Genomic DNA, 522,547 nt, shown 5'->3' with positions numbered 1-522,547 from the left:
AGGCAGATCAGGGTTTGAAATTGCAAGTCCACTTCTAGTTAGCTGTGGAGCCCTGAACAAATTACCCAACCTTTAGGAGCCTCAGTTTCCTCATGTAACATGGGGATAGTAATAGCACTTACTTTCTGCCGTGGTGATTGTCAGTAATGTAGGGATAGGTACTTATAAATTGCTTAGCACAGTATTTGACATATAAGTACTCAATGACTCTTGGCTTTTGTTGCATCCAGCCTTTTACTGGGCTGTCTGCCGTATGCAGAGCACAGCTGTACATCATCAGTATTGGGCTGAATGTTGAGCTGAAATGTTGCCAGCTGGGCCACTAAATGCTTTCTTCTTTTTTTTTTTTTTTTTGAGATAGTTTCGCTCTTGTTGCCCAGGCTGGAGTGCAATGGTGTGATCTCGGCTCACCGCAACCGCCGCCTCCCGGGTTCAAGCGATTCTCCTGTGTCAGCCTCCCGAGTAGCTGGGATTACAGGCATGTACCACCATGCCCTGCTAATTTTGTATTTTTTAGTAGAGATGGGATTTCTCCATGTTGGTGTGGCTGGTCTTGAATTCCTGACCTCACATGATCTGCCCGCCTCGGCCTCCCAGAGTGCTGGGATTACAGGCATGAGCCATCGCGCCTGGCCAACTAAATGCCTTCTTTTCCATAACCCAGCCTTTCTGCTTGAATCCCCATGGAAGTCCTGGCCTCAGCCAATAACTTGGGCAAAGGTGTGAAGGCAGAACGTTGCAAGCGAGGCAAGTGGTGTGATCAAGGCAGGTTTGTGTGTTCACATATGTGTATGTATGGAGGTGGGAGGTTTAGGAGGAGGGTTGGTGTCAGGACTACTTGAGAGGATACTAAGGACGTAATCAGATGTTTGGGGGGCTAGGAATATAGGAATTTAAGGGGATTGCTCTGATTATGTGAAATTGATTGATAAAAACCTTTGTGTGGTGGGTAACAATATGGGCAGAGGGGACAGGGCCCGGTAGCTCACACCTTGGGAGGCCAAGGCAGGAAGATCACCTGAGCTCAGGAGTTCGAGACCAGCCTGGACAACATAGCGAGGCCCAATCTCTACAAAAAATTTAAAAAATTAGCTGGGCATGGTGGTGCGTGCCTGCAGTCCCAGCTGTTTGGGAGGCTGAGGTGGGAGGATTGCTTGAGCCTGGAGGGTCCAGGCTGCAGTGAGCTAAGATGGGCCACTGTACTCCAGCCTGGGTGACCATTGGTCTTTATGTCCAGTCCACCATGGTCTCTCACCTGGATTTTTCTCTTTTTTTTTTTTTTTTGAGATGGAGTCTCACTCTTGTCACCCAGGCCAGAGTGCAGTAGCATGAGCTCACTGCTAGCTCTGCCTCCCAGGTTCACACCATTTTCCTGCCTCAGCCTCCCAGGAAGCCAGGAGTATAGGCGCCCGCCACCACGCCTGGGTAATTTTTTAATATTTTTAGTAGAGATGGGGTTTCACCGTGTTAGCCAGGAGGGTCTCGATCTCCTGACCTCATGATCCGCCCACCTCGGCCTCCCAAAATGCTGGGATTACAGGTGTGAGCCACTGCGCCCGGCCACATGTCTATTTTTGAATCAATTGTTGGTAAAGGGAATAGAATTATTGAAGAACCAGAATTTAGCCCTGTAAGTTATTGTCATTCTTGGTTTGTGTTTATGCTCATAGTTCACAACAAAAGGCCAATGGACCTCACACTTCCCTTTCCTCTTAATAGTCTGGCTTATAAGACACTCAGTAGCTATCTCCTAGGGGAAGGCCTAGCTGCATTCTCTGTTCACTTCATTCACACTTCCTTTTACCACTGACCTCCCTTGGGAGGGACTGTTCTTTCCTCTCCTACCTGACCTCCCCAGCTTAACAGATTTTCCATTATATGCTTTGTGGCCCTCAGCTGTTTTACTTTCAGGATGCCCTCTATATCCTTAGCTTCTCTTAACTTTTATTTTGCATATCCTTCCAGCACTGATTGCTTCTGACCTCATCTCATGCCTGCAAGACATCAAAAGTTTCTCCAAAGACATCCCTTTCTCTCTGCCCTCATCCTACATCAAGGTCTTAGCTCCTTGAAGACTGCATTCATGTGTCTTTTGCCTTCATCCCTCACCCCTCCTTCCTCTAGTCCGTTTGCCAAAATACTTTTGCTAAAACCTGTATGTCTAGTTTCTGCTGATACTCTTAGCAACACTCCCTTATTTCCTTCTGCCTCCATTTTGCCAATCACCAGCTAATGGCTTTGCTCTTTGCATGGTACCTGTTTCTGTCCTACTAGCTTCTAGCCTGAAAAGGAAGCCTTTACTAGCAGCTTCAAACCAGTCCTCCTTACCTTGCACCTATTAACGTTGGTTCAACATGAAGGGGAAGTAAGGTAAGTGGAAGAGGATACACAGGAAAGGTGGAACTGGATTCAGGCATCGGTGTTCTGCCATTGACACTTGGGACTGCTTTCCAGCTTCCACCTGTGGAAACCAGAAAGCATTTGCCAAAAATTCTAAACATAGGGTCTATTTCTGAAGCTGAGGAATTACATGGAGTGAATAGCATGGGGGGAAGGGGATTACTAATGAGGTTGAAAGGAAAGTACCAGGAAGAGACTGACTTCATGCATAATCCACAAAGCCAGGTTTTGTTGAAAGGCGACCTGCATTCTTATATTCCTGCAGGTACAGGGCAGGGTGGGCAGTTCCAGGCTTATAGTCATTATTCCCTAACACTCAAGACTCAGGCTGCTCAAGACTGTACTACCCTTGTAGTCAAAAATCCAACCACCTTGACCTTCACCTCATTATCTGACCCTTTAGCATGGAGTCCTAAAATGGTCCTAAATGGACAAATATCTAGAACTCCGGTAAATTAACTTGAGTAGCATGGGAAAGAAGTAGAACCGCATAGCAGGACTGAAAAACTTCCAGTTAGGAAAGGGGACTCACAGCCGTATTGTATTCTGTAGAATCTTTATCCGTCAGTGCTGTGTATGTACTGATAGTTAAGGTGAATAATAAAACAATTGTGAGGAACGTGATACAGAACACAAGGAGTCAATTAATGCATGAGTCTTAAGGGAAGTTCTTAGACTTCAGTGGGTTGAATCAGAACTCTGAGCTTAGAGAAACAGGATGCCCCAGTAAACATGATTTGTTTGAGAAACTACCATATGTAATAGATGATTCCTTAATAAATTGTTTTCACTAGGTCAGTTTAATCTTGGAAATTACACTATAGATACCCTGGTATTAGCCACAAGGCTACGCTGTCTATAGGGTCAGTCCAGTGTAAACTGACCCGTTGGGGTCTTTAAAGCTCAAGGAAAAAGGCCATAGCTGATTTCTCCTAAATCAAGAGAGTCCAATTAACTTTTTTTTTTTTTTAGATGGAGTCTCACTGTGTCACCAAGCTGGGTTGCAGTGGCGTGATCTCAGCTCACTGCAACCTCTGCCTCCCAGGTTCAGGCAATTCTTCTCTCAGGCTTCTGGGTAGCTGGGACTACAGGTGCGCACCACCATGCCCAGCTAATTTTGCATTTTCAGTCGAGACGGGGTTTCACCATGTTGGCCAGGATGGTCTCGATCTCTTGACCTCATGATCCGCCCACCTCTGTCTCCCCAAAGTGCTGGGATTACAGGTGTGAGCCACAGTGCCCAACTTCTATGGGTTTTAAAGAAAAATTTAAACTTTTTCAGATCACTTCCCTAAAGGAACATACTGAGCATAGCTTGGCTGGTTAGAAATTAGGAAGGCTAGCCTGGGCTACATGGTAAGACCCTGCCTCTACAAAAAATAAGAAAAAAGTTATAGTGGTGTGTGCCTGTAGTTCCATCTACTTGGGAGGCTGAGGTGAGAGAATCGCTTTAGCCCAGGAGGTTGAAGCTGCAGTGAGCCACGATTGCACCACTGTACTCCAGCCTGAGTGACACACAGTGAGGCCCTGTCTCCAAACAAAATTAGGAAGGGTTTCAGAGAGGAAATAAACACAACAGTGCCAGTTACTTCATTCACACACTTAGCATATGCAATTTTAATCAACCAAAAGAAAATCCCAAATGTACAAGTGAAAAAAATCCAAACTGTTGACACAGGCCTAACTAATATCAGCTACTTTTATGTACAGCTGTATAAGTTCAAAAAAGCTATCCTATATGTATATACAAAAGTTGTTTATACACAGGTCTGTACATAAGGGTCTATACATTTATTTCCTCAGAACCCTTAGGTGCCACCTCTTGGTGAGGACACCAACACTTCATTCACATATCTTACAAAAAAGAAAGACAATTTTCAGGATTGACAACATTGTGCATCCTGTATTCAGACAATGTACACTCCACTCGACTGGTTAAGATCCTTCCATCATAATGCGGACCACACCAGGTGCATGGGTTCCACCAAACAGCTTCACACAGAGTGCTCCGAAGTAAAAGCCCATAAACCAACCCGAGATGAAGAAGCAGGGTCCTGCCCAGGGTGCCACCACAGGTCCGGGCTTAGTTGAGTCTGCCTGCCCTGCTCACTGTCGGTATTCCAATTCATCTACACTGATAACTTTGGCAGGCATCGAAGGCAGGGGTTGCTGTAGCACATCTGAGCCAAACCATTTGGCAAGGCCCACAGGGGAGCTGCTCCTCTGGCTGGGGCGATGCTCCAGCTGGGAGTGCATGTGGGGCAGGCCCGACCGGCTAGGCATGTTCTGAGGAGTTGTCTGAACGCTGACAGCTGCTGCCTGGGAACCAGAGCCTGGAGGATGCAGAACTGTGGAGATAAGAAGGGTTATCATTCACAGCATGAGAAGGAAAGAAGTTTGTTAGACCCTGCTTCATTAAACCCTATCCAAAGAAGAATCTTTACTAGAGGATTTTTTCTAGGGCTTCTTTAGATAAAACTCCTTTGTAAAATACCAACAATGCCAGAAAACAGTACCATGGAAAGCTGAGCTATTCAGAAGCTACCAGTATTGAAAACCTACCCTGGATGACATGACTGCTACTTATCATGGCAAGTAACCACATCACAGAAGCAGCAACATTAACTGGTGAGGGGGCATATACCCTGGGCAGGCCGGATGCTGAACCTCTGTTGGATTATCAGCCCTCTCTAACAGGCAAAGGACAAAGCCAGAGCAGAGCACACTTGACTTTTCCCACTGACTGCAGGAACAGTAATCCCAAATTGCATAGAGGTCAATTTACTTCATCTTATTCTCTGGTTACACTCTTGTCCCAAACTTAGAACAAGTTAAAGAATGAATGTTAATTCATGTCCACTGAAAACTAGTCCTAAAAGCTTTAAGACTCCGTAAGTCTGTCCCAAATTCACCTGTCAAATTCCTGAACCTACCTGAGCGCTGTAGCTGCTGTTGCACCATTGCCAGATGCAGAGGTGTTCCAGGACGAGGGTTTAAGAGAGGGTGACTAGCAGCAGGTAAAGGGTAAAAGGGCTGACCCAGGATAGGGCCAGATATTCCCTGTAAATGAGTCAAGTCCATCCCAGGAGGAAGCACACCTGTTGAGCAGAAAAAGCAAGCAGCTGAGTAGTCTTAATGCTACCTGGAAGTTTTCCAACTTCACTGTACAGTTTTGCTGATCTGGAATTTTGTTAAGAATGAAGGCCTAGGTGCAATGGCTCACACCTGTAATCCCAGCACTTTGGGAGGCCAAAGCAGGCAGATCACGAGGTCAGGAGTTCAAGACCAGTGTGGCCAACATGGTGAAACCCCGTCTCTACTAAAAATACAAAAATTAGCCAGGTATAGGGGCAAGCGCCTGTAATTCCAGCTATTCCGAAGGCTGAGGCAGGGACTTTGAACTTGGCAGGTGGAGGTTGCAGTGAGCAGAGATTGCACCACTGCACTCCAGCCTGGGTGACAGACCAAGACTCTGACTCAAAAAAAAAAAATTCCTCTGGCTCATGCCTGTAATCCTGACACTTTGGGAGGCCGAGGTGGACAGATTGCCTGAGCTTAGGATTCTGAGTTTGAGACCGGACTGGACAACACGGTGAAACCCTGTCTCTACTAAAATACAAAATAAATTATACGGGCTTGGCGGCGTGCACCTATAGTCCCAGCTACTTGGAAGGCTGAGACAGGAGAATTGCTTGAACCCGGGAGGCGGAGGTTGCGGTGAGCTGAGATCGCACCACTGCACTCCAGCCGGGGAGACAAGAGTGAGACTTCCGTCTCTACAAAAAAAAAAGAAAATCCTCAAGCTAGGTTCCTAATGTTTTAAAGGACTAGGAGATTGGATTGGACCCACTGCCTGCTTGTTAGATGGGAGACTCTAGTAACATCTTTCTAAGTGTTCATCAATGCCAATAATTGTCCTCTAGGCCCACAAAATGACACCCAAGTCAGGCTGGAAACTCACCAGTTTGGAGCAAACTTGGAAGATGCTGTGGATGTACTCCCTGGGCCAGCATCCTCTGTACCAACCCTGGGTGAAGCTGGTGAGCAGGCCTAACCATAGGAACATGGGGGACAAGGGGAACTTGGTGGACAGGGCGGAGAAAAGGTGTTGTAGGAACTGGGGATGCCAAGGTGGGTGTTTTTCTCCCAGTTGCTTTAGGTCGATAATCTTCTTTGGTGTAACGGCTGGTCTGGGACAGTGGGGTGGAACACGAAGACCTCTGTAACGCTGACAGTTTTGGATTTGTAGTGGGAGAAGAGTCTCGATCGGCACTGGGTACAGAGCTGGAGGACAGGAGGTTCTCTGTGAGGATCCAAACAAAAAATATTTTGGTAAACTTCTCCCAAACACTTGTAGTCTCCCACTGGTCTAATAAATCTCATTTCTTAAGGTCACAATTCTTATCTGATACCCTTAACAAGTTTAGAGAACTACACAGTAGGAACCATCATTTGCTTAATAAACAGGACCAGAAGATGAATTGTTGGGCACCCTTCTCTGCACAAACGGCTATGGCCTAGATTATGCAAATCCATCACAATGGAAAATCTAAATGGCAATTAGAGTCTGGCCAAAGAACCAAACTGTCTTAATAGTACCAACAAGATTTCCTCCCCACCACCCACCCCAAGCCTTCTCAAACATAGGCAAAAATCTTTCAGATCTATATTGTAACACCTGTGTAAACCCTAATTTAGAATCCGCACATTACCATGTCCTTCACAATCCCTACTGTGCAACTCCTAAAAGCCTCTCACATATTTCCTATGTTGGACACTTAAGTCTCCACAGGCTGGATATAATCTTTCAGAAGTAAAACTAGCTGAATTATACTAATTTGCCAAATAAGTATACTAATTATTCAACTTTGAAGCCCAACTAAGGATTCTAAACTAACACTCATTCTACCCGTCTAGTAGTAGCACTCTTAGATTGGTCAGAATTTCAAGCAACTGTGAGCTGGCACAATTCTTCTCACTGTCACACAGAACCTTCTCACTGACACAGAACGATAGTCCAGAGAGGCTAGTGGTCTTGCCCAGGGCTTTGTATAGAATATCAGGCTGGACAGCACAGCACTCAGGCCCATGTTCTCTCCATTATATACTTTCTTGAGCAGTGCCCTTAACAGCTCTGCAGTACCTTCACTGGCCTTCTGAGTATCCTCTTTACTGTCACCAAGAGCTGCTTTTCCAGATATTGGCTCCTCCTTGCTTTTCTCTTTGCTCTCGTACATCTTACGAATCACTGAGGTAGGGGTAAAGGAAGGAGAAAGCTGCAGAGAAAAACAATTGGCATTAGCACATTCTCTAAGTGCCTTTCTGTAATACTAAGCCAGGATTAACTGGCCAAGCTACTCAACAAAGAGTCCCCACATTGGTAGCAAAGGCCAACTCTAGTATTCTGTTCTGTAGCTGCTGGAGGAAAAACAGAATGGGGCAAACAGGCAGTGTCCCAAGTACATTATCCCTTGCTTACAACTCTGTGATAATGGGGACATGCCTATGCAGCCTCTGCATTACCCATTTCCCAGCCTGGGATTAGGCTGGCAAGAAAGAACATGGCCAGAAATATAACTTGGAGCAACAGACCTTCCTTCTGCGAAAAGACATTTCAAAGACAATGTCAGAACCAAAGTTACTCCAAACTCCTAATATTTCCCTTCTTCACTTGGCTACTAGACTATCTCAATAGTCTCCTCAGCCATCAGGATTAACCAGAATTACTCCATACTCCTAATACTTCCCTTCTTAACTTGGCTACCAGAAAAGTCAAATTTATCTCAATAGTCTCCTCAGCCATCAGGATTAATCATTTGGAGTCATTTCTTATCTCTTCACTAGTTCTACTTTGGTGATTTTATTTTGCATTTGCCTTTTCTCACCAAACAACCCCATATCTTTGATGGCAGGAGACAGGGCATGACTTACAAACAGAAAAGTTCCTTCCAAACCCTGCTGCCTTCAAGGTCACTGGTACAAAGACCCATGTGGGGTTCTGAAGCACACAGCAAAGTTTTTTTTTCCTTCTCTATCAGCTTTGATTGGATGATAAAGATCTATGGGGAATGAAACTTTTTTTTTTTTTTTTTTTGAGACGGGGACTCACTAGGGAGGGCAGTGGCACGATCTTGGCTCACTGCAACCCCTGCCTCCTGGACTCAAGTGATCCTCCCACCTCGGCCTCCTGAATATAGCTGGGACCACAGATGTGCACTACCATGCCTGACTAATTTTTTGTATTAGGGGTAGAGGACACGGTCTCACTAGGTTGCCCAGTCTGGTCTTGAACTCCTAAACTCAATCTACCTGTCTTGGCCTCTGAAAGTCCTGGGATTACGGGTGTGAGCCACCACGCCCAGCTGGAATGAAACATTTTTTAATGATATAAATGATATAAAGTTATAAAACTAGACTTGTCACTGCATATAAGCAAACCCTTCTGTTCCAGCCTTAGTTTGTATCACTGAGACCTGAAATGGTGAATCCGAATTTGTGAACTCCTCTGCAAGTTTCAATAGACTTGCCACTGTCTGACCCAGTCACCTCTGTCCACTTCACCTCCTCTCTCTCACTGTTGTCCTCCTGTCTCCCCACACCTGGTTCATTTCTTTGAACATACTATATCACCTCATGTGCCCTGGCCCATGATCATCTCTGCTGGAACATATTTTCCCCAATATAGGGGCTTCATTTAAATCCTAAGACTTAGACTGTCCTAAAGGGGAAAAACCTAATAGACAGGTATGAAAGACTACTAGGTCAGTTATTCCTGTGGAAGGAACTCAAGGACATTTAGGGCACCCAGTGGTACAACACACGCACAACCAAACAGGGAGAAGCCTTTAAGTCCTTCACAGTCACTAAAGGTCACTGACCATGCTTGTGATGGAGGCAGCAGGGGCAGGGGAAGAGGAATTCCCTCGATGCACTGGTGCTGGTGACTTGGTCACTCGCTGTTGCCTGTGAACAAACCAGTTATCAGCATGAACCCCAATCTCCTTAACTTCAAGTCTTAAAACCATATAATACTCAAGACCAGCCTAGGAATTTTAACATCCCCTTTCCCTTATCCAATTCAATTTCCCAAGCATTTAGGCCTAACATATGCAAAAGTACATGCTAAGTTCTGAGGGAAGGCAAAAGCAAAATGAAACACGATCTCAGTCTTGTAAGAGCTCTCAGTGTAGTGGGGAAAACAATCACCTAGAGCAAACCAAGGCATGTAGATAGTAGGCACCAACAAAGTACAATGGGAAAATGGAGGGGTGAGAAGGACTAACAGGCACTGCAGGGATGCTTCCTGGGGAAGAAGCTGCATTCCACTGGGTGTGATCAACAAGAAGCTGAAGATAGAGAACAACAGTTCAGGTAGATGGAACAGGTACAGGAACTTGGGAGGGCCTTGGAATTGTAGGGTTATCCAGAGCTGGTGTATAGTTTACTGCAGACTACACCAGTGAGGTGCGCTAGGATGGGCCTTCATTCTAGGGCTGGCTGTGCTTCATTGGGCAGGGAGCAGCAATAATTAGTGCAGTGCCTGGCATAGAACTGATGCTCTGTGTGACACTCATTCAAATCAAATACAGAATCAACAGTTTCAGCTATTTTAGGACCACTCTTGGTCTACACAAGATTGATCTCAGGTCTCAAAGGTCAAGACCCAAGTGTAGTCACTGACCTGAAGTTCTCTGATAGATGGAAAATCTAAATTCATGGCTTCTTTCTAGTTAGTACCCCCATTGCCGCCATGCTGTGACTGTGTATATGACAACACGGGCAGATAGATCAGTACTATTCTGAGTGACTAAAAAATGAACCCCAAACTGGGGGTTCCACATGACCTGTCATTCCTTCTGGTAAACATATTTGAGCACCTGCTATAGACACTGTTCCAGGTTCCTGGAATATAGCAGTGAATAAAAGAAAAAGAATCTCTGGCCTCATGGAGGTTATATTCTTGGGGCTGCAGGATGGAGTGGGGTTACTACAGGCAGGGAGATAAAAAATAAATAGTATGCTAGAGAGTGATGAATACAATTAAAAAAAGCAAGGTAAGGGGAAAGGCATGTTTGTTGGAGGGACACAGCTGTACACAGGGAAGACCTAAGAGGCTGACGCTGATCCAAAACATGAAGGCTAGACTGACATTGACTCAAATATGCTTGCTAGTTTTGAGTAAGCCATGTTGTAAAAACCTGTTTTCTGTATCTGTAAAATGCAGTTACGTACCTCCCCTCATCTACCTCACAGGGTTGATGTAAAGATCATATAAAATTCTGGGCCAGGTGTGGTGGCTCATGCCTGTAATCCCAGCACTTTGGGGATCAAAGCAGGTGAATCACTTGAGGCCAGGAATTCAAGTCTGGCCAACATAGCGAATCCCCATCTCTACTAAAAATACAAAAAACTAGCCGGGCATGGTGGCACACTCCTGTAATCCTAGTTACTCAGGAGGCTGAGGCATGAGAACTGCTTGAACCCAGGAGGAGGAGGTTGCAGTGAGCCAAGACTGCATCACTGCACTCCATCCTGGGCAATAGAGCAAGAGACTGTCTCCAAAAAAAAAAAAAAAAAAAAAGAAAAAGAAAAAAAAAAAGTTAAAAGTACTCTGAAAGTCGCAAATCACATCAATGAATACCAGGTAACAGCATTATGCTATAGAGAGAAAGCATGTGAGAGGGGTTCAGCAGACCAGTCTGGAGCTCTCTGTTTTGGTTGAAGGGTGCTATAAATAGGATGTGCTTGTGTAAGGGTATCTCCTGATCTCAGTGTCTTCTGAAAGGGTTAACAGGTGAAGCAAAACACTGAGGCACTGTGGTAGTAACTTTAAGAATCACATCAAAACATTAAGTACCAAGTATTTTAAGGGTGGACTAAACTATAGTGTTCAGGGATGTGTATTTTGGTGATAAATTACTTATTTTTAATTAAGGTAGTGATTACTTTTAAAGGCTGGACAGTGGAGAGTTCTGAGGAGGAAAACAGGTATTACTGGTACAGGGCACATGGAGGCCCTCTGAGTAGTTAACAAGGAAGTTTGCCTTATAATAAGCTACAGATTTGTTTTGTATAGTTTTGTCTGTTTTATTTTACACTAAAATAACATTGCCACCCCTTTCCGTTTTCTCCCCAACTTATAATTTCATTTTACCATTTGTTGCAACTATTGAAAAAGAGGAGGAGAGTGAACTCCGCAATCTACTTGTTAACAAGTCTCATCAACAAACCCATCAGCTCTGGCCAAGAAACTGTCGATGCAGCAAACCTGCATCAAGGGAGTTTGGTAAGAACATTGGATCTGTGGGAAAAGGAATAAGGAGCTATGCTAGTTGCATTTGTAAAAATGAATTGTTTAACTGGTAGAAACATCCTAAGATTTTAAAATATATTTACTCATAACAATCTTGTGAGGTAAATTAGGCAAGCAGCATCCCTTCCATATAGCTAATTAGCAAACTCAAAGAAAAAAAGTCATTTATAAATCAAGAACGGAAATAAAACCATATCGAATGAAAACCCTATGCCTTGCAGAATTTAATTGTATTTTCTCTATTTAATCTATTTGTTCTATTGATTTGGATTGGGATGGAATTTCTACCACATATTGAACAACATACCACAGTATGTGCAACAGAATTATACTGCAGATAAGTAATTTGTTTCAGGAAAACTTATCTGTAAATCTCCACATGAGCAGGATTAGTAATTTACCTGTTTCTGAATCCATCTCTGGTTCTGTCCACCTGTGGTTTGCCAAAACCAGGCTGGTAGAAGTTTGCTGCCTGTACAGCAAGGTCATGTGGCAAGGCCAGCCCTTCTAAAGCTGCCTGTTGCAACTCCAGCTGGCTCATCTGCTGAAAAGGAGAGGAGAGGGTCAGGAGAAGAGTGAGGACACCATACTTTCTACAAAGGTCTCTCTTCACTCTTAGAAAGGTAAGTTAAACAGAAGCTGAGAAAAGTTAGATACTGCAAACCTCACTAAATTGTGCTGCCATCGCAGTGATCAAGATTAACAATTTTATTACTTGAATTATTCAGCAAATTGTCTAACCTTCACTGAGCTTGAAATATAGATCAAAACCATTTATTGGTTTTTAGAGACAGGGTCTCACTCTGCCACCCAGGCTGGAGTACAGTAGCTCACTGCAGTCTCAAAACTCTTGGGCTCAAGTGATTCTCCTGCCTCAGCCTCCTTGTAGCTGGGACTACAGATGCATGCCACTATACCTGGCTCATTTTCACTTTTGGGCTCAAGTGATCCTCCTGCCTCTGCCTCCCAAAGTGCTGGGATTACAGGCATGAGCCGCCATGCCTGGCCTCAAAACCATTTTTAAGAATCACAACAATTCAGCTCTCCACTCCCCATGCACCAATAGGGTGAAGGGCAAGCAAGAGATTGAGTTGAGAAAGAGCTCAGCCTGACCTGGGCCGTGATGGGGCTCATGGGTTTGCGCATGCCTTGGAATGGATCTCCGAGTAGCTGCTGTGGTCCTGGTGTGAAACCTGTCAGGAAAGTTACAGTCTCAGTGAGTACCAAGATGGTAGGTGTGCATCAGGGAGGCATTTTCATTAATGCATGCCATTTCTTGCTGAACGCCATCTCTTGGAAAGCACTGATTTCTTGGGCCGACAGATGTCCCTCTCCCTCTGTGCCCTGACAGTGGGCTATGTGGACCTCAACCAGAGCACTGTCTAAATTGCTTCTCAACTAAGCCATCAGCTTTGCTCCTTTTAAAGCCAAGACCTCTCTCTGGGAGAGAAGAGCTTTTCTAGCCAGCAATTTGTCCTATTATCACTAAGCCATCTGGTATTAAAGCAGACACCATTGCTGTGAGAGTACACATTCTCTTCATTCTATCTGTTTGACTGTGGACAGAAGATTTCAAAAAATGCCTCTGAAGGTTTGTTTGGCAGAAACCAGAGTGGCCAGCAGCCTAAAGTAGCTTACGATGGCAGGAACAACACTAGGACATTCCATGTAAAAACTGTGCTAAGACACTTTCTGGAACTTTTCTTTCAGTCACATTTCTAATTAGCCATAAGACTTAACAGTGGATTATCTATCAAAACTCAATAGCTTCACAGAGAACCACTACACTGACTTCTACTGTATCAAAGAAAAATTTAAGAAGCCAAATTAACTTTTTTTGGATTGAATTCCCAAAATAAGGAATAAGACTAAAGAGTTGGATCAGTTAGATTTCAATTAAAAAAAAAAAATCTATAACATGAACATATTCACCTATAAGAGCAGCTGATAAGAAGATATCTTCCACCTTTGCTCCCGCATCCCCCAAAAGTGTAATATTTTTTTTTTTTTTGAGACAGAGTCTCGCTCTGTCACCCAGGCTGGATTGCAGTGGTGTGATCTTGGCTCACTGCAACCTCCACCTCTCGAATTCAAGCGATTCTCCTGTCTCAGCCTCCTGCGTAGCTGGGATTACAGGCATGCACCACCACGCCTGGCTGTTTTCGTATTTTTAGTAGAGATGGGGTTTCACCATGTTGGCCAGGCTGGTCTCAAACTTCTGACCTCAGGTGATCTGCCCACCACCTCGGCCTCCCAGAGTGCTGGAATTACAGGCATGAGCTACCGTGCCTGGCCATAAATTCATATTTCTTTTTGACAAATAAGTATATTTACCAATTGGTGATGGTATTCTTGGGCGAAGGTAGTCAGCTGAGGCTGCTCGAGTTTGAAACACCTGTGACAAGGGAGGAGAGGGTGCTCTTTGGCCCAGTAAAGATGTTGTAGGCTCCAAGCTCCCCATAAGGCCACTCAGAAGATTGGAAGAAGCAGGTCTCTGAACTGGTTGACCCAGAAGTTCCTAAAGGCAGAAAAGCCAAATCCCTGTGAACTTAGTTCTTCCTTCTACTCAGAGGCTGTGAATTATGGATTAACTTTTGAGAGCCACAAGATGGATCTCCCTCATGCTCAATTGAAGGACTTGGCATGTGTACATGCGACACATTTCTCTGAATGTTCAGCTAGCAACATTTGCTCTGTCTTAGTGCTATAAATAGAGATTCCTTTTTTTTGTTTTTTGTTTTTGTTTGAGAGTCTCACTCTATTGCCCAGGCTGGAGTGCAGTGATGTGATCTTGGCTCACCGCAACCTCTGCCTACCGGGTCCAAGTGATTCTCACGCCTCAGCCTCCCAAGGAGCTGGGATTACAGCCATGTGCCACCACACCAGGCTAATTTTTGTATTTTTAGTAAAGTCAGGGTTTCTCCATGTTGGCCAGGCTGGTCTCAAACTCCTGACCTCAGGTGATCCCCCCACCTCAGTCTCCCAAAATGCTGAGATTACAGGTGTGAGCCACCGTGCCTGGCTAGATACTTTTAAGTTCCACAGAAACTACAAAGCAAACTAGAAGTCAAGGCTTAGTTTGTCAACTTTTTTAGCCACCCTCCATCCCCTGCCCATTAAGATTAACAGCAGCACCAAACTATGTCAGGCAACAATATCACATCTCTGATTGCCAGGCAATACAGATCATTTTCTAAGACCCAAAGCTGGACCAATAAACAAAACTGGTTCAGAAGACTACTGTTCAAGACTCCAAGGCCTCAGTATAAGATTGTGAAGTACCTGCAGGATGTTCTTAGGGACAGGCTGGCCTGGAATCTCAGCAGGGGACATCAAATGGCTTTCAAGGTTTCGCTAAAAAAGTCAAAAGAAAACTGGTTTTAACTCTCTTAACTCACTTAACTTACAGATTGATTGGGGACCACATGAAAGCATAAAGTACTCCTAGGGAGTTAATAGAAGGATGATGCTCAAGTCACAGAAAACTTAACCAACTCGTTCTGCTCTCATCACATAGGTCCCAAAAAAGATCTGGGGATGGAAAGGCTGTTCGCATGTACATGCAAAGTCCCCTCAGAGATCCTCAGTATGCTAACCCTAAGTCCATTTCCCGGTTTCTAACACTGTGACCAAAAGAAGGGGGAAAAATGGTGAAACCAGGGAACACTTAGTTGAGACAACTCTTGCTACCCATTACCTTTAACAAGATTTATTGGAGACACACACACATACATATATACACACACACACACACATATATATAATTCTGAGACATGGTCTTGTTCTGTTGCCCAGTCTGGAGTGCAGTGGTGCGATCATGGCTTGCTGCAGCCTTGACCTCTCAGGCACAAGCAATCCTCTCATCTCAGCCTCCTGAGTAGCTGGGACTACAGGTGTATGCCACCACACCCACCTAATTTTTATATTTTTTGTAGAGGGGGGGTTTTGCCATGTTGCCCAGGCTGGTCTTGAACTCCTGGGTTCAAGCAATCCTCTGGCCTTGGTCTCCCAAAGTGCTGGGATTATAGATGTGACCCACCACACCCAGCCTACACATATGGTTTTAAAATCGTAGTAAACAACATGCAGGTTTGGCTAAAATTGTTATATTTCAGAGTTTCATATTTCAGGAAATTTAAGCTGTATTATTATTATTTTTTTTATTTGAGGCAGAGTCTTGCCCTGTTACCCAGGCTAGAGTGCAATGGCGCGATCTCGGCTCACTGCAACCTCTGCCTCCAGGGTTCAAGCAATTCTCCTGCCTCAGCCTCCTGAGTAGCTGGGACTATAGGCACGTGCCACCATGCCCGGCTAATTTTTTTTCTTTCTTTTTAGTGGAGATGGGGGTCTCACTATGTTGGCCAGGATGGTCTCGATCTCCAGACCTCGTTGTGATCTGCCCGCCTTGGCCTCCCAAAGTACTGGGATTACAGACATGAGCCACTGCGCCCAGCAACTTTATTATTTTTTAAGCGAGCTGTTCCAAAATGGGTATCACATACAGGGCAAAATTCAAATCCTCCACTCTTAAAGCAGTAGTGGTTACCTTTTTTTTTTTTTTTTTGTGAGACAGTCTGGCTCTGTCGCCCAGGCTAGAGTGCGGTGGCCGGATCTCAGCTCACTGCAAGCTCTGCCTCCTGGGTTCACACCATTCTCCTGCCTCAGCCTCCCGAGTAGCTGGGACTACAGGTGCCTGCCACCTCGCCTGGCTAGTTTTTTTGTATTTTTTAGTAGAGACGGGGTTTCACCGTGTTCGCCAGGATGGTCTCGATCTCCTGACCTCGTGATCCGCCCACCTCGGCCTCCCAAAGTGCTGGGATTACAGGCTTGAGCCACCGCACCCGGCTTTTTTTTTTTTTTTTTTTTGAGACAGGTCTATGTTCTTCAGGCTGTGTTCTCAGGCTGGCCTGGAACTCCTGGGTTCAAGCAACCCTCCCACCTTGGCCTCCCAAGTAGCTGGAACTATAGGTGTACACCACCAGGTCTGGCCAGTGGTTACATTTTGTGCATCCAGCCTGGAGTTCCCTCCTGCACTTCAGGACATCCCTATGCCCATTTAGCTCTGCGTGAAGTGCTTTCTCTGGTGTAGTTTCCCTTTCCCTAGATGGAGCTGTCAAAGTCCAAAGCAGTGTCTAGGCATGACAAATAGCCCAAGGATACCCAGGTATTTTATTGTTGATTTTGGAATTGGGACTAAAGGCAGATGATTTTATAAGTAATCTCTTTAAGAGTCATTTACTTCCATCTAATGAAAACAAATAGACAACTTTATACCACATGGCTTATTATACTTAGAGGATAGAATCTATAATTTAAAATATAATTTAGATTGAACCAGCATGTATTACTTTTGGATGAACCAATGTGACAACCGAAATGGACGGAGGCAGATCAGAAATAGTATACAAAACATACACAGCAGTAGTAATTAAAGACGCTGAATTCAAAAAGTAAACCATGACTTAACAACATGCAAATTGAGCAATATTTTGAGATAACACCTGCTATTCTTATTCCATTACTTTCCTTGTTGCGTTCTTTCCTGTTAGCTGAGTTTGTCTTAGCCTTTGCCTAGCCACTTGAATATGTCATCCATCCCTTTGGCAGGTGTTTGAGGCTCATTTGCTCAGCTAAAACCAGATATACTTCAGAGTACTAAAACCCCAACATCAAACCAATTGCCCTTACAACTCAAGAGTAAATTGTGTTAATATCAAATCCTAGAATCATATCTGCAATAAAATGTGGAAAAACATCAGGTAAACTGCTGAATCCCCCTTCCATATTTTTAGTTGCTCACACCAAAAGAAAGAGGCTAATTACAACATATGAACCACACCATTGCAGCCAGCACCCAATTACCAAGACACAAAGGTAACAAGAAAGGAAAATAGATAGTCTACCATCTTTCAGTTTGGTCTTCATTTGAAAGTATTTGTATATAATAATTCTTTGTATAAAAATAATTCTAAAGCAGTTTACAGGGACATTCTCCTGCAACTGGTATGGTGTGGTCAGATACAAAGAAGTCAATCTACCTATCTGAGGTGCCTCCTTTCAAGGGTAGAAGGTCGGTCCTGGCACTAAGGAATAATGGCACCTCTGTCTGAGGATGTTGACATCTCTAGCACTATTGGTCAGATAAGGAATGCTAAAAGTCAGTTGCTTTCTTTTGGTGTAAGGCATAATGATTCAAACAGCTATTGCTATTTGCATCTTAGCTAACTGGTAAGTTCCCAAGCAAGCAGGGAACAGGAAAAAAAAAGGGAAAACTCAATTTCGTAAATTTGCTAGAACTTAGCAACTAGAATAAGTCCATGTTTATGATTTTATTATTCATATCTACCCTGCCTCCCCATTAGTTTGTATCAAGAGATAGTGATATTAACACATACACTATGGGTGAGAACTACCCTCTCAAAATTGTTAGGACAAAGACCAGATTATTATAAACACTTGCATTTACAAGGTGATATGCAGTTGTGTCACCCTGTAACCTAACTTCATGCCTACAAGTTTTGTTTTTAATTTGGAGCCACAGCTTTTTCCATTAGTAAATTAACAGAATGTAATTATCTTGACAAACCCATCTTACTTTTTTTTGAGACAGTCTCACTCTGTTGCCCAGCCTGAAGTGCAGTGGCGCAACCCCGGCTCACTGCAACTTCCATTGTCCGGGTTCAAGCAATTCTCCTGCCTTGGCCTCCCAAGTAGCTGGGATTACAGGTGCCTGCTCCGACGCCTGGCTAATTTTTGTTATTTTCAGTAGAGATGGGGTTTCACCATGTTGGCCAGCTCAAACTCCTGACCTCAGGTGATCTGCCTGCCTCAGCCTCCCAAAGTGCTAGGATTACAGGCGTGAGCCACTGTGCCCAGCCCCATCTTAAATACTTTACAAATGATTTCTATGGCTGTAAGAAAGCAGGTAATCCCTGGTATCTGGCAATAATTAGAAGATGTGAATAAAGATTTTACTATACAAATATGGTAAAGTATATGAACTTAAGTAGCTGAATAACAAAATTTTCTCTGGAGGTCATCCAAAAAGATAGTTTTTTACCTCATTTTAGCAGTGACTTAAAGTTATACAGGCATTACATAAGACTGAATCTTTTAATCTTTATACTGTCACCCACAATACATATAAATTCACCACAAGCCTGCTTTCTCCAGTAACGAATAGTGTATTAATAATTAAGGAACACACAAAAGCATCAAGGACCAAATGACTACTAAAGAATTTCCAACTTACTCAGAATACCTTTTTAAAAATCCATTTATTGTGGTGGGAAAAAGGAGAAAAAGAAAAAAAAAAAAAAAAAAAGAGAAATGGGTGGGTTTGTGCCAGATACTTACGCTGACTTTGGGCTGAGAAGGCAAAGTCCCACTTGCCTTCATTGTGCTCACTAGCTTGTTGAACGCAGTCATGTCTCCGTCTTTCTTGAGTTGTCGATTGTTGGTTACAGCACTCAAGGTCTCTTCTAGGTGTTCTGCCATGAAGGGGGTTGAATTCTTCACTTGCTGGTCCACCTTCAAGCCCTTCAGACCTGCTTCTACCTCCTCCACGGAAAGCACAACCCCTGAATGTGCTGAGAAGTTGAGAATGTCCAGGTTAAATCAAGCAAAGAGATATCTGGTAGGAATTCTCTTTGGCTAGTATGATAGATAAGATGAAAATAATTTATTTCAAAATTGAGATAAGACTGTCAGGGCCGGGCGCCGTGGCTCACGCCTGTAATCCCAGCACTTTGGGAGGCCGAGGCGGGCGGATCACAAGGTCAGGAGATCGAGACCATGGTGAAACCTCGTCTCTTCTAAAAATAGAAAAAATTAGCCGAGCGCAGTGGCGGGCGCCTGTAGTCCCAGTTACTCGGGAGGCTGAGGCAGGAGAATGGCGTGAACCCGGGAGGCGGAGCTTGCAGTGAGCCGAGATTGCGCCACTGCACTCCAGCCTGGGCGACAGAGCAAGACTCCGTCTCGGCCGGGCGCGGTGGCTCAAGCCTGTAATCCCAGCACTTTGGGAGGCCGAGACGGGCAGATCACGAGGTCAGGAGATCGAGACCATCCTGGCTAACACGGTGAAACCCCGTCTCTACTAAAAAATACAAAAAAAAAAAACTAGCCGGGCGAGATGGCGGGCGCCTGTAGTCCCAGCTACTCGGGAGGCTGAGGCAGGAGAATGGCGTAAACCCGGGAGGCGGAGCTTGCAGTGAGCTGAGATCCGGCCACTGCACTCCAGCCTGGGCGACAGAGCAAGACTCCATCTCAAAAAAAAAAAAAAAAAAAAAAAAGGACTGTCAGAAAAGACTGACACCAAAAATAGACAAACTAGTAACACTTAAAATCAAATTGTGGGCCGGGTGCGGTGGCTCAAGCCTGTAATCCCAGCACTTTGGGAGGCCGAGACGGGCGGATCACGAGGTCAGGAGATCGAGACCATCCTGACTAACGCGGTGAAACCTCGTCTCTACCAAAAAAACACAAAAAACTAGCCGGGCGAGGTGGTGGGCGCCTGTAGTCCCAGCTACTCGGGAGGCCGAGGCAGGAGAATGACATAAACCCGGGAGGCGGAGCTTGCAGTGAGCTGAGATCCGGCCACTGCACTCCAGCCTGGGCGACAGAGCGAGACTCCGTCTCAAAAAAAAAAAAAAAAAAAAAAAAAAAAAAATCAAATTGTGTACTAAGAGATGGCATAAACTAAACCTAAAATGTTTAGATGCTAGATACTGGGGGACCACAAATATGAGGTGCTATGCTTTAAAACTTGACAAGATCCTGCTGTGCATCCTGCAGAAGGATATGAGTCTTCTAGGAGACTTGTTACCTGGGACAAGAATCCCAGATAGCCCAACATTGCCAAGATTCCTACCTGCACTGTGGTCAGTATATCACTAAGTTTTTATGTTGAGGATTTATAGCCTAAGCAAGAATATGGAAGACTAGGGCAGATTTGTGAGGAAATGGTAAGTTATGCTCTGGAGGAATAAAACATTCACTGGAGTTTGTTTTCAACATTCACTGGATTATTATAACCAGACCCTAGGTAAGAACTTATAGGAAAAGTTCTCATAGGGCTCATGACCTACTGTGAGATTCTCAAAGAGGTGGTATTCTTTGATGAAATGAGTTTTTAAAACAGAACATTAAACAAAAACCAATATATATTTGACTTTTTAGGAAACAGAGGTATGTTAGACCCAACTGCCTGAAGACTGAACATCTAGACTTTTTCAGATATCTAAAAAATTATAAATACTTACAGCTTTCTTTAAGTTTTTCTTTATTTGCAGAAAGGCTAGAAAGAAGAGGTTTCAAATCCACTTTGGCTTTCTGTAGCATTTCTAAAATATCCACTTTATTTTCAGTATGGTCTTCCAATGGTATAGGAGCAAAGTAATTCCCCGAGTTCTGTCCAGGAGAGAGGATGGCTTGCTCCAGACCTGATATTGCAAATAAACATACTCAAAATTAATCTGTTCCAGTAAAGAAACATGCCTTCAACTGTATTTTTCTTTCTTTTTTTTTTTGAGATGGAGTTTCACTTTAATTCAGGCTGGAGTGCAGTGGTGCAATCTCGGCTCACTGCAACCTCCATCTACCGGTTTCAAGAGATTCTCCTGCCTCAGCCTCCCGAGTAGCTGGGATTACAGATGCCTGCCACCACGTCCAGCTAATTTTTGTATTTTTAGTAGAGACGGGGTTTCACTGTGTTGGCCAGGCTGGTCTCGAATTCCTAACCTGGTGATCCGCCCGCCTTGGCCTCCCAAAGTGCGGGGATTACAGGCATGAGCCACTGCACCCGGCCCCTTCAACAATATTAAAAGGACACAAATTGAAGGCTTTTCAGTTGTCCAGAGACCCTTTGACCCTAATCGACTCCTGACTAATGAAGACGAATGAACCGTATCAGGGAAAAACCCAGGTTTACCTTCAAGGGCAGAATCTGAAGCCATTTTACCTGCAAGTCTCTCTAGCTCTTCATGTGGTGTTGACCCAAGACTGCTGGATCGGCTTCCTGATCTGCTCGGGTTAGAGAACCACCTACTGAACCGACTGGCAGAGACTGACCCTTCTCCCAAAACATCTTCTATCATCTGAAGAAAAAGACAATAAAAACTAATAGTTTCTAGATGAAAAAGGACAAGAAGGTTTAAATCTTATGAAAGGGTCACTTACTTTGAAACTTCCTTTGATGCTGGTGACCTGAAGATAAACATTCTCAGAACCTAGGAATTTGAACACCTTTTTCTTCCTCCTTCCTCGGTAATTTCTGAGTATAACCAACTATCTACTTTCCTTTTTTATTACTATTTTTTTAAGACAGAGTCTTGCTCTGTTGCCCAGGCTGAAGTGCAGGGGTGCAATCTTGGCTCACTACAACCTCTGCCTCCCAAGTTCAAGTGATTCTCATGCCTCAGGCTCTCGAGTAGCTGAGACTACACGCATATGCCACCAGACACCTGGCTATTTTTAATTTTATTTTTAGTAGAGATGGGGTTTCACCACGTTGGCCAGGCTTGTCTCGAACTCCTGACCTCAAATGATCCACCAACCTTTGCCTCCCAAAGTGCTGGGATTATAGGCATGAGCCACCGTGCCCAGCCTACTTTCTAAGAATATAAAGCAAAGCCTCTATGCTACAAAAAGTTCTTCAGTTTTCTATTCTTTGCCTCAGGAGTAAATCCATGTACTACCAAATGTTCTCAGAGAACAGTGTCAATGCCACAGCATTCCACTGACACGCTGATGAGTGACCTTCAACTAAACATCAAGAATGGGGAACTGATGAAAGAAAACCATTGCTTCAAACTTAGTGGTTTCAAGGTTGTAATGAACATTATGAAATTCAATCCTGTGAGTTTCAGAAGCCAAAGGCTAAAAAAAATAGAGCTCATAAAGACCATAATTCCAAGTCAAAGTTTAGAAAAAGTATGACTGTGGAAGATGAAATTACAGCTGATCTCTGTTTGAGATCAATTGAGAGTTTTCAGGTGTTTTCTGTTTCCAAATCCAACCTCCATAGTTTTCATTTAATAAGGACAATTAAATAACACACTATGAACAATAAATTGCTTTGGTAAAGATTACAAAATAGTGCCAATCTTTCTTAAAAACTAAATTTAAGCATTTAAAAAATTTTTCAATTCACATCATACCATAAATTCAGTCAAATATCCAAAACTGATTTTTTGCAGTATTCATATCAATATTTAGAAAAGACAAGATAGAGCAAACATCTATCCAAAAATCAGACATATCCTTGAAAATAAATCATATACTTTCACTTCAATCCCACTGATAAACAGAAAACATGCTTTTTCAAAAACTGATACATGGATGACAGAATTAGTGACTGTTTTACTTGAAATCTGGAACCCACAGTTTCCAAAGTTAAGCAGGGGAAGCTTAGATTTATGCTTTGTTCTTCTCTGGAAGAATGTTTTCATAATCCATACCCAAACTAAGCCACAAAATACTTCTTTTGAAGGGATTTTAATTCAAGACCCTAATTATTGTTTCCAGAATTTCTATTTTCAGAGGAATTATCTAGACAATTTCAATCACATTCCACCTGTAGATGCTCATACCTTAAATAATGCTGACTTTTAAGTGCACTAATTTTGTATTAATTAAAATATAAGCATGATACATCACTGTGAAAAATTGGGGGAGTGTATCCAAAATATAAGTATCTTAGTGATAAACAGGAATTCTAAAAATAACTTTAAAAAGCCAAGTGCGCTGGCTCACGCCTGTAATCCCAGCACTTTGGGAGGCCTAGGTGGGTGGATCACCTGAGGTTAGGAGTTCAAGACCAGCATGGCCAACCTGGTGAAACCCCGTCTCTACTAAAAATACAAAAATTAGCTGGGTGTGGTGGTGGGCAACTGTAATCCCAGCTACTCAGGAGGCTGGGGCAGGAGAATCACTTGAATCTGGGAGGTGGACCCATATCCCTGCCTTCTTGGTCAGGGTATCTTCCTCTGCCACATCATTGTCAGCCATCAGCTGATTGAGAAGAGGAGCCTGGGAACTGCAATTTGTGTTTCAGCTGCCCTTATTAGAGTAGATTTTTAATACCATTTTTAAGGTAACCTGTATGGCTATTAGTCTGGTCCTTCAAGCTAGGTCATTTAGACAAATCACATCCTTGGATTCATAATGTCATTCTGCTAATCAAACAGATTCCATGAAATATTTTTGCTTTTTGACAGTTACTTGGTTGTACTGATCAATGCTTTCCATTTTTATAGTAATTTTTACATTTCGTATTTGTTTCACTAGTTTCTTTTTGTTTGGATTTCTAATGAATTCATTTAAGGTTATACATTTTCTTCTGCACATACTTTTCTGATCTTCCTGCTAATCACTCTAAAACATTCAGTATTTCCAATTTGATTTCATCCAATATAGTTACGCATCTATCATGTGTCATGCACTGTAGTAAGAGTACCATATTTTAAAAAATTTTTTTAATTACTTATTTAAATTTGCAGGTATTCCAAATGTTCAGTTTGTATACATTTTTCTGGCTTTTGTCAATTTCTAAGTGAATATAGTCCGCAAATACATGTGTATGTGCGTGTATATTTCTGATCCTTGTGTTTCTTCAGCTTGTAAGTAAGCTCTATGAGGATGAGAACTTTATTTTGTTTACTACCATAGCCTTAGTTCCTAGAACAGTGTCCAGAGGTTAGAACTACTCAATAATTTGTTTTGAGACAGGGTCTTTTTCTGTCGCCTAGGCTGGAGTACAGTGGTGTGATCATTGCTTGCTGTAGCATCAAACTCCTGGGCTCACCCTCCTGAATTGCTAGGACTGCAGGAGCACGCCGCCACTCCCAGCTTATTTTTATTTATTTATTTTTGTAGCAGGGTCTCACAAGCTGGTCTTAAACTCCTGGCCTCAAGTGATCCTGCCTCAGCCTTTGATAAATATTTCTAAATAAAACGAACAAATGCGTTATTTGCGATTTCCTTTGTAGCCTAATAATTTGGTTAAGTTATATAAAAGATAGTGTATTCTCACTTTTGTTATAAAGTTCTGTTTATATTTATGAACACCCAACATTGTAGAGCTTACTAAGCATACAACACTTTTTTTGTTTTTTGTTTTTTTTTGAGACGGAGTCTCACTCTGTTACCCAGGCTGGAGTGCAGTGGTGTGATCTTGGCTCACTGCAAGCTTCGCCTCCCAGGTTCACACCATTCTCCTGCTTCAGCCATTCTCCTGCTTTGGCCTCCCAAAGTGCTCGGATTATAGGCATGAACCACCGCGCTTGGCCTCCAATACTGTTTTAAGCACTTACATACTTGTCAATTGATATTCATATCCTTTACAGCCTTTCTTATTTTTCCCAATTGACTTGTAATTTTCTGAGTACTTTGTATTAGAGTTCAGTTGGTTATATAACACACAGCATCTGTTTTTACTGACCTCAGTTTTGCTTTTTAGTGGATTACAGAATATATAATTTAACAACACCTCCACAGAAAGCATGGAGACAGAGTTAATGGCTTCGTTCTGACTGCTTAGCATTAACCATGTTTTGGTTCAGGATAATGGCCAGAGGACAAACAGTGCTCAGTTGCTATTCCTACCTTTATGCTTCAGAGGTAGCATATTTGGGGGAGTTAAGAGCAGAAACTCATTACTGGAACTGTAATTAGAAGTCAGTTTCCACCATTTACTGGCTGTGTGACTTTGAGTAAATTATCTAAATTCTATGCCTATTTCCTCATCTGTAAATGGAAACAGTAATCTGATTTATAAGGGATTTGTGAAGATCAGATAACTTACTGTATATAAAGTCTGCAACAATCAGCACTATATGCATGTTACCTGTTATTAAAAGTTTAGGTTTAGGCCAGGAGCAGTGGCTCATGCCTGTAATCTCAGCACTTTGGGAGGCCGAGGCAGGCAGATCACTGGAGGTCAAGAGTTCGAGACCAGTCTGGGCAACATGGTAAAACTCTGTCTCTACTAAAAATACAAAAGCTAGCTGGGTGTGGTGGTGTGTGTCTGTAATCCCAGCTACTCAGGAGGCTGAGGCACAAGAATCGCCTTAACCTAGGAGGCAGAGCTTGTAATGAGCCGAGATCACATCATTGCACTCCAGCCTGGGTGATGGAATGAGACTCTGTCTCAAAAAAAAAAAAAAAAAAAAAAAAAAAAATTCCATCTGTCTTCTAAGAGAATGAAAAAAGAAAAAGTCACTAAAAGAAAAAAAATACTATACCCTCAGAAGTTAAGAATTTGAAAGGGCCACTCAGTTTTAGATCTACTAAATTAAACTTGCATCTGGATATGATCCAAAGGACTGGCTAAGAGACTTACAATTAAAATTGCTGCTGGAACTTTAGGAACAAAACCACACAAATAGTTGCCAACATTGCTTTGGAGCCACATTCCATACGCTTCAGAGCAGTGCTACAGACAAGTGTGGACCATGCTGATCTGTATTGAGATAATAATGAGAATAAATGCTTAGAAACTGGTCGGGCACGGTGGCTCACACCTGTAATCCCAGCACTCTGGTAGACCAAGACGGGTAGATTACTTGAGCTCAGGAGTTCGAGACCAGCCTGGCCAACATGGTGAAACCTCATCTCTACTAAAAATACCAAAATTAGCTGGGTGTGTTGGTGGCGCCTGTAATCCCAGCTACTTGGGATGCTGAGACAGGAGAATCACTTGAACTCAGAAAGCAGAGTGAGCTGAGATTGCACCACCGCACTGCGGTGTGGACGACAGAGACTTTCTCAAAAAAAAAAAAAAAAAAAAAAAGGCCGGGTGTGGTGCTCATGCCTGTAATCCTAGCACTTTGGGAGGCCAGGGCAGGCAGATTGCCTGAACTCAGGAGTTTGAGACCAGCCTGGGCAACACGGTGAAACCCCATCTCTACTGAAAAACAAAAAATTAGCTGGGCATGGTGGCGTGTGCCTGTAGTCCCAGTTACTTGGGAGGCTGAGGCAGATTTGCTTGAACCTGCGAGGCAGAGGTTGCAGTTAGCCAAGATTGCACCACTGTACTCCAGCCTAGGTGACAGAGCAAGACTCCATCTCCAAAAAAAGAAAAGAAACTTTTATACCAATTTGGCATTGTCATGACATTTGTACTTTATACTAAAATATTGTTCTTCAATGGAATGGAAATAAAGAAAAATTTAAGAAGACTGCCTAAGAACACATCTGTGGCCCTGTACCTATCAGTACTACACAGTGCCTGCTCACTTATTCTTGGTGGCAATCTTCTGGGTGTAGGGGAGCAGGCAGTGACAACGGAGACAGACCAATGTTGCCTGCTCTGTTGTGCCCAGCTTTGTCCGCTCATACAATAATCAAATAAGGAGCAGTTATGATTAAAGAGTAGGTACTAATCCATAAATGCTGATGGGGCAGGAGCAAGGGTGGGTAGCAAAAGATTCAGGGAGAGCTTACTACTACTTTTAAAGTCCAGAAAGACTGAACCTCAAGAGTTTAACAGCAATACTGAAAGTATTACAAGTTCCTTTTCATTAAAGGTTTTTGGAACCATCACATCCAAAAAGTATCAACCAGGCAGCCTCCTCCAAGGAATGTAGATCAGTGTGACAACAATTGTCAGTTATAAAAAGCCACCTTCACAGTAAGTCTACAACAAACAACTAAAAGGAGACAATGTAAACATCTAAAGAATTTGTATGCCGGACGTGGTGGCTCACACCTGTAATGCCAGCACTTTGGGAGGCTGAAGCAGGTGGATCACAAGGTCAGTTCAAGACCCGCCTGGCCAACATTGTGAACCCTCGTCTCTACTAAAAATACAAAAATGAGGCTTGGTGGCACGCATCTGCGATCCCAGCTACTCGGGAGGCTGAGGCAGGAGAATCACTTGAACCCGGGAGACGGAGGTAGCAATGAGCCGAGATCGCACCATTGCACTTCAGCCTGGGTGAAAGAGATTCAGTCTCAAAAAAAAAAAAAAAACCAACAGGAATTTTTAGTCTAACAGCACCGGCTTAAAAAAGAGTTAACTGGCACAAAAATCTCTTATTATGGCTGGGCGCGGTGGCGCAAGTCTGTAATCCCAGCACTTTGGGAGGCCGAGACGGGCGGATCATGAGATCAGGAGATCGAGACCATCCTGGCTAACACGGTGAAACCCCGTCTCTACTAAAAATACAAAAAACTAGCCGGGCGAGGTGGCGGGCGCCTGTAGTCCCAGCTATTCGGGAGGCTGAGGCAGGAGAATGGCGTAAACCCGGGAGGCGGAGCTTGCAGTGAGCTGAGATCCGGCCACTGCACTCCAGCCTGGGTGACAGAGGCGAGACTCCATCTCAAAAAAAGAAAAAAAAAAAAAAATCTCTTATTATCCATTAGGCCTCTCAAAACAAAGCCAACAAAAATTTAAATATGTAAGAATAAAAGCCAAAAACCCCAAAAGCATCTAGCAAAACAACACTTTCAAAAAGATATCTTAAATACTCAGGTCAAATTTAACCACACGTTTTTAAGTGTGCTGCTACACTCACCGAAGCCAAGCATGGCACCTTATCAAGGTTAAAGAACTCATTAAAGTCAAATTCTCCTGGGGACTGCTCAGGCAAGATGGCATCCCTTGGCACTTCCTGATCAGCTGCAGGCTCCTGTGCAAGGATGACCTCCACTTCATCTTCTTCGGCCACTCCTCCATTGCACTCTACTATACCTGAAAGCAAAACCAGGATAAAAACCATCTGATAAGTAAACTCCAGTGTCCCTCTGTAGTTTCACCCATCAATATACATGTAGAAGAGCCACAGATGACTTTAAAAGCAGACTTCTTGTGCAGGTACTGCACCTGCAAGAATAAAACAATCTCCTTTCTATGGGAGGCAGAAGAGGAAAAAAGCCTTAATAAAGCCAGAACACCAACAGGATGGGGGGAGGATTATGGTTCCCTTCCTCAGAACTTCGTATTTTCTATAGTGGAGGGTTTTTTGGTTTTTTTTTTTTTTGAGATGGAGTCTTGCTCTGTTGCACAGGCTGGAGAGTAGTGGCACGATCACAGCTCACTGTTGCCTCTACCTCCTGGACTCAGGTGATCCCCCTGCCTTAGCCTCCAGAGTAGCTGGGACCACAGGTGCACACCACCATGTCTGGCTAATTTTTAAATTCTTTGTAGAGACTGAGTCTCGCTAAACTGCACAGCCTGGACTTGAACTCCTGACCTCAAGTGATCCTCCTGCCTTGGCCTCCCAAAGTGCTAGGATTATAGTAGTGAGCCACTGTGTCCAGCACCGTACCCAGTTCTTTTTCTAGTGATAGTTTTTTTTTTTTTTTAAAGGATAGTCTTTGCAAGTCTCTTATTGCTTAAAAATGGAACCAAATTAATTTAGCTCTGCTTTTGCCCATGCACCTGTAGCACCACCACAGTCAGGACTCAGCAACCTAAAGTATTTATGAGAAACCTGGCATAAGGGTAATTTTCACTTGCCTACAGTTGCTTGTTGTAGCTCATCCTTCAAGGCGAAATTCAAATGTGACCTTCTCCGGGAAGCCTGCCCCGCCTACCCAGTTTTGCCCTACCCAGTAAAATTAATTGCCACCTTCTCTATAATCCTTGTGTCATCTCTGAGTACTTATCACACTGTATAACAGTAACTCTCTGTGAAGCTAAAGTCTCTGAGGGTAGGTAACCTGGTCTAACCAGCCTTGTCTTACTCTATAGTGCCAAGTATACTCTATAATGTTCAGTTGATTTTAGGATGGGGAGATAAAGTGAAACTGCCAGATGCTAACATTTAAGGCATCTGACATCTTAGTTTTTAATGTTTTTATTTGTTTTAATTTATTTTAAATACATAGCAAGGGCAACCTAGAGACATTCTGTAGTTATCTAATGGGATGAACCAAGACCCCTGGATTCTACTCCAGGCTCTGCCATGAAATCCATCCCTTCTCTCCGGGTCTCAATCTCTCTCTGTATCTGTAAAATAAGGAGGTGCCACTCAATCTATCTCACTCCTGGCTCCTGCACTTGATACAAGAATGGTTGAAATTCAGATTTCACCTCACTTAAGAAAAACAATTTTTTCTCACCAGAAGCCTGATCTTTATCGTTAAAGAGGTGCTTTATTGGGTGCTGCTTTGATTAAGAATGAGACAAAGACATATCTCAAAGCCAATTTAATAGCAAAGTCTTCCAAATTAACTATCAATTTCTTACATTATCCTAGGGAAGAATGTGTGATAGCACAAAAATAATGGTAATATGCACTACATTTTCAAGACTACAAAAGAAGATGAGTATTGTGATTCTCCATTTCTTTCTCCTTCTAAATAAATGCCATCAGCTTATTTCTGCTTATATTTGTCTTCATCAAAATGTTAGGTGGCATTGACTTTTCCCTTATTTATTAAAATAGCTTTCCCAGGCCAGGCGCAGTGGCTCACGCCTGTAATCCTAGCACTTTGGGAGGCTGAGGCAGGCGGATCATGAGGTCAGGAGATCAAGACCATCCTGGCCAACACGGTGAAACCCCATCTCTACTAAAAATACAAAAAATTAGCTGGGCGTGGTGGCGCACACCTATAATCCCAGCCACTCAGGAGGCTGAGGCAGGAGAATCACTTGAACCCGGGAGGTGGAGGTTGCAGTGAGCAGAGATCAGGCTACTGCACTCCAGCCTGGGCAACAGAGTGAGACTCCATCTCAAAAAAAAAAAAAAAAAAAAAATAGAGGACAGGCGCAGTGGCTCATGCTTATAATCCAGCACTTTGGGAGGCCAAGGCGGGCAGATCACAAGGTCAGGAGATCGAGACCATCCTGGCTAACACGGTGAAACCCCATCTCTACTAAAAATACAAAAAAAGCCGGGCGTGGTGGTGGGCGCCTATAGTCCCAGCTACTTGGGAGGCTAAGGCAGGAGAATGGTGTGAACCCAGGAGGCGGAGCTTGCAGCGAGCAGACATCGTGCCACTGCACTCCAGCCTGGGTGACAGAGCAAGACTCAGTCTCAAAAAAAAAAAAGCTTTCCCCTTTGGTTGCCTAGTATCTGCCAAAAGGCTTTCAACTAACCCTGAAAGCTTGAAGCAGCTAGAATTTACTGAGTGCCTTCTTGAAGGCTGAGTTCTGATAGGTACATGTGTTCTTCAGTGCTAAAAGTAACCCTTAAGTTATGATAGGCATTGTTCTTCACTTTACAAAGAAACAGGCCCAGCTGTCAAAATTGTGTCTAAAATTATCCTTTTCTAAGCAGCAGCCCCAGTACTTTAACCCAGGTTAGTCCCCACCTGGCTTTTCACTGCCTCCTTCCCAAGACCACCAGTCTGGGACTGGCCACCTCAGAGCCAGGTCACTGCCCTAAAAAATGACTGTCTGCAGAACAATGGGCTCCCACTCTGCAGCAGATACTTCACACACATTAGCTCTGGCTCCTTCAATTTACCAAGGGAGATATCTGACCCCATCTTACAGCTGAGGAAACTAAGTTTTTTTTTTTTTGGAGGCAGTCTCAACTCTGTCTCCCAGGCTGGAGTGCAGTGGCACAATCTCACTGCAACCTCTGTCTCCTGGATTCAAGCAATTCTCCTGCCTCAGCCTCTCCAGTAGCTGGGAGTACAGGCAGGCGCCACCACACCCAGCTAATTTTTGTACTTTCAGTAGAGACAGGGTTTCACCATGTTGGCCAGACTGGTCTCAAACTCCTGACCTCAAACGATCCACCCGCCTTGGCCTCCCAAAGTGCTGGGATTATAGGCATGAGCCACCGTGCTTGGCCTGAAACTAAGTCTGAGAGAAGGCAAATCACAAACAACTGACCTGGGAAGGCCTAATACCATGATGAAGAAGGTAAGCTCTGATGGCCCAAAGCATCTTGCTCTACTCTTAACTTCACTACTTATTTCCATGGTGACTACCTTAAGTGTCTTTAAGTTACTTAAGCCCTCTGAGCCTCCATTTGCTCATCTATGAAATGGGCATAAAAAAGTACCTACAAAAAAAAAAGAAAAAAAAAAAGGTACCTACACTGGTCGGGCGCAGTGGCTCACGCCTGTTATCCCAGCACTTTGGGAGGCTGAGGCGGCTGGATCACAAGGTCAGGAGATCGAGACCTCAGTGAAACCTCGTCTCTACTAAAAATACAAAAAATTAGCCAGGTGCGGTGGTGGGCGCCTGTAGTCCCAGCTACTCAGGAGGCTGAGGCAGGAGAATGGCGTGAACCCGTGAGGCGGAGGTTGCAGTGAGCCAAGATGGCACCACTGCACTCCAGCCTGGGGGACAGAGCAAGACTCCGTCTCAAACAAACAAAACAACAACAACAACAAAGTGTACCTACACTACACAAGGTCATTAAGACACAAAGAATTACGTGCACAAAACACACTCAGCACTGTGTTTAGGACATAATTGCCCAATAAATGAGACCTCTCATTATTTCTACCACATTTATTTCTGGGGAACTCTTTCATGTACACAGTGCTCTTACAGGATAACTTGAGACTTTTCTGTTTAGTGTGGCAGGCAGAACAAGTTAGGGAAATAGTACAATCTACACTTAGTGAATTCTCACTTTAGAAGCAGTTTCAGGGGCCAGGCATGGTGGCTCACGCCTATAATCCCAGCACTTTGGGATGCTGAGGTGGGTGGATCACCTGAGGTCAGGAGTTCGAGACCAGCCTGGCCAACACGGTGAAACTCCATGTCTACTAAAAAGTGAAAAAATTACCGGGGCGTCATGGCGGGCATCCATAATCCCAGCTACTCGGGAGGCTGATGCAGGGGAGAATTGCTTGAATCAAGGAGAAAGTTTCAAGATCAGGATGCATCATGAAAAACTTGCTATTTCCTATACATCTGGTGCCCATTCCTAAGTGTACAATTAGCCAGTGATAATCACATCTCTATTTTATTTATTTTTGAGACAGAGTCTTGCTCTGTCACCCAGGCTGGGGTGCAGTGGCGTGATAGCTCACTGCAACCTCCGCCTCCCAGTTTCAAGCAATTCTTGTGCCTCAGTCTCCTGAGTAGCTGGACTACAGGCGCCCGCAACCACACCCTGCTAATTTTTGTATTTTTAGTGGAGACGGGGTTTCACCATGTTGGCCAGGCTAGTCTCAAACTCCTGACCTCAGGTGATCCGCCCGCCTCGGCCTCCAAAAGTGTCGGGATTACAGGTGTGAGCCACCACGCCTGGCCTACATCTCATTTTAAAACAGTGAACTTCCCTCCCAAAGTTTGAACTGACCTTCCTTCACAGAGGCTGTCCGTCGCCTTGTTCTTTTTCTCCCTTTGTGATCTTCTTCTAGTATCTTATCATCGAAGCCAGTCAGTTCGATGGTTTCAGACTGACTTGTGGGTCCAGCAGAGAACCACTCTGGTTCTTCTTCTGTATAAGAATCATTTCTTCTACGCTCACCAAAGACACGCTTACTATCTCCAAACTCTCTCTGGAAAAGCAATAAAGCAAGATTAAAAAATTTCTAGTCAAGGCATTTCTACTTAAGAGTCAAGTTCTTCATTGTAAAGTTCAATAGTGAAAGGAAGATATGATGCTGTGTACCTGAAGCCCATCACCATCCCCAGCTCTTCTTCCCTGACTGGTTTAAGAGCAGGCCGTGTTCATGCCTGTTCTCAAAGTAACCTGGTATAAATGAAGTGAATGCCAAGTCCCCAAGCACATGAACTACCGAAGAATCTAGAAGACAAACCCAGGTGGGGTGTGGTGGCTCACGCCTATAATCCCAGCACTTTGGGAGGCCGAGGCAGGCAGATCACCTAAGTTTGGGAGTTTGAGACCAGCCTGACCAATATGGAGAAACTCCGTCTCTACTACAAATATAAAAAATTAGCCGGGTGTGGTGGTGCATGCCAGTAATCCCAGCTACTCGGGGGGCTGAGGCAGCCGCGAACCGAGATCACACCATTGCACTCCAGCCTGGGTAACAAGAGCGAAACTCTGTCTCAATTGGGAAAAAAAAAAAAGAAGAGACAAACCCTGAAACGTTTGTCCTTGAAGTCCCTCTCTCGGTCTCTGTCTCTCAAGTCTCGCAGGTCCTTATCGCTAAGACGGTGATCCTTCTCAAAGGTCCGGGCAGAGATTATCCTCCCACTGCCAATCCTACGTCCACCAAGCAGACGAAGCCCATCATTATCTTTCTCTAATGGACTTCCTGAGCGCCGGGAGCTAACAGCAGCTGTCACGTGGCAGCCCCCTCCAAAGCTCCGTCTCTGAGGGCTGAGAACAACATCTAAGTCATCTTCTTTCACACGCTCTCGTGGATCTGGAAGGATGTGGGAAAGAGAAAGTTAAACAAACCAACAAGGGTGTTCTCTTCTTTTTTAGATAGTATGTCCACGACTAATGGGAGGAAAGGGATGGTTGGAAGACATCACCACTAAAATTGGGCTATCAACAGATTCAGGGTAACATGTGCATTATGTATTTAAATAAGGCTGAGACATTGGCCTTTCTCTTTGCAGCAATAGAAGTACTTCACAATAAATGATTTTCCATGATTAGTCTCTGCAGTGCCTTTATTTTGACCAAATCCTTATCTAAGAATTATTAGCAAATGTTTTATCAACTAATAAACTACAGTAGGTGTCAGTATTTGAAAAAATAACTGCTTAAAAAGTGCCTCTTCAACAAAATGGTGTTGAACGGTTAGATATCCACAGACAAAGAAATGAACTTAAATCTATATTTGGGGCTGGGCATGGTGGCTCATGCCTATAATCCAGCACTTTGGGAGGTCAAGGCGGGGGATCACGAGGTCAGGAGTTCAAGACCAGCCTGGCCAAGATGGTGAAACCCCATCTCTACTAAAACTACAAAAATTAGCCGGGTATCGTGGCAGGTGCCTATAATCCCGGCTACTTGGGAGGCTGAGGCAGGAGAACTGCTTGAACCCAGAGGCAGAGGTTACAGTGAGCAGAGGTCACCCTGCTGTACTCTAGCCTGGGCGACAGAGTGAGACTCTGTCCCCCAAAGAAAAAAAAAAAATCTATATTTGGTACTATATACAAAAACTAATTCAAAATGGATCACAGATCTAAATGTAAAACCTAAAACTAAAAATTCCTAGAACAAAATATAGGAGGAAATCCTTGTGGCACTGGGTTAGGCAAAGTTTTCTTAGGCATGACACCAACAGCATGATCCATTTAAAAAACACTGATAGACTGGGCTTGATCAAAATTTAAAAATTTCTACTCTTTGAAAGACACTGTTTTAGAGAATGCAAAGACAAGCCACAGATTGGGACAAAATATTTCAAAGCATTTTTCTGATAAAGGACTTAAATTCAGAACACATAAAACCTCTTAATTAAAAAAACCAACCCAGTGGCTCATGCCTGTAATCCCAGCACTTTGGGAGGCCGAGGCGGGTGGATCACCTGAGGTCAGGAGTTCGAGACTAGCCTGAACAACATGGTGAAACCCCATCTCTACTAAAAATACAAAATTAGCCAGGCGTGGTGGCAGGCACCTATAATCCCAGCTACTTGGGAGGCTGAGGCAGGAGAATCACTTAAACCCGGGAGGTGGAGGTTGTAGTGAGCCGAGACTGCGCCACTGCACTGTAGCCGGGTACCAAGAGCCAGACTACATCTCAAAAAACAGAAAAAAAAACCCCAACCCAATTAAAAAATAGACAAATGGTTTGAACAGACCCTTCACCAAAGAGGTTATGTGGAAGGCAAATAAGCATATGAAAAGATATTCAACATAATTAGTCATTAGGGAAATGCAAATTAAACCATGTGATACCACTACACACCTATTAGAATGGCTAAAATTGAAAAGACTGACCATTCCAAGTGCTGACGAGGATGTGGAGCAAGTGGAACTCTCATACACCACTGGTGGAAACATAAAATGGTACCACTACTTTGGAAAACAGTTTGGCAATTTCCCAGAAGGTTAAACATACATCTACTATACAACCCAACCATTTTAATCCTAGTTTTTTACCCAAGAGAAAAGAAAGCATATGTCCAGAGACTTGTACATGAATGTTCATTGCAGCTTTGGTTATAACAGTCAAAAACTGGAAACAACCCAAATGTACATCAACAGATAAACAGACCAACTGCTAAATCCATACAATGGAATACTATTAAGCAATGGAAATAAACTAGACACTCAACAACATGGATGAATCTTAATTATTCTTAGTGAAAAAAGCTACACAAGGAGTACATACTATAGTAACTACATTTATATAAAATTCTAGGAAATGTAAACTAATCTATAGGAACAAAGCAGACATAGAAAGCAGATCAGGCTGGGCACTATGGCTCATGCCTGTAATCCCAACACTTTGGGAGGTCAAGACAAGTGGATCACCTGAGGTTGGGAGTTCGACACCAGCCTGGCCAACAAGGTAAACCTTATCTCTACTAAAAATACAAAAATTGGGGCCAGGCACAGTGACTCATGCCTGTGATCCCAGCACTTTGGGAGGCCAAGGTGGGTGGATCACTTGAGGTCAGGAGTTCAAGACCAGGCTGGCCAACATGGTGAAATCCTGTCTCTACTAAAAATACAAAAATTAGCCGGGCATGGTGGCGCACGCCTATAATCCCAGCTACTTGGGAGGCTGAGGCTCGAGAATCACTTGAACCCGGGAGGCAGAGGTTATAGTGAGCCGAGATTGCTCCACTGCACTCCAGCCTGGGTGACAGAGCAAGACTCCATCCTGGCGGGGGCGGGTGGAGTTAGCTGGGCGTGGTGGAACGTGCATGTGTAATCCCATCTACTCAGGAAGCTGAGGCAAGACAGTTGCTTTAACCTGGGAGGCAGAGGTTGCAGTAAGCAGAGATCATGCCACTGTACTCCAGCCTGGGCGACAGAGGGAGACTCTCTCTCTCAAAAAAAAAAAAAAAAAAAAAAAAGTTTACAGCGCTTGCTTGGGAAGGGGGAAGTGTTGGGGGCGGGTGCGCGGCTAAATGGAGGACACATAGGAATACTAGGGAACGTCTGGGGGTGATAAAAATGCTTATGTTGATTTTGGTAATGGTTTCACAGATGGATACACATGTCAATACATCAAATGGTATACTTTTTATGCAGGCTATCTGTAAATTCTATCTCAATAAATTTATTGATGTAGGAAGAACAAACAAGTCACCACACAAAAAATGTCTTCCTAGAAAAACCAGGAAACTGAAGATTAGTCCAAGTGAGAAAAATCTGCTTTAATTCTGTTATCACGAACAGCTCCTAGAATGTTCTGTTGCATGCTTTACAGAATTTCTGTGCACAGTCTCAGTTTTTTCTAAACACAGGATACAATATGGACAGTTTTCTATGAGTCAGTACATCATGAACATTATTTGCCAATAAACACATCTGCAACATGGTTTTACAGGACAATGCAATGTAATATTCCTATATATGGATATACCGAAGTTTACATGACCCATTTCTACTGTTGGATATTTAGATTCCTTCTTAGTTTTCATCACTGTAATAAAGTCTCTGCATATCTTTAATGATTCTGCTAGAATAAATTATTTGAGAGACATTACTGTGCTGAGTGGACTGACAGACTGTGTAGAAGGGTTTTACAGCTTAAACTAGAGCTGGGCTATCTTTTTCATTTAGTTCCAAGTTTTTATGATAGGTCGTCCTCTCATCTCAAAAAGATTTCTTGCAACAAGTTCCTTGACTGCTTTTATATTACCTGGTCTCCATTTTACCCTTAAACAACATTTCTAGTTTGAAGGGGTAAACTTTAAACTAGAAAAGTTGGAAGATCAGACTTAACTTCAGTCTCAAACCATATCAAAGCCTTGTATGCAGATCACAGTCCATCATGAATTAAGAATTGCCAGAACTAGGCTCAGCGCGGTGTCTCACGCCTGTAATGCCAACACTTTGGGAGGCCGAGGCAGGGGGATCACGAGGTTAGGAGTTCAAGACCAGCCTGGCCATGATGGTGAAACCCCATCTCTACTAAAAATACAAAAAGTAGCCGGGCATGGTGGCAGGCGCCTGTAATCCCAGCTACTTGGGTGGCTGAGGCAGAGAACTGCTTGAACCCAGGAGGCAGAGGTTGCAGCCTGGGTGACAGAGCAAGACTCCATCTCAAAAAAAAAAAAAAAAAAGAATTGCCAGAACTAATTCATACCCGAGGACTGGTCTCACGTATGAGAGAAAGCATAATGAGATTTCCAGCACAGCTTTATGCTACCTACCACATCTAACTCAGTTATCCATGCCAATGAAAGATAATTAGTACTTTTAATTCGGAAGCACACAGCCTAACAGTCTTCTATAAGAAGACAGCTATGTAATAGCTGTGACAAAGTAGACTATGACTTTACCCTGCTGATTAGGAAAAATCCAACTGATAAATCAGTTTCCTGATAATGACATTTCCCCTCAAAGCATAAAATTCTCAGAGCTAAGAATGAAACCAGCAGCCAAAAGCATGTCCCCAAAATCACTAACCCCACTTCTGAGTGACTGTGTGCTCACCTACTATCCTGCGCACCAGGGAAGGCCGGTCTGTATCCAACTCTTTCTTCAGACTTTCCACTGGTGAGCTTCGCCCTGAAGCTGGGTAGAGAGAGGCATGCCACTTCTCAGGGTCCCAGACACCATCACTACAGGTCAGAAAATACAAATGTTAGCACTTGCGCCCATGAACCATATAGGCCGTCTGATTTCTAAACCTCCTCGGCTATTAAGTTATGGAAACCCATTTCTCTTTGAGACAGGGTCTCGCTCTGTCACCCAGGATAGAGTGCAGTGGCATGACACTGCACCCTCTGCCTCCCAGGTTCAAGTGATTCTTCTGCCTCAGCCTCACCAGTAGCTGTACAAGTGCCCACTACCACGTCTTGCTAATTTTTGTATTTTTAGTAGATACGGGGTTTCACCAGTTGGCCAGGCCAGGTCTCTAACTCCTAACCTCAAGTAATCTGCCTGCCTTGGCTTCCCAAAGTGCTGCAATTACATATGTGAGCCACTACGCCCAGCTGGAAACCCATTTCCAATATAAAGCTTCATGACTGCCTACAGAATTGTTACCTCTTTTAATACGAAAACCAAAACATCTATTAATTCAGTAATACTTTGTTGTTGATCACACAACACCAGTAGTCTCTTGAAAACTAATGGTCTGTACACAATTGAAACATTCAGACCGTATACCTTGGAGTGCACATGGATTACAATAACTATGCCTGTACTATACAAAGAAGATGTTCCATAAATATTAACTGTTGTTTACTGAAGATTAACACAAAGGAGAAAAAAAAAAATCCCTTAACTCTCTCACCAGAAGTAGTACCTGGATCATTTGATGTGTATTTTTCCAGAATTTCTATGCACAGTCTTAGTTTTTCCATAAGCAGGGCAGACAGCTCTTACAACCTAAAATGTGTAGTTTAGGTTTTATTTTGTTATTCTCTGTGTAACGAGGGGGTGGTGTGTAGTACAGTGCACAGAGCAGAAACTTTGGAGCCCAAAAATCTGAACCCTAATTCTAGTTTGCCACCACTACTGGGAACATCCTGGACAAGTTACTGAGCTGCATCTTCTGCAAAAAGAACTTCCCAACCACCAGATTAGACCAGGTCATGCTATACACTAGCAACGTACTCCACACTTGTCCTTTGCAGCCTGTGATGTTTGCAATGATAAATTTTTACAAGTATTTGATTGTGTCCTTCCATAGATCAATGCTCCATGAAGCCATGGAATATTTTATAGAACCTGGCACAGTATTTATCACATAGCAGGTACCAATGAACATTTCTTGAATAAGTGAGTTAACTTTTCAGTCTCAAACTCCTCACAATAAAATATATACTACCTACCTTCTAGGGTAGTGGTGAGGATTATCTAGCATTTAAGAGCCCAACAAATTTTAGTTCTCAGAGAGGTGAAACAGAATGAGAAGCTCTCTCCTCTTTCTTATTTTTACCACCAGGCACAGTCTCTGCTTCAGAAATAAAAGTTGTTTGTCTGCCCAGGATAACTTTGTTTTTATTTTTTTCAGACAGGGTCTCAGAGTTCTGTCACCCAGGCTGGAATGCAGTAAGTGGCATGATTATACCTCACTGCAGCCTGAAACTTCTGGGCTCAGGTGATCCTCCCACCTCAGCCTCCTGAGTAGTTATGACTACAGGCACGTGCCACCATGCCCGGATAATTTTTTAAAATACATTTTGTAGGCCAGACGCGGTGGCTCGTGACTGCTAATCCCAACACTTTGGGAGGCCGAGGTGGGTGGATCACCTGAGGTCAGCAGATCGAGACCAGCCTGGCCAAAATGGTGAAATCCCGTCTCTACTAAAAATACAAAAATTAGCTAGGTGTGGTGGTGGGTGCCTGTAATCCCAACTACTCAGGATAATCGCTTGAACCCCGAAGGCGGAGGCTGTGGTGAGCCGAGATTGTGCTACTGCACTCCAGCCTGGGCAACAAGAGCGAAACTCTGTCTCAAAAAAAAAAAAAAAGAAAGAAAGAAAAATCCTAACTAATTGGAATAGCCATTATTCAAGTATCACCTTCATCAGGGAATGTGGTTGAGGCATCAAGGTTTTTTTTTTTTTTCTTTGAGATGGTGTCTTGCTCTGTCGCCCAGGCTGGAGTGCAATGGCATGATCTTGGCTCACTGCAAGCTCTGCCTCCCGGGTTCGCGCCATTCTCCTGCCTCAGCCTCCCGAGTAGCTGGGACTACAGGCACATGCCACCACACCCAGCTCATTTTTGTATTTTTAGTAGAGACGGGGTTTCGTTATGTTGGCCAGGCTGGTCTCAAACCCCTGACCTTGTGATCCGCCTGCCTTGGCTGCCCAAAGTGCTGGGATTATAGGTGTGAGCCATTGCACCCGGCCCATCATTTCTTAAATATCAAGGTAGATGGTTTCTATTAGCCTACATTTTTTTTTTAACATATAAAGCATCATATTAATGTTCAATTTCCTGGTTAAATAGGACTTTTTTTTTTTTTGAGATAGGATCTCTGTTGCTCAGGCTGGAGTGTAGTGATGCAATCATAATTCACCGCATCCTCAAGTTCCTGGGTTCAAGCAAACCTCCTGCTTTGGCCTCCTGAGTAGCTGGGACTATAGGCACTATAGTACTATAGGTGCTATAAATACAAAAACATTAGCTGGGCGTGGTGGCGGGTGCCTGTAATCCCAGCTACTCGGGAGGCTGAGGCAGAAGAATCGCTTGAACCTGGGAGGTGGAGGTTGCAGTGAGCCCAGGTTGCGCCAGTGCACTCCAGCCTGAGCAAAAAGAGTGAGACTGTCTCAAAAAAAAAAAAAAAAAAAAAAAAAAAAGAAAAAGAAAAAAAAGAAATGACTAAGGTGGCCATAAGTAGTACAATATAGGATTATTGTAGGAGATTTTCAGACCATTTTTAGCTATAGTCTTCCCAAACCAAAGCCACCTTCTTCTGAAGGAAACTAAGATGCAATAAAGCTAATGTGAATGGCTGAATAGTTTTTTATGGGAATGCAAAAACAGAACTAAGAGCCCCCTTGAGCAGCATACCTAAGGCAGGTACCCTCAAAGTACAGCGCAAAAAACCACTGGTAGAGAGAGAAGACCCTGGTGAGGACTCCTGGTTGTTCTTTTTATTTTTTTAAGACGGAGTCTCGCACTGTCACCCAGGCTGGAGTGCAGTGGTGCGATCTCAGCTCACTGTAAGCTCCGCCTCCCAGGTTCATGCCATTCTCCTGCCTCAGCCTCCCGAGTAGCTGGGACTACAGGCGCCTGCCACCGCGCCCGGCTAATTTTTTGTATTTTTAGTAGAAACAGGGTTTCACTGTGTTAGCCAGGATGGTCTTGATCTCCTGACCTTGTGCTTTGCCCGCCTCGGCCTCCCAAAGTGCTGGGATTACAGGCGTGAGCCACTGCGCCCGGTTGGGTTCAATTCTTAATTCTGCTTTCTGACTATGTGACTCTGACCAGATCATTTTTTAATTTAAGTTTCATTCCTAGGTCGTTGAAACCCATCTTATTACCTCTTGAAAATCCTCTTTCATAATTCTACCAGAAAACTTCAAAACAATACAATTCTTAATTTACCAAGTTTGGTATAACAAAAAGTTATTGACTAGAAGTAGTTAAGGACTAGAATGACACACATACCTGTCATATTTTTCAGAAAGGCACGAAGGCCTCTGTTTGGAATGGGGGAGTTCTTTTATATCCAAGAGTTCTTCCTAAAAAGAGAAATCAAATAGTCATTTTGCATTACATTTCTTAGGCCACACACTTTAAACTTCTTTCTGTTCTGAATAATTCTAAGTGTCCATCTTAAACACTTCACACAATTCTTATTTATATCTTGCCTTATTTCAGAAAGGACTCGAGTACATCAAGGTTCTTACAAGCTCAAGCAGAATAATCTAGTAACTTAAAAGTGATCAGTTTCTGGCTAAAACATTCTCTCATAATTCCTATTCAATAACATTGTTATAGTCCATAACACTGAATGCTCAGCAAGGCAAGGAAACTTTAGTCTTAGATAAAACCTCTGCCTAATCTTACCAATTTTCAATGCATTAGATGCCAATTTACAAGGGGATAATTTTTTTTTTTTTTTTGAGATGGAGTCTCACTCTGTAGCCCAGGGTGAAGTGCAGTGGCACAATCTTGGCCCACTGCAACCTCCGCCTCCTGGGTTCAAGCAATTCTCTTGCCTCAGCCTCCCAAGTGGCTGGGATTACAGGCACCTTCCACCATGCTCGGCTAATTTTTGTGTTTTTAGTAGCGACAGGGTTTCACCATGTTAGCCAGGCTGGTCTCAAACCCCTGACCTCAGGTGATCTGCCCGCCTTGGCCTCCCCAAGTGCTGGGATTACAAGTGTGAGCAACCAGGCCCGGCAGGCAATAGTTTTTTTTAAATGTAATGTTGCAAGACTAAAAAAACACAAAAAACATCCATATACTGTGTACCTGGATTTACCTATTAACATTTCTCCCTATTTAGCATTTACTTTTTTTTTTTTTTGCAGAATTTTAAAAAATTGATACAGATCTTTGTATATATTTATGGGGTACATGTGATAATGCTGTTACATGTATAAACTGTGTAATGATCTAGTCAGGATATCTGGGGTGTCCATTACCTCAAGTATTTATCCTTCCTAGGTTTTGGAGACATTTAAAGTCCTCTCTTCTAGGTATTTTGAAATATACAATACACTTGTTAACCATAGCCACTCTATTCTGCTATCAAACATTAGAACTTATTCCTTCCTCAACTGCATGTTTGTACCCATATAATCAACCTCTTTGTATTCTGCCATCCCACCCACATACCTTTCCCAGACTCTGGTATCTATCATTCTATTCTCTACCTCCATGAAGTCAAGTTTTTTGGCTTCCACATATGAGAGAGTTTGTTTTTTTTTTACTAACTTGAGAGTAAATTGCCTAAGTCATGATACCTTACTCCTAAATACTTCAGTGCCTATTTCCTAAGAATGACGATATTCTTTTATAGCCTGTTATCCAGCTCCATGAGAGAATTTGGCCCTACAGAAAATGACCTGAGTGACTATTTTCTCCTTCTCTCAAGGATGTACTTAGCCGGTATCCGATGCACAGGAGAGAGGCTAATCCCTCACATATAACAGATGCTTCAGGGCATAAGGACTTACTTCTGCAGACTCAAGTTGAGAAGAACTGCCAGTTTTTTTTTATAACTACAGTTATCGATAATACTTTTTTCTAATCTACCTTCCCAATTCCAGTTTTGTAAACTGACCCAATAATATCCTTTATATTGATCTTCCCCCTCCAACACAGGATCCAGTCTAGAATCAGATATTTGATTGTTGTATCTCCCTTTGGTCTCCCTTAATCTAGAACATTTCTACAACTTTTGTCTCTTATGATATTGACATTTCTAGAGAATATAGTCCCTTTCTGTGAAAGAACATTATTCATTTTGAGTTGGTCTGATGTTTTCTCATGATTAGACTGAGATTAAATATCCATGGGGCAGAATACTAACTGAAGAGGTGTTGTGCCCTTCTCAGACCATCACTTCTGGATGCCCATGATGTTCATCTGTCCTTTATCTGTGGTGCTAATTTTGATCATTTGGTCAAGGTTTTCCCTAGTTTCTCTACTATTTAGTTACTACTTTCCCATTTGCATTTAGCATGCAATCTGTGGGGAGACACTTTAAAATCATCCAAATATCTTGGTCTCCAGTTTTCCCCTAAAGTTAGCATCCATTAATGATTCTTGACCAAACCACTCTTCATTTTGCCACTCTAGCCCTCTCTCCATATTTACCAGCCAGCACTTGGCATCATACTGTAAAGGCAAGTCCTCCTTTCTCCCGTTTATATACCTATGTATTATTGGTATGGAGTCACAGACTCCTAGTTTTTTCTTTTTTTTTTTTTTTTTGAGACAGAGTCTTGCTCTGTCGCCCAGGCTAGAGTGCACTGGCATGATCTTGGCTCACTGCAACCCTCGCCTCTTGCGTTGAAGAAATTCTTCCACCTCAGCCTCCTGAGTAGCTAAGACTACAGACATTCGCCACCATGCCTGGCTAATGTTTTTTGTATTTTTAGTAGAGACGGAGTTTCACCACGTTGGCCAGACTGCTCTGGAACTCCTGACCTCAAATGATCTGCCTGTCTCGGCCTCCCACAGTGTTGGGATTACAGGTGTGAGCCACGGTGCCCGGCCGACTCCTGGTTTTTCTGTTGGTCTATAACTCATTAATATCCTGAATTATGTGGTGCTCAAACTGTCCCAGATTTTGCCAGTGGGTGCCTTTTCAAACTGGCCCATGTGTCTTTTTCAACATGCCATCTTTTTTTTTTTTTTAAAGACTGCCATACGTTCTGGCTTATCTTGTATTCATCCTGTACCAGCCCTAGAATCAGCTATTTCTGAGAAATCCTAGTTTCTTTAAGTGGGGAATTGCATAAAACACCAAGGTCTTGGAACTGGATATCCTCATTTGCTTGAAGGCCCTTTCAGTAGAGCTAGGAAATATACGCACTTACGTATACACACATGCACACTAACACACATATATACCCATATACACAGCAAATTACTGCCTCCTTTTGGCATACTTTGAAATATTTTTTATAATAAAGTTAAAAAAAAAAAGCAATTCCGAAACTTTCAGCACCAGTAAAATGCTGCAACTGCCTTGTAAAAAAGCACATACCACTATGCCATGACTTTGACAACACTCCCATCCCAGGCCTTGCAATAGGAGAATGTGCACTGCTTCTCAGATCACTGATTCCACATCTTGGGGTGAGGATGGAGGGACAGATTTGCTCACTCAGCCCACAAGAATCACTGGGTATAGCATACCATGAATTCTCTCAGTGTTTACAGAAAACTGAAGCATCTAAATGTTTTCTTCAGGACAAGAAAATGCCTTAGGACTAGATGATATTTTAGTTTTAAGACCAGGATATCAATCAGGCATTTGCATTTATTTAGGATTTATTTATGAATTACCTGTCTTATAAGTGGATAGAAATATGAATAAAACTTTGAAGACTGAGATAGAGTTCCAAATATAAGGAAATATCTGGAGGCTGTTCAAAATTCTGAAAAAAATTGTCGAAGAACTGACATACAACCTATAAATCACCAGTAAAGACAGGAGTTAGCTGGGTGCAGTGGCTCACACCTGTACTCCCAGAACTTTGGGAGGCTGAAGTGGGAGGATTGCTTGAGTCCAGGAGTTCAAGATCAGCCTGGGCAATATAAGGAGACCCCATCTCTACAAAACAAATTTTAAAATTCATTGAGTGGGCCGGGCACGGTGGTTCACACCTGTAATCCCAGCACTATAGGAGGTTGAGGCAGGTGGATCACTGGAGGCCAGGAGTTTGAGACCAGCCTGGCCAACATGGTGAAACCCCATCTCTACTAAAAATATAAAACTTAGCCAGGTGTGGTAGTGGGTGCCTGTAATCCCAGCTACTTTTAGGGAGGCTGAGGTTGCAGTGAGCTGAGATCGCACCACTGCACTCCAGCCTGGGTGACAGAGCAAGACTCCATCTCAAAAAAAAAAAAAAAAAATTCATCAAGTGTGGTCCCTGCTACTCAGGAGGCTGAGGTGGGAGGGTCACTTGAGCTCAAGACTATAGTGATCCACCACTGCTCTCCATCCTGGGTGAGAGTGACCCTGTCTCAGAAAAAGAAAAAAACAAAAAAACACTATGGGAGAGTCCAGAGACATCTGCAGAACAAACATGGTGTCAGATCTATAGGGTTAGCAAAACTTTGGGGCTGAGGTGAGGGGTGCAAGGAGGATGGAGCAATAGTAGGTATGAAGGTATCAGATATTACTACAATACAGAAATCCTAAGGACAAAAGAGCTTAAAATGTTTCTAGTAGAAACAGGAAGGACCTTGCAATATAGTAAACACTTATACATAATGCTACAGGAAAAACCACTGCAAAGCAATTTTTTACTCTTAGAAGTAACTAAAGATTATCACATATTCCCTTACTACCCCATGCAGATACTAAACTAAGAACCCTGATGTGCTTGTATTAACTCAAAGACAATCTTTCACACTTAAATGTGTAAATTCTTAATGTACAGAAGTTTCTAAGTGGTGTTTTGTTTGAAACCTTTACCTCCAAAGGTAACAGGGATCCCAATAGGTGTTCTCAATTACTACTGCAGTTGTTTGCTGAACTCTATAATGATTTTACTTATTTATTTAGGAGTCACCTGGGAAAGGTTAACACTTTAACACAACCACAAAACATCCAGAAAAGCCTAATTTTGGTCCTATTGATGGGGAATCAAAAAATACTTTAACAGAAGTAACAGTCTTAAAAAAAGGAAAATAGGAGCCTAAAGAGAGAGAACAACTAAATGTAATATGGTATCCTGGATGGAATCCTGGAACAGAAAAACTGTATTAGCTTAAAAATAAGAAACTGTGGGCCGGGCGCGGTGGCTCAAGCCTGTAATCCCAGCACTTTGGGAGGCCGAGGCGGGCGGATCAGGAGGTCAGGAGATCGAGACCATCCTGGATAACACGGTGAAACCCCGTCTCTACTAAAAATACAAAAAATCAGCCGGGCGTGGTGGCGGGCGCCTGTAGTCCCAGCTACTCGGGAGGCTGAGGCAGGAGAACAGTGGGAACCCGGGAGGCGGAGCTTGCAGTGAGCCGAGATGGAGCCACTGCACTCCAGCCTGGGCGACAGAGTGAGACTCCATCTCAAAAAAAAAAAAAACAAAAAAAACTGTGGGCCGGGCACGGTGACTCACACCTGTAATGACAGCACTTTGGGAGGCCAAGGCGGGTGGACTACTTAAGATCAGGAGTTCAAGACCAGCCTGGCATGTCTGTAATCCCAGCTACTCGGGAGGCTCAGGCAGAATTGCCTGAGCCTGGGAGGTGGAGGTTGCAGTGAGCCGAGATCACACCACTGCACTCCAGCCTGGGCAACAGAGTAAGATTCTGTCTCAAACAAACAAAAAATTAGCCAGGTGCACACCTGTAGTCCCAGCTACTTGGGAGGCTGAGGTACAATAATCGCTTGAACCTGGGAGGCAGAGGTTGCAGTGAACCAAGACTACGCCACTGCACTCCAGCCTGGGAAAAAGAGGGAGACTTTGTCTCAAAACAAAAAACAAAAAACAAAAAAACACAAAAACAAAAAACAGGACGTGGTGGTATGCCTGTTGTCCAGGCTACTTGGTTGAGCCCAGAAGATCCAGGCTGCAATAAGCTGTAATTGTATCACTGCACTCCAGCCTGAGTGATAAGAGACCCTGTCTCAAAAAGAGAGGCTGGGTGTATTACTTGAGGTCAGGAGTTTGAGACCAGCATAGCCAACATAGCGAAACCCTGTCTCTACTAAAAATTAAAAAATTAGCTGGGTATGATGGCACGTGCCTGTAATCTCAGCCTCACTCAGGAGGCTGAAGCAGGAGAAATTGGTTGAATCCAGGAGGCAGAAGTTGCAGTGAGCTGAGATTCTCCAGCCTCGGCAACAGAGCAAGACTCTGTCTCAAAAAAAAAAAAAAAAAAAAAAGAATTTCAAATTGAGAGGTTATTTGAAGTTAACGTTTTGTTCAATATAATCTTTCTTCTTACAGAGTTATTGCTCTAATCACAGAGTGATAAACACCAACTACTCTCAGTTAACAAGAGTTAACAAAATTCTCATTTTCACTTCCGTGTTATTCCAGTTTTCATTGTTGACTTTACATGCTTAGCATACAGAAAGGTGATGCTTAAGTGAACAGAGGTACAAACTTCACAGGCCTGTAAGAGCAGAAGGCAGAGTAGCAAGCTAGTTACACACTGGCATTAACCACACCAGCAACATTATTTGTGCCAGGGCACACTTTTGACCAAATACAATGGCTAAAACATAGCTCACCCATCTATAGAGAATAAAGAGCCATTTTCTTCACTAATAGTCTGAGAAATGGGTTTAGAAACAAGACAACTCTTGGGTTGTAAAAACAGCAGGGAGTCACCGTAAACATCCAGGTAAACAGTATTTACTGTTCTTGAAAAGTAAGACTTCTTAAACCAGTTCCATGGTGTCAAGGAGTGTAAGACCTCCCATTTGAAACCATATGGAAAATGATGCATTTGTGCAATTTCTGCAGTGAATGATCACACCTTCAAAAGATTTCCAATGAACGCCAAAGAGGTTAAAAATTATTGCTTCCAATTGAGCATGTTTCTCAAAATATGGCCCAAAGTCCACCTGGACATTTAGGGAAAAATGAGAGAAAACTTCCTCACTGTTTACAGCACTAAATGTGTTACTTTCCAGCATGATCCTAAGATGCTTAAGGTGGTATCCTGGCACAAGAAGATCCCCTACGTAAGTGGGGAAGAGAGAAACCATGAGCTAAGTCAATACAGTTTGGGCCAGGTGTGCTGGCTGACACCGGCAATCTCAAAACATTGGGAGGCCGAGACCAGCTATCACTTGAGTCAGGAGTTCATGAGCAGCCTGGTCAACATGGTGAAACCCCGTTTCTACTAAAAATAAACAAATTAGCTGGGCCTGGTGGTGGGCACCTGAAATCCCAGCTACTATTCAGGAGGCTGAGGCACAAGAACTGCCTGAACCCAGGAGACAGAAGTTGTGATGAGCTGAGATCACGCCACAGCACTCCAGCCTGGGTGACAGAGCGAGACTCTGTCTCAAAACAAAACAAAACACAGTTTGCTCTCTTTATAACTGTCCACATAATATGTCCTATGTGCCTGGTTCAGTGCTTCACATAGGCAGATGACTCTCGTCCCCGCCCCTTTAGGTCTTCCAGTCTCTCAAGTTTTTTTTTGGAGATGGAGTCTCACTCTGTCACCCAGGCTGGAGTGCAGTGGCATGATCTCAGCTCACTGCAACCTCTGCCTCCCGGGTTCAAGCAACTCTCCTGCCTCAGCCTCCCGAGTAGCTGGGACTACAGGCTCATGTCGCCATGCCCGGCTAATTTGTTCTTGTATTTTGGCAGAGATGTGGTTTCATCATGTTGGCCAGGCTGCCTGAGCTCAGGTAATCTGCTTGCCTTGGCCTCCCAAAGTGTTAGGATTATGGGCGTGAGCCACCATGCCTGGCCAAGAGAAAAGTTCTTAAACTTGCCATCTCATCAAGAGCCCTTAACATTATTCGTGGAAATACCCCTTTGGGATATTTTCAAAGAAAGCATTCAACCGTGGCTAAAGACAGAATACTTGGGAAGTGCCCACTCTAACTAGGAATGCTCCCTTCTTATGAGTATTTCATAAGAAAGGATGTGGTATTACCCTTTTGGAGAGGTTTTTTTTTTTTAATCTATCCTTTTGGAGATTTTTTTTTTTTTTTTTTTGAGACAGGGTCTCACTCTCAGGCTGGAGTGCAGTGGCACGAACATAGTTCACTGCAGCCTCAAACTCCTGGACTCAAGTGATCTTTCTTGCCTCAGCCTCCCAAGCAGCTAAGACTACAGGCGCATGCCACCAGTTAATTTTAAAAAATTTTTGTAGAGATAAGGTCTTGCTGTGTTGCCCAGGCTGGTCTGAACTCTTAGGCTCAAGTGATCATCTTGCCTCAGCCTCCCAAAGTGCTGGGATTACAAGTTTGAGCCACTGTCCCTAGCCTGGAAAGTGTTAACCCATAGGAACTTACTGATCACGAATGAATTCATTAAGATTACCATACGGAGAATACAAGAGTTAATACCTGAGACTTCACTTTTTGCACAGGTTACTAAATCCTGACTAGGCAAGAACAAGCTGCTAACTGCCCAAGAATCACACACCCAAGGAAGCATAAAGATATTTTCTTAGTTGCAGCAGCCTTCCTTAAAGAAAATGGGTCAAGCCTCCCAAAACCTATTGGGGAATTACTAGTATGAACACCCATTTTTGGTGATCAGTATTAAAGTGGAAAGCAAATGAATCTCAACAAAAGCCCAACAGAACAATGGTTAAAATCCTTATCCATTTCTTTCTGCAGAAATCCTATGCAGAAGCAACTATGCATTCTGATGGACATTCTGACATTATGTAGAATTTCATGTAAGTCACATTTATGGAAGGGGGATTAAAAGGGAAATATTCCTGGCCGGGCGTGGTGGCTCACACCTGTAATCCCAGTACTTTCGGAGGGTGAGGCAGGCGGATCACTCGAGGTCAGGAGTTCGAGACCAGCCTAACATGGAGAAATCCCATCTATACTAAAATTACAAAAAATTAGCTGGGTATGGAGGCGTGCGCCTGTAATCCCAGCTACTCGGGAGGCTGAGGCAGGAGAATCACTTGAACTCGGGAGGCGGAGGTTGCAGTGAGCCGAGATTGCACCATTGCACTCCAGTCTGGGCAACAAGAATGAAACTCCCTCTCAAAACAAAACAAAATAAAACTAAAACAAATGGAACAGGCAGAGGCCGGGTGCAATGGCTCACGTCTGTAATCCCAGCACTTTGGGAGACCAAGGTGGGCAGATCACTTGAGGTCAGGAGTTTGAGACCAGCCTGGCCAACATGGCAAAATCCTGTCTCTACTAAAATTTAAAAAAATTAGCTGGGCATGGTGGCACATGCCTGTAATCCCAACTACTCAGGAGGCTGAGGCAGGAGAATCACTTGAACCTGGGAGGTGGAGGTTGCAGTGAGTCAAGATCGTGCTACTGCACTCCATCCTGGGCGACAGAGCAAGACTCTGTCTCAACAACCACCAAAAAGGAACAGGTAGTAAAAAGCAGTCAGAAGCTATTCTCTACGGTTTTGCCAGCCAGCCCGTTCTAAGAACTTCCAGTTAGATAGATTTTCTGGACAGCCGACACACTAAGATTGAATATATTTTTTTTTTTCGAGACAGAGTCTCACTCTGTTGACCATGCTGTAGTGCAATGATGCAATCATAGCTCACTGCAGCCTCAACTTCCCAAGCTCAAGTGATCCTCCCACCTTAGCCTCTTGAGTATCTGGGACCACAGGTGCACACCACCACCCTTGGCTTTTTTTCTTTTTTCTTTAAGAGATGGGGTCTCACTATGTTGCCCAGTCTGGTAGTGAACTCCTGGGCTCAATTCGTCCACCCACCTTGTCCTCCCAATGACTTTTCATACCATAATTTTACCTTCTCCAACATAAATAGGTATCCTTATATTAGCTTAAGAAGTTTATAACTAAATTTGTCACAGAAATGTCACCTGTTAGAGTTACTACTCAGTTTACGAAAGATACATTTAAAGTTATCACACAAGATTTCTATACAGGAAAAACTGACCACGTGATTCCTGTTTCAACCTAGGATTTAAATCAGTTACTCTTTTCTCTGGGGATTGGCTTCAAGTCTTCTGATTATATCCAAGAAGGCTAGGATTACTCAAGTCAGTCACATCAACTGCTTGTCCATTTTCCTGATTGTTTTAAAGGAAAGACAAACATGGCTGTCCTGACTGCTATGATCAACTGGCCTACCAGCCACGAACGAGGGTGGCCTCCTTTACAGATCCCTGGAGACACTAATGACTACAATAATGCCACTTTGTAACTAGTCAAGGTTATGAAGAGTCCACATGGGGCCAGATGCAGTGGGTCACACCTGTGATTCCAGCACTTTAGGAGGCTGAGGCAGGAGGATTGCTGAGGTCAGGAGTTGGAGACCAGCCTGGGCAACGTAATGAGATTCTATCTCTACAAAGAAATGAAAAAATAAGCCATGTGTGGTGACACACACTTGTAGTCCTAGCTACTCAGGAGGCTGAGGTGGAAGGATCACTTGAATGCACAGTTCAAGGCTGCAGTGAGTTAACTGTACCACTGCAATCCAGCCTGGATAACACAGTGAGAGCCTGTCTCCAAAAAAAAAAAAAAAAAAAAAAAAAATTCCACATGAAGTTAAACTAAGATAATTCAACATTCACTTTTACCTTTAACACACATGTTTAACACTGATCAGTATCAAGCTGAATGTTCTGAGTGTCTCTGCTTTTATTCCCTGTCCAACTGGCAGGTGACAGTCATTTAATAAGGAATCAGTGACAAAATACAGGAGCAAAAGAAGAACAGCATAACGTATGTATCCTCTGTAAGATTAGTCTATTTGGCCGAGTGCAGTAGCTTACGCCTGTAATCCCAGCACTTTGGTAGGCAGCAGCAGGTGGATCACTTGAAGTCAGGAGTTTGAGACCAACCTTACCAATATGGTGAAACCCCGTTTCTACTAAAAATACAAAAATTAGCTGGCTATCGTGGCACATGCCTGTAATCCCAGCTACTCAGTAGGCTGAAGCAGGAGAATTGCTTGAACCTGGGAGGCAGAGGTGGTAGTGAGCCAAGATCACAACACTGCACTCCAGCCTGGGTGACAAGAGTGAGACTCAGTCTCAAAAAAAAAAAAAAAAAAAAAAAAAGGGTCTGTTCACTTGAAGAAAAAATCATGGATCTGAGGCTGGGCGTGGTGGCTGAGGCCTGTAATGACAGCACTTTAGGTGGGTGGCTCATGAGGTCAGGAGATCGAGACCATCCTGGCCAACATGGTGAAACCCCATGTGTACTAAAATGCAAAAAAAAATAGCTGGGCGTGGTGGCGCATGCCTGTAGTCCCGGCTACTCAGGAGGCTGAGGTAGGGGAATTGCTTGAACCCGGGAGGCAGAGGTTGCAGTGAGCCGACATCGGGCCACTGCACTCCAGCCTGGCGACAGAGCAAGACTCCATCTCAAAACAAAAAACAGAAAAAAAAACCCACATGGATTTGAATGGCGGAATGGCCTAAAACATTTCTATTTTGTATTTCAAGCAGAAGACGGCATTGCTAACAGAATAGCAGGTACTATATTCCTTAATAACTGGTGAACAAGTGCCTCTGGTGAAGAGAAAGTTGAATTAGCAGCATTGCCAGGTGATTTTTTTTTTTTTTTTGAGACAGGGTCTCTCTTTGTTGCCCAGGCTGTAGTGCAATGACCCGATGATGGCTCACTGCAGCCTCAAACGATTCTCTCACCTCAGTCCCCTGTCCCTCACCTCTGAGTAGCTGAGACTAGAGGCAACATGCCACCATACCCAGCTAATTTTTAAATTTTTTTTGTAGTGACAGGGTCTTGTCATCCTGCCCAGGCTGGTCTTGAACTCTTGGGCTCAAGCAATCCTCCCATCTCAGTCTCCTTAACTGCTGGGATTACAAGTGTGAGCCACTACACTCAGTCAGGAGGCGATCATTTCTTAAGCCAATGGTTCTCAAACTTGAACCAGAGTCAGAATCCCCTGAAGAGCTTGTTAAATGCAGACGGTTAAGCTCTACTCCCCAAGTTTCTCCTTTAATACCATTGGGAAGAGGCCTGAGATTTGTATTTCTAACAAGTTACCAGATGATGCTAATGCTAGTTCAGGGACCACACTTTGAGAACCATTGTCTAAACCACTTTTAAACCACAACTTTCAGGTGAGACCCCACTCTATAACCTGCAAAAGTCCTTCAACATGATCCAATCACTTTAAAAATGCATACTTAGATACTACCAAGATATAGCTTTTGGTCTTAGGAATCTGGCCTAAAAAACAGACCAGCATTTACAACTTAGGGGCTCCAGACCCGCAGGGTAACAGGTGCATATAATAAACCCACTTATAACCATCCCACACTGAGGTTTAGGAGTAGGCCTGAAAGCACCCAATGTGACTCTAACTTGAGTTCCTAAGATATTCTTGGAATCACAATGAACATCATCTGAACCCCAAATAACAACTATGCATCCTCTGAGTTACTTGACACCACCAACACCATTTATCAAGTTCTCTAAGGAAGACTAAAGCCTTGATACTCAAAGTATAGTCAGTGGACCAGCAACATGTGCACCACTTGGGAGTGGGTTAAAAAGCAGAATCTTCAGGTCCACCCCTCCTTACCACTCAGAATTCCTTCCCCAAGGCCTAAACATGATTCCTCAGGCATATTAACATTTGAGAAACAAGCTGAACTAAAGATGTCTTAGCACAAAAGGAAACTCTGGTACATTATCCTGAAAAGCACCTGACCAAAACATCTGTACTACTTCTACTCATGGGGGAGAAACAAAAACGCTTCGAGTTCTGAACAACAAACTACTAACATTATCCCAGAAAGCAACTGAACACTAAACTAAGAAGGATCAAAGGTTAAGGGGCCCTCTCATATGGCCAATGTCTTTTTTTGACCCTGTAAGTAAACATACACAGCTACAAGTTTCCACAGAATACACCACCTATTAAAAAAAAAAAGTCACCGGCCGGCTCACACCTGTAATCCTAGCACTTCGGGAAGCCAAAGTGGGCGGATCACCTGAGGTCGGGAGTTCGAGACCAACCTGACCAACATGGAGAAACTCTATCTCTACTGAAAATACAAAAATTAGCTGGGCGTGGTGGCACATGCCTGTAATCCCAGCTACTCAGCAGGGTGAGGCAAGAGAATAGTTTGAACCTGGGGGACGGAGGTTGCCGTGAGCCAAGATCACGCCATTGCACTCCAGCCTGGGCAACAAGAGCGAAACTCCACCTCAAAATCACCAATGAGAACAGTTTCCCTTTACTGCTTCCAGATCTAGCCCATGAACTTGAAGTGGCAGAAACATCATTAGTCTATTCATTCCAGTAGTTTGATCTCAGTATGTAGAAAAGGAAGAAGGATGGTTTGAATATTATTCCAGTTGTGGAACTAACATATTTATTATAGCGCTAGTAACATATAATCATTTCAAGCTCTCTTTAAAGGGAGAAGACTTCGTTATCCCCAAGTCCCGCATAAAATTACTAGAGTGTTGAAAAACATGAAAGTACCACCCTAACACCGCCTAAACACTATCCTAAAATTGTCATTAACTAAATCCTCTTAAGAGTAGAAAGTAAACCTATTTCCAATTAATTTGGTAGAAAAGACTTAAATCTAAGCTCCACTGTCATTAAGCTAAAAAATGCTTTTAACCAGTTCTTCAAGGCACATTTATCTAAGTATGACAGAATTCTGAGGTTGGACTGTCAAAAATGGACAATACTGAGGTTCTTAATCTTTACTGCAAAGAAACATAAGTCCTACCCTAAGAAAGAGAAATTATCTTCCTAAAAATGACTTAAGCATAAAGATAGAAACATACACAAAGATGAAATATACTTTTTTTTTTTTTTTTGAGACGGAGTCTCGCTCTGTCCCCCAGGCTGGAGGGCGGTGGCGGATCTCAGCTCACTGCAAGCTCTGCCTCCTGGGTTCACGCCATTCTCCTGCCTCAGCCTCCTGAGTAGCTGGGACTACAGGCGCCCACTACTGCGCCCGGCTAATTTTTTGCATTTTTAGTAGATACAGGGTTTCACTGTGGTCTCGATCTCCTGACCTTGTGATCCGCCCGCCTCGGCCTCCCAAAGTGCTAAGATTACAGGCATGAGCCACCGCGCCTGGCCGAAATATACATGTTAACCTCTGATCAGTGTGTGAAAGTGATTCAAAAGCCTCTCTGCCTGGACTCTACCAGTAGACAACCGGTTAGAACTTTAGTTCAAAAAGTACTGGAAAGGCTGGGTGCGGTGGCTCACCCCTATGATCCCAGTACTATGGGAGGCCGAGGCAGGTGGATCACCTGAGGTCAGGAGTTCCAGACCAAACTGACCAATATGGAGAAACCTCGTCTCTACTAAAAATACAAAATTAGCCGGGCGTGGTGGTACATGCCTGTAATCCCAGCTACTCGGGAGGCTGAGGCAGGAGAATCGGTTGAACCTGGGAGGCAGAGGTTGCAGTGAGCCGAGATCGCACCATTGCACTCCAGTCTGAGCAGCAGGAGCGAAATTCCATCTCAATAGTAATAATAATAATAATAATAATAAAGTACTGGAAGGGGCCGGGCTCGGTGGCTCACACCTATAATCACAGCACTTTGGGAGGCCGAGGTGGGTGATCACCTGAGCTCAGGAGTTTGACACCAGCAACACAGTAAAACCATCCCTACTAAAAATAAAAAATAAAAAAAATAGGCCAGGCACAGTGGCTCACATCTGTAATTCCAGCATTTTGGGGGGCTGAGGCAGTTGGATCACCTGAGGTCAGGAGTTCAAGACCAGCCCAGCCAACATGGCAAAAACCCATCTCCACTAAAAATACAAAAATTAGCTGGGCGTGGTGGCGCATGCCTGTAATCCCAGCTACTTGGGAGGCTGAGGCAGCAGAATCACTTGAACCCCAGAGGCGGAGGTTGCAGTAAGCTGAGATAGCACCACTGCACTCCAGCCTGGGTGACAAGAATGAAACTCTGTCTCAAAAATAAATAAATAAAAAAAAATACAAAAACAAAATTAGCTAGGTGTGGCAGCGTGCGCCTGTAGTCCCAGCTACTTGGGAGGCTGAGGCAGGAGAATCACTTGAACCAGGGAGGCAGAGGTTGCAGTGAGCCAAGATCACGCCACTACACTCCAGTCTGGGCGACAGAGCAAGACTACGGCTCAAAAAAAACAAAACAAAACAAAAAGTACTGGAAGGGGGCTGGGCACAGTGGCTTACACCTGTAATCCCAGCACTTTGGGAGGCCAGTGCAGGTGAATCACTTGAGGTCAGGATTTTGAGATGAGCCTGGCCAACATGGCGAGATCCCGTCTCTATTAAAACTACAAAAATTAGCTGGGCATGGTGGCGCATGCCTGTAGTCCCAGCTACTCGGGAGGGTGAGGCAGGAGAATCGCTTGAACCCAGGAGGGGGAGGTTGTGGTGATCCAAGATTGTGCCACTGCACTCCAGCCTGGGCAACAAGAGCAAAAACTCTGTCTGAAAAAATAAAAACAAAAATAAAAAAATAAGTACTGGAAGATTTCCATTTCACTTCATTTGATGGCTTTTCTCCATTAAGAATTCACCTGTCACCATTTCAGGAAACGAATCTAAGTTGTGAAACACTACTCTAAACACTCTCGGGTTTGAAAGAAATATATTTGGGAAGACATATTTGGGAAGACCAAATCTGAATGTGGAAAAAGTTTTCTATCAGCTCACATGCTGTCATGCCAAAACAGACCATCCTAAGACAGCAATCAACCAAGAACGCTTTACACCTGAAAACATTTCTCTTTCAGCAGTTTTCTTCAGTGCTGAAAATGAATATTAATCTGACAGCATTTGATACTTTATCAAGTAGGTAAGAGTAGTGCACCAGTACATAAACAAGGCCTGGCTTTAAAGCATTAACCAGTCAGTATTCCAGGAAGCCAGGGACAATTAGCCATGTTAGAGCCATGACTGAGGCCTGGCACAGTGGCTCACCCCTGTAATCCCAACACTTTGGGAGGCCAAGGTGGGCGGATTGCTTGAGCCCAGGAGTTTGTCTGGGAAACATGGCGAATTCCCATCTCCATAAAAAATACAAAAACTGGCCGAGCGTAGTGGTGTACGCCTGTGGTCCCAGCTACTCAGGAGACTTGAGACGGGAGCATGGCTTGAGCCCGGGAGGTCCAGGCTGCAGTGAGCCATGATCGCACCACTGCACTCCAGCCTGGGCGACAGAATGAGGCCCTGTCGCGTGCAAAATAAATAAATTAATTAATAAAATAAAAAATTTTTTTACAAAGTCCATACTAAGGATATATGGATGTGGGCCCAATTAGGATATAACCGTTCTTGTCGTCAATGTCCCAACTGCTTCAACACTGTTAAGCAAGTTTTATGGGAACGAGCCTGATACATTTTAGGGACCGAGAAATGAATTTACAATTCGAGTCCTGTCAGCCTCTTCAGAAACATTCAGTAGCCAACAAGACATGTACTGAAGCAAGATCTTTAATAAATATGACTTCCTCTCTCTCCCAAAAGCAGTTATCTGGACAAGCAGTTTAAACATCTCCAGTTTTCAGCTAGGGGAAATATGACTGAAGCCTTACTTTTTTGAGTCCATATCCAATTTGTAATAGAAAGTAAAAAAATAGGATTGAAAAATCCAGTTACCCCACCAAGCACACTCAAGAGCATTCCTATGGGGAATTTGCCTCTTAAGGAAACATCAATACAGAGGACACTAATTTTGTGGCGCATCCTAGAGCTTTAATCCTCAGAGTACAGTATGTAAATCAATAACATAGCAATTACATAGCTGTTACAGAACTTACAAAGTATACGGATCTGCAATTTTAAAAAAATCTAAGCCTACATTCCCTTCACCTAAAAACCTCTCAAAGCAAATTCCAGCTTAAACTCTGGGTATCTGCACTTGCAGAAAAATGTTCAAAGTAATGCTCTACTAAATTTAGTTAATATTTAGTCCATGTAGTGAGTCAGAGGGAGATTACCACTTAATAGGAATTAAATGGTTATACAATGTTACTAACTTCCCCACCTAAAAAGAAACACTATTTCATTAGTGGCAAACCCTACTTTTGTATAGCGATGGGGGCACTTGGAGGCAGGTGGCTTCTTCAGGTCAAGGAAAGCATCTCCATTTTCTGTTTCACCCACACTTCTCCTATCCATGGCTCCTTGGTCTACAATGCTCTGCACCTGGAAGATAAATCGGCACAAAATTGTCACCGAGAACAGTAAGTTTTCAGAAATCTTGGCTGTTTCTTCAGAGGCTGAAACGTTTTAACCTCTTAAAACAGCTCGTGTTAAAAATAAGTCCCCATCCCAAAATTATGCTATAAATTAGAACTCGGAGATAGAATCGTTGGTACTCAGTTATCTCTCCTAGTATTCTAAGCATCAACATGGTAAAAAGCAGAAGGTGCCCAACTCAAGGTATATAACCTTTAAGCAGCTTTAATACAAAGAGAAACCAAGATTAGGAGCTGCCACCCAGGGGGATCTTTCAAGACTGGTGGGGAAGTTTCCCGGACTGGGGGCAGGCAGAAGACTGGTTGGGCTGGGAACCCGCGAAGTCTGTTGTAAAGTGCCTGTCACTTGCCAATGGACGGCGCCAGCTGCCCCTTGTTATCCGGGGATCAGGGACTGGGGACGGGGCCCGAGCGCCCCTCGCCCGGCCAGCCGCACCTGTGGCCATGTCAGGGGCGCCGATGGCAAGGAAAGAGCGAGCACCGGCTTCAGCTCCGAAACTTGGCTTCCCCGGACCGCGACCCCAACCCGCAGCCCCTCACGCAGGCCCGGGCCCAGCGGCCTCCTTCGGAGGAAGGGCGGGGACGGTACTCACTGAGGGGCGGCCGGCCGCAGGGAGCAGGGAGGCCGAATCTCCCGGCCCGGGCGCTTCGAGCTGGAGCTGGCGCAGGCCCGTAGCCGTCCTCCCCGGCCCGGCGGCTCGGTCCCCCCCCAGCCAGCCCGCCGGCTACCCGCCGGCCGCCTTGCGGGCCTCGCGCTCCTGCTCACCCTCTGCGGGCGCCCCGGCGCCCGCGCTCACGCACGCGACCCCGGGAGCAATGCGCCCGCGCCCCTTCTACATCCGCGAGCACCGGCGCGCGGTGCCCCGGACCCAGCCGCCACCGCCGCCGGCCCTTACTCGGTGCCTCCGCCGCTCGGCGGCCCTTTGCTTCGGCCGCCGCTCCCCTCCCAGCCGCCCGCGCTGGTCCCAGCACCGCTCCCCGCAGCCTTCGCTCTCGCGCCCCCACCCCGACCCGCTCGGGCTGTCTCTCTTCAGCCGCCGTAACTGCAGCCCGGCCCTCCGCCCCTCCTCTTCGGCCCCCTCCCCCTTAATAACTCCCTCCACGCACCCGGGCCCGGCGCCGCCTTCCCCGCCGCGCGCCCGGATGTGAGGTGGCTGCAGCGGTGCCGGGCGGAAAAGAAGCATCGCCGCACGCCCCCCGGACGCCAGCCCCTGCGCGGGCCGGGCGGTGGGGAGGCGGTGGTGGCGAGGAGGAGGCCGCGGCGGGGACAGCAGAAGCCCGCTCCCGTGCGCGCAGGCGGTCGCCGTGGGCAGCCCCGAGGCCGCCGCCACCGCGTTCCCACGCGCACTGCGGGGCAGAGCGGGCGGCACTTGGGACCGGAGACTCGCGGCACGACACTCTCCCGGGGAGGCGGCGGCGAGATGGGCCTGGGCTGGCGGCTAGCGCGGCGTGTGGCGCGACCACCCGTGTATTTGCACGGTTCGCATCGGCAGAGAACCGTGGGGCTTCGGCAGTGGGGAATTTGAGATAGGAGATTGGGGTCCTCCGAGCCTTCCCGGTGCGGGTTCGAACCTCAGCTGTTGTGCGAGTGGCGTGATCTTGGGCAAAGCTGACTTCGCTAAGTTTCGGTCGTGTTTCTAAAATGGCCTCTCTGTAAATCTATGAGGCTTATGCGACAGTACTGGTTGCTGCATTAATAGACAAACTTGTCACGATTGGCTTTGATAGAGATAAAGGCGACTGACATTCATTGAAATGTTCTTTCCCTCCCGTAACCTGAATCTGTCCTTAGCCTGCACGGAAAGGGGAAGTGCGAGTGGAGTTGGGGAAATGAGACGGCGAATGTAAAGCGCTTACCACGTAGTGCAGAGTCGGCTGACAGGGGGCCACAGAAATGCAAATATGTGAGCAGTGCGGGTAACTGCCGTCCTGGGGAGGAGGTCCTATGTGCAGGAATACCACAAGCACCCATTTCTGCCCTGTGGTACTCGCAGCGTTGGTGTAAAGGGATGCATAGGCGCGAAGGAGAACGCAGTTTTCCTCGTTAAAGGACAGCGACGTCTACATTTCTTCCAAGAAGCCTATTTTGTTGGAACTTCACTTTCTTCACTTGTGAAATTAGAGTGTTAAGCAGTGAGTGACCACTAACTCGGCTCCCTTGTGAATCTTGGCAACAGAAAACCTTTTTCTTTTCGTTTGTATTACTGAATAAAGTGTGTTTCTTACCAACTATTTTTTTGCAGGCAAGAGGCAGAGGGAAACACATGCCAATCAGGCCCGAGTTTGCATTCTCATCTCTGCCACCTCCTACAGGCTATGGAGAGTTAGTCTTTCCATCTATCCTTAGTTTTACCTGTGAAATTGGGAAGATGATATAACCTGCTCATGGGGCAGTTAAGATTAAACAGAATAAGGTGGGTAAAAAGCCTTATATAACCCATAAAGCTGCTGAGCCTTTTTAAGCCTATACAGAGACACGTTGTAGGTGATAATACAGCAGGTGTTTTTATGATTTTAAAAATCAAGCTGTTTTTGGAATCCAAATTCTTCCTAAAGCTGTGGGAAACAGGTCTAATCCCCTTTAGTGTCTTAGAGACTCCCTGGAGTAGTGGAGAAGGCGCTTTCTTTGAAGCTGCTAAATCCTGACCCTGCCAATTAGTGTGAAACCTGAGCCAGGCATTTCACCACCTGGATCTCCCTTTCCTCATTTTTCAGAAAGGGATCGCAGTATACCTACTTTTCAGGCTTGTAGAGGGAATTAAAGATAACATTAAAACCACTGCTCTGGTTATTTTATTTTGGGGGGAAATGGAGTCTTGCTCTGTCGTCCAGACTGGAAAGCAATAGCACAATCACAGCTCACTGCTCCAGCCTCAGCCTCCCAAGTAGCCGGAACTACAGGCTCCTGCCACTACACCCAGCTAATTTTTAACGATTTTTTGCAGAGACAGGATCTTGCTATGTTGCTCAGGCTGGTCTCAAATTCCTGGCCTCAAGCAATCCTCCTGCCTCAGCCTCCAAAAGCACTGGGATTACAGGCATGAGCCACCGGACCTGACCTTTCTTGAAAAAGAAACTACTAGAAATCCAGAAATTATGGGTTTCTGGTTACCTACTATTGTGTAACAAACCACCCCAGAATTCAGTGACTTAAAACGAATTATTTATATTTTGCTCTCAAATCTGCAAAATGGGCTGGTTCCTGCTGGGCCAGCTGGTTTCTGATCCATTCAGCACCAGTGGGGGCAGCCCAAAGGATGGGGCCTAGGGTCCCCTAAAAGCTTACATGTCTGGTGGTTGATGGTGGCTGTCAGCTAGGACCTGGGACCACTAGAGCTGTCCCTGGAACACTTAGACATGGCCTCTCCCTGTGGCCTGAGCTTCCTTGAAACATGATGACTGGATTCTAAGGGCAAGTGTTCAGAGAATGAACAAGAAAACCAGATGATAGTTGCTGTATTGCCTTTCCTAACCTAGCCTTGGAATCAGTTCTGTCACGTGCCACATTCTGTTCCTTAGAGTCAGCATGGCTACCCTATATTCAAGGCAAAGGAACTTAGACTCCACCTCTATATGGGAGGAATGTCAAGGAATGTGTAGGCATGTTTTAAACTACCATAAGCCATACATGAAATCAGTGCCCAGGGCATTGCAGCTGTCATGATTTGATAGCTGGAACTAATATCCTGAGCCCTCTGGTCTATCCTACTTAGGACCTACTTTTTTTCCACTAGGCTCCTTTAATGTCTTGTAGAACCTTGGCCTCAACTCATTTCTTACCTCTCAAAGTCTCACTTCTTACCTAGGAAAAAAGGTGGTAATCTAAGGGAGGCTTCCATAAACTTCTTTCACCTGTGCCTGGCAAAAGCTAGATGCTTGCAAATTCTTGTTTTATTGTAGCTTTTGAATGTTACTCTCCTTGGCAGGATTATTTATTTATTTGTTTGTTTGTTTGTTTGTTTGTTTGAGAAAGAGTCTCGCTGCATCGCCCAGGCTGGAGTGCAATGGCGTGATCTCGGCTCACTGCAACCTCTGCCTCCCGGGTTCAAGAGATTCTCCTGCCTCAGCCTCCTGAGTAACTGGGATTACAGGCGCGTGCCACCACGCCCAGCTAATTTTTGTATTTTAGTAGAGACAGAGTTTCACTATGTTGCTCAGGCTGGTCTCAAACTCCTGACCTCGTGATACACCCACCTCAGCCTCCCAAAGTGCTGGGATTACAGGCATGAGCCACCATGCCCGGCCTGATACTTTGTATTTTTTTTTTTTTTTTTTTTGAGACGGAGTCTCACTGTGTCACCCAGGCTGGAGTGCAGTGGCCCGATCTCGGCTCACTGTAAGCTCCGCCTCCCGGGTTCACGCCATTCTCCTGCCTCAGCCTCCGAGTAGCTGGGACTACAGGCGCCCGCCACCACGCCCGGCTAGTTTTTTGTATTTTTTAGTAGAGATGGGGTTTCACCGTGTTAGCCAGGATGGTCTCGATCTCCTGACCTCGTGATCCACCCGCTTCGGCCTCCCAAAGTGCTGGGATTACAGGCTTGAGCCACCGCGCCCGGCCTTTTTTTTTTTTTTTTTTTTTTTTTTTTTTTTTTAGAGGGAGCCTCGCTCTGTCATCCAGGCTGGAGTGCAGTGGCGCAATCTTGGCTCACAGAAAGCTCTGCCTCCTGGGCTCAGGCCATTCTCCTGCCTTAGCCTCCCGAGTAGCTGGGACTACAGGCGCCCGCCACCACGCCCGGCTAATTTTTTGTATTTTTAGTAGAGCCAGGGTTTCACCGCGTTAGCCAGGATGGTCTCGATTTCCTGACTTCATGAGTTGCCCGCCTCGGTCTCCCAAAGTGCTGTGATTACAGGCGTGAGCCACCGCACCCGGTCTGTAATTTGTAATTTTTTGAGACCGAGTTTTGCTCTGTCCCCCAGGCTAGAGTGCAGTGGCACAATCTCGACTCACTCAACCTCCACCTCCTGAGTTCAAGGAATTCTCATGCCTCAGCCTCCCAAGAAGCTGGGACCACAGGCCTGTGCCACCACACCCAACTAACTTTTGTATTTTTAGTAGAGATGGGGTTTCCCCATGTTGGCCAGGCTGGTCTTAACTCCTGACCTCATGTGATTCCCCCACCTTGGCCTCCCAAAGTGCTGGGATTACAGGTGTGAGCCATCGTGCCAGGCCAATAATTTGTAATTCTAAATGTCCCCTTCTGCAACTAATAACCAATTTTCAAATATCAGCTTGGGAAAGCTCTTTGAGAGGGAAATTATTTTAGTTCTTTACTAAGTGTGTGTAAGATCTTGGTTTAGGTCCAAATTGTTGGCCCAAAGTTTGGCATAAGGGGTCTCAAAGGTTCAGCCAGTCAGGGAAATTAGTCCAAGAACAGCAGAGAAGCAAATGAAAATACTAGAAACTGACCGGGCATGGTGGCTCATGCCTATAATCCCAGCACTTTGGGAGGCTTAGGTGGGAGGATCACTTGAGATCAGGAATTCTATACCAGCCTGGCCAACATGACGAAACCCCGTCTCTACTAAAAATACAAAATTAGCTGGGCGTGGTGGCACATGCCTGTAATCCCAGCTACTTGGGAGGCTGAAACAGGAGAATCACTTGAACCCGGGAGGTGGAGGTTGCAGTGAGCCGAGATCGCGCCACTGCACTCCAGCCTGAGGGACAAAAGTGAAACTCTTGTCTCAAAAAAAAGAAAAAAAAGGAAAAGAAAAGAAGAAAATACTAAAAACCCAGAAATCATGAGAGCACCTGTGAGAGAGCTTAATGCCAGGCCATGACCTTTTAGCAGCCTCATCACACAGCAGGCTGGATTGCACTTCTCTAAATGGGCTTTTTCCTATATTCAGTTTTTCTTGCTCCAAGGGTAACCCTTAGTTTTTCTGTTTGTTTCGAGACAGTCTTGTTCTGTCACCCAGGCTGGAGTGCAGTGGCGGGATCTTGGCTCACTGCAACCGTCCCCGCCAGGTTCAAGTGATTCTTCTGCCCCAACCTCCCGAGTAGCTGGGATTACAGGGTCGTGCCTCCACGCCTGGCTACTTTTTGTATTTTTAGTAGTAGAGGTGGGGTTTCACCACGTCGGCCAGGCTGGTCTCAAACTCCTGACCTCAAGTGATCACCCACCTTGGCCTCTCAAAGTCCTGGGATTACAGGCGTGAGCCACTGCGCCTGGTCAAATTTTTTATATTTTGTAGAGATTGGGGTCTCACTCTGTTGCGCAGGCTGGTCTTGAACTACTGGGCTTAGGCAATTCTCCTGGCTCAGCGTTCCAAAATGCTCAGATTACAGGTGTGAGCCACCGTGCCCAGCCTCTAAGATGTCCTTGTCCTAGCTATTATTATATACTCTTATCTTCTAATCTTTCCTGGCAAGACTAATTATTTTCATTGTAACTCAAAATGGAAATGCCTTTCATCCCTCCTAAATTTGTGAAAGCTGAGGATGGTAAATGCCTATGACAGGAAGAAAGCATTAGGAAATTAGCTCAAATCATCTAGAAAGAATGCTTATTGACTTATCGTAAATATGTAATTTATATAAATCTACATAATTATATAAGTACTTAGGCTAAATTACAGTGAATATGTTAGTTATACTGTTAATTACAATCTTGAAGCTTACTAACTTATTTTAAAACTACTTGGCCACATTAACTTCAGATGAAAGTTGTCCCTAAAACACTGGCATTGATGTCCGAGAAAGTAGAACTCCTTTTAAAATATGTTTGTTTGTTTTTGAGACAGAGTTTTGCTCTTGTTGCCCAGGCTGGAGTGCAATGGCACGATTGCAGCCCACTGCAACCTCTGCCTCCTGAATTCCAGCGATTCTCCTGCCTAAGCCTCCCCAGTAGCTGGGACTACCACGGCCGGCTAATTTTTTTTTGTTTGTTTATTTTTAGTAGAGACGGGGTTTCACCATATTGGCCAAGCTGGTCTCGAACTCCTGACCTCAAGTGATCCGCCTCAGGGCCGGGCGCGGTAGCTCACGCCTGTAATCCCAGCACTTTGGGAGGCTGAAGCGGGCGGATCACTTGAGGTCAGGAGTTCGAGACTCACCTGGCCAACATGGTGAAACCCGTCTCTCTTAAAAAAAAAAAAAAAAAAAAAAAAATTAGCCAGGCGTGGTGGTGTGCGCCTGGGAGGCTGAGGCAGGAGAAACGCTTGAACCCGGGAGGTGAAGGTGGAAGTAAGCCCAGATAATGCCACTGCACTGCAGCCTGGGCGACAGAGGGTGTCTCCTTCTCAAAATAGATAGATAAATAAATAATAAATGTTTTAATTGCAAAAATTAGCATGTAGAAAATAGGGCAAAAATACAAATTATCTGTGATTCTAAGCCCGAGACACCCAACAAGTTAATTTTCCTCATGTTTTTAGCGTAAAATCTTTCAAGTATTTAAGTAACTACTGCTTTTAGTCTCTGCACCAGGAATCTCACGTGCTTTCAAACGTTTTACAAAGCACAGTAAAAAAGTATTTCAAAAGTCCCACTTACCCCTCCCACTCCTATTTTTATTAGGATCGCCCCAAATTAAAAAATTTAACAAAAAGGAGTGCTTATTAATTACATGTTCAAATGAAGGGTTAAAAAAAGATATAAGCCTGGGATTTCTAATTCGGGGGCCATGGGACTTCTCCCCTCCAAGTGCAAGTTGTAGCAATCTGCCGGGTACACGCATGGGCGGGTCATACTCCACGGGTTCCGGTTTCCACTCCCCGTGAACCAAAAGCCAAAGAGGCTCACGCACGAGCCCGGAAGTGAGGGAGGAAGACTTTCGTTCGCAGCCACCTCCCAGCTGGAACCTCATCCTTAGTGCTCGACCCCGGGCGGTGTTAACTCGGGGTTCCGCCTCGGAATGCCTCCCACTTCTCTCGTCTAAGAGGAGCAGTAGCAACCTGAGCTCAGAGCGAAGCTAGCGAGCCAAAGACCCGCAGTGGGGATGCCCAGACGGTGCATTCCCCACGCCCCTCGGAACCGACTCTCATTGCTGCTGCTGCAAAAGCGACCGGTCGTGCGCCACCCGCCCGACTGAGGCTGCGCAAGCCCCGGGGTCTGGGTGGGGTGGTCCTCGTGCGCGCCGCGTCGCCGTGGAGACAAGGGCGGGCCCGGCGCGAGACTGGCGTCTAGAGGCGCGCGAGGCGCTGAGGCTGGCGTGGGCCGCGCGGGAGTTACGAAGCAGGTCCCGGACCGCCCTCTCCCGCCGGGTTTTCTCCCAGCGTCAGGCCCGATGGCTCGGCTTTCCCAGGTACGAGGCCCGATCCTAATGTCCCCACCCTCTTATGGGCTCGGCCTCTCCGGCAGGGAGCTCAGTCGGGTCCCTCCGAGTCCGGTGAAATCTGTGCGAGCCTCCGCTTCTTCCCCTAAAAGTCCAGGTGATGTTGCCTACCTGCGGGTCTGTGGTGCGGGAATGTAGGAAGTGCGACAAGAGGGCGCAGGACGGGGCCCGGAGCCTGCCATCCTCTCCCGCTATCCTCTCCCACCGCGTCTCCTCGGCTTCTTGTCCTGCGCCCCGGGGGCACCGCATCCTCCCAGGCGTCTAGTGCGCTCCTGGCCGGTGCTCGAGTCTACGCAATGCTTCTTAGCATGCGCGGATCCAAATGAGGGGTTTCCTTCTCCCGGCTAAGTGGCCCAGGAGAGCGGAAGGGCTGGTGTATGGGCGACCTTCCCCCACCGAGCCCGCAGGGGATAACGCAGTAAACAAACCTTGAAGCCTTCCCCGCGTGGGAGGTGGGTGCATGTTTTTATTTTATGGGAGGCTGTTCAGGTTTCCTAAGTGCTGTGTAGATGTGTTGTAAATATTTGTTGAATGAATGATGCTAGGGACTTGAGTACAGCCATACCTTGCTTTATTGCATTTAATAGGAATTGTGTTTTTTACAGATTGAAAGTTTGTAGCAAGTAGTCCTGCACGGAACAACTAGTTTTTCAACAGCATGTGCCCACTTCCTATCACTGACACTTTGGTAACTATCGCTATATTTCAAACTTTATTTCAGGTATGCCGTTACAGTGATCTGTGATCAGTGATCTTTGATGTTATTATTTCAATTGTTTTAGGTCGCCATGAACCTCACTGGTATAAAACAGTAAACTTAAGTGTTGTGTCTGACTGCCGCACCTACCTGCCAGTTCCCTGTTTCTCTCCTCCCTCTCGGTCCTCCTTGTAGCCTGAGAGGCAACAATATTGAAATTAGGCCAATTAATAGCCCCACAGTGAACCCTAAGTGTTCAAGTGAAAGGAAGGGTTTCATGTCTCACTTTATATCAAAAGCTCGAAATGACTAAGCTTAGTGAAGGAGGCACATCAAAAGCTGAAATAACGTGAAAGCTAGGCCTCTTGTACCAAACAGCCGAGTTGTGAATACAAAGAAAAAGTTGTTGAAGCAAATTAAAAGTGCTACTCCAGGGAACACACCAGTGATAAGAAAGCTAAACAGCATTATTGCTGATATGGAGAAACTTTTAGTAGTCTGGATAGAAGATCAAACTAGCCACAATGTTTTCTTAAACCAAAACCTAATTTCAAGCAAGACCCTAATTCTCTTCAATTCTGTGAGGACTGGGAGAGATGAGGAAGCTGCAGAAGAAAAGTTGTAAGCTGGCCAGGGGAAGCGGTTCATGCCTGTAATCACAGCACTTTGGGAGGCTGAGGTGGGCAGATCACTTGAGGTCAGGAGTTCAAGACCAGTCTGGCCAACGTGATGAAACCTCCTCTACCAAAAATACAAAAAATTAGCCTGGTGTGATGGTACTCAGGAGGCTGAGACAGAAGAATCGCTTGAACCCAGGATGCAGAGGTTACAGTGAGCCATGATTGAGCCACTGTACTCCAGCCTGGGCAACAAAGTGAGACTCCGTCTCAAAAAAAAAAAAATGTGTAACTGAGAAATTAGCTGGAAGCTCCTAGTGTCTAAGCAGGACTGCAGAGTTCATGGGCTTCACTTTAGGGTAATCTAGGGACAAGTCTGCTTTTTCACTGATGGAGAGTAAAGCACATGTTTCAGAATCTGGAGATCTGTTAGTTTTTAGTGTTTTCTGAGAAGACTTTTCCAGTCTCCTGCCTGAGAGGTACCATCTAGCTACCAGAATGTTGGAAGCAGGACAGCAGAAGGGACCTGAATACCCTGTCTGACAGGATTGGAAATCTGTGTGGCCCGCTTTCCTTTGGTATCCTCAAATCAAAGTTTTTCATTTCCTCAAACCTGTTAGGCCACTTCATTTTCCTTGTAAAACTGTGGAAATCCCTGGTGTCCCATAATCTCTTCTCTCATCTCTTTAACCTTATGGTTTGTTCCTTTGTATTCTTTGCTATCACCTTAGAAGGTCAATCTACATGTTTAACTGGGAGTCAACACCTAATAATTTTAGTTTTTCTTAGACTTTTTTTTTTTTTTTTGAGATGGAGTTTTGTTCTTGTTGCCCAGGCTGGAGTATAGTGGTGTGATCTTGGCTCACTGCAACCTCCACCTCCCAGGTACGAGCGTTCTTGTTTCAGCCTCCCAAGTAGCTTGGATTACAGGCATTTGCCACCATGCCTGTTTTTTTTTTTTTTAAAGTAGAGATGGGGTTTCACCTGTTAGGCTGGTCACAAACTCCTGACCTCCGGTGATCCACCTGCCTCAGCCTCCCAAAGTTCTGGGATGATAGGCGTGCGCCACCGTCCTCGGCCATGTTTTGTATTTGATTATCATTATGTATATTCCAACTTATAAGCAAGTTTATATTCATACATGTCCTTACTGAAAGCAAACCTGTGTCCTAGTTTTTCCAGTATATGTGTATTTTATCTGTGAGGTTACAGACATTGTTTGAGGCCGGAGATACATTGGAGAGAAGATCAGATATAATTCCTGTTTTCATGGAATTTATATTTTAGTGGAGAAGGCAGACATGTACAAATAGGTAGAATACTGGTATGAGTGTATAACAAAAGGGGGTCCTTGACCACGAAGGACATTCCACAGAATCATGATGACAGAAACCCAAGGCAGAGACACATTGATTATAGCAGTATTTCACCAAAAGTCACTATTTGAATACTCCTTCTATTTGATTTATTTGTAGAAATAGTCACTTATGATGACCTCTGTTACTTGGAGTGTGGTATCAGAAAATCTAGGACATTGGTTTGATGTAAGTAAGGATTGTTCGTTTTGTATGGATAAACTGGCTAATTCCTTGTCTGATTGTCATTGAAATATGTGACCTTGATTATAAGGGTAACTTCATTCTTGTAGAATGAAACATCTCGTAAATGCATCACAGTTACTCAACATAGGACGCGTTCACCCTGTTACCTTGCCTCCACCATTACTTAAATCTGACTCTTCTGTCTTACTACTTGTATTAGTTTACTAGGGCTGCTGTAACAAAGTACCACAAACCAGGTGGCTTAAAACTAATAGAAGTTGATTCTTTCACAGTTTTAGAGGCTAGAAGTCTGAAATCAAGGTCTCATCCTCTCCCTGAAGGCCCAGGGGAGGATCTGTTCCATGCCTTTCTCTTAGTTTCTGATGTTGCCAGCAATCTTTGGCAATTCTTGTAGATACATCACTCTAATCAGTGCTTCTGTCATCACATTGCATTCTCCTCTTTATGTGTATCTGTCCCTTGTCTCTTTTAAGAAAGACAGATCATTTTGGATTAAGGGCCCACCCTACTCCCATGTGACCTCATCGTAACTTACGTCTTAATTACTTCTGCAAAGACCCTGTTTTCAAATAAGGTCACATTCACAGGTAGCAGGGGTTAGGATCTCAGCGAATCTTTTTTGGGGAACATAGTTCAACTCACAACACTACTATTCCTCACACTAAAAAAAAAAAAAAAAAAAAAAAAAAAAATTAAAACTATGTCATAATGTATTCAGTTCCTAATGAATATTTTTGATAGAAATGATCACTATTTGAGAAATGGGCTGAGGCGCAGTGGCTCACGCCTATAATCCCAGAACTTTGGGAGGCCGAGGCAGGCAGATCACTTAAGGTCAGGAGTTTTCAGACCAGCCTGGTGAAACCTCATCTCTACTAAAAATACAGAAAGTAGCCTGCTGTGGTGGTGCATGCCTGTAATCCCAGCTACATGGGAGGCCGAAGCAGGAGAATTGATTGAACCTGGGAAGTGGAGGTTGCAGTGAGCCTAGATTGCACCTCTGCATTCTAGCCTGGGCGACAGAGCGAGACTGTCTCAAAAAAAAAAAAAAAAAAAAAAAGGAAGAAATAAAATGAAAACTAGGCAAAGTACAGTGGTGCCTGTCTGGAGTGCCAGCTATGGGAGACCGAGACAGGAGAATTGCTTGAGCCCAGGAATTTGAGATTACAGTCAGCTGTGATCACACCACTGCACTCCAGCCTGAGTGACAAGAGTGAGAGCCTATCTCGACACACAAAAAAAAGCACTTTGGGAGGCTAAGGTGGATAGATCAGTTGAGCTCAGGAGTTTGAGACCGGCCTGGGCAATATAGCAAGGCCCTGTCTCTACAAATAATAAAAAATAAGCTGAGCATGGTGGCACATACCTGTGGTCCCAGCTACTTGGGAGACTGTGGTGGGAGGACTGCTTGAGCATGGGAGGTTGAGGCTGCAGTGAGCCATGATGGTGCCACAGTACTTCAGCCTGGATAATAGCATGAGACCCGGGATGACAGCGTGAGAAAGAAAAAAGGCTAGGCATGGTGGCTCATGCCTACAATCCTAACCCTTTGGGAGGCTGAGGCGGGAGGCTCACCTGAGCCTGAGGAGGTGGAGGCTGCAGTGAGCTGTGATTGCACTGCTGCGCTCCAGCCTGGGCGACAGAGGGAAATCCTGTCTTTTTTTTTTTTTTTTTTCCTGAGACAGTCTTGCTCTGTCGCCCAGGCTGCAGTGCAATGGCACAATCTCGGTTCACTGCAGCCTCTGCCTCACGGGTTCAAGTGATTCTCCTGCCTCAACCTCCTGAGTAGGTGGGTTTGCAGGTGCCCACCACCATGCCTGGCTAATTTTTGTATTTTTAATAGAGATAGGATTTCCCCATGTTGGGCAGGCTGGTCTTGAACTCCTGACTTCAGGTGATCTGCCTGCCTCAGCCTCCCAAAGGGCTGGGATTACAGGCGTGAGCCACTGTGCCTGGCCAGAAATTCTGTCTTTAAAAAAACAAAAGAAAGAAAATGAAAACTCTACACGGTAACACTGATAACCATAAAAATTAATCTGAAGAAAAACAAGAAATCTTGGCCTCTACTGGCGTTTTTGTGAAGGGAAGTTGAAGGTGCTGAAGCGTCTAGACACAAAGAAAGAACCAGGCACAACTTTTGAGCGTGGCTCGCTCTCCTCTCAGTTTCCTTAATTAGAAAATAACATTTTGCAGATGACATTATTCTATATCTAGAAAACCCCATCATCTCAGCCCAAAAGCTTCTTAAGCTGATAACCAGCCTCAGCAAAGCTTCAGGATACAGATCAATGTGCAAAAATTGCAAACATTCCTATACACCAACAACAGGCAAGTAGAGAACCAAATATGAATGAATTCCTATTCACAGTTGCCACAAAAATAATAAAATACCTAGGAATACAGCTAACAAGGGAAGTGAAAGACCTCTTCAAGTAGAGCTACAAACTGCTGCTCAAAGAAATCAGAGGTGACACAAACAAATGGAAAAACATTCCATGCTCATGGATAGGAAAAATCAATATCATGAAAATGGCTATACTGCCCAAAGCAATTTACAGATTCAATGATATTACCATTAATTACCATTGACATTCTTCACAGAATTAGAAAAAAACTACTTTAAAATTCATGTGGAACAAAAAAAAGAGCATGAATAGCCAGGACAATCATAAGCAAAAAGAACAAAGCTGCAGGCATCACGCTATCCAACTTCAAGCTGTGCTACAAGGTTACAGTAACAAAAAGAGAATGGTTAAGAGAATGGTACTGGTGCAAACACAGAAACATAGACTTATGGAACCGAATGGAGAACCCAGAAATAAGACCGAACATCTACAACCATCTAATCTTTCACAGATCTGACCAAAACCAGCAATGGGGAAAGGAGTCTCCGTTTAGTAACAGGTGCTGGGAGAACTGGCTAGCCATATGCAAATATAGAAACTGGACCCCTTCCTTACGCCATATACAAAAACCAACGCAAGATGGATTAAAGACTTAAATTTAAAACCCAAAACTATACAAACTTTAGAAGAAAATCTAGGCAGTACCTTTCAAGACATAGGCGCAGGCGAAGATTTCATGACGAAGATGCCAGAAACAATTGCAACAGAATCAAAAATTGACAAATTTAGTTTAATTTCTAATTAAACTAAAGCACTTCTGCACAGCAAAAGAAACTATCATCAGAGTAAACAGGCAACCTACAGAATGGGAGAAAATTTTTGCACTCTATCCATCTGATAAAGGTCTAATATCTAGCATTTACAACATTATGAGATAAAAACAACCCCATTAAGAAGTGGGCAAAGGACATGAACAGACACTTTTCAAAAGAAGACATACATACGGTGAACAAACATGAAAAAAAGCTCAGTATCACTCATCTTGAGAGAAATGCAAATCAAAGCCACAATGAGGCTGGGTGTGGTGGCTCACCACTGTAATTTTAGCACTTTGGGAGGCTGAGGTGGGTGGGTCACTTGAGGTTAGGAATTTGAGACCAGCCTGGCCAACATGGTGGAATCCTGTCTCCACTGAAAATACAAAAATCAGCCGGATGTGGTGGCAGGTGCCTGTAATCCCAGCTACTTGAGAGGTTGAGGCAGGAGAATCACTTGAGCCCGGGAGGTAGAGGTTGCAGTGAGCCGAGATTGTGCCTCTGAACTCCAGCCTGGGTGACAGAGCAAGACTTTGTCTCAAAAAATTAAAAAAAAAAAAATAATTTAAATATAGTATTTTAAGTCAGAGACCTAGCCCATGTTCATCTAGTGTTGAATTAAGGAAGGCAGGAGACTAGGAGCTGGCGTGTAGCTGTCCAGAAGTGTGGCTCCTGAGAGGCTGCGAATAATTTTCTCTCTCTTTTATTCCCTTTTTTTTTGTAGTTAGAAGGGGAAGATAAAATACTTTGATTCAAGAAGAATCTGCTCACTGAGAAGTGTTTTATCAAGCCACAATTTCCATCAAAAAGTGATTAAGCAGAGAATGGAGAAGAAGGTTGATTCCAGGTAAGTGATGGGACTTCAGAAAAAAATATAACTGGAATTATGGTTCATATAAAACTAAACATTTTGTGTATGAAAAAATTATAAATTATGAGTGAGGTAGTAACTATGGGTAAGTTTTTAAAAAATCATTGATATTTTGAGTTTTTCGTTTGTAAGATAATACACATTTTGTACATTATGTTACAGTCAGAAAACATTCTGAGTGCATGGAAATATCAATCATTAAAATTTGATTCTGAGCAGAAGTGAGTATTACTCTCCTGAGCTTTGAAGTTATATCATTAAGGTTGGCTGGCTCTCGTGTCTTCTGCTTTTGATCATGGTTGCTTTCAGACTTTTACCTTCATTTGGCTGTATCTCTGCACTGAAGCTCTTGGCACCTTATATTGTGGCAGACTCTGTATAACTGTCCCTTTCTGGGTTTTGGTAATTGTTCCCTCCCCTCATCTCTTTGGGCCTAGAAGTAGTACCACCTTAGCTTCTACTGGCTTCAGGTTCCTGTACTGTTCCTTGTGGTTCCTCTACACCCACAAGTTTGTGAATATACCATCTTCAAATTATCCTATTTTTAGTATGTCATCTATTTTCTTGTGACCTTTCATAGGTTTTATCATTAATATTACTGGATTTTGTCACATGGTTTTTGTACATTTATTGAGATAATCATGTGGTTTTTGTTCTTTTTTCTATTAATAGGATGCATTACATAAATTGATTTTTGAATGTTAAACCAGCCTTGCATTCCTGGGATAAATCCCACTTGGTCATAGTGTTTATATGGCATATAGTTGTATTAGTCAGGGTCCTCTAGAGGGACAGAACGAATAGGATATATGTATATGTGAAAGGGAGTTTATTAAGGAGAATTGACGCACACAATCACAAGGTGAAGTGCCGTAATAGGCAGTCTGCAAGTTGAGCACGGAAGCCAGTAGTGGCTCAGTCCGAGTCCCAAAACCTCAAAAGCAGGGAAGCCAACAGTACACCCTTCAATCTGTGGCCAAAGGCTTGTGAGCCCCTGGTAAACCATTGGTGTAAGACCAAAAACCCAACAGCCAAAGAACTTCGAGTCTGATGTTTGAGGGCAGGAAACATCCAGCATGGAAGAAAGATGCAGGCCAGAAGACTTAGCAAGTCAGCTTATCCTACTTTCTGCCTGCTTTTCCTAGTGGTGCTGGCAGCCATTGGATGGTGCCTATCCACATTGTGGGTGGGTCTTTCTCTTTAGTCCACTAACTCAAATGTTAATCTCTTTTGGCAGCACCCAGATACACCCAGAAACAATACTTTGCATCCCTCAATTCAGTCAAGTTGATACTTAATATTAACCATCACAGTGGTTTTTATATGTTGTTGGATTTGGTTTGCTACTATTTTTTGAGGATTTTTATGTCTATAGTCACGAAGTCTATTGGTCTTTTTTTTTCTTTGTGGTAATATCTTTGTCTTTGGTATGATGGTGGTACTGGTCTCAATGAATTTGGAAGTGTTCCTCTTTTCTGGAAGAGTTTGTAGAGCATTATTACGATATTTATTTATTTATTTTTGAGATGGAGTCTCGCTCTTTTGCCCAGGCTGGAGTGCAGTGGTACAGTCACGGCTCACTGCAATCTCTGCCACCCTGGTTCAAGTGATTCTCCATCGTGTTGGCCAGGCTGGTCTCGATCTCCTGACCTCGGGTTATCTGCCAACCTCCGCCTCCCAAAGTGCTGGGATTACAGGTGTTGAGCCATAGTGCTTGGCCTATTATTTCTTTTAAAACATTTGATAGAATTCATCACTGAAACTGTCTGTGTTTTTTTTTTGTTGGAAAAAGTATTTATTTATTTTAGAGACAGGATCTTGCTCTGTGGCATGGGCTGGAGTACAGTGGCTTGATCACAGCTCAGTGCTGTTTCTAACTCCTGGGCTCAAGCAATCTTGCTGCCTCAGGCTCCCAAAATGCTGGGATTATGAGTGTGAGCTACCAAGCCTGGCCTCTTTGTAGGAAAAATTTTAATTACTCATTTGATTTTTTTATTTGTTAGAGATTTATTAGGTTTCTATTTATTCTTTTTGTTTGTTTTTTGAGATGACACTCTTGTCACCCAGGCTGGAGTACAGTGGTATGATCTCGGCTCACTGCAACCTCTGCTTCCCTGGTTCAAGCAATTCTCCTGCCTCAGCCTCCCGAGTAGCTGGGACTACAGGCACGCACCACCACATCCAGCTAATATTTGTATTGTTAGTAGAGATGGGGTTTCACCATATTGGCCAGGCTCATCTTGAACTTGTGACCTCAAATGACCCACCTGCCTCGGCCTCCCAAAGTACTGGGATTACAGGCATGTGCCACTGAGCCCAACTCTGTTTCTTCCTGAGTTAATTTTGGTAATTTCAGGTTTTTTGAAATTTTTCCATTCATTTATGTTGTCCAATTTGTTAGCATAAAGTTAATTGTATACCCTTATAATTATTTTAATTTATAAAGGGTCAGTGGTAATGTCCTCTCTTTCATTCCTAATTTTGCTGATCTGTCTTCTCTCTTTTCTCATTGGTTGATCTAGGTAAAGACTTGTCAATTTTGCTGAAGGACCCTTACTGTTACGCTTTTTTTTTTTTTTCCTTAAACTAATTTGAATTGGGTTCCTGTAGCTTGCAGCTTAGGGTGCGACGAATATACAGAAGTTTCTTACAGAATCCACTGGGTCTTGGGCAAAGTGGGAGTGAGAACTGTTTGAGGACCTATTCAGTAGGTATTATGGACCCTTCTTCCTGAGCAGTGCCATCTTTGTGCTCCAAAATTTCGTCTTGGGAGAATGAATTTGGTTGATCCAGCAAGGGTCAGTTTTTTCCCCCAGGTGTAATCAACTAGGACTAGGAGGAAGGTCATTGAGTTCAAGCATAGCTGCTGAGATCCTGCCCTTGTTGACAGACGGTCTCAGAGAAGGAGTCCTCGTGAGCGGAACCAGCACCCTGACAGTGTTTACTACGTGGTCCACAGAGTACTCTTTAGGCCTGCCTTATTTCATCTTCTCAAGCAAATTAATGATGGCCTTAATATGAAGCTCTGTGGCCTCTAACTCTGGCATGGTTTCTTTTTTTGTTTGTTTGTTTTGAGATGGAGTTTTGCTCTGTTGCTCAGGCTGGAGTGCAGTGGCGTGATCTCGGCTCACTGCAACCTCTGCCTCCTGGTTCAAGCGATTCTCCTGCCTCAGCCTGGTTTCTTCAAATACCCTGCTGCTTTAGGTTGGAGAGGCTAAGAAGGGAATGTATTTCCTTTAAGTTTTTTTTTTGTTTGTTTGTGACAGAGTCTGGCTCTGTCGCCCAGGATGGAGTACAGTGGTGTGATCTTGGCTCACTGAAGCCTCCGCCTCCCGAGTTCAAGTGATTCTCCTGCCTTAACCTCTGGAGTAACGAGGGTTATAGGTACATGCTACCACACCCAGGTAATTTTTTTGTATTAGTAGAGAAGGAGCTTCGCCATGTTGGTCAGGCTGGTCTTGAACTCCTGGCCTCAAGTGATCTGCCTGTCTTAGCCTCCCAAAGTGTTGGGATTCCAGGTATGAGCCACCGTGCCCTTGCCTTAGATGTTAAATAGCAGATTCAGAAAGGTATGGGAAAATGTATCATTTAAGATATCATTTTGAAACAGTGTAACTGTAACCCAGGTAAAGAAATAGGTTATTGGCCAGGTACGGTGGCTCACGCCTGTAATCCCGGCACTGTAATCGCGGCACTTTGGGAGGCTGAGACAGGCAGATTACCTGAGGTCAGGCATTTGAGACCAGTCTGACCTATATGGTAAAACCCCATCTGTACTAAAAATACAAAATTAGCTGGGTGTGGTGGCACATGTCTGTAATCCCAGCTACTCGGGAGGCTGAGGCAGGAGAATTGCTTGAACCCAGGAGGCGGAGGTTGTGGTGAGCCGAGATCACGCCATTGCACTCCAGCCTGGGCAATAAGAGTGAAACTCCATCTCAAAAAAAAAAAAAAAAAATTACATTGTAAGAATATTTCAGTTTATCTATTTTGTTGATGGGCATTTGGACTGTTTGCAGCTTTTAAATTCCTTTTTTATATATTGACAAATTATAGTTGTATGTATTAATAGGATACAAAGTGATGTTATGATTTATTTTTATTTTCATTGATTTTTTGAGATACAGTCTCGCCCTGTCGCCCCGGCTGGAGTTGCAATGGCGCGATCTTGGCTCACTACAACCTCCCCCTCCTGGGTTCAAACAGTTCCCCTGCCTCAGCCTCCCAAGCAGCTAGGATTACAGGTGCCCACCACCATGCCCAGCTAATTTTTGTATTTAATTTTTAATAGAGACAGGGTTTCACTGTGTTGGCTAGGCTGGTCTCGAGCTCCTGACTGGGATTACAGGCATCAGCCACCGTGCCCGGCTGATGTTATGATTTTTTAATACAATGTACAACAATGAAATCTAGCTATTTAACTTATCTGCCACCTCAAATATTTGACTTTTTTTTTTTTTTTCATTTTAGACAGGATCTCGCTTTGTTGCCCAGGCTGGAGTGCAGTGGTGTGATCATGGCTCACTGCAGCCTCAACCTCCTGGGATCAAGCAATCTTCTTACCTCAGACCCCCAAGTAGCTGGGACTTCAGTAATGCACCACCATGTCTGGTGAATTTTTGTATTTTTTGTAGAAATGGGGTTTCACCATGTTGCCTAGGCTGGTCTTGAATTCCTGGGCTCAAGCAATCTGCCCACCTTCCAAAGTGCTCGTACTACAGGTGTGAGATGCTGCACTCAGCCTTGACATTTTTTGTGATGAGAAGATTTGAGATTTTCTCTCTTGGGGATACTGAAATATATACTACTCGGGTGTGGTGACTCATGCCGGCAATCCCAGCACTTTGGTGTTTTGTTTTGTTCTGTTTTGTTTTAGACAGAGTCTTGCTCTTTCGCTCAGGCTGAAGTGCAGTGGCGCGATCTCAGCTCACTGCAACCTCTGCCGCCTGGGTTCAAGCGATTCTCCTGCCTCAGCCTCCTGAGTAGCTGGGATTACAGGCGCACACCACCATGTCTGGCTAATTTTTTTTGAATTTTTAGTAGAGATGGGGTTTCACCATGTTGGTCAGGCTGGTCTCAAACTCCTGACCTCGGGATCCACCATATTTGTCTTTGTCTTTGTGTGTTTGGAGTATTTCAGTTAATATAATGTTTTCCGTTTCCGAAATTCATGTTGTCGAAAATGACAGACAGAATTTCTTTTTCTCTCTTTTTTTTTTTTTTTTTTTTTTTGAGACGGAGTCTCACTCTGTCGCCAGGTTGGAGTGCAGTGGTGCACTCTCAGCTCACTGCAGCCTCTACCTCCCGGATTCAAGCGATTCTCCTGCTTCAGCCTCCCGAGTAGTTGGGACTCCACCACGCCCGACTAATTGTTGTATTTTTAGTAGAGACAGAGTTTCACCATGTTGGCCAGGATGGTCTCAATCTCTTGACCTCATGATTGCCCGCCTCAGCCTCCCAAAGTGCTGGGATTAGAGGTGTGAGCCACTGCACCCAGCTAACCATCTGTATTTCTAGTAAGTTCCCAAGTGATGGTTATGGTGTTGGCTTTGGTATCACACTTTGATAACCACTGTTCTGTGGTATCCACCTCAGAATAGATTGTGGACCAAAGATTATGGGAATCTTCAGTTTTGCTAGATAATGATTTTGTGAATTGTTTGTACCAGTTTATACTCTTGCTGGCAGTGTGTGAACATGTTCATTGACTTACCAACACTATACTAATCTGGTAGGTATGTCTCATTGTACTTTGTGTGTGTGTGTGTGTATTTCTTTTTTCTTTTTTTTGGGAGGGGAGGGGGCGGGGGGACAGGATCTCATTCTGTTACCCAGGCTGGAGTACAGTGGCATGATCATGGCTCACTGCAGCCTCGACCTGTCAGCTCATGCAATCCTCTCTCCTCAGCCTTCCAAGTAGCTGGGACTACAGATACGCATCACTATGCCTGGCTAATTGTGTGTGTGTGTGTGTGTGTGTAGACAGGGTCTAACTTGGTTTCCCAGGCTGGTCTTGAACTCCAGAGCTGAAGTGATCCTCCTGCCTCACCCTCCCAAAGTACTAGGATTATAGGCATGAGCCATGTGCCAGCCTCGTTGTGATTCCTATTTTTATTTCCTGAATTCCTGTTGTGACTTAGTACATTTTTTTTTTTCTTTTTTTTTGAGATGGCGTCTCCCTCTGTTGCTCAGACTGGAGTGCAGTGGTGTGATCTCGGCTCACTGCAACCTCCATCTCCCAGGTTCAAGCAATTCTCCTGCCTCAGCCTCCTGAGTAGCTGGGACTACAGACACGCACCACCATGTCCAGCTAATATTTGTATTATTAGTAGAGACGGGGTTTCACCATGTTGGCCAGGCTGGTCTTGAACTCCTGACCTCATGATCCGCCCACCTCGGCCTCCCAAAGTGCTAGGGCTTAGTACCTTTTTATGTGTTTATTGGGTATCTAGATTTTCTCTTTTTGAAGTACATATTCAAGTCTTACTCCTGTTTTTCTAATGAGTTGTATGTTGAGTATTTGTACTAATTAATATATAGGAGGTTTTCTGTTTTTGAATGTGAATCTTTTGTGTGTTTTATGTGTGATAAGTATCTTCTCCCTCTGCTCACTTCATCATTCGATGAATTAAGATGTTTTAAATTTTAGGCCGGGTGCTGCGGCTTACGCCTGGAATTCCAGCATTTTGAGAGGCCGAGGAGGGTGGATCACTTGAGGTCAGGAGGTAGAGACAAGACTGACCAACATGGCAAAACCCCGTCTCTACTAATAATAACAAAAATTAGCGGGGTGTGGTGGTGTGTGCCCGTAGTCCCAGCTACTCGGGAGGCTGAGGCAGGAGAATTGCTTGAACCTGTGAGGTAGGGTTTAGAGTGAGCCAAGATGGCACCCCTGCACTCCAGCCTGGGCAACAGAGTGAAACTCTCAAAAAAAGAAAGAAAGAAAGAAAAAAAAAAAAAACCAGGCACAGTGGCTCAACCCCTGTAGTCTCAGCACTTTGGGAGGCCAAGGCAGGCAGATCATTTGAGGTCAGGAGTTCAAGACTAGCTTGGCCAACATGGCAAAACCCCATCTCTACTAAAAATTTAAAAATCAGACTGGGCGCGGTGGCTCATGCCTGTAATTCCAGCCCTTTGGGAGGCCAAGGCAGGCAGATCACCTGAGGTCGGTAGTTCGAGACCAGCCTGACCAACATGGAGAAACCCCATCTCTACTAAAAGTACAAAATTAGCCGGACGTGGTGGTGCGTGCCTGTAATCCCAGCTACTTGGGAGGCTGAGGTAGGAGAATTGCTTGAACCCGGGAGGCGGAGGTTGTGGTGAGCTGAGATCACTCCCTTGTACCCCAGCCTGGGCAACAAGAGCGAAACTCTGTCTCAAAAAAATAAAAAAATAAAAAAAATCAGCCAGTTGTGGTGTCACGTATAATCCCAGCTACTTGGGAAGCTGAAACGGGAGAATCACTTGAAGCCGGGAGGCAGACGTTGCAGTTAGCCGAGATGGTGCCACTATACTCCAGCCTGGGTGACAGAGTGAGACTCTGTCTCAAAAAAAAAAGAAAAAAAATTTTAACTTAGTAAAATTTGTGTCTTTTCTTTTATAATTAATATGTGTTCTATGAGGGGTAAGGAATCTATTTCTTCTTCCTTGATGTCATGAAGATATTCTGGTTTTTGTTTTTTGTTTTTTTGAGACAGGGTCTCACACTGTCACACAGGCTGAATTACAGTGGCACGATCAGAGTCACTGTGTGGCCTCAACCTCCCAGGTTTAAGCAGTCCTTCCATCTCAGCCTCCCAAATAGAGGCACTACAGGCGTGTGCCACCACACCCAGCGAATTTTTGTATTTTTTGTAGAGATGGGGTTTCATTGCTCTGCCCAAGCTGGTGTCAAACTCTTGGACTCAAGCAATTCGCCTGCCTCGGCCTCCCAAAGTGCTGGGATTACAGGTGCGGGCCACCATGCCTGGCGTAAAATATTTTGTATCATCTTTAAGAACTCATTATTTTGCTGTTTACATTTTATTATCCAGACCTCCTGAAATTGACTTTTGTTGATCATGTGAGTTAAAGATCCTATTTCATTTTTTTTCACATGGATATGTAATTAACCCAGCACAGTTTATTGAAAAAACAGCTCTATAGTGCCATTTTTATCATTACTCAAGTGTCCATTAAGGCCAAGTCTGTTTCTTGCTTATGTACCTTGTTCCTTTGGTCAATTTGTTTCTGCTACAAAATTGTGATGTCTTGAATATGTAGCCTTGCAATAAGCCTGATATCCGAGTAAGACTGCTTATCTAACACTTTTAAGAATGTCCAGGCTATTCTTGGTCTTTTGTAATTCTGTGAAAGCTTCAGAATCCACTTGCGAAGTCCTCTTCCTCCCCAAAATAAACTCTATTGTTGTTGGGGTTTTTTTTTTTTTTGACAGTCTTGCTCTGTTGCCCAGCAGGAGTGGCACAATCTTGGCTCACTGCAACCTCCACCTCCCAGGTTCGAGCCATTCTCCTGCCTCAGCCCCCGGAGTAGCTGGGATTACAGGCACCCACCACCATGCCTGGCTGTTTTTTGTATTTTTAGTAGATATGGCATTTCACCATGTCGGTCAGGCTGGTCTTGAACGCCTGTTCTCAGTCAGGGTGATCCGCCCGCCTTGGCCTTCCAAAGTACTGGGATTACAGGTGTAAGCCACTGTGCCCAGCCCTCTCTTGGGGGTTTTAATTGAGGTTACTTTGAATCTATAGATTAGAGTGGGAAAAATTGACATCTGTATTGTACTGAGTTCCCCATTTTGCCTATAAAATTATTAGATTTACTCCTATGTTTTATATTTGTGATGCCATTTGAAAATAGTATATAAATATATGTAATTGTTTTTTCTTTATTGCTAGTTTATAGAAATATAGAGTTGACCCTCATTTATTTGGTTTTTCTCTCTTCCTGATCAGTTTCACTAGCTGTCAACTGTATTAGTCTTTTTAAGGAACCAGCTTTTCTCTTTGATCTTCTCTGTCTGTTTTCTCTTTGTGGCTGCTTTTCTTAGAAAATCCTGCTTACAAGGTTGACCCTTGGCTGGTGTCTGGAAACTTAAGATTTCAGAAGGGTTCCCACCGTTCCCTAACTGATGAATAGTTAACTGGACCTACACTGTTGTGTGTTCATGCAGTGTTGTTTATGCTGAATACTAGCACTCCCTCTAGGAGTCTGGAATTTTGGTATGTGTCAGGCAGAGGGTGCCTGTCTGACCAGCCCTCAGTAAAAGCTTGGGTACTGAGTCTCTAATAAGCTTCACTGATATGCAACACTTCTCACGTGCTATCACAGTTCAGTGCCGGAGGAATTAAGAGTGTCCTTTGTGATTCCACTGGGAGAGGATTCTTGGAAGCTTGCACTTGGTTTCTGCCAGACTTTGCCCTGTGCCCCTCTTCCCTTTGCTGATATGTTTTGTATCCTTTTGCACGAAGATCAAAGAAAAAATCATAATGGAAGTTAACAGATATGTTGTAATGCTCATAAAAATACTATGTATCAATATATAAATACAACTACAGTCATGTTTAGAGGAATGTATAATGGGTTTAATGCATTTAATGTATACCATTAAATGCATGTATAAAGAATTAAGACTGAAAACCAGTGAACTATGCATCTATCATTTTTTCCTTTTCTATTCTTTTTTTTTTTTGAGACAGAGTCTTGCTCTGTCACTCAGGCTGGTGTGCAGTGGCGTGATCACAGCTCATTGCAGCCTTGAATTTCTGGGTTCAACAAGTGATCTTCCCATGTCAGTCGCCCATGTAGCTGGGACTACAGGCATGCATCACCACATCTGGCTAATTTTTTTTTTTGAGCCGGAGTCTCCCTGTGTCTCCCAGACTGGAGTGCAGTGGTGCGATCTCTACTCACTGCAAGCTCCGCCTCCCAGGTTCACGCCATTCTCCTGCCTCAGCCTCCCGAGTAGCTGGGACTACAGGTGCCTGCCACCACGCCCGGCTAATTTTTTGTATTTGTAGTAGAGACGAGGTTTCACCTTGTTAGTCAGGATGGTCTCGATCTCCTGACCTCGTGATCCACCTGCCTCGGCCTCCCAAAGTGCTGGGATTACAGGCGTGAGCCACCACACCCGACCTTTTTTTTTTTTCTGAGACACAGTCTTGCTCTCCTGCCCAGGCTGGAGTGCAGTGGAGTGATCTCGGCCCACTGCAACATCTGCCTCCTGGGTTCAAGCAATTCTCCTGCCTCAGCCTCCCGAGTAGCTGGGATAACAGGCATGCGCCACCACGCTCAGCTAATTTTTTGTATTTTTAGTAGAGACAGGGTTTCACCATGTTGGCCAAGCTGGCCTCCAACTCCTGACTACAGGTGATCCACCCACCTTGGCTTTCCAGAGTGCTGGGATTACAGGTGTGAGCCACTGTGAGCAGTCTAATTTTTAAATTTTTTGTAGAGATGGGGTCTCTCTGTGTTGCCCAGCTGCTCTCAACTCCTAGCTTTAAGCAATCCACCCACCTTAGCCTCCCATAATGCTGGGATTATAGGCATGAGTCACTGCCTGCCAAAAAATTTTTTATTTTAAAATTTTAATTAATTAATTTTGAGACTGAGTTATGACACTGGCTATTTTTTGTATTTTTGGTAGAGATGGGGTTTCACCATGTTGCCCAGGGCGGTCTTGAACTCCTGGGCTCAAGTGATCCACCCGCCTCAGCCTCCCAAAGTGCTGGGATTACAGGTGTGAGCCGCCATGCCTGGCCAAAAATTATTTACTGATAAATATAACACAAATACAGAAAACAGCACCAAACAAGTGGGTGCCCTAGTGAATTATTATATGGCAGACACCTTTGTAACCACTACCTGTTTAAAAAAAAAAAACAAAAAAAACCGTAAGACCCTGGCAGTCATTTCTGAACTTCCTTCCAAGCCCACTGACTGCCCCGCAGAGAGTAAACTACTAACTTGACTTGAATGGTAATTACTTTCTCACTTTTCTTCATGGTTTTATTACCCAATTGTGTATCCTTAAAAACTATATAGTTTAGCTTTGCTTGTGGGTTTTTTTAGCAGGATTATAAGCTACTTTTTTTTTTTTTTTTTTTTGAGATGGAGTCTGGCTCTGTCGCCCAGGCTGGAGTGCAGTGGCGTGATCTCAGCTCACTGCAAGCTCCGCCTCCCGGGTTCACGCCATTCTCCTGCCTCAGCCTCCCGAGTAGCTTGGGACTACAGGTGCCCGCCACCATACCCGGCTAATTTTTTTGTATTTTTAGTAAAGATGGGGTTTCACCGTGTTAGCCAGGATGGTCTCGATCTCCTGACCTTGTGATCCGCCCGCCTTGGCCTCCCAAAGTGCTAGGATTACAGGCGTGAGCCACTGCGCCCGGCCTATAAGCTACTTTCATTGTTTTCTTTATAGTTACCAACATTTTTTGGATTTCCTAAAGTGGTTCTATATTGCTTTTTTAAAATTCATTGAGATATTATTCACATATTATACAATTCATTCATTTCAAGTGTGCAATTTGATGGCTTTTATAATATTCATAGAGGGTTTTTTTTTTTCGTTTGGGATATGACCTCTGTTGAACTCACCTACCAGAGTGGAAGTAATATGTGTGCAAAACCAAATGTCTGTTGATATAACTTCTGCATCATAATTAAAATACAGGCAGTATCTAAAAAATAGTCATCTCAATCAAAATCCACTACTTCCATCTGGGCATGGTGGCTTATGTAATCCCAGAACTTTGGGAGGTTGAGGTGGGAGGATTCCTTGAGTCCAGGAGTTCGAGACCAGCCTGGGTAACATAATAAGATCCCATCTCTATATAAAGTAAAAAAAAAAAAAAAAATAGCCAGATGTGGTGGCGCATGCCTATAGTACCAGCTACTCAGGAGTCTGAGGTGGGAGGATCACGTGAGCCTGGGAGACTAAGGCTGTGTAATTTGTGATTGTCTACTGCATTCCAGCCTGGGCAACAGAGCCAGACCCTGTCTTAAAAAAAAAAAAAAAAAAAAAGTAGAGTTCAAGACCAGCCTGGGCAACACAGTGAGACCTTGTCTTTATTAAAAAAATTTTTAAAAAATTAACCAGGTGTCATGGGGCATGACTGTATTCCCCTGGAATCGCCAACAGTAGAGAGCTGTTAGATTAATTAGAGACCTGAGATAATAAGAAATCCAGGCATCCTTTACATAGTCTTCTATTGTTCTTTCTTCCCAGAGACTTGCGAATGTGTGGAATGACACCATCACCAGCAATTGTAGCCTTGATAAGACAGTCCAATTCTTTTTCACTAATAGCAGGTTGCAAATGATGAGGGGTAATAGCTTTACCTTTAAATCTTTTGGTGCCTTTGATGCCACTTCAAGTATCTCTGCAGTAAGGTATCCAAGGATGGCTGCACTGTTCACAGTGGCAGTCACGCCCACACATCCATGACTGGTCGTCCTACATGTCAGATGTCTGTCTATGAATATGACCCACTGGGAGCTGTAAGGAGGCTCTCTGTGAGCGGGAAACAGACCACCTTTGTCCTGGCCTTTCCAGTGTCCTTCTCAGCCTTACCGCCACCCTTGCAAGTTCTGCGGAAGCTCAAACAAGGCAGAGAGAGGGCTAGTCAGACACACGGTGAGATCCTACCACCTACTGCTTCATGGCACGGTGATTCAAACTGTCCAGAGAGTTTATGTTTTGTGTGTGTGGTAAAATATATATAACATAAGACTTACTATTTTATTTTAATTTAATTTTTTTTTTTTTTTTTTTTTTTGAGATAGATTCTCACAGCCCAGGCTGAAGGGCTGTGGTTGTGATCTTGGCTCACTGTAACCTCCGCCTCCTAGGTTCAAGTGCTTCTTGTGCTTCAGCCTCCCGAGTAACTGGGACTGCAGGCATGTGCCACCATGCTCGGCTAAGTTTTTGTATTTTTAGTAGAGGCAGGGTTTCACCATGTTGGCCAGGCTGGTCTTGAACTTCTGGCATCAAGTGATCTACCTGCCTTGGCCTCCCAAAGTGCTAGGATTACAAATGTCAGCCACTGCATCTGACCTTTTTTTTTTTTTTGAGACGAAGTCTCACTCTATCACCCAGGCTGGAGTGCAGTGGCACATTCTCTGCTCACTGCAACCTCCGCCTCAGGAGTTCAAGCGATTCTCCCGCCTCAGTCTCCCAGGTAGCTGGAATTACAGGCACGTGCCACTACGCCCGGCTAATTTTTGTATTTTTGGTAGAGACAGTGTTTCACCATGTTGGCCAGGCTGGTCTCGAACTGCTGATCCACCTGCCTCAGCCTCCCAAAGTGCTGGGATTACATGCATGAGCCACCACACCTGGCCTATTTTAACGATTTTTAAGTGTACAATTTAGTGCCATTAAGTACACTAACAATGTGTAACCATCACCACTATCCATACCCAAAACTTTTCATCATCCCATGTGGAAATTCTGTATTCTTTAAATGGTGTCTCCTCATTCCTCCTACCCTAATCCTTTATAACCTTTATTGTACTTTGTTTCTAAGAATTTGCCTGTTCTAGGTACCTCATGTAAGTGGAGTCATACGATATTTTTCCATTTGCGTTTGGCTTATTTCACTTAGCATAGTGTTTTCAGGGTTTCTGTATCAGAATTTTATTCCTTTATTATTACTATTATTATTATTTTCTTTTGAGTGAGATGGAGTCTCGCTCTGTCACCAGGCTGGAGTGCAGTGGTGTGATGTCAGCTCACTGCAACCTCCGCCTCCCATGTTCAAGCAATTCTCCTGCCTCAGCCTCCTGAGTAGCTGGGACTACAGGCATGTGCCACCATGCCCAGCTAATTTTTGTATTTTTAGTAGAGACAGGGTTTCACCATGTTGGCCAGGATGGTCTTTATCTTTTGACCTTGTGATCCACCCACCTGGGCCTCCCAAAGTGCTGGGATTACAAGTGTGAGCCACTGCGCCTGGCCTTTTTTTTTTTTTTTTTTTTTTTTTGAGATGAGAGTTTTGCTCTTGTTGCCCAGGCTGGAGTGCTGTGGCACGATCTCGGATCACTGCATTCTCTGCCTCCCGGGTTCAAGTGATTCTCCTGCCTCAGCCTCCCAATTAGCTGGGATTACAGGCATAGGCCTCCACACCCGGCTAATTTTTTGTATTTAGTAGAGACAGGGTTTCACCATGTTCGTCTTGAACTCCTGACCTGAGGTGATCCACCCACCTCGGCGAGCCACCGTGCCCGACCAGGACTACTATTTTTGAAGACCAGACTGGCAGGGCTTTTGCTGCCCCTGCAGAGACAACCAGATTCAGATCAACAGCATTTAGTTTTCTAGAACACTGCACAGGCCATGTTTGATCAACCAAGGTGAGTTGACCAGTTACCATAATTAAAGAAGGGAGGAGGTAGGAAGGCAGAGGCAGACCCACCACTCGCTGTGTGTAGAGAAGATAAGTGGAGTCAATTGCTTTTAATTCATGGATTTTTTTTTTTTTTTTTTTTGAGACAGAGTCTCACACTGTTGCCCAGGCTGGAGTGCAGTGGCGAGATTGCAACTCACTGCAACCTCTGCCTCTCGGGTTTAAGCAATTTTCCTGCCTCAGCCCCCTGAGTAGCTGGGATTACAAGCACCCACCACCACGCCCAGCTAATTTTTTGTATTTTTAGTAGAGATGGGGTTTCACTGTGTTGTCCAGGCTGATCTCGAACTCTGACCTCGTGATTCACCTGCTTTAGCCACCCAAAGTGCTGGGATTACAGGCATGAGCCACCGCACCCAGCCTAATTCATGGATTTCTGCTTTATCTTTTCCTTCCTTGAAGTCAATTGTTTGGGAATCAGTTGTTTTGTAGCACTTTCCGCAATTCGTATTTTACCAGTTGCATTCTTATGTGCATTTTTAAAAATTCTTTTTTAAAATTTATGAATTTTTAATATAATGGTACATATTTATCAGGTACGTAGTGATATATCAATACATATAATGTGTAGTGATCAGATCAGGGTAATTAGCATATCCATCACCTCAAACATTTATCATTTCTTTGTTTTGGGAACATTCAGTATCCTCCTAGCTACTTGAAACTATACATGATTGTTAACAATAGTCCTATGGGGGTATAGAATGCTAGAATTTATTTCTCCTATCTAGTTTTTTTTGTGTCTTTTAACAAATCTCTCCCTGTCCCTCTTTTTCCTCTACCCTTCCTAGCCTCTTGTGTCCTCTGTTCTACTTTGGTTTCTGTAAGATCAACTTGTTTTAGCTTTTGCACGAGTAAGAACATGAGGTGTTTAACTTTCTGTTCCTAGCATATTTCACTTAATATCCTCCATTTCCATCCATGTTGCTGCAAATGACAATATTTTACTCTCTTTTATGACTGAATAGTATTTCATTTGTGTGTATATACCACATTTGCTTAATCCATTCATCTCTTGTTGGACACCTAGATTGATCCCATATATTGGCTATTGTGAATAGTGCTGCAGTAACCATGAGGGTGCAGATGTCTATTTGATGCACTGATTTTTCCTTTGGATAAATGCCCTGTAGTGGGTTTGCTGGGTCATGCAGTAGTCCTATTTGTAGTTTTTTGAGGAACCTCCATACTGTTCTCCATAGCGGCTATACTAGTTTACATTCTCACCTACAGTATATAAGTGTTCCCTTTTCAGCCGGCCGTGGTGGCTCACACCTGTAATCCTAGCACTTCGGGATGCCGAAGTGGGCGGATCACGAGGTCAGGAATTCGAGACTAGCCTGGCCAATATGGTGAAACCCTGCCTCTACTAATAATACAAAAATTAGCCGGACTTGGTGGTGCGCACCTGTAGTCCCACCTACTTGGGAGTCTGAGGCAGAAGAATTGCTTGAACCCAGGAGGTTGCAGTGAGCCGAGATGGCGCCATTGCACTCCAGCCTGGGCAACAGTGAGATTCCATCTCAATAAAAATAAAAATAAAATAAAAAAGTGTTCCATTTTCTCTGCTTCCTTGCCAGCATTTTTTTTTTTTTTGTCTTTTTGACAATAGCCACCTACCTAACGAGTAAGATGACACCTCATTGTGATTTTCATTTACATTTTCCTGATAGTGATGTTGAGCATTATATATTTGTTAGCCATTTGTATGTCTTCTTTTGAGAAATGTCTATTCAGAGAATTTGCTCCCCCTACTTTTTTTTTTAAGACAGATCTCACTGTGTCACCCAGGCTGGAGTACAGTGGTGGGATCTCAGCTCACTGAAACCTCTGCCTCCCAGGCTCAAGCCATCCTCTCAGTGCAGCCTCCAGAGTAGCTGGGACTCCAGGCACACACCACCATGCTTGGCTAATTTTGTGTAGAGACAGGATTTCACCATGTTGCCCAGGCTGATGTTAAATTCCTGGACTGAAGCCATCTCCGCCTCAGCTTCCCAAAGTTACCCCTTTTTTAATTGGATTTTTTGTTTGTTTTTTGCTGTTGAGATGTTTGAGTTCTTTGTATATTCTGCGTATTAACCCCGTCAGATAGTTTGCACATATTTTTTGTAATATTTGTAATCCCATTCTTTTTTTTTTTTTTTTGAGATGGAGTCTTACTCTATCACCCAGTCAGGAGTACAGTGGTACAATCTTGGCTCACTGCAACCACCACCTCCCGGGTTCAAGCGATTCTCCTGCCTCAGCCTCCTGAGTAACTGGGATTATAGGTGTATGTCACCATGCCCAGCTAATTTTGTATTTTTAGTAGAGATGGGGTTTCACCATGTTGGTTAGGCTGGTCTTGAACTCCTGATCTCAAGTGATCTGACTGCCTTGGCCTCCCAAACTTCTGGGATTACAGGCATGGGCCACTATGCCCGGCCTGTAATCCCATTCTATAGGTTGTCTTTTTACTTGTAGATTGTTTGCTGAGCAGAAGCTTTTAAGCTTGAGATTATCCTATTTGTTTATTTTTGGTTTTGTTGCCTGTGCTTTTGATGTTTTATTAGTAAAATATTTTCCTAGACTTTTGAAGTATTTCTTCTCGTAGCTTTCTAGTTTTGGGTCTTACATTTAGGTCTTTGATCCATTTTGAGTTGATACTGTATAGGGTGAGAGGTAAGGGGTCTGGTTTCATTTTTCTGTATGTAGATACTCACTTTTCCCAGCACCATTTATTGAAGAGGGTGTCCTTTCCCCAGTGTTCTTGGACCCTTTGTCAGAAATAAATTGGCACTGGGTGTGATGGCTCACACCTGTAATCTCAGCACTTTGGGACTCCAGGACAGGTGGATCACTTGAGCCTAGGAGTTCAAGACCATCCTGCGCAATGTGGCAAAACCCCATCTCTACAAAAAATTAGCCAGGTGGTACTGTGCCCTTGTAGTTGCAGCTCCTCAGGAGGCTGAGGTGGGAAGGAAGATCACCTGAATCTGGGAGGTTGAGGATGCAGTGAGCCGTGATTGCATCACTATACTCCAGTGGGGTAACAGAATGAGACTGTGTCTTAGATAGGTAGGTAGGTAGGTAGGTAGATAGATAAAGTAGCTTAATAACTTGATACTCTGTTCTGTTCCATTGGCCTGTGTGTGTCTTTATGCCAGTACCATGCTGTTTTGGTTACTACAGCTTTGTGGTTTATTTTGAAGTCTGGTGATGTGATGCCTCCAGCTTTGTTCTTTTTGCTCAGGATCGCTTTGGCTAGTTGGAGTCTTCTGTGGTCCTATACAATTTTTAAGATATTTTTCCTATTTATGTGAATAATGTCACTGATATTTTGATAGGGCCTGTGTGCATTTTAGCATGTTCTTCTGTCCTCTGTTCTCTGATTTAGAGACTTAATCAGATTTAAGTTTTATTTTTTGGGAGTAGTACAAGATAGTTTTATAGAAGCAAAGCAGTGAATGGTACCATACTCAAATATAGATACCTGTATTAGATCGTTCTCATGCTGCCATGAAGAAATATCTGAGATAAGCAATTTATAAAGGAAGGAGGTTTAATTGACTCACAGTTCTGCATTTCTGGAGAGGCCTCAAGAAACTTGCAATCATGGTGGAAGGGGAAGCAAACATGTGCTTTCTCACATGGTGTCAGGAAAGAAAGTGCAGAGTGAAGTGGGGGAAAGCCCCACATAAAACCATGAGATCTCTTGGGAACTCACTCACTATCATGAGAACAGCATGGGGGAACTACCCACATAATCTCATCACCTTCCGTGAAGTCCCTCCCACAACACGTGGGTCTTACGGGACCTACAATTGAAGATGCAATTTGGGTGGGGGCACAGCTAAACTGTATCAATACCTATGTTTTGTCGTTCTTATTGTTGTTGAAACAGTGTGTCACTCTGTCGCCCAGGCTGGCATGCAATGGTGAGATCTCAGCTCACTGCAACCTCTGCCACCTGGGTTTAAGCGATTCTCATGCCTCAGCCTCCCGAGTAGCTGGGACTACAGGCGTGCGCCACCACACCTGGCTAATTTTTGTATTTTTAGTAGAGACAGGGTTTCACCATGTTGTCCAAGCTGGTCTCAAATTCCTAACCTCAGGTGATCCACCCACCTTGGCCTCTCAAAGTGCTGTGATTACAGGCGTGAGCCACCGCACCTGGCCATCAATACCTATGTTGGAACTATCGGGGAGTTTTATTTTTTTCTTTCTTTCCTGTCCTGTCCTGTCCTTTCCTGTCCTGTCCTGTCGCCCGGGCTGGAGTGCAATGGCCTGACTCACTGCAACCTCCACCTCCCGGGTTCAAGCGATTCTTCTGCCTCAGCCTCCCAAGTAGCTGGGATTACAGGCACCTGCCACCACACCCGGCTGATTTTTGTATTTTTAGTAGAGATGGCATTTAGCCGTGTTGGCCAGGCTGGTCTGAAACTCCTGACCCCAGATGATCCTCCTGCCTCAGCCTCCCAAAGTGCTGGGATTATAGACGTGAGTCATTGTACCCGGCCAAGACCCTGTCTTTAAAAAAAAAAAATTAGATTGCTTCTACCTTTTGGCTGTTGTGATTAATGCTTCTACCTTACTTATTATAGTTACCCCATGCCCTGCAAATATGTTCACGCTTGACTTTCATTTCTTTAAACATATTCTTTTTTTTTTTTTTTTTGAGACGGAGTCTCGCTCTGTCTCCCAGGCTGGAGTGCAGTGGCACGATCTCCACTCACTGCAAGCTCCGCCTCCTGGGTTCACGCCATTCTCCTGCCTCAGCCTCCCGTGTGGCTGGGACTACAGGCGCCCGCCACCTCACCCGGCTAGTTTTTGTATTTTTAGTAGAGACGGGATTTCACTGTGTTAGTCAGGATGGTCTCGATCTCCTGACCTCGTGATCCGCCCATCTCGGCCTCCCAAAGTGCTGGGATTACAGGCATGAGCCACCGCGCCCAGCCTTTAAACATATTCTTTTTAGCATATACAGCTGTGTGTGTGTAAAGAAAAAGGGGTATGTGGGAACAGTCTGTTCGTTCTTCACAATTTTGCAGTAAACTTCAAATTGTTCTAAAAAAATAAAATCCAGGAGTCTGAGTGTGGTAGCTTACACCTGTAATCCCAGCATTTTGGGAGGCTTAGTTGAGAGGATTGCTTAAGCCTAGGGGTTCAAGACCAGCCTAGGCAACATAGCAAGACCCTATTTCAAGAAAACAAAAAATAACAATTTTTAAAAAGTATATTAAAATGTGTGGGGGGGTGTGTGTGTATGTATATATATATGTGTGTGTGTGTATATATATGTGTGTGTGTGTGTGTGTGTGCGCGCGCTTTAGCCTCAGTGCAGACACTCTGAAGCAAGAGATCAAGAATGAAATCAGGCCAGCAGGCCAGATACAGTGGTGCATGTCTGTAATACCACCACTTTTGGGGGCTGAGGCAGGAGGATTACTTGAGCCCAGGAGTTTGAGACTAGCCTGGGCAATATAGTGAGATCCTGTCTCTAAAAAATTAAAAATTGGCCGAGCACAGTGGCTCAAGCCTGTAATCCCAGCACTTTGGGAGGCCGAGGTGGGTGGATCACCTGAGGTCAGGAGTTCAAGACCAGCCTGGCCAACATGGTGAAATCCCATCTCTACTAAAAATACAAAACTTAGCCGGATGTGGTGGTGGGTGCCTGTAATCCCAGCTACTAGGGAAGCTGAGGCAGGAGAATCGCTTGAACCCGGGAGGTGGAGGTTGAGTGAGCCGAGATCACGCCACTGCACTCCAACCTGGGCGACAGAATAAGACCTTGTCTCAAAAAAAATAATAAAAATAAAAAATTAGCCGACCATGGTGGTGCACGCCTGTAGTCTCAGCTACTCAGGAGGATGTGGTGGGAGGATTCCTTGAGCCCGGGAGTTCAAGACCAGCCTGGGCAACACAGTGAGACCTTGTCTCTTAAAAGAAAAAAAAAATTATCAGGACACACTGGCGAGCACCTGTGGTCCTAGTTGCCTAGTTGCTTGGGAGGCTGAAATGAGAGGATCACTTGAGCCTGGGAGGTCAAGGCTGCAGTGAGCTGTGGTCATGCCACAGCATTCCAGCCTGGGCAGCAGAGTGAGAACCTGTCTCAAACAAAAGAAAACTGTGTTAGGCCTGATGACTCCAGGGGGTACCCCTCAGCTCTGTAGTTCCTGCCTAGAGCTGACCCAGCAGTACCCACCTCCAGTGGTTGGCCAATATTTCTGTCAGATTGGGCTGCTTATTATCTTTGAAGCATAGGTATTGTCAGTCTTGATGAGCTTATCTGTTTAATTTTGCTTGTATGTTAAAAGTATTTGCATCACATGCAGAGATAACTTTATTCTCTCCTTGCCTTCTTCCTCCTCACATTTAAGGTATTTTAGGGATGGTGCACTTAAGAAACCTTATTCTGCAAAGACACTATCCAACAAGAAGTCTTCTGCATCCTTTGGGATCCGGAGGGAGTTACCTAGTACCAGTCACCTAGTGCAGTATCGTGGCACACATACTTGTACCCGACAGGGCCGGTTAAGAGAACTTCGTGTCAGGTGAGCTTTTGAGTGGCCACCAGTCTACGGATACTTTTCTCTTGTTCGCCCTTCTTGTTTAAAATGAGGGAATGATTCTTATTCTCCCATCACAATTAGTTGGAGATCTTGATGCCTGTTCTTTATAGTAGAATGTTCAGATGAAAAGGATATTCAGGAATCTGCAGACATAAAATCTGTCATTGAGTGTTTTCATTTCTCCACTTCTGCCTCACAATATGACGCTATCAAGATTCTTCCAGAAAAAGTCTAAACGTGTAAACGTGGTCCAAGAAAGAAGGAACTACTCTTTTTTGCTACTCTTTTTTTTTTCCCCCTGGATTTTCTGGTGAATTCTAGAAGAGCTGTAACCCTTCTGCTACTCTTGATTAGGTATATTAAAGACATGCATTTCTTAATTCAAAAATTTATCAGGCCTGGTGCGGTGGCTCACACCTATAATCCCAGCACTTTGGGAGGCCGAGGCAGGTGGATCACCTGTGGTCAGGAGTTCGAGACCTCATCTCCACTAAAAATACAGCCGGGCACGGTGGCTCACGCCTGTAATCCCAGCACTTTGGGAGGCCGAGGCGGGTGGATCACGAGGTCAGGAGATCGAGACCATCCTGGCTAACATGGTGAAGCCCCATCTCTACTAAAAATACAAAAAATTAGCTGGGCATGGTGGTGGGCACCTGTAGTCTCAGCTGCTTGAGAGGCTGAGGCAGGAGAATGGTGTGAACCCAGGAGGCAGAGGTTGCAGTGAGCCGAGATCGCGCCACTGCACTCCAGCCTGGGCGACAGTGAGACTCCATCTCAAAAAAAAAAAGACAAGGCCGGGCGTGATGGCTCATGCCTGTAATCCCAGCACTTTGGGAGGCCAAGGCGGGTAGATCCCAAGGTCAGGAGATCGAGACCATCCTGGCTAACATGGTGAAACCCGTCTCTGCTAAAAATACAAAAAATTAGCCAGGCGTGGCGGTGTGCACGTGTAGTCCCAGCTACTCGGGAGGCTGAGGCAGGAGAATGGCTTGTACCTGATAGGCGGAGCTTGCAGTGAGCAGAGATTGCGCCACTGCACTCTAACCTGGGCGACAGAGCAAAACGCTATCTCAAAATAAAAAAAGACAAGCCACCTTTGTGTGTATACCAGGCACTGTGCTAGGTACTGAAGGTACTATAAAGCACCAATTTCTGCTTTCAGGGGCTCACAGTGCAGAGGGAATGACAGACACCCTGTGAGCTGATCACTGTGATATGGTGTCACATTACAGGAGGGGTTTGAGCAGAGTACTGAGAGTACACAGCTACTCACTCTGTTTACATTGGAGAAGGTTCAGGATTAGTGGGCATTTGCCAGGCATTTTAGGTAGGAAGAATAATATGAACAAAAGAATTATGATGTACTTCCTGTACGTCAGTTCTGAAGTTTTTATCTCTTCATTGACAATTTATATTGAAAATATTTTTTAAAAATAATCTGCTTGATTTTAGCTTTATAAATCTGCCCCATCCTATGCCCTGTTTGATGCAAGATTAGCTATGATACCACCTTTTGACTCATACTAACGTCCCTCCCTCTGAGGCCTTAAAGGCTTCCTTTCCTTTCCAGAAAACTGATGATGTAAGCCAAATGGAATTTTAAAATATGTATATCCTTTTTTTCCTTCTTTCAGATGCGTGGCCAGAAAGTTCTTATATTTATGGATTCGAATGACTTTTGGAAGAGTATTTCCCTCTAAAGCCAGGTAGTATTAGCTCAGAACACCATAATTCTGTTGAGTTCATTCTAGGGTTTTCTTTTATTTTAAGCCTGTATATAAACTTCATTATGGCTTGTGCTGTTACATTCCTCCCTTGTTCCTCCCCAGAATCCAGTAGGCAGAAACAGTCCCTAATATAACCATGTACTGTAGTGGTAACTTCATACCTGTTAGTTGACTGCAGCTTTATTAGTGGTGAGCTGTGAATGTTATCTACAAAGTAGCCAGTGAAGGTTAAGTTTTAGTGTTCAATGTCCTGGCCTTTAGCTACTGTGGCCTTCAGCTTCAAAGAAAAAGAAAGAAAGAAAAAAAAATCACAAGCAAGTGACCAAGTGAAAGAATCAGGCAGGGTGCGGTGGCTCATGACTGTAAACCCAGCACTTTGGGAGGCTGAGGCGGGTAAATCACCTGAGGTTAGGAGTTCGAGCCGGGCGCGGTGGCTCAAGCCTGTAATCCCAGCACTTTGGGAGGCCGAGACGGGCGGATCACAAGGTCAGGAGATCGAGACCAGCCTGACTAACACGGTGAAACCCCGTCTCTACTAAAAAAATACAAAAAACTAGCCGGGCGAGGTGGTGGGCGCCTGTAGTCCCAGCTACTCGGGAGGCTGAGGCAGGAGAATGGCGTAGACCCGGGAAGCGGAGCTTGCAGTGAGCTGAGATCCGGCCACTGCACTCCAGCCTGGGTGACAGAGCAAGACTCCGTCTCAAAAAAAAAAAAAAAAAAAGGAATTCGAGACCAGCCTGGCCAACCTGGTGAAACCCTGTCTCTACAAAAATTAGCTGTGCAGCGAGGCACAGGTGGCCCATGCCTGTAATCCCACCATTTTGGGTGGCCGAGGTGGGCGAGTCACCTGAGGTCAGGAGTTCAAGACCAGCCTGACCAACATGGAGAAACCCTGTCTCTACTAAAAATACAAAATTAGCCGGGCATGGTGGCGCATGCCTGTAATCCCAGCTACTCGCGAGGCTGAGGCAGGAGAATTGCTTGGACCCAGGAGTCAGAGGTTGCAATGAGCCAAGATTACGCCATTGTACTCCAGCCTCGGCAACAAGAGCGAAAGTCCCTCTCAAAAAAATAAATGGCCAGGCGCAGTGGCTCACGCCTGTAATCCCAGCACTTTTGGGAGGCTGAGGCGGGCAGATCATGAGGTCAGGAGATCGAGACCATCCTGGCTAACACAGTGAAACCCCGTCTCTACTAAAAATACAAGAAGAAATTAGGTGTGGTGGCGGGCGCCTGTAGTTCCAGCTGCTCGGGAGGCTGAGGCAGGAGAATGGCGTAAACCCAGGAGGCGGAGCCTGCAGTGAGCCGCAATTGCACCACTGTACTCCGGCCTGGGTGACAGAGCAAGACTCTGTCTCAAAAAAAAAAAAAAAAAAGACAATTAGCTGAGCGTGGTGGCGTATGCCTGTAATCTCAGCTAATTGGGAGGCTGAGGCAGGAGAACCACTTGAACCCCGGAGGTAGAGATTGTGGTGAGCCGAGATTGTGCCATTGCACTCTAGCCTGGGCAACAGAGTGAGACTGTCTCAAATAAATAAATAAAAATAAGAATAAAAAAGAACCATACTTAAGTAAACCAGGATAGATAAGATCTCTTTGGGAAAAGTGTTTGCCCAGGAGAAGTAATTGAGCTCTTTCAGGGCACTGGTCAGACTGACAGATTGGCTTGATCAAGTGTAGAACCTGGGGGGAAAAATTGGCTTTAGCAAAGGAAGTGAAATTTTAGCAGCAAATCCCTCTGTCATAGCCTGATTTTGTATAGACCAAGGCTGCCCATTGCTGTGGTTTTGGGTTATAATTGCTTTAGCTGCAGTGCTGAGAGTGGACTGCAACAGAGAGTCACAGGAGTCCCCGTGCAGAAGGCAGGGGAGCTGGAGAGAAGGGACCAGTGCAAGGTATGTTTCAAAAGGAGAATTGGCAGCCTTCGAGAGTGTAAGCACTTAAAAACTGAAATGTCGTGGGTTCCCTCCTGCTCCCCTCTTCCCCTTTTCTTTCCCTTACTGTAATCTTTCCTGTTTCATTTTTTGAGTCTGACTCCTTCATTCAATGTCTCTCAAGCAAACCTGGCCTGTGTGTGTTTTCTGAAATCTTTTCTTTGTATACTTTATGAGGGGCCCTGCTGTTCCATCGTCTCCTTTTTGTATGTTTACAGTGAAGCTCCTGATGTGGCTATGTTACCGGCCAGGTCTAGGTCCATTCTGCCCATGCGTAGTAAATCAATCACTGTGGCACAGGTTTTGCAAAAGAGAAAAAACTTACTTGCAAGGCCACTGAGCAAGGAGGTGGGAGAACCGGTCTCAAACCGGCCTCCCCAGAGATAAGCCTTAGGGATATTTGTGGGCTAGGGAAGTGGGGTGGTTTAAGGTGTGGGGTGCATTGGGGTGGATTGGCAGTGGGGATAATGAAGTAACATTATGTACAAGTGTAGTCAGGGTTCATGGCATGTCATAGAACACATGTACAGAAAATAGAGGCATTAACATGATCTGAGGGTGGAGTTTTTGGCCCTCAAGCATCAAAAGACCCTCTAGGGCTCCTTCCCAGGCCCAGTTGAAGGGTTGGTGGTCTCCATCAGTTTGAACTGGGCAGGAGCTAGCCCAGGTTCCTGAAAAATAACTGAAGTGACCATTGCCATGGTGACCTGTGAATGTTATCTACAAAGTAGCCAATGAAAGTTAAGTTTAAGTGTTCAGGCTGGACATGGTGGCTCCCACCTGTAATCCTAGCACTTTGGGAGGCCAAGGCGGGCGGAATACTTGAGGTCAGGAGTTTGAAACCAACCTGGTCAACGTGGTGAAACTTTGTCTCTACTAAAAATACGAAGAAATCAGCTGGGCATGGTGGCGGGTGCCTGTAATCCCAGCTACTTGGGAGGCTGGAGCAGGAGAATTGCTTGAACCCAGGAGGCGGAAGTTGCATTGAGCCGAGATCACGCCACTGCACTCCAGCCTGAGCAACAGAAAGGGAATCTGTCTCAAAAAAAAAAAAAAAGTTGTGGTGTTCAGTGGTGTGGCCTTTAGCTTCAAAGAAAAGGGAAAAAAAAAAAAAAAGAAGCAAGTGACCAAAAGCAAGCAGGGCAGCAGAGCTGATCATGTTAACCCTTTGTTTTCAGCTGTAGCCCATCCCAGCTGCAAGTGCTAGGCATCGTTCACCTCTGTTTTACCACCTTCTCGTGGATCTTGGGCATGTCCTCCTTCACTGCCTTGGTAGCTCTTTAGTGCATTAAATAAATTTTTTTTGCTCTACTTTTTTTGTTGTTCATTGGGAAAATTGATCTAAATTGCTATTGTCAGAATTCTCTCTTTTTTGTTTAATTCATTGCATATTTATTGACTTCACTGTTAGCTTAGAAGTTATATTCTCTTTTACTCTTCCTTTACTGACTGTCCTGATAAGTGACAAATGTGAATGTGTATTTTCATTCAAATATGAATGTATATTTGTAACTTACCAGAATCTAATGTTAATTGTTTTTTTACCCTCTTCCTAGATAAGACAGGGTCCTTAGAATACTTTAGCTCTGCCCATCTCCCTCTCTTTGTGTATATTTCTAAATCTATAAAACATTATTACTCTCATTTTATTTTTTGAGACGGAGTCTCACTCTGTCACTCAGGCTGCAGTGCAGTGGCGCAATCTCAGCTCACTGCAACCTCTGCCTCCTGGATTCAAGCCTCGGCCTCCTGAATAGTTGGGATTACAGGTGCGAGCCACCACACCCAGCTAATTTTTGCATTTTTGTAGAGACAGGGTTTTATCATGTTGGCCAGGCTGGTCTCAAACTCCTGACCTCAGGTGATCTACCCGCCTCAGCCTCCCAAAGTGCTGGGATTATAGGCGTGAGCCACTGCGCCCAGCCTATTATTTTCATTTTGTATAGCCAATATTTATTTAGATTTATTCACATATTTATCCTATTTACCCTTCCTTTTTCATTTATTTTTCTTTTTTTGCCCCAACATTACAACAAATATTTACCCTTTCTGTTGCCCTTTTTCTTCTCACATCTCCAGGTTTCTATCTGTGATAATTTTCCTTCTCCTATCATTAGAAGGTCCTAGAGTATTTTCTTTCGGGTAGGTCTGCTGGTGAGAAATTATCTCAGATTTTGTCTGTCTAAAAATATTTTATTCCATCTTCACCGTTGAAGGGTATTTTCACTGGGTATGGGAGTCTGGGCTGCTGGTTTTTTCCCAGATATTCCATCACTGTCTTATGGCTTCCATTTTTAAGCTGTCAGTCTAATTTTTGCTCTTTTGAAGATACATTGCTTGTCTTAGTTTTCAGAAGCTTTGAATTTATTTTCTTATAATCTTTTATCTTGTTTTGAGATGGTAAACAAGGTTTTTTTTCTTTTTTGTGGACAAATCTTTCTGGCATACTTATGTTTATATGCATGTCATTCTGCTCCTTATCTTCTTTCCTCATGTAACTTCAAATGCTTTTTTTTTTTTTTTTCTTTCCTAAGACTGCATCTCACCCTGTTGCCCAGGCTGGAGTGCAGTGGCATGAGCTCAGCTCAGTGCAACCTCCGCCTCCTGAGTTCAAGCGATTCTCCTGCCTCAGCCTCCCACATAGCTGGGACTACAGGCACGTGCCACCATACCCAGCTAACTTTTTTATTTTTAGTAGAGACCATGTTGGCCAGGCTGGTCTCAAACTCCTGACCTCAGGTGATCTGCCCAACTCAGCCTCCCAGAGTGCCAGGATTACAGGCATGAGCCACTGCGCCCAGCCTCAAATACTTTTTTATTTTTATTTTTATTCTTTTTTTCAGACAGAATCTTGCTCTGTTGCTCACGCTGGAGTGCAATGGTGTGATCTCGGCTCACTGCAACCTCTACCTCCCGGGTTCAAGCGATTTTCCTGCCTCAGCCTCCCTTGTAGCTGGGATTACAGATGCGCGCTACCACACCCAGCTAATTTTTGTATTTTTAGTCGAGATGGCGTTTCACCATGTTGGTCAGGCTGGTCTCGAAATCCTGACCTTGTGATCCGCCTGCCTCAGCCTCCCAAAGGGTTCAAATTACAGGCGTGAGCCACTGCGCTTGGCCTTTTTTTGTCTGTCTGTTTCTTTTTTTCTTTTTGCTGAGACAGAGTCTCACTCTGTCGCCCAGGCTGGAGTGCGGTGGCGCGATCTCGGCTCACTGCAACCTCTGCCTCCTGGATTCAAGTGATTCTCCTGCCTCAGCCTCCCAAGTAGCTAGGATTACAGATGTGCACCACCATGCCTGGCTAATTTTATTACTTATTTTTGTGTGAAATTAGTTTTCCTGAATTTTAATTTTTAAATTTATATGTCTTTATATATTCTTTAGAGACGAGGTCTTGCTATATTGCCCTGCAGTGGTGTGATCATAGCTCACTGCAGCCTTGAACTCATGGGCTCAAGTAATCCTTCTGTCTCAGCCTCCCAAGTAGCTGAGACTGTAGGCACAAGCCACCACACCTGCCTTATTATCCTGAGCTTTTAGAGTGAGTCAAGGTTCAGTTAATTTTTACTAATTTCATAGAACTGCTTCTGTTGTTTTTGTTTAGGGTTCAGAAATATAGTGGCTTTTTTTATGGGGTATCCTGGTTTGGTTCCCTTACCACACTTGGTCTGCATCTTCTTTTTCCTTGTCTCTTTTGACCCTCCCCTGCTCAAATTTTTTTCTACCCGTGGCTGTTTCTCCTCCATATGAAGCCCTGTCCTAGAAGGGTACCCTGGCAGGTCAGTTTTGAGATTCCCTAGGGGCTGGACTGCTCTAACTGTTTCAGTTCTTATGTGAGCCCTGGTGCTGGAGAGGATAAAACTTATAGTTTCAGCTGCTCATCTCAAATTGGGCATCTCTGCCTTCCAGTGACTACTCATTGGCTATTTTGGGGTTTTCCTATTGTTAGGTTTCTCAGATGCGACTTGGGGATCCAAAGATTGAAAACTGTGTTGCTACCTCCACTATTTTCCTAAAATCTAGTTGTTTTGTTTTTTGTCTTTTTTTTTTTGAGATGGAGTTTTGCTCTTGTTGCCCAGGCTGGAGTGCAGTGGCACAATCTTGGCTCACTGCAACCTCCACTTTCTGGATTCAAGCAATTTTCCTGCCTCAGCCTCCTGGTTAGCTGGGATTAAAGGTGCACGCCATCACACCCTACTAATTTTTTGTATTTTCGGTAGAGAAGGGGTTTTACCATTTTGGCCAGGGTGGTCTTGAACTCCTGACCTCAGGTGATCCACCTGCCATGGCCTCCCAAAATGCTGGGATTACAGGTGTGTGCCACCATGCCCAGCCCTGAAATCCATTTTTTACGCAATTTTATTTATTGATATTTGAACCATATTTGACTGGGAACCTCATTTCAAATAATGCCTTCCAAGTCCTTGGGAAATGCTGATTGTATGTTAGAAGTACACTCACTCTAAGAGAAAGTCTAACAATGGCTGAAACAAATTAAGATTTGCTTTTTCTTTTTTTAAAAAAAAAAAATTGTTAACTTTTTTTTACTTTTAGAGACTATGTTTTCCAGGCTGGTCTTGAACTCCTGTGCTTAAGCGATCCTCCCTTCCTCGGCCTCCCAAAAGTATTAGGATTACAGGCATGGGGGATTTACTTTTTTTTTTTAAACAAGCCGTCTGGAGATTGGCAGTTACTGGTATTGCTTCAACTGTTCAGTCATCTAGTTTCAGGCTTAGGCTTCTAGTACCTTTCTAGTTCAACATCCTTAGCACATTGGCCCTTTGTCCTCATAGGTGATACTTCGTAGTTGCAAGATGACTGTTCTAGCTTTACACAGGAAGGTGGGGGTAAGGGAGGCGTCCATTTGATCTTTTTATCAGGAAAGAAAACTTCCCTGGAAGTTCCCCACCGCATTCTGCTTCTGCCTCATTGGCCAGAGCTTTGTCACCGGCCACCTTTAGCTGCAGAGGAGGTTGGGAAAGAAATCTTTCTGTCCTCTGTAGTGGATACTGATGAGAAAAAGGGCTTGGCCGTGGGTGTTGGGTTAGCCAGTGACTGCTAGCTGACACTGCTACACTGCTTTAAAACATGTGCATTGTGCTGTTTTTCATGTCTTCGCTCTTCAGTGGTGGCTGGGTGTAGAGGAAAGAATACTGGACTAGAATTAAGGAGACCTGAGCTTTGGTTGTAACCCAGGCCCTACCTAATTATTTGATCTGAGGATAGTTATACCTGTAGGCCTCAATTTTGCAAATTACAGAATGATAGAGCGAGAATATTTGTTTTCTAAGCAGCTACCGAAATTAGAATTTTGATACTGTTTCCATTGACTTAGAAACTTGTGAAGGGATAGTTATTTTCCAATATCTACATATCAATATCAAATATCAATCTGTTAAAATCAAGTAGGTTGTTTGTTACTTGGGGGAACACTGGGCATCCTGACCTTTGTTTTTAGTCTTTTTGCATACTGAGTTATTTATTTCTCAATTTTAGGTGTGTTGGACGGGAATAATATGCCACAAACTGCAGAATAATGCCTTTATGTGCTTAATGTTTTAGCGTTGTTTTTTGTTGTTTTTTTTGAGACAGAGTTTCGCTCTTGTTGCCTAGGCTGGAGTGCAATGGTGGGATCTTGGCTCACTGCAACTTTCGCCTCCTGGGTTCAAGCAATTCTCCTGTCTCAGCCTCCCAAATAGTTGGGACTACAGGCATGCGCCACCACGCCTGGCTATTTTTTGTATTTTTAGTAGATACGGGGTTTTACCATGTTGGTCAGGTTAGTCTTGAACTCCTAACCTCAGATGATCCACCTGCCTCAGCCTCCCAAAGTGCTGGGATTACAGCATGAGCCTCTGCACCCATCCTTAACCATTTTTTTTTTTAAGTACAATTTCTCCAGAGTATAATTTTTCTTTAGTCCTTAAGGACACAGCTTCTTAATGGGTTTTGGTGGAAGTCACAGGGCAGCGCCCGCAGGTCAAAATTGAGGTGTGGGTATTCAGTCTTAGTGGGCTTCATGAGATTGATTTCTAACTACTTAGCTGTGAATGGCACAACTCACATATTAAGGCAGCCTCATATATGGCTTGGGTAGCACCTAGACATCAGACCCTCACTTCAGAAATGCCCCCTGACTGCTGCAGCCTCTCCTGTGTTTCACATGATGAATTTCTCCTGTTTTTGTTGAAGTCACTAAATTTGCTACAGTCGATGAATTCCTAAACTTTCTTTAACTTGACCTACCAGGTAGCATTAGAGAGTCCATCATTTCCTTCTTCTAGAATCACTTTCTTCTCCCAGCTTCTAGTTACCATCCTCTTGTGTTTTTTCTCCTACCTGTTTGACTGCCCTTTCTAACTCTCCTTTGTTTTCTTCCTCATCTAAATACCCCAACACCTAGTCTTTGCACTGCTTCTCTAGCTGCCCCACAGCCGAAATCTCATCAAATCTCGTCACATCTCACAGTGATTCTCAGATGTGTATGCCCAGCCAAGACCTCTGCCTTGAAACTCTGGACTTTTACATACGTGACTACTCCACGGGGTGTCACACTATAGTATGTCCAAAACTGAAATCGTCATCTTCCCCCTCTCAGGGGAAACTCCATCCTTCCAAGTGCTCGGGTCAGAAACGGTGAAGTCATCCTTCACACCTCTTGTTCTTTCACACCCCAATTTAAGATGTCAAATGCCAAAATCATGTTGCTTCAGCCTTCAAAATGCATTCAGAATCCAGCCACTTTTGAGACCTCTAGTAGCTACCACCTGGTCCAAGCCATCAGCATCTCTCCCTCAAGTGACTCCAGTGACTCCCCATTGGTCTCCTGGTTCCTGTCTTGCCCCTAGTCAGTATCTTCTCAGTAGGTAGTCTGAGTAAATCAAGTCACATCATTCTGTCAAACTTCCAGTGGCTTCCTGCTGAAAGTAAAAGCCCATAGTCCTTACCGTGGCCTACAAGACCAACCAACTTTTTGTGTCACCTCTAGATTTTTTTTTCATTTCTGCTGTCATATTTTTAATTTCCAAGAGCTTGTTTTTGTTCTCTGCATGTTCCCTTTTTAATTTCTAAAACCTTCTTTTGTTCTCTGCATGTTTCCTTTCTTTTTAATAGTATCCTGGAGGCTCAAAATTTTTTGAGGATAATGTGGTTTGTTTTTAAGATTTTTATCTGCTTACACTGTGTTTCTTCTAAGATCCTTTTTTCTTTGTGTTTTTGGTCACTGTGTCATGTTGGAGCCTTTCCTCAAATGTCAAGAGATTCTTATATTGTCTGTTTATATTTAACAGCAGGGCCCTAAAAAGCTAATTTTAGAAGCCTTTTTTTTTTTTTTTGAGACAGTGTCTCACTCTGTTGCCTAGGCAGTGGCACAGTCTCAGCTCACTGCAACCTCTGCCTCCTGGGTTCAGAAATGTAGTGGCTTTTGTAATGGGGTATCCTGGTTTTGTTCCCTTATCACACTTGGTCTGGATCTTCCTTTTCCTTGTCTCTTTTGACCCTCCCCTGCTCAAATTTTTTTCTACCCATGGCTGTTTGTCCTCCATATGAAGCCCTGTCCTAGAAGGGTACCCTGGCAGGTCAGTTTTGAGATTCCTAGGGAGTGCAGTGGCACAATCTCAGCTCACTGCAACCTCCGCCTGCTGGGTTGAAGTGATTCTCCTGCCTCAGCCTCCTGAGTAGCTGAGATTACAGGTATGCACCACCATGCCTGGCTACTTTTTGAATTTTTAGTAGAGATGGGGTTTCACCACATTGGTCAGGCTGGTCTCAAACTCCTGACTTCAGGTGATCTGCCTTACCTTGGCCTCCCAAAGTGCTGGGATTACAGGTGTGAGCCACCACACCCAGCCAGAAGCTTTTATATGTAAGCATGAGGACTTACAACTTGAAGGCTTCACTGTAGGCTTTGGGGTAGATTTCACCAGGGAATCTAGCTGTTTGTGTCTCTCAAGGCCTTTCCCCTTAGGTTGATCAGTTTTCCCCAGACAAAAGAGACACCCTCCAACTCCTTCTGGCATGGGGTGGGATGGAGATGAAGGTGGTAATTTTTAAAATTTTTAAATTTGTATTTATTTATTTATTTATTTATTTATTTATTTATTTATTTATTTTGAGACTGAGTCTTGCTCTGTCACCCAGGCTGGAGTGCAGTGGCGCAATTGACTCACTGCAACCTCCGCCTCCGAGGTTCAAGCAATTCTCCTGCCTCAGCCTCTTGAGTAGCTGGGATTACAGGTGCCCACCACCATGCCTAGCTAATTTTTGTATTATTAGTAGAGATGGGGTTTCACCCTCTTGGCCAGGCTGCTATCGAACTCCTGACCTTGTGATCCACCCACCTCAACCTCCCAAAGTGCTGGGATTACAGGCGTGAGCCACCACGCCCGGCCTACAGTTTTTTTTTTGGTTTTTTTTGTTTTTTTTTTTCTGTTTTTTTTAAACAGAATCTTACTCTGTCACCCAGGCTGGAGTACAGTGGTATGATCTCGGCTCACTACAACCTCTACCTCTCAGGTTCATGCGAGTCTCCTTCAGCCTCCCAAGTAACTGAGACCATGGGCATGCACCACCATACCCGGCTAATTTTTGTATTTTTAGTAGAGATGGAGGTCTTGCCATGTTGGCCAGGCTGGTCTCAGGCTGCCCTCAAGTGATCCACCCACGTTGGCCTCCCAAAGTGCTGGGATTACGAACATGACACTGCGCCCAGCCGAAGGTGTTAATTATAAGCTTGGCTGCAAGCAGGAAAAGGGATGGTAGGTCTCATTGTTCAGTATGTAGACTTTTGGTCTAGGACGATCTTCCAAGCTTTGCCTAGTATTCTGGAGTCCAGTTCTCCTGTGGCTCGCCTCTCCAGAGATACACCTGAGTCTCTGCTTGAGTGAATAATGGGATCCAGGGGCCTAACCGCTTCTGACACACAGGCTTGCAAACAATCCTGTGTTTTCATCTCAGTTCACAGCTCCTCGTCTCCTGATACTTCTCATTTCAACCCCTTTCTGGGGGACCTGTGCCACCGGGTGGGTGCTGCTTGTCTCCCTTCTTCCCCCACAACAAAACACTTAGTTCTCTCCTTGATCTGGTGATTCATCTGCAACTCTCTTGCCTAAAATTGACTAAAATTTGTTGACAGCTCTTGGCTGTCACCCTTTCTCCTATTCTCTTGGTCTTTATAGGCTTACACCTTTTTTAATACATTTGCTGTTATTTAATGCGGCATGGGGAATGGAAGGAGGTAAATGGATATGTTCATTTTACCATGTACAAATGGTTCCTTTTTATTACAGTTTTTTAGAATTGTAGGCTGGGCGTAGTGGCTCGCACCTGTAATCCCAGCACTTTGGAAGGCCGAGACAGGCAGATCACAAGGTCAAGAGTTCGAGACCAGCCTGGCCAACATGGTGAAACCCCGTTTCTACTAAAAATACAAAAATTAGCTGGGCGTGGTGGCGTGTGCCTGTTATCCCAGTTACTCAGGAGGCTGAGGCAGGAGAATTGCTTGAACTCTAGAGGCAGAGGTTGCAGTGAGCCGAGATGGTGCCACTGTACTCCAGCCTAGGTGACAGAGAAGACTCTGTCTCAAAAAAAAAAAAAAAAAGAAAAAGAATTGTGAATGAATCTGTTCGACAATCTTTCAAATATTATAGAAATATACAGTTTAGGAGCCAGTCTCCTATAATCCCCCCCTCCCCAAGAGAGAACTACTGGCATTAGTTTGATATTCTGGAGTCTTTTCAGGCTTTTAATATGTATGATATAATCATTTTATGTATACATACACACATGCTTGTTTATATGTACACAAGTGTGTATATGTGTGTGTGTATATATTTGATGTATTCCAACATATGGGTGCTGTAAATACATAAAATTAGGCCGGGTGCGGTGGCACATGTTTGTAATCCCAGCACTTTGGGAGGCTGAGGCAGGCAGATCACCTGAGGTCAGGAGTTCAAGCCCACCCTGGCCAACATGGTGAAACCCTGTCTCTACTAAAAATACAAAAATTAGCTGGGCATGGTCGTGTATGCCTGTAATCCCAGCTACATGGGAGGCTTAGGAAGGAGAATCACTTGAACCTGGGAGGTGGAGGTTGCAGTGAACTGATATCGTGCCATTGCACTCTAGACTGGGCGACAAGAGGGAAGCTCTGTCTCAAAAAATATATATATAAATACTATTATTTATTTATTCATTCATTCTTTGAGACAGAGTCTCACTCTGTCAGCCAGGCTGGAGTGCAGTGGCCTGATCTCAGCTTACTCCAACCTCCACCTCCTGGGTTGAAGCAATTCTTGTGCCTCAGCCTCCCAAGTAGCTGGGACTACAGGCATGCACCACCATGCCCAGCTAATTTTTGTATTTTTGGTAGGTTTTGCCATGTTGGCTAGGCTGGTCTCAAACTCCTGACCTCAAGTGATCTGCCCGCCTTGGCCTCCCAAAGAGCTCGATTACAGGTGTGAGCCACTGCGCCTGACCTAATTTTTTAAAAAACATACCATATTATACATACCATGCAGTGATTTTATTTTTTCACCGAATCACTTTCTGAGGCATCTGTCCCTTCAGTACCCTTAGGTCTGCCTCATTCATAGAAAATGAGCGCATGGCATTGATTGAATTGTATTATTAACCTGTCCTCTTTTGATGGGTATTTGTGGTGTTTCACTCTTCTCTTGTTATTATTATAAGCAATAGTGAGGTGAATTCCCTTATATATGTCTTTGTAAGCTAGTTTTTAAAAACCATGAGTGGAATTGAGCGCAGTGGCTCACGCCTGTAATCCCAGCACTTTGGGAGGCTGAGGCCAGTGGACCACCCAAGCTCAGGAGTTCGAGACCAGCCTAGCCATTATGGCAAAACCCCATCTTTACTAAAAGTACAAAAATTAGTTGGGCGTGGTGGCATGCGCCTGTAGTCCCAGCTACTCAGGAGGCTGAGGCAGGAGAATCGTTAGAACCTGGGAGACGGAGCTTGCAGTGAGCTGAGATCGTGCCACTGCACTCCAGCCTGGGCAACAGAGCAAGACTCTGTCTCAAATTAAAGCAAAACTATGAGTGGGTTAGGAGGAGCAACATGTTAGTAACCTGCAGAACCATGAAAAGAAATTCAAAGTGATTGACAGGCCAGTGCGTAGCTCATGCTTGTAATCCCAGCACTTTGGGAGGCCAAGGTGGGCAGATTGTCTGAGCTCAGGAGTGTGAGACCAGCCTGGGCAACATGGCGAAAACCCATCTCTACTGAAATACAAAAAATTATCTCGGTTGGGTGGCATGTGCCTGGAGCTACAGCTACTCGAGAGACTGAGGCACGAGAATAACTTGAACCCATGAGGTGGAGATTACAGTGAGCAGAGATCATGCCACTGCCCTCCAGCTTGGGTGATAGACTGTTTCAAAAAAAATTTAAGAAAATCAACACAATCTGTCACTGCTCTTCTGTGTTCCTTATTACCTTTTTCCTGACTAATTTCTCTTACTCATCTTTTGCTGTTGTTATAACTCCCCTCTTCAGATTTCAGCTAAATTCATATCCTATGTTCCTGTTAAGTACTAGGAATATTGTTAGGCATTTACTTATTTTATAACTTTAATTTCATATGTTTGTAAATAAGACATTCCTACTTTTTAGTAATAAAAATATTTTTCATTCTGGTGAATAAAAAATTAAAAATAGTAATTTTCAATTCACTTTATGGTATTTGAAAAGTCAGATTTTCTGTAATCCCAGCACTTTGGGAGGCCAAGACGGGCGGATCACGAGGTCAGAAGATCGAGACCATCCTGGCTAACCCGGTGAAACCCCGTCTCTACTAAAAAATACAAAAAATTAGCCGGGCGTGGTGGCGGACGCCTGTAGTCCCAGCTACTCCGGAGGCTGAGGCAGGAGAATGGCATAAAACCCGGGAGGCGGAGCTTGCAGTGAGCTGAGATCCGGCCACTGCACTCAGCCTGGGCGACAGAGCGAGGCTCTGCCTCAAAACAAAACAAAAACAAAACAAAAGTCAGATTTTGGGAGACCAAGGGAGGAGGATCACCTGAGCTCAGGAGTTCAAGACTAGCTAGGGTAACATAGTGAAACCCCGCCTCTACAAAAAATAAAAAATTAACCAGGCGTAGTAGTGGAGCATGTCTGTAGTCACAGCTACTTGGGAGGCTGAGGTGAAAGGATCACTTGAGCCTAGGATGTCAAGGCTGCAGTGAGCTGTGACTGCACCACTGCATTCCAGGCAGGGCAACAGAGCGAGACCCTGTCTCCAAAAAAAAGTCAGATTTTTATTTTACTTTAACATCTTTAATGAGTAAAATCAATATTAGAAAATTTTTAACCTCATTTCTAGTTTAAGTAGCTCTGAGATTCTGACCTGAAAAAGCCAAATATGTCTATTTTCCCTCTTTTTAAGTTTTTTTGATTGTTTAAGAGATAGGGTCTCGCTCTGTTGCCCAGACCAGAGTGCAGTGACACATTCACGGCTCACTGCAGCCTTGACCTCTGGGGCTCAAGCTATCCTCCCACCTAAGCCTCTGGAATAGCTGGGACCACAGGTGCATGCCTCCATACCTGGCTAACTAAAAAAATTTGGAGGGGGCTGGACACGGTGACTAAGCCTGTAATCCCAGCACTTTGGGAGGCCAAGATAGGCAGATCACCTGAGGTCAGGGGTTTGATGAGACCAGCCTGACCAGCATGGAGAAACCCTGTCTCTACTAAAAATACAAAATTAGCTGGGTGTGGTGGTGCATGCCTGTAATCCCAGCTACTCAGGAGGCTGAGGCAGGGGAATCGCTTGAAGCCAGGAGGCAGAGGTTGCAGTGAGCAGAGATGACACCATTGCACTCCAACCTGGGCAACAAGAGCAAAACTCCATCTGGAAAAAAAAAAAAAAATTCAGAGCTGGGTACAGTGGCTCATGTGTGTAATCCCAGCACTTTGGGAGGCTCAGGTGAGAGTATCGCTTGAGTCCAAGAGTTTGAGAACAGCTTGGGTAATATAGTGAGACATCGTCACAAATTTTTTTATTTTTATTTTTTGGGTAGAGATGGAGTGTTTTATTTTATTTTATTCTATCTTATTTATTTATTTATTTTTTGAGACAAAGTCTCACTCTGTTGCCCAGGTTGGAGTGCAGGGACTCGATCTCGGCTCACCACAACCTCTGCCTCCCAGGTTCAAGCGATTCTCCTGCGTCAGCCTCCTGAGTAGCTGGGACTACAGGCATGTACCACCATGCCTAGCTAATTTTTGTATTTTTAGTAGAGATAGGGTTTTACTATGCCGGCCAATCTGGTCTCGAACTCCTGACTTTGTGATCCATCCGCTTCAGCCTCCCAAAGTGCTGGGATTGCAGGTGTAAGCCACCGTGTCCGGCCTTTTTTTTTTTTTTTCCCCTTGTATTTGAGACAGGCTCTTACTCTTTTGCCCAGGCTGGAGTGCAGTGGTGCAATCTCAGTTCACTGGAATGTCTGCCTCCTGGGTTCAAGTGATCCTCCCACCTCAGCCTCCCAGGTAGCTGGGACTACAAGAGCATGCCCCCACTATGCCTGGCTATTTTTTTATTTTTTTAGAGACTGGGTTTCACCATGACATCCAGCCTGGTCCTGAACTCCAGCAATCCAACTGTCTCAGCCTCCCAAAGTGCTGGGATTACAGCCATAAACTACCACTTCAGCCCTAGATGGAGTCTTGCTATGTTGCCGAGGTTGGTCTTGAACTCCTGGTCTCAAGCAGTCCTCCCACCTTGACCTCTCAAAGCGTTTGAGTCACCATGCCTGGCCTCTATTTTTAATCTATCTTGGTGTTTACTTTTTGTTCTTTGAGACGGAGTCTTGCTCTGTCACCAGGCTGGAGTGCAGTGGCGCAGTCTCAGCTCACTGCAACCTCTGCCTCCCGGGTTCAAGCAGTTCTCCTGCCTCAGCCTCCTGAGAAGCTGGGACTACAGGCGCGTGCCACCATGCCCAGGTAATTTTTGCATTTTTAGTAGAGATGGGGTTTCACCATGTTGGTCAGGAGGGTCTTGATCTCTTGACCTTGTGATCCACCTGCCTTGGCCTCCCAAAGTACTGGGATTATAGGCGTGAGGCACTGCATCCAGCTGGTGTTTTCATTTTTTGTTTGTTTGTTTGTTTTTAGTAGAGAGAGGGTTTCACCGTGTTAGGATGGTCTTGATTTCCTGACCTCGTGATCTGCCCGCCTCGGCCTCCCAAAGTGCTGGGATTACAGGTGTGAGCCACTGCACCCGGCCATACTTTTTTGTGAGAAGGCAACAATATGAAACTGTGATTTGAGAAGAGATGTTAGCTCCAACATCATCATATATATATATATGATTTTTTTGTATTGCCCTAGATTTTACTATGAGCAGCAATTACTACGGAAGGTCTTCGAAGAATGGAAAGAAGAGTGGTGGGTTTTCCATCGTGAGTGGAAACTCTGTGTTCGAGCTGACTGTCACTACAGGTCAGGTTTCATGTTATACTCCTTCAGTTTTACTGATGCACATTATCAGATGATTATGCGTTGGCATGTTTATGGTCAAAAGAAGCAAACTTTAGATCACTTTTGGTTTTTATTCAAATCATTTTTAGAGTTAGCAAGATCAAAGTTCCAAATTGAACCCAAGCATGCATGCACATGCTGGGCACGTGCACACAGACACACATACACACACACCTCCCACACCTCTAATTCAGGTAACCGGTATGTGTTGGTTATGCTAATAGTTTGAATGGGATTTTCCCACCGATTTTCATTTCTATATAATTTCTAATTCTGAAAGTATTCTGGGTTTTTTTTGTTGTTTGTTTTAAGACAGAGTCTCACTCTGTTGCCCGGGCTGGAGTGCAGTGGCACGATCTTGGCTCACTGCAACCTCCACCTCCTAGGTTCAAGCAGTTCTCCTGCCGCAGTCTCCCGAATAGTTGGGATTACTGGCATGCGCCACCATGCCCAGCTAATTTTTGTAGTTTTAGTAGAGACAGGGTTACATCATATTGACTGGACTGGTCTCGAACTCCTAACTTCAGGTGATTTGCCCGCCTTGGCCTCCCAAAGTGCTGGGATTACAGGTGTGAGCCACTGCACCTGGCCTTTTTTTTTTTTTGAGATGGACTCTCACTCTTGTTGCCCAGGCTGGAGTGCAGTGGTGCACTGCAACCTCAGCCCACTGTGTTCAAGTGATTCTCCTGCCTCAGCCTCCCTAGTAGCTGGGATTACAGGCATGCGCCACCATGCCCAGCTAATTTTGTATTTTTAGTAGAGATGAGGTTTCTCCATGTTGGTCAGTCTGATCTCAATCTCCTGACTTCAGGTGATCCTCCCACCCTGGCCTCCCAAAGTGCTGGGATTACAGGCGTGAAACCACCCTGTTTTAAAAATAATAAGTTGTTCTAATTTACATTGATTGTGGGAGAAAATATATGCCCAACATAGAATATTAAGAAAATAGAGGCCAGGCACAGTGACTCATGCCTGTAATCCCAGCACTTTGGAATGCCGAGGCAGGTGGATCACTTAAGCGCAAGAGTTTGAGAAACAGCCTTAGCAATATGATGTAACCCCATCTCTACCAAAAAGTACAGAATACCAGCAGCGTGTAGGGATGTGCGCTTGTGGTCTCAACTACTTGGGAGGCTGAGGCAGGCGGATTGCTTGAGCCCAGGAGGCAGAGATTTCAGTGAGCCGAGATTGTGCCACTCACTCCAGCCTGGCCAACAGAGCTAGATCCTGTCACACACACACACACACAAAGAAAGAAGAAAAGAAAAAACTCTTAATCCTTGATATTCACATTCCCAGGGATAAGTGAAGGGGAAAGTAACAGTTGAGAATTATTATATCAAATATACATTTTTAGACCTTTTTTAAAAACCTGAATGTCATTTCTTATAGATTGTATATTTAAAATGGTATTAACTCTTATTGTAGTCATTTCTTTGTCTAGGTTCTTTGGAACAAGAGTTCTCATTTATGGATATTTCAGATTAAAATATAGACACACTGAGTTGTTTTAATAAGCAGATAGAATATGAAATCAAGGCCTAGGAATTGCAGTAGTGAATATATGGGGAAGGCCGAGTGTGGTGGCTCACTCCTGTAATCCCAGTACTTTGGGAGGCTGAGGCGGGTGGATCACTTGAGGTTAGGAGTTCGAGACCAGCCTGGCCAACATTGGTGAAACCTCGTCTCTCTTAAAAAAAAAACAAAAAAACAAAAATTCCAGGCTGGGCGACACAGTGAAACCCCATCTCAATGAAAATACAAAAAACATTAGCCGGGTGTGGCGGCATGCTCCTGTAGTCCCAGCTATTTGGGAGGTTGAGACCAGAAAATTCATTGAACTCAGCATGCAGGGACTGCAGTAAGTCGAGATCGTACCACTGGACTCCAGCCTGGGCAACAAAACAAGACTCTGTCTCCAAAAAATAAAAATAAAAAAATAAAAAAATTAGCTGGGCATGGTGGCATGTGCCTGTAGTCCCCAGCCACTCGGGAGGCTGAGGCAGAAGAATTGCTTGAACCCAGGAGTTGGAGGTTGCGGTGAGCTGAGATCATGCCACTGCACTCCAGCCTGGGCGACAGAGTGAGACTCTGTCTCAAAAAAAGAAAAAACTTTTTAAAATGAATGTTAATAATATATTTAAAACTAGGAAAATATGAAGAGACGAAAGTCTTAAAATGTATGGCGTATGTATCAAGAAGAAGGAAAAGGCGTCAATGACCATATTGTAGTGCAAACGAGAAGTGATGTTTTTTACAGTGTGGATAGTTAAGATAATTAAGATGTGACTGTCGGCCAGGCACCGTAGCTCACACCTATAATCCTAGCACTTTAGGAGGCCGGGGCAAGAGATCACTTGAGCCCAGGAGTTTGAGACCAGCCTAGGGAACATGGCAAAAGCCCCCTCTACAAAAAAATACAAAAATTAGCCAGGAGTGGTTGGTGTGTTCCTGTAGTCCCAGCTACTCGGAGGCCAAGGTGGGAGGAGTACCTGAGCCCACGGAGGCCTCAAGGCTACAGTGAGCCATGTTCACCTTACTGCACTCCAGCCTAGGTGACAGAGTGAGACCCTGTGTTTAAAAAAAAAAAAAGGACAAGATTGTCTTTCCAAACATCATGGAATTTTTTTTTTTTTTTTTTTTTTAAATTTGAGACAGAGTCTTGGTGTCACCCAGGCTGGAGTGCAGTAGAGCAGTCTCGGCTCACTGCAACCACCGCCTCCCGGGTTCAAGCGATTCTCCTGCCTCAGCCTCTGAGTAGCTGAGACTACAGGCATATGCCACTACATGTGGCTAATTTTTATATTTTTAGTAAAGACGGGGTTTCACCATGTTGACCAGGCTGGTCTCAAACTCCCAACCTCAGGTAATCTGCCTGCCTCATCCCCTCAGAGTGCTGAGATTACAGGTGTGAGCTACTCTGCCCGGCCCAAACATCATGAATTTGTGGATGATGAAAGTGAACTTATTCTTGGAGCAGTCAAGTCTTTGCTTCCTCAGTGACACGTTAAGGTATGGAGAATGACTCTTCTTCAAAGAGAATAGAGTTCATTGTGATTGTAGGAAATGAAATTTTAGCTTTGGTGCAGATATGGTTTTTTTTTGTTTTTTGTTTTTAAATCAGAAGCGTCAATGTTAATTTCTTCTGAGTATAGAACAGACTTGGTGTGTTGGATTAGGAGTTGTTTTGCTGTGGTTTGTTTTTTTGAGACAGAGTCTTGCTCTGTTGTTCAGGCTGAGTGCAGTGGCGCGATCTTGGCTCACTGCAACCTCTGCCTCCTGGGTTCAAGTGATTCTCCTGCCTCAGCCTCTGGAGTAGCTGGGATTACAGGCGTGTGCCACCACACCCGGCTAATTTTTGTATTTTTAGTAGAGATGGGGTTTCACCATATTGGCCAGGCTGGTCTTGAACTCCTTGCCTCGGCCTCTGAAAGTGCTAGGATTATAAGTGTGAGCCACCGCGCCCGGCCTGTTGTTTTATTTTAAAGAAATGCCGTTTGCTTTTTTTGGGTCCTCAGGTATTACCTGTATAACCTGATGTTCCAGACCTGGAAGACCTACGTGCGTCAGCAGCAGGAGATGAGGAACAAGTACACTAGAGCCGAGGTTCATGGTGAGAAAAAGAAGTCCATGTATGAAGAAGATGCCCACATTTACTGTGCAGAACATCATAGGAAGGACAAGCACATTGTCTCAGAGAGAAAAATAACTCTAGGTCCAAGGAAGATTTGTTTGATTCTCTTTCATATTTTTTTAGAAAGTGTGATCTCTTGAGTGGGCACCTGTACGATTGGATCCCTATGGTTTTCTCCATATGGCATGGTTTGAGCCCTTAAAGCTCATTTAATCAGAATTTGTATGGACTGGCTGTTCCTGGCCTGCGGGTTCAGTGTGCTGGCTGGGACTCTCCTGTGGCGCCTGGGGCTGCCGTCTATCTTGCTGTGTCAAGTTGCCCAGAGACTCTGGAGTAGAACTGCAGTGCTCTTTGTTGATCTGCTTTGCTCAAGTTGTCCCTTAGTGATACTGTGGCCACTTTAGCTCTGGTCAGAGTCTGGTTTCTCTGTGAAACATGTGGAGAGTCTAAGGGAAAAGACATGGGGTTTCAAAATGATAATACAGACTGCATTAGCAGCAACATGTCCTAAAGGTACCTCAAACTCTGCAAGTCACGAGTACAACCTGTCAATTCCCCTCCCACTTACACCTGCGCTTCCTTTGACTTTTCCTGTCTACGAAGACTTACTTAGGAACGGTGTCCGTTCCTCATGCCTCATGTCATCACTGACCTAATCTTTTAAGATGGCCCTCTGAGGCATCACTTGCAGTCATATTTGCATCGCTACTTCCTGAGAGTCATCCTCATCATTTTCCCAGAGTGTTATAAGTACCTCTTCATTAATCTCTCTCAGTTATTTTTTCCTGCTTCTCATTGTACGCATAGCTACAAGAGTGGTAAGACATAGATAAGATCATGTCACTCCTTTACGTAAAGTCAACCCTGCTTGGTATGTCATACAAGGTCTTCATCTCTTCTGTTCTACACCGTCTGCCCTTGACACACTGGATGTGCACTTCCTTATCTTTCTATCTTTGTCCCTGTAGTTCTTCCTTCCGGCCCATTTAAATGTGTAGCTTTCCTTGATCTCCCCCAGGCCAGTGGTCTTTCCCCTGTCTGTATTCCCAAAGTATGAAAAGCTCTTACCCAGGCCTCACAGTTACTGCACCAAATGCACTGTTTCACTGGTAAGTAACTTATGCTGTTTGGTGGTGGTTTTTTTTTTAATTACATACAGTAAGATTCATTCTTTTTGATATTCAGTTCTAAGACTTTGGTACACACTACCACATACAGCTAATTTTTTGGATTTTGGTAGAGATGGGTTTTCGCCATGTTGCCCAGACTGGTTTCAAACTCCTGGACTAAAGCAGTCCACCTGCCTCAGTCTCCCAAAGTTCTGGCAGTACAGGTGTGAGCCACCATGCCTGGCCTTAAGTTTAACTCTCTAAGTAACTGGCAAACTTTTTTATTGTGGCTGTACCATTTTGCATTCCCACCAGTAATTCATGAGAGTTCTACTTGCTCTACATCCTCTTGACCTCTTTGTATTGTCATTAAAATTTTTTCTTCGGCGATACTAGTGGGTGTATACAGGCATTTAATTGTGGGTTTTTAAAAATTACTGTTACATGGGTATACTGCATAATGGTGGAGATTTGAGTATCCACTACCCAAATAGTGAACATTGTACATGATAGGTAATTTTTCAACCCTTGTCCCTCTTCCACCCTCCCTTACCCTCTTTTGGAGTCCCCAGTGTTTATTATCTCCACTGTTATGTCCATGAGTACCAGCTGTTTAGCTCCTGCCTATAAATGAGAACATGTGGTATTTGATTTTCTGTTTCTGAGTTCACTTAGGATAATGGCCTCTAGTTCCATCCATGTTGGTGCCAAGGGCATGACTTCATTCTTTTTTATGGCTGGGTGGTATTCCATGGTATATATTTTTCTTCTCTCTTCTCTTTCTTTCCTTCCTTCCTTCCTTCTCTCTCTCTTTCTTTCTCTCCTTCCTTCCTTCTTTCTTTTCCTTCTTTCTTTCCTTCTTTTCTTTCCTTCTTTCCTTTCTTTTCTTTCTTTTCCTTCCTTCCTTCCTTCCTTCCCTCCCTCCCTCCCTTCCTTCCTTCCTTCCTTCCCTCCCTCCCTCCCTCCCTCCCTCCCTTCCTTCCTCCCTCCCTCCCTTCCTTCCTTCCTTCCTTCTCCCTTTCCCTTTCCTTTTCCCTTTCCCTTTTTCTTTCTCTTTCTCTTTTTCTTTCTCTTTCTCTTTTTCTTTCTCACTCTGTCACCCAGGCTGGAGTGCAGTGGTGTGATCTCAGCTCACTGCTGCCTCCACCTCCTGGGTTCAAGCTTTGTTCCTGCCTCAGCCTATCCCGTACCTGGGACTACAGGCATGTGCCCCCATGCCTGACTAATTTTTTATTTTTAGTAGAGATAAGATTTCACTATATTGGCCAGGCTGATCTCAAACTCCTGACCTCAAGTGATCTGCCTGCCTCGGCCTCCCAAAGTACTGGGATTACAGGCATGAGCCACCACGCCCGGCTGTGGTGTATATTTTCTGTATCCGTTGATGGATGCTGAGGTTGGTTCTGTGACTTTGCTGTTGAGAATAGTGCTGCACGAGTGCAGGTGTCTTTTTAATATAATAATTTCTCTTCCTTTGGGTATATTCCCCCTAGTGGGATTGCTGGGTTGAATGGTAGTTCTGTTTTTAGTTCTTTGAGAAATCTCCATACTGTTTTCCATAGAAGCTCAACTAATTTATATTCCCACCACCAGTGTGTTAAAGTGTTCCCTTTCTCTGTGTCCATGCCAACATCTTTTTTCTTTTTTTTTTTTTAGATGGGGGGTGTCTTGCTGTGTCACCCAGGCTGGAGTGCAGTGGCTTGGTCATAGTTCATTGCAGCCTTGACTTCCTGGGCTCAAGTGATCCTCCCACCTCAGACTCCTGAGTAGCTGGGACCATAGGCATGTGCTACCACGCCTGGCTAACTTTTTATATTCTGTAGAGACAGGGTCTTGTATGTTGCCCAAGCTGGTCTTGGACCTCTGGGCTCCAGTGTTTCTCCTTCCTCAGCCTCCTAAAGTGCTAGGATTACAGGCAGAGCCGCCACACCCAACCTAACTTTTTAATAATAGTCGTTCTGACTGGTGTAAGATGATATCTCATTGTGGTTTTAGTTTGCATTTCTCTGATAATTAGGGATGTTGAGTATCTTTTCCTGTGCTTATTTGCTATTTATATCTGTTTTTTGGTGAAGTATCTGTTCATGATCTTTTGTCCTTTTAAATTGGGTTGTTTGTGTTCTTGTTGAGGTTTGTTTTTTGTTTTTTATTTGTTAGGTTTGGTTTTTTTTTGACAGGGAGTCTTTTTGTTTTGACAGTTTTTTTTTTTTGACGGAGTCTTGCTGTGTTGCCCGGGCTGGAGTGCAGTGGTGCAATCTCGGCTCACTGCAACCTCGACCTCCTGGGTTTAAGCGATTCTTCCACCTTAGCCTCCCGAGTAGCTGGAACTACATGGTGTGCTGCCATGCCCAGCTAATTTTTGTATTTTTTTAGTAGAGACAGAGTTTCACCATGTTGGCCAGGCTGGTCTGGAACTCCTGACCTCAGGGGATCCACCTGCCTTTGGCCTCCCAAAGTGCTGGGACTACAAGTGTGAGCCGCCAAGCCCAGCCTAGTTTTGTAAAGTATGCATTCTGTTACAAGCATTTTGTCAAAGCATGATTTGCTTATGTTTTCTCCCAGTCTTTTTGTTCTCTTAACAGTATCTTTTGCAGAGGAAAAGTTTTTAATTTTGATGAAGTCCAAACTATTGTTTTTTTATGGATTTTTTTTTTTTTTTTTTTGCGAGAGTCCCACTGTTGCCTGGGTTGGAGTTCAGTGGTGTGATGATAACTCGTTGCAGCCTGGAACTCTTGGGCTCCGACCTCAGCCTCCCAAGTAACTGGGACTACAGGCAATGCCCCACCATGCCTGGCTAAGGTTTTTATTTTTTGTAGAGATGGGGGTCTTGCTTTGTTGCTCAGGCTGGTCTCAAACTCCTGGCCTCAAGCGGTTCTCCCACTTCAGCTTCCCAAAGCCCTGGGATTATAGTCGGAGCGACTGTGCCCAGCTGGATTATATTTTTTGATAGCATATCTTAGCTGTCATCTCTAAGAACTTTGCCTTAACCCAAGGTCACAAAGATTTCCTCTTACGTTTTCTTCTAAACTTTCTGTAGTTTTACATATGGATCTTGTATATTCTACAACCCTGCTAAGTTCATTTATTATTTCTTTCTTTCTTTTTTTTTTTTTTGAGACAGAGTCTCACTCTGTCACCCAGGCTGGAGTTTAGTGGCGCGATCTTGGCTCACTGCAAGCTCTGCCTCCCAGGTTCATGCCATTCTCCTGCCTCAGCCTCCTAAGTAGCTGGGACTACAAGTGCCTGCCACCACTCCTTGCTAATTTTTTATATTTTTAGTAGAGACGGGATTTCACCATGTTAGCCAGGTTGGTCTCGATCTCTTGACCTCATTATCTGCCTGCCTTGACTTCCCAAAGTGCTGGGATTAATGGCATGAGCCACTTTGCCTGGCTCATTTATTATTTCTAACAGCTTTTTTGTAAATTCCATGGAGTTTTCTATGTAGACAGTCAAATTGTCTATGAATGGATACAGTTTTATTCCTTCCTCTTCTTTTCTTTTTTCTTTTTCTTTTTTTCTTCTTTTTTTTTTGAGATGGATTCTCACCCTGTCGCCCAGGCTGGAGTGCAGTGGCACAATCTCAGCTTATTGCAAGCTCCGCCTCCCAGGTTCACGCCTTTCTCCTGCCTCAGCCTCCTGAAGCTGGGACTACAGGCGCCCTCCAAGCTATTTTTTTGTATTTTTAGTAGAGACGGGGTTTCACCATGTTAGCCAGGATGGTCTCAATCTGCTTACCTCTCATCCACCCGCCTCGGCCTCCCAAAGTGCTGGGATTACAGGCGTGAGCCACCACTCCCGGCCCTCTTTTCATTTTTTTATTTTACTGGCTAGGGCTTCCGTATGATATTGAATAGCAGTGGTAACAGTGGACACATCCTTGCTTTGTTCTTGATCTTAAGGGAAAAGCATTCAGCTTTTAATCATTAAATAGGATGTTCGTGGTATGTTTTTTTATACCTGTCCTTCATCAGGTTAAGGAAATTCTATTCCTAGTTTTCTGAGCATTTTAATCGTTAATAGATGTTGAATTATTTTTGAACTGTTTTTCCTGTATCTATTGAGATGATTGTGAGATGACTTCTTTTTTAGTCTTTTGTTAAGATTAATTATATAGACTGGTTTTCAACTTTTTTGTTTGTTTGTTTGAGATGGTGTCTTACTGTTTGGCCCAGGTTGATTTTGAACTCCTGCACTCACACTATCCTCCTGCCTCAGCCTCCTGAATAGCTGGAACTGCAGGCACTTGCCACCATGCCCAGCTGCTCTTCAGATTTTGAATCAGCTTCACATTCTTACTTTTTTTTTTTTTTTTTTTTAAAGATAGGGTCTTGTTCTGTTGCCCAGGCTGGGATGCAGTGGTGCAGTCACAGCTCAGAGTAGCCGTGACCTACCTGGTTTAGGCGATCCTCCCACTTCATCCTCCTGAGAAGCTGGGACCACAACCGCATGCTACCAAGGCCAGCTAATTTTCTTTTGTATTTTTTTGTAGAGATGGGGTTTTGCACTGTTGCTCAGGCTGGTCTCAAACTCCTGGGCTCAAGCAGTCCACTTGCCTCGGCCTCCCAAAATGCTGGGATTACAGACATGAGCCATTGTACCCAGCCATGTTCCACAGATTAATACCACTCTTTTTATATATTGCTGGGTTCAATTTGCTAATGTTTTGTTGAGGGGGGTGGGGTTGCTTCTGTATTCATGAGGGATATTGGTCTTTAGTGTTCTTTTATTGTCATATCTTTGTCTGGTTTTGGTTCAGGTAATACTAGCCTCGTAGAATGAGTTGGGAAGTATTTTCTATTTTTTATTTTTTTTTTGAGACGGAGTCTCGCTCTGTCGCCCAGGCTGGAGTGCAGTGGCGTGATCTTGGCTCACTGCAAGCTCTGCCTCCTGGGTTCGTACTGTTCTCCTGCCTCAGCCTCTCGAGTAGCTGGGACTAAAGGCCCCCATTACCACACCCAGCTAATTTTTTGTATTTTTTAGTAGAGACGGAGTTTCACCCTGTTAGCCAGGATGGTCTTGATCTCCTGACCTCGTGATCTGCCCGCCTTGGCCTCCCAAAATGGGAAGTATTTTCTAAAAGAAATTTGTAGAGTTGGTATTATTTCATCCTTCAGTGGTTAGTAAAATTCTCCACTGTAATCCTAGTGGTCTAGGCCTAGAATTTTCTTTGTTGGAGGATTTTAAACTTTGAATTCCAGTTTTTTTTTTTTTTTTTTTTTTTGTATTTTTAGTAGAGATGGGGTTTCACCGTGTTAGCCAGGATGGTCTCGATCTCCTGACCTCGTGATCCACCCACCTCGGCCTCCCAAAGTACTGGGATTGTAGGCTTGAGCCACCGTGCCCGGCCTGAATTCCAGTTTTTAACAGCTCGAAAACTATTTAGGTTATTTATTTATTTATTTATTTAAATTATTTGAGACAGAGTCTTGCTCTGTCGCCCAGGCTGGAGTGCAGTGGTGTGATCTTGGCTCACTGCAAGCTCCGCCTCCCAGGTTCACGCCATTCTCCTGCCTCAGCCTCCAGTAGCTGGAACTACGGGCGTCTACCACCGTGCCCGGCTAATTTTTTGTATTTTTAGTAGAGAAACTGATGTTTCTGTTTTACCATGTTAGCCAGGATAGTCTCGATCTCCCGACCTCATGATCCGCCCACCTCAGCCTCCCAAAGTGCTGGGATTACAGGTGTGAGCCTAGGTTATTTATTCTTGCCGCTTTTTTTTTTTTTTTTTTTTTTTTTTGGAAGATGAGATCTTGCTTTGTTGCCTAGGCTGGAGTGCAGTGGTACAATCATAGTTTACTATAGCCTCCATCTAACTGCTGGGCTCAGGTGATTCTCCTACCTCAACCTTCTGATTAGCTGGAACTACAGGCGTGTGCCGCTACACTTGGATAATTTTTTTATTTTTTTTCATGCCAGGGTCTTGCTTTGTTGCCCAGGCTGGTTTCAAACACCTGACCTCAAGTGATCCTGCCACCTTGGCCTCCCCAAGTGCTGGGATTATAGGCAGGAGCCACTGTGCTCATTCTTGAGTGAGTTTTGGTAGTTTTGGTATCTTTCAGGGAATTGGCTCATTTCAAATATGTTGTCAAATTTATGTGCATAGAGTGTTGCTTTTTTTTTTTTTTTTTTGTCTGAGATGGAGTCTCACTGTTGTTGCCCAGACTGGAGTGCAATGGCACAATCTCGGCTCACTGCAACCTCCGCCTCCCTAGTTCAAGTGATTCTTCTGCCTCAGCCTCCCAAGCAGCTGGGATTACAGGTGCCCGCCACCGTGCCTGGCTAATTTTTATATTTTTAATAGAGACGGGGTTTCACCATGCTGGCCAAGCTGCTCTGGAACTCCTGGCCTCAGGTCATCCACCCACCTCGGCCTCCCAAAGTACTGGGATTATAGGCATGAGCCTCCGTGCCCAGCTGAGTATTTCATAACTGTAATTTTAATGTCTTCAGGATCTGTAGCTGTCACCCCCTTTCATTCCTGATGTTGGTGATTTATGTCTTTGATCTTTTATTCTTGGTTAATCTGGCTAGAGGTTTATCACTTTTATTGATCTTTACAAATAATCAACTTTGCATTCATTAATACTCTGTATTTGTTTTTTCTGTTTTCAAGTTTCTTGATTTCTGCTCTTTTTTTTTTTTTCCAGTTGGAGTCTCGCTTTGTCACCCAGGATGGAGTGCAGAGTAGCGTGATCTCGGCTCATTGCAGCCTCTGCCTCCTGGGTTCAAGCGATTTTCCTGCCTCAGCCTACTGAGTAGCTGGGATTACAGGTGCCTGCCACCACGCCCAGCTAATTTTTTTTCGTATTTTTAGTAGAGACATTTACTGCTATAAAGTTCTCTTAAACACTGACTACATTACACGAATTTTAATAAGTTATATTTCTGTTTTCATTCAGTTAAAAATTGTTTTCTGATTTTCCCTGAGACCACCTCTTTGCCCCACAGATTATTTAGAAGCGTGTTTAGTTTTCTAATATTTGGGAGTTTCCCAATATCTTTCTGTTAAGGATTTCTAGTTTATTCCATTATGGTCGGAGAACAAGTCTTAGTATGATTTCAGTTCCTTTATTTTTGTTAAGGTTTGTTCTGTGGCCCCAAATATGCTCTATCTTGTAACGGTTCTAATATTTACTTGAAGAATGTACATTCTGCTGTCCTTTTTTTTTTTTTTTTTTTTGAGACGGAGTCTTGCTCTGTTGCCCAGGCTAGGCTGGAGTGCAGTGGAGTGATCAAGATCACACTCTGTGATGCAGAGGCTCACTGCAGCCTCCGCATCGCAGGTTCAAAGTATTCTCCTGCCTCAGCCTCCCGAGTAGCTGAAATTACAGGTGCCCGCTGCTACGTCTGGCTAGTTTTTTATATTTTCAGTAGAGACGGGGTTTCACCATGTTGGCCAGGCTGGTCTCGAACTCCTGACCTTGTGATTTGCCTGCCTCAGCCTCCCAAAGGCGTGAGCCACTGTGCCCAACTTCTGCTGTCTTATATTATTTATAGTTACAGTGAATCTAGCTAGATATTATGGAATAGAAGGAAAAAGTCACTTGTATGTTTAAGATAAAAAGAGTTGTCCAGGTGCAGTGGCTCATGCCTATAATCCCAGCACTTTGGGAGGCCGAGGTGGGCGGATTGCTTGAGTGCAGGAGTTCGAGACCAGCCCAGGCAACATGGCAAAACCTCATCTCTACAAAAAAATACAAAAATTAGCCAGGTGTGGTGGTGCATGCCTGTAGTCCCAGCTACTCAAGAGGCAAGAATTATTTCTAACATTTGACAAGTTATTTCAGGCCATTCCCGTAGACCTCAGGGAGTGTCCATTCACTCTTGCACTGTTAAATAAAAAGTTTGCAAGTACTTTTAGGCCTTAAGGAAGCATGGTTCTCAAATTGTCGTGTGCATCAGAATCATGGCAGAGACAGTTAATGAGATTCCTGCATTCCATACTCTGGAAAGAGCAGTTAGTGTTTATTTTAGATATTCTTCATAGATAAATGATCTCATTTACACTTTCCAAACATACTTCTGAGAGAGGCACCATTTTACAGATAAGGAACTTGTATGAGATTACGTATGTAATAAATGAAAGGGCCAGTAAGCCTGGCTTGTCTTACTCAGGATCCCAGACTAAACCACAGCACTACACGGGTCCTCATTCCTGAAGTGTGCTGATTCCTGAGGTCCACGGTGAAACCAAGAAAGATACATGTTAAATCATCCTTCGTATTTTGATTTGTCTTGTCAACAACTGTGAAATATATAGTTATAGTCGTATTGACTACGTCTTGGAGGCTGTCCTAAAAATGATTTATATAATTTTATTTTCTCCTTTGTCTTCTAAAAAGAAGAGAAATTTACTTCATTAGTGGTGACTTTCATAATGAAAACACAGTTTACTACAAAGGGAGACCTGTGGGCCATTGCGTCTTCCATATCTAGTAAATTATCTTTTCTTTACTGAAAAGAGTGAGCTTGGAGTCAAACAGCAAGTTTTATATCATGATTTCTTCTTCTTTAACTTTATATTATGGAAAACTTTAAATATCTACACAATTGAAAAATTTTTGTTTTTTTGAAATGGGGTCTCACTCTGTTGCCCAGGCTGGAGTACAGTGGTGCGATCTTGGCTCACTGCAACTTCTCCCTCCCGGGTTTGAGCAGTTCTCCTGCCTCACCCTCCCTAGTAGCTGGGACTACAGGCGCACGCCACCACACGCGGCTAATTTTTGTACTTCTAGTAGAGATGGTGTTTCACCATGTTGGTCAGGCTGGTCTGGAACTCCTGACCTCAGGTGATCCGCCTGTTTTGGCCTTCCAAAATGCTGGGATTACAGGTGTAAGCCACTGCGCCCGCCTGAAAGATATTTAATAGAGTAATGAACCTCCATGTATCCATTACCCAGCTTTGATTATCCACTCATGCCATTATTGTTAAGATCCATCTCTCCACTTCTTTGCTGCCTGTTTATTCACATCATTTCATCTAAAAATTGCAGAGTAGATCTATAAAAATAAACGCTTTTAAAGCAGAGAGTTTTTGAACAGTTCAGTACATGGATTTTCCTTTAAATGCTTTGTAAATGTCGTTACTTGCACAAAGCCTTCATGTGTTCTTGCACTCGTAATTAATTTTGTAGTGCTTCACAACTTTTCCAGCAGGGGGCACTTGGAGGCTGGAGGGATTTAGGTATTCAAAGGAGAGCCCTTGAGCTTTTATCATAACCCAGAGTAATCCATCTCTTCCCATGCTTTTTGAAAAATCTCTTTGGTGAATCTAGATGCAAAGCAAAAGATGCGACAGGCCTGGAAGTCCTGGTTGATCTACGTGGTTGTTCGTAGGACCAAACTTCAGATGCAGACTATAGCTCTGGAGTTTAGGCAACGGAGTATCTTATGGTGAGTCTGCTCAACTGCCCTACAAAGTATCAACCATCATTTTACCTCATCAGCTTTATGGTGCTGGAAAACAGCATAAAACCCCACCTTAAAACAATGGTTTGTGTTTGGTTTTATTTTTATTTATTTATTTATTTTTCGAGATAGGGTCTTACTCTGTCACCCAGGTTGGAGTGCAGTGGCACAGTCTCAGCTTACTGCAACTTCCACCTCCTAGGCTCAAGCAGTCCTTCCACCTCAGCCCCCTGAGCAGCTGGGACTACAGGCATGCATCACTATGCCCAGCTAATTTTTTTTTTTTTTTTCATTTTTTTGTAGAGGCGAGGTTTTATCATGTTTCCCAGGCTGGTCTTGAATTCATGGGCTCAAGCGATCTGCCCACCTCAGCCTCCCTAAGTGCTGGGATTATAGGCATGAGCCACCATGCCCCATTCTCACCTTGAAACAATGTTTTGAATGTAGTTGATGCCTAATAAAGATTTATTGATAACTTGTTTATCAGTTTCACATAATCATAATTAACACGAATTGAGTGCTTACTATGTTCTAAACTCTGTTAAGTTTGTGTGTGCATGTGATAATTTTGTAATGTAAAGTATCTTATCTAACTCTTACCATAAACTGTAAGTACCATTATTGTACAGATTAAGTTGTACAATAAGGCTCAGAGAGGTCGAGTAACTTGCCTAGCACATACAGGTTGTAACTGGCAAAACTAAGGCTCACCCACCCATACTCTTAACTGCTGTTCTGCATTGCAGCCCATCAGCATTGTAGACATACTGGAAGAACATGAATTAGTCCACTTTTGTAGCCAGATGTGTAACAGTGAGCTGCATTATAACGGACAGATTTCACTCTCTTGTCTGTAGTGATCTACTGGTGTCCTGAATGGTAGTATATTAAGAGCTCACTTCCTGCCTGAAAGAGTTGGGTATTGAACAAAGTATGGATAATAGGAGAGGCTTTCAGCTGCACTTACTTGGGTTTGAATCCCTCTTCCAGCCTGTATTATTGGGTCATTTCATCTCTTCAGCTCTTATTTTCTTCATCATTGAAATTGTTACACCATACTTACAGGTTTGTCATCAGGAATAAATAAAGTAATATCTGTAAAGTGTTTAACAGTGTCCAGAACATCAGTGGGCATAAAGAAGTTATTTATTTAAGTAGAAATAAAATAGGCAGAGTGCAGTAGCTCAGACCTGTAGTCCCAACACTTTAGGAGGCTAAGGTGGGAGGATTGCTTGAGGCCAGGAGTTTGAGACCAGCCTGGGCAACAAAGCCAAGACACTGTCTCTACACACAAAAAAATATTTCTAATAAGTAATTAAAATCGTTACTTAAAATGTGTTCAGCGGCCGGGCGCGGTGGCTCAAGCCTGTAATCCCAGCACTTTGGGAGGCCGAGACGGGCGGATCACGAGGTCAGGAGATCGAGACCATCCTGGCTAACACGGTGAAACCCCGTCTCTACTAAAATACAAAAAAAATTAGCCAGGCGTGGTGGCGGGCGCCTGTAGTCCCAGCTACTCGGGAGGCTGAGGCAGGAGAATGGCGTGAACCTGGGAGGCGGAGCTTGCAGTGAGCTGAGATCCGACCACTGCACTCCAGCCTGGGTGACAGAGCAAGACTCCGTCTCAAAAAAAAAAAAAAAAAAAAGTATTCAAGTATTTAAAAATGCCTAATTAGTATGCAGTTTTACTTGAGTCTGAGTGATTTTTTTTTTTCCCCGAGATTTATTCTCGCACTGTTGCCCAGGCTGGAGTGCAGTGGCGTGATCTTGGCTCACTGCAACCTCTGCTTCCCAGGTTCAGGCTATTCTCCTGCCTCAGCCTCCCGAGTAGCTGGGATCACAGGAGCATGCCACTATCACCCGGCTAATTTTGTTTTTGTTTTTGTTTTTGTTTTTGTTTTTGAGACAGAGTTTCACTCTTGTTGCCCAGGCTGGAGTGCAATGGTGCAATCTCGGCTCACTGCAACCTCGACCTCCCAGGTTCAAGCAATTCTCCTGCCTCAGCCTCCTGAGTAGATGGGATTACAAGCATGCACCACCACACCTGGCTAATTTTGTATTTTTAGTAGAGACAGGGTTTGTCCATGTTGAGGCTGGTCTCGAACTCCTGGTCACAGGTGATCCGCCCGCCTTGGCCTCCCAAAGTGCTGGGATTACAGGCGTGAGCCACCGCACCCTGCCAAATTTTGAATTTTTAATAGAGACAGGTTTTCACTATGTTGGCCAGGCTGCTCTCAAACTCCTGACCTCAGGTGATCCACACACTTCAGCCTCCCAAAGTGCTGGGATTACAGGCATAAGCCACCGTGCCAGGCCATAGCCTATGTTTTTTAACAAGCCAAATTGTGTAGGCCAAACAGAGCATATCTGTGGTGTCTAAAGCAGGATCTGACCGTAGGAACCATAAGTTTCCAACCATTAATTGGCAGATCTGGGACTTTTTCTCGATTATTTTGTTTCCTTTTTTTCCCCAGCAGTGAATCTAGAGATGGTGCTATGAAGGGGAGGGCTAGAGCTGAGGGTCTGAGGCCCCACACTAACTGCTCCTCTCTTTTCTGAGTGGCTTTTTTCTGATGGATTCCATCTTTGATTTGCTCTTTCACAGGGTGTGGTGGAGCATGTGGAGGCAGCAACTAGGACAGGTCCGTGTGAGCCGTGCCCTCCATGCCTCTGCTGTGAAGCACAGGGCCCTGAGCCTCCAGCTGCAGGTGAGTCCAGTAAACGTGGGTTTTGGCATCCTCTGTCCATGTTGTCAAGTCTCTCACCCACAGAGGGAAGTGCTGGGCCTTCCCTGCAGCTCAGGGCCTGAGCCGGCGTGGGGGGCAGAGGTAATCTGGAAGGCTGGGCTCTTCCAGAGGGAGGCTGCTGTTAGGAATAAAGCAGAGGCTTGTCCTAGATGAGCCTAGATCAGTGGCTTCCAGAGTGCTTCTGGTAATTGTGGAGCTGGAGAGGGATTTATGAATTAGTTATAAACATGTTTAAAGAAACAGCAGTATACTCTGATTTCCTCATTACTGTTTTCCTACAGCAAATCAGAAAATAATTGGGGCAAAAAAGAAACTAAGACTGAAGAGAAACCCTGGCTGCTGCTGCTTTGTAGTTTTGATGGTCTTAGAGTGTTCTTTTAGGCAAGCCCCTAGCTTTTTTTGTCAATCGTAAAGGACTAAGGCCTGTACTAAAACTTTCTTATCCTTTGACATATTCTCTGAATTCTTGTCATGTTTTTATGTCTGCTGGGTACTTACAGAGCTGCCAAGTAAGTTATAGGAAATAGAACCGGGAAGAGGAAAAAAAAAATTAGCCCGTTTCCAAATGTAGGAATAGTATCTTCTTATTCTAACAACAAATTGCATAGTCCATGCGACTATGTGCAAATCACATGCAAATAGCATATATAGTCATCCAGATCAGTGATCAGCAAACTGGCTCACAGGCCAACTTTGGACTGCTTTCTGTGTTTGGAAATAAAGTTTTATTGGGATGCTGTTACACCCATTCGTTTACGTATCATCTGTGGCTGCTTTCCGATTACAAGGGCAGTGTAGAGTAGTTGCAAAAGAGACCTTATGGCCTGCAAAAACTAAACTATTTGTTTTCTGACCCTTTAAGAAAAAGTTTGCTGACCTCTGAACTTGTAAGGTCTTCTGAGGCGATAGCAAGGAAATAAGAGACACAGCCAATAATAATAACAGTACCAATAAGCAGCAGCAACTGCAGCCTGAGTGACAGAATGGGACCCTGTCTCAAAAACAAAAAGAAGAAGAAGTAGCTTTTATCGTTGTCTACTTGTGTTAGGTGCCGGACTAAGTGCTTTACATGCATTATCTAATTTTCACAGACCTTTTTAAAAAGTCCCATGTTGTTGTTAAGAAAACCAGAAAGGTTAAATAACTTGAACCAGGGTCATATGTATAGTGAAGCTTAGAGCCAGGTTTTAACCTAAGCAGCCAGAAAGCTGCATCATTATCTTTTTTTTTTTTTTTTTTGAGACAGAGCATCACTTGCTCTCTCACCCAGACTGGAGTGCAGTGGCACGATCTTGGCTCATTGCAACCTCCGCCTCCTGGGTTCAAGCAATTCTCCTGCCTCAGCCTACCAAGTAGCTGGGACTACAGACGCATGCCGCCATGCCCGGCTAATTTTTTGTATTTTAGTAGAGATGGGGTTTCACTGTGTTGCCCAGGCTGGTTGCTAACTCCTGAGCTCAGGCAGTCTGCCTGCCCCAGCCTCCCAAAGTACTGGGATTACAACGGTGAGCCGCCGTGCCTGGCCCAGAATTTTTTAAAGTAACAAAATTTAATGGAGTGGACACTGCCGAAGCTCTACCCTCCCTCCCTCCGTTCTACCTCTCCTCCTTAGAGATAGCCACTCTTGATTCTGGTATGATTGTTCTCCTATATTCTTTTTTCTTGTAAAAATATGTGCACATATCCTTAAAGAATAAATGCGTGGTGCACTCCTGTAGTCCTATCTACTCGGAGGCTGTGGCAGGACGATCACTTCAGGTCAAGTGTTTGAGGCTAGCCTGGGCAATATAATTAGACCCCATCACTTTAAAAGAGGTGGGAGAGGCCACGGTGGCCTACGCCTGAATACTGGGACTTAGGGAGGCCAAAATAAGAGGATCACTTGAGTTTAGGAGTTTAAGACCAGACTAGGCAACATAATGAGACCCCCATCTCTACAAAAAAAAAAAAAAAAAAAAAAATTAGCTAGATGTTGTGGTGCATGCCTGTTGTCCCAGCTACTTGGAGGCTTAGGTTGGAGGATCACTTGAACCTGGGAGGTCAAGGCTGTGGTGAGCCATTGGTCATGCCACTGCACTCCAGCCTGGACAGTAGAGCAAGACCCTGTCTCAAAAATAAATAAGTAAATGAATAAGTAAATAGCATGGCTTTGTGTAGTTGGGACATTTATGAATGGTGCCATACTGTACTTTGCAACTTGTTTTTTTAGTGCAACAGTATATTGAGGTTTAGCCATGTGATTTCTTTCTTCCTTTTTAAAAATAGAGACAGGGTCTTTCTCTGTTGCCCAGGCTGTTCTTTAACTTGCAGCCTCAAGCAATTCTCATACCTTGGCTTCTTAAAGTGCTGGGATTACAGGCCTGAGCCACCCTGCTTGGCCCTATCTATGTGGATAGACAGAGATTTATTAACTGTGTATATTATGCCATTGTATAAACAAGGCACAGTTTATCTGCTTACTGATGGACTGTTGACTACCTCTGCTTTTTATAATTACGAACAATACTACCAAGAGCATTCTTTTTTTTTTTTTGAGACTCCATGCAGTGGTGCGATCTCAGCTCACTGCAACCTCCGCCTCCCAGGTTCAGGCGATTCTCCTGCCTTAGCCTCCCAAGTAGCTGGGACTACAGGTGTGCGCCACCACATCCAGCTAATCTTTGTATTTTTAGTAGAGATGGGGTTTCACCGTGTTAGTCAGAACGGTCTTGATCTCCTGACCTCGTGATCTGCCTGCCTTGGCCTCCCAAAGTGTTGGAATTAACAGGCGTGAGCTACCACACCTGGCTATTAGGATTTGTATTGCAATATATTGACAGCTTATTAGGTTAGAAAACTTGTCATATTGAGTCATTTCATCTATGAATTTGATATATCTCATATTGCTGAGCTTGAGAAGGAGAGTAGGAAGGATGAGGTCATGAGGTAACAGCCAGAACGTTGGGCCTTGCAGGCAGCACCTGAGAAAAAAGGCTTTGACTTTTATTCCTGGGAAGGTGAAGAGCTGCTGACTCTTAGCAGAGGAGTAACGTGATTGTACCTACCTCTTAACAGGATTCTCTGATTCATAGTGTACTGCTTTTGGGGTAAGAAAGGGAAGGATATATATGAATATGTGTGTGTGTGTGTTTGTGGTGTGTGTGTGTGTGTCTGTGTCTGCTTATATTTTCAAGAAGGAATAATGGAAAAATAAATGAAAAACTTACCAAAAAATGGTTACCTATAGGAGGAGGGAAGGAAGAGTATAGGAATAGAGTACTTCTGTGAATTTACTTTGTTACATAGTTTTAACTTCAGAACTATGCAAATATTTTATATAATTACAAAGCAAGAGTAAATAAAAAAGCAATTGATATATTTTCAAAACTGAAATAAACATATCAAGTTTGTGGCAATGACTACACAGAAAATAATTACTTCAAGTAACTTTAAAATACAATATTTTGACTGTTCACCCTGGTGGAATGTGTTAAAAGGACATAATGAACTGCTAAGAAATCTAAAACCACATTCTTACTAAATAAGTGTTATTGTTACTAGGAGGTTTGAAATTGTTGTATTGAAAGTATTATAGTTACATTGTAAGATAAAGCAAATAAATTATGGCAGTGTTGTTAGGAATAAAGATCTTCAATAGAAAAGATTACAAGTATAAAAATTAAAGAAATTAAATCTGCATTTGAAACTGTAAATATCAATATGGACTCAATTATATATGTATATGTATATATATGTGTGTGTATATGTGTATGTGTATATATATGTGTGTGTGTGTATCTATATGTGTATATATAACTATAAATACATTTCTGGCCTGGCACGGTGGCTCCCAGCACTTTGGGAGGCAGAGGCAGGTGGATCACCCGAGGTCAGGAGTTCGAGAACAGCCTGGCCAACATGGTGATACCCCATCTCTAGTAAACATATAAAAAAATTAGCCGGGCGTGGTGGTGGTGGGCACCTATAATCCCAGCTACTCGGGAGGCTGAGGCACGAGAATCACTCAAATCCAGGAGGCAGAGGTTGCAGTGAGCTGAGATTGTGCCAACTATACTCCAGCCTGGGTGACAGAGTGAGACCCTGTCTCAAAAAAAAAAAAAAAAAAAGCATTTCTAACTATTTACTGAAAAGACTTAGAAGTAGTGACCAGTAGTATAGCATTTAGTATCCCCAGTGCCCAAGTTGTGGTCTTAACTATTTCCCACTAATAGGAAGCAGGGCTTTTTAGAGAAATGGCTGATTATAGGTCTGGGGCAGGAAATAGACAAGATACACCTAGGACATAGGGTGCTGAAGACTGAGGAACTTAACAAAAGCTAATGGAATTGTGTCAGAAGGACTCAGGGACCAATTTGGAAGGGTTCCCGGGGCTTAAGATAGAAAAGTTTGAGCATCAAAAAACAATAAGCTAGGCATGGTGGTGCCTGTAGTCCCAGCTACTCAGGAAGCTGAGGCAGGAGGATCACTTGAGCCCAGTAGATTGAAAACATCAAGTACATAAAATTCATGCATTTGAAATAACTTTAAAAGAAAGTGGAACTCGTCGGTCATGATTTTGGGTTGTTAGGGGAGTAACTCAACTCTTTAAAAATTAATGAAGGCAAAAAATGAAGCGTTTATCCCACCTTTCCTGTATAAACTGTTAACTCCAAGAAACCAGAGGGTTAACGAGAGAGAAGGCTTCTTTATAGAATTCCACAGTTAATAAATGCAGAAGGAGTACTAGCATAGAAAATTGCTGTTTTGCCACCTCTAATGAGGACACAGATCTAGGCAGCCATCACTAGGTGAGAGGATGGTGGGAAAATACAGGAGAAATCTGGCTACCTGCCGTCTGAATCCACCAAACAATCTTGGCATTGCTACAACTATGGCAGCCAGACTTGATGTGCCTCATGATACTATGTAAGTGGAAGTACCCAGCCACATTCATGAACTGTTCTTGCCTAAAAGATTGAACATGACTCCAAGCCTAATGCAAATCTCTCAGTTTATAGGAAATACAGGAGTCAGAGTAACAAGTTAAAGACACTTCGAGATTACAGTCAGTCACATCCAAAATGTAGGACATTTTATAGGATAGATGACTTGATTTCTCTAGTAGATTGATGGCATGGAAGAGGAAAAAAAAGCAGGAAAGGAAACTGTCATATAAAACAGAGATTTAAGTGACCTAACAATTAAAGCAAACCAAAAAGGACCACTCTGGCTGTCGTGTTAGGAATACATCAGAGCCAGGCATGGTGGCAGATGTCTGTAATCCCAGCACTTTGGGAAGCCAAGGCAGGTGGACAGCTTGAGCCCCAGCATTTGAGACCAGCCTGGACAACAAGGTAAAACCCTGTCTCTACAAAAAATACAAAAAATTATCCTGGTATGGTGGCATGTGTCTGTAGTCCCAGCTACTCAGGAGGCTAAGTGGGACGATCACCTGAGTCCGGGAAGTTGAGGCTGTAGTGAGCTATGATTGCACCACTGCCCTCTAGCCTGGGCAATGGAATAAGACCCTGTCTCAAAAAAAAAAAATAGCTGGGCATGGTGGTGCATGCCTGTGGTCCCGGCTGCTCAGGAGGCTGAGGCAGGAAGATTGCTTAAGCCCAGGAGGTTGAGGCTGCAGTGAGCAGTATTCTTGCCACTGCACTTCAGTCTGGCAGTCTGGGTGACAGAGTGAGACCTTGTCTCTAAATAGATAAATAACCAGAGATGATCGAGGATAGAAACAGGGAGAACAGGTGAGAAGCTATTACGAAATTCCAGGTGAGATTTTGCACAAAGATGATAAGAAGACGGTAGTTGGATTCTGGATATCTTTTATTTTTTATTTATTTTATTTTTTTTGAGATGGAGTCTTGCTTTGTCGCCCAGGCTGGAGTGCAGTGGCCGGATCTCAGCTCACTGCAAGCTCCGCCTCCCGGGTTTACGCCATTCTCCTGCCTCAGCCTCCCGAGTAGCTGGGACTACAGGCGCCCGCCACCTCGCCCGGCTAGTTTTTTGTATTTTTTTTTGGTAGAGACGGGGTTTCACCGAGTTAGCTAGGATGGTCTCGATCTCCTGACCTCGTGATCCGCCCGTCTCGGCCTCCCAAAGTGCTGGGATTACAGGCTTGAGCCACCGCACCCGGCGGATTCTGGATATCTTTTAAAGATGTAACCGACACCTTTAAAAGATGTGTGGATGAGATACGAAGTTTTAGAGTCCAAGATGACTTCCAAGTTTTGGCCTGGGGAATTGTAACAATGGAGTGCCATTTACTGAAATAGGAAAGACTGCAGGAGAAGCAGGTTTGTGGGAAGAGATTAGGAGGAGCCCAATTCTGGCCTCTGTATCTTCAGCCTGATAGGCCTTTTGAATATCCACAAGAAGATATGTTAAGGAAGCAGTGGGATATTGGGATATATGTGTGGAATATTGAGGATGGGGCCAGGATAGGAGGTACATTTGGGAAATTCAGGAGTTCTCAGTAGGCAGATGGTATGTAAAGTTACTAGAGTGGGCGAGGTGCGGTGGCTCATGCCTGTAAGCCCCAGCACTTTGGGAGGCTGAGGCGGGAGGATTGCTCGAACCCAGGAGTTCAAGACCAGCCTGGACAACATAGACCCCATCTCTTTTTTTAAAAAAACCTACTAGGGTGTGTGAAAAAATAAAGGGAGTGAGTGTAGCTAGAGGAGAGGTTCCAGGGCTGAGCCTGCGAGGTGCACAGAGGTGGGAGTCAGCAACAGAAACAAAGCAGGGACCCGGACACATCCCAAAAGCCAGGTGAAGGAAGGCGGAGGCTTTGTCAGACACTTCTGGCAGATCAAGGGAGGTGAGGACTGAAATCTGACCTTTGGATTGAGCAACGTGGAGATGGCCGATGCACTCAATAAGAGCAGTTTCATTCAGTAAGCCGTGGGAGTGGGCTCAAGAAGGCCTGCCTGGGAGACAGAGAGATTAGAAAATAGCTCTTTTGAGGAGCTTGAAACAGAAAGAACCAAAGTGTTGGCTGGATGGCACAGTGTGGTCTAGAGTCTAGAGAAGGGTGTTGCTTTCCTTGAGAATCACTGGTTTATTCCTTTCAGAAATTTTTGTGATGGCCATCTTCCCCCTACAACTTTTTATTTTTGACAAACACCAAATCATAGAAAAGGTGGATACTGTATGTGTTTCACCCAGTTTAACCCATTGTGGTTTTTTGGTTTGGTTTGGTTTGGTTTGGTTTGATTTTTTTGAGACAGGGTCTCACTCTGTCACCCAGACTGGAGTGCAGTGGTGTGATCACTGCTCACTGCAGCCTCAACCTGCTCTAAAATTATAGACACAAAGTTTATCTTAAAGCTTGTATCTCCTAAAAAGGGCAGTCTCCCACATAACCATAATATCGTTATTGTATTCCAAGAAATTTAATATTGATATGATAATATATAACATGCAGTTCATATTAAAATTGTATATTGTTGCTATTTTCATTTCCATAGTCTAATCAAAGGTCACCCATTGCTTTTAGTTGTTATATCCTGAAGACATTTTTTTAGGATGGGGAAAATAATAACATATCGGTATGCTGATTTCAGAAATCTATAGAGAGTGAAAACGTGATTTATAAGAGGGCAACTGCCAAGGCGGTAAACTTAGGAAGATGCGATGTAGCCAGAGCGGGACAGGGTTGGGAGGGGACTGACTTTGGTGGGAGGATGGACGGTTTATCCAGAGTAGCAGGAGAGAAAGAAGACAGAGCCCGTGGGCAGATGGGTGGTTAAACATGGTGGACCTTGAGGAAATTTTCTTTTGATTGCTTTTGTTTCTTAGTGAAATGGGAACGATGGTATTCAGTTGAGAGGAGGGAGAGGAGAGGTGTGACAGGTTGAAGAAAAGATATGAAATCTTTGTCTAAGTCATCTTCATATTAGGACATGCATTATCACTGATCTAAGGGTGTGCATTTATAGACCCTTAGCTTCTATAGATAGGCATCCCTGGAACTAATCTGCCTGAAAAAGGACCACTTTACAGTAAGCATCCTCTGACTTTGGAAGAAAAGGCAGACCCTCCCCTGTCCCAAATCTGAATGAATTATGTCACCCCTCGGATCGTTTCTGCTCTTTGTCTGCTTGTTTGTGTTTTTGTTTTGAGTTGGTCACTCTTGTCGCCCAGGCCGGAGTACAGTGGTGTGATCTTAGCTCCCCGCAACCTCTGCCTCCCGCGTTCAAGAAATTCTCCTGCCTCAACCTCCTGAGTAGCTGGGATTACAGGCACCCACCATCACGCCTAGCTAAGTTTTTGTATTTTTAGTAGAGATGGGGTTTCGCCATGTTGGGCAGGCTGATCTCAAACTCCTGACCTCAGGTGATCCGCCTCCCTCAGCCTCCCGAAGTGCTGGGATTACAGGCATGAGCCGCTGTGCCTGGCATCTGCTTGCTGATTTTCTTCTTCTTCTTTTTTTTTTTTAATCCAGAAAAAAATTACTTTTGAAAGCAGAATGTCCCTCTTAAAGACCCTTTTACCCCACAATCCCATAGCTTATGATCACGCTAGGGGATTGCCACTTCCTTGTTTCTAATTTCAGCCTTTCCAGTGTGTGTGTCTTTCTCTTTTCTCTTTCCACCTGTTCTTCACCCTGTTTTCCTACCTCTCCTTTGACTATTGCCTCTTCTCTGGTTTTCAGGCTTGGTCACAGTGGCGGGAACAGCTCCTGTATGTCCAGAAGGAGAAACAGAAGGTCGTCTCCGCGGTGAAACACCATCGGCACTGGCAAAAACAGAGATTTCTGAAGGCCTGGCTTGAATACCTGCAAGTTCGCAGAGTGAAGAGACAGCAGAATGGTGAGTAGGAAGCTCCAGGCTCTCAAGACAGAGGATCTGGTCACAATTTCCACTCTCCTGCTGCCGTTGGTACTGTACTAAGAAGTAATATAATGATGGTACTCCAGAAATGTTGGTAAAAGGAGATTAAGGAGGAAAATACATCATCCTTGAGTCAAACTTATTTCCCTTTGGCCTTTTCTTTTATTTATGTATCTATGTCTATCTATCTATAGATAGAGTTTTTTTTGAGACAGAGTTTTGCTCTTGTTGCTCAGGCTGGAGTGCAGTGGTGCGATCTCAGTTCACTGCAACCTCCGCCTCCTGGGTTCAAGTGATTCTTCTGCCTCAGCCTCCCAAGTAGTTGGGATCACAGAGGCTATTTTTTGTATTTCGCCCAGCTAATTTTTGTATTTTTAGTAAAGATGGGGTTTTACCATGTTGGCCAGGCTGGTTTTGAACTCCTGACCTCAGGTGATCCCCCTGCCTTGGCCTCCCAAAGTGCTGGGATTAGAGGCGTGAGCCACTGCACCTGGCCTCTTCTATATATTTTTTATCTAAATAGGGTTTTCATTATGCTATAAATATTGTAATTATTTTGATTAATATGTTGATAACCTATGGCTTTGTATCTTTCTTTTTTCCACACAGTTAATCAACATTTTCCTGCATCTTAAGTATTTGTCATAAATTTTTTTTTTTTTTTTTTGAGATGAAGGCTCGCTCTGTTGCCCAGGCTGGAGTGCAGTGGCATGATCTCCACTCCCCGCAAGCTCCACCTCCCAGGTTCGCGCCATTCTTCTGCCTCAGCCTCCTGAGAAGATGGGACTACAGGCACCTGCATGGTGCCCTGCTGACTTTTTGTATTTTTAAAAGAGACGGGGTTCCACCATGTTATCCAAGAGGATCTCGATCTCCTGACCTTGTGATCCACCCGCCTCGGCCTCCCAAAGTGCTGAGATTACAGGCATGAGCCACCGTGCCCAGCTATGAATGTTATTTTTTTTAACAACTATTCATATTTTATAGGATGGCTTACCTTAATATACTTAGCCATTCTCCTATTAGATATTTGGATAGTTACTGTTTGTCTCCAATTATGCAAATGCATATGATTTTGATACCAAGTTTTTTGGATATTGCTTATATGGTTTTGTTTCCCAGTTAGATTCAGAAGTAATAATACACATTGGTACACTTTTAAAGTTAAGTTTATTGAGTTTATACCCAAGTGAGTCAAGCACTGTGCTAGACACTGGGTTAGGGGTCTCTGGCATTCAGCCAAACCGCGCTGCAGAAATCTCTTAGGCTGCCAACACTGTCTCTTGGGAGAGTTCGAATGTGTTCTTTGGAGGATAGTGACCCCAGACCAGCAGTGCAGTTGCCCAGTCCTGGAATGTGAAGGCATTAAGCTGTTTAGCGTGATAAGCTATAGACTAACGCCTGCCTCCAGTTACAGCATTCAAATTCCAGGTCTGATTCCCATCCCCTTCCCGGGCCCTAGCTCATCAGACCATTATCTGACTAGCATTAAAAGGAGATGAAGCTGGCAGCCAGGATCAGGTTGGCTGAAAGCTCAAAAAAGCCTATGCCAGCATGGCAGCTGAATTTTATGTCATTAACTCAATCTCTAAGTCCTATCCAGGAGTCATTTGTTTAGAAGCAAAAGTAAAACAGTCCTTTTGAAAGCAACAGTTATCATTCCTGTTTATCAGTATCTAACCAGAAGCCTCAGCCCTTTGATGTAACTGATTTTATAGCACCCTCCTCCGTAAAATCATAGACCTTTTCTCTTTCCTTGGAGAGAGGAGATATAACTCAGGGATTTCTAATGACCTTTCAAGGTTTAAAAAAACTTGTATTTTGGCCGGGCGTGGTGGCTCACATCTGTAATCCCAGCACTGTGGGAGGCTGAGGCGGGCAGATCACTTGAGGTCAGGAGTTCGAGACCAGCCTGGCCAACATGGTGAAACCCTGTGTCTACTAAAAATACAGAAAAATCAGCAAGAGGTGGTAGCGCATGCCTGTAATTCCAGCACCTTGGGAGTCAGGCAGGAGAATCGCTTGAACCCAGGAGGCACAGGTTGCAGTGAGCTGAGATTGCGCCACTGCACTCCAGCCTGGGCGACAGAGCGACACTCCAACTCAAAAAAAAAAAAAAAACTTTTAGCATTGCGTGTGTGTGTGTGTGTGTAGCCTTGAACCCCTGCTCTCGCCAGTAGTGGGGTTCAGCTTGTCTTAAAGATGTTTCCAGTTCATCCTCTAACCTTGAGGGAGCAGCAGTTATTTCTCTGTTGCAGAGATGGCTGAGCGATTCCATCATATCACCGTGCTCCAGATACACTTCTGTGACTGGCAGCAGGCCTGGGAGCAGAGGCAGAGCTTGTATGCCTACCATGCCCAGGTGGAGAAACTGGCCAGGAAGATGGCCCTGCGGCGCACCTTTACTCACTGGAAACACTGTATCCTTTCAGATACCCAGGCTGTCCATTGCCTCAGCCAGGACAGCAGGAGCTCAGCAGCACGTGAAACGAAAGTCATGAGATACATGGGAAACAACTGCCAAACGATTTAAAACAGCCTTTTCTCTGTTGGCAGTCTTAAAATGTTTTGTTTAATTGGGATTGTGTATAAAAAGAGTACTTATATATTTATAGTTTAAAAATAATAAAATGGACAACTATGTATCTTATTACGCAACTTTCAAAATAGAACCTTGCTAGCACCCCTCTCTGCTCCTCCCTGATTGCATTCTTTTTCTTTTCCCTCAGGGGTAATCCCACTTTCCTGGTGAACATTTTTTGGTGTTATAATATAAGTGCTTTTCTCTGCCCACTAGGTGGGGGAAATAGCCACCACTGGCTTTTTCTTGATGATACCATCACCGTGACCATAAGCTTCCATTTATTGTGCTTTTCCTATGTAGCAGACACTATACTTCATCCTCATAGCAGTGCTGTGGGGTAGGTGCCACTATTGTCATTCTATAGATAGGAAAACAGATTCAGAGGAGTTGAGTGTATTTTAAAGTCACAAGTCATTGGCAGATTCAGGATTTTCAAAACCTGGGCCTTTAACTCCTGTGTACATATTCTTTTTTTTTTTTTTTGGAGATGGAGTCTTACTCTGTCACCTAGGCTGGGGTGCAGTGGCACAATCTCGGCTCATTGCAATCTCTGCCTCCCGGGTTCAAGCGATTCTCCTGCCTCAGCCTCCCGAGTAGCTGGGATTACAGGCATGTGCCACCATGCCTGGCTAATTTTTGTATTTTTAGTAGAGATAGGGTTTCACCGTGTTGACTGGGCTAGTCTTGAACTCATGACCTCAGGTGATCCACCTGCCTCAGCCTCCCAAAGTGCTGGGATTACAGGCTTGCAGGCATGAGCCACAAGCCTTTTTTTTTTTTGAGACAGAGTCTTGCTCCATCACCTAGGCTGAATTGCAGTGGTGCCATTTCAGCTCACTGCAACCTCCACCTCTCGAGTTCAGGCGATTCTCCTGTCTCAGCCTCCTGAGTAGCTGGGATTACAGATGCCCGCCACCACGCCCGGCTAATTTTTGTGCTTTTAGTAGACATGGGGTTTCTCCATGTTGGCCAGGCTGGTCTCAAACTCCTGACCCAAAGTGATCCACTTGCCTCAGCCTCTTAAAGTAGTGGGATCACAGGCATGAGCCACTGCATCCAGCCCTGTGTACATATGCTTTTTTTTTTTTCTTTTTTTTTTTAAGATGGAGTTTCACTCTTGCTGCCCAGGCTGGAGTGCAATGGCCCAGTCTTGGCTCACCACAACCTCCGCCTCCCGGGTTCAAGCAGTTCTGCCTCAGCCCCATGAGTAGCTGGGATTACAGGCATGCACCACCATGCCTGGCTATTTTTTTTTTTTTTTTGTATTTTTAGTAGAGACAGGGTTTCTAGATGTTGGCCAGGCTGGTCTCAAACTCCTGATGACCTCAGGTGATCCAGCCGCCTCGGCCTCCCAAAGGGCTGGGATTACAGGCGTGAGCCACTGCGCCCGGCCACCCAGCCATATTCTTAATCACTACCCCTACCATACTGTGTGCCCAAGTATAAGAATCTGGACTGCCTAGGATGTTCGTCCACACATTTTATTTGTTCATCAAAGTCTTGCTTTGTGTAAACTCCTGCTTAAATTCTTGGATACGAGGAAGCTCAGACTAATGATAGTTCATTGTCTAGTGGGGAAAATAAACATGAAAATGGGTCTTTAAATATGGCATGATAACTGCTGTCATAAAGGTTTGTATCAAGTCCTGTGAGAGCGACTGTGGAGATTCAGCCAAGGAGGTAATGTTTGTGCAGAATTTAAGTCATAGGAGATGAGAAGTTGGGAAGGTTGATGTCTTAGGGGAAGACTGCAGAAGGTTGGAAAAGGCAAAAATGAATGACATTTACGCAGGTTTAGAGGTGAGGAAAAGCATTCAAGAATCTAGTGAGCTGTAAAGGTATGGATGGTGGGAAGGTAGATGCAGAAACCTCTGGAGGTTTTTTAACTTTTTAAAATTTAGAGACAGGGTCACATGTTGCCCAGGCTGGAGTGCAGTGGCTTTCACAGGCACAGTGGTAGCTTACTGCAGTCTTGAACTCCTGGGCTTAAGCAATCCTCCCTCCTCAGCCTCCCAGGTAGGTGGAACTACAGGCACACACCATCACACCTGGCATCAGAGGTTTTTAAGAAGAGAAGAGGCTGGGGGCAGTGGCTCACACCTGTAATCCGAGTGCTTTACGGGGATCGCTTGAACCCAGGAGTTTGAGGCTACAGTGAACTATGATGGCACCCTTGCCCTCCAGCCTGGGTGACAGAGTGAGACCTAGTCTCTTAAAAAAAAAAAAAAAAGAAAAAGAAATGCAGTCAGATTTGTGCGTGGGAAAGGATAATTCTGGATTAGCGGAGAGGGGCTAGCACCGGTGGGAGACCAGTTACGGGAGGAGGCTCACTTACCCGGCTACGTAAGGGATGAGTCGGATGAACTGCAGGGTGTTGGGGCTGGGGACGGAAGAGCAGGAGGGGATGGAGAGAGCCAAGAGATTTAGGAAGAGAGCAGATGGACTTGGCGACCGATTAGATGAGAGTGGGAGGAGAAAAGGTTTGAAAATAACTCCAAGGTTTTTAGCTCAAACATCTGACTGGATTGTGATGCCACAACAGTGATTACAGAAAAAGGAGCAGATTCTGCTTTAGATATGGTGATTTCTAAATGTTTACTGAAATTGGTAGCAGTTTATCTCAGGTAATTTTTGCCTCTCATCTCATGGGCATTCAAGGGGAGGAGTGCAAGACCAGATGTTTGATCAGTAACTGACGGGGTTTCCCTTTGCCCACTGCTTCCCTGGGTCATCAGGAGTAGACAGAGGTGGACCTCAGCCCACCTGGCACGTGTGTTATCCCCGATAGCCACAGCCCTTCAGGTGGCTTGCTGAGAATGCACTGTTTAGGGGCCAGAACCTTGTTGAGACTGGAGGCCTTCACTTCCTGGCAGATATGCTGCTGTGTGCAGAAGAAGCTGCCCAGTGTGAGATGGCAGAAGAGCACCACAGGCACAGCCAGCTGGTAAGAGCTCTGCATCCTGGCATGGCTCCACTCGGCAGCCTTGCTTGGGTATCCACTCTTGGGGTACCCTGACCCCTATCACCTTCATTAAATGCAGTCAGCTATGGGTGAGTTTTCGTCATGAAACCCTCCTTTCATTGTAGGTGTCCCTATTTTCATTTTGGATTACAGGTGCTAATGGTGTAGGGTCAGAGGGGTTTGGAGCTGTAAAGGAACCTCAGAGATTTAGTCCTGAGCTTTTTTTTTACATGGGAAAAACCCCTTTTGAGTGGCAGAAGCCTCATTTATAAAATAGGTCAAAGTAGCCATGCTGTGGTTGAAGCATGTCAGGGAGTCAGTCCCTGTTCTACCTGCTACTGTTCCCTTCCCTTGCTATACGAGGTGGTCTTCAAATGTTTTCAGGAGCTTGTGGGGCTCCACAAAGCACAGTACAAAAACCCCTAATCCAGTCTGATATCTTCACTTCTGTCTCAGAAAATTGAAGCCTAAGGCTTGGGGAAATATGGGCAAATCAGCTTTGCTTAGTCAATTTGTGAGGCATTATTATTTTTTAGGGATGGGGTCTCACTATGTTGTCCAGGCTGGATTCAAACTTCTGGGCTCAAGCAATCCTCCCACCTCAGCCTCCTGAGTAGCTGGGACTATAGGCATGTGCCACCATGCACAGTGTTGAGGCATTATTATTATTATTAGAGATAGGATCTCCTCTGTCACCCAGGCTGAAGTGCCATGTTACAATCGTAGCTTGCTGCAGCCTTGAACTCCTGGACTCAAGTGATCCTTCCACCTCTGCCTCCCAAGTAGCTGGGACCACAGGCACATGCTACCATGCCCAACTAATTTTTTAGATTTTTTTTTTTTTTTTTTTTGAGACAGAGTCTCGCTCTGTCTCCCAGGCTGGAGTGCAGTGGCGTGATCTCGGCTCACTGCAAGCTCTGCCTCTGGGGTTCACACCATTCTCCTGGGTTCATGCCATTCTCCTGCGTCAGCCTCCCGAGTAGCTGGGACTACAGGTGCCCACCACCACGCCCAGCTAATTTTTTGTATTTTTGGTAGAGATGGGGTTTCACCGTGTTAGCCAAGATGGTCTCGATCTCCTGGCCTCGTGATCCACCCACCTCAGCCTCCCAAAGTGCTGGGATTACAGGTGCCAGGCCTAATTTTTTGGTTTTTTATACAGAGTCTCCCTCTGTTGGCCAGGCTGGTCTTGAACTCCTGTGCTCAAGCAGTCCTCCTGCCTCAGCATCCTAAGTGTTGGGATTACAGGTGTGAGCCACTGCACCTGGCCTTTTAGGCATGACTGATGGAGCTGGATCCAAGTCCATCCTGGCCCAACCCCAGCCCTTCCTTTCACTAAAGATTCCTTCTTCCGTTTTAGCAGCACTGCATTTATAGTTATATAAATGTACGCACTGAGCCCATATGGGAAAAAAACAAAAACACAAAACCACCACAGACAAAAAGTCTGTCTTTTTCTGACAGGCGACAGATGATGTTTACCTTGGTCTGTAGAATTGTCTTGTGGATCATGGCGTTCTCTCCTGGTGTGGGCGTGTGTGTTCTTGTGCAGTATAGATGGACAGCAGGGAGGTTCAGCAAATATTTATTAAGTGCCTGCTGTGCAGACTGGCTTGTGTTAGACTCCCAGGTGAATCTCAAAGCAGAGAAACACACTCAGGGAAATAACAGCCATGAGAAGCTGTGACCACGCTTCTCTCCCCTCATTTGAGGCGCGGTCTGCCCTCACCTGCTCTTGGTTTACAGACTCTACTGATTCCAGTCTTTGTAATCAGTTGTGTCCTTTCTTTGCACAGTATTTTTGCTTTAGAGCCCTAAAAGACAATGTGACCCACACCCATCTCCAGCAAATAAGAAGGAATCTCGCTCATCGGCAGCATGGTGTCACGGTGAGGGTTGTCGTCTGTATCAAGGGACCTCTCCTGATGGCCATTCTCTCTTGCTCTTTTTTCAGTCTTGCCAAATTAAGCAGAACTGTTTTTAAAAAGACTTTTGTGCTTCAAGATTTGTCCAGACTATCAACTCTAAAACCTTAGTTTGCATTTTCTTTCTCTCTCTCTCGCTTCTTTTTTTTTTTTTTTTGACAGAGTCTTTCTCTGTTGCCTGGGCTGGAGTGCAGTGGCGCGGTCTAAGCTCACTGCAACCTCTGCCTCCGAGGTTGAAGCGACTCTCCTGCCTCAGCCTCCCGAGTAGCTGGAATTACAGGCATGCGCCACTACACCTGGCTAATTTTTGTATTTGTAGTAGAGACGAGGTTTCACCACGTTGGCCAGGCTGGTCTCGAACTCCTGACTTCAGATGATCCGCCCGCCTCAGCCTCCCAAAGTGCTGGGATTACAGGCATGAGCCACTGTGCTCGGCCTCTTTAGCTTGCATTTTCTTTGGGAATCCATACCTACTGATAGAAAAACTCTTGTTTTTGCCTTGTTTGATCCCATTTTTAAAATCTGTTTGCTAAGAAAATGGATAGTTGACTCAAAGTTCAGGGACTGTGGATTTTAACCTTGACCTAGGGGATGTAGTGATACAAACACACTTTCTTTCTCTGCTTATCTGAGGCAGGGTGCTGTTCTGTCACCCAGGCTGTAGTGCAGTGGCTAACTGCAGCCTCAACCTCCCAGGCTCAGGTGATCCTCCTGCCTCAGCCTCCCAAGTAGTTGGGACTAGAGCTGTCAGCCACCACACCCAGCTAATTTTTGTATTTTTTGTAGAGACGGGGTCCCACTGTGTTGCCTAGGCTGGTCTCAAACTCCTGGGCTCAAGTGATCTGCCCACCTTAGCCTCTCAAAGTGCTGGGATTACAGGTGTGAGCCACTGTACCCAACCCAAATACACTTTATTTATTTATTTATTTATTTTTGAGACAGGGTCTTGCTCTGTCGCCCAGGCTGGAGTGCAGCTGCAGTGGTGCGATCTCGACTCACTGCACCCTCCGCCTCCCAAGTTCAAGCAGTTCTCGTGTCTCAGCCTCCCAAGTAGCTGGGATCACAGGATCACTTAAACTTTGTCACCTTAACCATTTTTAAGTGTACAGTTCCGTGGCATGTACATCCTCATTGTGCAGTCATCATCGCTGTTCATCTCTAGAACTTTTTCATCTTGCAAAACTGAAACTCTGAACCCATTTCCTCTTTCCTCAGCCCCTGGAAACCACCATTCTACTTTCTGTCTCTATAAACTTGATTATTCTAGAGACCTCATAGGTGTAATCATACAGTATTTGTCCTTTTGCAACTGGCTTATTTCACTTAGCATAATGTATACTTTTTAAAATGACTGCCTTTAAAAAAAAAAAAAAAAGGACAGGCCAGTTATTTTGTATATACAATTTATTTTTTATTGTAATAATTCTTTTTAGAGACAGAGTCTCGCTCTGTCATCCAGGCTAGAGTGCAGTGGTGCGATCATAGGTCATTGTAGCCTCATCCTCCTGGGCTCAAGAGAGTATCCTGCCTCAGCCTCCTGAGGAGCTGGGACTACAGGTGCACACCACCGTGCCTACCCTTGTAGAATGTTATTGTGGGGGTTTTGTTTGTTTTTGTTTTTGTTTCTGTGTTGGTTTTTTTTTGTTTGTTTTTTTTTTTTTTTTGTGGTTGTTTTGAGATGGAGTTTTGCTCTTGTTGCCCAGGCTGGAGTGCAATGGTGTGATCTTGGCTTACCACAACCTCCACCTCCTGGGTTTAAGTGATTCTCCTGCCTCAGCCTCCCAAGTAGCTGGGATTACAGGCATGTGCCACCATGCCCGGCTAATTTTGTATTTTTAGTAGAGACAGGGTTTCTCCATGTTGGTCAGGCTGATCTCAAACTCCTGAGAACTCAGGTGATCCGCCCACCTTGGCCTCCCAAAGTGCAGAGATTACAGCTGTGAGCCACCACACCCGGCCCAATGTTTTATGTTCTTGATTTATCTGATTGTTTCCTTTTGATATCATTTAATTTTCCTTTGGTCTACATGGTTCCTATAATCGTTACATCTAAGGACTTGTTTAGATTGAAATTAAACATTTATGCAAGACTACTTCATAGGTAGGAATATGCAATAAAATCAGTTTTAATTTCCAGAATGGCTTTCTGAAATGTCCTTGTCTTCTGTGAGATTAGGAATAGCTTCTTCATCTAGATTTCCATAGACTGGAAGAACCATCTTTTTGCCTTTTATGTTGGCCCAGAATAGCTCTATAGTTCAGCCATCATTAATTTGTATGCCCAATGTATGTTGGCTGCTCCTAACTGAGGTAATTCCTGCTTTGGGGGAGCTCACAGTCTGTTGGAGTAAGGATTCACTGTTTTACCTTTCATCTCAGTAAATTTCCATTTTCTTCCTACCGTGCTTTAGCTGCTGCACAGGTTCTGGAACCTCTGGCAGTCTCAGATTGAGGAGAAAAAGGAAAGAGAGCAGCTCCCCTTACTGCATGCTGCCTGGGACCACTACAGGTAGGGACTCTGGCTTCATCCCTGGCTCTCAGGGACTTTGTGGCTCTGACTTACTGTTTTCCCGGGGTAATCGCTTGCCCTTCTATGCGCTAGTGTGGCAGATTCAGAAAGGCCTGCTGGGGTGGAGGTCCTGCTGTAAACCATTTGTTCCTGAATCTGGGATTTTGGCTGATCAGATGGGAGATAGAATAAGCATATGTGCGTCAGTTCTTGGCCACCATAGTTGGGAGTATGTGCCTGGTCGCTCACTGCCTTGGTCCTACAGGCATCAATATGTTCCCAAGTTAGAATTCATGCATTACTAGTGTTAAAGAGAAGGGTCAGGGACATTTGTGACTCGGTCTTAAAGTGTGCAGGGAATGTTGTCAATATTTTAGAGCTAGTCGTTCAGTTAAAATAAATAAGAACACTACATTTCTGTGAGGAAAACTCAGAATGTATAGGGTGGAAAGTATAAAGGGAAAAATAAAAGTTGCCTGGTCCCCTCCCTACAAGGAAGAGTAAGATCTTACTCCGCAGCGCAAGGAAGTACGAACTTTCTTGCTGCCAGAAATGTTCAATACGTCCTCCCTTTCTTTGCTCTCCCCTTTCCCTCCCTGCACAGTATAATCAACTTATTTTGCATAGTTTAGGTCCAATTTTGAAGCATTTTTTAATGAGTTAGTGAGAATTCCCATAATTAACTGACTCATTTAGAGTTATCAAGACATATTATTCCAAACCCTGGTTTACAAAACCTAGTGTGAGAGGCAACATGTCACGGACCCCCAGGCTTCGGCCATGAAACCAGGAAGTTCAGGCTATCTAGGGGACTTCATACATATTTCCTAAACTCCAGAGCTACTGTGCTTTTGGTGGTCTCATTAGGTTTTACAAGAAAGTTGTCAACATTTTAGGCAATCCACAGTCCAGAATCAGAGGTTGACAGATTTTACATTAGATACCAGGTTCTTACTGCCCTCTCTCCTAGAGTGAAACTAATAAGTCCATGGGGTGCCTTTAACTCACAGGAAGTAACTATACCCCGATTTACCTGCCTTAAAACAAAGTTTTAAAAACGCGATGTTCTTCCTTTTGTTTCAGGATAGCACTGCTGTGCAAGTGTATCAAATTGTGGCTACAGTATACTCAGAAGAGGCGGTACAAGCAGGTATGGAGTACTTTTTAGCAGATTGCTCTCCTGCCTTACATTCTTGGACCCATTTGCTTTGGAAAGATTCTTGGAAAAGACCTATGCCAAGAAGTCTTGTCGTTCTTCTTTGGAAGACAGGGTGTTGAAAAAGCTCAAAGGCGGCAGGGTGTGGTGGCTCAAGCCTGTAATCGCAGCACTTTGGGAGGCCGAGACGGGTGGATCACGAGGTCAGGAGATCGAGACCAACCTGGCTAACACGGTGAAACCCCGTCTCTACTAAAAAATACAAAAAACTAACCGGGCGAGGTGGCGGGCGCCTGTAGTCCCAGCTACTCGGGGGGCTGAGGCAGGAGAATGGCGCAAACCCGGGAGGCGGAGCTTGCAGTGAGCTGAGATCCGGCCACTGCACTCCAGCCCGGCCGACAGAGCGAGACTCCGTCTCAAAAAAAAAAAAAAAAAAAAGGCTCAAAGGCATTTCTTCCAGTTTCCACCTCTGATAACTCCCATTTCTTATCTGCTATGAAAATGCAAGTTCTCTCTGAAAGTACTGAGCTCTTATCAGCGATTCACACCTTTACTGAAATTCTTTTAGTCTCTGAGTTAGCCAGCCCATCACCCAGTGGGACCTGCAAGAGATACACGGAGAGGTGCAGAGCGTAAGTGCTGCATCCCAGTACTAAACAGTGTGAGAGTCATGTACCCCGGAGGTGGAGGATGTGAGGTCAGGACCACAAATAAGTAAAGGCAGATTGAGAAAGATAGATTCATTCCATTTAAGAAACACTGAGCAACTGCTGTGCCTCAGACACTGCACTAAGCACTGAGGATACAACCGTGATATAAAGTCAACAAAATTCCTGCTCTCCCAGGGCTCATACTTTAGCACCAGGGTGACAAATAAGTGTGACCTTACAAGCTCATTCTGCCAATTGGGAGTACCTTCTGGAATGTTGAACTGAGAAGGATTTCAAGGCCATGTTGACACTCACTGGGAAAGGGTTCAATTGATGGTGTCTGCCCTTGTGAGAAGTGCCCCCTTTTTGGTCATCTCTGGAGTGTAACAGAGGAAGACACAAACCAAACTCCTCCCAGTTATTTTTATGCTGCCCACCCTACCCATACCTCCATCTTCTGCTGGAGTCTGAGAGGCGAATCTTTAAATTCACCTGTTAGCTAGTTCCCTATAGTTTGGGGATAGAATCCAAATTTTTAGCAAGGCCTACAAACTCCTTTGGGAGCCGGTCCCTGTCTGTTTCTCTCCCCTTTCCTGTTACCACTCTGTTCCTTCACAACTGCACTCTGACCGGTTAAGCTTCCAGTGGTTCCCTAAAGGTCCTCTGTGCTCTCCTGCTTATCTTGCTTATCTCTCCTGCTTCTCTTTGTACCTCCAGTTCTCAATTTCACACTCCTTTCCAGCTCAGATGTCACCTCCTCCCCAGGCCAGTCCACCTCCACCCCTACCCCTGAGGCATGGCTTTATCAGAATATTCATCTTGTGGTTGTTCACTGGCTTCTCTTTCCTCACAGGCTGTGAAGTCCTTTAGAGTACAGCCTGTCCCTTTTTCCTCCTTAGCCCGACACAGTGCTTGGCATGGGGTATGTGCTAATATTTGGATGAATGAATGCACAGACCAACAAATGAACCGCCGTTGATTTCTTCAGAGCTTTTTTCCAAGGATGATATCAATTGGTAGAGCTTGGATGCTATAGGGCATGGCCTCTTTTTGCGTCACTCTTGCCTCCCACACTTAGGAAATGCTAGAGTCACTGCATTCTTTGACATGCCTTTGGATTATGTTACTGGCTTTGAAAAGACATTGCCACTTGTTATCTTAAGTTCAAGTAATGCAAGTTCACCAGAATGTAGGAAAGCCTTTCAGAAAAAGACTGAGTGTCAGAGTTGAAAGGTTGTATTTATTCAAGGTGGAAAGCTGAGGGTCTCTTCTATTTCCTTCCTGGAAAACGAGCACTCCCCTTGACACAGGGACCCAACACTGGCAGCCAGTCTGGGGTCAGCATTTTCATCTCTCACGCTGATCTAGCATGGCCTGCTTTCAAAGTTATAGCAGGTCTGAAAAATAGGAAGAGCACTGCTTCGTCATTCCTAAACCTTTAGCTGACAATCTGAATATCACCTCTCAGTGTAGGTATCCCAGGAGCACGTCAGTTCTTTCTATTCTTAGACAAGATAAAAATATTATTTTCTGTGGGTTTCTTCCTTTTTAAAAAGTGACATACAGTCAGCCCTCTGTATCTGTGGGTTCCACATCCATGGATTCAACCAACCATGGAAAAAAATATTCAGAGGAAAAAAAGAATGGTTGTGTCTGTACTCAACATATGCAGACCTTTTTTTCTTGTCAGTAGTCCCTAAACAATATATAAACAATATAGTATAACAACTATTTACATAGCATTTACATCGTGTTAGGTATTATGAGTAATCTTGAGATGTATACAGGAGGATTGCCTAGGTTATATGCAGATGCCACATCAGTTTGTTGTTGTTGTTAGTTTTTTGTTTTGTTTTGTTTTTGAGACAGGTCTCACTTTGTCACCCAGGCTGGAGTACAGTGGCATGATCTTGGCTCACTGCAGCTTCACTCTCCCCAGGTTCAAGCGATTCTCCTGCCTCAGCCTCCCAAGTAGCTGGGACTACAGGTGCAAGCCACCATGCCCAGCTAATTTTTGTATTTTTTTGTAGAGGTGGGGTGTCGCTATGTTACCCAGGCTGGTCTCAAACTCCTGAGCTCTGCCTGCCTCGGTCTCCCAAACTGCTGGGAGTACAGACGTGAGCCACTGCACCTGGCCTGCTATACTAGTTTATGTAAGAGACTTGAGTATCCATGGATTTTGGTATCTGAGAGGGACCCTGGAACCAGTCCCCCACGAATACCAAAGGATGGTGCTCTGCAGAATGGCGAATTGTTTGCTCACTGTTGAAGCTGGGTGGTAGGGTCATAGGTATTCATTATACTGTCGGCTTCTACTTTTGCTTACATTTGAAAATGCCCATTAAAAAAAAAAAGAAAGAAAGAAAAGCAATGTGTAGACATTATAGAAAATTTAGGAAGTATAAAAAGACATAAAGAAGAAAAAATGAAACCATTCATGACATTTAATGGGTGAACCTGGTATTCCTCTATGGGGGTAGGAGTGTATGTACCCATCTATTCACATACATATACATATGCATACTGATCCAGTTATCTATTGCTGTGTAAAAAATCACCCCAAGTTCAGTGGTATAAGACAACAACCATTCTTTTATGCTTTATGGATTCTCAAAGATTGAGACAGAACATTATGGGAATGGTTGGTTTCTGCTCCAAAATCAGCCTCAGCTGAAAAGATTCTAATGGCAAGGGGTTAGAATCATCTAGAAGTTTCTTCATACGTCTCTAGATCCTGGACTTGAATGACTCAAAGACTGGGCTCAACTGGGAATGTTAGCCAAAGAGCCTGTATATGACCTCTTTGTGAGGCTTGGGCTTCCTTGCAGCATGGCGGCCTTGGGGTAGTCAGCCATCAGGGCTTCAAGATGAGTGTTCCAGGAACAAGTCAGAAGCTCTGTGGCTCTTTATATAGCCTCAGAACTAACATAGTGTCACTTTTACCATGCCCTATTGGTCAGAGCAGTCACTATCCCAGCCAGATGCAAGGGGAGGGAATATAGGTCACTTCTCAGTGAAGGAAGATGAAAGAATTTGCAGCCATGTTTTTAAAACCTCTACACGTGTTGGCCGGGTACAGTGGCTCACACCTGTAATCCCAGCACTTTGGGAGACCAAGGCAGGCGGATCGTGAGGTTAAGATATCAGGACCATTCTGGCCAACATGTTGAAACCCCGTCTCTACTAAAAAGTACAAAAAGTAGCTGGGTGTGGTGGCACATGCCTTGTAGTCCCAGGTACTTGGGAGACTGAGGCAGGAGAATCACTTGAACCCGGGAGGCAGAGGTTGCAGTGAGCTGAGATTGTGCCACTGCACTCCAGCCTGGCAACAGAGTGAATCTATCTCAAAAAAAAAAAAAAAAAAAAAAAGAAGAAAACCTCTACACATGCATATATGCTTTTTCCCCCAAAGTTTTGGATCATGGAGGCATATACAGTATATTCTTTTTTTTTTTTTTTTTTTTGAGGCGGAGTCTCGCTCTGTCGCCCAGGCTGGAGTGCAGTGGCCGGATCTCAGCTCACTGCAAGCTCCGCCTCCCGGGTTCACGCCATTCTCCTGCCTCAAGACTCCCGAGTAGCTGGGACTACAGGCGCCCGCCACCTCGCCCGGCTAGATTTTTGTATTTTTTAGTAGAGACGGGGTTTCACCGGGTTAGCCAGGATGGTCTTGATCTCCTGACCTCGTGATCCGCCCGTCTCGGCCTCCCAAAGTGCTGGGATTACAGGCTTGAGCCACCGCGCCCGGCCTACAGTATATTCTTACTTCCATTGTCTGTCTTACCTACTGATGTATCAGTAAAATAGTAGACTTTGATAATTACATAAATATGTATGACAAACACTATAAACAAAATGAAAAGATAAATATTATGGAGTTGGGAAATATTTAGATTTATAACACATGACAAAGGACTAATAAATTGTTTAGGTTTGAAAACCCCATACATATCAGTGAGTTGAATGCTAACAGACAGTGAAACAGGTAATGGGTATGAACACCTAAGTCATGGGGAAGAGAGAGAGAGAGAGTGTGTGTGTGTATGTATTTGTAGAAATGCTTAACCAATGTTTAAGTGAAAATTTTTCCACCTCTTTCATTTTTCTTCTAGCATATTGGCAAAGATAATAATTTTCATCTTTTTCTTATTTTTATTATGTAGGAAGCAATCCTCCCACAAGAGTGTGACCCTGAAAGGTCATATTTAAAAAAAAAAAAAAGTTAATTGCAATGGTCATTCTTTGTTTTGCTTCAGCGGCTACAGGCCAGAGCAGATGGTCATTTCCAGCAGAGAGCCCTGCCTGCTGCCTTCCACACATGGAAGAGACTCTGGCGATGGCGCCAGCAGGACAATGTCCTCAATGCAAGAGCAACACGTTTCCACAGGTATAGTGCTCAGCTCCTGTCTGCAGTGGGGCAGATGTCTCAAATCTAACTCTGCCAATCACGCAGCCCATTTGCTGTGCTTTTTCTGGCTTCCCAGACCCCAGGCCCTAGTACTAGTACTTCCTGGATTTTCAATAATGTGGGCTCATTGATTTCATCTAGCAGGAAAAGACAAGACAGTATTTCCCCTGGGAGATCTTTTGTCCATCTTTATTGCAAGGGCTTTCAAAACAGCCTGTTTCATCATTAGCCACAGAGAGCTCCATTAAAGCAGCCCATTAGCTTTCTGGATCAGAGCATGGTAGGACCTTGCATCACCTTGGCAGACATTCTTGAGTGTCATTTCCCCAAAACACTTCATTCCTGTTCTGCTAGACCTGGCTTTTTGAAGTCTTGAAATTATAGTCATCAACAAAACTACAAAGGTCGGGCCGGGCGCGTTGGCTCACGCCTGTAATCTCAGCACTTCAGAAGGCCAGGGCAGGCCGATCACAAGGTCAGGAGTTCAAGACCAACCTGGCCAACATGGTGAAACCCCATCTCTACTAAAGATACAAAAATTAGCCCGGAGTGGTGGCATATGCCTGTAATCTCAGCTACTTAGGAGGCTGAGGCAGGAGAATTGCTTGAACCCGGGAGGCAGAGGTTGCAGTGAGTCGAGATTGCGCCATTGCACTCTAGCCTGCGTAAGAGGGCAAGACTCCGTCTCAAAAAAAAAAAAAAATTAGAAAGCTCAAGGAGCAGAGCTACATCCTTTTAGTTCCCACAAGGGGCAAACTTGCCCACAGCGGGTTGTTAGTATGTGGTGGGACATAGTGAAGAAATTATTATTTATTTATTTTTGAGATGGAGTCTTGTCCTTTCACCCAGGCTGGTGTGCAATGGCATGATCTTAACTCACGGCAAATTTCACATCCTGGGTTCAACCAATTCTCCTGCCTCAGCCTCCCAAGTAGCTGTGATTACAGGTGTGCGCCACCATGCCCAGCTAATTTTTTGTATCTTTAGTAGAAACGGGATTTCACCATGTTGGCCAGGCTGGTCTCGAACTCCTGACCTTGTGATCCGCCCACCTTGGCCTCCCAAAGTGCTGGGATTACTGGCATGAGCCACCACGCCCGGTCTGTAATGAAGAAATTATTACTAACTGTATGTCTGCCACTGTGTTGGGCATTGTGTGATGGAAGACAGAAAACAAATACATAAACTCATTCTGCCCATGGCATCATTATCTTCATTAATAATTTCCTTTTCACAGCCATCCTGAGAGATCATGTTCAAAATGATAAGTGGTAGCACAGCTAGTAAGTGGCGCAGCCAGGGTTTAAATTCAAATCTCCAGTTCCAAAGTCCAGGTGCTTTCTTCTTGATCAAGAGGAAGAGCTTTTTGATGACTTTGTAGGAAATTTTTGTGAGGAGATAAGATTGACATACAAGAAACAACTGAGAACCAATTCAAGAGAATAGATCCATGTGTCCCCAGTCATGTCAGCCACAAGTTCTTCCAGCGCTCAGAGCTAGTGCCGAGGGAGGCTGAGCATGGAAGTATCTGGGAGAGGCTTCCTGTGAGTGAGAGGGTGAGGATGGTGGTTGGAGTGGGCAAGATGGGGAGGCCCAGACTGAAGGGATTGGGCTGACCCTATAGATAGATATTCAACAGATATTTGAGCAGGTGCATGGAACTAGTAAAGTGACAGTTTGGGAAATTACCTTAAGTTCAGTGTACTTTATCTTAGGACAGAGGGGTGAGATGGAGGGGCATGCATTGGGAGACGTTGCAGTCATCTTAAATCTGGAGAATTTCAGGCCAGGTGCGGTGGCTTGTGCCTGTAATCACAGCGCTTTGGGAGGCTGAGGTGGGTGGATCATTGGAGGTCAGGAGTTTGAGACCAGCCTGGCCAACATGGTGAAACCCTGTCTCTACTAAAAATATAAAAATTAGCAGGGCGTGGTGGCGCGTGCTTGTAATCCCAGCTACTCTGGAGGCTGAGGCTCGAGAATTGCTTTGACCCAGGAGGCAGAGGTTACAGTGAGTTGAGGTGGCGCCACTGCACTCCAGCTTTGGACGACAGAGAGAGACTCCATCTCGAAATAAATAAATAAATAAATAAATAAATAAATAAATAAATAAATAAATTGTCTGTCCATCTATCCATCTGGAGGGTTTTGAATGCTAGTTTGAGATTAGCCAAAACTCTGGGTTCCTTAGCATGAAGTCCAGGGAGATGGTTTTAGGTGGTGGCCACGGAGAATAGAGGGTGATGAAAGGACAACTCTTGTCTCTTCCAGCTTCTGCAGACAGAGCAGCTTTGCCTTTACCTAGGTCCTATATTGTGGGCTGGTATAAGATTCCTTCAAAAAATGGCTGGCTTCAGGCTGGACGCGGTGGCTCACACCTGTAATCCCAGTACTTTGGGAAGCTGAGGCAGGCAGATCACCTGAGGTCAGAAGTTCGAGACCAGTCTGACCAACATCGCAAAACCCCATCTCTACTAAAAATACAAAAATTGGCCCGGTGTGGTGGCGCACATCCCAGCTACTCGGGAGGCTGAGGCAGGAGAATCACTTGAACCTAGGAGATGGAGGTTGCAGTGAGCCAAGATCACACTGCTGCACTCCAGCCTGGGCAACAGAGCAAGATTCCATCTCAAAAAAAAATGGCTTCAGTACTTAAAACACACACACACAGTACCCCTTTGTTTTTTTACTAACAAGTAGCCATGCTTGGTTCTCTTCTTTTTTTGTATTTTGTATGCTGTGAGAACCAAAAATTAAAAGTACCTTCAAAATAGCCAAGAGGAGCCTTTAAGGGCTGTTTGCTAGGGAGCAGTTTTGGGTGGTTTTAGAGCTATCACTCTGGAGGAAAAGGGCGGAGGGTGATGTGGAGACGGGATAGCCAGGAGGCTTGCAGGACGGTGTGGGCCTGATCTAGATTTTTACCTGTTTTGGCTTGGTTGGACCTTTTTGCGAAACTTGGTTTTTCAGATTCCTGTTTTCCTTGTTCATGAGCAGAGTGACTGAGAGTCTGGCTTAGAAGCTGGACAAGCCTGAGTTCCGACCTATGCTCTGTTACTTGCCAGCTCTGTGACCCTGGACAAGTCAGTGTGTCTCTGAGCTTCAGTGTCCTCGAATGTAAAATTGAGATGATGTGGCCATAGTCTCTATCTCATATGGTTGTCATGAAAATGAAATGGGATAATACATGTAAAATACAAGCCAAGGGCCTGGCACAAAAATATGAACTATCCCCCTGGCCCCTGGAGTTGGTTTAATTTGTGACTCTCATGGTAAGTACGTGTTCAGAGGATTGGTTTGGAGTTTAGCAAATTAAAGTTCCAAATAAATATGTATCTTTGATATTCTTAGGGTATTTTTTAATGTTTTAGGAATATAGGCAGATTTTATGATGGAATCTCATGAATTATGGCTAAAAGTAATTTTTTATTTGTAAAATTTATATGTAAATTTTAAAACTATATATTTTAAAGCTATATGAAATTTATAACCCTCCAGTGAAAGGTACTGAGAATGAGACAAAACTGGTTTGTCTTTTATTTTAATTGAGATAAAATGTATATACAGTGAAAGGCACAAATTTTAAATAAAATTTGATGAGTTTTCATAATTTTTTTTTTTATTTTTAGTTTTTGAGACGGAGTCTCACTGTGTCACCCAGGCTGGAGTGCAGTGGTGCGATCTCGGCTCGCTGCAAGCTCCACCTTCTGGGTTCATGCCATTCTCCAGCCTCAGCCTCCCGAGTAGCTGGGACTACAGGCGCCCACCACCACGCCTGGCTAATTTTTTGTATTTTTTTTTTTTTAGTAGAGACAGGGTTTCACCGTGTTAGCCAGGATGGTCTCAATCTCCTGACCTCGTGATCCGCCTGCCTTGGCCTCCGAAAGAGATGGGATTACAGGCGTGAACCACCATGCCTGGCCGAGTTTTCGTAATTTATATACCTATATAATCAACACTCCAGTCAAGATATAGAACATTTCTATTACCCTAGAAGGTTCCTTCACGTCCCTCCAGTCAGTCTCTACCCTGCATAGGTAACCGGTGTTCTGATTTCAGTCATCATCGGTTGGTTTTGCATGTTTTTTTTTTGTTTGTTTTGTTTTGTTTTGTTTTCAGATGGAGTATCGTTCTTGCTGCCCAGGCTGGAGTGCAATGGCGCGATCTTGGCTCGCTGTAACCTCTGCTTCCCAGGTTCAAGCGATTCTTGTGCCTCAGCCTCCTGAGTAGCTGGGACTACAGGCGCCCGCCACCACGCCTGGCTAATTTTTTGTATTTTTAGTAGAGACGGGGTTTCACCATGTTGGCCAGGCAGGTCTTGAACTCCTGACCTCAGGTAATCCACCCTCTTTGACCTCCCAGGGTGCTGGAATTACAGGCATGAGCCACCACGCTCGGCTGAATATATATATATTTTTTTTTGGTGAGCAGAAGTGTTTGATTTCTGTTGGGTTAATAAGTCCAACTGATCTTTTTTTTTTTTTTTTTTTGAGATGGAGTCTCACTCTGTTGCCCAGGCTGGAGTGCAGTGGCGCAATCTCAGCTCACTGCAACCTCCGCCTCCCAGGTTCAAGCACTTCTCCTGCCTCAGCCTCCTGAGTAGCTGGGATTACAAATGCACAGCACCACGCCCAGCTAATTTTTGTAGAGACAGGATTTCACCATGTTCGTCAGGCTGGTCTCGAACTCCTGACCTCATGATCTGCCCACCTCAGCCTCCCAAAGTGCTGGGATTACCGGTGTGACCTACCACGCCTGGCCCAATTTATCCTTTTTTTTATGCTTAGTGATTTTAGGGTCCTCCCTAAGAAATATTTGCTACTGTAAGATCTGAAAAGATATTTTCCTATATTTTATCTGCAAGCTTTAAGTTTTAGCATTTGCATTTAGGTCAATGATTATCTTGAATTTTTTTCTATGTATGGTATGATGTAGGAGTCAAGGTTTATTTTTTTCTGTGTTTATCAGGTTTTTCCAGCACCATTTGTTGAAACGCCTTTTTTTTTTTTTTTTTGAGATGGAGTCTTGCTGTGTTGCCAGGCTGGAGTGCAGTGGCAGTGGTGCGATCTCGCCTCACTGCAACCTCTGCCTCCCAGGTTTAAGCGATTCTTCTGCCTCAGCCTCCCAAGTAGCTGGGACTATAGGCACGCACCACCACGCCCAGCTAATTTTTGTATTTTTAGTAGAGACAGGGTTTCACCGTGTTGACCAGGATGGTCTCGATCTCTTGACCTCGTGATCGACCCACCTCCGCCTCCCAAAGTACTGGAATTACAGGTGTGAGCCACCATGCTTGGCCAAAAAGACTTTATTCTCTCATTGAGTTGTTTGGTTCATTTATATTTAATGTAATCACTGATATGGTTGGGCTGATGTCTACATCTGTTTTTTGTTTCTCTCTTCCTTTTTTTTCCTTTTTTTTCTAAGATAGAGTCTTACTCTGTCGCCAGGCTGGAGTGCAATGGCGCGATCTTGACTCACTGAAACCTCCACCTCCTGGGTTCAAGTGATTCCCCTGCCTCAGCCTCCTGAGTAGCTGGGACTACAGGCATGCACCACCATGCCCAGCTATTTTTTTGTATTTTATTAGAGACAGGGTTTCACCATGTTGGCCAGGATGGGCTCAGTCTCCTGAGCTCATGATCCACCCGCCTCAGCCTCCCAAAGTGCTGGGATTACAGGGATGAGCCACTGCGCCCAGCCTTTTTTCTGCCTTTTTAAGGGTTCATTTAAATTTTTTAGTATTGTATTTCCTGCATCAACTTTTTAGCTCTGTATTATTTGTAGTTTTTAGATTGTTTTAGGAATTACAGTGTGCATCCTTATTACAGCTGTTTGTATGTATGTATCTCTCTGTTTGTCTGTCTATGTATCTATCTGTTTATGTTTTAGAGACAGGAGCTTGTCCTGTCACCCAGGCTGGGGTGCAGTGGCACAGTTTTGGCTCACTGCAGCCTCTTCCTCCTGGGCTAAAGTGATACACCCACCTCAGCCTCCCAAGCAGCTGGGACTACAGATGTGTGCCGCCATACCAAACTAATTTTTTTTTCTAATTTTTGTAGAGAAAGGGTCTCACTATGTCGCCCAGGCTAGTCTCAAACTCCTGGGCTCAAGTGATCCTCCTGCCATGGCCTCTTACTGTTCTGGGATTATAGGTGTGAGCCACCATGCCTGGCCCAGTTCTGTTTAGAATTAATATACCATTTCATGTTTAGTGCAAGAACATAAAACAATAAAATTCTATTTTGTTCCCATCCTTGATGATATTATTATTTTTAGAAATAAACATTGTGGGGTCTCATTATGTTGTCCAGGCTGGTCTTGAACTTCTGGGCTCAAGACATCCCCCTGCCTCAGCCTTTCAAAGTGCTGGGATTACAGGAGTGAGCCACCACCCCCAACCAGTGGTACTTTTTGTCATACATTTTATTTCTAATGATTGATTGTAGAGACGAGGTCTCACTATGTTGCCCAGGCTGGTTTTGAACTCCTGAGTTCAAGCACTCCTCCTGCCTCTGTCTCCTGAAGTGTTAGGGTTACAGGCATGAGCCACCATGCACACAGCCTACAACGTTACAATTTTTGCTTTAAATAACCAGTAGTCTTTTTATAAATCGAGAAGGAAAAAATGCAGCCTTTTACATTTACCCACATATTTTCCCTTTCCAGTGTTCCTTGTGTCTTCCTATACATTTGAATGTTCATCTGTATCATTTCCCTTCAGCCTAAAGATGATCTTTTAGTGTTTTTATACTAAGGTCAACTGGGGTCGAACGATCTCAGCTTCTGTGTCTGGTCTCTCAACTCTGGCTGGGCCAGAGCTCCATCTTACAACCCTGTCCAGCTTCTCCTGTCTCTGTTCTCCTCTTGGCCCTGCATGGTCACTCTCTGCCAGGCCTCCAGGAGTCTGCACGTGTGGCCCTCATCTGAGGACCTGGGACAATCTCAGTGAAATTTTGGGTACTTCGCTATGTTCGGCTGTCTCCTTTCTAGTACCCTGCCCCCAAATTCCAGCCCCTCTGGCAGTCATGAACTCCAGTCTTTGCCTCCTCAGCTCACTGAGGCTGAGGGAGGCTCTGCTTAGCCTCCCTTCCTCTCACTGTTTAGAAGGTGCCCCCAGGCAGAAAGTCTGGGCAGCCTCGGGGCTCACCTTGCCTGTGTCTTGTCTTTTCAGCACCAAAATCTACACTTACTGTCCAGCGCCTGAAGACAGTTGCCACATATGTTTTGCCTAGTTTTGTCATATATGGCCAGAGGGTAGGTCCAAGACCAGTGACTGTGTTCTTCCTGGAAGTGGAATCTTTGCTTTAAGTGATGTGTCTTGTGTGTTAAACGTCAGGGGAGCGAGATCCCGCAGTGCTGAACACGGATCCGATGGCTCCACCAGCATGGCGCTCCTAGTGACTTTTGATCAATTATCCCAGCACTGCTGTTGCAGGATTTGATGTTGTTAATGGTGATCTGGTAGGCCTAGGCAGAGATGACAAAACAGTGGTTCCCAAACCTTTCTACTTTCCTAATTCACCTGGAACACTTGTTTAAAATACAATTTCCTGGGACCCCTGTCCGCCTTGCTCAGTCAGCCTTAGGGGTCTGCCCCTTGTTTTTCAACAGGTCCCCAAAGGATTGGTCAGTGTGCACTGGAAAGGGCTCCACAAACAATCCTTTATCAGTGTTGTTAAGTCAATATAGAATTAATGAAGACCTGAGGTCTCAGGGTCAGACTGTTTTTCGTACGGGGTGAAGGCTTGGCTGATACCAGAAATAACTTGGAAAATGTTGGCCTTTTTAAAAGTTTGTGGTTTTTTGGCTGTCTGCTTTCCTTCCCTTTCTCTTTGTGTTGTTTTCTCCCTCATCTAAGTTTATTCACCTCTTTTTTTCAGAGACAGGGTCTCACTCTGTTGCCCAGGCTGGAGTGGAGTGGCATGATCATAGTTCACCACAGCCTCAAACTCCTGGGCTCAGGCGATCCTCCCACCTCAGCCTCCCAGGTAGTTGGGACTACAGGCACACACTATCACACCCAGCAATTTTTAAATTTTTTTGTAGAGATGGAGTCTTGCTATGTTGCCCAGGCTGGTCTTGGCCTCCAGCGATCCTCCTGCCTTGGCCTCCCAAAGTATTAAGATTACAGACATGGGCCACTGTGCCCAGCCACTTAACTCACCTCTTATACAATAGCATGGTATAAAAGGAAAAATCCAATTATTTGGAACTTCTAGTTCTGTTTGGGTTAATTTTTGGTTTTGTTAAGTGCTTTACATTCTTCCTTGTTTTTTAGGGAGACATTGGAGAAGCAAGTATTTTCTATATGGAGGCAGAAGACGTTTCAGCATCAAGAAAACCGCCTGGCAGAGAGAATGGTTAGTGGCTGCCCCTGAGGAGATGTGTGGATGGGCAGGATCTGATTCAAGCCATTGCACTCATGGCCTTCCCTCCTCAGGAAGTTGCTCGGACCTCACTGGAGGGCTCCTGCCTGTGACTCTTGAGGCAGGGCAGGCTCTGGGGCATCTGTCCTTTCTCAGTGGAGCCTACAGACAGCTTCTGGGCTGTACCGCATTCTGACGTCCATTCCTTTTGCCTTAGTCATTATTTGTGGCCTGTAAATTCTTTCCTGGCTTCTGTGCCTCTCTCCTACTTGACTTATTCTGTTCTCTCCTTCCTGTCCTGCCTCAGGCCATCCTCCACGCAGAGCGACAGCTTCTGCATAGGTCTTGGTTCACGTGGCACCAGCAGGCAGCAGCACGTCACCAGGAGCAGGAGTGGCAAACAGCAGCCTGTGCCCACCACCGCCATGGGCGGCTCAGGAAAGTTTTCTGCCTCTGGAGGGAAAGTGCCCAAGGGCTCAGAGCAGAGTGAGTGGCCAGTTCTGCCTTAAAAGCCTTTCTATCCCAGGCCAGCTTTGATTGTACTAGCAGCACCATCTGCTGCAAGTGCCTGTCCGGAGGATTGCTTTACCCCAGACTCTGGTTGTAAGTTCTGGAAGTTCAACCTAAAAGAGTCTAACTAAAACTAGGTTGGCTGGGCGCAGTGGCTCACACCTGTAATCCCAGCACTTCAGGAGGCTGAGGTGGGCGGATCACCAGAGGTCAGGAGTTCGAGACCTGCCTGACCAACATGGAAAAACCCTGTCTCTACTAAAAATACAGTTAGTCAGGCGTGGTGCTGCATGCCTATAGTCCCAGCTACTCGGGAAACTGAGGTAGGAGAATCACTTGAACCTGGGAGGTGGAGGTTATGATGAGCCAAGATCGCACCATTCTACTCTAGCCTGGGCAACAAGAGCGAAACTCCGTCTCAAAAAAAAAAAAAGGATTGTAACAGCAGGACCTTGGGGTACCTCATGGAACTCACAGCCTCAGGAATTTGGCTGGGCATAGAAGTTCTCAGTGGATCGGGGAGGTCCTGCTCATTGGCCACATCCTGCTTACACTTGGGGCCCATTCGAAGTGACCATAGCCAGGTTGGGAGGCCGAGGCAGGTGGATCACTTGAGCTGATGAATTCAAGACCAGCCTGGCCAACATGGCAAAACCCCATCTCTACTAAAAATACAAAAATTAGCCAGGCATGGTGGCACAAGCCTGGAATCCCAGTTACTCAGGAGAGTGAAGCCTGAAAATTGCGTGAACCCAGCAGACAAAGGTGGCAGTGAACCGAGATGGCACCGCTACACTCCAGCCTGGGCAACAGAGCGAGACTCTAAACAAACAGAAGTGGCCATAGCAGGGAATACACCGATGGGCCCATGCTGTGATAGCTGACCGCTGCAGATAAGGGATAGGGACCAGCAGCTGTGGCCAGTGGGTGAGCTATGGCAGTTTTTAACCACACCACGTAGTTAGAGAGAGGAGGGTGGGCAGCCCATTTGTCCGCTGCAGGGGCTGTCCTGCTTTGGGGCCTTTCAGTATCCACTGTGTGTTCTGAGGATCTCACTCCCTGTCAGACTCTGACCAGGTTTAACCACTTTCTCAGTCGGGGGCTTCACACCTGCACATGGGAGCTTCAGTGGCACTTGAAGCCCTGGGAAGTAGGCCAACATGTGATCATGTTTTCTGAGAGTGCAAGTTCTTTGGCAGCTCTTCAGAGAGGGTCTCTGCTCCCCCCAAAACTTAACCAGTAGGGCCATGGACTGTGAGGAGGAGCCCGTAGAGGGTGCCCTTGCTGGGTGGGGGCTGCGGCACTGAGCGCTGCCATCTCCCCACAGGAGGACGGGCAGGGTGCGGGCAGCAGAATTCCACGTGGCCCAGCTCCTGCGCCGGGCCTGGAGCCAGTGGAGGGAGGTAAGTCTTTGTGGCGAGTGCCACCCGTGTATGACTTTTGGACAGGTGGGCTGTGTGTCAGTGGGACTCAGGCGACGTATGGGCCACGCCGCCTACCTCTGAGCTGAAGGAAGAGAACAGGCAGCACATAAAGTGTTAACTCAGTTTTATGAGATGATTGGCTGAAAATTTTGTGTTCTTTCAGATACTAGGCTGTTCTTGAACTTACTGCGTCTAAAATTCCTGATCTAACCATTTACAGGAGTCCTACTGAGTGTAAAAAACGTTTAAACTCACAATTGAGCATTTACTGCAAATCAAGCACTTGCCTCATCCAGTCATCACAGAACCCCTACGAAGCGCATATTTATAGATGGGGCCAGAGAGGTTAAGTCGTTTACACTCACACAGATGACATATAAAATGGAGGCAAAGCAGGAAACCACCCCCACCTCAGACCCCAGCCCACGGTGGCCACTTTCTCCTCTGTCTGCAGTGCCTGGCGGTGCGGGGGGCGGAGCGGCGGAAGCTGATGCGAGCAGATCTGCACCACCAGCAGAGAGTGCGGCACAGGGCGCTGCAGGCGTGGGTGGTAGGAGCTGCTGCTTCCCTCCTGGTCTCCGTGCTGTGGGGACCGGGGAGGTTTCTGGAGACTTTGTTTCCCTTCTTTGTTCTTCCTTTCCCGCCCAGAACAGAGTAATGGGACACACCTCAAACCAAGCAAGTGCCCCAGACAGCGGGCCTTAGGCCACAGGGTTCTTTGATTCTTGCTTGGCCAAGTGGAACCAGGTGCTGTCGGTGGGTACCAGCCTTGTAGTGAAAGCAGCTCCTGGCCCTGGAGGCCCATGGTTTGACTTAGCAGGTGAGGGCCTGTGAGACACTTTCTCGCTGTCGTCTGGGAGGGTCTGCTGGCCCTGGGACCAGGGGCTGTAGGCCTCTCCCTGCCGTTTTTGAGTGCTCTGGGCATGGCAGCCTTGTGGTAGATGCACCTCCGAGACCTGCCTAAACAGGGAGAAGTGTGGGCCCAAGGGCAGCCTCAGTCTTCCTTGTCCCCTACAGACTTACCAGGGCAGGGTACGGAGCATCCTCCAGGAGGTGGCAGCCAGGGAGAGCCAGCACAACAGGCAGCTGCTGCGGTGAGTCTCCCGGGCGCCTCCCAGGCTCTGACTGGGGAACGAGGAACGCACTCCAAACCCCAGCCCTTTAGGGAGTCCTGCCGAGGGCCAGGTGGGGGATGATCCCAGGTTCCTAGTAGCTAATACCATGGTCTTGGCTTTTCCACTTCACTCATGGGTTCGCCTTCATTTGTCTTAAGCCCCTGCTGTGTGCGGGGCGGGACCTTGGAAAGCAGCTGTCACCTGCATGCCTTAAAGGCCACTTGTTTCCTCCCTGCTTTACACTGCAAGGTGCAGCTTTGCAAGGCACCTTGTCGCCGCCTCCACTCCAGAGGCTGCAGCGGCTCCCTTTCCTGTCAGTTTCCAGGCAGTGCCCTTCCAGCTTGCTCTGCAAGCCTGTCACTGACTCTCCAGAGTCACCTCTGGGCCCTGTCAGACCATCTGCACGGCTCACCCCTGTGGAGGGCGCTTCTGCAGCTTCTACCACCTCTTTCTAAGCCAGACTCGAACCTCACTCCTTCCCAGCAGTCCTCCCACATGCCCCTCTTTCATTTCCTGCCTTTGTATTTGTTCAGCACATGATATTCCTGGTGGCCTGTGGGCAGTGGGTCTCGTGGACTTTCAACGCCTCCATCCTTAGCTGGGCACAGTGGCTCACGCCTGTAATCCCAGCACTTTAGGAGGCCGTTTGAGACCAGGAGTTCCAGACCAGCCTGGGCAACACAGCGAGACCTTGTCTCTACTGAATATAAAAAGATTAGCTAGGCATGGTCATGTATGCCTGTGGTTCAGCAACTTGGGAAGCTTAGGTGGGAGGGTCACTTGAGCCCTGAAGGTCAAGGCCGCAGTGAGCCGTGATCATGCCACTGCACTCCAGTCTGGGCGATGGAGTGAGACCCTGCCTCTAAAAAGTAAATAAAATAAACGCCTCCATCCCTCATACGGGGTCCCATAGAGCGCCCATCCCGCTCTTGAGACAGGGCGGAATAAGCGAGAACTCCCCGAGCTAACTCAGCAGCAGGCTGCGGCACAGGCAGCCTTCCGGGTTCCCCGTCTCCCCACACTGCTCTCAGCAGCAGGCTGCGGCACAGGCAGCCTTCCGGGTTCCCCGTCTCCCCACACTGCTCTCAGCAGCAGGCTGCGGCACAGGCAGCCTTCCGGGTTCCATCTCCCCACACTGCTCTCATCACAGTGTGAGTCACCTGTGTTGCCACTGTCTGGTTATGCCCTGTTATCCCCGTAGCACCTGGAGTTGGGTCTCCAGCAGTGCTGGGTCCCTCGTGCATTCTTGGTGCCCAGCCCAGAGCAGCTGCTCAGTAGCCATTTGTTGGACATAGACGTGCACGTAAACATGGGTTGGTGAAACAGACATTCTTAGGTGTAGAGTCCGTGACTCGGGAGTAGGGGAAGAAGTAGGAATGATTCACAGAAGCCTCCCTTCTCTCTCCATCCTGGTGTCATCTGCCCTCCCCGCACCCATGCACCTGCAGAGGGGCATTGCGTCGCTGGAAGGAGAACACCATGGCCCGAGTGGATGAAGCCAAAAAAACCTTTCAAGCAAGTGCTCATTACAGAAGGACCATATGTTCCAAGGTGAGGTATAAGGAGGCAAGCTGGTCACCCAGGAGAGTTGGGGACTATGTTCTGGTGAGGGCGTGGGATGTAGGGGGTGGTGCCAGAGATTTGAACTGAATAAGGAACCTAGAAATGGGTAACTTTCCTCCAGCACACACACAAACACCCATGTGGGCACATGTTGAGTTTTTTACTGAATTACAAACCAATATGCATTAAAATAGAAACATAACACATCATAAGTGAACTAGTTCTTATCAGAACCAGTATTTTTTTTTTTTTTTTTTTTTTTTTGAGACAGTCTCACTCTGTCACCCAGGCTAGAGTGCAGTGGTGTCATCTCAGCTCACTGCAACCTCCAATCCCCCAGGTTCAAGAGATTTCTCCTGCCTCAATCTCCCGAGTAGCTGGAACTACAGGCGTGTGCCACCATGCCCGCCTAATTTTTGTATTTTTAATAGAGATGGGTTTTCACCATGTTGGCTAGGCTGGTCTTGAACTGCTGACCTCAGGTGATCCACTGCCTCAGCCTCCCAAAGCGCTGGGATTACAGGCACTTTGAATCCAGGAGGTGCAGTGAGCCAAGGTTGCACCACTGCACTCCAGCCTGGACAAGAGCAAGATTGTCTCAAAAAAAAAAAAAAGAAGAAGAAGAAGAAAAACTCCGGAGCTAGCCTGTGCCTCCCTTCCCCTGGAAGAGGAACACAGGAGTCTTTGCTTGGCTCCAGAGCTTGAAGAGGAGGCCTTTTTGGTGGGAATGGAGTTCATGACGCTTGTGGAGCAGGCACCAGGCATCCCCTGGGCACGTGTTTTGTGATTGTGATTTTGTAGGCATCACTCATACAGAAGAATGTATACAATGTATGTGTGTTCCATTTACTAAACAGTAATAGAAGCCAGGCTCCATGGCTCACGCTTGTAATCCCAGCACTTGAGGAGACTGAGTCAGGTGGATCACTTGAGGTCAGGAGTTTGAGACCAACCTGGCCAACATGGAGAAACCCCATCCCTACTAAAAATACAGAAATTAGCCAGGCATGGTGGCGCGTGCCTGTAATCCCAGCTACTCGGAAGGCTGAGGCAAGGCTGAGGCAGGAGAATCGCTAGAACCTGGGAGGCAGAGGTTGCAGTGAACCAAGATCATGTCAGTGCACTCCAGCCCAGGTGACAGAGCGAGACTATGTCTCAAAAGTCATATAAATAAATAGAATGAAGACCCATGTATGTAATGACTTCACTACTTGATGGCAGGGTATGATATGAAAATCCTGGTAGAAGAGTCCCAGCAGCCGAGATGCTGGGCTTCATGTGAGGGGCTGGGGCCCCGTCCTATTGCTCAGCGGTCTGCGTGCATGGCAGTTACTTCCTGGAGCGTGTGTGAGAAGCAAATGGCAACAGCTTGGCCTTGCCTCTCCAGGAGCCACCGTCACAGACCTGGGGTGGCCCCGGAAGCCAGGAGGCGTAGTGACTTGCTGTGCTCCTTGCCTGCCCATAGGTCCTGGTCCAGTGGCGGGAAGCTGTGTCAGTGCAGATATATTACCGACAGCAGGAGGACTCCGCCATCTGGGAGGCCCGGAAGGTGCTGGACAGGGGTAAGTGGGGCCCCCAGAAGCAAGTCGTGTTGAGGAATGTGACGACTGCACTGTTGTGGAGGTCCCTGTGGCCCCCATAAGTCTGTCTCCTCCTCATACATGCCAGTTCCCAGTGGTTGCCATGACAAAGTACCACAGACTGGGAGTCTTCAAACAACACAGAATTACCCTCTCCGTTCTGGAGGCTGGCAGTTAGAGATCAAGGCGTGGCAGGGCCGTGTTCCTCCTCAGGCTCTAGTCCTTCCTTGCCTCTCCCAGCTTGTTTGTTGCTTGTCATGGCTCTCCTGGACGTGCAGACCCATTGCTCCAGTCTTTGCCCCATCTTGACATGCCTCTCCCTTCCTGTGTCTGGGTCCCTTAGAAGGACTCTGGTCATATCAGATGAAGGACCCACCCTACTTGAGTGTGACGCCATCCTTTCCAATTACATCTGCAGCTAGCCTAGTGCCAGATAAAGTCACATTGTGAGGTTCCAGGAAGGGCATGAATACAGCAGGTGTGGAGTGGGTACTGTTCAGTCCAGTATATCTTAGAAATGTATTACCAACTGATTGCCAACCAATTGACGTTAAAATGAAAGGCTGGAGCTTGAGATCTACAGAGAAATAAAAGAAGCTGGAATGGAGGAGTTTGGGGTGGTTGGGGGGTTGTTTTGACAGGAAAGTCCTTGCCGCTTGTCAGGTCAGCCTCCACTGTGTTAGCGTCCTGCTTCCTTGTGTAGCTGGGCCCTTGAATGTTTAGGGGCCAGAGACATTCTCATTCGATCTCAGGAAGTCCCACTGCCTGCTGTATATACATTTTTGGAAAGATTGCAGGGCACAGTGGTACACACCGGTAGTCCTAGCTCCTCGGGAGCCTGAGGTGGGAGGATCACTTGAGCCCAGGAGCTGGAGGCTGCACTGAACTATGATCACACCACTGCACTCCAGCTTGGGTGACAGAATGAGACGCAGTCTCTCTCTTTTTTTGAGACAGTCTCACTCTGTCTCCCAGGCTGGAGTGCAGTGGCACGATCTTGGCTCACTGCAACCTCCACCTCTTGGGGTTCAAGCGATTCTCCTGCCTCAGCCCCCCGAGTAGCTGGGACTACAGGCGCGTGCCACCACACTGGGCTAATTTTTTTGTTTTTGTTTTTTTTTTTTTTTTGAGACGGAGTCTCGCTCTGCCGCCCAGGCTGGAGTGCAGTGGCCGGATCTCAGCTCACTGCAAGCTCCGCCTCCTGGGTTCTCACCATTCTCCTGCCTCAGCCTCCCGAGTAGCTGGGACTACAGGCGCCCGCCACCGCGCCCGGCAAGGTTTTTTTTTGTATTTTTTAGTAGAGACGGGGTTTCACCTTGTTAGCCAGGATGGTCTCGATCTCCTGACCTCGTGATCCGCCCGTCTCGGCCTCCCAAAGTGCTGGGATTACAGGCTTGAGCCACCGTGCCCGGCAATTTTTTTGTATTCTTAGTAGAGATGGGGTTTCATCATGTTAGCTGGGATGGTCTCGATCTCCTGACCTCGTGATCCATCCGTCTCAGACTCCCAAAGTGCTGGGATTACAGACATGAGCCAGCACGCCTAGCCAAGACCCAGTCTCTTTTAAAAAATCTTTGGAAAGAGCCTAGAACAGGAGTCCATGCCCCTGCTTGCAAGATGCACAGACACACGGCAGACCCGTGGGGAGCTGTCTCCTAACACAGCCAGCGCTCCCATAGCAGGAGAATCTGACACGCTGAAGGGGACAGCTCATTTTTAGAATAAATGAAAATACAAACAAAAGTGAAAACAATTAGAAATTGTTTAAATTGGCCCATAAAGAAATTGACCAAGTTGTTGAGTTGGTTTACAAGAGTTTGCTCCAGGACAAAACTGCGTCAGCTTTGGTTTGGTTCTGACTGTAGCATATGTTAATGAGCATGTTTCCACAAGTCCTAGCAACAAAACCCCGGGCTCAGCCATCCCACACGGCTGCATTACTGCACCACAAATGTGCTGCTGGGTCCTGGAACTCAGCTCAGAAACCAGCACCGTGTTTCTAGTTCACTAAGAAAGAAGCTGAGGGCTTTAGCCAGTCCTTGGGCTCTGGAGCTTCTGCGCCTGACCCTTTGGGCACCTGACCGTGCAGCTTCAGGCTCCAGAGGCTTCTGGCCAGTTTGGGTCGGCTGCCTTAAGGGTCAGGTGCCCACTCCTGGCCGTGGTGGGAAGTTAGAGGCTACGGGTTTGAGTTTTGCCCGAAGCCGCTGCTCTCTGAAGGACTTTCCTTAGAAGGAGGCAATGGCAGGTTTGGATTGCCACGTCCATTACAGATGGTGTGAGACATTTGGGAGACTGGGCAGCAAGACAGTGTACACGTAGTAGGTACACAGTAAACACCCGAGGAACAATTGCCTGGCTTATATTAAGGCCTCAGTGTCTCAGGCACACCTTGGCAGGCCAGGGGTGGGGCTGGAGGAGGGACTGGGGGGAGGATGTCACAAGACCCATTATGCAGGGTGCTGAAGCAGCGCAGGCTGGCGGTCATCACCTGGCTCTGCGTGTGGCCTCCAGCAGGGCCCCTTTCTGAGTCTCAGTGTCTTCATCTGTAAAATGGGGATAACAGTGCCTACCTCTTGGGGTTGTTGTGGAGATCAACCGAGATGGCAGGTAGAGAGAGACACACTTAGAACAGAGCCCAGATGTCAGCATGCAGCACTCACATGGGTGCCTCCCACTTGTGACCTGCTGCCTTCTCTGCCTGTGCCGGTGGGCCTGGAGGGCTCCTCATCTTGGCATCTGTGCCCTGCTCTCAACCCTGTTCTGTTGTCTCAAAAAGAAAGTTCTCCCAGGGCCCAAGAAAGATTCACTAAAGGGAGAATCTTGTGACACAAAAACAAAAGGCAGGATGTGGTTTGTGCCTGCAGAACCCCGGGGGGCAGAAGACGTGGCCTGGCGACCAGCGCACTCCTCCCCAGCCGCGGCTCGGGCTGCTCTGACTGGGCCTTGATTTCCACCCTGGCCAAACAGGCTGCCCTCTCCTCCAGCTGCTGCAGCTCGAGTGGGGGCTCCTCCTCCTCCCTCAGACTGAGGCTCTTCCTCCGCGCGCCCAGCAGCATTTTGCACGTGACTCTTACGGGGGCCCCTGGCACCCCTGTGGAGGCTGTGGACAGGCTTGTGGCTCTGGGAGGGCCCTTGGGGAGCACAGTGGTAAACAGATCTGGTTCCAGTCCCTGGGGGGTTCACTGTTGGCAAAGGTGGCCAGAGCTGTCCTTAGAGAGGGGCCATGGTCCACATGTGGTAGTTGCACCGTGTGGGCTGGACACCTGGACTCTATCCCAGCACAGCCATCTCTCCTCTCTGCACCTTCACCATTATGTAGTCACTGGTGGAAATCCCACAAAACAGCAAACTCTGACTTGGATCTAGGCTGTCTGCGGACCTGGTTTCAGCGCTGGCGGGACTGCAGCCGGAGGTCAGCCCAGCAGAGACTGCAGCTGGAGAGGGCGGTCCAGCACCACCGCCGACAGCTGCTGCTGGAGGGGCTGGCCCGGTGGAAGATGCACCATCTGGAATGTGTCAGGAAGAGGGTGAGGCCGACGGTGGCAACTCTCCAAGTTCCACCTGCCTGGCAAGGGGTGTCCAGGCCAGGAGACCATTATCTCAGGAAGGGGTCTCTCCTGACAGCACTCCATGCAGCCGGTGTGAGTGGTGGGTGGTTTGGGGTCCTGTAGGACAAGGCTGCAGGAGCCTTTCTGGGCATTTGGTGGAGCCTAGCGGGTAGCCAGCCCCAGAATCCAGTGTCTCCCAGAGAAGACGGCTCAGCCTAAAAACCCGGTTCATGCTGACCCGCAGCTTATCAGTGCTGGGGGACCTACGGAGTGAGTCCTCTAGGTGTCCCCTGCCTCCCCCCTGCCTCTCCCTGCCTATGCAGGAGACCCCTGGCACCATCCAGGACTCCTAGCAATGGGAGGACATTCAGCTGGGCAGAGACTGGGTTAGATCAGGACCCACCGCAGGCTGTCTAGGCTAGGTCAGGACCCCACTCCGTGCACTTGCTCTTCCCTAGCTCTTGCACAGGCAGAGTACCCAACTGCTGGCACAGAGACTCAGCCGGACCTGCTTCCACCAGTGGAGACAACAGGTGGGAACCCGGGAGATGTCCCCTCCATACTTCCTTCTCTGTCCTCTGGCGTGTGAGGCCTGGGCAATGAGTGACCTTCGGCTTACACCTCTAGTTCAGTATTTTTACTATTGCCCTCCCCAGGGCCATCTCCTTTACCACCTTCCTGTCATTTCTGAGCACATCAGCTTTGTTCCATCTGTAGCCTGCGTAAGACTAGTTACTTCAAGGCCTGGTTTCTCTTTCTACAGTGTTGTATTAAAAAATACATCAGTGGAGGCTGGGCGCGGTGGCTCACGCCTGTAATCCCAGCACTTTGGGAGGCCGAGGCAGGCGGATCACAAGGTCAGGAGATCGAGACCATCCTGGCTAACACGGTGAAACCCTGTGTCTACTAAAAATACAAAAAAATTAGTCAGGCATGGTGGCAGGCGCCTACTCGGGAGGCTGAGGCAGGAGAATGGCGTGAACCTGGGAGGCAGATCTTGCAGTGAGCCAAGATCACACCACTGTACTCCAGCCTGGACGACAGAGCGAGACTCTACCTCAAAAAAAAAAAAAAAAAAAATACATCAGTGGGCCAGGCATGATGTCTTGCGCCTATAATCCCAGGATTTTGGGAGGCTGAGGCAGGAGGATTACTTGAGACTTGAGCCTAGGAGTTCAAGACCAGCCTGGGCAACATAGTGAGACCCCATCTCTACAAAAACAAAACAGAAAAATTAGCTGGGTGTAGTTAGTGCACACCTGTGGTTCAAGCTACTCGGGAGGCTGATGTGGGAGGATCGCTTGAGCCCAGGAGGTCAAGGTTGCAGTGAGCTGTGATCATGCCACTGCACTCCAGCCTAGATAAGAGTGAGATCCCATCTCAAAAAAAAACATAATTTTTTAAAAATTAAAATGAAATATGTTTTAAGGCTTGCTGGGATCTTGCTAAAAAGCCAAGAGGGATCACGCAGAGCAGCACCCACACGTCCCCAGCTCCCTCTTGTCCTGTTGTCCTGTTCTCACCGTTCCCCAGACCCCAGGCCGGTGTCTCCACACATCCCCCTGCAGGAGCCCTTTGCCACCTTCTTTCCTAAAGGTCCTTCCTCAGGCCACAGATTGAGCGTCTATTGAGCACCTCACGGCCAGGCACAGGGCTGGCCCTTCCTAGTGGAGGAAGTCGGAGCCTCAACTAGAGAGGGAGCCCAGAGGGACGATCCGGGCAGGGCCCCTTGATCAGTACGGCCTCCCTGAAGGGGCAGCAGGGAAATGATCTGGTCTTTCTGGCCCTAGCTGGCAGCCAGGAGGCAGGAGCAACAGGCGACAGTGCGGGCCCTCTGGTTCTGGGCCTTTTCGCTGCAGGCAAAGGTAATTGTGTTTCTGCATCCTACCATCCCTGCCTCTCCCTCAGGCCTTATCCCTGCCTTGGTTGGAGGGAGGGCACCTGGTCTGTGGGGGACCCCTAAACAGGGAGATCTGGGCCTCACCTCCCACCCTCCCTGGAGGTGTGGGCCACGTGGCTGGCCTTTGTACTGGAAAGGAGGAGGAAGAAGGCGCGGCTGCAGCGCGCCCTCCAGGCCTACCAGGGGCAGCTCCTCCAGGAGGGTGCCACATGGCTCCTGCGCTTTGCAGCCAGCATGAAGGCCTCCCGGCAGCAGCTGCAGGCCCAGCAGCAGGTCCAGGTAGGCCCAGGGCCCCTTCCTCTGGGGAGCAGGCAGGGTGTGGCATGAGCTGACCAGAGGCTGTGTCGCAGGCGGCTCACAGTCTCCATCGTGCCGTCCACCGCTGTGCCACGCTCTGGAAACAGAAAGTGCTGGGCCGGGGCGGGAAGCCTCAGCCCCTGGCAGCCATCGCACCTAGCAGGAAAGTGACATTTGAGGATCCTCTTCTCAACTGCATTGCCACTGGGGCTGGGGATGCCACCGTGGGGACCAAGAGACCACAGGCTCCTCTGCTTCAGGGAGCTCTGGGCCGCCTGGCTGCTGAGGAGCCCCACGCCCAGGAACTGTGAGTAGCCCGTCCTCACCTCATCCTCCTCGCTTCCACCCTGGGCAAAAGGTTGGATGGCGTAGCAGGGAGGAAAACTGGGCCCTGATGGGGGACAGGACAGGCTGGCCTCGGCCTTGTCATAGCTGAGCTGCTGGGAATCGCCTCTTCTCCGGCCAGACCCCATCCCTCCCCCGGCAGGAGAGAGTGGCGTGGGATTTCCAGACCCTCTCTCCTTTGCCTGCCAAAGTTCAGGAAATAGGTGTCCCTTCCTCGGCAACCCCTTCCTCCCCTCTCGCCCGTCCTGCTGACAGTCTTCCGGAGTCACACACATAGCTGACAAGGGAACAAGCTCAGCCCTGCCTGTGCCTGCTGGCCTCTCCTGCTCCCTCACAGCCAAGACACTGGTTTTTTGTCAGAAGCCCCTCTTTCTTGTGTGGGCTGACACCTATCCCTCTGCCCGCCCCGACTATGGTCTCCTCAAACCCTAACCTGCCCTGCCCCATGCTGATGAAGCTGGTGGCTCCCACAGCAGCCAGCACGACCCGAGAGCCTTGGGCCCCGGGGGAGTTGTCAGGTGGGTCCCGGTCGCTGCTCTGCCCCTCACTGACTGACCTTGATGGGAGCCTGAACATCTCAGAGGCTGCTCCCCTGTGACATGGACCCTGGCGACCTGTACACCTGCATTACCAGGGTTGCTCTGCATGTCAAAAGAGACTATGTGGGTGAAGCAGTTCCCTGGCGTCAGGTACCTTTTGTCAGAACTGCTGAGAGCTCTGTGGCCCAGGCCCACCCCAGCTTACTTGCTGACCTTGGCCTCGCCTTCTCTGACTTTCGGTCTCCCTATAAAATTGGAGGTGTCTGACTAGCGACCCCCATCCCACAGAGATCTCAGACCCCCCTGCAGCCCCTGGTCAGCCCAGGGGAACAGACCCCATGTTTCTTCCTAGCAACACTGCCCACTCAGCGAGGAAGCAGCCGCGACGCCCACACTTCCTGCTGGAGCCTTCGCAGAGCCAGAGGTCCCTGGGGTGTGGCACCATGGGCAGGCAGGGGTAGGTGGTCGGGGGCCCCAAAGGCAGCTGGCGCCTCCATCTGGGGCCTGTGTTTTGGCAGTCCTGGGGTGGGTGGCCCCCTTTCCTTCTTGTTCCTTGGTCCCAGAGGAGGGTCCTGTGGCCTGACCAGGCTCTTGCCTTCCCTGTGCTCAGGCCTCAGAAGCCCAAGGAACATGGCCTAGGTATGGCTCAGCCAGCAGGCCCCTCCCTGACGCGGCCCTTTCTGGCAGAGGCCCCGACAGCACAAGTCCCACACAGCCCCGGGCCTGGGGCCCTGTCAAGCGCCCCTGGCCCAAAGCAGATCCTGACGGCAAGCACAGGCCCGGAGCTGCTGCTGCTGCCTCCTTCCTCCTTCATGCCCTGTGGGGCAGCTGCACCAGCCAGGGTACGTCCTCTACCACCAGGCCTGGGCGCTGGGGCTCTCTCTTTGGTCTGGCTTCTGGTGTTCCTTCTCATACCATACCTGTACTCATCATTTCTGGAAAACCTTGGCACAGGGAGGCCACTCATCCATACTCTCTTGGCGGCCGACGAGGCAGGATATGCTCTGAGGGATTTGCTGAGTGAGGGGGAAGAAGGAATCCAGGCTGATTTGGGCTGCTGGCTTGAATAACTTGGGGAACAGAGTTCTTTGACTGGAAGAAGGAGCTGGGGGTGGGGACTGATTTGGGCTGAAGCGTCAAGAGTGTCTTGAACCAGGTTCTTGATGTCAAACTTGAGAGAAAGCAAACGTTGAGTCTGACCTTCAAGGAAGAGGTCAGGGCCAGAGATTGAGAAGAATCCTCAGCACAGGCCGAAGGTAACCCCAGAGCCGCTGCGGCCTCTAGGAGGAGTACAGGGGAAGGAGAGGGGATGAGCCTCCAAGTGGGGAGCCTGGGCGGGGATGGCCAGGGGGTGTGAGAGCTCAGTAATGGAGTGACAGCTGCTCTCAGGCCACCAAAGCAGCTGGTTCCTGAATGGGGATGAAGGGGCAGGAAGGAGCCAGTTCCTGTGGTGAGTTAGGCCTTGTGGGGCCACTTACCCTGGCTGGAATGGTGTGTGGGGTTGGAAGGGTTTTGACCCGTCGGGTGATGGAAGGGGCAAATCCACTCTCACCAGGAGAGGAGGGCATGGAGGAGGCCGTAGAGCGCTGGACTCTCACTCACTACTTCTCACTGACGTCGAAGCTCAGCAAGGTCATGAGCTCAGAGCAAGGTGGGGGTGGAGTTGGGTAAGGTTAGGAACAGCTGCTCAGGCGGTGGAGGCGCGAGGCGGACTGTGGTGACACGGGGTGCTCCCTGGTTGCTTGTGGGACTTTCTCCTACAGTACCAGGTCCTGTGTGCAGGGGCAGGCTCGACACTGGATGAGCTAGCACGGCCAGTGCCTGGGAAGCCCAGCTCCTGCAGCTGGGGGCCTGGTCTTCCCCCACCCCTGCAGAGCAGGCAGTGACAAGGACTTGGTGTCCCCCTCCCCGGCTTCCTCCTAGCTTCCCTGCTGAGCATCCACCCTTCTTTCCTTTGCAGGCGTCAGCACAGCCGGCTATTCCTAGGGATAAGCCCCAGGTCCCCCCATCCCTGGCCAGTGTCCCTGACCCCCATCTACTCCTTCCTGGGGACTTCTCAGCCACCAGGGCTGGGCCTGGGCCTGGGCTTTCAACTGCAGGTGTGTACCTGGGGCCTGTCAGGGCAGAAAGCACTCAGGCCACTCCCAGACCTGGGACTTGCTATTTACCCTGGTCCCAGAGGGGAAAATGGTCTGAAACAAGCTTACTTCTGTCGCCATAGGCAGCCTGGACCTTGAGGCTGAACTTGAGGGGATCCAGCAGCAACTACTGCACTACCAGACCACCAAGCAGAACCTCTGGTGAGCCCTGCGAAATGCCCTGCGGCCCTGGCTACAGGAGAGGTGTTGCTTGGAAAAGTGGGCGGGCAGTTCCATTTCCCCTGAGCCAGCTGCCAGGGTCCTGTGGGTGGTCTTGGTCTAGCTACGGAGGGGTGTAGGGAGCCCTCAGTGTGTGCTGTCCAGAAAGGCCCCGTCTCCACCATGGCTCTTGACCTGGCTTGGTGCTGCTTAGGAAGGCCCCAGTCAGCCTCACCTATGGACAGAGGCTCTGCTTCCTATGGGGGGGATGATAAAGTTGAGCAAACCTCTAAAATCCCGATGAGGCCATGCTGTCCCCAGTGACTAATTATAACACTGATATTAAAGGTGCAGAGAAGGGCTGGGTGTGGTGGTTCACACCTGTTCCCAGCACTCTGAGAGGCTGAGGCGGGCGGATCACGGGGTCAGGAGTTCAAGACCAGCCTGGGCAATATGGTGAAACCCTGTCTCTACTAAAATACAAAAATTAGCTGGGCATGGTGGTGCACACATGTAATCCCAGCTACTTGGGAGGCTGAGGCAGAAGAATTGCTTCAGCCTGGGAGGCGGAGGTTGCAGTGAGCTGAGATCGCGCCATTGCACTCCAGCCTGGGCGACAGAGTGACACTCCATCTCACACACAAAAAAAAAGTGCAGAGGAGACAGGCCCGAGACCCGCTGCACTCAGTGGTCTGGGGACCATCATCATGCAGCAGCTTCAGAGCTTCGACAGCAACAGACTCTGGCGCCTCATCCTTGCCTCTGCACAGGGGAAGAGAAACAAGAAGTGTGTTTTCGCCCAGGCCCACCTGAGTTGCTGTCTGCTCGGGAGGGCGGAGGAGACTGGGAGAGGAAAAAGAAGTGTTCGGCTCCCAAGCAGGGGCCTGCAGCTCAGGTCAGGGGCCCTACCAGACCGCCTTCCTCTCTCCACACGATACCCACATCAGAATTAGCTGAGGTGCCGCTCTCTGAGCCGGATGGGGCTCTGCCAAGGACCCAGCCTGGCAGGCAGCAGGTATCTCCACCCCTCAGGTCCTGTCAGCGGCAAGCGAGCAGCCTGCGCAGGTGGCTGGAGCTGAGCAGAGAGGAGCCCGGACCTGAGGACCAGGAAGTAGAGCAGCAGGTGCAGAAAGAGCTGCAAGAGGTGAGGCCGGAGGCCATCCCCAGGTGTCCGTAGGGACGCCCCGGGCTGTGCTCCCTCTCAGCCCTGGCTGTCCCTCTCTGGTCCCAGGTGGAACTGCAGATCCAGCAGCTGGCAGAGGAGCTCCAGGCTCAGCGCCAGCCCATTGGCACCTGCCTTGCTCGCATCCAGGCCCTGCGGCAGGCCCTGTGCTAGCGTGTTTGCCCCAGGGACGCAGGTGCTGGGCTGTCGGGGAGGCCTCAGGCCACCTCCAGGAACAGAACACAAAGTTATAAGTTTTATTTTTTTATTTCAAAATGTTTTGCCATTAAATGAATTACTGTTCAGAAGTCTCCCACTTCTCATACAAAAATACTGTGCTACTGATACAGTTGAAAAAGTTCAATGATGGCTCTCCTGCAGGAGAAATTCACAGCGTCCCCAGGGTCAACATGAACTCTGGCCCTGTCCCCGCCATTGGGGGCTCCCCAGGCACTGACCGACTATCCACCAAGGGCCCTCTGCCTCCCAGACAGACCCTGAATCAACAGCAGCAACTTTCCCACATTTCATGTAGGGATATGGGGAGGACAGGAACTCTCCCATCCCCAGCTGGGCCTAGCACCTGCCTGCCCTGTTCATTCTGGTGCCATGAGGCAGGTTCAGTGATTAGTCTTGCCTGCTGCAACGAGGACCTGACCAGCTCCAGAAGGTCACTCATCAGGTCCTACAGAGGTCTGTATCATTAATCAGTGTCCTCAGAAGACACTGGCAGAGTCCAGGGTGATGCATTCAGCCACAAGCACAAAGACTGCTTTTTCTAAAGAGCAGGGTGAGGTGAATTTGGGAACAGAAAGGTTGTCATGAAGGCTGTGTGGCTCTGCTGGGGGAAGAGGCATCCACAGTCTGTGCCAAGGAGGCACCTCACCCTGTGCAGCAGGAGGGTTAAGGCCAAAAAACAAAAGGGGCCAACAGAAAACAGCCCAGGTGATGGGGAGGAGCAGCAAGAAAAAATGACAATCGAGACCAACTGAAGGTTCAGTCGGGAATGCAGGATCTCCCGTCTATACAGTGTTTAAAAAGATCCAAATGTGACAGATCAGTCCAGCCTGCACTTTTTATTTGTAGGGAGAAGGAACAGGATAGGTTGAGGGCATGACGGGGGCTCTCACCCACCTCTTGTCTGTACCTCCAGAACAGGTGGGAGCCGAGTCATTCAAGTCCTATCTGGTCAGACTCTCACCCACCCTGAGGCAGGCCCTCACCTGGATGGCCTCATGGGCCTCCCTCTCTAAAAGACGCTCACTCAGTTTGCAAAAGATCCCTTAGCAGCCATAATCAGGAAAGAGGCTCTAGAGCGAGCCCAGGGCCTCCCCAAAGCGGATTTTCTGTCCTGTTTTCAGCTGGAAATTGAAGTCCTTGGGGGCCTCAAAGATGAGCACGATGGTGGAGCCCAGGTTGAACTCGCCCAGGTGCTCGCCCTTGCGCATAGGGACGCCCTCTCTATTGGTGTGCGTCACGAAGCTGAAGTCGTTGTAGGAGCCCTTGCTGTGCCTCGGGCTGTTTGTGTGCAGGTCCTGTGGTGATAGGCTGGGGGTCAGCGGGGCCACCAAGTGCACAGTGTCACCCCACGTGTTTGGAGTCCCACCCACTCCCTCTGTTGCTTGTCCCCACCACCACCCAACCCAGCTCCAAAAGGGAGGTGGGGATGGCATCTCAGGGCCAGGTGGGCCCAGTCTAGCCAGATCTCACACACAGCATTGACACCTGCTGTGAACTAGGCCCAGGAAAGACGGAACAATCGGACCCAGTGGTTTCCATGCATGGTGCTGGGAGAGTGGCACCTGTGGGAGCCAAGGCCGCTGGTCACAAACTGACACCCAAAAAGGCAGCCACTTGGGACAGGGTGGGCAGCAGGCCTGCGAGTGCTGACCCCCTCACATTCTGTAACCAACATGAGCCACCCCGAGCTCAACGCTCCCTTTCTGTTCCCTCCTCACTCTCACCTTTGACCATGGTTCCTAGCAGAAACCAGGTGCCAGGCAAGGAGGTTAATTCCCTCTATCTCTTCCAGCCAATGGTGCAAGAAGGGAGGGAAGCCTCAGCTGGCTGGCAGGTGGAGCAGCCCATTCTCAGGACAGCTGCTCAGCAGAGCCACACCTGACCAGACACGTGGCCTCCCTAGAATTCAGTCCCAACCCATCCGCCGCACAGCAGACAAGGCAGGTAGATCCAAGAGGTCCAGCCCTTGGGCTTTGGCAGGGCCTACACTTTGCTTACCCGGTCAAAGTAGATGCGAATGGAGCCCACGTTGGTGGCCCCCACAGCCGTCAGTGAGAAGAAGCCATGTTTCCAGTCCCCCGTCAGGACTACCCGCTCGTTATGGCAGAAGAGCTCTTTGATCCAGCGAGCCATGCCAGGGTTCACTGACATCAGGGAGCCTGCAGAGGCAGGGAACGCTGCTACTCCCTGTCCAGAGCCCAGTGTGTCCACTCCAGGGCAGCCAAGACCCAAAGGGACTCATGGCCTGTTGCCCTGATGTCATTTCCAAATGCTGAGCCGAGTGGGCCCCATGGTCCCCTGCCCACAACCAGCCTGCATAAAGCAGTCAGCTCCTGGCCTCGATGGCCCTGACCTGGAGCCTGGTCCCCTGACACCAAGAAGCTGAGAGCCTCTATGTGAAGCCCACAGAGGCAGCTCCCCCCACACGCTGGCCCCAGGCTGACCTGGGAAGTGGCGCCGGTGGGACACAGTCCAGTCCGTGGGGGAGTGGAAGCAGTGGTAGTCCCCGGGGGCCAGGTAGATGACACAGTGATAGAGCTCATTCCCTTCCCGGGTGACCAGCTGGTTCTTGAAGGAGTCACATGAGGCGGCTGTGGGGTAGGAGCAGACATGGGGGCCACCAACACAGTGAGCACCCAGCACGGAGCCCGAGTGCGGTCTGCACATGGATTCTCAGGGAGGCCCCACATGCCAGCCTCAGCTCCTTCCCCAGCATTCCTCTCCCTCCCGTTCCAGCCACACAACAGCAGGGCTGCCTGGCCCCGCCTGTGCAGTGACCCACCTGGTGGGAAGGGTAGGTCCTCTGTGTAGGTGCGTGGGCCCAGGAACGACTCCAAGGAGTAGGTGACCCCCTTTACCTGCTCCACCTCGCAGTTCTTCACCTGCCCAAAGTTGAGGATCTTTCCATCCGATGGGCTGATCTGGAAGGACAGAAGAGGCTTGCTGCCAGGGAGAGCAGGGTCTCCTCCCCTCAGAAGACAGCCCCCACCTCCCCTTGTCATCCTGCCGCTTCCAGATATGCTGGAGGCCAGGGGGCTGTGCTGGGCAAGTGGAGTCCCAGCTGCGGAGGCAGGAAAAAGTCCTGTTTCCCCCAGGAGGAAAGGATCGGGCCTCACCACACTGTGCAGGCCGCAGACGGGCCGGGCCTGCGGCTTCAGCTTGCGCCGGAAGAACTCGCTGAGGTTGCGGTAGTGATGCAGGTCCTCCACAGCAGCCTCCTTCATGTTCACCCCGAAGGTCCAGATGTACAGGCTATAGACGGGCCTGCGCAGCCAGTGTGGCAGCTCCACCTGGTTGAGGCGACCCCAGGCCCGTGACAGCAAGCGTGTCGGCACTGACTTGTACAAAGCCACCTGCAGGCCACAGGGCAAGGGGCTGAGTTGACCACACTGCCCCAGCTCCAGAGAGCCCAAGTACTGTCATGAGCCCACATCTCACTTCAGGAGAGAATCTGCACCCCACGGAGGACACCAGGGCCCAGGTGCCCCACGCTGCTTTTGTGATGTGGCTGTTTCTCACTGGGAACCAGATTGCACCTGCCATTCCTGCCACACAGAGTGCTGGATTTACGTACAACTCCAGTGGTTTTCGCCATGTCATGCAAAAGTCTAATAGCAACTGCCCCAGTCCCAGAACGGGAGATGGCCAACAGTCTTACTTCTTAAAGTGGGGGTCGGAAACGGATCTGACCCTAACCACAGTGTGTGACCCTAGCCACGGTGACCCCAGTATCACAGTATGTGGAGAGGTGGTTGGCATCTTGCCCTTGGTCACTGCCCATATCCCAGACCACCAGAGAAAGGAGGCGGCTCCCAAGTACGTGGAACAAGTCTACAGCCCAAAATGTGTCCCTCTGTCTTAACAGGAAGTGAGGAGGACACCCTGAGCACCAACATCAGGGATTTTCAGATGCAGGTCTGCGATGTCGCTGTCACCTGGGCCTGAGCTGCAGACACAGGGTCCGCAGCCCCCACAGGTCCAGCCAGCACTCTGAGGGCCTGGACGCAGCAGTCTGAGAAGCCCTGAGCCCCACCTCGGCCCCACAGCAGGACTTGTGTTCAACATTCTACTGTGACTGAGTCAGGCCATAAAGCTGTCTGCACCTGGGGTTCCTCCCAGGAGGCAAAGGGAGATCGTCCCTTCAGGCCCGTCTGTTCTCTCTTCCTTCAGGGAAGCCTGGAGCACCTGAAGACAGACGATGGCCTGAGGACAGGCACTGGGTCCCACTAGTTGGTCCCAGAGCCCTCTAGCAGGGCCAGGTACCCAGGAAGTGGCAGCCTGTTAGTGCTGCTGCCACTGTAGAAACTGCCTCTAATTGGTGGCTGCTGCTTCTCTAAACACAACCAAGACACCAACGCCCCAAGGTGTAAAAGTGGTTTCATTCCAACTTTCAACACCTCTGCAAGGTAAGGAATTAGCAGCTCCCAGACAGCTGCTCTTATCCCTCCCAGCTGATTCCCAGTCACACAGAAGGGCTATGTGAGCCCAGGCCCTTCCCAGGCACAGGTGGGAGCCTGGGCTAATGTCCAGGGTACCTCAGTGCCCCTGAGCTCTGATGACACCAACCTGACAAAGGCCCAGGAACAGGGTTTCCTCCTTGGGGTCAACCTGCCTGGGAAGCCAAGGGCAAGAGTGAGCCCTCTAGGGGCCGGGAGGGGCCAAGCCAGTTCCCTTGACCATTCCTGGGGCAGGCCTCTGGGCTCCTTAAAGGTGTCCTCACCCTAAGGAACCCAAACAGGATACATCCTTCCTGAACCACTCCTTTGGCATCCCAGAATTAATTTGGCTTCTGCTCAAAACCACCTCTAAGCTGTTTTCTGCCTGAACACAGAAAAGTCAGAGACAGACACCATTTTCTGAATCCCCAGGCTGGGTTCCTTCCAGAACCGGAGCCCCAAACGGCAGAAATGAGGCAGGCTAGGGGAGCGGGCAGGGCACGGCATGCCCTCGCAGTCACTTCCGCGGCCCAGGTAGTGGCCTCTTCAAAAGCTGCCCTGGCCTTGCCCACCAATGAACCTTCCAACCCTGACCCACTGAAGATGACCCTCTGCTTCTGACAGCTCGCCGCCACCTCAGTCTCTCCTCACCCCAACCTCGGGCCTGCCCGGAGGGCAGGTCCGGGCCACAGGGCCCTGTGCACACTTACCCTGCTTACGGGCCTCCATCCCACCCGGCTGAGCGGTCTGAGGGCGCCGAAGGGCAGGAGGTAGTAGAGGACGGTCAAGGGCCAGGAGCGCAGTTTCAGGGCGGGTCTGGACATGCAGCTCAGCTGCCCCAGCCTCCGCCTCAGGGCCAGCTGGGGGAAGTGCAACCTGCAGGGCACAGGTCCATGCACAGCCAGGTCAGTGGCCAGGCTCTAGGCGGGACCCAGGAGACTGCTACCTGCACCCAGAGCAGGATTCCTCCTGTCTACCCACCCTTGTTGGCAAGCTACCTTGCCATGGGGTGATGGAGCCCAGCAAACACTGGCTGTGCCCCTTTGTCCCAACCCCATTCTGAGTCAGGGGTTTGGCTGCCTCTGGCTAGCAGACTCATTTCCCAGGCTCTCCCACCCGCCAGCCAGCTGGGGAGGACTGGGAATGTGGGGGCAGCCACAAGAGGAGAGTCAGGCCCAGCTGCGGGGCACCTCTCAGCCTCAGCAGCTCCCAGCAAGGGCCTCCAGACCCAAGTACCTGGGCCCAGGGAGGGGAGAGCAGGGTGCAGGGCCTGCCTCACATTCCTCAGCCTCCATGGCCCAGGAGAGTGAGCCCAGGGGCCAGCTCTGCCACACAGGCACTGGCATGGCAGCGCATAGCACTGAGGAGCTACGACCCAGCCAGCTGGGTAACCATTTGCTCAGTCTTCTGCTACCATCCTTTGCAGGATCTGGGATATTCTTTTCATGGTTCCAGGCCCCCTCTTTCCTCATCTGCTAAATTACGGGGCCAAGGCCAGACAAACTCTCAAAGGGAGCATTTACACCCCACCTACCAGCACCACACAGCTACGGTGCCATCCATCTGCATGGTCTTTCTATAACAGGCCAGGTTCTGAAAACCCATCCACAGGTTTGTGAACAAAACCTCCCCACCACAAGCTCTCAAGCACCTGCCTGTTCTGCTGGGGCTGCGCCCGCATATACACACACACACACCCAAGCCCCTCATTTCAGCAAAGGTGGATACACACACACACACACACACACACACACACAAGACCCAAGCCCCCCCCTTTTTGCAAATGTGATCCCGCCTCTCCCCACCCTCCCAGCACAAATGCAGGGCACTCAGCAGGGGCTCAGCTTCACCAGAGCCAGAGCAGAGGCTGGGCGAGCCTTTCCACCACAACCCTGGCCTCCTGAGCAGAAACAAGACCCACCCCACCCTGTCCGTGCCTAGGCCTAGCAAATGCTCCTGAGACCCAGGGTAGCCAGCAGGAGACCACACTGCCGTCCACTCAGAACGTCCCCAGGCCTCAGTTTCCTCATCTGCAAAGTAACTGATTTGGCTAATCTACGGCTGCCATCTGGGACTGTGCTCTCAAGAGAAGCTGAGTCCTCTCTCCCAGTCGCTGAGCAAACCAAGGAACAAAGCGGCATCTCAGCTGATAGAAGCAGCAGAGCAGGAAAGGCAAACCAGCAGCGAACCCCGCTCAGGCTCAAGCTCAGAGGCGGCTGCATCTCCACAGCTCCCGGGTGCCTGCTTTCTCTCCCATCCCAACCCGGTGTATTTTTAAAAGGTCCAGGAAGGTGGCAGGGGCCAAGCGAAGACAAATCACTGCTCCCCTCTGGCTTTGCCACCTGCCCCACTCACTGCAGAAGAGCAGGGACCAATCAGGAAGAGCTGCACCCCTCCCGCGGGCAGGAAGGGGGATGGGGAAGCCTCTCTCCCAGGTGGGGTGCAGAGGCAAGGGTCTGGGCTGGGAAGAGGGGGCCTGGGAGCACCAGGGTAGGGAATATCACAGGCCTGAGGTCTGACGCCTGCTGGCAGCCTCCCCCTGCTGGGCCCTCCTCGTGGTTGGAACCAAAGATACCTGAAGCGGGCTCTCCGACTCAGGGTGCTCAGGCCCCCCAGGCCGGGCCCCTCCAGCCTCGGGGGCTGACCACCAGTCCCCTTGCCGCCACCTCTACTGCGAGGCCGCTGGATGTGAACTCTGACCTTCCGGAGGTCGTGGCGGGGAACCGTGGGGTTAGGGCGCGGTGGGCAGCATCTCACCATTTCGCCGCGCCGAGCTCTGGTCCTCGCCGCGCCTCTGACTGACACATCATGGGCCGGCACAGGGAGGGCGGGGCGAGGCTCACTCGATCACTCCCTTTGTTTTCCTCTTTCCTCCCCTTCCCCTGAGCCAGCGGATCTCCTGTGCTGTCACTGCTCCAGGGCCTCTGCCTCTGCGAGGCCGGTTGGTGGCGCCGCTTCCTGGGCTTGGTTCAGTCTTGGTGGCTCACAGGGTGCAGATTAGAGGGTCAGGGCTATTGCAGACAGACAGGCACTAGTCACACACCTGCTCAGGTCACCTGCTCAGGGCTTGCAGCCCAGTGCAAAAGCCCCTGCACTGAAGCCCACTGTCCCCAGTCCTGGCCACCTGCCCTGTCCCTGCTACCCAGGGCTGAGCCAGCCTGCACTGCTCATCCTCTTCCTCAGCTGGCCTGGGGAGGCAGCAGGGGGCAAGGCCCTCAGGCTGCTGGGTCCAGTAAGCCATGACAGGGAGGGGACCCGCCACGGCTGCCAGGGTTTTCAGGCACCACTCAGCTCCAAACACACAAGGTGGGAACTTGAGCCCCATGCTCCCGGCCCAGGCCCAGGTCCGGGTCCAGCACCGCGTCAGCCGGTCTGCGGTGTGGCCCCTCCCTTGCCAGGACCTGACCCATTTTCAATTCAGGTTACAAAGTGGCATCTGAGGAATGAGATGAGTGGGAAGCCACGAGAGGCGCCCTGGTGAGAACCTGGCATCTTACCTGCTGTGGCTCTCTCCTCACCCCTCCTGGCCTTGACCCCCCACCGCAACACACACATAAAATACCCAGTTCCCTGCTCCAGGCCTTCCTCAGACGCTGTGCATGTGGGGAAAACCAGCCTGGGGCTGGGAACAAGCCAGGACTGCAGCCCAAACCAGTTCCACTCCCCTTTTTCCATCTTTGCTTCAGAAAAGCATTTTGGCCAGCGGGGAGGACAGGCCCAGCCCCTACAAAGCCTCTCCACGTTGGCCTGCACAGATAGCAGAAGGAAGAGCAAACATGCCAAAGCTGCTGCTATCTCAGCCCAGGCAATCAAGGCCCTCCAGGATATGGGCTGACAGGGGGCCCACCCCTCCTGTCCTTCACCCCCAACCACTGCCCAGGAAGGGGGCAGGCACCTGTCACCATCCTTAGATGATGAAATTGGCCCCAAGAGCTGCCGCCTAAAGCAAAGAATAGGCCAGACATGGCCAGCCTGCTATGAGGCCGAACTCAGACATCACTGTGGTCATGCGCGGTCGAACATCTGACGCCCTGGCAAACCCTCCTCAGCCACAGAGGAGAAGATTCCACCCGGACACCTGCCCGCTAGAGTCACCGAAGCCCCGGGTATGGGATTCAGTGGCCTCTTGGAGCCAGGACAATAAGGTGACTAAGGTCTGGACACAAGCATGGATTTCTCCACTGATCCAGGCAGTGGCTAGGGCTGGCCAGGCCCCTCTCCTAAATGAGCGATGGGGACAGTTCACTGCAGGTGGGTCAGGCAGGAGGGCACCTACCCACCAGCAAACAGATACACACCAGCATCCTCCCTCGAGAAGATGCCGGCACCAGGAAATTGGCACAGGCACAAGAGGCCCATCCCATCGCAAGGCCCAGACCCAAAGACACCCCAGCTTCAGCCCCAGGGTCCAGGCCTCCAGGGCTGTGTCACTCCAGTCACTCCGCCAACATACTGAGCACACACCCCACCCTCCCTGGCCCAGCAGGCTCCATGCTGGCCTTCCCCCAGCAGGGAAACAGAGGGGTAACAGCAGTCAGGGGTGAGCCTGGTGCCTGGTTCCAAAGGGGAAGCTCTTTCCCTGGTGGATAGAGTGCAGGCTTGGAGCTGAGCTCAGAGCCAGGATTCACAGCGAGGCAAGCATGGCCTTGAGGGGAGGCAGAGAGGAGGGGCCTTGGGGAATCCCAGCCTCCTGCCAGTTTTCCTCCCTGATCTACCATGTGGGACAGTGACCACCACAGCCCTGAATGTATCAGAAAGATGAACCCAGATGAACCTAGTTTGGCCAAAAACCTTGGGTTCTCAAAGCAGGTTCCCCTGTGAGCCTTGGCATTTCATTCTTCCATGGTGCTGTGAGGGGCCGGGTCTGGCCTCCAGTCTCAGAGGGGGCCCTACTAAGGAATCGAGGCACATGAGGCCAGGGGCCAAGTCAGATGCCCATCAGGGAAAGGTGGGCCCTGGAGAGACTAATAACTATCCTGAGAGGCCAGGCTGCGGCACTGCACCTGCTGGTGAGCCCAGTGAGGGCATGGGGTCCTTGCTCATTCAGATCCTTGACATCACTGTTCTGCCTCTTCTAAAACAGGCACCGAGACCAGGGTGTCAGTGCCTCCAAATTACCACCTGTGGGCCCCAAAAGATCGCCAGGAAGGAAAATGAATCCAGCTTTGCCCCAGGACACAGGCTGAGCACTGCCAGTCCCTCTCAGAGCTGCAGGATAGAGGGAAGGGGCGCTTAGAGGTTGCTGCCTTCTTGCTTCCCAAGGGTAAAGCCAGTTCCTTGGCCAGCAGTGTTTCTGGCCTCCCCATTTCAGAGCCCAGCTTGCCCTCTGCCTATGACAGCCCTGGAACCCCAAGCCAAAGATTTCATCCTTTCTGGCTGTCTTGAGGGTGACATGAGGTGGGAGCCTCAGGCCCTGGATGAGGAACTTGCAAGAAGGGTACCCAGAATGGAGGAAGCGCTGACACCTTCCCTCCCTTCTAAGCCTCAAAGACATTCTGTGGAGATGAGTTTAGGGTTGTAACCAATAGGACTTTAATGTCATTACATGGCCTAAGGGCCAGTCACCTGCAACATGAGAACTCAGAGGGCCTTGTGGCTGGTGACAACCTGGTCACTGCAATTCTGGCTGCCTTCCTCTACCCCTGCCCTGAGAGCAGGGAAAGGCCTTGGCAAGTCACAGGTACTCTCTAAGTCTTGGTTTGTACATCTGGAAAATGGGAAAGGAAATTCCTGCTACCCACTCCCTTGAGGCTCAGAGCACAGCTGCAACCATGGCCCAGAATAACTGCTCAGAAACCCCACTTCCACCCAGGAGCGTGATGCAGCCTCAGACCTGGCTTTCAACACCTCACCTCTCCAAAAACTCAACCTCACACCGGTGGAGGCAGGGGTTTCCACCACAGGAAAGATGAAATAAGAGGGGCTTAGGTGGCAGTTCTAACACAGGAACCCAAACTTGCGGGCAGTGACTGGCCCTGTGAGTAGGAAGCAATGGCTGACAGGACCCTATGGGGGGTGGGGAGCACCTTTGTCAGGACATGCTGTTCTGGGGATCCATGCCAGAGCAGTAGGACAATGTCCCCACCCATCCTTCACCAACCAGGGTAAAGACCACAATACCTGTCCCCCCCCCAGTGGAATGGAACATTCCAACTGAAGTCGATGAATGCACCCAGGCCAGGCAGCAGTTACTACAGGTTGGGTTGGGGCCTGCAAGCATGTTGTGCATGCAGGGGAGGTGCGTGTAGGTACAAGTATGTGTGCACGTATGATACGTGTGTAGGTGCAAGGGTATGTGCATGGAGGGGTGCGTGTATAGGTGTGAAGGTGCGAGGGTGTGTGTGTGGGGGTGTGTGGGGTGTGTAGGTGTGAGGGTGTAGGGGGTGTGTTAGGTGTGAGGGTATGCTATGCGTATAGGTGGTGTGTGCGAGGTTACGTGCATGGAGGGGGTGTGCACGGGTGCAAGGTGTGTGCATGTAGGAGCCATGTGTGTAGGTATGAGGGTGTGTGCATATAGGGGTGTGTGTGTAGGCACGAGGGTGTGGGGTGTGTGCCTGTAGGGGTGTGTGTGAGGGGGTGTGTGCATGTAGGGGGGTGTGTGTAGGTGAGGGGGTGTGTGCCGGTAGGGGTTGTGTGCGTGAGGATATGTGTGTGTAGGTCCAGGGGTGTGTGTAGGGGTATGCGTGTATACACTTACAGTGCTGCTCCTGTTGGATTCTGGTTCAAGCCTTAGCAAGGCGGAGCAGGCAGTGAGGGATACTGCACTGTCGCCTGCAGACCGCAGCCCCCAGTCAGCTCTGCCGGAGGATATGGAGCCTTGCAGCTTGTGTGTTCAGCCACGAACCCTGAGAACTGGCTCCTGCTATCTGATGGGAAGCGCCTGGAGCGCCAGGACCACGCCTCTTGAAGCCTCAGCAGAAACCTCCAGGGCCCCAAATCCTGTGTCCAGTGGGCCTGACTGCGGGGCCGTACACTCCCCCCAGGAGGCGGGGAGCGAGGAGGGGGGCTGACTTTCTCCCCAGCTCTGCTGAGGCCGGGCCACCAGGCAGCAGCATGCGTCCAGTGGGGCGACAACCCTGCCTTCCCTGTGTTCCTGAGCTAGAAGTAGGCAAACTTCCAACTAGGGGACGGGGAAAATGGTACTCCCTGGGCGACACGGACCAGGGAGCAAAGAGAAGGGCCCAGAGGCGCCTTTCAGCCAGTCAGGGGCAGGCAGCCCAGGAGGCCCTGGGAAGAGGGCAGGCAGGACTCGCAGGGGTCTGTCCTAGCCGCCCAAAGACAGGGAACCTCCCATCAGACAACCCTGGGCGCTAAGGGGAACTGGCTCTGGGCAGAGGCAGCAAGCCTGCCACCCGCTCCCTCGCCCTCCGGCGCTGCCCTCTTCCCCAGGCACCCTGCCCCCAGTCCCTCAGGCAGCGCGGAGGAGGAGACGGGAGCTCTCAGAGCCAGAGGCGCCCCAGCCCGGGCCCCGCCAATGCCGGCCGGCACCCCCTCACTTCCCACAGCCGCCTCACTGCCGGCGCCCTCCCCCACCCATACCCCCTCACTTTCCGCAGCCGCCTCACTTCCCGTACGTCCTTCACTTCCCGTACCCGAGCTCGGCAGGAGATGGACGTGGAGGAAGTGAGCTCACGCAGCACGGGCTCAGGCTGTGCCCACGTGGGAACGGAAAAAAGCCCACGACTCGCTCGACCCTGTCCGCAGGGCTCCTCAGGCCGGGCCGCGTCGTCGCAGCTGGGAGAGCCCACCTGCGACCGAAGGCGCTAGAAGGGCATCCCCACCTGGCACTGGCTCTCTGAGCGGGCGGGGCAGGGCGCCTCCGTAAGAAGTCACCTGTGGCTCTCGGCCGGACCAGGGCGCCGGCTCCGCTCACTCACCCGCAGGTGGCTCCAGCTTCCGTCTCCGACTCCCCAGAGGCGCTCCCGGAGCCGCGAAGCCTTGGGGCGAGTGGGCGGGGCTCGGGCTCCAGCCACTCAGACTACCAGGGGCGGGGGCAGGAGACCGACCCCAGCCACCCTTAAAGCCGCCGCTGCCTCTGAGCCCCAGTCCTGCTGGGCCGCCAGCCCAACCCGAGGGCCTCTTTAAGAGGAGGGGCCAAGACCACGGAGAAGAGGAAGAGCAGCAGGCACCAGCTCTGCCTGGTCACTGTCACGGGAGGACCCCACTCAACTAGCAAGGTGGGCCCGGCTGCTCCCAAGGGATGCCTCCTGTCTGTCCTCAGTCTGTTCGCTGGTCTGTGAGCCGCCTGTCTGCAGCCTGTGGCTGGCCTCCCAAAGCAGCTGCCTCCCCTCACCACCCCCACCCAACACTAGGCAGACTCAGAATCCCACCCGCTGCTGACCTCATTGAGGACCGGCTTCTTCACTGGACTGAAGAGAAAGCACCCCTGCTAGCCCTGGAAGCTCCAGAGAAGGCGAAATCCCTGATCCTTCCCACACCCCATCTTGAAGCTACAAGGCTTCACCCCGACCTTCTGCCCTCCAGGCACTGCACATCCCTGACATAGAGAATGCCCCGACTCCAAAACTGATGTAGACCAGTGAACAGGGGCAGCCATAAACAAAGTCCGACCGCCCCAGCCTAGAGCACACAGGCCTCCCTGCTTCACTACTAGGATCCACAGCCCATGGGATGATGCATGCTGTCTTCCCACCCCACTAGATCGGAAGACCCTAGGTCTGCGGGTTGGCAGCCCACCCCATACCCACATGGTGCCAGACACCCAACAAGCACTCAGCCCACATGGGATCGGACCAATCAGCTTAATTCTTTTAGGGGAGGAGAAAGGTCTGAGAGGGATCACCATTCAATCAAAGAAAGAGTGTGGCATTAAGTAGCCTCATTCACATCTGTGGGAGCAACTGAGCACACCCATCCCCTATTCAATGGTGAGATGGCCTTGGAAGTCTCAGTCTCATTCTGAGCCACTGAACAGGATACAATTCCAGCTGCTGCTTACCACTGACATCTTTGTTTCTGAAACAACTAAGGTTTGGGGCCAGGCATGGTGGCTCATGCCTGTAATCCTAGCACTTTGGGAGGCCAAGGGTGGAACGATCACTTAAGCTCAGGAGTTTGAGACCAGCCTGGACAACACAGTGAGACCTCTTTCTTTTTTTAAACCAAAAAGAAAGAAAGAATTAAGGTTTGGAACAGGAGAAGAGGGTCTGTAGGGCTTGTGGAGAAATGGGGTGGTGGGCCACGCCTGGAACAGGACATAAGGGCGTGCAGTCACAGCCCCATACACCTGCCGTCCTTACCTGGATCCAGCCCAAGCAAGTGCTACATGACAAGCCACAACCCTGGGATGCAGCAGGGGGGAGAAGACAGATAGGGTCCTCCTCCATGGATTTCCATGTTCTTCCACACCTACAATGCACCCATGGGAACAGGGAGGCGGGGGTGAGCAAGGCACAGTACATTCCTAAGGGCCTCAGAATGTGGTACAGGGTGCAGATACCATACACACAGCCGCTCCTAATATTCTCCTGTCCAGACATCACTACGGGAGGTCTTCAGATAGTGTCATCATAACACTGATGAGAAAAAAAGAAAAAATCTATTCCAGCCAGGGCTACTGTCTGTTAGGAGTGTGCATGTTCTCCCCATGTCTGCATGGGTGTTCTCTGAGTACCCTAGATTCCTCCACATCCCAAAGCTGTGCACTTAGGCTCACTGGTGTGTCTAAATGGTCCCAGTTTGAGTGAGTGTGGGTGCACCCTGTCATGGGAAGGTGTCCCGTCCAGGACTGGTTTCCGCCCTATGCCCTGAGCTTCCCAGATAGGGGACCACCTGCAACCCTGAACTGGAGTAATTAGGTAAATAATTATCTAACTTTTTATTAATTGTTCATAAATGCATGTATAGCTCACATTTCAATGGTTAATATTAGAAATGTTTGGGGTCTTTAAAAGTTCAGTGATGTTTTTGTGGTCAGAAACATTCACAGGAACTTAACTCTTGCTTCTATCAATTAGCCTATAGTAAAACTGGTTTCATTCTATGTTTTGCTTAAAGATGAAGATCCCAAGAACCTATCATCAAGATTGAGAACTTACTGTAACTGATCCCACCATTCTCAGAGCCCCAAAGAAACTTCAGACCCCTTCTTACCTCAGAACTCCAAAGAAACACATGACATGGGATAAAATGCAATTAAAGCACAGAAAGATGCTGACGCAGAATCCTGGCACCACCAACTTCCAGAACTGGAAAGACCCTGAAGACCATCCTGGCCTCCTCAAAGCCTCTAGTACTTACAGACCAGCCCACACGGGTCCCTGGGGATGGAACAAAACCAGGCCCCAGTTAGACCAGGGAGAAAGGTCTGCAGAGGAAAGTCCAGCTTCTGCACACATTCTACCTCCCATGTGCTGAGAGATCTCTGGGACTCTCACACCCTTCCCTGTGGAATGGCCAGCTCAGCTGCACTGCATCCACCTGCATTGCTTTTTAACCATTCTAAGCCTCTAAGGCAGATGGGTGTTTAAAAACCCATAAACCGCCGGGGGTGGTGGCTCACGCTTGTAATCACAGCACTTTGGCAGGCGGGGCGGGCGGATCACGAGGTTAGGAGATCGAGACCATCCTGGCTAACACGGTGAAACCCCGTCTCTACTAAAAATACAAAAAATTAGCCGGGCGTGGTGGCGGGCGCCTGTAGTCCCAGCTACTCAGGAGGCTGAGGCAGGAGAATGGCGTGAACCCAGAAGATGGAGGCTGCAGTGAGCTGAGATCGTGCCACTGCACTCCAGCCTGGGCGAAAGAGCGAGACTCCGTCTCAAAAAACAAACAAACAAAACAACCCCATAAACCAGCCCACAAGTCGGCCGAGATTAGCACTCCCCCACCTTCCAACCAGACCTCCACCACACGTATTTTCAGTGGGAAAATGCCTCTGGATTTTGAACAATCATTTACAAGTGAATTTCCATTAGGGAAAAAAAAAAAGGTCTGGAAATTTACTTTCCTGCCTTGTATTTATTTCTTTCAGGCCATGGAGTCCTTTATTTCCACGCCTCCCACTCTGTTAGGACTCCCTTGGGTGGGAGTGCCACCTAGTGCCACTGTGAGGCTCTACAGGCTCTCAGGCCACCTGCAGATGGAGGCCTCCCTGCCTCAGTCAACCCACCTGTATTCTCTGCCAGGTCGCAGCTGTGTGAATTTCATGCACTACTTCTAGAGGGATGCCCTGTGCCAGGGAACAGAAGGTAGCTGCGGAACAGGGGTGGCAGGTGTCCTCAGCTAATTCTTATTTCCTGGCTCTTGGCCAATTCTCATTCCCTGGGGGCTGGCAGAGGCCCCTCAAGGAAGATGGCTGGTGTCTTAACGGCTAGTACAAGAAACCACAGGCAGGCATCAGCCTCCTAGACATCTGGGCAGAGAGGCCGGGCAAGCACAAAGTGCCTTCAGGCTATTTCTCTACACACCAGATTCTCCTAGCCCTGCCCAACTCCCCACTCATCTTTAAGATGAGAATCGTTTTTGGCAGTCCCACTAGCCTGTGAGATGTCCCGGATACCCCTGGCCCATTCAGAGCCCCACCAGCAGCTCCCTAAGGGTCCTGCCCAGGCACTGAGGAAGGGCAAACTGAGGTGGAATAAAGGAAAAGCGCTTTAGGCCAGACGTGGTGACTTAATGTCTGCAATCCCAGCACTTTGGGAGGCCCAGTAGTTTTGTAAAAATACAAAAATACAAAAATTAGCCAGGTGTGGTGGTATGTGCCTGTAATCCCAGCTACCCGGGAGGCTGAGGTGGGAGATCACTTGAACCCAGGAGGCAGAGGTTGCAGTGAGCTGAGATCGCACCACTGTATTCCAGCCTGGGTGACAGAGCAAGACTCCATCTCAAAAAACAAAGAAAAAGAAAAAGTGCTTTCAGGCCGGGCATGGTGGCTCACACCTGTAATCCCAGCACTTTGGGAAGCTGAGGTGGGCGGATCACCTGAGGTGAGGAGTTCAAGACCAGCCTGGTCAACATGGTGAAACCATTTCTACTAAAAATACAAAATTAGCTGGGTGTGGTGGCATGCGCCTATAATCGCAGCTACTCGGGAGGCTGAGGCAGGAGAATTGCTTGAACCTGGGAGGTGGAGGTTGCAGTGAGCTGAGATCGCGCCACTGCACTCCAGCCTGGGCAACAAGAGCGAAACTCTGCCTTAAAAAACAAACAAAAAAAACCAGTGCTTTTAGGTAGAGTCGTCTGGCAGACAGCTTCACGCAGGGCCACAGGTGTCTTGAGTTGGCAATCCCTGGATTCCTTCCAACCCAGAAGTTTAGCCTTGTGTTTAAGTTCCATTTTCTTTTTTTTTTTTTGGAGACAGAATCTCACTCTAACCCCAAGGCTGGAGTGCAGTGGCACGATCTTGGTTCACCACAACCTCTGCATCCCGGGTTCCAGCGATCCTCCTGCCTCAGCCTCCCAGGTAGCTGGGACTACAGGTGCCTGCCACCACACCGAGCTAACTTTTGTATTTTTAGTAGAGACGGGGTTTCACCATGTTGGCGAAGCTCATCTCAAACTCCTGACCTCAGGTGATCCACCCACCTTGGCCTCCCAAAGTGCTGGGATTACGGGCATGAGCCACCATGTCCTACTGAGTTCCACATCTTCTTGAGACATGGTCCCTCCACTATTCCACACATTGACCGCTCAAAGCCATGGGGGCATGGCTGTGTGAGCCACACTTCCACCCTCAGCGATATCCTCCTGCCCTAGAATGAGCCTATAATTCTCTGAGGTCAGAGCTGGCCCCTGCCAGCCAGTTCCAGTGGCATAAGAACACTACGGGAGTTCAGGTAGCACCGGAGCAGGCGGGAGGCTCTGCTTCCCTGCCAATTTGACTATTTGCCCATTTCCACACTCACACCTATTAGGCAAGAAGTAAAATAGTACTTACTAAAGCTCCACTCCCTGTCAGCATGGGGCCAGGTATTTACCTACACATCATTCTCATTTAACAACTTTATGAAGGCGTGAATGGCCCTATTTATAGATGAGAATAATAAAGCTACAGCACGTCTGTGGCTTACCAACATGGAGAACATGTCCGATACTGCTCACCGCCAGGTACACCATGGCGCTGGGATGCGTGCTGAGCACAGGCCCATGGGGCTCCAGGCAGGGGACAGGGAGAGAAGGAGGACACAGGCCACTTCACAGGGTCCTGCCTTATGCTTAGGCCGAATGGTGACAGATCAGACAGGCTGATCTGTCTTTATTCCTTTTGATGAATTAGAATACTGTACTATACTTTTTTTTTTTTTAAATTATAAATAGAGGCTAGAAACAAGGAAGCAGCACTCAGGCAGGAGTGGGCATCCCTGCAAGCCCGGCTGCTCCTGAGTAAGGCCTTTCCTGCACTGCTGCTCCCCAAACACCTCAGCCCTTGCCACAAGCCCCTAGGGCCATGCCTCAAAACAACAAAACCACCTTACGGATTCAAGCAATTCTCCTGCCTCAATCTCCAAAGTAGCTGGGATTACGGGCACCCGCCACCACGCCCAGCTAATTTTTGTATTTTTAGTAGAGATGGGTTTTCACCATGTTGGCCAGGCTGGTCTTGAACTCCTGACCTCATGATCTGCCCACCTCAGCCTCCCAAAGTGCTGGGATTACAGGCATGACCCATCACGCCCAACCTTTTCCCTTTTTAAAAAAAGATTACATGTTAGTCGGGTGCAGTAGCTCACGCCTATAATTTCAACACTTTGGGAGGCCAAGGCAGGCATATCACTTGAGCCCAGGAGGTTTTGACCTGCCTGGGCAACATGGCAAAACTCTTATTTAAAAAAAAAAAAAAAAAAAAAATATATATATATATATATATATATATATACACACACACAATTAGCCAGGCATGGTGGTGCATGCCAGTAATCCCAGCTACTCAAGAGGCTGACGTGGGAGGTCAAGGCTGCAGTGAGCCATGATCACACCATTGCACTCCAGCCTGGGCAACAGAGCAAGACCCTGTCTCAAAAAAGAAAAAGTTAAAAAAAAAAAAAGAGAGATTACATATTTACCATTAAAAATCTCTCATTGGCCCTAAACTGGCAACAGTCATCTAACCCTGGTCTCACACCACTCTGAACCGGATCCTCCTCTGTACTTCCTCCTGCACCAGCTCGAGGGAGCCACAGGGCTGTTCTGTTCAGACCTGAGGGCCCCATTCAGGCACTCTCGCTGGACGTGCATGTCACTTGATTCCAGTGACTGAGGACCTGAGAACTCCTTCGTCCTCCATTTTCCAGAGCAGAGAAGAAACAGTGAAAGCTACAGAAAAGCATCTCTGCTTTTGTGAAAGCACAATTCTCTTCCCATGCTGACTCGGTCTGGGGAAGAGGTCAACTTTTAGATCCATTCTTCTGAAGAAGCAAGTATCGCGCTCCCCTCACCCGGCACTGGTCATCTTGAATCAGTGAAGAGGAAAGCTCTTCACTTCCTAACGTCACGTCCTACACATTACAAACTCTGACTGAAATTTCTCACTCAGAATATTTGTAACCTAAACATTTAGACCGAGTGGCAAGGAAGGAGGATCCATGTGCTTCCAGAAATAAGGCTTGGCCCCAGACAGAGCCAGAGGCCCCCCTGCCTTTGGCACAGGAGCTGCAGGCTGAGCAAGTGCCTCCCCTCGGGCCAGGCCCTCTGTCCTCCAAACCGTTGGGACAGGAGAGCCTGGCCCTGCTCTGTGGCCACCCAGGCAGATGTATTTTGGCTGTGCCTGCCCTTGGCTGTGGGGCTGCTGCCAGGTGGTGGTGGCCCCAGGAAGAAACCAGCCCTCCCCCAAGACCTAGATCTATAGGGCAGAGGCAACACAAAGGAACTCAGGACACTGTGACTGGGCACAGCTCAGGCCCAAAGATGTGGGGCAGATCCGGTCACAACAGCAGCCCCACATCCCTTCTGGAGAGTCTGGATGGCCACCCCCTGCTGTCAAGCCCCTGCCCCATGGGAAACTCACCTCCACTTGCCCTGACTAACTGCAAGCAGAAGTGTCCACCAAATGCCCCGGGTCTGTGGAGGGGCAGGGAAGAGGGGATGAAGGGGGATGAAGCGGGGAAGTGGGGAGAAAAGGGAAGATGAGAAACGCTTGTTGGCCAAGAAGACTGGCGGAGAGGAAATGACACAGCTACCCCAAGAGAGGCAAAACGGGCAGTAAGGACGCCCGCAGGCCACTCCCTCCCCTCAGAGATCTGCCTCCATCCTTCCCTAGCCTCGGCCAAAAAAAAAACAGTTCTGTCTCAACTACTAGCTGATGGTTTTTTCTTTGTAGAGGCATGGTTTTGCTATGTTGCCCAGGCTGGTCTCAAATTCCTGGGCTCAAGAGATCTTCCTGCCTCAGCCTCTCAGGCAGCTGGGACCATAGGCACACACCACCACCCCTGGCTGGTTTTTCTTTTCTTTTCCCTTATTTGTTTTTTGAGACAGACCAGGCTGGAGTGCAATGGTGCAGTCTCGGCGGAGGTGGGAGGATCACGTGAGATCACCTGAGCCTGGGAGTTCGAGGCCGTGGTGAGCCCTGCTCACACCACTGCACTCCAGACTGGTCGACAGAGTGAGTACCTGTCTTTTTTTTTTTTTCGAGACAGAGTCTCGCTCTGTCACTAGGCTGGAGTGCAGTGGCATGATCTCAGCTCACTGCAACCTCCACCTCCCAGGTTCAAGCGATTCTCTTGTCTCAGCCTCTCAGGTAGCGGAGACCACAGGCACACACCACCAACCCTGGCTAATTTTTCTTTTCCTTTTTTTTGAGACAGAGTTTCATTGCCCAGGCTGGAGTGCAATGTGCAATGGTGCAGTCTCGGCTTACTGCAACCTCCACCTGCTGGGTTCAAGCGATTCTCCTGTCTCAGCCTCCCAATTAGCTGGGATTACAGGCACCCGCCACCACACCCAGCTAATGTTTTTGCATTTTTAGTAGAGACGGGGTTTCACCATGTTGGCCAGCTGGTCTCCAACTCCTGACCTCAGGTTATCTGCCCACCTCGGCCTCCCAGAGTGCTGGGATTATAGGCATGAGCCACTGCTCCTGGCCCCCTGCCTAATTTTTTAATGTATTTTTTTGTAGAGACAGAATCTTGCCTCACCAGGCTGGTCCTGAACTCCTGGGCTCACACAATCCTCCCACCTCAGTCTCCCAAAGTGTTGGGATCACAGGCATGAGCCACCATGCCTAGCTGAAATTGTATATTTTCAGTTAGATGTTTTGTAACCAAACATTTGAGGTATCATCCAAAACAGTATTTGTCAATCTCAGGAAAAGAGGCAACGGGCAATATGCCATGATTGCTGAATGATTTTTTAATGACTTTTGGGGACAAATAGGCAGCATATCTGAAATCACAACTGCCACACAAAGGCAGGACACATGACCACTGCAGCAGTATAAACTACGGATCCATAAACTATGGATCTATACTTGGTAGCCATCCACCCTCTGACTGCTCACTCACCTCGGCTCTCGGCACAGGCCCCTATGTCAACAGCCAAAGCCACAAGCCACACCTGTAGAGCCCAAGTGAACACTCTGGCCATGAGCCAAGAGCGTTCCCAGGACATCATGAGTTCCTGAAAAGAAACTCAGAGAAGCAGCTCTTCTACTTCTCAGCAGTCCCTGAGCTCCTGCCTTCAAGAGTACCCTCGGTGCCCCGCAGAAAATCACCTCTGCCCACTGCTGGGCCACAGGTTGAATCAGGGACTCAAGGGAATAGCATTCTGGAAGCCAAAAAGCATTATTCAAGCTGTGCTCACTCCACGCGACGGGGCTAAATGGAACTAAAAGGAACACTCTGGATCTTCAACCTGAGCAGCTCAGCAAGCAGCTTTCCAGAGCATGATCTCAAGCTACCTTTTTTTTTTTTTTTTTTGAGACAGGGTCTTGCTCTGTCACCCAGGCTGGAGTGCAGAGGCACAATCTCAGCTCACTGCAACTTCTACCTCCTGGCTCAAGCAATCCTCCCACCTCAGCCTCCCAAGGAGCCAGCAACACAGGCCCATGCCACCACGCTGGCTAATTTTTGTATTTTTAGCAGAGACGAGGTTTCACCACGTTGCCCGGGCTGGTCTCAAACTGGTGAGCTCAAGTGATCCGCCCACCTCAGCCTCCCAAAGTGCTGGGATTACAGGCATGAGCCACCACTCCGGGCCTCAAGGTACCCTTTCTAGCGACATCATTCTGTGGAATAAAAACTTAACATAAAAACATCCTTTTTGTTTCAGTTTGGTGTTTTTTTTGTTTTTTCTTAAGACGGAGTCTCACTCTGTCGCCCAGGCTGGAGTGCAATGGCGTGATCTCGGCTCACTGCAACCTCTGCCCGCCAGGTTCAAGCAATTCTCCCACCTCAGCCTCCCGAGTAGCTGGGATTACAGGTGCCTGCCACCACGCCCGGCTAATTTTTGCATTTTTAGTAGAGACAGGGTTTCACCATGTGGGCCAGGCTGGTCTTGAACTCCTTACCTCAGGTGATCCACCCGCCTCGGCCTCCCAAAGTGTTGGGATTACAGGCATGAGCCACCAAGCCCGACTTTTTTTTTTTTCTTTTGAGACGGACTTTCACTCTTGCTGCCCAGGCTGGAGTGCAATGGCACAGTCTCACTCTGCCGCCCAGGCTGGAGTGCAGTGGCGTGATCTCGGCTCACTGCAACCTCTGCCTCCCGGGTTCAAGCGATTCTCCTGCCTCGGCCTCCCGAGTAGCTGGGACTACAGGCATGCGTCACCACTCCTAATTTTTTGTAGTTACTAGAAAAGGGGTTCCACCATGTTGGTCAGTCTGGTCTTGAACTCCTGACCTCAGGTGATCCACCCGCTTCGACATCATGCTCAATTAATGGATAAAAGACTCAGTCTTACCATAGATCTTATCAAAATCAGCATATGATTTTTTTTCTTTCCTTTTGAAGTCCAGAACTTTTACCTTTTCACTTAAAGAAAGCACTTTACCGCTTTCCCTTCGGCAATCCAAATTGCCAGAATCACTATTATGCACTTTGGGGCCAGCATCAAGCCAAATAAGGGTGACCTGAACACAAGCACCGGAATACCACAACAGCTGATCTGATAACTGAGATGGCTACTAAGTGACTTATGTGCAGGTGCATAGACACTGAGGTCACAATGTGACAGAGGACAGAGGGAGGATTCATATCCTAGGTGGGAGAGAGTGAGAGTTCATTATGCTACTCAGAACAGGGAGACATTTAAAACTTAGGAATTGAGGCCGGGCATGGTGGCTCACGCCTGTTATCCCAGCTTTGGGAGGCTGAGGTGGGCGGATCACCTGAGGTCAAGAGTTCAAGAACAGCCTGGCCAACATGGTGAAACCCTATCTCTACTAAAAATACAAAAAAAAAAAGCAGCGAGGCGTGGTGCCACAAGCCTGTAATCCCAGCCACTGGGGAGGCTGAGGCAGGAGAATTGCTTGAAGCCAGGAGGTGGAGGTTGCAGTGAGTCGAGATCGCGCCACTGCACTCCAGCCTGGGCGACAGAGTGAGACGCTGTCTCAAAAAAAAAAAAAAAAAAAAGTAGGAATTATTTCTGGAATTTTACATTTAGTATTTTCACACTGCAGGAACATGAAACCTTGGATAAGGGGGAAATACTCTGATTGTTTTAGAAGTCAAATGCATGCCACAAATCATAAAGGTGTCCATACCCTTTCAGGCAGCAATCCTACACCTAGGCATTCATCATGAGGAAAAGGCCTTATGTGCAAAGGTGTGCTCTGCAACATTATTCATGGTGGCAAAGACCACCAGTATACCAGAATCAACTGATGTGGTAAAGCCTCAGTGGCAACCGGAGACTTCGGGACCTGGGCGCCTGTCACCACTGAGGAAGAGCCAAGAGTGTGGCTCCAGGCTGGCTCATACCTGGAATCCCAGCACTTTGGGAGGCCAAGGTGGGAGGATAGCTTGAGACCAGCCTAGGCAACATAGTGAGATCCCATCTCTACAAAAAATAAAAAATTAGCTGAGTGTGGTGGAGGTACATGCCTGTGGTTCCAGCTACTTGGGAGGCTGAGGTGGGAGGAATGCTTAAACCCGGAAGGTTAAGGCTACAGCGAGCTGTGACTGCACCATTGCACTCCAGCCTGGGCAACACAGCAAGAACCTGTCTCAAAAAAGAAAAAAAAAAACAGCGTGTAATCCTAGCACTTTGGGGGCCCAAGATAGGTGGGTCACAAAGTCATGAGATTGAGACCATCCTGGCCAACACAGTGGAACCCCATCTCTACTAAAAATACAAAAATTAGCTGGGCGTGGTAGTGCACACCTATAGTCCCAGCTACTTGGGAGGCTGAGGCAGGGGAATCACTTGAACCTGGGAGGTGGTGGTTGCAGTGAGCCGAGATCATGCAGTGCGGCCTGGGAGACAGAGTGAGACGCAGTCTCAAAAAAAAAAAAAGCCGGGTGCAGTGGCTCACACTTGTAATCCCAGCACTTTGGGAAGCTGAGGCGGGCAGATCACCTGAGGCCGGGAGTTAGAGACCAGCCTGACCAATATGGAGAATTCCCGTCTCTACTAAAAATACTACATTAGCCGGGTGTGGTGGCACACACCTGTAATCCCAGCTACTCGGGAGGCCAAGGCAGGAGAATTGCTTGAACCCAGGAGGCGGAAGTTGCGGTAAGCCGAGATGGCACCACTGCACTCCATCCTGGGCAACGAGAGTGAAATTCCGTCTCAAACAAACAAAAAAAAAAAATTAGAGATAAAGACAAGAAGTGAATGCATAAAAAATAAAGCTCATGATGAAGCAATCACAGTCACATGGCGAGAAGGCATGGGAATCATGATGTCCTCTGTTTTCCAACATTCTGTCATAGTGTTTGCTGTATCATCTCTGTCATTTAACAGGGAATAAGACTGATTTCCACAAGCATACCAAGACCATTCAATAGGGAAAGGATAGTCTTTTTAACAAATGATGCTGGGAAAACTGGATGCCCACATGCAAAAGAAGGACATTGGATTCTTCTCTTATACTGTAAATAAAAATTAATTCAAAAATGGATAAAAGACTTAAATGTAAGATTAAAACTACCCTGGCGAAGTGGCACACACCTATATCCACTACTGGGAAGGCTAAGGTGAAAGAAACATGTGAACCCAGGAGTTCAAGGCTGTAGCAAGATATCATCACACCACTACTCTCCAGCCTGAGCAGCACAGTAAGACCCTGTCTCTGGAAAAAGAAAAAAAAAACTAAAACTGGCTGGGCACAGTGGCTCATGCCTGTAATTCTAGCACTTTGGGAGGCCAAGCCGGGTAAATCACTGAGCTCAGGAGTTTGAAATCACTCTGTGCAACATGGCGAAACCCCATCTCTACAAAAAATACAAAAATTAGTGGCTGTGCATGGTGGCTCACACCTGTAATCCCAGCACTTCGGGAGGCCGAGGTGGGCAGATCACTTGAGGTCAGGAGTTTGAGACCAGCCTGGCCAACACGGTGAAACCTCTCTATTAAAGATGCAAAAAATTAGCCAGGCCTGGTGGTGGGCACCTGTAATCCCAGCTATTGGGGAGGTTGAGGCAGGAGAATAGCTTGAACCCAAGAGGTGGAGGTTGCAGTGAACCAAGATTGCTCTGCTGCACTCCAGCCTGGGTGACAGGGCGAGTCTCCGTCTCAAAAAACACAAACAAAAAAACTGTAGCCCCGAAGGGAACATTAGGTAGGGCTCATCTGCCTTTGGTTCTTCAAGCTGGCTTATCACCAGAATCACCTACAGGGCTCCTGAAATACAGATCTTGAGCCTAGCCTAAACTTTCTAGATTTCTAGGAGTTAAGGAATTCAAATTCGTAATTCTTTTTTTTTTTTTTTTGAAACGGAGTCTCGCTCTGTCGCCCAGGCTAGAGTGCAGCGGCCTGATCTTGGCTCACTGCAACTCCACCTCGCGGGTTCACACCATTCTCCTGCCTCAGCCTCCCCAGTAGCTGGGGCTACAGGCACCCGCCACCAGCCCAGCTAATTTTTGTATTTTTAGTAGAGACGGGGTTTCACCTTGTTAGCCAGGATTGTCTCAATCTCCTGACCTTGTGATCCGCCTGCCTCGGCTTCCCAAAGTGCTGAGATTACAGGTGTGAGTCACTGCGCCTGGCATCAAATTCATAATTTTTAAAGCTCCCCGACAATTCTGGTATCAGTTACATTTGGAAGATCTCACATTTTTCATTTGTGATGACAGTAATTAGGTGAAACCAGAGATGGGATTAGGACCTGGCCCCAGACAGCCATTCAAGACTCTCCTTCTCAACCTGTTGCCATTCCTGAAAACTTATACACTTGAGTATCCCTAATCTGAACATCCAAAATGCTCCAAAATCAGAGACTTTTTGAGTGCCAACATGACATCAACAAGTGAAAAATTCCACATCTGATGTCATATGACAGGTCACAGTCAAAACTTTGTTTTGGCCAGGCATGGTGGCTCACGCCTGTAATCCTAGCACTTTGGGAGACCAAGGCGGGTAGATCACGAGGTCACGAGTTCAAGACCAGCCTGGCCAAGAGGGTGAAACCCTGTCTCTACTAAAAATACAAAAATTAGCTGGGCACAGTAGCAGGCACCTGTAATCCCAGCTACTCAGGAGGCTGAGGCAGGAGAATTGCTTGAACCCAGGGGTGGAGGTTGCAGTGAGCCGAGATCGTGCCACTGCACTCCAGCCTGGGTGAGAGTGAGACTCTGTCTCCAAAAAAAAAAAAAAAAAAACTTTGTTTCAGGCACAAAATTATTTAAAGTGTTGTATAGTTACTCTCAGGCTATGTGTAGAAGGTATATCTAAAACGTAAATGAGACCCCTGTCTCCACAAAAATTCAAACAAATTAGCCAGGCATGGTGGCACAGGCTTATATTCCCAGCTACTCAGGAAGGCTGAGGTGGGGGCATGGCTTGAGCCTAGGAGGTCAGGGATGCAGTGAGCCATGATCGTGCCACTGTACTCCAGCCCTAGGTGACACAGCAAGACTCTGCCTCAAATAAATAAACTGGCCTGGCGCAGTGGCTCACACCTGTAATCCACACACTTTGGGAGGCTGAGGTGGGCGGATCACCTGAGGTGAGGAGTTCGACACCAGCCTGGTCAACATGGTGAAACCCTGTCTCTACAAAAATATAAAAATTAGCCGGGCATGATGGCAAGTGCCTGCAATCCCATCTACTAGCGAGGCTGAGGAGGGAGAATCGCTTGAACCAGGGAGGTGGAGGTTGCAGTGAGCCGAGATCGCGCCACTGCATTCCAGCCTGGGCAACAGAGCGAGACTCCATCTCAAAAAAATAAATAAGTAAATAAAATAAAATAAAATAAATTTTGTGTTCAGACTTGGGTCACATCCCCAAGTTATCTCAGTATATATATACAAACATTGAAAAAAAAAAAATCCAGAACACTTCTAGTCCCAAGCATTTCGGATAAGGGATACTCAAACTCCAATGTCAACTCCAAGTCCAGACCATTTCCCCTTTATAAAATGAAGTGTTGGAGTCCTACTTGGAAATCCAGGAGTGGCCAGTGCAGTGGCTCACACCTGTAATCCCAGCACTTCGGGAGGCTGAGGCAGGAGGGTCGCTTGAGCCCAGGAGTTTGAGATCAGCCTGGGCAACAGTGCAAGACCTCATAACTACAACCAAAGAAAAAGAACATCCAGGAAGTAGTTCTGTGACCATTGTATTCAATCTGGAAGAGTATCTAACTTAAGCCCAGTTATTTACCAACAGGTGCTTTTGAGACCTCACACTGCATTAAGTCACTCCACTCCAGTGTCCTGTCACTTTCCAGGCCCTGGGACTTATGAGTTAATCACCCCTGTCCTCTTTAGAACCATCTTCTGGTCTGAAACTATGTATGGCAATAACCCCAATTACATAAACAGCAGATACTAAAAAACTACTGGCACTGGTCTTCTATGATTTTGAAAGTGGCAGGTTTCTTTTTTTTTTTTTTTTTTTCTTTTTGAGACAGAGTCTCGCTCTATCGCCCAGGCTGGAGTGTAGTGGCCGGATCTCAGCTCACTGCAAGCTCCGCCTCCCAGGTTTACGCCATTCTCCTGCCTCAGCCTCCCAAATAGCTGGGACTACAGGCGCCCGCCACCTCGCCTGGCTAGTTTTTTTTTGTATTTTTTTAGTAGAAGTGGGGTTTCACCGGGTTAGCCAGGATGGTCTCGATCTCCTGACCTCCCGATCCGCCCGTCTCGGCCTCCCAAAGTGCTGGGATTACAGGCTTGAGCCACCACGCCTGGCCTTCTTCCAAATTTTTATTCTCTTGGGAAACCTTTGAAGTATGTAGGAATTTCTTGAAAGTATGCAAGTTCACCATAGGGTGAGTCAGCCTCACAAATTCCCAAGGTCGGAAAGATGTCAGCGTGGGTTTAACACTTGAGGGGGGTCATGCAGTCACAGTCATGTGCTACCTATACTTTACAAGTACTTTACTAACCTACTAATCTAATGGAGAATGATGTTTACAGGGGAAACCAGCAATGCCATAGGGAACAGAGTGCAGCATACTTTGAAAGTGTGACTCCCCTACTACATAATTATCCTTCACCAAATGGAATTTGTGATATAGTACCAGAAAACTTTTTTGTTTGTTTAAGGTAGGTTATTACAAAGCCCAAGGCATATGAACAGGCCAAAGGGTAGGCACATGGACATAGGGGGCAAGGGCAGACATATCTCTTAGGGTAACTCCCACAGCTGGATCTGTATGGTCAGTTGACTAAGTCATGGTTTTACAGGATTGTTAGAAATCAAGTGAAGTCCATATACTAGATTCTATTAGAAGAAAATGGTCAAAATCAAAGTCCAAAAAAGGATTTTGGAAGGAAATCTATAATGTAGCATGCAATGCCAATGGCAGCAAATACTCCTAAATTGTGTTAGAGTTGGATGGAATCTCAGAGTCATGTTCCAACCCAACCTGCTGTTTTACTGTTAAAGACATGAGACCAGACAGAAAGTGACATGTCCCATTTCACATAGCTACTGCAGAGCATGGTTGGGTCTTGCCTTCAGGATCCTAATGCTGTGGTCACCATATGTCCTATTAGAATGAACTCAGCTGATCTGGATTAGCAAAATGGAGTGGATCACCATTGCATTCCAGATATTACAAAGCCTCAACTGTCACCCCTTCTTTTGACCAGGGTATTGAGGCCTATTACTAGTCCTTTGATATTTCAGATTTTTTATTTGTTAAATTATGGCTATAAAAAAAGGCAATTTTTAAACTTACACCTTTATATTCAATTTCACAATTTACTGAATGTCTCCTGTGAGTCAGGAATCGTCCTGGGACACAGGAAGCACAGAGGAACAAGATGTTTCGTTATGTATTGTGCATTCAACAACAATGCAGGCTGCCCCGATCATGTGACTATGATGGAAGAAAGCATTCTGAGCAATAATGACAAAGGAATTTGATTATTTCTGTCTGGTTCCTGGTGAGAATTAATCCACATCACAAAAGCTCAATAGTTTCAGCCCTCTTCCGACTAACAAGGAAAGAATAGCGGAACAGCCAGGATGTCAGCACCAATTCAAGATGTACGCTCTGAGACTTCAACAGCATGAAATTTCTACTTAGAACCCTTGGGGAGACCAGGGTTAGGTCTGCGGACAGAAGACAAGCTTGACATGACACCGAAGTTATAAGTCCTGTATCTGGCCAAAACCGACCGGAGACGTGAGCTCCAAGAAAGCATATTTGACTTGTTCAAACATTTCAACTTTGGAACAACTGGAAAAGTGACAGACAGTTTGCTGGACAAGAACCCAAGGCAGTTCCGCCTCATTCCTACCTCCCAGTGACCAGCAAGTTTGGGTGGAATCTCCAATCCCAGCTTCTCCAGCTCTCGCTCCCTGTACTTCTCATACTGCCGGTACCCTGCATACCCGCCACCTGTCGCCAACAGAATGGGCAGGGGACGCAGCAGGAATGTGGTTCGGGCAGGGGCAGTGTGGACTTTCCTGGCATCTGTAATGAAAAACAGGACAATTTTGAGCCTGGGAGACAGGAATAGGGAAGAGTCATGCAAACACAGCACCAACGGGAGGGTCAGGAAAAGTCAGTGCACCTCAGAAGCCCTCAGTAGAGGTGACTGGATCCTCAAGATACCTAGCAGGCAGGTGAAACCCTGGGTCACTACTCAGACCCTCCTGTCTCCAAATTCTGTCAGTCAGTACAGCACAGGCATCTTTCCTATAGAATTACAATGGCCTCAACTGCCACTGCAGTCACAAAATGTATTAATAAGATGAAAACACTGAATCACAAAGAAGTCAAGAAATTAATCAAGGTTGCCCAGATGGTCACCAACAGGTCCAGAACTTGAAGCCAAACACCAAACACCCAGGACTCTTTGATCTTGCTTTGGGCCTATAACACAGGCCCAATTTTGAGCAGGCACTGGTATTCTCTCTCAAATGCAAAATCTCATAAATTCTTACAGGTCAACAATAAAAAAGACAAATAGCCAGGCACAGCGGCTTGCACCTACAGTCCCAGCTACTAGGGAGGCTGAGGTGGGAGGATTGCTTGAACCCAGGAGTTCAAGGTTACAGTGAGCTATGATCACGCCACTGCACTCCAGCCTGGGCAACAGAGTGAGACTCTCTCAATCAATCAATTGAAATGTGCAAAGTTTGAATACACCTTTGTCCAAAGAAAACATACATTGGCCAATAAGCACAAGAAAAGACAGAGGTTAAATATCTGTTATGCGTTAAATTGCTGAAAACTCTCCCAAAACTCTTATTTTTTATTTATTTATTTTTTTTGAGACAGAGTCTCGCTGTGTCTCCCAGGCTGGAGTTCAGTGGCATGATCTCGGCTCACTGCAAGCTCCGCCTCCCGGGTTCACGCCATTCTCCTGCCTCAGCCTCCGAGTAGCTGGGACTACAGGCGCCCGCCACCACGCCCGGCTAGTTTTTTGTATTTTTAGTAGAGACGGGGTTTCACCATGTTAGCCAGGATGGTCTCGATCTCCTGACCTCGTGATCCGCCCGCCTCGGCCTCCCAAAGTGCTGGGATTACAGGCTTGAGCCACCGCGCCCGGCAACTCCCCCAAAACTCTAATGTTGAAGTTCTAACCCCGAGTATCTTAGAAGGTGCCCTTAGTTGGTTGGAGAGAAGGTCTTTACAGAGGTTATCAAATTAAAATGAGGTTGCAGGCTGGGTGTGGTGGCTCACGCATGTAATCCCAATACTCTGGGAGGCCAAGGTGGGAGGATCACGAGGTCAGGAGATCGCGACCATCCTGGCTAACACGGTGAAATCCCGTCTCTACTAAAATTACAACAAATTAGCCAGGCGTGGTGGCGGTCGCCTGTAGTCCCAGCTACTCGGGAGGCTGAGGCAGGAGAATGATGTGAACCTGGGAGGCGGAGCTTGCAGTGAGCCGAGATCATGCCACTGCACTCCAGCCTGGATGACAGAGCGAGACTCCCTCTCAATAAATAAATAAATAAATAAAATAAAATAAGGTGGCCAAGGTGGGTCCAAATCCAATATGATGGGTATCCCTATAAAAAGGGAAAATCTGGCCGGGCGCGGTGGCTCAAGCCTGTAATCCCAGCACTTTGGGAGGCCGAGACGGGCGGATCACGAGGTCAGGAGTTCGAGACCATCCTGGCTAACATGGTGAAACCCCGTCTCTACTAAAAAATACAAAAAACTAGCCGGGCGAGGTGGCGGGCGCCTGTAGTCCCGGCTACTCGGGAGGCTGAGGCAGGAGAATGGCGTAAAAACCCGGGAGGCGGAGCTTGCAGTGAGCTGAGATCCGGCCACTACACTCCAGCCTGGGTGATACAGCGAGACTCCGTCTAAAAAAAAAAAAAAAAAAAAAAAAAAAAGGGGGAAAATCTAGAAACAGACATGCACACACGGAGAATAGCATGTGAAACTGAAGGAGGAGACTAGAGTGATGCTTCTATATGTAAGGAATGCCAGAGATTGCCAGCAAACCATTGGAAGCTAGGCAAGAGGCATGGAACAGATTCTCCCTCACAGCCCTCCAAAGGAAGCACCCTTGACACCTTGATCTCAGACATTTAGCCCCTCGAATAATAAGACAAATGTCTGCTGTTCAAGCAACTCAGTTTGTGTTACTTTGTTACCATAGCCCTAGCAAACTAATACAGCATTATTAGTAATCAGGGAAATGCAAATCAAAACCACAATGAGAGCCCCTGACACCCATCGGAATGGTTATAATCACAAAAACATAATGAGGCCGGGCATGGTGGCTCATGCCTGTAATGCCAACATTTGGGGAGGCCAAGGTGGGCAGATCACTTGAGGCCAGCAGTTTGAGACCAGCCTGGGCACCATCGCAAAACCCCATCTCTACTAAAAATACAAAAATTAGCCGGTATGCATGCAGTCTTTGAAATATAAAAACAGTAACAACAATTAATAATAAAAATTAGCCAGGCATGGTGGTGCACATCTGTGTCCCAGCTACTTGGGGAGGGAGAATTACTTAAACCTATGAAGTGGAGGTTTAGTAAGCTGAGATTGCACCATTGCATTCCAGCCTGGGTGACAGAGCAAGACTCTGTCTCAAAAAAAAAAAAGCAAAGCAAAGCTAATGCTTCAGTGATTAACTGCGTGCCAGGTACTTTCCGCACACTAATTCATTTAACTCTAACAACAACCCAATGTTGACCCCAATTTACAGATGACGAAACTGAGGCACAGAGAGGGCCACCACCATCTCTAATTGCTCCTTACCTGTGCGAAAGGCTCTAAAAGGCAGCTTCCACAAGGGCTGTAGAGATTGGCTCAGGGCAGTGATCTCACGGTGATGGAGGCTATAACCAAGCAAAATGAACCATTAAATATTATTCTTAAAATTAAAATTAGTGGATTAATCGGCAAAATTTACATACTCAATAACAATATTATTATCAATGTAGATGTCTTGGTTTTGACAACTGTACTGTAGGTAAGAAAATGTCCTGTAGGGAAAGGACTGAAATATTTATTTATTCATTCATTCATTCTTGAGATGGAGTCTTGATCTGTCACCCAGACTGGAGTGTAGTGGCACAATCTCAGCTCACTTCAACCTCCGCCTCCCAGGCTCAAGAGATTCTCCTGCCTTAGCCTCCCTAGTAGCTGGTACTACAGGCATGTGCCACCATGCCCGGCTAATTTTCGTATTTTTAGTAGAGACGAGTTTTCACCATGTTGGCCAGGCTGGTCTCGAACTCCTGATCTCATGTGATCCACCCGCCTCGGCCTCCCAAAGTGCTGGGATTACAGGTATGAGCCACCGCACCCGGCCTAGAAAAGGACTTAAAAGCAAAAGGTCAAGTTGGTAAATTGCTCTCAAGTGTCTCAGGAAAAAAATGTATACGTATCACACACACACACACACACACACACACACACACATAAACAGAGAGGGAAAATGAGAAAGCAAATAGGGCTGACATTTGAGGAATCTGGGTAAAAGGTATTTGGGAATTCTATGTACTATTTTTATAACTTTCTGTAAGCCTGAAACTATTTCCCAATAAAAAGGTATTTTGGGTTTTTTTTGGGAGGCTGAGGTGGGCCAATCACCTGAGGTTGGGAGTTTGAGACCAGCCTGACCAACATGGACAAACCCCATCTCTACTAAAAATACAAAATTAGCTGGGTGTTGTGGCACATGCCTGTAATTCCAGCTATTTGGGAGGCTGAGGCAGGAGAATCACTTGAACCTGGGAGACGGAGGTTGAGATGAGCTGAGATCGTGCCATCGCACTCCAGCCAGGGCAACAAGAGCAAAACTGCATCTCAAAAAAGAAAGAAAGAAAGAAAGAAAATACTACTCTTGTTCAGTTAGTTTCTCTTCTTTGTTTCATCTTTGCCTGGAGAAATCAGACATATTCCCAGTGGCAATAAATGACTATGCCGGCAAGCAAAGCATTAATGAGTTTTTGGTTGAGTTTCCCTTAATCAAAGAGGAAATATCTCACTTTCAGTTCAGATATCACTTCAGTTTCCCCAAATACTGACCTGAAATCTAAAGTAGAAAAACTGTATCCAAGTCAATAAACATTTTTTTCCTTGGAACCCTTTATGATAGAATAATTCACTCTATTATAAATGTCTAAATTAGTATTTTTGTGAAAAACAGAATTGCATTTATTACTTTCATACTATAACATTTACTTTCATGGATATTTAGTTATGTCTTTTGTGTGTGTGTGTGTGTGTGTGTGTGTGTGTGTGTGTGTGTGTGTGATAAAGTCTCACTCTGTTACACAGTCTGGAACGGATCTTGGCTCACTGCAACCTCCACCCCCCAGGTTCAAGCAATTCTCATGCCTCAGCCTCCTGAGTACCTGGAATTACAGGCGCACGCCACCACACCTCACTAATTTTTGTATTTTTAGTAGAGACAGGATTTCACCACGTTGGCCAGGCTGGCCTCAAACTCCTGACCTCAAGTGATCCACCTGTTTCGGCCCTCCAAAGTGCTGGGATTACAGGCGTGAGCACAGCACTTGGCCCAAGTTATGTCTTATATAGATATCCTACAAACGTTATCAGATTTAGGTATTTTCCTTTTTTCGCATAAAATTTCCTTGCCTTACAAACACCTGGCTGAGCACGATGGCTCACGCCTGCAATCCCAGCATTTTGGTAGGCCGAGGCGGGTGGATCACTTGAGGTCAGGAGTTCAAGACCAGCCTGGCCAACATGGTGAAACCCCGTCTCTACTAAAAATACAAAACTTAGCCGGGCATGGTGGCACACACACTGTAGCAGTAGCTACTCAGGAAGCTGAGGCAGGAGAATCACTTGAACCTGGGAGGTGGAGGTTGCAGGGCACTGCACTCCAGTCTAGGCAACAGAGCGAGACTCTGTCTCAAAAAACAAAACAAAACAAACACCCACCTTGCCAGGCTGGGCATTGCAGTTCACAACTACAATCCTGGCACTGTGGGAGGCTGAGGCGGGAGGATTGCTTGAGCCCAGGAGTTCAAGACCAGCCTGGTGAAACCCCATCTGTACAAAAAATACAAAAATTAGCCGGGCATGATGGTGTGTGCCTGTAGTCCTACCTAACCAAAAAGCTGAAGTGGGAGGATCACCTGAACCCAGGAGGCAGAGGTTACAGTGAGCCAAAATCACGCCACTGTACTCAAGCCTGGGTGACAGAGTAGGACCCTGCCTTAAAAAAACCAAAAACCACACCCTTGCAGCATAGCGCTATTGTAGCTAACATGATGAATCCGATCCTCCTATAGGCAAACAAGGTTCGTACGGAGAAAAAGCATCTTACCATGACGAGCGCCACCCCCAAGGCCAGCCAGATATACAGCTATTAACACAACGAAGGGTGTATTTCAGTATATGAAAGTTCTTTCAGTTCTGAACAATGTTCATTTCTTAGACTGGCTACTCCCACTACCACAGCAAAAAGCCTAAAATCCTGCTTTCTAAACAGAATTTTAACAGGAAGTGCAAAAACTGACTAAAGCATGAATTGTTGTGTTCTGTACACTGCCACATTGTGTTTTCCAGAATACTGAAAAACCCCTAACTGAAAGAATGTTTGCAGACTGAGTAACAAGGCTTTGTCTGATAGGAGGAAATAGGAATGGGAGATGATCATTTATATGTCCACCGTAACTGGACACAGGGCACTCAGGTGGTTTGTTTTGCATATCTACCTTCCCCCTCAGGAACCCTGCCCAAGAACAAAGAGCTCAGCTTTTTGTCCACTGCTGTAGCCCCAGTTGCTGGAACAAATATTGGGAAATTCATTATATCAGTTTGGTACATTAGATTTAGGTACTTTCCTTTTTGCACATAAAATTTCCTTGACTTAAAAACAGCTAGCCAGGCATGGTGGCTCGTGCCTGTAATCCCAGCACTTTGGAAGGCCAAGGCGGGTGGATTACTTGAGGTCAGGAGTTCAAGACCAGCCTGGTCAACATGGTGAAACCCCATTTCTACTAAAAATACAAAAATTAGCCAGGTGTGGTGGCACACACGCTGTAGTACCAGATACTCAGGAGGCTGAGGCAGGAGAATTTTATTATGGGATCTTCCCGATTTTCAGATGAATGCTGTCATTTCTTCAGTCCTACACACTGTCTACCATGTTATCATTCTTTGGTCCCCCTACTTTTCTGCTCTTCTTCATTCCAAGCCTAAAAAGAGCTCTCTATTCACTGTCACCACTTCCTCACCTCTCAGCCTCTTAGTCCCACTCAATAAGGTTTTGTTCCTATCACACCACCTCATCAAGGTCACCAACAACCTGCCTGTTGCCAACACCAACACACACACACATCTGAGGTCTCATCTTACTTGACGTCTCAGCAGCATGACACAGTTGATCTTTCTCTCCTTGAAAAACTCTTCACTGGGCTTTTGGGACCGTGATTTTTTCCTCCTATTTCTTCTCAGTCTCTATTTGTGAATTCTCCTTTGCTTCCTAACTGTGGATTCTTGCCATGCCCAGGGTTCAGATCTCTTCTCTACCTATGCACTCTCCCCAGAGATGCTTATCCAGTCCCATGGCTTTAAAGAACCATCCACTGATGACTCCTTCATTGCTCCTCCAGGGGCCAGCTACCCAGTGGCCCCACTTTGAGTCCTCTTAAACTGAGTCTGTAGAAAACAGGATTCCTGACCCTCTCTAACTCACCTTCAATCTGCTCCTGCCCCAGAGTTCTCTATCCATAGCAGAGACTAGCCAGATATTTACCAAATGCACTTCCTCTTCTGGACACCTGTTAGACTACATTTCCCAGCCTCCCATGCAGCAAGGTGTGGCCATGAGACTGAGTGTGAACCAATGAAATCTGACGATCATTCAGGCTTCCCAGGCATTCACCTCCAAGTTTACCTCCTCCAGCCAGCTTGATGCAGACAAACATGCCAACTGTGGAAGTATTAAAGATGGCAGGAAGGCCAGGCACGGTGGCTCACACCTGTAATCCTAGTGCTTTGGGAGGCTGAGGTGGGGGGATTGCCTGAGCTCAGGAGTTCGAGACCAACCTGGGCAATACGGTAAAACCCAGTAGCTACTAAAATACAAAAAATTAGATGGGTGTGGTGGTGTGCACCTGTAATCCCAGCTACTTAGGAGGCTGACGCAGGAGAATTGCTTCAACCTGGGAGGCAGAGGCTGCAGTGAGCCGAGATCATGCCACTGCACTCCAGCCCTGGGTGACAGAGCAAGACTCCGTCTCCAAAAAAAAAAAAAAAAAAAAAAAGATGGCAGGAGACTGGGTCCCTGAACATTGCTTGGAGAACAGCTGCCCTGCCAATCAGGAGCACCCCAATAGGGCTTTACAAAAGTGAGAAATAAACTTCTACTGCGTCAAGCCACTGAGAATGCTAGCGTTTATCTGTTACAGTACCAGCATTACTATAATTAACATACCAGGTCAAAACAAGGTACCACTGTTCATCCAGCCACTCAGGTACAACCCCTTTTTTTTTCTCCCAGAGATGCGGTCTCACTTTGTTGCCCAGGCTCAAGTGCAGTGGCATGATCATGGCTCACTGCTGCCTCAAAATTCTGGGTTCGAGGCATCCTCTCACCTCAGCCTCCTGAGTAGCTAGGACTACAGGTGTGCACCAGCATGCACATAAAATAATTTTTAAATATTTTATGGAGATAAATAAGGTCTTGCCATCTGGCCCAGGCTGGTCTCGAACTCCTGGGTTAAAGTGATCCTCCCACCTCAGCCTCCCAAGGTTCTGGGATTACAGGCGTGAGCCACTGCACCAGGTCAGGACACGTTTTGTTTGTTTTGTTTTTGAGATGGAGTCTCGCTCTGTCACCCAGGCTGAAGTGCAGTGGCATGATCTCAACTCACTGCAACCTCCGCCTCCTGGGTTCAAGCAGTTCTCCTGCCTCAGCCTCCCGAGTAGCTGGGATTACAGGAGCAAGCCACTGCGCCTGGCTAATTTTTGTATTTTTTTAGTAGAGACAGAGTTTCGCCATGTTGGCCAGGCTGGTCTCGAACTCTTGACCTCAAGTGATCCACTGACCTCGGCCTCCCAAAGTGCTGGGATTACAGGCATGAGCCACCGCACCCAGCCCAGGGCTCATTTTTAAGTCCTTTCTTTCTCATCATCCAAATTCAATCCACTGGCAAGGCATGAAAACTTTACCACTGGCCAGGATTGGTGGCTCACGCCTGTAATCTCAGCACTTTGGGAGGCTGAGGCAGGTGGATCACCTGAGGTCGGGAGTTTGAGACCAGCCTGGGCAATAAGTGAAACCCTGTCTCTACTAAAAATACAAAAAAATTAGCCTGCCAATATGGTGAAACCCCATCTCTACTAAAAATACAAAAAATTAGACAGGTGTGATGGTGGTGGCCTGTAATCCCAGCTACTTGGGAGACTGAGGCAAGAGAACTGCTTGAACCCGTGAGGTGGAGGTTGCAATGAGCCAAGATCACACCACTGAACTCCAGCCTGGGCATGACAGAGAGAGTCTCTGAAAAAAACAAAAAATAAAGGCCGGGCATGGTGACTGATGCCTGTGAGAACTCCCAGCACTTTGGGAGGCCAAGGTGGGTGGATCACAAGGTCAGAAGTCCGAGACCAGCCTGGCCAGCATGGTGAAACTCCATCTCTACTAAAAATACAAAAATTAGCCAGGTGTGGTGGTCGGCGCCTATAGTCCTAATTACTCAGGAGGCTGAGGCAGGAGAATTGCTTGAACCTGGGAGACGGAGGTTGCAGTGAGCCGAGATCGCGCACTGCACTCCAGCTTGGGTGACAGAGCAAGACTCTGTCTCGAAAAAAAATAAATAAAACAGAAAGACAAAATCCCACATCTTTTCAACCTCTCAGATCTCTAGCTACTTTCCCTCTCTTCCTCCTCACTCACTCTTCTTGCCGCTCCTTCTCCACACCACATGTGTGCCCCTTTCCACACTCCTCCATTTGCTGTTTGCTCTGCTGGGTACACCCCTCTCCTATGTGGCTCACTCTTTCATCATTTAGTTCTCTGCTCAAATGTTACTCCTCAGTGCAGTTTTTCCTGAGCACTGTATGCCCAAGACTTGGCCCTCTTGAGCACTAACTTCTGAATTTTTTTAAAAAATTTTTCTGGGTATGTAGTAGGTATATATATTTACATGTTACATGAGCTAGTTTGATACAGGCATGCAATGTGGAATAATCACACTAGGTAAATGGGATATCTATCCCCTCAAGCTTTCAAGCTCTGTGTTACAAATAATCCAGTTACACTCTTAGTGTTTTGTTTTGTTTTTTGAGACGGCGTTTTGCTCTGTCGCCCAGGCTGGAGTGCAGTGATCTCAGCTCAGTGCAACCTCTGCCTTCCAGGTTCAAGCATTTCTCTGCCTCAGCCTCCCGAGTAGCTGGGATTACAGGCGCCCACCACCATGCCTGGCTAATTTTTTGTATTTTTAGTAGAGACAGGGTTTCACCCTCTTGGCCAGGCTGATCTTGAACTCCTGACCTCGTGAACCACTCGCCTGAGCTTCCCAAAGTGCTGGGATTACAGGCATGAGCCACCGCGCCCGACCTTTTAGTTATTTTTAAATGTAATAATTTTAAATTATTTTTGACTATAGTCACCCTGTTGTGCTAGCAAATACTAGGTCTATTTTATTTTTTTGAGATGGAGTCTTGCTCTGTTGCCCAGGCTGGAGTGCAATGGCGCAATCTCAGTTCAGTTCACTGCAACCTCTGCCTCCCAGGTTCAAGCAATTCTCCTACCTCAGCCTCCTGAGTAGCTGGGATTACAGGAGCACACCACCATGCCCGGCTAATTTTTTTGTATTTTTAGTAGTGACAGGGTTTGTTGGCCAGGCTAGTCTTGAACTCCTAACCTCAGGTGATCTACCCACCTGAGCCTCCAAAGTGCTGGGATTACAGGCGTGAGCCACTGCGCCTGGCCCATTTTATTTTTTTGATACCCATTAACCATCCCCATTTCCTCCCATACCCCCACTACCCTTTCCAACTTCTGGTAACTATCCTTCTACTATCTCCATGAGTTCAACTGTTTTAATTTACAGCTCCCACAAATAAGTGAGAACATGCAAAGTCTGTCTTTCTGTTGAACACTACCTTCTTAATTATCTTGCTTTTTCTTCATAGCATTTCTCATTACCCAAAATGAATGGATTCTGTATGTATTCAGTTACTTGTTTACTGTACGTATACCTCAATGAACACAGGGGTTTATCTGTGTTCTCACTGGCCTTCAATCTCAACAGTGAGAGTATGCCCAGAAAGATGAATGGATGGGTTAAAACAGATGTCTCTTCTACATGCATTCTACATCACATCCCGCAAGTAGGCAATTAAAGCCCACAATTAAGCACTCCAGTCTGCCTGTGCAAGTCAAATCTCAGCGCTGCCACTTCTTAACAGCTGTATGACTTAGGAAATTTCTTAACTAATCTTAAGCCTCAGTTTCTCCACCTGCAAAAACAAAACTCACCTCATTAGAAGACAATCATGCAAAACCTTAGCCCAGGGCTTGGCACCTAATTATATTATTATTACTATTAAGAGTTGATATTCAGCTGACATACACTGGGATGGCCATATCAATCATCTATGACCAGCATTCACTCTCACTAATCTGTCTCCATGGTGTCCTGGTTATAAGTTTGTTTTTTTTTTTGTTTTTTTTTTGAGACAGGGTCTCACTCTGTCACCCAGGCTGGAATGCAGTGGTGAAATCACAGCTCACTGCAGCCTCGACCTCCTGGGCACAAGTGAACCTCCCACCGTAGCTTCCCAAGTAGCTGGGACCACAGACCCAGCTACTTTTTGTAGAGAGGAGGTCTCACTATGTTACTCACATTGGTCTCGAACTCTTGGGCTCAAGCAATTCTCCCGCCTCAGCCTCCCAAAGTGTTAAGATTACAGACGTAAGTCACCACACCTGGCCAATTGCACTACTTTTTTTTCTTTTTCTTTTTTCTTTTTTTTTTTTTTTTGAGACAGGGTCTCCACTGTTGCCCAGGCTGGAGTGCACTGGCATGATTTTGGCTCACAGCAGCCTCAACCCCCTAGGCTCAGGCAGTCCTCCTACCTCAGCCTCCCAAGTAGCTGGGACTACAGGTATGCACCACCATGGCCAGCTAACTTTTGTATTTTTTGTACAGATGGGGTTTTGGCATGTTGCCCAGGCTGGTCTTGAACTCCTGAGTTCATGCAATCCACCTGCCTTAGCCTCCCAAACTGCTGGGATTACAGGCGTGAGACACCACGCCCAGGCCTAAGATATTTTTAACATCACCGCTAGTAGTAACATTTTGCCTATAGTCCTTAAGTCTCCCTTGTTTTCTAAAGCTGTGAAAGTTATCCTAAAACAGAACTGACAGACCTCTTGAAGGCTTTATCCCATATTCCACCTTGTATTACAAGTATATAATAAAGTTCCTTGAAGACAAGGCCTATTTCAAATGTTTTTCAACTCTTCATTCTCTCCTCCTCCCCTTCTTTCTTCTCCCTTCTCCATGGTTCCTTGACATTGTGGCTGGCAGTGGTAAGGATGTCATAAATATTTCTAAATGGAAGTCATGCACGAAAAACTACTTCCTAGGTACTATTGTCCATACTTGCCTGAACCTAAGAATCACCTGTAAAAACTACAGTTGCCAGGGCCCCAACTTGTATCTACTGAATCTGAAATTGGCAGCAGGATGGGGGCATATCTGGAATCTTTTTTTTTTTTTTTTGAGACAGAGTCTCGCTCTGTCGCCCAGGCTGGAGTCCAGTGGCGCAATCTTGGCTCACTGCAACTTCCGTCTCCCGGGTTCAAGAGATTCTCCTGCCTCAGCCTCCTGAGTAGTTGGGACTACAGACACATGCCACCACACCCAGCTAATTTTTGTATTTTCAGTAGAGACGGGGTTTCACCATGTTGGCCAGGCTGGTCTCGATCTCCTGACCTCGTGATCCACCCACCTTGGCCTCCCAAAGTGCCGGGATTACAGGCATGCGCCACCGTGCCCGGCTTTTATTTTTATTTTTAAAAATCAGCTAGCCTCCCAAGTCACAGCAGGCTCAGAGAGACTCTCAAGGAATCTCTATTTCCTTTTCCTTTTTTTTTTTTTTTTTGAGACAGAGTCTCGCTCTGTCGCCCAGGCTGGAGTGCGGTGGCACGATCTCAGCTCACTGCAAGCTCCACTTCCCGAGTAGCTGGGACTACAGGTGCCCGCCACCATGACCGGCTAATTTTTTATATTTTTAGTACAGATGGGGTTTCACCATGTTAGCCAGGATGGTCTCAATCTGTTGACCTCGTGACCCACCCGCCTCAGCCTCCCAAAGTGCTGGGATTACAGGCGTGAGCCACTGCGCCCGGCCAGGAATCTCTATTTCTAACAAGCATCCCAGCCCATTCAGCCCATTCTTTTATCAAATGAGTTTGGGAAACATGGCCCTAAATTATCACCCAAGATGTTATCTATCACCTGTCACACATCACCCAGTTATTGAAAAACTTACCTGAAATATAAGGTTTTCATTTACATGTCTCACAAATAGACACTGGTTTACTAAAAACCTATGGAAATGTTATCTTTTTGGTTTGTGTATCAATGTCATTTCTATCTTGATACAGAATACCTTTGAAAATTAAGACTTCTTATTGTACCCAAATCTTCATCTCTCTCACCCTCTGCATCTAAGTCTAATCTTACCTATCTACACTGGTACTAAAATACAGCTTTTTTGGCCAGGCACGGTGGCTCATGCCTGTAATCCCAGCTCTTTGGGAGGCCGAGGCAGATGAATCACAAGGTCAGGAGATCGAGACCATCCTAGCTAAAATGGTGAAACCCCGTCTCTACTAAAAATACAAAAAATTAGCTGGGCGTGGTGGCGGGCACCTGCAGTCCCAGCTACTCGGGAGGCTGAGGCAGGAGAATGGCGTGCACCCGGGAGGCGGAGCTTGCAGTAAGCCAAGATCACGCCACTGCAATCCAGCCTGGGCAACAGTGCGAGACTCCATCTCACAGAAAAAAAAATATATATATGTATATATATATATGTGTGTGTGTATATATACATGTGTGTATATATACGTATATATGTGTGTGTATATAGTTTTCTCCCCCTTTTTAAAATGATGGTGACTGAGGTACAGCTTCCTCTCATCATTTAAAAAAATTATTGTAGATGGGGTGCGATAGCTCACCTCTGTAATGCCAGCACTTTGGGAGGTGAAAGTGGGTGGATGGCTGGGCGCAGTGGCTCACGCCTGTAAACCCAGCACTTTGGGAGGCCGAGGCAGGCAGATCACGAGGTCAGGAGATGGAGACCACCTTGGGAAACATGGTGAAACCCCATTTCCACTAAAAATACAAAACTTAGCTGGGCATGGTGGTGTGCGCCTGTAGTCCCAGCTACTTGGCAGGTTGAGGCAGGAGAATCGCTTGAACCTGGGAGGCAGGGGTTGAGGTGAGCCGAGATCACACCACTGCACTCCAGCCTGGGCGACAGCGAGACTCCATCTCAAAAAAAAAAAAAAAAGTGGATAGATCACTTGAGCCCAGGAGTTCGAGACCAGCCTGGGCAACATTGTAAAACCCTGTGTCTACCTGCCCCCCCAAAAAAACAAAAAAAACAGCTGAGTGTGGTGGCGTGCACCTGTGGTCCTAGCTACTCAGGAGGCTGAGGTGGGAGAACTGCTTGAGCTGAGGAGGTGGAGGCTGCAGTGAGCCATCATCACACCACTGCACTCCCACTTGGGCAACAGAGTGAGGCTCTGATTCCCAAAACAAATAAACAACAACAAAAACTTTTTTAAGATGTCATATTTTAGTCCTTCCAATTCATGACACACTTTATTTATTTTTAAATTTTTTGAGACAGAGTCTCACTGTGCCGCCCAGGCTGGAGTGGGGTGGTGCAATCTTGGCTCATTGCAACCTCTGCCTCCCAGGTTCAAGAAATTCTCCTGCCTCAGCCTCCCAAGTAGCTGGGATTACAGGTGCCTGCCACCACGCCCAGCTGATTGTTGTATTTTTTAGTAGAGACGGGGTTTCACCACATTGGCCAGGCTGGTCTCGAACTCCTGACCTCAAGTGCTCCACCCACCTTGGCCTCCCAAAGTGCTGGGATCACAAGCGTGAGCCACCGCACCTGGCCTATGACACATTTTAAATGAATTCAGGGTTGACTCATAAACAGCACGCCTGCTAATAACATTGAAAACAAAGCCTTCTGCCCAAATTCTAACAGTTACCACCATAATGCAGAGCCCTCTCCTGAGAGATAATCATTTCTGTACAGTTAATGATGAAAATGTCACGCTTTTATAACAAGACCAATGACGGTTACTGTTCCCCCTCAGTCCAAATCCGGTGTCCTTCTCCTCCCAAAACTACAATAAGTTATCCTCTGATCAACGCTGACAAAATGAACCCTGTAGGAAACACACAAGTATGACGCATCTCTCAAATCTTAGCTCTTTGAAATGACACCAGGCAGCCGACTCTGAGTCACAGATACCAACATTTTAACTCATTTTCTGACAGTCCAAATGCTCTAAGTTATTTTCTGTATAACAACTGTCCCCACAGTGGGCAGCCTGAGAGAAAGATCGTCGCGTGAGAGAGAGGTACCTTGATTCCTGGCTCTGCTACAAACTGGCTAGGTGAACTCGAGCAAATCCCTCCCTCTCTCGGAGCCTCAATCTCATTAACTCCAAAGAGAGACAGCTGGACTAAGAAGACCCCTCAAGTCTCTTCAATTTCTAAGAACTTAACAGCTGGGGGTCACAAGGGTAACCAAGACTCTAGCCCCATAACAGACTGTTTTGAGATTACTTAATCTAACCCTCGAGCTTCAAAGACTAAGATCCAGAAATGATAGTAGCCTGACACTCAATCTAGTGCCCTTCCCACAAGACATCCCTCCTCCTACAAAAACGAACACATGAGAAAATGGCATCTGAATATCTGAAAGCCCTGCCTCGAGTCAAGTGACGGGCAGGAAGCCTATTTCATCTGGTTTTGTCCCTCGTGAACTTCCACCTAGCTGGAAAGGGCAAAGCGAGACTTTCTAGGCCACACCCTAACTAAACCCGGACCGCCCTACACAGGAGCAGTCGCACCTGCTCCTAAGCTCGAGGTGAAGGTAGCTCCGTCTCCACCCAAGCTCGCCTCAGAGCGAGCCCGCGACAGAGAAACATCTCTCTCCAGACCCCAGCTTGGCCCAGGTTGCCCCACGCCCCAAGGCAGTCTCTTCGCGCTGCTATACCTGCTCCGCCACGGCGCGACCCCGTGCAGTAATCGCAGGAACCGGTGCACCACGGACGTCGCCATCTTGTCTCCTCCCTCTCAGCGAGCCAAGCCCCCTTCACACGCTGGGCGCACGCCTAAGGCGTCACGAGTCTCGAGTTCACTGGGCCAATGAGAAAAGCGCGGGTTGGGGGCGGAGCCGACTAAGCTCCGCCCTGTGTCTACTACCCACCCCATCCGCTTGGCACCTCCGGAGCTGGGGTAACTAGTGCGGGTGGTGGAGCTGTCGGTTTCGCTAAACCTGGGCTTGGTCGCAGCACTGCCACTCCTCCTCCTTCCCTCTGGCGTGCTTTTCCGCATGTACCTGGAAAATCTGAGTCATCCAAGGTCCAAGAATGTTGTTTCAAGTGATCGAACTTGCTCATTTTACAGATGGGGAAACTGGGCATCCATGACTCAGCTCTCGTTTTCTGAGTGCCAGAGTGTGTTGTGAGCACTTTGCATGCATGGTGTCACATCATTCTTATCTCCTACCGCTGTGCTGCCAGGGAGACCGGGGGCAAACGGTCTTGGATCACCCAGAAATGTAACCAGTCGTTAAATTCGGTGCCTGGTGCTTGCTCTTAAAAAGGTTCCAATCTTCAATTGTAAGAGGAAAACGAGTTTTCAGTCGTGTCTGCTACTTTTTACTGTGCACTGACTAGAGACTCGCGGCTAGGACCGAAACATTATCCCCATTTTAAAGATGAGGTACCTGAGGCTCAGAAAGGTTAAGCGACATCTTCAAGGGTACATAAAGGGCACATGCTCAAAGACTATAAAATAGTGAAGCCAGAATTGGAACATACGTCTCTGACTCCAAAAACCATGTCCTAAACATTCTTCCTATTTTTTTTTTTTTTTTCTGAGACGGAGTCTTGCTCTGTCGCTCAGGCTGGAGTGCAGTGGTGCAATCTCAGCTCACTGCAAGCTCCGCCTCCCAGGTTCACGCCATTCTCCTGCCTTAGCCTCCCGAGTAGCTGGGACTACAGGCGCTTGTCACCACACCTGGCTAATTTTTTTTTTTTTTTTTAATTTTTCGTAGAGACGGGGTTTCACTGTATTAGCAAGGATGGTCTCGATCTCCTGACCTCGTGATCCTCCTGTCTCGGCCTCCCAAAATGCTGCGATTGCAAGCGTGAGCCAATGCGCCCGGCCTAAACATTCTGCCTTTTAAGCCCTTTGCCTAGAATCTGGCAGAATTTGGGTCCAACAACTGCAGGAATACAGCGCTACTTTTTCCTCTGCTAAGCTGATAATCACAGTTGCCTTCACCAGGCATTTGACAGGAGGAGGAATATGCTCCCTGGTGCCTGCAGTTATTTCTGTGTCGTTGGCTTAAGTTCAACTAGGGCATACTCAGCTCCTACAGAGAGCTTAGAAGGCACCAGGTTTGGTATTTGGGGGAAGATACCTCCCTTTATTATGGTTTTCAAAAGTCCGAAAAGAAAAAAAAAAATTGTATAGAATTGGTTTTGGCGGGGCACAGTGGCTCATGCCTGTATTCCCCACTCATTGGGAGGCTGAGGTGGGAGAATAGCTTGAGCCAAGAGTTTGAGACCAGCCTGGACAACACAGTGAGACCCCATCTCTTTTTTTTTTTTTTTTTTTTTTTTTAAGAGGCTGGGCATGGTGGCTCACCCTGTAATCCCAGCACTTTGGGAGGCCAAGGCAGGCAGATCACCTGAGGTCAGGAGTTCAAGACCAGCCTGGCCAACATGGTGAAACCCCATCTCTACTAAAAATACAAAAATTAGCCGGGCGTGGTGCCGCCTGCCTGTAATCCCAGCTACTCCAGAGGCTGAGGCACGAGAATTGCTTGAACCTGGGAGGCGGAGGTTGCAGTAAGCTGAGATCGTGCCATCGCACTCCAGCCTGGGAGACAGAGTGAGACGCCATCTCAAAAAAAAAAAAAAAAAAAAATTGGTTTAATTGGTTTTACTATCCAACTGAGAGTAGTAAACCAGCAGGGAATGCGGGGAAATTATTTCAAAATGAAGTGCATTGGGAAAACTGAATATCCACATGCAAAAAGTAAAGTGGAGTCTAACACCACATACAAAAATTCATTCAAAATGTATCAGAGACGTAAACTGAAGAGCTAAAACTATAACACTCTTAGAAGAAAATATAGGGGAAATCTTCATGACGTTGGATTTGGCAATTATTTCCTGTATATGACATTAAAAGCACAGGCAATAACAACAAAAACAAAGATAAACGTCAAAATTAAAACTTTTGTGCATCAAAGAACACTATTAAGAGAGTGAAAAGACACCAGGTGCCGTGGCTTATGCCTGTAACCCCAGCACTTTGGAAGGCCAAGGTAGGCAGATCACCTGAGGTTGGGAGTTGGAGACCAGCCTGGCCAACGTGGTGAAACCCTGTCTCTACTAAAAATACAAAAATTAGCCGGGTGCGGTGGTGCAAGCCTGTAATCCCATCTAGTCAGGAGGCTGAGGCAGGAGAATCGCTTGAACATGGGAGGCGGAGGTTGTAGTAAGCCGAGATTGTACCATTGCATTCCAGCCTGGGCAACAAGAGTGAAACTCTTGTCTTTTTTTTTTTTTTTGAGACAGTCTGTGTAGCCCAGGCTGGAGTGCAGTGGCGCCATCTTGGCTCACTGCAAGCTCCGCCTCCCCAGTAACTGGGACTACAGGCGCCCACCACGACGCCCGGCTAATTTTTTGTATTTTTAGTAAATACTGGGTTTCACCCTGTTAGCCAGGATGGTCTTGATCTTCTGACCTTGTGATCCGCCCGCCTCGGCCTCCCAAAGTGCTGGGATTACAGGCATAAGCCACTGAGCCCGGCCCGAAACTCTGTCTTGAAAAGAGAGAGAGAGAGAGAGAGAGAGAGAGAGAGAGAGAGAGAGAGAGAGAGAGAGAGAGAGAGAGAAAACAACCCACAGAATGAGAGAAAATGTTTGCAAATCATGTGTTATCTGATCAGGATATGTGCTCATTACTGTCATGTAGATGGATAGGGAAGAACCTATTTTTCCAAGCTTATAGGGAAATAAATAAATGGCTCACTGAAATGCTTTTAGAATAAAAGTCTCCAGCTTTATTTTTTAAGATGAATCCTCACTCCATTGCCCAGGTTGGAGTGCAGTGATGCAATCTCGGGTCACTGCAGCCTCTGCATCCCGGGTTCAAGCGATTCTCCTGCCTCAGGCTTCTGAGTAGCAGGGACTACAGGCGTGCCACACACCCAGCTAATTTTTGAATTTTTAATAGAAACGGGTTTTCATCATGTTAGCCAGACTGGTCTCGAACTGCTGACCTCAAGTGGTCTGCCCGCGTCGGCCTCCCAAAGTGCCAGGATTACAGGCGTGAGACACCGCGCCAGGCCTGACAGTCTCAAACTTTAGAGCAGGCTTCCTGCCCACCAAGGTTTGCACTCTCTGTGCCTCCTTCAGTAAGAAACAGCATTCACGGCCGGGCGCGGTGGCTCAAGCCTGTAATCCCAGCACTTTGGGAGGCCGAGACGGGCGGATCACGAGGTCAGGAGATCGAGACCATCCTGGCTAACACAGTGAAACCCCGTCTCTACTAAAAATACAAGAAAATTAGCCGGGCGTGGTGGCAGGCGCCTGTAGTCCCAGCTACTCGGGAGGCTGAGGCAGGAGAATGGCGTAAACCCGGGAGGCGGAGCTTGCAGTGAGCCGAGATCGCGCCACCGCACTCCAGCCTGGGGCACAGAGCAAGACTCCGTCTCAAAAAAAAAAAAAAAGAAAAAAAAGAAACAGCATTCACTTCTGTAAGACCCACCAACTTAAGCACTCGGATCTTCGGCAGCTTATCTATACATTTGGATGGATATCACTTACCTCATGGAATTGCAAGGATAAAAAAATGCAGCCTAACTAAGTTCAAGGCACCTGGTAGGTGCGAATTACTCAACAACTAGGGGGCATTAATTTCTGAGATTTCTCTGTGGCCGCTAGGGGGCAGAATTAGCCTAGAATTTAAGAACCAGCTTGCCTCAAATTTGTTTTCAAAGGATTTTTGCAGTGTGGATGGTGGTGGCGGAGCTTCCAGGCTTTCGTGAGCCCTAAGCACTTTTGCCTCAGTGGACTGACCCCTTTCTCCATTAAAAATTAAAAATTATATTTTACAACTGTGTTGGTATAAAGACTATTGTCTTTATATTAACACATTTATATTTATAAATCCAAGCTGAATTCATAATTATTATATTCTTTTCTTTTTTTCCCTCTGAGACAGAGTTTTACTCTGTGGCCCAGGCTGGAGTGCAGTGGCCCACGATATCGGCTCACTGCAATCTCCGCCTTCCGGGTTCAAGCGATTCTCTTGCCTCAGCCTCTCGAGCGCCTTCGATTACAAGCGCTTGCCACCATGCCTGGCTAAATTTTGTATTTTTGTTTAGAGAAACGGGGTTTCACCATGTTGGCCAGACTGAGCCCAAATTCCAGGGCTCAAACGATCCTCCCACCTCGGCCTCTGGAAGTGTTGGGATTACAGGCATGAGCCACCGCACCCAGCCTCATTTTTAAATTTTAAATTTAAAATTAAAATTAATTTTAAAATTAAAAATTTTGTTGTGGGCCCTTAGCACTTTTTTCTTTCTCTCTTTCCTTCCTTTTCTTCCTTTCCTTCCTTTTCCTTCTTTCTTTTTCTTTCTTTCTCTTTCTTTCTTTCTTTCTTTCTTTCTTTCTTTCTTTCTTTCTTTCTTTCTTTCTTTCTTTCTTCTTTTGAGACAGGGTATTGCTCTGACACCCAAGCTACAGTGCAGTGGCACAATCATGGCTCACTGCAACCTGGACCTTCCTGGCTCAAGCAATCCTCCCACCTCAGCCTCCCGAGTAGCTGGGACTACAGGTGCACACCACCACACTCAGCTTATTTTTGTATTTTTTGTAGAGATGAGGGCCTCACTATGTTACCCAGGCTGGTCTCCAACTCTTAGGCTCAAGTAATCCTCCCACCTCGACCTCCCAACAAGTTGGGATTACAAGTGTGAGCCATGGCTCCCAGCCAGCACTTTTCATATTGTCTTAGTCCATTTCTTAATCTGTTAAAATTGGGAAACATTGGTAACTGCTTGATAGGCACAACAGGGTTTTATTTTGAGATGATAAAATTTGTCCTGAACTAGGCAGAGATGAATATTACACCACATTGTGAATGTACTAAATGTCACTGAATTGTCCACTTTAAAATGGTTGATTTTAGTCTGGGCACAATGGCTCACGCCTGTAATCCTAACACTTTGGAGGGCCAAGGCAGGTGGATCACCTGAGGTAAGGGGTTCAAGACAAACCTGTCCAACATGGTAAAACCCTGTCTCTACTAAAAATACAAAAATTAACCGGTTGGGCTGGGCTTGGTGGCTCATACCTGTAATCCCAGTATTTTGAGAGGCCGAGGCGGGCGGATCACGAGGTCAGGAGTTCAAGACCAGCCTGGCCAGTATGGTGAAACCCTGTCTCTACTAAAAATACAAAAATTAGCTGGGTGTGGTGGTGCTCTCCTGTACTCCCAGCTACTTGGGAGGCTGAGGCCAGAGAATCGCTTGAATGTGGGAGGCGGAGGTTGTAGTGAGCCAAGATCATATCACTGCACTCCAGCCCGGGTGACAGAGTGAGACTTCATCTCAAAACAAAAAAAAAAATTAGCCAGGCATAGTGGCGGGTACCTGTAATACCAGTTACTCAGGTGACTGAAGCAGGAGAATCGCTTGAAGCCAGAAGGTGGAGGTTGCAGTAAGCCGAGATGGTACCACTGCACTCTAGCCTGGGAAACAGAGCAAGACTCCATCTCCAAAAAAAATAAAGGAAGATGACAAGCATTGGAGAGCATGTGGAAAAAATTGGAATCCTTATATATTGCTGATGAGAATGTAAAATGGTGCAGCCACTGTGGAAACCAGTTTACCTTGTTCTGTCTCAAGCTAGTAATCCCAGCACTTTAGGAGGATCACTTGAGCCCAGGAGTTTGAGAAAATGGTGAAAGCTCATTTCTACAACAAATGAAAAATTAGTCCAGCATGGTGGTGCATACCTGTAGTCCCCAGTTACTTGGGAGGCTGAGGTGGGAGGATCACCTGAGCTCAGGAAGTCGAGGCTGCAGTGAACCATGATCATGCCACTGCACTCCAGCCTGGGTGATACACCCAGTTTATAGCATTATAATGAGGGTTTGCACCATTATTCGTGTGCAGCACACAGGAAGTGCTTGATAAGTGGAAGCTGCTAGCTTTGTCATCATCACTTTTTAATTTTAGGGCTGCTGCCTCTCAACCTTGCCTATGCCCTGACACCTCTAGTCAGAAGCATTTGCTTAATCCATCCATTCACTTATTTATTCATCGATTTAATAAGTGTGTATTTATGGGAGTCTGCTCTAGGTATGAGTGTGGGCATCCATGCCTTTAGGAAGCTTTTATTCTGGTGAGTACAGATATCAGGGAGGAGTGCTTCTTTGAAATCTGCGTTTTTAGAATTCAAGCTCCACACCCTGCCCCCTAACAAGAAAATCTCATTTGTTTTATTGCGTGATGTTTGCTACATCGGGATAATTGTTATAGAAAACTGTAAGGTACTGTGTTGTAATAAAAAAGCCAATTATTGCTATGTGTGGTGGCACGCACATGGAGTCCTAGCTACATGGAGAGGCTGAGGCAGGAAGATCACTTGAGCCCAGGAATTTGAGGTTGCAGTGAGCTACGATCATACCACTAGCACTCTAGTCTGAGCAGCAGAGCAAGACCCTGTCTCAAAACAAAAACAAAAACAAAAAAGCTGGCTGGGTGCAGTGGCTCACTCCTGTAATCCCAGCACTTTGGGAGGCCAAGATGGGTGGATCACTTGAGGTCAGGAGTTTAAGACCAGCCTGGCCAACATGGTGAAAACCTGTCTCTACCAAAAATACAAAAAATAGCCAGGAGTGGTGGCAGGTACCTGTAATCCCAGCTATGTGGAGGCTGAGGCAGGAGAATCACTTAAACTCAGTAGGTAGAGGTTGCAGTGAGCTGAGATTGCACCACTGCACTTTAGCCCAGGCAACACAGCGAGACTCCACCTCAAAAACAAAAACAAAAACAAATTCTCAGCCAGGTGAGGTGGTTCACACCTGTAGTCCTAGCACTTTGGCAGGCCTACGCAGGCAGATTGCTTTGAGCCCAGGAGTTCAAGACTAGCCTGGGCAAAGTGGCAAAACCTCATCTCTACAAACTACAAAAATTAGTTGGGAATTAGTGGCTCACACCTGTAGTCCCAGCTACTTGGGAGGCTGAGGCTAGAGAATCACTCGAGTCTGTGAAGCAGAGGTTACAGTGAGACGAGATGGTGCCACTGCACTTCAGCTTAGGTGAAGAAGTAAGACCCTGTTTCAAACAAACAAACAAAACAAAACAACGGCCAGGTATGGTGGCTCACGCCTGTAATCCCAGCACTTTGGGAGGCCCAGGCGGGCAGATCACAAGGTCAGGAGCTCGAGACCAGCCTGACCAACATGGTGAAACCCCATTTCTACTAAAAATACAAAAATTAGCTGGGCGTGATGGCGCACACCTGTAATTCCAACTACCTGGGAGGCTGAGGCAGAAGAATCGCTTGAACCTGGGAGGTGGAGGTTGCAATGAGCTGAGATCGCGCCATTGCACTCCAGCCTGGGCAACAAGAGCGAAACTCCGTCTCAAAACAAACAAACAAACAAACAAAAATTCAAAACAAAACAAACAAAAAAAAACCCTATTTCTCGAAATTTTACATTGAAACTGTCACATAATTAACTTTACATGTGGTTTATGGTTAATGGTAGGTATTAGAAAGTACACTTAAAAGTCCTGTGGCTTGGCCAGGGGCAGTGGCTCACGCCTGTAATCCCGGCACTTTGGGAGGCTGAGGCGGATAGATCATAAACTCAAGAGATATAGAACATTCTGGACAACATGGTGAAAACCCGTCTTTACTAAAAATACAAAAATTAGCTGGGCATGGTGGTGCACCCCTGTAGTCCCAGTTACTTGGGATGCTGAGGCAGGAGAATTGCTTGAACCCACGAGGCAAAGGTTGCAGTGAGCCAAGATTGCACCACTGCACTCCAGCCTGCTGACAGAGTGAGTTTCCGTCTCAAAAAAAAGTAGCGTGGGCCGGGCGCGGTGACTCACGCCTGTAATCCCAGCACTTTGGGAGGCCGAGATGGGCAGATCACGAGGTCAGGAGATGGAGACCATCCTGGCTAACACGGTGAAACCCCATCTCTACCAAAAATACAAAAATTAGCCGGGCACAGTGGTGGACTCGTGTAGTCCCAGCTACACAGGAGGCTGAGGTTGGAGAATGGTGTGAACCCGGGAGGCAGAGCTTGCAGTGAGTGGAGATTGTGCCACTGCACTCCAGCCTGGGCGACAGAGCAAGATTCCGTCTCAAAAAAAAAAAAAAAAAAGTAGCGTGGCTTACTTAATTTGGGTTGGTGGCAGTGATTTGTATAGAAGGCTCCTGGAGGAAGGGATGTCTGCAGTGCGACCTTGTGATAGGCTAAATAAAATAATACCACTCTACACCCCCATCCTCAGTGATGTCCACATTCTAATCCTCAGAACCTGTGAATGTGTTATGTTACATGGCAAGCAGAATTGAGAAATGGAGAACAGATCAGTGGTTGCCAGAGATTAAAGAAAGGGTAGGAGTGGGAGGGAAATGTGTGCAGCTATAAAAGGACTAAGGCATCCTTGTAGATCCTGGTGATAGAAATGTACTGTATCTTGACTATATGGATGTCAATATTGTGGTTATGATATTGTATAGTTTTGCAAGATGTTGCCATTGCGGGAAAATTGGGAAAAGGGTACACCAGGATCTCTCTGTATTATTTATTTCTGTTTTTGTTTTTGAGACAGAGTCTTACTTTGTTGCCCAGGCTGGAGTGCGGTGGTGTGACTTTGGCTCACTGAAACCTCCACCTCTTAGGCTCAACGATTCTTGTGCCTCAGCCTCCTGAATAGCTGGGATTACAGGCGCACGCCACCACACCTGGTTAATTTTTGTATTTTTAGTAGAGACTGAGCCACCGCGCCTGGCCTCAAGTTTTTCATTTTAAAGATAAGGAGAGGTCACATGACTTTCTGAAGGTCACAGGGTCAGCAAGTGAAATGGCTGGACTGGATACTGCAACCTGACTCCCAGGTTCCTCCATTTCACCTAAGGCATCCATAGTTTTCCAGGCTGAGTTTTTATGACTCCTGTGCCTTCCAAAAAATACTGGGACAATGTGAGTACTGAAGTGGAATGACGGAATTCTGCAGCTGGTATCTGAATGCAGAGCTATGGGGGAGAGGTTGTGGAATGTTAAAGTCATATAACTCCATTTAGCTCACAATAGTTTTGTAACAATTTGTTGCAGGAAAGTGATCTTGGCCCTGCGGGGCTCAGTGGCTCACACCTGTAATCCCAATACTTTAGGAGGCCGAGATGGGTAGATCACCTGAGGTCAGGAGTTTGAGACCAGACTGGCCAACATGGCAAAACCTTATCTCTACTAAACATACAAAAATTAGCCAGCTGTGGTGGTTCGTGTGTGTAGTCCCAGCTACTTGGGAGGCTGAGGTGGGAGAGTCGCTTGAACCCAGGAGGCGGAGGTTGAAGTGAGCCAAGATGGCACCACTGCACTCTAGCTTGGGCAACAGAGCAAGACTCCATCTCAAAAGACAAAAAAAAAAAAAAAAGAAAAGAAAAGAAAGTGATCTGGAGCTTTAATCATCTGAGTGATTTGCAGCATGAAGTCTCTAAGAGAAATTCCAAGATATTCTGCAAGATTTTAATTTCTGTGTGTTTGATGCTGCTAGAGACAGATTATTTTTGTTGCTGTTGTTGTTTTGAGACAGGGTCTTGCTCTGTCCCCAGGCTGGAGTGCAGTGGCACACTCATGGCTCATTGCAGCCTGGACCTCCTGGGCTCCAGAAATCTTCTCACCTCAGTTTCCCAAGTAGCTGAGACTACAGGCATGGACCACCACACCTGGCTAATTTGTTTGTATTTTTTGTAGAGACAGGGTTTTGCCATGTTGTCCAGGCTGGTCTCCAACTCCTAGGCTCAAGTGATCTGCCTGTTTCAGCCTCCCAAAGTGCTGAGATTATAGGTGTAAGCCACCACACCCAGCCAAGATAACTTGTTTTGCAAAGCAGATTTTGCAACAGATTTCTTTTTTTCTTTTTCTTTTTCTTTTTTCTTTTCTTTTTTTTTTTTTTTGAGACGGAGTCCTGCTCTGTCACCCAGTCCGGAGTGCAGTGGTGTGATCTTAGCTCACTGCAACCTCTGCCTCCTGGGTTCAAGCAATTCTCCTGTCTCAGCCTCCAGAGTAGCTGGGACTACAGGCGCCTACCAGCATACCAGGCTAATTTTTTGTATTTTTAGTAGAGACAGGGTTTCCACCTTGTTGGTCAGGCTGGTCTTGAACTCCTGACATCAGGTGATCCACCCGCCTCGGCCTCCCAACGTGCTGGGATTACAGGCACGAGCCACAAGGCCCGGCCTTTGCAACAGATTTCTTAGGTCTCATGCTGTTCATAAGATTACATCTTAGGTAGATCAAGTTTTTTGGCTACTTCTATCATTCTTACATTCTTTTTTATGTTTTGTTTTCTTGAGACAGACTCACTCCGTTGCCCAGGCTGGAATGCAGTAGTGCAGTCTCCGCTCATTGCAATCTCCACCTCCCAGATTCAAGTCATTCTCCTGCCTCGGCCTCCTGAATAGCTAAGGACTATAGGCGTGCGCCACCTTGCAGTGTGATTTGCAGCATCAAGTCTCTGAAAGAAATTCCAAGAAATCCTGTACTAATTTTTGTATTTTTTGGTGGAGAGAGGGTTTCACCATGTTGCCCAGGTTGGTCTCAACTCCTGACCTCAAGTGATCTGCCCAACTGGGCCTCCCAGAGTGCTGGGATGACAGGCAGAAGCCACTGCACCCAGCCTCTTTCTTACTTTTTTTTTTTTGAGATGGAGTTTCACTCTGTTGCTCAGCCTGGAGTGCAATGGCACGACCTCGGCTCACCGCAACCTCCGCCTCCCAGGTTCAAGTGATTCTCCTGCCTCAGCCTCCCTAGTAGCTGGGATTACAGGCATGCGCCACCATGCCTGGCTAATTTTGTATTTTTAGTAAAGACAGGGTTTCTCCATGTTGGTCAGGCTGGTCTCAAACTCCCAACCTCAGGTGGTCCACCCGCCTTGGCCTCCCAAAGTGCTGGGATTACGGGCATGAGCCACCGCGCCCGGCCTCTTACATTCTTATAAGAATAATATTTCTTCTTATATTCCTATTTTATTTTCTTTATACTTCGTGGTAGATTGAATTATTGTTCATTTATCCCAATTCTTCATGCTCTTGCTGTGTTTCGTTTGTTTGTTTTTGAGATGGAGTCTCGCTCTGTCACCCAGGCTGGAGTGCAATAGCGCAATCTTGGCTCATGGCAAGCTCCGCCTCCTGGGTTCAAGCAATTCTCCTGCCTCAGCCTCCCAAGTAGCTGAGACTACAGGCGCCCACCACTAATTTTTGTATTTTTAGTAGAGATGGGTTTTCTCCGTGTTAGCCAGGATGGTTTTGATCTCTTGACCTGGTGATCCGCCTGCCTCGGCCTCCCAAAGTGCTAGGATTACGGGCATGAGCCACCACACCCGGCCCATGCTCTTGCTGTATTATATCCTTCTCGTTTGACATGTAGGTCTACAATTCTTCCACCACGAGCAGAATATTTTCTCTGCCTTGTTAATGTGGAGCTGGCCATGTGTCTTGCTTTGGTCAATGGATCATATAAGGATGTGAAGAGAGGAGTGGCCTTAAATGTGCTTGTGTAATTCGGCTTGGATCTCCTGCTCTGGGAAGCAGTTGGTGTAAGGAGGATGAGACCTTTTAAGCAGACCGGGACCTAAAATACAGCCATGCCCAGTTGACCTGCAGCTGAAGCAGAGCCACTAGACTGAGCCAAGTCTAGATCAGCCCACCTCAGTCAACTTGCAGATCCATGAGCATGAGAATAAATGCTCACTATTGTTCTCTACTGAATTTGGGTAATTTGTTATGCAGCAATATTGCAAAAATAGCTGGCAAACACACATCAAGAATGTACTTCTCATTCAGATTTTGCATATACAAGAATAAACAGTTTATATTATATGTGTATGGCTTTTCTTTCAAAATAAATTCTTTAAATGTATAGTTTTTGATCTTGCTCATTTTTATTTCAGTGTTGATTTAATCTTGCCAAGAATCTTATTAACACTTTGAGATAGCCAGTTCTTTAAAAGAATGTTTCTTTAAGTTTTGGAGTTGACAGATGTACATCTATTTCATTATACTCACCCTCGTACCCACTGGAGCATCACAGGGAAATGAGGCAATTTGCTAAATGAGGATGTGTCCTCCTACTTCTTTACTTCTTTTTTTTTGGTGTTTGTTTGTTTTTTGAGAAGGAGTCTCACTCTGTCGCCCAGGCTGGAGTGCAATAGTGCAATCTTGGCTCACTGCAACCTCTGCTTCCTTGATTCAAGCGATTCTCCTGCCTCAGCCTCCCTAGTAGCTGGGACTACAGGTGAGTGCCACCACACCCAGCTAATTTTTGTATTTTTAGTAGAGATGGGGTTTCACGGTGGTGCACGCCTGAAATCCCAACACTTTAGGAGGTTGAGGCGGGTGGATCACGAGGTCAGGAGTTCGAGACCAGCCTGAGCAACACAGTGAAACCCCGTCTCTAATAAAAATACAAAAATTAGCCAGGTGTGGTGGCACGTGCCCATAGTCCCAACTACTGGGGAGGCTGAGGCAGGAGAATCACTTGAACCCGGGAAGTGGAGGTTGCAGTGAGCCAAGACCACGCCATTGCACTCCATCCTGGGTGACAGAGTGAGACTCTGTCTCCAAAAAAAAAAAAAAAAAAAAAAAAAAACGAAAGAAGTTTGAGACCATCCTGGCTAACAGAGCGAGACCCTGTCTCTACTAAACATACAAAAATTAGGCAGGCATGGTTGCATGTGCCTATGATCCCAGCTACTCAGGAGGCTGAGGGAGGAGAATCACTTGAAGGCGGAGGTTGCGGTGAGCCAAGATCATGCCACTGCACTTCAGACTGGGCAAGAAAGTGAGATTCCGTCTCAAAAAAATAAATAAATAAAATAAAAATAAAGATGTAAAAATAGTCTGGGCACAGTAGCTGACACCTGTAATCCCAGCTACTTTGGAGGCTGAGGCAGGAGGATCATTTGAGCCCAAGAGTTCTAATCCAGCCTGGACAACATAGCAAGACCTTCTCTCTCTCCATATATATATATATATATGCATATATATATATATATATATATGCATATTTATTTATTTATTTTGAAACGGAGTTTCACTCTGGTCTCCCAGGCTAGAGTGCAATGATGCGCTCTCTGGCCACCGCAACCTCCGCCTCCTGGGTTCAAGCGATTCTCCAACCTCAGCCTCCCACGTAGCTGGGATTACAGACTCCTGTCACCATGCCCGACTAATTTTTGTATTTTCAGTATTGTAGTAGAGATAGGGTTTCGCCAGTTGGCCAGGCTGGTCTTGAACTCCTGACCTGAGGTGATCCGCCCACCTTGGCCTCCCAAAGTGTTGGGATTACAGGCATGAGCCACCGTGCCTGGCATATATATATATATATTTGAACTTAATATTATATATATATATAAAAAATATATTAAGTTCGAATATACATATATACATTCAAACTCCTGGCTTCAAGTGAAACGTCTGCCTTGGCCTCCTCAGGCGCTGCTGCTATTACAGGCGTCAGACACCGTGTCCAGCTCGGTGGTTAGCATCTTTATTTGGAGGCGAGGGCAAGCCATGAGAGATCTTAAGGAGTGGTTCTGACAAGTGCAAACTTGTGTTTTACGAAGACCACTTAGGCAGCAGTAGGGGAGGGACAGTAGGGGAACAGGCACTCAAGAGTAACTGCCATACTTTGGGATCCATCCCCCATCCCTGTGTTTGCAGTATTTCAGGGACCATTTCAACATCTCCAAAAGTCTAAGATTAAAAATGCAAAAGAAAAGAGAGAGAAGCTGCTAAGGCGAGTCTTTCTCCCAGGCTAGAGTGCAGTGGCACGACCTCGGCTCACTGCACCCACCGTCTCCCGAGTTCAAGCGATTCTTCTGCCTCAGCTTCCCGAGTAGCTGGGATTACAGGCACGCACCACCACGCCCGGCTAATTTTTTATATTTTTAGTAGAGTCACCAGGTTGGCCAGGGCTGGCTCGAACTCCTGACCTCAAGTGATCCACCCGCCTCGGCCTCCCAAAGTGTTGGGATTACAGGCGCGAGTCACCGTGCCTGGCTCACGTGGCGAGTCTTAACCACGTGACCCTCTCCCCTCTCCACACCCGCAAGTATCAGCGAAGGACTAGCAGCCTCTTCCAATGTGGGTAGCTCCTTGGATGGCCCCGCCCCTCCGGAGAGCTACAGCCAATCAGACGGCGTGAGGCCGGCAGTGGGTGCGGCTGCGCCTGGCGATGCACAGAGCGGAATACCAGGAAGTGTCCAGATTTGCTGTCAGTGCTTGGGCAGGTAGCTGCACACCAGGTACCTTGAGTAATAGTTTAAGAACGGGTGGACAAAAATTAGGGGGAATCTTCAAATATTCAAAGAGTCAGCGAGGTAAAGAGGACTTGGGCAGGTCTGTGTAGCAACGGAGGCGGGAATCATTCATTGACCCATGAAGTATTTCCTGAGCTCCCACCACGTAAGACCAAGTTCTGTTCTAGATGTCCGAGGGGCCAGAGTGAATAAAGCAAAGTCCCCGACCTCAAGGAGTTTAACGTGAATAATATGGTGAGGTGGTGGTGTTATAAAAAAATATAAAACACCGGCCAGGCGCGGTGGCTCACGCCTGGAATCCCAGTACTTTGGGAGGTCGAGGCGGGTGGATCACTTGAGGTCAGGAGTTCGAGACCAGCCTGGCCACCATGGTGAAACCCCGTCTCTACTAAAAATACAAAAAATTAGCCGGGCGTCGTGGCGGCGCCTGTGATCTCAGTTACTTGAGAGGCTGAGGCAGGAGAATCGCTTGAACCCAGGGTTGGAGGTTGCTGTGAGTCTTGATCGCACCACTGCACTCCAGCCTGGGCGACAGAGTGAGACTGTCTCCCAGTAGAGTGATCTGGAAAGGCAAATATCTGAATACAGTAACTGAAGGAGCCATGTAGAAATGTGAGAGAAGGGCATCGCTGTGGGCACAGGCAGCAAGTGCACACGTATCATGAGATCCAAGGAAGGAACAGCCAAGGGTCAGTGTGGAAGTTGTATTCAGATTACTTCTACCTCCTCAGTGAAATGCAAAGGAAAACTATCAGCTGTGGATAGGGAAGGAGAAGGCACTGGAGGTTTCAGAAAGATGTCATGAAGGACTCACTTATGACCCTGTAAGTTGAAGAATTATGAATTTTCTAGAACACTTTTTAAAAAGAAATCTGGCTGGGTGCGGTGGCTCACGCCTGTAATCCCAGCACTTTGGGAGGCCGAGGCGGGTGGGTCATCGAGGTCAGGAGTTCGAGACCAGCCTGGCCAACATGGTGAAATCCTGTCTCTAGTAAAAATACAAAAATTATCCGGGCATGGTGGCGCATGCTTGTAGTCCCAGCTACTTGGGAGGCTAAGGGAGGAGAATCACTTGAACCTGGGGGGCAGAGGTTGCAGTGAGCTGAGATCGCGCCACTGCACTTGAGCCAGAGGGACAGAGTGAGACCATCTCTAAATAAATAAATAAATAAATAAAATAAAAAAGAAATCCCAGAATGAATTGCAGAAATGTGATCTTGGCAGGTGCAGCCGCTCATTCCTGTAATGCCAGCACTTTGGGAGGCCAAAGTGGGAGAATTGCTTGAAGGCAGGAGTTAGAAACCAGCCTGGGCAATGTAACAAGACCTTGCTTCTACAAAAAATAAAAAGTTAGCCTGGTGTCATGGCACTGTGGTCTCATCTACTCAGGAGGTTGAGGCAGGAGGATGGCTTGAGCCCAGGAGTTCGAGGTTGCAATGAGCCGTGATCATGCCACTGCTCTCCAGCCTGGGTGACAGAGAGTGACGGTCTCAAAGGGGAGGGGGAGGGAAGGTAAAGCACGGTGACTCATGCCTGTAATCCTAGTACTTTGGAAGGCCAAGGCAGGAGGATCACTTGAGACTAGCCTGGGCAACATAGTGAGACCCTATCTCTTCCAAAAAATAATTAGCTGGGCTTGGTGGCATATAACTGTAGTCCCAGCTACTTGGGAGGCTGAGGTAGGAGGATCTCTTGAGCCACGATGTTCAAGGCTACAGTGAGCTAAGATGTGATTGTCCCACTTCACTCAGGCTGGGCGAGAGTGAGACTGTTTCAAAAAAAAGAAAAAAAAAAAAAAAAAGGAAAAAACCGCGTTTTCCATTGCTGGAAGAGGGCAGGACACCCGAGGATTCTTAAATCAGTGTTATTTTTTAATTTAATTAATTTATTTTTTTGGAGACAGGGTCTTGCTCTGTCACCCAGGCTGGAGTGCAGTGGCATGATCTTGGCTCACTGCAACCTCTGCCTCCCAGGTTCAAGTGCTTCTCCAGCCTCAGCTTCCTGAGTAGCTGGGATAAAAGGCGTGCACCACCACACCCAGCTAATTTTTGTATTTTTAGTAGAGATGGGGTTTCACTATGTTGGCTAGGTTGGTCTTCAACTTCTGACCTCCATTGGGAGGCTTGCCTCGGCCTTGGCCTCCCAAAGTGTTGGGATAACAGGCATGAGTCACAGCACTCAGCCTTAAATCAGTTTTGACCAGTCCTCACGAGGCTCTACCAGCACAAGATTCTGTAATGAGAGGTTAAAGAGATTATACTGCCTTAACTGATAATTAGCAACTCTTTTCTCAAGAAATGATGTAGGAGAGTACCCTTCTCCAAATAACCATGAAACTTAACAAGCAGCACAGCTGTCACGCAGTTAATTTCCCTAAATAGAAGACTACATGGATAAAATTCCTTGCTGAAGTTCTGAGGCCAAGAAGGGGAAACTGGGCACTGCTTTTGCTCTGGACAGAGGAAGAATGTCCTCAGGAATCATGCTTCTTTCTGGAATGTATCAATATGGTGTTAGAGAGGTGTTTTCAGTCATTCTTTCACCAGTTTCCATTGGCTAAATGAGAAGCAGAAGATTCATAGCGTAACCTCATAAACAGCTGGGAAGGACAGGTGTTAAGTGGTGAGATCTTTTAAAAAGTAAATGAGGGACTGGGCGCAGTGGCTCATGCCTGCTATCCCGGCACTTTGGGAGGTCGAGGTGGGTGGATCAGCTGAGGTTGGGGGTTCAAGACCAACTTGACCAACATGGAGAAACCCCGTCTCTACTAAAAATACAAAATTAGCCAGGCGTGGTGGTGCATGCCTGTAATCCCAGCTACTCAGGAGGCTGAGGCAGGAGAATCGCTTGAAGCTGGGAGGCAGAGGTTGCGGTGAGCTGAGATCACGCCACTGCACTCCAGCCTGGGCAACAAGAGTGAAACTCTGTCTCAAAAAAAGTAAATGAGGCTGGACTCAGTGGCTCACACCTGCAATCCTGGCGCTTTGGGAGGTCAAGGTGGGTGGATCACCTGAGGTCAGGAGTTCGAGACCAGCCTGACCAACATGGTGAAAACCCCATCTCTTCTAAAAAAATAAAAAATTAGCTGGGCTTGGTGGTGGGTGCCTGTAATCCCAGCACTTGGGAGGCGGAAGTACAAGAATCGCTTGAACCCAGGAAGTGGAAGTTGCAGTAAGCTGAGATTGCATGCCACTGCACTTCAGCCTCGGCGACAGAGTGAGACTCCACCCAAAAAAAAAAAAAATAAAATAAAGTCGAAGTCAACTAGCATGGAGACAGGAGGCAACGCTCAAATGTTTCCCTGATCTGGGAGTGGGTCAAGCTTTTATGGGATTCCTGTCTAGTCCTAGGTGATGTCAATGCAATTGGCCTGCCAGGCTTGTGGTGGTAACAATTAGGAGGTTAAAGCTTTTTTCCATTGTGCACGCTCGGGGAATTTTGGCTCTGTGTCACCTGTAACAGCTTAAGCAATGGTTAATCAGTTTGAGCTGGTCCCACAGTTACCACACAATACTTCTCAGAAAATGGTGACCACTTTGGAAGGAATGATGCTTGCTGTGATATTTAACTTTGGAATGTCCATTTTAACTTATTGCCAAGCCACAAGAACAAAGTAATGGCCTTGAGAGTTATTTGAAAGGTTTTCAAAAAAATTTATTTTCATAAATTAACACACATAACAGTGGAAATTTTAGAGTCACAAACTACCAAACAGAAAAGGAACTGCAGGGGCATCATGTATACCAATGTTACCAAAAATGTACAAATTTCATTGAACTACTGACCATGATAATATATAAACATGTCAGGCAGCTAATTTTACTGGCCCAGACCAGCCCAAGGAGATGCTGAGGCCTCTCACGAAGAATTCAAATCCAATTCAGCACCAGAGAGGGGCTTGTGAAGACACACAATCAACAAGCATTGTATCTGAGAGCACACTGCACTAGATGGCCGGCTCAACAAGGACCCCCCCTTCATCATCAAAATAGCTTTTGCTGCTCGATTTGTGGCTAGATGGTAACATTAAACTGTAATTTTAGTAAAATTAAATCTCCCTAGCCAGGTTTTTATATAACAAGTTCAGTTCTGGCAAGGAGCCCTTTCCTGACACGAATCTAGGAAAGGATACTCTGCACTTCTGGCCAATTATTTAAACTTTGGATACAGCCACCCACAATGTGGTTATTTAAGAGGTCCTTTCCATGACACCAGGGGGAAAGCTTACAGAAACAAAACAGAACAAGGGAATTACAGAAAGCACCAACTGCATACTCCCCCCACCCCAGGGAATGGGAGAAAAGTATCACTGCCTAAAAGTTGGTCTTTCACAGATCTTAAAATGTACATGGCATTGATTATGAGACGGAATCCCAGCCTGGAGACGGAGCCACGGCCATGCAGTCATCGGCTACACTGTGGCCTTGGATCTGCTGCTGCCATCCTGTACGCTCCCTGCTGCTCTTGGCCCAGTGGGCGAGGAAGGAGCCACGGGGGAGCTCTCATGCCCAGAGAGTGGGATCTGGAATGGACCTCAGGTTAGCTCTGGAGCTCGTGCCAAAGACCCTTTCAGGCAAAATTGTGACAAAGTATCATGATTTTCACAGCTCTTGAGGAGCGCTGAGTTTTGGGATTCACAGCATGAGTTTCTGGGCTCTTCAGGCTCCGAATAAGGCAAACGCTACATGTCTTTTCACTGTAACTCCCTCAGCTACCGTAGCTTTGAGTAAGGTCAGTAAGAAAAAGTGGACATGATCAGATGTAAAAGGAGACGAGGTACAGCTGAACTCATGGAGACATGAAGCTGGAAAGGAGACCAAAAGCAAAAAAAGAGGAGGCAACATGGAGGGAGGAGGCAAACACAGCTAGAAACTGAAAGATGGGGGAAAAAAAAAAACCACGATTGAAAGTTTCAGTGAAAAGCTGATGGGCAGAACCCTGATTGGACCTGAGATTTCTCCTCTTTCCCACATTAAAAACACTAAACCTCTGGAAGTGATAGTTAAGTTGTAGTTAACTGTAACTTTCCACCACGTGGGGAGGGAAGTTCCCATATTCAGAAACTGTACCAACTCCACACCAGAACCAGACCTGTAGCTCTGGGCAGGTGGTGTGCCAGCAGCCGATTACTGTGTCCCATCATGGTTAGGGACCGCGGGCTTGAGGACCCATGACAACACTGCCGCTGGCTCAGTGCTGAAACTGAATGTAAGACAGGTGTGGCTGAGCGCAGCTGGAGCCTACGTATATACATCACCTTCAGGTAAGTAATTTCAAGTTTGCAGTGGGGCCCCCTTCTCAACTTTGGAGCAGGGGAAGGGCCCTAGCCAGAGGGTAGGCCAAGAATTTCAACGAGGGGCAGGGCTGGCCTCAGAACAACTCTCCTACATTGTCAGGACAAGGAAGGAGCCCAGCTCTGTTTCTTCCAGTCCTCTGCTCCCAGTTACCCATGTTCCAAACCGCTGCTCCTGGCTCTTCGAGTGCCACACCTATAACGGGCAGTTGAAACTATCTCTGCAATGTTGGTGACACTACAGCTGTGCCCACTGTTCTCTCTGGGAAACATAGCTGCCACATCACTGCATCTACACTGCCAACGGAGCTGGCAAACAGGGCTTTGTTGACTCACTGCTAGTCTGCAACCTGTCCAGTAGGAGCTCCCTAAACATGCCTGAACAAGAGCACAATGTACTACTCATCCCACTGCCTTAAGCAAAAAAGGCAGAGAGAAGCATTTAGTGTCTAAGAACCCTGTCCCAGGAAGGGAGAGGTATTGAGGTGAAACATAGGTCGTGTCTATACAGTCTGGGCAAAGTGGATGTAGAATGACAGAATCTGGTTAGCATCATTCAGAGCTGGTACAGAAGCCTGGCTCTCTTCTAATTGTATCTGGCCATGGCCTTGGATGCCTCCGTCGATGACCATGTGTGTATTTTACTTGTCTCAATGCTATGTCTGAGGCAGTGGGCCTAGAAGATAGCCGTAGCACACTTTTCTCTCTGGCTTAAGTCAGTTTTTCTGCTCCAGTGTGGCATAGACTGTCAACCTGCAAAAGCAAGGCACATAGAGACCCCCCACCCCCACCCCATCTCCCCATCCACTAGCAAATGGGGAAGCAAAAGAAACCTAAAGAGAGTTGACCAACATTCCAGGACGTGCCACTCACTCTTCTCTAACAGACTGACTTGGAAATGTGCCTAGAACTCTGACGGTTCCCATCGGTGGTTGCTCCATGCCAGTGGCTCCCAGGAGGATAGAAGAGGTGATGCTGGTGTCCTGATGATGACTTTAGCATCCCACTCACCAGCCATGGAATGTTAATTCTCTAAACTCTTGTTTTGAGAGAGAGAGAGAAAGAGAAACCCCTAGAGAAGGAGGGGAAGGGGAGCAGGATATGGGTACACAGGACTTCAGTGGAAAAGGAACAAGACCTCGAGGCTGCTGACGCACAGCAGCCCTCTGCCCACAGACTCCCACAGGCACAAACCCAGAAACTTGGCTAACTCCGGCATTCGACAGTTCCGGTAGATGTGACACAGGAGCCCAGAGTACAATGAGGTGGCCCTCAAAGAGGGCTGGCTGGGGATTTTTGAGATCCCACTGCAGGAACACATCTCTGGGTCTAAAGTATGACCCCGACTCTCTCCCCATTCTTGAAGCGAGCTGCCTGGAGAGCCACAAATACTGTGGGTCAGCCTGTATCACTGTCCAAGCTGTTGTACTCAATTTTGTTACCTGACACCATTTCAGATAAAAACCATTAAGACCACACCCAACCACAGTATTTTTTCAATGATCGGGAGAGAAACCTGCTCTTACTTAAATCACTAAAATAAATACATGTATCTGGTGGGCAAGAATGAGAACCCAGATGAATAAAAGTGCTCCCTCTAATGAGTTACACTAGAAGCTGGAGATGGGGAAGGGATTGCCTGAAACACATGAATAGGAAAAATGTCTCTTCCATGCAGCGGTCAACTGGGTCAAATGCCTATCATGTATTCTTAAGACATGTATTGTTTTTCTCCTTAAAAAATTGTTTTAAAATCACATTTAAAGGCTCCAAACATGCAGCAATAATAGTACAAAAACAACAACAAAAAAGAAAACAAATGAAAATAATCCACACCACAACATTAAAAAGTGCAACTTACTTCGAATGGGGCCTGGACGGGCTCCTCTGGCACTAGTGACCCACAGTCATAGAGGGGAGAAAATGATGGGAAAAAGCCACACACACACAAACACACTCACATACACTCACATCAATAGGTCCTGGGCAGACAAAAGATTAGAAAACACAACAGCTCATCTTTCCTCAACTACTGAAATGAGCCAGTGAGACCACGTAGGACAGGATGCCAGTTCCCCTCCCTAGGCCACGTTTCTAATAATCTTGGTCTAGCACCACCGTAAACAAAGCGGAACTTTCATATGGACGTGCAAATCCTGTGAGTCCTTGGAATCCTAGTGTTACTGAAGATAGGCTGCTGCTTCCTCCTGTGGATGGCAGAGACTGAGGAGGAGGCTGGATGTCGTTCAGGTTCATTTCCAGGAGAAAGGGAGCATTCCTGAGGTTCTATACTCAGCAGTAAAAGTAGAGGACCCTCCTTCACCAGTTTCTAAAAAGGTTGCACCTTGAAATAGGTAAAATTCATGGACTGTGCATTTTTGAGTGGTTTGGCGGTAGGGCAAAATTAGGCAACCTCTTCCAAGGAGGTCCAAAAGAAAAAAACCAAAAAACAAAAAAACGAACAAACAAAAAAACTAAAATTGAGACCCTCAAACTGAATTGCTTCTCAACAGTCTGATGATCGTTCCTGCTCCTCTTCCTTGGCAAAGAAGGTCTCCAGTTCCATTAGTTTCTGTATCAAAAGAGCATCCAGCTCTCGACTCTGCACAGCTGCCTTCTGGGCCCTGGTAAAGCTGCCTGCCACCATGACTTTACCTCGAGCTCTCCTCTTTCGCGGGACTGTAAAATCCTGAAATTCTAGAACTCGCTTCCTCTTCTGTTGGCTTATTGAGATTAGCGTACCATTTCGTTCCTTGGGTTCCTCAAAGATGGTCTCTAAACACCTAAGGATGAAGCACAAAATAGAATCACCAACGGGCTGACTCACATGGCCCATCCTGTCAACAGGGTCAGGGTGTTGGTGCTGGGTTAACAACCCTTCTAGTCAACAGTGACTGAAAGCTACTTGCACCAACTCTTTTTTTTTTTTTTCTGTGGGACAGAGTTTCACTCTTGTTGCCCAGGCTGGAGTGCAATGGCATGATCTTGGCTCACTGCAACCTCTGTCTCCTGGGTTCAAGCGATTCTCCTGCCTCAGCCTCCCGAGTAGCTGGGATTACAGGCGTGTGTCACTACACCTGGTTAATTTTTTGTTTGTTTGTTTAAGACAGTCTCGCTCTGTCACCCAGGCTGGAGTGCAGTGGCGCAATCTCGGCTCACTGCAAGTGCCACCTCCCAGATTCACGCCATTCTCCTGCCTCAGCCTCCCAAGTAGCTGGGACTAAAGGCGTGCGCCACCACACCCAGCTAATTTTTTTTTTTTGTATTTTTAGTAGAGACAGGGTTTCACTCTGTTAGCCAGGATGGTCTTGATCTCTTGACCTCATGATCCACTCTCCTTGACCTCCCAAAGTGCTGGGATTATAGGCATGAGCCGCTATGCCCAGCCAATTTTTTTGTAATTTTAGCAGAGATGAAGTTTCACCAGTTTGACCAGGCTAGTCTCGAAATCCTGACCTCAGGTGATCCACCTGCCTCAGCTTCCCAGTGCTGGGATTACAGGCGTGAGACCGGATCCAGCCCTGACTCATCTTTAAAAAAAAATTTTTTTTTTAAGACAGGGTCTCACTCTGTCACTCAGGCTGGAGTGCAGTGGCACAATCACAATCACAGGTCACTAGAGCCTCGACACCCTGGGCTGAAGCAATCCTCCCACCTGAGCCTCCCAAGTAGCTGGGACTATAAGCATGCACCACCATGTCTGGCTAATTTAAAAAGAATTTTTTTTTTTTTTGTAGAGATGGAATCTTGTATTGCCCAGGCTGGTCTCCAACTCCAGGGCTCCAGTGATCCTCCCTCCTTGGCCTCCCAAAGTGGTGAGATTACAGGCATGAGCCACTGGCTCTGATTCATTTTTTAAAATGGTTACACAGTATATTCCATTATAAGGAATTAATTATAAGTAATTATAAGTAAATTAATGAGAACCCTAGTAATATTTTAAATGTTGGGTTGTTTCCAATACCTCCCTTTTTTTTTCATTTGAGACAGGTTTCATTCCCATCACCCAGGCTGGGGTGCAGTGGCGTGAAGTCAGCTCACTGCAACCTCTGCCTCCCAGGCTCAAGCAATTCTCCTATTGCCTCAGCCTCCCGAGTAGCTGGGACTATAGGTGCAGGCCACTGTGCCTGGCTAATTTTTGTTTTTAGTAGAGACGGGGTTTCACCATGTTGCCCAGGCTGGTCTCGAACTCCTCAGCTCAAGCAATCTGCCTGCCTTGGCCTGCCAAAGTGCTAGAATGACAGGTGTGAGCCACTGTGCCCAGCCTTTATTTATTTTTAGCAATACGGCAAAGATGTTGTAATAATTGTACAAATGTGTTAGAGCAGACATACAAAATCTTAGAATAAAATCCTAGAGTTCTCCTATATTCTAGAAACAGTGGGCATTTAATAAATGTTCACTGACTTGAATTGAATTCAGACCTCAGTGAAACTCTTCCTGTATCTGGGTTTACAATCATATCTGAAAAATCAATGATTGTCAGTCCTGAAGTCAGCATATTTGGTAAAAATATAAATACAAACTACTTCTTTGTACTTTTTTTTTTTTTTTTTGAGACAGTCTCGCTCTGTCACCCAGGCTGGAGTGCAATGGCACAATCTCGGCTCACTGCAACCTCTGCCTCCTGGGTTCAAGCAGTTCTCTGCCTCACCCTCCCAAGTAGCTGGGATTACAGGCGCCCGCCATCACGCTCAGCTAATTTTTGTATTTTTAGTAGAGATGGGGTTTCACTAACTTGGCCAGGTGAGCCTTGAACTCCTGACCTCGTGATCTACCCACCTCGGCCTCCCAAAGTGCTGGGATTACAGGCGTGAGCCACCGCGCCCAGCCTCTGTACTTCCTTTTTTTTTTTTTTTGAGATGGAGTTTCGCTCTTGTTGCCCAGGCTGGAGTGCAATGGTGCGATCTGGGTTCACTGCAACCTCCGCCTCCCGGGTTCAAGCGATTCTCCTGACTCAGCTTCCTGAGTAGCTGGGATTACAGGCATGCACCACCAGGCCTAGGTAATTTTGTATTTTTATTAGAGATAGGGTTTCTCCATGTTGGTCAGGCTGGTCTCGAACTCCCGACCTCAGATGATCTGTCTGCTTCAGCTTCCCAAAGTGCTGGGATTACAGGCGTGAACTACTGTGCCCAACTCCTTTTTTTTTTTTTTTTTTTTTTTAAAGACAGAGTCTCACTCTTTTGACCACACCAGAGCGCAGTGGCATGATCTTGGCTTACTGCAACCTCCGCCTCCTCATTCAAGCAATTCTCCTGCCTCAGCCTCCCAAGTAGCTGGGATTACAGGTGTGTGTGCCACCACACCCAGCTAATTTTGTATTTTTAGTAGAGACAGGATTTCACCATGTTGGCCAGGCTGGTCTTGAAACTCCTGACTTCAGGTGATTTGCCTGCCTTGGCCTCCCAAAGTGCTTGGATTACAGGTGTGACCCACTGCTCCCGGCTGAGACTACATTTTCTTTTTCTTTCTTTTTTTTTTTTTTTGAGATGGAGTCTAGCTCTGTTGCCCAGGCTGGAGTGCAGTGGCGTGATCTCGGCTCACTGGCATTTCCTCCTCCCGGGTTCAAGCAATACTCCTGCCTCAGTCTCCCAAGTAGTTGGGATTACAGGTGTGAGCCACCACGCCCAGCTAATTTTTTTTTTTTTTTGAGATGGAGTCTCGCTCTGTCACCCAGGCTGGAGTGCAGTGGCTGAATCTCAGCTCACTGCAAGTTGTCTCCCAGGTTCACGCCATTCTCCTGCCTCAGCCTCCTGAGTAGCTGGGACTACAGGTGCCCGCCACCACACCCAGCTTTTTTCATATTTTTAGTAGAGACAGGGTTTCACTGTTAGCCAGGATGGGCTCAATCTCCTGACCTCGTGATCTGCCCGCCTTGGCCTCCCAAAGTGATGGGAATTTTTTGTATTTTTAGTAGAGACGGGGTTTCACCATGTTGGTCAGCCTGGTCTTGAACTGCTGACCTCATGATCCACCCGTGTTGGCCTCCCAAAGTGCTGGAATTACAGACGTGAGCCACCGCACCTGGCTACATTTTATGTAACCCAATACACTTTATTTCCTATCCTATTACTGACCCTAATTCAAGTGCTGGAATTGAAAAATACCAATTCTAGCTATTTATAAGACCCAATATTGGTACAACTGAACATAAACTCTTTCTAAAGTGAAAGGGCTGGAGATTCACATCAATCATTTCAAATTCTTCCCTTTTATTTCCCAGCTATAATTACCTACCTGTTTGCAGGAGGAGATTTATAATTCTTGTTGGTATATATCTCTTCTAAACTAAACTCTTTCTTCTTTAACCTGAAAAGAAAGAAAGAAAAAAATTCTTCATGATCTCTTTTTTATAGACAAGGTCTTGCTCTGTTGCCCTGGCAAAAGGGCAGTGACATTCATAGCTCACTGCAGCCTTGAACTCTAGCCATCCTCCAGCCTCAGCCTCCTGAGTAGCTGGGATTACAGGTGTGTGCCACTACACCAGGTTAGATTAAAAAAAAAAAATTAGGCACGAGTTACTGTGCACAGCCTCATGTTCTCCTAAGAGGGAAGAGATTGATTTCCCAATGCTATCCTTTACATTTGCTCCAACCTATCTGTAATATGTTTTAGATGTGTCTCATGCAAACAATGTGTACTGGAAAAAATGGGTACTGGATTTTCTTTTCCAGGGTACCAACCTTCAACTTTATGTAACTGAGTCCATTAATACTTACTAGGAATGATATATTTAGATTTATATCTATTATTTTTCATAGATTTAGATTGATTTTACAGCTGTTGTTTGTGCTGTCTTTGCAATGTTTCTTTTCATGAATTGACTGTTCTTTTTTTCTATCTCCCTCCACTGACTAGGAAACTATATATTCTTTTTTGTTTTTTTCTGTTTTAGAGATGGGTCTTGCTCTGTTGCCTAGGACTCTGAAGCTGGGTATAGCCTAGGTGACAAAGACTCTGTCTCCTAAAAAATATATATATATACATACACACACACACACACCTCTTCATACCTATCAATTATACAGTAACCCTGAGGTACAGCTTGAATAGTAAAAGCAGGCCATATGCTTGCTTTTTTCCTTTCATAACTAATTTCCAAAACAATGAGTTGGTTTCCCAGTATCTTCCAAAGATGACCAATGGTATTAATTTTTTTTAAGTATCATTATGAACTACTGGGTTTATATTTGATATGCTGTAATCTACTGAACTTATTATTCTTTTGAGGGTCAGCTGGTCTCATCTGTGGCCAGAGGGAATTTCTTCAAACTGGTTCTTGAGAGCCAGGCATGGTGACTCCCAACAGTAGTCCCAGTTATTTGGGAGACTGAGGCAAGAGGATTGCTGAGCCCAGGAGTTTGAGACCAGCCTGGGCAACAAAGCAAGACCCTGTCTCTATAAAAAATTAAAAAATAAAACAAACCAAAAACTGGCTCCTGAATCCCTTTGACATGACCCTAGGAGTCTCTGAGAGCTCTGCTACTTTCTGGTATGACAAGATACATTCATCTTATTCATTTCCTGCCCTAGACCTATAATCACTCTCCAAGGAGTCCAGGTTCACATACCATAAAATTCATCCATTTAAAATGTACAATTCAGTGATTTTTAAAATACTCACTAGGTTATTCATGATCACCACTATCTAATCTAGTCCAGTTTTTTATGAGACAGGGTCTTGTTCTGTCACCCAGGCTGGACTGCAGTGGCACAAACATGGCTCACTGCAGCTTCAACTTCCTGGGCTGGGCTCAACAGATACTCCTGCTTCTGCCTCCATGTAGCTGGGACCACAGGTGTGTGCCACCATAGCCGGCTTATTTTTTTATTTTTTATTTTATTTATTTCTTGAGACAGAATTTCACTCTTTTTGCCCAGACTGGAGTGCAATGGCACGACCTCAGCTCACTGCAACCTCCACCTCCCGGATTCAAGCAATTCCCTTGCCCAGTCTCCTTAGTAGCTGGGATTACAGGCGTACGCCACCACACCCGGCTAATTTTTGAGTTTTTTTTTCTTTTGAGATGGAGTCTTGCTCTGTTGCCAGGCTGAAGTGCAGTAGAGCGATCTCAGCTCACTGCAACCTCTGCCTCCCGGGTTCAAGCGATTCTCCTGCCTCAGCTTCCCGAGTAGCTGATACTACGGGTACACATCACCACACCCAGATAATTTTTGTATTTTTAGTAGAGATAGGGTTTCATTGGCATTGGGAGTTATACCTGATGTAAATGATGAGTTGATGGGTGCTGACGAGTTGATCGGTGCAGCACACCAACATGGCACAAGTATACATATGTAACAAACCTGCACGTTGTGCACATGTACCCTAGAACTTAAAATATAATAAAAAAGAAAAAAAAATAATAGGGCAGAGAAGCAATCATATATATGCATTTGTCTCATGTGAGCCTCAGGGTGATTACTTTGAGTTCTGTCTGTCCTTTGCCTACTAGGAATTTCCTTGTGGGCAAATTTTGAGGGAGGTATGCAGCCTTTTTATCTTTGTGTTAAATAGTTATGTTATTTAGGAATAAAATGGAAGCAAGTTTACCTGAAAAAAAAAAAAAAAGAGAGAGGGTTTCACCACGTTGGCTGGACTGGTCTTGAACTCCTGACCTCAGGTGATTCACCCACCTCGGCCTCCCAAAGTGTTGAGATTACAGGCGTGAGTCACCATGCCCAGCTGTAACTTTGACCGGTTTTTTTTTTTTTTTTTTTTTGAGATGGAGTCTCGCTCTGTCGCCCAGGCCAGAGTGCAGTGGTGTGATCTTGGCTCACTGCAAGCTCCGCCTCCCGGGTTCACGCCATTCTCCTGCCTCAGCCTCCCGAGTAGCTGGGACTACAGGCACCCACCACAACACCTGGCTAATTTTTTTGTATTTTTGTAGAGATAGGGTTTCACAGTGTTAGCCATGATGGTCTCAATCTCCTGACCTTGTGATTCGCCCACCTCAGCATCCCAAAGTGCTGGGATTTCAGGTGTGAATCACCACGCCTGGCCACTTTGACTTTTTAGTAGAGATAAGGTTTTATCACATTGGTCAGGATGGTCTCAAACTCTTGACCTCAGATGATCCACCCATCTCGGCTTCCCAAAGTGCTGGGATTATAGGCGTGAGCCACCATGCCCAGCTGTAACTTTGATTTTTTAGTAGAGATGGGGTTTCACCATGTTGGCCAGGCTGGTCTTGAACTCCTGATCTCCGGTGATCCACCCACCTCGGCCTCCCAATGTGTTGGAATTGCAGGCATGAGTCACTGCTCCCGGCCTAGTTTTTCATTTTTTTTAAAGACAGGGTCTCACTCTCTTGCCTGGGTTAAAGTGCAGTGGCATGATAGATGACTGTGCCCTTGACCTCCCTGGCTGAAGCAATCCTCCTGTCTCAGCTTCCCAAGTAGCTGGGACTACAGGTGCACAGTACTATGCCCGGCTAATTTTTTTTTTTTTCTTTGAGACGGAGTTTTGCTTTGTTGCCCAGGCTGGAGTGCAGTGGCGTGATCTTGGCTCACTGCAACATCTGCCTTCCAGGTTCAAGTGATTCTTCTGCCTCAGCTTCCCAAGTAGCTGGGACTACAGGACAACAGGTATGCACCACCATGCCCAGTTAATTTTTGTATTTTTAGTAGAGATGGGGTTTCATTGTATTGGCCAGGTTGGTCTCGAACTGCTGACCTCGTGATCCACCAGCCTCGGCCTCCCAAACTGCTGGGATTACAGGTGTAAGCCACCACACCTGGCCTCCAGCTACTTTCTTTCTTTCTTTCTTTTTTTTTTTTTTGAGACCAAGTCTCACTCTATTGCCCAGGGTGGAATGCAGTGGTGTGATCTAGTTTAGGCTCACTGCAACATCCGCCTTCTGGGTTCAAGCAATTCTCCTGCCTCAGCCTCCCGAGTAGCTGGGATTACAGATGCCCACGACACCTGGCTAATTTTTTTTTTTTTTTTTTTTTTTTGAGACGGAGTCTTGCTCTGTGCCCCAGGCTGGAGTGCAGTGGTGCGATCTCGGCTCACTGCAAGCTCCGCCCCCCCGGGTTCACGCCCTTCTCCTGCCTCAGCCTCCCGAGTAACTGGGACTACAGGTGCCCGCCACCTCGCCCGGCTAATTTTCTTGTATTTTTAGTAGAGACGGGGTTTCACCGTGTTAGCCAGGATGGTCTCGATCTCCTGACCTCGTGATCCGCCCGTCTTGGCCTCCCAAAGTGCTGGGATTACAGGCTTGAGCCATCGCGCCCGGCCATGCCTGGCTAATTTTAAAAACCATGTTTAGTGGAGATAAGGTTTCACCATGTTGGCCAGGCTGGTCTTGAACTCCTGACCTCAGGCAATCTGCCCACCTTGGCCTCCCATAGTGCTGGGATTACAGGCATGTCTGGCTAATTTTTAAAAACTACTTTTGGTAGAGATACGGTTTGTCTATGTTGTGCAGGCTAGCTTCGAACTCCTGGGCTCAAGTGATCCTCCAGTCTCAGCCTCCCAAAGTGCTGGGACTATAGGGTTGAGCCATGACGCCTGACCTGATCTTTTGTAGAGATGTGGTCTCACTATGTTGCCCAGGCTGGTATCAGACTTCTGGGCTCATGCGATCCTCCTGCCTCTACCTGCCAACGTGCTGGGATTATAGGAATGAACCACCACACCCAGCCTTAAAACACTTTCATAACTCTAAAAAGAAACCTACTTTTAGCAGTCACCTGGACTCTCCCCTACCACCCAGCACTGGTAACCACTAAACTACTTTCTGTCTCTAAGGATTCTAGACATTTCATATAAAATGAATCACATAGAATGTGCTGTTTTCATAGTTAACCACTGTTGCAGCATGTATCAGTACTTCGTTCCTTTTCCTGGCTGAATAATACTCCATCTATGGATATACCATCTTTTCTTTATCCATTTATCAACTGATGAACATTTGGTTTCCACTTTTTAGCTACTACGAATAATGTTGCTGTGAACATTCATGCACAAGTTTTTTGGTGAATGTATGTTTTCAATTACTTTTTTTTTTTTTTTTGAGACAGAGTTGCTCTGTCACCCAGGCTGGAGTGCAGGAGCGCAATATTAGCTCACGGCAACCTCCACCTCCTGCGTTAAGGCAATTCTCCTGCCTCAGCCTCCCGAGTAGCTGGGGTTACAGGCAAGCACCACCACTCCTGGCTAATTTTTGTATTTTTAGTGGAGATAGGGTTTCACCATATTGGCCAGGCTGGTATCGAACTCCTGACCTCAGACGATCTGACCGCCTCAGGCTCCCAAAGTGCTGGGATTACAGGCGTGAGCCACCATGCCTGGCATGTTTTCAATTCTTTTGGGTATATACCTAGAAGAATTGTTAGGTCATACGGTAACCAATTTTTTCAGGAACATTTTACATTCCCATGAGATGTGTATAAGGGTTTGAGTTTCTCCACACCCTTACTACACTTATTTTGTTTTATTTTTTCTTCCCATCCTAGTGGGTGGGAAGTGGTGTTTCACTATGGTTTTGATTTGCAGTTCCCTGATGACTCATGATGTCAACAGCATCTTTTCAAATGCTTGTGGGTCATTTGTCTATCTTCTTTGGAGAAATGTCTATTGAAATACTTTGTCCATTTAAAAAATATGGTTATGGTCTTTTGGTTGTTGAACTAGAAGAGTTCTTTATTGCTTGTGGATACCAGACCCTTATTAGATGTGTGATTTGCAAATATTTTCTCCAGTTCTGTGGGTTATATGTTATCTTGTTTTTTGTCGGAGACAGTTGGTCATGGGGAGACAGTCTCGCTCTCTTGCCCAAATTGGAGATCAGTGGTTTGATGATAGTTCACTGCAGCCTTAAAATCCTAGACTCAGTGATCCTTCCACCTCAGCGTCCTAAATAGCTGGGACTACAGGAGTGTGCCACCATGCCTGGTTATTTTTATTTTTATTTTTGTAGAGACAGGGTCTCATTATGCTGCCCGGGCTGGCCTTGAACTCCTGGGCTCAAGCATTCCTCCCACCTTGGCTTCCCAAAGTGCTGGATTACAGGCGTGAGCCACCATGCGTGGTCACCTTTTCTTTTTTTATACTTTATTTTTTTACAGTAGTTTTATGTTCATAGAAAGACTGAACAGAAAGTAGACAGTTCCCATATAGCCCCTGCCTTCACACATGGATAGTCTTCCAGAGTGTACAACTGTTGTACAATGAACATATATTGATACATTACCACCCAAAAGTCCAGTTTATGTTGGAGCTCACCCTTGTTTTCTATGAGTTTTGACAAACACATAATGCCATGTATCCCCCATTACAGTAACACACATAACAGTTTTCACTGCCCTACACACCCTCTGTGCGCCACCTAGTCATCCCTTCCTTCCCCTCAACCCTTGGTGACTTCTGTCTCCATGGTTTTGCCTTTTCCATAATGTCATAGAGTTGAATTCATACAGTACACAGTTTATTCGGATTGGCTTCTTTCGCTCAGCAGTATGGATTTCAGATTCCTCCATATCATTTCATGGCTTGATAGCTAATTCCTTTTTAGTACTGAGTAATATTCCACTGTCCAGACAGTTTATTCACCTACTGACGGACATCTTGGTTGCTTCCAAGTTTTAGAAATTCTGAATAAAGCTGCCATGAACATTTATGTACAGATTTTGTGTGAAATGTTTTCAACTCATTTGGGTAAATACCAAGGAGTGCAGCTGCTGTATGGTATGGTATGTACATTTAGTTCTGCACGGGAATTGCCAAACTGTCTTCCAAAGAGGCTATAAACCATTTTGCATTCCCACCAGCAGTGATTGAGAGTGTCTGTTGCTCCACATCCTCCTTCAATTCTCTCCTCTTACCTCTTCCTCTCCCTTGATCATATTTTTGTTTCTGTACTTCATTGTGAAAATTCTGTTCTGTTGTGCCCCTGTTCGTTAACACTATTTAGCTCTATTTAACTTGCTGTTAACGCATTTATTAAAGTTTTATTTTGATTACTCAATTTTACATTTTTAGAAATTCTGTACAGTTCTACTTTAAATGTAGTTGGTTATTTTCAAGTATATCTTGCTTCATTATTCATATTTTCAACCCACTTGTATTTCTTTAAACACATAAAACATACTATAGGCCAGGCATGGTGGCTCACGCCTGTAATCCTAGCACTTTGAAAGGCCAAGGGTGGGCAAATCACTTGAGTCCAGGAGTTTGAGACCAGCCTGGCCAACATGGTGAAACCCTGTCTCTACTAAAAATATAAAAATTGGCCGGGCGCGGTGGCTCAAGCCTGTAATCCCAGCACTTTGGGAGGCCGAGACGGGCGGATCACGAGGTCAGGAGATCGAGACCATCCTGGCTAACACAGTGAAACCCCGTCTCTACTAAAAAATACAAAAAACTAGCTGGGCGCGGTGGCGGGCGCCTATAGTCCCAGCTACTCGGGAGGCTGAGGCAGGAGAATGGCGTAAACCCGGGAGGCGGAGCTTGCAGTGAGCCGAGATCTGGCCACTGCACTCCAGCCTGGGCGACAGAGCGAGACTCCGCCTCAAAAAAAAAAAAAAAAAAAAAATACATATATAAAAATTAGCCAACGTGGTAGTGCACACCTATAATCCCAGCTACTCTGGAGGCTGAGGGAGGAGAATTGCTTGAACTTGGTAGGTGGAGGCTGCGATGAGCCGAGATCGTGCCACTGCACTCCAGCCTGGGGAACAGGCGTGAGCCACCGTGCCTGGCCAGCTGGTTTCAAACCCCTGACCTCAAGTGACCCACCCGTTTCAGCCTCCCAAAGTGCTAGGATTACAGGCTTGAGCCACCATACCTGGCCAGAATCAACTTTTAAACATGTTTTGGGCTGGGTGGATGACTTGACGTCAGGAGTTCAAGACCAGCCTGACCAACATGGTGAAACCCTGTCTCTATTAAGAATATAAAATTAGGCTGGGCATGGTGGCTCACGTTTGTAATCCCAGCACTTTGGGAGGCCAAGATAGAAGGATCATGAGGTCAAGAGATTGAGACCATCCTGGCCAACATGGTGAAACCCCACCTCTACAACAAAAAAAAAGAACAGCTCTTTGTCAAGCGAATAATGTATCAAAATTTTACTGTTGACTATATGCCAATGATGAAATTATTGCTTTTCAGCTTAAAATTTGCCCTTCAGTACCCACTCTGTGATAACGGAATCCTAGGCCCTTTAAGCATTTCTCTTTTGCAGTGAGTATAATGCTACTAACCTTTGTCACAAGGTGTTGGAGGAACAATGCAGGTGGAAGGGAGCTTCGCTTTCTGGTTTGGTGAGCTTTTTTTCTTGCTCCTGCAGCATGGGCCATCAGTGATTAATGTATGTTGGGATGTTTTGGGCCTTCTCTGCCCTAGTGGTGCAGCCAGGTGCGGCCAAGGTCCCTCAGTGACCTTGCAGCCTTAGCTTGGCGACCACTTTGCTGCAGGTTTCCCAACACGGATAGGGCACTCCAGGCCTTATGCCCTCAATGGTAACCTGACTTCCTGACGGTCATTTCCTGTTGCTCTCCTGAAGCAGAAACCACATGCTCCAGGCCTTGCATCAGAGCAGTGCCGCACCTCCCTCTGCAGCAGCCTTGTCTGTGCTCCAAAAGGTGGTTGTTATTTCCTGCTTGCCCAGCTCTGGCCTCTGCAACCCAGCCATCCAATGGGCTGCAACCTCACCTTCTCCAACCAAGTCTCAACTCCAGGGAGGTGGTGCCCCTTCCAAGTTTGCCCTTCCTAGGGTACTCTCCCTTAGCCCAAGTGTACCCTTCAGGATTGTCTTTACATTTAAGGTTACTCCCTGTCATAGTTTAATGCTTTATAATAAACTTCCCCTGTTTAAAATACTGTGTGATTTCTGTCTCCTGATTGGACCTGAACCAATACATAAACTAAGGTAAAAATCCTAAGAGCTAAATTAGGTTGCTACTAAATACGTTAGACCAGTGGTCTTTACATTAGTGTACCTAAAGACTTTCCACAGAGTACACGAGAACGCAGCTGTAGGGGAATCAACCACTCAATCTTTAATTTCTATTTTTTTTTTTTTTTTTTTTTTTTTTTTTGAGACGGAGTCTCGCTCTGTCGCCCGGTCTGGAGTGCAGTGGCCGGATCTCAGCTCACTGCAAGCTCCGCCTCCCGGGTTTACGCCATTCTCCTGCCTCAGCCTCCCGAGTAGCTGGGACTACAGGCGACCACCACCACGCCCGGCTAGTTTTTTGTGTTTTTAGTAGAGACGGGGTTTCACCGTGTTAGCCAGGATGGTCTCGATCTCCTGACCTCGTGATCCGCCCGTCTCGGCCTCCCAAAGTGCTGGGATTACAGGCTTGAGCCACCGCGCCCGGCCAATTTCTATTTTTTCTTTCATTATTATTATTATTTTTTTCTTTTTTTAGATGGAGTCTTGCTCTATTGCCCAGGTTGGAGTGCAGTGGTGCAATCTCAGCTCACTGCAACCTCTGCCTTTTGGGTTCAAGCGATTCTCTGGCCTCAGCCTCCCCAGTAGCTGGGATTACAGGTGTATGCCACCATGCCTGGCTAATTTTGCATTTTTAGTAGATATGGGGTTTCACCATGTTGGCCAGGCTGGTCTTGAACTACCGACCTCATGATCTATCCACCTCGGCCTCCCAAAGTGCTGGGATTACAGACATGAGGCAACACGCCTGGCCTTATTATTAATTTTTGTAGAAATGTGGTCTTACTATGTTGCCCAGGCTGCTCTTAACCTCCTGGGCTCAAGTGATCCTTCCACCTTGGCCACCCAAAGTGTTGGGATTACAGGCGTGAACTACCATGCCTGGCTCAATCTCTGATTTATTCTAAAAGTGATACACCTGAGAAGTGTCCTGAATTGCTCTTGCAGGTCTCTCTGTTCCCACAAATTCTCTCAGAACAGCTCCTATCCATCCTGAATTCTACTTTGATACATCAATCAAATCACTCATTTTGCTAAGCCCTTTCCAGTGATTAATAAAATCACCATAAACTTGTCTTGGGCTTTTCTTTTCCTTTACTACACATTATTCAGTTAAGAGAGAACAGTGCCTTTAGAGATTGGGTATTTGGGGCCGAGCACAGTGGCTCATGCCTGTAATCCCAGAACTTTGGGAGGCCAAGGCAGGCAGATCATACGAGGTCAGGAGTTCCAGACTAACTTGGCCAACACAGTGAAACCTTGTCTCTACTAAAAATACAAAAATTAGCTGGGTGTGGTGGCATGTGCCTGTAATACCAAGCTACTCAGGCGGCTGAGGCAGAAGAATCGCTTGTACCTGGGAGGCAGAGGTTGCAGTGAGATCATGCCATTGCACTTTAGACTGGGCAACAAGGGCGAAACTCTGTCTCAAAAAAAAAAAAAAAAAAATTAGCCAGGTGTGGTGGCAGGTGCCTGTAATCCCAACTACTCGGGAGGCTGAGGCACGAGAATTGCTGGAACCTGGGAAGTGGAGGTTGCAGTGAGCCAAAATTGCACCACTACACTCCAGCCTGGGCAACACAGTGATAGTCTGTCTCAAAAAAAAAAAAAAAAAAAAAAAGACATTGAGAGTATTTGGGCCAGTGTTAACACACTTGATTTCAAGTATCTCATGGAAAGGAGTTGTCAGTGACTTTGCTTTGTTCACCTCGATTATCATCAAATAATGTCTACTTCAGAAAAAGACCTTATTTAGGAAAGAGAGCTTCAAACACTAAAAATAGCTTGTTCATGTATTTAATTATATACAAAATTTTTTCTAGCTATTCTCACTTCTTATCAACAATATGTCATTACTCAGAAAAGTTCCACTCAACATATTCATGGGATGAGCACAATGGCTGACACCAGTAATCTGAGCACTTTGGGAGGTGGAGGTGGCCAGATCACTTGAGCCTGGGAGTTCAAGACCAGCCTGGGGAACATGGCAAAATCCCATCTCTACCAGAAACACAAAAATTAGCTGGGCATGGTAGCATACGCCTGTAGTCCCAGCTACTCACGAGGCTGAGGTAGGAGGATTACCTGAGCCCAGGAAGTTGAAGCTGCAGTGAGCCATGATCATGCCTCTACGCTCCAGCCTGGGTGACAGAGCGAGACCTTGTCACAAAACAAACAAACTCTATCTATCTATCTATATAAATGTTTTACTGGGACTATCAAATACTTGAAGTGCACAAAACCCACAGAAAAAATTTAAGTAATTTCCTTTGGTTAACGCATGAACTTTTATCAATTCATACTATAAATATTTAAGTAGTCAGTCCCTTCTGATCTGATCCTATAAGATGTTGTAATTTTTTTTTTTTTTTGAGACAGAGTGGCTCAATCATGGCTCACTGCAACCTCCACCTCCCGGGTTCAAGCGATTCTCCTGCCTCAGCCTCATGAGTAGCTGGGATTACAGGTGCCCGCTACCACGCCCAGCTGATTTTTGTATTTTTATAGAGACAGGGTTTCACCATGTTGGCCAGGCTGGTCTCGAACTCCTGACCTCAGGTGATCTACCCGCCTTGGCCTCTCTAAGTGCTGCCCAAAGCGCTGGGATTACAGGCATGAGCTATTCATGCCAGGCCAGATGTTATAACTTCTATTCCCATTAACAATATCAAGGCCGGGCGCGGTGGCTCAAGCCTGTAATCCCAGCACTTTGGGAGGCCGAGACGGGCGGATCACGAGGTCAGGAGATCGAGACCATCCTGGCTAACATGGTGAAACCCCATCTCTACTAAAAAATACAAAAAAAAACTAGCCAGGCAAGGTGGCGGGCGCCTGTAGTCCCAGCTACTCGGGAGGCTGACGCAGGAGAATGGCGTAAACCCAGGAGGCGGAACTTGCAGTGAGCTGAGATCTGGCCACTGCACTCCAGCCCGGGCGACAAAGCGAGACTCCGTCTCAAAAAAAAAAAAATCAAAATATATGTGATAAAGTGCGCTGCCAATTGGTTTGTCCAATATACTTTTCTCTTATATTAAATATAAAAGCAGGCTGGGCTTGGTGGCTCACTCCAGCCTGGGCAACAAGAGCAAAACCGTATCTCAAAAAAAAAAAAAAAAAAAAAAAAAAAGAGCAATCATTGAGACTTATATAAATTAATAGATTTAGTTCTGATTTTTACAATAATTGTGAATCATTCTTAAAAGTCTAATACTAGAGTTTAATTCATGTATGCATACACATTTACTAAAGCAATTATCATGCTTTCTACCATACTCCTCGCTTCAAAATTTACAATGCTTTATTATAAATTCAGTAATGAGAAATGTTTTTTTGAGACCCCAGTCCAGGCTGGAGTGCAGTGCTGTGACCTCAGCTCACTGCAACCTCTGCCTCCCGGGTTCAAGTGACTCTCCTGCCTCAGCCTCCTGAGTAGCTGGGAATACAGGCGCGTGCCACTACCGCCTGGCTAATTTTTGTATTTTTAGTCGAGATGGGGTTTCACCATGTTGGCCAGGCTGGTCTCAAACTTCTGACCTCAAATGATCCATCCACCCCAGCCTCCCAAAGTGTTGGGATTACAGGCATGAGCCACTGCTCCTGGCGTCATGTTGTTTTAGTAATGCACAGGTTGGCACTATTGGGTTATTAAGAGCATCCATAACCTGAAAATCCAAAATCTGAAATGCTCCAACATCTGAAACTTTCTGAGCGCCAACATGATGCTCAAAGGTCACGTTCAAAGGGAATGCTCACTGGAGCATTTGGGATTTTCAGATGAGGGATGCTGGTAAGTATAATGCAAATATTCCAAAATATGAAAAAATGTGAAGTCTGAAACATTTTTGGTCCTAATAATTTGAATAAGAGATAGTCAACCTGCATTATTAAAATGGATAAATTATGACTTTAAGACTTTTAGAAAAATACCTTACCATTTGTACTCCATAATTTATTTCTCGGTGTTTTATATCATTTTCTTTCTTTTTTTTTTTTTTTTTCTTTTTTTGAGACGGAGTCTCGTTCTGTTGCCCAGGCTGGAGTGCTGTGGCCAGATCTCAAGCTCTGCCTCCCGGGTTCACATCATTCTCCTGCCTCAGCCTCCCGAATAGCTGGGACTACAGGCGCCCGCCACCTCGCCCGGCTAGTTTTTTGTATTTTTTTTAGTAGAAGTGGGGTTTCACCGTGTTAGCCAGGATGGTCTCAATCTCCTGACCTCGTGATCCGCCTGTCTCAGCCTCCCAAAGTGCTGGGATTACAGGCTTAAGCCACCGCGCCCGGCCTATATCATTTTCTTAAAAGGACAAATTAACATATTTACTTGAATTCGAAAACAGAAAAGTCAGGAAGAATGATTTGCTTGATGGGCTTAAATAATAAATTGCTTCCACCAATTAAATTATATGCCCAGGCTCTTCCATAAACTTAATGTACTAAAATCTGCAGCTTCAAGGGTTTTTTTCTTTTTTTACAAAAGTACATTTGATTAAAAGCATTTTATCAAAAGACATCCTAGGTTTAGGCAAAGATTTATTAAAAATTTTATTTTTCTCAACCCTCTTTCAGTATATTGGAATGAATAAAGTACCTCTAAGTGAAAGAGGATCTGGCATGTGACATTTACTGGACCTTTCTTGGTCTGTTCAGACACCGAGACAGTAACTGCCACTAATTCCTGGGTAACAGAACCTTTATGACTAAGTGCTTTTCAATCTTTTGTTTTCATTAAATATAATGCTAGATCACTGTGATTTTCTGGCATATAACTTGAAAGAAGTGGAAATAATTGAATGACTTTACTGTATTAAAACTCCTTCCTCTCCCAACTACTTATTTATGTAAACAAGGTTCTTTAGACATACAAATGCAAGAGAGAATACAACTGATAATGAATCCTTTTTCGTTTGAGTAATAAATACTACTCGATCTCGGATATCTGAAATATTTTTAAAATTTCTCTTGAAAAGACATACAATAGATCAACAAAAGAACCCATTAAGACAAAAATACAACATATTAAGATAAAGATTATGGTGCAGAAGTGGAACATCAATCATGATCCTAACAAATGATTATTTATTTTATTCGTGTTGTGTGAAGCACTATAATGGATGAAGTAGTACACATTCTTTTCTCAATTACACTGTATAGAAGTCTTCTTTTTGTTTTTTTTTTTTTGAGACGGAGTTTCACTCTTGTTGCCTAGGCTGGAGTGCAACGGCACGATCTTGGCTCACCACAACCTCCACCTCCCGAGTTCAAGCGATTCTCCTGCCTCAGCCTCCTGAGTAGCTGGGATTACTGGCGCATGCCACCACACCCAGCTTATTTTGCATTTTTAGTAGAGATGGGTTTCTTCATGTTGGCCAGGCTCGTCTCAAACTCCTGACCTTGTGATCCACCCGCCTCGGCCTCCCAAAGCGCTGGGATTACAGGCATGAGCCATCACGCCCGGCCCTGTATAGAAATCTTAAGTGTTGGGAACTCTTACTCATATTTTACAGGGAAGTTCCTGAGAGACCACTGTTAGGCTTCCATTTGCTGATAAGAAATGGAGGAGCAAAATCAATCAGAAGAAAATATAAGTCTGGAGATCTTTTTTAAGAAAAACTAAACTCAGGACTTTTAGGTCCTTTTCCAGTTTAGTGCAGAGTATTTAGGAGCTTGAGCTCTGGGGTTGGGTAAATCCTGTCACAGACAGAAACTACATGTGCCAGGATAAATGCTACAATCTAACACAGGTTCCTCATTGCAACACTGGAGGATTAAGATTATGTACGCAATATATTAAAATGTCCTTGCATATAAATATCTAGCGACAGTACTAATTAATTCTTTAGGGTAAATTCCTAGAAATGTAATAAATGGCTCTCAGAGTGTAGGACCATTTAAAGGGTAATTATATTATGACAAACAATTTTCCAAAAAAGTGAACCTAACTTGTAATAGAGAAGGAGCTCACCTTTTGGGTCGAGGAAGGCCCATGGGGGTAAGATTAGGATCTGGTCTAGGAATGGTTTTCCGGATGCGAATCTGTGAGACTTTCTTTGGCCTCTTCTCTGGCTCAGCCTATTTTTAAGGATTAAGAAGAAAGATGGTCACGTTGTAAGACATTTTATTAATTTATGTATTTTTTGAGACAAGGTCTCACTCTGTGGCCCAGTGGTGCAATCATAGCTCACTGCAGCCTTGAACTCCTGAACTCAAATGATCATCCTGCCTTGGCCTCCCAAAGCACTGGGTTTACACGTATATGCCACCGTAACTGGCAATGTTTACTTTTAGATGGGGTCTTGCTATATTGCTCAGGCTGCTCAGGAACTCCTGGGCTCAAGTGATCCTTTTGCCTCAGCCTCTGTGGTAGCCAGGACTATAGGTGCATGCCATCACCCCTGGCATATTGTAAGACGTTTTAAAATATAAAGTCCCTTGTCTTGGCACTTAAAGACACTGCTACCTCACTTTAGAGATGATTCTAGTAAGTAGTTTATGACAAAGCTCCCACTCCTATTCCTGCTGGTTTTTAATTTTATTATTTATTTTTTAAGACAAGAGTTTTGCTCTTGTTGCCAGGCTGAAGTGCAATGGCATGGTCTTGGTTCACCGCAACCTCTGATTCCTGGGTTCAAGTGATTCTTCTGCCTCAGCCTCCTGAGTAGCTGGAATTACAGGCATGCACCACCGTGCCCAGCTAATTTTTTATTTTTCGTAGAGACAGGGTTTCTCCATGTTGGTCAGGCTGGTCTCAAACTCCCAACCTCAGGTGATCTGCCCACCTCGGCCTCCCAAAGTGCTAGAATTACAGATGTGAGCCACCACATCTGGCCTTATTTATTTTTTGAGACAGAGTCTCACTCTGTCGCCCAGGCTGGAGTGCAGTGACACAATCCAGGCTCACTACAACCTCTACCTCCTGGGTTCAAGTGATTCTACTGCCTCAGCCTCATGAGTAGCTGGGATTACAGCCATGTGCCACCATATTTGGCTAATTTTTGTAATTTTAGTAGAGATGGGCTTTCACCATGCTGGCCAGGTTGGTCCCGAACTCCTGACCCCAGGTGATCCGCCCACCTCAGCCTCCCAAAGTGTTGGGATCACAGGCATGAGCCACCGTGCCTGGCCTTTTTTTTTTTTTTTTTTTTTGAGACGGAGTCTGGCTCTGTCGCCCAGGCTGGAGTGCAGTGGCCGGATCTCAGCTCACTGCAAGCTCCGCCTCCCGGGTTCACGCCATTCTCCTGCCTCAGCCTCCCGAGTAGCTGGGACTACAGGTGCCCACCACCTCGCCCGGCAATTTTTTTTTCTGTATTTTTTAGTAGAGACGGGGTTTCACCGTGTTAGCCAGGATGGTCTCGATCTCCTGACCTCGTGATCCGCCCAGCTCGGCCTCCCAAAGTGCTGGGATTACAGGCTTGAGCCCCCGCACCCAGCCCGCTATTTTGTTTTTGTATTTTTTAGTAGAGACAGGGTTTCACCGGGTTAGCCAGGATGGTCTCGATCTCCTGACCTCGTGATCCGCCTGTCTCGGCCTCCCAAAGTGCTGGGGGGATTACAGGCTTGAGCCACCAGGCCTGGCCTTTTTTTTTTTTTTTTTTTTTTTAAGATGGGATTTCACTCTGTCACTTAGGCTGGAGTGCAGTGATGCAATCGGGGCTCATTGCTGCAACCTCCACCTCCTGGGCTCAAGCAATTCTCCCTCCTCAGCCTCCCAAGTAACTGGGACTGCAAGTGTGCACCACCACGGTCAGCTAATTTTTGTATTTTTTTGTAGAGACACGGTTTTGCCGGGTTGCCCAGGCTTCTATTGAACTCCTGGACTCAAGCGATCCACCCACCTCAGCCTCCCAAAGTGCTGAGATTACAGGCGTGAGCCACTGTGCCTGGTCCCTGCTGTGTTTTAAGCAACTACTCCCTTCATATCATCAAAACAAGAATTGTACATTCAGTTCAGATACTGAACTGTCAACATGAAAGTTTGCAAGTATCGAAGACAACAGACGTTGCAAAATTGAACATCATCACCATCCACTCATCTCTTTGAATGCACAAAGCAGCTCTTTGGTCCAATTCTCTAAACAGTTACATGCTGTTGGCAAGAAAAAAGTATCTGGAAAACAGTGCAGATTGAAAAGTCCACTGTGTCCTTTATTGGCGAAGAGAAAAACTCCTGGCTTAGCACTCTCCAGGACTTGGCTGACACTAAAGGTGGTATGTAAAGATACTCAGAGGCCAGTCTGTAGTTACCATGTGATGTGAGTTGACAATGGCCACCATCACCTGACCCCACCAGCACTTTACACTTACCTCTTTCTGTTCTGGAGGGCTGCTCTGTGGGCAGGGGCATGCTGCTTTCACACCATCCAGCTCATCCAATCCAGGAACCTGGAACTCAGAGGCTGAAAGCAGGAGCTTGCTGACAGCTGATTCTGCTACCAAGCAAGACTTTGGTACCAAGGCAGGGAATGGAGGCTCCAGCCTAGCACCATGAAGAGAAAGAGAAGAAATATATGACAGGGGTTCCTTTTCTACTTCCAGCACATTCAACTTCTTCTTTTTTTTTTTTTTTGAGGCGGAGCTTCGCTCTTGTTGCCCAGGCTGGAATGCAATGGTGCAATCTTGGCTCAATGCAGCCTCTGCCTCCCAGGTTCAAGCAATTCTCCTGCCTCAGCACCCGCAAGTAGCTGACATTACAGGCATGCGCCATCACTCCTAGCTAATTCTGTACTTTTAGTAGAGACAGAGTTTCTCCATGTTGGTCAGGATGGTCTCGATCTCCTGACCTTAGGTGATCCGCCTGCCCTGGTCTCCCAAAGTGCTGGGATTACAGGCATGAGCCACCACACCCAGCCTCAACTTCTTAACATCTAGGCCTCAATACTTTTTCTTTCTTTCCAGGAATGATATATTCAGTCAACTTGCTTTCTAGTCACTTCCAGACATAGCCTGTACCACGTATGTAAAAAAATTACAAGAATGTGTAATCCATTTTATTGCTATGGAGTTTTATAAGGAAAAATGTAAAAAGGAACAGAATTTTTGGGTGAGGAAGATATCTGGTAAACCGCACATATGAACAGCGCTCAGATGAGATCAACCCTGTCCAGGGACTGAAGTTGGCTATAAAACATGAAGTAGCTTGAGAGGTGACTTCTGGTACAATAAGCTGGTTAGTGATTTTCATTTTTTTTTTTTTTAACAAATGGTATTGATTACAAATTCCTAGTTGCTGCTTGTAATAGAACAGATTTCAATCTCAGAGATGTTTATCTGAGAGACATAGATCAGGTTTACAAGGACAAGAGATCAAAGTCATGCCACAGATGATCCATGCCACCTATGCATGCACTCTCTTACACACACACACGTGCACACGCACTGAGTCTCATGTGCTCACCTTGTTTGACTGCCGCTGGTGTTATATGTAGCTTCCATGCCTGGAAGAGGCACATATGGTAACATGGTGTGGCTAAAGTAAAGCAAAAGTACAAAAGCAACAGGTAAGGGCAGTGGGATAATAGAAAAGGTTTTGACGTTATTGTGGGTATTAGCACATGATAGCCCCAAGAAGACAAGAAATGCTACCCAGAGAGAGGAAAGCTTCCCAACCAGGAGAGTTACATTTATGTGCGCATCAATGGAATGGAGGCAGATTGACAGGAAGATTACTTTCTAACTTAAATGGAAAGAAAGTGGAGACAGAAATAAAGAACAGTGGCTGGGCAAGGTGGCTGAGGTGGGCAGATCGCTTCAGCCTAGGAGTTCAAGACCAGCTTGAGCAACATGGCGAGACCTTGTCTCCACAAAAAATACAAAAATTACCCAGGGGTGGTGGAGTGCACCTGTGGTACCAGCTACTCAGGAGGCTGGGGTGAGAAGACTACTTGAGCCCAGAAGGTCAAGACCGAAGTAATCCAAGACTGCACCACTGCACTTCAGCCTGAGTGACAGGGCAAGACCCCATCTCTAAATAAAAATAAATAAATAAAAATTTAAAGAATATATTATACCACTCAGTTGTGTACTGACTCTATTAAAATCTGCCAGTTTCTATAACCTTACAAAATATTAGAGAGAAACCAATTATTTTCTTTTTCATTTTTTTGAGACTGAGTCTCGCTCTGTTGCCCAGGCTGGAGTGCAATGGTGCAATTCTGGCTCACTGCAAGCTCTTCCTCCCGGGTTCAAGAGATTCTTCTGCCTCAGCCTCCCAAGTAGCTGGGACTATAGGAGTGTGCCAACATGCCCGGGTAATTTTTGTATTTTTAGTAGAGATGGGTTTTCACCATATTGGCCAGGCTGGTCTCGAACTCCTGACTTTGTGATCTGCCCGCCTCGGCCTCCCAAAGTGCTGGGATTACAAGCACAAGCCACTGCACCCATCCTAATTATTTTCTTTAAAGCCAAGTTACACATAAAACATAGCTACACAGCCGGGCACAGTGGCTCACACTTCTAATCCCAGCATTTTGGGAGGCTGAGGTGGGCAGATCACTTGAGGCAAGGAGTTTAAGACCAGCCTGGCCAACATGGCAAAACCCCATCTCTACTAAAAGTACAAAAATTAGCTGTGTGTGGTGGGTGCCTGTAATCCTCGCTACTCAGGAGGCTGAGGCAGGAGAATCGCTTGAATGCGGAAGGTAGAGATTGTAGTAAGCTGAGATTATACCACTGCATTCCAACCTGGGCGACAGAGGGAGACTGTGTCTCAAAAACCAAACTAAACAACATAGCTATATAGAAGAAAACTAGTGGCCAGCCGTGGTGGCTCACGCCTGTAATCCCAGCACTGTGGAGAGGCCGAGGCAGGTGGATCACATGAGGTCAGGAGTTCAAGACCAGCCTGGCCAACATGATGAAACCCCGTCTCTACAAAAATACAAAAACTAGCTGGGCATGATGGCACGTGCCTGTAATCCCAGCTACCTGGGAGGGTGAGGCAGGAGAATTGCTTGAACTCGGGAGGCAGAGGTTGCAGTGAGCCGGGATCACACCACTGCACTCCAATATGGAAGACAGAGCAAGACTCCATCTCACGAAAAACAAAAACAATGACAAAAAAACCTATTAAAAGTTAAAAGTTAATTTCTTTGTAACTTTTTTTTTTTGAGATGGAGTCTCACTTTGACACCCAAGCTGGAGTGCAGTGGCATGATCTCAACTCACTGCAACCTCCACCTCGCGGGTTCAAGGGATTCTCCTGCTTCAGCCTCTCGAATAGCTGGGACTACAGGCACTCGCCACGACACCGGACTAATTTTTGTATTTTTCGTAGACACGGGGTTTCACCATATTGGTCAGGCTGGTCTCCAACTCCTGACCTTGTGATCTGCTTACCTCAGTGTCCCAAAGTGTTGACATTATAGGCATGAGCCACTGTGCTCGGCCCGCTAGAAACCATTTCTAAGCTTGTTTAGAAAAACAGCAAAATTCTGGCCAGGCACAGTGACTCAAACCTGTAATTCCAGTACTCTGGGAGGCTGAGGTGGGTAGATCGCCTGAGGTCAAGAGTTTGAGACCAGCCTGGCCAATCTGGTGAAACACTGTCTCTACAAAGAATACAAAATTAGCTGGGTGTGATGGTGCATGCCTGTAATCCCAACTATTCAGGAGGCTGAGGCAGGAAAATCACTTAAACCCAGGAGGCAGAGGTTGCAGTGAGCTGGGATCGCACCACTGTACTTCAGCCTGGGAGACAAGAGTTTCACCCTGCAAGAGTGAAACTCTGCCTCAGAAAAAAAAAGAAAGAAAGAAAAGAAAAACAGCAAACTTCTTTTTTTTTTTTTTTTTGAGACGGAGTCTCGCTCTGTTGCCCAGGCTGGAGTGCAGTGGCCAGATCTCAGCTCACTGCAAGCTCCGCCTCCCGGGTTTACGCCATTCTCCTGCCTCAGCCTCCCGAGTAGCTGGGACTACAGGCGCCCGCCACCTCGCCCGGCTAGTTTTTTGTATTTTTTAGTAGAGACGGGGTTTCACCATGTTAGCCGGGATGGTCTCGATCTCCTGACCTCGTGATCTGCCCGTCTCGGCCTCCCAAAGTGCTAGATTACAGGCTTGAGCCACCGCGCCCGGCCAAAACAGCTAAACTTCTAAACTCTAAGTCCAGGTACATGGTGTTAAGGCATTTTTAGAGCCAATGAGAAGTACGCACAAATACCAACCCCTCCACCTTCCATTTGAATTTAAATAAAATAAAGTAAAATAAAATAAAAAGCTAGAAATAGGGAGGGAAACAGAGAAAATTTTCAACACCAGGAAACAGAAACATCAGGTGGGAAAGGAAGAGCGCTGGCAGACAAGAAGGGGCAAAAGGGTTACACCTCCACAGGGAGAAAAGAGTAACTACCATCTATCCTAACCTCAGGAACAAACATAGTTTGGAGAAAGTAGCATTTCTTGGAGATGGAGTCTTGCTCTGTCGCCCAGGCTGGAGTGCAGTGGCGTGATCTCGGCTCACTGCAACCTCTACTTCCTGGGTTCAAGTGATTCTCCTGCCTCAGTCTCCTGAGTAGATGGGACTATTGGTGTGTGCCACCACGCCTGGCTAATTTTTGTATTTTTAGTAGAGACGGGGTTTCACCATGTTAGCCAGGATGGTCTCAATCTCCTGATCTCATGTTCCACCTGACTCAGCCTCCCAAAGTGCTGGCATGACAGATGTGAGCCTTTGCACCTGGCCAGAAGTAACACAATTTAAAGCCTAGGAGACAAGAGTGAAACTCTGTCTCAAAAAAAAAAAGAAAAAAGAAACAAAGAAAAGAAAAATACATAGCAGAGCAATTATGAGATTTTAGAGGCATATCAACAAAGTAGACAATAAAAGCAGTACACTAGCATTTAAAACAACGTGAGTCACTCTAATGTATTTTCATGGTTGTCTTATGATAAGTGAACTTTTTTTTTTTTTGAGATGGAGTCTCGCTCCGTCGCCCAGGCTGGAGTGCAGTGGCGCCATCTCGGCTCACTGCAAGCTCCGCCTCCCAGGTTGACGCCATTCTCCTGCCTCAGCCTCCTGAGTAGCTGGGACTACAGGCGCCTGCCACCACGCTGGGCTAATTTTTTTGTATTTTTTTTGGTAGAGACAGGGTTTCACCATGTTAGCCAGGATGGTCTCGATTTCCTGACCTTGTGATCCGCCTGCCTCGGCCTCCCAAAGTGCTGAGATCACAGGCATGAGCCACCGTGCCTCGGCATAATAAGTGAACTTTAAAAAATAACTATAAAGGCCAGGCATGGTGGCTCATGCCTGTAATCCCAGCACTTTGGGAGGCTGGGCGGGCAGATAACCTGAGGTCAGGAGTTCAAGATCAGCCTGACCAACATGGAGAAACCCCGTAAATACAAAATTAGGTGGACGTGGTGGCCTGCAATTCCAGCTACTTGGGAGGCTGGTGCGGGAGAATCACTTGAACCTCGGAGGCAGAGGTTGTGGTGAGCCAAGATTGCGCCACTGCACTCCAGCCTGGCAACAAGAGCGAACTTCCATCTCAGGAAAACAACAACAACAACAACAAAAAACTGTAGGACATGTACTTGTAACAGCAATTCATCTTTTAATTTTAGTCAGTAATGTTCATGTTCCGGGTTTTTTTTCTGACACTCCTATTTATTCAGTTTTCTGTTAAGATGCTCAGGGAACTACACAATATGAACCAGCAGCTTTGTTGTTTATTTATTTATTTATTTATTTTTGAGACAGAGTCTCACTCTGTTGCCCAGGCTGGAGTGCAGTCGTGCAATCTTGGCTAACCGTAACTTCTGCTTCCCAGGTTCAAGCCATTCTCCTGCCTCAGCCTCCTGAGTAGCTGGGATTACAGGCATGAACCACCACATCCGGATAATTTTCATATTTTTAGTAGAGGCAAGGTTTCACCATGTTGGCTAGCCTGATCTTGAACTCCTGACCTCAGCTGATTCGTCCACCTCAGCCTCCCAAAGTGCTGGGAATATAGGCATAAGCCACCTCACCTGGCCACCAGCAGCTTTGTTGTTGAAATTTGCTTTTTGAGACACAGTCTCACTTTGCCGTCCAGGCTGGAATATAGTGGCAAGATCTCCGCTCACTGCAACCTCTGCTGATTCTTGTGCCTCGGCCTCTGAGTAGCAGGGATTATGGGCATGCACCACTACATTTGGCTAATTTTTGTACTTTTAATAGAGATAGGATTTATTTTTTTATTTTTTGAGACAGAGTTTCGCTCTTGTTGCCCAGGCTGGAGGGCAATGCTGTGATCTTGGCTCAGCACAACCTCCACCTCCCAGGTTAAAGCGATTCTCCTGCCTCAACCTCCAGAGTAGCTGGGATTTCAGGCATCCACCACCACGCTCGGCTAATTTTGTACTTTTAGTAGAGACGGGGTTTCTCCATGTTGGTCAGGCTAGTCTCGAACTTCTGACCTCAGCTGATCCGCTCACCTTGGCCTCCCAAAGTACTGGGATTATAGGCATGAGCCACCACACGCCTGGCCCATTTTTTTTTTTTTTTTGAGACGGAATCCTGCTCTGTTGCCCAGGCTAGAGTGCAGTGGCGTGATCTCGGCTCACTGCAACCCCCGCCTCCTGGGTTCAAGGGATCCTCCTGACTCAGCCTCTGAGTAGCTGGGACTACAGGCAAACGCCACTATGCCTGACTAATTTTTGTATTTTTGTATTTTTTTGCAGAGACAAAGTTTTGCCATGTTTCCCAGGCTGGTCTCAAACTCTTGGACTAAAGAGATCCACCTGCCTTGGCCTCCCAAAGTGCTTACAGGCATGAACCACTGCATCCCGCCTGAACCAGCCCACTTTATTGACACACAACGATTCTACGTTAGAGACACACAATGAACAAGGCCCTCCTAAGTTATTTGGAATATTAAGGCTTTTTGATGTCTAATCTTTCAACTATAGCAATGAATAGTAAGGGCAAATTAAAAAATATTTTGTTTACTTAAATAATTACAAAGAGGAGGATTTATCTATCATGTCTATAGCAGCTTTTTAGGGATTCTTTTTTTTTTTTTTTTGAGACAGAGTCTCGTTCTGTCGCTCAGGCTGGAGTGTAATGGTGTGATCTCGGCGCACTGCAATCTCTGCCTCCAGGGTTCACGCCATTCTCCTGCCTCAGCCTCCCAAGTAGCTGGGACAACAGGTGCCTGTTGCCACGCCCGTCTAATTTTTTGTATTTTTAATAGAGACAGGGTTTCACTGTGTTAGCCAGGATGGTCTTGTTCTCCTGACCTCGTGATCCGCCCGCCTCAGCCTCCCAAAGTGCTGGGATTACAGATATGAGCCACCACACCCGGCCAGGGATTTTTAAGCTGAGTAGTTTAGACTTTTTCTTCTCTTTTTTTTCTCTATTTTCAATTGGAAGGTACGATGATATTGATGAAACTATTTCCAACTATTCTCAATGATCACACCACACGAACTCCTTCCCAGTTCGCTTTAAGTTCTATAAATCCTAAAACTGAAGTAGGTAAATGCCAATTTTTGAAGCCTCTACATTGCCAAAAGAAAGGCAGGGGTTCATAAACCAGATCTGGTGATACCTATGTAATTTATTCATTAACTAAAAATATATTTATTCTGCGTCCTCTATACATCAAACAGAGTTAGGTGCTGGCTGTTTAATGCTTTGTGAAGGAGATAATGTTACAAGCGATTATGTGTTACTATTTATAGTCTTTCACTTGTAATGGGTGTTTGTTTTCTGCAAGGTGGATGCAAGAGTAGAAAAGATTCAGTTGGGCGTGGTGGCTAGCGCCTGTAATCTCAGCACTTTGGGAGGCCAAGGTGAGAGGATCACCAGATGTCAGGAGTTCGAGACCAGCCTGGCCAACATGGTGAAACCCCGTCTCTAATAAAAATACAAAAATTAGCTGGGCGTGGTGGCAGGCACCTGTAATCCCAGCTACTCAGGAGGCTAAGGCAGGAGAATCACTTGAACCTGGGAGGCAGAGGTCACAGTGAGCCAAGATTGCACCACTGCATTCCAGCCTGGGTGACAAGAATGAGACTCTGTCTCAAAAAGAAAAAATAAATATATAGCCAGGCATGGTGGCGGGTGCCTGTACTACCAGCTACTCGGGAGGCTGAGGCAGGAGAATGGCGTGAACCCGGGAGGCAGAGCTTGCAGTGAGCCGAGATCACGCCACAGCACTCCAGCCAGGGCGACAGAGTCAAACTCCATCTCAAAGAAAAAAAAGCAGGCTGGTTGCAGTGGCTCATGCATGTAATCAGAGGTAGTGGTGAGCCAAGATTGCGCCACTGTATTCCAGCCTGGGTGACAAGAATGAAACTCTGTCTCAAAAAAAAAAAAAAAAAAGCAAGGGTGGCTCATGCATAAAATTCCAGCACTTTGGGAGGCTGAGGCGGGCGGATCACCTGAGGTCAAGAGTTCGAGACCACCCTGACCCACATGGAAAAACCCCGTCTCTACTAAAAAATACAAAAACTTAGCTGGGTGTAGTGGTACATGTCTGTAATCCCAGCTACTCAGTAGGCTGAGGGAGGAGAATCACTTGAACCTGGGAGGCGGAGGTTGCAGGGAGCCTAGATTGCACCATTGCACTCCATCCTGGGTGACAAGAGTGAATCTCTGTCTCATTAAAAAAAAAAAAGAAGATTCAACAGACTTGATGGTTTGAGGAATGAAATGGACAGAAAAAAGAATGGTGTGAAATACAGAAGTAGGTTCTACAAGAAAATGGAGCAGGGCATGGGGGGGTCCTATGCTTAAGAATTACTGTTGGATTTTCTCGGCAGATATTTGGCAAGGTAAATAGAAAATGCAGTCCCAAGAGGACTCTAAATAGCCTTGCACTTTCCGCAGTTCCCCTCTCATCTCCCCAGTGACAGGAAGCAAATATGGGACATTTGTAAAGAATAGCGGACAGATTTTACCTGCTTGTGGTACCCAGACTTGGTTGCCGCTTGCAGTGAGTGGAATGAAGAGAAGAGATTTCGAAGGAGCAGGCAGAAGGCCCATGCTGGCTCCAAATGGATAGGACTCTGCCCACCGAGTAGGGCAGAGAACAGAAGACCTTGTCCGCTATGGAGGCTGGAGACCGTAACCCTTTCAAGCCCTGTGTAAACTGGGTCATGAAGAGCCTCTGCATGGTAGGCATGTGGCTGGAGAAGCTCCGTTTTTTTGTCCAGATTCGGTAACATCCTGGGGAACAAAGTGCTAGAAGTGTGTGAAGGCCAAGGACAGAGCAGTCTGCTCTGGTCTGGACTATGGCAGTGCCTCCATAGTCTTGGAGAGAAGCTGGAGGCTGGGGAGGAGCCTGAGTGTGGGTCTGACTATGGAGGCCAGTGTCTTCCCTGAATGTGGCCATCCCAGGGCAACCGTGGGACAGGAAGAAAGAAAAGGTCCACTTGGGAGGTTGAGACGGGCACTGGAGGGCCTCTCCTAAGGCAAGCCTTGCTGGAGCACAGTGCTCAGGAAAAGTCCTTGAGGACTCAGTCGTGCAATCTGAGCTGGATGATTTTACATGAAAGGATACTGGGAAGATTTCAGAACCAAACAGCAGGGACGGCATCTTGTTGCTCAAATCTATGAAGGTCATCTTGATGGATTCGAGAGAATAAAGTGCCACGGGCTTACTGTTAGGCCTCTTATCCCATCCACTAGCTGCCAAATAAGGATTCAGCTGTTCTGTGTTGGATGAAAATCCATCCAGGAGCCTTTTGTATCTGAGGCGCTTGTAGCTTTTAGCCATTGGAAGAAGTTCAGAGGAACTCCGTCGGTATCTTAGTTTCTGAGTCTTCATGGCTGGGGCCAGTTTGGAGGCAAGGATGGACAGCTTGTTTAGTAAGGCTGATTCTTTGGTAGTCTTCCTAAAATTCAGGCTCCTCAAGGGATGACACGGTGTAGCTGTCTGCTTTGGTATGTGACTAATCAAGCTCTTGGTAGCTGCTGTTTCAGGTTCTAATCGTGTAGGTGCAGACAGAGTGCACAAACTGAGAAGTCTGTGCGCTTTTGTGGGGACGGCATTGGAGGAACTCTTTAAAAAGGCAGAACTTCTGATTTTACCTGTTTTTCTCCCCACAATGGTTTGCTCCTGATAGGAAACTTTCTTACAAGTTCGATGGGGCTGCTTCTTTAAGGGAAGCATTCCTTTCTTCGCAAAGGCACCATGTATTTGATCACACCCAGCAGAGGAGGGGTCCTCTGCTTTCCGAGGGGCACCAAGAAGGCAAGGACTCGTGCATGACTCAATGTCCTTCTTTAATGGATGATGTAAGCTTTCCTCCTTCTGGTCTTCTAACTTCTGAGTCTGTGCCACAAAGTTGTCCTTGGCCAGCTTTGCTAGGGTGATTTCATTCATCATGGTGGACTTATCTTTGCCAACCTTGGCTTGGTTCTTATTTTGTGCATCATCTAAAAACAGACTAGATGATATGCATTGTTCCGATACTGTATGTGCCTTTTGTTGATGTATATATTCCTCTTCTTTCTGCAACATATAGTCCAAAACCTCAGGGCTCTGCTGTTTTTCAGCATGATTAAGTATCCTCTGGCATATAACATGGGTCTGAGAGATGTTGCTCACATGATCGCCACTGCCAGCTTCTCTGGTAACCATCTCCTCAGATTGCTCCCCAACAGTTAAGTCACCCAGTAGTCCCCTCTGATGCTCTTCGGTTTCTTCTTTCACTTTAATTTCTGTTTTCACTGTCAAAGGCAAATGCCTGTCAGAGAAATTCTCGTGAGGGTGGCAAGCTTTACAAGCATTCTTTTCCACACAGGTACATATGCTGTCTCTGTCACTAGAATTACTCCTATCTCTTGATACTCTTTCCTTCATCTCAGGAAGGACTGTGCAGTCCTTTACATTTTCACAAAGCATTTCACCATCATTTGGTTTACAAAGATTTTTCAGGTCATTTTCTTCACTGTTAATATTAGTTTCTGAATTTTTTTGAGAAGGCATTATTTCAATTGACTTCAGGCTTCTTAGGGAAATAGAGCTTACATCATGGCAAGACGTCAACTCTTTTGAGGAAATTCCAAAGGTACTTTCTTTGCCAAACTCAGAGTTTAGTTCTAGTCTTGATCCTTCAGTCATTTCTTGTGTTTCTCTGAGAGATGTTCCTTTATGTTGCTGTCCATAATGGGTATTGCTTAAAGACGTATTTACTCTGCCCAATATTCTTTTATTTGGTTCATGATCTGCAACAGACTCCATCTCATGGGCACAAGAGTCTGAACACTTTTCCATTTCACAGTCTTTTAAAGATTTGCATACGTTTTCTTCACATGATTTTATTTTGAGAAAGTCCACTGTAGAAGCAGCAGTAACTGGGAAATCTGAGTCCTGGCCAGTTGTTCCTGTATGTGCAGCATCCAGTTCTCTCTGAGACAAGGTACTCCTTGAGTCCTCTTGGAATGCCAGTTTCTCTTGCCTTGCACCACAATCCAGTGGATTAGATGCCTTCACATCCAGCACACCTTCTGTAAGCTTATTACTACAGTCCGTGTAGACGATGTCTACCACACTTTCTGTGGACTCATCACAACCAGACATCTGGACAAAGGCTCCTTTCAAATTGCCTTTCTTTGGACTACCACAAGGTAGTGAGTTATTACTGCCTGAGCTGACCAGCAGATCCTTTTGGTTGTGGTTTACCTCCCCGTGAGGCTCGGTGACAGTCTCTCTGTGGTCACTACCTAGCTTCTCCTTGGCTGACTGACCTTCACTTTTGCATTCATCTGGTCTGTTTCGGTTACTCTGACAATCAAGAACTTCATCTGCCTTCTGATCGAGTGTTTCAACTGCTTTTACGTTTTTTAAACTGGAAAACATAACAGTAGGAGACTGGTCCAACACTTTTTCAGGACTTGGAATGTTTACAGTAGTCTGGTTTAGTTCTTGTATAGCATGATCAGAGATGTTATACTTACAAAATACAGTTTCTTTGGATACATCCTGCTCCTTTCCTTCCAGCCCTTCCTCACTGAGTTTGATGTTACTGGAGGTGTGAATGATTTTGTTTGAAATTCCACTATTTAACAAGCATGCTGTCATTTTGTTTTTGATCTTATCTCCTGGAAGGCTGCCATTCATTTCTCTCCCATCAAGTTCCCTTTCCCCTGATGTATAACTCACTTTACAGCTGCTTTTTTCCACAGAGTGTCCTGTTCCTTGGCATCGGTGAGCACGGTGCTGAAATGCATTTTCATATTTTGTTATCAAAGAATTATCAACTTGCAGGCTAATTTTGCTGGACTTGAAAGCAGCACAAGCAGAACACATGTTTTCTTCGGATGCATTTTTTCTTACACAATGACAGTTAGAGATATCCTGAGATTGAACACTGTGACATTCTATGACAGAGACCACTTGAGGAAAGCCAGCTGCTTCTCTCTTATTTGAGCGAAGCCTGGAATGTAGAGCTTTTGTTCCTGAATCACCCATTTCTTTTTTTCTCTCTAGGCTTCCTGGTTTGATGTTTAAGGTGGGACTGTTTGAAGAGGCACCACAGGTTTGGTTACCTGGTGGAGAGATGTCTTTCACTTTTGTCTCAACGGGAATGGTTTGTATATCAGCAATGACATCTGCTCCACCCTCTAATGGAGGATGATGGCTCTGATGGGCATATCTGCCTGTTGCTAAAGGCATCTCTTTGTTTAAATGAAGTAGAGAGTCAGTTGGCAACTTTGCATGGTCTTGAGAGTTAAGGGACACTTGCTGATTTAAAACACATTCACTTTCTACTTTGTTTACAACCAGTTCATTGGTACAAGAAAGTTCATTCATCTCACAGGCTATGCTCTGTTCATCTAAAAGTGGAATATCATCATGTGAGGTCTGTATAACTTTTTCTGATTCAGGTCTGTGATGAAATTCTGGGGATGGTGGCAACAGCGCAGTACCTTTCTTGGGTTTTAATACCTCACTTACAGGACTTATCTGATCCTCTGGCATTAAATTCACAATGGATTTTCTTTCAAACAGAAAATCATTACATGATGCTTCATTTAACTGGGTGTTGCTTTCCAGATTTCTCTGGATGCTGACTAAGGAGTTACAGTCTTCAGTGTAAAAAGATTTACTTAATATACTGGACTCTATGGGGGTTGTCTGTTCTGCCTCTTCAATCTGCATCAAGGAGGAAAAACCGCTTTCTTCAGAGTGTCCACCTGGATGGCTCATATTAGTAGAAGTTTCTTTATGGTCCTCAAGGTTTGTCAAGTTACCTTGAATGTGTAAAGTAATTTTCAAATCACTTTTATTTAACATTACTTCTGTGGCTTCAGTAAAAGAATTGGGCATTAATGAACTAGAGCTCCCTGTATGGAGACTGTCTTGAATGCAACAGTCATTGTGGATGTTTTCCTTTGGGGAAACAACAGGCTCTTTTTCACCAGAACCACCACCACTAATCTCCTTTTCTGGTTCCCTGGCATTAATAAGAAAAGGTCCACCTCTCTCACTCCTAGGAATCAAAAGCTGTTCTTCATTTTCTTCTCTAGAAGCCAAGTTCTTCCCTTGATCGTCCCCCCTATAAAAATAACAATTGTCTGTCTTTTCAGCAGATCTTTTTAGCAAACCACCACCTTCAAAACCACAGTTTTCTAAAGATATTGTTCTGGACTCTGGACCAGACAAGTCTGATGTGAAACATGAAACTCCAGAATTTTCTTTCAAGGGGCTTGTGGCTGTGGGACTATCATGTGTAGAACTGGGTTGTTCATTATGGTGGCCATGAATCTTTTGGTGATTGTCATCTGCTTCACAGACAAGGTTTAGTTTACACAGCTCTTCCTTCCCATTGTCCACATTAGAAATGGCACTGCTTCCTGGTAATGACGACCAAGGACAACTTTTTAATTCTTCACATTCTTTTTCTTTAGGAGTTGCTTCTGTTAATACAGGGTCCACAAAGGTTAAAGGTTCTGGGGTAACTAATGTGCTGGTTTCTGAAACCTCATCACTGTTCATGATTTTGTCTACTTCTGGGAATTCGCTGCATCCAGCTGAGAGATCTTTACTCACATTGCCATTTTTGGGTCCTTCATTATTATCCGTCTTAGTCCCATTGACCTTCATACCTTGTACTTCAGTGGATTTTAGCAGAGTTTCAGCTGTAATCTGTACATTTCCTTCTGAATAAGAGAAATAAATCCAAATTAGTATGCAGTAATTAAAAATCATTTGGTCTACCTTCATGCATTTTATTATGCTATGCTACCAAGGGCAACAAGAAGACCCAACTCGAAAAGAAAACTGGAAAGTTAGCATGCTATATCATTTTTGTTCTTCTCTGAAAATATAACAGAGGGCCAAAATTATATCTGGCAGAAACAGGTAATTTTCAACAAATGCCTCTTGCTGAAAGTTATACAGAGTTCACAAATCAATGCTGGACAACTGAATACAACACAGAAACATGTCCCTGTGTTGTACTCTCATTCAGTCTTAAGAGGCTTTCATTTTAAAACAGTAATAAAGCAGACTCACAGTAACAGCTTATTTTACTAGATGACCATTTTTTCATTACTTGAAACTAGATGTCATAGATAAAATTAGTCCTTGGAAAAAACAACTACACATAAAACTTTATTTATTTATCTACTTATTTATTTTTTTCAGATAGAGTCTTGCTCTGTTGCCCATGTTGGAGTACAGCAGTGCAATCTCAGCTCACTGCAAACTCCGCCTCCCAGCTCAAGCGGTTTTCCTGCCTCAGTCTCCTGAGTAGCTGGGATTCTAGGTGCCTGCAACCACACCCAGCTAATTTTTTTCTTTTTGAGATGGAGTCTCGCTCTTGTCACCCAGGCTGGAGTACAGTGGAACGATATTAGCTCGCTGCAACCTCCTCCTCCTGGGTTCAAGCAATTCTCCTGCCTCAGCCTCCTGAGTAGCTGGGATTACAGGTGCCCGCCACCATGCCTGGTTAATTTTTGTACTTTAAGTAGAGATGAGGTTTTGCCATGTTGGCCAGGCTGGTCTCGAACTCCTGACCTCAGGTGATCCGCCTGCCTCGGTCTCCCAAAGTGCTGGGATTACAGGCACGAGCCACAAGGCCCGGCCCGCCCAGATAATTTTTTTTTAATTTTTACTAGAGACAGGGTTTTACCATGTTGGCCAGGCTGGTCTCAAACTCTCGACCTCAGGTGATCTATTGGTTTTGTTCCTCTAAGAGAACCCTGACTAGCACACTATACACATGCGTATATGTATGGGTATATATACACACGATTTTATATATATATAAAAAACAGGACACCCGTATTAAACAGAAAAAGCAAAATGCAAATCTATTTAAAGATCCGCCAGGCGTGGTGGCTCATGCCTGTAATCCCAGCATTTTGGGAGGCTGAGGTGGGTGGATCGCTTGAGGTTAGGAGTTCAAGACTAGCCTGGTCAACATAACAAAAACCCGTGTCTACTGAAAATACAAAAATTAGCTGGGCATGGTGGCATATGCCTGTAATCCCAGCTACTGGGGAAGCTGAAGCAGCGGAATCGCTTGAACCCAGGAGGCGGAGGTTGCAGTGAGCAAGATCATGCCACTATACTCCAGCCTAGGTGACAGTGCAAGACTCTGTCTCAAAAACCAAAAAACAAAACAAAACAAATCTAATTCCTGGTTAGGTGCAGTACCTCACAACAGTGATCCCAGCACTTTGGGAGGCTGAGGCAGGAGGAATGCTTGAGCCTAGAAGTTTGAACCAGCCTGGGCAACACAGGGAGACTCTGTCTGTACAAAAAATGTAAAAGAAAAAAAAAATCAGCTGAGCATAGTGGTGAGTGCCTTTAGTCCCAACTACTTGGGAGGCTGAGGCAGGAGGATGCTTGAGCCCAGGAGGGCAAGGCTACAACGAGCTGTGAACGCACTGCTGCACTCCAGCCTGGGTAACAGAGTAAGCGACCTTGTTCCAAAAAAAAAAAAAAAAAACAAAAAATCTAAAATCTAATTCTTACTAGAATATAAACTCTGTGAGGGTAAGGATCTTGTTTTGTTCTCTTTCTTATGGTTCAGCATAATGCCTAGTATATAAAAGCACAAGAGCACTTAATGAATGTTCATAAAATTAATGAACAAATACAATTAGGTCAAATAAACAAATGCTATTAATACTGAGTTTCTAGGGCTTCCCTATCCATTTCTCAATAGGTCCTGAGAGCAGCAATTACTATGAGAAAGAGCCCTGACTGTGAAGCCAGACCAGCTCAGCTTCAATCATGGCTCTGTGATACCTTTTTTTTTTTGAGACAGTGTCTCGCTTTGTTGCCTAGGCTGGAGTGTAGTGGTACCATCATGGCTCACTGCAGCCTCCAACTCCTGGGCTCAAGCGATCCTCTCACCTCAGCCTCCCAAGAAGCTGGGACTACAGGCACACGCCACTGTGTCCGGCTAATTTTTGTATTTTTTGTAGAAACAGGGTTAGTTATGTATGGGTGTGAGTCACTGTGCCCTGCAGCTCTGTGATACTTAACTCTAAGTCTTGGTTTCTTCTATTGTAGAAGGTGGGGAAAGTACAATTACCTCAGTGCTACACTGAGGATTACACTAAATAATGCATGTAAGATGTCATGTGGGACAGTGCCTGCCATATAAAAGGTGCCTTTCCATTGCTCTGTTTTTTTATTTTACTGAACCTGAGAATAGTTAAAATGGAATAACCAGGCTAGACACAGCATTTTAACATGTTTGGAGTCAGCAAATACTAGATTAACAAATATATACTGCAGCCACAGGTTTTCAGTTACCAATCATTTACAAAAGGCAGCCTCAAAATCCTGATTCCACACACAATATTTATCATTGTGAAACTAGCCCACTTTCCCTGTTACAGCAGATGGTGCTGCCTGATTCAAGAATTTGTAAGTACACAGCTGGGCGTGGTGGCTCACGCCTGTAATCCTAGCACTTTCGGGGGCACAGGCGGGCAGATCACTTGAGATCAGGAGTTTAAGACCAGCCTGGTCAACATGGTGAAACCTTGTCTCTACTAAAAATACAAAAAAATCAGCCGTGCATGGTGGCAGGCACCTGTAATCCCAGCTACCTGGGAGGATGAGGCAGGAGAATCACTTGAACCCTGGAGGCGAAGGTTGCAGTGAGCCAAAGATCGTGCCACTGCACTGCAGCCTGGGTGACAGAGTGAGAACTCATCTCAAAATAAATAAAATAAAAATAAACATCTAGTTCTCCAAATTATATAAGGTAGATTTTCCCTCCTTGACTACTTTCACCTCTTCCTCAAAATGTATTTCCTCAATGCTCTTCCAATTTCTGGTGACCCTCCTAAATAAGTCTTCGTGGAAATCACTACTGTGGGAATGAAGTCTCACAATAATGAGTAGGAACTAATATTGCCATTGTTCCTGATATCATTTCACCTTTCTTACACATAAACTTCCCAAACAAGCCCCGTTACAGGGAACTCTCTGAAAAACAAGGTAAAACAAATAAACTTGGTGACCTCAGTTTTGTAAAATTAACAGAAAATTATGTTGAAAGAGGCAAGTCAGGACAGCAGAAAGGGCGAGGAACCAGCAAGAATGCCTGATGGAGAAGATCTCCCCTGTGAGATGGCCACTCAACTCAAATACTCCCACCACTGCTCCCCCATGCCCACTTCTCATGTGTCTGCCCTACAGCAATCAAGAAATAAGAAATGATAGGCAAAAGTGCATCCTACCAATTAAAGGCTCCTTCTGGTTATTACAGAAGTCCTTTTAAAATGTTCAATCTGTTGCCATTTTACCTAATTGAGAGGCAGCAGACATATGATTGTGCCTATAGCTTACAATCATCTATTACATATAGGTGACAGAAAGAAAAAAACAAAAAAGAAAGAAAACTTAAATCTGGGGCAGAGTGAAGATTTTGGCAGCTGGAGCCCTGGAGACAAGCCTGATTTCTAAGAGGCATCATTCAGGTCTTTTTTTTTTTTGAGACGGAGTCTTGCTCTGTCGCCCCAGGCTGGAGTGCAGTGGCGCGATCTCCGCCTGCCAGGTTTATACCATTATCTCGCCTCAGCCTCCCGAGTAGCTGGGACTATGGGCGCCTGCCACCACGCCTAGCTAATTTTTTTTTTTTTTTTAAGTAGAGATGAGGTTTCACTGTGTTAGCGAAGATGGTCTCGATCTTCTGACCTCATGATCTGCCTGCCTCGGCCTCCCAAAGTGCTGGGATCCACTGCGCCCAGCCAGCTGGCATCGTTCAGTTCTTAATTCCATAGCAAAGATAAAGTAGCAGATGCCTGACCTTGGTAGAGCAAGCTGAAATGCTGGTCACACTACAGAAGAGCATGTGGGTCTATTTAAATCAAATCCATGGTGATGGCATATATTGCTCACGCTCTCAGGACTCAACATCTTCACAGGCCTGTCTCCATAGAACCTTCTTCTCTGGCTTGCTATGACTGGCTGTGACTTTGGACAGCTGAGCTTGCTTCCTCATGTGCAACACAGGAATACCCTGGAAGGTTCCTGGGGGACAGAATGAACTAGGCCATTGCTGCTAAAAACTCTTAGTAGAGCTGTTGATTTCAAGTTCCCCTATACCAAACTGAAACCCTTATCCATGGGTTTGCAGGAGGAAAAAATATCAAATATTTTACCAATTTAAGTCATTAAATAAGCATGATATTAGAAGATGAAGAAAAGTGTCACAGAGTAATTTAGCTGCAAACGTTACTCAGGAGAGTTCATCTTATCTATGTCCAATGTGGACCAGCTTTTTAGGTGGAGAGCAGCCAGGTAATTTTGATAATGCAGATTTCCAAGCAGAAAATAACTCTGGTTCTCCTGTTTAAAAGGTCAGTTCAGTGGTTAAGTGAAAGTGTAGTTCAACAGACAGTAAATTCTGTGGTAAGATGTGGGTGAAAATATACTAAAGACAGAATATAGCAACACTGGAGCCCCACTAAAAAGATCTTGAGGGTGGGGTAAGGGGGCCACTAAACTGCATCCCTAGTAAGGCAAGAACAGGGTGAGATTTATGTACAAAACAACATTTCTCATCTTCGGAGGAACGCCCTTTAATCTACACTGGATAGTCAAGCCTTTGAGCCACAGAGGAAATCTGTAGCAGCAGGAAGCAGGGTGATAAACTGGGACAAATGTCCTTTTTCATAAGAAAGATCTGTGCTTCCTTTTCTGTCCAGGCTGCCAAGAAGCTAAGAGTCAAATGTGATGTTTTATCACAGTAACAAAATGTTCATATAATTTAATGCAGAGGTCCCCAACCCTGGGCCATGGACCAGTACCCATCCTTGGTCTGTTAGAAATTGGGCTACACAGCAGGAGGTGAGCGGCAGCCAAGTGAGCAAAGCTTCATCTGCATGTACAGGTGCTCCGCATGCTTGCATTACTGCCTGAGCTCTGCCTCCTGTCAGATAAAGAGCAGCATTATATTCTCACAGGAGTGTGGACCCTATTGTGAACTGCACATGTGAGGCATCTAGGTTGCGAGCTCCTTATGAGAAACTAATGCCTGATGATCTGTCACGGTCTCCATCAACCCCAGAGGGGACCACCTAGTTGCAGGAAAACAAGCTCAGCCTCCCACTGATTCTACATTATGGGAAATTGTATAATTATTTCATTATATATTACAATGAAATAATAGAAACAAAGTGCACAATAAATGCAATGCACTTGAATCATCCTGAAAGCATCTACCCCGCCAGATCCGTGGAAAAACTGTCCTCCATGAAACAGGGCCCTGACTCCAAAAATGTCGGGGACCAATGACTTAGCGTATTCACTTTATCTTCTCTTTGTGAGGTTCTGATTATATTATTTTATTTATTTATTTAGTGAGACAGGGTCTTGCTCTGTTGCCCAGGCTGGAGTACAGTGGTGGGATCATGGCTCGCTACAGCTTCAACCTCCCAGGGCTCAAGTGATACTTCTGCCTTAGCCTCCCGAGTAGCTGGGACCACATGTGTGTGTGCTGCCGTGCTAATTTTTGCATTTTTCGTAGATAAGGTGTTTTGCCATGTTGCCCAGGTTAGTCTCAAACTCTTGGACTTAGGCAGTCCTCCCACCCTGGCCTCCCAAAGCGCTGGGATTACAGACGTGAGCCACTGTGCCCAGCCTGATGATTCTAGATTAGCCTTAATTGACACATAGTCCTCTCTAAAGTAATCTAAGATTATTTTTAGCCTTGGGGTGAGAAGACGAGAACCTTACCTCAGCTACTCTCTTTTGGACCTCAGCTTTCTCCTCAATCAACCAACCAATCTGAAAGTAATAATCTCAGATCTCTATACCCAACCACTGTTTTGAGAAGCAAAAAGAGGTAATGAAACTGCCTGAAAATGCTCAAGGTGACCTGGAGTAAACATTTTCTCTCATCCCTGACCCCACAGAACAAGAACAGGATACACTACTACATGCTGAACTATAGTGGGTACATGTCTCCTCTGTCCCAGTTAACCCTTCTAAACAGGCAAATATAGTATATTTGATGATATAAAATTCAATAAAGGTTCAACACACTCAAAAGAAAGGGACTCGCTGGGTGCGGTGGCTCATGCCTGTAATCCTGCACTTTGTGGGGTAGAGGCAGAAGGATCACTTGAGCCCAGGAGTTCGAGACCAGCCTAGTTAACATGGGGAGACCTTGCCTCTACAAAAAAAAACAAACAAAATAGAAAATTAGTCAGGCATGGTGGCTCGCGCCTATAGTCCCAGCTACTTGGGAAGCCGTGGTATGAAGATTGCTTGAGCCCAGGAGGTTGAGGCTGCAGTGCACTGTGCAAGTATGTCCAAGGGCAATACTAAGATTCAATCTACTGTGAAGTTACAGTTTCTATGATTAAGTACACCTTACAAGGCAGAGACTTACAACCCTTATATTCTCAATGCAAAACAGAAATGGGTAAGTGGATAAAGGAAGAGATTTGAAAGAAATAAATACCTTTGCTCCTTAGAAAATCTTCGGGAAGGTCCACATGTAAAAGTTCTTTGCTGGACTGCATCAGGAGATCCTCCTACAGTAAGAAAATCCAGCGGTCAAGGGGGATTCAGAAGATTCTGAGTTCATGAATATTATTCCTTTTTTTTTTTTTTTTGAGACAGAGTCTTGCTCTGTTCCCCAGACTGAAGTGCAATGGCGAAAGCTTGGCTCACTGCAACCTCCACCTCCCAGGTTCAAGCCATTCTCCTGTCTCAGCCTCCTAAGTAGGTGGGATTACAGGCACCCGCCACCATGCCTGGCTAATTTTTGTATTTCTACTACAGACAGCATTTTACCATGTTGGCCAGGCTGGTCTTGAACTCCTGACCTCAAGTGATCCGCCCGCCTCTGCCTCCCAAAGTGCTAGGATTACAGGCGTGAGCCACCATGCCTGGCTGAATATTAGTTATTTTTGAGAGACTTCTTTATGACTTTGGGAAATTAGCCAGCAGTCACAAGGATCAGGTACTGAAAGAAACCCAAATTTAAATAAGTGTAAACAATAAAAATTTCTCCTTATCTAGAATTTGAACCTGAAAACTTTTTAAAGTTGTGACAGTAACAGAGGTATAAAAAAATTTTTTTAGAGGCAGAGGTTGCAGTGGGCCAAGATTGTGCACCACGTCAGCTCACTGCAACTTCCGTCTCCCGGGATCAAGCAACTCTCCTGCCTCAGCCTCCCAAGTATCTGGGATTACAGGCGTCCACCACTATGCCTGGCTAATTTTTGTATTTTTAGTAGAGATGGGGTTTCATCATATTGGCCAGGCTGGTCTTGAACTCCTGACCTCAGGTCATCCACCTGCCTCGGTCTCCCAAAGTGCTGGGACTACAAGCGTGATCCACCGTGCCTGGCCTAATTTTTATATTTTTAGTAGAGACAGGGTTTCACCATGTTGGCCAGGCTGGTCTCAAACTCCTGACCTCAAGTGATCTGCTCACCTCGGCCTTCCAAAGTGCTGGGATTAAAGGCATGAGCCACTGCGCCTGGCCAAGAAAATATTTATCTGTAGTTATATTTGATCCTTTCTCCCAAATGTTACTATTCTCTGCTTTTCCAGTTCTCAGGCTGAATGTCTGAGGTGTGAGAATAGATGCTATTTAAAATATTATTTCAAGTTAACACTTCATGGAAAAGCAAGAGTGACTGAGTTCTGTTCCAACCCAAGGACTCTCATCTACTAACTACATGGTGCTGACAGCAACCTTACAAGAGGGTGAAAGAATACATGGAAACCACATAAAACACCCAGCAAGACACCCAGTCAGGTCAGGGTACTCCATGAGCAGAAGCTTCCATTCTTCATGAGACTGTAGACACCTGTTATCCATCCCATTCTGTGAAAAAAGCCAATAGAGCTGTCACCGACAGATTCTGGCATGGGTGTGGAATGACTTCCATAAGCTTTTCCAAGGCTACCGGAGCCTCTGTAAAGTGACAGCACAGGTCAGTGACATACAGGCTCCTACAGATCCCAAAGGTCTCTGGTGAGCTAATGCAATGAAACCTTACTGGCTCCAGCCCCAGAGGGGTTGGTGGGATTTTGCTTTGTCCCACCTGTGGCTCTAAGGTGCCCCTAGCTGGAGGCCCCAAAATACCCTGGTGGAGAGCCAAGCCCACTGTTTCGCCCATGTTCCTTTTCCTCGATTAGCCACAATTCTTTTTTCCTTTCTTTTCTTTTTCTATTTTGAGATGGAGTCTTGCTCTGTTGCCCAGGCTGGAGTGCAGTGGTGTGATCTCTGCTCACTGAAACCTCTGCTTTCTGGGTTTAAGCGATTCTCCTGCCTCAGCCTCCCGAGTAGCTGGGACTACAAGCACACACTGCCATGCCCGGCTAATTTTTTGTATTTTAGTAGAGACAAGGTTTCACCGTTGTTGCCCAGGCTGGTCTCGAACTCCTGAGCTCAGGCAATCTACCTGCTTTGGCCTCCCAAAGTGCTAAGATTACAGGGGTGAGCCACCGTGCCCGGCCGATTAGCCACAATTCTTAACAGTGAAAGAGAGACTTCCCCCCTGACTGACTGACTTCTCTTAAAAGTTCTGAGTTAAGAAAAACAAGTTATTCCTCACAGAAAGGCTGGAGACTTTGTGTTAATCTGAAATATAATCAAAATTGAATGAATCAGGGCCGGGCGCAGTGGCTCATGCCTTTAATCCCAGCACTTTGGGAGGCTGAGGTGAGTGGATCACCTGAGGTCAGGAGTTTGAGACCAGCCTGGCCAAGGTCATGAAACCCTGTCTCTACTAAAAATACAAAAATTAGCTGGGTATGGTTGTTTGTGCCTGTAATCCCAGCTACTAGGGTGGGTTGAGGCAGGAGGATCACTTGAACCCGGGAGAAGGAGGTTGCAGAAAGCCGAGATCGTGCCACTGCACTCCAGCCTGGGCAACAGAGAGAGAGAGACACTGTCTCAGAAAAAAAAAAAAAAAATTGAACGAATCAAAAATAAAAGAGTGTGGGCTGAGGTCAAATGTGAGAGACCTCCCCCAACAGCCTTACCATGGTGGTGTGCAACCTCCAGATCCAGTGGGAGCCCTGCTAGTCTGGGCTCCTGAATACAGATGAGGGCAACAGAACAACCTACTTGGATGCAATGGACGTGTAACGTGATAACCTCTGTAACGTCCCCCACCTCCTCCAAACAGTCAATCATATGATGAACACTAGCAGAAATGTATCAGACGTAATTTCCTTTTTCTACAATATTTTATCAGCTAAATGTTCTAACTTTCAGGATTCCTAAAGTTAAGAGTCCTAGGGCCAGGGGCAGTGGCTCACACCTGTAATCCCAGCACTCTGGAAGACCGAGGCGGGCGGATCACCTGAGGTCAGGAGTTCAAGACCAGACTGACCAATATGGAGAAACCCTGTCTCTAATAAAAATACAAAATTAGTTTGGTGTGGTGGCGGATGCCTGTAATCCCAGCTACTCTGGAGGCTGAGGCAGGAGAAAGGCTTGAACCCAGGAGGCGGAGGTTGCCGTGAGCTGAGATCATGCCACAGCTCCAGACTGGGTGACAGAGCGAGACTTCATCTCAAACAAACAAAAACAAAAAACAAACAAAAAGAAAAACGTATACTGGGCTTTTGTATGTTATAGTTAAGAGAGACAATTCAGATTGCGCTACTGCACTCCAGCCTGGGTGACAGAGTAGACTCCATCTCCAAAAAAAAAAGACAATTCAGAACCTTTTCTGTGTCTGAGTTGAACACAAATAATGTATCCTAGAAACAAAGCGTTTACAACATATTCAACTCAGGTGGATCTATCATTATCGGGAAAAAAAATATGTAAAAAGTTTAACACTCTATAGCTTATATGTAGTGCCAAAAACAAACAAACAATAAAAATCAAGCATGGTATAGAGTTCTCAATGCTAAATCATCCAGGTGGGATGTCACATGCCCATCTCTGAATATCTTTGGTGCACAGTTCTTAAATAAGACCAATCTCTTCCACATCCTGGCTAGTAACTTTTGTATGCGCGACAGATTTTGACCTTCCTCTTACGAGAGTGGAGTTCAGAACTGAATACATTCTTTCACAATTCAGCTTGGCTCTTGCAGCTGTCCCTTCCACAGTGCCTGTTCTAAGACAGTTCACTCTCCTTTACTGCCTTTCTTCTCCCCTCCCCAACAGCAGGGTGATCTTGATCGAATCCCAAAATTATTAGTTACAAGCATTTTTTTTTTTTGAGATGAAGTCTCGCTCTGTTGCCCAGGCTGGAGTGCAGTGGCACGATCTCTACTCACTGCAAGCTCCGCCTCCCGGGTTGACACCACTCTCCTGCCTCAGCCACTGGAATAGCTGGGACAGCAGGCGCCCACCACCATGCCCAGCTAATTTTTTTTGTGTGTGTATTTTTAGTAGAGATGGAGTTTCACCGTGTTAGCCAGGATGGTCTCGATCTCCCGACCTCATGATCTGCCAGCCTTGGCCTCCCAAAGTGCTGGGATTACAGGCGTGAGCCACCTTAGTTACAAGTTTTTAATACCTTTTGGATACGATCCTAAGACAGAAAATAATTATTTTTTTACTGGTTTACCTTCTCATTATTGAAATATTTGTTTCATGATTGGAATATTTAACTTTTAAAAATACTAAGACCAGTAACAAAAGGGCAAATAACATATGATTCCACTTGAATGATGTACCTATAGTAGTCAAATTCATAGAGACAGAAAGTAGAATGGCTGTTGTCACAGATGGGGTGAGGGGAGAATGGTGAGTTACAATTTAATGGCTACTGAGTTTCAGTTTGGGATGATGAAAAAAGTTCTGGAGACGGGTGGTGGTGATGGTTACACAACACTATAAATGTGCTTAATGTGACTGAACTGCGTATTTCTGGGCCGAGCACAGTGGCTCACACCTGTAATCCCAGCACTTTGGGAGGCCGAGGTGGGTGGATCACCTGAGGTCGAGAGTTCGAGACCAGCCTCACCAACATGGTGAAACCCCATCTCTACTAAAATACAAAATTAGCCAGGAATGGTGTCACATGCCTGTAATCCCAGCTACTCTGGAGGCTGAGGCAGGAGAATCACTTGAAATTGGGAGATGGAGGTTGCAGTGAGTCAAAATTGTGTCATTGCACTCCAGCCTGGGCAACAGAGTGAGACTCTGTCTTTGGGGAAAAAAAAAAAAAAAAAGGCCGGGCACAGTGGCTCACTCCTCTAATGCCAGCACTCTGGGAGGCTGAGGCAGGTGGATCACGAGGTCAGGAGTTCGAGACCAGCCTGGCCAACATGGTGAAACCCCGCCTCTATTAAAAATACAAAAGTTAGCCGGGCATGGTGGCGTGTACCTGTAGTCCCAACTACTTGGGAGGCTGAGGCAGAGAATCGCTTGAACCCAGGAGGCAGAGGTTATAGTGAGCCGAGATCATGCCACTGCACTGGGAGAACAGAATGAGATGCTGTCTGAAAAGAAAAAAAATTGCCGGGCACTGTGACTCACACCTGTAATCCTAGCACTTTGGGAGGCCGAGGCGGGCAGATCACAAGGTCAGGAGTTCAAGACCAGCCTGGCCAACATGGTGAAACCCCATCTCTACTAAAAATACAAAAATTAGCTGGCTATGGTGGCACATGCCTATAATCCCAGCTACTTGGGAGGCTGAAGCAGAACTGCTTGAAGCGGGACCTGGGAGGCAGATGTTGCAGTGAGCTGAGATTGCTCCACTGCACTGCAGTCTGGGCTACAGAGTGAGACTGCGGCTCAAAAAAAAGAATACCACAGAAGTGGTGTTGGTTCTCCTCACGGTGTCCTACTGGGGGCAGTGTCCTATCAGGAGGCATTGTCCTATCATGGTGTTAGAGTGCCTCATTCCTGGGGGCAAACTCCCATCACCTTGTTTGGGTGGATTCTGCCAGGTTTCTCCACTGCGAAGTTCCTACTCCACCTTTGTAACTAATAAATATGTAGGGAAATACTTTGAGACTATGTAAACATTTGTTTCTCAAACATTTAGCCACTAGCTTTAACATCCATTAATGATTCCTGCTTGAGATAATTATTATTGCGATGGTTGCCAAACAGTGCTTTTTCTATTTCCATCATTCCATCTATATTTATTAATTGGAATTCTGTAAGACCTTTCTTTTCTCACTTTTAATTCAATTACAGTGAAAGGATACAAAGAAAATCAGCAAACGGGCTCATGGATATTTGTTTTATTCTACGGGTACTATAGGTTGCTGCAAAAGTAAGTGTCGAATAATTCATCACTATCACTTATTTTAAGCTCAAACCATCCCATACTTGGCCACTGGGAGCCCCTTCAAGTTAGCTGCTGTGTCCTTCTGATATATCCCCAAAATTTTCTGAGCATTTAGTCACAAATTGTTCTAGGCACATCTTGCGTTTTTCCCTCTCCTGTCCTGCAACAGCCATTTCTCCAAGGAATCTTGGCTCCTTTTATTGGAAAAAAGTATTCAGAGCCAAGACTAGGTGTGCTCATTGCTACAAGGTGCCTGTCGCTACTTCTAGGCCCTATCTTATACACTCATTTATATACATATTTCCATCTCTCTGTGTGTGTATTAAGAAACCCATGTTGGCCGGGCGCGGTGCCTCAAGCCTGTAATCCCAGCACTTTGGGAGGCCGAGACGGGCGGATCACGAGGTCAGGAGATCGAGACCATCCTGGCTAACACGGTGAAACCCCGTCTCTACTAAAAAATACAAAAAAAACTAGCCAGGCGAGCTGGCGGGCGCCTGTAGTCCCAGCTACTCGGGAGGCTGAGGTAGGAGAACGGCATAAACCCAGGAGGCGGAGCTTGCAGTGAGCTGAGATCTGGCCATTGCACTCCAGCCTGGGCGACACAGCGAGACTCCGTCTCAAAAAAAAAAAAAAAAAAAAAAAAGAACCCTATGTTAGGCCGGGCACTGTGGCTCACGCCTGTAATCCCAACACTTTGGGAGGCCAAGGTGGCCGGATCATGAGGTCAGGAGATTAAGACCATCCTGGCTAACATGGTTTAGTAGAAACCCCGTCTCTACTAAAAATACAAAAAAATAGTTAGCCGGGCATGGTGGTATAAGTCTGTAGTCCCAGATACTTGGAAGGATGAGGCAGGAGAATTGCCTGAACAACCGGGAGGAGGTTGCAGTGAGCCAAGATCGCACCACTGCACTCCAGCCTGGGTGACAGAGTGAGACTCTGTCTCAAAAAAAAAAAAAAAAAAAAAAGAACCTCAAGTTCATACTAATAACTCCAATAACTGCAATTCGTGGAGTTGATGTTTGGGTCAGGGTTCATGTTTGCCAACTCTCCTTTGTAATTTATTTCTCTGTGAGAAAGCTGGCTGTCATTACCCACACATATTTACTTATTTCCCCAATCCTAGAATACATATAGGCATTTTGTTTAGAAATGGCTAAGTCCTACCCCTGTGAGAAACAAATTTACTAATATTTTCTATTTTTTTTTGCTTTAGTCTTTAAGAGGATATAGTCGAATTAGTGTTTGCTAAAGTAATGTGGGCTACCCTCCCCACTGGTTCTGTTATTCATTTGTAATACAGTTAAGACTCGTTAAAGTTTCTATTCAGCTTTGGGCCCATGTCACATCCCCGTTGTCTAGTTAGTTATTTTTCAAGCATGAAGTTAGAACTATACCAAAAGATGTACTTACAGAAGTGCCAGTTCCTCCTACCCTTTCTGTTCCATTTCCATTCCCCCATTCTTTCAGTATAGGTAATCAAATTCATTAGTTTCTGGTCTATCCTTCCCATGTGTACTTGTGTATAGGTTTTATACAAACCAGCAGATACTTCAATATAGGCTTATTTCCTCTTCTTTCTTCCATGAAAAGGGTAACACTATAGATATTGATTTGCATTTTTTACTTAACAGTATATCCTAGTTTACAGAAGCAAGTCAACAGAGCAGGCCTGACTGCTGTCCTTAGAAAAGTCTACTTGCAGGGTCAGGCTTGGTTAGCATCTGGGAACTAGAGTTTGGGAGTTTCCACTATTCCCTAAATAACAGTGGCTCACTGTGCCTACACTATAATGTGGTTTATGCTAAACACCTGCTTTCCTTCTAGGAGTCGGAAATTTTGCTATGTGCCTGGCAGAGGATGTCCATGCAACTAGTCCCCAGTAAAATCCCTGGGCACTGACCCACTAACAAACTCCCATGGTAAACAATAGTTCATATGTGTTGTCACAATTTGTTCCTGAAGGAGGTTAAGTGTGTATGACTCCACCGGGAAAGGACTCTTGGAAGCTTGCACTGGATTTCCTCTGGACTTTGCTCTATGCCTGCTTCCCTTTTGCTGATTTTCTTTGTATCCTTTCACTGTAATAAACTGTAGCTGTGAGAACAATTAAATGCTGAGTCCTGTGAGTTTCAGCAAATCTCAAAACCTGCAGGTGGTTTTGGGGACCCCTGACACACCTGGAAATCACTCCATATCAGTATATACAGATCTTCCTTGTTATTATATCTGGATAATACTCCATGTATGGACATACCTTATGCCATAATTTATTCAATCTCTCTCCTGTATATGGGCATTTAGGTTGTTTCCAATATTTTGCAATTATAAACTGCTTAAAAGAACAACCTTGGCCGGGCACGGTGGCTCACACCTGTAATCCCAGCACTTTGGGAGGCCGAGGTGGGTGGATCACGAGGTCGGGAGATCGAGACCATCCTGGCTAACACGGTGAAACCCCGTCTCTACTAAAAATACAAAAAATTAGCCGGGTGAGGTGGCGGGCGCCTGTAGTCCCAGCTACTCAGAGGCTGAGGCAGGAGAATGGTGTGAACCTGGGAGGCGGAGCTTGCAGTGAGCCGAGATCGCGCCACTGCGTTCCAGCCTGGGCGACAAAGCGAGACTCCGTCTCAAAAAAAAAAAAAAAAAAAAAAAAAAAAGAACAACCTTGTGTATATGTATTATTATACTGCTAGAAGTGTTTTTTTTTTTTTTTTTTTTTTTTTTTGAGACAGTTTTTTGCTCTTGTCACCCAGGCTGGAGTGCAATGGTGCGATCTCGGCTCACTACAACCCTTTCTTCCGGGTTCAAGTGATTCTCCTGCCTCAACCTCCCAAGTAGCTGGGATTACAGGCACCCACCATCACGTCCGGCTAATTTTTTCTATTTTCAGTAGAGATGGGGTTTCACCATGTTGGCCACGCTGGTCTTGAACTCCTGATCTCAGGTGATCCACCCATTTTGTCCTTGCAAAGTGCTGGGATCACAGGTGTGAGCCACTGCGCCTGGCCTCTTTTTTTTTGAGACGGAGTCTCGCTCTGTCACCCAGGCTGGAATGCAGTGGTGCCATCTTGGCTCACTGCAACCTCCACCTTCCACCTTCCGCCTCTGGGGTTCAAGCAGTTCTCCTGTCTCAGCCTCCTAAGTAGCTTGGATTACAGCCATGCGTCACTGCGCCCAGCTAATTTTTGTATCTTTAGTAGAGACAGGGCTTCACCATGTTGCCCAGGCTGGTCTCAAACTCCTGATCTCTGGTGATCCACCCGCCTCAGCCTCCCAAAGTGGTGGGATTATAGGCCTAGAAGTGTATCTTTTAAGGCAGGTTTCCTTGAAGTACTGGGTCAACAGGTCAAGGCAAGAGCAGTTTTGTTAAATGTTGCCAAATTCTTCCTCAGAAAGGTTGTATCAGTTTGCATTCCCACCAGCAATGTATTAGAATGTCTGTTTCCTCATAGAGTCCCTAACCAGATACATTGTCATACATTTTCATTTTCACCCATCTGATAGTCAAAAAGTGATACCCTTAGATCAAAGGGAAAAAAGTGGTATCTCTGGTTAACTTTGCATTTCTCTAATTACATGAGGCTGACCATCTCTTATGTTTAATTACCACACACACAAACACATGCACAGTTCATTATCAAGTCTTCTCATTTTTCTTTTTCTTTTTCTTTTCTTTTTTTTTTTTTGCGAGGGAGTCTTGCTCTGTCATCAGGTTGGAGTGCAGTGGCACAATCTCAGCTCACTGCAACCTCCGCCTCCTGGGTTCAAGCAATTCTCCTGCCTCAGCCTCCTGAATAGCTGGGACTAAAGGCATGCACCACCATGCCCAGCTAATTTTTGTATTTTTAGTAAAGACGGGGTTTCACATGTTGGCCAAGATGGTCTCAATCTCTTGACCTCATCATTTGCCCACCTCAGCCTCCTAAAGTGCTGGGATTACAGGCGTGAGCCACCATGCCTGGCCAAAGTCTTCTCAGTTTCCTGTTGGGCTTTGGTTCTTCATTCCTCAATTTAAGAGTTCTTCATATATTACAGATATAGACCCTTTATCTCTGATACACATTGCAAATCTGTTCTCTCAATTTGTCAGTTGTCTTTTGACTGTGGGATATTTTGCCAATCTAGCAAAAGCTCTTATAAATTGAGATCAGGGGATGCCTGGGGTTTGCAAACCTGAAATGGTATGCAAATGGTATGTCTGTTTTTCTGAAAGGTCTGCAGTGTTCAGATTTCCAAAGGGTCCTGTGACCTGAGAGTGATTAGGAGCTGCTGCTGCCCCACATCTTCCACAGGCCTAACTGTGCCCCACAGGACCACTCCTGCTGAATGACCTCTAAATTGTTGAAGGCATCTCTCATATCTCTTGACTGTTCTCTTTCACAAGTTAGACACCCAATGACCTGGCTTCCAGATGCATATTGTCAGGTTGTGTCATTAGTGTGAATACTTATCCATGAATGCATTCCTGGTTTTTTATACCTCTCACACACGACAACAACAGGAGAGTATAATACTCTAGCTGTGGCCTGACCAGCACATAAAGGAGCACGACCACCACTTCTCAGTCCAGATAACACATTTCCCTTAATTATTTTAAGAGCAAATTGGCTTTTCCTGGCACAAAGTCAATTCTAATTGACCTGCTAAAACATGCAGGTCTTCCGTTTCCCCTTTCCCTGTAAGTACTTGTTTCTTTTCACTTGTGGAGATCACTTTTTGAAACCAAGTACAAAATGTTAACATTTATATCAATTAAATTTCATTCAGCTTTATACAATTCAAAATGGAATATACACCTGGTGGAGCTGGGAGGGAGAAAAGGGATGATTTTAAAAAACAGGGAGGCCGGGCGCAGGGGCTCACGCCTGTGATCCCAGCACTTTGGGAGGCCGAGGTGGGTGGACCACGAGGTCAGGAGATCGAGACCATCCTGGCTAACAGGGTGAAACCCCGTTTCTACTAAAAAAATACAAAAAATTAGCTGAGTGTGGTTGCGGGCGCCTGTAGTCCCAGCTACTCGGGAGGCTGAGGCAGGAGAATGGCATGAACCTGGGAGGTGGAGCTTGCAGTGAGCCGAGATTGCACCACTGCACTACAGCCTGGGTGATAGAGCAAGACTCCATCTCCAAAAAAAAAGGAACAGGGAGATAGTAATCTAGTTCTTAGGTTGGTTGTTACGTAAGCATGGTATATGTATATGTATGTATATATAAATATATATATATGCATGTGTGTTCGTTATACTTTATGCATATTACACATGCTTTTATATCAAATATTACATTAAGAAACTTTTCTCTCCTGAAGTGGCAGGTCCCTAAATTGGGGGGAAAAAAAAAAAGAAACTTTTCTTAAGACTCAGCCCACCACATTAAGAAGCAATACAACAGGAACTTTGGGATCTTTAGTCTTTTACCTATTTAACTGTATTTTTAACAGATAGGGCATCGGCCAGGTGCAGTGGCTCACCCTGTAATCCCAGCAGTTTGGGAAGCTGAGGCGGGTGGATCACCTGAGGTCAGGAGTTCGAGACCAGCCTGACCAACATGGTGAAACCCTGTCTCTACTAAAAAAAAATACAAAAAAAATTAGCTGGGCATGGTGGCAGGCGCCTGAGTCCCAGCTACTCGGGAGGGTGAGGCAGGAGAATGGCGTGAACCCGGGAGGTGGAGCTTGCTGTGAGCTGAGGTCGCACCATTGCACTCCAGCCTGGGCAACAAGAGCGAAACTCCATCTCAAAACAAAACAAAACAAAACAAAAGATAGGGCATCAGAGCGTAAACTCAAATATCATGTTTAAATGTTACTTAATGCTTCATTCATTCCTAATCATAGTCACTGTACGAAGCCTACTAACAACAATTAACTGCCCTTTATCCTGTGTAAAGAAATGATGGATGTTATCAAGAGCAGGATGGGAGCGTAGCCCAGGCAGCCCAAAGAATATGAACTTGTTGGGGGTTTAGAGCAGGGGTTGGCAAATCACAGCCCTCAGGCCAGCAGCCTGTGCTAATAAATAAAGTTTTACTGGAATACAGTCACTTTCATTCATTTATGTATTGCTTCTGCCCACTTTATGCTACAATGGCAAAGCTGAGTTGTTCCAAAAGAGACCATATATGGCCTGGCATGGTGGCTCATGCCTGTAATCCCAGCACGTTGGGAGGCTGAGGTGGGTGGATCACAGGTCAGGAGTTCAAAACCAGCCTGGTCAACATAGTGAAACTCTGTCTCTACTAAAAATACAAAAAAATTAGCCAGGTGTGGTGGCCGGCGCCTGTAATCCCAGCAACTCAGGAGGCTGAGGCAGGAGAATTGCTTGATCCCAGGAGGCGAAGGTTGCAGTGAGGCAAAATCACACCACTGCAATCTGGCCTGGGAGACAGTGCGAGACTCCATCTCAAGAAAAAACAACAAACAAAAAAGGAGACCACACGACCTGCAAAGCCTAAAAGATTTACTATGTGGCCCCGACAGAAAAAGTTTGCTGACCCCTGGCTTAGAAAACCATCTACTGGAGGGAGTCCGCTGGGCAGGTACATTCCTTTAAGAATCTGGAAGGCCCGACCAGGTGTGGTGGCTCATGCCTGTAACCCAGCATTTTGGGAGGCTGAGATGGTTGGATCACCTGAAGTCAGGGGTTCTAGACCAGCCTGGTTAACATGGTGAAGCCCCATCTCTACTAAAACTACAAAAATTAGCCAGGCGTGGTGGTAGGTGCCTATAATCCTAGCTAGTCAGGAAGCTGAGGCAGGAGAATCACTTAAACCTGGGAGGCGGAGGTTGCAGTGAGCCGAGATCTAACCACTGCACTCCAGCCAGGGCGACAGAGCAAGACTCTGTCTCAAAAAAAAAGAAAAAAGAATTTGGAGGGCCCAGCTCAGTGGCTCACGCCTGTAATCCCAGTACTTTGAGAAGCTGAGGTGCGAGGATTGCTTGAGCCGAGGAATTTGAGACCAGACTAGGTAACACACTAAGACTCTGTCTCTATTAAAAAAAAAAAAAAAATTTTTTTTGAGATTATCACACTATCACAGTTCACTATTAGTCTCAATTAACCACTCTCTCTGGGTATAAATTAAAGCGCACATCGGCTGGTTATGGTGGCTCACGCCTGTAATCCCACCACTTTAGAAGGCTAAGGTGCGTGGATAACTTAAGTAAGGAGTTCGAGACCAGCCTGGCCACCATGACGAAACCCCATCGCTACTAAAAATACAAAAAAATTAGCTGGGCATGGTGGCTCATGCTATAATCACAGCTATTTGGGAGGCTGAGGCAAGAGAATCGCTTGAACCCGGGAGGCAGAGGTTGCAGTGAGCCAAGATCGTTCCACTGCACTCCAGCCTGGGCGACAGAACGAGATCTTTTTTTTTTTTTTTTTTTTTTTTTTTTTTTAAAAAAAAGGCCTCCCTTCAAAGGTTTCTCTGTAATACCTCACGCCAACCTACCAAAACATAAGGACTGAGTATATCTATATCATTTCTTAACATCAAATGCTGAAATACCACATGATTTTCACAGACTCAATATTTCATATACAGTCACTGCTTCAGAGAAGTGACACTTTTTTACTAAGCACTTCCTCTCTTCAAGTGTCTGATACGACACAAATGTTTTTTTAAAAGATCATCAAAACAAAGTTAACTTCAAAATCAACATTTCGGAAATGTTTCAAGAATAAATCATAAGCTAACCGTCAGCATCTGTATTTTATCAGGAGAAAGCTGTCATTCACACTCAACTCTTCTGAATGGAGATTTCATTTCTTACCTGACTTGGGCTAATCTTTTCTTCAGCAGCTGTGGAATGTTGATGTGGATCTTCCTTTGCTCCCTCAGAAGGTTCTCTTACAATTTCCGCCTGGCCCCCTGGATCTCTGAAGACCTTTGGCTCCATGCTCTTGCTTCTCTTTGCCCTATCCAAGATCCCAGATGCCACAGAACCTCCTGCTGTGGAGTCCACTAACCCACATCGCCCAGGCTCACTCCCAGGATCCAAGGTCTCATAGGTTTCTTCACAACAACTCTCCACACGAGTCCTCTGCAGCTCCAAGGGCAATGCCCTACTCTGACTTAAAAGAGGGCTTGAGGCTCCAGGTTTTACATTTGGAATCACACTTGGCTCAGGATCAGCATGAAGCTCTCTGGAGACACTTACTGGGAGTTCAGAGTATAATTCCTGTACCACGGCAGACATGGAGGAATCAAGTGGAACTGGCTGAGTCTCTACTCCAGATGACAGCATTAGGGCAGATGCAGATTATGGAGTCAAGTCTTTTATATCAAACGATTCACCCTGACACAAATCACAGGAAGGGATAAAAGTTTAAAACCTTGATAGGTTAGAAGAAGGCTGCCTCAGTTCAAACCGGCTACAATGAAGAAAATAAGTTCTACTGTAAATGCTAGCATCATCTGGCACCAAAAATTTCTCCTTGATGAATTTGTAGAAAAATAAATACCTTAACCTTTAACAGGCATTTGACTAATGTCAATTCAAATACCGTCTTATGAACGATTCTTAATTTAAATGTAAAGGGCCAGCCAATGTAGATGAGAATAAGACATGCCTGAAGCATCCAAGGATAGACCTGATGTAAATTAGAAAATAAAGACGGTTTTCTGTTTGTTTTCATGGGCATGAACCTTACCTCTTTTGTTCACTGCTATATCCCCATGCTCTGCCATAGTACATACTCAGCAAATATTTGTTGAACATATACTGAGGGACTCTGGAAAATTTCATATACTGACTTTTCCTTTTTGAGGGAGGATAGGGATAAAGTGGGATTCCATTTCTTTACTGCTTACTAAATACTTGAGCTCTCTCTACCCAGCCTAGCACGAGAAACTACTAAACCAGCTCGTTAGCAGAATCCTTCCTGATTTTTATCCTGCATCTTCAGATTTTCCAAGTGTTTTCCACAGTCATCACTCATTTGATTCTCATAACAACCCTTTGAGCTAAGTAAGGCAGCTATTAGCTTCTTGTTATAGATCCTAACACCACACCTGAGGAGGTTAAATATGACCTGCCTAAAATATTACATGGTTGTCTGAGAGAATGGAGGTGAAGGTATATCAAGAACGAGCTTCCACTGTGTTCATAATGTTTCATTTCTTACATTGAATGGTAGCAACAGGTTATTTGCTGAAACACTTACATCTAAGCAGTTTGTAACACTACACTATACAAGTAGCCAAAACACACACATACTCAGGGCCAGGGGTTCTTGACTTGTAACTTTTCCAGTTCAGTGTACCAAACATGCAGTTTCCACAACAACAAAATCCACTTTGACCATTCTGATCAGTCTGAATGTTTACAGGCCTTGAAATAAATCTTGCCTAAGTAGGGGGGAAAAAATCTGCTTTGACTTGACCAAGGCAGAAACTGGTTAGCCAGATAAGATACTTCAAGCTTTCATTTCTTTTTAGACAGGATCTTGCTCTGTCACCCAGGCTAGAGTACCGTGGTGCAATCGTTCCTCATCGCAGCCTCCCTCTCCCAGACTCAAGTGACCCTCCTGCCTCAGCCTCCTGTAGCTGGGACAGGTGCACATCACCACACCTGGCTAATTTTTTTATTTTTTTGAGATGGAGTCTCGCTCTGTCGCCCAGGCTGGAGTGCAGTGGCGTGATCTTGGCTCACTGCAATCTCCGCCTCCCAGGTTCAAGCAATTCTTCTGCCTCAGCCTCCTGAGTAGCTGGGACTACAGGCGTGTGCCACCACGCCCGGCTAATTTTTGTATTTTTAGTAGAGACAAGGGTTCACCATGTTGGCCAGGTTGGTCTTGAACTCCTGACCTCATAATCTGCCCACCTCGCCTTCCAAAGTGCTGGGATTACAGGCATGAGCCACTGTGCCTGGCCACACCTGGCTAGTTTTTTTTTTTTGGTGGAGACAAGTTTTGATACGTTGTCCAGGATGGTCTCCAACTCCTGAGCTCAAGCAATCCTCCTGCCTTGGCCCCACAAAGTGCTGGGATTATAGGCACGAGTCACCACGCCTGACCCACACTTTCATTCTTGATGCTTTCCCTAACCCTAAACAAAAGGAGAGAAAAGATGAACTTTAATGAACCTTCCCAAAGGTAAAAAAGCGTAACATTATAATACTAACTTAAATACCAGAAGTGATAAGAAATCAGATTGCTGTTCCATGATGTTTAGGTAACAGAAAGGCAAATTTTAAAAATTAAATTCAAAACATTAGGCTGGGCGCAGTGGCTCGCACCTGTAATCCCAGCACTTTGGGAGGCTGAGGCAGGCAGATCACTTGAAGTCAGGAGTTCGAGAACAGCCTGATCAATATGGTGAAATCCAGTCTCTACTAAAAATACCAAAATTAGCTGGGCATGGTGGCAGGCTACTTGGGAGGCTGAGGTACGAGAATCACTTGAACCCAGGAGGTGGAGGTTGCAGTGAGCCGAGATCACGCTACTGCACTCCAGCCTGGGCAACAAAGCAAGACTCCCATCTCAAAGAAAAAAATGAACAAGCAACAAAACAAAACATTACCAAGAGATAAACTGTGTGTATAGGGCAAGAACGAGAATCAAATGAGATTTTGGATGTGAAAAGCTTTCATAAACAGTGCTGTAAGGCTGGGTGCGGCGACTCATGCCTATAATCCCAGCACTTTGAGAGGCCCAGGCAGGCGGATCACCTAAGGTCAGGAGTTAGAGACCAACCTGGCGAACATGGTGAAACCCTGTCTCTACTAAAAAGAAAATTAGCTGGGCACGACGGCAGGTGCCTGTAGTCCCAGCTACTCGGGAGGCTGAGGCAGGAGAATTACTTGAACCCGGGAGGCGGAGGTTGCAGCGAGCCAAGATCATACCATTGCACTCCAGCCTGGGTGACAGAGCCAGACTCTGTCTCAAAAACAGTGCTGAGAGAAACGTATCCCTTTTAGATCTAGAATCTTCCCCTTTCTCCTTTATTTCCAGATAAAGATCTTTCTAGGGGCACTTCAGATTTTAGGCCATTTGTGTGTGTGTGTGTGTGTAAGGTGGGGGATGGGGGAGGTTAGTAGAGATAATGTGGAGTTGCTATTTGATGCCAAAAATAAGTAGGAAGTACTCAATTTTAATTTGGTTCAGTTTTCCTTTCCCAACAACATACACAGTCCATTTTTCAGCTGTCACAGCACATACAGATTTGAAGAGTACATGCAGGAAAGGATACGGCAAAAGAGCAGATTTTTCAAAGGAGACGGCCTCCTTGGGCCTCTGCCACCTTATGCATCTGACCCTGCCTACCACACAGACATGGGTGTTCTTCAAACTTAATCCTTCATTCCTCCCTTTCTAGGCTTCACTTTCTTGATAACCTCATCTTTTTCTGCAGCCTCTGTGATGAGGATGACTCAAAACTCTTCCTTTTTTTCTTTTTTGGGATGGAGTCTTGCTCTGTCGCCCAGGCTGGATGGAGTGCAGTGGCGCCATCTTGGCTCACTGCAATCTCCGCCTCCCAGGTACAAGGATTATCCTGCCTCTGTCTCCTGAATAGTCGGGATTACAGGCATGTGCCATCATGCCTGGCTAATTTTTGTATTTTTAGTAGAGATGGGGTTTCACCATGTTGGCCAGGCTGGTCTTGAACTCCTGACCTCAAGTAATCTGCCCGCCTCGGCCTCCCAAAGTGCTGGGATTAAGGGTGTGAGCCACTGCACCTGGCCTAAAACTCTTCCTTTAAGCACAGAGTTACCATAGACTCAGCAATTCTCCTCATAGGTATATATGCACAAAACATATGTCCACATAAAAATTTGTACACAAATGTCTTTAGCAGCACTACTCACACTAGTCAAAAAGTAGAAACAATCCAAATATCCATGAACTGATGGATGCATAAACAAAATGTGGTACAGCCATACAATAGAATATTATTCAACCATAAAAAGGAATGGAGAAATAATACATGTTACAACACGAATGAACCTTGAAGACATTATGCTAAGTGAAAGAAGCCAGTCACAGAAGATCACATATTACAAGATCCCCTGCATAGGAATGTCTAGAATTGGCAAATCTTACCACGAACCCAGCTATTAACAGGGGAGGATCACACCCATGAGAGGCCAAGGTGGGCAGATCACGAGGTCAGGAGTTGGGAGACCATCCTGGGTAATACGGTGATACCCCATCTCCACTAAAAATACAAAAAATTAGCAGGGCATGGTGGCACGTGCCTGTAGTCCCAGCTGCTCTGGAGGCTGAGGCAGGAGAATTGCTTGAACCTGGGAGGCAGAGGTTGCAGCGAGCCAAGATTGCGCGACTGCACTCCAGCCTGGGAGACAAGAGCGAACTCCGTCCAAAAAAAAAAAAAAGGCTGGGATTCTTGGAGAAATCAGGAGTGGACAGCTGATGGACACAGAGTTCCTTTTTCGAGTAATAAAAATTTTCTAAAGTTGATTATGGTGATGGCTGTAGAACTCTGCGACTACCAAAAACCACTGACTGGTACAATTTAAATCAGTCAATTGTCTGGCATATGAATTAAATCTTTACAAAAATAATTTCTTTTAAAAAAGAAACCTGACCAGAAGCGGTGGCTCACACCTGTAATCCCAGCACTTTGGGAGGCCGAGGTGGGTGGATCACCTGAGGTCAGGAGTTCCAGACCAGAATGGCCAACAAGGTAAAACCCCGTCTCTACTAAAAATCCAAAAAATTAGCTGGGCGTGTTGGCGAACACCTGTAATCCCAGCTACTTGGGAGGCTGAGGCAGAAGAATCGCTTGAACCTGGAAGGCAGAGGTTGCAGTGACCTGAGATGGGGCCACTGCATTCCAGACTGGGTGACACAGTGAGACCCTGTCTCAAAAAAAAAGGAACCTGACCCTGACCCCAACCTTTCTCTCAATTCCTAACCTACATTTCACTTGCAAGAATGGCACCCCCAAAACTTACCATGTTTAAAACACAATTCATTCAATCTATTGAATAATTGAGTCTTTCTACATGCAAACAGCTTTGAGAAACAAGGATAAATAAGATGCCCTCAGTAAACTTACATGCTCATTCCTTCTTTCTTTTTTTTTTTTTTTTTTAAAAAAAGAGTCAGGGTCTTGCTGTGTCACCCAGGCTGGAGTGTGGTGGTGCAATCATAGCTCACTATAACTTTGAACTCCCGGGCTCAAGTAATCCTTCCACCTCAGCATGCCTGGCTAATTTTTTTTTTTTTTTTTTTTTTTTTTTTTTTTTTTTTTTTGAGACGGAGTTTCCCTCTTGTTGCCCAGGTGGGAGTGCAACACTGAGATCTCTGCTCACCACAATCTCCACCTCCTGGGTTCAAGCGGTTCTCCTGCCCCAACCTCCTGAGTAGCTGGGATTACAGGCATTCGCCACCACGCCCAGCTAATTTGGTATTTTTAGTAGACACGGGGTTTCTCCATGTTGGTCAGTCTGATCTCAAACTCCCGACCTCAAGTGATCAGCCTGCCTTGGCCTCCCAAACTGCTGGGGTTACAGGTGAGAGCCACTGTGCCTGGCCTAATTTTTTTTTTTTGTAGATAATTTTGTAGGTCTTGTTATGTTGCCCAGGCTGGTCTCAAACTCCTGGGTTCAAGCAATCCTCCCACCTCAGCCTCCCAAAAGTGCTGGAATTACAAGCGTGAGCCACTATGACTAGCCACATGCTTATTCTTAATCCTGTTGCTTCTCAGAAAACGCATCATCATTATTCTGGAGCTCAGATTTTATCTGACTTCCCCTCACCATTCAATCAGCACTTGCAGCCTGTGGACTCAACTCCCTGCAGTGTTTCTAGTAAATTCTACTCCTTTCCATCCCCAAGGTTCTAGCTCAACATTTTGTTCCAAATGTTGCTCCACATAGAGTCATGCACAAATACAGGTTTACTAAACAGATCTTTATCATAAAGAGTCAATACTGACAATCACATAAAATGGTTCATCTCTTGATACTCCTGTTTGGACCAAATTCTAAGAATTTTCAACCTGTAAAACAACTAGCCACACTGGCTAGAGAAGCAAAACAGACACCCCCTCCTTTTTCTCCTGGACTAATTCTGGGTCCTCAAATTTCTGAGCAGAATTGCAGATCTGTTACCAAGAACAGCTGGAACTCAGAAGTGAGGTGATATTTAGAGGCAAGCCTAGAGTGGCAGGTTAAACTTATTTTCAGCTCAGTAGCTTACACCATCTATCAAAATATTGATAATGCTACAAGGCTGCAGTAACAGAACCCGATTTTGAGAAGACATTCAAGTTCTTTAAAACTAAATTTCTGAATGCAATGGAGCAATCTAAAAGGATGATGTAAAAATATATCTCTACAGCGAGGCTTGGTGGCTCATGCCTGTAATACCAGCAGTTTGGGGGGCTGAGGTGGGCAGATCACTTGAGGTCAAGAGTTCAAGACCAGCCTGACCAACACGGTGAAACCCTATCTCTACTAAAAAATGCAAAAATTAGCCGGGCATGGTGGCAGGAGCCTGTAATCTCAGCTACTTGGGAGGGTAAGGCACAAGAATCCCTGGAACCTGGGAGGCGGAGGTTGCAGTGAACAGAGATCACGACATTGTACTTTAGCCTGGGCAACAGAGGGAGACTCAGTCTCAAAACAAAACAAAACAAAAAATATATATATATAAGGCAAATATCACAGTGTCACCTTGGACAAAAGCATCACCAATGACTTATCTGCATGTTGAACTTAACTTCAAACTGTGGACTCAAGCAATCCTCCTGCCTCAGCCTCCTAAGCAGCCAGGACTACAGGTGCGAGGCAGTGAACCCAGCAAATACTTTTATTTTTTGTAGAGACAGGGTCTCACTACATTGCCCAGGCTGGTCTTGAGCTCCTGGCCTCAAGTGATTCTCCCACCTCGGCCTCCCAGAGTGAGCTGCTGTACCCAGCCTTGTACTTAGTTTTCAAAACAGTGAGTATATATTACTTATGTTAAAATGTCTAACCATTATTTCCCAAGATCTAAATGCACAGCAATAAAAACAGCTGGTAAGTTTATTATCCTTTTGTTTTATCAGTATTTTTCCAGCTGTCAGCTCTCTGCCTTAACCATCAATGTTTTTACATTAAAGTGTTCAGTGTGAAGTGAAAGGGAAGAGTGAGTAACACATGCCTATAAAATGTAGACAGGGATTTACAGTTTAATCTTTGCTAATCACTTATATCAACCTATTGGGTGAGGATACCAGATAATTACCTAGTTTGAGGTATAGGCAAAAAATAAACCATAGATTTATGAACGACTCTTGACAGCTGCTACTGGTTTGTCTTTATCACAACACAAATAAGTACTGTATTAGATTGTGTAGGGAATGGATTTATTCCCAAAAAGTGACTAATACTTATAGGAAGTACGAAAATTATTATTATTCCAGTAAAAGTAGAAATTATTTTATGTTGAGGACAATTATTTCATGCTCGCTCTTTGCAAATGCACAAATACTTCTCCCAGCAGTCTTTTTTTTTTTTTTTTTTTTTTTTTTTTGACACGGAGTCTCGCCGTTGCCCAGGTTGGAGTGCGGTGGCGCGATCTTGGCTCACTGCAAGCTCTGCCTCCTGGGTTCACGCCATTCTCCTACCTCAGTCTCCCAAGTATAGCTGGGACTACAGGTGCCTGCCACCATGCCCGGCTAATTTTTTGTTTGTTTTTTGTATGTTTAGTAGAGACGGGGTTTGACCGTGTTAGCCAGGACGGTCTCGATCTCCTGACCTCGTGATCTGCCCGCCTCAGCCTCCCAAAGTGCTGGGATTACAGGCATGAGCCACTGCACCCGGCCCTCTCCCAGCAGTCTTTTTTTTTTTTTTTTTTTGAGACAGAGTCTTGCTCTATTGCCCAGGCTGAAGTGCAATGGCACGATCTTGGCTCATGCAACCTCCGCCTCCCGGGTTCAAGCGATTCTTCTCCCTCAGCCTCCTGAGTAGCTGGGATTACAGGTGCCCGCCACCACGCCCGGCTAATTTTTTGTAATTTTAGTAGAGATGGGGTTTCACTGTGTTAGCTAGGATGGTCTTGATCTCCTGACCTCGTGATCTGCCCACCTCAGCCTCCCGAAGTGCTGGGATTATAAGCGTGAGTGAGCCACTGCGCCCGGCCTAACTGCTGGTCTCTTCAGCAGGAAGCCAGGGTCCCTTATCCTGCTCCCACATACTAGCTGCTGAGTCTTGAGTGTGTTAAGTGAAAGTTAAGTGAACTTTCCCGGGCTTGTTTTTCACATATTCATCAAAATAAGTTCAAAGGGTCCTATCACCCATAAAAATCCCAAGACTCCAAAGAATAACTTTTCTATTTCCCTTTGTTTCAGAAAAGCACACCTACAGACACCAACAATGGTGGTATAGAGCTCCCACTAATCCCCTCTGCAATTACTCGAGGGCATTTGAGGTAATTTAAGAACACTTTACATATAAAAAAAGATGGTAAGCTTTCCTTTAGCGTGCTTTCAGGTAATTTGGCAGTGTTAATTCCTGGCCCACCAAAAAAACAAAAACAGGAAAACAAACCTACCAGTGAAGGATTAACATTGCTGCTCTCAATCTCATCAAAATACATTTTATAACACTAAAAACCTGACAAAGTGGCAACTTTTAGTCATTCAAACACTCCCCAAAAGTTCTAGAAGTCGAAAATTTACAACAAGCAAAAAATAAGCAAAAAAAAAACACACAAAGAAAACAGAACCTAAAACCGTGTGCCCCAACAATCCCGAATCTGAAAGTCTCCCCTCCCTTTAATTCCAAAGCAAAGGAGCTGTTAATAACACTAGGCACTGCCATGCTTGCTTCAGGGAACAATACTCACAATAATGACCAGGCCCTCAGAAGCTCGCAATACTCTTTTCACCTTGAGAAAGGGGCTTTCTTTTCCAAAGATTCAGACATTGTAGTCATTCCCTCCGTGAGGGAATTTGGAGAATGGGCCTCTTCTTGAGAAAGAGAAAGAAGAGTCTTTTAATAAAATCCCAAGACAAACTGAAAGTGAGGCAGGGAAGTTCATACACTAAACAGGGCCAAGTGCTTCAACGAGGAGCGTGCAGAAAATCTCAAAAGCATCAAGGACCATTTCCCATTTCCTCCCTTTAATAACATCCAGAAAAAGGATCCCTCTGTCTCCACATAAGGAGTGAAACCGTGGAAAAGCTCCTGATTTCTACTGACAGAGGCTTCCTGTATAAAAGATTTTCATCTCTTTTACAAAGGAAAAGGAGAAAAGAAACAATCTGTGTCATTCTGGATATACAAGAGGGAAGAGATCTCTCCTCAAAGGTACAGAGTCTTCATTTTCTTGGGAGAGCAAAAGAAAGGAAGAACTTGGAATCGCCCACTTGGGGGGTGGGAAGGACGTGCAGATGGAATATTTTTTGTCACTACAGTAAGTCAGGGAGTGGGAGAGGACATCTCTAACCAGTCAGGAAGGAGTGATACCTTCTGTGGACAAAGGAAGGGCTGGCTTCTGGCATCAGGTCTCCCTTTCTCTTAAGAGGACAGACCTGTTTCCAAAAGCTAAGTCTTTTTTTCTTGATTATTTTCATTGATGCTCTCTTTGTTAATTTGGGGGAGTATTGTACAGTAGGATCTAAGGGGACTGGAAATGTCTCTTTCTCTAACCCCTAAGTGGGAGGGAGTCTTCCACTCCAGTGAGAAAGGATGCTCGAACGCTTGTGATGGGGGTTGGGAGGGGCACGCATGGAAAAATATGCTTCTCTGTGCAAGATATTAATTTTCTTTTTTAACAGATTAAGTTAACAGTAACAGCAACAGCTTACCAAAAGCTTACTATGTAACTAGTATTTACACAAATGCTCCCTTAGCCTGCATGACAATTTTAAGAAAACAGAACCCAAATTGGAGATGGACTGAGATTGAGACAAGTTAAACAAATAGTCAAGGTCACAAAGATGTTAAGTGAGAGACCCAGGTTTGTAACTATCACACTCCAAAAGCCATGCTCTTAATTGTGCAAGGGAAAGGAGCTCACTGCACACCAAGAGGCTTAAAGGGAAGAAGAGAAGCGAGGCTCCCTCTGTGGACATCGCGATGGGAGAGGGAGAAAGGTTGACTTCTGATACCATAAAGTAAATTTTCAGGGTCTTCCTCTCCGTATCTTGGGGTACACGTGAAAAATAAACGAGGAAGGTAAGTCTCTTTCTTACTGGGAAGAAAGATCCCCTCTGTCACTTTCAGGCAAGTTGAGTCTCACTCTTCACCTGGGGGACGCTGACCAAAGTTGGGGGAAAGGTCTCATTTAGGGGTTATGTCTTACTCCTCCTCAGGATAAGTTCAGAATGCCCCTCGAACCCCGGGAGTGGGTCTCCCTCTGCTGACCAACGGATGAGCGCTAAGAAAGAGCGTACGCCTCCGATAAGGGGCGTCGTCCTCTGCGAGGAGATAAGTTGGGGGATCCCTGTCGTATCGAGGTTGAAGAGGAGTCTCTCTCCCGCGTCGGAGCCATGACTTGGAGAAGCCGCTTTTCTCTCTAGCGACGCGGGGCCTGGTCTCCTCCCTCTCCCTGGGTCGTTCCGCCGCCCACAGGGCAGCCTTGGTTCCTTTCCGCGCCCCAAGAGGGCGGGGGGCCCGGACTCCCCTTTAGCCAGCACCACCCGGCGGAGGGTCCCTTTAGGGCGGAGTGGGGCGGGGCGGCTACGCCCGAAGCCTTCCAGTCCCCGGCCTCTTACCCTGAGACCCGCTCCGCGGCCCGCGCTTGCCCAGCCAGCTCAGCCTCTGCAGCTGCAGCCCAGTCGTCGCCAAGTCTACCTGAGCCTACAGAGCCGACACAGCCCGGGGGCGCTCCGGCCGCCGCCACCTCTTCGTCTCTATGGTCCCCCTGCACTTCCTCATCCGGGGCCCGAGCCAGCCATGCGGACTCGCCCAAATCCCGCCCCCGCACCGCGCGCGCGCACTCCAAGGGGAGGCTCTTCCTGCTTCTGACCTCCCGCCCTCTGCTAACCCCAGCCTCCGTCAACCCCCGCCCAGCGACTCAAATTCTTAAAGGGAAGCACAACTTTTGGCTCTGCTCCTGCTGAGCCACAGGACCCAGTGCCTACCTCCACTGCTGTCACCCTGTTCCAGTCCACCGTTTTTCTAGTCTGGACGGCTACAATTCTAAGGGCCTGCCTGCTTCCACTCTGGCAGCCCGAGAGATCTTATACTGGAAATAGTGTTTTGGGTCACGACACTCCTCTGCTGCTTCTCATCACAGTGACCGCTAAATAAACGGCACCCCTGCCTCTAGTTGGTTACAGAACCTTTATTTTCTTCATATCTTTAACACTAGCTGAAATTTCTATGTCTCATCTCTTTATTGACTCGTTTATAATTTATCTTCCTCCACCTTGTCTGTTTTGTTCATCACTTAATGCTCAGCACCAACAGCAGTGTCCAGCACAAAACTAGACACTCGACAGACATTTGAAGGAAGGAAGAAATGTTTATCCAGGGAAAGAATTGAGGCGGTACAGAGAATGAAATCGACTTGCTCCAAATCATACAGCTTTGTGTTAAAAAATAGAACTCGACCAGGCGCCGTGTCTCTCGCCTGTAATCCCAGCACTTTGGGAGGCGAAAGCGGGAGAAGTACTTCAGCCCAGAAGTTTGAGACCAGCCTGGGCAACAAATGCCTGGGCAACAACCAGACGATGCCTGGGCATCGTCTCTGCCAAAAAACAAACAAACAAACAAACAAGAAACAAACAGCTGGGTCTGGTGATGTGTGTCTGTAATCCCAGCTACTCTGGAGGCTGAGGCAGAAGGATCACTTGAGCCTGGAAGGTTGAGGCTGCAGTGAGCGGTGATCATGGCACTGCACTCCAGCTTGGGTGACACAGCAAGACTCTTTCTCAAAACAAAACAAAAATTGCTCAGATGTTGATGCACCTGTGCTCCTAGCTACTGGGGAGCCTGAAGCAGGAGGACTGTTTGAGCCCAGGAGTTTGAAGCTGCATTAAGCTATGATGGTACCACCACTGCACTCCAGCCTGGGCAAGAAAACAAGACCCTGTCTCTTTAAAAAAAAAAAAAAAAAAAAATCTGAACGATTCAAAGTTTCTTTTGTTTTCTTTTCTTTTTCTTCTCTTTTTTTTTTTTTTTTTTTTTTTGAGACGGAGTCTCGTTCTGTCACCAGGCTGGAGTGCAGTGGCAGGATCTCGGCTCACTGTGACCCCTGCCTCCCAACCTCTGCCTCCTGGGTTCAAGAGATTCTCCTGCCTCAGCCTCCTGAGTAGCTGGGATTACAGGCACATGCCACCATGCCCAGCTAATTTTTGTATTTTTTAGTAGAGATGGGGTTTCACCATGTTGGCCGTGTTGGTCTCGAACTCCTGACCTCAAGTGATCCGCCCGCCTCAGCCTCTCAAAGTGCTGAGCCACCGCTCCTGGCCTTCAGAGTTTATGAGAGTTGCCAAAGTAAAAAGTTAAAATATTTGCCTTTTTAAGACGTCCCATTATGGACATCTCTCAGGAGACGGAATAAAACTCCCTTGAGGGCTAAGAAGAGAGAATTCTATTAGCTTCTTCTGAGATGGAAGAATGTCCCATCAACCACTGTCTCTAAAGACAGAAACTATCTTGGGGGATCTGGGTGTGTCTCCTGAAGTGGCAACATAGAAACATTTTTAAACATAACATTGTTATTCTTAAAAAATTTTGTAACTGTTGCAATCCACTTTATCATATATGTTTTATTACAAGATAAATAATTTTAGCCAGGAGTGGTGGCTTGCCCTGTAGTTCCCAGTCCCTTGGGAGGCTGAGGCAGAAGAATCGCTTGAGCCCAGGAGATTGAGGTTGCAGTGAGCTATGATAGCACCACTGCACTCCAGCCTGGGCAACAGAGCTAGACCCTGTCTCGGAAAGAAAAAAATAAAACCTGTCTGCAGTGACTCATGCCTGTAATCCCAGAACTTTGGGAGGCCAAGGCGAACGGATTGCTTGAGCCCTGGAGTTTGAGACCAGCCAGGGCCACATGGCAAAACCCCGTCTCTACAAAAAACACAAAAATTAGCTGGGCACGGACCTGTAATTCCAGCTACTAGGAGGATGAGGTGGGAGGATCCCATGAGCGGGGGAGGCAGAGATGGCAGTGAGCCAAGATCGTGCCACTGCACTCCAGCCTGGGTGAGGGTGACCTCATCTCAAAAAAAAAAAAAAAAAAAACCAAATCGCAATTACTTAATACTTGCATTATTTACCTAACTTCTCCTGAGTCCCAACGTAAAGGCATCCATGCTTAAGAACGTTGCTTGTCCTGTCCCAGGGTCCCCTTGGTCCACTGTAGAATGTTTCACTACGGTATACCATGGTTTTTCTTTCAACATTTTTAAGTTTCCCAAATCCGTAAGAAACGGGCACCGTAAGTATTAAAGATATAAAGAAATGTAAGACAAGTGCTGTGTCGTTTAGACTTAGCAGTCAGTGTGATTAGAAGCAGCAGAGGAGTGGCGTGACCGAGACACTGATTCCAGTTATAAGATCTCTCGGGCTGCAAGAGGGGAAGCAGGGAGGTCCTATCGAGTTGCTGCCGCTCAGGTCAGAAACGGTGGACTGGACTTGGGGGCGGGGGTATCAGTGGCAGCAGGCGGAGCTGGCAATTGTCAGGAGCCTTCGGCGAGAGCCTGTCCCGGCCCACCCAGCTCTCTGGTTTTCTGCTTGGAAAGAAAGATATCCTGACAGATTCAAGTTTAGGCTGTGCCCTGGGAATGACCAAAGGATGTTGGTTAAAGGCTCCGTTCTGGGAGCGGGTCAGGATTCGTCCTTGCTTCCTTCTGAAGGGTTTTGTGTCCTCAGGCTGTTTCCCGGTTTGTGAAATAGGATAGTATCTGCCTCCTGCATCCATCACGTAATAGGGATGCAATGATTACATAAGGACTGTGAAGGCAGGCAGCCATTCTTATTAAAATACCAGAGGGGCGCAGAACGTCCTTTGGAGTTTAAGGGTTTGAAAAGTCCCCGGTAAGTGGACACTTCCCAGCGGGGGCCATCACACTAACTCTCGCGTGCTCGGCCCCTTGCATTTTACAGAAGTCCTCCCAGAAACTCTCGTTGGCGCCTCTTAGCAGCCCAGTGAGGCCACAGGCGTCATTAACCTCGTTCATGTAACAGAAAATGGAGCTCTGAGGGATCTCGTTTCCCCTACGGGGAGATCACTAAGTCGCAAACGAAGCTCTGTGGCCATGGGTCTATTTCGGATAGACTGGGAGGAAATTGATTTCCTCCGTGGGGCGGGAGGCTCTAGGGCTCGAGGGCAGGAAACGCCAGGAGGTGGCCCAAGCAAGAGGCCGCACGCAACACCCCGCCTCCGACTCAAGCCCCGGATGAGGAAGTGGCGCGGCCACAGAGACGAGACGGAGGCCCGGCGAGAGCGGCGCGGGGGCGCGAGGGCGGGAAGGGGGCGGGGCCCCGGGGCGGAGCCACCGGAGCGGCGCGGGTTCTCAGGTGAGCGCTACACGGTCAGGGCGGGCCTTGCAGGCGCTTCAGGCTCAGGGGCGGAAGCAGCGCGGGCCGCGAGGGCGTAGGCGGGGTATCTGGAGGAGGCGCGGGGAACCTGGAAAGGGTCCAGCCCTCGGGGCCCCGGCCAGAGGCGGGAAGGGGCTCCAGAGCTTCGGTGAGTGGAGCTGCCCGCCCCAGACTCGGGACTGAGGGGGGCTTGAGGTAGGGGGCCTTGGCCCAGGTTCGAGTCCTGGGCCTCATTCCCAATCCGCTGTGTGACCTTGGACAAGTCTCTCTCCCTCTCTGAGCCTCAGCGGCCTCAGCTGTGAAATGGAGTCAGGGAAGGTACGCTGAGAGTTCACACAGACCGAGGTTTGGGGAAGGAACTCCAGCCTTCCTCTTTGTGGTCGCCTTGCTCAGGACATTGGCAGCAAAATGAGGATGGTGGGAGTATCTCTAAGTCTCAGGTGACCTTGAGCAAGTCCCTTGCCGTGACTCACACTTTCATCATCTACAAAATGAGTGGGCTAACTTCTTTTAAGATGTCCTTAATGTTCGGGTATTATTGATGTAGATGGAGACAAGGTAATGAGTACCCATTCACCGCAATGCTTCCCCTTTAGGGGTGTGATAGAATACCTTCTCCTAGGTTTGACTAGCCCCTGGCGTGAATTCCCCTTAGTTCTTGGATTCTGTGGTTCTGTTTGTTCTCCATAGCTCCTTGTAACTGGAGAAGTGACTTCATCCAAGAGTCGCTTGGCACCGCTTCACAGCAGAGCAACACCAGTATCTTCACTGGCCTAAAATCAAAGAGTGGTTGCAAGGAAAAGTCTGACTTTCCAACCTTTTTGTTTGTATTTCAATGGCAGGGAGGCAAGATGACTTCTCTGCCCCAAGCTTGGAACAGCTAAAGGGAAAAACAGTGCAAGATGAGAACAACAAAGGTCTACAAACTCGTCATCCACAAGAAGGGCTTTGGGGGCAGTGGTCAGTATCGATTGGTCTTTAGAGGTTTTGTAAGTTGGCTGAGGTTCTGGTATGTGCAATGCCTTGAAATTACACACTGACTCGTGACAATTGAGGCTAAACAGACAAAGCAACAAGGAGGATGGCAGGACCCTTCCAAATGCATTTGCATTCAGACTTTTAAGGAACATTATGAATGCTGCCGGTTTACTACCTTTCATTTGTTGAATTGCATTGTTTATTACAAATCTTCCGTGTATGTTCCATAAAATTCCAGCCTGCACTGGTTTGGCAGGTAAGAGAAACTAAAACCATATATCAGTTTTTACATTGAGTGAGAGAGAAGCAGCGTAGATGTGCACAGAGCAGGTATGATCAAAGCATGAACTTTTGCTTGGCTTCTAGGCGAAGGGGCAGGATACAGCATGGTATCCTGCACTGAACTATAGTCTGAATTACTTCTGATTTTCCTGGTGACCTTGAACAAGCTCCTAGTGTACCTTATCTGAAAGTTGAAGGGCTTTAGAATAGTTTCTCTTAACATCTATTTTTTTTTCCTTTCCTTTCTTTTTTTTTTTTTTTTTTTTTGAGACATGGTTCCCCATTTGCCCAGGCTGGTCTGGAACTCCTGAGCTCAAAGGATCCTTCCACCTCAGCCTCCCTAGTAGTTGGGATTACAGGCATGAGCCACTGTACCCAGCTCTCCTTAGCACCTTGAGTCCATAAAGCTGAAGAATAAAAGGGCACTTAGTATAATTTTTTTATCTTTTGTGAGGGAGTAATTTTCCGTTCTGTCTTAACAGCCTTATTCAGAAATTGGAGTTAACAATATAATGAGTCATTTTATTTTATTATTTATTGACTTATTTATTTTTTTTTGAGACAGAGTCTCACTCTGTCGCCAGACTGGAGTGCAGCGGCATGATCTCAGCTCACTGCAACCTCCACCTTCCAGGTTCAAGCAGTTCTCCTGCCTCAGCCTCCCGAGTAGCTGGGATTACAGGTGCATGCCACCATGCCCAGCTATTTTTTTTTTTTTTTGTATTTTAGTAGAGACAGGGTTTCACCATGTTTCCCAGGCTGGTCAGAAACTCCTGAGCTCAGACAGTCCGCCCGCCTCGGCCTCACAAAGTGCTAGGATTACAGGCATGAGCCACCACGCCCCACATGAGTCTTTTTAATGTTGTGTTTTAGGGTGTATTTACTTCTGCATTATGTAGATACAAGCCTCCAGAGGGGAAGGACTGCCAAAAAGGGAAAACAATAGTTTATCATAGAGCCTTGTGAAGCTTAAGTAAGGTGGTGCATGTAATGCATTTAGCAGAGTATTAGACTCTGTGCTCAATAAATGTAGCTGTTATAATTACCAGACTACAGGCATTGCTATATTTAAACTACAATTTCTGCTAAAATGTACAGTCTATTGTTATTACTTTGTATGCTGTTGATATTGCCTAAGTATTTGTGGAGTGGGATAAAACATAACTTTTGGCAGAGAGGAGGATACAGTATATACAATGTGTACAAATACGTATTTTTATGTATAAAATACAAAGGTAGCTAGATGCTGTATCCAGTCTTCCGCAACTATAGATCAAAATACAACTAACAGCTGGACATGGTAGCTCATGACTGTAATCCTGGCGTTTTGGGAGGCGAAGGTGGGCAGATCACATGAGGTCGGGAGTTCAGGACTAGCCTGGCCAACATAGTGAAACCCCATCTCTGCTAAAAATACAAAACTTAGCCAGGTGTCGTAGTGCGTGCCTGTGATCTCAGCTACTAGGGAGGCTGAGGCACGATAACTGCTTGAACCCAGGAGGCAAAGGTTACTGTGAGCCAAGATCACGCCACTGCACAGCCTGGGCAATAGAGCAAGACCCTGTCTTTAAAAATAAAAATAAAAATAATAAAAAAGAAACAACCAACAGATATTTATTAGGTGTATACCTGTGCCAGACGCAATGATTATGAATACCGCAAGGTTCTTTGTCCCTAAAGAGCTTTCAGTTTTGTAAGACAGACATGTAAAAAGGAAATGATAAAACCAAGCAGAAGGGAATGTATTCTCAGGGACCTTAATTGAGACTGTGTAAATTAGGGGGAAGCTCAACGGAGGATTTGTCGTGAAACTGTTGGTGGAAACATAGCAGATAAAATTAGGGATGCTGGGTGCTGTGGGGTGTGCCTGTAGTCACAGCTACTCAAGAGGCTGGGACAGGAAGATCACTTGGGCCCAGGAGTTTCAGACCATAGGACATTATGTTGATTGGGTGTCTGAAATAAGTTCTGTGTCAGTCTAGTGACCTCCCAGGAGTGGGGGACCATCAGGTTGCCTTAGGAAATGTGAACCACCTCAGGTTGGGAACAGAGCAGGTCAAAACTCCTGTGCTGATCAACAGTGGGATTGTCCTTATAAATAGTCTCTGTACGCCAGCCTAGGCAACAACAAGACCTTATCTCTAAAAGAAAACAAAACAAGAATTTGGGAGTAACCAATTTGATTTTATTAGGCTAAATTTTTGTTGGATCTGGTTATATTTGAAATCTAGATATACTTAATTGTCATGATATTAGCATAATTAAAAGTGATGTTTTTCCTCCCAAATTAAAACAGCGAAACAGTCATTCTGTCTTTATGCTTCTGAGTTTGCAATATTTGAGAGAGTTCTCCCCATCCCTGGTAGAGGGGCAGGGGTAGATAAACATAAAAGCACATCCCTCTTATTTTATTTTATTTATTTATTTTTTTTGAGACACAGTCTCGCTCTGTCGCTCAGGCTGGAGTGCAGTGGTGTGATTTCAGCTCACTGTAACCTTTGCCTCCTGGGTTCAAGTGATTCTCCTGCCTCGGGCTCCCAAGTAGCTGGGATTACAGGCGCCCACCACCACACCCGGTTAATTTTTGTAGTTTTAGTAGAGACGGGGTTGCGCCATGTTTGCCAGGCTGGTCTTGAACTCCTGACCTCAGGTGATCCATCCATCTCGGCCTCCCAAAGTGTTGAGATTACAGGTGTGAGCCACTGCTCCTGGCCCCTCTGAGGTTATTTTCTTACTCCTGTTAAATCTAAAGATTTACTGTGAGGGTCACATTAAGATACTGTTTGGGAAATTCTTTGAACATTGAATAACTGTAAGGAATTGTGCTGTATCTATGGAAACCAGCCTGTTTTGTTCCTGTTATATGCCAGATAGACAATATTTGAAGGGGTAAAAGGCTGTCCAGAAGCCTAATTCCCAGATACTGCGGGCTACTCTGTCCCTGGAAGCAGTGCAGTAGTAGAGAGAGCACGGAGTATGGAGACAAAGGTACCTGAGCACCATCCGACTCCACTGCTCTTGGTGTTCCTGTGTGAATCCATTAGTCACTGTAAGCCTCATTTCAAAATAGAGCCTCATCTGTCAATGGGGTGGCAATACTATCCTGATAGGGTTGTGAGGAACCAGTAATGAGAACATACACAATGTACCTAATGAGTGTTTTTCTACTTAAAGTCGCTGAATTGTCTTTCAGATGATGAGCTAGTTGTGAACCCCAAAGTGTTTCCTCACATCAAGCTTGGAGACATTGTAGAGATTGCACACCCCAACGATGAATACAGGTGAGTGTCTCTTAGGATCCATGGAACTGGGCAATTCACTGTTTCCAAATGATGTCCAAGGGATTTGAAGGGCAGATAACTCTCTTTGCCTTTCAAAATGTTCATACTGTGGTGGCTCAAGCCTGTAATTCCAGCACTTTGGGAGGCTGAGGTGGGGTAGGTCATTTGAGCCCGGGAGTTCGAGACCAGCCTGGGCAACATACTGGGACCCTGTCTTTAAAAAAAAAAAAAGCTCACGCCTTCTAGGATTTGATCAACAAATAATTTTTCAAAAGTTGTCCATTCCTCCTTCTTCCTTTTTTTTTTTTTTTTTTGAAATGGAGTCTAGCTGTGTCACCTAGGCTAGAGTGCAGTTGTGTAATCTCAGCTCGCTGCAACCTCTGCCTCCCAGGCCTAGGTGATTCTTCTGCCTCAGCCTCCCCAGTAGCTGAGATTAGAGGCATGCGCCACCATGCCCGGCTAATTTTGCATTTTTAATAGAGACAGGGTTTCACCATGTTGCCCAGGCTGGTCTTGAGCTCCTGACCTCAGGTAATCCACCTGCCTTGGCCTCCCAACGTGCTGAGATTACAGGCATGAGGCACCACAGCTGGCCTAATTTTTGTATTTTTTAGTAGAGAGTGGGGTTTCACCATATTGGCCAGGCTTGTCTCAAGCCATCCACCCTGCTAGGCCTCCCAAAGCACTGGGGATTACAGGCATGAGCCACCATACCCAGCCGTTTTTTTTTGTTTTATGTTTTCACCCAGGCTGAAGTGCAATGGTGTGATCTCGGCTCACTGCAACCTCCGCCTCCTGGGTTCAAGCCATTCTCCTGCCTCAGCCTCCTGAGTAGCTGGGATTACAGGTGCACGCCACCATGCCTGGCTAATTTTTATATTTTCAGTAGAGATGGGGTTTCACCATTTGGTCAGGCTGGTTTCGAACTCCTGACCTCGTGATCCGCCTGCCTTGGCCTCTTAAAGTGCTGGGATTACAGGTGCGAGTTACCGCACCATGCCCAACCTTTTTTTTTTTTTTAAAGAGACAGAGTCTCACTCTGTCACTCAGGCTGGAGTGCAGTGGTGTGACCTCGGCTCACTGTAACCTCTGCCTCCCAGGTTCAAGCGATTCTTCTGCCTCAGCTTGTTGAGTAGCTGGGACTGCAGGTGTGGGCCACCCCACCTGGCTAATTTTCATATTTTTAATAGAGACAGGGTTTCGCCATGTTGACCAGGCTGGTCTCGAACTTCTGACTTCAGATGATCCACCCGCCTTGGCCTCCCAAAGTGTTGGGATTATAGGCATGAGCCACTGTGCCTGGCCTCTTTCTGGTTTTAAAGCTGAGATGACAACTGAAGGGTTGTGTAGCATTTATCCATTTCCTTTGGTGCATACGGAGTTTCTTTGTTTCTAAGGGAGCTTTCTCTCATTGTTGTGCTGTAAGTCACAGACTGTCCAGAGTGACCTATTTGCCTTTTGTAGGGGATGAAGGATGCTAGGGAGTTACTGCTCACGGTATCCCAACTCTCTGTTGCTTTCTTTTTCAGCCCTCTGCTTTTGCAGGTCAAGTCACTTAAGGAAGATTTACAGAAGGGTAAGAATTACATCATTCTTAGAATTTTTTATTTACTGCCTCAGAAACTATAAGAAACCTCTCTTCATAATTTCAAGGGATGAGGGCAAGTAATTCTTTTCTTTTTTTAAAAAATTTTTATTTAATTTTCAATTCAGGCAGTACATGGGCATGTTTGTTACATGGGTATATTGTGTACTGGTGGGATTGGGCTTCTATTGTATCCATTACTCGCACAGTGAACCTTGTATCTGACAGAACAGATACAGAACATTGTATCTGTGTCTGAACATTGTATTTTTCAACCCTCATTCTCTTCCCCATCTTTCTTTTTGGAGTCCCAAGTGTCTATTATTTCCATCCCACTTATAGGTAAGAACATGCAGTATTTGGTTTTCTGTTTGTGAGTTAGTTCACTTAGGGTAATGGTGGCCTCCAACTCCATCTGTGTTGCTGCAGTGGATGTGATTTCATTTTTTTATGGCTGCAGTTCTCTTCTTATCAAATTGTGTTCCTGCTAAAAAAAAAATTGTCAAGTTGACGCTTAGAGTCCCAGCTACTCTGTACTCTGGAGGGTGAGGTGGAAGGATAATTTGAGCCCGATAATTTAAGGTTACAGTGAGCTATAATGGTGCCACCGCACTCTAGCCTGTTCAACAGAGACACTGTCTCAAAAAAAAAAAAAAAAAAAAAAAAAGGCCAGGCATGGTGGCTCATGCCTGTAATCGCAGCAGTTTGGGAGACTGAGGCAGGTGGATTGCCTGAGCTCAGGAGTTTGCAACCAGCCTGGGCAAAACGGTGAAACCCCGTCTCTACTAAAATACAAAAAATTAGCTGGGTGTGGCGGCATGCACCTATAGTCCTAGCTACCCGGAAGGCTGAGGCAGGAGAATTACTTGAACCCGGGAGGCGGAGGTTGCAGTGAGCCAAGATCGCGCCACTGCACTCCAGCCTGGGCGACAGAGCGAGACTCTGTCTCAAAAAAAAGAAAAGAAATACACAACCTGCCTGTTGCCCAGGTTGGTCTTGAACTCCTGGCCTCAAGTGGAGTTCCTCACACCTTGACCTCCCAAAATGCTGGGGTTGCAAGTGTGATCCACCACATCTGTCCCATTTTTTCACAAACGATTTGTTAAATGCCTAGTCTGGGTGAGTAGGGATTGGGGAGGAAGAAATATTTATTGATGATTGCCCACCACATGTGCAAGGCACTGTCCTGGGAGCTTTGTGTAATCTAGCTTTATCTTCTCAACAACTCTTGAGTGAGTGAGGAAGTTTATTCTCTGCCGGACTATACAGTCTAGGCGTAGCCAGAAGCAGTGATTCCTGCTTACTCATTCTGGATTCAGATCCTTTGTTTTTCCCTCTTATCGCTATGCCATGCTGTTCAAGGAACCAGAATGTTAATTGACAGTAAATAAGATACTCTTAAATAGTTCTTAAGAGAAAAAAACAAAAAAATTCTGGGTTGCTTTAATGGGCTTTGATGACTGGGTGCAGTGGCTGACACCTGTAATCCCAGCACTTTGGGAAGCTGAGGTAGGTGCATCACCTGAGGTCAGGAGTTTGAGACCAACCTGACCAACATGGAGAAACCCCATCTCTACTAAAAATATAAAATTAGCCAGGCATTGTGGCGCACGCTTGTAATCCCAGCTACTCAGGAAGCTGAGGCAGGAGGACTGCTTGAATCTGGGAGGCAGAAGTTGCAGTGAGCTGAGATTGCGCCATTGCACTCCAGCCTGGGCAGCAAGAGCAAAACTTTGTCTCTAAATAAATAAGCTAATTAATTAAATAAAGGGCTTTGATGTCACCCACTCTTTTTTTTTGTTTCTGTTTTTTTAAGAGATGGAGTCTCACTGCGTTGCCCAGGCTGGAGGCTGGAGTGCAGCGGCACGATCTTGGCTCACTGCAACCTGCGCCTCCTGGGTTCAAGTGATTCTCCTGCCTCAGCCTCCCAGGTAGTTAGGACTACAGGTGTGCACCACCATGCCTGGCTAATTTTTATATTTTTATTTTTATTTTTTTGAGAGGAAGTCTCACTCTGTTACCCAGGACAGAGTGCAATGACGTGGTCTCAGCTCACTGCAATCTCCGCCTCCTGGATTCAAGGGATTCTCCTGCCTCAGCCTCCCGAGTAGCTGGGACTACAGGCGCGCACCACCACACCCGGCTAATTTTTGTATTTTTAGTAGAGACAGAGTTTTACTGTGTTGGCCAGGCTAGTCTTGAACTGCTGACCTCATGATCTGCCTATCTCAGCCTCCAAAAGTGCTGGGATTACAGGCATGAACCACCACGCCCAACCTAATTTTTATATTTTTAGTAGAGATGGGGTTTCACCATGTTTGGCCAGGCTGGTCTCAAACTCCTCACCTCAGGTGATCTGCCTGCATCAACCTCCCAAAGTCCTAGGATTACAGGCATGAGCCACTGCACCATTGCCCCTGCCTTTTTTTGTTTTCTCTTTCAGACAGGGCCTCTCTGTTGTACAAACGAGTGCAGTGGTGCAGTCACGGCTCACTGCAGCCTCAGCCTCCCTGGGGGCAAGTGATTCTCTGTCTCCCATCTCCACCTCCGGAGTAGCTAAGTCCCCAGGCACCCAGCCCACAGGCTCATGCCTGGCTAATTTTTTTTTTTTAATTTTTACTCAGGCTGGTCTTGATCTCCTGGGCCCAAGTAGTCCTCCTGCCTTGGCCTCCTAAAGTGCTAGGATTACAGGCATGAGCCACCATGCCTGGCTACCAACTCATATTTAACCATTCAATATTTCAATTTGAAAACATTCTGTAAAATGTGGCTACTCTGGTTACACTGCCTAAGGGTTAACCCTGCTCTGCAAGGAGCATTTAAAAAAAAAAAAAAAAAAAAAAATTTAAAGTTTTCATTTTTTTTTTAATGTTTTATTTTATTTTATTTTGAGATGGAGTATCCCTCTGTCTCCCAGGCGTGATCTTGGCTCACTGCTACCTCCACCTCTCAGGTTCAAGCAATTCTCCTGCCTCTGCCTCCTGAGTAGCTGGGACTACAGGTGCACACCACCGTGCCTGGCTAATTTTTTTTGTATTTTTAGTAGAGGCGGGGTTTCACCATATTGGTCAGACTGGTCTTGAACTCCTGATCTCGTGATCTGTCCCCCTTGGCCTCCCAAAGTGTTGGGATTACAGGCATGAGCCACCACATTCAGCCAATTTAAAGATTTTAAAAGAATTCTATAAAACCTTAATCCTAAAAATGGCCTTCATACCTTCCCCTTATCTCCTGTCCCCTGTTATGTTTCTTACTAGACTTAAGGGCTCATTGAAAAGTTTGTTTCTTCTTTACCACTGATAACTTCATTCCAAAGAGATCTCCTTCCTCTTCTGGAATTTTACAGGTCTTTGAACTTTCTTTTCTTCCTTCTTATTTTATTTATTTATTTATTGAGACAGAGTCTCATTCTATCACCCAGGTTGGTGTGCAGTGATATAATCTCAGCTCACTACAACCTCTGCCTCTGGGGTTCAAGCGATTTTTATGCCTCAGCTTCCCGAGTAGCTTGGATTACAGGCGCCCACCATCATGCCTGGCTAATTCTTATATTTTTAGTAGAGACAGAGTTTCACCATGTTGGCCAGGATGGTCTCGAACTCCTGACCTCAGGTGACCTTCCTGCCTAGACCTCCCAAACTGCTGGGATTACAGGTGTGAGCCACCATACCCAGCCTCTTCCTTCTTAAATTCTTTGTTTTCCCTCCCTTCCCCTTTTTTCTCTCCATTTTTGTTGATTGCTTAGGCTCTGGTCTTATTTCACCTAAAAAAGCAGAGAATTGTTTAAATTCTAAGCTCCTCAAAGGAAGAGACTGTGTGTTGCCCATGTCAGATGATCAGTTGTGTTGCTTACTGAATGTCTGAGTATTTATAGATTAGAATATATGGACCTGCTTTTTCAAAGTGTGTTATCCCAGCCAGATATTGTTTCTGTTTTAGAAACTATCAGTGTGGACCAGACTGTGACTCAAGTGTTTCGGCTAAGACCTTATCAAGATGTCTATGTTAATGTCGTAGACCCTAAGGTACGTCTTTGTTTTGGATTTGAATATCTTTTTGGAATGATTAGCACACTTCCTCAAGGTTAGATTACTAAGGAAACAACGGGTTACTTAAGTGTAGTATTAGACTATTAAATGTGTGACCTGCTAGATGTGGTAATTTCAGCACATCGGGAGGCTGAGACAGGAGGATCACTTGAGGCCAGGAGTTCAACCTGCCTGAGTAGCATAGCTGGACCTTGTCTTCATTAAAACTTTTCTGTTTTTTTTTGAAATGGAGTCTCGCTCTGTCACCCAGACTGGAGTGCAGTGGCACGATCTCGGCTCACTGCAACCTGTGCTTCCCAGGTTCAAGCCATTCTCCTGCCTCAGCCTCCTGAGTAGCTAGGATCACAGGCCCACGCCACCACACCCAGCTAATTTTTGTATTTTTGTAGAGACGGGATTTCACCATGTTGTCCAGGCTGGTCTTGAACTCCTGACCTCAGGTGATCCACCTGCCTCGGCCTCCCAAAGTGCTGGGATTACAGGCAGGAGCCACCGCGTCCTGCCTGCTAAAACTTTTCTATAAGATTAGCTGGGCGTGTTTATATGCCTGTAGTCTCAACTGCTTGAAAGCCTGCAGCAGGAGGATTGCTTGAGCCCAGGAGATTGAGGCTGCAGTGAGCTTATGGCTGCACTGTTGCATTTCAGCCTGGGCAACAGAACGAGACCTTGTCTTGTTAAACTAAACATGTAGGCCATGGGTGGCAGCCCATGCCTGTAATCCCAGCACATTGGGAAGCCAAGGCAGGTGGATGACTTGAGGTCAGGAGTTTGAGACCAGCTTGGGCAAAATGGTGGAACCCTGTGTCTCCTAAAAATACAAAACTTAGCTGGGTATGGTGGTGCACCCCTGTAGTCCCAGCTACTAGGGAGGCTAAGGCATGAGAGTCACTTGAGCCCAGGAGGCGGAGGCTGCCGTGAGTGAGCTGAGATCGCACCACTGCACTCTAGCCTGGGCAACAGAGCACCATCCTGTCCCAAAATAAATAAGTAAATAAATAAATACGTAGCCTATATGTCATTTAGAATGTAGGCAGTATGTAGGTTGCATTTAAAACCCACCCCCACTTTTCTTGAAGCTTGTCCTAACCATTTTTTGTATATGAAACTGTATGTAAAATTTTATATTAAAATACTAACATTTTAAAACATAGTCTCGTTTTTCTTCAGGAAGTGATGTTATAATACATAAAAATTATTGTTCAGAAAGTGCTATTGGCGTTAATAGGTAAATAAAGTGCATAGCTCAGTGTCATGTTTGTGTGCCAGTATCCAGACTAAAATACAGAATGAGTCCCCCACTACCCTTCACACTCAACGTGCTGCCGTGGCTGGAGGATTAGTTGTAGATTTACCAACTATACTGACAAGTGTGCTTTGGCAGGATATAATTCTGTTTATCAGAGTTCTGCTACTGAATGGTCTTTCAGTAGTTTTCTTTTTTGCAAAAAGTTTTTTTCCATGGTAAGTGGGCATTACTTTGTGACTATAAAATGTGGCAAAGTAATGTCAGAGATATTATTTGATTATTCCTTTTAGGATGTGACCCTTGACCTAGTGGAGTTAACTTTTAAGGACCAGTATATTGGCCGTGGGGATATGTGGCGACTAAAGAAAAGTTTGGTAAGATGTGATTTATTTGAAAGTCTGTTACTTTTTTCCATTATGTGAATAATCCCCGTTTATTATAGGAGAAGAATATAAAATTGTTTCTGATTTCAGCATCTACAATTATTGTCAACATCTTGTGTATTCTTCCATTCTCTTTTCATTGTTTTTTTGATCTTTTATTTGTTTACTGTTACAGATTTTTTACTCAGCATTTTTGGTTTAGATAGGAAGTTATACTGTATTTTACATTTGAGTAGAACCTTACTTTTCAGGTTTTCACTTGATCCCCTTTGCTCCCCACATCTCCTCATGGACAGGTATTTATTATCCCTAATTTATAGAGGTAGAAACTGAGATTGAGAAGTTAGGTAATTGCCCAAGGCTAGCTAGTAAGTTGGCCCTTGGCCAAAACCCAGATCCTGTGGCTTCCAGGTCACACTGCTTTTTGCTGAACCCTCCTCCCATTTTCCGCATGTATTCATTGTGTTTTTTTTTTTTTCCCGAGACGGAGTTTTGCTCTTTCACCCAGGCTGGAGTGAAGTGGTGGGATCTTGGCTTACTGCAACCTCTGCCCCCTAGGTTCAAGCGATTCTCCTGCCTATAACTGGAATTATAGGCACCCACCACCATGCCCGGCTAATTTTTTTTTTTTTTTTTTTTTTTTTGAGACAGAGTTTTCTTGTTGCCCAGGCTGGAGCGCAATGGCATGATCTCCGCTCACCACAACCTCTGCCTTCCGAGTTCAAGCGATTCTCCTGCCTCAGCCTCCGGAGTAGCACGGATTATAAGCATGCACTACCATGCCCGGCTAATTTTGTATTTTTAGTAGAGACGGGGTTTCTCCTGTGGGTCAGGCTGGTCTCGAACTCCCGACCTCAGGCAATCCACCCACCTCAGCCTCCCAAAGTCCTGGGATTACAGATGTGAGCTATTGCGCCCAGCCTGTTTTTTTGTATTTTTAGTAGAGATGGGGTTTTCGCCATGTTGACCAGGCTGGTTTTGAACTCCTGACCTCAGGTGATCCGCCTGCCTTTGCCTCCCAAAGTGCTAGGATTATAGGTGTGAGGCACCGTGTCCAGCCCATTTTGTTAATGAAAATATTTTTATTATATTTTAATTGTGTCTTTTAAAAAATTTTTTTATTTCCATGTTATTGGGGAACAGGTGGTATTTGGTTATATGAGTAAGTTCTTTAATGGTGATTGGTGAGATTTTGGTGCACCCATCACCCAGGCAGTGTATACCACACCCACATTTATTAATTTTTTAATGAACATTTCAACTTGAAAAGATTAGTTCATCAGAATTGTGAACTGGTTCTGAAAATTCTCCTCATTTGAGGTTTGTTTTTTTTTTCTTTCCCATTTTGACACTAATCAAAAGAAATGAAGTTTTTGTATACTATGAAACCACAAATTATAGGTGGAATTTCCGTACAGGGCATATTTTCAGGAAAAATCTGCGTTTTATTTGTTGAGGGTTCTATTTTCTAAAGTGAGAGATAAAATGAGAAACAACATGATACTTAAATGAGTATGTAAATGCAGATATATATGTAAACATATGTGAAGATCAGTATATTTGTAAAGCTGGTCATTTATCATCCACTTGGTCTTTCCCATTAGCTATACTTGCCAAACTCTTTAAGCACCTACTGTCATACCTACCCTAACAGGTTTTCCTGTGGGGTAAGTCTATTACTCACAAGCTAGTTGAACTTTGGGTTGGTAGAAGAGATTAGAAAGCTAGGAGTTCTTGTTTGTCATTTTTCATGGCCTTAATATGTTAATCAATCTCTCTCTTTCTCTTTCTCACCCTCTCTCCTTCCCTCCCTCCCTCCCTCTCTCTCCCGCTCCTCTTAGGTCAGCACATGTGCATATATCACTCAGAAGGTGGAGTTTGCTGGCATCAGGTAGATATTATATCACTCTTGCCTTATCTATGCAGTAACTGGGCTATATAAAGCAGTGGAGGCATATGGATGTCCATACAATAAAATGTATAAGAGTATAAAATGTTAAGATTGTTGGCTGGCCACAGTGGCTCGCGCCTGTAATCCCAGCACTTTGGGAGGCTGAGGTGGGCGGATCATGAGGTCAGGAGATCAGGACCATCCTGGCTAACACAGTGAAACCCCGTCTCTGCTGAAAATACAAAAAATTAGCCGGGCGTAGGTCCCAGCTGCTCGGGAGACTGAGACAGGAGAATGGTGTGAACCCGGGAGGCGGAGCTTTCAGCGAGCCGAGATTGCACCACTGCACTCCGGCCTGGGTGACACAGTGAGACTCTGTCTCATAAAAAAAAAAAAAAAAAAAAAAAAAGTTAGTTTGTTGTAGCTCAAACAAACAACAAAATGCACTATAGTAGTTTGAGGCTTAATGGAAGAAGTTGATTAAGCCCCCTGGTGTTCTGTAAAAAAGGAAGTAGAAAAAAAAAAGGAGATAGAGACTCATAATTTTACAACTGGAAAAACCCTAGATGAACATATTGAATCATACCTTCTCATTTTACACATTAGGAAACAGGTTTAGAAACAAAATGACTAGCACATTGGTTCCTGATTTGTTACCTTTTTAACTATATTGTTGCACTGTTGATTTATTAAAACTATTTCTATATTTTAGTTTGTGAAGAAAAAAGGGACTTTTTGAAATCCCCTTTAAATTTAAAAAGTGGCTGGGTGTGGTGGCTTACGCTTGTAATCCCAACACTTTGGGATGCCGAGGTGGGTAGATTATTGCTTGAGCCCAGGAGTTGAAGACTAGCCTGGGCAATATAGTGAAAGCCCATTTCTACAAAAAAATACAAAAATTAGCTGGGCATGGTGACACGCACCTGTAGTCCAAGCTACTCAGGAGGCTGAAGTGGGGAGATCGCCTGAGCCCTGGGAGGTAGAGGCTGCAGTGAGACGTTATCATGCCACCGCACTCCAGCCTGTGTCACAGAGTGAGACTGTCTCAAAAAAAAAAAAAAAAGTACAACATGCACATAATTAAGCATTCAAATAGTTCAGAAAGGTATCTCATGAAATATACATTCCTCTCTCCAGAAACAACTTGTGTCTTTCCTGAAATTTACTGTGTATACATAATCATATTTATATCTTTTTTTTTTTTTCCGAGATGGAGTCTTGCTCTGTCACCCAGGCTGGAGTGCAGTGGCACGACCTTGGCTGACTGCAACTTCCGCCTCCTGGTTTCAAGCAATTATCCTGCCTCAGCCTTGTGAGTTGCTGGAATTACAGGCACCCGCCAGCACACCTAGCTAATTTTTTTAAATTTTTAGTTTTTGTATTTTTAGTGGAAATGGAGTTTCACTATGTTGGCCAGGCTGGTCTCGAACTCCTGACCTCATGAACTGCCCACCTCGGACTCCCAAAGTGCTGGGATTACAAGCGTGAGCTACTGCACCCGGCGTATTTATGTCTTGTTAACTGACTTGTGATCCTAAGATTGGTCCGCGTGGTCACAGGGTACAGTGTAGTCCCTCATAAAGATCCCCATCAACTTTTCTTTTTTTGTTGTTGTTGAGACGGAGTCTCACTCTGTCGCCCAGGCTGGAGCGCAGTGGTGCGATCTTGGCTCACTGTAACCTCCGCCTCCCAGATTCAAGCAATTCTTCTGCCTCGGCTTCCTGAGTAGCTGGGACTACAGGCGGGCACCACCATGCCTATTTTTAGTGGAGATGGAGTTTCACCATGTTGCCTGGGTTGGTCTCAAACTCCTGATCTCAGGTGATCCCCCTGCCTCAGCCCCACAAAGTGCTGGGATTACAGGCATAAGCCACTGCGCCTGGTCCCCATCAACTTTTCACCTAGTGGTTTCATCCATTGAGGATTGTTATAAAATGTTGATTTTCTTTTCTTTTTTTGTTTTTTTTTTAGTTCAGTCATCCCTTCTACATTTATTAGCCAGAATCTTTTTGTAAGTAACTTTTCATCCATCAACTAGGGCTATTAGACCAGAATGAAATACTGATCCTAAAAAGAAAGAAAGGATAAAGGCTTCATTTTTTTCCCCCAAAAAAGGTGTTAATCATTGGAGAGCAGCCAAGTAAAATGACTATGGCATGAGGATCACTTGAGGCCAGGAGTTTAAGACCAGCCTGGGCAACATAGCAAGACCTCATCTATACAAAAAAAAAAAAAAAAAAAAATATATATATATATATATGCGTGCGTGCGTGTGTGTGTGTGTGTGTGTGTGTGTGTGTGTGTATGTATTTTGCTGGACTTGGTGGCTCACGCCTGTAATCCCAGCACTTTGGGAGGCCGAGGCAGGTGGATTGCAAGGTCAGAAGATCAAGATCATCCTGGGTAACATGGTGAAACCCCGTCTGTACTAAAAATACAAAAATCAGCTGGGTGTGGTGGCACATGCCTGTAATCCCAGCTACTCAGGAGGCTGAGGCAGGAGAATCACTTGAACCAGGGAGTCAGAGGTTCAGTGAGTCGAGATCACACCACTACACTCTAGCCTGCCGACAGAGCAAGATTCCGTCACACACACACATACACACACACACACACACAAAATTATGGCTAGGTGCAGTGGCTCATGCCTGTAATCCCAGCACTTTGGGAGACTGAGGTGGGTAGTTTGCTTGAGCCTGGGAGTTCAAGACCAACCTGGCAATATGCTGAAACCCCATCCCTACAAAAAAATACAAAAATTAGCTGGGCATGATGGCGCCTGTAGACCCAGTTACTTGGGAGGCTGAGGTGGAAGGATCACCTGAATCCAGGGAGGTTCAAGGCTGTAGTAAGCTTTGATCATTCTGCTGCCCCCTAGCCTGGGTGACAGTCAGATTCTGTCTAAAATAAAAGAAAAAAGAACGGGGTTGGTGTCAGGGCTTCTCTAGTTTGAGGTACTTGGGAAACAGATAGGAGGAGCACTTGAACACAGGTTGAGGCTGCAGTGAGCTATTATTGCATTACTGCACTCCAGCCTGGGCAACAGAGAGAGACCCCATCTTTGAAAACAAACAAAAATGTGTTAGCGAGTCAGTGTTCTTTAAAAAATCCAAGCAACTAAAGCACAACCCAAGAAGTGACTAAATCTCAAGCAGCACAAAAAATGCAACCTAGGTTTATGCCTCCAATATCAGCAGATCTCTACTGGATGGGTATCTAGGGGTCAGGAAGCCTGGATCTGTATCTGCAGAGCCAGTGTTTAGCCATCACTGTGATTAGTGGTTCGAGTGATGTTGGGTAACTCTGGTAAACTCTTAGTCTTCACATCTGCAAAATGGAATAGTTGGTTTAGAATATTCTTCTGTGAAGGACCAGTTAATAAATATTTTAGGCTTTTTGAGTCACAATAGATGTCAGGTCTATTGCATATTCTGTGTGTTTGTGTGTTTCGACCATTTAAAAATGTAACAGCCATTCTTAACTGTGGGCCATATGAAAACAGGAGATAGGGGAGAGTTGGCTTGAAGGCTGTATGTAGTTTGCCAGCCTTGGTTTGGAAACCTATTTAGATCTCTCTCATTTTTTTTTTCTATTGCTTTCTCTTTTTAAATTATATATGCACGCACACACACACACACACACACACACACACACACACATACACGCACATGTTATATTCAAGTGATTCTCCTACCTCAGCCTCCTGAATAGCTGGGACTACAGGCATGCACCACCATGCCTGGCTAATTTTTGTTCTTTAGTAGACGCGGGGTCTCACCATGTTGGCCAGGCTGGTGTTGAACTCCTGGCCTCAAGTGATCTGTACACCTTGGCCTCCAAAAGTGATGAGATTACAGATGTGAGCCACTACGCTCGGCTGATCTCTTTCTTTTTTAAGTTCTTTGTTTCTCTATGTAAATACCCTCATATACACAGTTCATCTAGGAGAAAAGAAAACCCTCACATAGTGTCAGTTTTTAACTTTATTTTTATTTCTTTATTTTTGAGATGGGCTTCCTGTATCGCCCAGGCTGGAATGCGGTTGTGCCATCATACCTCACTACAGCCTTAACCTCCTAGGCCCAAGCAGTACTCCCACCTCAGCCTTCTGAGTAGCTAGGACTACAAGTGCATGCCAGCACGCCTGGCTCTTTTTTTTTTTTTTCCGTTTTGGTAGAGACAGGGTCTCACTATGTTGCTCAGGCTGGTTTCCAACTCCTGGGCTCAAACGATCCTCTTGGCTCAGCCCCCTAAAGTGCTGAGATTACAGGCATGAGCCACTGCAGCTGGCCACTTTTAGACTTTTAAAGGTCCGTCCTGATATTTGGCTCAGGCATGGTTAAATGTAAACTACAGTCTTCTATCTTTTCTCCAGAAGACTTACAGTATTTCTACACGGGATCAAAGATTACTTTCTTTTGCTGACTTCGTGAATGCCTGAGAAAAAAGATGCTTTGGGCCTACTATGAGAAAAATAAAGTATAGTCATTTGTATAGTTAAAGTCATTGTAAATGGTCAAAGAATTTCTGTGCAATTAAACTTTCAATCTGGTAATAGTTAAATAGTTAAGAACATATGAGCTGGGTTTGGTGGTTCACGCCTGTAATCCCAGCACTTTGGGAGGCCGAGGCGGGTGGATTACCTGAGGTCATGAGTTTGAGACCAGCCTGGCCAACATGGTGAAACCCCATCTCTACTGAAAATACAAAAATTAGCCGGGCGTGATGGCAGGTGCCTGTAATCCCAGCTACTCCGGAGGCTGAGGCAGGAGAATTGCTTGAACCTAGGAGGCAGAGGTTGTGGTGAGCCGAGATCATGCCATTGTACTCCATCCTGGGCAACAAGAGTGAAACCCCGTCTCAAAAAAACAAAACAAACAACAACAACAACAAAATATATATATATATAGTAGCAAAATCTTATTTCCTATTGACTGACATTTTGCTTTTAAAAAATACCTTAAACCCTAGCCTGTTGGATCACATTGTAACTTTTTTTTTTTTTTTTTTTTTGAGATGAGTCTCACTCTTTCACCCAGGCTGGAGTGCAGTGGCGTGATTTCGGCTCTGCAACCTCTGCCTCCCAGGCTTAAGCAATTCTCCTGCCTCAGCCTCTCAAGTAGCTGGGATCACAGGCACCTGCCACCATGCCTGGCTAATTTTGTGTGTTTGGTAGAGATGGGGTTTCACCATGTTTGTCAGGCTGGTCTTGAACTCCCGACCTCGGGTAATCCGCCTGCCTCAGCCTCCCAAAGTGCTGGGATCACACCACCTCTGGCCACACCAAGCTTGTTTTAGAGGTCCTGTTAATGTGGGGTTCGGATGATTATAAACAGAGCTGACTGGGTGTGGTGGCTCATGCCTGTAATCCCAGCACTTTGGGAGGCTTAAGTGGGCAGATTGCTTGAGTCCGGGAGTGCAAGACCAGCCTAGACAACATAGCGAAACCCCGTCTTTACTAAAAATACAAAAAAATTGAGGTGTGGCTGTGTGTGCCTGTAGTGTCACCTACTTGGGAGTCTGAGGTGGGAGAATCTCTTAAGCCCAAGAATTTGAGGCCACTCTGGGAGATAGCAAGATAGTAGATATGGGTTTTCACCACGTTGGCCAGGATGGGTTTCGATCTCTTGACCTTGTGATCCACCCACCTCGGCCTCCCAAAGTGCTGGGATTGCAGGTGTGAACCACCGTGCCTGATCTCCTTATTATGATATTAAATAAATACAAATCTCTTCTCAGGTCAAGCTTGTGACACTTGTTCATTCACAGACGTAACTGGGCAAAGGAGTATGAAAAAACATCCCACTTGGTATAAGCCATAGGCCTGGTCCAGCCTTCTTCATTTTGGCATGGGGTAGACCCAGAGGGATTGATTGATTGTCCAGCATTTCCCAGGTAGCCTGAGCTGTAACTCATAGTACACAGCATTTTCTGGGCTTTTATCTGATTTTTGTCTTCCTTTTTTTTTGTTTGCTTTTTGTTTTTTGTTTTTTTGAGACAGAGTTTTACTCTTGTTGCCCAGGCTGGAGTGCAGTGGCGCAATCTCAGCTCACTGCAACCTCCATCTTCCAGGTTCAAGCGAGTCTCCTGCCTCAGTCTTCCGAGTAGCTGGGATTACAGGCGCCTGCCGCCACGCCTGATTAATATTTGTGTTTTCAGTAGAGGCAGGATTTCACCATGTTGGCCAGGCTGGTCTCAAACTCCTGACTTCGTGGTCCGCCCACCTCAGCCTCCCAAAGTGCTGGGATTACAGGTGTGAGCCACGCACCCAGCCTTTGTCTTCCTTTTTTATGAGGACTGATTGTTTAGGTGCAGCAGGTTGGGAGAAAGAGTGAAATTGGTAGAAGATAAGGGCTTGAGGGGGTTCGTTGAGGGATGATTGATTACAGGGTGCTCAGCTAACAGCTACCACTGTTCTCCAGGATAGCATTTTGTGTTAATACCTGCTGTAATTCTACTTCTTGCTAGTAAACTTAATTGAGCACCTCCTATCCTTGCACTGTCCTGAACAGTTTCTGCACATTAATCTGGTTTAATTTGAAAACAGCTCTGTAGAAGGCTGGGTGCGGTGGCTCATGCCTGTAAACCTAGCAATTTGGGAGGCCAAGGCGGGCAGATCACGAGGTCGGGAGATCTAGACCATCCTGGCCAACATGGTGAAACCTCGTCTCTATTAAAAATACAAAAAATTAGCTGGGCATGGTGGCATGTGCCTGTAGTCCCAGCTATTCAGGAGGCTGAGACAGGAGAATCGCTTGAACCAGGGAGTCGGAGGTTGCACTAAGCTGAGATCACCCCACTGCCCTCCAGACAGAGCGACAGAGTGAGACTCCATCTCAAAAAAAAAAAGAAAAAGAAAAAGAAAAAGTAAACAGCTCTGTAAGGCATAGGCTTCATTGTCTCTTTTGTTTTATTTGTTTTTTTTGTTTTGTTTTTTTGAGACAGTCTCACTCTGTTGCCCAAACTGGAGTGTAGTGGTGCAATCACAGCTCACTATAGCCTTGACCTCTGAGGCCCAAGTGATCTTCCTACCTCAACCTCCTAGGTAGCTGGAACTAGCATGTGTCACCACACCTGCCTAATTTTTTGTATTTTTTGTAGTGACAGGTCTCACTATGTTGCCCAGGCTGGTGTCAACTCCTGGGCTCAAGCGATCTGCCAACCTTGGCCTTCCAAAGTGTTGCGATTATAGGTGTGAGTCACCACACCTGGCCCATTGTCTCATTTTTAAAGATAATGCCAATGAACCTCATGAGGTTACTATGGCCGTTCACCTAGTAAGTGATACTCAGCTGGGATTCTTGCCTAGACCAGTTTCTCTCCAGGCTGGTCAGGTCTGAAAGCCATGCTGTTTCTGCCGTACTATTCACCTTTTTTTTCTTTTTTGAGACGGAGTTTCGCTCTTGTTGCCTGGAGTGCAATGGCATGATCTCGGCTCACCGCAACCTCCGCCTCCTGAGTTCAAGCGATTCTGCCTCAGCTTCCTGAGAAGCTGAGATTATAGGTACCCATCACCATGACTGTTTGATTTTTTTGGATTTTTAGTAGAGATGGGGTTTCACCATGTTGTCCAGGCTGTTGTTGAACTCCTGACCTCAGGTAATTCGCCTGCCTCGGCTTCCCAAAGTGCTGGGATTATAGGTGTGAGCTACTGCACCAGGCATGTATTGGTTTCATGTAAGACTTGTAATAACTTGTGTGTGTATCCTTTCAGAGCGCAGGCTGGTGAGCTGTGGGTTAAGAATGAGAAGGTCATGTGTGGTTACATCAGTGAAGATACCAGGGTAAGATTTATAAAATGCATTTTTGGTTTTATCTCCCCATCCCATTATGGCTAAGTCCTAAAATCAAAAATAAAACAAGGGCGGGGCAGGACACCAAGGTGGGCAGATTGCTTTATCCCAGGAGTTCAAGATGAGCCTTGAACTCTTCAAGATGGAGAGACCCACCTATACAAAAATTAGCTAGGCATGGTGATGGGTGCCTCTGGTCCCAGCTATTCAGGAAACTGAGGTGGGAGAATTACCGGATCCCAGGAGTTCGAGGCTGCAGTGGGTCACGATTGCATCATTGCACTCCAGCCTGGGTGACATACAGCAAGACCCCGTCTCAAAAACAAACAAACAACACAAACAAAAATCTGATACGCTCTTGACTGCTACTGTTTGCCCACATGGAACTAGTAATGTCAAGTTCTCTTGAAACTCTTTTACAGTTGAATGTCTCTAGTTTGGTATTGATCTTCATTTTCTTCTGAAGGGGTCTGTTTAATGTCAAACAGAAAGAGTATCTGGCCTGCAGAATGCCATGCCCATTCATACATAGCAAAAGTTAAGCCCTATGGAAGATCATGTCATAAACTTGAAGAGAGACCTTTGCCAATGAACGTTACCCATGCTGGTAAAACCGTATGTCTACTTTTGCTTGTTCCCATCTCCATGCCTTCTCTGAGAGCAGTCGTTTTCAACCAGGGGTGATTTTGCTCCCTTCAGGGGTCTTTTGACAATGTCTAAAGACATATTTGGTTGTCACAACTGAGGGGTTGTGAAACTGGCATCTAGTGAGAATCCTGCTAAACATGCTACACATCCAGAGCAGGCCTCCAGAGCAAAGAGTTATCTGGCCCAAAATGTTAATATGTTGTGGGGGTTGTCTTGTGCATTGCAGAATGTTTAGCAGCATCCCTGGCCTCTACTCACTAGATGCCAGTATCACCCACTACCCTTCACCCTACAAATCTACAAGTTATGACAGCCAGAAATTTCTCCAGACCTGCCAAATGTCCCCTGAGGGGTAAAATCACCCTTGGTTGAGACCCAGTGTGCCCTTAGAGGGAACCACTCTACGAACTTCATTTTTGTAATTTCCTATTGTTTACATTGGATGTATTTACATTGTTTGTAAATATATGTATGTTTTATGTGTGTGCGTATACACATGACCCAATTAATTGCCAGAGTACTCACCATAATCGTGCCTTTGCTTTCCTGCAAAGGTATCTGAATAGTGAGACTTAGCTAGTTTATAAATGTTGGGGTGAAGAGTATTCCAGGCAGAGGAAATAATTTTCAGAAGTCAGTGTGGTGGAAGTATTGCAGACAGGTAGGGAGAACGATGTTGGTGAGGAGATAGGCAGGTTCCAGCCAGTTCATGTGGGGCCTTCAAGGTGGTTAGAACCAGTTTAGAGTTTTTCTAAGGAGAATTAGAATCCACTGATGGGTTTTAAGTGGCAGAGTGATACTTGAATTGTGCTTTTAAATGATCACTACTCATTCAGTTGTGTTTTGTTGAATAAAACCCTCCAAATCACCGGCTCTAATGGCTAAAGCTCAACTTTTCTGTCATGTAAAGGAAATCATGGGTATGTAATTCATGGTTGGTACAATAGTGTCACCATTATTGGTGTCCTTGTGTCTTATTGTTCTGTTATCCTCAGGGTAGGGCTTCCATGTCCACCTAGAGCTGATATAATCACATCCATATTCCAGGCAGAGGAGAGAGGAAGGAAAGAGAGACAAGAGAGGTGTATCGCCCCACCAAGTCAGCTTCCTTTATGGACACAACACTTCCATTTAAAGCTTACAGGCCAGATTTTAGTCACTTGTAGCTGCTATGGAGGCTGGGAAGTTTTGTCTTTTGGTTGGGTCTCTTGCCTTTCAGAACAGAATCAGAAGAAGGGAAGAATGGATAGGCATTTAGCATTAAGTGCTGCAGCCCTTCTGGCTCTGGTATAGAGAGTTATTTCCAGGGTCAAGAGTAAAAGCAGATAAGTGAGTTAGAAGACCCGCTATAGTCTAGCAAGAAAATGGTGGTATGGACTAAGGTGAGAGCTGTAACAGTGGAAGGATGTGGGCAGGTATGAGACACATTTCTGGATAGGGTCTACAGAACTTGTTTGTAGATTGGATGTGAGGAGTGAAGGAAAGAGAAGGACTGAACAGCTAGGTAGATGGTGGTGCGATTTATGAGATGGGGAAGACAGGGAAGAAGCAGGTTGGGGACATTAGGAAGCTCCGTTTGGGAGAAGTCTGTTGGACACCTGAGTGGAGGAATCACTAGAGGCAGTTGAGTCTGGAGTTCTCTTCATCACTTCTCCCATGTGTTGTTCCCCACTGCCCCCCAGTGTCCTCGCCACGCAAACCACTCATTGTTCCCCAACATGCTATCTTCTCTCTTGCCACTATGTCTTTACACATGCTGCCCTCTGTAACCTGAGGTGCCTAGACCCTGCGTTTCCCCTTCCCAAGCCACTCATCCAGGTCTCAGCTCTAGTCTTAGGATTCCCTGCTTCTGGAGAGCCTTCCTGGTCCACCAGGCTGGAAGTACCTCCATGGCACCCTGGATCTGTGCACTCATTAGCAGTTCCCACACTGCAGTAGGTGCGCTTGCTTGTGTGCCTTGTCACTGGACTGTGAGCACCCTCAGAGCAAGGATGCGTCTTTAACCTTTATATGCCAAAGTTCTCTGGCATGTCTACTGGCACCTAGTAGTCTCTCAAATGTTGGTGGAGTGAAATATTAGACAGGCTTCACTGCCTCAAGAATTCATCATCTGGGCCGGGTGCAGTGGCTCACACCTGTAATCCCAGCACTTTGGGAGGTCAAGGCGGGTGGTTCACCTGAGGTCGGGAGTTCGAGACCAGCCTGACCAACATAGAGAAACCCCATCTCTACTAAAAATACAAAATAAACCGGGCTTGGTGGTGCATGCCTGTAATCCTAGCTACTTGGGAGGCTGAGGCAAGAGAATCACTTGAACCCAAGAGGCGGAGGTTGCCGTGAGCCAAGATCACATAGAGCGAAACTCTGTCTCAAAAAAAAAACAAAAAAAAACCAAAGAATTTATTATCTGATTAGAGAAACAAGACTTTCAGATTTTCTTTTTAATTAATTATTTTTGAGATGGGGGTCTTGTTGTGTTACTCAGGGGTCCTTCCTGGGCTCTAGCAGGCCTGTTTCAGTATCTGGGATTACAGGCACATGCCACCACACCCATCAGAAAAACACGAGTTTATTTTTATTGTATTTATTTATTATTATTATTATTTTTTGAGATGGAGTCTCGCTGTGTCACCCAGGCTGGAGTGCAGTGGTGCGATCTCAGCTCACTACAACCTCCGCCTCCTGGGTTCAGGAGACTCTCCTGCCTCAGCCTCCTGAGTAGCTGGGACTACAGGCACTTGCCACCACACCTGACTTTTTATATTTTTAGTAGAGATGGGGTTTTACCATATTGGCCAGGTTGGTCTTGAACTCCTGACCTCAAGTGATCTGCCCACATCAGCCTCCCAAAATGTTGGGATTACAGGGGTGAGCCACCACATCTGGCCAAAAAAATATTAAATAAGATGAGGCTGGACATGGTGGCTCATGTCTGTAATCCCAGGACTTTGGGAGGCCAAGGTAGGGGGATTGCTTGAGCCCAGGAGATTGAGACCAGCCTGGGCAATAGAGGGAGAACCCATCTCTCAAAAGAAAATTTAGCTGGGCTAGTGGCCCACACCTGTAATCTCAGCTGCTTGGGAGGCTGAGGCAGGATGATCACTTGAGCCCAGGAGTTTGATGTTGCAGTGAGCTATGATGGTGCCACTGCACTCCTACCTGGGAGACAGAGTGAGACCTTGTCTCTATAGACAGACAGAGGAAAACAACTTTAATTATAAGAACCTTGCATATTTATTATTATAACTTTTAGACAATGTAACCTATATTTCTGTTCCTTTCTCTGAATTTTTTTTTTTTTTTTGAGACGGAGTCTCATTCTGTCGCCAAGGCTGGGGTGCAGTGGTGTGATCTTGGCTCACTGCAACCTCAGCCTCCCGGGTTCAAGCGATTGTCCTGCCTCAGCCTCCCCAGTAGCTGGAATTACAGGCGCTCACCACCATACCTGGCTAATTTTTCTATTTTAGTAGAGACAGGGTTTCGCCATGTTGGTCAGGCTGGTCTCCAACTCCTGACCTCAGGTGATCCACCTGCCTCAGCCTGCCAAAGTGCTGGGATTATAGGCGTGAGCCACCGTGCCCGGCCAGGAGCTTCAGTCTTTAAGGAGCAGGTCTCTGATGGACTAAAGGAGTGTTAAAGATTTACATTTTATGTTCCCTCTAAACTTCTTTAGAGCCTTGTGGAGGAAAGGCTCTGTGGTATAGCACACAGGGCTAGAAAACCACTTATGCTTTTCATTGAGGCAGTCTGAGAGTAATGGAAGTACAATGTGAGTTATAATTTATTAGACTGGCAACTCATCACCTGGCACATCTTAGCCCAAGTTCTGTCTTCGTAATGAGATTTCCATAACTTTCCCAGGTAGATTCACTGCCCTTTCCCCTGCATTTCTTGTGTAAATGTTCATAGAACCTTTGTATATGCTGGAATGTTTTGCATGTTTTTATCTTGTACTGTAAGCTCCTAGAGGATAGAGAACAGATCTTCTTTTCACTGTCTCTGAAACAGGGCTCAGAGTAAGAGTTCAGTAACTATTTAAATGAAACAAAGAATGCTTCGATGAAGTTTGCTTTTAGAGGTCCCAAGTCATGGCCCCAAGCTGTGGCTCATGCTTGTAATCCCAACACTTCAGGAGGCAAAGGTGGTAAGAGGTGAAGCCACCTGGACTTCCTGGGTGGAGTGGGGACTTGGAGAACTTTTCTGTCTAGCTAGAGGATTGCAAATGCACCAATCAGCACTCTTTGTCTAGCTAAAGGATTGTGAGTGCACCAATCAGCCCTCTGTAAAATGGACCAATCAGCGCTCTGTAAAATGGACCAATCAGTAGGACGTGGGCTGGGACAAATAAGGGAATAAAAGCTGGCCACCCTAGGTTCCATGTGGAAGGTTTGTTCTTTTGTTCTTCACAATGTATCTTGCTGCTGCTCCCTCTTGGTGAGCAAAGGTGGCCCATGCCACCTGTGAGAGCTATAACACTCACTGCAAAGGTCTGTAGCTTCATTCTTGAAATCAGGGAGACCAGGAACCCACTGGAAGGAACCACCTCTGGACACAGTGTGAGGATTGCTTGGGCCCAGGAGTTTGAAACCACTCTGGGCAACATAGGGAGACTGCCTCTTTACAAAAATACAAAAATTTTGTGGCCTGGGGATGCACTCCCATAGTCCCACCTACTCGGGAGGCTGCAATGGGAGGATCATTTCATCCTGGGAGTCTGAGGCTGCAGTGAGCTGTGATTGTGTCACTGCACTCAGCCTGGGCGGCAAGAGTAAGATCCTATCTCAAAACAAAGGAAAAAAAGAAGTCCAACATTGCGGGATTCTTTTATCATTGCTTTAAAAAAAATTGTTAAAAAGCCTATCACAAAATTACCATCTTAACCGTTTTCAAGTGTATAGTTCAGTAGTGTTAAGAACATTTATACTGTTGTGAAGCAGATCTTCAGAACTTTTTCATCTTATAGAACTGAAACTCTATATGGCATTGCTTTTTAATACAATTATGTTTTTATTTCAGGTGGTGTTTCGTTCTACGTCGGCTATGGTTTACATATTTATTCAGATGAGCTGTGAAATGTGGGATTTTGATATTTATGGTACTATTTCTAATGCTGATTGTAACTGCTAAGGGGAGAATTTTCTGGAACTACAAATGCTAATTCATGAATGCCCAGGGTCCCCCACATCATCTTCTAACAAACTTTAAATGTGAGAATAATCCTATTTGGAGGTTAGAGTGTTTTCTCGTTCTGGAGATACACTGCTTTTTTCAATAATCAAATTTTTTTCAAACTACATTTTACGTTGAAGCCACAGCCTGTTAGTAGTGAGGCAGATATTAAATTTGGCTTCAAAAAACAAATAAATAAACTTGACGTCTTAGAAAGTTGAGAGTGAAACCACTTTGTACATCTGGCTATTATGATCTTGTAAGATGTACAAAACAGGCTGGGCGTAGTGGCTCATGCCTTGTAATCCTAGCAGTTTGGGAGACTGAGGTGGGCGGATCACCTGAGGTCAGGAGTTGGAGACTAGCCTGACCAACATGGGGAAACCCTGTATTTACTAAAAGTACAAAAATTAGCCGGGCGTGGTGGCAGGTGCCTGTAATCCCAGCTTCTTGGGAGGCTGAGGCAGGAGAATTGCTTGAATCTGGGAGGCAGAGGTTGCAGTGGACCAATATCACGCCGCTGCACTCCAGCCTGGGAGGCAGAGCGAGACTCTGTCTTGGAAAAAAACAAGAAACAAACAAAAAAGATGTACAAAATACACCTTTTTGGTCCCCTTTCTTAGAGAAGAAATTGCAAGCAATTTACTTAGGGAATTGCTTAGAGAAAAATTTACTTAAAGAAGAAATTTAGTTAGAGAAGAAATTGCAAATAAGAAATAAAGATTGTGCTCATGTTCTCACCTTCTTTTCATTGTTTCTTTTCAGGGGATTTGTATTTTGAGAAAGCTGTGAATGGTTTCCTTGCTGATCTATTTACCAAGTGGAAGGTACATTTCTTCTTACACACTAAGTCTCATTATGTAAACGTTACCCAATACAGATTTTAAAAATGCACTGTTTTTGTTAAATTGCCCTAAATTTAGCGATTTTAGCTAAAACCCAGACTCCAGATTTAAATTACCCTAATAATCTCAATTTATGAGAATTTATGAAAAACACAAAGCTAGTATCACACTCAATGGTAAAAGACTGAAAACTTTCCCCCAAGATGAGTAACAAGGTAAGTATGCTTGCTTTTGCCACTGGTATTCAACATTATACTAACTAGAAGTTCTAGATAGACCCTCTAGGCAAGCAGAAGAGATAAAAGACATCCAAATTGAAAAAGAAGTAAAACTATTTCTATTCACAGATAATATGATCCTACATGTAGAAAATCCTCAAAATCCACAAAGTAAGTGTGAGAGCTAGTGCATTCAACGAAGTTTCAGGATACCTAATCAACACACAAAATAATTGTATTTCTATATACCAGCAATAAACAATCTGAAAGAATAAAATACTTAGAATACTTTACCCTGGGAGCTGTAAGACTGGTCCACTAAAATCTATAAAATATTGTGAAAGGAGTTAATGGAGACCTGAGTAAATAGTAAGATAACCTGTGTTCACAGATAGAAAGACTCAATATTGTGCATTTGGCAATACTACCCAAAGCAGTTTACAGTTTAGTGCAGTTCCTATCAAAATACCAGTGCCCCCCCCCTTTTTTTTTGGCAGAAATAGAAATGCTGATCCTAAAATTCATGTGGAATTGCAAGGGATCCCGAATAGTCAAAACAATCTTGTAAAAGGAGAACGAAGTTGGAGGACTCTCACTTCCTAATTTCAAAACTTACTAAAACCCTCAATCATCAGAATAGTGTGATATGACGTAAGGTTAGATATATAGATCAATGGAATTGAATTGAAATCAATCCGTACATCTATGGTCAGTTAGACAAGGGCATCAAGTTCATTTAATGAGAGAAAGAATATTCTCTTCAACAAATTATTCTGGAACAACTGAATGTCCATATGGAAAAGAATGAATTTGAACCCTCACCTCAAATCATATATGAAATGGAACCAAAATGAATCAAAGACTTAAATATAAGAGCTAAAATTGGCTGGGCGCGGTGGCTCACAACCTGTAATCTCAGCACTTTGGGACGCCAAAGTGGGCAGATCACTTGAGGTCGGGAGTTTGAGACCAGCCTGGCCAACGCGATGAAACCCTGTCTCTACTAACAATACAAAAATTAGACCAGGCATGGTGGTGGGTGCACTGTAATCCCACTACTCAGGAGGCTGAGACAGGAGAATCACTTGAACCTGGGAGGTGGAGGTTACAGTGAGCCGAGATTATGCCACTGTACTCCAGCCTGGGCAACAAAGTGAGACTCCATGTCAAAAATAAATAAATAAGTAAATAAAGAGCTAAAACTATAAAGCTGAGCCAGGTGTGGTCGCTCATGGGAGGTGGAGGTGGGCAGATTGCATGAGCCCAGGAATTCCAGACCAGCCCTGGCAATATGACAAAACTTTGTCTCCACAAAAACAAACACTTAGCTGGGTGTGGTGGCTAAAAAAAAAAGAATAAAGAATTTTTTAAAGTTTTATTTTTATTTTATTTATTTATTTTTTTATTTTGAGACAGAGTCTCACTCTGTTGCCCAGGCTGGAGTGCAGTGGTGCGATCTCAGCTCACTGCAACCTCCGCCTCCCAGGTTCAAACAACCTGAAAAAAAGAATTGAATTTTTTTTAAGAGACAGGGTTTTGCTCTATCCTGTCACCTAGGTTGGAGTGCAGTGGTATAATCATAGACTATAACCTCAAATTCCTGTACTCAAGGTATCCTCTTGCCTCAGCTTCTTGAGTAGTTGGGACTACAGGCATTTGCCAACACAGCCAGCTAAATTTTTTCTGTTTTTAGTTTTGTAGAGACAGGGTCTCGTTTTGTTGCCTGGGCTACTCTTGAACTTTTATTTTCATGTGATTCTCCCACCTGCCTGAATTCTCCACCTGTTCAATTCTCCTGCCTCAGCCTCCTGAGTAGCTGGGATTACAGATGCCTGCTATCATGCCCAGCTAATTTTTTGTATGTTTACTAGACAGAGGGTTTTACCATGTTGGCCAGGCTGGTCTTGAACTGCTAACCTCAGGCGATCCGCCTGCCTCAGCCTCCCAAAGTGTTGGGATTACAGGCATGAGCTGCCGCACCCAGCCTAAAAAGTTTTATTTTATTTTATTTTATTTTTTGAGACAAGGTCTCACTGTCACCCAGGCTGAAGTGCAATGGAGCAATCATGGCTCACTGTAGCTTTGACCTCCTGGGCTCAAGGGATCCTCCTGCCTTAGCCTGAGTAGCTTGGGACTACAGGCATTTGCTACCACACCTAGCTAATTTTTTGTACTTTTTGTAGAGACGGGGTTTTGCCATGTTGCCCAGACTGGTCTCAAACTCCTGAGCTCAAGCAGTCACCACCTCGGCCTCCCAAATTGCTGGGATTACAATAGAACTACCACGTCTGGCTGGGAAATTCATATAACCTTGTTCTTAGATATAACACCAAAAGCACAACCTCCAAATTAAAAGCAGATGAATCAGACTTCAAAATTAAAAAATTTTATTAATCGACAGACATTATCAAGAAAGTGAAGGGGCCAGACGTGCTGGCTCACACCTTTAATTCCAGCACTTTGGGAGGCCGAGGTAGGAGAATTTCATGAAGCCAAAAGTTCCAGTAGCCCAGGCAACGAAACGAGACCCTGTCTCTACAAGAATAAAAATAGAAAAAAATAGCTGACTGCATTGGCAATGCCTGTAGTCTCAGCTACTCAAGCGGCTGAGGCGAGAGGATCCCTTGAGCACAGGAATTTGAGGTTACAGTACGATTGTACCACTGCACTCCAACCTGGGTGACGGGACAGAGCGAGACCCTGTCTCTTAAAAAAAAAAAAAGAAGACAACCCACAGAATGGAAGAAAATATTTGCAAATGATCTTCTGATAAAAGTCTGTTATCCAGAAAATACATAGAACTTCTATAACTCGAGAAAGAAAAGAAAAAACCCTAATTGACAAATGGGCAAAGGCTGCCCCATTCTCCATGATGTGATTATTTCACATTACATGCCTGTATCAAACATCTCATGTACCCCACAGATATAAACACCTACTATGTACCCATAAAAATTAAAAAATAATTAAAATTATTAAACAAAAAAATAAAAACAAATGGGCAAAGGACTTGAATAGACATTTCTCATGTCCAACAAGTACATGAAAAGATGCTCAAAATCATTAGTCTTTAGGAAAATGCAAACTAATACCACAATGAAATGCTGCTTCACACCCACTAGGATGACTATATACGTGTATATATATTTTTTGAGACAGAGTCTCGCCATGTTGCCCAGGCTAGAGTGCAGTGGCACAATCATAGCTCACTGCAGCCTTAATTGCCCAAGCTCAAGGGGCCATCCCTCCTCAGCCTCCTGGGTAGCTGGGACTACAAGCATGCATGTGCCACTATGCCCTGCTACTTTTTTTTTTTTTTTTTGGTGGAAATGAGGTCTCACTATGTTATCCAGGCAGATCTCGAACTCCTGAGCTTAAGTGATCTTCCCACCTTGGCCTCCCAATGTGCCGAGATTACAGACATGAGCTACAGTGCCTAGCCCATATTCTTTTTTTTCTTTTTTTCTTTTTGAGACAGAGTTTTGCTCTTGTTGCCCAGGCTGGAGTGCAATGGTGCAATTTTGGCCCACTGCAACCACTGCCTCCTGGGTTCAAGCAATTCTCCTGCCTCAGTCTCCCAAGTAGCTGAGATTACAGGTGCCTACTGTTATGCCCAGCTAATTTTTTTGTATTTTTAGTAGAGATGGGGTTTCACCATGTTGGCCGGGCTGGTCTCGAACTTCTGACCTCGGGTAATCTGCCAGCCTCGGCCTCCCAAAGTGCTGGGATTATAGGGGTGAGCCACCGTGCCTGGTCCCATATTCTTTATTTTATTTATTTATGTATTTTTTGAGACAAAGTCTTGCTCTGTCGCCCAGACTGGAGTGCAGTGCTGCGATCTCAAACATGGCTCACTGCAACCTCCACCTCCCAGGTTCAAGTGATTCTCATCCCTCAGCCTGCCAAGTAGCTGGGATTATAGGTGTGCGCCACCTTACCCTGCTAATTTTTGTATTTTTAGTAGTGATGTGGTTTCATCATGTTGGCCAGGCTGATCTTGAACTCCTGGCCTCAAGTGATCTGCCCACCTTGGCTTCCCAAAGTGCTGGATTACATATTCTTGACAGCATTATTCATATTAGCTAAAAAGTAGGATAACACAAATAACAAATGTCTGTCAGCTAAAGTATAGATAAATAAAATGTATATCCGTACAATATAGTAGTAGTCTGCCATAAAGAAGAATGAAGTACTAACACATGCTACAGCATAGATGAATCTTGAACACGTGCTAAGTGAGAGAAGCCAGACATAGTGGATCAAATACAAATCATAGGATCTTATGTATATGAAATGTCCAGAATAGGTAAATATATAATATAGAGATCAGTGGTTGCCAGGAACCGAGGGTGGGGAGTGACTGTTTAATCAGTTTGGGATTTCCTATTGGGGTGATGAAAATGTTTTGGATTTAAATAATGGTGATAGTTATACAACATGGTGAATGTATTAAATGTCACAATGGCAATATGTATATGTGTTTTACCACAATTAAAAAATTATTTCATTCAATTATCCCACCTTGATTTCACATGAAAACGTTTTGATGAAAAAGTATTTGAAGTCACATGATGTAATGTAAAAGAGTAGAGTTTGTATTAAGGCAGACTGGGTTTTAAATGATCTCGTTAGCTTGCTTTTTTTTTTTTTTTTTTTTTTTTTAATAGACAGGGTCTTGCTATGCTGCTCAGGCTGGTCTTGAACTCCTGGGCTCCAAGGATCTTCTCACTTAATCCTCCTCAGTAGTTGGGACTACAGGCGCAGGCCACTATGCCTGGCTGATTAGCTTTTTGATCTCCAAGGATTAGTCTCTGAGGCTCCATTTCTTCAGCTGCAAAATGAAGATAATAATAGATCCTCTCATCACATCACTTATGAGTTGAGACATTCCATGCCCACGTCAGCCCGTTGTGAGCCCATTGTGTTTTCCTGTATATCACTTGCACTAAAATTAGATAAGGGTGCTGAGTTTGGAGCTCTTGGAGTCCAGTGAATTAATTGGTAGTCAGTGAAGGTCTGCTGTTTCCTAGCACTCTGCTCTTGGTACTGTGGCTTGTATTTAGGAATTTCTGTCCACTTGAGATACATTTATGAAATGTGCATTATATTATGTGCCTTATATAGTGAGTGCTGAATTCTTTAGTCACTAAGCGTACTTGGGATAAAGATGGGGTTGGTCAGTATAGGCTATTGTCTTCAGAGACCCAGGAGGAACTGAAACTGAACTTGCTAGCTCACTGGTGCAAGCCACTTTTCATATTCATTTGTAAACACCCTACTTCTAGGATATTGATCTCCAGACTCCATAGAAATGTTTATTCTCCTTAGTCCCCGTCGCTGTCCAAAGGTAGTTCTTTGCCTTGGCTTATACCACTGAGTCTGGAGCAAACCCCCACCCTCGTCCTATGAGACTAGTAGGGTGTAAGAGTGTCTTTGATTCTTGAATCCACCACCATGGGTGCTGTTCTTGTTCCCTAGACCACAGTTCTGCAAAAATTAAAAAACACTGTAGGCCTGGCATTGTGGCTCACGCCTGTAATCCCAGCACTTTGCCAAGGCTAGTGGATCACTTGAGCCCAGCCTGGGGATTATGATGAAACTCTTATCTCTCTTTTTTTTTCTTTCTTTTTTTTTTTTTTGGACGGTGTCTTGCTCTGTTGCCCAGCCTGGAGTGCAATGGCACAATCTCGGCTCACTGCAGTCTCCACCTCCTGGGTTCAAGTGATTATCCTGCCTCAGCCTCCCGAGTGGCTGTGACTCTAGGCACGTGCCACATTGCCTGGGTAATGTAGAGTTTCGCCATGTTGGCCAGGCTGGTCTCGAACTCCTGACCTCAAGTGATCCACCTGCCTCAGCCTCCCAAAGCACTGTGATTACAGGCGTGAGCCACCACGCCCAGCAGAAACCCTGTCTTTACGAAAAATGCAAAAATTATCTGGGCCTGGTGGTGCTTGTCTGTAGTCCCAGCTTTTCGGGAACTGGGAGACAGTGACCATTATTTACTGCAGATTTACAGCTTTCCAATCACTTTCCACATTCCCAGCACTTTAGGTAACTTTCCCAAGGTCACATAGTGGCAAGTTTCAGGGCCAGGACTCCATCTAGGTCTTCTGACTCCCAGCAGTACTCTGTCTCCTGCACTGCAGCCTATAGTTACATGAAGCTATTCAATATTGTGCACTGCTGCTAAGCCACCTGGATTAAGAATATTATGTGCAGCTGGGCCTCACACCTATAATCCCATCACTTTGGGAGGCCGAGGCAGGCCGATCACTTGAGGCCACAAGTTTGAGACCAGCCTGGCCAACATGGTGAAATCTTGTCTCTTCTAAAAATTCAAAAATTACCTGGGTGTGGTGGCCCATGCCTGTAACCCCAGCTACTCGGGAGGCTGAGGCAGGAGAATTGCTTAAACCTGGGAGGTGGAGGCTGCAGTGAGCTGAGATCATGCTACTGCACTCCAGACTGGGCAACTGAGTGAGACTCTGCCTCAAAAAAAAAAAAAAAAGAATAAGGCTGGGCATGATGGCTCACAGCTGTAATCCCAGCACTTTGGGAGACTGAGGCAGGAGGATCATGAGATCGGGAGATCGAGACCATCCTGGCCAACATGGTAAAACCCCGTCTCTACTCAAAATACAAAAATTAGCTGGGCGTGGTGATACACGCCTAAAGTCCCAGCTACTTGGGAGGCTAAGCCAGGAGAATTGCTTGAACCCAGGAGGCGGAGGTTGCAGTGAGGTGAGATTGTGCCTCTGCACTCCAGCCTGGTGACAGAGTTAAGACTCATCTCAAAAAAAAAAAAAAAATTATGTGCATGCAGTCTGCTTCATAGTGAAGTAGATGAAACAAACGTTAACCCTGTTGTTCTGTACTCATGCTTAGGAGAAGAACTGTAGTCATGAAGTGACAGTGGTCCTGTTTTCTAGAACTTTCTATGATGCAAAATCTGTTGGTGAGTAACACTTTCTCTCCTACAGTTGTTTTTTTATTAGGCTTCCCCCAACCCCACCCCAGCCATTCCCTCATTTTTTTCCTCGTTGCGCTTTTCCACCGTTCCCATCTTTTCTGTTATGAGGACGGTGTAAAAAGGAAAGTAACACAGTCCATTAGTGGATGCAAGAGGTCTGTGGGCTGTGATTCATCTTAAAACCAACTTAAAAGACCGTTGGCTATGATTCATCTTAAAACCAACTTAAAAGACCGTTGGCTGGGCACAGTGGCTCACACCTGTAATCCCACAACTTTGGGAGGCTGAGGTGGGCAGATCACCTGAGATCGGGAGTTGAAGACCAGCCTGGCCAACTTGGTGAAACCCCATCTCTACTAAAAATACAAAAATGAGTCAGGTGTGGTGGCATGCACCTGTAGTCCCAGCTACCCAGGAGGCTGAGGCAGGAGAATCGCTTGAACTCAGGAGGCAGAGGTTGCAGTAAGCTGAGATCTTGCCACTGCACTCCAGCCTGGGTGACAGAGCAAGACCTTGTCTCAAAACAAAACAAAACAAAACAAAACAAAAAAATGGACAGTTATGTTTAATTTTTTGGGATGCAAATCTTTTTTTTTTTTGAGACATAGTCTTGCTCTATTGCTCCGGCTAGAGTGCAGTGGCGTGATCTCAGCTCACTGCAAGCTCCGCCTCCCAGGTTCAGGCCATTCTCCTGCCTCAGCCTCCCCAGCAAATGGGACTACAGGTGCCCGCCACTATGCCTGGCTAAGTTTTTTGTATTTTTAGTAGAGATGGGGTTTCACCATGTTAGCCAGGATGGTCTTGATCTCCTGACCTCGTGATCCACCTGCCTTGGCCTCCCAAAGTGCTGGGATTATAGGCGTGAGCCACCACGCCTGACCTATGATGCAAATCTTTAACCCAGAAGGGGAAGCTGACAAAACTGAATTTCTCTTCTCAACCTGAACTACATACTCCATTTTTTCTATTTCAGATGAATTTCCTGAGATAAACCGAGCCTCAATTCGACAGGATCATAAGGGGAGATTCTATGAAGACTTTTACAAGTATGTTTGCGTGCTTTCCTATACTTTTTATTTATTTATTAGTTGTTTCTTTCCTAACTTAAAAAAATGCCAGCCTGGGCAACGTGGCAAAACCCTGTACCAAAAATACAAAAAAATTAGCCACCTGTTGTCCTAGCTACTTGGGAGGCTGAGGTGGGAGGATCACTTGAGCCTGGGAGGTGGAGGTTGCAGTGAGCTGAGATCACACCACTGCACCCTAACGTGGGGGAGAGAGAGACCCTGTCTCCAAAAACAAACAAACAAAAAAGAATAAATAAACCTTTTGATTTTGAAATGACTTTAGATTTACAGAGAAGTTTCAAAGGTAGTACAGTTCCTGTATACTCTTTGCTCTGTTTCCTCTAATGTTAACATTTCATAACCAAGTTACATTTGTGAAAACTAGGTTAACATTGGTACATTACTGTTAAGTAAATTCAGACGTTTTTCAGATTTTAGCACTCGTGTACTTGCCATGTCTAATCCAAGATACCACATTGCATTTAGACCTTCTAAATGTTCTATTGTGAAAAACTTCAACATTCAGAAAAGAAGAACAAATAATATAATGAGTCCGTATACCCAATATCTGAATTTAACAGTTATTATTTTGTCATATTTAATTCATCTGGTTTTTTCAGTGCCACCGACTAAGTAAATTATCAATATTGTAACATTTTATTCCTATACATATTCAAAAAAGGCATTTTTATATCTGATCAGAATATCATTATTATGTTTAACATTATTATTTTTTTGTTTGAGACGGAGTCTCCCTGTCGCCCAGGCTGGAGTGAAGTGGCACAGTCTCGGCTCACTGCAAGCTCCAACTCATGGGTTCACGCCGTTCCCCTGCCTCAGCCTCCTGAGTAGCTGGGACTACAGGCACCCGCCACCACGTCTGGCTAATTGTTTTTTGTATTTTTAGTAGAGATGGAGTTTCACCATGTTAGCCAGGGTGGTCTCGATCTCCTGACCTCATGATCTGCCCGCCTCCGCCTCCCAAAGTGCTGGGATTACAGACGCCTGGCCCTTTTTTTTTTTTTCTTTTCTGAGACACAGTTTCACTCTGTCGCCCAGGCTGGAGTGCAGTGGTCATGTAAGCTCATTGCAAACTCCGCCTCCCAGGTTCAAGGGATTCTCGTGTCTCAGCCTCCCAAGTAGCTGGGACTACAGGCACCCGCGACCATGCCTGGCTAATTTTTTAAAATTTTTGTTAGAGATGCGCTTTTGCTATGTTGGCCAGCCTGGTCTCCAATCCTGACCTCAGGTCATCCACCTGCCTTGGCCTCCCAAAGTGCTGCAATTATAGGCCGGAGCCACCACGCTCGGCTGACACCACTATCTTATTGAGATGGTAATCAGATAGTAATAGTTACTGTTTTGTCGGGACTTAGCATGAATGAGTTACTCTTCTAAGCACTTTACATGACTTGATTCATTTAAATATCCCGGCATCCCTATGGGATAGATACTGTTACCCCATTTTACAGATGTGGAAACTTGGACACAGAGTTTCAGTAACTTATCCAAAGTCCATAACATATTAAGCAGTGGAGCGTGGACTTGACATAGTCAATCTAGTTCAGAGTCTCTGCTTTTTGACCACTGTATTCCTCAGCCTTATACGGATTATACTTTAGATTATTTGTTCATCTTCTGTTGGATCCTGTACCCCTTGGAGAATTTTATGAAAGTGATGGGCCCTGTGCTGTGCTGACACCTCCACTCATCCCCTTATGCAGATGAATTCTGCATACCTCTAATTCAATGAATTCCAGGAACCATGAGAGCTCTTTTGGCTTAACAGTATATGAAGTTTTATCTGTATAATGAATATGAATTAGTTTGAGCATAATCAGTTATAGAAAGTACTATATAAGGCATGAATGTGTGAATTACGAATGTAGATTTTTAGGTGTATGTGACTATATATTTTTAATATATGAAAGTTTATGTCATTACAAAGTCATCCTCAACATTTTTTAGATTGAGAGAAACTGGCTATCTTTTTCTTACTGAGAGAAACTGGTTATCTTTTTCTTACTGCAGAAACAATACAGGTTCATTTTAGGAAAATCACAAAATAGGCCAGGCGTGGTGGCTGATGCCTATAATCCCAGCACTTTGGGAAGCCGAGCCAGGCACATTGCCTGAGCTCAGGAGTTTGAAACCAGCCAGGTCAACATGGAAAAATCCTGTCTCTACAAAAAATGCAAAAAATTAGCTGGGCACGGTGGTGCGTGCCCGTAGTTTCAGCTATTTGGGAGGATTACTTGAGCCTTGGAAGTCGAGTCTGCAGCGAGCCAAGATCGTGCCGCTACACTCTAGGCTGAGTGACATAGTGATACCCTGTCTCAGAAAAAAAAACAACAACAACAACTATAAAAGCACACCAAAGTATAGTTAAGTAGAGAGGAATTCAAAGCACACTCAATTCCATCTCCAGAATACAGTCTTCATTATGTTGGTAAATCAACCCTTATTATCTGTATGTAGGAGAAAAATTAGTTTTCACGAGATATGATCACAAATTGCATGTGTTTTTTTTTTTTCTTTGAGAGGGAGTCTTGCTGTGTTGCACAGGCTGGAGTGCAGTGGTGCAGTCTTGGCTCACTGCAGCCTCCACCTCCTGGGTTCAAGCAATTCCCTGCTTCAGCCTCTGGAGTAGCTGAGATTGCAGGCGTCCACCATTACGCCAGGCTAATTTTTGTATTTTTAGTAGAAACGGGGTTTCACCATCTTGGCCAGGCTGGTCTTGAACTCCTGACCTCAGGTGATCCACCCATGCCAGGCCTCCATGTGATTTTTTTACGTGTTTTATTGTTTTTATTTCTTTTTGAGACAATGTCTTGCTGTCACCCAGACTGGAGTGCAGTGGTGCAATCTCAACTCACTGCAAACTTTGCCTCCCGTGTTCAAGTGATTATCCTGCCTCAGCTTCCTGAGTAGCTGGGATTACAGGTACCCACCACCATGCCCGGTTAATTTTTGTATTTTTAATAGAGATTGGGTTTCACCATGTTGGCCAGGCTGGTCTCGAACTCCTGACCTCAGGTGATCCGCCTGCCTCGGCCTCCCAGAGTGCTGGGATTACAGGCGTGAGCCACCGCGCCCGGCCCACATGGTTCCCTTTTTATGTGTTTTAAACCTTAATTTTATTTCTTTTTCTTTTTTGTTTTTGAGACGGAGTTTTGCTCTTATTGCCCAGTCTGGAGTGCAGTGACACCATCTCAGCTCACCGTAACCTCCGCCTCCCAGGTTCAAGCGATTCTCTTGCCTCAGCCTCTCGTGTAGCTGGGATTACATGCATGCACCACCACACCCAGCTAATTTTGTATTTTTAGTAGAGACGGGGTTTCTTCATGTTGGTCAGGCTGGTCTCGAACTCCTGACCTCAGGTGATCCCCCTACCTTGCCCTCTCCAAATGCTGGGATTACAGGCGTGAGCCACCGTGCCCAGCCATAAACATTCATTTTCTACTTTGTCACAAATGCCAATCCATGTTAAACACCCTACTTCCATAGTATCTTTTTTGTTTTGAGACAGAGTCTCACTCTTTTGCCCAGCCTGGAGCGCAGTGGTATGATCTCGGCTCACTGCAAGCTCTGCTTCCTGGGTCCGCACCATTCTCCTGCCTCAGCCTCCCAAGTAGCTGGGACTACAGGCGTCAGCCACCATACCTGGCTAATTTTTTTGTTTTTTTTTTTTAGTAGAGACAGGCTTGACCATGTTAGCCAGAATGCTCTCGATCTCCTGACTTCATGATCTGCCCACCTTGGCCTCCCACAGTGCTGGGATTATGGGCGTGAGCCACTGCACCCAGCCCACTGTATCATTTTTTATTTCTAAGTAGAAATTACATTGGGTTAGTATTGTTAAAAATTGAGGTGACTTCCAGCTTTTCGCTATTCTCAACAGTATTGCCAGTGAACATTCTTACAGATAAGTTTTTAAGCATATCTTTAGTTTTTATTATAAATTCCCAGAAATGGAGCTATTAGGTCAAAGGATGGTCTGTGTTGTAAAGGCTATTTGTACAGCCAATGTACCCTCCATTAAAGTAGAAGATCCTGTTTTCCTAGCAGCAATTTCTGTGTCCTCACCAACACTGAAGGTTTTTTTTTGTTTTTTTGTTTTTTGTTTTTGAGAGGGAGTTGCGCTGTGTCTCCCAGCCTGGAGTGCAGTGGCTCGATCTCAGCTCACTGAAACGTCTGCCTCCTGGGTTGAAGTGATTCTCCTGCCTCAGCCTTCCAAGTAGCTGGGATTACAGGTGCCTGCCACCATACCCAGCTAATTTTTGTATTTTTAGTAGAAACGGGGTTTCACTATGTTGGCCAGGCTGGTCTTGAACTCCTGACCTCTTTATCCACCTGCCTCAGCCTCCTAAAGTGCTGGAATTGCAAGTATGAGCTACTGCACCCAGTATCTTTTTTTTAACGCTTCTTTCCCAATTGGATTGGCAGAAAAATAAGCTCACTGAGTCTTTTTTTTGTTTGTTTTTTGAGACAGAGTCTCGCTCTTTCACCTAGGCTGGAGTGCAGTGGTGTGATCCTGGCTCACTGTACTCCAATTACACTCTTTTTGAAACCTTGTAAGGAACCTGATGTTCTGTATTTAAAGTTGCTGTATTAGTCCATTTTCTCACTGCTATAAAGACATACCCAAGACTGGGTAATTTATAAAGAAAAAAGATTTAATTGACTCATGGTTCTGCATGGCTGTGGAGGCCTCTGGAAACTTACAATCACGGTGGAAGGCGAAGGGGAAGCAAGACACGTCTTACCATGGTGAAGCAGGAAAAAGAGCAAGCACAGGGGAAAGTGCCCCTTTTAAACCATCAGATGTCATGAGAACTCCCTCACTATCACAAGAACAGCGTGGGGGAAACCGCCCCCATGATCCAATCACCTCCCACTAGGTTCCTCCCTTGACACATAGGAATTACAATTTGAGATGCAGTTTGGGAGCGACACAGAGCCAAACCATATCAGCTGCTCAATATCCTTTTTATGATAATACTCTTTTCAGAGTGGTGGTGCAGAATGAGAGAAGAGAAGAATGGACTTCACTTCTCGTGACCATTAAAAAACTCTTCATCCAGTATCCAGTGTTGGTGCGACTGGAACAGGCAGGTACTGCTTTCATGTAATAGAAGGTGCGGTGGGACAGGAAGTGTAGGAAGAGTCTGGGAGACAGAGGAGAGATTTGTGCTTATATCTCTCCCATGGCTGTGTGCAGTTTCGGCTTTTGATCAGGTTTCTGTTTCCAGTTGGATCCCAATTGTACATTTTGTTATGCGATAAGTTCAACAGTGTCCCTCATACAGGTAGTGAGGCCTTGTGGAGCCAGATGCCTTCCACTTTTTTTTTTTTTTTTTTTTTTGAGACAGGATCTCACTCTGTCATCTAGGCTGCACTGGAGTAGAGCAGTCGTACTTTAACTTTAAACCCCTAGGGCTCAAGCAATCCTCCTGCCTCCATCTCCTGGGTAGCTAGGACGACAAGCACACACTACCATGCCCAGATAATTATTTCATTTTTTGTAGAGACAGAGTCTCACTGTGTTGACCAGGCTGGTTTCAAACTCCTCATCTTAAGCGATCTTCCTGCCTCCACCTCCCAAAGTGCTGGGATTACAGGCGTGAGCCACCATGCTCAGCCACCACTTATTTAAGAGTTCATCTTTGGGCCGGGTGCGGTGGCTCACACCTGTGATCCCAGCACTTTGGGAGGCCAAGGCGGGCGGATCACGAGGTCAGGAGTTCAAGACCAGCCTGATCAATATGGTGAAACCCTGTCTTTACTAAAAATACAAAAATTAGCCTTGCTTGGTGGCACATGCTCGTAGTCCCGGCTACTCGGGAGGCTGAGGCAAGAGAATCGCTTGAACCTGGGGGGTGGAGATTGCAGTGAGCCAAGATCGCACCACTGCACTCCAGCATGGGCAACAGAGCAAGACTCTGTCTCAAAAAAAAAAAAAAGAGAGAGTTCATCTTTCGTGAGATGTTTTTCTTTCTCTTGTGTATTTTGCTTCAGAGGGCTTTCCTCAAGGAGACAATTCTACCTCAGCACAAGGAAACTACCTGGAGGCCATCAATCTGTCATTCAATGGTGAGTAAGGATGCCAGCCAGTGTGCCAGCATCTTGCCTACCACATGACTGTGTTACTGGAAAGGTGTCCTGATCCAGACCCTAAGAGAAGGTTCTTGGATATTGCAGAAGAAAGAATCTGGGGGCGAGGCCACAGAATAAAGTGAAAGCAAGTATATTAAGGAATAGGCCAGGCGTAGTGGCTCACGCCTATAATCTCAGCACTTTGGGAGGCTGAGGCGGGTGGATCACCTGAGCTCAGGAGTTTGAGACCAGCCTGGCCAACATGGTGAAACCTCGTCTCTAATAATAATACAAAAATTAGCTGGGCATGGTGGTGCACACCTGTAATCCCAGCTACTTGGGAGGCTGAGGCAGGAGAATTGCTTGAACCCAGGAGGCAGAGGTTGCAGTGAGCCGAGATCGTGCCATTACACTCCAGCCTGGGTGACCAGAGCGAAACTCCGTCTCAAAAAAAAAAAAAAAAAGAAAAGAAAAGGAATAAAAGAATGACTACTCCATAGAAAGAGTAGGGCATTCCCGAAAGCAGGAGAAGGAACACGTCCTCCTTAGGTACCATGGTTGTTTATATGTAACAAAGCAAAAAGTCATGGGGGAGAGGTGCTCTGCTGCAAGCACTCATGACAAAGGATTGTTCCTCTTTGTGTAACTGCTATCTTTCTCAAGAATCTATATTATTTTCTTTAAAGCAAAACTTACTTTTTTTTGAGACGGAGTCTTGCTCTGTCACCAGGCTGGAGTGCAGTGACGCAATCTCGGCCCACTGCAACCTCCGACCCGTGGATTCAAGTGATTCTTCTGCCTCAGCCTCCCGAGTAGCTGGGACTACAGGTGCACATCACCACACCCAGCTAATTTTTGTATTTTTTGGAGAGACAGGGTTTCACCACATTGGCCAGAATGGTCTCAATCTCCTGACTTCGTGATCCACCCACCTTGGCCTCCCAAAGTGTTGGGATTATAGGCATGAGCCACCGCACCTGGCCTTTTTGTTTTTTAATATACTTTAAGTTCTGGGATACATGTGCAGAACATGCAGGTTTGTTACATAGGTATACATGTGCCATGGTGGTTTGCTTCACCCATCAACCCATCATCTACATTAGGTATTTCTCCTAATGCTTTTTTTTTTTTTTTTTTGTATTTTTTGGGATGGAGTGTTGCTCTGTCTTCCAGGCTGGAGTGCAGTGGCGTGATCTTGGCCCACTGAAACCTCTGCCTCCCAGATTCTAGTGATTCTCCTGCCTCAGCCTCCTGAGTAGCTGGGACTACAGGTGTGCACCACCACGCCCAGCTAATTTTTGTGTTTTTAGTAGAGACGAGGTTTCACCGTATTGGCCATGCTGGTCTCAAACTCCTGACCTCATGATCCACCTGCCTCGGCCTCCCAAAGTGTTGGAATTACAGGCATGAGCCACTGTGCCTGGTCTTTTTTTTTTTTTTTTTTTTTTGAGCCAATCTCACTCTGTCTCCAGGCTGCAGTGCAGTGGCATGATCTCTGCTCAGTGCAACCTCTAACTCCCAGGTTCAAGCGATTCTCCTGCCTCAGCCTCCCAAGTATCTGGGATCACAGGTACGTGCCACCACACCCAGCTAATTTTTGTATTTTTAGTAGAGAGTTGTACGTACCATGTTGGCCAGGATGGTCTCGATCTCTTGACCTCGTGATCCGCCCACCTCAGCCTCCCAAAGTGCTGGGATTACAGGCGTGAGCCACTGCGCCTGGCCGCAAAACTTACTCTTAAACTAAGAATACTTTCGTTCTTAAGATATTGGGACATCAGGGCTGGGCACGGTAGCTCACACCTGTAATCTCAGCACTTTGGGAGGCCGAGGTGGGCGGATCATGAGGTCAGGAGATTGAGACCATCCTGGCTAACACAGTGAAAGCCCATCTCTACTAAAAATACAAAAAATTAACCAGGCATGGTGGCAGGCCCCTTTATTCCCAGCTACTCTAGAAACTGAGGCAGGAGAATGGTGTGAACACTGGAGGCGGAGCTTGCAGTGAGCTGAGATCACACCACTGCACTCCAGCCTGGGCGACAGAGGGAGACTCCATCTCAAAAAAAAAAAAAAAATTGGAACATCAGGACGTTTCCTGGGTCTGTTAAGTCCTGAGTCTGTTGGGTAAACATTATTAACCTGTTCCCTTAACTGTAAACATCCTGTGACTAAGAATGCCTAACCTCCTGGGAATGCAGCCTAGCAGGTCTGAACCTCATTGTCCCCAGCCCCTATTCAAGATGGAGTTGCTCTGGTTTAAAGGCCTCTGACAGCTATACATGTCTCTTTATGAATGCCTGCAGACCCAGACCTAGGTGATGATGCCTCCATTCAGCTACCCCTAAAATTAATTTAAAGCAATAGCTTCTCATTGGGTGGTTGTAATGACCAACATTTAGCTCTTGGGTCTTCTGTTGACCGGTTAATTTGGTAGTCTCATCTGCTTCTCATGGTCAGGAACTACAAGGATCCTCCTTGGGTTCTTTGACTTACTCAAACCGTGTTATTATTTTCCACCCCATCCCTCAACTGCTTCTAGGTAATATTTTAAAAATCTACTTAAAAAATAAAAATTTAAAATAAAAATTAAAAAAATTAAAATCTACTTAAAGAAAAATATTACAAAAGCAGCCAGATGCCGTGACTCACACGTATAATCCCAGCACTTTGGGAGGTCAAGGCAGACAGATCACTTGAGGTCCGGAGTTTGAGACCAGCCTGAGCAACATGGTGAAACCCTGTCTCTACTAAAAATACAAAAATTAGCCAGCATGGTGGCACACGCCTGTAATCTCAGCTATTCAGGAGGCTGAGACAGGAGAATCACTTGAACCGGGGAGGTGGAGGTTGTGGTGAGTGGAGATCACGCAACTGCACTCCAGCCTGGGTGAAAAAGACACTATCTCAAAAAAAAAAAAAAAAAGGTTTTTTTTTTTTCTTGAGACGGAGTCTTGCTCTGTCGCCCAGGCTGGAGTGCAGTGGCCGGATCTGAGCTCACTGCAAGCTCCGCCTCCCGGGTTCACGCCATTCTCCTGCCTCAGCCTCCCGAGTAGCTGGGACTACAGGTGCCCGCCACCTCGCCCAGCTAGTTTTTTGTATTTTTTTAGTAGAGATGGGGTTTCACCGTGTTAGCCAGGATGGTCTCGATCTCCTGATCTCGTGATCCGCCCGTCTCGGCCTCCCAAAGTGCTGGGATTACAGGCTTGAGCCACCGCGCCCAGCCTTTTTTTTTTTTTTTTTTTTTTTTTTTTTTTTTTTAAATAAATAGGCCTGCTGCAATGGCTGACACCTGTAATACCAGCACTTTGGGAGGCTGAGGCAGGGGATCACCTGAGGTCAGGAGCTCAAGACCAGCCTAGCCAACATGGCAAAACCCCATCTTTACTAATACATAAAAAACTTGCCAGGCATGATGGTGCATGCCTGTCATACCAGCTACTTGGGAGGCTGAAGCAGGAAAATCACTTAAACCTGGGAGGCGGAGGTTGAAGTGAGCTGAGATGGTGCCACTGCATTCCAGCCTGGGTGATGGAGTTAAGACTGTCAATAAAATGAAATGAATTGAAATAAAATAAAATAAAATAAACCAAGTAAAAAACAATACTCTCCTCCTGACCCCCAGTGTCCTCTTCTTTAAGGGGAACCATTGTTAGCAGTGTGGTATGATTATCCCGGCATTTATGTGTTAGCTGAAATATATTCTTTGCAAATAACAGAAATGTATTGATTTAGTTTAAACAAAAAGGGAAGTTTACTGTAAGAATACAGAGGCTTAAGTGGAGCAGCCAGGAAAGGCTTGAACACCATGTTGAAGAACCTTAGTGGCTCTGGGAACCATAGCAGCAGGAATTATGAGAGCCATATTTCAGCTTCCAGCAACCCTGTCTCTGCTCTCTGTTCAGAATTCACATTCCTCGTAGAGAGAGTCTGATCTGCCCAGCTCCAGTTAGGTGTCCATCTGTCACTGGCCAGAGGTGGAAGTGATGATGTACATTTACATCACTGTGTATATCATCTTCCCATGTGTCTGTACACAGGTGCAGGGGGAATTCTAGAGCATGAGGTCTTCTATTAGTAAATATTTTTGTCATATTGGAATATCACTGATTTTTCATAGTAAGAATCACAGAAGCTAGAAATAAAAAGTGACTTGCCAGATTTACAAAATCATCCCAAGATTTTGGTCTACTCTTTTAAATAGTGTCTTAAATGAATACTATGTAATATAATCTAGTTATATAGTTTATATATATAATAAAATAATACATAATATATAAAAAATCTAATATAATCAAAGTTTTACTACAGACACATTTATGGATGGTTCAAATTAACAGCATGAATTTTTTTTCTTTTTTTTGACACAGAGTCTTGCTCTGTCACCCAGGCTGGAATGCAGTGGCATGATCTCTGCTCACTGCAACCTCTGCCACCTGGGTTCAAGTGATTCTCCCATCTCAGCCTCCCAAGTAGCTGGGATTATAGGTGCACACCACCGTGCCTGGCTAATTTTTGTATTTTTTGGTAGAGATGGAGTTTCACCATGTTGGCCAGCCTGGTCTCAAACTCCTGATTTCAGGTGATCCACCTGCCTCGGCCTCCCAAAGTGCTGGGATTACAGGCATGAGCCACCGTGCCCATCCCTAACAGCATGAAATTTGAGCATTTAAGGCTGCACAGGGCAAGTATTAGGCATCAATGAGGTGTATTAACAAAGGTGACAGAGACTTATTCCTGTGGTCAAGTAGTTCTTAATATAGAAAAGATAGATGTGTATACATTTAACTAGAATGTGGCAGTTGCTATAATAAAAATATGGCCCGGGTGCGGTGGCTCACGCCTGTAATCCCAGCACTTTGGGAGGCCGAGGTGGGCGAACCACCTGAGGTCAGGAGTTCGAGACCATCCTGGCCAACATGGTGGAACCCCGTCTCTACTAAAAATACAAAAAATGAGCCAGGTGTGGTGGCATGCACCTGTAGTCCCAGCTATTCAGGAGGCTGAGGCAGGAGAATTGCTTGAACCTGGGAAGCGGAGGTTGCAGTAAGCCCAGATCACGCCACTGCACTCCAGCCTGGTGACAGAGCAAGACTCTGTCTCAAAATAAAATAAAATAAAATAAAATAAAATAAAAATATGGGCAGAATGCTCTGAGAGTGTAGAGATGCTTGTTTATGACGGGGTTCTGAAAAACTGTAACATCATTATTGTGGAATTTTTGTTTTATTTCTAGTGTTTGATAAGCATTACATCAACCGCAACTTTGATCGAACAGGGCAGATGTCAGTGGTGATCACGCCCGGGGTGGGTGTCTTTGAAGTGGACCGCCTACTCATGATCTTGACCAAGCAGCGGATGATAGATAATGGTAATACTCTCTGGTTTGTGCCCTGTCTCCACATGTTCCTAGCCTGATTTTCCCTTAGAACTGTGAGCTTCACTGACTTCTTAGAGTGTGAGGAGCTCTGTATAGTGTTCTGTGTGTCACAACATCTGTGGATGTCAGTAGGTGTCAGGTGCTAAAGATTCATTGTCAGATCAGTTTGGGAAATGCCGGGTCATGCAAAGATAAGCAGGTTCCATAATGACAGGTCTTCCTCCGTTTTTAATATGTTAGTGTAGGTTGTTTTTCTCTAAAGGGTGTATCAGGGTACTCTGAGTTTCCCAAATATATTTGGCACTAGAGAAGCCTTCCTGGAGGGATGATTTCAAGGGACCCATGTGCTGTCAGCCTGTTTTCAGATGCACTATCAGATAATCTAGTCCAGTCCTCCATGATGTGCCTCGTATCCCCAACTCAGCCTCACACCCCACAATTTGATTTGTTTCATCAACAAGATGGAGTTGGGATGCTGAGGCAGTAGAATTGCTTGAACCCAGGAGGCAGAGGTTGCAGAGAGCTGTGATCTCTGACGACTGCACGTCAGCCTGGGCAGCAGAGTGAGACTGTCTCAAAAAGTGTATTTACTTCTTTGCTGCATAGGCAGCACTATGAGGTTATAAATCATACAATGGTAAGTTAGCTTTGCCTAATACACAGTTAAATAACATGATTTATAGATAGGGGTGTTTGTCTCTGCCATTCCCTCCCCACAACTCTTTTTGTCTTTTATTTTTTTAGGAATTGGTGTGGACTTGGTGTGTATGGGAGAGCAACCGTTACATGCTGTCCCATTGTTCAAGGTAATTAGATTTTGGATTTGCTTACTAAAGGCCAGTTTGAGTATAGTTAGAAAAAATCCAGGCGCTGTGGCATGCGCTTATAGTCCCACTTACTCTAGAGGCTGAAGTGGGAAGATCCCTTGAGCCTAGGAGTTTGGGTATAGTTTGTTATAAATAACTGTGAATAACTGTTGCACTCCAGCCCGGTCAGCAAAGCAAGACTCCATCTCTAAAAAAAAATTTTTTTTTTTTTTTGAGACGAAATCTTGTTCTTGTCCCCCAGGCTGGAGTGCAATGGCGCGATCTTGGCTTACTGCAACCTCTGCCTCCCGGGTTCAAGCAATTCTCCTGCCTCAGCCTCCTGAGTAGCTGTGATTACAGGCACCTGCCGCCACGCCTGGCTAATTTTTGTATTTTTAGTAGAAACGGGATTTCACCATGTTGGCCAGGCTGGTCTCGAACACCTGACCTCAGGTGATCCGCCCACCTTGGCCTCCCGAAGTGCTGGGATTACAGGCTTGAGCCACCATGTCTGGCCCTAAAAAAATTTTTTTTGGCCGGGCGCGGTGGCTCAAGCCTGTAATCCCAGCACTTTGGGAGGCCGAGACGGGCGGATCACGAGGTCAGGAGATCGAGACCATCCTGGCTAACACAGTGAAACCCCGTCTCTACTAAAAAATACAAAAAAAAACTAGCCGGGCGAGGTGGCGGGCGCCTGTAGTCCCAGCTACTCCGGAGGCTGAGGCAGGAGAATGGCATGAACCCAGGAGGCAGAGCTTGCAGTGAGCTGAGATCGTGCCACTGCACTCCAGCCTGGGCGACACAGCAAGACTCCGTCTCAAAAAAAAAAAAAAAAAAAAATTTTTTTTTAAAACCCCCAAAACAGAAAATTTAGAGCAGTTCCACATCCTACTTGTTCTGTAGCTTATCTGTGCTCTCATTTTTCCCCTTGCAGCTCCATAATCGGAGTGCTCCCCGGGATTCTCGTCTGGGCGATGACTATAATATCCCTCACTGGATAAACCACAGGTGGGTGTGATCTCAATCAATAGTAGGTGATAAGAGTTTTGACAGCTTCCTTGCCATTTTTCTTTAAATTTGTTAAGTTCTTATCATGGCACTAAACCTTTTGTCAAGAAAATGTGGAAACCAAGTTCTAACATTTGCTCAAAGTTCTCTACACGCAAAGCAGTAGCAGTATCATATGGACAGTCTATGGTGAAAAAGAATAAAAACAAAATTTTAAGGACTGACTGACTTCCACTGCTGTTCCCAAGTCCTTCTATTCCCAATTCCCACAGACCGTAGAAGACCAACATTTGTGCCTGACTTCCTTCAGCTCTAGATAAGTCTCCGCGCCTCTTTATGGGACAAGACTTCAGTGTTCCTGCTGGTTCCAGTTCAGAGATGGCTTTTCTCATCCCTCTGCTAGTGCCAGTGCCTCATCTTTTTGAACTATGACACTAATCTTATTCCATCTACCCTTCTCTTGAAAATGCCTATTTTCTTCCAAGATCCAACTCCAGCATCTCTCTTCTGTGAATTACTTCTGTGCTGCCCTGATAACTAATAGCCACTTTTTCTTCAGTGCTTCCAGAGCATTCTCTCCTTCTCTGGGTTGTCTTTCTTTCTTTCTTTTTTTAAGATGGAGTCTCGCTCTGTCGCCCAGGCTGGAGTGCAGTGGCACGATCTTGGCTCACTGCAACCTCCACCATCTGGGTTCAAGCAATTCTCTTGCCTCAGCCTCCTGAGTAGCTGGGATTACAGGTGCCTGCCACCACACCCAGCTAATTTTTGTATTTTTAGTAGAAACAGGGTTTCACCGTGTTGGCCAACCTGGTCTTGAACAGCAAGTTCATGGCAAAGTTGCAGCTATTAATTTATACTATTTGATATCATGATATTAGACTGTTTTTGACCTACAAAAGTAGCAATTTCAGGCCGGGCACGGTGGCTCATGCCTGTAATCCCAGTACTTTGGGATGCTGAGGTGGGAGGAACGCTTGAGGCCAGGAGTTTGAAACCATTTTGATCAATGTAGCCAGACTGTCTCTACCAAAAAACAAAATATAACTAATGTTTTGTAGTGACTTCTTGCAAAAGAAGTTAAAATTGGAAAGATCAGTGAAGCTGAGAACAAAGCCCATCTCAGGAGGGCTGATCCATGCCTAGTATTTTAACTGTGTTTTGAGTTTTTAAAATAAAGGGGATTTAGATTAATGACTCTGTTTGTTTCTTTTACAGTTTCTACACATCCAAAAGCCAGCTCTTTTGTAATAGTTTCACCCCACGAATAAAACTGGCAGGAAAGAAGGTAGGTTTTTATTTTTGTTAAGAGGGGTTCTTACTATGTGGTCCAGTCTTATCTTGAGCTCCTGGACTCAAGCAATCCTCCTGTTTCAGCCTCCCAAAGTGTTGGGATTACAGACATGAGCCATTCTGCCCAGCCAAGAAGGTAGATTGCATTAATCAGCAGAGAGCCTTTGTGGACTGTCACACACTGATAGGGTTATTTTATTCCTGAGGTACCCTCATCTTCCCCCATGGCCATGAACAGGGTTAAGAAATTCATCCCCAAGCTTTATAACTTTATATATTAGATAAATAAATAACAAGGCCAAAGCCAGACTGCGTGAAATACCTTTGGCAGAAATATGACCAAGACTAAGAGTTCATTTTTTGTTTTTCAAGAGTTCATTTTATGATGACATGACTGTTTTATTCAGATGCTGATGTCACTCAGATACCAGTGGGAATAAAGACAAAGATACAGATATGCATTGCAGCAAAGGGGAAATATGATAAAAAGGTCAGATCTTTTTTTTTTTTTTTTTTTTGAGACGGAGTCTTGCTCGCTCTGTCACCCAGGCTGTAGTGCAGTGGTGCAGTCTCAGCTCACTGCAAGCTCCGCCTCCCGGGTTTACGCCATTCTCCTGCCTCAGCCTCCCGAGTAGCTGGAACTACAGGCGCCTGCCACCTCGCCCGGCTAGTTTTTTTATATTTTTTAGTAGAGACGGAGTTTCACCGTATTAGCCAGGATGGTCTCTATCTGCTGACCTCATGATCTGCCCGTCTTGGCCTCCCAAAGTGCTGAGATTACAGGCTTGAGCCACCGCGCCCGGCCAAAAGGTCAGATCTTAGTATAAAGAGGTGAAAATTCTGACTGAGTGCAGAGGCTCTTGCCTGTAACCCCAGTGCTTTGTGTAGCTGAGGAGGGAGGATTGTTTGAAGCCAGGAGTTTGAGACCAATCTGGGCAACAAATATAGTGAGACCCCATTTCTACAAAAACTAAAAAAGAATTAGCCAGGTAGGGTGGCGCATACCTGTAAGTCCCAGCTACTTGGGAGGCTAAAATGGGAAGATTGCCCGAGCCCAGGAATCCAATGCTGTGGTGAGCTATAATTGTAGCATCGCACACTAACCTGGGTGACTGAGATCTTGTCTCTAGAAACAAACCAACCAAGAAAATAAATGAAAATTGTAGCAAGAATGGGAGTTCTTGTTTTCTTCTTTCCAAAGAGGTTTAAAATATATTAATAATTATACCACATTTAAAATATATTAATAATTATACCACATTTAAAATATATTAATAATTATACCACATGCTACAAAAAGTGTGGTGAAATTGACACTGGAGTACCTGGTTGGTGTATGTTACTTTTGCAAAGCATTTCAGCCTTGTGTATTGAGAGCAAATGTTTATGCTATTTGACCAGGCACTTCCATTTTGGGGCACGTGGTGTCAGGAAATAATTGAAGTGATTATATGCAAATACTTCTAGGTTTAGTTTTATTCATAATAGAAGCTGAAAACAATAGAGCAATGGCTGAACTATGAAATATCCACTTGATGGAATATATTTGCAACTGGTAAAAATGCAATTTTAAAGAACTTGAACAAGTGTTTTTTTTGTTGTTGTTGTTTGTTTTTTTGAGATGGAATCTTGCTCTATCTCCCAAGCTGGAGTGCAGTGGTGTGATCTCGGCTCACTGCAACCTCTGCCTCCCAGGTTCAAGCAATTCTCGTGCCCTAGCCTCCCGAGTAGCTGGGATTACAGGCACCTGCCACCACACCTGGCCTAATTTTTGTATTTTTAGTGGAGACAGGGTTTCACATGTTGGCCAAGTTTGTCTCAAACTCTTAATTTCAAGTGACCAGCCTGCCTCAGCCTCCCAAAGTGCTGGGATTATAGGCGTGAGCCACTGTGCCCAGCCAGAACTCGAACAAGTGGTTTTGATGTACTGTGAGAAGTAAAGCAGGCTGTTATGTTTGCAGTCCCCACACCCGAGTGCTTTCACCCCTCTGCCCTTTCCAGTAGAGCTGAATTCACTGAGGGTTGCTCCATTTGTGGCTGTGTGTCAGGGCCACTTCTTCCCTTTTCTTTTTTTAGCGGGGAGGGCTGTTAATGTTACTCTTCTAATAGGGGAAATACTAATTTGGAGCAAGCTGAGAACTCCTAGCATAAGCCATGTCAGATAGTGAAACGCTAGGAGGTGGGATTCTGTCCAGAAAGGGCCTCTCTTGCCTTCACCACAAGCATTCTCAGCCAAGTAGAACATGGAAAAACTTCTCTGCACCATGATTATTTTATTTTATTTTTTTGAGACAGTCTTGCTCTGTCATGCCCAGTGTAGTGGTGGGATCTCGGCTTATTGCAACCTCTGCCTCCTGGGTTCAATCATTTTTCGTGCCCCAGCCTCCCCAGTAGGTAGGACTACAGGTGCATGCCACCATGCCTAATTTTTTTTTTTTTTTTTTTTTTTGAGATGGAGTCTCTCTCTCTCTCTCTGGCCCAGGCTGGAATGCAATGGTGCAATCTTGGCTCACTGCAACCCCTGCCTCCAGAGTTCAAGTGATTCTTCTGTCTCAGCCTCCCAAGTAGCTGGGATTACAGGATTACAGGCGTGCACCACCATGTCCAGCTAATTTTTGTATTTTTTAAATTTTATTTTATTTTATTTATTTTTTTGAAATAGAGTTTCGCTGTGTCACCCAGGCTGGAGTGCAATGGCACGATCTCGGCTCACTGCAACCTCCGCCTCCTGGGTTCATGTGCTTCTCCTGCCTCAGCCTCCAGAGTAGCTGGGATTACAGGTGCCCACCCCTGCGCCCAGCTAATTTCTTTGCGTTTTTAGTAGAGAAGAGGTTTCACCATGTTGGCAGGTTGGTCTTGAACTCCTGACCTCAGATGATCCACCCATCTTGGCCTTCAAAAGTGCTGGGATTACAGGTGTGAGCCACTGTACCCAGCTAATTTTTGTATTTTTAGTAGAGACGGGGTGTCACCATGTTGGCCAAGCTGGTACTCCTGACAACCTCAGGTGTTCTGCCTGCCTCGGCTTCCCAAAGTGCTGGGATTACAGGCATGAGCCATTGTACCCGGCTACCATGATTATTATTATTTTTTTTTTTTTTTTGAGACGGAGTCTCGCTCTGTCGCCCAGGCTGGAGTGCAGTGGCCAGATCTCAGCTCACTGCAAGCTCCGCCTCCCGGGTTTACGCCATTCTCCTGCCTCAGCCTCCGGAGTAGCTGGGACTACAGGCGCCCGCCACCTCGCCCGGCTAGTTTTTTTTTGTATTTTTAGTAGAGACGGGGTTTCACCGTGTTAGCCAGGATGGTCTCGATCTCCTGACCTCGTGATCCTCCCGTCTCGGCCTCCCACAGTGCTGGGATTACAGGCTTGAGCCACCACGCCCGGCCTCTACCATGATTATTTTAAAGAAGCAAGAGTTAGTATTGTTGTGAAAGGTTTCAGGGTCCTGAAAGATTACCAAAAAAAATTACATAAATAGAGATGGGGTCTCACTATATTGCTCAGGCTAGTCTCAAACTCCTGGGCTCAAGCAGTCCTCCCGCCTTGGACTCCCAAGGTGCTGGGATTATAGGCGTGAGCCACTGTGCCTGGCCTTTATTTATTTAATCTGAAAAAGATTTTTAAGAAAATGTAAAAAGTGATAGCTTTATTAGCTTTTTTCCTCTACCCTTGTACTTGATTTCGGCAAATTGGGTGATCTACAGAGTGCTCAGCTCTGGTAGGTGCAGGCAGACAGGTGACAGCACCATAGTGAAGGGGGAAGCATGCAGCATTTGGGTCAGGTGGGATCTAGCTGTGGTGGCACAAACACAACAGTGGATTGACCAAGAATCTAAAGATCTGGGCTTGAATTTTGGCTCTGCCACCTGCTGAATGTGTGGCTTTGGGTAAAGTCCCTCATTCTCTCTGCAATTGAATATCCCCACTTGTAAGGAGGAGTCCATTCCCTCATTGGACAGGGTTGTGAGAGTCAGCAAGATGTGATGTGGGAATAAAGGACCGTGGTAGGTAAGTGTCAGATGTTAGCTCCTGCCTTTCCATCAGTTACAGGCTCTCTACCCTGGGAGCAGCACATACACACTGTGCCTTGTGATAAGTTCTTTTCTAGCAAAGGAAGGAGTGATTAATTATCTATTTAATTTTTCAGCCTGCCTCTGAGAAAGCAAAAAATGGCCGTGATACATGTGAGTATTTTTTGAGATTTTTTTTCTTGCTTTTAAAAAAAGAGTCAGCTGGCCGGGTGCGGTGGCTCACGCCTGTAATCCCAGCACTTTGGGGGGCCAAGGTGGGTGGATCACCAGAGGTCAGGAGTTCAAGACCAGCCTTGCCAACATGGTGAAATCCCATCTCTAAAAAAATACAAAAAAATTAGCCGGACATGATGGCGGGTACCTGTAATCCCAGCTACTCAGGAGGCTGAGGCAGGAGAATTGCTTGAACCCAGGAGGCAGAGGTTGCAGTGAGCCGAGATCACACCATTGCACTCCAGCCTGGGTGACAGAGCAAGACTCCGTTTCAAAAAAAAAAAAAAAAAAAGAACATCATGTTACCCATGACGACAAAACTATGTGAAGTCCCATAAAAAATCTGTGGAAAAGTCAGGAGACCTGAGTTCCCTTTGTGTCATGTTTGCAGGATCCCTTAATGACCTTATATTTTTTCCTGTCATCTGCAAAATGAAAAAAACTTGTTTTTCTTTTCCATCGGCCATTTGTAGGGATCAGGTAGAAAGTTTTAAACTACTAAACATATTAAGATGATTTATTTTAAGAAGGGTCACAAAAGGATGAAATGCTATCCACACCTTGCCTTTATTTAGTGCTATACAGTTCTATATTGCTTTGACATATACGTCATTTAGTCTCTACTTGATGAATAGGTTGTTACCCCATTTTTTCATGGAGAGGGTGATCACCTGTACCTTGCAGATTCTGGTGAAGATTATCTGAAGGCATCTGTTTGAAATGTATTTGGATGACAATTTATATTATTTGTGTATTTCAGCTCTCAGGCATCTGTTTGAAATGTTTTTGATAACAATTTATGTTATTTGTGTATTTCAGCTCTTGGGAGTCCAAAAGAATCTGAGAACGCCCTTCCCATCCAAGTAGATTATGATGCCTATGACGCTCAAGTGTTCCGGCTGCCCGGCCCATCCCGGGCCCAGTGCCTCGCCACCTGCAGGTTTTCTGCCAGATTCACTTGGGGGTGCATATAAAAATTGTGTAGGAAAACCTGAAGTTCAGTAGTGGCCTCTAAGAGAGCAACCTTGAAAATCTTTTCTTGTTTTGTTTTGTTTCATTTTGGGTTTTTTGTTTGTTTTGTTTTGTTTTTTTGAGATGGAGTTTCGCTCTTGTTGCCCAGACTTGAGTGTAATGGTGCGATCTCGGCTCACCGCAACCTCCACCTCCCGAGTTCAAGCGATTCTCCTGCTTCAGCCTCCCAAGTTGCTGGGATAACAGGCGTGCACCATCATGTCTGGCTAATTTTGTATTTTTAGTAGAGATGGAGTTTTTCCATGTTGGTCAGGCTGGTCTTGAACTCCCGACCTCAGATGATCTGCCTGCCTCGACTTCCCAAAGTGCTAGGATTACAGGCGTGAGCCACTGTGCCCATCTTGTTTTGTTTTTTGAGATGGAGTCTCACTGTGTCGCCCAGGCTGGAGTGCAATGACACAATCTCGGCTCACTGCAACTTCTGCCTCCTGGGTTCAAGCAATTTTCCTGCCTCAGCTTCCTGAGTAGGTGGGATTAAAGGCACGCGCCACCACGCCCAGCTAATAATTATATTTTTTGTAGAGATGGGGTTTCGCCATGTTGGCCAGACTGGTCTTGAACTTCTGGCCCCAAGTGATCCTCCTGCCTCGGCCTCCCAAAGTGCTGGGATTATAGGTGTGAGCCACCGTGCCTGGCTGGTTCTTATGGTCTTCTGAGCCAAGGGAAACAATTCACAAATTCCACAATCTTCCTCTCATCAGGCTGGCACTATCCTTGGACACAGCATTTCTTTTAAGTTTATTATTCTGAGTGGGCAAGAACTTTTCTTTCTTTAAGTCCTGCTTTTAAAAATTTGCTGCGTGAGGCCAAGGTGGGCAGGTCACGAGATCAGGAGATCGAGACCATCCTGGCTAACATGGTGAAACCCTGTCTCTACTAAAAATACAAAAAAATTTAGCCGGGCGTGGTGGCAGGCGCCTGTAGTCCCAGCTACTCGGGAGGCTGAGGCAGGAGAATGGCGTGAACCCCGGAGGCGGAGCTTACAGTAAGCCGAGATCACACCACTGCACTCCAGCCTGGGCCACAGAGTGAGACTCTGTCTCAAAAAAAAAAAAAAAAAAAAATGTGCTCTGTGGTGTTTTGGTCATATGGTAGTTGGTTTTTTTTGAGACAGGATCTCGTTCTGTCACCCAGGCTGTAGTGCAGTGTCACGATCATGGCTCACTGTAACCTCTGCCTCCTGGATTCTCTTGCCTCTGGCCTTCCAAGTAGCTGAGACTACAGGCATGCACCATCATGTCCAGCTAGTTTTTTAATTTTTTGTGGAGATGAGGTCTTACATATTGCCAGCTGGTCTCAAACTCCTGGTTGAAGCCATCTTCCCGCCTTAGTCTCCCAAAGTGCTGAGATTATAGGTGTGAGCCACTGCACTCAGCCATGTAGTAGTTTTTAATTGTGATATAGTTAGATTTACTGATCTATTCATTTCTGGGTCTTGTGTAAGAAAACACTCTCTACCCCAGAGTTACAGGTGAATATTTCATATTTTCTTCTAATATTTTATAGTCTTGGGGGATTTTTGTTGTTGTTGTTGTTTTTGTTTTTGTTTTTTTTTGAAATGGCATTTTGCTCTGTCTGCTAGGCTGGAGTGAAGTGGTGCAATCTCTTCTCACTGCAGCCTCTGCCTCCTGGGTTCAAGCGATTCTTATGCCTCAGCCTCCCAAGTAACTGGGATTACAGGCATGCACCACCACACTCGGCTAATTTTTATATTTTTTAGTAGAGACGGGGTTTCAATATGTTGGCCAGGCTGGTCTCAAACTCCTGACTTCAAGTGGTCCACCCGCCTTGGCCTCCCAAAGCGCTGGGATTACAGATTGAGCCAGCGCACCCGGCCTCATCTTGGATTTTATGCTTATGTTTATATTATTTATGTCGACTTTCTTTTTTCATGAATGTGTGAAACAACTCTAGCTTATATTTCTTTCCCTGTGTACCAAATACTGTGAATCAATTTTCCAGATTTCTTTTTTCTTTTTTTTTTTTTGAGACGGAGTCTCGCTCTGTCACCCAGACTGGAGTGCAGTGGTGCGATCTCGGCTCACTGCAAGCTCCGCCTCCCGGGTTCAATCCTTTCTCCTGCCTCAGCCTGCTGAGTAGCTGGAACTACAGGCACCCACCACCACGCCCGGCTAATTTTTTGTATTTTTAGTAGAGCCCGGATTTCACCATATTAGCTAGGATGGTCTCAATCTCCTGACCTTGTGATCCGCCCGCCTTTGCCTACCAAAGTGCTGGGATTAACAGGCGTGAGCCACTGTGCCCAACCAATTTTCCAAATTTCTTTCTTTCTTTTTTTTTTTTTTTTTTGAGATGGAGTTTTGCTCTTGTTGCCCAGGCTGGAGTGCGACGGCGTGATCTCGGCTCACCACAACTTCCGCCTCCTGGATTCAAGCGATTCTCGTGCCTCAGCCTCTTGAGTAGCTGGTATTACAGGCATGCGCCATCACGCCTGGCTAATTTTGTATCTTTAGTAGAGACGAGATTTCTCCATGTTGGTCAGGCTGGTCTCAAGCTCCCAACCCTAGGTGATCCACCCACCTTGGCCTCCAAAAGTGCTGGGATTACAGGCATGAATGACTGCGCCTGGCCAGATTTCTTAATTCTGTAGCTTTAAGCACAACTGAGTGGAATAATATTATGTCTCTTAATTTTGTGGCAAATGAACTTAGAGTGACCACATGATTGTTTTCTGTCCTCTTCCCTCATCCAGTCCTACCCGAGAATGCTTAGAGCTCAGAATTAAGTGCTGTCAGCACCCTCTCTCCTGTGTGTGGATGCTGCTTAGGGGCTCAGTAAGAGCTACTGAGGGGCTTTTCTTTGTAGTCTTTAAAAATGCTCTCATAGTTCAAGATTGGTTTTCTTTTGTCTAATCAAAGATGACAAGACCTTGTGGTACCCAGGTTGTGTGGTCTCTGAAGGCACAAATTGTGTCTTAATTGGTGCTCTACCTTTACACATGGCTAAGCATATACTGGTGTTTAAATATTTACTGTGGAAAGAACAAACATGTAGTCAGCACTTTGAATCTGTTTTCAGGCTCCGTTTAAGCTCTTACTAAAAAAATTCTTGCAGGAGGAAAGGGAGTAGCTCTGATGCCACAAGGGCAGCCCTGTTGGTGGGCTTACTCTTTCGTTCTGAGCTTTTGCATCTCTATAGGGCTTTTCTCCTTTTGATCCTTCTTCCTGTTGCTTTTAGAGGTTTTCCCCTTAGGGAATTTTATGTTTTAATAAGGATATATATATATTGTGTGTGTGTGTATATATATAATACATAAATATAATGATATATATAAAGTCTTATTAGGAAATGTTCAGACATGCTCAAATAGAGACTAGTATTATGAACAGTTATCACCATGTTGTCAGCCTTGTTTCATCACCTCTCCCACATTTAAATTTTGGATGGAGTATTTTAAAAACAAATCCCAGGATTGGCAGGGCACAGTGGCTCACGTCTGTAATCCCAGAACTTTGGGAGGCCAAGGCGGGTGGATCACTTGAGGTCAGGAGTTTGAGACCAGCCTGGCCAACATGGTGAAACCCAGTCTCTACTAAATATACAAAAAAATTACCCAGGTGTGGTGGTGGGCGCCTATAATCCCAGCTGCTTAGGAGGCTGAGGCAGGAATATCGCTTGAACCCAGGAGGTGGAGGCTTCAGTGAGCTGACATCGCGCCACTGCACTCCAATCTGGGTGACAGAGTGAGACTCCATCTCACAAAAACAAACAAACAAATCCCAGGCAGCCTGTATTTTTTTTTTCAATAGTGCGTACTTCAGCGTAAGTTTCTTTCTTTTTTTACATGTTATTTATTTATTTAGTGTCACCCAGCCTGGCACAAAGCTGATTAGTATACATTTCAACAAATAAGAATTAAAAAAAAAAAATCGCAATACCATTATCATTGGTAACAAAATTAACACTAATCCCTAAATGCCGTCTAATAGCCAGTGCATGCTCAGTTTTCTGAATTGCCTCAAAAATGTGCTTTTGCAGTTAGTTTGAAATGGGACCTAAACAAGATACACTTTTTGCATTTGGTTATAATGTCTTTTTTGTGTGTGTGTGACAGTAGAATGCCTTGCTTTCTACATTTGGCTGATTGTTGCCTTGTAATGTTTAAGTTTTCCTCTATTCTGCAGATTCCCTGTAAACTGGCAATTATCTCTGGAAGCTTGATTAGATTTAGATTCAAATTTGAGGGTGAGAACACTTCCCAGGCACTGTGTACTTTCTCCCACATCACATCCTATCTCTCTTCTCATTCTGTTTTTTGTGATGTGAGATTAATCAGTGGGATCAGGTGGGGTCAGCCTGGAGCAGTCCTTTCTTTGCAACTATGATCCTAGGACTTTGGCCACATAATGTCTGTCATTTCTCTCCTCTCTTATATAACATCTCAAGCTGTTAAGGGTGAAGTACCACATATAGGTTTCCTGCTTGTAGATCACACTGGGGATTTTTGTTATTGGGTTCCCATGTGGCTTGGGCTGGTGATGGGTTTTAGAGTTTTAACTCGAGGTAGGACAGCATCCTTCGCTTGATGGTAACTTTTTGTCTCTTGCCTGGCAGGTCTGTGCGAGAGCGAGAGAATCACAGTCGAAAGAGTGCCAGCTCCTGTGATGTTTCATCCAGCCCTTCCCTACCAAGCCGCACACTACCCACTGAGGAAGTGAGGAGCCAGGCTTCTGATGACAGCTCCCTGGGCAAGAGCGCCAACATCCTGATGATCCCACACCCCCACCTGCACCAGTATGAAGTCAGCAGCTCCTTGGGATACACCAGCACTCGAGGTAAGAGTGCTGAAGCACAGACCGAGCCAGGGACATCTTTCTTAATACAGTGGGTGACTGGAGTTGGGAGGATTGGTCAGAGGTGGGGTGTAAATCCCACATCTTAATTATTTCTTTGCCAGTGCAGTAGGTACAAATCACTTTAGCTGTTAGCTATGTGTATATTATACTTTTTTTTTTGGTGACAGAACACCCAGGCTACAGTGCAGTGGTGCAATCACAGCTCACCTCAGTGTGGCCTTGAACTCCAGGACTTAATCGATCCTCCCTCCTCAGCCTCCCAAGTAACTGGGACTATAGGCATGCCACCACACCCAGCTGATTGTTACATTTTTTTGTAGAGATGGGGTTTCACCATTCCCAGGCTGGTCTTGAACTCCTGGGCTCAAGGGATCCACCCATTGGCCTCCTAAAATGCTGAGATTACAGGCATGAACCAATGTTACTGCACCCTGCCTCTATTATACTATTTTTTGTTTAGCCTTTCTTCATCCATCATTTAACTATATACCTTTCCATATATTAATAGAAAGCTTTTCTTAGGCCTAGGGTCAAAAGGGTTTATTTCCTTATCATTTCCATTTGTGCCATACATAAAACAACCTCTGTCTTATGTTGCATTTTAGTTTCTCACTTACCGGTCCAGCGCAGTGACTCACACCTGTAATTCCAGCACTTTGGGAGGCCAAGGCAGATGAATCACTTGAGGTCAGAAGTTTGAGACCAGCCTGGTCAACGTGGTGAAACACTGACTTTACTCAAAATACAGAAATTAGCTAGGCGTGGTGGCAGGTGCCTGTAATCCCGGGTACTCAGGAGGCTGAGGCAGGAGAATCACTTGAACTTGGGAGGTGTAGGTTGCAGTGAGCCGAGATTGCACCACTGCACTCCAGCCTGGGTGACAGAGGGAGACTCCATCTCAAAAAAAAAAAAAAAAAAAAAAAATTTTTTTTTCACTTACCGGGTTTTTTTTTTTAACTTTTATTTGCATTTATTTTGTGCTGAATTTATTCCCATACTATCAGTTTTTGTTTCTTCAATTTTTTTTTCTTTTTTTTTTCTTTTCTTTTTTTTCTGAGACAGAGTCTCACTCTGTTGCCCAGGCTAGGGTGCAGTGGCATGATCTTGGCTCACTGCAACCTCTGCCTCCTGGGTTCAAGTGATTGTCCTGCCTTAGCCTCCTGAGTAGCTGGGATTACAGGCACACGCCACCACACCAGCTAATTTTTGATTTTTTTTAGTAGAGATGGGGTTTTGCCATGTTGGCCAGGCTCGTCTCGAACTCCTGGCCTCCAGTGATACACCCACCTCGGCCTCCCAAAGTGCTGGGATTACAGGCATGAACCACCGTGCCTGGCCTTGGGATATCTTTTTCTTCTGTGCAATGTCCTCTTCTGGTTTAGGAATAATGTGTTCTTTTTCCATGAGGATCATCTTGGTGTGGCAGGGGGAGCTCATGTATGGGTTAATCTGACCATGAGCTCTTTACATCAGGCAGCACATCTTGGGTGCTTTGTTCACCTGGACATGCTCAATGACCAGAGAATCTGCACCTAAACCCTTCAGTTCGGCATGACTGTGCATTTTTAAGCACAGTCTGTGCTTAATTCAGTACTGTTTTTTGGCCACTGACCCCGTGTGCAACCATGCTGTTTGGCCTGGGACCACCTACTATCTCCATCATTGTAGTGTGGAAATGGCACACATTGTTTCTGTAAAGCAACGTTTCCTTTTTTTTTTTTTGAGATGGAGTTTCACTCTTGTTGCCCAGGCTGGAGTGCAGTGGCACAGTCTTGGCTCACTGCACCCTCCACCTCCCGGGTTCAAGCACTTCTCCTGCCTCAGCCTCCCAGGTAGCTGGGATTACAGACATGTGCCACCACACCCAGCTAATTTTGTCTTTTGAGTAGAGATGGGGTTTCACCATGTTGGTCAGGCTGGTCTCAAACTCCTGACCTCAGATAATCTGCCCACCTCAGCCTCCCAAAGTGCTGGGATTACAGGTGTGAGCAACAGCACCTGGCCAAAGTGACATCTTTCATATACTTGGTGGCTTTTTGTATATGCATACCCTTGATGGCCTGAGCAGTTTCATGGGTCGTTTCTTTTGTTTGTTTGTTTGTTTTGAGACAGGTTCTCACTCTGTGGCCCAGGCTGGGGTGCAGTGGTACAGTCTTGGCTCACTACAACCTCAATCTCCTGGGCTCACGTGATCTTCCCACTTCAGTCTCCCAAATAGCTGGAACTACAGGTGTGCACCACCACACCCGGCTAGTTTTTAAAGTTTTTGTAGGAACGGTCTAAGTCTGTTTGCCAGGCTGGTCTTGAACTCTTGGGCTCCAGTGATCTGTCCACCTTGGTCTCCCAAAATGCTGGGATTACAGGAATAAGCTACTGTACCTGGCCTGTACTCATCTTTTTTTTTTTTTTTTTAATTGGGTTTTTCTCTTTTATTTCCTTAATAACTAACTAGACTATGTTCTTTTTTATTTTGTAAGTTAGAGCATCAATTCATTAATTTACAATGAACAGTAAAACTTTTATGGAAATCTGAACATTCTCTTCTTTCCTGCAAAGCAACTTGAGGAATGAAATACAGTATTACAATGTATGAGGTTCTGTGCTAGGCACTGGGTAGATAATGATGGCCAAGACAAATTCCTTGGAGTTTGCATCTGCTGGACCCACTTTTTCATCTAGGTGGTTGCTTAGTGAATATGGGATACACACAAGAAGAGTTGGTTGTGGATTTCAGTTCTTCGATCCACTCAGGCATGCTGTCTCTGTCTCCATAATGAGACCTGTCTGCCATTGTGCCAGACGGGTGGAGTCTAAATATCATACCATCTCCTTGCCTGGTCAAGGCTGGAGGCGTCCATTTCTTCATTCTTTTTTTCTCAGTAATTTTTTTTTAGCATAATACCATTTGATTGCTTACTCATGTCCCAGCCCACTAAGTCAATGGAGGGTCTATTGATCCACTCAGTCATTCAGGAACTCAGGTTCCTTCCATCCTGGGATGCCATGATTATGAACCTAGGCTTCCACAAAGGGAAAAAGAATGCACATCGTTCATGGAGATAATTGTGGCCCAGGCCTGGATTTGAAGCATATCATTTCTACCTGTGGTCTGCTGGCCGGAACTAAGTCATTTGACTTTATTGCAGAGAGGCTGGGAACTATAGTCTTGTGTCCAGTAGGAAAATCAAATGGGTTTATAGTGGAGATACTGACTAGCTCTGCCAAGATCTGCCCTTCTGGTTACCACATAGCTGTTTTTATTGTTCCTCCCTCTTAGAGAATATACTCGTTCCTTTCCCAAGGGAGACAACTCAAGTCCCATCATTCAGTCATTGCTTCCAGCTCAAAGTTCAGGATCTCTAGGCAGTGTCCTTCCCATCAGATTTGGTTGTGACTTCATTGTGCCAGTAATTTAGAACCAAAACTCCCTTCTCCCAAGTATTTAAAAGCAAGCAAATGGAAACGTACTTCATTTCTTTATAGTTTGACAATTTTACTAATTTCTCTCACTCCCTGACATTTATGATGCCCAAGATTCTTGTCAGCCTTGGCTTATCAGTCTACCTAGTTCTGGTTTCACTGTGGTTCTGTGGTTTTTCTTTGTGACTCAACTCCATGATAACTGGCAGATGTCCTGGAGAACATGATGGAGCCACCACAGCGAGACTCCAGTGCACCAGGGAGGTTCCACGTTGGCAGTGCAGAATCCATGCTGCATGTTCGACCAGGTGGATACACGCCCCAGAGAGCACTGATTAACCCCTTCGCTCCCTCTCGAATGCCCATGAAGCTTACATCCAACAGAAGGCGCTGGATGCACACTTTTCCTGTGGGTAAGTTTGTTGCTTAAGAGAGAGCCTTGGACTAGGAACTCCTAGCCCTGGTCTTCAGTGTCGGTCACCCATGTGTCCTTGGTCAAGTGCCTGTGTTACTCCACCAGTAAGATGGGATAACCATGCCCACTTTGGCCATCTTCTTGTAAAGATCCTTGAAGATGCACTTGGGAATAGGCTTTGTAACTAATTAGCTTTATAAACCTGAGGGCTTTTTTGTTTGTTTGTTTCAGCTTTTTTTTTTTTTCGAGACAGGGTCACTCTCTAGTTGCCCAGGCTGGAGTGCAGTGGTGCTATCTCAGCTCACTGCAGCCTCAACCTTCAGGGCTCAGGTGATGCTGCCACTTCAGCCTCCCAAGTAGCTGGGACTACAGGCACGTGCCACCATGTCTGGCTAGTTTTTTGTATTTTTAGTAGAGACAGGGTTTCACCATGTTGCGTGGGCTGGTCTTGAACTCCTGGACACAAGCAATCTGCCCACCTTAACCTCCCAAAGGGCTGGGATTATAGGTGTGAGCCACCGCATCCGGCTCTTTGTTTCTATTTGAGAGGAACTATGCATTGCCACCTGCTTTCTTTCCTAAGTTGGATGTCCCTCATTCTTGTTCATTCTTTCTTCTCTTAGCTCTCTTGGATACTAATATCCTGTCTTGGTTACAAGGAGTTATGTTATTTTGTTTTCTCTTAGGTGTCTCTGACAACTGAAAAAAAAATTTTCCCCCAAACTCACTTTTTCCTAGTCCATTCTTCCTTATCTATATTCCGTTCTCAAGAAGACAGTAAGGTTTTCTCAAGCTGTGGCTAAAGTTAAACTTTAGCTTAATGGGCTCTTACTGAGCTGGAAAGGAACAAATGCATTAAACTCCAGGATTTTGTGTGTATGTGTGTGAGACAATGTCTTACTCTGTTACCCAGGCTGGAATATAGTGGCGTAATCTCGGATACCTGCAGTCTCTGCCTTTCGGGTTCAAACGATTCTCCTGCCTCAGCCTTCCAAGTAGTTGGGATTACAGGAATGCACCACCATGCCTGGCTAATTTTTGTATTTTTAGTAGAAATGGGGTTTCACCGTGTTGGTCAGGCTGGTCTCGAACTCCTGGTCTCAAGCAATCCACCCGCCCCCAGCTTCCCAATTTGCTGGCATTACAGGTGTGAGTCACCGTGCCTGGCGAAATTTTTATTTTATTTTTTTCATGGAAACCATCCTGCTGAATACCTGGAAATGCCTATTTTCTTTTGTACTTGTCTTTAATATTTGAAAGTTAAATCAGTGAGAAATAGATCTGAATAATTTGACTGTAACTGGGGGTCATGCCTAAACCCCATTCTGCCCCCTTATCTCTGCTATAATCAGTCACACTCCTTGTTTCTTTCTGTGTCCTTTCCCCTCCATTATTATCTCCACTGGTTCCCTTCTAGGTCACTTAGAACTCTTGGTGTTTCTTCAGTGACCTTCAGCTTTTCATGCTTCTGTGCTTCTCCTCCCACTCTTCATGTATACTTTATTGGAACCATGTTCTGCAAACAGTTTGCTTTGCTTCTTTCTCCTCTTTAGCTGGCCTTTCAGTAGCCAAGGCCCTCCTTCATCAGGCTCCCCTATCTTCTTCATTCCTATCCTCAGAGGCTCTCTTCCTTCTTGGCTAATCTTGTGGTCTCCTGCATGTTTTGCCTCTTTCAGGTTTGGAGTTTCACAGGTATCATTTCGTCTACCCAGGTGCCCTCTTCCTTCAACCGCTGTTAACTTTGTTGAACACTTAGCTCTTCAACTTCTCTTTCCCCAGGAAGCCTCGTTTTGTAGACTTGACTAATTCTAATTTATCTCCTACTCTGCCTCTTTTGCACTTAGACATCTTCTGCTTCTTAGAATCACAGTTGTTACTCTCCTAGGTATTAACAGAGTCATTTGGTGTTTCACTTGTATTTCCCTCTTACTGAGTTTGTGTTAGCTCTCCTGGCAAGGGTCCATGCCTCCTATACTTGTATATTTCACTGTGGTGATTCAGTTGACACACATGAGACAGAATATCCTAAAATTTTCTTAACAGATTAGACAGGATGATAAAGGCCCGGCCCCTTAGTAGGATGGGTCCCGCTCAGAAGAGCAGGTTCCTCTGGGAGCCAGAGGGTCCCTTGTATAACGTTCTAGCTCACCAACATCTGTATCCCAGTAGCTGGAAAGAAGAGAGAGTATAGTTAAGTGCACAGCACTAGCTATCAGGTGGGAATGATGCTCAGTGGTTCTTTATCTGGGTAGGACCATCCGGAGAAGCCATCCAGATCCACCACCAGACCCGACAGAATATGGCGGAGCTGCAAGGCAGTGGGCAGAGGGACCCAACTCATTCCTCTGCAGAGCTGCTGGAGTTAGCATATCATGAAGCTGCTGGAAGGTGAGGATGTGCACAGGGCTCTGGAAGGTAACCTGAGAACACTCTCCAGCATCCAGGACAATGTGCAGAACAGACTATTGACAAAACGTTTAGAAGACTTGAAAAGACAGTATGAGATCAGGGCCTTCCTTTGTTGGCCAGTGTCATTCCCTTCACTTGGTGAAGGGCAAAGCAAACAGCCTGACATTTTTGTCTGAGATGTTACCTAGGCCCTGTTTTAGGTTTATCTTGAATCCAAAGCACACTTTGTAAACCTCAAACGTGGGTTTTTCTAAACCTCAGTCAAAGATGAATCTGAGACAGGAAATTCTTTGGATTTGGAATGTTGGGACAGGAGATTCCTGCTGTGTGTTTTGGGCAACCTCTCTGTGACTTTTGTCGTTTTGGTTATTCAGAAATAAATCCCACTGTTGAGTTTAGAAGAAGTTAATGCTAAGAGCAATGGAAATGAAGGCTTATGTTTATAGAAAAACTCTTTTTGAACCAAAGCTCTAATGTATTACGAGCATCTAATGAGAGTCAGTATAGGAGGAAAGTCATTTAAGCCTCGACAGGCGTGAGCCTGGGTTACACCTGGACTCACTATTCCTCTTGCTTTAGAAAACACTTTGCAAAGTGCAGTCTTTGGCCCCTCTTTCAGTCACCTTGACTCCCTAGGGGATAGATAAGGGATATGGGGAGGGCATGACCTTCTTAACCAGATGAACTCAGGTCCATATATTCAAGCACCTCACACCCATCCTTATTTGTAAGAGGGAGGCATAGGGCAGACAGGGTGGGTGGTCTAGCTTGGTGGTGGGAAAGCAGCCGGGGTGCCAGGGTCACAGGAAACCAGCACTGACACACAAACCAAACACTGTGGCCTGGTGACTTAAGATAAGGATTCCAGTGGCTGCCAGCTTGAGTGGCTGAATATTCAGGCCTGATTTTTATGAACTTCCCCCACCCCCGGGATATAGGGTGAGCAGGAAAAAGAGGTGATGATCTACATTAAGCCAGGTGGCTGGGCTCTGTTCTCTGCAGGCACAGCAATTCCCGCCAGCCTGGTGACGGCATGTCCTTCTTGAACTTCAGTGGAACAGAAGAACTTTCTGTCGGTCTGCTTAGCAACAGTGGTGCAGGTAACCAATCCAAGAGGTAATAGAGTTGGGATGTTTAGATCAGGCTCACATCTAGAAATGACACAGGGCCAGAAAAGCCGGGCTATGTCTATTTTGGGATCATTTCAGCCACACTTTTGGGTGACCTATTTAGAAGCAGTGCTCTATAATGCATGGAATTATAAAATGGGCTGCACATTACATTTTTAGCTGAGAACATGTTGGTCAAGCCACATTTATCATCATTCTGTCATGGAGTCGTGATTGAGGGCTGCTTAGGAGCATGTTGAGGGCAACACCACGGACAGAGCTGGAGTGGTCTGTGCTCTAGAGGGGCTTTTGGTTGTCAGGGGCAATGGGGGGCAAACCCACCTCCATAACTGGAGAGACCCAGAGGAGAACAATATGTGTCCAGTTTTAAGACCAGAAAAGAGAAGGGTTGCGTAGTTGCGTAGAGAAGTGAGCATGCACCAGGACTGGGCGCAGTGGCTCATGTCTGTAATCCTAACACTTTGGGAGCCTGAGGTGGGTGAATCACTTGAGGTCAGGCGTTCAAGACCAGCCTGGCCAACATGGTAAAACCCCATCTCTACCAAAAACACAAGAAAATTAGCCAGGCATGGTGGCGCACACCTGTAGTCCCAGCTATTGGGAAGGCTGAAGCAGGAGAATCTATTGAACCTGGGAGGCAGAGGTTGTAGTGAGCCAAGATTGCGCTGTTGTACTCCAGCCTGGGCTACACAGCGAGACTCCATCTCAAAAAAAAAAAAAAGAGAAGTGACATGTACCAAAGACTTGAAGGGTAGAATTTGGTTAGGTAGACAGTTAGAAGGTGAAGTTTCAGGGTGGATGGGGGAAGCAGTATGAAATTGGTTTGGTATGATACTTTGGTTTTATGCTTTTTGGAAATACTTTTATATCTATTGTCTTATCTGATCACCCCAGTGGGTGATCAAAATATATTTAAGTTATTAAACATATTTTGTACATGGGCAACTTAATGTCTAAAGAGGTAGAAATATTAAACTAACCTCTCAAACCAATAGCCAGGTATCCTGACTCAGGCTGCTGTCCTCTTTTCATGACATTGTTCAGAGTACCTTTAAGGGGTAGGGTAACATGAGCTTGGATCAGTACAGGCAGCATGTGTGGAGCCTCAGAGGACAGATATTGTACAAAATGAGTGTGAAAAACATTAAAATTTTTAAAAAATTGGGCTACTATGTTATGCTTTAGTGTTCTGTAAGCTAACTTGAATTTCTAAAATGTAGCTTAAGAAAGGTGTCATTACTGGGCACGGTGGCTCACATCTGTAATCCTCGCACTTTGGGAGGCCGAGGCGGGTGGATCACCTGAGGTCAGGAGTTCGAGACCAGCCTGGTCAACGTGGTGAAACCCGTCTCTACTAAAAATACAAAAATTAGCCGGGTGTGGTGGCATCCCAGCTGCTTGGGAGGTTGAGGCAGGAGAATTGCTTGAACTTGGGAGGCGGAGGTTGCAGTGAGTCGAGATTGTGCCACTGCATTCCAGCCTGGGCGACAGAGCAAGACTTCGTCTCAAAAAGAAAAAAAAAAGAAAGGTGTCGTGAAAATGAAGTTATATCAAGTTGGTTGATGATGTTTTCCTTTATTCATTGGTAGGTTCATCCAACAATACTCCTAGAGGCCTATGTCTAAGGCTAGGAAACTGGGTTGGCAGTAAGAGAATCCCTAAATGATTATTATTTCATTTATTAATTCATTAACGTATTTTTTTGGTTAACCTACTCACCAGCATTAATTTATTTTAGATGAGAAAACACATTGAATAAAAATGTAGGGATAGGAAGACACTGTGTCCCTGTACTCAGAGGGCTGAAAATGTTACCTCTGGCTGCCAGATTATTTGAAAGTACCTTCAGGAGGTTAGAGAGGCAGTGTTTCTATTGCTTTGCTATGCCAAAGAGTCATTTTTAGGAACACAGAGTTTGAGCCTCCCAGGCTGTTTGGGGTGGAGTTGCACCGAGGAGGGCTACTCTGGGACTCATTGGACTGTACTTGAAGTAGTTTCACTGGTTAACTGAAGCAGGGGGAATTACAGGTTCTGATAGTAGCAGCACCAGAATGTACCCAGGTAGTCTTGGAAGTTGTTTGGGGCCTGGGATAGCTCAGGTAGACCAGTTAATCCCCCAGAAAATTTGTTTTAGAATTTTAAAATCATTTTGGGGAAAAGAAGTTTCAAAGAATCTTTATTTGGGAATGGTTGTGGAAGATTTTAACATGACACTGTTGTGTGAGCTAAGGGTTCCCTGGCATACTCAAATTGGAAAAGCATTTACTGTAACCTGAAGCTCTGGCTCAGCCTTCTCTTGGGCTTCTGAGCTGTAGGTGTGTCCACCTGATGGACCTCTCTGCTCAGATGGTCCCCAAGTACCTCATCCTTAATGCATTGACAGCCAAACTCATATCTCCCTGTTCCCCAGCCCATGCCTCCTCTTCTGCTCCTTTCTTCTGACTGGCTCCTCACTTCCATTCTCACTGCATTGTTCACACTCTTGTCATTTGTGGCCAGGATTATTGCAGTAGCCTTCAAAATGATCTTCCTGCTCTGTTCTCATCCCTTCTGATTTATAGTCCATACTGTCACCGATGTTTCCAGATGCAGATCTGATCAGCCACTCCTTCCCACATGTAAACCCTTCCATGGCTCTTCATGGCTATGGTGTTGATCATCACCTGGCTCCTGCCTGTGCTTGTATCTTCACCTGCCTCCTCTTCCACATGGTACTGCAGGTAGAAAGAGTGCAGGCTCCAGGATCTTAGGACATGAGGCCTGACTCCACGTCATGAGCACTGAAGCCCTCAGACCAGTTACTACACTAATTTCTGGGTATCTCAGTGTCTTCATCATGAGGAGATTGACTTTTTTTTTTTTGAGAAGGAGACTCACTCTGTCACCTAGACTTGAGTGCAGTGGTGCGATCTCAGCTCTCTGCAACCTCTGCCTCCCAGGTTCAAGTGATTCCCCTGCCTCAGCCTCCCAAGTGGCTGGGAGTACAGGTGTGCACTACCACCCCCAGCTAATTTTTATATTTTTAGTAGAGATGGGGTCTTGCCATGTTGGCCAGGCTGGTCTCAAACTACTGGCCTCATGTGATCTGCCCATCTCAGCCTCGCGAAGTGCTGGGATTACAGGCATGAGCCACCACACCTGGCTGGAGATTGACTATTAAATGTGATAATCCACATACATTCTTAGGACAGTGCTGACATCCATGGTGAGCACTCAACAAGTAGGAGCTGTTGTTGTTGTCATTACAATAACATATTTTGTATTCCAGGCATTTCTTATGGCTCCTGAAAAGAACTGTGTCCTCGTGTTCCTTTGCATAGATAAGTTCCTCTCTATAGAATATGCTTCTTCCCTGTCCTTAACCCCTGATTCTGACTGGCAGGCATCAACTCAGTCTTTATGATTCAGCTCCAACAATACCTCTTCTTTGAAGCCTGCCCTTTCTTTCCCATGCCCTCCCGGAATGTGTTAGGCATGTTTCCACACAGCTTCATATGCATAACCCAATTGTACAACTTGGCATGTCGTGATCCCACTGCTTGTTTCCATGTCTGTCTCCTCAGTAGACTGAAAGCGCTTATCTTTATTCATTTTCTCCACTCAATGTTTAACACATTTATGGACAAATGAATTTATATTTCCAAGACCAAGCTGCCATATGTGAGAAAAATTTGAATAACACACAAAATTATTGTTTAATTAGTGTGCGAGTATTTAATTATACAGAGTCTTTTTTTTTTTTTTTTTTAGAGACAAGGTCTTGCTTTGTTGTCCAGGCTAGAGTACAGTAGCATGATCTCACTGCAGCCTCACCTTTTGGGATCCTTTCACCTCAGCATCCCAAATTGTTGGGACTACAGGCACATACCACCACACCTGGCTTAATTGTGTGTGTGTGTGTGTGTGTGTGTGTGTGTGTGTGTATGCCCTGAATGTTTGGCATCTCATAGATGGTGGGGGCTCCTGGGGTTGTTTTTTAGTCAGGGTGATACTGTGAAGTGGGGTCATCTTTTCCCTTTCCCAGTCCCCTTATATAACCAATAGCATGTGTTTTCAAAGGGGTTAGTGGTCATCAAGAGGTGATCTATAGCCACATGGGAACTGGGCTCCCATCTTTGACCTTATGCTACCTGATCAATTATGTTAATGAGCCACTGAAATAAATTAGATAAAATTATTCAAATTTTAATAACCATATATCGCACATTAATTGGTTATAACCATATGCAAAACCAACCGATTAATGTCAGATCTTCAGGATATATCCATAGTCTTACTTCCATCAGTCTCAGCCTGGCGTAAGGTACCATCATCTTTTGCCTGGATGTGGTAGCGTGTTACCTGGTCTTGGCTTCCTCCCTTGCCCTTCCATATCGTTTATTTTCAACACAACAAATCAGAGTGACCTTTCTAAAACAGAATTTGGATTATGAACTTCTCTGCACAAAATTTTCCAAGGTCTTCCCAACTCACTTGGAGTAAAAGCCAAGGCATTATGGTGGCGGATAGACCCCTCATGTCGTGTGGCTGCTTGTTACACTCAGTCCTCATCTCCTGCTTTCTCCCTCTCACTTCACTTTGGAGGTTCCCCAGAGAGATCAGGCTCACTCTGAATCTCAGGTCCTTCCTCTTGTTCTCCCCTCTGCTGTGCCCTTATTCCAGAGAGTATCATGGTTAGGGTCCATATGTCTGCATTTGCCCAGGACAGGCCTGGTTTGAATTTGTTGACCCAGATGACTATTAATAGTGTCCCCTTCCAATCTCAGAGGTGTCCCGTATTGAATGATAAATGATGTGGCCACCCTACCCACAGCTGGCTCTCTCACTTCCTTTAGGTCTTGCCTGAATTGCCATATTTTGCCTCAGCACTCCCTAACCATCTTCTCTACCTCATATTTCTCCATTGTGCCACCTGGCATACTAGATTTTTAAATTTTGTAATTTTTTTTATTGTAAGTTCCATGACTATCAGCATTTTTGTTTTGTTTATGACTGTATTCCCAGAACTAAAAACAGCTCCTGGTGGCCGGGCGCAGTGGCTCACGCCTGTAATCCCAGCACTTTGGGAGGCCGAGGGCGGGCGGATCACCTGAGGTCGGGAGTTTGAGACCAGCCTGACCAACATGGAGAAACCTGTCTCTACTAAAAATACAAAATTAGCTGGGCGTGGTGGCACATGCCTGTAATCCCAGCTACTTGTGAGGCTAAGGCAGGAGAATCACTTTGAACCCGGGAGGCAGAGGTTGTGGTGAGCCGAGATTGTGCCATTACACTCCAGCCCAGGCAACAAGAGCAAAACTCCATCTCAAAAAAAAAAAAAACCTGTTCTTGGCACATAATAGGTAGTTGAATGAATGCTAAAAATCTTCTGAGGTTAGCTTTCTCTCTACTGAAGCATGATTTAATTTTTCTCTAATGCTTTTCTTTCTTATAACCTTCCTGAACAGTTAACTAGATTCGTTTTTTTCAAAGACTTTGGTAGTCTTTTTCTCCTTGCTTGGTTTGTAAGTGACTTTCCTTTCAAGCCATCCACAATTTTCATGGAATATGTTTTGCTTTCCTCAAACTCACTAAACTCTTACCCATTCCAGAAATGTGTATTGAACTCTAGACACTGTGCTAAGGCCTGAGAAGAAACAGAAACTATTAAAACACTGACTCTCCCGACCTCAGGGAGCTCTGGCTCCTCATGCACTTGGGATTCTCTTTCAAGCAATTCCCATGTGGGGTAACAACAATGAAAGGAAAGCCCTCTTGTGGGGAGTTGGACTGTGAATGGTTTCAGTAATACAGTGTGGTTTGAACATGTGATCTCTGCTAAATGAGGATGTGCTAGATGAGAGTGTGTGCTGTGATGAAAACAACCAGGATCAGAATTCCCCCTGCTCCTCACTGGGCTTTCGAGCTGAGGCTCAGGTTCTTCATCTGTGTAATGGACATAAAGATCCTCCCCTTCCTGACTGCCTGTCCCACAGAGCGGTTGTCCGGATCAAAAGTAGGTTGGGTACATTACGGGCTAGATTACCACATTGAGTCCTTGTTTTGGAACAAGGTGGGGTCAGAATTCACAACTGGTTAACATTTCATTCATTAAAAAATCAGAGAAGACTGGCGCGGTGGCTCACGTTGTTATCCCAGCACTTTTGAGAGGCCGAGGTGGGTGGATCCCTTGAAGTCAGGAGTTCAAGACCAGCCTGACCAACATGGTGAAACCCCGCCTCTACTAAAAATACAAAAATTAGCTGGGCGTGCTGGCGGGCGCGTGTAAGCCCAGCTACTTGGGAGACTGAGGCAGGAGAATCGCTTGAACCCGGGAGGTGGAGGTTGCAGTGAGCCAAGATCATGCTACTGTACTCAGCCTGGGTGACAAGAGTGAGACTCCATCCCAGGGGGAAAAAAAAATCAGAGAAAAATTCAAACAGGGAAACCTTATCTGTGACCGTACCTTCACCTCTCCAGGCTTGATGGTTTGCACCATCTGCAGTCTCTCAAGCGTGACTCAGTCTTTCTCCTGCATTTGGACGTGATTCATATGTGAATCATGATTCACAGGAGTAACATCTCTGTGGGTTTCCCTCCCAGCCCTGTAGAATCTCATTTGGAGCGTTGTTAGTGGGGACCTGGTAGCTGCAGTCTTCACTTATTTTTCACCTTGCTGCCCAGCAGAGACAGGGCAGTTGGTGTGACTGGGCAGACAGTTTTTATCCCTCTGTATCTTTAACTGGGCACCATTTTAGAAGGCTTGCTAGTAAATGTCTTCCTTTATTGGAGGTAGATCATTTTGAAAAAGCAAGTAAGTGGATGCCATGTTTTCTTTCTCTTTAGTGTTGAGACTTAGAATCTGCAACTTGATATTTGTGTTGAATATTAGGTGCATGCAGTGTATTTGGCCTGAGAGCCAAAGTAAAAGTAACTCATAGCACACTGAGACTGGATGGAAGGACCTCCGTCATTTCTCCAGGCCAGGTCAGTTTTTTTTATGGGTAAGTGCCGCCTCTGTAACCCAGAGAAGAGAAACCACTCGCCCCAGGCACAGGCTTCTCGATGTGGGCTTGGAACTGGCCCTAGAGGCTCCACACTGAGTAACCTTTTTGACCTTGAGGTTTTCAACCAAAGAACACATTCACAATTCTGAACAGATGTCAAAAGAGACAGAGCTGAGATGACTCTTACCAGCATTGGCTCCCCAAGTTGTATGTCTGGCTTTGAACTTTGAGTGTGAGACTTCATTCCCAAATGTTGGGTTGGAGCAGAGCTGGCTGAGCATGAGGTTTCACCTCCATCATTGCAGGCTGGTGGGGCTTTTCATATGCCAGCAGCAAGTCTGTATGACTGAAAATAAGATCTCAAAGAGCCAGTGGGAAAGGCACTGTGTTGGGCTTGAATTGCAAGGAAACTGTGTGTGAGTAGCTTCCTGGAAATCCTTAAAATATTTGTTTATACGTATAATAGCTTCCTGAAAGTCCTTAAAATATTTGCTTTTTCGGGGTATGTGTGTACGTGTGTGTGTGTGTGTGTGTGTGTGTGTGTGTGTGTAGTTAGGTAGGTAGGTGTGTCCACCAGAGATGGCACAGATCTACTTTTGGCCTAGGATTCAAAGCTGCTCTGATAAGTTGAACTATTCCTTTTTTTTTTTTTTTCTTTTCTTTTTTTTGAACTGTTTATTAGTGTAAGAATTTGAGTTGTCTTGCAGACCAAGTCTAGAACAGGTTTTCTTTAAAAACAAAAACAGGTGATCAAATGAGCAAACTTGGCAGCCAAACCTGGGAGGTGATATAGTAACAATTCTCTTACTGTTCAGAGTGTTTTGCAAATGCCAGTTTGCCTTCATACCACTTCTCAAGCTGAATAAGAAAATCCACCTCGTTGCTTCTTTATAATCATGCTTTATATTTGCATGAAAATGAAAGTTGTCAGCCAAGTTTTTTTTTTTTTTTTCCCCCAGAAAATTTAGCTCCAAGTGGCTTTTGGCTATTGACAAAGAACAGATAACATTTCAGCAGCTAAAAATTGGTGCCCCAGATGGATAGTCAAGAAATAGAGCATCTGTAAAGTTGAGCAGAAAGAATCTAAATGCAGGTTCCACCTACTTACTGTGAGATCTTCAGTAAGTTGCTTAACTTCTCTGAGCCTCAGTTTCTTTATCTGTGGAAAAGGATCATACCTACCTCATATCTACTCCTGTTGTGGGTTTGAATGAAATGAAATACTGTATTTGTCTGACTTAATACATTGTATCTTCTAGTATAATGACTAGTAATTTTTAAAAATCTGCTCCAAGCATTTCCAAAAGAAAAGTCCTAAAATTGTTTTGGCCAGGTGGTGTCATCTTTATTTTTATTTTTATTTTTACTTTTTTTCAGACAGAGTCTTGCTCTGTGGCCCAGGCTGGAGTGCAGCGGCGTGATCTCAGCTCACTGCAACCTCAGCCTCCCAGGTTCAAGTACTTCTCCTGCCTCAGCCTCCCGAGTAGCTGAGATTACAGGCACCCACTACCACGCCCAGCTAATTTTTGTATTTTTAGTAGAGATGAGGTTTCACCATGTTGGCTAGGCCGGTCTCGAACTTCTGACCTTCAGTGATCCCCCCACCTTAGCCTCCCAAAGTGCTGGGATTACAGGCGTGAGCCACCACGCTCAGCCCATCTTTTTAAATTAAAAAATATATATATGTTTTAAAATTTATGTCCAGTAAAATGTACTGTATTTAGTGTACAGTTCTGTGAGTTTTGACAAATGGATAGAGTTGTATACCTACCAACAAACACATCAAGATAAGAAAATTTCCATCACCTCCCAAAATTCCGTTGTGCTATTGCTTTGTACTCAGTCTCTCTGCCTGTCCTCTGGCAACCACTGATCTGTTCTCTGTCCTTCTGGTTTTGCCTTTCCCAGCATGTAACGTACATGGAATCATACAGTATGTAGTTTTTTGAGTCTGGCTTATTTCAGTCACCATATTGCATTTGAGAGATTCATCCACGTTGTCACGTGTCAGTAGTTGCCTCCTTTTTATTGCTGGGTAGTATTCTATTGTATGGATGAGCTGCAATTTGTTTATCCTTCCCCCAGTTGAAAGATAATTGGGCTGTTTCCAGGTTTTGACAACTATGAATAAGACTTCTATAAATGTTTACATGTTTTTATATGAACAAAGGTTTTGTATGAACTTAAGTTTTCATTTTTCTTGTATAAATTTTTAGGAGTAGATTGCTGGGTCAAATGGTAAATCTACTGTTTTCAAAAGTGGTGTGCCAGTTTCCTTTGCTGTCAGCAATGTATAAGGCTTTCAGTTGTTCCATATCCTTGTCAACACTTGGTATGTCCAGTCATTTTCATCATTCAAATAGGCATGTAGTGGTATCTTACTGCACTTTTTGTGTTTGTTTGTTTTGAGACGGGGTCTTGCTCTTTCATCCAGGCAGGAGTGCAGTGGCACAGTCATAGCTCACTGCAGCCTTGGACTTCTGGGCACAAGCAATCCTCCTGCCTTAGCCTCCCGGAGTGGCTGCGAACACAGGCGCATGCCACCATGCCTGGCTAATCCTTGTGCTTTTAATTTGCTGTTTCCTTAATGACTACTGAGTTAAGCATCTTTTAATATACTTATGTTCCTTTTGCATATGTCTTTTGTCCTTTTCTCATTGGGTTGTTCGTTTTCTTGCTTTTGAATTTGAGAGTTCCCTTTGTCTTCTGGATGCAAGTCCTTTGTCAGATACATGATTTGCAAGTGCTTTCTCTCATGTTGTAGATTGTTTTTTCAAAGCTTTCACAAGAAATTTATAAATACTTGTTCTTGTTATAAAATATTCAAATGACCCAGAAGTATTTAGAGTAAAAAGTACAAATTCTCTTTTGCCTCCTATCCCTTCCTCCAGCTTTCTTGTCAGTTAGCCACTGTTGAACGTTTAGTAAGCATCTTTCCAGTCCTTTTTAAAAAATATTTTTATGTATCTTAAGTAGAGATGGAGTCTCACTCTATCACCCAGGCCGGAGAGCAGTGGAGTGATTATAGCTTGCCACAGCCTTGAACTCCTGGCCTTGTTAGCCACCATGCTTAACCTCAGTTCTTTTTATGGCATCATAATTTTCTAGTAAATAAATGTTTTGAAAGGGACATTTAAGTACTGATAGATGTGCTTTAAAATTAATTGTGTTACTCGATAGTCAATAAATTGCATTTCAAAGAATCTTCCGGTATTTCCTTTCAGCCCATTTATAGGTAAAATCATTGTTTTTATGTTAAAGTAGTGAGTTTTGATGTCCTGTGTCATATTTTAGAAAGCCATGATTTGGGGAAGAAAATTCCAGAAGATAAGGATGGCTGATGAGTGGATTAAATTTAAATAGGTCATTTTGTTTTATTTTATATGTATTTTTAGAGACAGGGTCTCTCTCACTCTGTCGTCGCCCAGGTTGGAATGCAGTGGCACGATCAGAGCTCACTATAAAAATAGGTCATTTATATTCACTAAAGATTGCTCTAATTAGTTGAAATGACTTTGAAATGTGTCCATTTTATTAAAATAAGTGGCAGGTTGCTCTTGTTTATGTGATCTCTTTTAGCAAAGAATGATACCAGTAACCTCAGATTAAAGTTCTGGCTCATTCCCAATTTTAGATTGATCATTTTTCTTTGATCGATTATTTTGTACTGTTTGAAATACTCAGCACAGAATTTGCACTTGGTTTACATTTTTATTTTTAGCTCCAATTTTGGCCTTTTTCACCCATAACTGGTCAGAACGCTTTTGCAGAGTGAGCCTTCTTAAGACAAGCTGTTTTTATCTTTCCATAGGTATGAATCCTAGGACCCAGAATAAGGATTCTCTAGAGGACAGTGTTTCTACCTCTCCAGACCCAAGTAAGAGGGGGCAGCTGACTGGGGAAAGGGGTAGACAGGGAGTGTGGGGTGGTCAGAGCATGAGGAAAGAGGTGGAAGCCCTGTGGGAAGTGAATGGTCTTGAGGTCCATATGTCTGTGGGGTATGGGAAGGTGATGTGGTGAGGGAGGACTCTCTGGACTCTGTGATGGAAAGTGAGGGGGGTGTGACTGAATGACCTGTTTTGGAGGGTGATTCAGGGGCACCTGGGAAAGGTAGCAGATTCCCTCTAAGGCCCCCATGCTGGTCCAGAGCTGGCCTTCACCCTTAAATGCCTAATGATATCTCCATGAAAAAGTTGGAAAGACGTAATAGGCTGTTACTAGAATCATTTGCCTGCCTGTAGTTGAAATATTTGGCTGATTTGCATTCCTTTTGATCATCTTTTTAAATAGCTATGTAGTAAGAGAATGTCTAAATATCTATAATAATAAAATAGCAGAGAAAATCCTACCACTTGATAAACTTTACTTAACTGTGACCAATGGATATATATCACTGAGTCTTTTTGTCCCCACCTTTTGTTTTTTTTGGTTTTTTTTTTGTTTTTTTTTTAAGACAGTGTCTTGCTCTGTTGCCCAGGCTGGAGTGCGGTGGTGCACTGCAACATCTGCCTCCCAAGTTCAAGTGATTCTTCTGCCGCAGCCTCTTGAGTAGCTGGGATTACAGGCGTGCACCACCACGCCCAGCTAACTTGTGTTTTTAGTAGAGACAGGGTTTCACCATGTTGGTTAGGCTGGTCTTGAACTCCTGACCTCGTGATCCGCCCGCCTTGGCCTCCCAAACTGCTCTGATTACAGCCATGAGCCACCTCACCCAGCCTTTGTCCCCACTTAATAATCCTTTTCCCCTATTTGTTCAGGTCCATCCTAGCAGTCATTTGTAATGGCAACATTAAGCACATTACTGTATCTTGGTTTTAGTAATCATTTCTTATTAGTGACCATTTGGATGGCTTTCTGCTTTTTAGCCACGGCGTATAATGTAGGTATGATAATACCTGGTGAGCTGAGCACAGTGGCTCATGCCAGTAATCACAGCACTTTGGGAGGCTGAGGTGGGTGGATCACTTGAGCCCAGGAGTTTGACACCAGCCTGGACAATATAGTGAGACCCTGTCTCTATTAAATTAAAAGTTAATAATAATACATAATACATGGTGCAACAGGTGCATTTTTTGGTTAAAGTCTTTGGATTACATTCCCCAAAGTATGGCTGGCAGATTGACTATTTTCCAAAAAGCTGCCAACAATGAATAGATGATCCTGTTTCTCTACAACCCTGTCACCGGAGTTTGTTACCTGTGTTCATCATTGTTATTTTAGTGGTTCTGAGGTGTGGAACTTCCTCAGAGTCCTTCTTTTCAGGACCAGAAGATACTGGGGTTAGAAAAGAGACTGCACTCTTTTCCTAGAGACAGAACACCCTTAGACTTACATTCAGCATCCTTTCTCATCATGGGATCTCGAACTCAGTATATGAACTGTCTGTCTTGTTGTGTGTCCAGCAGAAAGCATTTCTACAAGATTTTTATAATCCTGAGGGTCAAAAGGCTGATGAGGGCCAGGATGATCTAAGAGGACATAAAGATCGAACTGTCTTCTGTTTCTGGCTTCCCCACTGGGGCTTTGATCAGGTCCTCATCTTCTGTTCTAACCAGGAAGTAGAAACAAGCTTACCTCCTTGGCTGCCATATAGAAAAATGGAAATGATTAATTAGGCTATTTCGGATTATGTTTTGGATTCCTGAATTATTAATGAGTTAATAAGGCCTGTGTAGAGCATGAGTTAGATCTGTTGCAGGCTAAATCATCTTCCCCAAGTCAGTGGTGCCATGTGGGGCATCTTTCTGCTGCGACTTAGCACACAAATTTTGTTATTCATTGATGGGAGGGCTGATGAGGCAGCAGGGGCTACATTACATTGTAAGCTGTTAGCGTGGTACAAAAATAAGGCGTATGAATGTCTCATTCAGAACTCAGAGACAAAGCCTTAGAGTTTTTCGACTTCATATTGCTCCCTTCTTTGGAGAGTTAAAAGATAGTCTTCACTTAAATTACTTAAAGAGGTAGCTACCCTATTATTTTAACTGAGTGAAGCTCAACCAGGGAGGATTTTCCTAACCAGGGGGGATTTCCCTCCCCAGTGGAACATGTCAATGCCTACAGACATTTCTGGTTTTCACAATTAGGGGATGCCACTGGCATCTAGTGAGTAGAGTCCAAGGATGCTGCTGCAGTACCCAGGACAGCCCCCACAACAAAGAATTATCTGGTTCAAAGTCTCTGTTGTTGCCGAGGCTGAGAAACCCTGCTTTAACTGAGGAGCGGGCAATTTGGGACAGACCCATGTGGTCAGGCCTGCTCTGCTAACTGCAGCTTTCATTTTTGGATTATTAAATGCTGTCTCTTAAAGTTCCAGCCTCCTAACTTTCCCAGATATCCTTACTCAATTTTTCCTCCCAACCTTTTGGATCTGTTACTTATTTTTGCAGTGCTAGAAGTATTCCTTATTTCTGCTACTGTATGCTGTTTGCTCCCAAACCAGGCTGAGCTCCCATCCTTTCCCCACCCAGCCACTCTGCAGTCCTTGGGAGAGGCTCACGCTTGGGCCTCCCTGCTCTTGGAACGTTGATGTGCTTCGACATGTAATTCTGCCTGCCCTGCAGTAATCTCACCTGCATTGCGGCTGTAGCTCACAATCAGCAGAAAATGAAAAGTATCAGCTGTGAATCCCATTTGCATGATGGGACTGGATAAGCATGTGCACTGCATTGTCTAACAAACTCTGTTTCTCTCTCTTTCTCCCTCCCCTACCCTCTTTCTTCCCAATCCTGTCAATTTTATCATTTTCACCATAAACTGTTTTCCCCACCCTTCCCTCCCCTTTCCTCCCCTGACCCCCCATCCCACACTTGCCATGGTGACCACATGTACCTTTTCCCCCTGTTATGTGAGGCAGTTCTGACACTGTCTGCTCCCCCTGTAGTGCCAGGCTTCTGTTGCACAGTTGGAGTGGACTGGAAGTCTCTCACTACTCCGGCGTGCCTCCCCCTCACCACCGACTACTTCCCTGACCGCCAGGGCCTGCAGAATGACTACACAGAGGGCTGTTATGATCTCCTTCCAGAAGCAGACATCGACAGGTCAGTGTCAGAGAAAAAGGCACTTGGCTTGGTTTGTGAGGGTTTCAGATATATCCCACACATACATCAGAACACTGAGTTTGTGCTCGCTTCAGCAACACATATATTAAAATTGGAAAGACATAGAGAAGATTAGCATGGCCATTAAATAAAAAATTTTTTAAAAACATTGAATTGTATTTTATCTTTCTTTTTTTTCCTTTTTTTTTTTTTTTAACTGAGACAGGGTCTTACTCTGTCACTCAGGTTGGAGTACAGTGGTACGATCACATCTCACTGCAACCTCGATCTCCTGAGTTCAAACAGTCTTTCCACCTCAGCCTCCTAAGTAGCTAGGAGTAGCTGAGAATGGCAGCACCACATCCAGCTAATTTTTGTATATTTTATAAAGATGCTATTTCACCATATTGCCCAGGTTGGTCTTGAACTCCTGGGCTCAAGCCATTTGCCCAACTCTTGTGTCCCAAAGTGCTGGGATTACCACCTTGAGCCGCTATGCCTGGCTGAACACTGAATTTTCAAGCCTGTGTCCTCTTTATATTTGGGTAATTTTTTTTTTTTTTTTTTTTTGGAGACAGAGTCTTACTCTGTCACCCAGGCTGGAGTGCAGTAGCACAGTCTCGCCTCACTGCAATCTCTGCCTCCCAGGTTCAAGTGATTCTCATGCCTCAGCCTCCTGAGTAGCTGGGACTATAGGCGTGTGCCGCCATGCCCGGCTAATTTTTTGTATTTTTAGTAGAGACGGGGTTTCACTGTGTTGGCCAGGCTGGTCTCAAACTCCCGACCTCAGGTAATCCACCGCCTTGGCCTCCCAAAGTGATGGGATTACAGGCGTGAGCTGCTGCGCTGGCTGTGGGTAATTTTATGATGTAAGAACTGTGCATATCTCCAGAGTTCTATTGACATCAACTATTTCTCCTTGTCGATTGATTTATTTTTAACTCCAGTTTTTTCTGGACTCGCTGGTTATTCTCATATTTTCTAATGCAATTATTTTGAGCACACTAAATCTGATTTTCTTTTCTAAAATTATTCATTTGGGCATTGAGTTACCTGCCTCTTTTCACCTCTTTGAACTGTTAATTTTCCCCAAAACGCTGATTTACAAATTGTTGGTGGTTTTTTTTCATATTTTCTATTTTCTTTTCTTTCTATCTCTCTTTTATATACTGTCATCCAGGCTGAAGTGCAGTGATGCAATCTGGGCTCACTGCAACCTCTACTGGGACTACAAGTGCATGCCACCATACTTGGCTAATTTTTGTTTTTTGTTTTTTTTTTTGGTAGAGACAGGGTTTTGCCATGTTGCCCAGACTGGTCTTGAATTCCTGGGCTTATGTAATCTGCCTGTGTCAGCCTTCCGGAGTGCTAGGATTACAGATGTGAGCCACTGTTAGTTTTATGAAGCACCGTAGAATGGTTATAAGGGGATAATGCAAAGGAGATGATGAGACTGTGCAGTCTTAAGTGTCACTGTCTCAGGCCAAGCCTCTGTATGAGCAATCGTCTGTTTTTTTCAGGAGGGACGAAGACGGTGTGCAGATGACAGCCCAGCAGGTGTTTGAAGAGTTTATTTGCCAACGTCTCATGCAGGGCTACCAAATCATAGTGCAGCCCAAGGCACAAAAACCCAACCCTGCTGTCCCACCCCCGCTGAGCAGTAGCCCACTCTATAGCCGAGGTGAGTTTTTCTCCTTGGATTTATATTTTCGTCTCTTCTACTGTATATGTGAAAGTGTGTTTTCAAGATGGTAGATAATAGATAAATTTAGTAGTAATTGTTTTTGACACAAAAGTTTTCTTAATAAATTCTATTTAAGTGAGGAATAAAGTCTCCTTTACGTATGGATTTATTGTAAATGCTCTCTTTAATTTACAACTCTCCCTTTAAGGGAGTGGATGTGACCAAGTTCAGGAATGGGACAGCCTGGGAATAGTAGGCAGCTGAGTCACTACTGAGCTGTCAAAGTTTCTAAACCCAGAAACCTATATTTAATTGTTTCTAGTACAGTACCTGGCACACAGCAGACTGTCGAACGTTACCTAAACCTGAAGTTTACTTTTGTTCTTATTTTCCTATTCTGATTTCATCTGTCTCTTCTTTATCACTGAAGCTTGGTGGCTTGAAGCAAGAATGGGTCATCCATGACGGGCAGATTAGGCTAGTAAGTGACAGAGAATCAGTGTTCCTAGTTGAATCAGAGCCAGGCAGTGGAGAGCTCCTCTAAAATAAGTCTAACAGAGGGAATTAAGTGCAGGTGCCTGGAGTCAGAAAGCAGTAATCACTTCCTGGAACAATCAGTGAGCTGTCTTAGTCTCCTGTCTCTTCATTATTGCTAACAAGACCCCCACCTCCCCTGATCACTTAGTGATAACCTTGGATCATCTTTGTCTGCCCATGAAAGCTTCTTGGGCCAGAGGATCAGAGAACTGTGGCCCTGTTAGCGGGAGCATGTGGTCATCCAGCCCAGGCCCTGCGGTTTATGTATAAAGCTTTGGATTCCCCCTAGATTTTCTTTGAATGCCGCTTGTGATGTTTATCACATGTTGCCTTGTATTCATCTTCCAGACCCTACTGAATGTTAACCTTTTTGAGTGCCAAGACTATATCTGTTCATCTTTTTGTCCTCCACAATGGAAACTGCATGCCTGGCATACAATAATATGCAACAGTATGGGTCAATAAGTATATGAATTTGACTGGGTGTAATCCTAGCACGTTGGGAGGCTGAGGCAGGAGGATGCCTTGAGCCCAGGAGTTCAAGAACGGCCTAAGCAATATAGGGAGACTCTGTCTCTAAAAAGAAAAGAAAAAAAAAATATGTGAATCCGTTTATTCACACATTCATTCAACAGTCTTTGAAGTACTTACTCTGCACGACTGGGGAGAGGATTTATAGCCCAGTCAGGGAAAATAACATTAGTCACACTATGAAATATAATTGTATGTTGTGATAAAGGCTGAGGGAGAAGTAATGGGGCTGTCAGAACATTTAATATGGGGCCCTATCTTATCTGGTGGGTCATGAACAGCTTCCCTGAGGAGGTGAGGTTTGAGCTTAGACCCGAAGTACATGTAGGAGTTACTAGGAGCAGCAGGTTGGAAATGGAGGGCAGGAGTAGAAGGGAAGGGCATGCCAGGCAGAGGCCAGTTTGTGCAAAGGCTCTGTGGCAGAAAACATTGAGATACTTTCTGGATGCCAAAAAGAAGGCTGATATGATGGAGCACAAGGAATGAGCCGGAGGTCCAGCCAGAGATGTCAGGAGACCCAAGTCTATCTGAAGGATTTTGTCCTTTATCCCAAGAGTAATGGGATGAATTCACCTTTCATGTCACTGGTGCCTTCCAGGCTGCCCACCTGTTGTTCTGTGGAATAGCTGGTGGATGTCCCTCAGTGGTCTGAGTTCCTCTGTGTCCAGTTCTGTTCCTGGCTGATCCATGAGCCTCATGTGATGGTTAGTTGGCCAGAGGCTACTTGCCTGACTGTATCATTTCTGGTTATTTTTTTGCTGTGATAAATTTAATCTCTCTAATTTCTATAGTAACAGAAAGGGTACCATTGTTATCCTAATTACTGGAACAGTTGCCATCACAACCAGGCCTGTGCTGCTTATTCATCAGAGACTTACTGAATACTAAGTGTGAGCCAGGCCCTGTTCCAGCAGGGAATAGAATAGCATCAGCCCTCCCTTCAGAGTCTGCAGTCTACGGCAGAGTCAGATGTTAAACTAATAAACTACAAGTATATATTTGATCACAGACTGTGAAGAATAAATACCATGCAGGATAAACACAGGGATAACTGGGGTGCACCTAATTTAGAATCAGGGTGTCTGGTACGATGTCAGATGCTTATGAACCTTGCCCCATGACGTTGTCTCTCCAATAGCCAGCAGAGTGTTTGTTGCATGAATAAAGGAATGCTTGGATGAGGGCTTGCCCTCTTTCTTGCTGTAGAAAGTGAGATTTGGTGCCCAAGATCATAGAAGCTGGCAAGTGAAAGTGCTGGGGCTGGACCTGGGGTCTCTCGAGTCGCTTCTGTTTTGTATGCTGCTGGCCTGCTGCTCCTTTGGCACCATCTGGGAAATTTCCATATTCACAGTGAATATTATTTCAGCCTCTGCTGTCTTCTCTCCTCTTGACTGCTCCCATGCTGCCTGTCACCGTGTGACTGTCCCAGAGCTGAATGAGAGTGTTGCTGGTGGAGGGTGTCTAGGTTCTTGGCACCTCAAACAAAGAATTGGACAAAATGCACAAACAAAGCAAGGAAAGAATGAAGCAGCAAAAGCAGAGATTTATTGAAAATGAAAGTACACTCAACAGTGTGGGAGCAGGCTGAAGCATAGGGGCTCAAGGGCTCCTTTACAGAATTTGCTGGGGTTTAAATACCCTCTGGAAGTTTCCCATTGGTTACTTGGTGCACACCCTATGTAAATGAAGTAGTGGCTCTCAGTCAGTCTGATTGGTTGGGGAAAGCTCCCAGTCAGAGGCTGAAGTGAAGTTTCAAAGTTATACTCCTATACAAACGTCTGATTGGTTGTAAAAATCAAACCAATCAGAGAGACACTTTCAGTTTTCCATCTGCCTCACAGAAAAAACAGGGAGTGGTTTGCGAAGGGAGTAACCTCCAGTTCTTTTGTTACTTAGGTGTGGAAAGTTGGAGTTTTTCTTTTGATTTAGTTTTAGGAAGTCAGCCTGAATTGGCCTTAGATTCCCTGCCTCCAAACCCTGTTCTCCTGCCTCAAGAGGACTCCCTTTCATTTCTAGATCAAAGGAATCTTGGCTTGGCTTGGCTTGGTTGTTCTTTTGAGGTGTGATTTTTACTCTCTTGAACACTTGTCATTTTCTTGATTCCTGATTATTTTCCTCTTTCCTGCATTCAATTCAGTTCAGCTAATACTGCACATGGCACTTTATCAGGTGCTACTAAAAATGTAAGGAGGGAACAATGTTTGAGCCCTGGCCTCCTGGAATTTTTAATTTGTAAGGGGTGAGACATACACACAAGGAGCTATATACAAGGTAGAATTCAGACTGCTGATGGGGTCTGACGGCTTTCTGGAAGAAGTAGCATTTGATGGTGACTTTAAATGATCTGGGATTTCAATGGTGGCCCAGGAAGAGAATGCAAAAGAAACAACATGAGCAGGCCGGGCGCAGTGGCTCACCCCTGTAATCCCAGCACTTCGGGAGGCCGAGGCGAGTGGATCACCTGAGGTCAGGAGTTCAAGACCAGCCTGACCAACATAGAGAAACCCCGTCTCTACTAAAAATACAAAATTAGCTGAGCATGGTGGAGCCTGCCTGTAATCCCAGCTACTCAGGAGGCTGAGACAGGAGAACTGCTTGAACCCAGGAGGTGGAGGCTGCGGTCAGTCGAGATCATACCGTCGCACTCCAGCCTAGGCAACAAGAGCGAAACTCCGTCTCAAAAAAAAAAAAAAAAGAAAAGAAAAGAAACAACATGAGCAGGTATTTGCAGCAAATAAATAAATGGTCCTTTTAGACTGAAACTTGGTATAGCAGTTTAGAAATAGTGAGAGCTAGGACCAGAAAGCTAGGTTGACTGCCACCTTGGAGTGAGAACCTCGAATGCCAAGGTGGGCAGCTTATGCTGGAGTAGTGCAGTTCCATTTTAGTAACACAGTCATCTCTTACAGAACTTTCGTCTCCAGAGGATGAGGTATCAGGTTGTTCAGCTTTGAGTCTGCCATCTAGGTGCTATCAGCCAGCACCTTCAGGCTCTAATCTGCTCTTGGTTGGTTTAATAACAGAAAAATCTGCCAACCTCAGGAGTTTTTTGTTTTGTTTTTTGAACCAAGAATAACTTTCTTCCATGAAATTGCCCCTCAAGAGAAAGTGTTACATCGTTTTCTGAATCTATATGGATGAGAAACAGTTGCTTGTTATAGGAATGAGCTTCAAACAGATGGAGGAAATTATTATTTTTCTGTTAGGCCTTGTGTCCCGAAACCGCCCGGAGGAGGAGGACCAGTATTGGCTGAGTATGGGCAGAACATTCCACAAAGTGACGCTGAAGGATAAGATGATCACAGTGACGCGATACCTTCCCAAGTGAGTATTTGGATATTTAAGGTCTTTAGTTATTGTCCTGAATTATGACCGCGTACTAAATTATGTGTATAAACTGAGGAAGCTCAGTGGTTGGTTTTTCTTTTGGAGTTTTTGTTTGTTTGTTTGTTTGTTTGTTTCTAGGGCTATTTTAGGGTTATAGCGTACCTGTTTCCAAAAGGGATTTGATTCATCTTACAGTGATTAGCATGATTCATAACAAGCCTATTTCAAATAAAGATTGTGAGGAGAGAAGAAGGAAGGAGTTTAAGAAGATCTGAGAAATTTCTAGTACTGTTCCCTGGGATGAGTTGGTTACTACAGTTGAGGGGTAAATGTCAAGGATAGTTCTAAGTGTATAGAGATAGAAAATATAGAGAAGAATTGGCAGAAATTTGTCTCTAACTCTTTTGAATTTGGGGGCCTGCCCTTATTTTGCAGGTATCCTTATGAATCTGCCCAGATCCACTATACCTACAGCCTCTGTCCTTCCCACTCAGACTCAGAGTTCGTCTCCTGCTGGGTGGAGTTCTCCCACGAACGGCTGGAGGAGTACAAGTGGAATTACTTAGATCAGTATATCTGTTCTGCCGGCTCTGAAGACTTCAGGTCAGAGAGTGAACTTTGGATTTCCATCCTTGCAGCCTTGGGCGAGGATGTATATGTGTTTTTTTGTTTTTTTTTTTGAGACGGAAGTCTCACTCTGTCCCCCAGGCTGGAGTGCAGTGGCGCAATCTCTACTCACTGCAAGCTCCGCCTCCCGGGTTCATGCCATTCTCCTGCCTCAGCCTCCTGAGTAGCTGGGACAACAGGCACCAGCCACCGCGCCTGGCTAATTTTTGAATCCTTAGTAGAGACGGGGTTTCACAGTGTCAGCCAGGATGGTCTTGATCTCCTCACCTCGTGATCTGCCCGTCTTGGCCTCCCAAAGCGGTATATGTGTATTTTAACATTTTCTGAGCTTTTTTTTTTCTCTCTCTCTCTCCCTTTTTTTCTTTATAAAGAGACAGGATTGGCTGGGCGCAGTGGCTCACGCCTGTAATCCCAGCAATTTGGGAGGCCGAGGTGAGCGGATCACCTGAGGTCAGGAGTTTGAGACCAGCCTGGCCAGCATGGCAAAATCCTGTCTCTACTAAAAATACAAAAATTAGATGGGTGTGGTGGTGCGCGCCTATAATCCCAGCTACTCGGGAGGCTGACGCAGAAGAATTGCTTGAACCCAGGAGGTGGAGGTTGTAGTGAGCCAAGATCAAGCCATTGCACTCCAGCCTGGGCAACAAGAGCAAAACTCTGTCTCAGAAAATAAATAAATTAATCAATTAAAATTAACTGGGCTTGGTGGCATACCCGTGTAGTCCTGGCTACTCAGGAGGCCGAAGTGCTTGAACCCAGGAGGTCGTGGCTACAGTGAGCCTTGATAGTGCCACCACACTGTAGCCTGGGCAACACAGCAAGACCTTGTCTCAAAAAAATAAAATAGGTTAATGTGATAAATTTTTTGTGATGTATATTTTACCACAATTGAAAAAGCAAACCCCATAAAACTCAGTGATGATGTGCACTTTGATGCAAGTGGCAGTGCAGATTGTATTCTTAACATTTTCCTCACTGGTTGGCTGGTAGCTTTATGGTGTCTCATTTTTAGTTTTTGATTTCTATGCATGACTTGTGATTGTGATGATAGCCACAAATTCAGTGGACCTGGGTTTGCAGAAGCATTCTGTCATCTCTGGGATCAAAGCAAAAACTGCTTTTGTGGTCTTCCTTCAGAGCTTGTATTTTCTTTTTTTCTTTTTTTTTTTTTTTTTTTTGAGACAGGGTGGAGATGGGGTCTCGCCGTGTTGCCCAGGCTGGTCTCAAACTCCTCAGCTCAAGCAATCCTCCTGCCTAGGCCTCCCAAAGTGCTGGGATTACAGGCGTGAGCCACCGTGCCCATCCTCAGAACTTGTATTTTCAACAAAGCCATGAGCTGTAGCATCAGATAAACACATACTCATGGGGAGATGGACCTTCACACACCAGCTCCACACACTTTACCCGAGAGTGCTTTCATTATCTCCTTTTTCTCACCACCACTCTGTGCCTTGCTCGGCCCCCTGTAGCTTAATTGAGTCTCTGAAGTTCTGGAGGACCCGCTTCCTGCTGCTGCCAGCCTGTGTCACCGCCACCAAACGCATCACAGAGGGGGAGGCCCACTGCGACATCTATGGGGACAGGCCCCGTGCAGACGAGGACGAATGGCAACTCCTAGATGGCTTTATCCGCTTTGTGGAGGGCTTGAATCGCATTCGCAGGCGGCATCGCTCGGATCGCATGATGCGGGTAAGGGCTCCTTGGACTCAGGGAGTGTGCCTGGTGTGAGATGCAGGTTTGCCACCTCCTCTGTTAGGGGCCTCTCATCATTAGCCTATTTATTTACTCGTCAGTTGCCTAGTGTTTACCTTAAATCCAAAACAGTGTTTTCTTCTCCACTGCATGATAAAGGAGGAAGGGATAGCGTGCAGGCAGTGACTGGGTGGTGTTCTGTGGCATAGAGCCACTCCCTTCCACCTGGAGACACGGTGCCTTGAGGTCCTCCCCAAGTGGGACCCTATGTTGAGCACAGCTGCTTGTGTGACTGGGTGCTGAACTGCTGAGTAGAAACTCTCAGGAGGTGAACAGCCGCAGTCCTTCCTCACTCATCTTGCTCCAGCATTCCCAGCACCCCGTGCCTCATTCAGTCACACACCACCCATTGCGGAGACTCAGGCTTCTGGGGGTTATGGAATATGCCAGCTCTAAGGGGCAGAACTGGGATTCAGCATTTTTTTTTTAACTAATATATAATACAATTGACATGTGTGTGTATGTACACAGGTCTATGAATTTTAACAAATATATAGATTCATGTAACCACCACCATCACTTCAAAAAAATTCTCTCATGCTAGTCTTTTTTTTTTTTTTTTGAGACATGGTCTCACTCTGTTGCCCAAGCAGGAGTGTGGTGGCATGATCATGGCTCAACTGCAGCCTTGACCTCCCACCTTAGCCCTCCAAGTAGCTGGGACTAAATGTGTAACTAATTTTTTGTATTTGTTATAGAGATGGGGTTTCCCCATTTTGCCCAGGTTTTTCTCAAATTCCTGGGCTCAAGCAGTCCTCCTGCCATGGCCTCCTAAAGTGCTGGGATTACAGGCATGAGCCACCATGCCCAGACTTATGCTAGTCTTTATAGTCACGTTCTCCCCTATCTCTAATCCGTGGCAACCACTGGTGTGTTCCTTATCACTGTACTTTTGTCTTTTCCAAACATCACAGAAAAGAGTCACATCATATGTGAAAAGGTCACATATTATTGCCTTCTTTCACTTAGCATAATACCTTTGGATTCATCCAAGTTGTGTGTGTAAGTAGTTCACTCTTTTTAATCACCAGGGAATGTTCCATCATCAGACATGTTTTTTTGTTTTTAACCTCAAGTTCAGTATTCTTCCTCTCACACCAGCTGTCTTGTGTACACAACGTCACTTATGATTAAAAACATGTCTGGGAGAACTTGGATAGTGGGAAGAACTGTGGTTTTGAAGTGAGGTCACTGGAGTTTGGATTCCAGCTCCAGTAGGATGTGGGGTAAGTTCCTTAACCTCTCTGAGCTTCAGTTTCTTCTTCTGTAAAATAGGACTAACATTGTTTACTTCATAGAGCTGTGGTGAGGGTGAAATGAGATGATGTGCAAATAAAGTGGCAGTTTATTTTTAGTTCACCAGGCATTTGAGTGAAACGTGGTTTTCTGTCACTTGCTGAACACTGAGAACCCATGTTCCTTGACCCTGTCCATTGGATTCCCAGGGCCTGGGAATGCTACAGCATGCCCTGGGACCTGAGTGGCTTCCACTGAGAGCCCACTTGGCTGATGGCCTTGTCTCCTCTTCTCTGCTTTAGAAAGGGACCGCCATGAAAGGCTTGCAGATGACCGGGCCCATTTCCACACATTCTCTGGAGTCAGCCGCACCCCCAGTGGGGAAGAAGGGAACCTCGGCTCTCTCTGCCCTGTTGGAGATGGAGGCCAGTCAGAAGTAAGTGCCTGGTAGAAGAGTGACTTGCCCCCATCTTGACAGCCCTGAGGGTTTTCAGTGCCCTGTTCCCCTGAGGGGGTGAAATATTTCCTTTACAAGTAGCTTGTAATTAGGAAGAAAACATTTATGTGAAAAGAAAGCTAGGCTAATACCTGGTAGGTGTTGGATAACATGAAATAGGCCAGAAGTTATAAACTTTTAGATTGGGACTTAATTGAAATACAGACTCATTTGGTTTGGCCCACAAAATATTACAACATATTTGAGCTGGGGCCAGGTATGGTGGCTCAGGCCTGTAATCCCACCACTTTGGAAGGCCAAGGTGGGGAGATCACTTGAGGCCGGGAGTTTGGGACCAGCCTGGCCAACATGGCAAAACCCCGTCTTTACTGGGGGGAAAAAATAAAACCACTGTATTAGTCCATTCTCACACTGCTGATAAAGACATACCTGAGACTGAGTAATTATAAAGGAAAGAAGTTGAATCGACTCACAGTTCTACAGGGCTGGGGAGGCCTCAGGAAACTTACGATCATGGCAGAAGGGGAAGCAAACACAACCTTCTTCACATGGCAGCAGCAAAAAGTGCAGAGTGAAGGTGGGGGAAAAGCCTCTTATAAAACCATCACGTCTTGTGAGAACTCACTATCCTGAGGACAGCATGGAGGTAACCGCCCCCATGATTAAATTACCTCTCACCTGGACCCTCCCATGACATGTGGGGATTATGGGAACCATAACTCAAGATAAGATTTGGGTGGGGATACAGACAAACCATATCATTTTGCCCCTGGCCCCTCCCAGTTCTCATGTCCTTGCATTTCAAAACACAGTCATGCCTTCTTAACAGTCCCCCAAAGTCTTAATTCATTCCAGCATTAACTCAAAAGTCCAAGTCCAATGTCTCATCTGAGACAAGGCAAATCCCTTTTACCTATGAGCTTGTAAAGTCAAAAGCAAGTTAATTACTTCCTTGATACAATGGGGTACAGGCATTGGGTAAATACACCCGTTCCAAATGGGAGAAATTGGCCAAAACAAAGGGATTACAGGCCCCATGCAAGTCTGAAATCCAATAGGGCAACCATTAAACTTTAAAGTTCCAAAACAATCTCCTTTGACTCCATGTCTCACATTTATGGCACGCTGATACAAGAGGTAGGCTCCCAGGGCCTTGGGTAGCTCCAGCCCTGTGCTCTACAGGGTACAGCCCCCTTTCTGGCTGCTTTCATGGGCTGGCATTGAGTGTCTGCCACTTTTCCAGGTGCATAGTGCATGCTGTTGGTGGATCTACCATTCTGGGGTCTGGTAGATGATGGCCCACTTCTCACAGCTCCACTAGACAGTGCACCAGCAGAGACTCTTTATGGGGCCTCCAACCCCACGTTTTCCTTCTGCACTGCCCTAGCAGAAGTTCTCCACGAGGGACCTGCCCCTGAAGCAAACTTCTGCCTCCTCTGAAATCTAAGCAGAGATTCCCAAACCTCAGTTCTTGACTTCTATGCACCCACAGGCTCTACACCACATAGAAGCTGCCAAGGCTTGGAGTTTACACCCTCTGAAGCAATGCCTGAGCTGTACCTTGTGCCCTTTTAGCCATGGCTGGAGTGGCTGGTGTGCAGTGCACTGTCTTCCCTAGGCAGCACACAGCAGGAGGCCCTAGGCCAGGCCCAGGAAACCAATTTTTCCTCGTAGGCCTCCAATCCTATAATGGGAGGGTTGGCGTGAAGGTCTCTGACATGCCTTGGAGACATTTTCCCCATTGTCTTGGTGATTAACATTAAGCTCTTCCAATGGTGTGAACCTGGGAGGCAGAGCTTGCGGTGAGCAGAAGATCGTGCAACTGCATTCTAGCCTGGGCGACAGAGCGAGACTCCATCTCAAAAATAAAAAATAAAAATAAAGGCCGGGCGCGGTGGCTCACGCCTGTAATCCCAGCACTTTGGGAGGCCGAGGCGAGCAGATCACAAGGTCAGGAGATCGAGACCACGGTGAAACCCTGTCTCTACTAAAAATACAAAAAATGAGCCGGGCGCGGTGGCGGGCGCCTATAGTCCCAGCTACTCGGGAGGCTGGGGCAGGAGAATGGCATGAACCCAGGAGGCGGAGCTTGCAGTGAGCCAGGGTCGCACCGCTGCACTCCAGCTTGGGCGACAGAGCGAGACTCCGTCTCAAAAAAAAAATAAAATAAAAAATAAATAAATAAATAATAAAATAAAATAAAAATAAAAAATAAAAAAATTAGGCCCCTTGTACTTATGCAAATTTCTGCAATAGGCTTGAATTTCTCCCCAGAAAATGGGTTTTTCTTTTCTGTCACGTCATCAGGCTGCCAAGTTTCCAAACTCTGCTTCCTCTTGAGCACTTTGCCACTTAGAAATTTCTTCCGCCAGATATCCTAAATCATCTTCTCAAGTTCAAAGTTTCACAGATCTCTAGAGCAGGGGCGAAATGCCACCAGCCTCTTTGCATAGCAAGAGTGATCTTTACTCCAGTTCCCAACAAGTTCCCCATCTTCATCTGCAACCACCTCAGCCTAGACGTCATTGTCCATATCACTATCAGCATTTTGGTCAAAGCCATCCAACAAGTCTCTAGGAAGTGCCAAACTTTCCCACATCTTCCTGTCTTTTGAGCCGTCCAAGTCACTGGGAAGTTCCAAACTTTCCCACATTTTCCTGTCTTCTTCTGAGCCCCCCGAAACTGTTCAAACCTTTGCCTGTTACCCAATTCCAAAGTTGCTTCCACATTTTCGGGTATCTTTACAGCAGTGCCGCACTCCCCAGTACCAATTTACTGTATTAGTCCATTCTTACATTACTAATAAAGACATACCCGAGACTGGGTAATTTATAAAGGAAAGAGGTTTAATTGACTCATGGTTCAGCATGGCTGGGGAGGCCTCAGGAAACTTAAAATCATGGCGGAAGAGGAAGCAAACACATGCTTCTTCACATGGGAGCAGCAAGGAGAAGTACAGAGTGAAGGGGAAGGGAAGCCCCTTGTAAAATCATCAGATCTTGACGGGCATAGTGGCTTACACCTATAATCCTAGCACTTTGGGAGGCCTAGACGGGTGAATCACCTGAGGCCAGGAGTTCAAGACCAGTCCAGCCAACATGGTGAAATCCCGTCTCTACTAATAATACAAAAATTAGTCAGGCATGGTGGCGCACACCTGTAATCCCAGTAACTCAGGAGGCTCAGGCAGAAAAATTGCTGGAACCTGGGAGGCGGAGGTTGCAATGAGCTAAGATTGCATCACTGTACTCCAGCCTGGGTGACAGAGCAAGACTCCGTCTTAAAAATAATAATAATAAGTAAATAAAATAAAACCATCAGATCTCATTAGAACTCACTATCATAAGAATAGCATAGAGGAAACCACCCCCGTTATTCAGTTACCTCCCACTGCGTCCCTCCCAAGACACATGGGGATTATGGGAACTACAATTTGAGATGAGATTTGGGTGGGGATACAGCCAAACCATATCACTGGATGTGGTGGTGCATGCCTGTAATCACAGCTACTTTGGAGGCTAAGACATGAGAATGTCTTGAACTCAGGAGGCAGAGGTTGCAGTGAGCCAAGATTGTGCCACTAAGCTCCAGCCTGGGCGATAGAGTGAGACTCTGTCTCAACAACAACAACAACAACAAAATTTGAGCCGGGTTTTAAATTTGAAGATTCCATATAAAAATCTGGATTGTATAGATTGCAGTGACACAATCCAGGCTCACTACAACCTCTACCTCCTGGGTTCAAGTGATTCTACTGCCTCAGCCTCATGAGTAGCTGGGATTACAGCCATGTGCCACCATATATGGCTAATTTTTGTAATTTTAGTAGAGATGGGCTTTCACCATGCTGGCCAGGTTGGTCCCGAACTCCTGACCCCAGGTGATCCGCCCACCTCAGCCTCCCAAAGTGTTGGGATCACAGGCACGAGCCACCGTGCCTGGCCTTTTTTTTTTTTTTTTTTTGAGACGGAGTCTGGCTCTGTCACCCAGGCTGGAGTGCCGTGGCGCAATCTCGGCTCACTGCAAGCTCCGCCTCCCGGGATCACACCATTCTCCTGCCTCAGCCTCCCGAGTCGCTGGGACTACAGGCGCCCGCCACTGCGCCCGGCTAATTTTTTCTGTTTTTAGTAGAGACGGGGTTTCACCATGTTAGCCAGGATGGTCTCGATCTCCTGACCTCGTGATCCGCCCGTCTCGGCCTCCCAAAGTGCTGGGATTACAGGCTTGAGCCACCGCGCCCGGCCATGAAACCTAATTTCTACTAAAAATATAAAAATTAGCTGGCGTGGTGGTGCGCATCTGTAGTCCCAGCTACTCGGCAGGCTGAGGCAGGAGAATCGCTTGAACCTGGGAGGCAGAGGTTGCAGTGAGCTGAGATTGCGCCACTGCACTTCAGCCTGGTGACAGAGCGAGACTCCATCTCAAAAAAAAAAAAATCCAGCTTTACTTGAAATAGTGGAGGCTCTATTAACACAGGATCCACATTTGCACCCAGCCACGGTGAGATGGCACTTCAGAAGGGGCATATGCCTTGGGTTCACACTCTGGTCTTACACTTGTCTTATACACTCAGTCATGCTACCTAGCTGGCTTCTCTAGGCCTTTGGGTATGTGGCCCCTTTATAAACAGTTAAGTGCAACAGTTGATAAGACACTGTTGGGACCACACTTGGTTGGGAGGGCAGGGAGAGTGTGGTGTCTTGGGTGGTGGGATTCAAGCTGGCATTGTAGGAAGCAAAGCCTTTACATGGGGGTGGGTGAGACTTGAGGAAAGACAAAACACTGCCTTGGGCCACCTTCCCTGCCCCTCTCCACCTCACAGCTAGATCAGGTTCCCTGTGCTTGCCAGCATCCTGGGCCTATGTCCATCAGAGCACTTACCAGTATTCTGCTGGGAGCTACAGTCATCTGTTGACTTCTCCCTGACTTGACTGTGTGCTCTGAGGCCAGAGGCTGCATGCTGTGCCTGGCACATAGTAGGTGTATAATGGATATTTATTGAATGATGGAGGAGGAGGATGCTGAGGGTTCCCCTGTAGAGATGTGAGGTGAGCATGGTAGGGGAGGCTAGACCTTGACTGTTTGGTATGAGGGTCTGTCATGCCCACAGGAACCTGCACACATTAGGCTTTCCAGAAGTAACATTGAACAAGCAAGGGTGAGGTATGATGCAGACGTGGAATTTGAAAGACAGTATGGGAATTTGGACGCTAGGCTGTCCTTATGCGTTCTCATGGCAAGAGGAATCCTTTGAAAGTTTTAAAAATTCTATTACAGGCCAGGCATGGTGGCTCGCTTCTGTAATCCCAGCACTTTGGGAGACTCATGCCTGTAATCCCAGCACTTTGGGAGACTGAGAGGTCAGGGTTACTTGAGCCCAGGAGTTCAAGATCAGGATAGGTAACATAGTGAGACCCCATCTCTACAAAAAATTAGCCTAGTGTGGTGGTGAATGCCGAGGTGGGAGGATTGCTTGAGCCTGGGAGGTTGAGGCTAGGCTGCAATTAGCCTCAGTTGCACCACTGCACTCCAGTCTGGGCGATAGAGCAAGACCCTGTCTCAATAAAAAATGAAAATAAAAATTTTATTAGAAAATTTCAAAGGGATATGAATAATAGACTGGTATAATAAATTCCTGCTTACCCATCACCCAGCTTCAATGAGTATCATCTCATGGCTGACCTAATTTCATTTCTCTCCAACTTATGTTTTCCTTTTCTTTTATTTTTTTAAATAAAATTGCTGATGTCATTTCCCTTCATCTGTAATATTTCAGAATGTACCTCGGAAAGACAAGTACCCTTTTTTAAAAAACCAAAACCATGGTATTATAATCTACCTTTAAAATTACAACAATTCCTTAATATCATGAAATAGCCAGTTGGTGTCTTTGGCAGAAGTGGTTTTTTCAGAGATGAGCTCCCTGTGTGGGACGGCTTGGTGGGCAGGGGCCAGGAGGCAGAGTCCCATCAGGAGGCTCCCGCTAGTCCAGGCAAGAGGCAGCTGAGGCTGGATGGAGGGTGATGATGAGATAGAAAGGAAGGAATGAAGAACACAGCAGGGTGCCTACGGTGAGGGGACAGATGAGAGAAGGAAAACTGGGGTAGGTTGGGTTTGTTTCTCCCGGGCACTGGGTCTTCTTTTGAAAATATCTTTATCAGACCAAGGAAGATGCCGGGAGTCTGTGTGGCAGTTTCTCCGTGTAACTAATCACAGACTTTTCCCACTGGAAAAGAGAACAAGGAACATATGTTGCTGGGAGGGGTGTCAAGCTGGGGGTGAGGTGAAAGGATCTTATTTTGTCAGTGAGTCATTGTTTAGTATGCACCAAGGAGCGTGTTTCTGCTTACACTGAAGAAGCATATTGTGGGGGTAGTGGTACCCCCAGTGTGAAGGGTGAGATTCTCAGCCAACCCCAAGGCAGGAGGCAGGACAAAGAGATCCAAGACTTCCTCCTTGCCACGGATGACTGCTCCCGGGAGACGGGCTACATTTTCTCAATAGAGGTAGACTAGAGGGAGCCAGACCTTTATATAACATTTGTATAACATTTGCTTGCACAGAATTTTTTATTTATGTGTTTTTGTTTTTTCTTTCACTGCTCCAGTTTCCGTTTTATTTATTATGCAAAACAGCATACAGCAGCATGAAAACGCTTACAAAATTTCACCTGTATTCCCACCATCTTACCTTACATCTAACCATGTATATTTCCTCCAGTTTTCTTCCCATCTTTATCTGTAGGCGTATACATTTAGTCAGGCTCTTGTGGAAGACAGAAGCCCTGGAATCTTAGCTTTGTGCTGATTAATAGCAGTGGGACCAGTCTGGGCAGCAGGTGCTGGCCAGTGGGCTTTTCTGTTCCTATTAGATGAGGATGACCCAATGACAGCCAAGTTAGGGCAGAGAGAGAGAGACCCCACCAAGCAGATGGATATTCATGTTCTGTCCAAGGTGGCTTTAGTGTGTGCATCTTACTCAGGCCTTTCTGGGGAAAGCACACCAGCAGTGAGCCACACTGTGCCATCTGCCTGCAGAGGCGCGTGAAGGGTGTCTGCGTGCTTTTACCCTTCCTGATTCTGTGTAGGCTGTGTCTTTCTCCTGCCCACCCTTCGAGGCCCACCCGGAGCATATATGTCACTGCCTCCATGGAGGTGTGGCTAGCGCCCCCCTGGCTGAACATACCTAACCATGCCCTCATGTATGTTCTCATGTATACACATATGCATTGTAACTGGTTGTTTTGTGGCAGTCCCCTCTTCCTGAGCCATTAGAAGAGGAGCTTCTAAGGGCAAGGACAGGGTCAGTCTTCTTTTCAGAATCCCTGACTCCTAGTCAGTGCATCAGCATATAGCAGGTGACTCAGTACATGTGGATTGTCGTGTGCATCAGATGACACATCTGAGTGGTCACTGGGGATGCAAGAGAATCTCACAGCATGCATTTGTGGATGAGACTTAGAGGAAAACACACTGTGCTGTGATAGAAAGAGAGACTGGTGTCAGTGGACAAGGAAAATAATCTAGCACTTAGTCTTTTGTCCTGTGAATTACACCTTAGAGCATCCAAGTAATTGGTGTGGGGAAGTTTCTCTTTTTAAAATATCCCAGCTAATAAATACAGAAGGAATGATGAACTGTCACTATGTGTAGTCTCTGATGAATGAATGGATCTAGCAAAGATAATCAGTGGTAGCTCACATCATAAGAGAGAGGCAGCCATTCTGGGCCTCCAGGCAGAAGTGCACAGGTACCACTTAGGAAGAATAGTGGCCCAAAATTTGACCGAAATCTGCCCAAATCCCTTGATGTAAGTTCTGCTTCTCAGGAAGTACAGGGCACAGAAGAACATGTTATATAATAAAGCGATGTAATCAGCACATCCAGACTGTGTAAATTTACATGACTAATGAGCTACTTTCTTTAACAAATAATTTGCAAGGATAAGGAGAGGTGAAGAGGGGCTTATACCTTAAAAAGGACTTAAGATACATAGCATATGACAATGTAGGGACTTAATTGAGTCTTGTTATTGGGTTTTGTTTTTTGTTTTTTTTTTAAAGACAGAATCTCGCTCTGTTGCCCAGGCTGCAGTGCTGTGGCACGGTCTGGGCTCACTGCAACCTCTGCCTCCCAGGTTCAAGTGATTCTCCTGCCTCAGCCTCCTGAGTAGCTGGGACTACAGACATGTGCCTCCACACGTGGCTAATTTTTGTATTTTTAGTAAAGACAGAGTTTCACCATGTTGGCCAGGATGGTCTCAATCTTCTGACCTTGTGATCCACCCACCTTGGCCTCCCAAAGTGCTGGGATTACAGGTGTGAGCCACCGCACCCAGCTAAAAAAATTTTTTTGAGACAGTCAAGGAAATATTTGACTTTTGAAAAATTTTTAAAACGTTTGTTATCTTTTAGAGATACTGAAATGTTTAAGGATGAAACGATGTGTGAGTTTTGCTTCAAAATATTTCATGTGGGTAGGCAGGGTGTATGGATGAAACCAGAATGGCTCTAATGATATAATTTTGGTAAGAGATATGTAGGGGTTCATTATATTGTTCTCTTTACTTTTGTATATGTTTGTATTTTTTCATAATGTAAAAACAAATTTTAAGGGAGAGTGCAACAGGTTACTCTGGAAACAGATTTTTGCATCCCTGGTATGTGATTACTTCGCATTGAGTAACAAAAGTGTCAGAATTTAAGAAAATTGTTGCAAATTGGGTTCTCAGGGAAGTGGACTGAGATGGAATGTAGCATATAGGATGCTTACTAAGGAGAGCCCTTGGGCACAACACCTGTGGGAGGGATGGGGAAGAAACTGGAGTAGGTGCTGAGAGAAGCTGGACTACAGCCCAGACCCAGTGACAGCCTCAGGAGATTCCACAGGAACAGCCTAGAACAGCCTTCAGAGATGTGTTGAGTTAGGCCAACAAACACACGTGTGCAGACACACACACACACACACACGCGCGTGCCATTCATTGACTATGGCAGCCCATGCAGCTGGGGCTGTCCCTGAAGGGGCTGAAAACTGAGATAGAGCCTCCTAGACAGCCCTCCCAGTGCTGGGACAACAACAAGGCCATCGTGGAGGGGGCTGGGCCCTGCCTCGCACTGTCCATCACAAGAAGTAATATATATTATAGTAATAATGAAGCACTTAAGACTTTAATTTGAGCCTTCTGAAACCTAACAATGAAACAATGATATATTAAAGCAATGTAATTTAATCTAAAATAAAGTGTAGTTAATTTTAGAACAGAAAAAAATTAGGAAAATAGGCATGAAAATATTCATTCATGTACATCAGAACTGAGATGGGATGAGATGTCATAAGGAAACTGTATTTGCCTTGCGTTATGTGATAATGTCTGTTAATTTGGTTTGGAGGGTGATGTAGTTATGCACATTGGAAAGATTAACATATAAATCCCTTCAAAATATATAGAGAATTAACACATTTTCTCCTGTTTATACTGCGTGTTAATGCAGTCTTCTTTTTTTTTTTTTTTTTTTTTGTTGCACAGGCTGGAGTGCAGTGGCACGATCTCAGCTCACTGCAACCTCTGCCTCCTGGGTTCCGGCGATTCTCGTGCCTCAGCCTCCTGAGTAGCTGGGACTATAGGCGTGCACTGCCACGCCTGGCTAATTTTTTGTATTTTTAGTAGAGGTGAGGTTTCACCATGTTGGCCAGGCTGGTTCAAACTCCTGACCTCAGGAGATCCACCCACCTTGGCTTCCCAAAGTGTGGGGTTTACAGGCATGACCCGCCACGCAGTCTTAACATTCAGAATGTGCTTTTGCTGGTATATTAAATAAAAATTGAGAAAAAAGTATTTTTACAAGAATTTAAAAAATGGTGTTCAAACTATGTCAGTTCCCTTTTTAAGGTCATATATAAGCACCAGATGCTGCCAGAATGCTTTTAAAATTGGGCTATTTTCTGATTTACTGTGGAGGACTGGTGATTGTTAGGCACAATGAATGAAATTAAGCGTATCATGAAGGGCTGGAAAGGGAAACAAGACAGAAGTGTGTGTTTCAAAGATGACAGCAACAGAGCTGTCTGCATCTTGGCGGACGTGGATCCTTCACCAGGAAGCTCTGAGCAAGCTGCTGTCCTGTGCTTTTCCTCCTTTCAGGTGCCTGGGAGAACAGCAGGCAGCTGTGCATGGTGGGAAGAGCTCCGCCCAATCAGCCGAGAGCAGCAGCGTCACCATGACTCCCACCTACATGGACAGCCCACGAAAGGTAAAGGAAGCCACTGGAGCGGGGAGCTGTCCTGTGCTCTCAGAGGCTCAGTGTGGAGGGTAAAACAGATAGCCCTTCAGATCCAGGATTGCATGTACTGAGGCTTTGGATGAATTATACCCTGAACCCTTTAAGGGTTCTATTACTGTTACTATTTTTATATAAGAACTTTCTTGCTCACAGTTGTAAGGAAGCTAACTTCTAGTTAAATCCAGATATGAAACAGTCAGTCATGCTTGTAATTCCAGCACTTTGGGAGGCCGAGGCTGGAGGATCACTTGAGCCCAGGAGTTTGAGACCAGCCTGTGCAACATAAGGAGACCCCATTTCTAAAAAAATTTAAAAATAAAATTAGCTAGATGTGGTGGGGTTTACCTGTAGTCTCAGCTACTCAGAAGGCTGAGGTGAGGGGACCCCTAGAGCCCAGGAGGTTGAGGTTGAAGTGAGCCATGATCACACCACCGTACTCCAGCCTGGGTGACAGAGTGAGACCCTGCTTCAAAAAAATAAGATACAACAGTTAAGCTAAACTTTGTTGGTTCAATGCCCAAGATCTGGCCTGAGCTTTATATTTGGCCGTCTGGTTTTCCTTCACCCTCATCTTTAGCTTTCCCAGAGGGGAATAGAAAACTACTGAAGCAGCCTCCACCAGAGCTCTCTCTTCTTTGATAATGAAATTCCCATCAGTTTTCTCAGACTGCTGAGAAATACAGTCAAATGGGAGCATCCTGGGGTGGGTGGAAAATACAAAAAACCTGAGACTTTAGGCCTCTATCAGGAACAAGTACAGTAGAGGAGCCGAAAACTCCATGGGTCTTTTAAGACGAGTCGACTTGGCTCTGTCAGCTCCTTCTGGGAAATTCAGACTCTGAGATCACTCTGTTGTGATAGGGCGAGTTGACTGTACTTACCACTCTCTTATCCCTATCACTGGGAGATGAAGGAGATTCAACACATATATGTTATTTTTCAAAATTGTGGTCAAATGATATATCTGTGTTTATTTTACCTCCATATCATGAAAATTTCTTGTGTCATTAAATGTTTTAAAAAAGCATGATTTTAAAAAATAACTATATAATTTTTTCTTTCATTTTTTTTCCCTCAGCAACCCCAAAGAAAAAAATAGCTATATATCATTTTATCATGTGAATATGCCTTCATTTATAACTTCTTTTGGTTAAAATTGTAGATGGTGATTTTTAAATGACTTTTGGTATTTTTCTATAAACTTTAAAAATTATTCTACAGTATACCACAGTTATAATGTTGCAGTGACTATGCTTGCAATAATTATTTGACTACACCTCTGATTAATTCCTTAGCCTAAATACTAGAATTACACTACATGGGTAGAGGGATTAAAATCTGAGAAAAAAGTATCAGCCAAGGCCGTGGGCAATGTGTAAACCAAATGTTGGCAAAGCTAAATACATATTTTAGACTTTGTGGCCAAGAGGCAAAACAAAGCTATTGTGTAAGTACGGTATTTCCATAACCATTTAAAATTATTTTTAAACATAAAAAAATTTTTTTTTTTTGAGACAGAGTCTTGCTCTGTCACCCAGGCTTAAGTGCAGTGGCACAATCTCAGCTCATTGCAACCCTAGCCTCCTGGGTTCAAGCAGTTCTCCTGCCTCAGCCTCCCCACTAGCTGGGATTACAGGTGTGCACCACCATGGCCAGCTAATTTTTTTAATTTTTAGTAGAGACAGGGTTTCACCATGTTGGCCAGGCTGGTCTCGAACTCCTAACCTCAAGTGATCCACCCACCTCAGCCTCCCAAACTGCTGGGATTACAGGTGTGAGCCACCACGCCCACCCATAAAAACCATTCTTAGCTCACTGGCTGTAAAAAAATTAGATGGCTGGCCAGATTTGATCTGCAAGCTGTAGTTTACCGAACGCTTCTCTGGGGAGTGGCTTTAGGTACCAAGGATAGTCTGTGTGTAAGGAATGATCTGCTGACCATGAGTCTTTTCACTTGTCCTCCTTCACATGTACGTAAACCTCAGCACCTCTGCTTCTATATGTTCTGGCAGAGAAGGGACACAGTGGAACAATGAGATACAAATCACCCTGTGTGCCGTCCACCAGATTTTGCCTCTACTCATTACCATCTTTGAGAATCAGAAACAGTGCCGAGGACAAGACTGAAAAGCAGAGAAATTATAGTCACAAATATATTAGATTGCTGTTTAGAAACCTCTCCTGATCATCCAGGTGAACACTAAAATCCACATGCATTGAGCCATCAATAGGGCTGGAAGTAAACTCCTGAATAGTCAAGGTGAAACAAAATGCTATGAGATGGCCAAAGGAAATAGCCCTGCTGACATGCTCGGAAATGCCCAACCGTGTCCCCAAGGAACGCTTCATGTTAGAATGCGTTGCGGGTGCCTGCATCAGCATCTGCACAGCCACAAGTTTCCAAGGTTTCGTATTTGTGTTTGCAGTCACTTATAGGAAGTGGCAGCAGTATCAATAAAATGGGCATCTAAATATTTCAGTTATTCTACCTTTGGAATTGAGGAAAAGTTCCAGAAAAGCAGAGAACTTGAGATGTGTCAAGTGCCCTTCCTGAATTTCTATGATAACCCAGCATAAAAAGTAAAAAGATTGCAAAAGGACAGAGGGTACTACTTCAGAATGGAAGGAGGGGTCACTGAAAAAGTCCTCTGTGTCATTTTTGTTTCGCAGACATGGCTGCTTGAATTCCACATGGGTAGGGTAGGGAGGGAATGACAGCTTTAGAAAACCCCTCACAATGTGAGTGCTGTGTATCTGACATTATATATGTCTTAGCTTGCTGATGATTTTGTTACACAACCAGTGGAGGAGAAGGTATGGCTGCTTCTTTATCCCCTGTTTGCTAAAAATCTAAGCAAGAACTTATCCTGCCTTGAATCCTCTTCTCCCATCTGGCTGCCATGTTTAGTAACAGGCAGAAAAAGCTTCATGGCTCAATGTATCTCTCCAAGAGGGTGACTGGTCACCCAGCCAGGTGGGAGGCCAGGATATTGCCACCAAAGCCCTTACCCTGCAGCCCCACCAAGCTGCTCTGCGGTCTTTTCATCTTCCTTGGCATAGGTCTGAAGGAATTTCAGAGCTATGTGGGAGGGTGAGAGCATCCAAGCCACACTCTGATGAGACCAGAGAGAGCTTGGACACACCTTCCAACCTGGGCGCTTTCTCCCACACAGATGGGATATTCTGCCCAGGAAGGTGTGAGTTTCTGCTCATGCTTTGCGTTTGGATATTGTCTTTCTGGGTGGATCTCTCTCTCTCTCTCTCCCCCTCTCTCTCTCTCTCTCTCTCTCTCTCTCTTTCTTTTTTTTTCTTTATTTTCCCCATCCTCTTCATGTGTCCTTGTTTCTCTCCTTCCCTCCTTGTTTTTATTTTTATTTTTTGTTTTTCATACCTGTCTCCTTCCCCTGATGGTTAACCACTGGTACACATTCCGTTTCTTCGCTTCCTTGCACCTGCTGCTGCTGCTTCCTCCTCCTCTGACTTCAGGACGGGGCCTTCTTTATGGAGTTTGTCCGCAGCCCACGCACAGCATCGTCCGCCTTCTACCCTCAGGTTAGTCCAACTCCGGGGCTTTGCATGCCTGTCCCATTGGCAGATGCCACGAGCTGGCCTTCTGTTAGGCTCTGAACACATGGCATTGGGCTGCAACTAAATTTGGGGGGCAGTTGAAATTGAATTTGGTCTCAGAAGTGTATGTTCTCTTCCATCTTGTTCGTGGCGGCGAAGCGGGGATGGAAGAGATTAATGTAGAAGAACATACGATTGTATCACTGATGACTTTCTCATCACTGTCTGTTTCACATAGTTGCCACTGATTCTTTGCCACTTTGCAGCATCTTCACTTTTAGGTTTTATGAGCAACATGAAATATGCTTACTTTAGGGCTGAACACTTGTTTTTTTTCCCCTCCCAACACAACCAGATAAATTTATAAGTGTGGCAGAAAGTGGTGAAAAAACACAGCAAATGTTTATTAATAGGCGGGTGTGCTACTTCATAGGTCGAAGGTGTAGCTCATGTAGCTTCTGAATTTCAGTTAAATTATTTGTCAGTTAAAAGATTTGGACCAGGCTGGGCACAGTGGCTCACGCCTGTAATCCTAGCACTTTGGGAGGCCAAGACAGGCGGATCACTTGAGGTCAGGAGTTCAAGACCATCTGGGTCAACATGGTGAAACCCCATCTCTACTAAAATTACAAAAATTAGTCAGGTGTGGTGGCACATGCCTGTAAGTCCAGCTACTCAGGAGGCTGAAGCAGGAGAATCCCTTGAACCCAGGAGTCAGAGGTTGCAGTGAGCCAAAATTATGCCGCTGCACTCCAGCCTGGGCAACAGAGCCAGAGTCTGTCTCAAAAAAATAAATAAATAAAAATAATAAAATAGAATTTTTTAAAATGAGAAAAGAAAAAGTCATTAGCTGGTTAATGGGCATACCACTAGTGAATGACTGAGCTTCTACATAATTCTGCGCACTGCACTGGGAGGGTAAGGGTTTAGTTAACATTGGAACAGGTCAGAGGTATCAAGCCTTTCTGTGCAAGTCTTCAGCTATGCCCACCTGCCTCTTCCCAGTCAGCGGTGTAACTATAGGCAAATCCCTATAAGGACCTTTGAGTCCTAATCTAAGCAACATCTCTAAAATCTGAGTGTGGGTAGAGCACTGTATTTTTGGTTTAAAACAAACATTGGTTGATCCTTTTCACCTTTTACTTTGTGTTTTTTAGAGGTAGTGTCTGGCTCTGTTGTCCAGGCTGGAGTCCAGCCTTAGCTTCCCAAGTAGCTGGGATTATAGATATGAACCACCATGCCCAGCTAATTTTTTGTTTTTTTCGAGGTAGGGTCTTGCTATGTTGCCCAGGCTGGTCAGCTCCTGGTGTCAAGTGATTCTCCTGCCTTGGCCTACCAAAGCACTGGGATTACAGGCATGAGCCACTGTGTCTGGCCATTAACCTTTTACTTTGTGTTTTTTTTGTTTTTGTTTTGAGACAGAGTTTCGCTCTAGTCGCCCAGGCTGGAGTGCAGTGGTACAATGTTGGCTCACTGCCACCTCCACCTCTAAGGTTCAAGCATTTCTCCTGCCTCAGCCTCCTGAGTAGCTAGGATTACAGGTGTGCACCACCACGCCCAGCTAACTTTTGTGTTATTAGTAGAGAAGGGGTTTCACCATGTTAGCCAGGCTGGTCTTAAACTTCTGACCTCAGGTGATAGGCCCACCTTGGCCTCCCAAAGTGCTAAGATTACAGGCGTGAGCCATTGTGCCCGGCCACCTTTTACATTCTTACAGGAGACTATTATGGAAAGTTTTAGACTCAGGAGAGGCACACAAATAAGGATTATATTACCCACCAGGTGTTTTGTTGAAAAGGTGGGAAGTGAGGTGGGAAAATCTCTTGAGCCCAGGAGAATAAGACCAGCCTGGACAATATTGGAAAACCCTGTCTCTAATTTTTTAAAAAATGTATACATAAAAAAGAAAATTACATTGGGAGGCCAAGGCAGATGGATCACTTGAGGTCAGGGGTTCGAGACCAGCCTGGTCAATATGGTGAAACCCCGTTTCTAATAAAAATACAAAAATTAGCCCAGCGTGGTGGCATTCACCTGTAGTCCCAGTTACTCAGGAGGGTGAGGGAGGAGAATTGCTTGAACCCGGGAAGCAGAGGTTGCGGTGAGCCGAGATCGCGCCACTGCACTCCAGCCTAGGCAACAGAGGGAGACTCCGTCTGAAAAAAACAAAAAAAAATTCTATCAGAGATAGTAAGAGCTCTTTATGCATACACAAAATTAAATTGTACTTTTTCTTTATGTTTATTTTTTATTGTGGTAAAATACACAGAACATAAAACTCGCTTTGTGTATTTTCTGATGTGCAGCATAATATGGAGGAGGGAGGCCAATGGAGTCAGATGGCTGTTTTCTTTTTTCTTTTTTTTTTTAGACAGAATTTCACTCTTGTTGCCTAGGCTGGGTGCAATGGCACGATCCCGTCTCACTACAACCCCAGCCTCCCAGATTCAAGCGATTCTCCTGCCCCAGCCTCCCGAGTAGTTGGGATTATAGGCATGTATCACCATGCCCAGCTAATTTTTTGTATTTTTAGTAGAAATGGGATTTCACCATGTTAGGCTGCTCTGAAACTCCTAACCTCGGGTGATCCACCTGCCTTAGCCTCCCAAAGTGCTGGAGTTACAGGCATGAGCCACCATGCCTGGCCCAGATGGCTGCTTTCAAATCTTGGCCTCTATGCAATGTCAGGGAGCTATGTTAGTCCTGTGAATTAACCTTCTGAACCTGTTTCTTTATTTAAAAAAAAAAAAATTTACTTTGTGTGTTTCTTCATTTGTTAAAGGAAATAAAAAATAATTTCTTTGTAGGGTTGTTCTGAGGATTAGAAATAATATCCATTTCTCAACTGCACGTGGTGACTTGCGCCTATAATCCCAGCACTTTGGGAGGCCAGATTGCTGGGATCTCACTTTTTTTTTGAGATGGAGTCTTGCTCTGTTGCCCATGCTCAAATGCAGTGGCGCGATCTCAGCCCACTGTAACCTCCGCCTCCTGGGTTCAAATGATTCTCCTGCCTCAGCCTCCCAGGTAGCTGGGACTACAGGCATGTGCCACCACACCCGGCTAATTTTTTTGTATTTTTAGTAGAGATGGGGTTTCACCATGCTGGCCAGGCTGGTCTCCAACTCCTGACCTCAAGTAATCTGCCCACCTTGGCCTCCCAAAGTGCTGAAAGTGCTGGGATTACAGAAGTGAGCCATTGCGCCTGGCTTAATTGTGTATTTTTGGTAGAGACGGGGTTTTGCCACGTTGGCCACGCTGGTCTCGAACTCCTGACCTCAGGTGATCCACCCGCCTCAGCTTCCCAAAGTGCTGGGATTACAGGCATGAGCCACCACACCCAGCCGTATTTTTTTTTAATCTTATTGTGTATCTATTTATTAGTAGCCTCACCTTTTTTGGAATGATGTAAGATACAAAAATATAAGTAACACCAGGCGCAGCAGCCCACACATGTAATCCTAGCACTTTGAGAGGTGGAGGCAGGAAGATCCCTATTAGTCCAGGAGTTTGAAATCAGCCTGGGCAACACAGTGAGACCTTGTCTTTACAAAAAATAAAAATAAAAAAATTAGCTGAATGTCGTGGTGCATGCCTACAGTCTCAGTTATTTGAGAGACTGAGGAGGGAGGAGTGCTTGAGTCCAGGAGGTGGAGGCAGCGGTGACCATGATTGCGCCACCACACTCCAGCCTGGGAGACAGAGCAAGACCTGTCTCAAAAAAAAAAAAAAAGAAAAGAAACCATATATATATATATATATATATGACACATAGAGGAAGGAGGCTGCCTCTGTGACAAAATTCAGATCAATTGAGATAGCAAATTCCAAGCACCTGCTGGATGTAGGCCTGTGCCAAGTGCTGTGAGAAATAACAGGGATGAATAAAATCCTTTATGAATATTAATGCCTGTCTTCTGCTCACCCCTAGATGGCAAGCTTCATGAGGGCAGAGAGGTGGTTTTAATTTGGGATAATATTCTCCTTCCCTGATCTTGACCTTAGAGAATATCTGAGCTGTGGGTCTGCAAGTTATTCCCAAGTTTTCCCTCTCTGGAAGGCATAGGGGATTCTGTCATGGATCCCTTGCAATGCCTCTGTCTGCCTGGTAGGAGCTGAGTGACTGGAAAGGAGCCCACTTAGCCCATTTGTCTCCGGGTAAGACAAAGCAGAGTTGTCATCACTAGCAGCCTCCAGGCACAGTGGAGAGCTGGGGTGGCAGATCCAGCTGTTTCCTTGTAGCTGATGACCCTCCAGCATGAGAAAGTGGGACTGTGACAAGCCCATGAGGTGCAAGGTAGAAGACCCGTGGGGGGCGCCTGTGGTGGGTGGTGCTCATCTCAGAGGCATCTCTAACAGGGCTCCCTCCCTCACTTTCTCTTGTAACTTGGGAGTGCCAATAAGTAGGGGGAAACTGGGGATTGGTGCTGCTGCTGAGAGGTTTGGATTTTTTTTAATCAAACACCAGACTTAGATTTTGCCATTTTTTCAGTTAATGTCTTCTTTCTGTTCTAGGAGCCAATCTCGGGTACCACATTGCCTGGCTTCCCAGTCTCTTCTAGTCTGTGACTGTTTCTCAGGCTTTCCTTTTTTTTTTTCTTTTCTTTTTTTTTTTTTTTTTGAGACAGAGTCTCGCTCTCGCTCTGTCACCAGTCTGGAGTGCAATGGCGCAATCTCCACTCACTGCAACCTCCGCCTCCTGAGTTCAAGCGATTCTACTGCCTCAGCCTCCCAAGTAGCTGGGATTACAGGCACACACCGCCACGCCCAGCTAATTTTTGTATTTTTAGTAGAGACAGGGTTTCACCATGTTGGCCAGGATGGTCTCGATCTCCTAACCTTGTGATCCGCCCACCTTGGCCTCCCAAAGTGTTGGTATTACAGGCGTGAGCCACCGCGCCCGGCCCTTTCCTTATTTTTTTAAATGACCTTCACTGCCTTGAGTCCTGGCCAGGTGTCCTATAGAATGTCCCCAAATCTGGGTTTGTCCACGGATTTTTTTCATGGTTAGACTAGAGTTGCAGCTACTCAAAAAGAATACCCCAGAGGGGAAGTGCCCTTCTCATCATGAGGTACCTGAGAGCCACACAACATCACTGGCGACGATAACCTTCATCACTCATTCATCACTTGGTTAATGTCGTATTTGTTAGCCGTCTCCACTATGAAGTTACTATTTTTTCCTTTTTTATACTCCATTTTTTGGAGGCACGTCACTAAGTCTAGCCTACTCTAAAGCAGAGGGGGGAGTATCTACATATGTTAAATGGAGTCCTTTTTTTGGACAATGTTCATAAGATTCTTAAGATGAAAGACATCTCCCTCTACTTGGTTCTTTGCCAGGCATCTACGTGAGACATCTGCCATTCCGTCCATCCCACCTGCCATTTATCTTTGTTCACCACTGATCTTATTCCAAAAGGTTGCTTCATGTGGATCATGGAAGTAAATGCAGCCCCTAAAATAAAAACATGACTAGATGGGGGAAATTCAGGTAAAGAAGAAAAATTAGACAGGATGTAATATAAGGCCTTGTAAAGTAGATAGAATTTTGTGCCAAATTCAGCTCTGAACCTCCTCGTAGCCACAGAAAAGTGGGAAACCTCTGTTCCAAGACTCAGAGTGATTATAAAATAAAGACAGCCAGATTCCTTGGGAGACGCATAACTTTTCTTGGTATTAAGATCTAAACAAAATGCCTTTTCTGTACGGCCCCTTAAAAAATAGACATTGTGTGATACAGAGATAGAACAGAGGTCAGGAAACTATGGGGCAGATCTGGTCCACCATCTGCTTTTGTAAATAAAGTTTTATTGGAATAGAGCCACACCCATTCATTTACATATTGCCTATAGCTGCTTTCTCACTTTCTTATTCAAAGTTGAGTAGTTGTGACAGAGACCATATGGCCCACAAAGCCTGAAATATTTGCTCTCTGATCTCTTGCAAAAAATGTTTCCCAATTCCTGATCTAGAGGACAACACCTTAACCACCCCCCACCCCCACTCCCACCAAAATAGGACCGCAGGACTAATGTGCATTTCTGGTAATGGCCTTCAGGTTAGGCTGGTAGAGCAATTCTTGTATAGTACATGAGAGAACCCCACTACAGGGGCCCAGAAGGCAATGCCTAAGAGCCACTCTTACATGCATAAGAGCTGGGTCTAGTCCCTTTTATTTAGCTTATTCTCATTTAAATTTACGGCATGGTAAACCTTCCTGGTTAGAGGCAGGTGGTAATTGGTAATTGCAAGCTGTCTCTTGCTGCATTTCTCTGTGTGTTTATGGTGCCAGCAAAACCTGTGTGGTTTTTTTTTTTTTACAAATCATTGAGCCTGCTGTAGAACAGCAAAATGGTTCTATCAGAACCAGGAGGAACTTTACCCCCTAAGAGACGTTTGGTGGTATCTAGAGACGTTTTTATTTGTCATAATTGGGGGTTGGGGTTGATAGGTGAGGAGGTATTACTAGTATCCAGTGGGTAGAAGCCAGGGATGCTTCTGAACATCCAACAATGCACAGGACAGCCCCCCACAGCAAACACTTATCTCACCCCAGAGGGCAATAGTGCTGAGACTGAGAAGCCTTGTTTTATTTTCTTTATTTCATTTTATTTTATTTTTTTGAGACAGGGTCTCTCTCTGTCGTCCAGGCTGGAGTGCAGTGGCAGGATCCCGGCTCACAGCAACCTTTGCCTCCTGGGCTCAAGCAGTCTTCCCACCTCATTCTCCCAAGTAGCTGGGACTACAGGCGTGTGCCATCATGCCTGGCTAATTTGTGCATTTTTTGTAGAAATGGGGTTTCGCCATGTTGCCTAGACTGGTCTCAAACTCCTGGACTCAAGTGATCCATTCGCCTTGGCCTCCCAAGGTGCTGAGATTACAGGCGTGAGCCACCACACCCAGCTGAGAAGACTTGTTTTAGAAAACAGTTTTTGCTAACAAAACATCTGATAGAAAGATCCCTTCTGGAAGTACTAAAAAACCTCAAGTTAGGAGGTTCTAAGAGCCTTACACTTTTCCAGAATTGCTGTGAAAGGCTTAGTCCTTCTCTTCATATACTTGCTATGAGTATAACCTTTGATGCATGCTGCTGGGCTTCCAGGTGAACAGGTCATAATCCTGCCTCCAGGACCCTTAAAGGAGATATAACAACATTACAGGCTGGTCACAGTGGTTCACACGTGTAATGCCAGCACTTCGGGAGGCTGAGGCAGAAGGATCAGTTGAACCCAGAAGTCTGAGATCAGCTGAGGCAACATAGCTAGACACACTCTACACAAAAAAATAGCCACGTGTGGTGGTGCATGCCTGTAGTCCCAGTTACTTGGAAGGCTGAGGCAGGAGGATTGCTTGAGCCCAAGAGTTTGAGGTTACAGTGAGATGTGATGGCACCACTGCATTCTAGCCTGAGTGACAGAAGGCAACCCTGTCTCTGGAAAAAAAAAAGATACAACACCATTACATGAGGCACAACTCGGCAGCTACTAGAAACTCATAGAGGTCCAGAGTAGAGAGGGAGATGGATCTGCTTGGAGCCTGGGGTGGAGTGAATCAGAGAACAGTTTGCTAAGGGAGCAGTGTTTAAAATGGCCCTAAAGACTGATGGGATTAGCCAGGTGTGTTGGCTCCCACCTGTAATCCCGGCTACTTGGGAGGCCGAGGCAGGAGAATCACTTGAACCCAGGAAGCAGAAGTTGCAGTGAGCAGAGATCGTGGCACTGCACTCCAGCCTGGGTGACAGAGCAAGATTGTGTCTTTAAAAAAAAAAAAAAAAAAAAAAAAGGCTGATGGCTTTTTAGCCACTAGTTGTGGAGAAGAGCACCCCAGGGTGTTATGGGGCACATAGACAGGATTTATACACACAGAGTTTCATTTGGCTGGAAACATACACGTGGGTGAATGGTAGGCAGTGTGGTGAGATCTCACGTCAAGCCAATGTTGCGCAGGACCCTTGATGTCCTGTGAGTTGGTTTGCAGTGTAGGGGTTCATGGGGAGACTTGAAAGTTTTCAGAGTAACAGAATGATGGGATTGGAACTGTTCTTAATAGACGATGCAAATAGAGCTGGCTCACAGGTAGGGTTTTTGAGGGAGAGGCCACAATCGGGCCAGTTAAAAGAGTGTTACAGCCCTCCCTGGCCAGAGGAAGTACAGGCATGATTTAAAGATGCATGTGAATCTGCAGAGGGCAGGCCACAGGACTAGGCCTGTCTTTAGATGAAAAGCTGGAGAAGAGATGGCTCTGAGAGTTGAAGCTGAGCAACTGAAAGAGAGGCAAGGAGGTTTGGGGTGGTGGGAAAGGGTGAGTCACAGTGGACAGAGGATATGCATTGTGATGTTCACCTATTTGTCTCTAAATGTGGTCTCTCTTTCAGTCCTGCTGTCCTCATAGGGAGTGATTCTGACTTCTCTACTCTTTCTATGGAGATTTTTCTTTAGTATAAATCTTGTTGTTTGAGGCAGGTAATGAAGCAATTTCTTTGGTCCTGGGGATTTACTGTGAAGAGTGGCCTCTCGTCTGCCCTAGTTTGAAGGGTGGGAGTTCCCAGCTGCTCTGATAGAAGGCAGTGCACACAAGACTGGGTAGAGTCTCTAGACTCCTTTAGCTCTGCCTCTAGGGACCAAGGGAAAGTGGGAATGAGAGGAACAGAAAGGATTGCATTAATTTTTATTTATTTTTTGTGAATGCTTATTGAGTGAATAAGCCAGTACAGCTTATTTACTGTGTTTTCCTGCCGGTTATTTTTGGATTCAAGTATTCGTTTTAAAATCTCCTGCAGGTATCTGTGGACCAAACAGCCACTCCTATGTTGGACGGCACCACTTTGGGCATAAGCACAGGCCAATCCGTGGACAGAGGCAACAGCCAGACCTTTGGGAACTCCCAGAACATAGGAGAACAGGGCTACTCCTCCACAAACTCCAGTGACAGCAGGTGAGATTCAGAGTGGCCAAACCCGTGTTCCTGGGGAGTAGGGACAGTCTGATCTCAAAGGCTGCAAAGGCTTTAAGTCCAAAGCTCTGGGCCGAGTTCTGACTCTGCCACAAGTCACATGGGACCCTGGGCAAGTTAGTCCTTACCCACATCTGTATGGTGGGAGTAATGATCTGTTTCCTGCCATCCTCACAGGATAGCTAAGAGGTTCCCACAGAGATGTAGGAAAGTGTCAAGCGCCACGCAGGAGTACAGGGCTTCTGGAAGGGGCCCCTGCCTAATCTGTCTTGTTCACTGTGGTGCCTGTGGCACGATGTCTTGCACGTCATAGCATGCAGTCAGAAAAAGAACAAACAGTGGATGAATCACTAATTGTGGCCAAACATGACTGTTCTTCTATTCCTTGGTATCCCGAGGAAAAGGAAGCTGCCTGTACTTCATTTGCTTGAGCAAGTGTGCCAGCTTTTAATGCTGTTGTCAATTCTGAGAAACCTTTTTATTTTCTTCCCAGCCGTGTTTGCTTTATAATAATTATGTCCCAGTCTATTCTTTTTTTTTTTTTTTTTAATGGAGTCTTGCTCTGTCACCCAGGCTGGAGTGCAGTGGCGCGATCTCCACTCACTGCAAGCTCTGCCTCCCAGGTTCACGCCATTCTCCTGCCTAAGCCTCCCAAGTCGCTGGGACTATAGGCGCCGGCCACCACACCCAGCTAATTTCTTGTATTTTTAGTAGAGATGGGGTTTCACCATGTTAGCCAGGATGGTCTCGATCTCCTGACCTCGTGAACTTCCCGCCTCGGCCTTGCCTCAGTCTGTTGTTACTGACTAAGCAGTCCTTGGCAAAATGATCTAAGATACTTAACTTTTGTACCCCTGTCCCTGAGAGTAGAAAGTTCTCTGGGACTGCTTACTTGACTGACCTCTGTCAGGAGTCACTCTGTTTCCCTTATGTCGTAATTCCTGTGCTGGCTTGATCTTTGTCTCATCTACTGCAGCCTGTTCATTCTGGCCAGTAGAGGTGAAGGACACTTCAGAAGCAGGAGCAGGTCTGGACTTCACTGCTCTCTACCTTCACTCATGCCCATATCCCCATCAAGCCTACCTGGCTTTTTGCTCTAGACGTGGAGGAGATTGGAGAGGCTGCCCATTGCATAGAAATTGAGTGCATTTATCGGCTTCCTCATTGCTTACAAGGGTAGAACAGTAGGTTTTCTTCTGCTTTCAGAAGAAGTGAGGAATCAGGGGTGTTTAGGCTGGAGGTGAAAAGACCAAAAATGACATGGCAGGTAGAATCAGGACCAATGACTGAAAAATACAGAGAGCAGATGCTATTTCATGATGAAGAACTTACTAGCAGTGGGTCCTGCTGCATGGAAACGGGCTGCACTTAGAGGAGCCGAGTTCTCTGCCATTGAAAATGTTCAAACAGATAGGACAGCCTCTTGCCCAGACTCGTGGTCTCAGCAGAGACTCAGGTGTTAGAAGGAAGTTCAAGGGTCTTTGAAAGCTTTTTGTAACCCTGAAATTCTGAAATGCTTCCAGTGATTTCTGGACCCTCTGAATAGTCATGAAGAGTAGTCTGGGACTGAGGAAAGGGAGAAGTTCAAAAAACTTGAGGAGCTTCTGGATAAGCCCCACAGCTGGCCCGGTTTGATATGGTGGTTGGCCACTCAGCTGCTGAATATTAAGCACGTTTTGAGGGACCATCACACCTTTGAGCAAGAATGTGGGCAGCAGGTGGTGGAAAGGGCTTTGGAGAGAGACTGACCTGGATTCAAATCCACATCCTGGTACTTCCTGGCTCTTTGACCTTCAGCAGTTCCTTTAGTCAGTTTCAAAGGGTTGGTGTTAATTGTTTTAGTATTTTTTACCACTTTGGGCTTCATGTATGTCAGCCTTGTACATGTGCTCAGCATCGTATAAACATTTGCCTCACATCAGCCCTCAAAGACAGGAGCAGCATTAACCCCATTTTTCACATGGGGGAACTGAGGCCAAGAGAAGCTCCATAGCAGGTTAGTGATGATACTGGGATTCCGTTCCCTGTGCTCTTACAGTGTTACCTAGTCCTCTCTGGTCAGGATTCAATGAAGCTACCTGTGAAAGGCTCTTGGGGCAAACCCAGAGCAATCCAGGGGGTTTCTTGGAAGTGGTTGGGCCGTGGGCCTGAGGAATATTATTAAAAGGAGAGATGCTTACTAAGGGCAAGTTTGGACACAAAAGTACCTTGAATTCTAAATGTGGACATTTTATTTTATTTTTTAATTTTATTTATTTATTTGAGACAACAGTCTCGCTCTGTCACCCAGGCTGGAGTGCAGCAAATGGCACGACCTCAGCTCACTGCACCCTCCACCTCCCAGTTTCAAGCGATTCTCTTGTCTCAGCCTCCCAAGTAGCTGGGACTACAGGCGCATGTCACCATGCCTGGCTAATTTTTGTATTTTTAGTAGAGACGGGACTTCAGTGTGTTGGCCAGGCTGATCTTGAACTCCTGACCTCAAGTGATCCACCTGCCTCATCTTCCCAAAGTGCTGGGATTACAGACGTGAGCCACCAAACCTGGCGCTAAATGTGTACATTTTAAAATAGGAAACCCCCTATGAGATATCCCCCTGTTATAGCTGTTTGGAATTTACTAAAATGCCTTTAATGTCAACATTGTCCTGGTTTCTGGCTGCATAAGAAGGGGAGACTGTTCCTAATATTCGTGCTCTTGACTGCATACGTGCCACCTTGCTTTGCTGACCTGACATCTTGTGTTACAGCTCTCAGCAGCTGGTGGCAAGCTCCTTGACCTCATCCTCCACCCTGACAGAGATCCTGGAAGCCATGAAGCACCCCTCGTAAGTGGCTCATCACAGTGTAGGGTTGGAAGGTTCCCAAAGGCCTGTGCCATAGCCATGCTCAGGCAGTGTGGTTTGGTGGATTCATACATCACTGTACTTCTCACCAGTTTTGAGACCTTGGGCAAGTCACTTGACCTCTCTGAGCCTCTGCTTCCTTGTTTGTAAGATGGGATTTTTTTTTTTTTTTGAGGCAGAGTCTCACTCTATCACCCAGGCTGGATTGCAATGGCGCCGTCTTGGCTCACCCAACCTCCGCCTCAAGATGGGATTTTTAAAAAAGGGATTTTTTAAAAAAGGAGTTAAGCCACAGGGTTCATGTAAAGATTAAATGAAATAATTATGTGAGGTACCTAGTATAATGCCTGACAAGTATAGGTATTCTCTGAATGTCAGTTCCCATCTTTTCCCCTCCCCCTTCTCCTTTTCCCCCTGTAACAACTTCTTTGAATTTTTTTTTTTTTTTTTTTTTTTTGAGACAGAGTCTTACTCTGTTGCCCAGGCTGGAGGACAGTGGCATGATCTTGGCTTACTGCAACCTCCACCTCCCAGGTTCAAATGGTTCTATCGCTTCAGCCTCCCGACTAGTTAGAATTACAGGCACGCACCACCACGCCCAGCTAATTTTTGTGTTTTTAGTAGAGAAGGGGTTTCGCTATGTTGGCCAGGCTGGTCTCAAACTCCTGACCTCAAGTGATCCACCCACCTCAGCCTCCCAAAGTGCTGGGATTACAGGCGTCAGCCACTGTGCCCGGCCCCCTTGTAACAACTTATTTTGTCCTCTCATGGGTTTTTCTCTGAGTCTAGGAATAGCATAGGGATACTGCTTTATGGTATTAAATGCTCTAGTGGGAGTCACTTCTTTTTCATCTTTCCTTCCACATATTGCCACGGGGCACACACGTGCCCTGCTCCCTGCTCACCACAATGGAACCCAGGACAGGAGTCCAGCTGCTCTCTGAACAGAAGGGCCTCTCACCGTACTGCTTCATCAGCGCAGAGGTGGTGCACTGGCTGGTGAACCACGTGGAGGGGATCCAGACACAGGCGATGGCCATCGACATCATGCAGGTGAGACAGCAAGAGGAGCCCACAGAGCTGTTTGCTTAGGTCCCGAAAAATCAGGGCCTGCCTTAGAAGCCATCACCCTTTCCAGTAATGAGATCTGCAGGTTGGGGTGAGGATTCATTTTTAATAAGTGGGAGGCCTTTCTGGAATTGATGAAAGAACAAGTCTTGCTTTGAAGTACACTATATCTTGACTTAAAAACCGTGCAGAATTTATTGTCTGAACTGAAATGTTTTGGACAGAATCTGTGCACTTATAAACCTCAGAAAAATCTCTATGATTTTTGGGGGAATGCCCTCCCTCTGACCTCAAGCCCCCAGTTTCCCCTGGTTAATGCATGCTTATTCAAGACTCAATGCTGGATTCAAGGCTCTGCCCCACGGGCCTTCTGTCACCTTGTACTTACTCTGTCAGAGCTGTTAGCACAACAGCATGAAGATCTATCTGTCTCTCATTTGTCTCCTGCCTCAGCCAGCTCCTTGAGGGCAGGATCACCTCTTATTTTCCATTTCTGTATCACCAGTGCCAGGCATGTTGTTTGGCACCTGGTAGGCACTTAACACCATGCTTGCTGGATTTAATTACACTGCTCAGAAGTGGAACTCTGGAATATGGCACAACTGGAACAACAAGGAAATGAGGAAGGGCCAGTTGACTGAGCCAGTTCATGCCATCCTGTCTATACAGGAGCCCCAACTGGAAGTCAGTAATGTTTCCTCACCAGCTGGGTTGTCGTCATGGAAATGTTAAAATCAGTAACTGATTTGAATAAGCATGTGATTCTCAGTTCTCTCTTTGAGGGTCTTGATGTGCTGTTTTGCATAGCCTTTGCCGTATACACTCTCATCTCCCTGAGAATACGATTTCCTTATTCAAATAATGAAATGCTACTACAGAAGTTAAAATGAATGAGCTGAAGGTGCATGTGTCAACATGGATAAATGTCAGAAGCATGATGCGGACTGGAAAACCAACTTACAAAATGATATAATATTATGCCCTTTATTTAAAAATTTAAAATCCCAAAAGAATACCTTATATTCTCTATCATACATGTTTATATAATAAAATTATTTAAGAATAATATTACACTAACCATTTATTTCTGGGGAGAGGAAGATTAATGGGAGTGGGAGAGTCTATGGAGATTTTTTTTTTTTAATAAAAATATCTGAAATCAGTACAGAGAAATGTCAAATTTTTGAAACAGAATAGTGGTATATGTGGATTTCTTTTTTTTTTTTTTTTTTTTTTTGAGACAGAGTCTCGCTTTGTCACCTAGGCTGGAGTGCAACAGTGCTAATCTCAGCTCATTGCAACCTCCGCCTCCTAGGTTCAAGTGATTCTCCTGCTTCAGCCTCCCGAGTAGCTGGGATTACAGGCATGCACCACTACACCAGCTAATTTTTGTATTTTTGGTAGAGATGGGTTTTCACCATGTTGACCAGACTGATCTCGAACTCCTGGCCTCAAGTGATCCACTCCACCTCAGCCTCCCAAGGTGCTGGGGTTACTGGTGTGAGCCACTGCTCCTGGCCATCTGAATTTCTTTATGCCCTTCTGCATGTTTGAAATATTTGTTGATGATATGAGTTTACATTTTAAAATATATATCAAGTATGACATGTCTAATCTGGGGGAGGAGGGTAGGGTCTCCTCAGTGCTCCTGTCACTCCCTTGTCTCCAGAGCATGACTGAGGGCTGCCCCTTCAAGATGCCCCTCTGCAGGAATTTCAGAGTTTCAATGTCTCTCCTAGAAAATGCTGGAAGAGCAGCTCATCACACACGCATCTGGCGAAGCCTGGCGGACCTTCATCTACGGCTTCTATTTCTACAAGATAGTAACGGAGAAAGAGCCCGACCGAGGTCAGAGCTGAGGCGAATGCGGTTGCCCACAGGGGCAAGTGTTTTTCCTGGTGACTTGCTCTTTCACATGATGGTGCTTCCTGAGCTGCATGTGTGACTTTGTATTATAAGTTGACAGATCTGTCAAATTCCTTGAGCCTTTGTACTTAATGTAAGCATAGCCAGAGTGACAAGCATTTCTTAAGCTACAGTGTGTTCTTGGTGAGAACAGTGTGGGTCAAAGATAAAGCTAAAAGGGGCCAAGGGACCTGGTGTGAGAAAATTCCCACACATCAGTTTTTGGTAGCTGTTTTTAATTAGAGCACCCCACCCTCTTGCCCACCCAGCCCAGGTGGTTCTGGTTATAATATCATGGACTCCAGTCTGTGATTCATAGCACTTTTCACTTGCTGGATCTCCAGTTCAGACTCCATTTCTACCCCCAGGAAGACTCTCAAGCCCTAGCAAGTTTTCCAAGTAATATTTTAAGTATCTGTGGGGTTTTTTTTTTCTTTTGTTTGTTTTTTTTAAATAATGAGAAAAAATAATTCCCCAGAGGGAAAACTCTTTTAGCATGGTCAGAACTGGCTCACATAACTGGAGGCACCCCGGATTCAGACCAGCATCTCGCTGGGTGTGGTGGCTCATGCCTGTAATCCCAGCACTTTGGGAGGCCGAGGCTGGCGGATCACTTGATATCAAAAGCTCAAGACCAGCCTGACCAACATTATGAAACCCTGTCTCTACTAAAAAATACAAAATTAGCCGGACGTGGTGGTGCATGCATGTAATCCCAGCTACTTGGGAGGCTGAGGCAGGAGAATCGCTTGCACCCAGGAGGCAGAGGTTGTAGTGAGCCGAGATTGTGCAACTGCACTGCAGCCTGGTTGACAGAGCGAAACTCCGTCTCAAAAACAACAGCAGGCCGGGCACAGTGGCTCACGCCTATAATCCTAGCACTTTGGAAGGCCGAAGCAGGTGGATTGCCTGAGCTCAGGAGTTCAAGACTAGGCTGGGCAACACGATGAAACCCCGCCTCTACTAAAGTACAAAAAAATTAGCTGGCCATGGCAGCAGGTGCCTGTAATCCCAGCTACTTAGGAGGCTGAGACAGGAGAATCACTTGAACCCAGGAGGCAGAGGTTGCAGTGAGCGAGATCATGCTACTGCACTCTAGCCTGGGCTACAGAGTGAGACTCTATTTCAAAAAAAAAAAACAAAAAAAAAAAAACAGGCCAGGCGCAGTGGCTCACGCTTGTAATCCCAACACTTTGGGAGGCCAAGGCTGGCGGATCACAAGATCAGGAGTTGGAGACTAGCCTGGCCAACACAGTGAAACCCCATCTCTACTAAAAATACAAAAAATAGCTGGGCGTGGTGGTGGCCACCTATAATCCCAGCTACTCGGGAGGCTGAGGCAGGAGAATCTCTTGAACCCAGGAGGTGGAGGTTGCAGTGAGCTGAGATTGCGCCACTGCACCCCAGTCTGGCGACAGAGCAAGACTCCGTCTCAAAAACAAACAAACCAAAAAAACAGCAACAACAGAAAACAAGACCAGCATCTCCAGTACACCTATAGCAAAAGGGGACCTTCCCTGTTCTAGAAGTGACTCCTATCCTGCAGACAAATGGCTTCTCTGCCTCTGTGTTTAAATACTCAAATATGGCTGGGCGCAGTGGCTCACGCCTGTCATCTCAGCACTTTGGGAGGCCAAGTCGGGTGGATCACCAGGTCAAGGGATCGAGACCATCCTGGCCAACATGGTGAAACCCCATCTCTACTAAAAAATACAAAAATTAGCTGGGCGTGGTGGTGCACCCCTGTAGTCCCAGCTACTTGGGAGGCTGAGGCAGGAGACTCGCTTGAACCCACGAAGTGGAGGTTGCAGTGAGCCAAGATCATGCCACTGCACTCCAGCCTCGTGACAGAGTAAGACTCCATCTCAGAAAAAAAAAATCTTACATGAAATGAAGCAGCTAGTGCCACTCCCTGTGCTCTCTTGTTCAAGAATATAGCAGAAGTGGATGTGTGTGGGATTTTTTTCCTTGTAGCTACAAGTATATCCATTGACACTTTTCCCTTTAAATTATACGTTTGACCAGTAGATACCTATCTTCAAGTTGAAAACATACCAGGTTACTGTTATATATTCTGAAATTTGAGGTATGAAACTGATCGTAAGGTCAAGAATGGTGGTGGCTCGTGCCTGTAATCCCAGCGCCTTGGAAGGCTGAGGTATGAGGATCTCTTGAGGCCAGGAGTTTAAGATCAGCCTGGGTAAGCAACATAGTGAAACCCCATCTCTACAGGAAAAAAAAAAAAGAAAATTTGCTGGGCATGGTTGTACATGCTGGTCTTCACAGCTACTCAGGAAGCTGAAATGGGAGGATTGCTTGAGCCCAGGAGGTTGAGACTATAGTGAGCCGGGATTGTACCACTGCACCGAAGACTTGGTAAAGCAGTGCAGACCCTATCTCTAAGAGAAAAAAAAGAAATAAACTGAGAATAAAATATTTTTTAGGGCCGGGTACAGTGACACACACTTATAATCCCAGCACTTTGGGAGGCCAAGGCAGGTGGATCACCTGAAGTCAAGAGTTTGAGACCAGCCTGACCAACATGGTAAAATCCCATCTACTAAAAATACAAAAATTAGCCGGGCGTAGTGGCGCATGTTGCTACTCAGGAGGCTGAGGTAGGAGAATCGCTTGAACCTGGGAGGCGGAGGTTGCAGTGAGCTGAGGTCACACCATTGTACTCCAGCCTGGGCGTCAGAACAAGACTCAGTCTCAACAAAAAAAGAAAAAAAAATCTATATATATTTTTTACATTGAAGTTCACATGACATAAAATTAACCATTTAAAAATGAACAGTTCAGGGCGTTTAGTACATCCACAGTGTTGTGCAACTCTCACGTCCATCTAGTTTCTGACCATTTTCATCACCCTGAAATGAAACCCCATCCCCTTAAGCAGTCACTTTCCAACTCCTCCTCCCACCCCCGGCAACTAATAATCTACCTTCTTTCTCAAAGATTTGCCTATTCGCTGTGTTTCACATAAATGGAACTATACAGTATGTGGCCTTTTGTGTCTGACTTCTTTTACTTAGCGTGTTTTTAAGATTTATCAAGTTGTAGTATGCATCATTAAGAAAATAAGCAATTGTGTTGAGTACTCCTCTCCCCTCCACTTTTCCCAGTGGCCATGCAGCAGCCCGCCACCACCTGGCACACAGCAGGAGTGGACGACTTCGCCAGCTTCCAGCGCAAGTGGTTTGAGGTGGCCTTTGTGGCAGAAGAGCTCGTGCACTCTGAGATTCCTGCCTTTCTCCTGCCCTGGCTACCCAGCCGGCCAGCCTCCTATGCAAGTAGGCACAGCTCCTTTAGCCGAAGTTTTGGAGGACGGAGCCAGGCAGCAGCACTTTTAGGTACATGTTCAACCCAGACGAGGTCTGGGGGTGTGCCAGTGGATGGCTGCGGGAAAGTAGTGGCCAGCCAAGGGAACGATGCCACATGAACCAGGATTAGAGTCACTGAGGCTGTCACAACGGCCACTGTGTCTGTCCGCACTGTTGGCTCCCTTGCTGACTTCCACTTGCTGAGTGGTTTTATGATTGTCCTAACCAACAGACAGTATTTAGCACCTCTCAAATCAGAACATAGTGCCAGACCTGCTCCGATAGGAGAGAAGAAATATGTGGCCAATTTCCCCGAGAGTTCTGTAGGATATAAGAGATGTGAGAGAGTGCTCATTGCACCAGCTAGTTCCTGCCAGAGGCCTTCCCTACAACCATAGCATCCTCCGATCTCAGAAGAGGAAGGAACCTAAAAGGTCATCCATTCCAGACACTCATGCAGAGCAAAAATCTCTCTCTCTCCCCTCTTCCTTTCCTCCCCAAATGTGCTTACCATATTGAAGGATGTAAACTGAAACACTTCCCTCCTTTCCACCATTCCTGCAGCTCTAAGATGGGGGTGAACACCTGCTTATTGAAAGGCGATGACCTCTGATAGGAAATGGGGAACTCTGCCCTGGGGGACTTGACTAATGGGTTGAAATGTGAACTTCTTTAGAAAATACCTGCTCTGGGCAAAGACCATGAGATTTATCTTAAGGGCAAGTTGGAGGATCCTGAAAACCCTCTGAAAGGAAGAAAGCAAATAGAATATAGACCAATCTCTAGGGAAATTCCATGTTCTGCTTTGTTTGCCTGTAAACGCTCAGTTAATTGGAATCCTTTTCTAGCTGGTAAAACGGAGATGTTAATGGTCATCAAAGTTTCTGGATCCAGGCTGGCACGGTGGCCCATGCCTGTAATCCCAGCACTTTGGGAGGCTGAGGTGGGTGGAACACTTGGGGTCAGGAGTTTGAGACCAGCCTGACCAACATAGTGAAACCCTCTCTCTATTAAAAATACAAAATTAGGTGGCTCACGCCTGTAATCCCAGCACTTTGGGAGGCTGAGGCGGGCGGATCACGAGGTCAGGAGATCGAGACCATCCTGGCTAACACGGTGAAACCCCGTCTCTACTCAAAATGCAAAAAATTAGCGAGGCGTGGCGTTGTGCGCCTGTAATCCCAGGTACTTGGGAGGCTGAGGCAGGAGAATGGCATGAACCTGGGAGGCGGAGCTTGCAGTGAGACGAGATCGTGCCACTACACTCCAGCCTGAGTGACAGAGTGAGATTCCGTCTCAAAAAAAAAAAAAAAAAAAAATTTAGGCCAAGCACTGTGGCTCATGCCTGTAGTCTCAGCACTTTGGGAGCCTGAGGTGGGTGAACCACCTAAGGTCAAGAGTTCAATACCAGCCTGGGCAACATGATGAAATCCCATCTCTACCAAAATTAGTCAGGTATGGTGGCAGACGCCTGTAATCCCAGCTACTCTGGAGGCCGAGGCAGGAGAATTGCTTGAACCTGGGAGGCGGAGGTTGCAGTGAGCTGAGATCAGGCCATTGCACTCCAGGCTGGGCAACAGAGCGGGACTCTGTCAAAAAAAAAAAAAGTTGTCCCGGTGCGGTGGCTCACGCCTGTAACCCCAGCACTTTGGGAGGCCAAGACGGGTGGATCACAAGGCTAGGAGATCGAGACCATCCTGGCTAACATGGTGAAACCCCATCTCTACTAAAAATACAAAAAAATTAGCCGGGCATAGTGGTGGGTGACTGTAGTCCCAGCTACTCCGGAGGCTGAGGCAGGAGAATGGCGTGAACCTGGGAGGCGGAGCTTGCATTGAGCGGAGATTGCGCCACTGCACTCCAGCCTGGGCTACTGAGCGAGACTCCATCTCAAAAAAAAAAAAAGTTTTCAGATCCTCAGATTCACTTGGATCTGGGTGTGGCTCACTCCAGCATTTTCTAGTGCTGTGTGTGAGAAGTGAAGGGGTGAGGAGGATAGGGCAGAACCATGGAAAGAGCAGCCTCTCCTTTCCCTCAGGCAGTCATGACTTGCTCTTCTCCTTTCCTTGCATTTCGAACTCTCTACTTCCTTGACGTTTTTTGGGGATTAAAGAAGCCATATACTCCCTGTTACCCTGGGGTGTGCTTACTTCCGGCAGCCTAAACCACCTAGAGCACTACCAGGGCTTGAGACCTAAGGCCTTTGAGTAGCAAGCAGCGACCTTGTGATTTTATGTCATAGGAGGACCTATTAGAAATAGCAGATAAGGCCAGGCATGTGGCTCATGCCTGTAATCCCAGCACTTTGGGAGGCTGAGGTAGGAGGATCACTTGAGGTCAGGCGTTTGAGAACAGCCTGGCCAACATGATGAAACCCCATCTCTCAAAAATTACCTGGGTGTGGTGGTGGATACCTGCAATCCCAGCTACTCAGGAGGCTGAGGCAGGAGAATCGCTTGAATCTGAGAGGCAGAGGTTGTGGTAAGCCGAGATGGCGCCACTGCACTCCAGCCTGGGTGGCAGAGTGAGACTCCATCTCAAAAAAAAAAAAAAAAAGAAGAAGAAATAGCAAAGAAAAGGCAGGTAACTACCCTGATGTCAGTGGGAAGCAGAAGCCAATAGTCCAGCAACAAAGGTGGAGTGGGGAAAACCTGTTACAAATATAACAAACAGAAGAACTTGATGAGTACAGTGTTAATCATTCACTTCTAGCACTAGATTGCATACGAGAAGCTTCTCAAGAAACAACTTTACACCATTTTTCTCACGAAATCAAGTTTATTTTTAGTAGCCAAGTTTTAAAGTCTACTTTTTCCTCATAGATAAAAATTAAGAATTTTCATCTCTGCAGAACAAGGAACTAAGCCTGAAAGCTAGGTGCTTTTAGATACGTACCGAAGAGAGAGTTGAAAAGTCACCTTCTCACTTGCCTCGAGGTTGCTTTCTAAGAAAAAGACACAATGCATTACATTAAGTAAATATTGGATTTTGCATGGCGACAATTTATGTGAGAGCTGAAGAAAGCAAAAAGGTTTCTTCCTTTCAAATAAATTTCAAATATTCAAATAAATGCCACAAATCCAAGTGACACCTCCTTGTGGTGAGAGACCCTAGAACCAGCACATGGAGCATATTTACTCCACTGATTTCTTGCAAGTCTGTTTACAGATCTCTTGGTAACACCCCAGATTAGAGGCAGAAAACTGGGGGCAGCTAATGGCAGCAAGTGTATAACACATTTTAGCAAAAATGTTTTACAAAATAAATCTGTTAAATTTTGGTCTTTTAAGGTGGAAAGTAACTCATTTGCTCGTTCTTTCTCTTTTTTTTCTTTTTCCTTCTTTCTCTTATCTCCTCCCCTCCCCTCCCCTTCCCTTCCCTTCTCTTCTCTTCTCTATTTTTAAAAATAGAGACAGGGTCTTCCTATGTTGCCCAGGCTGTTCTCAAGCTCCTGGGTGCAAGGAATCTTCCTGTCTCAGCTTCCCAAAGTGCTAGGATTGCAGGTGGAAGCCATTATGCCCAGCATTTTCTTCCTTTTCTTGAAAGTGTTCAGCAAAAGGAATTATTCTAATGTGAATCTTCTCCAGTAGATCATACAAAACCCACGAGCAGGGTTTCTCTACTTCAGCACTACTGACATTTTGGCCCAGATCATTCTTTCTTGTGGGGAAGTGTTCTGTGCACTGGAGGATGTTGAGCAGCATCCCTGCCCTCTACCCAGTAGCACTCCCAGCCCCACCCAGTGTGATAAAATGTCTCCTGACAGTGCCAAATGTCCCCTGGGGGCTGTAAAATTACCCCCAGTTGAGAACCACTGTCCTAGGGGAAATTGAAGGATTCCAGTCAGGAGCCAAGATTAGAGCAAAGCCTCAGAGGGTTTGAAGCCCATCAGTAACTTCCCTAAGCAGGTGTCAGGTTGATGCGTGATAAGGGCATGCTTTCAGAGCTTTGAGGTAGAATGAATGGTCAGAGCTGGAGCTGAGATGTTAGAGGGAAGCACTGTCCTTCTCTGTGCTCTGGCCCCTGGGCTCCTCTTGTGCTTTCATTGGTGCCAGTGGTGGTTGCTTCAGTCTTGCCTGCTGTGGTGCGGTGGTGATAACATTAATGCCGATTTGTAGAAAATTTATGTGTCAGGCCCTGTACAGAGCAGAAAATCGTCTCATTAATCTTTACCTCAGTCTACTGCTGGGTACTACAATTTATGCTTTAGAGTTGAGGAAACTGAGGCTCAGAGAGGCGAAGTAATTTGCCTAAGGCTCTGCAGCCACTAAGTGCTAGAGCTGGAGTTTATTCTCAGGACTGCCTAGCCCTGAAGCCTGAGTGCCAAGCATACTGCTTTTCAGCCCTAGGAGACAAAAGTCAAAGCCTGTCAGGACTTCGGATGATTTGTACAATAGCCCAGTTCCAGGAGTGGCTCCTGCCCTCAGTGATGAAGGACACTCAGGTCCCAGGCCCTTGCTACAGAACCACAGCTCTCTGAGCGTGCCCTTTCTTCCCCTCTATGCTGTCCCTGCTGGTCTTCCCAGTGCACTCTCTCCAGTCCTGGCTTCAATAGTTCTTTCACTGTTGTCCCACCAGGACCTGTAACCAATTGATCTTGCTTTCATTTTCTCCCTCTCCCACTCACATCTCGCTTTATGTAATCATAGCTTTGAGCCACCAAACCTCATTACACAGCTTTGAGTCCTGCTCCCCACCCTCATCATCAGCATCTTGTGTCACTGTGAAAACTGAAGCGGTCAAAAGAAAACTCCCACCTGCCATCTGCCCTCGCCCAGTAGCTGTGTCTGTCCCCACTTCTCTGCCTCCCTGTAACGCAGCATCTCCTCCTGCACACGAGACCCCAGCCCTCGCAGTACTCAGCGTAGCACTTTGGCAGTCATCCCCTCTCTGCTAAAGCATCCCTGTCAATCTGTGACAGGCACACACTCTCTCCTGCTGGCAAAGCAAAACTCAAATCGGGTTTCTGTCCATTCCCTCCGCTGGAACAGCCTTCCTGATGCAGGGAGCCCATGTTGTTTAGCCTGTGCCGGTCCTTAGTTCTGGTCCTCCTTGCCCTGTGACAGCATTTGTCAAATGATCTCTGACTCCTCCTTTAAACCCTTACCTTGCTTGGCTCTCGAGACACTGTTCCTTTGGCTCTCCTCGTTCGTTTTAAAATCAGTTTCCTTTGCTGGTTTCTCTTCAGCAACCTAATATTTTAATATTATAGCATACAGGCCTCATCTCCATACCCCCAAAGTGTCTCATCAATCCAGTGGCCTTTATTACCCCAAGATCTGGTCACTCCTAGATTTCTGTCTCCATCTCAGACCATGTCTCCAATCTGAGACTCATCCCTCCAGCTACCTACTTGACATGGTCACTTAGAGGAGTGGATGTACAGTGTTCAGAACCAGCCAACCCTGCTGTTTCCCCACAACACCTTAGTCTTGCCTTCTCATTCTAGTCACTTAGATAGAAATACTCAGTTGCCTTCTCATGCTCTTTCTTTCCTGCTCTACATCCAGCCCATCAGCAAATTCAGTTTTCCTTTTAGTTAACTTCAATATTGATTCAGGATTAACCATTCCTTACTGTCTCCTCTATGATCCTGGTTCAAGCCACCTTCATCTCCTGTCTGCATTGCTGCTGTCACCTCTGCACTGGCCTCCTGGATTCTGCCCCTGCTCCTTATAAACTGCTTTGCACACAGGAGCCAGAGAGACCTCTTCAAATGGAAGTCAGGTGGTATTCCCCCATTGGGCAGGATCCTCTTATGGCCCCAGCTCACTCGAAACCGAAGTCAGAGTTTTCAGCAGCCCACAGGCCCCCAGGATGTGGTCCCCTCATTCTCTGTCTCGTCCCTTGTCCACCTCCTGTGCACTCTGCTGCACCACGCTGGCTTCCATCTGTGTCTGGTGTCTGGGAACATGCCACACACATCTCTGTTTCCAGTGCTTTCCTTCTGCCTGGGGCACTGTTCCCCCAAGATGCCCTCGGGTCTCCCTCCCTCACTTGCTTCAAGTCTCTTGTCCAAAAATCATATGTAAGTGAGCCCTTCCCTGACCCCATACCACACACTCGGGGCCCCTTTTCCTACTTCTTCATCTCCTTTGCTCTTGCCACCACTTGACATTGTGTGTGCGTTTGTACAATTAGTGTGTTTTGAGACAGAGTCTCACTCTGTCACCGAGGCTGGAGTGCAGTGGCATGATCTTGGCTCACTGCAACCTCCATCTCCCGGGTTCACTGCAACCTCCGTCTCTGGGGTTCAAGCAATTCTCCAGCCTCAGCCTCCCAAGTAGCTGGGACTACAGGCGCCCGCCACCACACCCAGCTAGTTTTTGTATTTTTAGTAGCGATGGGATTTCACTATGTTGGCCAGGCTGGTCTCGAACTCCTAACCTCAAATGATCCACCTGTCTCGGCCTCCCAAAATTCTGGGATTACAGGCATGAGCCACCCCTCCCGGCCTGTGTTTTTCTACCTCCACAAAAACTTAAGCTGTGTGATGAATTTAGTTTCATTCACTGGCTCTCCCTGCACCTAGAATGGTACCTAATGCATAGTTACCTGCAATAAATATTTGTTGAATGTCTGAAAAAATATGAATGAATATAGTTTGGCAGAATTGGGGAAAATTGAATTTGGAACATTTGCAATCAGCAAACCTTCTAACACTAAGCAATTAATTGTCCAGGTGTCAGAAAAACAGTAGTTCTGCCATTTATTCTATTGAAAATGCTACTCTTCTCTGGTCATCAAGCAAATAAAGAAAAACAAAGAAAATGCTACCAGCCCAGGAACAGACAAACTGCCTCTCACCTAGGCGTGTGCTTAGTCCCCACCAAGTGAGTGGACACGCCATATGTCACAGAGGCATGTGCACAGTCTCAGCCTGTTTGCTGCACTTACTTCTTGGTTAGAGTTATTGCTTGTGGAAAATGCCTCAGGTATTGTCACCTTTGCATCATTATTTTAGTTTTGGAGGCTGTCTTGACAGGTTTTTTTTTTTTTAAGAGACAGGGTCGGCCGGGCGCGGTGGCTCACGCCTGTAATCCCAGCACTTTGGGAGGCCGAGGCGGGTGGATCACAAGGTCGGTGGATCACAAGATCAGGAGTTCGAGACCAGCCTGACCAACGTGGTGAAACCCCATCTCTACTAAAAATGCAAACATTAGCTGGGTGTGGTGGCGGGTACCTGTAGTCCCAGCTACTCAGGAGGCTGAGGTAGGAGAATCGCTTGAACCCAGGAGGTGGAGGTTTCAGTGAGCCGAGATCACTCCATTGCACTTCAGCCTAGGTGACAGAACAAGACTCTCTCTCAAAAAAAAAAAAGAGAGAGAGAGAGACAGGGTCTTACTCTGTTGCCCAGACTGGAGTGCAGTGGTGTGATCCTAGCTCACTACAACCTCAAACTCCTGGGCTCAAGCAAGTCTTTCCACCTGAGCTTCCCAAGTAGCTGGGACTGCAGGTGCACGCCATCATGCCCGGCTAGTTTTTTTGGTTGGTTTTGTAGAGACAAGATCTCTCTGTGTTGCCCAGGCTGGTCATGAACTCTTCGGCTCAAACAGTCCTCCCACTTGGCCTCCAAAAGCACTGGGACTAAGGCATGAGCCAATTCCCTCTTGACAGTGTCTATAGTAATATCCTCGTTTCCAAAGCTTTCTCCTTCTGTAGGCTGGCAAAACCCTCTTTTGACTTCTGGTCTTCAGCTCAAGATGAGATTCAGATCATCTCAGTTTAGCTTTGATAATTCTTAGTGCTTAAAGGAAAGCAGTATATAGGCCAGGCATGGTGTCTCATGGCTGTAATCCCAGCATTTTGGAAGGCCGAGGCGGGCAGATCACTTGAGGTCAGGAGTTTGAGACTAGCCTGGCCAATATGGTGAGACTCCGTCTCTACTAAAAATACAAAAATTAGTGAAGTGTGGTGGCATGAACCTGTAATCCCAGCTACTCGTGAGGCTGAGGCATGAGAATTGCTTGAACCTGGGAAGCGGAGGTTGCAGTGAGCCAAGATTGCACCACTGCACTCCAGCCTGAAAAAATATGACTGCATCTCAAAAAAAAAAAAAAAAACAGAGAGAGAGAGACCAGGTGCAGTGGCTCACACCTGTAATCCCAGCACTTTGGGAGGCCGAGGTGGGCGGATCACAAGGTTAGGAGTTCAAGACCAGCCTGGCCAACATGGTGAAACCCTATCTCTACTGAAGATCTCTACTAAAGATACAAAAAATTAGCGCAGTGTGGTGGCGTATGCCTGTAATCCCAGCTACTCGGGAGGCTGAAGCAGGAAAATTGCTTGAACCCAGAAGGTGGAGGTTGCAGTAAGCCAAGACCGTGCCATTCCACTCCAGCCTGGGCGACAGGGCGAGATTCCTTCTCAAAAAAAAGAGAGAGAGAGAGAGAGAAGCAGTATATAGAAAAATAAGTCATAGGCTGGGCGTGTTGGCTCATGCCTGTAATCCCAGCACTTTGGTAGGCCGAGGTGGGTGGATCACCTAAGGTCAGGAGTTCAAGACCAGCCTGGCCAACACGATCAATCCCCATCTCTAATAAAAATACAAAAAATTAGCCGAGTGTGGTGGCGAGCACCTGTAATCCCAGCTACTCGGGAGGCTGAAGCAAGAGAATTGCTTGAACCCGGGAGGCAGAGGTTGCAGTGTGCCAAGATGGCACCATTGTACTCCAGCCTGGGCAACAAGAGCGAAACTCCATCTCAAAAAAAAAAAAAAAAAAAAAAAGGAAAAGAGAAAAATCATATGTCCAAAAAACAGGGAGAATCAGGAAGAAGAGAGGATTTATGTCTATAGCAGGTATTAAACAGGTGTTCTTCTCCTGGGATCTGTGTGTGGGCTTTAGGGGGTCAGTGAATCTGAAACTAGGCAGAGTTGTGTGTGTGCATGTTTCCTGGGAAAACATCCTTTTATTAACTTTTCAGTAGTTTCCATAGTTGTTACAAGGAATTTCATTCCATCAGTCTCTTGCCCATCACTCTTCCCAAAAGAAATGGATTTCTTTTCCTTTTAAACCTGATAAGGCCATATTACAGCTAATTCTATCCAATAACAGCTTTCAGCCCTTTGTGTTAGGATATGAGAGGTTTCTTACCAGCATTTTTTCAGGTTAGAATATAGTCTTTTACTGTTTCATTTACTTAAGTGGGGAAGATCTGTTTTCTTTAAATTGAGCTGTCTTCAGTGTTTGGGTTTTTCTTCAGAAAAAAAAAAAATAACATGATTTGCAGGGGGAGGAAGGCCCGTGTATCATTTGTGACCTGTCCCTTTTTTTGTTTTTTGTTTCGACATGTTCCTTTTTAAACACTTAGGATACTCAGTTGGAAGTTGGCATTGGAAGTCTGTTTTGAAATGCCTGACATTGACGCATGACCTTCTCTGGCTTGGCTCGTGGTGGCTCCCACTTTCCCATCCCGCTCACCCTGGGCCTCTCACCTGGGAAGCAGCAGGTGCATCTGAGACTCTGGAAGCAACAGCCCTGCACCCCTTAAGCCCACTCACATGCCTTTGCCTTCTCAGCTTTGTTTTGTTTGTGTGTTTTTGGTTTTTTTGTTGTTGTTGATTTGGTTTTTTTTTTGAGACAGAGTCTTGCTTTGTCACCTAGGCTAGAGTGCAGTGGCGTGATCTCAGCTCACTGCAACCTCTGCCTCCCAGACTCAAGCAAGTCCCCTGCCTCAGCCTCCTGAGTAGCCGGGATTACAGGGATGCACCACCACACCTGGCTAATTTTTTTTGTATTTTTAGTAGAGATGTGGTTTCACCATGTTGGTCAGGCTGGTCTCAAACTCATGACCTCAGGTGACCCACCCGCCTTAGCCTCCCGAAGTGCTGGGATTACAGTAGTGAGCCACCAGCCTGGCTGTTTGTTTGTGTTTTTGACACAGAGTCTTGCTCTGTTGCCCAGCCTGGAGTGTGGTGGCATGATCCTAGCTTGTTGCAGCCTCAACCTCCTGGGTTCAAGTAACCCTCCTGCCTCAGCCTCCGAAGTGGCTGGGAGCACAGGCATGTGCCAGCATGCCTGGTTAATTTTTTGATATTTTGTGGAGACAGGGTCTTTGTTGCCCAGGCTGGTCTTGAACTCCTGGACTCAAGCAATCCTCCCACCTCGGCCTCCCAAAGTGCTAAGATTACAGGCATGAGCCACTGCACCCGGTCCCAGCCTTTTCTTGATGACCCACTGGATTTTGGAGTCAGGAGGGAATTTAGAGCACCTCTGTCCAAACCCTGACACTTGAATGTTTTCTGCAGCACTCCTGATAAGTGGGGAGCAAGATTCTCTTTGAAAACCCCCCTCGGCCGGGCGCGGTGGCTCAAGCCTGTAATCCCAGCACTTTGGGAGGCCGAGGCGGGTGGATCACGAGGTCAGGAGATCGAGACCATCCTGGCTAACACGGTGAAACCCCGTCTCTACTAAAAAATACAAAAAAAAAAAACTAGCCGGGCGAGGTGGCGGGCGCCTGTAGTCCCAGCTACTCGGGAGGCTGAGGCAGGAGAATGGCGTAAACCCGGGAGGCGGAGCTTGCAGTGAGCTGAGATCCGGCCACTGCACTCCAGCCTGGGCGACAGAGCGAGACTCCGTCTCAAAAAAAAAAAAAGAAAACCCCCCTCAACATAGCACTCACTCCCAAGACTACTTGTTCCATACCTGGGCACCTCTGATTGTTACGTAGAGTATCACTCCCCTACCTGGGGTTGCATTTTTCTCCTCTGCTGACACTGTCCCCTTCCCCAGGTACTGATAACCCCCTGACTATGACCTGGGTGAAGGATGCTCGGCCTGTTCCTCCTCTGGGCTTGCATGTATTTATTGGTCTTGTGTGAATAAGTTGGTTTTCATGGAACTCAGTAATGATTCAATGAACCAGAAAGCTGAACTCAGCTGGGCTCACATCTTTGTCAACATCATAATCCTGCGAGAAACATATGTACTGCCAAATCTAACTCGGAAGTACAGGGCCAGTAGTATCTTCAGCCTGTAACCACTTGGTTGAGCAGTGTACTTCCTGGCCCAGGCCAGCATGTTCTGAACTTAACATGCCAGATGGGAGAGAAGAGATGCATGAGGCCACTGCTGGTAATTATTGAGCATCCTTGTCTTTGTGACACAGATTTTTCTCTTGGGAAGAAACACAGTGTCCAAGACCAGAGGGCAAAACTTCTTTTGATTTTGACTAAGTAAAGGGTTATTCTGGCAGTATCAGGAATCCAGAACATGAAGCAAAGACAGAATCTAGTTTTGGTGAGCCTTTTAGCATTGGAGTGACCAAGTTCTTTAGCCTTAAATGTCACAGACAGCCAAGCAGTGTCCGTCGGAGGCACAGACAGGCCTCAGATTGAACACTGGTGAACTCATGGCCTAAATTGGGAGAAAAGACCAGCAGGAACAGAAGGAAAAGAGGAGAGTTACAAGTTAGGTGGCTGGAGAAGGCAAGAGAGTAGGTCCACACTCCTTTCTAATCCATGCTTAACCTGATTCTCATCCATCTCTGAAGCAGCTGGGCTGACACATCTCAGTTTGTAGTCCAGGAACTAAACCAGGAGAGGTGAAGCAATGCTCTCTGAGACGAGGTTACTAAATGGCCGAGCTTAGATCTTCCAACTCCAAATCCAGAACTTTTCTCATTTGCATGTTCTAGGTTTTTTTGTTTGTTTGTTTTTCCATTCATGAGATATTTATTAAAATTTGAGGAAAAAATCAATACAATGTAGACATCACTACTGAAAACCATATATCATCATACAAAAAGGGATTTTGGCCAGGCTTTGTGGCTCATTATTATCCCAGCACTTTCGGGGGCCGAGGCAGGCAGATCAATTAAGGTCAGGAGTTCAAGACAAGCCTGGCCAACATGGGGAAACCCCAACTCTATTAAAATGCAAAAATTAGCTGGGCGTGGTGACGTGCACCTGTAGGCCCAGCTACTTGGGAGGCTGAGACATAAGAATCTCCTGAACCCGGGCAACAAAGTGAGATTCAGTCTCAATAAAAACATTAAAAAAAATTTTTTTTTTTTTTATTTGAGACAGAGTTTTGCTCTTGTTGCCCAGGCTAGAGTACAATGGTGCGATCTCGGGTCACTGCAACCTTTGCCTCCCAGGTTCAAGCGATTCTCCTGCCTCAGCCTCCCGAGTAACTAGGATTACAGGCATGCACCACCACGCCTGGCTAATTTTTTATATTTTTATTAGAGACGGGGTTTCTCCATGTTGGTCAGGTTAGTCTTGAACTCCTGACCTCAGGTGATCTGCCTGCCTTGGCCTCCCAAAGTTCTGGGATTACAGGCGTGAGCCACCATGCCTGGCTAAAAAAAGAATTTTATTTTGGGAATCGTTTTCTAATTTATGGCAAATATTACTTTCAAAAATAATACCACAGAACAACACAATTAGGTCAATCTTAAAGACTGACAGGCTGAGCAAGGAATGCTTTTATTTTTTGTAGGAGCTCCTTCTTTAAACTGTCAAGTACTAGGGCTCTGCCTTTTGGAATGATTTCAGCCACCAAGTCATCAACAGTAACATGTTCTAGTCCTTTTTCTTTAATTACTTCTTAATGCAAAAGCAAAACACATATCACTTAAAATCATTATCTTTACATTATCTTTATCAACTCATCCTTTCAGCCACATTCAATTAATTTAGCTCTCAGCAGCTCTTTCAGGCGTTCTCTTTCTCCAGTTTCTGTCAACTTTTGGTTAATCCCTGCTCTCATATTCATCTTGCTAACCACACTGCCTGGACTTAGTCTTTTGTGAGAGTGGTAAGTGGTACATGTGGCAGCCGAATGCCAGTTCACCTGAATGCCATTAGTGACCTAGCTGGAGCTCTCCTGCCTTACAACAGAAGCTCATTAAAATTGCTGACTCAATAGCTGTTTATCCTTGTCAGTGAGAAAATCCCACACTCAGGGGTTCTGTCTGCAGAACCCAGAACTGAACTGACCACTTCAGCTAAAGAAAACTATTGAGTTCTTGGGGGTAAGGGAGAATGAGGGGCGGATTATAGTTTATAGAAACCCTAGGTCTGGGGGCACATGTTCTCAGGATCTCTTGAGACTGTGCCTCAGGGAGGAAAAAACTAACAAAAAGAAACCCTGGGCCGGGCGCGGTGGCTCAAGCCTGTAATCCCAGCACTTTGGGAGGCTGAGACGGGCGGATCATGAGGTCAGGAGATCGAGACCATCCCAACATGGGCTAACATGGTGAAACCCCGTCTCCACTAAAAAATACAAAAAACTAGCCGGGTGAGGTGGCGGGCGCCTGTAGTCCCAGCTACTCGGGAGACTGAGGCAGGAGAATGGCGTGAACCCGGGAGGCAGAGCTTGCAGTGAGCTGAGATCCAGCCACTGCACTCCAGTCTGGGCGACAGAGCGAGACTCCGTCTCAAAAAAAAATAAATAAATAAAGAAACCCTAGGTCTGGCAGTGTCCAGCCAGGCAGAACAGAGGCCTGACCTTTTCTTTGCTTCTAAGCCTATTTTAGGGCTTTAGCCTGGTCAGGAACTTGATTGTCTGACATGTCTCTAAAACATCCTATCTTGAGTTGAGTAGGATTTCTGAGCAGAAGTCTCAGATAGGATGAGTAAGCTTGGTACTCACCCAGCATCCTTAAGCAACATGTCAATGATGGGACGGGGTGTTAAGCTTCATTATAAGGTTTCATTTCTTGAGAAAAGATTGTAGAACTACTGTCTTCCTGGGTTGAAACCTGAAAAGCAAGACTTGTCACTGGTGGTCTGGGCTGTTTGCCCATTGTGTTTTTTTTTCATAGGCACTGAAATAAAAAGATCTAGGGGTTAGCCTGGCTGAGGTTCTGATTCCATGATCTTGGCTAAGGCATCTTCCCTCCCTGGGCTGCCGTTTCCTCATCTGTAAATGAAGGGGTTGGATTACTTAGGGAGAAGTAAACTATGGCTTAAGCAGCCAAGTCTGGCTTACCATTTGTTCGTTTATAATTGACTATTTCTTTTAGAGGAGTTTTCGGTTCATAGCAGAATCTGATAGAAAGTTCCTATACATCTGGCCAGCCTGGTGGCTCAAACCTGTAATCCCAGCACTTTGGGAGGCTGAGGCGGGTGGATCACCTGAGGTCATGAGTTTGAGACCAGCCTGGCCAACATGGCAAAACCCCATCTCTCCTAAACGTACAAAAATTAGCCGGGTGTGGTGGCACACACCTGTAATCCCAGCTACTTGGGAGACTGAAGGAAGAGAATCACTTGAGCCTGGGAGGCAGAGGTTGCAGGGAGCCAAGATCATGCTACTGCACTCCAGCCTGGGTGACAGAATGAGACTCCATCTCTAAAAAAGAAAGAAAGAAAATTACTATACATCGTTTGACTTCCACCCCCACAACCTGCTGCCCCCACTATCAACATCCCCAGACGGAGTAGTCCATTTTTATAAGGTACAATCCATAAACTTACATTGACATCATTATCACCCAGAATCCATGGTTTACATTTCAGGGTTCACTCTTGGTGGTGTATATTCTTTTTTTTTTTTTTTTGAGATGGAGTCTCGCTCTGTCGCCAGGCTGGAGTGCAATGGTGCTGTCTCAGCTCACTGCAACTTCTGCCTCCCAAATTCAAGCGATTGTCCTGCCTCAGCCTCCCGAGTAGTTGGGACCACAGGTGCATGCCACCACACCCAGCTAATTTTTGTATTTTTAGTAGTGACAGGGTTTCACCATGTTGGCCAGGATGGTCTCGATCTCTTGATCTCATGATCTGCTCACCTCGGCCTCCCAAAGTGCTGGAATTATAGGCATGAGCCACTGTGCCCGGCTGGTGGTGTATATTCTGTAGGTTTGGACAAATGTACAGTGGCACATATCTAACATTATAATATCATACAGAATAGTTTAACCGCCCTAAAACTCAGTCTGCTTTTTTCAAGTTTTATTGGAATATAGCCAAGCACATTCATTATGTAACGTTCGTGGCTGCTTTTGCACTACAATAGCAGAGTTGAGTAGTTGCAACAGAAACCATATGTCTCACAAAATGTGAAATACTTATAATGGGACCTTTTACAGAAAGTTTTCCAATCTCCAGTCTAGATGATTTCCAGGAAACTTCTAGAATCTGCAGTTTTCTTTTAGGCATTATACATGCTATACATGCAATAGCGTCTTGTATATAGTTTCATATCTGGATACTTAGTTGTTTGTTCTTCATCCCACTCCTTTTCTCGCTCTCTTGGGGCCCCTCCTGTGTGCTGACATAGCTGCCACTGTCCCAGAGCAGAGGACTGTGACCCTGGATGTTGATGTGAACAACCGCACAGACCGGCTGGAGTGGTGCAGCTGTTATTACCATGGCAACTTTTCTCTGAACGCAGCCTTTGAGATCAAGCTGCACTGGATGGCGGTGACCGCAGCAGTACTCTTCGAGATGGTGAGAACCTTCATGCATGTCATCGGGCCTTTGGCTCACCTCACAGTGGGGCATGGAGATGCTTGGTAGAGATTCATGTCACTTTAATTTTTTAGTTCAGGCTCTTATTACCATTCATTAGGACTACTGGAGTAACTTTTTAAAAAAATTTAAGCATAGTAAAAATTTCAAGTGATCAAAAAGGGTAGAATCAGAGTTTCTTAGCCTTGGCACTATTGACATCTGAGGCCAGATAATTCTCTGTGGGGGAGTCCTACATCTTACAGGAAATTGAGCAACAACCCTAGCCTCTACCCACTAAATGCTAGTAGCACAGCCCCAGGTGTGGTAATCAAAATGTCTCCAGATATTGCCACAATACTCTCCCAGGAAGGGGGAGTATTGCTCCCTGTTGAGAATCACTGGTTTAGAGTGAAAAGTAAATCTATTTCCCACTTTCATTCCCTGGGACTTTCATCTAAAAGCAGCCACCACTACCGCTTTGTTGAGTACATTTCCAGAGAGATTCTAAGCATGGACAAAATCACGTTACTTTTTTTTTTTCAACAGAGGCGGTAGCATTGGATACATACTACTTACATTGCATTTTTTCTATCACCTTTGTGTTCCATGTCAGTACAAATAAATCTGCCTTGGGATTTTTTTATTATTATTATTGTTATTGGGATTTTTGTTTGTTTTTGTTTTGATTCATTGTTTTTAAGGGCTGGAGAGTATTCTATTATTTGTTTACACCATAGTTAACCAGTCCCCTGTCAATAAACATCACTGTTTTGAACTCAGTGGTTCTTTACCTGGGGCAGTTTTGCCATCCGGGATCATTTGGCAATATCTGAAGATAGAAGGGGGTGGCTGGGCACAGTGGCTCACGCCTTAGGAGGCCGAGGCAGGCAGATCACTCAAGGTCGGGAGTTAGAGACTAGCCTGGCCAACATGGTGAAACCCTGTCTCTTCTGAAAACATAAAAATTACCCAGGCATGGTAGTGCATGCCTGTAGTCCCAGCTACTCGAGAAGCTGAGGCACGAAAATCACTTGAACCTAGGAGATGGAGGTTGTAGTGGGCTGAGATCATGCTATTGCACTCCAGCCTGGGTGACAGAGTGAGACTTCATCTTGAAAAAAGAAAAAGAAAGAAAGGGGTGAGGACAGGATGGGTGCTACTGGCGTCTAGTGGGTAGAGACCAGCAATGCTGCTCACCATCCTGTAATGCTCAGGGCAGCCCCCACAACAAAGAATAACCAGCCCAAGATGTCACAAGTGCCAAGGTTGAGAAGCCCTGTTTTAACTGGCCTTCCTGCCTGTCCTTTCTCCTTCTGTTTCATCCTGGCCTGCGTGTCTAATCAGGCCATTCATTGCTCCTACACTAAGAAGCCATCCCTGACCATCCCCCATCGCAGTGCTCACTCCTTAGCCAAGTTGTCAGTATCTTCCAGGAGCGCTCCTTAACCATCTTTATAGTCTGCCACTCCTTTTTATACACTCTCCAGTATAGCCAAAAAGAATATTTTTCTGTGGCTTCTACTGAATCTCACTTCTCTCAACACCAGCCCAGCCATCTCTTCATACAGCAGAGAACAGCTGGGAAGTTCAAAAAGAGTTTACTAAAAGCGAGGAGATAAGCAAAGAGAAATGAGTACAGCATGGGCTAGCAGGTTTTATATGTTTTTTTTTTTTTTGAGGCGGAGTTTCGCTCTGTCGCCCAGGCTGGAGTGCAGTGGCCGGATCTCAACTCACTGCAAGCTCCGCCTCCCGGGTTCACGCCATTCTCCTGCCTCGAGACTCCCGAGTAGCTGGGACTACAGGCGCCCGCCACCTCGCCCGGCTAGATTTTTGTATTTTTTAGTAGAGACGGGGTTTCACCGGGTTAGCCAGGATGGTCTTGATCTCCTGACCTCGTGATCCGCCCGTCTCGGCCTCCCAAAGTGCTGGGATTACAGGCTTGAGCCACCGCGCCTGGCCATATATTTTTTTTTTTTTTGTCTAGAGCTCATAGGCTAAGTTTTATCCCACAAAACATGGTATCCTGAGAAAGCAATTTGTCCGGGTCTCTCTCTGCCTCCACATGGCATTAGCATCTTCAAGGACCCCTCCCTTGGAAAGACTCCCATCTGGGAAACATCCTTAAGGTCCAAATAAAAAAAGACAACCCACTGCTCATTCTGCTCAGCTCACAGAGGACACTAGCCCTTCCCCAGCTCACTGATACCAGCGTGACCACTTCTTTCAGGTAAAACTAGCTCTCTGACCCAGTAGGCATAAACACTCTCCTTGCTGGCCCTTACTAGATAAGCATATCCCAAAACAGCATGACCACAGCATTCATAGACACACACACATAGTTACAGTTGGGCAGGAGAGACAGTGTTCATTTCCTTAGAGGAATTTAGCAACTGTCTCCATAAAGTACACTTTTTGCATCTGTTCATGTAAAACCCACTGAAAGCTGCTAATTTCTTTATCATTATTTTGTTAAGCTTTTAAAACTTTAGTGTATGTAAGTTAATTATTATTTTAAGGTGGTGTCCCCATTTGTTAAAAATCAGATTTTGACCAAGCCTTAGGAATTATTTCGGTCAAATGGAGATCTCGGCTTTTTTTTGTTATTTTTGTTATGAACATTCCTGAGAGAAAAGATAAGGGTGGTATCCTTTAATTTTTTACATAATCATTTGTTTAAGTCAAGCTCTGTCCCAACTGTATTTTTTTGGAAATAATACTTGACACAAAAATCATCTGTATGCCAGAGCCACATTGATCAACTTTTTTATTTTTTAACATACGTCATTTTTATGGTTAAAAAGAGTATCTCAAGATCTAGAAAATTGCCAGTGTTCCCTAAGAAAATGTTATTGATGGTAGGTTTATCTTTTTGCCCCGGTAACTTTTGTTCTCATCTTTGGACAGATAGAATTTGGTAGTCTGCCAGAGAGTGGCTCTCACTCTGTCAGGGTTTACCATTATCAGGGTTTACCATTATCAGAAGCCACCATGGTCATTTCCCACCCTGCGTCACATTTCTCTCAGCCAGCTGGAGTGAGTTGTTTTCCTATTTGATACTTTGAACTGAAGTTCCTGGTAAAGTACAAAATTAGGCTGGGTGCAGTGGCTCATGCCTATAAACCTAGCATTTGGGAGGCTGAGGCTGGCGGATCACCTGAGTCAGGAGTTCAAGACCATCCTGGCCAACTGGCGAAACCCTGTCTCTACTAAAAATACAAAAATTAACTGGACATGGTAGTGCACGCGTATAGTCCCAGCTACCCGGGAGTCTCAGGTGGGAGAATTCCTTGAACCCGGGAGGTGGAGGTTGCAGTGAGCTGAGATCTGGCCACTGTACTCCAGCCTGGGCAACAGAGCAAGACTGTCTCAAAAAAAAAAAAAAAAAAGACAAAATTAGAAGGACTTAACCTCTATCCTGTGACCTTTCTCCAACATCCCCTAGAATAGGAAGGATTTCAACTCTGTGCAGACTGTTCTTTCTAAAAGAAACACCGAAGGTGCAGAAGTTTGGGCTGTAAAGAGGAGCTGTGTGCTTAGCTCACAGTTTTTCTGGTATTTGTCAGGATGTTAAACTGCATTTTTGCCTGTGCAGGACCAATTTGCAGCCAGTGAACATGAATAAATGAGCATGCCAATCAGTGTGCATGCTGCCTTTCTGGAGGGTTTTCTCCTTGGGAAGTATTTTGTTTTGTTTGAAAGAACTTGCAGATGATATTGTCTGTTTTTGTACTTTCTGCCAGGTCCAAGGTTGGCATCGGAAAGCCACCTCCTGTGGCTTTTTGTTGGTCCCAGTTTTGGAGGGGCCTTTTGCACTGCCCAGTTACCTGTATGGCGACCCCCTTCGTGCCCAGCTCTTCATCCCACTCAACATCGGCTGCTTGCTCAAGGAGGGCAGCGAGCACCTGTTTGATAGTAAGAAATACTCCCTTCTGGCGGTTCTGTCTCAACCAGTAAGACCCCGTCCCTACCAAAGACACCACTCTGGGTATCCAGTCAACACGGCTAGGGAAAAGGGAGAACCTTTCAACAAGGGGCCAAAAAGATCAAGGTTCTAAAGGATCCTGGTTCTTGACTTAGTGGCTGGATAATCCTGGACAAATCATTTCATGTCTCTGAGTCTCGAATTCCTTATTCCTAAAATGAGAGTGTCAAGAGCTGCCTGGAGCAGAGTGGTGGGTGGGAGAGGGCGCTAAACTCTATAAATCACAGGCAGCACTGGTGTTCTCCCACGCTCTCCTTTCATATGCTCCAGCCTAACTGATTTGGGCTGCAGGGAATTAAACCTCACGGGAGACTTGCATATGCTATTTCATGCAAAAAGGCCAGGAAAGGGAGGGCATGAAAAGCAAAACAGGAAACAGCATCCTTTTCTGCAAAGCTGTGGCGTGTCAGCCTCTGGAACAGTGCATGTGACTTGAGTCATGCATCTCAGGGAAGACAAAGCAGGATCAGAGGATGATAGCAGGACCCAAATCAGAGCCCTTCCCTCTGGGAAATGTTGTCGATCAGAAAGAGAGTACCCAGGGTCAGCCTGGACCTGCTGCTCCACACCAGACCCCCAGAACCCTGAGGGCAGGTTTAGGACAGATCAAAGACAAGCTGCACTTGACACAGCATAGAGCTTTTTATCACCAAGTGCTCGTTGCGGTTGCATGTATAAATAGCTCCCACAAAGCTTTTGATGAGTTCACAGATGATCTTTTTTAAAACGTAAAGCTAGGGTTGATGCTGATACGTCAGGAGCCCTGAGGTTTCTCAGGTATAAAGATTAGAACTGTGAAGGAAATAACGTTTGACGTAAGGGAGATGCTTTCTTCTTGTGCCCTTGTAAGTCTGTGTCGTGATCAGTGGCAGGGAACTGGCCCAAAAGATACAGAGGTCTCCCCAGGTGGATTAGGCCAAGCTAAGTATTCCTGCAATTTCCATGTAACAGGCTGCCCTCATGGTGCAAACAGCTTTTCTTCCAAAAGCCCATCTGTGTGTTTTTTGTTTACAGTTTGGAAGATATTTTTTTATAGACACAATGTTCTAAGTGATAACCGGGGTCCCAGGCAAGCCCCACAGGGGCCCTACCTGCTGGAGGCTATAGACTGTGGGACACACAGAGCTTACAAAGCCCCCTTGAAACACACATGTTCTTGTTTAACCTCACAGTGGTATGGCTGAGAGAGGACCACTTATGCAGTCCTGAAATGCCAGATGATTGTGTTCATATGGGACCGTTTTAAGCCAAGCAACTCCTGGTACTATTGTTTTTATTATGTTGAAGGGACAGAGATATCTTCCCCCGACACTGTCCAAAGACTCTTTCGGGGTTTTCCACCTTTGCTATAAAAGCACAGGGTTGCCCACAGGGCTGGCGTTGGAGGACATTTTCGTGCAAGTTGTTTTTCCCTGCCAGTTGTAACTCAGTCTTCAAGACCAGCAGCCTCTGTTGGTTGCCATGGTTACAGCTGCAGAAAGGGTCCCAGTTTAAAGGAATAAGGATTTGAATCTGAAAATCGATTTTCTTGCTTCTGTGCCTCTCCTCTTCCTGTTCTTGCCATTTCCTATAGCAGCAAATTCAAAATCTTAAAAATCTGACAAGAATGTGCTGTGTGTGGATTTTCTGTTTAAAGCCAAAGTCTTTTTTGCTTTTTGCCGTGTGTGTGTGTGTGTGTATGTGTGTGTGTGTGTGTGTGTGTGAGAGACGGAGTCTCGCTCTGTTACCCAGGCTGGAGTACAGTGGCGTGATGTCGTCTCACTGCCACCTCCACCTCCCGATTCAAGTGATTGTCCTGCCTCAGCTTCCTGAGTAGCTGGGATTACAGGCACACGCCATCAAACCTGGGTAATTTTTTTTGTATTTTTGTAGAGATGGGATTTCACCATGTTGGCCAGGCAGATCTTGAACTCCTGACCTCAGGTAGTCCGCCCTCCTCGGCTTCCCAAGGTGTCGGCATTACAGGCGTGAGCCACGGTGCCTGGCTGCTTTTTGCTCTTTAGTTGCCCCAAATCCTCAAATCCATCACAGGCAGAAAATTTCAAATGTGGAAAGATTAACAAAAGCACCACAGGCACTCTGGTCTTTGAGATGGCTGTGCAATTACCACCTCAGGCCTCAGCACCTCCTTCCTCAGAGCAGCCTGGGCTCCCATGCTATGGTCATCCAACCTTCCCTGGCCCTCCTCCCTCCCCTGTCCACTCTTGGTCCTCAGCAACAGCCTTGCAGAAGGCACGAGGCTGGAGTAATGAAGTGGGTTATGGAGGAGGGGACTTATCTTTTCTGCTGTCCTCCCCAGCCAATCACGCTTCAAATTTTAATTTTTTTATTTTTTATTTTTTGAGACGGAGTCTTGCTTAGTCACCCAGGCTGGAGTGCAGTGGCGCAATCTTGGCTCACTGCAAGCTCTGCCTCTGGGGTTCATGCCATTCTTCTGCCTCAGCCTCAAATAGCTGGTACTACAGGTGCCTACCACCATGCCCAGCTATTTTTTTTTTTTTGTATTTTTAGTAGAAACAGGATTTCACCGTGTTAGTCAGGATGGTCTTGATCTCCTGACCTCGTGATCCATCCACCTCGGCCTCCCAAAGTGCTGGAATTACAGGCATGAGCCACCGCGCCCAGCCAAATTTTTATTTTATTTTACTTTATTTTAGTTTTTTGAGATGGAGTCTTGCTCTGTCGCCCAGGCTGGAGTGCAGTGGTGCAATCTCAGCTCACTGCAACCTCCGCCTCCTGGGTTCAAGCAATTCTCCTGCCTCAGCCTCCCGAATAGCTGGGATTACAGGCATGCGCCACCACGCCTGGCTAATTTTTGTATTTTTGGTAGAGATGGTGTTTCACCATGTTGGCCAAGCTGGTCTCAAACTCCTGACCTCAGGTGATCCTCCTACCTCAGCCTCCCTAAGTGCTGGGATTACAGGTGTGAGCCACCACACCAAGCCCAAATTTTTATTTTTATATTTATTTGCTTCAATTTTCCTACCCCCAAAATGGAGCTTATATTTGCCTTTTCTTGTGGGAAGATTGGTAATACAAAAAAGTAGAAGTGGGCTGGGCACAGTGCCAAGAGTAGTAAAGGGTACAGAGGACTGGCCCAGAGATAATTACAAACCTTGTGATCGCAACCCAATATTCATTCTTCTTTTCCTTTCAGGCTTTGAACCGGAAACGTACTGGGATCGAATGCACCTCTTCCAGGAAGCCATTGCACACAGGTTTGTCCCTTAGCGAATGTGAAGAGTGGGAAGGAAATTGGTGTTTATCTTGAATAGCAGTTACCAAAGTGAAACCCATTTTTTTTATTCTTAGAGAAAGGGATCTGTTCCACCAATGGTAAATTCACTGCTTGTCTCCAACAGGACTCTTTACATTGGTTTTTGAGATTAGCGCTGCTTCCCTGCTTCCTGTAGCTGTTGTTTTTCAGTCCTCATTATTTTCTTCTTCCAGTTGAGTGGAGAACATAGAACTCTCTCCTTAGCCTCTAACAAGACCCTAGGCCAAGCTATTCAGGAGATAATATAAAATGAAAAATCAAAAAACGTGTCAGGAGCCCAACGCAGGTTGAAAATACAACGAATGGGCCGGGCGCGGTGGCTCATGCCTGTAATCCCAGCACTTCGGGAGGCCGAGGCGGGTGGATCACGAGGTCAGGGGATCGAGACCATCCTGCCTAACATGATGAAACCCCATCTCTACTAAAAATACAAAAAAATTAGCCGGGTGTGGTGGTGGGCGCCTGTAGTCCCAGCTACTTGGGAAGCTGAGGCAGGAGAATGGCATGAACCCAGGAGGCAGAACTTGCAGTGAGTCAAGATCACACCACTGCACTCCAGCCTAGGCGACAGAGAACAGAGCAAGACTCCGTCTCAAAAAAAAAGAAAATACGATGAATGGTTAAAAAGCAATAGATGAGTCAATAGATATTTGTTGGCACCTAATATGTGTGCCAGGGAAAAGTCTGTCCTAGACTTCACTGTCTCCCCATAGACCAGTCCAGCCGACCGTGTCGTCTGCAAACATCACCAGCCTGGTATCTGATGGCCACTTCATGTTAGTAGTCATGGTAAAAACAAAGCCCCTTGTTCTTGCTTCAGTAATCCTCTCATTACACCTTCTCCAGTGTCCTGTCATCTCCTTATTCAAGCGTCTTCAGCTGTTATAGTCCCTACCTCCCTATATACACTCATACAGCCATAGGACTATTTAGCCTCTCACACCCACCATGGCCCCAACTTACCTTAGACCTTCATCTAAGGTCTAGCCCTTCATAGACCTAGCTCAGATGCTTAGCAAAGGCTGTGGAATGAAGGCAAAGGTGGCTGATTTCCTCCTTCCACTAATGGTGGGTGTGCAGATTCGGGGCAAAAGGTAGAGAGTGCAGTGGTCAATGGGAAAGGGCCTTGATGTTGGAAGCAGAAGGGCCTTATCCACTCCCACCTCCACCAGCATCTGGCTGAGGAACCATGAGCAATTCTGGAACTGGTGAGCCTCCATTTTCTTACCCCTCATGGGGAAGCCGGGCGAGTTCTCCGATGTTCTGGAGAGCCCGGTGATGCACCTAGTGAGCCCTCAGTAGACAGCAACCCCCCGGGGGGACCCTGCTAACTCACGAGTTTCTAAGTAGCTCTTACTCTGCTTGCTCTGCTGGTGGGATATCACTCAGAACGTGGCCTTTATTTGTTAAATCTGCTTTTTTCCTTCACTGCATTCTCCTCCTCATCCCCCTCAGTCCAGATTCTGGTCATATCTTCCCAGGAACTATTATCCTTTCCTCCTCAGCCTGCTTTTTCTACTACAGATACCCTCACCTGTTTTCCGACCAGACCTCTGCTTCATTGTACCAAACCCTGCTGCAGTGTGCTCCTCACCTAAACCCCCTACCTTCCACACCTAAACCCCCACCTTCTCTACCTCCACCTTCCACACCTACTCTCCCCCCACCTTCCACACCTAAACTCCCCACCTTGCACACCTAAACCCCTCACCTTTCACACCTAAACTCCCTCACCTTCCACACCTAAACCCCCACCTTCCACACCTAAACCTCACCTTCCACACCTAAACATACCCATCTTCCACACCTAAACCCCCCACCTTCCACACCTAAACTCCCCACCTTCCACACCTAAACACCCCCACCCTCCACACCTAAACACCCCCACCTTCCACAACTAAACCCCCCCACCTTCCACAACTAAACACCCCCCACCTTCCACACCTAAACCCTCCCATCTTCCACACCTAAACCCCCCCACCTTCCACAGCTAAACCCCCCCCCGCCTTCCACACCTAAACTCCCCACCTTCCACACCTAACCTCTCCCACCTTCTACACTTACACCTCTCCCACCTTCTACACCTGTCAGAGTGTTCCTCCAGGGATTCCCAAATGTTCCCTCTGAATTCCTTTTTCCCTTTCTTTCAAAACACTCTGTATTCCAGTGACTTGGGGGCCCCTGGAGGGCAGGGGTATGCTTTTCGTATTTGTGTTTCCTTCTATAATGCCTAGCAAGGTGCCTGCCTAGAGTACTTGCATATGTAGCTTTTGCATAGGGTGGAGCTTTAAGTGCAACTGTGGCTCTAAACGACACATCAGCCCACCCATAAGGTCCATCTCAGAAAGAGCTAGAAAAGTGTCCATCTTCCTCAGCCCCTAGGCTGTGACCTACAGCTCCTCCTTCATCTTCCTCAGCCCCTAGGCTATGACCTACAGCTCCTCCTTCATCTTCTTCAGGGCAGGTGGAGATGATTATATCCCCTCCCCAGGGATAGGAGCACCCTGCCCTTACTGCATTTCTGGCTTGCATTCTCCCTGAGTGGACAGCCAGGTGGCCAGGAACCATGTGGTTACACTGCCTTTTTAAATAAAAAATAAAGTTCTTTCCTGGTGACCTAAGAAAGAAATGAGGTAAAAAAAATTACTTTGGTCAGGCTGATCCATGCTAAGGAAATCAATAGCTTTAATTAGAAAGTAGAGAGAAAGCAGGCTGGGTGCGGTAGCTTACACCTGTAATCCGAGCACTTTGGGAGACCGAGGCAGGCGGATCACCTGAGGTCAGCAGTTCAAGACCAGCCTGGCCAAAATGGTGAAACCCTGTCTCTACTAAAAATACAAAATTTAGCCGGTCGTGGTGGCGCACGCCTGTAATCCCAGCTACTCAGGAGGCTGGACGCACGAGAATTGCTTGAACCCGGGAGGTAGAGGTCGCTCTACCTCCTCATCATATAATCAGCCTGTAGATAGGCAGCTTACAGTGCGTAGTAGCCTACCCATTTAGTTTGCATATTTGACTTCATATATTCTTCGGTGAAAAATTATGGAATGCAGATTATGTAGAGGATGCGACACAGCACCTCCCCAAGGAACTCAGTCCAGGAAAGAAGACAGGCATTTTCCCGTCTTTAGTTCTGCCTACATCACTGTCTTCATTACATAAACCTCTCAGACTTAGAGGGCAGGAGCCACATCTGTTACCACGTCCTTTACAGCTCTTAGCAGGTAGAACTGTAATAAATGTGCCTTATGGAAATAGAAAAACCAGGAATAGAACAAGCCATAGATGAAAAATGGCTCCTCCTGCCCATTTCCAGAGCACAGTGAAGCAGAGAGCCCTAGCTTGGCGTTTCTCTTTTTTTTTTTCTTTTTTTTTTCTTTTTTTCTTTTCTTTTTTTTTTTGTTTTTTTTTGAGATGGAGTCTCACCCTGTTGCCGAGGCTGGAGTACAATGGCATGATCTCAGCTCACGGCAACCTCTGCCTCCCGGATTCAAGTGATTCTCCTGGCTACTACCAGGACAATCCTGGTTAATCCTGGCTAATACAAAAATAAGCCAGGTGTGGTGGCACATGCCTGTAATCCCAGCTACTCAGGAGGCTGAGGCAGGAGAATCACTTGAACCAGGAGGCGGAGATTGCAGTGAGCCGAGATCATGCCATTGCACTCCAGTCTGGGCAATAGTGCAAGACTCCCTTTCACCAAAAAAAAAAAAAAAAAAAGATAAGGCCTTTCCCTGGAGGAATGGATAGCCTCAAGTATGCGGGTGGGTATGTGTGGCCTGTCAGGACATGAGGTAGATTCCAGTGAGAAGCCCAGGATGGGATGGGGGAGAACGCTCAGCGGGAAGGTCTGCTGGGATGGGTAGGGAACATGGTAGGAGGGACAGGCTATCTGGGCAGAGATGAAGGCTGAATGAAGAGTGCAGCCGGTGGGAAGGTTTTCATTCAGTATGGTGGTGGTGACATGGTGGACCTCGGAGATGACAGGCTGCTAGGTGTGAGGAGGTCTGGTGAGCCATGGTGTTGCAAGAGGTAGAGGTCAAAAAGTGGTGAGGGTGAGGACAAAAGCAGCCTGCATGTGCAATCTAGAAAGACATCTTTCCAGATCTCTGTGTCTCAGGCTGTCCGAGAGTCCTGTCAGCTACAGTCTCTTCCCTTGCCCCTTTAACTAAGGAGGCGCTGATCAGCATGTCTTTGTGTCCTTTCCTAGGTTTGGGTTTGTACAAGATAAATATTCTGCCTCTGCTTTTAACTTCCCTGCTGAGAACAAGCCTCAGTACATCCACGTTACAGGTAAGGAGCTACGGGCAGAGTTGGACAGGTGGGTCCACATCCCTTTCCTTGCACCAAACCTGTGGCTGCAGAACCACCTCAGCAGGCTCCAGGAGCCCTCCTGGTGGCTGCCACACAGGCACTCCCCTTTCTCTTCAGGAACAGTGTTTCTGCAGCTGCCCTATTCCAAACGCAAGTTCTCAGGGCAGCAGCGGCGGCGGCGGAACTCCACCAGCTCCACCAACCAGAACATGTTCTGCGAGGAGCGGGTCGGCTACAACTGGGCCTACAACACCATGCTAACCAAGACATGGCGCTCCAGTGCAACAGGGGATGAAAAGTTTGCTGATCGACTGCTGAAGGACTTCACGGACTTCTGCATCAACCGCGACAACCGTCTGGTCACGTTCTGGACAAGTTGCCTGGAGAAGATGCATGCCAGTGCCCCATGAGGCCAGGGTTAGAAGGCTGTGCCTGTGCAGAGGGAAGGTGGGTGAGCCGCTGCCCTCAAACCCAGGGCGGAGGAGGATTCCAGGCAGGCTCTAGGAGTCAGGTGTCCATTTGCTACTGTCAGTGAGTGGGGGCCATTGTTGTCTTTTTTTTTTTTTTTTGGCCCCCACAACAAATCTTCTACTCTAGAAGAAAGACTTTGGAAGCAGCTGCTGCTGCTGCCGCCACTCCTGTCAGCAAGTGCTCAGAGCAGGTGGGAGGCACAGATTGTCCGTGGGAGGGCTCCAGTGTCTGGGAAGAGGGCAGGCAGCCCCCATGAATGTCCTCGGAAGTGGGTGGCTCCTGGTAGCATCCTTTTCCTTCACCATCTATAGGATATTAGGGGCAGAATCTGCCACTTCCTGCCCGGGAGTGTGCACAGATGTAAGATAGTTTTGTGAAATAATGTACCATAGACTCTCACCTACTGTATATACCTGTACATACCAGAAGCAAATAAAAAGCTCCACATGCATCATCTCTGTCCCCACCCAGTTCCCCACAGAAGCGGTCCCATCCTGAGCTGGGCAGTTGTGCCAGGTGGCCGGGGTCATGGCAGTCAATGAAGAGGCCACAGATGGTGAGAGGGCTTCAGAATTCACTGGCTTAGGGAGTTTGGCTATGAGTTTATTGAGAGATTTCTTTCATAGGCTGCTAGGCCGGAGCAAGGATGGTTCCAGTGAGGACAGTGAGCAGGCAGGATAACTTACAAGGTAACTGTAGGCTCATGCTATCAGAATGAATCTTGCTAAATGGGGTGAGCCCAGCTCTGGGGTGCAGATATGATGGCATTCTGAAAAAAATCAAAGGAAACCTTTGTAGACTCTAAGTTAGGTTTTTGTTTTTGTTTTTGTTTTTAAAGACAGAATTTTCACCCTTGTTGCCCAGGCTGGAGTGCAATGGTGTGATCTGAGCTCACTGCAACCTCTGCCTCCTGGGTTCAAGTGATTCTCCTGCCTCGGCCTCCCGAGTAGCTGAGATTACAGGCACCCGCCACCATACCAGGCTAATTTTTTGTATTTTAAGTAGAGATGGGGTTTCACCATGTTGGCTAGGCTGGTCTTGAACTCCTCATCTCAGGCGATCCATTCACGTCAGCCTCCCAAAGTGCTGGGATTACAGGTGTGAGCCACCATGCCCGGCCTAGCTTAGGTTTGCTGAGATAAGACTCAGCATGGTGCTTCTACCTCAGCACCCTGCCTTAAGCTACTCAGGGCAGTTTGGGGGCTGTGGGTCAGAGGGGAGAATCCGACAGTGGCTGCCACTTCTTGCTGTGCCATCTCACCACGTGGAGTTCATCACAAGTCCTGTTCATTTGCCTCTTCAGTAGCTTTGCATCCATTCTCTTCTTCCCAGGCCCTGAGCTGCCACTCAGTCCAGCCTTCCTTTGTCTTTCTCTTAGATCTCCAGGAAAACCTTGTAGTTTGTCTCTGCTTTCACTCCACTTGTCAGTCAGTCTTTTTATAAAACCACTGTGATTTTGCCACCACTTAACTAGAACTTTTTGGTGACTTAAACTTCAAAAATCTTAGATGCAGCCTACATGGTCCTGCACAATCTGGTCCTGTGGGCTGTTCGTACAGCCACCCTGGCCATCACACATTCCCTGGAACATCACAAACTGTACCAGCTCAGATGCTTTGCACTTGCTGTTCCCTCTGTTCCATCTGCCTAGAACATTCCTCCCTCCATGCCTGCTCTGTCTCACTAACTTCTGGTGGTCAGCCATCAGCTCTTAGCTCAAATGTCACTTCTCCAGAGAAGCAGAGTTGGTGGCCCTGTTACATCCGCCCACAGCACCTTGTACTTCTCCAGCATGGTGCTCAACACGTTTATACTCTACCATGGCAGAAGCTTCTCTCTCTTTTTTTTTTTTTTTTTTTTGAGATAGAGTCTGGCTCTGTCACCCAGGCTGAAATGCAGTGGTGCGATCTCAGCTCACTGCAGCCTCCACCTCCCAGGTGCGAGTGATTCTCCTATCTCAGCCCGTGAGTAACTGGGATACAGGGGCCTGCGACAGAACCCAACTAATTTTCCTATTTTTAGTAGACACAGGGTTTTGCCATGTTTGCCAGGCTGATCTCGAACTCCTGACCTCAGGTGATCCACCCGCCTCGGCCTCCCAAAGTGCCCAAAGTATTGGGATTACAGGCGTGAGCCATCACACCCAGCGTGTTTTTTTTTTTTTTTTTTTTTTTTTTTTTTTTTTGAGATGGAGTCTTGCTCTGTCCCAGGCTGGAGTGCAGTGGTGCAATCTTGGCTCACTGTAACCTCTGCCTCCCAGGTTCAAGCGATTCTCCTGTCTCAGCTTGTGAGTAGCTGGGATTATAGACGCACGCCACCACAACCAGCTAATTTTTGTATTTTTTAGTAGAGACAGGGTTTCACCATGTTGGCCAGGCTGGTCTTGAACTCCTGACCTCAGGTGATCCACCTGCCTTGGCCTCCCAAAGTGCTGGGATTACAGGCATGAGCCACCGTGCCCAGCCAAAGGTTCTCTATTTTGTTCATCTTTTTGGTGTCACATGTGCATGATAATAGTAGATGTTGGAGAAATGGTTGTTGACTGAATGTATAGTAAGTGAATGAACTTCGGATTCCAGGGGTGGGCACTGAATTTTTTTTTTTTTTTTCTTTTTAAGAGACGGAGTCTTGCTCTGTCACCCAGGCTGGAGTGCAGGGGTGTGATGGCTCACTGTGACCTCTGCCTTCAGTTCAAGCGATTCTCCTGCCTCAGCCTCCTGAGTAACTGGGACTACAAGTGCACATCACCATGCCCGGTTAATTTTTGTATTTTTAGTAGAGACGGGGTTTCATCATGTTTGCAAGGATGGTCTCGATCTCCTGACCTCAGGTGATCCAACCTCCTCGGCCTCCCAAAGTGCTGGGATTACAGGCGTGAGCCACCGTGCCTGGCCTGGGCACTGGATTTTACATCTGAATCTCCACCTTCCTAGCTGGGCTCCTTAGTTACTTCACAGAACTTGAACTTATTTAGAACTTAAAACGCAGCTATGGATGCTGCATGTAATGATTTTGAGAGAACAGATTTGTTAATATATGTGAAAGAGCACTGGATAATTCCTGGAAATAGAGCAGGACTTTGATAAAAACCTGTTTTCTTTTCCTTTTTCACCTTCCCTTTTCTCAGATATGCCAATCCCCTCATCTATGAAATGGGAAGCTATCTCCCTGGGTGGTTGGAGAATCAGAAGACACATGTAGTTGGGCACGGTTGGCCCACACTTGAAATCCCAACACTTTGGGAGTCTGAGATGGGAGGATCGCTTGAGCCCAGGAGTTTGAGATCAGCCTGAGCAACATAGGAAGACCCCATTGCTACAAAAAAATAAATTAATTAAATTAAATTAAAAATTAGCTTAGGGCCGGGTGCAGTGGCTCACGCCTGTAATCCTAACACTTTGTGAGGCCGAGGTGGGCGGATCATGTGAGGTCAGGAATTTGATCCTAGCCTGGCCAACATGATGAAACCCCATCTCTATGAAAAATACAAAAATTAGCTGGGCGTGGTGATGTGCATCTATAATCCCAGCAACTCGGGAGGCTGAGGCAAGAGAACCATTTGAACCCGAGAGGTGGAGGTTGCAGTGAGCTGAGATCATGCTACTGTACTCCAGCCTGGGCCACAGAGCAAGACTCTAAGAAAAAAACAAAAGTTAGCTGGACATGGTGACTCGCACCTGTCTTCCCAGCTACTTGAGAGGCTGAGGTGGGGAGATCTCTTGAACCCAGGAGGTCTGCAATGAGCTGTGATTGCACCACTGCACTCCAGCCTGGGTGACAGAGTGAGACCCTATCTCAAAAAAGAAAAAAAAAAAGCTACGTATATGAAAGGTCTTACAAAAAGAGAGTAAGCAAATGTCTGCTCTCAAACAGCTGAACAGCTGCTCTCACATTCCTGGATGGGAGTCTCCATTGTGCTGTGAAGCCATTGAGTTATGGTGCTGGACAAAGCAGCCGCTGGCCTGTTCAGATCACATACGAACTGAACAACCACTTGCGATCCTCAGTGTCCCATGTGTAAGGCCAACAATTGCCCCTGCAATTGCCCAGCAGAAGGCCCAGAGAATGATTTGGTGGAAGAAGGGGCGGCTGGTAAGTTAGGATGCTGGGTCACTCCCCCAACAGAGCGGAACCTGAAACTCTCCTGCCCATGGGCCCCAGTGTCCTGCTGCCTACTTTCCTGATTCCTCCTCTCTCTGGTGGGCACCCCCTTCCACCCACTTGTCCAAGCCAGAATCTGGTAGTCAAACTCGATACCTTCCTCCTCCATCATCCTCCAGTCCTCCCATCCATTCATCCTACCTGTCTCTCAGACCCATCCACCTTTTTGTAGGTACAAAGCTCAGCTCACAGGGAGTCTGGTTTGGTCAGACATGGAGGACATGTGCATGCTGATCAGGAGCCTGTCACCAGATTATATAGGCCGGATGCGGTGGCTCACACCTGTCATCCCAGCACTTTGGGAGGCCAAGATCACCTGAGGTCGGGAGTTTGAGACCAGCCTGGCAAACATGATGAAACCCCATCTCTACTAAAAATACAAAAGTTAGGGCGAGGTGCAGTGGCTCACGCCTGTAATCCCAGCACTTTGGGAGGCCAAGTGGGTTGATCACCTGAGGTCAGGAGTTCGAGACCAGCCTGGCCAACATGGTGAAACCCCATCTCTACTAAAAATACAAAAGTTAGGGCTGGGGATGGTGGCTCACGCCTGTAATTCCAACACTTTGGGAGGCCAAGGTGGGTGGATCAAGAGATCGAGATTATCCTGGCCAACATGGTGAAACCCTGTCTCTACTAAAAATACAAAAATTAGCTGGGCGTGGTGGTGCGTGCCTGTAGTCCCAGCTACTCAGGAGGCTGAGGCAGGAGAATCACTTGAACTTGGGAGGCAGAGGTTGCAGTGAGCCGAGATCACACCACTGCATTCCAGCCTGAGCAACAAGAGTGAAACTTCATCTTAAAAAAAAAAAAAAAAAAGTTAGCTGGGCATGGTGGCGGGTGCCTGTAGTCCCAGCTACTTGGGAGGCTGAGGCAGGAGAATCCCTTGTACCTGAGAGGCAGAGGTTGCAGTGAGCCGAGATCGCACCACTGCACTCCAGCCTGGGCAACCCATCTCAAAAAAAAAAAAAAAAAAAAAAAGGAAGGAGTACATGATGTATGCCAGAGACAGTGTGCAAATCTGTGAGGCCTTGCTGAAGCAGATAGGAAATACTGGGACGGAATGCTGAATAGAAGCCAATTTACAGGCCTCTTCAGTTACCCAGAAAACTTGAGAAAAACACAGAATAACAATGGTCACTCCAATGAGTGTTTCCTGTGTCCTGGGCAATGTGTCATACACCTTTTCATTGCGTAATCTATTTTTTTTGTTGTTGTAGTTGAGACGGAATCTTGCTCTGTTGCCCAGACTTGGAATGCAGTGGCAGAATCTCGGCTCACTGCAACCTCTGCCTCCCAAGTTCAAGCAATTCTCCTGCCTCAGTCTCCCCGGTAGCTGGGACAATAGGTACATGCCACCATATCCAGTTAATTTTTGTAATTTTAGTAGAGACAGGGTTTCACCATATTGGTCAGGCTGATCTCAAACTGCTGACCTCAAATGATCCACCTGCCTCGGCCTCCCAGAGTGCTGGGATTACAGGCGTGAGCCACTGTACCTGGCTCACTGCATAATGTTATCAACATACCAGCTGAGGGGTGGAAGGCTCCAGTAAGTAGGGTCCATGCCCATACACTAACAAACAGCTGGGATGGGAATCAGGTTCATGGGAATCAGCCCAGTCACCACCAGTTGTGCTGCCTCCTTCGCCTCCTGGTGGTGCTGTGTCGATGAGATGCCACCCACTGCTCCATCCTGGGTTCCTGCCTGGGGACCCCTTCGTTCCTTTCAACTGACTGCCTTACATGTGTGGTGAAGCTACAGGGGTACAGATGCGGTGTAACATGGTCTCATATACAGGTTCTCTGGTAGGGAATGGGCAGTGACTCAGTGACTTTGACACAGGACCAGTGGCCTTTCCTCCCTGCCAGGCTTCTATCTGGAAGGCACTGTGTGTGCCCTCTCTTGTGGTCTGCAGCTGTGACTTCAGCCTCCAAGTGCTTCAGGCAGCTCCTGGCCTTCAGACTGTGCCACACACTTGCCCTAAACCTGACCTGAAATGCCCGGGATGTAGCATTTGCGTGTAGCGAAAGCTGGTGCCAAGTACTCAGTCCTACCAGCCTTCAGATTTGACCTCCATCTGCTTCTCTGGCTGGAGCAAGATTCCTCTGTTTCCTCAGTGAATCAGCATATAGTCCTTCCAACAAGAAAATCTATTTTCCCAAGGGGATGAGGGGAGATGGGGAATTGCTATGCAATCTCTGGAAAAGCCTTTTCTCTCTGTGCCCCAGAATTTTCATCTGAACTCATCTGGGAGAAACATTGGGGACCACAAGATTATAGACTTTCTCCCTTCTCAACCAACAGGATGGATGAGTGCTGAGGGGGGAATTCCAGTCCCTTTCAGTCCCACAGTTGCCACTGGAATGCAGTTTCTTTCCTCCTGTCTGTGCCCTTTTTTTGAGACAGGGTCTCACTGTGTCATCCAGGCTGGAGCACAGTGGCACAACCTTGGCTGACTGCGACCTCCACCTCCTGGGTTCAAGCGATTCTTGTGCCTCAGCCTCCTGAGTACCTGGGATTACAGGCATGTGCCGCCATGCCTGGCTAATTTTTGTATTTTTTTATAGAGAGAGAGTTTTGCCATGTTAGCCAGGCTGTTCTTGAACTCCTGGCCTCGAGTGATCCTCCTACCTCAGCTTCTCAAAGTGCTGGGATTACAGGCGTGAGCCACTGTGCCCAGCCTCTAGTGAGTACTTCTAAAAAACCTACAATGCTCAGGATAGACCTTACAGCAAAGAATTATCCAGCCTCCAATGTCAATCGTGTCAGCTTCAGACACCATGAACTAGACTGTGGTCAGGTAAGAGGTTTAGAAGGGGACTCCCTCCCTCCTGTGACTTTGGAAGAAGAGGCATCTGCCACTTGCCCCTTCCTGTGATCTGAATCCAATGGCAGCCCCATCATCAATTTATAGCAATTACTCTTGCTGGGTTCCAAGGCCAGAGTGGCTAAGAGGCCTGCTTAGAGGCATACAGCAGGTTACCACAGCACCAGGATTAGAATGCTGGCCATATGGAATGCTTGCTTGCTGGGACATGGCTTCTGTGTTTCTCTTCCACTTTCCTTGTTCACATAGCTTGCTTCTCCCATCGAATGTAAGCTCTTTGAAGGCAGAGAACACATCTTGCTCATCCTTGTATCCCCCACGGCAAGTGCCCATCACACATTTGGCACTTATTTAGAATTTATTGAATTCATTCATTCAGCCAACATTTATGCAAGCTTGAACCAATGTGGGCTTTGCCCTCCTGGTGGAGGGAAGCAGACATGCAAAGCAGCCACCATAGCACTCTAGAAGAGGTCTCAGATTGGCTCTCTGTAATGCAGTACAGAAACTGGCCGGGTGCTAGCTGAGCACGGTGGCTTACATCTGTAATCCCAGCACTTCGGGAGCCCGAGGTGGGCGGATCATGAGGTTAGGAGATCGAGACCATCCAGGCTAATACAGTGAAACCCCGTCTTTACTAAAAATACAAAAAAATTTAGCCTGGCGTGGTGGCGGGCGCCTGTAGTCCCAGCTTCTTGGGAGGCTGAGGCAGGAGAATGGCATGAACCTGGGAGGCGGAGCTTGCAGTGAGCCAAGATCATGCCACTGCACTCCAGCATGGGCAACAGAGCAAGACTCCATCTCAAAAAAAAAAAAAAGAAATTGGCCAGTGTGATGGCTCATGCCTATAATCCCAGCAATCTGGGAGGCTGAGGCAAGTGGATCACTTGAGGTCAGGAGTTCGAGACCAGCCTGGCCAACGTGGTGAAACCCCATCTCTACTAAAAATACAGGAAAAATAAATCAGCCAGGCATAGTGGTGGGTGCCTGTAATTCTAGCAACTTGGGAGGCTGAGGCAGAAGAATCACTTGAACTCGGGAGGTGGAGTTTGCATTGAGCCAAGATCGTACCTCTGCACTCCAGCCTGGGCAACAGAGCAAGACTCGGTCTCAAGAAAAAAAGAAATAGAGGAGAGGGCTTCATTCTGTGTAGAGGAGCTGGGGAAGACTAGAGAAAGGGGCATTTGGGCTGGGACTTGACAGCTACGTAAGAGTTCTAACAGGTGAGGAGTATGGGGTGGGGAAGGGGATGCTGGAGGGCTGGGGGGCTTTGGCAACAGAACGGTCGAGAAGACGACTAAAAACTGAAAGAACCGCAGAGAGAGTTCCCCGGCCTGCCTCACCCAGCCTGCCCTTTCAACAACTAGAGGTGAGTGCTGGCAAGTCCCAGGGTACACACTGGAGCCAACAAATGGCCCATTGTCTAGAAACCCTGAGCCAGCCTGTCCCCTGGGGTCATGCCTCATGGGGCCTTGATCACCTGTCAGCCTTTGCTCTTCCTGGCCCCAGATCTAGGTAGAACAATGGCCTCTGAACACACCCAAGCTCCACAGTGGTGGCTGGTGTCTCTGATAGGACAAGTAGGGAAATGATCTCTTTCATATTCCCTTTCATGTTCCCTTTCTCCTCAGGGAACCAGAAACCCTGTGCCCAGGTTCAACCTGCTGTTTGTTCACCAGGTGACCCTGCATAGCCTTCTGAAACCACCCTGACCCTCATCCGTCTAGTGACAAGATGGGAATCATCAAGACTTCATTACATAACTGGAGAAGTCGATGTGAGAACCTGGGAGATAAGGGTTGTTGGGCTGGGGGCAATGACTCATGCCTGTAATTCCAGCACTTTGGGAGGCCAAAGGAGGCAGATCACTTGAGGCCAGGAATTCGAGACTAGCCTGGCCATCATGGCAAAACCCCATCTCTACTAAAAAAACAAAACCAGGTGTGGTGGCGCATGCCTGTAATCTCGGCTACTTGGGAGGCTGAGGCTGAGAATCACTTGAACCCAGGAGGCGGAGGCTGCAGTGAGCTGAGATCGCACCACCACTGCACTCCAGCCTGGGTGACGGAGGGAGACTCTTTCTCAAAAAAGAAAAGGGTGGAGGGGTTGTGACGGCCCTTTGAGAACTAAGTCTGAGGAAGAGTCACTGTTACTCTTGTCTGATAGTAGTGCCCCCTGCCTGTGATCCTGAGCAAGTCCAGTCACCTCACTCAACCTCAAGTTTGAGGGTGCAGTGATGACGGCATTTCTCCAGCTTCCTTCGAGGGATCATGGTGGGGACCCGACGCAGTCAGCTTTGCAAAGGTGTCCAAGTGGCGCAGGGTGCTCCCTCATTTTAAGGCAGTGCTAAAAATGCTCCCATAACGGAGGCCAAACATTCTGGTTTTCTATTTTATTTTATTTTCAGACAGGGTCTTGCTCCGTCACCCAGGCTGGAGTGCAGTGGCGTGATCACAGCTCACTACAACCTCTGCCTCCCAGGTTCAGTTGATCCTCCCACCACAGCCTCCCCAGTCGCTGGGACTACAGGCACATACCACCACACCCTACTAATTTTTTGTGGAGACAGGGTCTCACTATGTTGCCCAGGCTGTCTCGAACTCTTGGGCTCAAGCGATCCACACACCTCGGGCCTCCCAAAGTGCTGGAATTACAGGTATGAGCCACCATGCTTGGCCTAAACATTTTGTTTTGAACGTGCCCAGAAGGTGTACAAGGAACATGATATACCACCAGCTAGTCTGAAGCTTGGGAAAAGAGAAAAGGAAAGCAGAAAAAAGATAACAGCAAGAGCTTACTTGTATATTGAACCCCAAAAAAGTGTGTGCCCACCAACCTGCTAGGGCCTGAGGACAGCCCTGATGGAGGTGAGTGGGTAATGGGGACCCCCACTTCTCAGAGGAGAAACTGAGTCTCAGGGAAGTTCAGGACTTGCCTGGGGTTACTGAGCGAGCACACAGAGCAGAGGAGGGATTGAACCTGTCTGCATTCTCCCAACCCCTCCATCCCCCCCTAGCCAGGCTGGGCTTTTCCTCACAATGAGATGGGGCGTGGGAGACAGAAACCCAGTGAGACAGGCCTCTCTGGAGGGGCAGCCGTGCAGGGAAGGAGGCAGGGAAGGGCCTGGGGCCAAGCTCCCTGCACAGCCATGAGAGCCATGTCCCTGGTCCCAACTCCCCAGGGTCTCCTGCTCCTGGTCACTGCACTGTTGGTGGTTGGCCCTGGGAGAACAGGAGCACTCCCTGGGTAGTCTGACACACAGGATGTGTCTCACCTCAAAGCAGAAGTGAAACCGGCACAGTTCTCCTTGTGAGACACCCCCTCACCACCTTCGTGTCTCTTCTGCAGGAACCAGGAGAGTGGCTGCCACCACTTGAAGCCAGATTGGAGGACAACAGAGAAACTGGCCAGCTCTGGAGTCTGACCTATGCAGGGAGCTGGGTGTCCACCCCCCACTGCACACATCTTGGGATTGCTTTGTGCATGCCCCCTTGGGCTGCCTGTCACAGTGATTGCAAGATACTGTTCCTATCAGGTTTTATGATGTAGACTCTAAGGGAGCTGCCCCTTTATACAAGTCCCTGTGTCCCAGTGGAATCGCAGCCAGCCCATCGCCACGGGAGGGAGATTTGTTTGTGGTTTACTCACTTGTTTGTTGTTCACAGGTTCAGTCACCATGCTGCCCACACATATGTATTAACAGTCACCCACGTGCCAGGCATCATGTAGATGCAGGAGGAAGGATATTAAACAAAAAATTACACAAATAACGATTTTTAGGGTTGTGAAGTAATAAGTATAGTTGTGAAAAATGCTCAAGAGACAAAGGAGAGGCCACTGTGAAAGGTATAAGGGGGGCCAGGCGCGGTGCCTCACGCCCGTAATCCCAGCACTTTAGGAGGCCGAGGAGGGCGGATCACGAAGTCAAGATATCAAGACCATCCTGGCCAACATGGTGAAACCCCGTCTCTACTAAAAATAGAAAAATTAACTGGGTGTGCTGGCGTGTGCCTGTAATCCCAGCTACTCAGGAGGCTGAGGCTGAAGAATCGCTTGAACTCAGGAGGTAGAGGTTGCAGTGAGCCGAGATTGCACCACCACACTCCAACCTGGTGAGACAGAGAGCGAGACTCCGTCTCAAAAAAAAAAAAAAAAAAAAAAAAAAAAAAAAAAAGCCAGCATGGTGGCGGGTGCCTATACTATAATCCCAGCTACTGGAGAGGCTGAGGCAGAGAATTGCTTGATCCTGGGAGGCGGAGGCTGCAGTAAGCTGAGATCACACCACTGCACTCCAGCCTGGGTGACAGAGCAAGACTGTCTAAAAAAAAGAAAAAGAAAGGTGTGAGGGGGAGCCTGACCTATTCTGGGGCCCAGGGAAAGCTTCTGAATGTTTCCATGGAGACCTGATGGATGGCCAAGGGAGAGGAAGGGGCAGGTGCAGCAGGAGAAGGAAGCAGAAGCAATTGCGCAGGACCATGTGTGCTGCGGAAGGGTATCCTCTCTTTGTCTTGAAAAGAAGGAACGTCTGGAAGGCTGGGTGACCTTGGGCAAGCCTTCCTCTTCTCTTGGCCTCAGTTTCCTCATCTTTTCAGTAGGGACATGTTTGCCCTCCTTGCAGGGTTGTTGAAGAGCCCTTCAGTTAAGCACCTAGCACAGCACCTGCCACCTTGGAGGTGCCCAATAAATGGAGCCATTAGCCTAATGGTTGTGACAGAGGCGGGACAGGAATCCAGGCTGCCTGCCCAGCTCGCCTTCCAGCAGCTGCCCCTGCAGTCCCTGCCTTCTTCCAGGGCTGCTTCTAGGAGACACTGAGCCAGGAGCTGTCACTGGGGCTGAACACATTGGCCCGAGTTCCAGCTCACTCTCTGTATAGTGTTCCCCTGCTGTCATATCACTGCCCTTTGCCAGCCAGGTTAACACAACCTGGGAAAAGGCTGGGGTGAGTCTACAGCTACGGTCAGCCTTAGAAGCTGTTGTCCTCCCTCCCTCCTCCCACCTTCCACAGTGCCCCAGGTTCCAGCTAGGTGATCTAGTCAGTCTTTGCAGATCCCTAATTCCTGTGGTTAGCTGGGTAGCTATGTGCCCTGCAAGTGAGACGCAGGGTAGCACATAGCTGGCAGCCCCAGGCCTGACCAGCAGCAGGACTACATTATTCTGAGAGTGAAGTCAGCTTGGACTCCCTCTCTCCTGATTCAGGAAAGGAGTCTCCCTAAAGCAGGAAGGAGCTGATCATTGATTGTATGCATGCCTGGAGCCATGCAGGATGCTTTGCTTGCTACCTGACTTAGTTCTTTTCTTTCTTTTTTTTTATGAGACAGAGTCTCACTCTGTTTCCCAGGCTGGAGTGCAGTGGTGTGATCTCGGTTCACTGCAACATCCGTCTCCCAGGTTCAAGTGATCCTCCCACCTCATTCTCCCAAGTAGCTGGGACTACAGGCACATGCCACCATGTCCAGCTGATTTTTGTATTATTAGTAGAGATAGAGTTTCACCATGTTGGCCAGGCTGGTCTTGAGTTCCTGACCTCAGGTGATCTGCCTGCCTTGACCTCCCAAAGTGCTGGGATTACAGGTGTGAGCCACCGTGTCCAGCCATACCTGGCTTAGTTCTAACAACAGACCCTCGCTGTAGGTCTTATTATCTGCATTTTACAGATAAGTACCTGAGGCTTGGGGGTCACCAAACTGGCAAGTGACAAAAAGGCTGGATTCTATTCTAGGTCACCATGACCTTACCCAACCCCAACTCTGAGTGGCAGACCTTTGGGCTATGTTTTGTTGTATTTGGGATTTCATTCAGTCTCATTGTAGGAGTCCTGGAAACAAGATGGGGGAGCCTGAGCTTTGATCTCTTCCTGTGGCAGGTGGCTTCAGGAACTGCTGCTGCTGTTTCTCAGGAGTGTCCCAGAATGATCAAGCTGTAGTCACCTCAGTGATGAATATGGCCATCCCCTTGTCCACATAGGGGAAACTGAGGCCCAGAGAAGGGAAGCAACTTGCCTGAGGTTACAAGGTTGGTCAGGGGAGCTGGGGCTCTCCCGAGGCCCTCCTCCTTTGGCTTTCTGTCTCACCCTCCCTTGCTGGCCTCTGTGTAGCCTCCACACATTGGAAGATCCCAGTCCGTGGCTCTTGGACCTCTTTTCTTCATTGCATTTCCCCAGTGACCCAATCCTGAGATCCTAATTACCATCCACATGCCCACAAGTCTGAAGATCTCTAGCCCACCCCACCTCTGAATTCCAACCTATCAGTCCAGTTGCCTTCTTGGCCTCTCGTTAGAGATCTAAGAGGAACAGTGAACTTGATGTGTCTAAAACACAACTCTTGATTTAGCTCTGCACCCAACCCCCAGCTCCCACCCAAACCTGTTCCACCCACAGTCTTCCCGGATTTAGTAACTGTACCATCATCTACCCAGTTATTCAGGCAGAAAGGCTTGGAATTATCCTATATTTCCCCTTCCCTCATCCCCCACATCTAACCCATTAGCAAAAATATATTGTAATCTGACCCCTCTCCCCATCTCCACTTACGTCTGATGCGACACAATGTTAACTGTCCTCTTGCACCCTCTTTTGACTTCAGGAATGTATTCTCTCTTTTTTTCTTTTTTTTTTCTTTTTTTTGAGACGGAGTCTCACTCTGTCACCCAGGCTGGAGTGCAGTGGTGCTATCTCGGCTCACTGCAAGCTCCGCCTCCTGGGTTCATGCCATTCTCTTGCCTCAGCCTCCCGAGTAGCTGGGACTACAGGCGCTCGCCACCACGCCCGGCTAATTGTGTTTTTTTTTTTCAGTAGAAACGGGGTTTCACCGTGTTAGCTAGGATGGTCTCGATCTCCTGACCTCGTGATCTGCCCGCCTCGGCCTCCCAAAGTGCTGGGATTACAGGCATGAGTCACCGCTCCTTGCCCAGGAATGTATTCTCACAGCAACCAGCATGCCCTCTTTAAAATACAGAACAGGCCGGGTGTGGTGGCTCACGCCTGTAATCCCGACACTTTGGGAGGCTAAGGCAGGCAGATCACCTGAGGTCAGGAGTTCAAGACCAGCCTGGCCAACATGGCGAAACCCCCATCTTTTTTTTTTTTTTTTTTTTTTTTAGACGGAGTCTCGCTCTGTCGCTCAGGCTGGAGTGCAGTGGCCCAATCTCGGCTCACTGCAAGCTCCGCCTCCCGGGTTCACGCCATTCTCCTACCTCAGCCTCCCGAGTAGCTGGGACTACAGGCGCCCGCCACTGCGCCCGGCTAATTTTTTTTCTATTTTTTAGTAGAGACGGGGTTTCACCATGGTCTCGATCTCCTGACCTTGTGATCCGCCCGCCTCGGCCTCCCAAAGTGCTGGGATTACAGGCGTGAGCCACCGCGCCCGGCCTTTTTTTTTTTTTTTTGAGACAGAGTCTTGCTCTGTTGCCCAGGCTGGAGTGCAGTGGCGCGATCTTGGCTCACTGCACGCTCCGCCTCCCGGGTTCACGCCATTCTCCTGCCTCAGCCTCCGGAGTAGCTGGGACCACAGGCGCCCGCCACCACGCACAGCTAATTTTTTGTATTTTTAGTAGAGATGGGGTTTCACCGTGTTAACCAGGATGGTCTTGATCTCCTGACCTCGTGTCGTGATCCACCCGCCTCGGCCTCCCAAAGTGCTGGGATAACAGGCGTGAGCCACCACGCCCGACCAACGAAACCCCATCTTTACCTAAAATACAAAAATTAGCCAGGCATGGTGTCACGTGCCTGTAGTCCCAGCTACTCAGGAAGCTGAAGCAGGAGAATCACTGGAATCCAGGAAGTGGAGGTTGCATTGAGCCGAGATCACACCACTGTACTCCAGTCTGAGGGACAGAGTGAGACTGTCTCAAACAAACAAACATAGAACAGGTTGTATCATTCCCCTGCTTGAAGATCCTTCAGCGACTTCCCATCAATTCAGGATGAAACCTCAACTCCTTGCCAGGGCCCATAAGGCCCTGTGAGGCCTGCCTGAGCTTCTGGAAGTTTCCATTCTCCAATCTCATCTCCTCCTCACTCAGAATGATGCAGCTTTTCCTGTTTTTTGTTCCGTGAACACCCCAAGGTTGCTCCTGCTTCAGGGCCTTTGCACGTCTCTTCCCTCTTCTTGAAACCCTCTTCCCAAGATTGTGATTTGGTTGGTTCCTCATTGTGGGTGTCACTCGTTGCCTTCTCAGAAAGGCCTTCCCTGACCACCCTGTCTAGAAAGCACCACCTCTGTGTCCTCTTGTCTCTTCCCCGTAGCCCTTTACATCATCTAAAATTTTCTGCATTATCTGCCTGCTTCTGCATTGTCTTTTCTGCTCACTGGAATGTAAGCGCTGGGATTGGTTTTGGTCCCTGCTATAGCCTCAGTGTGCCTAGCATGTAGCAGGCACTCCATGCATGCATGCTTATTGACAGAACAAACCACATGGATTAAGGGCCTAAGTTACAAACCAAGTTTCTTTCAAGTTGTTGTCCCTCAAACTCTTTCTTTTTTTTTAGACAGAGTCTTGCTCTGTTGCCCAGTCTGCAGTGCAGTGGTATGATCTCTGCTCACTACTATCTCTGTCTCCCCAGCTCAAGCATTTCTCCTGCCTCAGCCTCCTGAGTAGCTATGATTATAGGCGCCTGCCACCACGCCCAGCTAATTTTTTTTTTTTTTTTTTTTTTTTTAGACAGAGTCTTTCCTGTCGCCCAGGCTGGAGAGCAGTGGCGCGATCTCAGCTCACTGCAACCTCCACAGGCACCTGCCACCACGCCCAGCTATTTTTTTGTATTTTTAGTAGAGACTGGGTTTCACTGTGTCAACCAGGATGGTCTGGATCTCCTGACCTCGTGATCCGCCCGCCTCAGCCTCCCAAAGTGCTGGGATTACAGGCGCCCAGTCTAGTAACATGAGTTCTCTTACTATTATTACTACTATAATTAATTTTAGAGAGAAGGTCTCCCTCTGTCACCAAGGCTGAAGAGCAGTGGCATGATCGTAGCTCACTGCAGCCTGAAACTCCTGAGCTCAAGCAGTGCTCCTGCCTCGGCCTCCCAAAGTGCAGTGATTATAGGTGTGAGCCACCTGTGCCCAGCCACTTATTATTTTTTAATCATTATAGTTTTGTTCTGTTTTTGAGACGGAGTCTCGCTCTGTCGCCCAGGCTGGAGTGCAGTGGTACGATCTTGGCTCACTGCTAGCTCTGTCTCCCGGGCTCAAGCAGTTCTCTTGCCTCAGCCTCATGAGTAGCTGGGATTACAGGCATGCACCACCATGCCTGGATAATTTTTTTATTTTAGTAGAGACAGGGTTTTGCAATATTGCCCAGGCTGGTCTCAAACTCCTGACCTTAAGTGATCTGCCTACCTCAGCCTCCCAAAGTGCTGGGATCACAGGTGTGAGCCACCACGCCCAGCCAATCATTCTTTTTATTACCACCATTATCATGATCAGTTTGACTTCTGGAAGAGGCAGCTGTTGTTTCCTCTCTGCCTTCAAGTAATGATACTTATGCCACTTTCCACATTCAATGCCCTTCAGTGGCTTCCTGTTTCACTCAAGAAAAGGAGAAAACCCCACCTACCTATCCAGCAACATGTGAGCCTCCACCTACCTCTCCAGCCTCATCTTGCATGCTCTTTCCTATTGCTCACCGCCCTGCAGTCATACCAGCCTCACTGCAGTTCTTCATGTGATTTATGTTCATTCCACACCAAGCACTCTGCCTGGAATCTGCTTCCCCTCCTCCTTCACCTGGGGAATGCATACTCTTCCTTCTTTCAATCCCAGCTTGGCCATTACTATGTCAGCCTTCCATGACCACCGACTAGGGGAACCCTCCTTATATCACACTCTCAGAGTAACATGTGCCTCTTCTGTAGCCTTCATCACAGCCATCAGTTTACACTTATTCCTTCAACTTGAATTAATGTCAGCCTTTTCTAATCAATGCTAAGCTCCATGGGAACAAACACCAAATCATTCTTTGCTCACCTTGGTACTCCTAACATTAGAACAGTGCCTTGCACATAGAAGATATTCAGTAAATATTAAATAAATGAAAGAACGAGTAATGAGAAAGCCTTTGGGTTAGAGGGTCATCCTTCAGACCAAGCCCAAAACTTCCCCAAGAGAAAATCTGCTGCCTTTGAATAAAACCAGCTTTTCTCACTGGCCTCCTGCCATGGGACATAAACAGCCTTCTTGACTTCCAGTGAGTTCTGCTGGCTGGAGACATGACCTTGGGTGGTCACAGGGTACCCGTGGAGTAGGAAAAACCTTTGCCCCTCTAAGCTGAGATAGAAACTGGATATGAAACCACAATGCAATGGAGAAGTCTGTCTCACTTCCTGAGCTCAGCCATTTCTCAGTGCCAGGCACTTTCAGCTCTTCCTTCCCTCTTCAAACAGGGTCACTTACTGTGTTCTGATGGTGGAATCCTCTACTTTGGGTTTTCTGGCCAGCAGTGTTTTCTTTAATGGGTTGGAGCAAAGGTTCTCAAAGGCCTACAGACCTGGGCCAGTCCCCCACAGAGTCAGCACCAGGACATGGTGAAATGAGAGGAACAGGGACAAAGTCAGGAATTTTCATAAAGATAAATTAATTCTGAAATTGTCTGCCCTACTTTTTTCTGTGTCAGGATGCCCTTTCTTTTATGAAACAAGGGTGCTAGGAGTTGGCCATTTTTTTCAATGTCCTTATTTGTCAAAATCACCTATTTAATTTTCTTTTGAAACTTACTGGTCTGTGGACAGTGGCTGAGCCAGGATGAGAACTTGGGTTTTGTAGTTCCAGGTTCGTAGTCTCTCCCCTCTCCTGCCCCTCCCTGGAGAGGATCAGCTGCAGGGGATACAGGAGGACTGGCTGTAAATTATTGACAGGCTGCCATGTGGAAGAGGGGAAGCACTTGTTCTGTAACCAGGGAGCAGAGTCAGGGTCACTGGGTAGCAGTTTCAGAGGGGCATATTTCAACTGGGTGAGAATAAACTCTTTGACAGGTAGAAATTCAACAATAGAATGGGCTACCCCACCCAATGGTGGTCAGGCATGGGTGTAGCCGCTGTATTTGGGCTGTTGGAGGGACTATCCCAGCCTGGGGATACTGGTTAAGGATTTTGGCCTTGGATTCAAATCGACCTGGGTTTCAGCACTAGTTTTACCACTTTTTATCTGTGTGACCCAGGGCAAATCAGTTTCCTGCTATTTAAAATCGGGGTAAATCACGCTTCCCTCAGAGTCCTGTGAGGATTGAAAGAAGAGGTGCCAGCCGGGCACAGCAGCTCACGCCTGTAATCCCAGTGCTTTGGGAGGCCAAGATGGGAGGACTGCTTGAGCTCAGGAGTTTGAGACCAGCCTTGGCAACATAGTGAGACCTCGTCTCTACTAAAATAATAATAATAATAATAATAAAAAACTGGGCATAGTGGCACATGCCTGTAGTCTCAGCTACTTGGAAGGCTGAGGTGGAGAATTGCTTGAGTCTGGGAAGTCAGCTGCAGTGAGCCAAGGTCGCGCCACCGCACCCCAGCCTGGGTGACAGAGTGAGACCCTGTTTCAAAAATGAAAGAAGGGGTGCCCAGGCCACAAAAGGGTGTTTTGTGAGATGTGGGCACATTCCTGGCACATGTGTCTCCAGGGAGTTTACTAATTCCTGGGGAATAAAGAATGCCACTCTCTGGTGGAGAGGAAGAAACTCAGAGAGCCTGGGTGACAGAGCAAGACTCCGTCTCAAAAAAATGTATACATAGAAAAAGAAAAAAAGCAGTTTATGAGCAAAGACCAGCAAGAGCACCCCAGACTCACATGCTGGGGCAGTTCTGAGGATGGGAGATCAGCCAAGGACTGACGGACCAGGGAGGAATCCTTGGAGGAGGCCACACCAAAGCTGAACTTTGAGACACCATCAGGCTTCTGGTTTCTTCTACTGGATTAGTAGACAAAAAGGAGTGAGAGCTTCTCAGGAGAGCCTACCGTGGTCTCTGGCACAGAGTAGTAAAACAATTTTTTTTTCTTTTAGACAGGGTCTCACTTTGTCACCCAGGCTGGAGTGCAGTGGCATGATCTCAGCTCACTACAACCTCCATCTCCCAAGTTCAAGAAATCCTCCTGCTTCAGCACCCCCAGGTAGCTGGGACTACAGGTATGTACCACCATGCCCAGCTAATTTTTGTATTTTTTTGTATAGATGAGGTTTTGCCATATTGACAGGGTTGCTCTCGAACTCCTGAGCTCAAGCGATCCGCCGTGGCCTCCCGAAGTGTTGGGATTACAGGCATGAGCCACTGTGCCTGGCCAAATAGTAAATGTTAATTGGAAGTAGCTGTTGTTATTATCTAAGTTTCAAGGGTGTTTCAAGGGCATGGAAATACCTCTTTCTTTGGGTTCCCACAGCACTGTGGGCATATTCCTGGCACATCAGATATGCTTGGTGTATGTTGAATGAACAGGTGGAAGACTAGTTGGCCACAGACTAGAGGGAGATATGGTTAGATCTAAGGAAGCTAGGAAAAATGGGAGCATCCGTCTCCCTATACACCCATCCATCCATCCATATATCCATCTATCTCCATCCACCCACACATTCATCCATCCACCTATATATCTAACTCCTTTTCATCCAAACATCCATCCATCCAGCCAGCCATCCATATATACATCCATCTATCCATTGATGCATCTATACATATATCTATTCATCAAATTCTTGTCCATCCATCCATCTATCTATTTATCCAACTCTTGTTCATCCAAACATCTACCCATCCATCCATTCATCCATGCATCCATCCATCCATATATATATACACATACATACACTCATTTACCCATCTATACATCCATCCATCCATATACCTATTTAATTCCTGTATATCCATGCATCCATCCATCCATTCATCCACCTATTTAACTCCTGTTCATCCAAACATTCATTCATTCATCCATATACCCATCCATCCATACACCTACTGATCCAACTCATATTCATCTAAACATCCATCCATCCATCCACCCACCCACCTATTCATCCAACTCCTGTCCATCTATCCATCCACCCATCCATCCATCCATCCATCCATCTTTCAAGCAAAGAACAAGATAAAATCACTGCATTCATGAAGTGTGAGGGAGAGCTTACAGATAGAAATCAAATAATGGTAAATAAGAGTAAAATTGTAACTATGATAACTGCTACAGACAAAAAAGGCACATGGTGCTGGGAGAGTCCATCACAGGGTAATCTGACCTAGTCATGAAGGTCAGCAAAGGCTCCCCAAGTGACCATAGAACTGAGGGCTACAGGGTGAGCAGGATTAAACAGAAGAATTGGGGAGGAAAAAATGTTCAGGAAGAAAGGGAAGGGCATGCACAGGGCAAGATAAAGTCGGGAAGTAGGCCTGACCATGCAGTGCTCTTGGGCATGCTGAAGATTTTGATTTTTATTCTTAGAGGTTCTAAGCAAGGAGCAGGTGACAGGATCAGATTTGTATTTTTAAAAGATTATTTTGGCTGTGGTTATAGAAGATGGAAGCGGGGGATGGGATGAGCAAGTGTGAAAGCCGGAGGCCTGTGGGAAGCCAGTGTAGATGTCCAGGAAATTCATGATGGAACCTTGGACTGGGGAGGTGATGGGGGAGGGGAGGAGTGGATGGACTTGGGGGCCATTTAGGAGATAAAACGGACGTGATTGGGCCATGGGTTTTATGGGAAGGATAAGGGTGAGGGAGTTATCCAGGATGACACCCAGGTTTCTGGATAGAACTGTTGCCAAGCAACAGAAAGAAAGCCAGAAGGGAGTGGGGAAGGGGTGGGACACACTTTCCCTTGCAGTTGTTTTTATGCCTGTGTTTGCAAAATAAAGGGTGTTGGAGGTGTGGGCGTACACAGCTCCCTGATTGCCCACCCAAGGATAAGGAGACTGGTTTAAGAAGATTGCATGATACAGGGTAAAGGGATCTAGGTCTTCTACTCTGGGCTCTGCATGCAGGTAGCTGTGTGACTACAGTCCCGTGGCCTGGGGCTCTGAAACAGACATCCCTCCTTGTCTGGCAATTTCATGGCAAAAAGCAGCCTGCGTCTTATTTATCCACTCATACTATTTACAGGACTCCTCCTTGGGAAGTTATTTCTTGTAGATCCACTTTATCCAGAGCCTGAAGGTGAAAAAGCATCAAGTCTAGAATGTGAGATCTGAAAGGAATCACAGAGCCCATTTTCCCAATCTTCTAATTTTACACTGGGGCAGCCCCTGTGTCTGCCCCATGTCTCTATGCTACTCCACTACTTTGCCTGCAGGAAGAGAGGTTAAGGAGTTTGTCCAAAGCCACAAAGCTATTGGGCATAAGGAGGTGACCCCACATTCCTTTTCTTACTTTGGGGTGGGGATTTTTCTGCAGTCTGCAGTTATTTCCTAGGACAGATGGGGCTAGGTAGAGCTGTGGGGATGAGCTAAGATCATAAACACAGGTGATGCTGAGCATCTGGGGGAATAATTCATCTGAAGCTGTGCCCTGCTGAGTTTGAGTCCTTTCTGACTCTTCAAAGGTTCTTCTTGTTATGCACCCCATCGTGACTCCTGAATATCCTCTTGGGGTTGCAAGATGCTCTTTGCAAAAAAAAAAAAGGAATGCAGAAAACCCAGCCCACCTCCTGAAAATGAGACATAGAGACAAAAAACATGGTTTGAACCTCATTGCTGAGGTTTCCATGGTGGCTCCACTCTGCTGCCCTTCCCATTGGCTAGGTGTCCTGCTCCAGCTTTAGCAACAGAGACTCAGATACTCATCTCCTTCCTGATTGGCCAGGCTGTGCTGCAGTGCCATGGTAACAGAGGCAGGGGGACCAGTCCCTGCAGAACAACTTGAGTCACCATCTACCTGGGGTGGGCTGAGATCCAGAGGACTGCTTATGGGGGATGGAAAGAGGAACAGGTAGCCCCCACCTAAGCTCACAGTCAGGTGGGGACCTCCCCACCACCGGTTGCCCAGGGGTTTTAGGGGCTGGTGGGCTTCTCCTCCTCATCTTGTCTACCCTGTATCTTGTAGCTTCTTCCAGCCTTTTCTTGCTCCACAGGTCCTGCATCTTTCAGAAGAAAAATCATACCACTAGCAGTGCCAGGGGTTAACTCATTTGCCCAAAGTCGTGCAAGTTACTAATAAAAGCCAGGGTTTGAACTCATATTTATATTGCCTGGTTTAAAGGCTTTAGAGGGGCTTTGCTAGAGAATCCAGGGGTCCTTTCAGTTTTAATATATATCCCCTTTTTATTCACCAAACAGCAAATGCATTTCAAAGCACTCTTTCATCTAAATTAGCTCATCAGCTCAACAACCCTATGAGTTCGGTAAGTCAGAGATGAATGACCCATTTTATAGATGAGGACACTAGAGCCCGGAGAAGGCAAATGATTTGTTCCATGTCACACAGCACATTAGTGCCAGAGCTGGGCCTTTAACCCAGGCCTTCTGAATCCTTGTCAGGGCTCTACCTCCAAACCACTGACCTATCTATACCAGTGGGGTTCCAGGAGGATTGGAGGCCCTCTGAGGGCTTCTCTGAGTGGTCATCTCATCTGTTAGAGAAGCCAGTTAGAATCAGGCAGTCTATTGTGGACCAAGGATTCATACCATAGTCCTAGTCTCGGCCAGGCAACCCCTAAATGTGGCCCTGGTCTCCAGGAAGGGTCTGCATTTAACTGCAAACCTTGCTCTTCCCCTCAACCCCCATGTGCCAACAGGTGAAGAAGTTAAGCTTCTACAATCTTGTAGCTTACCTACAATCGGTTTTACCGTTTCTGTGTGCGCGAAGCTGTGCTGGGCATGCATGCTCTCATTAAATTCTCATCACAACCTTAGGAGTTCGGCCTTCACTGTCCAATCCTAATAGATGCAGAAACTGGTGCTCAGGAAGGTCAAGTCACATCCCCAAGGTCACACAGTCATGGAGACGTAATACCAACACAGGTCCACCTAACTTGAAAGTAGCCTGGCTTGAACCATGGTGATGCTGTCTCTGCTCCCACAGAATGCAGAATGGTAGCTTAAAGAGGTACCCGGATCATACCTGTTATCCCAGCACTTTGGGAGGCCGAGGCAGGTGGATCACAAGGTCAGGAGTTGGAGACTAGCCTGACCAACATGGTGAAACCCCGTCTCTACTAAAAATAAAAAAATTAGCCAGGAGTGGTGTCACGTGCCTGTAATTCCAGCTGCTCTGGAGGCTGAGGCAGGAGAATCACTTGAACCTGGGAGGTGGAGACTGCAGTGAGCCAAGATCGCACGACTGAACTCAAGCCTGGGTGACAGAGCAAGACTCTGTCTCAAAAAAATAAAAAAAGAAAAAGAAAAAAAAGGAGAAAAAGAAGGCACCCGGGAGCTGATTCTTTTTCTCTTGGGTATGCATTTTTTCTTCAACTGAAGCTGTGGCTGCTGGACCAATTCCTTGGCACTGGAAAAAGCAGACTCTGAGGACTCTGAGGGACTTGGAAATAGTTGGCCCCTGGGAAGTGACTCGGTGTCCCCAACACTCCCTCCCATTGCCCAGTTTCTCAGCTTGGTGATCTTGCAGAAGGGCGTGGCTGGGCTGCTGGCAATTCGCAGCTGACCTGGAGAAGAGAAGCCCTAGTAACTTCCTTGGCCTGAATCTAAGCCCCTGCTGAAAATGAACGTTTTGGCAGTTTCCTTTTCTTTCTACTCACCTTGGGCTCCCTGAATCTCTTGCCCCTGAAACAACCCAGCCACCTGGCCTGCCCTCCTGCCCTCCCAAGGGCACCGGTTTTGGAAGACACGACCAGGCAGGAGCTCTCACCTGCCACGCTGCTCCCCTAGGCACCACAGCAGCAAGGGGCAGGCACACGATCTCTCCATCAACAACAATTACAGCAGCTTCTCTGTGCCAGACACCACACACACAGGCTCGAGGGAGATGGCAGGGAACAAACCATTCTGGCCCCTGCCCTCATGGAAATTGCAGCCTCGTGGCGGAAATGCACTGCAGGTCCATAAGTGAATACATCATGGTTTCAGACAGTGATAAATGCCTTGGACAGGATGAAACAGGATAATGGCATAAACAGCAATTGATGGGGGTTTGAGCGGGGAGGGAAGGGACTGAAGGGGAAGGGAGCAGGCACCTGAATGAGGAGGCAGTTGTCTTGGTTATCTATAGCCGCCTAACAAACCCCCAAACTTAGTGGCTTACAACAACCATTTTCATGAGTCTGGTTGGCCTGAGTGGTTCCTCTGCCCGTTTCTCCTGGTCATACTTGCAGCTGCATTCAGTTGGAGTCACAGCTGAGCTGGAAGGTCCAAGAAGGCCTCGCTCACACATCTGGTGGTTGGCGCTGGCTGTTGGCCACGGTGTCTCAGATCCCTATCACATGGCCTCCTATCCTCCAGCTGGTAGACCAGCTGCCTTATGTGGTGGCCTAGGAGCAGCATTCCAAGAGGGGGAAGGCACAAGCTTGCAAGGTCTCTTGAGGCCTAGGCTCCTGAACTCATAAAGGGTCACTTCTGCCACATTCTGTTGTCAGAGCAAGTCACAAGCCCTGCCCAGATTCAAAGGGCAGGTAAAGGGATGCCACTTCTTGATGTGGGGGTAGCAGCAAAATATTTGTGGCCTTACTTATGGGACATGATCAGCCGGGTGTGGTGGCTCACACCTGTAATCCCAGAACTTTGGGAGGCCAGGGTGGGCAGATCATTTGAGGCCAGGAGTTCAAGACCAGCCTGGCCAACATGGTGAAACTCCATCTTTGTATTTTATAAATTTATAAATTTATATTATATTTTACATGAAAAGAGACATGATCTACATTGCAGATAGTAACAAAAATGATTTTGAAGTGTACCAAAGTTGTGATTAGTATGAAATCTTTTTTTTTTTTTAAATTTTTTGAGACAGGGTCTCACTCCATTTCCCACGCTGGAGTGCAATGGCACGATCATAGCTCACTGCATCCTCAAGCTCCCAGGCTCAAACAGTCCTCCTGCCTTGACCTCCTGAGTAGGCATGCACCACAACACCGAGTTAATTAAAAAACTGTTTTTCTGTAGAGATAGGGTCTTGCTCTGTTGTCCAAGCAGAACTGTAGCAACACAATCATAGTTCACTGCATCCTCAAACTCCTCAGCTCAAGTGATCCTCCCACCTGAGCCTCCTGAGTAGCTGGGACTACAGGAGTGTGCCACCCTGCCTGGCTATTTATTTCTTATTTTTTTGTAGCAATGGGGTCTCACTATGCTGTTCAGACTGGTTTTGAACTCTGCCTGGGGCTGTCCTCCTGCCTTGGCCTCCCAAAGTGCAAGGATTACAGGTGTCAGCCACCACACCTGGCCTATGTGGCCATCTTTAATCTGCGACATCATCCATGTCAAGATCTCTGGGAAGAGTGTTCCAGGCAGAGGAAGAGCAGGTGCAAAGACCCTGGGGTAGGATGGCATCCAGAGACCTGAGCCTTGAACAATGGTGTGATGGTTGATACTGACTGTCAACTTGATTGGACTGAAGGATACAAAGTATTGATCCTGGGTATGTCTGTGAGAGTGTTGCCAAAGGATATTAACATTTGACTCAGTGGGCTGGGAAAGGCAGACCCACCTTTAACCTGGGTTGGCACCATCTAATCAGCGCTAGAATATAAACAGACAGAAAAAATGTAAACGAGAGACTGGTCTAGCCTCCCAGCCTACATCTTTCTCCTGTGCTGGATGCTTCCTGCCCTCAAACATCGGACTCCAAGTTCTTCAGTTTTGAAACTTGGACTGGCTCTCCTTGCTCCTCAGCCTGCAGACAGCCTATCGTGGGACCTTGTGATAAACTCCCCTTTATATATACATATACATATACATACACATATATACACACACATATACATATACATATACATATATACACATATATACATATATATACACATACACATATATACATATACATATATATACACATATACACATATATATACACATATATACATGCCAGTAATTATGTCCCTCTAGAGAACCCTAATACAAATGGGTTCCCCTACTCCCTTAGTTTCCTGTCCTATAAAGTGGGAACTAAGGATGTCTCCCTGCCTCCTTTATAGGAATACAGGATGTAAGATGCTTTGCTTCAGGGCTGGGTTAGGATTTTGGTTATTGGCCAGTGGCAGGGAGGAGAGGCCAATACAGGAGCTCAGCTTGGCTTCCCCCAAGCTCACCAGGGTTTGTTGAGAAGCACTGTCTGTCAGGAAGACACAGTGCTCACCACCACAGGTCATAGCAGGGGAGTCTGAGGGTTGCTGATCTTGCCAAGCTTATGGGATAAAAAGATTGTTGATGCTGCCCCAGATGTGACTGAGACATACCAGATGCATCTCAGAAGAAAAGAGCTTCTGAGGGAGTCCTCCCCACAGGGAAGTCTATGGGGCTCAGGGAAGGCCTGGAGGAGCTAGGGTTCCAACAGGGCTTTGAGGGGCACACAGGATTTGGCTGAAGGAGGGGAAACTGTTGATAGGAAAAGTGTAAGGGGCTGTGGAATTTAGTAATTCACTGCAACAAATGTTTGCGGAACCCCTGCCGTACCTCACGTGAACAGGACAGACAGAGAGAGGCACTCCTCCACACAGAGCAGATACAACACAGGCCTCGAAAGGAAGTGATGATGCTTCAGAGGCCTGAGGATGAGTCAGGTCAAGTACTGTGGGGCACTGGGAGGAGATGATACCAAGAGGGTTCCAATGAAAGGACATCTGCAAAGGACAGAGAGGGGAAGGAGGGCTTGAGTTTCTCAAGTAAAGGCAACAAGCTGTGTCTGAAGCAGAGGGTCCATATGGAAGAGAGCGGAGGGATGAGCTCAGGGCCAAACTGGTCTCATGGGCTAACTAAAGACTTCATCCTTTATCCTGGCCAGGTGTGGTGGCTCACACCTGTAATCCCAGCACTTTGGGAGGCCAAGGCAGGCAGATCACTTGAGGCCAGGAGTTTGAGACCAGCCTGGCCAACATGGTGAAATTCTGTGTCTACTATAAATACAAACATTAGTTGGGCATGGTGGTGTGCGTCTGCAGTCTCAGCTACTCAGGAGGCTGAGGCAGGAGAAATGCTTAAACCTGGGAGGCGGAGCTTGCAGTGAGCCGAGATGGTGCCACTGCACTCCAGCCTGGGTGACAGGCTTTTGAGATTCCATCTCAAAGAGAAAGAAAGAAAAAAAAAAGGCTTTGTCCTTTTTCCTGAGGGCAATGTATGTAGGAACACCAGATTTAGCAAATTAAAATATAGGTTGTCCTGTTAAATTTGGATTTCATATGAACAACAAATAATTTCTGTAGCATGTGTATGCAATATCTGGGACATTCTTATACTAAAATATTATTCATTGTTTATCTGAAGTTTTTTTTTTTTTTTTTTTTTTAAAGACAGGGTTACACTATGTTGCCCAGGCTGGCCTCAAACTCCTGGCCTCAAACTCCTGGCCTCAAGCGATCTTCCTGCCTCAGCCTGCTGAGTAGCACTATGGGTGTGTGCCACCATACCCAGCTTGAAATTCAGTTTTAACTGAGCCTCCTGTATTTTCTCTGGAGACCTTAAGTGTGGGATCATGGAAAGGTTTTAAGCAGGGTGAGGACAAGGTCAGATTTACATTTTGGGAAGCTCCCAGGATTCATGGGAAAATAGACTGGAGAGAGACCAGGAAGGGGCGGGGGATGAGGTTCCTCCTATTGTCCAGGCCAAAGAAGTGGAGGTCACCACCAGGAATGGGGCCATTGCATCATGTCTTCCAACACATCTGCCTCCCCAGCTAGGCATGTGGCCTTGGATAAACCCCAGCTAATGAAGCCCCAGAGGGCTGCAGGCCAGTGAGACCCTAGCTCTGCTGTGTGAGCCACTGGCATGGTTTGCTCCCTCCCGGATGCTCATCTGCCGAAGGGGCCAGAGGATCAGAGAGATTGTCCATGAGGGCCCTTCTGCTTCTGCTTCCGGGGCCCTCCACCCATCCTGGGGCGCCCCCCCATCCTCTCTCTGATACTTCTCCTGGCGTGGGCCCACCAGGGTGAAAAGTCCAAACCTGAGATGCCTGGCTCCCAGATCATCCTTCCTGTGCCTCCTTGCTCCTTCTTCCCTCCCGCCATCACTCTGCCCGATGAATGCCTGAAAGGGCCCCGCATCTCCTCTCTCCAACCTCAGGTGCCAGGCTTGGTTTTGGAGAAGGGTCTCAGCCTGTGTTGACAGCCTGCGATGTGTGAAGCTAGGTCTTCGGCATCACTCGTTTTATTGAATCCTCACAGCAGTGCTACAAGGAAATCATCATCCCCATTTCACAGATAAGGGGGACTGAGGCTCAGTGGTCCATTTGCTGACCCAGTCACACAGCTGTGCAGGGGGGCAAACCTGGAGTGGAGTCCAGGTCTGGCTGGCACCAGTGCTCTGCCCTCCCCCTGTCTCCATGAAATGTACCCAGGAGCCCCTAATCCCCCATTGATTTAGTGCTCGGGCTCGGTCAGCAGTCTTCTTGTTCCACTGCAGGCATGTGCAGCCCCGGCTCTTTCTGAGTTAAGCCAGGGACTGAAATGGGTCAATGATGCTCATCTGTTGGGAGCTTTATAGTTTATGAAGCCCTTTCCCATTTGTGCCCTCCTCACAACCCCACGGAGACTCTGCATGGCCCCTCCAGCTCTTGGAGGCTGCATTTTGCCGCAGTGAAGGCCACATAAAATATTAACAGGGCAGCTCCTGGCCCCACTGTGACGTCAATTACGGGGCTGCTTGGTGAGGGCTGCGGATGCCTTTCCAAGGTGAAGCAGTGACCGGAATTCAGCTGGCTCAAATGGTGTCCCAGGAGGCTGGCTGTCAGGACTCGGGGAAGATGCTGCTAATGTGAGGCGTGGCAGGAATCCAAAAGCTTTCCTCTGATCTTCCTGGCTCCCTCAGGGCCTGGTGGCATCCTGAGGCTGGCGAGATGCATTCAGTCATTTGGCAGGTATTTACTGGGCACCTGCTGTATGCCAAGCACAGTGCAAGGCTCTGGGGAGACGGCTGTGAACGTGATGAGGTCTTTGCATAGTGGTGCTCCCTGTGTGGTTGAAGAAAGGGAGAAACCCAGCTCTGTGGGCTAGGGCAGGTGCCTACTCCAGCCTGAGGCCAAGGGATCCTTCCAAAAGAGGTCAGGGTGATACTGAAACCTGAAGAAGGAGCCCAAGTTAGGTAGGGAAAGAGGAGGGGTGAGAGAACGGACATAGAGAATACCTTTTGAGCTCGGATCCTGGTTCTACCTGTTCCTAGCCATTTATCTACAAAGTAGGTTCCCACCATGCAGGGTTGTTGTGAGGACCAAATGAAGCCGTTGCTAGCAACAGCACAGTGAGGTGCCCAGTGGCTCAGGAGTAACTGCTGTGAAAATAGCTCCGGACCACGCATGGTGGCTCACACCTGTAATCCCAGCACTTTGGGAGGCTGAGGCGAGAGGATCGCTTGCATCCAGGAGTTCAATACCAGCCAGGGCAACATATTGAGACCCTGTCTCTATAAAAAATAGAAAATTAGCCAGGTGTAGTGGTGCACACCTGTAGTCAGTCCCAACTACTTGGGAGGCTGAAGTGGGAGGATCACTTGAGTCCAGGAGGTCAAGGCTGCAGTGAGCCAGGATTGTGCCACTGCACTCAGCCTGGGTGACACAGGAAGACCTAGTCTAAAAAAAAAAAAAAAAAGGAAGGAAGGAAAGAAAGGAGGAAAGAAAGAAGGGGAAGGAAGGAAGGATGGAAGGAAAGAGAGAGAGAGAGAAAGAAAGAAAGAGAGGGAAAGGGAAAGAGAAAAAAAGAAAAGAAAAAAGAAAAGAAATAGTCTGTGTTTTATATGATTCCTTTGCATTGCCAGGAATTCTTGCCCTCATTTTGTAAGCAGAGAAACTACTGAGGCTCAGAAAGGTCAGAGAGGTGACCCGACATGGCCAGGGTTATACTGTGGATTAGACCCCAAGTTGGACATGTGACCACAGGCTCTGACTTGGGCTTTTTGCCATACTCTATCCACAGGCAACCCAAGCAATTATTTCAGCTCAGTGAGAGACAGAATCCCACTAGTGCTTCCCAGTATGAGTTCCTTGGCTGCATGTCCAAGGGTAGTCTCAGCCTTCTTTGTGGTAAGGCCACAGCTGTCTGATGCTTAGCCCAGGGTTGGGCTTTGGGAGCCCTGGGCATAGGCTTGATTTCACTAACCTGCTGTGTGACTGTGGGTGAATTACTTTCCCTTTCTGAGCCTCAGTTCCCACAGGGCCAGCTGAATGACCAGCTGTTATTGTCTGGGTCTCTCATCTTCCCAGTAGTGCTGTGGCAAAGGAACTACTTTAAATTCCATATTAAAGATGAAGAACCAGGACAGGTGCGATGGCTCATGCCTGTAATCCCAGCACTTTGGGAGGCTGAGACAGGCGGATCACTTGAGGTCAGGAGTTTGAGACCAACCTAGCCAACACAGTGAGACCACGTCCGTACAAAAAATAGAAAAAATTAGCCGGGCATGGTGGTACATGCCTGTAATCCCAGCTACTTAGGAGGCTGGGCCAAGAGAATTGCTTGAATCTGGGAGGCGGAGTTTGCAGTGAGCTGAAATCACGCCACTGTACTCCAGCTTGGGCAACATGCGAGACACTGTCTCAAAAAAAAAAAAAAAAAAAAAAGGAACCAGTGGTCTGAGACGGACAAAGTGGCATGCACAAGGCTACACAATTACCAAGTGGGGGCCAGGATTTGGGGATAGCCCGTTGCTGGCAGAGCTGGCCATCAGTCCACCATGCTGTGCTGCCTCTTGGAGTAAGAAAGCCAAACTGAATTGTCTCCAACATCTTTATTATGGGCCTGTGATTCTGTGAGTTCCCTGCTGCCCCAGGCCTTCAGGGCTCAATGACTTCATGGGGAAGCCATTTCAGGTTAAGCTGGTCCTCCAACTGTCCCCATTTAAAGTAGGTAACAGCCCAGTAGGCAGCACTCCCTCCCTCCCTCAGACACAGCCTCATTCCTCCTGAATGAAGAGGTTTACTGAGGACAGTGACATGCCCTTTTTTATTCTCCCCCACCCCCCTCCACCCCACCTCCAACATGCCCATTTTATGGAAAAGAAAACTGAAACTCAGAGAGGTCCAACAACTTGCCTGGGTTTCCCCAGCTACTATAGAAGAGCTAGGATTTGAGGCTGGGTCTGGTAACTCCATATCTTGTACTCTGAATAGCTGCATGCTGGCCAGATTCAACAGGACAGCCCTCCTCCTTCTCTGGGCTCCCTCCCGGCTCCTGCAATCCTGCCTGCCTTCCCCCTTGCTCCCTCCCTTTTCTTGCCTTTCACTCAGCTGTCACTTAATGTTAGCTGTCAGCTGATTTCAGGTGTTCCCCTTCCTGGGGTGGAAGGGGAGAGGACAAAAGATCTTGGCCACTCACAAAGGGGGCTCTGGTGATGGGAGTTTTGTAATACGCAGAAGGTGTAACTGAATTCAATTTAGCATTCATGGAGCAGTGCCTGGATCCAGGACACTCAGCCAGGCATCCCAGGGGCTCAGATGGTAAATGAAACACAGGCCCCATCCTCCAGTGCTTACAGTCTATTACAAAGGACAGGGCTGCCTCCTAAGGAAGTGGGAAGCAGAAGATGTATGTAACAAAGAGTGTGAACCTTATAGTCAGAAAGACCTGGGTTCAAATCCTAATTCTTCATTTAATAGCAGCGTGACTTTGGGTAAGAGGATGCCTCCCTGAGCTTTAATTTTTCCATCTGTTTAATGGGTGTAAGAGGAATAGCTCCCATGAGGATTAAATGAGACCTTATACTACATTAAATGACAAAACATAGTGCTTGATGCCCAGTAGCAAGTCACAGACATTCCTACCAGTGTCACTCTAGGCAGACAATGGATACCAGAGTCACAGTGGGAGTAGGTGGAAGGCGAGAGCACTTCTAAGTTGGAGAAACTTACCTCCTCTTTAGAGGAGCTAAGATTTCAGTGGGTATTAAAGGAGTGTAAGAAGCAGAGAATGAGGTGGAGGGATGGGAGAGAACATTCTGGAAACTCATGGGCAGAGTCTGGGAACCTGGTGGGCCTAGTGTGTCCAGGAAGTGGGTGATGACCTTGAGAAGATGGGCCAGGGGCAGGTTATGAAAGGCCAGGTAGAGGAGTTTATATCTTTAAAGAGGAAATGGGTCCTACCCACGACCCCAGGGGCAGCTCAGTGCTGTCTCTGCAGAGGCCAGCCAGCCTCCTACAGAAGTCGGCCTTCTCATGTGGCTATGGTCCTCTCAGATCTCTTTATCTCCTGAGTCGGGGCCAGCCTGCCACCATTATCTACAAGAAGACAGAAGGCTATAACAATCTGCTTGCCTCCTACTAACATACTGGGGAGAAAAAGATGTTTTTTAGCCTAGTTGCCTGGCAGAGAACCATGGTGAAAATTCAGCGACCCTCTCCCTTGCTTCCCAGGGTACAGTTTCAGCAGCAGCTGATGACAGTTATGCTCATAGCTCAACAGCTAAAAGAATGTTCTCAGGCTCTCTGAAGGTCAGGGGCAGTGGTGGGAAGAATGGTGAAGATGGAGCAGAGCCCCTGCTCTCTAGAGGTGCTGTAGCTGGGCAAGACACTTAACCTCCCTGGGACTCAGTTTCCTCATCTGTAAAATCAAAACAATTCTGACCTTGCCTTAACCAAGAGACAGCGTAGTAGCAAACTGCTGGCCCATGGCCAGCTTGCTATGAAGTAGGAGTTCATTACCTTCTTCACTCCAGGTCTTGACATGGTCCAAACACTTGTCTTTTGAAGCAACCCTGTTGTATCCTCTTGAGTTGTCATGACATTGTCTGCTGGTCTTCCAATGGTGAAATATCCTAGACTCTCAGAGCTGAAAAAAAAAGGTACTTTGCCATTCATCATTGCAGCCTCTCATTTCACAGATAAGAAATCCAAGGCTCGGGGTGAAGCAACAGCCTTCTCCAGCTTTCCCGGACCATGCACAACAGCCCCTCCCACCCCAGCCCACCCTGTGGGAACCATGTGAAAGCTTGAGGCAGTTATTCAGATGGTTCAAGCCAAAAGATCTAGAAAGTTCTTGCTAAGAAACACAAGCTCCCAGACTATCTGCAGAACTGAAACAAAAGCCTCTTTCGCCCTCATTTTAACTGCAACTCAATAGGTGTTGGCTTTGCCTTCTCCCCCAGAGCTGAGCTCCTCTGAACAAGCTGGTGGGGGGCGGGCGCTGGGACTGGGGCTCTGAGCTCCACTAGCTCATAGAACCAGCTCACAGATTGCAGCTAACAGGACATTTTCGCACTTCTTAATGCCAAAAGCTGCCTTGGGTGCTGGTTTGCTTCCAAGGCGGGCTTTGAAAGGGGTGGAAGGCTCTAGATGATCCTGAAATCTCTGCGCTCAGGATGCTCTTAGTTAAGCTGGGGGTGAGATTTGGTGTCAGCAAAAGGATATTGGGGTCAAAGTAGATAGTGCAAAGTGGAGGTGAGTGGGGAAGGCTTCAGATGACTGCAAGAATCCGACTCTTCTAGGCCTCAGTTTCCTCATCCATATAGTGGGGCTAACAGCCTCCTTCCAAGTGAGGATGTGGGGAGATAATATGAGAGTAAAGTGTTCATCCTCAAATCAGGCAGAGGGTAAGTGATTAAAAAACAAGAGCCGCTGTCTGTCTATGTTATTGCTAGTGGTTTTATTATCATTGGCTGGGTCAATAAGGTCACCTTGACTGCAGGTGGTACAGTGGGAGAAAAAGTTAAAATTCTGTCTGGGTGGCATTAATAATTTGTGGACAGGCGGCTACTCCAGCTCAAGATGGTAACCATGCCAACATTGCAAATGCCATCTCTCCAGAACAATATCATGTCTCCTTTGTAATAGGTCCCTTGGTGTCCAGACTTCTTAGCAGCTCAGAGTGTCTCAGAGTATCCAAGAGGGGGAAAAACAAAACAAAACAAAAAAAACCAGGACGTGCCTTTTCTGGGTCATCTATTCACTGGGCTCTGGTGGAGGGTTCTGGCAATGCTTTAGAAATGCAGTCCCACGTGAGGAGCAGTCGTGACCACTGGCTCTGGGTGGGATGCAGGTGAAGAATTCTTTTTTTTTTTTTTTTTTGAGCTTTGTTGTCCAGGCTGGAGTGCAACAGCGTGATCTTGGCTCACTGCAACCTCTGCCTCCGGGGTTCAAGCGATTCTCCTGCCTCAGCCTCCCGAGTAGCTGGGATTACAGGTGCCCGCCACCACACCCGGCTAAATTTTTGTATTTTTAGTAGAGATGGGGTTTCACTATGTTGGTCAGGCTGGTCTCAAACTCCTGACCTCAGGTGATCCACCCACCTTGGCCTCCCAAAGTGCTGGGATTACAGGCGTGAGTCAATATGCCTGGCTTTTTTTTTTTTTTTTTTTTTTTTGAGATGGAGCCTCACTCTGTTGCCCATGCTGGATGGAGTGCAATGGCATGATCTCAGCTCACTGCAACCTCCGCCTCCCAGGTTTATGCGATTCTCCTGTCTCAGCCTCCTGAGTAGCTGGGATTACAGGCACATGCCAACACACCCTGTCAATTTTTGTATTTTTAGTAGAGACAGGGTTTTGCCATGTCGGCCAAGGTGGTCTCAAACTCCTGACCTCAGGTGATCTGTCCGCCTTGGCCTCCCAAAGGGTTGGGATTACAGGCATGAGCCACTGCGGCTGGCCAGTTTTTCTTTCTTTTATTTTTTTTGACGGAGTCTCATTCTGTCGCCAGGCTGGAGTGCAGTGGCGCGATCTCGGCTCACTGCAACCTCTGCCTCCCGGGTTCAAGTGATTCTTCTGCCTCAGCCTCCCAAGTAGCTGGGACTACAGGCGCCCACCACCACGCTCAGCTAATTTTTTGTATTTTTAGTAGAGACAGGGTTTCACCATGTTGGCCAGGATGGTCTTGATCTCTTGACCTCATGATCTGCCCGCCTCGGCCTCCCGAAGTGCTGGGATTACAGACATGAGTCACTGTGCCCGGCCTAAGTTTTTCTTTTTTACAAATATTTTTTGTAGTCCCAACTACTTGGGAGGCCAAAGCAGGAGAACTGCTTGATGAACCTGGAAGGCAGAGGTTGCAGTGAGACGAGATCATGCCACTGCCCTCCAGCCTGGGTGACAGAGAGAAACTCCATTAAAAAAAAAAACAAAAAAACCCCCATATATATATATATATATATATATATATATATATATATATGGGGTTTTTTATATATATAAAATATATATACACATACATGTTATATAAATATATTTATATATGATATAAATAATATATATGATATATGTTTATATATGATATAAATATATCATAATATATGAATTATGATATATAATATATACAGGACATTTCACACTTCTTAAGGCCAAAAGCTGCCTTGGGTGTTGGTTTGCTTCCAAGGCGGGCTTTGAAAGGGGGTGAAAGGCTCTAGATGATCCTGAAATCTCTGCGCTCAGGATGCTCTTAGTTAAGACACAGGGGGTGAAATTTTGTGTCAGCAAAAGGATACTGGGGTCATATCATATATAATATATAAAAATATATAATATATAAAAGTATATTATATTATATATGTAAGCATATATATATGTGTGTGTATATGTGTGTGTGTGTGTGTGTGTGTGTATTTTGTTTTTGTTTTTTGTAGAACTGGGGTCTTGCTATGTTGCCCAGGCTGGTTTTGAACTCTTGGCCTTATGTGATCCTGCCACCTCAGCTTCCCAAAGCTCTGGGATTATAGGCATGAGCCACTGTGCCAGGCTATTGATCCCTTTTTACAAGTGACTTGCCTGAGGGTACTCAGCTGGTGCACTGGCAGAGTAGGATTTGAACCCAAGACAAGAACCATGTTCTTTCTCAAATCACACCACACACGTGTTTTCAGGAACCCAGGGGGATTTTGTTCTGTTCCCCGAGTGATACCCTGCACTAGGAGAAGACACAGACTTGGCTCCTCTAGTGGGGACCTGCTCTGAGCCCTGAGGCAACAAAGTGTGTTTGACATTAACCACTGACCTCCCTCAGCTCACTCAGGTGCTCTTTGAAGTTGTTCAAAGGCCCTGTTTATCGACAGGAGGTATAGCCTTAGGAATAGGTGACCTGTCCCAGGTGGTGACCCTGGTTTTTACTGATGAGGCTCTTGGGCGTTAGCAACTCTCTCCTAAGGGCAAAGAAGATGGGTGCTGGTAAGAGTGTGTGGGACGCTCGGTGGGAGGCTTATGTATTCTTTGTATAATCTGAGTGACCCCAACAGGGGAGTCACACTTTGAGCTCTTCTCAGCTGACATCAGGGGGCAGTGTGAGACCCTCAGACTTGGGCGTCTGATGGACCTGAGTTTGAATCCTTGCTTTGCCCATTCCCAGCTGTGTGACTTTGTTCAAACCATGGAACAGCTCTGTGTCAGTTTCCTTCTCTGTAAAATGGGAAAGGAGGCCGAGCTCAGTGGCTCACGCCTATAGTGCCAGCACTTGGGAAGCCGAGGTGGGTGGATAGCTTGAGCTCAGGAGTTCAAGACCAGCATGGGCAACATGGCGAAACCCTAGCTCTATTAAACAAATTAAAGAAATTGGCTGGGCGCAGTGGCTCACGCTTATAATCCCAGCACATTGGGAGGCTGAGGCAGGAGGAACATTTGAGGTCAGGAGTTAAGACACCAGCCTGGCCAACATGGTGAAATCTTGTTTCTATTAAAAATACACACAAGGCCGGGCGCAGTGGCTCACGCCTGTAATCCCAGCACATTGGGAGGCCGAGGCAGGCGGATCATGAGGTCAGGAGATCGAGACCATCCTGGCGAACACGGTGAAACCCCATCTCTACTAAAAATACAAAAAAATTAGCCGGGCGTGGTGGCGGGCGCCTGTAGTCCCAGCTTCTAGGGAGGCTGAGGCAGGAGAATGGCGTGAACCCAGGAGGCGGCAGAGCTTGCAGAGAGCGGAGATCGCGCCACTGCACTCCAGCCTGGGTGACAGAGTGAGACTCTGTCTCAAAAAAAAAAACACACACACAAAAAAATTAGCTGGGTGTGGTGGTGCATGCCTGCAGTCCTAGCTACCCGGGAGGCTGAGGCAGGAGAATTGCTTGAACCCGGGAGGCAGAGATTGCAGTGAGGCAAGATTGTGCCACGGCACTCCAGTCTGGGCAACAGAGCTAGACTCTATCTCTCAGGGAAAAAAAGAAAAAAAAAAAGACTAAAAAATACATTTAACAGATGAAGCATAACAGTTTAAATAATTTTCTCTGAAAAAATTAGCTGGGCGTGGTGGTGTGCGCCTTGTAGCCCCAGCTACTTGGGAGGCTGAGGCAGGAGGATCACTTGAACCTGGGAGGCAGAGGTTGCAGTGAGCCAAGAGAGCACTATTGCACTCCAGCCTGGGTGACTGGGTGAGACTCTATCTTAAAACAAAACAAAAGAAAAGCAAGCAAACAAAAAAACAGGAAAGGAAATCGGACCAGCCTTACAGGGGTATCTTGAGGGAAAAAAAAATGCCCAGTTCTGCAAAGCACCTTGCTTGGTGCTAGCAACGTGGTAGATGGTTCCTTAGAGTGCATGAGGATGGGGTCACCAAGGATAAGGCAGTGTGTGAAGAGGGCTCGGGACAAAGCCCTGAGGAACCCTAGTATTTCCGGGTAGACTAGAAGACAAGCCCACATAGCAAATAGAAGAGTAATGGCTGGAGCAGCAGAAGGGAAGCTGGGAGAGCCGGTCAAGGAAGGGTGAGCAGTCATGCCCAGTCCAGCCAAGAGGGCTGGGGAGGTGGGCACTATGAAGCGTCCTTGGCTTTGACAACAAGGAGGGCTCTGGTGGCCACACTGGAGGAGTGGGGACAGGGCCAGAGCACACTGAGCTGATGGGTGGGTAGGAAGTGAGGAAGAGGAGATGGGGAAGTTTGGTGAGAAGAAAAGCTTCATGGGAGAACCAGAGTGTCATTTACACATGTCAGAAATCAATTATTTAGAATGTTCCAGCTCTACCTAATTTTCACTGTTTTGAAATCAACCTTAGTCCAACCTGATCAGAAAAGCTGGAAGGGCTCTAAGCCCTCTAAGAGCTAGAAGGAACTGAGAAGGTGCCCCCATCCAGGCCTGGCCCTCCTCCCACCTCTCACTGGGACCCCATCCTTCTGGGGGGTGGAGTGGATGATTCATTACTATCTAGAATGCTCTTTAAATATATTCACTAGGGGAAAGATCAGACTGGTTTGTTAACCTTGATTCCAACAGCAAAGGTGACTCTTCAAAGCATGGTGAAGCCTGGGGTGGGGGCCTCCTCCCAGGCCCACATTCAAATCCTGTTTCATGGGCCCCCAAAAGTGTGATCGTTTTAACATCACAGCAGGAAGAGGAAGGCCTGGGAGGTAAGAGACCTGGTATGGAGGCCCCAGCTCTGGTCACTCGCTGTGCAAACTAGGGCCAGCCCCTCCTTTCCCTCAGACCTCAGTTTCCGCTTATTCAGGACAAGGGGTTAGATAGGGGTGATTCTAAGGGTCCTGCCAGCTCTGACATTCCAGCATGTGGATATCTATTCTTTAGTCCTTGAAACAGTTAAGTCTAATTCTCCAGATGGAAAACAAGTCCAGAAAAGGCCTAGTCTCCAGTTCCCTCCCTTCTCCTTTCAAACACATCTTACTCTCTAGAGCAAGATTCCAGGCCTGAAATATGGCTTCTCAATTACCTAAGGATGAAGCCTCAAATCTTCCACCTGGCATTTAAAACACTCTGTAATCTTGTTTTACCCAACCTCACTTCCCATTGTTAGGCCTCTCTTCTCACCATCTCCCAGGTCACTGCCAAGCCTTTGCCCATGCTGTACCCCAGGCCTTAATCTCTTTCCCGACTCTACTCCAAGATCCAGCTTATGCCTGCGGGCTGAGATGCTCAGTAAATTCTCAGCGAGCCCAAGGCCCCTTCTCCTACACTGCCTTTGGCATGTTGGAAGTCAGTTGGGGCCCTGTTTTAAGCATTATATTCCTAGCTTGTAGGGCAGCCCAGCCCAGGGCCTGGCACAAGGAACCCTCAGTATCCAATGCCAGCCAGGATTGGGAGGGGCTCAGTGACCAGCCAGTTAGGCCACCCCAGCTCTTTGCCACAAGAGGAAGTCCAGCCTGGGTTTGGACTCAGATCCTGGCCCCACCACTTAACAGGCTGTGTAAACTTGAGCAAGTCACTAACCTTGCTTTCCCTCAGGTTCCACATTTTAAATATGGGGAGACCAGCTGTGTCCACGTGGGCTGGGTAGTGAGGATTAAAGAGGAGAATGCTCCTACGGGACTAGCCCTGGGCTGGCTCCTAATGTGTCCTGAATATTACTTGTCTCGGCCTGGTCATCCAGTCCCCTCCTCTGGTGGAAGGCACAAGCCTGCCCAAGGCTATGTCTCAGGATGTGTGCGACTGCATGTGTCTGTGTGTGTGGTGGGGCCGTCCCCGAGGGTCGGACTCGATTCTGCCCGGACCAGTGCAGACCCAAGCACAGGGTGTGGCCTAGCAGAACCCACGGACCGGCAGGGCTCGGGGCGGGCGGGACGGCTGGGGCGGGGCGGGGCTGGGCTGACCCGCCCCTTGGGGCACGCGGCCTCCCGGCTTCTCCGCGGGTAGGTTTGCTTGCTTTTGGGGCCCTTCTCAAGCCAGATCGCTAACGTGGTTGAAGTGGTGCGTTTCAGGGTGGCGCTATGACAATGCACTGCCCGTGCAGCCGCCATCACCGCGCCCCCTCCTCTGGCTCCCCAGTCTCCTGCCTGGCTTTCCCTTCTCCACCTCCATCTCTGCGGCGGTAAAATGCAGCACTCGCAGAGCGCCTGCGCGGCTTTCAAGCTGGGCGGCGGCGGCGGTGGCTATTTATAGTAGGTGACGTCACCTTGAAATAGACCGTTAGGGCCGGCCCGCCCTTCCCCCCTCCCACTCCCGCCGCTCCCCGCCGCCCGGCCTGGCCACTCTTACTGCGCAGGCGTGGTCTCGTCCTCCCATCCCCCAGCGCGACCGCCTCTCCTCCCTCGGCGGTGTCCGCGGCGCGAGCCACAGCGCGCGGGGCGAGCCAGCGAGAGGGCGCGAGCGGCGGCGCTGCCTGCAGCCTGCAGCCTCCGGGTCGGCCGGCGAGCCAGTGCGCGTGCGCGGCGGCGGCCTCCGCAGCGAACGGGGAGCGGACTGACCGGCGGGCGGGCAAGCTAGCCTGCGGTGTGAGGCGCGAAGCGAGGCCAAGCCGCGAGCGACATGGGGGACCGGGAGCAGCTGCTGCAGCGGGCGCGGCTGGCCGAGCAGGCGGAGCGCTACGACGACATGGCCTCCGCCATGAAGGCGGTGAGCGCGCCGGGAGCCCGGGCGGCTGGCCGGGGAGGCCTGGCGTTAGGGAGGGACGGGGATGGCCGCGGGCGGCGTTCCCCTCCGGCCATGGGCGACCCCACGACCCGGCTGGGCGTGGCCGCCCGCCCTTAGCCCGCGCTTCCCGCTCCCGCTGGGCGCCCCGCCACTTCCTGAGGCTGGGCCCGGGGTGGGGGATCCGGGAGGGTGCAGCTCGGGGTCGCGGAGGCAGCCCCCTTGGGGGCGGGCGGGCCGGGGTCGCCACATCTTAGTTCGGATCCCGGGCGGGGGCAAAGGGTGCCTTAGGGGACGTGAAGGAGCCGCATTCCTCCTCCTAGAGCGTGTCACCGGACCCGGGGGCTCCCCCTCTCGTCTTCCTCCGTTCCCCAACTTGGAATAAAGAATCACCTAGTGAGTGGCGCCCTGTCTCAGCTGGTTTTCTCTGCTACGACCTGAAGTCTGTAATTCCGATCTGTTTTGCTCTGCTTGTTCGAATTGTTCTGGTTTCATCTTCCCACTCCTGGGGGTCTGGCTTTGTGTGCGAAGACCCCTTTCCTGCAGTCTAGGCGTGGACGAGGGCGGGAGAGGGGGCGGAGGGTGTGGGGCCCATCACAGCCCCAGGTTTGCTGCTGCGCTGTCTGCCTGGAGATTAAAATGAAACGTGACTTCTAGGTGAGACGAATCTGTGTGCCTTTGCATTCCTGAGACCCTCATAAATCGATTCTGCAGCTTCTTCTCCGGTGGAGGAGTCGTGCCCAGCCACACCCTAGCAAAATACCGTGGGTCACACACCACCTGCATTTCTGAGTTCCGGTTATCATCTCACTCTCTCTTCACGTTATTTTACGTTTTCTCTAAATGAGTATTTCCTCTCACTGTGTCAAGGTCACACAGTGATAGAACTACAACTGCGGCCACCATCCTGCTATGTTCAGTGTACAACCTCCTGAGACCTGGGAGGAGCCCCTTGAACCCCGCCTTAGACCTATAGATGCAGAAATTCGGGGGTGAGACTCACATCTGCATTGTAACCAGCTCTCACAGGCGATTTTTAGCTGGCTTAAGTCTGAGAATTACTGCCCATGACTATAGTGAATGTATCCTTTGCTGGCCTTTTGGAGAGAGTTCCGAAAAAACTGCAAATACAAAGGCTTCCTAAAATCTTAAGTCATTTGGAAAGCTCATTTGAAGGCTTTTGACGTTAATGTCAGTCGAAATATGTAGTTGGGGCTAGTATTTAGGATTGTTCAGGTAAGAAAGGTACTTGAAGAGTTGCCTTTCCTGTGGTGTCCTTGTTACACACAACTGGGTGTGTTTGGAGACCAGCAACACTGTTGCCCGTATGTTGATTTGTTGGTGATCTTGACTTCAGCACTATTAGCATGCTGTTTTGGTGAGGCAGGAGGTTTTCTTCCAAACCGGGGGACCGTCTAGGTCTGGAGGCTGAACTTCATGTAATTCAGGGGGTCCTTTAAAAGAAAATCTAAAATGTAATTTTTGCATATTGTACAAAAATGGGACTGACTGAATGCATTTCCTTGGAAGGGATCCTGAACCTTAATTTTCTTTGGGATAAAGCTGCCTCTGTCCACAGCAGGTCACACTTAAAACTCTCCTCCCCAGTTACTGAGTGGTGCTGGGATTATGCAGGCTGAGGCCTCGCCACACATTTTCATGAAGTGGTTGCTCACCCTCTAAGTGAGACGTAAAGACTGCAGTGTTAGGAGCCCTTTGGGAAATAAATGTGGTGAAAAGAAAGGGACAAGGTTTAAAGGAAGGGGAATGGAGGTGAAGGAAAAGTGGCTAGAAGGTGCGTTCTGGAACAATCAGAAACCTGAGGCAACTTGAAATGGGGGAAAAAGGCAAGAATGGAGAGATGTTACCAGAACAAAATCTAGTTTGAGTAGAGAAAAAGACTGGCTTTCTAGTAGGCTTGTAAAATGCTTTCCTGCAGCTAGCTACTAGTGTCCACAGATCTTCTCTGGAGGGTTAAGGTAGCCTTTTGTAAACCAAAGGAATCTATAATATCTATATTTGAAATAATGAGTTGGAAAAGCCAGCCAGCATTGAAGAGTCAATCCAAGCTTTATTTCTGCCATCTCAGAATTGTGATAAACCATTTCTCCTCCATCATCTAAATGTAATATATTGTGCTTATAGATATTTTCTTTAAAAGAAAAATAATATGTTGGAAAGGACTGGCAGGAGTCACTTTCCCTGCTAAATTGGTGTTTGTAGATTAAATTCTTAATGTTACTGGGATGACTCAGTCTCTATTTTATTAATCTCTTTTGGAAAAGGTGTAAATTTCAGTAACCCTCTGGGTTTACCTGGGCTTTGTTCAGAGCTGTGGAGGTAAGTAGCCTGTTGTAGGGAGGATGGAGCAGGACACCTGTGTTGAGGATATATTCTGATGCCACCACTCTGTAACCTTGAAACTTAATCTTGGCTTTAGGTCCTCTGAAGTATAAAACTAGTGATGTTATTAACAAGTCAGTTTTGCCTTCGGTCTTCTAACTTGCTTTCTGTTTCCTTCACAATTAAAATGCTCACCTGATAATATTGCCTTCCTGTAATGATTGATGTTCCTTATTCTACCAGCGTCACCTGGAGGACAGTGTTGGTAAGCTTGAAGAAAAATCGTGCATATTGGAAACAATGGTCTTGCCTCAAACCTGTTGAGAACTTCTCTTCCCTGCTTCTCTCCATAATTTGAAGAAGCAAGAAATGTTTCTGAAGTGAAGCATAAAGGAGTATCTTCAAGCTCTCTTTATCTTATACCTACCAGCTTGCATAGAGTATAATAGTGGGAAGAAACATTGTGAAAGATTGTAGAACCTAAGTCCTTTCTAGGCTAGGCTTTGAATGACCTTACCCAATTTGTAGTCTCTGTAAGTACCGTTTGATAACTGAAATAAACATATAAAGTGGGATTAAATGTTAGTCCGAAAAACTAAGTGATTTAAGGAAAGAGGGAAAATAACCAGATAGATTTCTGGTGGATATTTCATAGACATAATTTCATCATGTCTTATGGCCCTAAGTAATCTATTTTTTTTTTTTTTTGAGGCGGAGTCTTCACTCTGTCGCCCAGGCTGGAGTGCAGTGGCACCATCTCGGCTCACTGCAAGCTCCGCCTCCCGGGTTCGCGCCATTCTCCTGCCTCAGCCTCCGGAGTAGCTGGGACTACAGGCGCCCGCCACCGCGCCCGGCTAACTTTTTGTATTTTAGTAGAGACGGTGTTTCACCATGTTAGCCAGGATGGTCTCGATCTCCTGACCTTGTGATCCGCCCGCCTCGGCCTCCCAAAGTGCAGGGATTACAGGCGTGAGCCACCGCGCCCGGCCAAGTAATCTATTTTATATTAAAACATAGGTGGTAATTGTGAAGTTATCAAATGTAAAAATTACTGGAATAGCATGGTGTTTTAACACTGATAAATCAGTTGATTACAGTGTTGACAGAAAACGGGGAGAAACACATTTGAAGTACTTGCAGAATATATATATAGAAATCTTAAGTGCAGGAAACAAAACTACTTAGTTTAAGGAAACAGGAGTGGGAGAGGAAGGGCACTTGCCCCAACCACTGGCAAAAGGCTGTTGTTGCAACAGCTGTGAGATTCTGGGAAGTGGGGAAATGAGCAGGTGCTGTGTACAAGTGCACAGCTGACTGCCCCAGGTGAGACAGATCAGTGTCACAGTAGGAGGATTTTGAGGTGTACCAAAATTGTGATTAGTATGGTTTTTTGTTTTTTTTTTAAAGAGATGGTCTCATTCTGTCGCCCAGGTTGGAGTGCAGTCGTGGGACTATCATAACTTGCTGTAGCCTTGAGCTCCTGGGCTCAAGTGATCCTCCTGAGCAGCTATGACTACAGATGCATGCCACCATGCCCAGCTAATTTTTAAGTTGTATAGACAGGTCTCTATATGGTGTCCAGGTTGGTTTCAAACTCCTGGTCTCAAGCAATCCTCCTGCCTCAGCCTATCAAAGTGCTAGGATTACAGGAGTGAGCTACCACACCCAATGAGTATGAAATCTTAGAGCCACATTGATACTATAGTTTGAAATATGTAAAAACTAGGGAGCTATGTTTCCCACTAACTAGGCATTTAAAATGTAATTGTCTTGGAGGAGGGAAGAAGGCCCTGGAATTGTAATAGTTTGAATTTAAAGGGTCTTTCAGGTGGGCCACCAGCTTACATGGCTTTCTTGCTCTGAAGTAGGAACTGTGGTCCCCATGTGGGTTTGGGTCCCTGAATTATCCCCAGAAGAACTTCCACAAGCCAGAACTGACTCCCTTAAACCGAAAACGTATTTTCTTTGATGGGGATTTTTTTTGTGTGTTTTTTTTTTGAGACGGAGTCTTGCTCTGTCGCCCAGGCTGGAGTGCGGTGGTGGGATCTCAGCTCACTGCAACCTCCGCTTCCCGGGTTCACACCACTGTCCTGCCTCAGCCTCCCGAGTAGCTGGGACTACAGGTGCCCGCCACCATGCCTGGCTAAGTTTTTGTAGTTTTAGTGGAGACGGGGTTTCACCGTGTTAGTCAGGATGGTCTCGATCTCCTGACCTCATGATCCACCTGCCTCGGCCTCCCAAAGTGCTGGGATTACAGGCGTGAGCTGGGGATTTTCTTTAGTTGGTCTTTGTCTGGGATTTTATATTAGTGACAGACTACAGTGTCCCACTTTTCCAGAAATATGGTTTTGGAGAGGGTACCCCAAATTTTTTTTTTCTTTTTTTTGAGACGGAGTCTTGCTCTGTGGCCCAGGCTGGAGTGCAGTGGCGCGATCTCCACTCATTGCAAGCTCCGCCTCCCAGGTTCACGCCATTGTCCTGCCTCAGCCTCCCGTGTAGCTGGGACTACAGGCGCCCGCCACTGCGCCCAGCTAATTTTTGTATTTTTTTAGTAGAGACAAGGTTTCCACCGTGTTAGCCAGGATGGTCTTGATCTCCTGACCTTGTGATCCACCCCTCTCGGCCTCCCAAAGTGCTGGGATTACAGGCGTGAGCCACTGCGCCCGGCCTTGTTTTTTTTTTTTTTTTTTTTTTTTTTTTAAATGTGTGTTACATTTAGCAAGTTTATAGAACTTATTTTACTTTTTTTTTTTTTGGAGACAGAGTTTTGCTCTTGTTGACCAGGCTGGAGTGCAGTGGCGAGATCTTGGCTCACTGCAAGCTCCGCCTCCTGGGTTCATGCCATTCTGCCTCAGCCTCCCGAGTTGCTGGGACTACAGGAGCCCACCACAATGCCCAGCTAATTTTTTGTATTTTTAGTAGAGATGGGGTTTCACCATGTTAGCCAGAATGGTCTCGATCTCCTGACTTAGTGATCCGCCCGCCTCGGCCTCCCAAAGTGCTGAGATTACGGGCCTGAGCCACCTCGCCCGGCCTTCTGTATTTTTTAGTAGAGACGGGATTTCACCATGTTAGCCAGGATGGTCTCGATCTCCTGACCTTGTGATCCGCCTGCCTCGGCCTCCCAAAGTGCTGGGATTACAGGCGTGAGCCTTTGCGCCCGGCCTTTTTTTTTTTTTTTTTTTTTTTTTCCTTAACAAAGTATTGAATTTGAGTTTCTCCTGAGTTAAGATGTGCAGGACTATGTTATATTTTATTCGGGGTATTTTAAGAAATTATTCCATATTTTTTTTGTTTTTTTTTTTGAGACGGAGTCTGGCTCTGTCGTCCAGGCTGGAGTGCAGTGGCCGGATCTCAGCTCACTGCAAGCTCCGCCTCCCTGGTTTACGCCATTCTCCTGCCTCAGCCTCCCGAGTAGCTGGGACTACAGGCGCCTGCCACCTCGCCCGGCTAGTTTTTTGTATTTTTTAGGAGAGACGGGGTTTCACTGTGTTAGCCAGGATGGTCTCGATCTCCTGACCTTGTGATCCTCCCGTCTCGGCCTCCCAAAGTGCTGGGATTACAGGCTTGAGCCACCGCGCCCGGCCTATTTCATATTCTTGACACCAGTTGTTTCTCCATATTGCCTTTAATGTATTTTTCTCCCTGCACCCTTTAGTATATTTTTATGCAGGCCCCAAAATTTCTGTCTCTAGGTTGCTGGTAAAATTCCTCCTAGTGTCCCAAGTGGAGGCAGCTTGTCTTCTGCCCCAGCATTTTGGTGCTCCTCCCACCCTACTCCTGGCTGCAGTGGTATTCCTTTCTGCGGTGGTGAGTGTTGGCACTTCCAATGATCCGAACCTGGCACAGCTTCTGAAGCTTTCAATTCTGATGCCTCTAGGGACAGTAGCGTGCAGTAATGCCATTCAGATGCTGTTGTATTTAATCCTTGCCAATCCCCATGAAAATGTTCAATTATGTCAAAAGCAAGGCAAAGGCAGTCTCTTGACTATACTAGGGCAGCTGTTTTATTTGACTAAAATTTAGCTTAGAGTGGATGTAACTTACCTGAACTTGCCTGCTCTGAGCTTGAAGTTTAGCCTATAGTAGCGTTACAGAATTGCAGCCTCATCCTGATGAGGATAAGGGGCTCAGCCTGACCCTGGCTGGCGATGTTCTTGCACAGTGGCCCATAGACTTGGTCTGTTGGTGGATATCTTGCCAGTTTGGGGCCAGACCAGGCAAGATCCTCACTTCCTAAGCATAAACTTGGGAAAGAGCTCAGCAAGTTTTCATCCCTCTAACTCACTTTTTTTTTTTTTTTTTTTTTTTTGAGACAGTGTCTTGCTCTGTCCTCCAAGCTGGAGTGCAGTGGCACAATCTTGGCTCACTGCAACCTCCACCTCCCAGGTTCAAGCGATTGTCATGTCCCACCCAAGTAGCTGGGATTACAGGCGCACGCCACCTTGCCTGGCTAATTTTTGTATTTTTAGTAGAGACGGGGTTTCTCTATGCTGACTGGGTTGGTGTCGCGCTCCCTGGCCTCAAGTGATCCACCTGCCTTGGCCTCCCAAAGTGCTGGGATTACAGGTGTGAGCCACCATGCCCGGCTCCTCAAGCTCACTTTTAACACACACACATACACACATACTTCTTCCAAAGAAGCTTAAAGATTTTATGATGTGGTTATGTTTACTTAATCATGAGAATCATTTACTTATTCATATCAAAAGCAAGCCGGTTGATGTAGATGTGGGTAACTATAAAGGATGAGCCCATAGCATATGTGGAGCTGTGAAGGATGGCAGCATGTTTGAGTGAGGTGACATTACCCCTAACTTAGGCAGCTATGGCCTGGCAGCTTGGGGGTGGCATTTTGTTTGCTCAGTGTTACTTTTGATGTTGGGTGTTTCCAAGATTAAGAACTTTAAATTTTCCTCAATAGTCCCCGTACTATTTTTGGCGGTGGATCTGTTTTTACTCACACACACATAGTTCTTTGCCTTGTGAGTAGTGGGAGGAGGCCCGTAGGGGTTTTTGGGTAAACGAATAGTGTCATAGGAAGATAAGCGAATGATCAGCAGGCCAGGTCATTTTTGACATTTAGCAATGTTGGGTAGTCCTGGAGCAGAGAATATGTGAAATGAGTGCCCTGGGGTGGGGACTAGGTGTAGCCACAGGCTGTTTGGTCAGGACTTTAGTAAAACTAGCTGGCAGGGAGTCCAGTCCTTAAAATAAATGGAGAGGAGGGCCTTTGTGCATGGGAAGAGCCCATCAGTTTAAGTTTGTCATTCAGGAAGGGTGTAAGTAGGATTACAGAGGGTGGGAAGGCAGTCAGGACACCTAGAAAGCAGAGAGGCTGTGAGCAGAGGTGGCAAACCCCCTGGTTTGTGGCCAGTTGAAGACTCAGTGCCCAGTGTGGCTACACTGAGGGAAGGTGCCATGTGGCAGAAATGACTGTCGTAATCCTGGTGTTAAAGAGTGGAAAGAAGGCTGAAAACTATTGTCTAGGCCTGTCTCTAAAATTGTATGTCTTGTTTTTGCTTCATGTTCCTGATTTGTAGAGATGCAATAGATCATTTCATTAGGTTTTGCAGCTGGTCTTAGGTGGCATGGTTGGGACCTGGAGAGCATCCATTACTCTGTGTTGCCACCCAGTGTTTGCCTCTCTTAGTACAGTTTATGACTGAACTTTTCATTAGTTCTCCTGGCGCCTGTATTTTGGTATTTGAAGTGTTGGGAACTGGTTCTAAGTATCATCTATCAAGATTGGCTATAAATCTTTTTGTTTTAATGGACCATCTGATTTTACATGGGTCTATAATTTTCCAGTCTGGGAAAAACTCAGTTTTCTTTAGTTATCTGTTCAAGTAGTAAGCCATCTTCATTTCTTGTTTCCTTTTGTCAACTGAATTATAACCCAGGAGTATTAAAAAATACTGTATTTAAATATACCCAGTTATTTCCTAGTTAGGCCCTGGCTGGGGTATGAGGAACAATACTTGCTTGCTGAGATATGTTAGTCACCCTCAGCTAATGCTGACAGTGATTCATTCAGACTGGCAGGCAACCAGATGATTGTTACATAAACACTACTACTCCCAGTAAATGATTTTTCTTGTGAAGGTGTCATAAATACTGCCCAGTAGCCTTTTTGGCAGTTCGTTCCTGAGGGAGAAAGAATATTCTTACAGATAACACCCAAACTTCACGTTAGTAGGATCAACTTCATCATGCTGTGCCACACCTTTTATTGGTGCACAGGAAAAATGAAATCATGGAATGTTGGAGCTGAAGGAGGCCTTGGAGATCATTTGGGCTAATCCTGCTTATTTTACCTTTGATGTCCAAAAAGGTTGTGATTTGTTTAAGGTCACATAGCTAGCTCAGACTAAACTCCAGATGTCTTGGGTTTAATAATTATACTGCCTTTTGTGTTATGCAAGCACTCATACATACGTGTATTTCAGATATGCACTCTCTTTAAATGACATACTTTGGGAAGTTACCTTGGTGTATCTTTGCCAGTTTCACAGAAGCAGTTTTGTTAGTCACAGGAGGAAGTATATTGTGACTCCTTATGGATATTATTTGCATTTTAATGCCAAATGGCCTTAGTTGGATTTAATTACTACAAGATCAAAGGAGCTCTCCAAATTCTGTTGTTGTCTCATGCTTTATTAAATGTTGCTCTAGAAATGCAAGTCATTCTAGAGGATTCAAGCATTCTGAAATTTATCAGAATATTTGGGATGGAATTTTGATTTAGAAGTGTTGCTCCCTTAAAAGACTAATAGTTATTCATCTTTTTGTAGTTCATAAGTGTGATGATTGGATTTTGACATGCATGTGTGAGATGTGCCACCCTCAAATCTTGTTACAACGTAGACACATGACCCTCTGATGTGGGGAGAAAAAGACTAAGTTATTAAATATTTACAAAGTCTCTTATTTTCCATAAGAAAATGTATGTAAGTGTTTAAAGGCACTTACTAGAGGAGGAAACTAGTCGGGTTATAGGTGTTCAACGTGATTTAAAGGGAACATTGATTTTAGATTCATGGTAGACTGGAGCAAATCACAGTGAGAGGTATGGAGACCACTGATGAATATGTGAGGATGAATAATGAGAACCCTGGCTTGACTGGAGTGGAGGCGGCACCCCTGGGAATGGTAAGGATAGCTGTTAGCCAAAGACCACACTGAAGAAAGAAGTGGGATTTGGTTGATGGGTAGGCAAAGGAGAGACTTAATCCTGTGTTTGTAGCAGAAGAGTAGGGGTTTTGGGGACAGGGAAATGGAGAAATTAAGAGTGAGCTGGTATTTTTATTGTGTCTGGGGCTTAGGGGTAGGGAGGACTCAGACAATTGCTTGTTTTACTTTGTAAGAACTTGGCACAAGGTTTCTGATTTTTACATGTAATAATGATTACACTTGCTACTTATATCCTTGAACCACTAATTCCCCAAATAAACCATCATTGTTCAGGATTTCTGATACTCCACTGCTCAGTCTTCTCAATTCATTTTAAGTGTGTCTATTTGAATATGCTATTGATAACTTTCCCCATTGAACTTGGCTTTTTCCCTCTATTGGAGGTTCTGTCCTTACAGATTGGTTTAAGTAATACCTTTTTTGTTTAGTGTTTTATGGTTTCCTAAATGCTTTGCTTTCCTTTTTTTTTTTCAGTGTTAAAATTAAAGACCTTTACCAGTAGGTCATACTAAGGAATCCCTCTACTTTATAGACGACACACCATCTTTTTTAAGGGCTTGTGAAATGTCCTAGGTCAATTTAGCAAGTCATTTTCTGTGCTTGGGCCCAGACCAACTCTATTAGGAACTCTGTTAGGAAACTCTGTTATAAACAGTTTCCTAGGGGTTGCTGAACCTAGTACGACAAACTGGATAGCTTAAAATAATAAATTTATTCTCTTGTAGTTCTGGACGCTAGAAGTTTGAAAGTGGGGTGTAGGCAGGCCACATTCCCTCTGAAGGCTCTAGGGAAGAATCCTTCCTAGGCACTGTCCCAGCTTCTGGTGACTTCTGGCAACCCTTGGTGTTCCTTGGCTTGTAGATGCATCACTCCAGTCTTTGCCTCCACTGTCACATGGCATTCTTCCTGTGTGTGTGTTTGTCCAAATCTCACTATCCTTATAAGGACACCTGTAATTGCACTTAGGGCACACCCTAATATCCAGTATGACTTCATCTTAACTAATTACATCTGCAAAGACCCTATTTCCAAATAAGGTCACAGTCACAGGTGCCTGGGGTCAGAACTTCAGCATATCTTTTGGCGGGGGACACAGTTCAACCCACTGCAAAGTCTAATAATGCTCTTCCTACTAACTGCATAGCTAGTTCACTTGTAGCTGGCATCAGGGAGAACGAAGGGAAGTTAAAGCTTGTGAAATTTAACTCTCCCACTTAAAGTAATTGATGCTTCCATCCTTGATGACCAGAGAGTTTCCTGTGAGGTAGGTCAGAGTACAATTTGCTGCTGAGTAGCTGTGCTTCTTTTCACCTGGAGCTGGGGGCACTTTCATGTCACTAATGAATTCTTCTTCATTTTGGTTTGGGAGAGGGCTGGGAGTATCAGTCAGGGTTCCATGTGTGGCCACACAGGGTGAAGCTCTGGCCACTGGATCTGTGTGATGTTCATCTGATCTGTGGAGCCCCACCACCTGTTAATGTGTATTTGAGGTGTAGTTGGTTCTTTCCAGAATGTAAAGCTGGAAGCAGAGTCTGGAACACTTCCAGTCTGTCGTCTTTGAACATCTGACAAAGGGACCGCATGATCTTACTGTTCTGAGTTTGTTTGTTTGTTTTTTTTTCTTTTTTGAGACAGAGGCTCACTCTGTTGCTAGGCTGGAGTGCAGTGGCGCAATCTTGGCTCGCTGCAACCTCTGGGTTCAAGCGATTCTCCTGCCTTAGCCTCCCAAGTAGCTGGGACTACAAGTGCACCCCACCACGCCTGGCTAATTTTTTTATCTTTAGTAGAGATGGGGTTTCACCATGTTGGCCAGGATGGTATCGATCTGTTGACCTCATGATCTGCCCGCCTTGGCCTCCCGAAGTGCTGAGATTACAGGCATAAGCCACCGCGCCCGGCCTGTTCAGAGTATCTTTTGCAGAGTGGCTGAAGCTTGAGGTTTTCTTCATTGTGTACTGCTGCTGTACAACCTTTTCTTTTTCTTTTTTTTTTTTTTTTTTTTTGAGACAGAGTCTTGCTGTGTCGCCCAGGCTGGAGTGCAGTGGCCGGATCTCAGCTCACTGCAAGCTCCGCCTCCCGGGTTCATGCCATTCTCCTGCCTCAGCCTCCCGAGTAGCTGGGACTACAGGCGCCCGCCACCTCGCCCGGCTAGTTTTTTTTTTTGTAGTTTTAGTAGAGACGGGGTTTCACCGTGTTAGCCAGGATGGTCTCGATCTTCTGACCTCGTGATCCGCCCGTCTCGGCCTCCCAAAGTGCTGGGATTACAGGCTTGAGCCACCGCGCCCGGCCACAACCTTTTCATAATTATCCTTAGTCCCATTCCTGTACCAACATGAAAGTAACATCTTATGAGACCTCATTTATGAATTTCTCAAGCCCCTAGGATTTTCTGTTTTGGGTGCCAAGTATTTATCTCTTCTATTAGACTACAGTCTTTTCTTCACATAGGATTCATGTCTATATTGGTTTTGTCCATGGGTGGTTTTTATTCTCCAGAGTGACTGACTTGTTTATAATCCTGTTCTTGAGAAGGATTGTTGATTATGTTGAAGGGAAGGCTTGTTGCCAAGAGTTTCAGATTTTCCTTTCAATGTTTATCTTCTTGGGGTTTTGCAGGTGACAGAGCTGAATGAACCTCTCTCCAATGAAGATCGAAATCTCCTCTCTGTGGCCTACAAGAATGTGGTTGGTGCCAGGCGATCTTCCTGGAGGGTCATTAGCAGCATTGAGCAGAAAACCATGGCTGATGGAAACGAAAAGAAATTGGAGAAAGTGAAAGCTTACCGGGAGAAGATTGAGAAGGAGCTGGAGACAGTTTGCAATGATGTTCTGTCTCTGCTTGACAAGTTCCTGATCAAGAACTGCAATGATTTCCAGTATGAGAGCAAGGTGTTTTACCTGAAAATGAAAGGTGATTACTACCGCTACTTAGCAGAGGTCGCTTCTGGGGAGAAGAAAAACAGTGTGGTCGAAGCTTCTGAAGCTGCCTACAAGGAAGCCTTTGAAATCAGCAAAGAGCAGATGCAGCCCACACACCCCATCCGGCTGGGCCTGGCCCTCAACTTCTCCGTGTTCTACTATGAGATCCAGAATGCACCCGAGCAAGCCTGCCTCTTAGCCAAACAAGCCTTCGATGATGCCATAGCTGAGCTGGACACACTAAACGAGGATTCCTATAAGGACTCCACGCTCATCATGCAGTTGCTGCGAGACAACCTCACCCTCTGGACGAGCGACCAGCAGGATGAAGAAGCAGGAGAAGGCAACTGAAGATCCTTCAGGTCCCCTGGCCCTTCCTTCACCCACCACCCCCATCATCACCGATTCTTCCTTGCCACAATCACTAAATATCTAGTGCTAAACCTATCTGTATTGGCAGCACAGCTACTCAGATCTGCACTCCTGTCTCTTGGGAAGCAGTTTCAGATAAATCATGGGCATTGCTGGACTGATGGTTGCTTTGAGCCCACAGGAGCTCCCTTTTTGAATTGTGTGGAGAAGTGTGTTCTGATGAGGCATTTTACTATGCCTGTTGATGTATGGGAAATCTAGGCGAAAGTAATGGGGGAGATTAGAAAGAATTAGCCAACACAGGCTACAGTTGATGTTTAAAAGATCCATTTAAAACAAGCTGATAGTGTTTCGTTAAGCAGTACATCTTGTGCATGCAAAAATGAATTCACCCCTCCCACCTCTTTCTTCACCTAATGGAAAACTGTTAAGGGAAGCTGATACAGAGAGACAACTTGCTCCTTTCCATCAGCTTTATAATAAACTGTTTAACGTGAGGTTTCAGTAGCGCCTTGTTTTTGCCTCTTTAAATTATGACGTGCACAAACCTTCTTTTCAATGCAATGCATCTAAAAGTTTTGATACTTGTAACTTTTTTTTTTTTTTTGGTTGCGATTGTTTAAGAATCATGGATTTATTTTTTGTAACTCTTGGCTATTGTCCTTGTGTATCCTGACAGCGCCATGTGTGTCAGCCCATGTCAATCAAGATGGGTGATTATGAAATGCCAGACTTCTAAAATAAATGTTTTGGAATTCAATGGGTAAATAAATGCTGCTTTGGGGATATTATCTCTGTGTATGGTCTTGATTTTTCCCCTCTCAAGGTACTGTTTAACCAGTCACAAATTGTGGTTTGAATCTCTCAAACATGGAAGCATTTGTAGTACTTTATCCAAGTTTTCCTGCCCTCTGATTTCATTACATATTTTGCAACGTATACATAGGATTCATAGATTTTAAGTAGTTTTCTGTGAACCCAGCTCTGATCAATTGTCCTGATAACTGGTACTTTTTAATGAGCCTCACAGAACAAAATGCAGTCTTCCACAGTATAGCACCTCTGAAAGGTTGTGGTCTCTGTTTAACTTGACAGTATATTTACCGCTGAAGGTAAATACTGAGCTTATACATGTCCTC

At 46.1% G+C, this 522,547-nt stretch overlaps 7 protein-coding genes, 1 long non-coding RNA gene, 2 other non-coding genes and 1 pseudogene across 75 annotated transcripts; 6 read left to right on the top strand and 5 right to left on the bottom strand.

Moving 5' to 3' along the window:
• Positions 1–3,825: 3,825 nt before the first annotated feature.
• EIF4ENIF1 (eukaryotic translation initiation factor 4E nuclear import factor 1) lies at positions 3,826–59,800 on the bottom strand. 8 transcript variants are annotated; one of them, XM_007975511.3, is made up of 19 exons: positions 59,784–59,800; positions 58,501–58,623; positions 41,799–41,872; positions 38,166–38,293; positions 33,675–33,961; positions 32,926–33,127; positions 28,228–28,403; positions 21,672–21,807; positions 20,974–21,153; positions 19,070–19,302; positions 14,996–15,067; positions 14,048–14,231; positions 12,827–12,906; positions 12,115–12,257; positions 9,279–9,363; positions 7,544–7,676; positions 6,362–6,703; positions 5,334–5,498; positions 3,827–4,748 (listed from the first exon to the last, which is right to left on the bottom strand). In XM_007975511.3, exons 2-19 carry the CDS (start codon positions 58,594–58,596, stop codon positions 4,507–4,509), a joined length of 2,958 nt encoding a protein of 985 aa, XP_007973702.1. In that variant the 5' UTR covers positions 58,597–58,623; positions 59,784–59,800; the 3' UTR covers positions 3,827–4,506. The 8 variants fall into 8 exon arrangements, with proteins under 8 accessions (XP_037863515.1, XP_037863516.1, XP_007973702.1 ...); XM_007975512.3 differs by lacking the exon at positions 59,784–59,800 and adding an exon at positions 59,573–59,722 and having other exon boundaries at positions 12,115–12,254; XM_007975508.3 differs by lacking the exon at positions 59,784–59,800 and adding an exon at positions 59,573–59,718.
• Positions 19,248–21,781, top strand: LOC140709102 (uncharacterized). Its single transcript, XR_012089484.1, has 2 exons — positions 19,248–19,349; positions 21,244–21,781. It is a non-coding gene; the product is annotated as an uncharacterized lncRNA (long non-coding RNA).
• Positions 59,801–66,419: 6,619 nt separating the features above from the next.
• On the top strand, positions 66,420–179,834 carry SFI1 (SFI1 centrin binding protein). 25 transcript variants are annotated; one of them, XM_073006793.1, is made up of 36 exons: positions 66,424–66,922; positions 67,558–67,640; positions 69,742–69,810; positions 73,713–73,835; positions 78,330–78,470; positions 94,621–94,794; positions 96,450–96,521; positions 112,823–112,933; positions 116,491–116,585; positions 126,994–127,111; positions 129,732–129,834; positions 138,515–138,671; positions 140,951–141,112; positions 144,150–144,220; positions 146,035–146,127; positions 148,575–148,672; positions 149,756–149,822; positions 154,732–154,862; positions 163,159–163,240; positions 163,554–163,732; positions 165,084–165,159; positions 165,635–165,730; positions 166,198–166,274; positions 167,744–167,846; positions 169,324–169,420; positions 172,805–172,965; positions 173,445–173,519; positions 174,777–174,851; positions 174,989–175,165; positions 175,237–175,490; positions 176,420–176,524; positions 176,678–176,909; positions 178,028–178,166; positions 178,289–178,367; positions 179,397–179,508; positions 179,596–179,834. In XM_073006793.1, exons 4-36 carry the CDS (start codon positions 73,813–73,815, stop codon positions 179,698–179,700), a joined length of 3,840 nt encoding a protein of 1,279 aa, XP_072862894.1. In that variant the 5' UTR covers positions 66,424–66,922; positions 67,558–67,640; positions 69,742–69,810; positions 73,713–73,812; the 3' UTR covers positions 179,701–179,834. The 25 variants fall into 25 exon arrangements, 21 of the variants coding, with proteins under 21 accessions (XP_072862898.1, XP_072862897.1, XP_072862902.1 ...); XR_012089479.1 differs by lacking the exons at positions 67,558–67,640; positions 69,742–69,810 and adding an exon at positions 178,973–179,259 and having other exon boundaries at positions 66,421–66,922; positions 73,717–73,835; XR_012089480.1 differs by lacking the exons at positions 67,558–67,640; positions 69,742–69,810 and adding an exon at positions 179,135–179,259 and having other exon boundaries at positions 66,422–66,922; positions 73,717–73,835.
• PISD (phosphatidylserine decarboxylase) lies at positions 179,780–224,652 on the bottom strand. Of its 9 annotated transcripts, XM_007975472.3 has the most exons (9): positions 224,432–224,446; positions 214,100–214,210; positions 211,940–212,019; positions 209,007–209,182; positions 182,883–183,119; positions 182,549–182,687; positions 182,211–182,357; positions 181,765–181,925; positions 179,780–181,061 (listed from the first exon to the last, which is right to left on the bottom strand). In XM_007975472.3, exons 2-9 carry the CDS (start codon positions 214,114–214,116, stop codon positions 180,837–180,839), a joined length of 1,182 nt encoding a protein of 393 aa, XP_007973663.1. In that variant the 5' UTR covers positions 214,117–214,210; positions 224,432–224,446; the 3' UTR covers positions 179,780–180,836. The 9 variants fall into 9 exon arrangements, with proteins under 9 accessions (XP_007973663.1, XP_007973662.1, XP_007973668.1 ...); XM_007975471.3 differs by lacking the exon at positions 214,100–214,210 and having other exon boundaries at positions 224,432–224,652; XM_007975477.3 differs by lacking the exons at positions 209,007–209,182; positions 211,940–212,019; positions 214,100–214,210; positions 224,432–224,446 and adding exons at positions 184,913–185,078; positions 186,960–187,213; positions 199,168–199,289.
• Positions 224,653–243,037: 18,385 nt separating this feature from the next.
• Positions 243,038–312,728, bottom strand: PRR14L (proline rich 14 like). Of its 7 annotated transcripts, XM_007975518.3 has the most exons (10): positions 312,523–312,724; positions 310,650–310,773; positions 301,625–302,149; positions 288,082–288,154; positions 276,097–281,305; positions 268,613–268,684; positions 267,523–267,694; positions 265,184–265,290; positions 250,565–250,636; positions 243,038–247,107 (listed from the first exon to the last, which is right to left on the bottom strand). In XM_007975518.3, exons 3-10 carry the CDS (start codon positions 302,096–302,098, stop codon positions 246,831–246,833), a joined length of 6,456 nt encoding a protein of 2,151 aa, XP_007973709.3. In that variant the 5' UTR covers positions 302,099–302,149; positions 310,650–310,773; positions 312,523–312,724; the 3' UTR covers positions 243,038–246,830. The 7 variants fall into 7 exon arrangements, with proteins under 7 accessions (XP_007973709.3, XP_007973712.3, XP_007973707.3 ...); XM_007975521.3 differs by lacking the exon at positions 310,650–310,773 and having other exon boundaries at positions 312,602–312,728; XM_007975516.3 differs by lacking the exon at positions 310,650–310,773.
• A 2,619-nt stretch (positions 312,729–315,347) lies between these two features.
• DEPDC5 (DEP domain containing 5, GATOR1 subcomplex subunit) lies at positions 315,348–520,837 on the top strand. 21 transcript variants are annotated; one of them, XR_012089472.1, is made up of 50 exons: positions 316,294–316,445; positions 317,140–317,257; positions 320,751–320,838; positions 322,368–322,414; positions 326,363–326,448; positions 328,009–328,092; positions 329,943–329,992; positions 337,707–337,776; positions 343,450–343,528; positions 344,368–344,429; positions 351,551–351,620; positions 352,609–352,681; positions 357,714–357,817; positions 358,721–358,795; positions 364,035–364,169; positions 364,923–364,984; positions 365,919–365,992; positions 367,208–367,277; positions 371,431–371,467; positions 372,347–372,467; positions 377,135–377,355; positions 381,006–381,209; positions 383,464–383,599; positions 384,623–384,720; positions 395,548–395,613; positions 398,593–398,776; positions 400,297–400,457; positions 404,735–404,852; positions 405,291–405,458; positions 406,952–407,171; positions 408,773–408,906; positions 419,071–419,179; positions 422,696–422,761; positions 431,559–431,713; positions 434,481–434,558; positions 435,497–435,629; positions 437,384–437,492; positions 440,675–440,902; positions 456,100–456,269; positions 460,013–460,184; positions 463,412–463,472; positions 467,742–467,824; positions 467,963–468,292; positions 468,788–468,872; positions 476,937–477,082; positions 477,713–478,172; positions 478,654–479,417; positions 481,169–481,317; positions 487,297–487,419; positions 520,734–520,837. XR_012089472.1 is itself a non-coding variant. In XM_073006785.1 (44 exons), exons 2-43 carry the CDS (start codon positions 317,200–317,202, stop codon positions 468,253–468,255), a joined length of 4,812 nt encoding a protein of 1,603 aa, XP_072862886.1. In that variant the 5' UTR covers positions 316,294–316,445; positions 317,140–317,199; the 3' UTR covers positions 468,256–468,292; positions 468,943–473,459. The 21 variants fall into 21 exon arrangements, 14 of the variants coding, with proteins under 14 accessions (XP_037863474.2, XP_037863478.2, XP_037863473.2 ...); XR_012089474.1 differs by lacking the exon at positions 468,788–468,872 and having other exon boundaries at positions 476,985–477,082; XR_012089473.1 differs by lacking the exon at positions 468,788–468,872.
• Positions 398,859–398,965, top strand: LOC119627409 (U6 spliceosomal RNA). Its single transcript, XR_005243603.1, has one exon. It is a non-coding gene; the product is annotated as a U6 spliceosomal RNA (small nuclear RNA).
• On the bottom strand, positions 451,013–453,867 carry LOC140709100 (transcription and mRNA export factor ENY2 pseudogene; annotated as a pseudogene).
• Positions 496,510–502,655, bottom strand: LOC103223202 (chromosome 19 C22orf24 homolog). Its single transcript, XM_007975550.3, is given in 3 exon segments — positions 496,510–497,438; positions 500,931–500,985; positions 500,987–502,655. Coding segments are annotated over 3 exon segments (687 nt in total). The 5' UTR covers positions 501,287–502,655; the 3' UTR covers positions 496,510–497,106.
• On the top strand, positions 508,261–522,199 carry YWHAH (tyrosine 3-monooxygenase/tryptophan 5-monooxygenase activation protein eta). The gene is made up of 2 exons (XM_007975548.3): positions 508,261–508,565; positions 520,734–522,199. The coding sequence occupies exons 1-2, from the start codon at positions 508,479–508,481 to the stop codon at positions 521,385–521,387; spliced, it is 741 nt and encodes a 246-aa protein (XP_007973739.1). The 5' UTR covers positions 508,261–508,478; the 3' UTR covers positions 521,388–522,199.
• Positions 517,706–517,808, top strand: LOC119627457 (small nucleolar RNA U13). The gene has a single exon (XR_005243649.1). It is a non-coding gene; the product is annotated as a small nucleolar RNA U13 (small nucleolar RNA).
• Positions 522,200–522,547: the final 348 nt, after the last annotated feature.

Source organism: Chlorocebus sabaeus, chromosome 19 (genome assembly GCF_047675955.1).
Source record: "Chlorocebus sabaeus isolate Y175 chromosome 19, mChlSab1.0.hap1, whole genome shotgun sequence".
NCBI classification, from domain to species: Eukaryota; Metazoa; Chordata; class Mammalia; order Primates; family Cercopithecidae; genus Chlorocebus; species Chlorocebus sabaeus.
Note: the sequence above shows the minus strand (reverse complement) of the source record. Positions and strands in the feature narration are given on the sequence as shown.

Excerpts from the sequence above, each read along its gene's own strand:
- EIF4ENIF1 (XM_007975511.3), bottom strand. The coding sequence starts at position 58,596 with ATGGATAGGAGAAGTGTGGGTGAAACAGAAAATGGAGATGCTTTCCTT. Across the intron at positions 33,128-33,674 it reads TCAAGGACAAACGTTTCAGG|AGAGAGTTTGGAGATAGTAA; the intron begins GTTTGTCTCTTC and ends TTGCTTTTCCAG. Across the intron at positions 5,499-6,361 it reads TCCAAGTTTGCTCCAAACTG|GTGTGCTTCCTCCTGGGATG; the intron begins GTGAGTTTCCAG and ends TCTGCTCAACAG.
- SFI1 (XM_073006789.1), top strand. Across the intron at positions 129,835-138,514 it reads CCCTGAGCCTCCAGCTGCAG|GCTTGGTCACAGTGGCGGGA; the intron begins GTGAGTCCAGTA and ends TCTGGTTTTCAG. Across the intron at positions 163,241-163,553 it reads ACCGCCTGGCAGAGAGAATG|GCCATCCTCCACGCAGAGCG; the intron begins GTTAGTGGCTGC and ends GTCCTGCCTCAG.
- PISD (XM_007975470.3), bottom strand. The coding sequence starts at position 185,912 with ATGAGGGGCTTGGGTGTGTGTGTGTGTATATGCGGGCGCAGCCCCAGC. Across the intron at positions 183,120-184,912 it reads GATGGAGGCCCGTAAGCAGG|GTGGCTTTGTACAAGTCAGT; the intron begins GTAAGTGTGCAC and ends TGTGGCCTGCAG. Across the intron at positions 181,926-182,210 it reads CCACCGGCGCCACTTCCCAG|GCTCCCTGATGTCAGTGAAC; the intron begins GTCAGCCTGGGG and ends CTGCCTCTGCAG.
- PRR14L (XM_007975521.3), bottom strand. The coding sequence starts at position 302,098 with ATGCTGTCATCTGGAGTAGAGACTCAGCCAGTTCCACTTGATTCCTCC. Across the intron at positions 288,155-301,624 it reads AAAAGATTAGCCCAAGTCAG|GAGGATCTCCTGATGCAGTC; the intron begins GTAAGAAATGAA and ends TTCTTACTGTAG. Across the intron at positions 281,306-288,081 it reads AGATTTTCTAAGGAGCAAAG|AAGGAAATGTACAGATTACA; the intron begins GTATTTATTTCT and ends TCTCTTATTCAG.
- DEPDC5 (XM_073006785.1), top strand. The coding sequence starts at position 317,200 with ATGAGAACAACAAAGGTCTACAAACTCGTCATCCACAAGAAGGGCTTT. Across the intron at positions 344,430-351,550 it reads ATCTATTTACCAAGTGGAAG|GAGAAGAACTGTAGTCATGA; the intron begins GTACATTTCTTC and ends ACTCATGCTTAG. Across the intron at positions 367,278-371,430 it reads TAAAACTGGCAGGAAAGAAG|CCTGCCTCTGAGAAAGCAAA; the intron begins GTAGGTTTTTAT and ends TTAATTTTTCAG.
- YWHAH (XM_007975548.3), top strand. The coding sequence starts at position 508,479 with ATGGGGGACCGGGAGCAGCTGCTGCAGCGGGCGCGGCTGGCCGAGCAG. Across the intron at positions 508,566-520,733 it reads TGGCCTCCGCCATGAAGGCG|GTGACAGAGCTGAATGAACC; the intron begins GTGAGCGCGCCG and ends GGGGTTTTGCAG.